General features: G+C 43.3%; 3 protein-coding genes across 4 annotated transcripts in view; 1 reads left to right on the top strand and 2 right to left on the bottom strand.

Annotated features, from left to right (window-relative positions):
- Positions 1-195,346, bottom strand: part of amph (amphiphysin) — a 289,286-nt gene extending 93,940 nt beyond the window's left edge. Inside the window, exons 1-8 of the mRNA XM_041189423.1 lie at positions 195,275-195,346; positions 77,507-77,587; positions 46,786-46,840; positions 43,011-43,105; positions 19,225-19,320; positions 8,669-8,776; positions 8,306-8,391; positions 6,411-6,486 (exon numbers count right to left, since the gene is read on the bottom strand). Of these exons, the coding sequence (XP_041045357.1) occupies positions 6,411-6,486; positions 8,306-8,391; positions 8,669-8,776; positions 19,225-19,320; positions 43,011-43,105; positions 46,786-46,840; positions 77,507-77,587; positions 195,275-195,346 (669 nt within the window). The remainder of the gene's footprint in view (positions 1-6,410; positions 6,487-8,305; positions 8,392-8,668; positions 8,777-19,224; positions 19,321-43,010; positions 43,106-46,785; positions 46,841-77,506; positions 77,588-195,274) is intronic.
- Positions 195,347-269,319: 73,973 nt separating this feature from the next.
- Positions 269,320-524,339, bottom strand: vps41 (VPS41 subunit of HOPS complex). 2 transcript variants are annotated; one of them, XM_041189684.1, is made up of 29 exons: positions 524,255-524,339; positions 509,663-509,701; positions 466,503-466,610; positions 464,119-464,196; positions 420,310-420,384; positions 390,739-390,801; positions 380,682-380,747; positions 368,225-368,344; positions 359,473-359,619; positions 357,714-357,780; positions 355,228-355,325; positions 344,034-344,163; positions 341,756-341,871; positions 341,581-341,637; positions 339,794-339,855; positions 339,630-339,711; positions 332,271-332,363; positions 319,212-319,339; positions 316,619-316,763; positions 310,063-310,104; positions 309,694-309,744; positions 302,753-302,890; positions 300,108-300,162; positions 295,974-296,114; positions 292,127-292,263; positions 284,540-284,639; positions 282,091-282,135; positions 272,354-272,433; positions 269,320-269,815 (listed from the first exon to the last, which is right to left on the bottom strand). In XM_041189684.1, the coding sequence occupies exons 1-29, from the start codon at positions 524,270-524,272 to the stop codon at positions 269,756-269,758; spliced, it is 2,541 nt and encodes an 846-aa protein (XP_041045618.1). In that variant the 5' UTR covers positions 524,273-524,339; the 3' UTR covers positions 269,320-269,755. The 2 variants fall into 2 exon arrangements, with proteins under 2 accessions (XP_041045618.1, XP_041045619.1); XM_041189685.1 differs by lacking the exons at positions 282,091-282,135; positions 284,540-284,639 and having other exon boundaries at positions 524,255-524,321.
- A 5,704-nt stretch (positions 524,340-530,043) lies between these two features.
- pou6f2 (POU class 6 homeobox 2) overlaps positions 530,044-576,716 on the top strand; it is a 1,008,671-nt gene continuing 961,998 nt past the window's right edge. Inside the window, exons 1-2 of the mRNA XM_041189250.1 lie at positions 530,044-530,123; positions 574,076-574,207. Of these exons, the coding sequence (XP_041045184.1) occupies positions 574,103-574,207 (105 nt within the window). The 5' untranslated portion in view covers positions 530,044-530,123; positions 574,076-574,102. The remainder of the gene's footprint in view (positions 530,124-574,075; positions 574,208-576,716) is intronic.

Here is a 576,716-nt window from a genome sequence, read left to right as displayed (position 1 = left end):
TCTTACAATAAAAGGCAAGACAAGTGGCATTTTAAAAAATTCATTCACAGGATGTGGGCGTTGTTGGCTAGGCCAGCATTTATTGCCCATCTCTGATTGCCCTTAGGAAGGTGGTGGTGAGCTGCCTTCTTGGCTGCAGTCCATGTGGTGTAGGTACACCCACAGTGCTGTTAGGGAGTTCCAGGATTTTGACTCAGTGACAGTGAAGGAACGGTGATATAGTTACATGTCAGGATGGTGTGTGAAATGGAGGGGAACTTCCAGGTGGTGGTGTTCCCATGTGTCTGCTGCCCTTGTCCTTCTAGATGGTAAAGGTTTTGGGTTTGGAAGGTGATCTCAAAGGAGCCTCTGTGAGCTACTGCAGTGTATCTTCTAGATGGTACACACTGCTGCCACTGTGCGTCGGTGGAGGAGGGAATGGGTGTTTAAGGTGGTAGATGAGGTGCCAATCAAGCGGGCTGTTAATTCCCAGTATCCTGTTTATCTTTTCAAAATTGTAGCATTAACTCTTTTTCAGTCTTTTGGTTGCGCATCTGTGTTTAATAAAGCTATTTTGAAAAAATACTTAAGCTTTGGGGCTCCTGTTCCTAGCATCAGTCCCTTCAATATTTTCCAATATGTCAGAAATAATCCATCTCTGTCGCTTTATGAATCTCAACCGCTTCAATATTTTAATAACCCCTTATTACTAGTCTCTATTTTCCCAATGACTTCCAAAGTATTTTTTCCCACCTCATATACAGGGCCACTAGCATCTCAAGACTTCACCAGCACCTGTCCTCCATGATGACCCCTGCAACCCTCTTGGTGGGGCCTGCTTGTCTGGCACTGACAAGTCGGTTGCACTCTCTTGACATCTGGGGCCTCATTCATGGCTGCTGATTGGCGGGTAGGGGGTGCTGCAGTAGCAATAGTGGCCGTTGCTCCTGGTGACACTGTTGGGACTGAAGAGCTGCAAACCCTCTGATTGGCCAGCAGCTCTCGGAGCTGGAATCTTTGTCATTGAAAGCATGGGAATCCTGACAGTAGGAAGCAAACTGCCTGATAGGCATTTAATCCTCTCAGGGATGCTGGAAAAGGCCTTGGTGGGGTTGCCATCGGCTTTCCTGCTGATGGACAGTCCACCACATAAATTCAGCCCTAGGTGTGTTAAACTAATATGGAACCAAAAACCAATTAGAATGCCACCACAATGATGGTGCTGAGGTACATGGTAACTATCTGAACATAAAAGGCTCACATGGGCCAGTTAATCACAGGCCATAATAATATACACAACTGGGGCAGAATTTTCCCAGCACTGTGGAGGCGGCTTTGAAGAAAAAAAAAGTCAGGATGGCACCCTGATGTGCTCCCACTACCTTGTGCATTCCCGAAGACAGGAGCACAGTGGTGACAACAAATGCCCACAGTGGCAGCTAAATAGTTAAGGCAATTATTGATGCAATTAGACAACGTCTCTTTAACAGACATTAATTTTGCCGAAGGTGCCGGAACAACCCTTTTGTCTGCAGCTCACCTACTCACAGGAGACAAGAGCAGAGTGGGAGGTCAGAATGCCATGAAATGGAAATGAAGTTTTAACTTTGAATGGCTAAGTTGGCAGCCCTCAGGCCATTTGCCTGCAAAGGTTTGCAAATGAAACCACCACATTTGCAGATGGATCCACCAGACAGGGCTAGGCAGGAGAGATTGACTGTCGGTCCCATCGTCATTATCATGCTTCCATCTTATGCTGTCCTGCCCTGCTCCATTCCAATCAGCAGCACACAGGCTTCACAGTTGGGTAGCTGGTCTTCCTTTGCTTCGGGCATTCTGATTGGCCCTCCTGCCTCCACAGCCCACCTGTCATCCCTTTGAACACAGGGACGGCCTATTCATTGGGCTGGCAGGTGCATTACTGAAATGCACGGGGTCGGGACCCAGAAATGGTCCGGACGTCACATTCTCAATACTCAACAGCCAAAGCCCCGGTTCCTCCTCTGCCATACTTCCAGGCCAATGGAGCCTGCTCCACCTGCCCACATTTTCCATACTGTCAGACCTGCTGATCATTTCCAGCATTTTCAGCTTTCACTTTAGATTCCCAGCAACTTGTATTTTAGCTTTTTGTTTTACAGGTAAGCATAATTTATTCAGTAATTCGCTGAAAGTACATGAAGATTGTTCAGGTGCCAAAAGGATAAAATCTGGAACAAATTGAGTGGCAGAGATTGATCAAAGTTTATCATTATTCGCACATACAACTCACACCACTAATGGAGTTGGACAGTAATTGGAAGGCTCTTAAAAAAAATTGCTCTCAAGATGTGGGCGACACTGGCAGCACAGTATTTATTGCCCATCCTTACTTGCCTGGAGAATGTGACATTGGGCTGATTTCACTCTCACAACAGTGTTAAGCAGGAAATTCCAGGATGACGGAACATCAACATATGTTAAAGTCAGGATGAGTGAATTGACCATAACTTGGAAGTGATGATGTTCTCTCGAGTTTCTGCTAATATCCTTTGTGACGGGAGAACCCGGTGGGAGGGGGGAGTGGGCATGGGGAGACAGCTCAGATATCAGGCAACAATTTCAGGCTCAGTACAAATGATAATCGGGAGAGATCTATAATAGCGGCTGACCCAATACTGTTCGTTTTACAGGTTTGGGCAAAGTCAAAGTGACTTCCCAGTCTACCCTCCCCATATCTCATGAAGTGGTGTCACGTCAGGTGGTAAAAATTGCTACCATAATGAGAGCAGACAGTATGACCTGTGATTGGTCAATGGCGAATGCCAGACAGCTGGTAAGTAACCTGCCCACCTCCAAAAAGTGCCAATGACCTTGGGTAGGACATTTTTTTTTATTCTTTCATGGGATGTGGGCATCACTGGCAAGGCCAACATTTGTTGCCCATCCCTAATTTCCCTTGAACTAAGTGGCTTGGGGCAGTTAAGTCAACCACATTGCTGTGGTCTGGAGTCACATGTCAGTAAGACCAGGTTAAGTACAGCAGATTTTTTTCCTTAAGAGACATAAGTGAACCCAATGGGTTTTTAATTTAATGGTCACCATTAAAATGAGCTTTAAATTCCAGGTTTATTAATATAATTTAAATTCCACCAGCTGCTGTGGTGAGATTTGAATCCATGTCCCCACAGCATTAGCCTGGGTCTCTGGTTTACTAGGCCAGTGACATAAGAACATAAGAACTAGGAACAGGAATAGGCAATTCAGCCCCTCGAGCCTGCCCTACCATTCAATACGATCATGGCTGATCTCATTTCGGCTTCAACTCTAATTTCCCGCCCTCTCCCCATAACCTTTCAACCCATTACTAATTAAAAATCTGTCTATCTCCTCCTTAAATTTATTTAGCATCCCTTTGAGAAAAGTAATTCCTCCTCATCTCTGATTTAAATCTACCACACCTTAGCCTAAAACTATGGCCTCTTTGGATGCTTATTCTCCCTCTTACCATCTTTATTCCTCTTTGGAATATATGTGACATTACTACTACACCATTGCACCCCTATTGAGGCTAATGAGCTCATCCTTGGCTTAGCCAATGCAATTCGCAACTGCAATAGATACCAAGACAATGAAAGAGCAATTATGGATAGTCTGAAACACAACAACAGAGTTCAGATCCCTGCCTTAAAAAAAATGGTGCGATGGGTAAGGACAACTAATGACAATGAATCTAATGACAACATGATTCAATGAACTAAATTTTCCATGGTCCAGGAATTGGGCTTGGAAGTGGGGCAGCCGTGAATGTGGTGTGGAGCTGCTTCAGGAAGCATTTCTGCCACCAGATATATTTCCCCGGGGGGTAAGATTGTGGATCAGCTGCCTGCTGCATGGTAATGAACAATCAAATGAAGCAATTAAGATGCCTGGTAGAGGCTATTTATCATTCACACTGGCATATTTCCAGGATTGGAGCAGCACCTGCCATGTGCAGAGGCCGTCGGCTTAATGGAGGCAGCCTCCCTGAAGTAGTCCAAGATGCCACTGGAGCCAGAGGCTCCATCCCCCAATGAGCAAGCAGCAGGCAGGTGGCGCTGTGGGCCGTCAGCAGCAGCAGAAATTTTACACAACCACAACCTGTAACCTCATGCCTGACATATCCCCCAGTCTACCACTGACATCAAGCCAGGGGATCAAACCTGGATCAATGCAGGAGGGCATGTCAGGAGCGGCACCAGGCATACCTAAAAATGAGGTGTCAACCTGGCGAAGCTACAACACAGGACGACACGTGTGCCAAACAGCAGAAGCAGCATGCGACAAACAGAGCTAAGCGTTTCCACAACCAACGGATCAGATCTAAACTCTTGCAGTCCTGCCACATCCAGTTGTGAATGGTGATGGACAGTTAAACAACCCACTGGAGGGTGATCTGGAACTGCTGGCCCTCTGATTGGGATCCCATCTATCAACTGTAATTAGACAGCAAACTCGGAGGCCTTGTCAAGGGATATCCCTGTGCTGTTCTCAATGCTGGCAATTGCAGGCTCAGGACCTCAATGTTGAAACATGTATTTAAAAAAATCATGACTAAACAAATTTAGTTGCTTCTAGTGAAGACTGCTATCCTTGGAATAAAGATTGCTTCAAGTTCCACAGCACAACAGCAAAGGTTTTTTGTAAAAGTGCATATACAGAAACAGCAGAAAAGAAGCGGGCACAATTACAAATAAATAAAACTATAAAGCAATCCAATTTAAATATTTGTGAAGGTAAAATTTGCAATATATTGGTAACATCCAGCCAAACCAAACTAATCAAGCTGGAAATAAATGCCCTAGAAATTAGTTTTATATCATCTTACAAATGCCCAGGTTGTTGACAGCCACTAAACAGTTAGTCAGAGGATTCTGATGAAAATTCAGTCCAGTGTGTGCTCCAGCTCAGTGACATAGGGCGATGTAATGCTTGTGCCAGTTAATGTGCAAGTATATGGAAAATATCTATCCCACAATTTCAGAAAAGGCATTCAAATCAAATGTCAAAAATCCGTAGGATAGATTTTCTGTCTCTTCTCTTCCAATTCAGAGCCTCACCTACTGTCTTGCCAAAAAAAATGACGTGGACACATTAAGGTTCAGTCTTGCCTCTTCCTTAAACAATCAGATTCCCTTGCAAAGCCCCAGCCCAGCAGCAACTGTTTGCCAAGTACCATTCCCTTGGATTACCTTGGGTTTTCAGCCTAATTTTTCCTTTGCTCACCACTGAGCCCTCCATAAGAGGTTTCCTCCCTGCCCTGTACACACTGCACATGCCCCCAGTTATAACTGACATCTCTATTGCCGAATTTTCCCAAGGAAAGCCTGTCCCTAGCCCGCTCTAGAGCATGTGGTGCAGTTTAATCATTTCTAAAATTACCACTTCACTACTAGGGGTGGGTTAAGGTTGGATGAATCAGATTGGCAATATCCACACCTAATAAATTGTCTAGTTGTGCTACAGATTCATAATCCAACTGGTTAGAGTTTCAAATGTCTAAGACACAATTTACTTATTCTGCAAGTTGTAACAACCATACAACTCAATGTGTCCTTCACTTCAACACAATGCAAGATGAATGAATCAAGCTTCTTTGCATTTACAGTCCCCACCACTCAGATCATCCATGCTTATCCTGGACATCCAACTATAGCAGGCAAATGGCCTTAACCATTGTCCATTACCACAAGAGTCAATTATAAAGACTCGGTACAATGTATTAAGTACACCAGCAATTTCATGCTGTTCAAGCAGCTGCTCACTTCTCATTTAATGGTGTCATTAATAAACGTATCATTAAAGCATTTCAGGCAGTCTCGCCACCTTCAGTTCACCATACAGCAAACCTTCCCCCACCCTCCCCACAAACCCAGCCCTGTGGCCTCTAGCAGTCCTGCCATTGCTGCTTACAAACAATGGCCAAAGACACATTCTGTCGGAGCCTGCTGAAACTTAAGCTGTAGGCCATGGGGTGTGGAGGACTGGATTGGGATAAAAGACAAGAGTCAGATAACGATATACTAAACCAATGAAAGCAGAGACAGATGGGAATATAACCACTGCATACTTCAGCTCCATCCAGCTCTTTAACACTACTGAGGATGAAGCTGGTCAGACTGCTCTCTCTCTCTGAATCACTACCACAACTTGAGGAATGGGACTGGGCCATTTACACAGAGCAGCAAGTGGAGCTAGGGGCAGAGGGTGAAAATTCTTTCCACATTTCAAAACATTTCTTGGTTACACCAGCTTCCGTGTATTGTGGGAAAATTGCATTGACACCAATAGGCCCAGTATGATTGGGGGAGACTGAATAAACAGCAAACAATCAATTATACTAACAAAGAGGCCAACTTCTGAGAAGCTCTTTCAGTGCCCATGCCACCCTCAGCATCTCAAAGTCTACTCACCACTGCAATCTCCTTGTGAAATTTTGACTCTATACATGTAATGTTTCTGAAGGTGCTGACATAGAAACCAACTCGGCTGTGAAAGAAAAAAAAACAAATGATCAGCAAATCTCATCCTCTTATTGCAAAAGTGCATAAAAAACATGAGACCATGTCATGTGATTATTACTGTGGGGCAAACCATTGTCTTTAGCATGCACACACAGGCCTTCACACTGAGGGCTGGATTTAACATTGGAGGCGGGTTCCCAATCTCCCCCAGTGGAAAAGTCAGTGGTGAGCCCACTCCCACTTGGCGGGCTTGCCCTGTCACCATTTAACAGACTTGGGGCTGTAGCTCAGGGAGGTACTTCCGGAGAGGAAGTCTTGCCTCTGAGAGCTGCCAGCTAATCAAATGGCCAGCAGCACTCTGGTCCCAGCAGTGCCATCAAGTGCAGTGACCACTGATGTGACTGCAGTGGGGGGGGGAGAATCACAGGGCTTGGGGGGAGATATTGAGGGGCACTCCAGTGGGCCCAGGTGAGCAGTAATGGAGGTCCCCTCCCCCAAAATCCCCCCCACTATTCATCCCACCAGGATCAGAAGTCCCAGCTGAAAAATCATGGAAAGGTCAGATCGCAGAAATATTCATGGGCAGCATCAAAGCACACAACATCGACACTGATGGGGAATGTCTATTCTAACTGTGGTCTAACCATTGCATAGGACAAATTTATCATTACCTCTGTTAGTCTTTGATATTACTTATGAAGTTCAAAATGCTATTGACTGTCTTTTATGGCTTTGTCCACCATTTAAATCCTTTAGTCTATCTGGTCATCTGCACTCTTAAACATTTTTACATTGTGTGTACACAACCATCTTATTTTTGCCCCAAGATGATTAATATCACAATTCTATACGTACATCTGTCACCTGTCTGCCCATTTCACTAATTCTGTTCATCCACTGGGAAGTATCCAGAGTGGCAATGCCACCTTCCTTCTGTATTCCTCTTTTCTAACATTGGCAAGCATGAGATTGGCATCTCTCCAAGACAGCTCAGCTGAGACCTGCAACACTAGAAAAGCATGCGCCAAAAAATGTATTTCTTCCCAGTATATGCCACACATGTTGCTGCCCCAATGTATTGTGTCACTGTGCGTTCACCAAGGGGGATCTGTTTAGGGGAAACTGGATGTCTGGGTACTTGTCCACTACGGTGCCACCAGAAGCTGACCTGCGCTGTTTTAATGTGCTCCACTGCACAGGTGGCAAGGACACCTTTTTCGACATATGCCTGTCAAGACCAAAACATCACAGGACCAGGCTGCAAATTTTATTCGGAGGCAAGCACAGGAACTGACAGTGAGCTTCCTGTTGGCATCAAGTGGATCAGGTCCAGAAGAGGCTTGAACGGGTGAGCTTAATTTTTATTACTTTCTTTGTTGGAGTTGAAAATGAGCAGTATTCCTCCAGCCTCCACAAGGAAGTCTTAGTTTTTCACAGGGACCTCCACAAGACAGCTCAGCAGCTGATCCCACATATTTGCCTGCTTGGTGGGCAGCCTCTGAGTCACACAAATGTTTGCCACTTCCCATTGGGTGGAAATTCAGCTGGCAACACTTAAGTGAGGAGTTAGTGTTAAATTATCCCAGGCCTTTCTAATATCAAGGTTATTCCCATCCCAAACCAGCTCCCCAGGTAAAATCAGGCCCATAATGTTGAAAGGACAGAGCTATATGATGTACAGGCTAGGCTGCTGGGAGCAGTGACTGAATCAACTGCAATGATGCGAAAAACAATCTTGGCTGGACTAAAGCCTTTTACTTCTCATTGAAGATATACAAATGAGAGTGGTAAAAATGCTTTTATATAACAAGAGAGATGACATAAGAAAGAATGGAGTTTAATACCTTGACCACAATGATGGCAACTCATCCTGTAGGTCAGTATTTAGTTCCTCAAATACTTTCTGTGCCTTTTGAAACTCCTCTTCTGCCTAAAAGATATCAAGAGTATTGGTGTTTTATTTTTGACATTCATTGCGAACATTGCGAACATTGCTGGAACAGTGAATACAAAGACCTTCTTTGTATTCATGCTAAGCAGATGATATCAGAAGAGGTCTGTCTTGTATAACTCTAGTGCAACAAGTGAACAACCTTCAAGTAACTCACTTGCTTACAGTTGATAGCTCAATGTTGAAGGTAACTAATTACACTTTGTCAAGAGGGATGATTTCAGATCATTAACTTAAATGTATTCTAATGACATACCTTGGTGAGTTTGCTATCGTCCCTTCTTTTTGAATGCTGCAAAGATTCTAGGTGATGTCGTGCACAGTCATAATCGACAAGCTTTCTGCTGCGTTTTGCAATTCGAGTCTGTTTGAGATGCAAAAAGAAGTGAGAACAGAATTATCATCTTGATCTCATTTATACAGCAGCTCCAACACCACTGCTGTTAATGTTTTTCCCCCTGACCATACATCAGACAGTCACTGGAAGCATTATCCCACTTATAACTGAATGCCATCATAGGCAGAAAAGAAAAAAGGAAACACTTGATCAATTTTCTCTTTTAGTGCAGATGCTAGATGATTAAGAATAGAAGGCTTTTTAAAATCTAATTACCTTCAAAGGAGAGCTTTGACTGCTGCCAGCTCATAATGGGAAAGAAAGACTCGCTTTTATTCAGTACCACTCAGGGGCTCAGGATGTCCCAAAGCGCTTTTCAGCCAATGAAATACTTTTGAAGTGTAGTCACAGTTGTAATGTAGGTAATGCTGCTGCCAAGTTGCGTACAGCAAAGTTTCACAAACAGCGGGCTGCATTTTTCCTGTAACAGTGAAGCTGCGGCCGAACGTGGGAGGCGACTCCGCTTTGGCCAGCAGCAGGGCCTGAGCGACATATTGCCCACGACAGCCAGGCAAGACACTGCCGCCCAGCTGCCGTCTAATTCAGGACAGAGGCTCGCTGCCTAGAGCTGCTGGCCCAATCAGAGAGCCAGTAGCTCGGCAGCCTCGGCAGCTCCATTGTTAATGGTGGCCAGTATTGAGGCTGAAGCTGCAGGGACCAGGATTCTTCGAAGGCCAGCAGCCCTCGAAGCTAGGTAAGTTGGCTTGGGGAATGTCGGGGCCCTGGCGATCAGTGGGGCAGGGCATCATGGACCACTGGCAGCACCTTTGCAATGAGGATGGCCATTGCCATTGGGGCGGCGGGGACCCTCTGTGACTCATGCAGTACTCATAAAAGAGGGCCCCTGACTGGGACCCCTTGTGGGGTCACCAGGTTTCACCCGATGGTCTCCCCACATGGCGGTGGGCCCTCCCGAAGTAGGCAAAATGCCTCTAGAGGCAGGAGATGATTTTTAATGGCTACTTAAATGGTTAAATTAGCCTCCCAGTACCAACCTTTCTGCCACTGGAAAAATAGCAGGAAGACAGCATGCTCCACTCCAATACTTTTCCCCACCATTTTGCCAGACTTTCTGCCTTCCAACCTGTCACCAAGGGGTCCAGAAAATTCAACCCAGCAATGTGATTATGATCTGATAATGTGTTACTTAATGGTGTTGATTGAGGGATAAATATTGACCAGAATACCACAGCTGATTTTGAAAAAGTGTCATTAGAGTTTTTATATCCACCTGAGCGGGCAGATGGGACCTCAGTGTAATTTGTCATCTGAAAGATTGAACCTCCAACAGTGCAGGGCTCCCTCGGCACATTGCTGTTAGCCTGAATTAAGAACTCAACTCTCTGTAGTGAGGTTTGAATCCACAACCTTCTGACTCAGAGGAGAGAGTGTCACCAAGAATTCCATGACCATTTACAATCAGCCTTCACATTCCTACATTTTTATAGTTTAAGTAAAAATTGGAGAAATTAAAAAACAGGAATTGTAACAAACAGAATGCTCAGTCATGACACCAGTAAATTTCTAGTTGCATTTCCAACATTTTAGATGAATTTCAACTCGGTCATAGAAACAGAAGTTGTGATTGCTCAAGGCAGCAGTGAGTTTGGAAACAGTACAAAGTCCAATTTTGTCACCAATATCTTTCCTGGACTAGATAAATGGAGAAGAGCAGAAGACTGGTGAGGCCACTAACAAGTGACAGTTAGTGGAAATGGCCATAATAAAAACAAATGAACGAGACCAGAATCCTTGGTTTTGTACCCAAAGGAACTGGACACCAAAGTAAGGAGATGACCCTGAACTTGTACAGGACCATATAAGGCAGTGGTTTGAATTTGTATTTGCATTTATAAATTTGTATTTATATAGGCCCTTATGACCCAAAGCGCATCATAGCCAAGAAATTACTTTTGAAGTACAGCCACAAAGTTACACAGGCAAACACAGCCACTAAAACAGCAAATGACTTGATTAATTAGTCTATTTTTCAGGGCAGTGATTTAGGAAGGCAGCCATTGGTCGTTATCCAGGGGAACTATTTCAGGAGATCCTTTACATCGTTCTAAACAGATCTAAACTGTTCCCACTCATGAAAGGATCAAGAATGAGAGTTTAATGTCTCATCTAAGAGACGAGTGTTAACAGAGCAGCATCATTCACTACTGTGATACAGCACTGAAATATAATTTACTCAAGTACTGGAATGGGGCATGAATCCATATCTATGCAAGTCAGATATAAGTGTAACGAGACCCATGGGCCAAAAGGGTTAAAATGCCAACTACCATCTCCAGTAATTTAAAGAACAATAGAGGCAGCACAGCAAAAGTTTAATTTTCTGCTATGTCACCATTTTGATGAAAGGCAAACATCACATCACAGAATCACAGAATTGTTATAGTGTCGAAGGAGACTATTCAGTCCATCATGTCTGCATTGGCTCTCCGAATGTGCAATTCACCCAGTGCCATTCCCCCACTTTCTCCCTGTAGCTCTGCACATGCTTCCTTTTTGGATAACAGCCTAATTCCCTTTTGAATGCCTCAATTGAACCTGCCTCTACCACACTCTCAGTTAATGCATTTCAGGTCATAACTACTCGCTATGAGAAAAATTCTTTCCTCATGTCACCATTGCTTCTTTTGCCAATTACTTTAAATCTGTGCCCTCTTGTATTCGATCCTTTCATGAGTGGGAACAGTTTCTCCCTATCTACTCTGTCCAGACCCTTCATAATGTTCAGTAGCTACATCAAATCCCCTCTCAGGCTTCTCTTCTCCAAGGAAAACAGTCCCAATTTTTCCAATCTATCTTCATAATTGAAGTTCTTCACCCCTGGAACCATTCTCATGAATCTTTTCTGCACTTTGTCCAATGCCTTCACATCTTTCCTAATGTGCAGTGCCCAGAACTGAATGCAATGCTCCAGCTGAGGCCAAACTAGTGTCTTACACAAGTTCAACATAACCTCCTTGCTCTTGCACTCAATGCCCCTATTAATGAAGCCGAGGATACTATATGTTTTATTGACTACTCTCTCAACCTGTCCTTCCATTATGCACATATACAGGCAGGTCCCTCTGCTTCTGCATCCCTTTTAGAGTTGTACCCTCTATTTTATATTGTTTCTCCATGTTCTTCCTACCAAAATGAATCACTTTGCATTTCTCCGCATGGAATTTCACCTGCCACTTATCTGCTCATTCTATCAACTTGTCTATGCCCTTTTGAAGTTCTACGCTATCCTCCGCACAGTTCACAATGCTTCCAAGTTTCATATCATCTGCAAATTTTGAAATTGTGCCCTGTAAACCAAAGTCTAGGTCATTAATATATATCAGGAGGAGCAAGGGTCCTGGGGAACTTCATTACAAACTGTCCTTCACTCCAAAAAACATCAATTAACCATTACTCTCTGTTTCCTGTCACTCAGCCAGTTTAGTATCCATGTTGCTATTGTCCCTTTTATTCCATGAGCTATAACTTATCTCACAAGTTTGTAATGCAGCACTGTATTGAATGCCTTTTGAAAGTCCATGTACACGACATCAACAGAATTACCTTCATCAACCCTCTCTGCTCCTTCTTCAAAAAACTCTAGTAAGTTAAACATGATTTTCTCTTAACAAGTCCATGCTGGCTTTCTTTAATTAGCCTGCACTGTCCATGTGACTATTAATTTATTTTTTCTTGAAGTTTCCCCGCCACCCAAGTTAAACTGACTGACCTGGCAACTTAATTCCTGAGCCATGGAAATGGCACTGTTTTGTTCTAGCCATTGAGATCTAATTAAAGATTTGTTTGGTGACCTCAGCAGAAAATAGTTTGGCAAAGTTAAGGCATTTAGAAACAAAGATTTGTGTGAAAGTTGTGCAATTTTCACTACTGTCAATTGTTAACGCATTGATCTGTAAGTGGAAGGACAGAACATCTGTGTAAAATAGTGTCTTTCAATGAGAGTTTAGAATCAGACCAGTATTGAATGGTGCAAAGTCAAAGAGACAGAGAACTCATAGTTTCACAAGATGAAACTTCAAGTAAATGCAACAGGAAAGAAATGTTAGAATGGAAATAAGAAAGCTATACTAAAATCTTGCTAGACCAGTGGAAAACTAGCTTGTCAGTAAAGAAATCAATTAATTAATTGAAGTTGTTGACAAGGTTTAAGTTGAATTAGATTCTCCTTTTATTCAGTTGAATTGTAGTGATTGGTTTTAATGTTGTAATGTAGGAAAGTACAGATTGTCACATCGTATAAGTAAGAGGTAAGGAGTCCAAGAAAGTACAAAACAAGATGTTTACATTCTCAGCCATTTCAATCGACAGAAATAATGTAAAGTTCCCTGTTGTTCATGACCCTTTAGTTTAAAGGTTTACAAATAAACAGGATGTGATCAGATAAAAGCAAAAAACTGCGGACGTTGGAAATCCAAAACAAAAATAAAAATACCTGGAAAAACTCAGCAGGTCTGGCAGCATCTGCGGAGAGGAACACAGTCAACGTTTCGAGTCCGTATGACTCTTGTGATCAGGTCTGTGTAGTTTGCTGTATGCGAACATTTTAAGAATGCACTAGTAGCTCATAAAAGGTATAAAAAGTCAGTCACTATTATAAGGATTTCAAATCATCCAGCAAAACAGGGTGCTCACCACTGACCACGGAGTAAGTCTCACAGAGAAATCTAGTGAACTCTCCAGTAAGAATTTCACCTCTATCTCCATGCAGTGATACTGCAGCTGGTAGCAGTGATCTTTACTGAGTTTTTGCAGCATGGAGCAGCAGTGATTTTCACAGACACCGAAACAGAAAACAAAAACACCGAAACAAAATCACTTCTAATTTTTTTTATAAATAGAGCAAATTAAAGATTGGGGCATTGAATGCAGAAGCTAAGATGTAAAAGCTTTCTTTTAAAAAAGAATTATTTAAAACATTTGGCTTAAAAAATGTACTAGAATCTCATAAATGTAAAACTGTTTTTTCAGAGTTTCCGTTGTTCACTAAATGTTATTAAACACATCACTGTTACAAATCCAGTTATACCTGATTGAACAAAGTGTTTTTAAGGGGTTTCTAGCAGAGATGAGGGGGCAAGAAATTTGAAAGTCTCATTGATTTCAGTGACTGCCAGCTCCTGGGGCAGTCAGGGTGCAGGAGCGAGTGAGTGGGTTGGTATGTGGTGGACAGGGAACTAGATCCACACTGCAGCATGAAGCGGAGCCCTGAGTAACAGACAGCAAGTTCAGGATTTCTGCACTAGTTTGCACATGCCTGACATCCTGACATTGCAATCAGTTTCAGAGGGTAATGATGGCAAATAGCCCATAGTCTTTGACTAACTGAATTCTGAGCTCAGAAATGTAACACGTTTTAGTCCCAATCTATATTTTGTTATTGTCTGAACATTATTGCATACTCAGCAAAGCTATGAATGCTTGACTTCGATGCTTCAAGAACCTTGTTGATTTTCAGGACTAGATAAAACATGCAATCAGAAATAGAAATCATCCTCTAACACGAGTGCCATCAACGAAACTAAACTGGTAGCTTATTATACCATGTTTTGGGCCACATTATAGCAAGAATAAGGAAAAGATACAGCATAGATTTACCAGGACAGTACCAGAGATGAGGGAGTTACAGTTATGATGAAAGACTTGGGAAGAAAGGGTGTTTTGCACTGGAGCTGTGAAGGTTAACGTGTGACCTTGAAGGCTATGATTAGGTAAACAGGAATTTCCACTGGTAGATGTTAATCCACCACATCTGGCAGGAGGGAGTGGGTTCAATTATAATCATCCCAGAAAATGATTACCTCTTTCAAGCTCAGTTCCTAGCCATGCCACATTCCAAGGTGAATGATTCATCTGCCTGCTTCAATGTGGGAGCCTCACTATTATGTGCAAATTGGGTTCTACGATATCATTAGGACCCCAAAAGCATTTTAACCAATGGCTGAATGGGGTTCTCACTGTGGTCACCTCATTCAGTCCAGATCTGGCTTAAATTTTCTCTTGTGAGAGAAAAGGAGCAGGGTTATTTGTCTGGACCCCATGAGTTTAGGTTCCACAATGAAAATCTGGCCTTCTGCTGTTGTTGGCTTCCCCCCTACTTCCCACCCAATCACCCAACCCCCTGTGATCTATCTAAATTCCAGTGCTGCCCCATCTTTGCCTGCCAGCAGACCAGCTCTCTGTTTCGGTCCATTTCAGATGGGCAGCAGGTTGGAAGCATATAACGTGGACTGTAGTGGATCAACAAGGTGGCTCACTACCACCTTCTCAAGGACAATTAAGGATAGACAACACATGCTGGCCTAGCCAGTGACGCACATATCCTGTGAAAGAATACATTTTAAGAAAGGGCCAGGAGTTGAAGTAGTCCAGGCCTCAAATTGATGATGTTAGGAGGGAAGATTTACTAACTCCTCCCCCGTTTACCTGAATTCTGTTCCCAGTTAAAATCTTCCTTGTTATTTCTATGGGAGCTCTTTCACTACAGCATTCCAAATCCAATCCCATTCCCCCACCACACTCTCTGATTCTATGATATGGCGGAGTAAATTTTCACCTTCACTGCCAGGGGGATAATCTGACAGGGATCACACTGCTCTTTATGCAACTTGCCTGACTTACATTCTGTAGCATTTAAAGCTGGCAGCATTGAAAAAGGGAAGGCATCAACTAAACAAGATTGACAGTAGAAGTGAAAGACTCAAGTAATTGCTGTGAGGTGGGCAGACAGCCAGAGAATGCACCAGGTATACTGGTACAGTGATGAACATGTCAGTGGGCAATGTCAGGTGTACCATGGAGGCCCTGTTTGATACTAGAGCCCAAGAAGATGCTATAATAATCTTCACACGAAAGCCCCAGAGCTGGTCTGAGTGACAGAAACAACAGAACGTATAAGTCTTTTTTCTGCATTTATCACATCGGACACTTTAAGAACAGCTGAACTGTAACACTCTGCCAATGGTTGACAATATGAGATTCAATTGCCGAAAATAGTGCCCCGAATTTTCCCAGGTTTGCACTAAGTGTGGCATCAGGCGGGTAAAATGGCATGCTGCCCGCCGATGGTGATGGTGTGTTTTCACGCTGTATTGCCCTGAGCCCGCCTAATTATTTATGTACTCCCAGGGAACACGCTGTTTCAATGGTGGGCGGGCTCCACCATCACCCCTTGGTTGCATCACACCGGGCGCTATGATTAAAGGCCAGCCACAAGCACAGCGCTCATTGCTTCCAGCTCACCACTGCTGCCTGGGAGACATGGCCCTCAAAGGCAAGAAGACTGCAGCCCCACCAATTTAATAACATGTCCTCTCAAGCAACTGCTGGATGCCGTGGTGGCCCGCAGTGATATCCTGTACCCCCACTCTGGCCACAGGATGGGCAGCAACGTGACTAATCCAGCTTGGGAGGTGTTGGCAGCAATGGTCAGTGCCAACGCCCTTCAGAGGAGGACAGCCACCCAGTGCTGCAAGAGGATGAATAATCTCCTCCATTCCACCGGGTTAAGTTACTCTTAATGCACAGACTCACAAACCCAGCACACATCTACAGGGCCCTCACTCACTGCCACTACCACGTGAGGGCCCAGCAGTGTAACGTCCATCAGACAACCATGCTGTGAATGATGTGTCCTGTTCCACAGGCCACTGCCTATGGACTAATTATCCCTCCCTGCTTTCGCAGGCACATCTGGGAAACAGCCGACACAGTCCATGACCCAAGGCCTTTTATCAAGCCCTGAAGAAAGCTCTTAAGAGGAATCTGGAGGCACCTTCCCTGAAGTCCTGTCACAGCGCCCACGCTACCCCCCCAACCCCGAATGCACATGCGCTATATTCAACTGTAGGGCTGTCCTTGCACTCCCCCATCACCCTGTCACTAGTCACTTCAACGTCAAAGCTGCACCTGCCCCCTGCTCCCTCTCACAAGCCACCACAGAGGCAGGGCGGCACTTAACCCTGACCCCCCCCACCTTCAAAAGTCACCTCCGAAGCAGGGTGGCACTTAACCCCGACCCCCCTGAAGCCTGCAAAGCAGCAGGCAACCCTGGCGAGCTCTGCGGAATGTTGCTGTGCATTCACCTCTAGTTCACCCAAAGTGAAGGCAGCCAAGTGCACGTCTCCTCTGTGCCGTTGTGAAACATGGCGGCGTGCTTTCCCACCGACGTGGACGGACGATCCAGCGGGGGTACAGAGCCTGGGGGGCAGGCCTTATAATGATACGTTGATGTATTAAATGAGCTTCCCGACGATCGATGGCAGGAAACGGAGGCTCAGCAGACAATCGCAACCTGCCTTCCCACCATCGTGAAACCGATCACGCCATATTGTCCGCTCATGCCAACTGTCATGCCCGCCGCTAACAGGCACGGAAAATTCCACTGAACGAATTCCATTCCTGTTGGAAGTGACCACCAATCTTGCATGTGAGGCATGAGTTGGCAGTCTGGCTGATATTGAGTGCCCAGCCATGTTTAAATCACGCGAATAAGCTGCTTATCTGTTTCTGTCAGAAAACAGCAGTTGACCAGTGGAGAAAGGTAAAAAGTGGGAAACCCAAAGGCAGCGGAAGAAATCCACCAGCACCAAGGCAAGACCGGGAATCTTGGAGGCGTGGGGGCATGGGGGAGCTGCTGCAGTGTTCAGAAAGCCTGGTATATGGGGTGGGAGGCCCAGGCAGCAGAGGCTGAGACTTATTTTTTAGGGCCCAGAGGAGCACTCCTGTTCCATGGAATCCAACATGGATTTACTAATGAGGTTTATCCCATTGTGCAATGGGAGCTTCATCTGCCACTATCAGTATTAAGAAAGTGGGCAGAAGAAAAGTTGATGCCACACTGGCCAACATTAAACAAAGCCATCCTGCAGCCAAAACATGCTGTGGGCAGCCTTAAGCAAGTGAGAGTTTGACTTCTGCCCCTCAGTAGGGGCAAGTCCCGTCCTCGAGAATTGCCAGCCAATCTGATTGGACAGACGCTCCAGCAGCCCCAGCAGTGCCAGAGACCAGTGGCGGGTGCTGCTGGGACAGCAAGGAAGCCCAAAGAGAGAAGCAATGGATCCTGGAAGACCCGGACTAAGGTAGGTCCTGGGCTTTAAGAGCAGGGAGGGATCAGGGAGCCGAAGGAGGGGAGTGAGGAGGGCGGAGGGCAGGTTTTTAGGGTCAGGCAGGGAGGAACAAAGGCAGGGGTAACATCTTGGGGGTGCCCCCAATGTGCACAGGGCACCCCCGCAAAAGATACAGGCCCCCCTTCCTTTCTGCCTTTTCCACAGTTATTCAAAAAACGGTTTTCTAAATCTCACTTTCCTGCCCATGCCAACCATTCTGTGGCGTGGGCAGCATATTATTCAGGCCAACTAGGTCAATTGTCCGTTAATCATTTTTTAAAAAATGGTAGAGGGTGGGGCCTGCCTGCCTACCATATTGTAGGGACCGGGCAAGGGGTGGGCGGGGAGAGTGTGGGCTAGCCATCCAACATATTTTACATGCTCTAGTAATCCAGAGGCCCAGGGTAATGCTCTGGGGACCCGGGTTCAAATCTCTTCACAACAGATGGTGGAATTTGCATTCAATAATTTCTGGAATTGAAAGTCAAATAATGACCATTGTCGATTGTCGTAAAAAAATCCTTCTGATTCACTAATGGGAAGGAAATCGGCCTTCCTTACCTGGTCTGGCCTACAAGTCACTACAAGTGACTCCAGATAATGCTCCAAACCACAACCTCCGCCAAAAACACGTCCAGCAGGGAGCCATAAAATGCAGCCCAGAGAATTCCCCGGGGGGAAGGGAGTGAGGAATGGTTTACTCTATTTTAACATCTCTGCTCCTCTATTCCCACCAAGAGTTAAAATCACCCCTAATTTCTTTGCAAATAAGGTTATTAAACAAGATATGAACTAAATTTGTAGGTAATAAATACACATTAAACAAATGACATGTACACCGCCTATATATGTTAAGTATGTGTTATTAAATGTATTGGAAAAGATGTTGTCCACAACAGTCCTGCTGCAGAGTTTCACACACATGGAGGGTATGTAGAAAAGTCGGGTTGCACCCTCCCCACCACCATTAACAGACCTCCAGATATATTTGCCACAAACAAAGCTCTGTATTGAAGATGAAAATTTGTCTCTATATGTTTAATAGGCATCTAGGTCCACTTAACACAGTGTCCACTTAGATATAGGTTCAGTGGGGATAATTTTCGACAATACTAGATCAGTCACCTCCATTTCCACTGATGTCAGAAAAATCAGGACAGAAGTATAATGGGCAGTTGATTCGATATCATTTGATTTACAATATTGTCAAAATCAAAGGTCCCCTCAGTAAGTAGTATCTATTAAGTGCAGTGAGCAGTGTCGGTTGAACATTTCGTAATCACACAATACCTTAATATCAGGAAACTGTCCCAAGTATGTGTCCAAGGTTAACAGAGCCTGATCCACCAGCTTCTGGTGAAAGTCTGCCCACAGTAAATCAGAATTCTGAGGAACAAGGAAAAGATCATTTCAGAGTATGTAACAACAATAGCATAGTTCACCAGTGTCTTCATCCAAGCAATTTACATAAAAATCCTGGAATAATCAGAGAGAAATAGTCAACTGAATAGTGAGAATTACTACAAGAATGCACAAGCAGATGGTAATACATGAACGAGAAATGGCCTGACCCGATACATTATATTACCACACAGCAAGCTTCCAGGAAAACCTAGGAGCAGGTTTCATGTTCATTTAATCACACACATGCACACGCACACACACACATACGCACAGATACATGTTGAGCACTTGGGTGTGAATGTCTTCAAGTCAACATTACTTTCCGGCTGGCAGGTATAAATGGGAGTTAGCAAAGCCAGATGGGAGAAGGAATGGCAATGCCAAGACTTGAGCTCATATGAAGAGGCTAATCTCCGAACCATAGAGAAAGAGAACTTGGAGGGAATAGGGATGGTGAAATCAGAGTCCTCTACCAATATCCTTTGGAGAAGGAAACCTGTCACTTGCTCATTCTAGCCTACATGTGACGTCAGTCCCCAACTAAAATGGTTAACTGTGAACTGCCCTCTGAATGGGCCAAGCAAGCCATTCATTTGTATCAAATTTCTTCCAAGGAACTGGTTCATCACCATCTTCCCAACAACTACTAAGGGATAGCCAATAATTGCCAGCCTTGCCAGGCAATACCCACATCCTGAGAATGAATTTCTTTAAAACTCAGGATTAATGCAAACATTCCTGTCATTTTTGTTCACTTGAATAGACATAGGGCTGAATTTTTAGGGCCCCCTGAAATCAGGAACTGAGGCGAGGGTACCTGAAAATATTGGCTCCAGGCAGCATGTTAATTTCAAGGTCCTGGTCCGGGCACCAGCAATAATTTCCAGGGCAGGGAGAATGGTGGGACAGGAATCCGGCTCAACTCCCAATTGCCTCCAATTAAATGTGTTAAAAAGCTCATTTAGAGCTTGTCAGGGGCTGAAGTTCAAATTTTTAAAGAGAAGACTCACACCATCAGGAACTGACCAGTTGAAGGTAGGCAGGTACAAATTGTAAGTGGCATTGTAGTCCTGTCACTAGACTAGTAATCCAGAGGCCCAGGGTAATGCTCTGGGGATCCAGGTTCAAATCTCTTCACAACAGATGGTAGAATTTGCATTCAATAATTTCTGGAATTAAAAGTCAAATAATGACCATTGTCGATTGTCGTAAAAAAATCCTTCTGATTCACTAATGGGAAGGAAATTGGCCTTCCTTACTGGTCTGGCCTACAAGTCACTATAAGTGACTCCAGATAACGTGCTAGACTCTTAAATTGCCTAGCAAGCCACTCAGTTGCATGAAACTGCTTAAAAGTCAACAAGGAATGAAATTGGACGGACTATCCAGCATCGATCAAGGCACTGGAAACAATAACTTAGCCCTGTCGACCCTGCAATGACCTCTCTACTAACATCTGGGGGCTTCTGCCAAAATTGGGAGAGCTATCTCACAGACTAGTCAAGCAACAGACTGACATAGTCATACTCACAGAATCATACCTTACAGACAATGTACCAGACACCACCATCACCATCCTTGGGTATGTCCTGTCCCACCGGTAGGACAGACCCAACAGAAGTGGTGGCACAGTGGTATACAGTCAGGAGTCTTCAACATTGCCTCTGGACCCCATGAGGTCTCATGGCATCAAGTCAAACATGGGCAAGGAAACCTCCCACTGATTACCACGTACTGTCCCCCCTCAGCTGATGAATCAGTGCTCCTCCATGTTGAACATCACTTGGAGGAAGCACTGAGGTTGCAAAGGGCACAGAGTGTACTCAGGGTGGGGGACCTCAATGCCCATCATTCTCCGGTTGTTGGTCGGAGAAGATCGTTCTGAGGGAGAGATGTCTGGTCGCGGTAAAACTGGAGGCAAAGGGTGCACCAAGGCCAAATCTCGCTCCTCCAGAACCGGTCTCCAGTTCCTCATGAGCTGTATCCGCTGGCTGCTGCACAAAGGTCACTATGCTGAGCGTGTTGGGGCTGGAACTCCCGTCTACCTGGCCGCCATCCTCCAGTACCTGACGGCCAAGATCCTTGGGCTGGCCGGCAACACGGCTCGGGACAACAAGACCCGCATCATCCCCCAGCACCTGCAGCTTGCCATCTCCAATGACGAGGAGCTCAACAAGCTCCTGGGAGGGGTCACCATGGCCCAGGGTGGGGTCCTGCCCAACATCCAGACTGTGCTGCTGCCCAAGATAACCGGCCACCTAGCAAGGTTTGTGCCTGAAGGGGTGAAATCAGAAAAAGATCAAGAGTGGCTCGGTAGCACCACTACTGACCGAGCTGGCTGGTTCCTATGGACATAGCTGCCAAGTTGGGTCTGTGGCAGGTGGTGAGGAAACTGACAAGAGGGGATAACATACTTGACCTCATCCTCACCAATCTACCTGTTGCAGATGCATCTGGCCATGACAGTATCAGTAGGAGTGACCACCGCATAATCCTTGCGGAAATGAAGTCTCGCCTTCACATTGAGGATACCCTCTATCGTGTTGTGTGGCACTACCACTGTGCTAAATAGGATGGATTTTGAACAGATCTAGCAACTCAAGACTGGGCATCCATGAGGAGCTATGGGCCATCAGCAGCAGCAGAATTGTACTTGAACACAATCTGTAACCTCATGGCCCGGCATATCCCCCATCACCATCAAGCCGGGGATCAACCCTGGTTCAATGACGAGTGCAGGAGGGCATGCCAGGAGCAGCACCAGGCACACCTAAAAATAAGGTGTCAGCCTGATAAAGCAGCAACACAGGACTACCTGCATGCCATACAGCATAAGCAGCAAGTGATAGACAGAACTAAGCGAATCCACATTCAACGGATCAGAACTAAGCTCTACAATCTTGCCACATCCAGTCGTGAATGATGGTGGACAATTAAACAACTCACTGGAGGAGGAGGCTCTATAAATATCCCCATCCTCAATGATGGAGGAGCCCAACACATCAGTGCAAAAGATAAGGCTGAAGCATTCACAACAATCTTCAGCCAGAAGTGCTGAGTGAATGATCCATTTCAGCCTCCTCTGGAAGTCCCAGCATCACAGATACCAGTCTTCAGCCAATTCGATTCACTCCATGTGATATCAAAAAATGGCTGAAGGCACTGGATACTGCAAATGCTATAGGCCCCGACAATATTCCAGCAATTGTACTGAAGATTTGTGCTCCAGAACTTGCCACGCCCCGAGCCAAGCTGTTCCAGCTACAACACTGGCATCTGCTGGCTATGTGGAAAATTGCCCAGGTGTGTCCTGTACACAAAAAGCAGGACAAATCCAATCCAACCAATTACCACTGCATCAGTCTACTCTCGATCATCAGTAAAGCAATAGAAGGGGTCATCAGCAGTGCCATCAGGACACACTTGCTTAGCAATAACCTGCTCACTGATGCCCAGTTTGGGTTCTGCCAGGGCCAATCAGTTCCTGACCTAATTATAGCCTTGGCTCAAACATGGACAAAAGAGCTGAACTTCAGAGGTGTGATGGGGTATTCTCCACTTGCCTGGATGAACGTAGTTCCAACAACACTCAAACCACTGCTATCATCTAGAAGGACAAGGGCAGCAGACACATGGGAACACCACCACCTGCAAGTTCTCCTCCAAGCCACACACCAACCTGACTTGGAAATATATCGCAGTTCCTTCACTGTCGCTGGGTGAAAGCCCTGGAACTCCCTCCCTAACAGCACTGTGGATATACCTACACTACATGCACTGCAGTGGCTCAAGAAGGTAGATCACCACCACCATTACCTTCTCTAGGGCAATTAGGGATGGACAATAAATGTTGGCCTAGCCAGCAAGGCCCACATCCCATGAATGATTAAAAATAAAAAGGAGACTCCAAGGCATACCCTGGCTTCATAAGTGGGTCAGTGGGGCAAAGGGGGATTGGACACTTGGTATGGGAATGCCCTTGGCACTGCACAGGTGACAGTGGGCTGAATAACATGTCCCATTGTGGTGGGAAGGACTCACGCCCGGAAGTGGCTTTTCGGCTCCCGCCCTCGCTGTATAAAACAGCAATTAGTCAATGGTGGGCCTGTGGGTGAGCTTCAAGGCTGCAAGGTCATTCTCCGTCTGCCCAATTGGAGCTGGAGGCAGGATGTCCAACATCCACAGTATTGGCCATGACCCGGAAGGAGGTCATGGCCACTCACTTAAAGGGCCACCTGACACAGTGTTAAGTGACCCAGCAAATGTGTTAGTCTTCAATCCAAAGTCAGTATTTATTTGTCGGAGATAATATCAGGCATTGTTTGTGGTGAGTGAGATTCTTATTTATATTGTCATGAAAGGTGCAGAGTTTGAGTTGATTCTTGCCAGTGAGCACAGATGGCATATAATCTGATCACGGAAATGCTCTCAAGATTTTAACACAGAGGAGGTGTTCAGTTCTAGCACGTTTTCTTCCATAGATGGCCGAGACAGGAGAGTGAGAGGAGAGGGCAGGGAGGAAGAGCAAGAACAGCCCTTCAATGATGAATCCCTCTGCACCCTCCTTCTTGCTATGTCCACCAGGCATGAGGTCCTAATGCCAGCACTGGGAGGAGGTGGCCCTGGAGGTCAGCAACGTGGGCATCATGCTTTACAATGCAGGAAGAGGCTGAATGACTTCTTGAGATCGGCAAAAGTGAGTAAGTCCTCAACATATGTATTCTTGTCCCATGAAGCTAGAGGGAAGGCTTGAAAATGCTGGAGCCTTGTGAGGATGTTGGAAGTCCAGGGCAGCATTATGCAGCAATGGCACTGTTTGTGGCCTTGATGCCTCTGTGGAGGTGTCATTGTGGTTCCGCGGGGAAGTGGGGGGGCAGGCCTTACATGTGAGGAAGGCGCACAGCATCTTGGCTGCCAAGCATTGTGCAGTTCTTGCATTCCCTTCTTACCTTGGAGGCGGGATGACATCAAGTAATATAAGAGTAATAGTTGTTGCAATGTAACAAATACTTTCATGAAAATTCCAGGGGGGGAAGCAGGATTAGAGGTGGAGTGCCAAATCTGGCAATCCTGATGTTGCAGGAGGAGATAGTGCTCCTGCTGACCTCAACAGGATCTGCCCGATCCATCATCAGAGGCGAGTTTGGAGGAAAGCGTGGATCTGGTGAGATTGCAAGGGGCTGAAACCTTGACACAGAGTGGATAGAGCAAGTGGAAGGGTACTGATGCTTGGCATGCTTTCATGAATGGTAAATGTGTCGGTTCTGGGCTCAAAGGCAGGGAAGCCTTGTGAAGTTGCAGCAAGTGTGGTTTAATGGTTGCTATGTTTCATATCTCATAATATACCCGCTGAGCATTGTGACTTTGCACATCCATTGAATGCTTTCAACCGACTAACACCCTTTTTTCTATGTCTCCTGCGTGGGTGAAGCCTCTTCTGTGGAACTCGCCAGACCTGTCGGTCTGGTTATTGCCTCTGAGGAGGAAGAGGAAACCTTGGAGGATGCAGGTTCGCATCCTCTCTCTGTATCAAGTACCAGCGCAGATATCGGCACCTTGGCAGGGATTAGCACATCGGGACAAGTACAGTCTGATGAGGGCACTTCACATGCAGCTGCCAGACAGTGTGGTGGAGCAGGTCTCAGGCAGTCGGGGGAGTGCCCAGGGTGATCCAGAGCCTGACTCTGAGTTGGATGGTGAGTCATCCATGAGGCGGCATATGCTGGATATCCAGCACGAGGTGCATTGATATTTGGCAGATATATCAGGGGGATTGCATGGTCTGTCCCAATCTGTGGAGGTGTCCATCCAGGCCATATGCACTGCAATTATCCACTCTTCAGAGTGCCAAGCTTCCTTCATGGACAGACTGGCGACTGTCCTGGAGGGGCAAACCGAGCGTATTGCAGACACAATCATGGGTCTGCACTCTGACCACGCTCAGGGGCCCAGAGCCAAGGTGGTAGGGAGTTTCAGAGCATGGACACTGAGCCAGCTACTGGAACCTCACAGGAAGGCAGGGAGGACCAAGCAGACCTCGTGGCAAAGGATGAGTGGCTGCTGTGCCATCTGGAAGTGCCTCTCAGGGCACTACTGAGAGGGGCAGCCTCTCTTCCGCCCATCCTTCATTAACATAGTCCTAGTTGATTGTATTGGTGACAGAAGCTACTCCTATGCCTTAGTAGGAGTCTTCTAACATGGCGGGACGGTCAAGGCCTCAGCCGCACAGAGCTCGGCCGCTAAAGTCATCCAGGGCAAGGTGAACAGATCAGCCGCCTCCCTCCAGTGCAGCAGCAAGTGAGGGGGGAGCACTGCGCCACAGCACTAGGAAACACTTTAAGAAAACTCCACAATAGTCACCAAGCAGGTCACATGGGTATCTATTTTATATTTGTTAATTAGATGCGTCATAATGAATATGTCAATAAACCTTACATTTACTATCCCTCATGCAGAGACTTATGTAATCTGTGATTTTTCTACTATTGGTGGTGGATTTGGATGACTCGAATGCAAAGGACTTGAAACGGTGAGTGCACTGACAGGACTTCCACAAAGAATGACTTTGAGACTCAAGCAGTGCGCACATCTCTGAGACCAAGAAATCTTAACCCATTGGAACCTCTAACTTATCAAGGCATGCCATAAGATCAAAATCCCCTCCAATTAGGACATTTATGGAACATAATTTCAAACCCACAGACATGTTTTGACCTCATGATTGGAAATATAAATTTCAAAAAGATAAGCTGTAGTCAGGGCTGGGCAGCAAGGGGTTAATTCAGACATTTAGTGTAAACACAGTGACTCATCAAAAGGGTTTGGACATTGACTAATTGAAATCTGATTCCCCCATACAATGGCACAAAGGACATATCATCAATACAATACACTCAAGGAATTATTCAACTACCACAGACAATAGTACTGGAACAGGGTCATTCAAACTCTCATAAATTTTGGAGCCAGGTGCTGTTACTGTGCTGTTACTGTGCTACCTCAAACAACAGGAGAATTGCTCATACAGTAAGAACTGATACTATTTGTCTGGATACATCTTCCATGGAAAACCTCGTATTATTCCAACCAGCAGGAGCTGATGACATTTGTCTGGACTTTGCATGAAATCAATTCAATGGCATTGGAACAACAGGAAATATATTTTGACATGTCTGTGTTAAATTATTATAAAAGAAGAGCACATCTGAGGTTTTGTCTGCAGTTAGAAGAAGGATTGAATTTGGTCATCTTGACTCAGGCCTACAGTCAACATTGGCCAGACCAGTTGGGGATTGTAAGTGTTTTCAGCCATATCATGGTGATGCTGGCCTGAAGGTTTTGGGCTGCGGTCAAGAAGGAAGGTCAACCTGGCTCGCGGAGCGACAGTTCTTACAGGAAGGACCAACCGTGTGGAGGATTGTAAGTTTCAGCCAAATTGTAGTGATATTGGTCTGAGGGTTTTGTAAATATTTGGGGCGAAAACTTGGTGTTTTTTGTCAGTACCTTGTAACTTGTTTCAGCCATATCTTGGTGATATTGGTCTGAGGGTTTTTCAAGGTTTCAGGACAGGGTGTGGTGTTTTGTCTGTGTCTATGTAAGTTTAACCAAGTTGTGGTGACTTTGTGTTGGGTACTGGGAATAGGTTGTTTTAAATTTTGGATTTTGCTCTGTGGGGTTATAGGTGATTCAATAAAGCAATTGTGAATTATCAGAAGAAACTTGTCTCACTGGTCATTCTGTCCAAGCCATACACTTGTGTATCTGGTGTCATGAATTTGAGTGTGGGGAGGGTCTCTGAGGGAAAAGAGGAACCCCTACACTACAGCCATCCATGCAGTCACATCCAGGGCCTTGCATCTCTACAACAGGGTGTTCCTTCACCTCGTCTTTGCCCTCATTGTCAGAGTAATGGCCACTATCCGGCATCCCTCTTCCACAAGGGCATCCCCCTTGTGGTGAGGTTATGGAGTGTGCAGCACACTGTTACCATGAGTGACACTCATGATGGAGCGTACTGCAGTGCACCTTCTGATCTATCAAGATTCCTGAACCTCATCTTCAGTAGCCCAATTGTCTGCTCTACAGGCAATTTGGCCCTGGTGGTTCTGTGGCTGTTGTGGTAGCTCCTCTCCACGTCTATTCTCAGGGCCTTTACTGAAGTCATGGGCCATCTCTTCAAAGAATAACCTTGTCACCTAGAAGCCAACCATTCAGGGCATCAGGTCCATTGAATGAGCTGAATTTTGCCTTTGATGGGCAGGCGGACCTGACCAACTTGGTGGCGGGTGGGCAGCCGATTGCCGCCGTTGAAACGTGCCCCACCGCCATTTTAAGTGGGAAGGCCAATTAAGGCCCACCCAGCATGACGCCCAACGGGAAGCGCTATGCCCTTCCTTTGCGGGTTGGGGGGCGGGGGATTCCCCAAATGCGAAAGTGCGCTCTTTTCGCATACACACGAAACAGCGCACATCTCCCTGAGGCTAAGTGGTGCCTCAGGGAGATGGCTGAAAGTTCCTCAAAGTTTAAAAATAGAAAAATTAAAAAATCATTAACATGTCCCCCACATGTGACAATGTCACACAAGATAGGACATGTTAATAAAGTGCACAAAAACTTTATTAAACTTTTTTAAAGCCGACGTTAAACCTCATCCCGCCATTGGATGGGGTTTGTTAATAAATCACTTGCCCGCCTGCCCATTGGGCCCATGCGCCGAGCCGAAGTTCACACGGGCTCCTCAAAATCGGTTTCAATTGCCGAGTTAAGGGACTTAACAAGGCTTTTAATTAATGGCGGGCATGTGTCGTGCTGCATAGCGCAGCCGCCCACCTAAATATCACGATGCTGTGCACTGACGTCGGGACGCTCGCGCCACCAGCACGTCAGCCAGAAAATTCAGCCCAATATGTCTGGAACCTGGGAGTTACGCAGAATGAATAAGTCATGGCAGTTGCCCAGGTACCTTGCGCATACCTGCATATTCTCATAGACTCATAGATGTCTGCAGCACAGAAGAAGGCCACTCGGCCCATCATGTCTGCACCAGTCAACAAAGATCGGACTATGCTAATCACATTTTCCAGCGCTTGGCATAGCCCTGGAGGCTATGGAAACGCAAGTGAATATCTAAATACTTCTTAAATGTTACAGGAGTTTCTGACTCAACCACCCTTTCAGACAGTGAGTTTCAGACTCTCATCATCCTCTGGGTGAAAAAATTTCTCCTCAAATCCCCTCTTAGCCTTCTACCACTTACCTTGAATCTATGCCCCCTGGTTATTGACCCCTCTACAAATGGAAAAAGTACCTTCCTATCCACTCTATTTATGCCGCTCATAATCTTATACACCTCTATCAGGTCCCCTTTCAAGCTTCATTGCTCCAAGGAAAACAACCCCAGCATATCCAATCTTCCCTCATAGCTCAGACCCTCCAGCCCAGGCAGCATATTGGTAAATCTCCTCTGCACTCTCTCTAATGCAATCACATCCTTCCTACAATATTCCATTGATTGTGGTCACAGGTCGAGTGAACATTCAAGGAGTGATATCCCTTCCTGTTAATAAATATTCACAGCTGGCCAGCTGGAGCTTTTATGGTGATGCGCACACAGTCAACCACTCCCTGGGCCCTTGGGAAACCTGTGATCACTGCAAAGTCTCTATCTGTTTCGAGTTGACTCTGGCAGTCCAGTGAGGATGCGATTTTGAACATTGCATCTGTGGAGACCTTAATACAGTGGTGTGCAGCAGGCTGCAAAATGCCACTGAGGTCTCCACATGCTGCCTAAAAGGATCTTGTTGCAAAGAAATTTGGCGCAACAATCACCTTTCTAGCAACTGGTAGTGGATGACCACCAACGCAGTTGGAAGAGATCTCCCCTGCCAGCATGTCACAAAGGCAGGTCACTGTGGATGTTGAGAGCCTGAGTCTTCTCTGGTATATGTCTCTGACATCTGAAGGTGGCTCGTTCTCTGCCTATATAATCGATTGGCAGCAAATCCTTCTGAACCTCTATCAGATTGATGCCTTATTATGGCTGCATCATCTTCTTGCTCCGGTGCAGCTCTGCTACCCTCATGCACTCTCCATCTGCCCTTACTTCCTCTCCCTCTCAATCTCCTCCTCCTCTCCTCCTCATGGGAGGATGTGGCTCTCACAGAGACAACTATTCCCATGTTTTCCCTGCCAAGAAGGTGCAGTTCAGGGTCTAAATTCTCTTCTCAGCAGGAAAAGTGAACACTCAAAATAACAAATGTTTACCATGGAAACACAGCTTTCTACATCAAGCACAGCCAGCAGTCACAGCACCCTCAACTGCTGAGTTCAAGCTAAGGACTCAGCTGGAGACTTTAAACCCGCCTTTACAAGCTTACAGTTAAAAAAACGAGATCCCCACCTGGCGTGAATCACACTCTCAATGCATTTTATTGCTTCCAACATATATTATTTGAGCCAACTGGCACATTAATAAGCAACTTAATTACATTTGAATAAGGTGGGTGGCTCCTGGTTTCTGGGGCCGCCCACCTGTCATATTTTCCGGATCGGGCGTGATGATGATGGGAACGTGACCCAACGTCATTGTGCACAATAACACATTGGCACAGGCACACAAACGACCCGTTTTCATTCTGTTTTACTCAATATAGGGAGAGTCGGAACACAACACCTGGGCATGGAACATGATCAACATCCCTTGGTATCCTGGAATCAGAAGAGAAGGCCCAAGGCTGCCTAGAACAATTGGGCAGACACCTGTCCAGAAGGAACTGGCAATGACTGTCAGATTTTAGGCCCTGTGATGATGAAAGGCAAAACCCTCAGCAGGAAGTGTGGAACCCCAGGCAGCAGGGGACAGGAGAGGAATGAGGGGCAAGAAGGCAATGGAGACCAAGACCTAAACACAGGAACCACCCTCTAAGATGCAGCAACATGGAGATGACCGAGACTCACTGCTGCAGCAGACTGACTCTCCGGGCAGATGGTTACAGACATATACACCCTCTTCGCTGAAGACCTCGCCCCTTGCAGCACTGGTCACTATGCCCTGCCAGTTGTTATCAAAGTCACCGTTGTCTCCAATTTCTTCACCTCTGGCTCCCTCCAAGGGTCAGCTTGTGGACCTCGATGACATCTCAAAAACAGCTGCACACATAGAAACATACATAGAAACTAGGAGCAGGAGTAGGCCATTCAGCCCTTCAAGCCTGCTCCGCCATTCATCATGATCATGGCTAACCATCCAACTCAATAGCCTGCTCCCGCTTTCTCCCCATATCCTTTGATCTCTTTCTCCCATTAGCTATATCCAATTCCTCCTTGAAAACATACAATGTTTTGGTCTCAACTACTTTCTGTGGTAATGAATTCCACAGGCCCACCACTCTCTGGGTGAAGAAATCTCTCCTCATCTCAGTCCTAAATGGTTTACCCTGAATCCTCAGACTGTGACCCCTGGTTCTGGACTCCCCCACCATCAGGAACATCCTTCCTGCATCTACCTGTCTAGTCCTGTTAGAATTTTATAGGTTTCAATGAGATCTCCCCTCATTCTCCTGAACTCCAGCGAATATAATCCTAACCGATTCAATCTCTCCTCATATGTCAGTCCCACCATCCCAGGAATCAGCCTGGTAAACCTTCGCTGCACTCCCTCTATAGCAAGTACATCCTCCCTCAGATAAGGAGACCAAAACTGCACCCAATATTCCAGGTGTGGTCTCAGCAAGGCCCTGTACAATTGCAGCAAGACATCCCTGCTCTTGTACTCGAATCCTCTGGCTATGAAGGCCAACATACCATTTGCCTTCTTTACCGCCTGCTGCACCTGCATGCTTACCTTCAGCGACTGGTGTACGAGGACTTCCAGGTCTCGTTGCACATTCTCCTCTCTCAATTTATAGCCATTCAGATAATAATCTGGCTTCCTGTTTTTGCTACCAAAGTGGATAACCTCACATTTATCCACATTATACTGCATCTGCCATGCATTTGCCCACTCATTCAGCTTGTCCAAATCACACTGAAGCATCTCTGCATCCTCCTCACAGCTCACCCTCCCCCCAGCTTTGTGTCATCTGCAAATTTGGAGACAGTACATTTAGTTCCTTCATCTAAATCTTTAATTTATATTGTAAAAAGCTGGGGTCCCAGCACCGATCCCTGTGGTACCCCACTAGTCACTGCCTGCCATTCGGAAAAAGACCTGTTTATTCCTCCTCTTTTCCTCCTGTCTGCCAACCAGTTTTCTATCCATCTCGATATGCTACCCCCAATCCCATGCGCTTTAATTTTACACACTAATCTCTTATGTGGGACTTTGTCAAAAGCCTCCTGAAAGTCCAAATAAACCACATCCACTGGCTCCCCCTCACCACCTCTACTAGTTACTTCCTCAAAAAATTCCAATAGGTTTATCAACCATGATTTCCCTTTCGTAAATCCATGCTGACTCTAGCCCATTCTGCCACTGTTTTCCAGGTGCTCAGCTATTAAATCTTTTATAATGGACTTGAGAATTTTCCCCACTACTGACATCAGGCTGATTGGTCTATAATTCCCTGTTTTCTCTCTACCTCTCTTTTTAAATAGTGGGGTTACATTAGCTACCCTCCAATCTATGGGAACTGTTCCAGAGTCTATAGAATCTCGGAAGATGACCACCAATGCATCCACTATTTTTAGGGCCACTGCATCTCACTGATCACAGTCAAAACTGGACAGCACATTCATTTAAACAGTGACACAGCCTCATAGGGAGAGGGGGCATTGGGTTTCAGCTCCATCACTGGATTCCCCACACCCCCCTGCCCACCCCACCCCCGCCCTCCCCCCGAGTTCAGGGCATCATCAATTGCACCCATGTGGCCTTCAAGACACCCAGTGGCCAGCCAGTTAGATCCATCACCAGGAAGGGTTTGCACTCCCTCAACGTCCAGCTGCTCTGCAACCACAAGTGCTTCCTCCATGTGTGCACTCGCTTTCCTGGCAGCTGCTATGACTCCTTCATCCTCCGCCAGTCCAGGCTGCCTCAGGTCTTCACTCAAACCCTGAAAGTTTGTGGACACATCCTAGGGGACAAGGGAAATCCCTTGAAGAGGTGGGTCCTCAGCCCTCAATGCAAGCTCGAGAGAAAGATACAGAGGCAATACAATCAGTGGCCTTGTAGAAGCAGGAATTGAGAGGAGAGAAGGAAGTGGAGGTGGAGAGAGATGGTACTGAACAGAGCGATGTCCCTAGTGGACCACAAGGTGGCCTTCTCCTTCCATGTTCCAGAAAGAGTCCCTCCCACCTCTCCCTCCTGGTCTCCAGCATCAGATCTAGCTTGGCATCAATGAAGCAAGGGGCTGCCCTGGCCCAGGTACCAGGCTTCCGACTCTGCTGTGATATTTCCCTTGCCTCTAATGCAGTGGAAGGCTTTGGCACAAACTGCAGTTCTCTCCTTCAGGAGAACCAAGGGCCTCAGTGATGGCTACTGTGGTGTCTAAATGAATCCCACACTTCATCTAACCCACCTCCATTACCAATCCCACACCCCCACCCCAAGCACTAAGTGGGCGGGAAACATACCAATTAAGGGCTCATGCCGTAAAACCTGAGCTTTATTCAGTTTACCACCAGAAGCTGGTTTCTGACCCAAAAACAGACCCAGCTCTTGTTTACTGCCTCCATAGTGAAAATTCAGCCCACACGCTCAAGCATATCATGAGATACAGTATGTTAGCATCTCACAGCACCCTGCATCACTCTCTCCAATATTACAGAACAAATAATAACGATAGTTTGAAAAGAGATTAACTGGATAGGCACAGAGCATGTGAACGGAACGTATGATGGTGTGTGTAGCAGAACAGAGAACCACCTCTATCATTCCTCAGCTCCAGGGCCAGGAATTTAACCTTCCTGGGGCCCGCATATAAGATTAGCTTTGCTCTAAGCACACTCATTATTTACAATTACTTAAGGCTGTGCAAACATCCTGAAAGGTCTATCAGTGACAGTGAACAACTTGCATCCATATAGTGCATTTAATGTAAAGGAATGTCCCAGGCACTTCACAAAGAGGTATATAGAAAATAGACGCTTCACAGAATGCTATTGAACAAAAGTTGACACTGAGCCTATGATTCAACAAATAAGTGATCAGCAAGGAGACCAGTTGTCGTCATCTATGTTGGTGTTGTCTTGTACGTGATGTTAAACCAAATCTGGATTTGCAGATCCGATTGTAAATATTATATACAAAGTAACTATTGGACAGGTTGGTGGGAGTGCAGTTGTAGAGAGGCACTAGCTCTCCCCCAAGCTCATTTATCCTGCAGGATCCTGACTCTGTTCTGCTCAAATGTTGAAATGGTTCGATGACAGAGACTTCATTTGGATCTGTCCAGGGTTTCTTTACTCCATGTAATGGAATCTAACTCAATAGGCAGAATTTTGCCGTCGGCGAGCAGGGGGCGGGGCCCATTCGCCTACGCGTAAAATGACACGGGATGACATCGGGCGTCATCCCGCCCCATTTAAATTTTCAGGAAGGCGGGGGCACAGTAAAATCAGCTGTGCACCCGCCAACCTGCCAATGGCCAACTGAGGCAATTGACAGGATCAATTATACAATTAAAGGACCTGTTGCCCCACCTTAAGGCAAACAGATAAAACATGAAGCCTCATCCACCGGCGGAATGAGGTTTCATGTAGGGTTTTAAAAAGTTTAATAAAGTTATTATGTAATTTATGAACATGACCCATCTCATATGACATTGTCACATGAGGGGGACATGTTAGGAAATTTTCTTTTCTATTTTTCATATTTTCCAAAGTGTCAGCGATCTCCCTGAGGCAGCACTTAGCCTCAGGGAAATGTGCACTCTTTTGTGTGCATGCGAGAAAGAGCATACTCTCACTTTTGGGGAATCCCCCTCCGCCCACACAGGGAGCACATAGCACTTCCCACCAGACGTCATGCTAGGTGGGCCTTAATTGACCCGCAATTGACACGTAAAATGGTACCGGGGCCCACTTCTCCGGCAGGGATCAGCTCCCCGCCTGCCAGAGATTGGGTCGTGCCCACCCGCCTGACAGGCAGAAAATTCTGCCCAATGTCTTTGTATCTAACTCTGGGACATCCAATGGTGCGGTTCCAATGCTCAGCTAGCTGTAGAGTGCCACCTTATGAGGGATTCCTCCTTGCGAACCACTTGACCGACCCAGTGGAGCTGAGCTCTGATGAGCTTCTCTTAATAACAGGTATATGGTACCTTGCAAAAACTTCGGTGTTAGGGATTTTGTCCTGCCCCTTGATGTTGCAGGTAAATCTTAAGCAGTGAAGTTGGAATGCATCTAGTTGCTTCTTGTGACATTGGAAGGTTGTCCAGGCTCACAGCCATTGCAAAGTGATGTGAGAGCCACTGCCTGGTAGACTTTGATCTTCATTTTGGACAAAATCCATGCTCTCTCCAAAGCTTGCGCATAAGCTGAGCTTGCTTTTGTCAGGCTATGGGCAATTTCATCATCCAATGTAGTGTTGTTGGAAAAGATACTCCCAGGGTAGCAGAAGCTCAAAATCAGACTCCGGGCTATGTAAGGGGATATTAGGACAGGTGACCAATAGCTTGGTCAAACTGGTAAATTTTAAGGACTGTCTTATAGGAGGAGAGATACGTAGAGAAGTGGGAGGGTTTAAGAAGAGAATTCCAGAGTTTAGGGTTTTGACAACTGAAGACATGGCTATAGAAAGATGAAACTTGGGGATCCACAAGAAGCCATAATCAATGGAACACAATGATGTGGAAAGCTTGTAGGGCTAGAGAGATTTGAAAACTAAGGTGAGAATTGTAAGATTGAGATGTTTCTGGGCCAGGAGTCAAAGTAGGTCAGAGAGCATGGGGTGATGGGTGAACAGGTTTTGGCGTTAGTTTGTATATGGTAACTAGGTTTTAGATGAGTTCAAGTTTACAGAGTGTGCAAGATAGGAGTCTGGACAAGAGACCATTAGAATTGTCAAGTCCAGAGATAACAAAGGAGTAGCAGATGAACTGAGGCACAGGTAGTGACACATGCTGTAATGGGGGCGAAAAGAGAAACATCATGAAAAGCTATTGTAAAATGCTACATACAGGTCACCTTTAGGAAAATAAAATGGTTGAAGTTTTTTTTAATTGTGTCCAGAGAATTTAATTCTCATATTCCTAATCCAATAACCAGATTTTATTCCTTATCATCCAACTCTGGATTATCATTGGCATTTATTGTCTATATAAATAGCTCTAGTGTATTGGAAATGGCTACAAGGCCTAATTTGCATCTAATTAATCATTACATTAATCATTTAAATGAGCTGTTGCATCATAGTATGTGTACATTTTAGGCTAATATGAAAAATTGGCCAGTGTGGTGAAAATGTTTTATTTAATGATTCATATGTTTTAGTTTCAAACTTTTAGTTTGGGAATTGAATTTTTAAATGCAAGATATATGGCAAAAAATCAGAATTTGAGAGGTCGGTCAGCAGGTCTAAAGTGATTGCAATTCAAAGGGTGGGCTGTGTTTATTTAATAAGGTCAGACTTTGAAGAGGGAAAACATTAAACAATGGATTGCCCCTTTTGTTAGTCTTGGTGGAGACGTGATGTCCACAGTTTAAACCATAAGGGGTTTAAATTATGTATGCAATTTCCCAGATCAAAGAAATATTGGAAAGCAACTGGTAAACATGGCAAGGTCTTAAACTACCCATATACTTTTCAGATCAAAGGATATGCTTTGAAAGGTGAAGATAATTCATTGAAATCTCCATCTGGAACAGCCCAGGGATGTCAGGTTGCCATTGGAATAGGTTGCTGGGAGAAACCTTGTTTTTGGGTTTATGTGTGTGGCTTTTCAGAGAAAACAGACAGTTTACATAGGGAGCTGGAACAGCTTGGAAACAGGCAGAGAGAAAGCTACCAGCAGTGCATGTTAGGAAGTAGCTGAGCTGAGACCAGAAGCAAAGGGCTTTCAGAAACAAGGGTGTTTTATGATTTTGGATCACTGAGCAAGAAAGCAGTGAGGCTCATGCTTGATTGAGGTGCTCAAGGAGAGTTATAGAGTTGTCTGGCTGGGTGCTGGTGGAAAGACTGCAAGAAATTTCATACCTGGAGAACAGCAGGAACACTGAGGAGAATCAAAGTGAATTTCTGTGAGCTGTAGCACATCTTGGTTTGGTCCCAGAAGTGAAAGAACCAGAATCACAGAATTGTTACAGCACAGAAAGAGACCATTCAGCCTATTGTGCCTGCACCAGCTCTGAAAATGAGCGATTCACCTACTGCCATTCCACTGCCTTCTCCCCGTAACCCTGCGCATTCTTCCTTTTCAGATAACAGTCTAATTTCCTTTTGAATGCTTTGGTTGAACCTGCCTCCACCACACTCACAAGCAGATATTTCTCATGTTGATTTTGCTTCTTTTCCCAAATAATTTAAATCTGTGCCCTCTTGTTCTCAAGTGGCAACAGTTTCTCTCCATCTACTCTGTCCAGACCCCTTATAATTTTGAATACCTCTATCAAATCTTCTCTCAACCTTCTCTTCTCTAAGGAAAACAGTCCCAACTTCTCCATTCTATCTTCATAACTGAAGTTCCTCATCCTTGGAAGCATTCGCATGAATCTTTCCTGCTGCACTCGTTCACATTCTTTCACATCTTTCCTAAAGTGCGGCACCCAGAGCTGAATGTACTCCAGCTGAGGCCGAGCTAATGTCGTATGTAAGTTCAATATAACTCCTTGCTCATGTGCTCTATGTCTCTATTAATAAAGCCTAGGACACTGTATGCTTTATTAACCCCTCTCTCAACCTGTCCTGCCACATTCAATGACTCATACACATATACAACCAGGTCCCTCTGCTCCTGCACCCTCTTTAGAGTTACACTCTTTACTTTCTCCATGTTCTTTCCGGCAAAATGAAACACTTTGCATTTCTCTATATTAAACTTCATCTGCCACTTGTCCATCCATTCCACCAACTTGTCTATGTCCTTTTCAAGTTCCACACTATCCTTCTCACAGTTCCATGTTTTGTATCATCTGCAAATTTTTAAATTGTGCCCTGTACACTAAGGTCTAGGTCATTAATATATATCAGGAAAAGCAAGGGTCCCAACACTGACCCCTGGTGAACTCCACAACAAACTTTCTTCCAGCCTGAAAAGGATCCATTAATCACTATTCTCTGCTTCCTGTCACTCAGCCAATTTTGTATCCATGTTTCTACTGTCCCTTTTAATCCATGAGCTATAACTTTGCTCTCAATTCTGTGTTTCAGAACTGTTTAAAATAGCTTTTGGGAATCCATGTACACAACATGAACAGCATTACCCTCATCAATCCTCTCTGTCACCTCTTCAAAAAATTCCATCTAGTTAGTTAAATACAATTTTCCCATAACAAATCTGGGCTGGCTTTCCTTAATTAACCTGAATTTATCCACGTGACTATTAATTTTATCCCAAATTATTGTTTCTAGAAGTTTCTTCAATTCCCAAGGTAAACTGACTAGTCTGTAGTTGCTGGGCTTATCCTAACACCCTTTTTTGAACAAGGGTGTAAGATTTGGAATTTTCCAGTCCTCTGGCACCATCCCTGAATCTAAGGAAGGCTGGAAAATTTGGCCAGTACCTCCCTAATTTCCACTCTCACTTCTCCCAGTGTCTTTGGATGCATAGCATCTGGTCCTGGTGGTTTATCAGCTTTAAGTACAGACAGCCTATCCAATACCTCCTCCTTATCAATTTTAAACTCTTCTAATGTATTAATTATCTCCTCTTTCTCTGTGGCCTGGGTAGCATTTTCTTCCTTGGTAAAGACAGATGCAAAGCATTCGTTTAATATCTCAGCCATGCCCCCTGCCTCCATGTGTAAATCACCCTTTTGGTCCCTAATCATCCCTACTCCTCTTTTTACCAGTCTTTTACTATTTATATGCCTATAGAAGGCTTTTGGATTTCTTTTTATGTTAGCTGTCTGTCTCTTTTTATATTCTCTCTTTGATAGTACAGAACTTGAGTATTGCTGAAAAAAGAGACATGTCAAAGCTTTTCATTTTGCACTCATCAGGACACTTCACAAGAATACCAATACAAGGGGAAAACAACAACTTATACTGTATGTGAAGACAGTGCTGATTGGTTGGCAAGTGGACTCTGATTGGTAGAGGCATTGCCATAGAGAATGCATCAGTGATGGTGATTGACAGGTAACTGCCAAGCATTGTTTCAAATTTAAACCAGGCAACTTGACCCTGATTAGTCAAGGCATTGTCCTGAGGAATGAGTCAGCAAATGGTTGTCACTTATTTTGTTTAGCTGAAACAGGTGCAATATGTTCTTTCTGTCTGCAAAGAACAGGGTCCTGTGTATTAATATCTGTAGCTTCCAGTACACACAAATGTGCCACACTGTGAGTCCAACTGACAACCTTAAATTGGTCATCAGTGTAATTCTTAGCACACTGAGGATTATTTCGCAAATGTTGTCCAATGGTGGAATCACATCTAATATTGGACACCATGTTGGAAGGAACCCAAAAGTGCATAGTTAGAGTAGACAGGAAGGAACTTTTCCCCTTTGTGGAAGGATCAATAACCAGGGGCATGGATTTAAGGTAAGGGGCAGGAGTTTCAGAGGGGATGTAAGGAAGAATTTTTTCACCCAGAGGGTGGTGGGAATTTGGAATTTACTGCCTAAAAGGGTAGTATAGGCAGAAACCCTCATAACATTTAAGAAGTATTTGTATGTGCACTTGCGATGGCATGGCATACAAGACTATGGACCAAGTGCTGGAAAATGGGATTAGAATAGTTAGGTACTTGTTTGACCGGTGCAGACTCGATGGGCCGAAGGGCCTTTTTCTGTGCTGTAGACCTCTATGACTCTATGACATGGTATCTCAAAAATTTGAGCACCTGGTGAAGCTGGATGTTTCACGCTACTACTATGCAGTAGCAACACGAGTGGTATTTGCCACTAACAGGATGCTGCTGTCAAGCCTATCACAAAAGTGATTAATGTGGTATATGAATTTCAGCCCCAGTGTAATGCTAGGTGTGTAGGCCGTATATCCCAAGGGCTCGTGGATCATATCAACAGCGTATCCTAGACACTGTTCGCAAACGGCAAAGCACAGACCATACCCAACCAGCATGTGCTTGCAAAACTCAAAACAGTGTCCAATGGGTCCCACTCTTGTCACTAGGCAGAAACCAGTGTAACGTATTGGAACATGCTATACCTTTAAATGTTACAATCTCCACAGGGACACGCAGATCAATGGAATTCCTAACACCCATCCCCTTGGAAGAAAGAAGGTTTCACTAGAGTGAAAGTTTCTTTATAATGGCATAAAGGGACTACAGTGGTTCAAGAAGGCAGCTCACCACCCCCTTTCAAGGGCAATTAGGGATGGGCAATAAATTCTGGCCTAGCCAGCAACTCCCCCATCCCATGAATGAAGAAAAATATGTTTCTTTACAAGAAGTACTTAAAGTCAAAAACTTTTAACAAATAGCTTATTAGATGCTATACCAATAAACGTTTAATTTTGTTTCACAAATACACGTCGTATTATACAATTCACAAAAGTAATAACAATAACAAAAGTCAATAGATGTAACAAGAAGGATTAGCAAGATTTAAACGTCACAGAATTATCATAATTCAACACTTGTGTTTCTTCTTGCTCTTGTTCTTAGTCTTGTTCTCAGTCGTAAACTTGGCAAAAAATGTTTTGCTCAAGTTCACCACATAACTGTCAACCTCCTTGCCAACTGCAAGCGCAATTCTATCTCTAAGATCATTGCTCTTTTCATGACAAAGTTATAATAGTTCATCAGTCTTGGTTTTTAATTTTGCATTCAACCAACTGTTCTAATTCATTAGCAATTTCTTTTCCTGTTCAAGACAATACTTCACAGGGACTCCAGATGCTTGAAGTTCATTAAGTTTTGACTGAACATCAACCTTTGTTGAATTTGCTTCAACATGTTTATCATTTAGGCGTTTCAAGTCCTCATTCAAGCATTTCATTTTCTGTGACCAGCACTCCAGCATCCACACCAGTTCTCATTTTTCACTAGCACACTCATCTTTCGAGAATTGGTTTTCTACACTGATCAGTTTTTCCTTCAATTGCTCGTTATGAACGGCATGGCACTAGGATGTTCTGAGGAACAAAGAGACCTTGGCGTGTGTGTCCATCGATTTCTGAAGGCAGAGGGGCATGTCAGTGGGGTGGTGAAAAAGTCATATGGGACACTTGCCTTTATCAATTGAAGCATAGATTACAAAAGTAGGGAGGTCATGTTGAAGTTTTATAGAACCTTAGTGAGGCCACAGCTAGAGTATTGTATGCAGTTCTGATTGCCACATTATAGGAAGGATGTGGCAGTAGTAAGAGTGTTTAAAGAATCCTCAGAAAAAGCTGTACCAGAAGACGAAATGGATATTAAAGTCTTAGCAGTGATGCAGGTGAAATGTGTTCCCTCAGAACACACTAGAAAGGGGAATATGGCTCAGGATGATCAAGAGGCTTCCTCCTTGACTATTGCTCAAGTAATTCAGGCTACTGAAGGTTCTAAGTGTTTTATCTCAAAGAGAGAAGTATTCCCTTAATTCCTCCAACAAAATAAGTAAACCAATTAATAGTTTGAGAGGCACTGGGGTAGATCAGTCATTGACGGTGGCTGATGATATAATTTGTGTTCCAGATAGGTTGATGAAAGAAAAGGTATAAGTAGGAGATATTCACGGACTTTATAAACCTATTCCCTTGTGTGAAGTTAATTTATGAAGTGAATCTGTAAACGGAATTGTTACTGTGGGAATTGTTCCTAGCTTACCTATGGAAGGGATAGAAGAAGACTTAGTTATTTAGCTGCCTTTTCAACTTAGAAAAAATATCTCTCAGCCCCGTCTTCAGTGAATTTAGGCAATAGGCAAAGATTCTTTGTTGTATCAAAGCTCAGAATGGGACATGATTCCTCATCTGAACAACTAGGCTCTCTTTCAACCCGTAACCTAAGCTTTTCTCTAGCCAGTTCATGCTGTCTGATTGCTTTCTCTCTATGTAATGTGAGCTCAAGCTTTCGTATTTCTTTTCCCACCACAAGTTGCTTCATCTGCAACTGAATTCTAGCTTATTCAACTGAAGTGCTATCTGGATTCACTTTTGCTTCTTCCAATCACAGATGCTGTGCTATTACCTCAATTATTTCTGCTTTCTTAGCCCTTGCTTTTAAGTCTAACTCTAACTTCTCTGCTAAAACAATTAATTTATCCTTAGTTAATTGTTTCAAATCACTCAGGGATAAATCTTCCCTCTCAGAAAAATTGTAGCAACTGACAAAGCCATTTTGCTTTTCAATCAGATGCTAGAATTCACGCTGGAAATCTTATAAACCTAACTTTCAGCACATATGCGCACTTGCATTTGTTTATGGATCGAAGATTCCGCAAGAGCCCCCAATTTAAGTTATGATCCTTGGCCAGGCCCGGGGACATGAGGGGAAGCCTGGTTAGGGACCAGTAACATTTTGTTTAAAGTAGTTAAAGGTTGAGATTAAAGAAACCTGCTTTTGGAATAAAGCCACAAGATTCCATGGTTTTCGAACAAACAAAAATAATATTTACTATAGAAGTTTAGAAAGATAAAACAATTTACAAGATATATCTTATACTCTAACATTCAGAATCAACTTGCGGTATATGTGAATTAACAGGCAAACTGTGGTCAAATACACCATACTACAGAGTAAATGACAGATGCAACCAAGATAGAGTCCTTTGATTTCTCAAGAACCCACCAAGACGCTAATCAACAAATTTCAATGAAACTTTGTCTTTCTCACAAGGGTTTACAATCTCCACCTTTGAAGATCCTGTCTTGGAATTCTCTCCAAAAGTTGCTACTGCTCCCAAAAGGGTACCTTCCTTTTCCCCAACGGCCTACAGTACGGAGACAATCTATTAAATGCAGCTATTTTTTAAATTTAACTTATGTCTTATCTATGAGATTTCTTGGCTGGCTGCCCCAAAGCTGATTGCCTGACTAACTAAAATTGACTGAGCCTTGAACTGCTCTTCAATGACACTTGAACTGCACTGGGGGACCAATCAAAACACTCCCAGAGGGTCCCAACCTTGTTACCAGGCAGGAACCAATGTAATAGCATTGGAAAATGCTGTACCTTTAAGTGTTACAATCTCCACAGGGACACAAAGGGACACACAGATCCATGGATTTCCTAACACTAGATACAAGTGTTTCTATTTATGTTATAGAAGTATATTAGTGTTATTGAAGTGTTTCAAAATACAAGCCAACATAGACTAAAGTTTGAAGTGAATCTAACAGATTATGAGCATGCAAAGCGAAAGGTAGCAATCTTCATAACAATATAAAATGCTTGTATTTCTATAGCATCTTCTCAGTTAAAATATCTCAAAGCATTTTGCATCTAAGTTTCAATGAGTGTTCTCATTAAGCCATACATAGCATCCATTCTGCACCATCAATATCCCATAAAAATAGCAATGAGATGAATGAGCATTAATGTTTGAGTGTTTGTTAGTGGACTTCTCTCATTGTCTATCTTCCTTAAATAGATAGCTTCTCCTATGTACTCTTGATTTTACCTGTCCCACAGCTTTAATGTCATCCCTGCCATACCATTCAGGCTCGTAGACCTCATGTAATGACTCGGTGAGCTTTGTGGAGGCTTCCTGCATCCCTGAAGAAAATAAATAGATCAGACTGTCAGAACCTTTAAAGGTGTGCACTTACACCTTGATTTTGGATAGCAAAGCAAGCATTCCTGTTGACTGCTCTTTGTTTCAGTGTATTATTCAGATGCATTATTCCACCTTAAAGTCATAGAGAATATAAATAACTGGTAGAAGGGGGGACTTCTGGGGGATGACCATCTTTCAAGAATCATAGTCCAAACAAAGAGTAAGGATTGAAACTTCGGTTATTTCAGAGTTTGGACTGTACAGGACAATTGTTGACCATAAGAACAGTATATGAAGGAGAAATGGAAGTTAATTCTGACATGATTAAACTGGTGAATGCAGCAATGGTCTTAGAGACCAGCAAGCTGGAGGCAAAATATATGTTCCTGCTGCTCAGGCAGCAGGAAATGAGGCACAGACCTACACCCACCAATACACATCCATCCCGGGCACCTGCCAATTTTACAGCCCATACAATTTTCTAGTGAATGTTATAGCAGTCCAGTTAGGGCATGTTCAGCAAGAACGTTTCTATTTAAATTAGGTGATAATGCCAGTGAAGTCCTACATTCTTCATCATTAGCAACTTGACAACTTTGGACTCCAACAGTAACGGTATACAAGTGAACACCCATTATTGCTAAGGAGAGCATGTAACGACCTGGACAGTGAATTGAGGCACAATGGAGTGTCAATGCTATACTAGCAGATTTTTCTATTCTGTGCATCAGGAATTTTTTTCCCTACAAGATAACCTGTTCTGTTAAGGTGCTGGAGGCAGTGGTCACCTGCAGCTACAGACATTTCCTGCACCGCCCCAAGTGGTGAGTGCCCAAGTGCAGGTGGGAATCCTACCAAAACCATTGCACTGACGCTGACTCTAATAAATTCACAATTATTTTTGCTGCTTATTGGGTTTTGCTGAGGGAAATAAGAGGGTCCCCTTGGTGACTGCCTAGCTTTTTTGTGGCAGGCTTTCTGCTTGGATAATTTCAGAGTTCTGAGTCATTTTTAACCTAACCAACCTGAATTTGCAGGAAAAAAAGTTGGATGATTCCGTCAATATGTGAAAACAAAAATAACTTCCTCTAATTATGCCCTGAAAGTCACTTCATAGATATTACTTACTTCATAAGTAACAATTTAGCTAAGAGTGACTATTCTGGAGGCCAAGGAGACCAGACATCAAGCTGGGCAGGCCAACAACAACATGGTGCAGCAGGGAAGATGTTGCTACGCACATAGATGACACCATCATTCATGGAGATGACACCATCCTGAGCTTCCCATCCACAAACCCACAACTAAAAAATGCACCAGAATCACCTGTGTTGTGACTATAATGGCTTAATTTCAAGTGAAAATTGTTCTGAACAGCAACTGAATCAAAGTGTATTCCTGGTTAGTATTGCCTTTTGGACTCCTGTATATGGCGCCTCTTAAATGATTCTTCAGTCCCAACCTTAGTATACTGGATATAAAGGCCGCCGGTACCAAAAGGTGGACTAGTCAGCTAAAAACTGGACTGCTTGGCATAAAACCGGACGAATCACCATTCTAAAATTTTAGTAGCTGGTAAAATTATCAGACCCATTGAGTAATATGAAGTAAAGTATTCTGCAGCTCTTTCCTTAAAAATCATTCTGAGACAACATTAATCATTTGCGATGTCATTCTTGCAGATACAAGAGCTAGTTTTGTGGTACTGTGATTGAGCCTTTTAGTCAACAACTCCATTATTGCTGTATCATGTTTACAGGATGGCAGAAGGTGAACTAGATGAACTGTGGTCTTGTTTTCATCCAGCAATTCCTATCTTTTTAAAGTAGATTAACAAAACTGCCACTCATGATAGTTTACCAAATAAACTTTTTTGAAGGATTACACAAAGGAAATTAGGCAACCCCACTTCTACTTATAGATTAACATCAGAGCCTAATTTTCAAAGAGTTGTGGAGACTCAGTGTCTTATCCAAAATGGTGCCGAGACCTCTAATCCAGAAGCCCTGCCCCCATTTCCGACAGATCTTATTTTTGCCAGGAAAGGGGAAAGGGGACGGGATGTGAATCTCACATGTGGGAAACCCGAACCAAGCAAGGTAATCAGGACTCAGTGCTGAGCTCAACCAGATCCAATTTTTGCTGGAGCACGGTCTGTTTCCCCCAATGTGTGAGACTTATGATTTTTAAGAGTAGGCATGAAGGAGCATAAAAGGTGGATATGGTCTGTGGAACTGTCAAGCTGTTATAGCTTTTTAAATCCCCGGCTCTTTATTTAGAAAAACAAACAGCCTGCAGAATTTCTGAGTTGAAAAAAATGTGCTTTTAATTTTAGTAGCTATTTGCTGACATAAGCCTGAGGATTATCATTATAGCATTACTGCTGCTTGATTGCTTCCACAACCTATCATAGTGGGGACCTATAAATTGACAGGTTGTCATGACAACTCCATGAGGCGATTAAGGGATTAGCTGCCTTTGATATGGGGCTAAGATGCAAATGTTTGTTTTTATAAGGGATTAAGAACTTGAAGGGATTTAAATATATTGAATGGGATTTTATCAATATAATGTTAGTGAAGTCTGTAACAGATATTTAGAACTTAGGGGTGGGTGGGGCATGAGTTGTTATGGATGGGGCATGGAGACTGGGTGTGGGGGGGGTAAGTGATTTGAGGGGTGAGGACTAGAAGGCCTAGCTATTTTTATTACAACTAGGACAAAGTCCCAGATCGCCCAGGTGGGCCTTTTAAACAGCCCGCGTTGGCTCACGGCAGCCCCTGAGCTGTTTCCAGGTACAATGAGCCCAACTCCAGCACACCTGTTTCTCCCAAGGTAGGTGTGCTGCGTCGGGAACTTTCCCAACTCTGCATACTTATCTTGGGAGCAAAATTCCAGGCCCAGATCTGATTATATGAGTATTCATAGCCACTCAATTTTTTCAAAATGATAAAAAAATACATTCAGCAAGTGCGCTCTCAACATTAATAAACAGCAAACCCTTAAACAGGTTTTTCTTTATGGTTTCATCCTTTGCACATGAATTGAAGAGAATCATCTTAATCTATTAATAATGCAGTTTTAGGAGAATTAACTAAAATGAACTGTTTACGAACTGCACCTTTTTCATTATGATTTTCAACATGAGGCAGTATATGCCCTGATTTGACAACATATGGGATTTGTGCTTCTATCCCCTGGCAACAACAACCTAGGCTCTTCTAAAGTGTTACAATTTTTTTTCTCCCAAGCTTTGGAAACTAAAGGATGTATTTAACAAGTTTTGATGCCAAATCTTAGCTTCCTTTCTGTTTGAACAAAGCCATCTGAAGTCCTCCTATTTCTTGCACCTAATATTGAAGAATAGGCAGGGAAACAGGTCTGCAGTCTTTATAAGCAATCTTACAGGGAGCCAAGTGAGTGGAGATTGTGTGAAGTCTAAATGGGGCTATAACCTGGTGATGCTGATTCTTCAACCTATGATCCTGTTGAATGAAAGTGCAGGAGCACTGAGAAACCATATATATAACTAATGGACTACGCAGACCTGTGAAGATTTTAGCATTTTAGAAATGATAGATATCAGAACTGACCCACTAGGTAGGAAGGAATCACTGAAAAATCATGTGTCAAATTCCATGACCAGCACACAAATCATAAAACAAAATTGTGTTACAACCTTTCACTGCCATTAGATAGCCCCGTAATTCCCTCTGTAGTCGACTGCCTTCAGCCTGAAAAAAAGCACAAGAATAAAAAATTCTCCGGTCAATGAGCAATATGTGGAAAGTATGGCAATTTAATATGATAATATACTCGGTTCACTAACTGAAGGAAAAGTGACTTATTAATTATTCAAACAAATTGGATTGTTTGTCTGCACATCCTCCCAACCCCTGAAAAATTACCAACAGATCACCAGTGATCTTTTGCAAAATGAACTCTACCACCCACTACCTTCTGAGAAGGCCGATAAAAATTAGAATTCTGGGGCAGAATTTTCAGGTTGGCGGGTGGGCACGATCAGTGGGTCTGGGAGCAGCCAGGTATAGTCCACCGACTGTGATCGGCCCCAACCGCGATTTCACAGTTAACGGCCAGCCAGCGTGAAGCACACGCTGAAATGCTCAGCGCTGCCGGGGTGGGAGCGGGAGCAGAGCAGGCGCTGTCGTAAGCACGGGTGCGGGGGAGCACGGAATGAAAGCTCCCTGAAGGCAGAGAGCTGCCTCAGGGAGCTGAAGACTTCAAAATGATTAAATAAAGATTTAAAATCAGAACAAAAATGTCCAAGGATCACAAACAGTCACCTGAACATATACATTATAAAAATTCTGTCCATAGGTTTTTATAAATTTTTAGTTAATCATGGAAATCTCATCCCACCCTTGGATGAGGATTCATGAAAAATGCAAAGGCCGCCTGGCCGATTCGCCCGTCCGCCAGCTGTGAGGTTGGACAGACCACGAAAAATTGGGCACAACTACAACTTTAATGGGCTTAATTGCCCTCTTAATTGTCGGCAAGCATGCTTCTGACTTTTGTGTATGCCCACTGACTGAAATATCGCATGAACGCAAAATGCCATCAGGGCGCTCACCCAACATCATCACGCGCTATTTTATGCTCGAGCGGGTCGGGTGCACATCCGCACGCCGACCTGAAAATTCTGCCCCAGAAATCTGTTTCGGATACAATCTCATACAAAATGTTGGAACCTCTAAACTGAAATTAAAATGCAAACAAGTTATCTGACAAACACTGCAGACTTAGACAGCTCATCCTGCTCAAGATGGATTGTAATTAGTCACTCAAAAATAATGTAATAAATCTCCAAACCAGTTTTTCAGATCCAGCAGTTCCAATGAAGATCATCTGAGGTGAATGTCGAATAGTCTTGATGGCTTTTTTTTTCTGCGCTTCAACCCTACTCACCTCAACCATTGTTCCACCCTGGTCAAACACCAGGCCCTGGATTTTTGAGGAGTTGTGGAGACTCCACAGACATACCAAAATAGCAGACATGTCCTGGGTCCAAAACAAAAACAGAATTACCTGGAAAAACTCAGCAGGTCTGGGTCCAGAAGTCTGGTTCCCATTTCCATCAGATTCCTTTTTCACTCATAGGGGAAAAAGGATGGGCCGTGACTCACACATAAGGGAAACCCAGCTCAGCAGGGCCATTTGAACTGACTGCTACTTTCAAATAGACCCTACTTTCGCTGTAGCAAGGGCCTTAATCTGCAGTGAAGGAGTTAGGTTTTAGAGTTATCATAAATGTTCTTGAAGGGAGGAGAAGGTCTGTAAAAATGTCAAGCTGTGAAATTCCTTAAATCACCAGCCCTCTCAAAATGAAAAAAACAGCCAACTATTTTCTACAACCCATAACTATCCCAGTGGGGGTCTTAAGTTCAGTTTGATAGCTCAAGAGGTTATTAAAGGATTCATTGTCAGTGACTAAGACCTTACCCTGTATATTTTTTAAATAAAATATATAGAGATATGCTCATTGTTATTTCTAAAAATGTCAAATTGGACAAAGACCTAAAATGGCTGAATCCATGGCTGTCTGTGACCCTTGAAGAAAAGGAGCTTTCCTGGCAGTATCGGCAAAACTCACACATTATTATTTCTGAAGTGCCAGTAATGACACTTTGTGGGCTGCACAGATCAAATTCAAAGAGAGCTTTACAAAGGCCACCTACATTTCATAGCCCAGGCTGGCCAACAGGAGTCTGCTTGGCTGCTAAGACAAAAGACCCCACAACCTTTCTTTCAATTCTTAATGATTGACACATTCAACAATCTGGGGACCCAGATGAGGGATATACACCGTTTGTCAATGATAGTGTGAAGAGTGTGACATGGACCTCTGGTTTGTGGAACCAGTGATATTGCCTTGCTGTACCACACAGTCATAGTCTGCCATTTTACCATCTAACTAGCATCATCACAGACAAGGAGCTCTGGTCCAGGTTGGACACCTGGCCCCATCTACACTGCATTGGCTGGAAAGCCTGTACCATCACCTACAAGATTGAAGCATCTCTGCATGCCTATCTCAAAGTGTAAAGTCAGCACCAAAGTGAATTATCCAGCATCGATTTTCAGCTCACTGACCTCCGTGAAGGAGTTCCTCATTGGACTTTGATTCTGGATCCGACGTGAAACAATATTTCGTTTCTCTGTGGTCTCTGCACAGTAAATCTTTTCTCTATCCCTCTTTTACTGTATGAATGCAAAGGAGGCAACGTTGCAACCCTCATCCCATGTATTGAGTGTGTGCAAATAAACTAACCCTTTGAGCTTATCCTATCTTGTGTTTGCTATGGGATTATTAATAGAAATTGAATCACACCAAAGCCAAAGGGTTGGGAAATACACCATTGCTTAAAAAGGGGAAGAAAATCAAAACACCTTTCTGTTTATGGACTGGTGGTGAGAGGAGAAATTAGTGCTGTTTAAATTAATCCCCCTCCTGTCTATAACAACTGTCTTTGATGTGGGATTATGAATACAAGTCCATTTGTTTTTATAAAGGATTAAATACTTGAGCAGGTTTAAAAGTTTTGAATGGGCTTTCAAGAATGGGAGTGCTTTATTCTTTCATTGGGATATGGGATATCACTGGCAAGGTGATTTGTTGCCCATCACTAATTGCCCTTGAACTGATTGGCTTGCAAGGTCATTACAGAGGAAATTTGAGAGTTAACCACATTACTGTGGATCTGTGCCAGGATTTCTAGGATGGCAGAATTTCCCTTCTAGCCATCTAAAGAGTCAGCAGAGAACACATCCCCACTGATACTGCCTGGCCTGCAGCCATTTAATGCTCCAACAGGCATTAATTGGCTGGAGGCGCGCTTCTGCCCCTCACTCGGGAGGAAGCCCGCCTCACAGAGCTGCCAACTAATCGTTTGGCCAGCAGCTCTCTAGTCCCTGCAGCACCAGAAGGTGAAGTGCGCAGCACTGGGATTGCAAGCATGCTCAGGAGCCTAAGTCCCAGGATTCCAGGACCAGGTAAGTTTTGGGGGTCTCAGGGCAGGAAAGTGAGTTCAGGCCCAGCAGAGTGGGTGGGGTGGGGGGCGATGGTGAGAGTGTGAGTGGAATGGTAGGGTGGGGGTGGGGAGGACCTGCAGGCTCCAGACCTCATTGGGGGAGGGGGGCACTCAATGTCAAATGAGGCTGCTGATGGAGGCGCCCACCCACCCCCCCAATTTCCAGTCTGAGGCCTGAATCTAGTTTATTTTCAGACCTCCCCCACTGCCTTGGAACTCCTCCCGCCAGCCTGAAAATTGACGCTGGCAGAAACCGGCCCTCAAGTGGTCAATAATTAGCAACTTAAGGGCCTCAATTGGGGCAAGAGCAGGATGGCTGCCCTAGGCCTCACACGTCCAAGTGTAAAATTGCAGAGAGATCAGGAACATGGTGGGAAGGGCCTCCAAGAAATTTTATGGCCACCCAGCCGAGCTAGGAAAGAACTGGCAGAAAACATCAGTTGTTTCAATGAGTGCCTCTCAGCCCTGTAGCCTTTTATGAACTCCCCTACTTGAATAGTGATGCCTGGTTACCCGCTATACCAGACTAAACTTCAAAAGTACTTAATTGAGTATAAAGCACAAAGGAACATTCTGAGATCATGAAACGTGCTGTAAAAATGCAAGTTTTTTCTACAGACCACCCTTTCTTCCACTATTCCTAGCGCTATTCAGCTACTGCTAAAAAGTTCCGTGGTGTAAAATAAACTCCTCTACAATGGTCACGTCCTATTTTGCAAGATGCAATGAAACAATCAGCCCTGCCCACTGGGAAGATTATTGGAATGATATATTACCATTCGCTAATCTATTCATTTGTTGGAGATGGAATGCTCCATTGCTGTTGGACAGTGTGTACACAGTCTGAAATGGAGCATTCCACTGTCCTTAGCCAGTTAACCAATCAGATGGGTCAACATGGAACATTCCACTCACATAAAGCACTCCATTCGTTGGTCCAAAAAAATGGATTGCACCAGGATGTATGGGTTTATTGGTTAGTGGAGGCTAGGAGTTGGGCCCAAAAATAGAGGATGGAATTGTCCAAGATTTGCACTAAGTGTGGTAGCAGACAGGTAAAACGTTTTACCTGCCGGCCCCAATAGCAGGTTTTCAGGCTATATCATCCTAAATCCACCACATTATTTATGCATTCCTAGGAAAGACGCCGTTTCCATGGTGGGCAGGATCTTAATCGCCCACCTGCCATCACCTCACTGCTTCAGCACACTGGGCGCCATATTTAAAGTCCAACCATGCGTACACACCTCAGTGCCTGTAGACCACCACTGCTGCAGGGAAGATGTCCACGAAAGGCAAAAAGACTGCAGCCCCCAGGTTCAGCGACGTGTCACTGGAACACCTTTTCAACACTATGGAGTCCTGATGGGATGTCCTCTACTCCCGCTCTGGCCACAGGAAGGGCAGCAGCGTGACCAATCAGGTGTGGGAGATGGTGGCAGCGGTGGTCAGCACCAATGCCCTTCCAAAGAGGACAGACGCCCAGTGCCACAAGTGGATGAATGATCTCCTCTGTTCTCTCTAAGTCACTCTTCTCAGCATTCTCAACTCACACACTCACAAACCCATCTCACATCCACAGGACCCTCACTCATTGTCAGTTCAATGGGAGTCACCCTTCACTGTCTCACACTCGCTGTCATTGTCCTCATCCTGTCCATGGGAACACTCACCACCCACACATGCCAGGTATACTTCTCATCTGCAACAAAAACAGAATTACCTGGAAAAACTCAGCAGGTCTGGCAGCATCGGCGGAGAAGAAAAGAGTTGACATTTCGAGTCCTCATGACCCTTCAACAGAATTGGAAATGCAAGTTTTTTCTACAGACCACCCTTTCTTCCACTATCCCTAGCGCTATTCAGCTACTGCTAAAAAGTTCCGTGGTGTAAAATAAACTCCTCTACAATGGTCACATCCTATTTTGCAAGATGCGATGAAACAATCAGCCCTGCCCACTGAGAAGATAATTGGAATGATATATTACCATTCGCTAATCTGTTCAGTTGTTGGAGATGGAATGCGGAAGGGTCTGTCGAAGGGTCATGAGGACTCAAAACATCAACTCTTTTCTTCTCCGCCGATGCTGCCAGACCTGCTGAGTTTTTCCAGGTAATTCTGTTTTTGTTTTGGATTTCCAGCATCCGCAGTTTTTTGTTTTTATACTTATCATCTGGCCTGGCAGGCATCCTGCTCACACTCTCCCCATCTCTGTTTATGCAGGACAAGCTGGCACACAACAAAAAGGAGAGGTCACAGACATGTGAAGGAATGCCTGAAATCAAGGTCCTCACGGACTTTGAAATCAGAGCCATCCAGCTGGTCGGTGACGATCTGGACCATTCCTGTGCTGACGGTGAGGTTGGCGCTGCTCTACCAGGTGAGAGTCCAGCAGTGCAACATCCATCAGACAACCATGCTTTGAGTGATGTGTCCTGTTTCACAGGCCCCTGCCATGCACTAATTATCTCCCCTTGCTTCCGCAGGCACATCTGGGAAACAGCTGACCTAGTCCATGACCCAGGGCCTCCAATAAAGCCCCGAAGAAACCTCTGGAGAGGAACATGGAGGCACCCCCCTTGAAGTCCTGTCACAGTGCTCACCCATACCCTCCACCAGCGCAGAGACACACACCTCAGTGGGACCTAGCTTTAGAGTAGCCTCGAGATCACAATCTGGTGAGCACATCGCACTTTCTGATTCACAACAGGTGGCGGCAGGGACTCCCAGGTGTCCAGCACTTGGAGGACTGCTGGAGGCCAGAATATTGCTGAGTCCGAGTCAGATAACAGACATCTGGACTCAGTCATGTCACAGTTGTCGGAGCAGCAAAGGCAAGCTGGGGAGCATCAGGAAGGGATGTCCGCTGTACTCCTCGGATTGCAAGGCACAATGGAGGAATCTGTCCACCTCCATTCTGAGGTGATAGCGCTGGCATGCCAATGCACTGAGGTCAACACTGGTAGGATGGCGGCTGCCATGGAGACCTTGGTCCAGGATATTGGTCCTGCAGTGCTGTGCGGGCTCAACTCCATTGCTAATTCCATAGTTGGCCTCCAACAATGTGTAACAGGATGCCAGGCAGCTCAATCTCACTCCAGCCACCCCTTCTCCTCAGGGCTCAGCCTGGGGCCCTCAGGCACCCATAGAGAGGAGGATCAGCAGGTGCATATCCAGGGGCCATCCATCCAGGTGACTCAGGGAATGTCTGGCCCATCTGACTCCCCTCTTCCTATGACCTCAGCAGCTCCAGCTCCATAGGCCAAGGAGGGTGCCACTACTACACAGCAGGTCCCTGAAAGCAGGCCGGAGCCCTCCCAGTCTCAGCCCTCTAAAGGGTGCCCACCAAGGTCATCACAGAAAGGGCTTTGCAGTCAGTAGGTAGCCTCCACCTCCGCTGTGGATAGCCAGGGAGCACCGAGACGTAGCGGCAAGGTTAGGAAAGCTGAGAAGAACTAGTTGCACTGCCTGGCATGGGTGTCAATCACTTGTACATACTGTTCACTACTGTCAATAAGCTCCTAAGAATGTCTCCCTCCCCATGGCTCCTTGTTCTGATGAGCAGTGTTCTTGTCACTCAGATGTGAAACTTTTTTGCACAAGATAAAAGGCAGGTGTCTCAGTCTTGGGCCTCTTTCCTGTGCTCTGTGCAGCCTTCAGACCACAGTAAAGGTCTGGCCTCACACTCCCTGGAAACATTACTGATGTCTGCACCTCGGTGGTGCTGGTCATTGTTGCCAGAATGTAGTGGGCAGGCGCCACAGAGTTCCATCATTCTCTATGTGTGCTCTCAGCACCTTGAAGGTGGGGCTGGGCTCATCTCTACAGCATCTGTGACCTGTGATGCTGTGCTCCTGAAGGGGTCAGGTGCTGAAGGTGGACAAGGGATCAGATGCTTCTAAAGTTTCATGGATGTGCCTCTATGATGTGATGGAGACCTTGGTTCAGGACATTGGTCCTGCAGTGCTGCGCATGTTATAACAGAGTTCTGAGCACCACGTGAGTGCAGTCGATCTCACCCTGCATCTGTGGGAAACCCGAGATCTGGGCGAATCCAATCACTCTTGTATCCCGGCTGTCCTGGTCCTGGGTGAAATGCACAAACTTGTGTGCCCTCACAAAGATGGCATCCATGACTTCATGAATGCATTGGTCGGTGGAGGCTTGTGAGATCCCACAGAGGTTACCTGTGGAGCCCTGATAGGAGCCACTGGCATAGAAATTGAGCGCCGCTGTCATTTTCATGGCCACTGGCAGTGAGTGCCCTCCATGTCCGCATGGCGCCAAGTCCTGCAGCAGGTGGCAGATGTAACTGACCAATTCCCTAGACATGCACAGTCTTCAGCGACGCTGGTTCTCGGTCATTGGCAGGAATGAAAGGCAGCATCTATAGACCCTGGGTCTAGCTAGGCATTGACCAGCAATGACTTGCTGTGGCTCTTCAGTGTCATGTGCGGAAGCCCCAGCCACCCCTTCTTCCAGAGAGTGCTGCTCCTCCCTCTGTGCAGCCAGGCGCCTCCGCCCCTCTCTTCTCCTTTATCTCCGCTTTCTGTACACCACGAGGCATACAGTTAGCTCACCAGGCTCCATGATCCTGATGTACTCGTTCTGCAGGATGAAAGAGAGAGACACATGGGCTGGCATGGCTGTACTAAGAACCTGCCCTGGTTAAGTAGTGAAAATCTCTGGAGTATTTGGTGGCATGTTGATGCCTCTGCATTGTTTGAGTGGGCAGATAAGCTGGAGGCCCGACTCCAATCCTGTCAAAGTGGATACAACGTGAAAGAGTTGTGTGATGAAAGGCTGAGTAAATTGGGTCTATATTCTCTGGAATTTAGAAGAATGAGAGGTGATCTCATTGAAACATTCAAGATTATGAAGGGGCTTGACAGGGTAGACACTGAGAGGTTGCATCCCCTGGCTATGGAATCTAGAATAGGGCAGAATGCACAACAAGGCTCCAACCATTCCTGCTCACCCAATCTAGAAAACCAGAGATCAGCACCATAAGATGATATATCTTACCACTTCTAGACTACATCATGGATCAGGCATAGCCTCCAGCAATTTGATATTGTACTCGATGCAGTAATGAACATTGATTACTAACAAGAACTGTATCAATGCTTCTTTCTTGAATATTAGTGCTACATTTGCTAACTTCCAACCTGTTGGGACTATTCCAGAGTCTAGGTAATTTTGGAAATTCATAGCCAGTGTATCCACTATCTCTGCAGCTTTTTTCTTTCAGAACCTGAGGATGTGAGCCATCAGGTCCTAGAAATTTGTCGGATTTTAATTCCTTGAGTTTCTCTAGTACTTTGCTTCCTTAATTTCTTTACTCCTCTTTGCCCCAAGGTTACCCTAAATTTCTGTTATGTAACTTGTGTCTTCTACTGTGAAGACAGACACAAAATATTTGTTTAATGTCTCATATTTCCTCTTTCCCCATGATAATTTCTCCTGTCTCTGCTTTAAGACACCAACCTTTGCTTTAGCTACTCTCTTCCTTTTTATATACTTATAAATTTCTTGCAATCTGTTTTTATATTCCTGGCTGGTTTGGTCACATATTCTATCTTTTCCCTTTTTATCAATTTTTGGTGCCCCTTTGTTGATTTGTGAATGGTACGGGAATAATATTTTGAACCCTCCAAATCTCACTTGATATTTTTGTTATACAACCAGGAAGTGCTGATGATATGTTTTCATGGCAATGGACTATTGATTCAGAATAAGAAATAAAAACCATTTCCTATGGTCACAGCTCCATTTCCAACCAGCCAACAACAAAGCTTCCCAAAAGATTAAGGACAGAAACTTGTGAAAGTGAAGGGGGTCTTGGCCACTGGCTGGAGAGCTGGTGAGACCCTATATCACCTCCTGTCGGCAAGACCTGTCACATCTTACCTAACAGACCAGCAGTGGGCCTTCCCCAGGATCAAGGATCCCGGGGGCGGAAGTCCATCCTGTCCAGAGTTACCGGCCAATCAGAGGCTGGTAGCTCTTCTGTACTCAGAGCACCATCCAGGAGGCTGTGGCTTCTTCCAGTACTACACCCACCCAAGGCCTCAGATTGAGCAGGGACCCAGGCACGGGTGAGTGTTGGCAGGAGGGGGATCGTGGGATGGGGTGGTGGAGGAGGGATGTGTAAGGGGGTTGGAAGCAAGTGCCGGGGGCTGGCTCTTAGTAGCCCCCCTTTCCCAATTTCAGATCCCTCAATCAGACACCGAGTGCATTTGAACGAGGGAAACGCTGTGAGTCTGCAAGCAAACAAGCCAGGATTTACTTGTCCTGCTCCCTGCATGGCGAGCCACTCACCCGCTGCTTGGTTAATAGTAGCGGCGGTGGGGTGAGGCAGTTAATGCCCACTTAAGGGCCTCAACTGACAGTGGCACGGAATGGCCATCCATGGAGATGTGGACTTAAGTGAGGTGGAGGCGGGAAGGCACCAGGCTCACTCACCCATCATCCTAAGGCCCAATTAAATGCCCCTCTGCCACTAAATACGCCACAGAGGAGGACACTAGATTCCGCCCTGGGAGAACAGGAAACAATCATGTTGTATGGCAGAGGGAGGATCCTTCCAATTCCTCACTCTCTTGTATACTGAGAGTATAAATCGGAAAGTTTAGCACTTTCTGCGCAGGATTTTCCACTAATATTTGCAAAAGTCATGTGCTGCATGTGTCTAACCTTCCAACATGTACTCCCAGCATGCAAGGCTTCTTGAAGGAGTGTGTGGTCGGAAAAAAATCCTTTGGGTATTTTGCCATCAGGTGCTTGATTTTATTTTTGGCATCACACCCTGGTTGCATATTTATGGAACAGAGGTGTTTTTATTTTGTTAAGTATCCTCATTGAAAGGGGATTTGGGTATGTTCTGTCAGTGGTTCCCAAGAGCCCCATGCGCTTCACCAACATCAAAGAGCTTTCATTGAATATATCTATTCTGCTTTTGGTTTGAAAAAGGAAGCAGATAATTCTTTCTGTTCACTTTGAACATTGGCCACGTAACCAGTCAAAATAGTCAGGTAAACAAATGGAATCCGAATAACATTACTTTCCTTAAAGGACACCAGTCAGATTGAAGGGCAAATTTCTGATCATCACATTGCTACAGTCATCCAGCAAACATTAATGTCTCTCCACATGTTGTGCACGTGGCTGTAATGGCCTGCCTATAGAGTCTGAAATTCCTGACACATTACTGCTACAAATGTTCAGCTAGTTATTGTGGGACAATTAATCTATGTTAGAGCAGTTACTTATCCGCTTTCCCGTCCTACTGAGATGAACCACATTTTCTGATCCATTTGTCATGTCTCTGGCGAAAATGACTACATCCCTCCTTAGTGTCCTTTTCATAAAAGGGGTTCACCACAGTCACCAGCCTCCATTAATATCACAAATGGCTCCCTTCATTAGTATGTGAGATTTCATACAGGGTGTAACTAAGGTAGAAATTCTCGCCATTTAGGGATTTGGTCCAGGACTACCTATGATTGTAAGTAGCATTTGCAGAGGTGTCTCCATACTTGTCCCCTCAACCTCACTTGTTACAGTTTGATGGAGATGATGCCCTAAACCCAGGTAACATAGGGAAGGTAGAATCTATGTTCCTGATCGTGCCTGGTGTTACTGAGACATCTACAAGTACCTCAGTAATCAAACCCAAAGGCAAAAAGCTGATCTTATTCAGGTAGGAATAACTTTGTACAGCCAAACCAATTGGATGCTGCCTTGCCCTTCTAAGGCAACTACTAGGTTTGGAACATGGATCAGTAAGGCTGAAAAGCAGTTGGCTTAGAAATGCAGATAACTAAGTAAAAAGAGCAAGCTGCACATGGGCCAGGACTTTTACCTTGTCGGGCAGGCACGACAGGTGGGCTCGGGAGTGGCTGCACAATGGTCAGCCGCATGCGATTGGACCCTGACTGTGATTTCATGCTGGCTGGCCAATTAACGGCCAACCAGCGTGGAACATGCTCCAATAACATCTGCGCTACTGGAGGGGGGAGCGCCAGCGCTGAAGTGTGCGCATGCACGGGGGTGCGCTCAGTGAAATCTCCCTGAAGGCACAGGGCTGCCTCAGGGAGCTGAGGATTTTTAACATTGAAAATAAAGATTTCAAAAGGAAGGAAAACATGTCCCCTCATGTGACTATATCACATGTTAAAAATGAATTTTATAAATTTTAATTGATTTTTTAATCACTGTTCGAAACCTCATCCCGCCCGTGGATGAGGTTTCGCAAAAAATGCGAAGCTCGCTTGGCCTATTCGCCCGCCCGCCAACCGTAAGGTTGGACAGGGAGGGAAAATTTCACTTTAATTAATTGATTAATGAGTATAAAAGCCCTCTTAACTGTCGGCGGGTTCGCTGCCGACTCCCACGTGCGCCTGCCGACCAAAATATCATGCACGTGCGTGTTGACGTCGGGACGCTCGCCTGATGTCATCAAGCGCTATTTCACGCTCATGCATATCAGGGGCCCACCTGCACCCCGAGCTGAAAATCCTGCTCCTGCAGTGAGTGGCTGTCCGAAGCAGACTTCAATGGCGAAAGATGTTAGAAGATCAAATGCCCACTTGTAATTCAGGGCATGCTGGGGCTGGGTGAGACTGAAGCTCGCATCATGGTACTGTGCAAGGCCTGGGGAGATTTCAACTCCCAGACAAACACGCCAAGAATCTGGTGGCCAGCAGGTGGGACTTCAAGTTGCAGGAGGCTGTTCACTGAGTACCCAAGGGAACAGTTCCCAACATGAAGGTCAACGGTTTAGTTGGAGGAGGTGAAAAGCGGTGGTGGGGGGCAATGCGATTGCAATCCAGGAAGGAGGGAAATGCTGATGCAGACAGGGGATGTCTAAGCTTTCCTTGTGCAGCACAGAGGAGCAATTTTTCTCCTTCTAGCCCACAGAGAAATGAAAAGAAAACTTGCATTGTCTTTTCTGGCCTAATCTTGTTTACCACATGGGCCAGAATCTTCGGGTCGGCGAGCGGGGGCAGGGCCCGCTCGCCGACGCATAAAATGACGCGCGGTGACATTGGGTGTGTGTCCCGACATCACCGCGCTTCATTCAGATCTTGAGTTCGGCGGGCGCACACCGGAGTCGGATGCACGCCCACTGAACTGTCAAAAGTCTATTAAGGCCATTTAAATATCAATTAAACTAATAAACTAAGCTGCCCATCCAACCTTAAGGTTGGTGGGCAGGCAAAGAGCCCAGACGGCTTTCACATTTATCATGAAACCTCATCCATGGGCGGGATGAGATTCCATGAAGGTTTTTAAAGTTCATTAAAAAATTTTAATGAAATTCATTGACATATCCCAGCTCATGTGGCACTTTCACATGAGAGGACATCTTAAAGAATTTTTTTTTTCTTTTATTAAAATTTTCAAATATCAAACTAATCTCCCTGAGGCAGCTCTGTGCCTCAAGGAGCTTTCTGCACTCTTTCATGTGCATTCTCAGCGCTTCCGGGTGCGTGTCATGCTAGGCGGGCCTTAATTGGCCCACTCACGTAAAATGGTGGCGATTGGTTACATGCCCACCCACGCCCGCTCTCGCCCAGCCCCCCAATGGGGAGAAAACTCTCGCCATGGTTTCACTGATACTGTTTGGGATTTAAGTGATTGGAAGTTAAAATTGTTCCCTACATATGTCACAGGGCCCTGAATTTTACATATGAGTCCCTTGGTGTCTGCAGTGAAGGCCTCTGACACTTCCTGAAACCCAGGGTGGGAGTATAAGGTGAATGGAAGGGTCAGTACTCTGCCCCTATTTTAATCCCCATATGTCCCATTCTGATTGGGCATGGGTGGTTAGGATTGGGCCTTTATTCTGTTCAAGCAGGAATATGGTTGAATGATGATGATCTTGACTTGTTTCCTCAAGTCAAAGGAAGGTGTGTGGTGCAGGCAGAATAAAAGAGAAATAGAAAATAACTTGCAAGAAGGAGGGCATAATAAAAAATAAACCCTGCCAAAATTCTTCAAGCTTCATTTGTACCAAATATGGTTGAAATGCATTCACTCCATCATTCACATAAACTATTGCAATACTGCATTTAGCAACACAGCTAGTTTCATTTCTTAATCATTATTTATAGCTTGTTCCCTTTCAACCATTAATAATTTTTGAAAGCTTTGTTTCACTTTATTTCAAACAAGATGTTAATCTAGTATAATACATTGATATACTTCTGTACAGAAGATGGATGTGTACATTAATACCACTTAGTGATTATGTATTACAGTTTAACCATTATAGGATAGTCATCACATTCAAAGATCTAATAATCACTGCTTTAACTGGATGTGATCTCTTCTGATCAATTTACACTTATAATGCAGGAGTATTTGTTGATACGATTAGTGAGCAACAAACTAGAAAACATAGCGGAATTTCAAAATAAGTGGCTTATATTTACTTATTATTGTTAGCACACAACCTACAGCTGCCAATCATAACAAATATAAAGTTACACTGATAATAATGGAAGTTCCATGTGCTCAATTTCTACAGGTAAATTTTGGGAGATCATTTGTACCTTCACAGCTAGTGCATGCCATGGAATACCACTGGTAGCATAATGAGTCATATTCTGGGTGAAGGACTTCAATATCCATCACCAGTTGTGGCTCGAGAGCACCTCTACTGACTGAGCTGGCTGAGTCCTGAAGGACATATCCGCCAGAATGGGCCTGCGGCAGGAGGTGAGAAACTGAATGGGCCTGCGGCAGGAGGTGAGAAACTGAATGGGCCTGTGGCAGGAGGTGAGAAACTCAACACAAGGGAAAAATCAACTTGATCTCGGCCTCACTAATGTACCTGTCGCAGATGCATCTGTACATGACAGTATTGACAGGAGTGACCAGCGTGCAGTCCTTGTGGACACAAAGTCCCATCTTCACATGAAAATACCCTCGACCATGTTGTGTGGCATGACCATTGTGCATGAATAGATTCAGAACAGATCTAGTAGCTCAAAAAAGGGCATCCATGAGGTGTGTGGGCCATTAGTAGCAGCAGAATTGTATTAAACCACAACCTGTAACCTCATGCACTAGTATCCCATTACTATCAATCCAGGCGACCAACCCTGGTTCAATAAGGAGTGCATGCTAGGAGCAGCACCAGAAATATTTGAAAATGAGATGCTAACCTGGTGGAGCAACAACACAGAACAATATGCATGCTCAACCATAGAAGCAGCGGACTGTAGACAGGACTAAGCTTTCCCACAACCAATGGATCAGATAAAAGCTCTGTAGTCCTGCCACGTCCAGTTGTGAATGTGCTAAACAATTCAACAGATAACTGGACAGGAAAGCACCACAATCAACCTTATCCTCAATGATGGGGGAACCCAGCACATCAGTGAAAAAGACAAGGCTGAAGCATTTGCAATCACTTTCAGCTGTTAGTGCTGAGCGGATCCCTCATCTAGGCCTCCTCACAAGGTCCCCAGCATCCCAGATGCCAGTCTTCAGCCAAATTGATTCACACCATGTGATATCACGAAATTGCTAAGCTCATTGGATATAGGAAAGGCTATGGACGCTGACAACATCTCGGCCTTAGTACTGAAGCTCTGTGCTGCAGAACAAGCCATGCCCCTAGCCAAGCTACTCCAGTACAACTACAATACTGGGATCTAACTGACAATGTGGAAAACTGTCTGGATATGTCCTGTCCACTAAAAGCAGGACAAATCCAAACCCATCAATTACCGCCCTGCAGTCATCTCTCAATCGTTAGCAAAGGAAGGTGTCATTGACAGTTCTCTTAAGCCACACTTATTCATCAATAACCTGCTCACCAATGTTCAGTTTGGGTTCTGCCAGAATCACTATTCAGCTCCAGACCTCATTCAGACTGTGTTTGGTCTAAACACAGACAAAAGAACTGAATTCCAGAGATGCGGTGAGGGTGACTGCTCTTGACATTGAGATAGAATTTGATTGATGTGGCATCAAGAAACCCTAGCCAAGCTGAAGTCAATGGGAATATTCCCCACTGACTGGAGACATACTGGGCTGGATTTCACAGCGCCCCCCCCCCCCCCCCCACCCTGTCAGTTGTGTTTTCGCGGGCGGGGGGCGCACATAAAATATGTAGAGTGTCCAGCCCGTCTCCTGCCTGCCCACCCCCAACCTTTTACCCATAATACAGGAGGTGGGCAAGGCACCCACTGGGAAGCCCACCCTTAGGCCCATTGAGGCCCATAGCTGCCCAAGTAAGTGGCAATTAAGGGCCTCAATCTGCCTCCACTGCCATAAAACGCTGAGCATTAAACCACAATCAGTAACCTCATGCCCTAGCATATCCCATTACTATCAATCCAGGGGACCAACCCTGGTTCAATGAGGAGTGCATGCTAGAAGCAGCACCAGGCGTACTTGAAAATGAGGTGCTAACCTGGTGGAGCAACAACACCAAACTATATGCATGCTAATCCGTAGAAGTAGACAGGACTAAGCACTCCCACAACCAATGGTTGTGTGAGGCTGGTGAGAGTGAGAAGGATGTTTTTGAAATGGCTTCTTTGAAAAAGTGGGAAAGAAGTGGGTGATCTAATCAATCAGGGAGGGGGGTGGGGGGGAGGGGTTTGACCTGTGCACATTGGGGACATCCCTCCCAAGATGTCACTCCTCTCCTTTATTCCTCCTCACCTGGCCTCCAAAATACAGAGCCCCCTATCCCCTCTGGGCACTCCGATCCCTCCCAGCCCCCAAAGCCTGGGTCTTATCTGCCTCTGGTTGCCATGATGTTCTTCCTGGGTCCTACCTGCAGACCCAGCAGTGCCCACAACTGAGTTCTGGCGCTGCTGGGACTGCTAGAGCTGCAAGCCAGTCAGATTGGTTCACTGTAAATGTCACAATACAAGGTATATAAGGTCGGTGAACCGCAGACACAGTTAGTCACATGAGGTGGTGTGCTGAAGGACACCTGGCTCAAAAAAGAGCAGGACTGGGTGCTAAATATTTCTGGATACAAGGTGTTCAGCAAAGATAGGAAACAAATCAAAGGAGGAGGAATGGCAGTATTGACTAAGGAGAATATTACAGTGCTGGAGAGGCAGAGAGGATATCCTGGAGGGGTCAAGGATAGAGACTCTTTATCAAGAGTTAAGAACCAATAGAGGTATCATTACACTAGTGGGTGTATCAATAGTGGATAGGACATCAATAGTGATAATGTTATAGTGAAGCAAATGTTTAGGGAAGTTACAGAGAGATGCAAGAACTATAGAGTGTGATAATGGGGGAACTTCACATTATCCCATTATATGCTGGGATAGCAATAATGTAAAGTGCAGAGAAGGACAAGAGACTCTGAAGTGTATTCAGGAGAATTTTACTGATCAGTACTTAACCGAAGGATGGCCAATTTCAGTGGGTTGAGAACAGACCAATCCCACCTGAATTGGGATCAAAGATTGAAAGACAAAATTGTAATCAAAAATGGGTGGCATTTAGAGAGATGATTGTGGCGCAGTGAAGGTAATTTCCATTAGAGTTGAAAGTTAGAGCAACCAAAGCCAGAGTTCCCTGGATGATGAAAGAGATCAACAGTACATTGAAGCAGAAAAGGGTGCATAGGGTAAATGTCAGCTTGATAATACAAGTGAGAACCAGACTGAATGTAGAGAGTTCAGATGAGCAATAAAAAAATGAAGTAACAGGCAAGACGACTGTATGAGAAGAAACTGGTAACTAACATGAAAGGGAATACAAAAGTCTTCTATGGGCATATAAATAAAGGGTTGCAAGAGGAAGGGTGGAGCAGATTCAGGATTGAAAAGGAGACCCACAGACGGACGCAGACAGCACGGCCGAGATACTATATGAGTACTTTGTACCTGTCTTTATCAAGGAAGAAGATGCTGCCAGAGCCATAGTGAAAGAGGAGAGAGGTGAGAAACTAGACGGGTTAAAAATTGATAAAGAAGACATATTAGAAAGACTTAAAGTTGATATGTCACCTGGACCAGATGGGATGCATTGAAGGATGCTGGTGGAAATTGTCCATGATCTACCAATCCTTTTTAGACGTAGCGGTGATGCTAGAGGACTGGAAAATTACAAACGTTGCACCCTATTCAAAAAATAACTCAGAAACTACAAGCCAGTCAGGTTAAACTCGATGATAGGAAAGCATTTAAAACTGATAATCTGGGAGGAAATGAACAGTCACCTGGCCAAGTGTGGATTAATTAAGAGAAGCCAGCATGGAGTGGATAGAGGCAAGTTGTGTTTAACTAACTTGATTGATTTTCTTTGATGAGGTAACAGAAAGGGTTGACAAAGGTAATATGAAAGTAAGAAATAGGAGCTGGCTTAGGCTTTTGAATCTTCATGTCTGCTTTGCTATTCAACAAGATCATGGCTGATTTTCTATCTCAATTCCACCTTCCTGCACTATCCATATATCCCCAATTCCACCAGTATCCAAAAATCTATCGACCTCCATCTTGAACATACTCAGTGATTGAGCATTCACAGCTCTTTAGGATACAGAATTCCAAATATTCACAACCCTTCCAGAGAAGAATTTTCTCTTCATCTCAGTCCTAAATGGCCAGCCCAATATTCTGAAATTACAACCACATGTTCTAGATTCTCCAGCCAGGATACCCAGGTCTCTCTGAATGCAAACATTCTGCAGTGTCTCACCATTCAAAAACTATTCTCCTTTATTTTTCCTACCAAAGTGGATGACTTCACACTTTGTATTCCATCTGCCATGATCTTGCCCCTCACCCATCCTGCCTATATCCCTCTGCATACTCTTTGTGTTCTCCTCACTGCTTCTTTCCCACCTAACTTTGTATCATCAGCAACCTTGGATATGTTACACTCAGTCCCCTGATCTAGGTCATTAATATAGTTTGTAAATAGCTGAGGCCCATGATCCTTGCAGTATCCCTCTAGTCATAGCCTGTTAACCTGAGAGTATCACATTTACTCCTACTCTCTGTTTTCCGTCCATCCTTTATCCATGCTAATATATTACCCCCAATCGAATGAGTCTTAATTTTGTGTAATAAATATCATTGGCTCCAAATCCACCACAGCAAATAAAAACAGCACTGTGGGTGTACCTACACCACATGGACTGCAACGGTTCAAGAAGGCAGCTCACCACCACCTTCTCAAGAACAATTAGGGATGGGCAATAAATTCTGGCCTAGCCAACAAAGCCCACATCCCATGAATAAATTTTAAAAAACTGGTTTCCCCTTATTCATCCTATGCGCTACATCCTCAAAAAACTCTAACAGATTTATCAAATATCATTTCTCTTTCATAAGTCTGTGTTGACTCTGCATAATCATGCAGTCTAAAGGAATTAAGGGATGGTGGCAGCATGGATGCAAAGTTGGCTGCCTGACAGGAAACAGATAGTATGAACAAAATAAAATCAGAAAGTGCTGGAAATGCTCAGCAGGTCTGGGAGAATCTGTGGAGAGAGAAACAGAGTTAACATTTCAAGCCAAATATGACTCTGTTTACTCTGTTTCTTTCTCCACAGATGCGGCCAGGCCTGCTGAGTATTTCCAGAACTTTCTGTTTTTATTTCAGATTTCCAGCAATGGAAGTATTTTGCTTTTATTGTAGTGATGAATGGTCATTTTTCCAACTGAAGGAAGATATACAGTGGTGTTTCACAAAAGTCGGTATTAAGACCACTGCTTTCTTAATTTATGTTAATGATTTAGACTTGGGTGTACAGGGCACAATTCCAAAATTTTCAGATGACATAAAGCTTAGAAATATTGTGAACTGTGAGGAGGATAGCGATAGACTTCAAGAGGACATAGACAGGCTGGTGGAATGGTCAGACACATGCATAATAACATAAGAAATAGGAGCAGGAGTAGGCCATTCGGCCCCTCAAGCCTGCCCCGCCATTCAGTAAGATCATAGCTGATCTGCCCCAGGCCTCAACTCCTCTATCGTGCCAGCTCCTCATAGCCCTCAACTTCCCAATATTTTAAAAATTTATCTATCTCCTCTTTAAATACTTTCAGTAATCTAGCCTCCACAAATCTCTGAGGTAGAGAATTCCAGACATTCACTATCCTCTAAGGGATGAAATTCCTTTGCATCTCAACTTTAAATGAGTGTCCCCTTATTCTGTAACTATGTCCCCAAATTCAAAATTCCCCCGCTTGTGGGAACATCTTCTCAACATCTACCCTGGCAAGCCCTCTCAGAATCTTGTACATTTCAAAAAAATCACTCCTCATTCTTCTAAACTCTAATGAATAACCTGTTTAGCTGTTCTTGGTAAGTCAACCCCTTCATCCCGGGAATCAGCCTCGTGAATCTCTTTTGAACTGCCTCCAATGCCAGTATATCCTTTCTTAAATATGGGGACCAAACTGTACACAGTACTCCAGGTATGGTCTCATCAACACCCTGTACAGTTGTAACAAAACTTCTCTATTTTTAAACTCCAACCTCCTAGCAATATAGGTGAAAATTCCATTTGCCTTCTTAATTACTTGCTGAATGCTAACCTTTTGCGTTTCATGCACAAGAACACCCAGATCCCTCTGTGCTGCACTTTTTTGGAGTCTCTCTCCATTTATAATAGTCTGCCTTTTGATTTTTCCTACGAAAATGCATGACCTCACACTTTCCTACATTAAACTCCAAGTGCCAATTTTTTGCCCACTCACTCAACCTGTCTATATCCCCTTGCAGATTCCTTATGTACTCATCACAACATGCCCTCCCACCTTTTTTTTGTATCATCAGCAAATTTGGATACATTACACTCTGCCTCCTCCTCCAAATCATTAATATAGATAGTAAATAATTGAGTCCCTAGGACTGATCCTTGTGGGACTCCACTAGTTAGGTCTTTCCAACTGAAAAAGACCCACTAATTCCGATTCTCTGTCTTCTGTGTGTTAACCAATCCTCAATCCATGCTAATGCATTACCCCCAATACTGTGAGCTCTTGTCTTGTGCAATAACCTTTTATGTGGCACCTTATCAAATGCCTTCTGGAAATCCAATACACGACATCTACCGGATCCCCTTTATCAATTCTTCTTGTTATATCCTCAAAAACTCTTGCAAATTTGTCAAACATGATTTCACTTTCACAAAACCATGTTGACTCTGTTTGATTGTGTCAATCTTTTCTAAATGTCCTGCTAATTCTTCATTAATAATGGACTCTTGCATTTTCCCAATGACAGATGTTAGGCCGATTGGCCTATAGTTTCCTGCTTTTTTGTCTCCCTTCCTTCTTGAACAGGGACGTCACATTAGTGGTTTTCCAATCTACTGGGACCCTCCCGGAATTCAGTGAGTTCTGTAATATTTTGACCAATACCTCCACTATATCTGCAGCCACTTCCTTTACAACCCTTGGATTCAGGCCATTAAGTCCTGGCGACTTGCCTGCCTTTAATTCCACTAGTTTCTCAAATACTTTGTCCCTCATGATAGAGACTGTTAAAAGGTCTTTTCTCCAATTAGCTCCTCGCTTATCTGATATCTTTGGAATGTTGATAGTGTCCTCCACCATGAAGACCAATGCAAAATATTGGTATAAATTATCTGCCATTTCCCTGTTCCCCATTATCAATTCTCCAGTCACATCCTCCAAGGGTCCCACGCTCACTTTAGCTACTCTCTTTTTATATATCCGTAGAAGCTCTTGTTGTTTGTTTCATGTTTCTTAGCAATTTACTTTCATAATCAATTTTCTCCCTCTTTATTAGCCTTTTAGTCATCCACTGCTGGTTCCTAAAAAGTTCCCAATCCTCTGGCCTACCATTAGTTTTCAACACTTCATATGCCTTAGTTTTTGATTGGATACTCTCCTTGACCGCGTTTGTTAACCATGGGTCTTTATCATCGAGTCCTTCTTTTTGACCAGGATAAATTTTTGCTGAGCATTATGAAATATCTGCTTAAATGTCTGCTACTGCTCATCCACTGACCTTCCCCTTAGTCTATTTTCTCAGCCCAGTTTAGGCAATTCTTTCTTCATTCCTCTGTAATTGCTCCTATTTAAGTTGAGGATACTGGTTTGAGATCCGAGTTGCACCTCCTCAAACTGAATTTGAAATTCTACCATGTTGTGATCGCTACCCCTTAGAGGATCCTTAACAATGAGATTGCTTATTAATCCTACCTCATTACACATTACTAGACCTAAAATAGCCTGTTTCCGGGTAGGTTCTGCAATGTATTGCTCTAAGAAACAATCCCTGATGCACTCTACAAATTCACCCATTGTAACACCCTTCTTACACACCTCCATTATTTCCCAATTTGTACTTTGTCCTACAGTGAGGCAACACTTTGGGGGCCTATGTACGACTCCCATCTGTGACTTCTTCCCCTTGCTATTCCTTGTTTGCACCCAACTGATTCCACATCATGATCTACTGCACCTATATCACCACTCCCCACCGCACTGATACCTTCCTTTATTAACAAAGCTACCCCACTTCCTTTTCCTTTTTGCCTATTTTGCCAGAACGTCGAATGCCTTTGAATGTTGAGTTCCCAGCCTTGGTCACCCTGCAACCACGTCTCTGTAATGGCTATCAAGTCATATCCATTTATTTCTATTTGTGCCGCCAACTCATCTATCTTGTTACAAATGCTGCGTGCATTTAAATAAAGAGCCTTAAGCTTTGACTTTTTGCCATTATTGCTCATTCTGGTTCTGATTTCTGCTGCACTCTTCTGCTTATATTTTCTGCCCCTTCCTGTGACACTTTGATTATTATTCGCCTCTTCACTACCCTGCACATCTGCTCTCTCATTTATTTTTGATTTTCTAATTAATGATTAATGAGTTTCCTTCGATTGAACCCTCCCCCTTCGGGACTCTCAGTTCTGTCGAAGGGTCATGAGGACTCGAAACGTCAACACTTTTCTTCTCCGCCGATGCTCCCAGACCTGCTGAGTTTTTCTAGGTAATTCTGTTTTTGTTTTGGATTTCCAGCATCCGCAGTTTTTTTGTTTTTATCTCTGTGGTTCAAATGAAGCCTGTACCAACGGAACAGCTCCCTCCTTCCCCAGTACTGGTGCCAGTGCCCCATGAATCAGAACCCATTTCTCCCACACCAATCTTTGAGCCATGCATTTACCTCTCTAATTTTATTTACCCTACGCCAATTTGCACGTGGCTCAGGTTGTAATCCGGAGATTATCACCTTTGTGGTTCTGCTTTTCAATTTAGCCCCGAGCTGCTTGTAGTCCCTCAGCATAACCTCTTTCCTAGTTCATTGGTACCTACGTGGACCTCGACAGCTGGATCCTTCCCCTCCCACTCCAAGTTCCGCTCCAGCCCATAAGAGATGTCCTTAACCTTGGCACCAGATAGGCAACACAGCCTTCGGGACTCTCTATCTTTGCTGCAGAGAACAATGTCTATTCCCTTAACTGTGCTATCCCCTATTACTACTACATTTCTCTTTTCTCCCCCCACTTGAATGGCACTCTGTACCACGGTGCTGTGGTCAGTTTGATCATCGTCTCTGCAGTCTGTGCCCTCTCCACACCGAGGGCAAGAACCTTGTACCTATTGGACAAGGGCACTGGCTGAGGTACATCCAAAGCTAAATTCTGGATCCCCATACCTGCCTCACTCGCAGTTACACCCTCCTGTCCCTGACCACAGAAATTTTGATGTAATTAATCTAAGGGATGTGACCGTCTCCTGAAACACAGTGTCCAGATAACTCTCCCCCTCCCTGATGTGTCGCAGTGTCTGCAGATCGGACTCCAATTCATCAACTCTGAGCCGAGGTTCCTTGAACTGTCAACACTTGCTGCAGATGTGGTCACCATGGATCGCACCAGCGTCCACCAGCTCCCACACACTACAGCTGCAACACATTGCGTGCCCAGCCATCTCTATTCTATTTAATTAATTAATTTGGATGCTAAATATTTTAAAAGTGAATTTCTTAACTGTACTCTTCAGCTGTGGTAACATCTCCTGATTTAAACCACATGGCCAATCAAAGGAGACACAGAAAAGATACCCACCAATCACCTACCTGTTTTCCTGTGATGTTACACACTTGCTCTGACAGGTAGAAACAGATTGAAGGGTCTCTCTGCCGCCAGTTTTTATCTCCCGCCGCCGTTGCGCTTCTCACACAGGTCTGCTCTCCATTTGCTCCTGACTCTCTCCTCACTGTTTTAAACTGTGAAAATCCAGGCTCTCCTCTCGCTGTTTTAAACTGTAAAATTCCCGGCTCTCCTCTCACTGTTTTAAACTGTAAAAAGCCCAGCTTTCCTCTCGATGTTTTAAACTGTAAAACTACCGGATCTCCGCTCGCTGTTTTAAACTGTGAAAATCCCGGCTCTTCTCTCGCTGTTTTAAACTGTGAAAATCCCGGCTCTTCTCTCACGGTTTTAAACTGTAAAACACCTGGCTCTCTGCTCGCTGCTTTAAACTGTGAAACTCCCGGCTCTCCTCTCGCTGCTTTAAATTGTAAAACTCCCGGCTCTCCTCTCGCTGTTTTAAACTGTGAAAACCCCGGCTCTCCTCTCACTGTTTTAAACTGTGAAAATCCCGGCTCTCCTCTCGCTGTTTTAAACTGTAAAACTCCCGGCTCTCCTCTCATTGTTTTAAACTGTAAAAACCCAGGCTTGCATCTCGCTCTTTTAAACCATAAAACCCCGGCTTGCCTCTCGCTGTGTTAAACTGTAAAATCCCCTGCTCCCCTCTCACTGTTTTAAACTGTAAAATCCCTGGCTTTCCTCTCACTGTTTTAAACTGTGAAACACCCAGCTCTCCTCTCGCTGCTTTAAACTGTGAAACTCCTGGCTCTCTTCTCGCTGCTTTAAATTGTAAAACTCTCGGTTCTCCTCTCACTATTTTAAACTGTGAAAATCCCGGCTCTTCTCTCGCTTTTTAAACTGTAAAACTCCCGGCTCTCTGCTCGATGTTTTAAACTGTAAAAACCCCGGCTTGCCTTTCGCTGTTTTAAACTGTGAAAACCCCGGCTCTCCTCTCGCTGTTTTAAACTGTAAAAACCCCAGCTTTCCTCTTGCTGTTTTGAACTGTGAAAATCCCAGCTCTCTTCTCGCTGCTTTAAACTGCGAAACACCCGGCTCTCCTCTCGCTGTTTTAAACTGTGAAAAGCCCGGCTTGCCTCTCGCTGTTTTAAACTGTGAAACTCCTGGCTCTCCGCTTGCTGTTTTAAACTGTGAAAATCCCGGCTTGCCTCTCACAGTTTTTAACTGTGAAACTCCTGGCTCTCCGCTCGCTGATTTAAACTGTGAAAACCCCGGCTCTCCTATCACTATTTTAAACTGTGAAAATCCCGGCTCTTCTCTCGCTTTTTAAACTGTAAAACTCCCGGCTCTCTGCTCGCTGTTTTAAACTGTAAAAACCCCGGCTTGCCTTTCGCTGTTTTAAACTGTGAAAACCCCGGCTCTCCTCTCGCTGTTTTAAACTGTAAAAACCCCAGCTTTCCTCTTGCTGTTTTGAACTGTGAAAATCCCAGCTCTCTTCTCGCTGCTTTAAACTGCGAAACACCCGGCTCTCCTCTCGCTGTTTTAAACTGTGAAAAGCCCGGCTTGCCTCTCGCTGTTTTAAACTGTGAAACTCCTGGCTCTCCGCTTGCTGTTTTAAACTGTGAAAATCCCGGCTTGCCTCTCACAGTTTTTAACTGTGAAACTCCTGGCTCTCCGCTCGCTGATTTAAACTGTGAAAACCCCGGCTCTCCTATCACTGTTTTAAACTGTGAAAATCCCAGCTCTCCTCTCGCTGTTTTAAACTGTAAAACTCTGGCTCTCCTCTCACTTTTTTAAACTGTAAAAACCCAGGCTTGCCTCTCGCTGTTTTAAACAGTGAAAACCCCGGCTCTCCTCTCGCTGTTTTAAACTGTAAAAACCCCGGCTTGCCTCTTGCTGTTTTAAACTGTGAAACTCCCGGCTCTCTGCTCGCTGCTTTAAACTGTGAAACTCCTGGCTCTCCTCTCGCTGCTTTAAACTGTAAAACTCCAGGCTCTCCTCTCGCTGTTTTAAACCGTGAAAATCCTGGCTCTCCTCTCGCTGTTTTAAACTGTAAAACTACCGGCTCTCCGCTCGCTACTTTAAACTATGAAACTTCCGGCTCTCTGCTCACTGCTTTAAACTGTGAAACTCACGGCTCTCCTCTCACTGCTTTAAACTGTGAAAATCCTGACTCTCCTCTCGCTGTTTTAAACTGTGAAAATCCCGGCTCTCCTCTCGCTGTTTTAAACTGTGACAATCCTGGCTCTCCTTTCACTGTTTTAAACTGTGAAAATCCCAGCTCGCCTCTCACAGTTTTAAACTGTGAAACTCCTGGCTCTCCGCTCGCTGCTTTAAACTGAAACTTCCAGCTCTCTTCTTGCTGTTTTAAACAGTAAAAACCCCGGCTTGCCTCTCGCTGTTTTAAACCATAAAAACCCCGGCTTGCCTCTCGCTGTTTTAAACTGTAAAATCCCCTGCTCCCCTCTCACTGTTTTAAACTGTAAAATCCCTGGCTTTCCTCTCACTGTTTTAAACTGTGAAACACCCAGCTCTCCTCTCGCTGCTTTAAACTGTGAAACTCCTGGTTCTCTTCTCGCTGCTTTAAATTGTAAAACTCCCGGTTCTCCTCTCACTATTTTAAACTGTGCATATCCCGGTTCTGCTCTCGCTTTTTAAACTGTAAAACTTCCGGCTCTCTGCTCGCTGTTTTAAGCTGTAAAAACCCCGGCTTGCCTTTCGCTGTTTTAAACAGTGAAAGCCGCGGCTCTCCTCTCGCTGTTTTAAACTGTAAAAACCCCGGCTTTCCTCTTGCTGTTTTGAACTGTGAAAATCCCAGCTCTCTTCTCGCTGCTTTAAACTGCGAAACACCCGGCTCTCCTCTCGCTGTTTTAAACTATAAAACTCCCGGCTTGCCTCTCACTGTTTTAAACTGTAAAAACCCAGGCTTGCCTCTCGCTGTTTTAAACTGTGAAACTCCTGGCTCTCCGCTCGCTGCTTTAAACTGAAACTCCCGGCTCTCTTCTTCCTGTTTTAAACCGTAAAAATCCCGGCTTGCCTCTCGCTGTTTTAAACCATAAAAACCCCGGCTTGCCTCTCGTTGTTTTAAACTGTAAAATCCCCCGCTCTCCTCTCACTGTTTTAAACTGTAAAATCCCCGGCTTTCCTCTCGCTGCTTTAAACTGTGAAACTCCTGGCTCTCTTCTCGCTGCTTTAAATTGTAAAACTCCCGGCTCTCCTCTCACTGTTTTAAACTGTGAAAATCCCAGCTCTCCTCTCGCTGTTTTATACTGTAAAACTCCCGGCTCTCTGCTCGCTGTTTTAAACTGTAACAACCCCGGCTTGCCTCTCGCTGTTTTAAACTGTGAATACCCTGGCTCTCCTCTCGCTGTTTTAAACTGTAAAGCCCCCGGCTTTCCTCTTGCTGTTTTGAACTGTGAAAATTCCAGCTCTCTTCTCGCTGCTTTAAACTGCGAAACACCCGGCCTCCCTCTCGCTGTTTTAAACTGTGAAAATCCAGGCTCGCCTCTCACTGTTTTAAACTGTGAAACTCCTGGCTCTCTGCTCGCTGATTTAAACTGTTAAAAGCCCGGCTTGCCTCTCGCTGTTTTAAACTGTGAAATTCCTGGCTCTCCGCTTGCTGTTTTAAACTGTGAAAATACTGGCTTGCCTCTCGCTGTTTTAAACTGTGAAAATCCCGGCTCTCCTTTCACTTCTTTAAACTGTGAAAATCCCCGCTTTCCTCTCACAGTTTTAAACTGTAAAACTCCTGGCTCTCCGCTCGCTGCTTTAAACTGAAACTCCTGGCTCTCTTCTTGTTGTTTTAAACTGTAAAAACCCCGGCTTGCCTCTCACTGTTTTAAACCGTAAAAACCCCGGCTTTCCTCTCGCTGTTTTAAACTGTAAAATCCCCTGCTCTCCTCTCACTGTTTTAAACTATAAAATCCCCGGCTTTCCTCGCGCTGTTTTAAACTATGAAACACCCGGCTCTCCTCTCGCTGCTTTAAACCGTGAAACTCCTGGCTCTCTTCTCGCTGCTTTAAATTGTAAAACTCCCGGCTCTCCTCTCGCTGTTTTAAACTGTAAAACTCCAGCTCTCCTCTCGCTGTTTTAAACTGTAAAAACCCAGGCTTGCCTCCCGCTGTTTTAAACTGTGAAAACCCCGGCTCTCCTCTCGCTGTTTTAAACTGTAAAAACCCCGGCTTGCCTCTTGCTGTTTTAAACTGTGAAACTCCCGGCTCTCCTCTCGCTGTTTTAAACTGTGAAAATCCTGGCTCTCCTCTCGCTGCTTTAAACTGTAAAACTCCAGGCTCTCCGCTCGCTACTTTAAACTATGAAACTCCCGGCTCTCTGCTCGCTGCTTTAAACTGTGAAACCCCGGCTCTCCTCTCACTGTTTTAAACGGCGATCATCCCGGCTCACCTCTCGCTGTTTTAAGCTGTGAAAATCCCAACTCTCCTCTTGCTGTTTAAACTGTGAAATTCCCGGCTCGCCTCTCGCTGTTTTAAACTGTAAAAACCCCGGCTTGCCTCTTGTTGTTTTTAACTGTGAAAATCCTGGCTCTCCTCTCGCTGTTTTAAACTGTGAAAATCCTGGCTCTCCTCTCGCTGCTTTAAACTGTAAAACTCCCAGCTCTCCGCTTGCTACTTTAAACTATGAAACTCCCGGCTCTCTGCTCGCTGCTTTAAACTGTGAAACCCCGGCTCTCCTCTCACTGTTTTAAATGGTGAAAATCCCGACTCTCCTCTTGCTGTTTTAAACTGTGAAATTCCCGGCTCGCCTCTCGCTGTTTTAAAGTGTGAAAATCCCAGCTCGTCTCTCGCTGTTTTAAACCGTAAAAACCCCGGCTTGCCTCTCGCTATTTTAAATTGTAAAATCCCCTGCTCTCCTCTCACTGTTTTAAACTGTAAAATCCCCGGCTTTCCTCTCACTGTTTTAAACTGTGAAACACCCGGCTCTCCTCTCGCTGCTTTATACTGTGAAAATCCTGACTTTCCTCTTGCTGTTTTAAACTGTGAAAATCCCGGCTCACCTATCACTGTTTTAAACTGTGAAAACGCCTGACTCTCTGCTCGCTGTTTTAAACTGTGAAATACCCGGCTTGCCTCTCGTTGTTTTAAACTGTAAAACTCCTGGCTCTCCGCTTGCTGTTTTCAACTGTGAAAATCCCGGCTCGCCTCTCACACTTTTAAACTGTGAAACTCCTGGCTCTCCTTTCACTGCTTTAAACTGAAACTCCCGGCTCTCTTCTTGCTGCTTTAAATTGTGAAAATACCAGCTTTCCTCTTGCTGTTTTAAACTAGAAAATCCCGGCTCTTTTCTCACTGTTTTAAACTGTGAAACTCCCGGCTCTCTTCTCACTGCTTTAAACTGTGAAAATCCCAACTCTCCTCTCGCTGTTTTAAACTGTGAAAATTCCGGCTCTCTTCTCACTGTTTTAAACTGGAAACTCCCGGCTCTCCTCTCACTGCTTTATACTGTGAAAATCGTGACTCTCCTCTCGCTGTTTTAAACTGTGAAACTCCCGGCTCGCCTCTCGCTGTTTTAAACTGTGAAAATTCCGGCTCTCTTCTCACTGTTTTAAACTGTGAAACTCCCAGCTCTCCTCTCGCTGTTTTAAACTTTGAAAATCCCGTCTCTCTTCTCGCTGTTTTAAACTGTGAAAATCCCGGCTCTCCCCTTACTGTTTCAAACTGTGAAAATCGTGGCTCTCCTCTTGCTGTTTTAAACTGTAAAACTCCCTCAGTCACCAATCTCCAACTGAAGCCTCTACTGCAGCCAAACACAGCACTCCAGTGCGTGTCAGGTGAAATGTGGTGCAGAAAAGTGTGAAGTGATACATATTGGTAGGAAGAATGGGGAGAAGCCAGAGACACTAAAGGGTTCAATTCTAAAGTGGCTGCAGGAATAGAGTGACCTAGGGGTGCACAAAAAGTTGAAGTTGGCAGGATTGGTGGAGGAAGTGGTTAAAAAGGCATACCATTTTCTGGTTTTAAAAATAGAGGTAAAGAGTGCAAAAGCAAGGAAATTCTGATGAACCTTTATAAAACACTGGTTTAGCCTCAACTGGTGTATTGTGTCCAATTCTGGGCAACACACTTTAGGAAGGATGTGAAGGCTAATTAGAGAGGGTGCAGAAAAGATTTACGAGAATGGCTCCAAGGATGAGGGACTTCAGTTATGTGGATAAATTGGAGAAGCTGAGGCTGTTCTCCTTAGAGAAATTAAGGTTGAGAGGAGATTTGATAGAGATGTTCAAAATCATGAGGTGTCTAGACAGAGCAGATACAGAGAAAATGTTTCAAAGAGCCAAGAACCAGGAAACACAGATTCAGCTGTCAAAGCTATAAGCTCAGGAATTCTCTCCATAAACCTCACTTTCCCCATTCCTCTCTCTCCTCCTTTTAGATGCTCCTTAAAACTTTCCTCTTTGGCCAAGCTTTTTTATTAGACAGATTTGTTTTCTAATGTTCCTGTGAAGCGCAGCAGAATGTTTTACGATGTCAGAATGCACTATATAAACACAAGTTGTTATTATTGCTTTTCACACTAGCCAGGAATTGGTGCAGGGTGAAGAAACTTTAAAAGGAAAGGGAAATTATAAAATAGAGGAGGGGAGAACATTAGACATTTTCTTAATGAAATCAGTTAATATAGGGACATTGGTAAATTGATTGATTCCTTAACTAACTATGGCTGTTTCTGTACAGCTTGTTAATATTCAACATCAAGTGAGCATGACTTAATTACATCAGTAGACAGAAAGCGCTATTTCATTCTCAATCACATGCTAAGCTCATGTTTTTCCTGCAGAATGAAGCAACGATGTCTAGTTCTCAACCTCACTGACAGAACATGATACTGGGCCAATGTTCCTCCTTCGACCAAATAAACCCCCCAAAAAATCAGATTAACTGCCCAATCATTTCATTGTGGAAACTTGATGTGTACTAAAAGATTTGCTGCATTTGCCTTAGTTTCAGTGGGGAGATGATGATGTAGTAGTGATGTCATTAGAGATCCAGGCTAATGCTCTGAGGGCACAGGTTCAAATCCCACCACAGCAGCTGGATGAATAAACTCAAAATGATGAATTAGTGACTCTAGACCCACATAATGTAGTTGACTCATAACTGCCCTCTGAAATGCACTAGTAAGCCACTTAGTTCAAAGGCCATTAGGGATGGGCAACAAATGCTGGCTTGACTCCCACAGCCCATGAACAAATGAGAAAAAAACAACAATAACTACACCACAAAAGTAATTCATTAGTTCAGATATATTTTGGCAATCCTGGGATATGAGAATATACTATATAAATGCAAATTCCTTCTTTACTTACCTCTTGCTTTTTGAAGTTCTGTACAAATCCTTCAAACTGTTCATCTCTTGTTTCATCTGCTTTACCAAGTTTCTGAAGCACCTAAAAATTGAAAAACAAAAAAAAAACATTCTGATATTACTTAACATTGGATCATACTTAGAAGGTGCTAAAGTTAAGAAGATTTTTCAAAGTGATGTTTGACTATTACTTTAGTCAGGAGGCACTGTTAATCATAGAATCATAGACTGCCTATGGTACAGTAGGAGGCCATTTTGTCCTTCATGACCATGCCAATTCTCTGCAAAGACAGCACTACTAGTCTCATTCTACAGCCCTTTCTCTGTAGCCATGCAAATTGTTTCTCTTCAAATAATTGTTCAACTCTCTTTTAAAAGTTTCACTTGAATCTGCCTCCATCACATTCTCAGGCAGAACTTTCCAGATCCTAACCACTCACCACTCCTCATGTCGCCTTTGGTTCTTTTGCCAATCACCTTAAATTTGTGTCCCCCTGTTTTTGACCAATCCACCAATGGGAACAATGCATCTCAATCTACTTTGTCTAGACCCCTCATATTTTTAAACACTTCTATCAAATCTCCTCTCAACCATCCCTTCTCGAAGGAGAACAACCTCAGTGTCTCCAATTTATCCACTTAACTGAAGTCTCTTATCGTGGAACCATTCTTGTAAATCTTTTCTGCACCCTCTCCAATGCCTTCACATTCTTTTGAAAATGTGGCACCCAAAAAAGGACACAAAATACTCCAGTTGAGGCTAAACTGGTGTTTTATAAAGGCCCACCATAATTTCCTTGCTCTTGTACTCTATACCTCTATTTATAAAGCCCAGGATCCCATATGCTTTATAATTTCTCAACCTGCCTGCCATCTTCAATGATTTATGCATATCCACCCCAATAGCCCTCTGTTCCTGCACTGCTTTTTGAATTGTATTCTTTATTATGTATTGTCTCTCCTCATTCTTCCAAACATGTCAAGCACATTCCAGCACATCACTCGTCATACCCGCTTAGGTTGCAACAGTAACCATAGTTCACTTTCTTACTCTTATATTATATTTACACTTTCTTGTACTTTATTACCTCCCCATTTATTCATCCACCACTGCCACTTACCCTAGTGGGATGCATCTGTTGACAGTCACTCTCACTGACTACACTATATCCATCGGGTGAATGCCTCACCTTCACTCACTCATATGTCCTCTTATGACCTTTTGCTCTTTGTGTCACAAGGGAAAGTACTGGAGGTGGGCCACCACACATAGTCCAGAGGAAGAGGCCATGCTATAAGTTGCACATCTGCATTGCTGATAATCAGAGCTGGAGAGATAGGAAGCTCGCAGGTGACAGAGTTAAAAATATCTGTGGCATACATGTTAATTTAGTTTAATTGAGCACTGAACCATGAGAAGGCCAACTGTGCTGATTGGCAAGATGATGACTTTGTTAGGACTAATTCATATTATTTCTTCTGTCCCTGGAGCCTTCACGTATATATCAACAATCCGTGGTCAGGTCTGACAACAACTCCTCAGAGGAGTTCATTTTTATCTGAGGTTGGACAGTCACAGGACCTACAACCATGCACCAGTGCAAATATCCCCATTTCAGTGGGTCCAATTAGACAGTTAGCTGCATCGTCACCTGATGATTCACACCTCGCAAGTAAGCCACAGCAGACATTGGTAGCAGGGACAGCTTTTTGCTTTAATCTTTCATGGGATGTGGGCATTGCTGGTAAGCCCAACATTTGTTGCTCACCCTAACTGTTCTTGAGAAGATGGTGGTAAGCTGCCTTCTTGAACTGCTCCAGTTCATGTGGTCTAGGTACATCCACAGTGCTGTTAGGAAGGGAGTTCTAGGATTTTGATCCAGGGACAGGAACACCAATATTGTCCCAACTCAGGATGGCATGTGACTTAGAGGGGAACTTGCAGGTGGGGGTGTTCCCATGCATCTGCTGCCCTCGTTCTTCTAAGTGGTAGAAGTCACAGGTTTGGAAGGTGCTGTTGAAGGAGTCTTGGCGAGTTGTTGCAGCGCATCTTGTACATGGTACACACTGCTGTCACTGTGCATCAGTAGCGGAGGGAGTGAATGTCTAAGGGGGTGGATGAGGTGCCAATTAAGCAGGCTGTTTTGTCCTAGATGGTGTTGAGCTTCTCAAGTGTTGTGGGAGTTGCACTCATCCAGACAATGGAAAGTATTCCATCACACTCCTGACTTGTGCCTTCTGGATGGCGGACAGGCTTTGGGGAGTCAATAGATGAGTTATGCACCACAGAATTCCCAGCCTCTGATCTCCTGTTTTAGCACAATATTTATATGGCTGGTTCAGTTCAATTTCTGGTCAATGGCGACCCCCTGGATGTTGATAGTGGGAAATTCAGTGATGGTCATGCCATTGAATGTCAAGGGGAGATGGTTAGATTCTCACTTGTTGGAGATGGTTATTGCCTGGCACTTGTGCAGCATGAATGTTAGTTGCCACTTATCAGCCTAAGCATCACTGTTGTCTGGGTTTTGCTGCACATGAGCACGGACTGCTTCAGTATCTGAGGAGTTGTAAATGGTTCTGAAACTGTGCAATCATCAGCGAACATCCCCACTTCTGACTTTATAATGGAGGGAAGGTCATTGATGAAGCAGCTGAAGATGGTTGGGCCTAGGACACTACGCTGAGGAACTCCTGCAGTGATGTCCTAGAGCTGAGATGACTGACCTCCAACAACCACAACCATCTTCCTTAGTGCTAGGAATGACCCCAACTACTGGAGAGTTTCTCCCTGACTCCCATTGACTCCAGTTTTCTAGGCTCCTAGATGCTACACTCAGTGAAATGCTGCCTTCATGTCACTCTCACCTCACCTGTTGAGTTCAGCTCATTTGTCCGTGTTTGGACAAAGGCTGTAATGTGGTGAGGAGCTAAATGGCCCTGGCAGAAGCAAAGCTGAGTATCAGCGAGCAGATTATTGGCGTGTAAGTGCTGTTTGATAGCACTGCCTACTACACCATTCATCACTTTGCTGATAATTGAGAGTAGATTGATGGAGTGGTAATTGGCCAGATTGGATTTGTCTCGCTTTTTGTGGACAGAACATACCTGGGGAATTTTCCACATTGTCAGGTAGATACCAGTGTTATCGCTGTACTGGAACAGCTTGGCTGGAGGCGCTGCTAGTGACGGAGCACAAGTCATCAGGACTACTGCCAGGATCCTGTCAGGATCCCTCAGCCTTTGCAGTGCCTTCAGCCATTTCTTGATATCATTTGGAGTGAGTGAGGCAGGGTTTAATCCTCTTCAAGCTCTGCTCAGCTGGACTTGGATACTCAACCCAGAGGCCATCAATGAAAAAGAGTCGGCTCGAGAAAGAGCAGCAACTTAACCAATCACTGGCAGACTTGCCACACGCACTCTCCTCAATCGCGGAGAGACTGGTGGGGTCCAGCTGAATCACTAGTGCATTGGTGGCACAAGGACCTGTGAGAATATCTGCCATGTAGAGGATGGCTGCTTCCATGGAGCTCCAAACACAGCCGTCAAAAGCATCTATGCAGACAATGACCACAGCCATACAGGAGGTATCTGCCAAATTAAGCAGAATGGCATTATCCATGCTTACGATACATCACTGATCTGCACTGAGGTGTTCTATAACAAAGCGGTAGGAGTGATGTGGCGCTGGCAGAGGAGAAGGGGATGGTGAAGGGGGAACTGCATTCAAAGTGCTTCCACTTCTCATCCGTTTCCTTCCAAAACACTCCTCCCTCAGCCAGTTCCTGACATGTTGCCTTCTGTCTGGATGGCTGACACTGCCCCTGCACAGGTGTGAATGGGGCAATCCTTGACAGGAGCTTCAGAGGCTCCGAGACGCAGGGGGCAACAGCCAAAAGTTCCTAAGTAGACAAAGTAGGGATCTGACAGTCGGCCAAAACCTCTGCTGAAACCACACAGGATGCATCTCGTAGAAGCAGAAGGAAGTGCTAGAGAAAATAAGTGTAATTCATGAAAGGTGTGCACTAGGTGTTTAACAAAATGCCATGCTGTGAAGATTACTTTTTGTATAATGTCACATAAAATTTACACTGTGTCTCCTGCCAATGCAAGATGGCTGCCGATGCCCGTCTGCGCATGTGCATTTGTCCACACGCATGCAGAAAACCAATGACATCATTGGCTAGAGTCATAGTGCCAGCAAAACCAGTCTTTAAAAAAAAATTCTGTGAAGATGGCTGGAGCAGGAGTTCCCCTTCAACTCAACATCCTGGCAAAACATGGTTCAGGGTAATTTCTTATCCATTTTCAAAGTAAATAATTTGAGTTCAAAAACTATTGTGGTAACTGAGGGTATAGCCCCTCCTGCTGTCTATCGGGAGCTCCATGATGTTCTGTGGAGGCTCCAACCAGTGAGCCCTAAGTGGTGTAATGGTTTCTGTGACCAGACTGTTGTCGCACAACGTAAAAGTGGAGGACTGGATCACCCGAAAACACGTGGATCATTTGAGAAGGGAGATACCCCAACAAACCGATGATCCACCTGTAACCATTGTAGAACCTGTGGTTCCCGTTGTGATTGATCAACCAAGGATATACATATCTGATGTCTCTGTCGGAGTGGATAACACTGAACTGCCTGTGCCTAAGGAGGTACCTGATGTTGCTGCAGTTGCAGAAAATGAAGATTCAGTAAGAGATTCTAAAGTTGTGGAGCTATGACGTAGCAACCAGATCAGGAAACCACCTGTGAGACTGAACTGATAATTTCATAACCTGTGTACATATTTGTGATGTCATGAATGTAGTTGTTCTTGTAAATACAAATTGCAAAAAAAAAAGGGCAAGGAATGTAGTAACTGTAGCTTTAAGGAATGTGGTGACTGTAGCTTTAAGGAATGTGGTGACTGTAGCTTTAAGACTTATTGTACCTATAGTATCACGTGACAGTGTGAACAAATCAGCCCTAAGCATGGGGAACGTTAGGGATGGAGTTTGTGCCTTGTTATGGATCTTGATGGAAGCATTTAACTGCTGCTGAAGTGCTGTAAATAAAGTTAACTGTTTCTTATGAGAAATCTATCTGGAAAACCAAGTCTGTAACAGCAGCAAAACTATGCAAGTACCCCATTCCAAGGATAGACGACTTATTTGCAAAGTTGGCTGGAGGCAAGTCCTATACAAAATTGGATATGAGGCACACCTACCAAAAATTGGAACTGGATAGCACGTCGAGAGAATACTTGACTATTAACACACACAAGGGCCTTTATCAGTACACTCGAGTCTCGTCTGCATGCACTATATTCCAGAGAACAAAGGAGAGTCTTTTGCAAGGACTTCCCTGAATGGTAGTATACCTAGATGATGTTCTAATCACAAGGTCAACCGAGACCGACCATTTGGCCAAGCTGGAGGAGGCGGTAAGAAGGTTCATGGAAGCCGACATGCAGGTAAAGAAGGAAAAACACACATTTCGAGTGCCAACCTGGGTCACAGGTCAGACATCATGGGTTTGCATCCAGTAGAAGAGAAAGGTTGAGCAATAAAAGATGCATCCTCACGATCCAATGTAACCGAACTCAAGTCCTTCCTGGGTATGGTCAACTACTATAGCCGCTGCTTGCCTAGTTTATCAACTGTGTTGACCCCATTATGCTTGTTGTTAAAAAAAGAATCACTGTTGATTGTAAAATTTACAACAGGAAGAAGCCTTTTTGAAAGTAAAGAAACTGTTGCATTGTTTTGTTTATTGGTACACTCAGACCCATCAAAGCAGTTGGTATTAGCATGTGATGCCTCTCCTTATAGTGTAGGAACCGTGTTATCACATAGAATGGAAGATGGATCAGAAAGGCCCATTGACCATGTCTTGAGAACCCTCTCCACAGCTGAGAAGGGTTATTCCTAGCTAGAAAAGGAAGGCTTATCAGTGATATTCAGGGTGAAAAAATTCCAACAGTACCTACATGGATGACATTTCACCATTGTGTTGGACCATAAACCATTAATGGGCTTATTCAGTGAGCATAAGACCATTCGCCAATAGCATCAGCAAGAATACAACGTTAGGCTCTGATATTACCTGTGTATGAGTATACTTTTATGTACCTCCCTGGCTTACACATTGCAAATGGGAACGCGCTCATTTGTCTCCCGTTACCAGATAGCATTCTACCAGCTCCTGTTCCACAAGAATTCGTGCTTTACTGAATTTCTTGGATTCTTCGCCTATGTGTGCTAAGCAAATTAGGAACTGGATGAACAGAGATCCAATATTGTCAAAAGTCAGAGAATTTGTTTTGCAAGGATGGTCAAATTTGCCTGTATCTGAAGATTTGAAACCATTCCATGCTAGAAACACAGAGTTAAGTTGTCAAGATGGAATTTTGTTTTGGGGATCAAGAGTTGCCATCCCATCACAAGGTAGAGAACCACTCTTGACAGAGCTTCACAATGTGCATCCAAGCATATCAAAGATGAAAATGCCTACACAAAGCTATGTCTGGTGGCCAGGCATTAACACTGACATTGAAAGCATGGTCATGCACTGTCTCCACTGTCAGCAACAACAGAAGTTGCCTGTTTCAGCTTCCCTGCATCCATGGGAGTGGCTTGGTCGACCCTGGGTTATACTATATATTGATTATGTAGGACCATTCTTCAGTACCGTGTTTTTATTGATCGTAGATGCACATTCTAAATAGCTGGATGTATACGAAGTCAAATCGCCAACATTGAGCGCAACTATCAAGAAGCTGTATCACTTTTTTAGCATACATGGCCTACCTGAAATTGTCTGATAACGGTATGATCTTTACAAGCACAAAGTTTCAGAAATTCATGAATCTGAATGGAATCAGACATATTAAAACAGCCCCTTACCATCCCTCATCGAATGGTTTGGCCAAGAGAGCTGTACAAACTTTCAAGCCTGGTATGAAAAGGTTATCAGAAGGTGCTCTAGAATCTCGACTTTCCCGCTTTCTTCTCAGTTATTATGCAACACCATTTGACTACAGGTTCAACACCATATGAATTACTGATGAAAAACCACCTACGTACATGGTTAAGCCTAGTGTTTCTAAATTTAGAGGGGAAGGTACAGCGGTGATATGGGATTTACTAAGTAACCTTATAGACAGATGTAAAATGGCAGAGAGAACGGAAAACTAGGAAATCACTTTAAATTGGACAATCACATTAGGAAATATAGGATTAAACTATTAAAAGGTGAATTTATGACTGAAGCTGCAAAGTCTAGGCACAGAATGGTGAAGTGGATTTCTAGTTAGAGTAGCGGAGATGAAAAGCCTAGAAAATGAAAATGGTGATGTGAAGGTGTGAGAAGGAGAACTGTGGGGTCTTTCTGAAAGGATGAGCTATTGTCATTCGTATTGATCTGGCGATCTGATCTGTGTGTGTTGAGTGGGAGGCTCGGCAAGCAGGATCGGTAGTGAGCAGGATTGGCAGGGAGTGGGAGGTAAGTAGAAAGCTACCATATGTCTTTCATATCTTTGAATTTATTTTATTTTAAAAGTTACATCATTTATCAATATAGGAATTTAGCAATGTAAAGTATTTCAACTTACAAGGTATAATGTTTTAATGATTTTTTTCTGGTGAGAAAGGTCCTACAGAATCTAACTATAGCTTTTACATTGGTTTCAATGGGAAAATCTGATTTGCTTAAAGTTGTTTCACTTAAAAGTTGCACTTTTCAGGAACACAACTACAACTTTAATTTACAACTTTAATAGGTTTTCACCTATTCATCAAAATAACCTCCAGGGCAAGAATTTCCCTTCATTGCACTAAGTGCGGTAGCTGGCGTGAAAAATGGCGTTCTACCTGCCGGCCACAATGGTGGGTTTTCGTCCTGAATTGTCTGCTTCCCACCACATTAATTATATGCATACAGGAAACATGCCAGATCACAGGTGGGCAGCCTTTGATTCGCCCGCCCCACTGTGAACTCACTGCTTCCTCACTCTGGGCTGCATGTTTAAACGCCACCCGTGACAGGTTTTTTAATGCCTGCAGCCCAGAGCTGTCCTATGGAAGACATGGCTCCCAATGGGATGAAGCATGCTGCTCCAAAATAGAGTAACACTTCACTGGAACTCCTGCTGGATGCAGCTGAGGCCCGCCACAATGTCCTCTATCTCCCATGATGGCCGGAGGAGGTCCACCAACCTTACCACTCTAGCTTGGAAGGCGATGACAGTGGAGGTCAGTGCCAATGCAGCACAGAAAAGGTCAGCCATCCAGTGCAGAAAGAGGATGAATGGTCTCATTCATGCAGTCAGGGTAAGTCAACTATTTCAACACTCTCAACTCAGACACCCACCAGCCCATCACACATTCACTGGCATCTCACATGCTGCCAGCTCAATGGACATCACCACTCACTCTCTCACAGACACCTTCACATCTCCATCTGGCCTCATCTCCTCTGCAGTTTGCCTCATCCCATCCATGGCTGCACTCAGCACCCACACATGGCAGGTATCCTTACCATATGCCCTGGCACTCTTCCTGCTCACACTCTCCATCTGTCTTTATGCAGGACAAGCACGCGCACAATCGCAGAGAGAGGTCTCAGGCCAGGGGTGGAGTGGCTGAAAACAAGATCCTCACTCTCTACAAGAATTGAGCCATTGAGCTGGCCAGAGAGGACATGGACCGTATCCAGTGGTGAAGCGGGTGGCGCACACCCAAGTGAGAATCCTGCACCAGCTCATCCCTCAATACTGTGAGTGCATTGCCCTGTTTTAGCGTCGCCTGCCATACACTGATTATTTCTTCTTTCTTTCATAGGCACCTCTGCCAAGCACCCAAGGGCAACCACAAGCCAAGCCCTCAGCTCCAGCCCCGACGACACCTCAGTTGAGGAACTGGAGGATTGCACCATAGAAGACCTGTCACAGCACTCACTCATACCCTCCAGCATCGCAGAGACACACAACTTGTTGAGACCTAGTCCTGAAGCAACCTTGGGGTCACAGTCTGGTGAGCACAGCACACAATTTGGTCCACAGCAGGTGGAGGGAGGCACATCCGAGGTTGCTGGCACTAGGAGGACTGCTGGATGCCATGATTCTGCTGAGTCTGAGGCAGATGACAAGCCTCTGGGCAGGTTCCTAAATCAGTTGGTGGAGCTGCAGTGGCGATCATGGGAATATCAGAGAAGGATGTCAGCTGCATTCCTCAGATTGCAACGGACGATAAAGAAGTCCGTCCATATTCAATCTGAGGTGATAGCACCAGCATGCCAACACACCGAGGTCAACATTGGCAGTACGGCAGCTGCTGTGGAGACCTTGGACCAGGACATCGGCCCTGCACTGCTGCAAGAGCAGCATTCCATTGTTGTAGCCATTGGTGGCATCCATCAGTGGCTATGCGAAGGGTTTATGAAGCACCTAGATCTCATTCCAGCTGCCCCTTCTCCTCAAGGAGTCAGCCAGAGCCCTCAGGCACCCATAGGGAAGAAGAGCAACAGCTGAACACCTTGGGGCTATATACCCAGCTGACTCTGGGACTGTCCAGCCAATCCCAATCTTCTCTTCTTGTGACCCCATCACCTCCAGCTCCAGGCCAAGGAGGGTGCACCTTCAAAGCAGGCCAGGGCCCTCCAGGTCTCAGCCCTCCAGAGGATGCCTGCCAAAGTCATCACAGACAACAGGACGTAGCAGTCAGCAGGCTGCCTCCATCTCCAGCGTGGATAGCGGGGAAACTCCAAGATATAGCAGTAGGATTAGAGAAGTTAAAAAGATTTGGGAGCACAACGGTAGCATGGGTGTTTACCACATGTATATAATGTTCATAAATGTAAATAGATTCACACCTATTTTACATCTCCTCTTGCTTATGCCTCCTTTTTATGAGGAGCTGTGTTGCTGCCAATCAGGTGAGATACCATGATCCATCCTCTCACTTATTGCAGAAGTTGTTATCATGAGCCTCTTGTCTTTGTAGTGTGATTCCATATCACCACAGTGTGTGGCCCTTTTCCAGATCATTCTCAACATCAGTGACGCTTCGGCCTTAACGGTAAGTGTGCTTGTGGAAGGAGCTTCGTTCACATACTTTGCAGGGTCATGTCATGTTTATTCTTGGCTGTGTAAGATTGAGGCAGAGGTGTTCTCCTATCTCGTCTGCATTCTTGAAAGCTGAAGGCATAGTTTACAAGGAGAGATGTGTTAACACATGAAGGAGGGGTATATATCGTGCAACTCCATGTGCTCTCAGTCTTCCAGCAGGGTTTTCATGCCATAAGCCCATACTCAGAATTCATGTGCACTCCTGTCTGCCAACCGCATTTCTGACATTCCGAGTACATCTGCTAAGCTCACCAATAAGTGGGAGGATCTTGCCCCCTCAAGGTGCCAAAATTCTACCCCTTTCAGCCACATTATTGCCCCTACATTATTGCTGGAACCTACAACCTCGAACGTTTCTCAACCTGTAATTGTCTGGATTACGGCCACGAGGCTCTCGTCACAATGTTGGGATCCCGCGCTGTGTATCCCATCACCGAAACACTCACCGAAACGAGTGATGCCAGTTGCAAATGGTGAATTTTGGTGGTCAATAGAGCCTTTGAGCTTTCTCTGGAAGCGCACATTGTAGCTTTAGACAATGTTGAGGGGAGCAATGGGGTAAGAGCGAGGATGCACTGAAGCTGAAGTCTGCTTTTTATTAGCGACAACTTGTGACCTTGAGGGCTTCATGAGTGTTTTGGAGTTTGCAAGGGCGAGGCTGGCCATGAGGGCACAATGTGTGTCTTAAAGAGGAGGTTTTTCAATGTCTGGCATGCAAGTGGTTGGACGCTGTCATCCTCAAGTGGTCCATACGCAGAGTGAAGTGAGGATAAAGGCAGGCCAGCATCCCTAACTGAGAGTGCTGGATGTTAACATGATAGAGAAGAAGGTGACAGAGGATTCAGCCATCTCTGATTAGATGCACACCTACGGAAAGTCCTCTGCTGCCTTGGCCCATGCGTCACCTATCAGTTTCACCATCGAGATTACACAGAATGCATTGTCCCGTTGCTGGAGGTGGATCTCCTTGAGGAGCTTTGTCAGATTGAAGGCATACAGCTATGAGCCCACTGAGGGTAATGGAACAGCTCCTGGCTCTTGAAGGCTGCCACTGCGACTAGGATGCTGGAGAGACGCTTGAAGAGGCAGCACCTTCTGATGTCTGATGCCGGGACTCCCTCCTCCCGTTAGCACCTCATCTCAGCAAGGATACATACTCTGAGGCTTCATCATCCTTTAAAGGATCAGGACAATGTGAGCTTCATGTGTAACTATTTACCCACATATTGTCGTTCACGGTTGAAATGAGAGAAGTAGCCAGGCTGGAATAACAAAGCAATGTTGGCCCATGATAGAGGGCAGTTGTCCAAAGGGCAAGGGATGATGCAACTTATCATCCTCCTCTTGGAACTTGGTGGACTATGAGGACCTCATTGGCATGCCTGCCTCATCTAGCCAATGCTATGGCCTCTTCCCCTGTAGCCTTGGCTTTCTCGAACTCAATGCCCTCATCCCCTTCGATGTCCTCCTCATCGGAGGAGATAGGCAGCTCCTCCATGTCAGCATCTGGCAAGACCTCTCCCCTTTGCAGCACCAGGTTGTGCAGCACACAGCAAGCTATGATGATCATGAGACCCTCTGGGAAGTGTACTGGAGTGCCCCACCAGATCTGTCCAGGCATTGGAATCGCATCGTTAAGATTCCTACAGTGTGCTCCACCGATGATCAACTAGCGGCATGGCCTCATTGTACCTTCTCTCTGCAGGGGTCTGCGGATGCTACACAGGCATCATTGGCCATGTCACCGAGGAGCCAGCCCTGGATCCTGTGTGGTCCCTTGAAGATGCCTGGGATTTGGCATCTGTGATCTGCTCAAGATATATGAGTAGTGGACACTTCCTGGGTGTCTGGCACAATCCTGCATGATCAGTTTATTGTGATCGTAGACCAGCTGTACATTGAGCGAGTGTTAGCCTTTCCAGTTCATGTATTGGAGTGCCTGTTGTCGGGGACATGAGTGTAGTCCATGGCACCCTGCACCTGTGCGAATCCGGAAATCTCAGCTAAGCCAAGAGCTCTGGTGTTCTGGCTTGCTTGATCTCTGTTGAAATTGACGTAATTGTGGACCCTAGCAAAAAGGACGTCTGTGACCTCAGGAATGCGTTTGTGTGTGAACATTTGAGAGATCCCAGTGGATCCCTGGAAGGAGTGACCAGCTAACTGCAGTCATTACTTTCAGAGCCACTGGCAATGGATGCTCTCCCAGCCCCCATGGCGCCAATTCCTGGAGAATGTGGCAAATGTGAGTCACCAGATCCCTGGGCAAGCAGAGCTGTCAACGACACTGGTTCTCACTCATCTGCAAATAAGACATGTGAGATCTATAAATCCTGGGTCTTGTGAGCCGCCTATGCACAGCGTTTCTGTAAGTCTCATCCTCTGTGTCCAGAAGGGGCCATGCTGGCCCTTGCTCCTTACTTTGGCAAGCCAGGCACCTCCATTGCAATCTTCTCCTTCTCTCCTGCTTGTGTGTGATTATGCAGCAGCAATAAATCCAGGCTCTACTTCCTGATGCTCCTTTCTGCAGCATCAATCAGAAACAGACGAGAGTCAACTTTAGCCTCCAAATGATTCATCAGCGAATGTGCGTTCAAGGATTTTGTTCCTGTGTCAGCAACTACTCGCCCCTGAAATGATGGCCAGTGTAAGGTGCATATCAAGGTGCTCCCCACCTCCCACCTTTACATGACCGTCTGCTATGACATTGCTTTGCCCAGGCGCTTGGATGTGCTACTTTTTGCTGAGGCGCTGGAAGCCTCATTCACTGGACCCTAATATTACACTCTTGGGAATAAACATGAGAGAAAATGTCTATTCAGGATTATTTGAGGGGAGTGCCTGAGGCATCTCTTCTGTGAACCTCCAGAACCACGATTCTAACTTGCTTCTGAAGCTTGTCCAGTCACCCAACTGCTCTGGGGTTCATTAACGCTCTGGGGACACTGTGAACAAGGGGTTAAAACAAGGAGGTCGATTATTGCCCTTTGCAGGATTAGTCATACATGAATGCATCGTTGGTTCACCTTCCTGATTCCCTGCATTGTCATTGAAAGGCTTCTAACTTGTCTCAGCTGTGCTTCTCTCCTCATTTGGGAATGCACAGTTCAGTTGGGTGCCCCTTTAATCAGCCCCCCGCAGTGCATGTACCTGCCCTCCACTCCGCCCGCAGAGCCCTCACCAGCTGAGCTTCTCCTCATTCTAATTTTGCACTGCACCATCACTACGGTTTGGAAAATGGTGGTGCTGAGCTCTCACTGCCAGACCAGATTGGACCCACCCTGTATGAGTATGGAAACCCCTCCCATCATCCCGGAGGAGCTTAATGTTCAGGTTACCATCCTTCTGGGACCTCTCAATCCTGCCCCTGTATTCCTTGATCCTATCGTGGTTGTGGTGGATATCCGTTTGTTAGCCCCTGAACATTTTGAGGTGGATGTGCCAAAGCCCCGAATGAACCTCACCCATCCCAATCTTGTGGTCGGTTGCACAGTTAAACACATAGCCCCCCACAAGCCCTCAGTTACCCCACAATGCCCTTTCTCCATCGATAGGCTGCAGATGCCTCCCCTCACTGAATGTGCCATCTGTGGTAGGGTATGATGCTAGAAACCCCATGGATAGAGGCGCGTGATGTTACGAACATGCCCTGCACACAACATGCTGGGCACAATTTACACTGGACTGACATGCTTCCCCCTTCCTGCGCTGGGAAAAAGATAGTCTTTGCAAGCTCAACAATGTAAATCAAAGCATTTCTTCACACAGCAATTCTCCCATTCTGGCCCCAAGTGGCTTATGTCATTCTGTAATATACTCTGCCTCCCCATCCTGGCGCCGAGGACGATAGCCCCCCACACCCTCCCTGCAATCATGCATCTGAGTGCGACCTCCTCCCCTTGTACCCCCCAGTACAACCCTAGCCCTGCAGCCCCTTCCCAAGCCTAGTACCAATTCCCCCCTTCTCCAGTACAGCCCTAGACCTGCAGCCACTTCCCAAGCCTGAGGTCAGTTTCCCCCATTCCCCAGTGCGGCCCTAACTTTGCAGCTCATAAAAGCCAGCCCTGCCTTACTGCTGGTCTGGTAGGTAAAGGCTTTCCTCTGACACGCCCCTGTAAGTGATGTTGTGCTGCTTTTTTTAATTCATTCATGGGCTGTGGGCTTCGCTGGCTGGGCCAGCATTTATTGCCCATCCCTAGTTGCCCTTGAGAAAGTGGTAGTGAGCTGCCTTATTGAACTGCTGCAGTCCCTCTGGTGTAGGTACACAGACTGTGCTGTTAGGAAGGGAGTTCCAGGATATTGATCCAGCGACAGTGAAGGAACAGCGATATATTTCCAAGTCAGGATGGTGAGTGACTTGGTGGAGAACCTCTAGGTGGTTGTGTTCCCATCTATCTGCTGCCCTTGTCCTTCTAGGTGGTAGCAGTCGTGGGTTTGGAAGGTGCTGTCTAAGGAGTCTTGATGAATGCCTGCAATGCATCTTGTAGATGGTGCACACTGCTGCAACTGCGCATCGGTAGTGTAAGGAGTGAATGCTTGTGGATGTCGTACCAATCATGCGAGCTGCTTTGTCCTGGATGGTGTCAAGATTCTGAAGTGTTTGTGGGAGCTGCACTCAACCAGGCAAGTGGGGAGTATTCCATCACATCCCTGAATTGTGCCTTGTAGATGGTGGACAGGCTTTGGGAAGTCAGGAGGTGAGTTACTCGTCACAGGATTCCTAGTCTCTGATCTGCTCTTGTAGCCACAGTATTTATATGGCTAGTCCAGTTCAGTTTCTGGTCAATGGTAACTCTCAGGATGTTGGTAGTGGGGGAATTCAGTGATGGTAATGCCATTGAACGTCAAGGTTAGATCCTCTCTTGTTGGAGATGGTCATTGCCTAGCACTTGTGTGGCTACTTGTGTGGTTACTTGCTACTTGTCAGCCCAATCCTGGATATTGTCCAGGTCTTGCTGCATTGGGATATGGACAGCTCCAGTATCTGAGAAGTTGCGAATGGTGCTGAACATTGTGCAATCAACAGCAAACATCCCCACCTCTGACCTGCTGGTGGCAGGAAGGTCATTGATGAAGCTGCTAAAGATCAGGACACGACCCTGAGGAACTCCTGCAGTGATATCCTGGAGCTGAGATGAATGATCTCCAATAGTCACAACCATCTTCCTTTGTGCAAGGTATGACTCCAACCAGCGGAGAGATCCTGCCACCCCACCCCCCGATTCCCATTGACTCCAGTTTTGCTAGGGCTCCTTGATGCCACACTCAGTCAAATGCTGCCTTGATGTCAAGGGCAGTCACTCTCACCTCACCTCAGGAGTTCAGCTCTTTTGTCCATGTCTGAACCAAGGCTGTAATGAAGTCAGGAGCTGAGTGGCCCTGGTGGAACCCAAACTGAGTGTCTGTGAGCAGGTTATTGCTAAGTAAGTGCCATTTGATAGCACTGTTGATGGCCCCTTCCATTACTTTACTGATGATGGAGAGTAGACTGATGGGGCAGTAATTGGCTGGGTTGGATTTGTCTTACTTTTTGTGTACTGGACATACCTGGGCAATTTTCAACACAGCCGGGTAGATGCCAGTGTTGTAGCTGTACTGGAACAGCTTGGCTAGGGACACAGCAAGTTCTGGAGCACAAGTCTGCAATACTATTGCCAGAATATTATCAGGCCCCATAGCCCTTGCACTATCCAGTGCCTTCAGCTATTTCTAGATATCATGTGCAGTGAATCAAATTGGCTGACGACTGGCATCTGTGATGCTGGGGACCTCTGGAGGAGGCCAAGATGGATCATCCACTTGGCAATTCTGGCTGAAGATTGTAGCAAATGCTTCATCTTTATCTTTTGCACTGAAGTGCTGGGCTCCCCCATCATTGAGGATGGGGATATTTGTGGAGCCTCCTCCTTCAGTGAGTTGTTTAATTGTCCACCACCATTCACGACTGGATGTGTCAGGACTGCAGGGCTTAGATCTGATCCGTTGGTTGTGGGATCGCTTAGATCTGCCTATCACTTGCTGCTTATGCTGTTTGGCACGCAAGTAATCCTGTATCATAGCTTCACTAGGTTGACACCTCATTTTTAGAAATGCCTGGTGCTCCTCCTGACTTACCCTCCTGCACTCTTCATTGAACCAGGGTTGATCCACCGATTCGATGGTAATGGTAGAGTGCAGGATATGCTGGGCCATGAGGTTACAGATTGTGTTCGAGTACAATTCTGCTGCTGCTAATGACCCACAGTGCCTCATAGATGCCCAGTCTAGAGTTGCTAGATCTGTTCGAAATCTATCCCACTTAGCACAGTAGTAGTGCCATGATGGAGGGTATCCTCAATGTGAAGGCGGGACTTTGTCTCCACGACGACTGTGCAGTGGTCACTCTTACCGTCATGGACAGATGCATCTGCGGCAGGCAGGTTGGTGAGGATGAGGACAGGTATGTTTTTCTCTCTTGTTGGTTCCCTCACCACCTTCCACAGACCCAATCTAGCAGCTTTGTCCTTTAGGACTCGGCCAGCTCGGACAGTAGTGGTGCTACCGAGCCACTGTTGGTGATGGACATTGAAGTCCCCCACCAGAGCACATTCTGCACGCTTGTCACGCTCAGTGCTTCCTCCAAGTGACGTTCAATGTGGAGGAGCACTGGTTCATCAGCTGAGGCAGATGATACGTGGTAATAAGCAGGTTTCCTTGCCCATGTTTGACCTGATGCCATGAGACTTCATGGGGTCCGGAGTCAATGCTAAGGACTCCCAGGGCAACTCCCTCCTGACTGTATACCACTGTGCTGCCATCTCTGCTGGGTCTGTCCTGCCGTTGAGACAGGGCATACCCAGTGATGGTGATGGTGGAGTCTGGTACTTTATCTATAAGGTATTATTCTGTGAGGATGCCTATGTCAGGCTGTTGCTTGACTAGTCTGTGAGACAGCTCTCCCAATTTGGGCACTAGCCCCTAAATGTTAGTCAATAGGGATGAGATTGCCATTGTCGTTTCCGGCGTCTAGGTCGATGCCGGGTGGTCTGTCCGGTTTCATTCCTTTTTTGAGGCTTTGTAGCAGTTTGATACAATTGAACGGCTTGACAGGCCATTTCAGAGGGCATTTAAGAGTCAACCATATTACTGTGGGTCTGGAATCACATGTAGGCCAGACCAGGCAAGGACAGCAGATTTTCTTCCCTAAAGAACATTAGTGAATCAGATGGGTTTTTACAAGAATCGACAATGGTTTCATGATCATCATCGACTTTTAATTCCAGATTTTTATTCACCATCTGCCGTGGTGGGATTCGAACCCACTCCCCAGAGCATTACTGTGGGTCTCTGGGTTACTAGACCAGTGACTATGCCATCGCCTCCCTTTGCAAAGCCTGGCGCTGATTACTGCGAGCGCTGCATGATGATGGGTGGGTGAACAAACCTCGAAGTCACAAGCGAAGTGCAGATCGCCATGTGCACATCACTTATATAGCATTGTGAAACACGTAATTCTCATTAACACCTATGTGCCCTGATAATCCAGCGTGGGGGGATGATTCCAATGAGTCCTCCTCATAATGAGATGCAAATATATTGAATGATGTTCCCGACATGCTGCGACAGGCTGCCATTGAAGACTGCAGCACACAATCGCAAACTGGCTTTACGACACCGTAAAACCGATCTTTGGCCTCCTCATGATATTTTCCGCTCCTGCTTGCCATGAACGGGAGTGGAAAATCCCATGCAACTGTAACACCAAATACCTGTAATGTCATGTACTTTTAACATTGTGCAACTTTAGCAGTTTGCATCTTTTATGCAATGCACCTTTAATGTGTGCACCTTTAACACTATGCACCCTCAGCACTGCACACCTTCAGCTGTATGCAACCTTAAAGCCATACCACTTCAGCGCCATGTATCTTTAATGCTTTGCAGCTACAGCAAGACTCTTTATAGTTCATGCTAAGAACAGAAAATGCTGGAAATACTCAGCAGGTCAGGCAGCATCTGTGGAGTGAGAAACAGAGTTAATGTTTCAGGTCTAGGACCTTTCTTCAGAACCAAAGAAAGATAGAAATGTAATAGGTTGTGAGCAAGTGAAAGGGGAGGAAAGAGACATTAAACATACAAAATACTGGATACTGAAACAATAGCTACCACAGACAGACACACCCAAAGTTTCTTAGAAATACACAATGGCTGAAGTATTTCAAGGCAAGGTTGCCCAGCCACTACAGAGAGATTGCAAGTGACACAGGCAGTGTCAAGAAAGTCTTCAGCAGAGGAAACAGGCTGAGGGCTGCTCTCTCTCCCCCTCTTTTGGAATTAGAGTGTCGCCTGGTTCGAGAAGCCAACTCTACAAGAAACCTACCAGCAAACCAAGATCTCGTAATAATTGCAAGGTCTTCTATATCTCAATGTATCCAAGAAACTAGCGAACTTAAATCAGCTGCAGTGTTTAAAATCTACGCCTCAAGGATAATCAAAGGACATTTAACTGTACATTCTTTTACTTTTTTAGTTACTGGACTTTAACTCCCCCTATTTCTGATACCTCTGTGCGTGTGTGTATCTATATGTGTGAGCCCGTGTCCGAATGATTACAAGTGCTAAATGCTTGACGTCGTATTTTTATTATTTTCTCAGGTTTAGTGGTTATTACATTGGCTCTTTCTTTTCTCAAGAGAACTTTGTTTGATTGGCTCCTAATTGTTCACTGCTCAAAAAGTTAAATACATTCTGATTTGAAAAAGGCATATCCTCATGAAAAAGAAACTTAAACCTTTATTGTGACCAACTGAGGAGGTTGAATAGAGGGGAGCCAGTTCAGCCCTTCTCTCCTGCTTGTAACAATGGGGAGAATTTTCCCCAGGTCGGGTGGGCAGTGCAGGACCGGGCATGGGGACCGGCCCACCCAGTGTATTTCTCAACTCCCAAGGATAGCAGGAGTGGGTGGGCAGCAGCGGGCGTGCACAGACCGCTGGGTCCAATGGTGACCTGGTGGTCTGTTTAAATGAAGGCCTGGCAGCCTTTGCAAGGCTGCTCACAATGGCCAGGAGAAGAGCACAGCAGAGGGCTATCAAGCATCACGCAAGTTCGGTGGGTAGGCCATCGGGGCAGGCCAGGCCGGAGGGTGGGGCAGCGGAGCAGTGTGCCCCTTGTTTCTCCGACAAGTGCCTAGCTGCCCTCCTGGAGCAGGTGGCAGCGTGGTGGGAGCTCATGGTTCCAAGGGACGAGAGATGGAGGCCTCCCCACCTGACCAAACGTGCGTGGGGGGAGGTGGCCAAGAGTGTGAGCTCCCACGATGTGGTGCGGGGCACATGGGTCCAGTGCCACAAAAGGTTCAACGACCTCCTACGCTTGGAAAGGGTGAATATCATGTTGGCTCAGGTCACTTAATGCAGCCATCACGGTTCTGCAACCCCCCCCACCCCCCCCACCACCCCCGACCCCCCCGCCCCTCCACCCCACCACTGCCACACACACACAACCCCCCTGCAACTCTGAGTAGAGTAACAGCATTGAATCCTTCATGGCATGTTTCCCTGACTGGGTGGGCTAGCAGAGATTGCCCATGCCTAGTTCACCCTGAGAGGATGGGTTCTGCACCCGCAGCATGTGTGTCACTGACATCCAGAGTATATAATGGGGGGAAAGTCAAGGATCCACACCTAGGTGCAATGCTGGAATAGTGAAGCATGTCAAAGTCAGGATGCTAACATGCTGGGAGGGGAGCTTCCAGGTTGGGGGGGGCACCAATCCATCTGCTGGTCTTTGCGCTCCACGTGCTTGTGCCTCCTTGCTTAGCAAGGTTACACCTTGTGCTGCCTAATGTGATGGAGGCAGTATTTGGGCAAGGGCGGGGGGTCAGCCCTGGCTGGTTTGGGTGAATGTGCGGCAGCTGTGAGGTGACGAAGAGCTGGAGTCCTGCAATGTCCCACTCTGGAGGGGTTGGCAGTGAGCAATGGGAATTCAGGTACAGGCTGCACTAATCAAAGCCCTTCTCTCCTTTATAGGAGAGGACTGCACACAATTCCGCAGAGCAAATGCGGACTGGCAGAGGCCAGGCCCAGTTGGCGATCCTGACAACTTTTAAGCTGTAGGCAATGGATCCGGACAGGCGCCATGCCCCCAGGTCCACCAGCGGCAGTGCGGCTGGGGTGCCAGGGGGAGGTATGTTCGGTGAGCAGTCAGGTCACCATGTGTGCCCCAGCAGCCATGGCACTGCTGAATGCTCAGTGATTGAATTTAGCAACATGGGTTGACCATTGATTATGAAAGGATGAGCGCATAATGATCCAGGGGAGCAGCATGCACATTGACATTGTCTGCACTGTAACTAATCAAATGTCCTTGTTCTTCTTTTCAGCATCACTGGAGCAGGGCCAGGAGGAGGAGGCAAAGGGCCCACCTCTCACCCCTGAGGGCCCAGAGGAAATCCACTCACCAGCGTCACATCATCTCAGTCAGGCAGGCACCAGTGCAGATTCTAGCACCTCGGTAAGAATTGAATCTTTGGCTAGTGTCCTGAAGCACAGTGGTGAGGGCACTTCACACTCACTTGAGGTGTGGGCAGAGACACAGAGTGCCCGGGGCGTCAGCAGTTGGGGGACTGCTGGGGACCAGGTATATCCTCGGTTGATAGATGATGATGTGCCTCTGGAGTCATCTGTGAGGCAGCAAACACTGGAAGTGCATCAGGGTATGTGGGAGGATCTGGTGGAGATACATGAGGAAATGCGTGGCATGGTGCCCGTGCTGGAGGAGTCCACGCGGAGCATCACCAATGCAATGAGCCTCATGTCCGAGTGCCATGCTTCCTCCATGGAGAGAGTGGTGACTGTCATAGAGAGGCTCCTCCAGGAGAACAATCAGGGCCTCCTGCGGTTGCGTTCAGACCTCAGCTGGTCATTTCCATGTGGGATATGGTTTGGGCACCAAGTATCCCATCTCGGTGCCCATTCATCTACGGTGAGCAGGGAGGTCCGAAGCAACCTCACATCAGCAGAGCAGCTGCCTGTCACCTCTGCGGGCTCCTCTCAGGGCGCTCTGGATGAGGGCAGCAGCTCCTCCACCCCTCTGCCAATGATCATGGTATTTGATGAGGCTGCGGCAATTGGGGAGATGCCAGCTGTGGAACTGGCTGCTCCCTCCCAGGCTGGGCCAGCACAGGCTCCACAGGCCAGAGGACGTCCGCCAAGGTCATCGAGGCCAACAGAACAGCACAGTGAGCAGACTGTCTCCAATGCCAGTGCCAGAGAGGGGGGAACACCTAGACATAGCACCCGTAAGCGTAAATTTAAGGCACCTTAGGCACACCACGGGGTTTATCACTGGTGCTTTTGTGTTGGTCCATGGTAGTTTATTGAAGATTTGGTGTGATGTCCAACCCTTTTTTGTTTGGTTTATGAAGTTACATTTGTTCTCTCAATAAATTTTGCCATGTTGCCATGCCTCAGGGTGATTCCATACCTCTGCAGTTGGACGGAAGCCATGATGTTATGAGTGTGTTGTTTGACATTGAGCTTTACTGACAAGGGCCTTAGTTAATGTTCCTATCCAAGCAGATTTAGCACTCAGGTATCAAGTATGGAGCCTGCAACCCTGGCGTATGTTGGGGGTCCATCTGTGGTGGGCTCGCTGAAGGTTCTTTGGATTAAAGCCTCCTGGGTGTCCCTGCCTCCCTGGAGGTGCCCGGGCCAGAATCTACCCCTCAGCGTTCTCCTGTGTGTGCTCATCCTCGGACTCACTACTGGACTCATCGTGTGCAGCCAGAGCAACTGCGTCTACATCTTCCTTATCCACTGCATCGCCCCTTTCCAGCGCCATATTGTGGGGAGCACAGCATGCAACCACTATCAGCGACACACAATCTGGGGGGTACTGGACTGTGCCCCCTGAACGGTCCAGGCATTGGAAGCGCATCTTGAGAAGACTGATAGTTCTCTCCACCACAGCCCTTGTGGAGGTGTGGCTCCTACTGTAGCGCTACTCAGCTTCTGATCTTGGATGGCAGAGAGGCGTCATGAGACAGCTTTTGAGGGGATAGCCCTTGTCACCCAGCAGCCAGCAGCCATCCATCCAGCCGGGCTGGAGCACTGAAGAGCCCTGGCACCTGGGAGCATCTGAATATGTAGGCATCATGGGAGCTGCCTGGGTACCTTGCACAGACTTGCAGAATCTGCAAGTGGTCACACACTATCTGAACATTCATGGAGTGGAAGCCCTTCCTGTTGTTGAAGGCATCAGGCTCACCTGCTGGCATCTTGATGGCCACATGTGTGCAGTCTATAGCACCCTGGATGCGGGGGAAGCCAGAAATGGCTGCGAAGCCTCTGGCTCTGTTTGGCTGGCCTCGTCCCAGCGACAGTGGATGAAAGTCAATGCCCGTCTGAATAAAGCGTCTGTCACCTGCTTGACACAAGTGTGGACAGCTGATTTGGAGACTTATCAGAGATCACCCACTGACCTCTGGAAAGAGCAAGAGGTATAGAAGTTGAGGGTAGCTGTGACCCTTAGAGCCACTGGCATGGGGTGTCCACCCACAATGTTTGCGGAAATCTCAGGGCCAATCATCTGACAAAAGGAGGTGACTGTCTCCCTTGAGAGTCGGAGCCTCCTTCGGCACTGCACCTCAGACATATTGAGGTAGCTGCTTTGCCACCTGTAAACCCTAGCAGCAGGATAGCGGCATCTTCTGCAGCCCCTTCCGCCTTACACTTCCTGTTGGCCCTGCACCCCTTGTGCCTGCACCTCCCCTCACAAAGGTGGCTCCCCTGGAGGCTTAATGTGGACTCTTGGCCTCCTCCCCCTTCTGGCCTTCCCTTCCTCCTCAGAGGAGGTGCCTCCAGTGGAGAGCACAACTCCCATTCCCTGGCTAAGGGAAAGCTTCCTGAAAGCTGCAGGCCCCAGAAATGATATTTACTGTAGAGTCCTGGCCTGAAGGCTGTTACTCCTGTCCAAGCAGCTGGTATGAGTTTTGAAATATTCCTGCTTAGGCAAGTATCAGTAACTTTCACGCTTAAATACCTAAAAGGTAACATTTGCGACCTGGCTCACCCCTCTTATCCTGCCCGTTGATGAGGTTTATACAAATGTCTCCTACCCGTCTGCCCGTTGCGCCCGTGTGATGTCCTGAAGATCACACGAAAAATTGCAGTCAATTGCTGCCTCAAGGGCCTTAACTGGGTAATTAATTGTGGGCACGCATCCGAGGATATCGTGCACCCACCCACCTAAATATTGCGATGGCGTGCGGTGACATCGGGACGCTCGCCCGACATCACCATTTTACGCATTGCCCCATGTGGGCTGGCCCTCGCACGCCAATGGGAAAACTCTGGCCAAAATGTCTGCAAACTCTGGCATTTAGACCAGGTAACAATCAAGAGAACCACCTCCTCCGTTGCTCTAGGTCTGTACAGAGGCAATTGCAGGCCACTGCCAAAGGGTGAATATACCCTTTTGGAAGGTACTTTTTATGATCCCTCCTTAAAAAGCCATAAAGCTCTTGGAAAATGGTGAGGGTGATGGGGAAAAGGTGGAACTGCAAAGATAAAAGTAGAAAAGCACTTAAGTCGCAATAGGCTGGGTCAATTGAAATATACAAGATTGAGATCAAAAGATCCCTGTTAGGTAAGGGTATTAAGAGATATGGGGCAAAGACAGATAAGTAGAGTTAATGTACCAATCAGCCATAATCTAACAAAATGGTGGAACAGGCTCATAGGGTTGAATGATCAACTCTGTTCTTATATAAATGAGGAGATAGCAGAATAGCTGGGAATTCTCCTCAGTTTGCTGTCAGTGTGACATGCACCAGGGAAAAATATCGTTTTGCTGTCAATGTCTGAAGTGGAATTTCAGCCCCACTGTTCTCAGAAGAATGGCAAATACAATATATGCTTTAACCTGCTTGTCCTACAAGTCATAACTTGTGTTTCTGTTTAGTACAGTTTGTTTTGGTGTCATTACAGCTGCTACGGTTCCACCTAACACAATTGCAAGTGCAAACTTGCAGACAGTGTTCTTTCATTCCATTAAGTAGACACTGCTCAAAAAAAAATATGTATCACCTGCCTCAGGCCTTGCAAGGATACCGGGATTAAACACTGCAGTGTGTTTCTTTATTCCAAATATCTACAGCAGGGAAGTCCAATCTTTGGCAGCGAGAGGCTGCATACACTGACAATAACTAGGCGAGCTGCTGTGGATTACACAGATATGCAAGACTTCTTACACTGAAAACCTAAGCCCCAAACACAGAGCTGTGCATAAAGCAATTTCCACTCTTTTGAAAAATAGTGTAATCCTGAGCATCAAAATCTGTGCTTCCATACACAAGAATGCAAGACACACATATACTAAAAAATTCAACATGCTCCCATCAACAATCATTTGTATTCATGTAGCATCTTTGCCTCAGTAAAACCTGTCAAGGAATGTGCCAGGAGCGTATTCAGACAAAAATTGGTACTGAACCAAGCATCAAACATGAGGACAAGTGACCAAAACACTTGGCCAAAGAGAGGATGTGGTATTGACAGAGTCAATGACCTGAGAAATGTTGGGCTGAATTTTATGTGGCCTTTGGACACGGGCTCAGAGCCGGGAAGGCTGGCAAAATGGTGCGGGGAGACATCAGGCGATATGCCCAATGCCTTCCCATCACTATGCCACTTTGCCAGTGGCAGGAAAGATGGCATGCAGCCATGGGAGAATTTGAATATGAGAATAAGAATGTTAAAATTAAAGCATTGGTAAACCAGGAGCTCCTCACACTGATTCAGAAGAATGACGTTTCTAGATATCAAATCATTTTCAGAAAATTAAGCATTTGTTTCCTATTTTCAACAAATTATTTCTGTTTCAAATTATTTTTGGTATATGTCAGCAAGTACAGGACTGATGGGTAAATGGGACTCAGTGCTATTCCTCTTCTCTCTCCATCTTCCCCTCTCTCTCCCATGCCTCCTTGTCCTTTATTCTATCAGCCTCTCTTCCTCATTCCCCATTCTCCACTTGTCCTCTCCCCCTCCCTCCCCTACTGGTATAACCCCATCAGCTTTTGCCAGTCCTCTTGGTCAACCAGTTTCAAAAGCAAGAGGTTGAATAGCAGTCAATTGGTATTCGACACAAGTGCACAGCAACACAGAACCAGAAAGAGATTTACAGACTAGATGAAAGAAACTCATGAGCTGAATTTTACTTGCAGATTGTGTCTTGTACGCCCACTTAATCCAGCACTTAGCTCAGGTCTCTCGTGTAGTTAAGTCCTAAGTTTACAAAAGCAGATGCATCAAAATAACAAATAAATCAGCAAAAACCTAAGTTGTAATAGCTGGGCAACTGAGTCAGAAATCCAAACCAAGCCTTAACAGAGATCCCAACCCTGATTACTTCTAAGTCAAGAATAAATCTACCTGAGAGGATGTGGGTAATAATGCAACAATGGAATAATTTAGTATTAAACACTTCAAAATTGATACAAGGTGACAAATTTTTATCTGGAACTTAAAGCCAGTACCATGAGTTCTAGCCTTTGAGGACTGTCCTAAGCTATAATACGTGCAGCAGAGGAAGACGGAAAGAAGGTGAGCAGCCCAACAGTTTTCACTGGGTTGCTGTTGGGTGGAAAGGGGATACCTCTTTTGGGGGTCCCTTGTACCTTGTCCCTTGGAGGCATCTCTCACTCCCATTTAACTCATTTAATCATCCCACCCTGGCCTCTATAACACAGCCTCCCACCTCCTTCCCTTCTCTCGCTGGGGTCTGCCAGATCGGCTCATCCAAAATCCCCAGACTTACCTGAAGTCCAGGATCCATCAGTCTTCTTCTTCAGGGACTGCTTGTGGTCTCAGCAACGGCCACTAATTGACCCTGGGGCTCAGATTGGCTGGAGCACTCTGGGGTAGGACCTCCTCCCAGATGGGAGCGGATGTCCTCCAAAAACAATTAAGGCTGCTCTCAGTGTAATATCACTGCTGGGTAGCCAGGTTTTGGGTGGGGGGCTGATCACAGACTTTTCAGCTGGGAGCGGGAATCCAGCACCCACACACCCCCTTAAAATCCACCCCAAAGTGTTTAGATGAACAAGCCTCTGTGAAGTTGCCAGATCATTTATAACTTAACTATTTAGCCTAAATTAAACTTAAATTTTGTAAGATTCTGCTTATGAATTGTAGGAAATGAGTAGCATGGAGATCATTCTACAATACTAAATTCTGTGGCACACATTCCTACCTCGTGACACCTCATGCTGTGGAGACAGGTCTCCAACACTATGGGGTCAGTTCTCTGGTCCAACGTTGTGTCAGATTAGTGGTTCCACTAGATTGTACAAGGGTCCAGGCACAGTGACTAAATTGTGTGAAGGTCAAACTAGGCAACATAGTATAGACTTAATGGCACAGTTCTAAAGTGTGTGCAGGGAGAGAGGGAACTGGGAGTCCATGTACAGAGATCTTTGAAGATGGCAGAACATACTGAGAGAGTAATTAACAAAGTACATGGGACCATGGGCTTCATAAATAGACGTAAAAACAAAAAAACTGCGGATGCTGGAAATCCAAAACAAAACAGAATTACCTGGAAAAACTCAGCAGGTCTGGCAGCATCAGCGGAGAAGAAAATAGTTGACGTTTCGATTCCTCATGACCCTTCGACAGAACTTGAGTTCGAGTCCAAGAAAGAGTTGAAATATAAGCTGGTTTAAGGTGTGTGTGTGGGGGGTGGAGAGAGAGAGAGAGAGAGAGAGAGGTGGAGTGGGGGTGTGGTTGTAGGGACAAACAAGCAGTGATAGAAGCAGATCATCAAAAGATGTCAACAACAATAATACAAAAGAACACATAGGTGTTAAAGTTAAAGTTGGTGATATTATCTAAACGAATGTGCTAATTAAGAATGGATGGTAGGGCACTCAAGGTATAGCCCTAGTGGGGGTGGGGAGAGCAGAAAAGATGTTAAAAAAATATATATTTATTTATTTATTTTTTTTTAACATCTTTTATGCTCTCCCCACCCCCACTAGAGCTATACCTTGAGTGCCCTACCATCCATTCTTAATTAGCACATTCATTTAGATAATATCACCAACTTTAACTTTAACACCTATGTGCTCTTTTGTATTATTGTTGTTGACATCTTTTGATGATTTGCTTCTATCACGGCTTGTTTGTCCCTACAACCACACCCCCACTCCACCTCTCTCTCTCTCTCTCTCTCTCTCTCTCCACCCCCCCACACACATACCTTAAACCAGCTTATATTTCAACTCTTTCTTGGACTCGAACTCAAGTTCTGTCGAAGGGTCATGAGGACTCGAAACGTCAACTCTTTTCTTTTCTGCCGATGCTGCCAGACCTGCTGAGTTTTTCCAGGTAATTCTGTTTTGTTTCATAAATAGACGTATTGACCACAAAAGCAGAGAAGTTATGCTGAACTTTTAAAAAGCTCTGGTTAGGCCAAAACTAGGGTAGTGTGTCTAATTCTGGTCACCACAATTTAGGAAGGATGTGAAGGCCCTTGAGAGGGTGCACAGGAGCTTTACCAGAACAGTTCCAGGGATGAAGGATTTCAGTTACATGGTTAGGATGGAGAAACTGGGATTGTTCTCCCTGGAGCAAAGTGAGGGGATAAAAACAGAAAATGCTGGAAATACGCAGCTGGTCTGGCAGTGAAACATTGGTAATGGGCTGGATTTTATGACACCCCCACCCCGCCAGCCGGGTATGTTTTCGGCGGGGTTGGGGTGGGGGGGGGGAGGGGTGGGGGGGGTGGCGAGGTGAGTGGTGGGTGCATGTAAAATATAAGGGGTGGCAGGCCACCACCTTCCTGCTCACCCCTAATAAGTGTTGGATGCTGAATTTGGCAGTTGGCCTGCTATTTTAAAATAAATAACTAAGGGTTAATTGAGCTTGTTACCAACCATAATATGGTTGGCATGGGCAAGGAGCTGGGAGTGGGCAGGTGTTTTTTTAAACACAAGTGTTTAAAGGCATGGAAGAAGAGAGGGTATGTCCTTTGTAGGAGGTGCCCTGTACATAATGGAGGAACCCCATGAACATTTTAACCCCCCCCGCCCCCACCAAATTCATTCCCTCTCGCCTGGCCTCCAAAAGCAACCCCCCACTCTGCTTGCCCCCCCTCCCTAGGCTGCCTGATCACCCCCCTGCCCCAAAAGGCCTGACTTACCTGGCTCTGGCATCCATCTTCTCTTCTTCCTCGGCCTGCTTGCAATCCTGGCAGCATCTACTACTGAGCTCTGGTGCTGCCAGAACTGCAGCAGCTGCTGGCCAATCAGGTTTACTGGCAGCTCTCGAGGTCGGGACTTCCTCCCGTTAAGGGGCAGTAGTCCCACGATCACCTCGGTAAGCCAGCCCACAGCCTGTTATGGCTGCGGTACAGGTTTCTTTTGGTTGCGTAGGGTGCCTGGCCAATTTTCCTTCTGGCGTGGAGGAGGGGCGAGCAGCGCCCATCCCCCCACTGTAAAATCCAGCCCAATGTTTCAGGTTGATGACCCTTTATCAGAGCATGGAGGGGATATTTCATAGAGATCTTCAACATTATGACATGTTTAGATAAGGTCAACAAAGAAAAGCTGCTCCCGATAGTTGACGGTATAAGGTCTAGAGGATACAGATTTTAAGTTTTGGGCAAGAGATGCAAGGGGAATATGAGGAGGAAATATTTTTACATAGCAAGTGGTAAAGACTGGAACTTAGTTGATGTTTCGAGTCCTCATAACATTTGTCTGTGACATCTTTTGATGATCTGCTCCTATCACTGCTTGCTTGTCCCTACAACAACACCACCACCCCTCCACTTCTCTCCATCCACCCCCCCCCAACCTTAAACCAGCTTATATTTCACCCCTCTTTGTAAAGAAAAATCAGTTCTGTTGAAGGGTCATGAGGACTCGAAACGTCAACTCTTTTCTTCTCCGCCGATGCTGCCAGACCTGCTGAGTTTTTCCAGGTAATTCTGTTTTTGTTTTGGATTTCCAGCAACCGCAGTTTTTTGTTTTTAAGACTGGAGCTTGTTGCCTATGAGGATGGTGAAAGGGGAGGCAATCGATGATTTCAAAAGGAAATTGGACGGGGACTTGTGGAAAATAAAGCTGCAGGGCTATGGGATAGAGTGAGGGAATGGGACTGACTGGATTGCTCTACTGAGAGCCGGCATGGACTCGATGGGCTGAATGACCCCCTTCTGAGCTGTAACAATTCTATAAGCTGGATTTCACACTCCCCTGGCGATGGTTTGAAGGCAGGGACGTGTGAAATACAGCTGGTGGCCTCCTGCCATGAAGCAAATGAAGCCGATGGTGAAGGCCTCACAGGCTGGATGTCTGCAAAAGATCTGCAACTGGCCTCTGATCCAAAACAGAGAACAACTTTCCACTCTGCTCAAAGACAAGGCGACTACAATCCGGGCTTCATCGTTGCTTCTAAAGATCAAAACAGGAGCCACTTCACGTGTTCTGCAAAATACCCCCAACTTCCCTAAAAGCCAACATAAGCCCACCGTTACCTCACTGTCATCAAAATAACTGTGATCGTGTCAAAATGAATCCTATGGTGGAATCCGGACAAAGCTGACTGCTATAGGGAAGCTACTCAGAAATTGGTGATCCAAATGCCCACGACACCAGAATGTTATCATCAGTTCATTGGTTTTCATCAGCTTTTGGCAGTTCACACCCCCTGCTGGATGAACGGGATCCAGGACCTCCTCCAGCAGTGCATCCAATCAGGCAGCCCATAGGTTACGAAAGCCCTGCCAGAGTCTCTAGGCTCAGCCAGAGTCCAGTGGTGGATCGAATATGTTAGGCAGGGCTGGATTCTACAGGGCACTGAAGTCCCCACCTCCCCAGCTAAAAAACTGGGAGGAGTCTGGCCACTGCTGGGGCTACAAGCAGTCCCCAATGCTGAGGAGCCCAAACTGACAGGTAATTCATTGGTGGGGTGTTGTGGCAAAAGGTGTAAGTGGGGGCGAGGGGGAATAGGGTGCTAAGCTCAAGGGGCCGGGGGAGGGGTTAAAAATGGGGGTGACCTTGGGAGGGGCAGGGGGGGCTTTGTAAGCCCACATACTCAGGTGTCCATTTAAGTCACCAATGTCCAGGCTGGGACTGGTACATTTTGGAACTCTGGCTTGCCTCAAATTAGGGCCTCTGTACATGTTGGCAATGTGCAGTTCCCTTATCTTGATGAGTTATGTCGGTGGATTATTCTTCAGCTGGGTGGGGGAAGGGGGCAGTAGAATGTCGGGATCTGAGATGGGGTTTTTCACAGAAATGGACCGACCATATTTTGGATGGTATTGTCTAGACATGAGTATGTATCCATTGATATGGTATTGGTTGGCCTGTTGGTCACTGGAAACATGGATTTCTTGGAGTGTGAGGATGTCGATGTTATGCATCTTCAGTATGTTCACAAGATGCACTTCTGCTGGGAAAGTCCCACAATGTTGAGTTGGAAGGTCCCTGTTCTAGCTTCTATCTGGGTGCTGCGTGGCCCTCAGCAGGGTCATTATGGTGGCTGGGGTTGTTGATCTGTAGACCAGGAGGTCGTTAGTTGATGTTTGGTCGCCAGATTAATGCCATTCGTCATGATTTCTTACTTAACAGAGTGGGCTACATGAAGGTTGCCCCCTTCCACTCTGGATCTTCATTTAAGTTAGACAACCACCTCCAACATAGCCAGCAAAATTTCAAGGATGAGTCCTAGTGATGAAAGTAGAATGCATTGCTATCCCATTGCATTACCGACCCTGGATCAACCCTGAATCATGGGTGTTTCAGCCAAGGGACATTGTTCAGTTGTGAGAACAAGGGGCTTGAAAGCGGGAAGTCCATGAACCTATTTGTGTTTGGTCATCGCTGTGCTTTTTAATTATTTCCTGGTTACACATTCTCTTCCAGTGTGTTTGAGAGGTTCATTGTACATTCAAATCCTGTACATACAAGTCCCTTGAAAGACAGTTGTTAATGTAGGAGCCTCGGATTTTTTTGTTTTCCCACCCACTTCTCATTACCTTTTACACCAGTCAGCTTCTTGCTTGTTGGGACTGACGGCCTTAAAGCAACAACTGTCCATTATTTCTTGCTGTTGAACAGCGAGTTGGATAGTTCTTTCTCCAGGAAGGAGCTTCTGATAGAATGTTATCGCAGAGAAAAACTAAAATATTCAGCACAATTACCTAAGATAATTACCAAAAGAGCCAGAAGACAATTTGTTTACACAGTCAGATGCTATGATCTGGAATGCACTGTCTGGAAGGCTGGTGGGAAGAGATTCAATAGGAACGTTCGGAAGTTAATTAATGCATGCTTGGAAAGAAAAATCTATAGAGCTATGGGAAACGAGCAGGGGTGTGGAACTAATTGGATAGCACTTTCAAAGAGACAACTTAGACAAACTGGGCCAGATGGCCTCCTGTTTTGTGCTATAAAATTCTATAATTCTCATAAAACGATCCAGTATGGGTAATGAATGCACTCTACAATGGATCATTACCCCAGTCAAATAAAAATTGGACTCTTCATGAAAAAACTTGACTCGTATTTGGAATTGAAGATCTATGAAGTAAAGTTTGGAAAATCAATTCCAAAAATGAATTTAAAAAGTAAAAGACAGACCAGGAAAAATTAACTTTCTAAAGCATGGTTACAATGTGAAATTTCCTACCACAAACCATCGTTGAAGCACAATCATAGAATCGTAGGGTGTAACGATGGCCCCCAAAAATGGTTGCGTTTGGGTCGGGTGAGAAGCTAAAATGTCAAAAGTATCAAACATGACCCAAACTCACCCACCTCTGGTGTTAATGGAGGAAGATCAGGGGTGTGCGATCAACCCACTCTCGGGAACCAGGACGGTTGGTAAAAGCTTTTAAGGTGGATGAGTGCTTCCATTCTTATAAGCTTTTTATTTTTAAATAATGTTGACCAGGTTTGGTGGCCCTCAAGAAACTCTGCAGATAGAAGGAGATGAGAAATTAGGGACTAAATAAGTTAATGATTTTACAGCGTTTCTTGTAGGCCAGGAGGAGAAGGAGTGTTTTCCCACCAGCCCACCAAACCTGTAAACTCCCTGCAATTAACAATTCCATATCCTGACAACCATCTCCCCCTCAGACCCCAACTCACACCAATCAACATCTTGTCTCACCTGACCCTGCTGTATTCTGTTGCAATCCTTTCTTTCCTGACCACCACTTGAGTCTCCTAACAATCACCTGTGAACCCCTGACAACACCCAAAGTTCCCACTCCAACTTCAATCTCTTGCTACCTCCCTACCTACTCTTTGATCTGGTGCAGGTTGTCAATCAGGCAGCATATTGGACTAGAGCCCATATAAAAACACCATAAAAAATGTCCTGCAATTAAAAGCTATAGATGTTTGGGAAACCTGTACCTCCATCTACCATCCCCTCCCCATTCCGAATGCATGGTCCCTGCAAATATTGGGGCCATTGAATCATACAGAACGGAAGAAGGCCATTCCACCCTTCATGCCTGTGCTGTTTTTTTGAAAGGGCTACCCAATTAACCCCACTCCTGTTTTACCTATAACATTGCAGAATTTTCCCTTTTCAAGCATATCTCCAATTCCCTTCTGAAAGTTACTGTTGACTCTGCTTCCACCCTATTTTCAAACTGTACATTCCAAATCATAACAACTCTCTGCAGAAAAAAAATCTACTCTTATCTCTAGTTCATTTGGTAATTACCTTAAATTTATTTCTTTTGGTTACCAACTCTCCTGCCAGCATTGTCTCCGTCAAAATCTGTCATTAATTCTTTTAAAAAGGAATTGGGTGTTGGACACGAGACTATGCTTGAGTGAGAGGCAGATTGAGTGAGGAGTTGGGAATTTGGTTCAGGTGGGAATTCAGTGCAGAGGGGCAAAGAAATGTTCCTTTTTCTATTTTATTCAGCCTCCAGTGATTGGGGAGTTTCCAGGCTAGGTGAATGCAAATTTCTATTACTTAATTTTTGTAAATTATTAACTAATTAAATAAATAAGTTTGGACAGAAATTGAAGGGCAGGTGACATGCCAGGACTATAGCATGTGGGAATCTGAGGAATGCACTGCAATCCTGGACAACCTGAGATAAGCACCCGCAATTTGGGCAACTTTGGCTCTGAGTTTATGAGCTGGAGTCTGAGTTGTGGACACTGCGGAGCATCAGGGAGGAGGAGAGTTACATGGACACTTTGTTCCAGGAGGGGTCATTCCCCTTAGGTTAGGCAGAACTTTAGAGTTGGTCAATGTTCAGGAACATGAGTGTGTGGCTGCAAGTCAGGAAGGTAAGGGGAACCAGCATATAGTGATGGAGGAGCCTCAGCCCCTGACTTTGTCCAACAGGAATGAGGTGCTTGCTACCTGTATGGATGAGGCGAAGGACAGCAAACTGGATGAGCGGATTGACAATGGCACCATAGTGAAGGATGCAATTCAAGTGGGGACGAAGGCAAAGGGGAATGTGGTAGTGATAGGAGACTGTATAGTCAGGGGGTTAGATACTGTTCTTCGCAGTTAAGAGCATGAGTGCAACTGACTGTGTTGCCTGCCCAGTGCCAGGGTTAAGGGCATCTCCTCTGGGCTGCAGCAGATGTTGCAGTGGGAGGGGGAGGTTGCAGAGGTCGTGGTCAATGTAGGTACCAATGACATAGATAAGATTAGGAAAGAGGTTCTGTATAGGGAGCATAAGCAGCTAGGGGCTAAATCAAAAAGCAGAACCTCAAGCGTAAAAACCTTTGGATTATTACACGAGCCATGAGCAAATTGACATAGGGTAAATAAGATTGGGCATATGAATGCGTGGCTCAAAGATTGTGTGGAAGAAATGGGTTTCAATTCAAGGGGCACTGGCACCAGTACTGGAGAAAGTGGGAGCTGTACCATTGGGATGGTCTTGAACTGTGCTGGGACCAGTGTTCTGGTGAATCATATAACGAGGGCGGTAAAGAGATCTTTAAACTAAATAGCGGGAGGAAGGGGTCATGTGAGAGGATGTATAGTAAAGTAAAGGGAAACAACAAAGTAATGGAGCAGGGCTGCAATTTGGGCAATGTTCTCTAGAGTGTGACAGGAAGGGACAGAACATACAATCATAAAAGTGCACCAGCAGGTGACGCCAAAAATGGTAAACAAAACAGTTTAAGGCCCTGTATCTGAATGCACGTAGCATTTGTAACAAAAAGGATAAATTGTTAGCACATATAGAGATAAATATGTATGATCTTATAGGCATTACAGAGACATAGTTAAAAGGCAACTAAGGCTGGGACCTGAATGTTGAATGGTTTTTGAACAATAGGAAGCTAGGAAAAGTGGCGGGGTAGCTTTGTTAATTAAGGATGGCATTAGTTCAGTACTGAGAGGAGACCTTAGCTTGAAAGAGCAAGATGTAGGATCAGTTTGGGTAGAGATAAGAAATATTAAACCATAAGAGGTCACCTGTGGGAGTAGTTTATAGGCCCCCTAAAAGTAGTTACACTGTAGGACAGAACATACAAGAAGAAATAAATGGGGCGTTTAAGAAAGATACCACGATAATCATGGGTGACTTTGATCTACATATCGATTGGGGAAATCAGATTGGCAAAGGTAGCTTAGAAAATGATTTCATTGAGTGTTTTTGGGACAATTTCTTAGAGCAGTATGTTCTAGAACCAACCAGGGAGCAGGTAATGTGCAATGAGACATGATTAATCAATAACCCCACAGTAAAGAAACCTCCAGGTGATAGCAATCACAACATGATAGAATTTCATGTTTAGATTGAAATGGAGAAGTGTGGGTTCATGACTCATGTTTTAAACCTAAAAAAAGGTAACTGTGATAGTGTGAAGGCAGAGTTGGCTAAGGTGAACTGGGAAACTAGGTTAAAAGATAGCACAATAGAGTTGCAGTAGCAGACTTTTGATGAGATATTTAGTAACGTTCAGAAAATGTTTTTCCCAGTGAGAAAGAAAGGTTCTTTGGTAAGCATCATACTTGGCTAAATAAAGAAGTTAAGGATAGTATCAGATTGAAAGAAACACTGTACAAATCTGCAAAGATTAGTAGTAGGTCAGAGGATCGGACAGATTTTAAGAACCAGCAAAGAATATTTTAAAAAATTAAAGAGGGAGTAAGTAGAGTGTGAGAGAAAGCTAGCTAGTAATATAAAAACAGATAGTAAACATTTCTACAAGTACTTGAAGAGGAAAGGAGTAACTAAAGATAGTGTTGGTCCTTGAGAAAGAGAGTCAGGGGAATTGATAATGGATAACAAAGAAATGGCAGAGGCATTGAACAGGTATTTTGTGTCTGTCTTCACAGTAGAAGATTTAGAAAACTTCCAAAAAGATTCTTGAAAATCAAGAGGTGATGGAGGGATGAACAATCATCAGGGAAAGAGTGCTAGGAAAGTTATTTAACCTAAAAGCTGACAAGTCCCCAGGACCGGATGGCCTGCATCCTAGGGACTTAGAAGAAGGGGTGGCGCGGATAGTAGATGCATTGGTTATAATCTTCCAAAACTCCTTAGAATCTGAAAAGGTTCCAGTGGATTGGAAAATTACTAATGTGACACCTTTATTCAAGAAAGGAGAGAGGCAGAAAGCAGGAAACTATAGGTCAGTTAGCCTGACATCTGTCATAGGGAAAGTGCTAGAATCCATTATTAAAGAGATTATAACAGGATACTTACATAATCACAATTTGATCAGGCAGAGCCAACATAGCTTTGTGAAAGGGAAATTGTATTTAACTAATTTGTTAGAGTTTTTTACAAAGTAACATTCATGTCAATAAAGGGAAAATGGTAGATGTAGTGTATTTGGATTTCTGAAAGGCATTTGATTAGGTACCACATGAAAAGTTACTACACAAAATAAGAGCACATGACGTAGGGGGTAACCTATTAGCATGGATAAAGAATTGGTTGGCTAACAGGGAGCAGGAATAGGGATAAATAGGTCTTTTTTGGATTGGCAAGCTGTAGCTAGTGGGGTGCTACAAGGATCAGTGCTGGGCCCTCAACGATTTACAATCTATAGTAATGACTTGGATGAAGGGAGCGAATGTGTGGTAGCTAAATTTGCCGATGACACCAAGATGCATAGGAAAATAAGCTGTCAACAGAAAGTAGAGAGTCTGCAAAGGGATATAGACAGGTTAAGTGAGTGGGAAAAAATTTGACAGATGGAGTATAACATGGGTAAATGTGAAGTTGTTCACTTTGGCAGGAAGAATAGAAAAGCATCATACTATTTAAATGGAGAAAAACTGCAGATTTTGATGGTACAGAGGGATCTAGGAGTCCTTTTTTTAAATTCACTCATAGGGTTTGGATGTTGCTGGCTAGGCCAGCATTTATTGTCCATCCCTAATTGCCCTTGAGTAGGTGGTGATGAGTTGTCTTTTTGGACTGCTGCAGTCCATGTGGCGTAGGTTGTTGTTAGGGCGGGAGTTCCAGGATTTTGACCCAGTGACAGTGAAGGAACAGTGATATATTTCCAGGTCAGGATGGTGAGCGGCTTGGAGGGGAATTTGCAGGTGGTGGTGTTCCTATGTGTCTGCTGCCCTTGTCCTTCTAGGCAGTTGAGGTTGTGGGTTTGGAAGATGCTGCCTAACGAGCCTTGGTGAATTTCTGCAGCACATCTTGTAAATGGTCCACACTGCTGCTACTGTGCATCGGTAGTGAAGGGAGTGAATGTTTATGGATGTGGTACCAATCAAGCGGCCTCCCAAAGGGTTATTAATGTGTGGAATTCTCTTCCCCAAAAGTAGTGGAGGCTGGGTCTTTGAATTTATTCAAGGCTGAGTTAGACAGATTTTTGTTAGGCAGGGGAGTCAAGGGTTATGGAGGTCAGACGGGAAAGTGGAGTTGAGACCACAACCAGTCCAGCCATGATCTTACTGAATGGTTTAACAGACTTGAAGGGCCAAATGGCTTACTCCTGCTCCTATGTTCCTTATACACCAGGTTAGAGGATCTGAAGGAATAACGATTTTGCACCTTGCATGGCCTCAAAACACTTCACAGTAATTGAAATACTTGAAATGTATTCACTGCTGTAACATAAAGAAACCCGAAAACCAATTTGCAAACTACAAACACAATGAAATAAATAACCAGATATTTAGGGATAAATATTGGCCAGGACACAAGGAGAACTCCTCTGCTTTGGGATGTTTTAGATCTACCTGAGAGGGCAGACAGGGCTTCTGTTTAAGACAATACCTCTGACTGTGCAACACGCTCTCAGCGCTGCACAGAAAATTCATGCTAGAGTCTCTACGGTGGAGTGTTGAACCACCAACCCTTTGATTCCAAGTTGAAAGAGCTACCACTGAGTCACAGCTTGGCACCTTAAAAGAAACATGATTTACTTGCTGTAATACTACAGCATTGGATATTTATTTTACTCTTTAGTTCTGATGCAAGGTCATCGATCTGAAACATTGGGCAGAATTTTACGGCCCCATTTCGGTGGGGATAGGGTCACAAAATGCAGCAACCATTCAAAGGTCCGTATAATCCCGCCGGCATAAAATTCCACCCATTAACTCTGTTTCCCTCTCTACAGATGCTGCCAGGCCTAGGAACATAGGACTTAGGAGCAGCATTAGGCCATTCGGCCCTTTAAACCAGCTCTGCCATTCAATAAGATTATGGCTGATCTGCTTGCAGTCTCAACTCCACTTTCCTGTCTGCCCCCCATAACCCTTGACTCCCATGTCTATCTATCTGATTAGTATTTCCAGAATTTTCTGTTTTTATTTCCAATTTCCAGCATATGCAATATTTTGCTTTGATGTTTATATTCGGCCTGTGGAATGCTGCACGGTCAAACTGCAAGCTTGTGCTACACTGTGTGGAAAGCCAGATGGTCAGCAGATAAGTCTGTACATGGGTTTGGGGCCCCATATTGGGTACTGTGCATTAATGTCTGAATGATGCATATATTACAAGCCCCAAACCAGAAGGACCATATGCCTAACTACACTAAATCCTTAGATAATCCACTTTTATATTTTTGGAAATCTTCATGAGAAATCATACACATCACAGATGAACAGAGCACAGCGAGCAGTTTGTAATGAACAATGAGTGTTTTCAATTGTGAATATTGAGTAACTCACTGAATGTGCAAGGGTATTTCTGAAAACTCTGATAATGTGCCATATAAATGCAAGTTCTCATCTTACTCCAATTTCCACTGCTCCATAGACTATAAGATACTTCGACAACCTAAATCAGCCCATCATACTGAAAGGTTTGCAATTATAGTTTATTATAAAGAGATTCTTCCATAATCTTTAGGAAAACTAGGAGAGGAAAGGCAATTGACAGTACAGTATTCATTATAATCTATTCTGTTCCTCGTGTCCCTTGGCAATATTATAGCTGCTTGTAATATAGCCAAACAAGCACACCAGCTCATTAACAAATACTGCTTACCAAATCACCTGGGGATAGGGTTAGATTATGAACAGATGTAGACTTCATGCTGGAATTATAACCTGAATAAATGCGGTGGTGTTGTGGCTAAGTCAGAAACAGGCCTTCATGTAGAAAGGCAATGAAGGAAAGCCATAATAAATTGAACCTGATAAATTAGCTCTCTCAATGTTAAGCTTTGCACAATGGGAGCACATGAAGAAATTTGGGCAGCATCCTCAATTAGTGGCCTGTTTACATAGTGGAGGGCCAGGTTCGAGAGGTTGAATGGCTATTCCAGTTCCTCCATTCCTAGAAAATCACAAGGCCATGAACCAGACATGTTAATCCCTGCATTCAAACTTCTGCTCTGCTAGGGTTGCCAACTCTAGCTGGACATACTCTGGTAGACGTTGGCAGAAGTGACATTACAGAAAGCCAGCAAGTGAATTTCTTCACTGGCCAAATTTCTCATCCACCCTGCCATCTCATCCCACTTCTCTTGGCCATTGTCCCAGACAATTCTTTTGACATTATTTCTATTTATGGTTTCCTCTTTCTCTCCCCCGCAACAACCACCTCAAGAAATTTTAAATGTTTAATTCTGACTTCTAACATGAGTTGTGCTCAATGGAAGAAAGCAAATAAAACAACACCACGTTAAAAATTGGCAACACTTCCATCCACTGACTCTTCGAGGTTAAAGTAACACGCTTGAACTTTAATGCTGGATACAGGTGCTGGAAAGGCCCAGGGCCTAGGTTGTCATTTCCTGCTCAGTTGCTGCCATTTCACCATGGTCCTAGTACCCGACAGGTTGATGAATCAAACATTTGTTCAACAAAATGAGTGCAACTTCACAAACAAAAAGTTGCTAAATCAACGGTTTTGCCGGTTACACTTCCTTAAGACAAGTGACCCTTTTAGGGCTTTTTAATCAATGTAATATTTTGAGCGCAGCACCACTCCCTCTTATTTTGAGTCCTGGGGACTTTCTTTCAGCCACATGTAAAGGTGGACTCGAAGTTCAGGCAGTACCAGACAGACAAAAACAGGCAGCAGCAACGTGTGCGAGCGCAGTGCGTGGCGCAGTCATGTCTGTCACATCTACATCATCATGCTGCACCTGCGTGGCTGCTGCAAATGCATTCATCGATGTTCATGAATCGACCGTAGCTGGCGGCTATGAATTACAGATTGGAATCACAGAATTATCAGACCGTAACTTCCTCAGAGTGGAAATTAGTGTCGGATTGCTACTCCATCCCTAATGACTTACACTACACTCCTTCCATGCCAGTCTCACCCGACCTTCCAACTCAGGCTGGGCGAGGTCCAGGCAGCGCAGCTTGTCCTCAAGGCCCAGCGTTGCAGTCTAGCAGAGCTGGATTGAAGAAGGACATGTCCCCCTTTTTTACATCACTAGCTGTTGGAAATCAGGTCAGTTGAAGGTTCCATTGAAGCTGATAGGCCAGGGAGAGGGCAAGGGTCTAAGATAAGTGGATAGGATTTGGAGGGTGGGGGGGAACTGGAGGTCAAGGGGGATCAGAGGCTGGGGAGGTGGGGAGGGAGAATTGGAGGTTGGGGGGGGGGATTGGAGGCTGGAGGGGGGTCAAGGGGATGGGGGTGGGGAGAAGAGGGTGTGGAGGGGACCGGATCTAGGGTGTGTGTGGTGGGGTGCGTCGAACCTCGTGGGTGTGTGGGGGGGCTTGGACCTCAGTGGGTGTGGGGGTGGGGAGGGCCAGACCTCCAGGGGTGGTGTGGGGGTAGGACTTTGGGGGAGTTGGGCCTCAGGTGGGTGGGGGGAGTGAGATCTTGGATGGGGTAGTGGTGAGTGGGACCTTGTGTGGGGTGGGGTGGTGGGGGGAGTGGTGGGGGGGGTGTGGTCAGACCTCAGGTGGGGGTGAATTGGAAGTCAGTGGGTTTGGGCCAGGCCTGCAGGGGGTGCAGGGTCAGGTCGGATAGGGAAGTGTCAGGCCTGCAGGGGGGGGGGGGGGGGGGGGTCGGGGGGGGGGGGGGGGGGGGGGGGGGGGGGTCGGGTCAGTGGGGGGAGTGGTGGTGGGGTAGTCTCATGCCAGTGGTGGAATTCCATGGCGGTGCTGGGGTGGGTGAGGAATACCGTGGGGGAATGTTTAGATGGGGGGGGGGGGTGGATTTGTGTTGGGGGGGAGTACCCTCGAGAGTCAGGGTTGTCGTGGGAGTGCGTGGGGTGGTTGGTCTGGGCCTTTACGATAGTTATTCAGAAGTTCAAAGAGGTTTTAATTCTTCTAACTTTTTCCGGGTAACTCTTGGTGTAGCCCTGTCGGACCCATCCGCAGTTTGCGATTTAAATCACATTTCTGGATAGTTCCCAGTGCAGGGCAATTTCCCAGAGGGATTCCCCAGCCCATCCATGCGGTACCCCATCTCTCCGATCTGACATTGGGGAGCTCGGGAGTTACAGTCCATCATTTCAAAATCTCAGGCATTGCTTTTAATGGCCTCCAGGAGATTGATGGTGAATCCGGTCGTTCTGGCTGGGTTGGAACCCTGTACTCAGCACATGACATCTCAATCAGGGGCTGTAATACATTTAAAGTGCCTGCTCATTTGAACACACAGTTAGCTTCATCAGTCACACAAATCAAGCATGTACCTTTAATTGAGTGTCAACTTCAAAACTCAAGTCAACATGCTCTTAGGCAGTATGCAGATAGCAGAAGTGCTTATTGTTTGAACTTAGCAGGCAGTATTTTACTGCCAAGGGGTGGTGGATTGGATACAGGTGGGAGATTGAATCCCTGTAAAGTGGCATCTGGTGGGATGCCCAACATGGTGTTCTGTAGAAGGGTCATGAGGACTCGAAATGTCAACTTTGCTTTTCACCGATGCTGCCAGACCTGCTGAGTTTTTCCAGGTATTTCTATTTTTGTTATGGTCCTGCCCCTTCCAGGTTTAACACAGGCATGTTTGCAGGGCAGTTGTTGGAAAGTCATTACAAGATATAAACTTTGAATTTAATCCAATGTTCTGGCTTTAACAATCAGCGCACCTATTTCCCAAGCTGTCTGTATCATGACAAGGACAAGCGGGCCAAGGTCGCCCTATCATTCTGCCTGCCCTCTCTGATTGGCTGGGAAACCTGAGAGCAGGATGCTAATGCCATGGCTGAATTAAAGAGCCACAACAAAGCCTGGTTCAATTACAAATGGATTCCCAACCTGTTCCCAGCCTCCATGCTGTGTGTGGGTTTATTCAATTACTATTCTGTCCAATTAGGCAAATTTGACTTCCAGCATTGTCAAACTGGCAACAGCAAATCAGACGTCCTCTTTAATAAAAAACAGAAAATGCTGGAAATCCTCAGCAGATCTGGCAAGTATAACTCTTCATATGGACTTAAAACTTTAACCCTGCTTCTCTCTCCACAGCTGCTGTCAGGCATGCTGAGTTTTTCCAACATGTTCTGTTTTTATTTTAGATTTCCAGCATCTGCAGTATTTTGCTTTTATCAGGTGTCCTCTTTACCTCACTCCTGATTTTTATTCCCCTTCACACGAGGTTAAAATTGCCCTATGAGCTTAAGAATTTCTATTCTCATGGCGCAGACAGAATAATATATCAAAAAATCCTAAGGATTTGAAGCAATATTGAAAGTAACAGCACTGTGGTATGTTAAAGGGTGCGGATGCAAATACTGGTTAAAGGGATGCTGCTACTTAAATGGTAAGTGCTTGCAGGTGGAGGGCAAAAAATGTGTAGACTATAAAAAGTGCATGGATGCATGAAACAAACTCCATAGGCGTATGGACTGATGCAAGTCCCAAAGCCCCAGTTGTAGGGATGGCAAAATGTAAAGGCTGCCCAGAGCACACGTTCCAGAGAACAGTAGTTCAAGAAGCCTGGCAGGAGGGCATGGGCTGCGTTAACACTATGTAAGCAGTCAGTTGACTTGGGAATATATATGGAAGAAAACAGCAGACCTTAAGAAAGTAACCAAAATTCAATTGCTCAACAATGCAATTTGCCAGATAAAAAGTTCAAATACATTGCCATAGAATGTTGCTGGTCATTTAGAGATTTTTCATTTCTTGCTTCGCATGCTCATATTCCAGTGGGGAGCACATATTCAAGCAGCAACTTACAACAGAACCCCTTGGTTCATCTTCTAAAGCTGTCACACAAAATCATTCCAAGATAATGTAGCACATTGCATCGCCTGTACAAGATCCCATGCTGCTATTCATAGAAGAGCAGGGGAGCCATCCAAAGTTGGAATCTTCTGGTCTTAGGCAATTCTTGGTTGTCAGGATAATTTCTGGGTCCAAGTCCCAATGGATTTGCCTGCCTTAGAACCACCTGTACATTCTTCCCGGAGGCAGCCAATTAAGAGGCTGCCTTCATATTCGCAATTCGATTAAGGACGGAGGGCAGGTTCCTGAAGCAAGAGGCCTAATCAGAGCTTTGGAAGAAACGGATGGCCGATAGCTCCACCGAGAGAGGTGGGCACTTCATAAACATGTAGAATGTAGTGAGGGAACCTCAAGATGGAGGCAGTCTTGGATGCCTTAGGAAATTTAAAAGTAAAGAATGCCACGGCAGTCAGGTCATCATTGTGGAAGGAGTGCTCCTCCACAGGTCTGCTTGTGGCCCGGGCTGTGGCCCTCTAATCACCACAGCCTTGTGATGGGGTGGGGGGTTTAAGGGGATTGATGGAAAGTGTCAAAGGCTCCCCAGCCTGCTGGTATGAGGACCCCTCCAGGTACATTGAGGGCTTCAGTCCTCAGTGGAGGGCGCTCATCTGATGTCAAGTAGATCCTGGCAACAGCAGCATCTTGTCCCCAATTAGTCCCTGAAGTAGGCCTAACTGGCTACCTGCCACTGCCAGAAAGGTAACTGCTGCTGCTGCTGTTGTGCAGCCGCCTCTGGCAAGATCATATGGTAGCAGGAACACATCAGGGAGCAGACCTGATGTGTAACTCTTGGGGACTTGCTCCCAGTCTTGGTTTCAAACCTGACTCCATGGGACCAGGAAGATTCTGCCTCAAGTTTCCTGGCCAATATTAATTCCTCAAACAATATCACTAAACCAGATTATCTGATCATTAGCGCGTTGATGTTTGGACCTGCTAAGCACAAATTAGCTGTCACATTTTTTATACTACGACAGTGATTACACATCAAAAGTACCTTATCTGCTGTAGTACTTTGGGGTGGCATGGTGTTGCAAATGACACTATAAAAATGCAAGTTTTTTGTCTTTCTGTCACACCAACAGTGTCAAAGTGTGACAGCAGAATAATCAGAAAAATTTTGTATATTTTTAGGGAGACCATGGAATTTTTGGTAGATAAATTTATGAAGGGATGTTAGATTGCTATAAGAAGGTCTGTGAAGGGACTGGCCTTTTTGGATGGAGACAGTTATTTCTATTCCTGCATAGGGGTAATTTTATGGGCAGGGTTTTTAGGTGGGCGTACAGGCGCCATCGGTGGGCCCGGAAGCAGCCGGGGAACAGACTGCTGCTCATGATCGGCCCCCAACTGTAATTTCTCACTGGCTGGCCAATTAACGGTCAGCAAGCGTGAAGTGTGCGCTGAAATGCTCAGCGCTGCCGGGGTAGGGGCGAGCGCTGAGGTCAGCGTGGGTGCAGGAGAGCACTGAATGAAAGCTCCCTGAAGGCAGAGAGCTGCCTCAGGGAGCTGAAGAATTTAAAACCAATCAATAAAGATTTTAAAATCCGGAAAAAAACGTCCACGCATCAGAATCAGTCACCTGAATGTATATGTGATGAAAATTTTGTCCATGTATTTTAAGTATTTTAATTTAATAACGGAAACCTCAACCCACCCTTGGATGAGGTTTCATCAAAAATGCAAAGTCAGCCTGGCAGATTCGCCTATCTGCCAGCTGTAAGGTGGGACGAACCATGCAAAATCAGGGACAATTAGAGCCTTAACAACTTTAATTGTCTTCTTAATTGTTGGTGGGGGTGCTTCCGACATTCACGTGCTCCCGCCGACCGAAATATCGCGCCAGCATGGGATGACGTCAGGATGCTCGCCCAACGTCATCTCGTGAGATTTTGCGTCATATCGGGTCGGGCGTGCGCTCGCACGATGACCTAAAAATTCTGCCCATTAAATTTACACTGCTGGTGCAGAATGTTGGCCCCTTGTGGACCACATATTGATTTTGGCTGCATGCTTCTCACAATATTTTCAAATGGAAGTTCTGGTTATTTGATCCTGACAGGTAGAGGTCCATCCCAAGAGCACAGTTTCAGCAAATTATCCACTACACTCTTAGAGAAACTAAAATATATACCGTATGGGCCGGGAGTGTATATCTAGTGATGAATTAAGTAGAGAAAATAACTTACTTGATTGTCTTAGGGCATTGAGGAGGAAATTTCCAAAGTGCTTCCTAAACCTGACCATGTTTGTTCCACTCTCCATGGTTTTATTAGTGTTGAAGCTTGCGGAAAGGGTGCTTAATGCACTGTGTAATAGATAGGGGAGCATGGATGGATCTGATGGTCTTACTTTTCTTTTCACAAGCTATTAACAGATGAGGAAGGCCATTCAGTCCACCATGGTTCTTCCTAACGTATCCCCACTCCAATCTCTTACATGATTTCAGGGATTTTGCCTCCACTATTCCATCTAAAACTTTATTTCCAATATTAGTCACTCTTTGTGTGAAGTTCAGCTTCCTGATATTAATCCTAAATTTGCTTTTCACTAGTTTGAAACTGCAGTCTCTTATCACACTCTTGGGTGGAATTTTCTGTGCCGCTGGCATTGGGTGTGTTCGGACAATATGGCGCAAAGGCCAAAAATCGGTTTCACAACGTCATGAAACCAGTTTGCGATGGTCCACACACCCTGTCAATGGCAGGCCATGTTTCCTGCCATTGGACGTCGGGAACCTCATTGCAATGCATCTGCATATCCTTATAAGGCCAGCCTGTCGGAATCACCCCCCCACACTAGATCATCTGCCCACATAAGGGGGAAAACATGCCAACGCGTTTCACAACAGCATATATAAGGCGTGCACTTGGTGGGCTGCACATCGCTTGGGACTTCAAGGTTTGTTTGCTTACCTTGCTTGAAGCAGCACTCGCAGTCATCAGTGCAAGGCTTCACAGACAACACAAGACTTTTAGGGGGGCTCATGGCAGGTCTCTACCTATCAGATCAGCCATAAGACGGGGGTGGCTTTTCAACGGCTGCAGGGCAACGGCTGCAGGGCAAGGGCTATAATGGGGAAAGAGGGTATCCCAGGTTGTGTGTGGGGGCACAAGTTGATTTGTGCAAGTGGTCTCAAGATGGTGAGGGCTGAGGAGGCAGTCTCCAGGGGAGATGAGGCCAGATGGAGATGTGAGAGTATGTGTGTGAGAATGGATGGTGATATCCCTTGAGCTGGCAGTGAGTGAGATGCCAGTGAATGTGTGACTGGCTTGAGTGTGTGAGTTTGGAGTGGTGAGATGGTTGCCTTACACAGATGAGGCCATTCATCCTCTATCTTCATTGGATGGCCAACCTTTTCTGTGTAGCATTGGCACCATTGCTATTGGCTACCAATCCAGTGTAGTAATGTTTTTGCCCCTCCTGCGGCCAGAGTGGGAGTAGAGGACATCATGGCAGGCCTCCACAGCATCCAAAAGGCACTCGAGGGACACGTCACTAAACCTGGGGGCTGCAGTCTCCTTGCCTTTTGAAGCCATGTCTATGTTGCAGCAATCCTGAGCTGGAAGCACTGAGAGGTGTGTGGTGGCTGTACTTTAAATGTGGCGCCTGGTGTGATGAAGCAGCGAGGTGATAGTGTGGTGGGCACATTGGAGCCCAACCACCATCAAAACAGCATGTTTCCGAGGAACGCATAATTAATACTGTGGGATTGGGACAATATGGTGTGAAAGCCACATTGTGGCTGGCAGGTAAACATAACTTTTCCCGCCTGCTACCTCATTTAGTGCAAATCTGGGACGATTCTGCCCATTATAGTTTAATTCAAGGTAATTCTCCATGGCTTACTTTTCCCTATCTTCAAATGAATCTAGTAGTTTTTCTGAAAATAAATTTCAGACCATATCACTATAGAGAATGAAAGTTCCTCCTAAGCATTACTTGAGATTTGGAATCTTCACTTATAACTTTGAGATCAATCAAGACTGCAGAAGGCAGAAAAAATGCTACACACCTACTTTTTTGCTGCCAATCCAAGCTTTTTATTTAAGTTCAGTCAGCTGGTGGTTTGCACAGGGGCATTAGCCACCAATAAGAAAACCTCAGGCTGTGATTTATAAGTTGTTTGAAGTGCTCCATGTTGATGTATCCAATTTTTCACTATTTTCCATTCCCTTAATTACAGAAGTTTATGTTAAAGCAAAGATTATGAGGAGATTAGGTTGAGGTGTTTAAACTTATGAAGGGATGGGGCAGAATAGATAGAAACAAACTTCTTCCGCTGACTGATAGGTCCAGAATAAGGGGACATAGATATAAGATTAAATGTAAGAGATTTAGGGCGAGGAGCAGGAAAACTGTATTTGGTTTTACACAGAGGCTTCTGTGGAACGCAGCCGCAGTTTTGGTGATTGAAACAGAGAACATGGGCTGGATTTTCATTCTAGATGCGCATAGTGGGAGTTGGGGAATTTCTCGGCTGGTGTGCCCACCTTGGGAGAAAGTGTGTGCAAGCGCGGGATTTTGCATTCTGGGGGAGCGGGAGGTAACTAGAGTTGGGTCTGCTATCCCCGGAAAGAGTCGCGAGTCAGCCACAGGGTCTTCCAGGTGCCAAGAAGGGCTGTTTAAAAGGCCCGTGTCGGAGCTCCCGGATTCCTTCCCAGTTATAATCACGGGCCGAATTTTCACTCTTGAATTAGGAGCGAAGACTCAGGAAAATTCCCAACTCCGCAAACCCAACTCGGGAGAAAATGCCCCAGATGTTCTAAATTTTGTTCCAGGTGGGGATTATAGGTGTTAACAGAAGTCAGGCCTGCTGCCCCCAGAAAGAGATCAGAGGCAGCCGTAGAGGCTGCCAGGTGCAGAAGAGGGCTGTGTGAAAGGCCCGCCTCAGTACTTCAGGACTTGTAAGAAAAAGAATAAAACAAAAAACAGCTCTCTAGTCCTCACACCCCCTTCACACTCCGCATGCCCCATCCATGCCCACTCATGCCTCTTCATGCCCCCTACACATCCCCATGGCACCTCATACCTTCCAAGCCAACCTATGCCCCTCTACTCATCCCCATGACCTTTTATATCCCTATGCCAACTTAGTGCCAACTCATGCCAACCCATGTCCCCCACTCACCACCCTTTGTGCTTACATCCTCCATTCCAACTCACCCAATATCCACCATGGGTTGACCTCTGGAGCCATGCTATGAAATAAAATAAAGTTTTAAGTGTCTGTTGCAGACATTATTTTTTTAAAAAACACACATTCATAAGAACCCATTCAATAGCTTTAAATTCCTTCAACTACTTAATCCCTTATAAAAGCAAACATTTCATTCAGGTACTTAATCCATTATGAAAACACAACTTTAAATTTGTAGCACCACATCAAAGACTTTATAACCACTTAAGAGCTTTCATTCAAACTGTGAACAGGCATCCCACTATGATAATGATAGGGTGTGGAATCAGTCATGCAACACTAATCCTATAATGATATCCCTCAGGCTTATGTCAAGAGGTAGAGTGAAATTGAAAGAACTGATTTTTTTAAACTGCGATTTTTTTTAAATTTAAAGGGCAGGCAATTTAAATTCCTCAAAAGCTTGACAGTTCCACAGAGCTTATCCACTTTTTATGCACATTCGTGTCTTTCATGTCATACCTTTCCCAAAGGGCACCTTACCTCTCCCAAAGGGATACCTGCACCTATACAAAATGGGTCCTGGTCCTATCTAAAAGCGTAGCCTAAATCTCCAAACAATTCCGGCAGCTTAAAGTGCACGAGTTGTGTTTTGGACATCCCACTAACAAAAATTGGTTCTGTTTGAAGGCAGCTGACTTTTCAATGTGCAACTGCCTCCGTGAACTATGGATGTGTAAATTACAACCTGTTCTCATTCACCGCCTTACAAAAATGATGGGAGCCAGGTTTTGGGGTGGGAATTTAGGAATCAGTGCTGCAGTGTCATTTTGGCTAAGCTGGTGATTCTTCCAATCCTTTGAAAATTCAGGCCAAAATGAATGAATCAAAAAAAAAATAACCCTCACCCATCACACCCCCTCACCAACCCCTACCACACATTCTCCATGCCCCATCCATGCCAAGTCATGTCCCCCACCCACAGCCCCATGGCCCTTCATACCCTGTCAATCTATGCCCCTCCAACCAACCCCAATGGTCATTCACACCCTCCATGCTAACCTATGGCACTTACATATCCATCCACCCAGTATACACTCTGTACTGAATACTGAACCCTAGTTTACTGCAGCCTATAAAAGTGTCAATCATCCAGGCCCTTTAAAATATCAATAGCTGAAGCTGCAAGCACTTGACACCTCTTTATCTTGTGTAAATACACATTGTGCAATGAACAGAATAGATCACAGAGAAAGAGATGTCAATCAAGTAATGTTTCCCCTGGGGCGCAACTGTTTCAACAGATTAATGGATGTCTGGGCTCTTAGCCAGACTCCACTAAAACTGTGGGGGTCTAGCAGATGCCCATCCTCATAATGGAACCAGCCATGTTGGGAGTGTGAAGTGCAGGCTTGTGATCTGCACCAGCTCACAGCCTTATCCTGCACTGGTAAAATTTGGAGGTGCTGGGAAGGGACCAGGTATCCTGGAATCAGGTCCCGGCTGCCTTTTTAATGGTCCATGGTGTCTCCTCGACTCCATAAAAATCCCATATCAATAGTTTAGCAACAGCTTAAATAGACAGTTGAAGTAAAAGGAAAGGAGAACTGGGCAAACAAAAGGGATTATGACTACTGCTCATGTGTAGAAGATAAACACAAATATGGGATGGTTGGGCCGCCTGGCCTGTTTCCAGGTTGCAATTTCTAAGTTGAAGCACTCTGGCCTCTCAATCAGAAGGTTGTGATTTCAAGTCAAACTCTAGGGACTTAAGTACAAAGTCTAGGCTGATACTCTTGTGCCACATAGAGGGAGTGCCACCTTTTGAATGAAGCTTTGGTTGCAAGTCCCATCTGTCTCTCAGATGGTTGTAAAAGGTCCCCTGGAAAGATTTTGAAGAGCAGAACAGTTCTCCCCTGATATCCTGAACAACATTTATCCCTCAAATGATATCACTAAAACAGATTATCTGGTTATCATCACATTACTGCTTGTGGGTCCTTGCTCTGTGTAAATTGGCTATACGTTTCCTACTATATATTGGTGGCTACACGTCAAAAGGATTTAATTGGCTGTAAAGCATTTTGGAGTGTCCTGAGGTTGTGAAAGGCTCTGTATACATGCACGCCCTTTTATTTTCATTCTTTCTATGTAATCAAGCAGCACACAACCTCGTGTCAAAGTCTGTTTAATTCTGCATCAGATTATCACCAGAGCCTTTGGGACTCAAGAGCATTCTGGACTGTATAAGTATTTTAGCCATACGTTTCCCAACTTCCACTCTTGGTTTTCTTTCCATTTGTTGGGAGATCATGTCTGGATTACCTATGCTTGTGTCCATGCATGAAACTCTAAAATCAGAAGTGAACGTTTGTCCCATTCTTCACCTATTCACCAACACTGACGTCAGCCTCACACTTCAAAAGCATTAGTGGTAATTATGCTGAGTTATGTCTAACTATATATATATATATATATATATAGATAAAAATGATTTTACAGCTTATTAATTAGAAAGCTGCAATTTTTTCCAAATTTCCTGATAAAGTTGACTGATTTTTGAGCATAATCCAGAAACTCCTGTAGGTGCTATTGAGCAGAAATGTTGCTTTGGGTATTTGATGCTTAGGTGTCCGGCATGGCTCAATAGCAGCATTCTCACCACTGAGTCAGAATGTGAAACTCCAAAGACTTGACCAAGTTCTCCCGGGTAGATCTGCAGTGCAGTACTGAAAGAGTGCTGCATTGTCAGAGGCGCCATCTTTCCGATAAGATATTAAACTGAGGTCAGCCCTGACAAGTGGATTCCATGGCATTATCCAAGGGAGCGCAGGGGAATTTGCATGGTTTACCTGCCAAGCGTTGATATGTCAGCCAACAGCTATAACGGATAACCTGGTTATTATCTCATTACTGTTTGTAGGAGCTTGGTGTGCACACAATTGTCACAGTTCCTACACTACAACATTGACATCAAAAGCACGTGAGTGGCTGTAAAGCATTTGCAACGTCCCATAGTTGTAAAAGGTGCAAGTTTTTTTCTAATTGATTCCTTTATTTTACCTGGAACGAAGTGCAACTAATGTGTCTGCAGCTGCCCATGTTGTTTATTGTTAAATTTAAATGAGGCCGGGGCTACTTTGTTGACGGAATGGGTGGCCAACCAAAGATCCAAATGGGCCCCGACATGTCCAGCCAATACAGGGGAGCAATCAAAAAAGTCAATGCAGAAAAGTGTGAGGTGATACATTTTGAAAAGAAGATGAGGGAAAACAATAAAGCTAAATGGTACAATTGTAAAGAGGGTGCAGTAACAGAGGAAGCCAGTGGTGTTTAAGCACAAATCATTGAAGGTGAGAGAATAGGTTGACAAAGCAATTAATAAAAGCATATGGGATCCTGAGCTTTATAAATAGAGGCAGAAAGTTAGGCTAAACCCATATGAAACATACATTCAACCCTAACTGAAATACAGTGTCTAATTCTAGGCAGCACATTCAAGGAAAGATGTGAAAGCTTTGGAAGCAGAAGAGATTTAGTCAAATTATTCCAGGGATGAGGGATTTCAGTTACATGGACAGGCTGGAGGCACAGGTGTTGTTCTCATAACAGCAGATAAGGTTAAGAGGAAATTTGATAGAGGTTTTTAAAACCATGAAGGATTTCAATAGAGTAAATAAAATGAATCTGTTCCCAATGGATGGAGGGGCTATTACCAGAGATAAATAACCCAGTTAAAGGTGATTGTTTACAGAAACAGAGAGAAAATATTTTTACACAATGAGTGATTAGGGTTTGGTTAGTGATCCTTGATAGATGGTGGAAACAGATTAGTAGCTTTCAAAGGAGAATTGGATAATTAAGCAAAGGAGAAAAAAATTGCATGGTTATGAGGAAAGAGCAGGGGAGTGGAACTAGCTGCATTGCTTTACCAAAGCAGACTCAATGGGCCAAAAGGCCTTGTTTTTTGCTGCACTATTCTATAATTCTACGACTAGAATGTTAAACTTCACAGCTGAAATTGTAGACAAAGTCATGATCAAACTGTACAATGTTCAGTTTCTACACTGAGTACTGCCAAGGCTGTTCCTTAATGTAAAAAAAAAACCTGTGATATGAGGGAAACCTGAAAGAATGTGGGCCTTTGAACTTAAAAATGGGAACTGTAAAAGGTGATCTTAGAGAGATTTACAAGATAGTTAAGAGAATGGAAAAGATAGATCCAGAATATTATTAATTATGGGAGGATGATAGCAGGGAACAGGTTCAACCCGTGAAGGTGAATTTAGAACTCATACCAGTAACTACTTCACACAGAGTGTGGATAACAATTGGAATGGACTCTCAGACAGAGTAGTGGAAGTAAAAAACTGGAATCATTTATTCAGCAACAGAGAAGTCACCTTTAGAGGGTATTCTGGATCAATGATTTGAGATGGTCTGAATGGCCTACTTTATTCATAATTACATGATCCCAAACACTTAGTGCAATTCCGGAACGATTCCACCCTAAGTGCGGTAGCAGGCATGAAAAAGGACATTTTGCCTGCCGGCCGCAATGGTGAGTTTTCACACAGCATCGTCCGCTTCCCGCCTCAGTAATTATGCAGCTACAGGAAACGCACCGTCTCGCTGGTGGGCAGCCTCTGAATCACCCACCTCGCCGTTTCCCCACTCCAGGTGCCATATTTAAACTGCAGCCACACACACATTCTCAATGCTTGCAGCCCAGGACTGCTCCAGTGAAGACATGGCCCTGAAAGTCAAGAAAATCTCAGTGACCTGTCACTGAAATGCCTTTTGGAGGCCTGCTGTGATGTCACCCACTCCTGCTCTGGCCACAAGAGGTCCAGCAATTTCACCACTCCGGCCTGGGAGAGGATGACAATGTTGGTCAGTGCCAATGCTGCACAGAAGAGGTCAGGCATCCAATGCAGAAAGGGGATGAATGATCTCATCCATACTGTCAAGGTAAGGCAACCATCTCATCATTCCATCTCACTCACTGCCAGCTCAAGGGGCATCACCACTCATTCTCTCACACACACCCTCCCATCTCTATCTGGCCTCATCTCCTCTGGAGACTGACTCCTCAGCCCTCACCATCTTAAGGCCACTTGCACAGTTCAACATGTTTCCCCCATAAACACCCTGGGATACCTCCCTTCCCCAAGACAGCCCTCGCCATGCAGCCTCTTGCCTTGCTTAAGGCCATTTCTCCCCCTTCCTCAAGCAAGTCCTAGCCCTGCAGCTGTTGAAAAGTCATACCTGCCTTTCGGCTGGTCTGGTAGGTTGAGACCTTTCCCGTGAGCCTCCCTAAAAGTGATGAGGTTCCGTCTGCAAAGTCTGGCACTGATGACTGCAAGTGCTGCCCAAAGCAAAGTAGGCAAACAACCTCGACGTCCCAAGCAAAGTGCAGCTTGCCAGGCGCACGTGGCTTATGTACAGTTGCGAAACACGTCAGTATGCAATCATGCCATCATGCTCAGATGATCTAGCACGGGGGGATAATTCTGCCGAGCAGGGCTTATAATGAGATGCTAAAGTATTGAAATTAGGCTCTGATGTGCGGTGGCAGGAAATGCGGCCCACCACTGACGGGCGGAGTGGACGATCGCAAACTGGTTTCACGACAGCGTAAAACCAATTTTTGGCCTTCTTGCCATATTGTCCGCTTACACCCACCATGACTCCCACTGCCAGCGGGAGTGGAAAATTCCAGCCTTAAGGGTCTTAGAGGTTAATTTACCCAGTACAGCGGAGAAATATCTGAAGCAAAAATGAAAGAACAATACAAAAGCCAATGGAAGACCATGTTCATGGTCACACAGAGAAAACAATACCATTCAGCCCTCTATCATATCACCAGAATTTGGGACAGGATATTTCACTTTTATACTGTTTCTTACCGTAATACTTCTGGTTTTATTCAATGTGTAACGTACCTTTAAGAATAATATGTTAGGGAAAATCACATGATCTGTAGTAACTAATAGGAGAGTAGTGCGGGCTACCTCAGCAGCCTGTGTGGAGATAAAGTTGGAGTTGAAAGCACATGTGTAGTTGCTGCTGAGTATATTGTAAATAATCTTAATGTTTCCACCCAAGAAGTGTCTGCAGATCAACTCTATCAACAATAGTAGCAACCCAGCCACCCTTACAACACTTAGCCTTTCATACACTGCCCAAATCACGATTATTGATCTGTGAGCCTGTTGGCCAGCTATTTGACTGTGAGTGCCATCACATCAAAGCTTGATCCTGTCCTCACCTGACATCCATGCACATGCATTTCCAACATGGTTCACCAGATATTGATCAGGTACAGGAGCTATTGCCAATTTCCCTCTCACAAGCTCAGGAGCATACCTGTCCCTCAAGTCAAACAACTCAACACAGGCCAGGGATCCTTCTTGGTCTGTGTGACACTGTTATACTGGTGTAACTGGCTTAGATGAGGTCACGGATAGAGCCTTCTCCTGGGGCAGGACTGCTGGACTTATTTTGTATTTTCCATCTTCTTTTTGCAATTGTCTTCCCAAGACAGTAACAACTGATTGTACCACCAGGATGTCCTTGTGTTTTGGATTATTAATCAATTCATTAAATATTGTCAATTTGATAAAGCTGTTGAAGTCCACATCACTTCAGCACAGCTGCAATAAAGGCACCATATGGCATCTTCCTGGGACAGGAACTACAATAGGAATTATGCCAAGATGTAGGACATGAGATGCACTCTAGTTCCATAAAACATGAGTATAATGACATTGCTTTCCTCTTTGTTGAGCAAATTGAATGTTGGTGAGTGTGTACTTTTTACTGCATATCATGTGTTTCTGTGATAAGGGGACATTATCATCCCATTTTCAATGCACCATTCTTCTTTCTCCTCATCCCGCCCCTGGTTCTTTCGGCAATAAACTGAAATTTGTTTTCTACGTTTATCAACTCTCCCACCAATGGAAAATGTTTCTCCTTATATACCCTATCAAAAACACTCATTATTTTGAACATCTCTACTAAAACAGTCCCTAACCCTCTCTGCTCCAAGGAGAACAATGCCAGTTTCTTTAGTCTCTCCCTAGTTTTCTTCTGATAAATCTGCTCTGTCCCCTCTCCAAGACCTTGACGTCATTTCTTATGCGTTGTGCCTAGAATTGGGCACAACATTCCAACTAAAGTCTAATCGGAGATATATAAAAGTTCAGCATAACTTCCCTGCGTCAATCTGTAGCCTTTCAACTCCAAGGTGGGAGGGAATGCCGCCACTTGGTTTCACACTCTAACTTTTTATTTATTCATTCACATGGTCTGGGCATTGCTGGAAGGACTAGCATTTATTATCCATCCCTAATTGCCTTGGAGAAGAGGGTGGTGAGCTGCCTTCTTGAACCGCTGCAGTCCATGTGGTGTAGGTACACCCACAGTGCTGTTAGGGAGGGAGTTCCAGGATTTGGACCCAGTGATTGTGAACGAACGACAATATAGTTCCAGGTCTGAATGGTGTGTGACTTGGATAGGAACTTGCAGGTTTGCAGGTGGTCATGTTCTCATGCATCTGTTTCCCTTGTCCTTCTCGGTGGTAGAGGCTGTGAATTTGAAAGGTGCCGCAAAGAAAGGTTGCTAAGATTTGGGAAAAATTTAAATTTTCAAAGGAAGTGCGATCAAGCACGATCATTTGACTTGTGGACATTGGAAAAATTGAAGGCCAGCTAATTGATCCCTCACATTAGGCTTCATTGCGTTACATGGGGTGATGGTTCTGTAGCCTATGCTTTTATTTTTAAATGGAACGTGAGGTATTGTGCCCAGCTGGCCCATTTACCTGAAAAATAGGTGCAGGTAGGTGCCCAACAGCTTTATGCAAATGCCCTCAACCTCAGATTAGAGCCAGGATGAGGAACGCATTCTACCCATGCTCATGAGGAACTTTTGGGCTCCTTTCTTTAAGAAGGATGGTTGAGATGAGCTTTCGGGCGTTCTCTGATGGGGATGAGGATCAATTTTATAAATGTAGCCAAATAACAAGAAGCCTCACCCACTGGGTGCATAGATCAAGATATCGTGGGCTGGTGCAAAACCTGCGAGCTAATATAATTTAAAAATGCTTCTTTAAGCAGCTTGTCATTGTGAAGGGAGAAAGATGAAGTTAGCCAAGAGTTGCTGCTCAAACCAAAGGGATGAGGACACTTAAGCTAAGTGGCTCTGTCTCAAAATATAAAACGCTGGAAGACTTTAACGACAAAAATGCTTTTGGGAAAATTTCAATCTTTGCAAAGGCTGAATTGGAGGAATGAAGCACTAAAATGTACTCCATCAGTGCCTGAGTTCAACCCCCATCTCCACCTGAACCAACTGGGCGGAATTTTCCCTGCCCGTTGGCAGTGGCTGTGAGTGGACAATATGGCTAGAAGGCCAAAAATCGGTTTCACAACGTCGTGAAACCAGTTTGCGATCGTCTGCTCAGCCCGTCAATGGCGGGCCACGTTTCCCACCTTCGGACGCTGGGAGCCTCATTGTAATACATCTGCATATCATTATAAGCCCAGCTTGCCAGAATCATTCCCCCACCCCCCAACACTGGGTTGTCCGAACACAAATCACACCGATGTGTTTCACAACTGTACATAAATAATGTGTACCTGGTGAGCTGCACTTTGCTTGGGGACTTCGAGGTTTGTTTGCCTACCTTGCTTCGGGCAGCACCCACAGTCATCAGCGCCAGGCTTCACAGGCAGCAGCACATCACTTTTAGGGGGGCTCACGGGCAGGTCTCTACCTACCAGACCAGCCGGAAGGCAGAGGTGGCTTTTCAACATCTGCAGGATTAGGGCTTGCTTGGGGAAGGGGGAGAAGTGACCTCAGGAAGAAGCTGCAGGGTGAGGGCTGTACTGAGGAAAGGGGGTATCCCAAGGTGTGTTTGGGGGCATATGTTGATCTGTGCAACTGGCCTCAAGATGGGGAGGGCTGAGGAGGTGATCTCCAGAGGAGATGAGGCCAGATGGAGATGTGAGGGTATGTATGAGTGTGTGAGCTGGCAGTGAGTGAGATGCCAGTGAATGTGTGATGGGCCTGAGTGTGTGAGTTTAGAGTGATGAGGTGGTTGTCTTATCCTGGCAGCAAGTATCAGATCATTCAACCTCTTTCTGCATTGGTTGGCCGACCTCTTCTGTGCAGCATTGGCACTGATCACCACTGCCATCACCTACCAAGCCTGAGTAGTGAGATTGCCAGAACTCCTGCAGCCAGAGCGGGATGGAGGACATCATGGCAGGCCCCCATGGCGTCCAAGAGGCGTTCCAGGGGCTGCAGTCTTCTTGTCTATCGGGGTCATGTCTTCTGTGCAGCAGTCCAGGGCTGGAAGCTCTCAACATCTTGAGGCCACTTGCACAGATCAACATGTGCCCCCAAACACACACTGGGGTACCCTCCTTCCTCAGTACAGCCCTCGCCCTGCAGCCTCTTCCATTGCTCAAGGCCACTTCTCCCTCTTCCCCAACCAAGCCCTAGCCCTGCAGCCGTTGAAAAGCCACCCCTGCCTTATGGCTGGTCTGGTGGGTACAGACCTGCCCGTGAGTCCCCTCTATAAGTGATGTGGTGCTGCCCATGAAGCCTGGCGCTGATGACTGCGAGTGCTGACCGAAGCAAGGTAGGCAAACAAACCTTAAAGTCCCCAAGGGAAGTGCAGCTCACCAAGTACACATTATTTATGTGCAGTTGTGAAACACGTGTGATTTGTGCTCGAATGATCCAGCATGGGGAGTGGGGGGTGATTCTGGCATGAGGAAGCGGCAAGGTGATGGCATGGCAGGCAAATAAGAGGCCGCCCTCCGTGGAAAGGGCATGTTTCCCAGGAACGCATGATTGAGATGAGTTTGGGACGTTCCGACATGAAAAGCCACATTGCAGCCAGCAGGTAAAACTTTTTTTTTTTCATCCGCTACCGCACTTCTGCACATCTGGGACAATTCCGTCTAACTATCCAGTACAAACAAAAACACAGAAAGGCTGTGCTAAGGTGAATCAATTCAAACTCTTGCCAGTGCCTGCATTGGATTTAACTTTATTGATACAGGTACCAGACCCCATGACTGGAAAGCCCAGGGCCGGATGTGTGCCGGATTTGTGAATTTTCTGGATTTTGGATCGTGGCGTGGGAGTTTAGGATAATGGTTCGTTAAAACTTAAAGCCAGGAGGATTTCTCTGCTCTAGGGAAGGGAGATGAGGGATGGACTAGGCCGACTTCCAAGCCATTAATCCCAACATGGAATAAATAAGGCCAGACCCAAGGAGCATGGGAGCAGTGTGCCGTGACCTGGATGTGACAGATCACAATGCCTGACAGGGATTGTAGTTTCCAGGGTGGGGCCCGGTTTTCGGGTCCTTCTGGATTTTGGGACGCTGGTTTAGGAGTCCAGTATCTGTTGGTATATTAGTGAACACATGACCACTTAATACACCCATTAGTATTTTAATGGATGCCCTAGCCCATTTATTTTAAATGGGAAAACAGAGAAACCTCATCAGGGTTCATGGGCTATTTTGTCGAGCACTGAAACATGTTAATTGTATATTAACTGCATCTAATTGTACACAGATAGTGGACATCAACTGAGGAATTACTTGTGCCCCTATAAATAGACACAGACTGCAACTATGGTTGATGGTTTAGGAGGTGCTTGCTTGTAATCTGTAGCCGTGTAAATAAATGCTTATAAAAAGTGAGTAAAAATTGGCTCCAGTTAAAATTTTCACCAGTTGGCTTTCTGGAGTGTAACAAAGTATAATATTGTCAACCCAACACCTTAAGAGAGTTGCTCGCTATCTCGGTCCGTCCAGAAAGGATGGACATTTGAGTGAGTCATTGGAAAATCACTGGTGCCTTCAGGATGCACCTCAGGGTGTGACCTGCACCCCCAGCTTTAACTGCACTCCACAGGACCAGCACCCCAACATGACCTTATTCTGGCATGAATTGTACCTGACACAAACCATGGGCAAAGTTTTTAGCTCGGTGGGTGGGCGTGCGCCCATCCCACTCAAGCGTGAGATGACGCACATTGATGTTGCGCAAGCATCTCAACATCAACACATAGTTGAGCCATATTTCAGTCGGCGGGTGCGCACCAGAATTGGCAGCGCACCCACTGACAATTAAAAGGCCTATTAAGGCCATTTAATTATCAATTAAGTTAAACTTTTCGCTGTATGTAAGTGTAATTCCCCACACCCAAACTCAGAACAGACAAATTGTGCTTGAAGTGTAAGAGCAACAATAATGTAGTCCTGGATCACCTATCTAACTTCACTGTATCGATGGTTCCATGATGGCAATGTGGAACCAGTTTGATAATTCTTATGATAAAGCCTTTCCGCAATTACTATACTTAAATTCAACAGAAGTAGAACTAATCATGTAATGTTAGTGCTGTGAGATAGCACCATTTGAAGTCTGTCCACAGTGAGTGATCGCTACTGACTAATGTAGTGTCGAGACCAATTTTCACACTGTAAAATATCGTACTCTTTGGGCAGAATTTTACACCTCGCAGGCGGGTGCGCACCCAACCTGACTGGCTTGAAATCGTGCGAAATGATGTTGGGCAAGCGTCCTGACATCATCCCACACGTGAGCAATCTTCAGATCGGATGGCGCCTGATGGGGTTGGAGTCACGCCCACCATCAACTAAAAAGCCACTTAAGGCCATTAAAAAGTCAATTGATCCCGATTTTACATTGCCTGTGAGATTTTGTGCTCGTTGCATTGTCAAAACGGGCAGGCGGGCAGTCCCCTTTGAGCAAAACCTCATCCAAGGGCAGGATAAAAAGGATCAGCAACATTGCCGCTGTCAGTAGTGAGGAGTTCAGGGGATAGTTTGCTTCTGGCTGCTTATTTGAATTTGGCAGCTTCAACTCAGTTCTGAGCTTCATTCTTGGCATTTCCAGGCTTTACTTCAAGACTCACTGATATCTCCAAGGCCCTTGGAGGATTCAGACTGTGTCGAATCTTCCAGGTATCAGACAGTCTTCCATTTCCCGGATGATAATGGGGATTGTGGTCTCCACTGGAGGCACCTCCTCTGAGGAGGAAGAGAGGGGTAGAAGGGAGATGAGGCCAGGTGTCCCAGTGCAGCTTCCAGGAGAGCGACCTGTGGGAGGAGAGGTGCAGGCACAAGGGGCGCAGGGTCAGCAGGTAATCAAAGGTGGAAGGGGCCGCAGAAGACGCCACTATCCTGCTACCAGGGTTTACAGGCAGTGATGCAGCTACCTCAATATGTCTGAGGTGTACTGCCAAATGAGTCTCCACCTCTCCAGGGAGAGCATGACCTCCATTTGTCAGATGATCAGGCCTGAGATCAGCTCCAACTGTGTGGGTGGACACCCCATGCCATTGGCTCTGAGGGTCACAGTAGCCCTCAACTTCTATGCCTCCGGCTCTTTCCGGTGCTCAGTGGAGGATCTTTGTGAAGTCTCCCAATCAGCTGTCCACAGTTGCGTCCAACTAGTGATAGAAGCTCTGTTCAGGTGGGTAATGACATTTATTCATTGCCGCACAGACGAGGCCAGACAGGCTGAGTGAGCCAGAGGCTTTGCAGCGATTGCTGGGTTCCCCCATGTCCAGGATGCAATCGACTGTACACATGTGGCCATCAAGCCACCAGCGGATGAGCCGGGTGCCTTCATCAACAGGAAGGGATTCAACTCCATGAACGTCCAGATAGTGTATGACCTCAGGATACAGATTCTGCAAGTCTGTGCAAGGTCACCTGGCAGCTCCCATTACATGTACATCCTGAGACACTCCCAGGTGCCGAGGCTCTTCAGTGCTCTAGCCCGGCTGGATGGATAGCTGCTGGGTGACTCTGTTGCCTTGTTGGCCTTGATGACCTTGGCAGTCTCCCTTTGGCTAGTGGAGCCTGTGCTGGCCCGACCTGGGAGGGAACGGCCAATGCCACTGGGCATCTCCCCAGTCATCGCAGGCTCATCAGATGCCATGGTCACTAGCAGAGGGGCGGAGGAGCTGCCCCGTGAGAAGAGCCTGCAGAGATGACAAGAAGCTCATACGCCAATGTGAGGTTGCTCTGGACCTCCCTGCTCACCGCTGATGGATGGGCACCTAGCTGGGATATTGGGTGCCTCATCCATCTTCCACACTAGCACTGACCACCTGAGGTCATTGCCTGTGTGAGGGCTTGCAGGTCCGAGCGCAACCCCAGGAACCCCTGATTCAGCCCCTGGAGCTGCCTCTCCATGAGAGTCACTACTCTCTCAATGGAGGACCATGAGGGTCAACGCAGTGCTCATGCCCCACATGGACTCTTCCACAAAAGAGACCATGACATGCAGACCCTCATGGATCTCCACCATATCCTTCCGCACATCCTGCTGGACATACAGCATCTGCTGCCTAATGGACGATTCCAGAGGCTCATCATTTCCCTTCAACTGAGCATCGTCCTGGTCTCCAGCAATCCTCCAACTGCCGGCGCCCTGGGCACACTCTGCCTCCACCTGCACCTCAAGCGAGTGTGAAGTGCCCTCATCACTGTGCACCAATATTCTAGCCGATGATCTAACGCCCACCGAGGTCCTGGTATCTGTGCTGGTGCTTAGTTCAGACAACGGGTGTGATGCAGGTGCATCTGGAGCCTGGCAGTCCTCTGGCATCAAGCGCTGCTCTTTGGGGTCCTACATACGAGTGCATGCTGGCAAATCTAAGGGAGAACAATGACATGTCATTAGTTAAAGTCATCACACTGTCACTGTGCATGCCAGGCACCCTGGTGAGACAACAGAGTTCTGCATCATGGTGTCATCGTATTTCAATGATCAATGGAAACTCTTGGTTTGAAGCTCCCATTAATGATGAGACTACACAAGAATGTTTGCACAATCATTTCTCACCACTGTGCACTTACCTTCGTCAAAGACCCCTGCCTCCCCACAACCGGCTGACTGAGGTGGGTGGTGGCTCTCCACCTCCAATGCATCCATTTCAAACCTCGCCATGATTAGGAGGTGCGGGGGGTTTCCACCTGTCCTTGACCTATCGATGTTGTTATGACTTGTCTTATCCTGAAAGGACAGAGGAGCATTGATTAGTCCACTCTCTACCTGCAACGCCATTGCAGCCTGGCCAACAGCACTTGAGGAAACACCTTGCAGGGCACATCCGAGTCTTGGCCCTCGAGCCGCAAGGCACTCAGCCCAAGCAGCCAGGGCTCACCCCCTTGGCCAGCTGTGGCGTGATTGACAGTTGGCACTCAGACTCTAACACCCCTGAGCTCCACAGTGGAGACAGCCATCCCTTAACACTTCTCCACACTGACCCATGCCAACACAGTACTCACCCTTCCCAAGCACAGCAGGTCATTGAACCTTTTGTGTCACTACACCCACGTGCGCCTCACAACGTCGTCACCGCTGACCTCGGCTGCCACCTCCTCCCAAGCTTATTTGATATAAAGCAGTGGCCTCCTCCTGCCATCCCTGGGCATAAGGGTGTCCCGCCTGACACCCAACTCCTCCACGAGGACCGCGAGGCACTCGCCCGAAAAAGTCGGCCAAGTGCCCATCTGATCTGCCCTCCCGCCTGATCTCTCCAGCCACTGTTGAGGCCATTGCTCCAGTCTCCAGACCACAGAAAGATTCTCCCCTGGCAGCCTGCAGGGAGCTGCCTCTGCCGATTTTAAACCAGCCGCTGGACCACCATTGGACCCCCGGTGCCCGACAAGCCCCAGCCCCCGCCCAGCCCTTCCTAACCATTGAGAAGCCACGTTCCACGCTGGGGGGACTTTAATTGGCCAGCCAGCATGAAATCGCGGTCATAGGCTGATCACGGTTAGGGCCTGTGTCCTGACCGCTCCCAGGCCCGCCGATCGCTTGCGCCCGACAAGGGAAAAATTCAGGCCTTTGAATACTTGATTGTTATTGAAGATAAAGATGGGATGTTTACAATTAAAGGATCACATATTGCCTGTTTCTGGAGATAATCCTCTGAGAACATTCACTTCCATCTTGCCCTCCTGGTTTTAGGCCCTTGGGGTTTTGTGTAAAAATAGCTTTTGCTTATATGGCATTTTAAATACTAAAAATGTCTCAAGGTGTTTAAAAGATACCACAAGAAAAACACACATCAAGGCAAGAAGAAGAAAAATCTTATATCTTATTTAGAGCCTTTCGCTATCTCAGGATGCCCCACATACCTTGCAGACAAGGAAATAGTTTTAAAGTGTAATCACTGCTGGAATGTAGGAAGCCACAGCAGCCAATTAGCACAGAGGTAGGTCCCGCAAACAGCAATGTGACAATGACCAACTAACTGCTTGAAAATGTTGGTTAATGGATAAATATTCGCCAGGACACTGGGGAGAACTCCCCTGCTCTACTTCAAAATCATGCCATGGGATCTTTTACATCCATGTGAGAGGGTAGTGCTTGGTTAACATCTCATCCTAAAGATAACACTTCCAAAAGTCAACAATCCTTCAGTACTCCACTGAAGAGTCAGCTCGGATTATGAGTTCAAGTCTCCAGAGCAGGGCTTGAACCCAGGACTCTCTGGCTGAGGCGAGAATGCTACAACCATGTTGAGGAAGGGAGAGATTAAGACAGAGTGACTAAAGGCGTGTTTAATGAGACTGGTTATTAAAAGAAGGAAAGGTGGAGAAGTATCAGAGGTTATCATTTAACTGCTTAACAGTTGATCAGATATTTTGTTAGACAGTATTTAGTAGATTGTGGTAAGTATGCTTCATTGCCTGACATGAGGCAATAGTTCAGCAGTCTGTTTTTATTTTTAAATGGAACTCTGCCCATGGGGTATTATCCCCAGGGACTGCTACTGCTCACCCATGTATTCACTTACTAGGTTTCCTGCCCTGGGACTGCTCAGTACGAGCCCAATACTTTTACTTACCTAGGTTGTTGAACACAAATCTGGATAAAATGGTTTTGATTATTACAGAAAAGCTAAAAATAAGGGGCCATAAAAAATTATAATTTAAAAACGACAAAACCAGAGAAAACGTGAAAGGTGGAGCTGTTGATAAATAAAAGCAATCATAAATCATTCTGAATATGTGAACATCCTATTTTCCATAATCTATTTATCCTGTTACATACATTAAGCACATTTGTTAGACTGTTGGCTACCTAATTTTCTGAATGTATATGTTCCTAGGGAGGAGTGTTCACAATTTTAAGCTGCTCTCACTCATCCTCCAACAAACTTATTTATGAAAATGCAGCTAAACTCATCACTGCTTCCTCATTTCCTGAAGAGAGCTGCATCATTCTTCCCTGCCTTTCCCAAACATGCAGAAACACTACCTGTTTTCCCAAAATGTTGGAAAGGAAAAGAGTGAAGGAAAATGGAAAGAAATAAAGGAAAAATGAAAAGTAAGGACACAAAAGAAGAGAAAGGAAGGAAAGAATGAATGGAGGGAGCAAAGAAAGAAAGCAAGATCTTTTATGGTATCTTTTATAGTATCTTATCGCATTGTTAAAGTGTCTAAGAGCAGATGGCTGTGAATTATTTTTGGCCCACAGTAACTTTTGTGCTGGCAAATGCATTTGACATTCTGCACCAGGAACATCCCATAAGGGCCGTGATTGAGGGAGGAGTGCCAGCCAGGACACTCGGTAAACTTACGGTTCTTCCTTGAGTAGAGCCATGGAATCTTATAGGTCAATTTGAACAAGCAGACATGATTTTGTTTAAATGTCTCATCCAAAAGACAGCATTTCTGACAGCACAGCACTCCCTCAGTGCTGCACACAAAAAATTTCAAAGGGGACAGTCAGGAAAGGTAAAAACTCATAAAACAGGTGCATTTGAAAGAAAAAAGAAGAAAAGCAGTCATCTACTTATTTTGTGTTCTCAGAATGTGGAATTCTGGTGCTCACAGAATTTCACTCCAAACATTACATGCCATTTTGCTGAAAGAAACAGGCAGACACAGAATTTCATACCAAATTTAGCGATAGAACTAAGGACTGAGTTCTACAGTCCAACGGTGCCAGGTTAGATGGTGAGGGGTTTCGTAAAATGCAGCATGTGGCCTGCCAGCCACCTAGCCACCCAACCCCAACCTGCTCCCATTTTACAGGGTATGGTGGAGGCGCCAGGCAGCCTGCCTGCCCTTGGGCCTATTGAGGCCCATAAGTGGCTAATTAATATTCACTTAAGTGCTTTATCTCACCCCTATCGCTATTTTACCCATGGCAGGGGAAGGTCCACACCAAGTGGGTAACCCAGCAGCTTTCGCTGTGCAGCTGGTGTCAGGCAAGGGGGAGGGTACCTGCTTTGGGGGTCCCCTGTGCCCATCAGAGGCACCCTTATAACAAGGTTACATACCCCTTTAAACCTTCTCCCTGGCCCCTCGAACCTGGCCCCCAATCCTCTTACCATCCTCGCTGAGGCCTACTAGCCAGGCCCTGTGGATACCCTGGACTCATTTTTAGTCTGCTTCCATTAGTTCCACCTCTTCGGGGACTGGATGTAGCCCCAGCAGTGGCCATCATTCAAATATGGCATTGCTGGGGTCACAGAACTACCAGCCATCTGATTGGATGTCAGTTCCTTAGGGTGGGACTCCCCCCCCCCCAAGATTGGGGACGAAGTCTCGCCCTTAATCAATTAATGTGGCGCAGAATGTCAAATGGCTGGGGGCAGCCGGTATTGGCAGGGATGAATTCCCTGCCGGCTCTTTGGGTGACAGGGCAGGAAATCCTGCCATCCAAAAAATCCTGCCCTACAGGTTTTCACAGAATTTCACACAGAAGGAACAGGCAGGGCTCAGAATTTCACTCCAAAAGTAAAGTTGTGCGTGGAATATTGCTGGAAGATACAAGCAGGCACAGAAATCACATTGGAATCACAGACATGCACAAAATCTCATATAAAAAGTACAAGCATGCATGAAATTTCCTTCCAGGAGTATAGGCAGGAACAGAATTTCACAGCAAAACTACAGATATGCACAAAATCTCACATCTGGCTGCAAATGACACGAGAGGATAAACAGGATAGAGTGCTAACCAACAACAAGTGAACACCTGCATCAGATATTTAGTCATCCGCTGTTCTTTTCATGAAAACAGAAGTCATCATGTTCATATCACAGTAGAATTGAGGTGGAAATACTGAGGTAAAAGTGCAGCAAGTCGAATCCTGTCAAAAGGTGCAACAAGCCTTGGGCCTTACACTGGAGCACTTCTTTTCAGCTGATAATATTTTTGCTAAATACAAGGAGAGATAAATTTGGTGCTTCCTTTGTTCTTAATCATCAACTGGAATATTGGAACATATGAACTGCTCTACATAAAGCCCATCATCCATCTAGTTCGCCTTCTGACATCCTGGTAGTTGAATAAAGTGATAATAGAATTGTTGACTATTCATAACAATCAATCTCTATCAATTGCCACATAATGCAAGATAAATCCCACTAGTGGAAATCGTTGAGACCCACAGGTTCAAAATCATCTGTACTCTCAAACATGCTACCCTTAACACATGTCATGGCTCAAATTACTCATATCCAAAATGTCATTTTTGGAAGAAAATCTATCTAACTTGCATTTGAAGTACCCAATGATAACTGCTTCTACCATCTCCCTCAATAAGCCTCACTTCAATTTTTGGGAACTATTGAATTTTTAGCTTACAACTCTAGAATCAGGCCACTGACTGGACACCAGAGGTGAATGCTATTAGACCTCTATCCCCCATTCTTGAATTGGATTGTGCATGAGCTCTGAGGGATGAGTTTGCAAGCGTCAGTTAAATTGAGTTGAGAGGTCAGGATGCATATTGAGCTGTTCTTGCAATTTTTCAGCGACTAATTCTATTGATTATAAAAATTGGGAATGCAAAACTTGATCATACTGGGCAGAATTTTCAGTTTGGCGGACGGGCGCAGTCATCATGCCTGGGGTCAGCCGGTAAACGGGCCACTCCCTGTGATTGGCCTCCTACTGCGATTTCACGCTGGCGGGCCAATTAAGGCCCACACAGCGTGAAACACGGCACCCCATTGGTCGGGAAGGGCCGAGCAGGGGCGGAGCCCTGTCAGCCACTGGGTCCAATGGCAACCTGGCAGTCGGTTTAAATAAGGCACAGGCAGTCCCTGGAATGCTGCCATGGAAGAACATCTGTTCTGCATTAGCAAACTCAAGTGATGGCGTGGAGTGCAGCTGGACATGGCAGGTGGGAGGGCAGGTTGGGTGGGCACTCGGCTCCCCGCTTTTCGGATGAGTGCCTGGCAGTCCTCCTGGAGGAGGTGGCTGCCAGGAGGGACACCCTTGTAGCCAGAGATGGGAGGAGGGGGCCACCGCACCTCACAAAGAGGGCATGGGGGGGAGGTTGCAGTGCTGGTTAGCAGCTATGACGTGGTGTGGCGCACATGGGTGCAGTGCCAGAAGAGGTTCAATAAGCTGCTGCACACAGTAAGATTGAGTACCATGTTGGCATTGGTCAGTGTGTAGAAGTGTTAAGGCATGGCCATCCCCCCATGGAACTCAGGGATGCTTAAGTCTGAGTGCCAACCGTCAGTGGCACTGGAGTTGGCCAAGAAGGTGAGCCCTAGATGCTTGGGCTGAGTGCCTTGCAGTTCGAAGGCCACAACTCAGATGTGCCCTGCGAGGTGCTCCTCATCTGGGGTTGGCCAGGCTGCAATGGTGCTGCACGTAGAGATTGGACTAATCAATGCTTCTCTGTCCTTTCAGGAGAAGACGATCCATAACCAATCAGAGAGGGCACATACAGGCGGAGGCCCATCCAACCTGCTGCTGCTCACCAGATTCAATCAGGATGCCCATGAGCTGGCGAGCCAGCACGCTCTACATGCAACCGGGCGTGGAGAGGCGCAGGTATCAGGTGAATGTAAGAGCACAGTGCACAGAGGTGAGAGTTTCAGGTTGTGCAACCATTCTGGTGTATTCTCTTCATTGATGGGAGCCTCAAACCTGGAGTCCCCATTGACAATTGAATGTCGAGGGCACCATGATGCAGATCTCCATTGTCTCACCAGAGTACCTGACACGCACAGTGACAGTGTGATGATTTTAACTAATGACATTTCCTTGTTTTCCATTAGATTGGCCAGCAAGCACTTGCTCTCTGGACCCCAAAGGGCCACCCCTGACAAAGGAGGACCACTGGACTTCACTTGTACCTGCGTCACACCCACTCTCTGAATCAGGCACCAGTGCAGATACCAGCACCTCGGTGGGCATTAGATTGGCAGCTAGAATGTCGGTGCACATTGGTGAGAGCACTTCACACTTGCTTGAGGTGCAGGCGGAGGCAGAGAGTGCCCAGGGCACCGGCAGTCGAAGGACTGCTGGGGACTAGGACAATGCTCAGTCGAAAGCTGAAGATGAGCCTCTGGAGTCGTCCATGAGTCAGCAGACGCTGGATGTCCAGCGAGGTGTGCGGGAGGATCTGGTGGAGATCCATGGGTCTGTATGCTATGGTCTCCGTTGTGGAGGAGTCCATGAAGAGCATGGGCACTGCGTTGGCTCTCATGACTGAGGGCACTGCCTCTTCTACTAAGAGAGTGGTGACTCTCACAGAGAGACAGCTCCAGGGGCAGGAATCAGGGGCCCTGGGTTGTGCATGGATCTGCAAGCCCTCACACAGGCAATGATCTTAGGTGGTCAGTATCAGTGTGGGAGATGGATGAGGCACCCAGTATCCCAGCTAGGTGCTCATCCATCAGTGATGAGCAAGGAGGTCCAGAACAACCTCATGTTGGCGCACGAGCTGCTTGTAGCCTCTGTGGGCTCCTCTCAGGGTGCTCTGGATGATGGCAGCAGCTCCTCTGCCCTCTGCCAGTGACTGTGGCATCTGATGAGGCTGCAGCGACCGGGGAGATGCCAGCCATGGCATTGGACACTCCCTCCCAGGCGGGGCCAGCACAGGCTCCACTGGCCAGAGGACCTCAAGGCTAACAAGACAGCAGTGTCAGCAGGCTGCCTCCAATGCCAGTGCCAGCGAGGGCAGGGTACCAACATGTAGCACTCGCAAACATAAGTTAAAGGCACCATGAGCACAAGAGGGACGGTTCCTCTGGTGATTTTCTGTTCATGTATGTTTGGTTTATATGTGTGGTGTGGGTCATTATGCATTCAACGTGACAATAACTTAAATTTGCTTTGGTTCGGGTGGCCTGAATATGCTTCACTTTTTTTCTTTCTGGTGCAGGGTATGCCAGTATGTAATGTTGGACTTGAGTGGCTGGATACTTTATTGCACAGGCACTGAGTGGTCTCTGGGTTCAAATGAAAGGGTCATTTCAGACATCTGGGATGGAGGCGGCAGCTCTGGCATGAGGTGGGAGCTGATCTTTGGCAGCCTAGCTGAAGGAGTGTTGGAGCAAGGTCATCCTCCATGCTCTCAGCATTCTCCTCACTGTGCTCCTCTTCTGACTCACTACTGGATTCATCTACTGTGGCCTGTGGAGCTGCGTCAAGATCCTCTTCCTCCTGTGGATCCCCCCTTGCCAGTGCCAGATTGTGGAGAGTGCAACATGCAACCGCTATCAGTGATACTGGCTCTGGGGGGGGGGCGGTATTATAGTGCTCTCCCTGAACGGTCCAGGCATCGGATGTGCATCTTCTAGAGGACAATGAGCCTCTCTATCACCGCCCTTGTGGAGGCATAACTCGTATTATAACTCTTCCCTGCCTCTGTTCTTGGATGGCTGGAAAGGGATCATGAGCCACTTCTTCAATGGATAGCCCTTGTCACCCAGCAGCCATCCATCCAGTCAGTCTAGTGCACTGAAGAGCCCCGGCACCTGGGGGTGTCTGAGGATATAAATGTCTTAAGAGGAAAGGCTGGACAGTGTGTTGGGCTTGTGTCCATTGGAGTTTAGAACAATGAGAAGTGATCTTATTGAAATATAAGATATTGAGGGGACTTGACAGGGTGGACATTGTGAGGATGTTTCCTCTTGTGGGACAGAGTAGAATTAAGGGACACAGTTTAAAAATAAAGGGTCTCCCATTTAAGATGGAGATGAGAGGAATATTTTTTCTCTCAGAGGGTCAATAGTCTGTGGAATTCTCTTTCCCAGAGACCAGAGGAGGCAGGGTCATTAAATTTTTAAGGCTGAGTTACATGGATTCTTGATTGACAAGGGAGTCAAAGGTTATAGGGGTATGGACAGGAAAGTAGAGTTCAGGCCACAATCAGATCAGCCATGATCTTATCAAATGGGGGAGCAGGCTTGAGGAGCCACATGGCCTCCTCCAGCTTCTAATTCGTATGTTTGCATGTTTCAACCAGCTTGCAAGTCTTAAAGGCAACCTGCTCCTTTTAAAGGGGAGCTGCACTCATAATACAGAAGTTGCTGCTGACTGTCTGTGGAGGAGTAATTACATGGACAAACACAGAAAATGCAGGAGGAGAACAGAAAGAGAGAGGGGTTTGGTGGTCCCAGGTTTTCCAATGTTTTAGAGGGGGACCAGGAGGCCACCAATGCAAGCCCTTGAGAAGAAAGTGGGAGTAGTTGACCAGAGAGGTCAATTCATGGAGTTTTGCCCTAAAGATCCCTAGCAATGACACAAGAAATTCAATAACCTTATGAAGGGGCCAAGGTCATTGGCCATATCTTCACAGGGCATCTCCTACCAATGGAATCACCAAACTCCCTTGCTGCTCAATGTACCAGAGCCCCTTCAACACCCATCACCAATCAGACTCAGGTCTAACATTTAGAGTCATCATCTCAGACCAGTGCTGCCAACCCCACATCCCCATCGACTTACGTCCACATACATCCAGCTATTCAGCTATGGCACATCAGCCAAACACATTGCCTCTTCTTCCCTCTATCTTGCAGGACAAGGTGACCCATAACCAAAGGGAGTAGAGTCGAACTGAAGGGGGATATGCTTGTCTGCAACACTTAAGTCCACTGAAGGACACAGTGCTCAGCATCCTGGGAACGGCTGTGACAGAGCTAGTTTCATCTGAAGCTGCTGAGAACATTTGGGATGATGGGATGTTCCTGCTTTATTCCCCTTCTCAAATCCCACCTCACCCTCATCGAGCTATCTGGCATTATGTGAAAGCTGCAGACGGTGTGACCATGAACCTCTTGATTTCAACACCTCGCAACTTCCCTCACTCTAACCCTCTCTTTCTACATTTCTGCTTTTAGTTACCCAAGAACTATTGTCTGGCCAACAGTGCAGCTGCATAAGGAAGGGCAAGAGCTGATACAGAGCGCTGAGGAAGAAGCAGTGTCATTTGATCTAACAAATGCGGCCACCAGCTCAGATCCTGGTACTATGTGTACCTAAGAGGGCAATATAGAGTAAGAATTTGCACATGATGAGTCAGTGGGCACAAGTGGGCTGCATCCAGGTCCAGGGTGGGGGGGGAAGGGCTGTTATATGTCAGCTCTCCAGAGGACAAGGTCATAGACAGGTTCTGCTGCAGGGAACTTGGATGAGGACTGTGATGGAGATGTGTACAGGAGAATGTTATACATGCTGAGATGCTTGGTGCATCTGCAGACGTTCCACAGCGCCTGTTTTCACTGTATTGGAGTAGGGAGGAGTCTGACTCCAACTTGGCACAGGGCTTCTCACAGAACTTGGGCATGGAAGTATTGTCCAATTCCATGGCCACACTTGTGGAGCTACCCATGATGTGCCTGTGATGTCTGGTGGCAGATTTTTCATCTTCCGCTGCAGCACAAGTAGAAGCTATCCAGTGTCTGAGTGCTGCGATGGGAGCTCAGACTGAGGTCTTGAGATCCATGTCTGTTGCCATGCAGGCCCAGATTGCTGCCATCCTGCCTGTAGACACCAGCACTCAAAGGAGCATGTGGACTTTGACAGCAGTTGAGCAATCTGTGCTCCAGCACATTACTGGGAATGCTGAAGCATCGCCTCAAGGAAGTGCCAGGGACTCTATGAAGCATGAACCTCCTATCCTCTTTCAGGATGACAATGTTCATGCTCCCACTTTGCTGTGCCCCTGCTATTGTCCTCTCAGCCAGCCATCCCTCATTGCAGCCTCCCATACGGAAGTAATGCAGTCTGAAGCTGGTCAATCAAGGCCCAGAGTTTCTCGAGGGCATCCTACAAGGCCATCTGCAGTCTCCCCGAGCAGCCTTCTGCCAGCCGCAATGACTGAGGTAGCACTGAGGAGCAGATATAGGACAAGCAAAGGCAACAAGACAGGCACGAAGGGCATATAAAAGGATGAAACATTCAATTTTGCATGTATTATTGGAAGTGTTGTTGGATAAAGTTGGTCTGGAATTTTTTTTTTGCTGTGCCTTTCATTTCAGGTTTTTGGTCAAGAGGATAGTGTGATGGTGTGTAGCAGAGGAGGAAAAGGTGGGGAATTATGGAGCAATGGTAATACTGCTATGTTTTCAGGGGAACGGGAGTTTGATGCGCTACTCGTGCGTAGCCTGTTGAGAGTAATGATGTCCTAGATGCCTTCCTGCTTCCTTCTCTTCCTCCTGCTTTGAGGGGCTAGGGGGTAAGGGTTGCAGCCTCATGACTGCCAGGTTGTCTAGAATGCAGCTGACCATTATGAATTTAGAGATATGGTCCAGTAAACACTGCAGAGCTTCTACCAAGAGGTCCCAGCCAGTGGAACCATTAACCTGGATTTTCCGTGCCCACCAGCGTCAGACGTATTCGGTGGCGTAAGTAGACAATATGATGTGATAAGTTTCACGACGGCGTGAAAGCAGTTTGCGATCATCTGCTCAGCCTGCCGATGGTGGGTATGTTTCCCGGCATTGGATATCAGGAACCTCATTGTAACACATCTACATATCATTACAAGGTCTGCTCGCCGACCTCATCCACCCACCCCCGCCCCGCTGGATTGTCCACCCATGTCGGCGGGAAAATATGCCAACGTGTTTCACAATTGGTGAGCTGCACTTCACTCAGGACTTCAAGGTTTGTTTGCCTACCTCGCTTCAGTCAACACTCACAATCATCAGTGCCAGGCTTCACAGGCAGCACCACATCACTTTTAGGGGGACTCATGGGTAGGTCTCTACCTACCAGACCAGCCATATGTGGATGGCTTTTCAATGGCTGCAGGGCTAGGGCTTGCTTGGTGAAGGGGGAGAAGTGGCCTCAGGCAAACGAAGGGGCTGCAGAACAAGAGCTGTACTGGGGAAGGAGGGTATCCCAGGGTGTGTGTGGGGGCACATGTTGATCTGTGCAAGTGGCCTCAAGAGGGTGAGGGCTGAGGAGGCAGTCTCCAGACGAGATGAGGCCAAATGGACATGTGAGGGTATGTGTGCGAGAGAATGAGTGGTGATGTCCCTTGAGCTGGCAGTGAGTGAGATGGGCTTCAGTGTGTGAGTTTAGAGTGATGAGATGGTTGCCATACCCTGGCTGCATAGATGAGATCATTCATCCTCTTTCTGAATTGGATGGTCAACCACTTCTGTGCAGCACTGGCACTGAACACCACTGCCATTGCCTACCAAGTCGGAGTGGTAATGTAGCTGCCACTCCTGTGGCCAGAGCGGGGTAGAGGACATCACAGTAGGCATCCATGGTGTCCAAAAGGCACTCGAGGGCTGCAGTTGTCTTGCCTTTAGGTGTCTTGCCTTCTTTGCTACAGCCCTGGACTGGAAGCATTGAGCGCAGTTGTACTTTGGTGTGATGAAGCAGCGAGGTGATGGCGTGGTGGGCAAATGAGAGCCTGCCGGCCGCGGAAACGGCGTGTTTCCTGGGAATGCATAAGTGATGCGGCTAGTTTGGGACGATACAGTGTGAAAACCGCCATTGTGGCCAGCAGGCAAAATGACGTTTTACCCGCCCACTACCACACTTAGTGCAAATCTGGGACGCTTCTGCCCATTGTTTCAGACTAACAATGGTCTGCTCCTTGACGTTCCTTGTCACAGCATGGCTCTCACTGTATGACCATTTTCCACGTGTGGCGGGGGTGTGAAGGGGAATCATGGGCCAGGTGCAGAGCATCTACCCACTGGTTTGACATGGCAGCATGAGGGTGGCAGGAAGAGCTGGCTGTTACAGGATAAAAATATCATAGCTGCTGCCAGGGTAGCAGCACTCATCAAAATGATGCTCTGTGCATGGTCGTGCACCGACTGCATATTATCGGAGTGTAATTCGGTACATCTCCCCGTGGATCTGTGCCACCCATACAACCATGTCCATTTAGGCCATGACTCCCTGAACCATTGGAATCCCATTGCACTGGCAAAACCACGTGCCCCTGCACTCTTTCGCTTTTAGAGAAGATAATGAAGTCTCTTCTTCTGGCATATAGGGCCTCGGAGTCTCCTTGATGCAACAATGCATGGCGAACTGAAAGATCAGCAGCTCCAGCCTGGAAATATTAGCACACATAGAAATTTGAGGGCAATCTTGATCTTGCTGACCACTGGCAGTGCCGCTCTCACCCTGCTCAGCGGCTACAGGTCTGATTGGCAGAGGTGGCACAGATCAGTGAGCCCTCCTTGGCAAAATGTAGCTACCTCAGGCACTATTCAGGTGAAGGTAGAAGAAATGCTGTCTGAAGACACTAGGTGGCTATGACCTTCTGTTGAGAGGCTTCCTCTTCCTCCCTCTGCACAAAGCTTCTCCTCCTTGCTGACTCAGCTCCATTTCCCTGTGATGCACAGCAATTATAGCCCCATGACTGAGAACAAGCTTTCTGCTTTCTGCCTTCAAAAGCTAAGCCCCTTGCAAACGAGTCCTTTCTGAATGAAATGACTTGTGTGGGCTTCTCAGATACAGTACAGAGCACTTCCACTACCTGCTGCAGCAAAAGAAAGTCAAAGCATCTCACTTGAAAGCCTCATGCTGTTGCCTTTAAACGGCACTAATGTGGATGGGGTAGGGAGGGGGGAGGGGGTCTTCCCTTATGCAGCTGAATGCACGTACAGCTGTGTGTGTTTATAAGAGGGTGTTAACCAGACCTGCCAAGTCCAAAATGGCAGGTCAAGCACCAGATCAGCACAAGACACTGACAGATGTCACAATCTGCCCACTCTGCATGCGTCCTGCGCACAGAATGCCCGCACTAACCCCTTTCCAAACATGGGGAACAGTGTGGGCCACACCAGATATTTCCAGAAATGGCCTCCGTACCATTTTTAGCCCCTCAAGGTTTCCTTAGCACCAAAACCTGCGGCAATTCAGAACCCAAATTTGCGGCCCAAGTCTCCATGTTACGCACTTAGGTGGCTCATAGTAAGGAATAAAATGGGCATCTCTACTCATGCATTTTAACTGCACTTGTATCTCAGGTGACAACTTTGGTTGAACATATTCCAGGAGGTTTCAATGTGTAACATTTCTCCTGCAAATGGCCACCTCCACGTTACCGTCTGAAATGTCCATCCTCACGGCACCCAGCCTTCCAACTAAAATGGTAACAGACTGATACCTGACTGGATGACTCTTGAATTGTCAAACAGTCTATCCCTCCCATGTTCAATTTGATTTCATATCCCCATCTTTTTTCTCCCAATTTGCTCACAGCAGTGATTAATCTTTAATTCCTGGAGACTCCAGGGCAATCCAGGGTGGTTGGCAACCCTAACCTCAGTGGAGGACATCAGCAGAAGGAACAGGTGGAAATGCTCATGTGTCTGAATTCTGTACAGCACAGCTTTGAATCTTCCACAGCTCAATATCTAACAGCTCTTATGTAAGAAATATCCTCAAGCACATGGTTTTCAAGTCAAAATGAGCTCTTAACCTCCTCCACAATAACATTGCCCTGTGGAACATTTTCATTTTTAACATTTATATGGGTCATCTCAAATTAATTGAATTTGATTGTAGTGTAAGTGAAAGTATCTAAAATATATGATTACAATAAAATCAGAAAGCAATTGCCTCAACAATTGAATTCAGTCTAGAATATCAAATCACGAACATATACATCAGGCTAATTATTCAATTCCATTCCACAATTGAAATGTATCCAATTGCTTAAATGTGTCTTTGAATTGCCACTATATAGTTCCATTTTTTTTATTGTTTCATGGGATGTCAGCATCGCTGACTAGGCCAAGCATTTGTTGCTTGTCCCTAACTGCCTTTAGAAGATGGTGGTGAGCCGCTTTCTTGAACCGCATGGTGTAAATGCACCCATTGTGTGGTTAGGAAAGGAGTCCCAGGATTTTGACCCAGTGACATTGAAGGAACCGTGATATAGTTCCAGATCAGGATGGTGTGTGGTGTGGCTTGGAGGGCAATTTGCAGGTGGTGGTTTTCCCATGCATCTGCTGCCCTTGTCATTTTAGGTGGTCGAGGTCCTGTGTTTGGAAGGAGCCTTGGTGAATTACTGCAGTGCATCTTGTAGATGGTGCACATTACTGTCTCTGTGCACTGGTAGTGGAGGGGGTAAATACTTAAAATGATAGAGGATAGATTGAGCAGGCTGCTTTGTCCTGGATTGTGTCCAGCTTCCTGAATGTTGCTGGAGCTGCATTCATTACCAAGTGGAGAGTACATAAGAACATAAGAAATAGGAACAGGAGTAGACCATTTGGCACCTCGAGCCTACTCTGCCATTCAATATGGTCCTGGCTGATCTGCTTGTGTTTCGAATTCCACATTCCCACCTACCTCAATAACCTTTGATTTCCTTGCCTAACAAGAATCTCTCTACCTCTACCTTAAAAATATTCAGTGACCACACCTCCACCGCCTTCTGAGGCAGAGAGGTCCAAAGTCGCACAACCCTCTGAGAGAAAAATTTTCTCCTCATCTCTGTCCTAAAAGGGCGAAAACTAATTTTAATTTTAAATTTAATTTTAAAATAGTGTCCTCTAGTTCTGGACTCACCCACAAGAGGAAACATCCTTTCCACATCCACCTTGTCAAGGCTGTTCAGGATCTTGTATACTTCAATCAAATCACCCCTCACTCTTCTAAACTCCAGTGGAAACAAGCCCAGTCTGTCCAGCCTTTCCTCATAAGACAACCCACTCATTCCAGGCATTAATCTAGCAAACCACTAGCACATATACATCCTTCCTTAAAATACTGCACACGGTATTCGAGTTGTGGTCTCACCAATGCCCTGTGCAACTAAAGCATTACATCCTTACTTTTATGTTCAAACCCTCTCGTAGTAAAGGATAGCGTTCCATTAGCCTTCTTAATTACTTGCTGTACCTGCATACTAACTTTTTGTGACTTGTACTAGAACATCTAGATCCTTCCGTACCTCAGCATTATTCAGCTGTCCTCCGTTTAAGTAATAATCTGCTTTTTTGTTCTTCCTGCCAAAGTGATCAACTTCACATTTTCCCACATTAAACTCCATTTGCCAGATCTTTGCTCACTCAGTCAACCTATATATATCCATCTGCAGCCTCCTCATGTTCTCTTCACAACATACTTTCCTACCTACCTTTGTATCATCTGCAAATTTAGCTACCATACCTTCACTCCCCTCACCTAAGTTATTAATGTAAATTGTAGGAAGTTGAGGTCCCAGCACAAACCCCTGCGGGACTCGACTCGCCACATCCTGCCAATCTGAAAAAGACCCATTTATGTAAACTCTCCATCTCTGCTTTCTGCCAGCCAATCTTCTATCCATGCTAATATATTACCCCCTACACCATGCGTTTTTATTTCCCGTAATAGCCTTTGATGTGGCACCTTATCAAATGCCTTCTGGAAATCTAAGTACAGTAAGTCTACAGGTCCCCTTTGTCCACAGCGCAGTTACTCCTTCAGAAAACTCCAATAAATTGGTTAAACATGATTTTCTTTTCACAAAACCATGCTGACTCATCCTGATTGCCTTGAGATCTTCTAAGTGCCCAGTTATAACCTCCTTAATGATCAATCCTAACAACTTTCCCACGACAGACTTCAAGCTAACTAGCCTATAGTTTCATGTTGTCTGCCTCCTTCCCTTCTTGAATAGAAGGGTTATATTTGCTACTTTCCAGTCTGATGGAGCCTTTCCAGAATCTAGCGAATTTTGCAAAATTAACACCAGCGCATCGACTACCTCATTAACCACTCTTTAAGACCTTAGAATATAGTCCATCAGCACCCAGAGACTTGCCAGCCAGCAGCTCCAGCAACTTGCTCAGTAAGAGTATTCCATCACACTCCTGATTTTAGCCTTTTAGATGGTGGACAGGCTTTGGGAAGTCAGGAGTTGGTTAGTCGCTGAATAATTCACGGTTTGACTTGCTCATATACCTGCTCTTACATGGCTAGTCTAATTATGTTTCTAATCAATGATAATCCCCAGCATGTTGATAGTGGGAGATACAGCAATGTAATGCCTTTAAACATCAAGGAGAGATGGATAGATTCTCTCTTGCTGGAGATTTTCATTGCCTGGCAATTGCGTGGCACGCATGTTACTTGCCAAGTTTGAATGCTGTCCAGATCTTACTGCACATGGGCATGAATGTTGTGAATGGTCCTGAATACTGTGCAATCATCAGCGAACATCTCTGCTTCTGACCTTATAAGACCATAAGACATAGGAGGAGAAATTAGACTATTCGGCCCATCGAGTCTGCTCCGCCATTCAATCATGGCTGATAAGTTTCTCAACCCCATTCTCTCGCCTTCTCCCCGTAACCTTTGATCCCCTTACCAATCAAAAACCTATCTATCTCGGTCTTAAATACACTCAATGACCTGGCCTCCACAGCCTTCTGTGGCAATGAATTCCATAGATTCACCACTCTCTGGCTAAAGAACTTTCTCCTCATCTCTGTTCTAAAAGGTCTTCCCTTTACTCTGAGGCTGTGCCCTCGGGTCCTAGTCTCTCCTACTAATGGAAACATCTTCCCCACGTCCACTCTATCCAGGCCTTTCAGTATTCTGTAAGTTTCAATCAGATCCCCCCTCATCCTTCTAAACTCCATCGAGCATAGAGCCAGAGTCCTCAAACATTCCTCATATGTTAAGCCTTTCATTCCTGGAATCATTCTTGTGAACCTCCTCTGGACCCTCTCCAGGGCTAGCACATCCTTCCTGAGATACGGGGCCCAAAATTGCTCACAATATTCTAAATGTGGTCTGACCACAGCCTTATAAAGCCTCAGCAGCACATCCCTGCTTTTATATTCTAGTTCTCTCGAAATAATGCCAACATTGCATTTGCCTTCCTAACTACCGACTCAACCTGCAAGTTAACCTTAAGAGAATCCTGGACCAGGACTCCCAAGTCCCTTTGCACTCCAGATTTCTGAATTCTCTCCCCATTTAGAAAATAGTCTATGTCTCTATTCTTCCTACCAAAGTACATGACCTCACACTTCCCCACTTTGTATTCCATCTGCCACTCCTTTGCCCATTCTCCTAACCTGCCCAAATCCTTCTGCAGCCTCCACACCTCCTCAATACTACCTGTCCCTCCACCTTTCTTTGTATCATCTGCAAACTTAGCCAGGATGCCTTCAGTTCCTTCATCTGGATCATTAATGTATAAAGTGAAAAGCTGTGGTCCCAATACTGACCCCTGCGGAACTCCACCAGTCACCGGCCACCATCCTGGGAAGGACCCCCTTATCCCCACTCTCTGCCTCCTGCCAGACAGCCAATCTTCTATCCATGCTAGTACCTTGCCTCTAACACCATGGACTCTTATATTACTGAGCAGCCTCTTGTGTGACACCTTGTCAAAGGCCTTCTGGAAGTCCAAGTAAATAACATCCATTGGCTCTCCTTTGTCTAACCTACTCGTTACCTCCTCAAAGAATTCTAACAGGTTTGTCAGGCATGACCTCCCCTTGATGAAACCATGCTGACTTTATCATGATGGAGGAAAGGTCATTGATGAAATGGGTCATTGATGAAGATGATTGGGTCTACCCTGAGGAACTCCTGCAGTGATGTCCTGGGGCTGAGATGACTGATCTCCAACAACCACAATGATCTTCCTTTGTGCAAGGCATCACTCCAACCAGTGGAGGGCTTTCCTCCCAATTTCCATTGACTCCAGTTTTGTTTAGGCTCCTTGATGCTACAGTTGGTCAAATGCTGCCTTGATATCAAGGGCAATCATTCTCACCTCACTTCTGCACTGCAACCTGGTCCTATCTAAGAACACCCCATGTTGTGGGTAGTTTGATACTAGGTTCAATTCAGAAACTGCGCTATACTATTCATCGAATTAACAAATAGGAATATAGGTGTGATTATAGATCAAATTTGACAGTTTTTTATTCTATTTAGAAAACAAAAGAAGTCTGGAATCATGTAATCTGAACAGATAATTTTATAAATTCACACTCCTGAGGCAAATCTTGGCCTACTGGGAGTACACAGTAGGACTTCAAGTGGGTAGATCAGTGAGTTTTGCTGGGTTCCCATTACCCATTGAGGTTCTCAATGTACACTCATAGTTAGTGACGTTTTATCCCAGAAATACGAGATTGCAAATACCAACCTTACGAGTCAGCTTGTAAAAGTTGGTAGGACCTTTGCCTTTGAGTCAGAACCCTTTGTGCTTAAGCGCTACTCCAAAACATGAACATGTAATTCCCCTAAGTCTATGATCTTGAAGGACGATTTAGTCATGGGATTAAAATAATTAAGGGATTTGATAGGATAAAAAGGAACTACTTATGGTGGGGGCAATCCAGAACAAGACAACATCTTAAAATAAGTGTTAGAGCATTTAAGAATAAAATTGGAAAGCCCATCTTTCACACAAAACAACAACAATATCAAGAACTTATTATATTTTGAATGTAATGAAACGTTCCAAGATCATAAGATCTTAAGAAACTGTGGCCTTAACTCTACTTTTCTGCCTGCCCCACCTTGACTCCCTTGGAGATTAAAATCTGTCTAATTCAGCCTTGAATATATTCAGTGACCCAGCCTCCACTGCTCACTCTGGAAGAGAATTCTAAAGACTAACATGTAATGACCCTCTGAGTGAAAAAAAACTCCCCTTCATCTCCACGTTAAATGGGAGACCCTTTATTTTTAAACGGCGCTCCCTGGTTCTAGATTCCAATGAGGGGAAACATCCTCTCAGAATCCACCCTGTCAACTTCCCTCAGAATCTTATATGTTTCAATAAGATCACTCTCATTCTTCTAAACTCCAATGAGTATAGGCCCAACCTACTAAATCTTTCCTCATAAGACAATCCCTTCATCCCAGGAGCAGCCTAGTGAACCATCTCTGAACTGCTTCCAATGTAAGTATATCCCTCCTTAAGTAAGAAGACCAAAACAGTACACAGTACTCTAGGCATGATCTCAACAATGCACTGTACAGCTGCAGCAAGACTTCCTTACTTTTATACTCCATTCCCCTTGCAAATAAGGTCAACGTTCCATTTGTGTTTCGAATGCATTGCTGCACCTGCATGCTGACGTTTTGAGATTCATGTATGAGGACGCCCAAATCCCTCTGTTCTGCAGTATTCTGCAGTCTCTCTCCATGTAAATAATATTCTGCTTTTCTATTCTTCCTACTAATGTGGACAATGTCACATTTTCCCACATTATTATTCCATCTGCAAGATTTTTGCTCACTCACAGCCTATCTATATCCCTTTGCCGACTCTTTAACTTGGATTTTTGCAATGACAGAGAGCCTTGAAAATGGTGGCAGAGGCCCGAATCCAGAAATCCCACCCCATTTTCTCTGGGTTGGGAATGGGCCCGGATCACTGATTAGACTTAGTAGGAGCAGATCTGAATTTTGTGGTTTCATTTGGATAGCCAGGGTACTCTTTTGGCGAGTAAGGTACCCTTTTGCATATGCTCCCAGGCTACCTTTGGGGAGGTCAAGTGCCTTTTGGGGCAAATCAGATTCCCTTTGAGAGAGATAAGGTGCCCTTTGGTATTGCTAAACGTTGGCACGAATGAGCATAAAAAGTGTATAAACTTCTTGGAACAATGAAGCTCATTGGAACAGTCAAAAACAACTGTCAAAAGTGTCAAGGTGAACTGTCAAGAGGAGTCCCATGCTGTTAAAGCATTTAAAACTCCTGCCCTTCAACTCTTTGTGTGAGCTGTCTGAAGTGTTTAACAAAATGCTTGCTATTTCACTCTGTCTATTGACATAAGGGTTAGCGCTACCATTACTAGATTAGTGCTACGTGACTGATTTCACAAGGTCCATTATCACAAAAGGGTGCCTACCATTTCACAACTTGACTGACAGCTCCAAGTGGTTATGGACTCTTTGAAGTGGAACTATTAACTCCAATGCTTGTTTTTAGAAGAGATTATGCAATTGAATGAAATGTTTGTTGTAATAGGGAATTTTTTGGAGGCTTTAAGAATACTTCTTTTTGAAATTGTTTATCTTGCAATAAATGCTTTGACGTCAATGGATTTACATTCCCATGAGTATGCCGCTAAAAGTGCTAGGAAAATCCTCAAACTCACTTTTCCTGCTTTTGAGGAGTCTACTCTAACTTCCTGGTCACCCAGTTGTTCTTCAAATCCCTGAGCTACAAATCTTAGTTTTATACCTACCCTTGGAGTGCTCTCTCCGTACATATCCACCTATGGGACAACACTGGCTGTCTTTTGTCTGGCACCTCTGTTTAAACAACAAACTCTCTCCAACTGTCAAGCTCTTTTTGTTTTTCCTCCTTCAACCATCCAATTTGTAGCCACCAGAGCTTCTCTATCTTATGGGTTCCTACTTCTTGTGTCACTCCTCGTCTCTTCTTTGGTCTTTGCTCTTGTTAAACCAAGTCCCCTAATAAATCTGTCCCTATTTGGACTACAACAACTTGACCTATCCGTCCCGCAACTAGACTTCCTTTCACAAGATCTTGATCTTTTCCTTGGGCTGTGATCACCATTAGACTCACTGTCTGAACTTACACTGCATTTCCTGGTTTTCCACATTTTTATTTCCTTCTGCCAATCCATAGATCTGATATTCTGCCCCTTATCCTGTGCATTCAGCTAGTTTTTGGATTTCCTGTGGCTTTTCCTGCCCTTCCTGCTATGGTGGCCTCTCTCCACTCACTAGCCCCTTTTGGCATATATGCCATCCTAGTTCCAACTTTTAGTAGTTGATCTTTGTGATAAAGGCCCTATCCTGATCTTCACTATCACTTTGTCTGCTCTCAGTCAGCCTGTTATCTGCCAAAATCTGTTGTTCGTATAGGACTGGCATATAAGTGCGTGAGGTGCATGCTGCATCTTCAATTTCCCTCATCTGTTCAGGTTCTGTCAATGTGTAACCAGTGCCAGTAAGACGTGTGGAATGTACTCTAACAGTTTGGTTATCTTGTTGCAATGTTATTGTTTTGCCATCAATGCCTATAACTTTTCCTGGGCCTCTCCATGCTTTCTGCCCTTCTCTTTTATAATACGCCATGTAACCCAGCTTAAAATTTATTTCTGATGGCCTGATTCAATACCTCAAAGCTCTCCTGATTTTTTTCCAAAACCTCCACCTTAATAAATGTTTTTCTCTCTGAATGCATAGCATTCAAATGTCCCACAAAAATGGAACTAATGGTCATCCCCTCCAAAGCCTGGAGATGGTCCTGGATTATTGAAGATACCTTTGGATTCTTGCCATAAACTAATTGATAAGGGCTGTAGCCCCCAACCATCTGAAGCATGTTTTTTGCATGTGCTGCCCACACTAGAGCAGTTGTCAATTTACAATTTGGTTGGTCAGCTAAAGTTTTTTTGAGCATTTTGTCAATCACAGCATGATTTCTCTCACATATCCCATTGCTAAAAGGACTTTCTACTGCTGTATGCATTGCCACAATATTCAAATTTACACACATACTCCTGAATTCATCATTAGCAAATTCTCCTCCATTTAGCTGGAACTTCCAGTCCAGTCCTTGTCCATCTTTCCATCATCTTATCGAGAATCACTTTTTTGCTTTTACTATAAATTACCGTTGCCAGACTAAATCTAGTCACTATGTCTATAAAATGTTGCTTTTAGGTCTATCGCTTTGGTTACATTAAAGTCGCTCACCGATGGAAGACTTACGACTAGTCGCAATGGTGTTCTCCTGCGCTTTTTACAAATATCACATTTTTCACTATTATCCCCAACAAGTCTTGTGAATTCCTCATCCAGGATCCTTGCATCCTTTAATAGAATCTTCAACCTATGGCCAGAGGAATGTGCAAATTGTCAATGTAGTTTTGTAATAATTTGCTTCTACTCCTTTAAAGCCCTATCCCCGGCTGCCATTAATATTTCTTTAACATTCTGTCTAGAGATGATACGCCTTAAAGGAATACAAAACATCCCAACTGTGTGAATTGCAAACCTACAGATCTCCCAAAGACAATTGCTTTATCATGCTCCATGTCTAACTGCATTTGGGCCTTTTCCACTGAAGGCTTACTTAACAGTAAAGTATTGCACTCGATACAACATCTACTGGCAAAGTGATTTACCCCTGCTATTTTACACAGAATTACTATTCTTTTTAGTGAGTTCAAAGTGTTACCATCACCGAACCCAAAACAAGTAAATCCGTCATATTCTTTGACTTTACTTCGGTCAATTACTTGACGAATCCATGTAACAGTTTAGCCACTCCACATTCTGCCGACATACACCCACTATCTAGGACAGCACAATTAAACAAAACTGCGACTAGGATACTCATTACAGGACCGAAGCTTCTAGAGACCAATACGCTTCCTTCTGATTGGTCAATATCATCCTTCTCACTTTCCGTGCTTTCCATGTCATGTGTTGCCTCAAAAACCCTGTTTTTAATTTTTAGGCAAGTCAATGCAGAATGACACTTAGAGTCGCATCTGAAGCACTTGTTGACCACCTCTTGGTCATTCCTGGGCTTCATCCTCCTTTTATAATTGCCCAACTCCCACTGCCTGTTAGAGTTCCAAAAAGGGTCTCTTGTAATTTTTGTTTGTAATTCTTCTTTCATACAGACATTTGGACCCTTTATTTGAACAGTTGAAAAATGCTGTTAGCATTGCATCCTCCATCTTTGGTGTCGCTGCTGAGAAGCCCATTTGCACCATCAAACCGGCTGGAAATGAATGCCTTCCCAGAATTCTTTTTAAGGCTTTGGACATTTGATCCTAAAGTATTTCTCTCTTTGAATCTAACTCTGGTTAAAACCAACTGTCTATCTATGTTTGATACCCTAGCACAGTCCAATAATTTAAAGGCAAGTACTGATTTAGGAACTTCCAAGTGGAATCGTTGCAATCTCATATATAGTTGGTTAAACTCCATGATATAGTCTTCTTTGGAAGAATCATCCATTTTCCTAAATTTATCAAAGTCCAACCAAGCTTCGTAGGCATTCAATACATCATTTTTCATATAAATCTTATCCATAAATTTTAAGAGAATGTCCAAACCTTCTCATTGTCCAGTACCTGAGTGTCTAGTTCTGAGAACACTATGCAGCGGATCTTGCTCCTGGCAAAAAGTGTAAGTGCTAGAGCCACCCCTTGCCTTCTTTTCAGTAGAGATGTAATCTGTGTCCACATATCAACTGTATTTTTCCAGTGATAATAAGGTTCCATTTCACAAAACAATAGTGGAAAATCATATCCTGCCACCTGAAACCTGGTTTCAGTTATCTCTCTGCAAAAAGTTTCCAATTACAGTCTTCTCTGAAAAAAAAACTAATTCCAAATCTAACCTTCTGACTGGAAGTAAATCTTAGTCTAAGTTTCACTTTCAGGCAACCATTCTCTGCTACTAATGTCAGAGAATTTCCAAGCTTGGTTGTGAATAAGACACAGACTAGGATGCTTTGGTAGAGACTGTTTATTGCTCACCACAGAGCTTACTTCTCCACTCTAACCCCCTCCCCAGTGCTGGCTAACTCTTCTTTATATGCACACCTGAGTATAATTAACTAATTAATACCCAATAACTGCTCACCTTAAACAACTAGGTATTTAACTGCCATCAATGGAACCTATTAGATACTAACACTGATCTCATTCCTTATTAACTGAGCTAGCCCACCTCCTTTTCCTTTCTTTCTGTCCTTCTGAAATGTCAAATATCCTTGAATATTCAGGTCCGAGCTGTGATTATTTTCCAACTGAAGTTCTATCCTTCATGTTTTGAAACCACCAGGACTATAGGTATCTCCAAGACATATAACATGCCTCCATCTGCTGTGTTTTGCCACATCCACACTTACTGCCATGCGCTGTCACATGTACACCTCAACCTCGCTTTCCAGCAGTGTCAACTCACTCCATCTCAAAGCTGTCCTGGTCCACAATTTTATTTCATCCTTTGTCTCATCCGATGCTTTAACAAAAAACATTTCCTATTCCTTTTGGGTGTTAAGGATTGCAGGCTCCAACAACTCATGGGTACCATTGTCCCTTCAGGACTTTCTACCCCTTCACTTCCCTCTGACTCCATCCCTTCTTCTAATCTCACCTCTTTCCTTGTATTCACAATACCCTCTGACAATCCCCTCTGTGTCACTGAGCAAGTGATAGCACAGCATTTGAAGTTGGAAGTGATGCTTGACACTAGTGAGTCACAGCTGGAGGTAGTGCGACTTCAGTTTGAAATGAAGAAGCTTGAACTTGAACAAGCAAAGGAGATGAAAAAGCTGAAACTAGAGGCAGCAGAAAAAGATAGGGAAAAGAAAGATTATTTCAAAATGGTCTGGAGGTTATTAGCTATGAGGAGAGGTTGGAGAAACTCAGATTGTTCTCACTACAGCGACGGAGATTGAGGGGCGACTTGATAGAAGTTTACAAAATTATGAGTGGCATGGACAGAGTAGATAATCAGAAGCTTTTTCCCAGGGTGGAAGAGTCAATTACTAGGGGACATAGATTTAAGGTGAGAGGAGAAAACTATAGAGGAGATGTGCGGGGCAAGTTTTTTACGCAGAGCATAGTGAGTGTCTGGAATTCACTGCCAGAGGAGGTGGTGGAAGCAGGTAAGATAGTGGTGTTTAAAAGGCAGCTTGACAAATATATGAATAGGATGGGAATAGAGGGATATGGACCCCGGAAGTGCAAAATGTTTTAGTTGACGGGCAATATGATTGGCGCAGGCTTGGAGGGCTGAAGGGCATGTTCCTGTGCTGTTCTTTTCTTTGAAAAAAAAATTGTACTTAGAAAAGGACTCAGCTTTATCTCCTTATGCCTCCACCTGAACTTACGCTTTTATCTCCTTATGCCTCCACCTAGAAAACCTCATCAACTTTGCTTCCAATTTCCACCCTTATCTTACCTACACATGGTCCATCTCTGACACTTCCCTTCCTCAACTTCTCTGTCTCCATTTCTGGAGATAGGCTGTCTGGTAATATTCATTATAAGCCCACTGACTCCCACAGCTACCTCATCTACACACCTCCTCACACCTTCATTCCTGGAAGGACTCCTTTCCATTTTCCCAGTTTCTCCACCTCTATAACCTCTGTTCTGATGATGCTACCTTCTGCACTTCAGATATGTCTTCCTTTCTCCTCAACCAAGGATTCCTCCACACTGTGGTTAACAGGGCCCTCAACCGTGTCCGACCCTTTTCCTGTACTCCCGCCCTCACCCCTTTCCCTCCCTCCCAGAACCACGATAGGATTCCCCTTGTCCTCACTTTCCACACTACCCGCCTCCATATTCAAAGAAACAGCCTCCACCAATTCCACCACCTGGACCATAATGCCAACGCAAACACATTTTCCCCTCCACACCCCTGTCAGCATTCTGAAGGGACCGTTCCCTTCACTATACCCTGATCCACTCCTGAATCACCCCATTCGCCTTGTCTCCTTCCCATGGCACCTCCCCGTGCAATTGCAGGAATTGTAACCCCTGCCCGTATACATTCTCTCTCCTCACAGTCCAACGCTCCAAACACTCCTTCCATGTAAAGCAGGGGTTTACTTGCACTTACTGTATTCACTGCTCACAATGTGGTCACCTCTACACTGGGGAGACCAAACACAGATTGTGCAACTGCATTACAGAACACCTCTGTACTGTCTGCAAACATTATCTCGAGCTTACAGTTGCTTGCTATTTTAATTCACCACATAACTGTCACATTCACATTTGTGGCCTCGGCCTGCTACATTATTCTAGTGAAGCTCAACACAAGCTCGAGAAACAGCACCTCACCTTCCGATTAGGCACTTTACAGTCCTCAGGATTTAACACTGAGGTCAACGATTTCTGACCATGAACTCTGTCCCCCATTTTGATTCTCTTTTTTTGCCATGTGGCAGTTTGAATCTTGTTTTTTTTTGCTTTTGCTTTCAGACTTTTCTGCCATTCACACTCGGTCTGTGAAAATGCTTTATTACTACAACCATTATCACTCCATTTGCCTTTTGCTCCATAACATCATTGTTATTTAATCTCTCCCACCCTCTACCCTATCCCAGATCTTCTCTTTTGTTCTTCATTCCCCTTCCCCCTTTCAATGGCATAAAACCCATCACATTTCTGAAGAAGAGTCATACTCGACTCAAAAAATTAAATCTGTTTCTCTCTGCACAGATGCTGCCAGACCTGCTGAGCATTTCCAGCACTTTCTGTTCTTATTTCAGATTTCCAGCATCCACGGTATTTTGCTTTTATCTTAGTGGTCACTTTGCAACTATGGGTGGAATTTTCCGTGCCCGCTGGCATCGGGTGTCATGGTGGGCATGACCAGGCGGATGGTGGGAAGGCCAAAAATCGTTTTCACGACTTCTTAAAACATGTTTGCAATTGTTCACTCCGCCCGTCAATGGTGAGCCTCATTTCCCACCGCCAGACATTGGGAACTCTATTGTAATACATCTGCATATCATTTTAATCACAGTTCGCTGGAATCAAACCGCACCCCCACCAAGGCTGGATCATCCGAGCACTTCGGTGGTTTCCCAACAGCATTTATAAGGCGTGCACCTGGCGAGCTGCTCTTGGATGGGAACTCAGAGGTGAGTGCACCGAAACGTTGTGCAGCTCTCGTGGTGGGGGGGTCGCCTGTTGGACCTCAAGGTTGAGGCGCTGCGTAGTCAGGCGAGGGCAGAGGCAAGTCGCATTTTCCCGGCTGGCTGAAGTACGGTGCCAGGGCAAGTGCTGCCCTCCGGTTGAGGCAACTTGGGGGGGGTGGGGTGGGGGCAAGGGCTGCATTGCGGTTAAGGTGAGTTGGGGAGGGGGGGGCGCGCGCAAGAGCTGCACTATGGTTGAGGCGAGTTGGTGGGGGGGACAAGGTCTGCACAATGGTTGATGGCAGTGCACAAGCACATGCGGATGGGGGGGGGGGGGGGTGCGCGGGAGGCAGGAAGGGAAGCAGCCACGCATTAGGGAAACCTTGTATAAAGTGACCATTCCTCCGCAGCTGAGACAATTGTTGATGGACAAGTGGGCAGAGTTAGAGGAGCGCAGATATCCCAAAAAGTTGTGGGGTTGGAGTAATACATATAGAGATAGGGAGGGGTGAGGCCATGGAGAGATTTGAAAATAAGGATGAGAATTTTAAAATCAAGCTGTCAGCGAGCACAGGAGTGACTGGGGAACAGGGCTTGTTGCGAGTTAAGACACGGGCAGCAGATTTTTGGATGACCTCAAGTTTATGAAGAATGTGGGAAACCAGCCAGGGGTGTGTTGGAATAGTCAAATCCAGAGATAATGAAGGCACGAATGAGGGATTCAACAGCAGATGAGCTGAGACAGGGGTGAAATCAAATGATGTTACTGAGGCGGAAATAGGCAGTCTTAGTGGTGATATGAATATAAGCCGGACAGTCATCTCAGGATCAAATGTGATAGCGAACACACTGGCTTAATCTCCGACTGTTGTCTGGAAGAGGGATGAGGTCAGTAACTAGGGAACAGAATTTGCAGCAGGGACTTAAACAATATTTAATTGGAAGAAACCTAATTAATGCTCATCACATATAGTAGGAACGTGGAACTCTCTCTCCCAAAATATTGCGGATTCTGTGTTATTTTGAATTTTCAATGCATTTTTGTTAAGTTAGGCAATCAAGGGGGAGGTGACATACAGATCAGCTATGATCCAAGCAAATGAATTAACAGGCTCAAGAGACTGAATTACCTACTTCTGTAACTGAGGGAGTAATTCATTGTCAGAGGTGCCATCTGTCAGATGAGATATTAAACCAAAGCCTCAACTGCCTTTTTACATGGCAGTAAAAGATCCCATAGCACAATCTCCAGATCAATATTTCTCCACCCAACCAATAGCCAGATGAGTTGGCCACTAATCTCGATTGCTTGGTGCAAAAATGGCTGCTGTGATTAGTTATAAAACAGTAGTGACTGCACTTCAAAAGTAATTAATTTTCTGTGAAGCCCTTTGAGACATCATGAGGATCAGACACCAGGTAAATCACACTATTTTTGAAAAGTAATAATTCGATGTGTTTGGTTGTGCAAACATTCTTTCATAGGCTACCCCATTAAAAGCAAATCTTCAATTTCCAACATGTGAATGAATTGCTTTAAGTAAACACACTGCTAATATATTTCTGTCATGCAGCACAGATGCAGCATTGAGATGAGGATCTGCATGTGAAATAAACTCAGGACAGTGGTGAAGAAGCCTGGCTGAGATGTTTGAATGATGTTGTAATGTAAACATGACAGCTCCACTCAACTGTACATTTAGATGGAGAGACAGAGATAGATTCCTTTTGATATATACTTATTAATTTTCTTTACCATTTTTTTTTGGCTGGCCTTCACCACACGATGGTCCATCCCCACATTGACAGGTCCAGAAGAGCAAACTTGCACTTTTCTAGTATCTTTCACAATCTCATAACACCCCAAAATGCTTTGTCTGTGAGAGGTCAGATTTATCTGATTTAAAATAGAGCTCTTGACTGGAGGTCTTCAATCACAATAAGGTCTCAAGGGTCTGCCTGTGGCTTCCTGTCTCAATCACGCAGGCAATTTATAGTCAATTTAATGCCAATCCTCGAAGGTTACAGTAACCGGGGCAGAGTTTTACTTTCCAGCCCTGTGTCATTGATTGACACCAAACAGCGTCGCTGTAGTGCCCGACTCCGGCACTCGCCCCACACAGGATGTGAGGAAACAGAAACTGCCACTTAGCCAAGAGGCTCATGGTTTTCGGCCCACCATGTTGTCAAGGAGACACTGTCCACCCTCAGTGGGAATGCTCTATTCAGGTCATTAGTAATGGACAAGAGGAGAAGCAAGAAGTGGTACGGCCATCAACACCATTGCTCTCATCTGCACTCTGTCAGTTCCAGTGACACTTTAACCAACCTCAGTGACCGTCTACTAATCTCAGTAACCATCTACCAATTTCCATGAACGTTGACTAATTTCAGTCCAACTCCACTGACCTCAGTGACAGTCTACTAACTTTCATGACCATCTTCTAGCCTCAGTGACAGTTTACTAACCTCAGTGACAGTCCACTGACCTCAGTATAACTTTACTAACCTTAGTGACAGTCTAGTAACTTCAGCATAACGGAGCCTGAATGAACATTGAGCATGATATGCATGTGCCCATGTTGAAGATACCTCCACATCTCGACAGAATTGTTGCTCAGCACCAGGAACAGGTTTCACATTGACTAAGGACCACAACAATAATAATATGTGTTTAATGGGACAACTAATTTTTTAAAAATTCATTCAAGATACATGATGATTGCTGGCAAGGCCAACATTTATTGAATATTCCTAAATGCCCATGGGAAGATGCTGGTGAGCCGCGTTCTTGAATAGCTGCAGTCCTGGTGGTGTATGTACACCCACAGTGCTGTTCAGGAAGAAGTTCCAGGACTTTGACCCAGCAAGAGTGAAGGAACAGTGACATCCCAAATCAGGATGATGCATGAGTTGGAGGAGAACTTGCAGGTTGTGGTATTCCTGCTGCTCTTGTCCTAGATGGCAGAGGTCGCAAGTTTGGAAGGTACTGTCAAAGGAGTCTTCGTGAGTTACTGCAGGGTATCTTATATATGGCAAACACTACTGCCACTGTGTGCCTCTGCAGGAGGGAGTGAATATTTAAGTTGGTGGCTGGGATGCCAATCAAGTGAACCTCTTTGTGCTGGTTGGTACTAAGCTTCATGAGTGTTTATCCAAGTATGTGGGAAGTATTCCATTACACTCCTGACTTCTGGCTTGTAGGTGGTGGCCAGCATTGGTGAATCAGGAGGTGAGTTATTCACTGTAGGATTCTTGCCCTCTGCTCTTGTAGCCAGAATGTTTATTTGGTTGGTCCAGTTAAGTTTCTGGTCAACAGTAACCCCCAGGATGTTGGTGGTGAGGGATTCAGCAATGGTGATACTGTTTGAGATGGTCACTCTGTGGCATGAATGTTGCCCTGATCAGCCCAAAGTGAATGCTGTCCAGATCCTGGTGCATGCAGGCATGATTTCTTCATTAACTGAAGAGTTTCAAATAGGACTGGACACTGCAAATATCAGTGACACTAGGGTAGTAAAAGGAGGGGTGGGACCATTTAGGGACGATAAAGGGGATTCATGCATGGAGGCAGAGGGCATGGCTGAGGTACTAAATAAATACTTTGCATCTGTCTTTATGCCAAAGAAAAAAAAATGCTGCCAAAGTCATATTGAAAGAAAAGGTAGCTGAGACACTGGATGCGTGAAAAATTGATAAAGAGGGAGTATCAGAGAGGTTGGTTGTACTTAAAATTGATAAGCCAACAGGGCTGGATCAGATGTATCCAAGAATATTGGGGGAAGTAGGGGTGGAAATTGCAGAGGCGTTGGCCATAATCTTCCACCCCTCCTTAGTTACAGGGTTGGTGCCAGAGGACTGCAGAATTGTAAATGTTACACCTCTGTTCAAATAAATGCTCTAAAGATAATCTCAGCAACTATTGGCTAATCAGTTTAGCTTCAGTGGTGGGAAGGCTTTTAGTAACAATAACTTGGGATAAAATTAACAGTCACTCGGGCAAACGTGGTTTAATTAAGGAAAGCCAGCGTGGATTTGTGCAGGGCAGATTTTGTTTAATTAATTTGATTGAGTTTTTGATGAGGTAACAGAGAAGGTTAATGAGAGCAACTTGGTTGATGTGGTGTATATGTGTATATGGTGTTCCAAAAGGTGTATGATAAAGTGCCACATAACAGGCTTGTCAGCAAGGTTAAAGCCCATGGAATAAAAGGGACATTGGAAGCATGTAAATGAGTTTGGCTGAGTGAAAGGAAACAGACAGTATTGGTAAATGGTTGTTTTTCAAAATGGAGGAAGGTATATAGTGGGGCTTCCCAGGATGGGTATTAGGGCTACTGCTTTTCTTGATATATTTTGATAACCTAGACTGGGGTATGCTGCATACAATTTTAAAATTTGCAGATGACACAAAACTTGGAAGTAATGTGAATTATGAGAAGGATAGTGATAAACTTCAAGAGGACATAGCCAGGCTGGTGGAATGGGCACACATGTGGGAGATGAAATTTAATGAAGAGAATTGTGAAGTGATACATTTTGGTAGGAAGAATATGGAGAGGCAATATAAAATAAAGGATACAATTCTAAGGGGGCTGCAGGAGCAGAGGGACCCTGGGGGTATGTGTGCACAATTGTCGAAGATGGTAAAACAGATTGAGAAAGTGGTAAATAAGGCATACTGGGTTCTGGTCTTTATAAGTAGATGCACAAAGTACAAAGGCAAGGGAAATTATGATGAACCTTTTTAAAATACCGGTTTGTCCTTAACTGGGATATTGTGTCCAATTCTGGGCACCAAACTTTAGGAAGATGCAGAAAAGATTCACAAGAATGATTCCAAGGATGAGGGACTTCACTTAGGTGGATAGATTGGAGAAGCTGAGGCTGTTTTTTTTATTTGTTCATGGGGAGTTGGCATCACTAGCTAGGCCAGCACTTATTTATTTTTTATTGCCCATCCCTAATTTCCCTTGAACTGAGTGGCTTGCTAGGCCATTTCAGTGGGCATTTAAAAGTCAACTAAATTGCTGTGGGTCTGGAGGTCTGGAGTCACATGTAGGCCAGACCAGGTAAGGATGGCAAATTTCTTAGTGAACCAGGTGGGTTTTTCCAGCAATCGACAATGTTTTTTTTTTAAATGGTTATCATTAGACTTTTAGTTCCAGATTTTTGTTAAATTCAAACTCCACCATCTGCCGTGGTGGGATTCAGACCCAGGTCCCCAGAGCATTAGCCTAGGTCTCTGGGTTACCAGTCCAGTGACAATACTACTACACTACTGCTGCTTCCTTGGAGAAGAGAAGGTTGAGAGGAGATAAGATAGAGCTGTTCAAAATCATGAGCAGTTTAGAAAGAGCAGATAGGCAGAAACTGTTCCCATTGACAGAAGTATCAAGAACCAGAGGACACCAAATTGGCAGAATTAACCAAAGGCGGCATGAGGAAAAACCTTTTACACAACAAGTAATTTGGATCTGGAATGCACTGACCGAGGGAATGGCGGAGGCAGATTTAGTCGTGGCTTTCAAAAGAGAATTGGATTATTATCTGAGGAGAAAATATTTGCAAGGCTACGGGTGCAGGGGATTGGGACTAGCTGAGGTGCTCTGCAGAGAAGTGCATGGACATGACAGGCCGAATGTCTCCTTCTGAGCTATAACTATTTCATGATTCTAGAATATTCCCCTCTCTGATTTTATGATACAGAGAAGGTCATTGATGAATCAGCTGAAGATAACACTACCCTGAGGAAATCCTGCTGCAATATGCTGGGGCTGAGGTGATTCACCTCTAATAACCACCACTATCATCCTTTGTGCTAGGCATCACTGCAACCAGTGCAGAGTTTAAAAAAAAGAAAGGCTTGCATTAATATAGAGCCTTTCATGACTACCGGATGTCCCAAAGTGATTTACAGCTAACGAAGTACCTTTGAACTAAAGTCACTGTTATAATGTAGGAAATGCAGCAGCAAGTTTACACACAGCAGACACCCACAAACAGCAATATGATAATGACCATACGATCTGTCTTTTCTGTGTCGATTAAGGGACAAATGTTTGGAAAGACACCAGGGACAACACCCTGTTCTTTCTCAAAATAGTGACATGGGATCTATTACATCCACGTGAGAGGGTTGATGGGGCCTTGGTTTAACATCTCATCCAAAAGCTGGCACCTCTGACAATGCAGTAAAACCTCAGTACTGCACTGGAGTGTCAACATAAATTATTGTACTCACGCCCTGCAGTGCAATTCAAATTCAAAACCTTCCAACTCAGAGCCAACAGTGATACCAACTGAGCAATGGTTGACCGACCACCTGATACCCAGGGATTTCAATTTTACTAGGGCTCCTTGATTCTATAATCGATCAAATGCTACTTTGATGTCAAGGGCAGTCAATCTCACCTCACCTCTGGAATTCAGTCCAACTTCAACCAAGACTGTAATGAGAAAGGAACTGAGTGGGTCTGGTGGAACCCAATCTGCACGTTGGTGAACATGTTATTGGTTAGCAAGTACCCTTGAAAAGCACTGTCGATGACATATTCCATTACTTTTCAGATGATTGAGAGTAGTCTAATCAGGTTATGATTGACCAGATTGAATTTGACCTGTTTTTTGTAGACAGGACGTACCTGGGCAATTTTTCACATCATCAAGTAAATGCCACTGTTGTAACTGTACTTAAAAAGCTTGGCTCATGGCACTGCTACTCCTGGAGAACAGGCCTTCATCAATATAGCTGGGATATTTTGGGGACCCATAGCCTTTGCAGTATCCAGTACATTCAGCTGTTTCTTGATAATACATGGAATGAATCGAATGGCATCTGTAACACTGGAGACTTCTGGAGGAGGCCGAACTAGATCATCCACTCCACACTTCTGGCTGAAGATGGTTGCAAATGCTTTAGCCTAGTCTTTTGCACTGATCTGCTGGGCTCCCCCATCAGTGAGAATGGGATGTTTGTGGAGACTCCTCATCTTGTTAGTTACTTAATTGTCCTCCACCATTCAAGACTGGACGTGGTAGGACTGTAGAGCTTTGATCTGTTCTGTTGGTTGTGGAATTGTTTAACTCTATCGCATGCTGCTTCCGCTGTTTAGCAAGCATGTAGTCCTGAGTTGTAGCTTCACCAAGTTGCTGCCTTGTTTTTACGTATGCCTTATGCTGCTCCTTGCAATCCTCAATGAACCAGGGTTGGTCCCTTGGCATGACGGTATTGGTAAAGTGGGGGATATGCTGGGCCATGAGGTTACAGATTGTGGTGGAGTACAATTCTGCTGCTGCTGATGGTTCACAGTGCCTCATGGGTGCCCAGTTTTAAGCCACTAGATCTGAATCCATCCCATCTGCATTGCCACATGAGATGATGGAGAGTATTCTCAGACTGATGACAAAAAATAATTCTGTTGTGTTGCAGGGGGTCAGTGGAATCTTTTTTAACATGGCAGGGGAACCTAAGAGGCAGAAACAAAAACAAAAAATGCTGGAAAAACTCAGCAGGTCTGACAGTATCTGTGGAGAGAAAGACAGAGTTAACATTTTGAGTCCAAATTACTCTTCTTCAGAAAAGTTCTGAAGAAGCTCTGAAGAAGAGCCACACAGGCTTGAAATGTTAACTCTGTCTTTCTCTCCACAGATGCTGTCAGGCCTGCTGAGTTTTTCCAGCATTTTTTGTTTTTGTTTCAGAGTTCCAGCATTTGCAGTATTTTGCCTTTATCTAAGAGGCAAAAAAGTTGAGGACCCCTGATCTAAAAGACACCAACACCAACAGTACAACATTCCCTCAGCAGCACACAGGAACGTCAGTATAGATTACACGCTGATGTTTCTGTTGTGGGGCTTGAACCCACAATCTTCCCACTCGGACGCAAGAGTGCAACCACTAAGTCAAGACTGACAATTCTCTACCCTTGGGCCTCAGCTTTTGCTTCTGCGGCACTTTATCTGGTCATTAGATGGTGCTAAATATTAGTGACAGGTTCACTGGGTCTAGTTGCAGAAAGCAATCTTCATCAAAGGGCACCTTTACACTGCAATTATCCATTTCAACCAGTACCTGCAGTTTGGATTCCACCCAAGCCGGATTCTAATTATATACAAAAACATAATCACCTGGAAAAACTCAGCAGGTCTGGCAGCATCAGCGGAGAAGAAAAGAGTTGACGTTTCGAGTCCTCATGACCCTTCAACAGAACTAGGTGAATCCAAGGAAGGGGTGAAATATAAGCTGGTTTAAGGTGTGTGTGTGTGTGTGTGTGTGTGTGTGTGTATGTGGTTGGGGGGGGGGGGGATGGCGGAGAGAGAGAGAAGTGGAGGGGGGTGATGTGGTTGTAGGGACAAATAAGCAGTAATAGAAGCAGATCATCAAAAGATGTCACAGACAACAGAACAAAAGAACACATTGGTGTTAAAGTTGGTGATATTATCTAAACGAATGTGCTAATTAAGAATGGATGGTAGGGCACTCAAGGTATAGCTCTAGTGAGGGTGGGGGGAGCATAAAAGATTTAAAAATATTTAAAAATAATGGAAATAGGTGGGAAAAGAAAAATCTATATAATTTATTGGAAAAAACAAAACGAAGGGGGAAGAAACAGAAAGGGGGTGGGGATGGAGGAGGGAGCGCAAGGCTTAAAGTTGTTGAATTCAATATTCAGTCCGGAAGGCTGTAAAGTGCCTAGTCGGAAGATGAGGTGTTGTTCCTCCAGTTTGCGTTGGGCTTCACTGGAACAATGCAGCAAGCCAAGGACAGACATGTGGGCAAGAGAGCAGGGTGGAGTGTTAAAATGGCAAGCGACAGGGAGGTTTGGGTCATTCTTGTGGACAGACCGCAGGTGTTCTGCAAAGCGGTCACCCAGTTTACGTTTGGTCTCTCCAATGTAGAGGAGACCACATTGGGAGCAACGAATGCAGTTGACTAAGTTGGGGGAAATGCAAGTGAAATGCTGCTTCACTTGAAAGGAGTGTTTGGGCCCTTGTACGGTGAGGAGAGAGGAAGTGAAGGGGCAGGTGTTACATCTTTTGCGTGGGCATGGGGTGGTGCCATAGGAGGAGGTTGAGGAATAGGGGGTGATGGAGGAGTGGACCAGGGTGTCCCGGAGGGAACGATTCCACATGATAAGCTGAGTGGGACAGGAAGGGACAAAGAATTTAATGGTAATAGTTCATCAGAAAGTAAGGTCCTTTCAGGTAATAGTAGTAAAAAAAATATGCAGAGCATCCACAATCAGACAGATGAACTTGTGGAACAAATTGAAATAAATGGTTTACATCTAATCACCATTACAGAAACATAGTTACAAGGTGACCAAGGATGGGAAATAAATATTCAAGGGTAAACAGCATTTCAAAAAGATGGGCAGAAGAGCAAAGGAGGAGGGATAGGCCTGATAATAAAGGATGACATAAGAACATCAGTGAGAAAATACCTTGGCTCAGAAAATTAGGAAGTAGAATCAGTATGGGTGGAGATTAGAAATAGCAAGGGTCAGAAAACGTTGGTGGGAATAGTGTCTAGGATCCCTGACAGTAGTTATACCATTAGAAACAAAAAATTATTGGAGTTTGTGACAACAGCAATGTAATAGTTGTGATGGACTTTAACTTTCATACAGAACGGATCTATCGAATTGGCAAAGGTGAGTTTGTAGAATGCTTTCGGGACGGTCTCCTGGAGTGTGCTCATACAAAGAACACAGAAAGTTAACATGCAGGTACAGCAAGCAATTAGGAAAGCACATGGTACATTGGCATTTAGTGCAAGAGGATTGGAGTACAGAAATAAAGAAGTCTTACTACAATTGTACAGGGCTTTGGTGAGACCACACCTGGAATACCGTGTGCAAATATGGTCTCCATATTTAAGGAAGAATATATTTGCATCAGAGGCACTACTGCGAAGATTCACCAGATTGATTCCTGGGACGAAGGGGTTATCCTATGATGAGACGCTGAGTAAATTGTTCCTATACTCTCTGGAGTTTAGAAGAATGAGAGGTGATCTTATTGAAACATATAAGATTCTGAAGGTGCCTGACAGGATGAACACTGAGAGACTCTTTCTGCTGGCTACAGAATCTAAAACATGGGGGCACAGTCTCAGGATAAGGGGAGAACCATTTGGGACAGAGAAGAGGAGAAATTTCTTCACTCAAAGGGCTGTGAATCTTTGAAATTCTCTAACCCAGAGGGTTGTGAATGCTCCATTGTTGAATATATTTAAGGCTGAGATAGACAGGTATTTGGTCTCTCAGGGAATCAAGGGATATGGGGAGCAGGCAAGAAAGTGGAGTTGAAGTCCAAGATCAGCCATGATCATATTGAATGGCGGAACAGGCTGGATGGGCTATATGGTCTATCCCTGTTCCTGTCTCTTGTGTTCTTGTGTTCATTGATGATTGATTCATCCTTTTAAAGCCCATTTGCAATATTAGGGTTTCTTTAACTCTCACTGCATGGTTTGCTTCCATTCTTCCATTAAGGTGCAATTTATTTGCATTAGAATAGTTTGGCCTTAAGATAAGGGATATTGAGCCTGCTCCGCCATTCATTTTGATCAAAGCTGATTAGTACCTCAACTCGATTTAACCACCATTTTAAAAATTAATTGGGATATGAGTGTTGCTGGCAAGGCTGGCATTTTTTGCCCATCCCCAGCTGCCCTTGAGAAACCAGTAGTGAGCCACCTTCTTGACTGCTGCAGTCCATGGTTTGAAGGTACTCCCGCAGTGCTGTTAGATAGGGAATTCCATGCTTTGACACAACGATAATGAAGGAAGGATAATACATGTCAAAACCAGGCTGGTGTGTGACTTGGAGGAGAGCCTGGAGGTCAAGTTGTCCCATACAACATTAGGGCTTTCAAAAGAGGATTTTTGAAAGGATTTTCAAGTCTAGAGACATTCGAGCTGGAATTTAAAATTGAGAATTCCAAGGTAACATATATGGGTGCAAAAAATGGCAACTGATTAAAAGGTTAAGGGTATGTCATTGAATATATTCTTGCTCATTGACGTAAAGTCAAACTGGAGGCCACTATCCTAATGATATACATTCTGAATCAGAGGGCCACTGACAATCTTGAAGTTGGTCCTTTGCCAAGGCACAGTGTCCAATGGGAAAGATTTTACGAAAGGACTGCCCACAAATTCCTTTTAGCAAATGAGACACAGAACTATCAGTAACTCACCCCCTGACTCCCTAAAGCTTGTCCACCATCTACAAAGCACAAGTCAGCAGTGTGATGGAATACACTCCAGTTGCCTGGATGAGTGCAGCTCCAACAATATTCAAGAAGCTTGACACCATCCAGGATAAAGCAGCCCACTTGATTGGCATCCCATCTACCATCTTCAACATTCATTCCCTCCACCACCGATGCACAGTAGCAGCAGTGTATGCCATCTACAAGATGCACTGTAGCCACTCACCAAGGCTCCCTTGACAGCATCTTCCAATTCCACAACCTCTATCACCTAGAAGGACAAGATGCATGGGAACGCCACCACTTGGAAGTTCCCCTCCAAGCCAATCACCATCCTGACTTGGAACTTTGTCACTCTTCCTTCACTGTCACTGGGTCAAAATCTTGGAATTCCCTCCCTAATAGCCCTATGTATGTTCCTACATGGATTACAGCAGTTCAAGAATGCAGCACACCATCACCTCTTCAAGGGCAATTAGGGATGGGCAATGAATGCTGGCCCAGCCCACATCCATGAATGAATTTTTAAAAAAAGAATCCCAGAATGGTGGGAGGTTCGAAATAACAACAACAACGTTGATGTCTATAGCACCTTTAACATAATAAAACATCCCAAAATGTTTCACAGATGCATTATAAAACAACATATGACAAAAAAAAATGAAAGGGTATGATAGATGATTCAATTGCCTGCTCCTCCCAAGAACATTCCTACATGACAAGGTTAGATGACAGGAAAATAAATAATAAATAGCTATATAAATATTACTGCTTCTTTAGAAACAGGAAACCACTATAAATATATTTGACAGTTAAGTGATTTCTAGTTAAAGCGGTGTTATTTGATGCTTGGTACACTTTGTGAAGCTAAATATAACAGCAGATTGAATTACTTTTGTCTTTAATCTCAGGATGCATAATTCTTAAAGCCATGCCAGCTTTATGGAAGAATGCCCAATCCAGTTAGGATCCTTGCTTTCTATCCTCTGTGGGCAAGGCTTACCACTTGATGGCAAGATCACTATATACAATGCATTGGGCTGATGGCGTGTGTCACCCATGGAGTTGGTCTTCAGCCATAAGCAGCTGACATGCTGGGGTTCATGGCTTGACTCAGATATCCAATCTGTAACTCTTGCGCCCCTGTGGTCCTAAAGCAAAACAGGCTGAGCACCAAATCACAGGCAACTCAGTCCTATTTGTGGTTATGTTTCTTAACTGTTAGTTTGTTCTGTTCATTTTTGTAGGCCTGGAGATTTGGTTTTTCCTCACTGGTGGAAAAAACCTAAACCCAAACACCAAAAACTGTTTGCATTAACTTGAGGTATTAATTAAGGGGAACATGAATTTAAATTTTATAGGTTGCTGAGGTTCCTTGGTATACACTTATGTGCCTCTTAAATTCAAAACGTTTGGGCATCCAAGCCTAGGTTGGGGAGCATTTATATAAAGGGGAAATTGAATACACTTTTAAGAAATGGCATTGCAATAATAGAAGAGAATTAGTGAACAATATTGGTCACTCAGCAAAAGGAGTGTTAACAAAGTCATCTCTGATCCAGTCAAGCAACAAGAAACCAATAGCACTGTTATATTGTGGAGATGAGACAAAATTTGTATGCGTTCAATATGGTACCTTGCAATAGCAACTTCATATAACAGCTCTCCAGAATCCAGTATTTTAAACAGCTATTTGAAATTGATGATGCATATATTTATCCCCATTCAGCACAGCTGTTCCTAAATGGTTTTGCTCTGGCTGCTATTTGACCATACACTGCATGAAATCATTGCGAGTTGATAGTAGCACAAAGCGGTGTTGGTACCACATGCAGTGCATCTAATGCAGCTGGTCTTCATGCATTGCTCATTATTGTTCTATCCCCTCCATTAATCCGCGCCACTTCCTTAAAGCTGCAACCCATTTCCATATTTAAGCTTTTCTGTCGAAACACTAATCTAGGCCACAGGCAGGTGCCAATATCACCCTATAATCAGGCATCCTGTAAGGAAGCTCCTATGGGTTGTACACCTAACCAGCACAGAGCATTTAATCTAATGGTCCTACCAACTGACAACCTTACTCACTTAGGACAGAAAACATTTCATTTTGTCAATTTCCCCCATCCTCGTCTGAAGGTATTGATTTTTTTGTAGGGTTCAATACCACAGCTACCCCTGCAACCTTTATAAAAAGGTAATCCTTTATATGTTGGACAAACACGGGTGGAGAGGGATCATTTTAACTTATAGCACCAGGTGAAAATCAGCAATCCATTTGGTTTACATTGAACTCAATGATGAGGTGTAAAATGGCTGCTGATTTGCGATAACAAATTTTTCACTAAGGGATAAACATTACAATAACCCATCCCTGCTCCACACGCTCAAAACATAAAAGTTACATTCGCAAATCTCACCCATACCAATGCTAGTCCTTCAGCTCCAATCCCATTCCCTGTTCTGGCCCTGTACAGTGAAGTCCTGCCATTCACAGGGGTTACGTTCCCAAGAAACCCCGCAAATGGCAAAATCGTGAACAATGAACATGCTTTTCAATGGGACTCAATTGGATAGATTCCAGTATGCGAGGGCAGCATAAGTTTGGGCAGTTGCTCGACAGCAAATTGTGGTGCAGTACCTGCATACGACAGACAGGGGGGCCTCTGAGCAGATATCGGTGGAGATTTCAAAATTGAACAGAGCCATTATTGCAGCTCTGGAGTGAGAGATTCAGACATGTCCTGGTTAATCCCTTTGTTCAGGCTGCACCTCAGCTATAACCATTCCCGTCTCTGCTCCATCATGGCTGCCATCTCTCCCGGGAAAGAGAGAGGGAGAAAAAAAACACGGATAAGCAAACATTGCTCATGTGATGGGTGATGCGATGTACAAAGCACAGGTAAGCACAGGTAAGTGAGAACGTGAACAAAGAAGTCGCGAAAGGCAGGACTTTACTGCATCCTTTTATATTTCTTGTATTCCTTTAGGTTTCTTCTTCAGTTGACGTTTGAGATTTTGCCACAATCAGTCCTTATGGTAAAACATTCCATGTTCTAATGACACACTGTGAAATAAGGCTTCAGCAAACTTCCACCTTCATTCTTCGTTCCTCAGTCTCTGCCCCTTTTTAATTTAATTTAACCAGTGGCAATAACATAAGAGCATAAGAAATAGGAGTAGGCAATTCAGCCCTTTGAGCCCACTCCACCATTCAATGAGAACATGGCTGATCTTCCATTTCAGCACCATTTTCCTGCACTATCCCCATTTCCCTTAATGTTTTTTAATATATAGAAAACCAACAATCTCAGTCTTGAACATACTCCAGGATTGAACCTCCACAGCTCTTTGGGGCAGAAAATTCCAAAGATTCACCACCTTCTGAATGAAGAAATCCCTCCTCATCTCAGCTCTAAATGGCCTGCCCCTTATTCTGAGACTCTGTCTCCTGGTTCTAGAACCCTCCAGCCAAGGAAAACATCCTTTTTGCATCTACCCTGTCAAACCCTGTAAGAATTTTGTATGTTTGAATGAGATCATCTCTCATTCATCTGAAGTCCAGCAAGTAAAGGCCCAGTCTATTTAATCTTTCCTCATAGGATAATCCCTCCATCCCAGGAATTAGTTTGGTGAAACTTTATTGCTCTCCCTCTATGGCAAGTATATCTTTCCTTAGTTAAGGAGACCAAAACTGTACACGATACTCCAGGTGCGACTTCACCAAGGCTCTATATAATTGCAGCAAGACACCTTTACTCCTACACTCAAATCCCCTTGTAATAAAGGCCAACATGCCATTTGCTTTCTTAATTGCTCACTGTACCTGCTAGTTAGCTTTCAGTAACTCATGAACAAGAACACCCAAGTCTCTGAAGTTCAATACTTCCCAGCCGCTCACCATTTAACAAATACTCTGCTTTTCCTACTAAAGTAGATAACATCACATTACTCCACATTGTAATGCCAAATTTTTCTCCACTCACTTAGCCTCTCCAAATCCCCTTGAAGCTTCTTTGCAACCTCCTCACAACTCACACTTTCACCTAGTTTTGTGTCATCTGCAAACTTGTAAATATTATATTTAATCTCCACATCCAAATCATTGATATAGATTGTGAATAGCTGGGGCTCAATTACTGATCCTTGCAGTCCCCCACTGGTCACAGTCTGCAAACCTGAAAATGAACCATTTATTCCTACTCTGTTTTCAGTCGGTTAACCAGTTCTCAGTCCATGCCAGTATATTCCCCCCCAATCCCATGTGCAATAACCTTTCATTGTTTACTCTTTCAAAATCTTCCATAACTTTGAAAACATCTATTAAATCCTCTTGTTTAACCTTCGCTGCTCCAGTGAGAAAATACCAATTTTTCAAGACTTTCTCCATCGCTGTACCATTTCATTGGTCTCAGTTTAGTGAACCATTCCAGGCCCTTTCCATGGCTTTAATATACTGTCTAGATTGGGGATGGTGGGGGGGGCTTAGAATTTTCATGCAGTGCTACAACATCACTTCATTGATTTTTATATTCAATGTATGTCCTAGAATTGCATTTATCTTTTTACAATCTTTTCTACATCCACTCCCACCTCTGGAGACTAAAATCCACACATACCTTGCATTTATATAATGCGTTTCATACCCTCAGGACATCCCAAACAGCTTTAAAGTCAATGAAGTGCATTGTTAGAGAAATGCGTCAGATTGTTTGCACACAGCAAGGACCCACAAACAGCAATGATATAACTGGCCAAATAATTATGTTTGTTGCGGGAAAAATGTTGTCCATTTGTTGGTAGAACTCCCTTGCTCTTTCAATAGTGAAGTGAGATCTTTTACATCCAACTGAGAGAACAGACAGGACCTCAATTTAACATCTCACCTGAGAAATGGAAATATGTAGACATTTTTTACCAAGGTCATTACACCTTGAATGGACAGGATTAGAAACACTTAAAGATATTTCCTTCCAATACTGAGGCCAAGTTTCATGCCCTGTATGCTGAGGTCAGCTAAATCAGTAGTGCATAGAGCATTTTACGAAGAGCATTTTACTAATTTAACAATTTTAGAACTCTGACAAAATACTGCAGTGTGTTGCTAATTTATAAATGACCACTCCAAGTCACTATTCAATCACAGGAAAAGTAACTGAATTATTTGAAGCAATTGCAGTGAAATAATAAGACTTAATTACCTGTGCATCACATAACCACTGTTTGTGTGGTGTTGTGCATATGATTCACTTGCGCTTTTACAAACCTCCCCTATATAAGTTTCAGTTACCAATTTGACTATTGAACCAGATGCTGGAGCTTATTGGAATTAATTTAAGTTAAATACTATGTGGTGCAACATATACTAATGGTAACTCCTCATTGAACACACAAAATCATGAGCGGGCAGTAAAACTTCACTCCAATCTGGTCAGCATGGCAGTCAGCACTTATACCATCAATTCTTGGGCTTACAAGACCTGAAGGCTTCTATTGATGAATCAGACTACTATTATTCAAAATCCTAAATTATTAAATTTTTTGTGAAAAATTAATCAAGTTCCACTGTGAATGGAAATTACAGCAATTTTCATTTCCAACCAGAACCAATAACATCAAAAATGGCTTCTCATCTTAGTCAGTTTAAGCATCATTAGAATTTTGCTGAATTTTAGAATAGAAAATTCATGCTTATCCTCCTTTTGCTGAGTTAATGAGATTCCTCAAACTACAAATCATCCTTAGGAAATTAATGAGTAGGAAACAACCAGCTGGTCCATCAAGCCCACCTTATATTCATGATGCCTAAAGCAGGCTACGTAATGTCTGACAGGCTAATTTACAAACAGTACTCCCAATGTGTGCAATCATCTTTATACCAAACATTAGTCCTACATGGTTGGAGCTTATTCTGGGTTCCCACACCCATACAATGAGAGGGTGGTGGGAATCATCCTTGCTCCCTGGATATAAGCATCATAATGGGATGTCAACACAGAATTTGAGGTCAGTGCTCTGGCCTCCACTTGCCAGGATAAGGATTTGAACACTGCTCTTTCTGATAGGTATGCTACCTCTAAGCCAAAGGCTCAGTCTATGCTTCAGGTGAAATAGTAAGATGTAAAACACTGCCAAATACACAGCATTTCAAACTGTTATATAGTGCAACTGACAAGTTTATTACTTCTCATCATTGAAAGGAAAACATTATGTGCTTAATTGACCAGCTTCTTATATAAAATGGTAGGCTACAGCAAGCTAATAACACATATTGCCTCTCCTTCTTGTTATCAACAATGCTGTATATCGTAGAAAGAAATATTCAATTCCCATGTTCAATCAATGTTAACAGAAAATAACAGGATGCACTGGGAGCTACTAATCCAGACAGCACAGACTCACTTCGGGAGTTTGGATTCAATTTGCTATGTCAACTGATATTCACACTACTGTCTGCAACAAGGAATCAGGCATTTTGTCCTAACCAGATTGTCTGCTACAGAATATACATAATTTTGAGCAGCAGTCCAGCTTTGACTTGGTTGTATGATAGTACCTATGGAAATACAGACAAGTAGAACGGTCTAAGAATGACTGCATGAATGCCTGGTAGTTCCAGCAAGATCTATGTCTGCAGAAGGTGAGCTTGGTTCATTTCGAACCTAGTGAAGTCCAATACTTATTCAAAGGCCTTTCTCCTCCCTCAGTTCAGAAGATAACTTTTTTTCACATGCATCTTCAGCCCAACCTGGGCCACTTGCTCCCCTTCTCAGAGTAGCAGAGTAGGGATCACAACCAAACCTGCACATGCGCCAGGCAAGACAAACACTGCTCTTGGTAACAAAAAAATCATTGTCATTGGACCCAAGAGGCTTACAGCACAGAAGATGACCAATAGCCCAAACTAACCCATTAACTTGCTTACTTCCTTTAGTTCTGTATCTTCCTCTACATATTTAGCCAATTTTCTCTTAAAAGATGCAAGGGTCCTTGCATCAACTACTTCCTGTGGCAAAGCATTGCACCCTTCACCAAATTTCTCCTAAACACTTTTCTTATTCTATCAGTGAGAATTTTAAATTCAGAGTTAATAATAAGTTTTTAACATTTCCCAAGCAGTTAATGAGGTAGTTAATCAGTAAAATGTGAAAAAAATTAAATAATTCAGCATTGACATATAAATGTTGAGAGAAAATGTCTGAACATAAGGCTGATTTACAAAGCAGTGTTGTTGAGTGCATGGAGAAACACGAATACATATTTGGCAATGGAAAGGTAGCCTCAAGGCGTACAAACGGATGTGAAATGTGGCAATTGACAGCATCAACACTGTCTCCTCAACTCTGAGGGCCCAATAGGAGATCTAAAACACACATATTTTAAAGAAAAGCATAACGGCAAGGCATGGAGGTTACTATAAAATAACTGAAGAGGGTTATATAGAGATATGACACAAAGTAATAGTATTTAAATACATCTGCAAAAGAGCCTGTACTAGCAACGTATTGGTCAGAATGTAACAAACAAGATGGTAGAGGACAGTAGAAATTAACGTAACATACGTATGAGGAAAAAGAATGACTTGTATTTACATAGTGCCTTCCTTTTATGAAGAGTAACTCAACCTTTTCTCCCCAAAACCTGTCCACCTCTACAAGGCACAAGTCAGGATTGTGATGGAATGCTCTCCACTTGCCTGGATGAGTGCAGCTCTCACAGCACTCAAGAAGCTCTGCACCATCCAGGACAAAATGGCCCGTTTGTTCAGCAACCCACCCACCTCCTTAAACATTCATTCCCTCCACCACCAGCGCAATTGGCAGCAATATGTTCCATATACCAGATGCATTGCAGCATTCCTCCAAACCTCCTTTGACAGCTATTCACAAACCCACAACCTCTACCAACTAGAAGGACAAGGGCAGCAGAAGGCATGGGAACACCACCATCTGCAAGTTCCCCTCCAAGCTACTCATCATCCTGACTTGGAAATATATCACTGTTCCTTCACTGTGGCTGGGTCAAAATCCTGGAACTTCCGTCCTACCTACAACTCGTGCACTGCAGCGGTTCAAAAAGGCAGCTCTTCAAGGGCAATTTGAGCTGGCCTTGCCAGTGGAAGGGTAAAGAAAAAAGCTGTCCCTGCTACCAGTATCAGTCAAGCTCACTTGTAAACTGTGAATCACCAGATGAAAACACAGCTGTCTAATTGGACTCACTGAAGTGGGGATATTTGCATAATCCTAAAACCCTGGATCTCCCTAACAACACTGTCAGAAGGATTGCAGTGGTTCAAGAAGCTTGCTCACCACCACCTTCTCAAGGCCAACAAATGCTGCTTTGCCAGCACTCAAGTCTCTGGAGTGGTACTTGAACCCACAAACTTCTGACTGGGTCATAGCCACAGCTAGCAAACTGCATTAGGTCTTTGCAGCAGAGGAGATAGAGAGCAGCAGAGAGAGTGGGACAATAGCAGTAGATTTAGATTACTTTCACAAAAAGTCAGTTCAGACGGTATGGACCAAATGGCTTTCTCTGCAGTAAACATCAATGATTCTATGCCAAAATGGAAGAAACAACAATGTGTATTATATAGGGCCTTTAGCATAAGAAAATGTCCCAAAGCATTTCATAGGAATGCTATGGGACAAATTTGGGCACAAGCCCACAAAAGGAGATATTAGGAACAGGTACCCAAAAACATAATCAAAGAAAAAAGCAAAATACTGCAGATGCTGGAAATCTGAAACAAAAACAAAAATATCTGGAAAAACTCAGCAGGTCTGACAGCAGCTGCGGAGAGGAATACAGTTAACGTTTCGAGTCCGTATGACTCTTCATCAGAACATAATCAAAGAAGTAAGTTTTAAGGAGCATCTTAAATGAGAAAATAGAGGCAGGAAAGTTTAGCAATGGAATTTCAGAGCTTAGGGTCTAGATAACCAAAGGCAGTGGGGTGAAGGAAATCAGGGATGCAAAAGATGCCAGAATTGGATGAAAGCAGAGTTCTCAAAGGGTTGTAGGGCTGGAGAAGTTTACAGAAATAGGGAGGGTCAAGGCCATGGATGGGTTTGAATAAAGGATGAGATTTTGTTCAGCCAAATCACATGTATCAACAAGATAAAAGAAAGAGTTTCATGACCTCAGGACATACCAAAGAACTTTCCGTGCAATGAAATATTTTTGAAGTGTTGTAATAGAGGAAATGCAGCTGCTAGTTTATGCACAGCAAGGTCCCACAAAAGCAATGTGATAATGACCAGATAACATGTATTAGTGATGATGATTGGGGGGTAAAAATAATGACCAGTGCCAGGCAGAACTTCCCTGTGCTTCTTTGAAATAGTATCATAGGATTTTTTTATGTCTATCTGAGAGAGCCTCAATTTAATAGCTCATCTGAAAGATACCACTTCCAACAGTGCAGCATGCCCTCAGTACCAGACTGAAGCATCATGCTTAGGTTATGCATTCAAGTCTCTTATCCGTTCAAGTCTCAAGACATCAGTGCATGACCTTTTGACTGCCAATGTACAATTTGCACATCATTTAATAACTTATTTTACAACTCAATTTAAACTTAAAGATTAGAAGTACATTTTGATTGGAAAATATTAACAAAATTTATATTTTTCATGTTATAAGATTATAATTCATAAGATTAAAATGATAATGCAGCCTTTAGTTGAGATCAGTCTATGTTCAGTCACTACACGTTGAAAGTAGGAATATTTGTGGATGGAACTATAGTGAATTAAGATTATAAAAGCTTTGGGCAGAATTTTTGTCATAAAATAGTGCATGATGACGTCGGTTGAGCGTTCCGGCATTATCACGCACTTGCACTATATTGCGGTCAGTGGACGCGTGTGGGAGTCAGCAGCGCACCCGCTGAATATTAAGCAGCCTATTAAGGCCCTTAGTGAACTAACTGATTGAAATTTTTCACTGCCCAACCAACCATTCGGTTGGCGGGTGGGCGAAAAGGCCAAGCAGCCTTTGCATTTTTGGTGAAGCCTCATTCACGGGCAGGATGAGGTTTCAACTAGTGTTCAAAAAAAAAATTTAAACTTTTCAAACTCATCTCTAACATGTCCCTGCTCATGTGACAAAGTCATATGAATGGGGACATGCTTTTAACATTTTTATTTTCTTTAATTTTTATTATTAAAAATCTTCAGCTCCCTGAAGCAGCTCCGTGCCTAAGGGAGCTTTTACTGAGCGCACCCACGCGCATGCACAAACTTCCAAGCTCAAGCTCCTCCTGCCCCCACCCCAGCAGCACTGCAGCGTGTGTTTCATGTTGGCTGGTCGTTAGTTGGCCATTTCAAACACCATCCTGCTCTCATGCCCACACGTCCATCCTTGATCTGCTGCAATGTTCTAGTGAAGCCCAACTCAAACTGGAGGAACAGCACCTCATCTTCCGAGTAGGCACTTTACAGCCTTCTGAACTTAACATTGAGTTCAACAATTTCAGACCATGAACTCTCTCCTCTATTTTCATGCCTTTTTTAATCCCCTTTTAAAAAATTTGTTTTTATTTTTTATTTACTCACTTTTGTTTTTTATTTATATTAATTTATTCATTGCTTTATTCCCTTTTAATCCCTTTTTCTATATTTTTTCCCCAAATACCACCCCCTCCCCCCACCCCATCCCCAAAGGGTCATCTATTACTTGTTCATGTTGTTCTTTCACAGAGTGCTAACCATCTTCTGCTATTCACATTCTGCTTTCTTACCTTTATGCCACTATCAGCACCTTCTTTAGCCTTTACCACTATCATTAACAATCCCTCTGTCTTGTGTCCACGACATCTTTGTCAATCTCTCCTCAGCCCCACCTATCACTGACCTTCTATCCAGCTTCACCTGCTCCACCCCCCTTAAACAGTATAAATTTCATCACATTTCTACTTCTCTTTAGCTTTGAAGAAGAGTCCTACAGACTCAAAATATTAACTCTAATAATCTCTCCACAGATGCTGTCAGGCCTGCTGAGTTTTCCCAGCATTTTGTTTTTATTTCAGATTTCCAGCAACTGCAGTATTTTGCTTTTATATTATGACATTTTGTTCTGTAACTTTGTGTTTAATTGTCTCTCATCGTGCTTGGGAGCACAATGAATGTCTGGTATTGTAATAATCTGAAGGAAATAGAACTCAACCAAGCATATTTTCAGTTACCAGTGGATGAAAAGCAAAGCCCTGAGAAAAGTGCTCATTTTCTAAGAATCCTATGATGTGTAGTAAGAATATAAATAAACTACTAGAGATAAAATAGTCTCTGAGCAAGACATTATTGCTCATATTGCTCTGGCCAAATTTTCCTTTGTGATAGTTTTAACAGTGACTATGCTGTCATGTTATACCTCATATTACATGTTCAGGGAATCCCCAGGAGATGGGAACAGATATACAAGGAATTATTCTTCACTGAAGAATATATTTACTTGAAACTCATCAGTTAAAATCTACGGTTTTAACAAAGGCAATGTTGAGAATCCATTATCTCTAGGAATCCTGGAATTATAAGGTGGTGGGTGCTATTGCCTACATGTTCTTAAAGTTGTTTTACATATATATTTAAATTTAAAAGGGGGGTGATATTGCCAGTTTGATATATATTTAACTGTGTATAGCTCAGTTCAAGAAGTAAGCCAGCCAGTTTCCTTAAGTTAACAAGGCGGTGGCATAGTGGTATTACCACTGGGCTACTAGGGTAATCCTCTGGAGACTTGGGTTCAAATCCTACCAGAGCAGGTGGTGAAGTTTGAATTCAACAAAAATGTGGAATTAAAAGTTTCATGATGACCATAAAATCATTGTTATAAAAAGCTGTCTGGTTCACTAATGTCCTTTAGGGAAGGAAGTCTGCTGGTCTGGCCTACATGTGACTCCAGACCCAGAGCATTGTGATTGACTCTTAAATGCCCTCTGAAAAAAGGGAAATTTAGGTATGGGCAATAAATGCTGGCCTAGCCAGCAACACCCACATCCCATTAAAAAAAGAGTTTGTTTTATTGCTAAACTCACTCAGGTAAAGATGTAATAAAAGGTTTAAAATATACAAATATGTCCACCTACCCACTAACGCAGAAACAACACACACACAATCCATCAAACCCCAACCCTGCAACCAAGCATGCAAAAAAAAAAACTTTGCAGAGTATCAAACCTAAAAAGATCTGGCCAAGGAACAAGTAAAGCCAGAAAAAATATTCACAGATTGTCCAGCAGCTTGTTTACAACTGAAGGGTCCCTTTCCACAGTGGGCAGTCTGTCTGCAGTCATTGCTGGTTGATTCAGAGTTCTCCTTTAAGAACTCTAAATTTGCAGCAATGAGATCTTCTGGTGGGTTTTTCAAATCAAAAGCTGAGCTTTGAAGATTCATCCCTTTGCTTTAATAACCCTTCCTTGATTAGTTTCAGAGGACCTCTTACTTTGTGTCAATAGGGACTAAAGCCATTAGACTCACTGGGTGAATCATGGGTGTTAAACTGGAGAAATCCCCAGCGTTTTGTCCATCATGGAGGTACTCTTGGCAGTCTGCCCTGATCGCCCTCTTGAGGGTCTAATGGTACTGTTCTAAAGTCCCTTGTAGTAAGCTGAGGACTTTAGCCAGGTTAAACCCATGACTTGCTGGAAAATTCTGGACATAACATGGGTACCCTGATCCAACTGGGTCTCAGCTGGTAATCCTTATCAGGTGAAGAACTGGGTTAACTTTTCCACCACCACCTTGGCAGAAATGATGGCTTCTGGGAACTGGGTAGCCACACCCAAAATAGTGAGGACATACTGGTGGCACTCCCTTTCTTTTTCGACAGGTGTCCCACATAATCTACCAGCACCCTGCTGAATAGTTCCCCAAAAGCTGCTATGGGAATCAGCTTTATTATGGTTTGGGGCTTTCCCAAAATCTGGCACATGTGGCACATTTTACAGAACTGTAACAGATCCTTGTGGAGGCATAGACAGTAAAAATGCTGGTTTAGGTGAGCTTGGGTCTTCCGGATACCCACATGCGCAGCCATTGGGATTTTGTGGGCTATCCTCAATGCGTCCCCATGGTACCTGGGTGGCACCACTATTTGGTGGATCACCATCCACTCTTCATCTGCAGATCTGTGACAGGGGTCTCAACAGCACTGCATTTTTTAAATAGTAGCACTCTGGAACTCCCTCTGCTTCAGCTTCAGTTTGGGCAGATTGTGCTAATTTTTTTAAACTCCAGTCAGCTTGCTGCTCCTCAACCAGGGAAGATCTGCTTAACACTTCTTTCGGGTCATCCAAATCTCTGAAAAAAACTTTCAGATAGTCAGGCAGCAGAGTCATCCATCTGTGATGCCAACTTAGCCTCTGATAATAGGGTTTGTTTGGCCATTGACTGAGCCACTACACAGGCAGAGAAAATGCCAGGAACCTTTTCAAGTAATTGCTCTGTCTCCTTGACTTCACTGAGACAACTCTGAGACGAATGGGAAGGCCACCACCTTTGCCCAACCAAGTCATTTCTGAGAAACAATTCGCCCCGTCCACAGGTAAACTATGGACAATCCCCATGGTTACCAGCCCAGATATTAGGTTGCACTCCAGGTGCACCCAATATAAAGGTATGGGTATGTACTCTCCCCCTGTGGAACACCACTTAAGACAACTTTCCATTCGCAAGGGCATCCATCGACCATTACCCTTTGTTTCCTGTTACAAAGCCAACATTTTATCCAGTTTGCCACATTACCCTGAATCCCATGGGCTTTTACTTTCCTAACCAATCTGCCATGTGGGACCTTGTCAAATGCCTTGCTAAATCCATGTACACAACATCCACTGCACTGCCTTCATCAACCCTTCTTGTCACTTCCTCAAAGAATTCAGTCAAATTTGTGAGGCAAGACCTTCCTTTAACAAATCCATGCTGACCATCCCTGACTAGTCCATGCCTTTCCACATGACAGTTAATCCTATCTCTCAGGATTGATTCTACTAATTTGCTCACCACTGATGTAAGACTAACTGGCCTATAATTGTTTGGCATTTCCTTTGATCCCTTTTTAAACAATGGAACTACATTTGCATTTCTCCAGTCCTCTGGTACCTCCCCTGTACCTAGTGAAGATTGGAAAATCATCCTCAGAGCATCTGCTATCTCCTCCCTGACTTCCTTCAGCAACATTGGAAACAATCCATCTGGCCCTGGTGACTTATCAACTTTCAAGGATTTCAACCCTTCGAGTACTTCCTCTCTCTTTATGACTATCCCATCCAATAGCTTGCAGTGTTCCTCCTGGACTACTATATCTACATCCTCCCCTCCCTTTGTAAACATGGAGACAAAATATTCATTCAAAACCCTTCCCACAGCCTCTGCATCACACAAGTTTCCATCTTCATCTCTGATAGGTCCCACTTTTTCCTTCACTAACCTTTTAGCATTAATGTATTGGTAAAACATCTTTGAGTTATCTTTAACTTTACTTGCTAATCTTTTTTCATGCCTTCTCTTTGATTTCCTTATTTCTTTTTTTACTTTGTCCCTGCACTTCCTATATTCATCTAGGCTATCTGCAGAGCTTAGTTCTTTGTGCCTATCGTATGCTTTCTTTTTCTGTTTAATCTTCCCCTGTATTCCTCTAGACAACCAGGGGAGTCCAGATTTGGCAGTACCACTCTTATTTTTGTAGGGGACATGTCTACTTTGACTAGCTTTTGAAACTTTTTGGTTCTCCACTCTCTACCTCTTACAGAGATAGGGAGTGAGCTTTTTAAATTCTCCAAGGAGAATTACCTCTCTGAGGCTTTCATAGGTGGCCTCTGATTTAAGTGCTCGCATCCAGTAGTCAAAGACAAATTGCTTGACCCTTTCAAACTTTCTGTGAGTTTCTTCAGGCTGTTTTCAGAGACTTTGAAATGTTTTTCTGTAAGCTTCAGGCACTAACTCATCTGTGCTGAGGATTAGCCTTTTTCATATCTCATAATATGCAGAGGTCTCCGCAGAAAACATGGCATAAACCTCGTGGGCTTTGCCAGTTAACCTGTTTTGCGTTAGCAGCGTCAAGCTTTCTGCAGGCCATTTCATTTGTTATGCTCTTTTCTAAAATGAAATTTAAAAAAACCCTCTACAGCTCCTCAGGTTTTGGGATTGCTTAGACAAATTTACACTGCAATACAGTTGGCCCTGAGCTGGGGCAGGACCCTCCTTTCTCTGGGTCCAGGAATAGTCTCCCTCTTATTTCAAGCTGTTTTAATTGAAATTCTCTTTCTACTTCCCATTCCTGCTCTTTCCTTTTCTCTCTCCTGAAATTCTAGCTCCAACCTCTTCCGTTCCAGCTGTATTTTTGCTAAAGCTAGTTTGTGTAATAGCTTGTTTACAGCTGAAGCATCCCTTTCCACGGTGCAGCAATCATTCTGCAGTCATGGCTGGTTGATTCAGAATTCTCCTTTAAGAACTCTTAAGTTTGCAGCAATGAGATCTTCTGCTGGGTTTTACAAATCACAAACAGCTCAGCTTTGATGAGAGAGGTTTGAGAGGATGGAGGAATGGGGTAAGGTTGTTGCCCCTATGGCAGTCGTCTGACTATTCAAAGTCCAGCATCTTTTCACCCAAGAGCTGGACCATGTGACCTCTCTCTGCGAGCGCCATAGACTCTCCATCACCATAAAAAGCAGCTTGTGTCCTTCACAAATGAACCATAGTAGCTGCTGTAAGCAAGTGTCGTTTGCTTAGCAAAAAGTGTTTTTTTTCAAGTTCAATGTTTGCATATGTCCAGCTGATGACATTATAAATTAATATTTTGTATAACAAATCTTCATAACTTTGTATGTATAAGATTTTTAGATAGATAGGAAGATAGACATTCGGGATCTGTAACTTCAAAGGTCCTACTAAAGTCAACATAATAGTTACTGTTACATCCTATATCCATATTTTTATGGAAATCAAATCAGAATGAACATGATAGGTCAGAGTCAAAGCCATTTGGACATATATATATAATACTTATTAATTAATTTTTCGCACATGGTGAAAAATCTCCATCTAATGGTTCCAGTGGGCCACTTAGAAGGTGACCTTTACAGGCAATTTGCATTGCACATCCAGCAGTAAATTAAAACAGCTTGATGGCACCATCTTACTTCAAATGAGTACAATTAAATCCCCTCGATAATTTATAATCCCATGAAAAGTGTTTGATCCTGTGTAAGGAATGACTCAACTACCAAGTTAAGAAATGTACTAAATGCTGCAGTTAATTGAACAGCACTGTCTCACCTTCGATGTGGCACTGAATAAATTAAGAATCACAAATGTATTAATAGCCATCTTTAAATTCCCCACTGTAAAAAAAACGTACAGAATAATTCTGAATTTGTTTTAATTTCTCATAAAGTCACACTGTCAAGTCAAGTTATAATTAATGTATTGATGAAGATTTCCTAACCAGCATTGGCAGAAACAACATTTTTAAATTTAATGTCAGCAGAAATTGATAACTCTCTGAATAAAAGAGGTGACTTTAAGCGTACATTACTGCCTTGACCCAATCAATAACGATGGAAAAGGTCAAAGATTTCCCTCTCTCTCTATGAATCAGTGCCAGTCAGCCAGCTCACACCAATGAAACCAACACTCCCACTGACTGCAGGATGCAAACCAGATGTTCTCGTCACTATTAATTTCAAATGAAATGAAGGCTTTTAATTTCATTCACTTGGTCATGGGCAAACCTGCTAAAAAAAAACAAGCCTTTTTGTGCCAGTGAAGTGAAGAGAACAAAATTCGCCTGGGGATTAGTGCGGTTGAGTGTGTGGAGATATTAAAGGAAAGGAAATCCTCTTATAAAAACCATGTGGGGGCGGGGATGAGCACCAAAGCACTGAACCCATCTCTCTCCAATTTCTCAATTGCTGATTGGGACGTCAAGAAAGGCCGGGTTAACTCTTTCCACGCATACATTGCCCAGCTGCTGAGGGAGCTTTTACAAACAGATTTTAAATCGAAAGCTTGGAAGGCGCTGGGAATATTTGATGCCCAGGCCCAACAAATTCGACATTCAAATATTCCCAGCTCCAGCCAATTTGGCAAGGAATCCGAGGGAAAGTCAAATCAACCTCTCGGGATGCTGGGCAGCAGGTCGATTATCCTAAAACACACCAGAAATGTTGTGGAGAGCCAGATGTACAGCGTGCTCTCGCTGGGCTCTTTCTATTCCCCAGCAGTGTTTGACTTTATTCCTGGTTTATTTTTAAGGGGATTTTAATACTAACCTGCTCCTGACCTTGTGGGTACAAGAAGGCGGGTTCGGGGTTAACCTACCGCACTCTGCTCTCAATTCAATCGGATCGGTCTTCCCCACTGATCTGAAGAATCTGGAGCCGAACCGAGCCTGCTCTCCCTAATCCCATCTGCTCGGTCTCTTGTGATGGCAACAAGAGATCGGATTCCACACGTCCCCATGGTAAACCCGGCCGACAGGCAGCAGCAAATCCCAGCCCTTTTCTGCTCTGCACCGAGCCAGATCAGGTCGTGAGCCAGTCCCTCCCCCTCCTCTTCTCCCTCCCTTTCCCCTCCTTCTATCATACTTTTCTACCCCCTCTCCCCCTTTGCCCTCCGTATCCTCTTCCCGCCTCCCCGCTCCTCCTTTGCTGTTCTCCCTGTGTCTCCTGGCTCTCCGCTGGTCGCTGTCCGCCTCTCGGTGCTGAACCTTTCCGCTCTGCAGCAGCGGGGAAGCAAAAAAAAAACCCTGGGAACAAAAGCAGTTTTCCCGAAATGAAACGAAGGAAGCCGTGGCAGGGAGGAGGAGGAGGTTCTTCTCAGCTCCTTACCTTTTCTTGGGCCCTGTTCAGCCGTTTCTGAACGTTTTTAGCGAAGACTCCTGTTTTGATGTTGTCCGCCATGGCTGATCTGTGCGTGTGTCCCAATCCCTGGGTTGTACTGGAGCAGGCAGCCACGGATCCGACTCTTAAAGGAACCTCAACCAAGCCAGCACATATACACATACACGTATGCAAATACACACACGCAGGCAAAACGCTCTACATGTGCATTTATGCATACAAATTTACCCACATAAATAATAGCTAAGTCTAATTAATTGTGCTAAATTCACGTGCCTAAGCTCAGTAGAAATGCGCAAGCATTACAAAAGCATATAAACGGAACAATATGGAAACATTACCAATGTCTTTAAATAATCAGTTGAATGCACACGAAATCCTACACATACATATAAACCGGTATAGATATAGAACTATGAACGCAACAATATACACACAGACACAAACATTTGCAAGCGCACGTGTGCACAATTGTGTCTATACATATGGGCAACGACACAAATAAGGGGAAATATGCCCATCGGAACAAATTACTTTACTCTTACTGATTTCTTAAGTCTCGCGAGATATTCACATAATTTAAGGCGGTTTTCTTGCATTTCAATGGCAGACGCACTCTATAGTTCTTTATTTGTGAAAAGGATGCATTGATGATTCAGGACCGCGGATCATCGTGCCGAATTTAACACCTGGCATAAATGTGCACACCATCCCATCTGTAGTATTGCATTTAGAAGTAGGTTACTGGTGATTTCTATCCTGTACCTGTAATTTATTTATATGCTTAGTTATTGCTAACTGGAACTTTTTTTTGGAAAGTTGAACTTCCTGCGACTTAATCACACTGTTGAGACACAGGCTCAGGATTTGGAATCGCGGTTAGATCAATGGGTCCATATCCCTTTTGCAACTGGAAAATGACTCCTTCATTTTTCTGCTTGTGCTATTCTTTCGGCAAAGTAATCTTGTCGATTACATTTTGCGTAACATCATTAATTACATGAGTTTCTATTTCCCATAAAAGTAGCACAAGCAGAAAAATGAAGGAGTCATTTTCCAGTTGCAAAAGGGATATGGACCCATTGATCTAACCGCGATTCCAAATCCTGAGCCTGTGTCTCAACAGTGTGATTCAGTTCAGAAGGGGTTATATGTGTCGCAGGAAGTTCATCAGTGTTCACTGTCTGCTTAAGGTTGGTCAAACCTTAAAGGCAGAAAAGAAACGTGATGATGGATTAAAGTCGAACTTCGTCTGGAAGGTGTTAGTTGAACTTAATTTGTTAAAATAGACAGAAATTTATCTTATGTCCACAATTGTTGTTCTTTCATTACCGTAACTCTGCGTTTTTCCCCCAAGTCAAATCTCAAGGTTGCACATTTAGCTAGTTGAAGTTCCCCACCTCCATCAAAATGAATGGCTTACGTTGGTTCCTCCCTCCTGGAGCGGTCTACACATGATCTTGCCAAAGTAAACCATGGACAGAATTTTGCCCTTGGCGGGCGGGCTCAGCAGGGGCGGGCAGGGACAGTTGGGAAGGCGACTGCTGCCTACGATTGGGAATGAACTGCGATTTCACGCTGGCAGGCCAATTAAGGCCCAGGCAGCGTGAAAGGCACCTGGGGAATCTGTGAGAAGGGGCGGGCAGGGGAGGGGGCATGATGTCTGCCGGGTCCAATGGCAACCTGGCGGCCCCTGGAAGGCTGCCATGGAAGAACACTGAACTCTCGATGGATTCCCGCGCGGTTGGACATGGCAGGTGGGAGGGCAGGTCGGTGGGGCAGTTGGCCCTGCATTACACTGCTGAGTGCCTTGCAGCCCTCCTAGAGGAGGTGGCAGCCAGGAGAGAAACCCTTGTCCCCAGAAACGGGAGGATGAGGCCCCTGCACCTCACCAAAAAGGCCTGGGAGGAGGTGGCATCCAAGGGTGAGCAGCCACGATGTGGTAAGGTGCACATGGGTGCAGTGCCAGAAGCGCTTCAATGGTCTGCTGCAATCAAGAAGGGTGAGCACTGTGTTGGCATGGGTCACTTTGCAGAGCAGTTAAGAGCTGCCCATCCCCCCGTGAAGCTCAGGGGTGTTAGAGTCTGAGTGTCAATTGTCAATGATGCCTGAGCTGGCCAAGTGGGTGAGCCCTGGCTGCTTGGACTGAGTGCCTTGCGGCTCCAGAGCCATGAATCGGCTGAGCCCTATGAGGTGGTCCTAGCTGGAATTGGCCAGGCTGCAATGCCACTGCAGGTAGAAAGTGGACTAATCGATGCTTCTCCATCCTTTCAGGAGAAGACATTGCATAACAATATTGAGGGGTTGCAGACTGGCAGGGGATCCCCCACACCTCCTCATCCTCACCCATTATTAGCACTGGAGCTCGAGAGGCGGCATGCACCTCGGTCAGCCGGCCCCGGTGAGGTTGGGGTGTCAGACAAAGGTAAGAGTGCAGTGCACTGAGGTAAGAACGTCAGTTATTGCAACTATTCTACTGTAGTCGCTTCATTGATAGTGAGCCTCGAACCTAGAATCCCCACTGATAATCGAAAGATGAGGGCACTATGATGTAGATCTCCATTGTCTCACCGGGGTGCCTGGTATGCACACTGCCAGTGTGATGACTCTCACTAATGACATGTCCTTCTTCTTCCTTTTAGGTTCACCATCAGGCGTTCACACTGAGGACCCTGAAGGCCTACCCCTGACCTCGGAGGACCACCATGCTCAGCACGCACCTGCATCACACCCTCTCTGTCAACCAGGCAAGGGTGCAGATACCAGCACATCAGTGTGTATAAGATCGCCATCTAGTATCTCAGTGCACATTGGTGAGGGCACTTCACACTGTCTTGAGGTGTAGGTGGAGGCAGAGAGTACCCAGGGTGCCGACAGTCGGAGAACTGTTGGAGACCAGGACAGTGCTCAGTCGAAGGCTGATGATGAGCCTCTGGAGTTGTCCATTAGGCAGCAGAGGCTGGATGTCCAGCAGCGTGTGCAGGAGGATCTGGCAGAGATGCATGAGGGAATGTGTGCCATGGTCTCCATTTGGGAGGAGTCCCTGCAGAGCATGAACACTGGGCTGACCCTCATGGCCGAGGCAATGCCTCCTCCATGGAGAGAGTGACAACTCTCATGGAGAGACTGCTCCAGTGACATAATCAGGAGTCCTTGGGGATGCACTGGGACCTGCAAGCCCACACACAGGCAATTACTTCAGTTGGTCAGTGTCCATGTGTGAGATGTATTGGGCACCCAGTATCCTAGCTAGGTGCCCATCCATCATTGGTGAGCAGGGAGGTCCAAAGTGACCTCACGTTAGCGCATGAGCTGCCTGTTGTCTCGGCAGGCTTCTCTCAGGGTGCTCCGGATGATGCCAGCAGCTCCTCCACCCCTCCGCCAGTGACTGTGGCATCTGATGAGGCTGCGGTAACTGGGGAGATGCCAGCCATGGCACTGGCCGCTCCCCCGCCAGATGGGGCCTTCACAATCTCCACAGGCCAAAGGACGATCGCCAAGGTCATCAAGGCCAACAAGGCAGCAGAGTCAGCAGGCTGCCTCCAATGCCGGTGCCAGCAAGTGGGGAGCACCAAGACATAGCACCCACAAACATATATGTAAAGCACCTTAAGTACAAGATGGGCTTATCACGGGTGATATTTTGTTCCCCCATTTTGCTTTAACTGTTTTAATGGTGTGCTAAACAACACCGGTTAACGTTCATTTCAGCTATATTTCACATGCACAATTAAGTGAGATTTTATTTTGTGCTATTGGCCTCAGTATGCTTCATTTGTTCTGTAGGTGCAGGTTAGGCCATTATGTAATGATGGGCGTGTGTCTCCTGAAACTTTATTGCACAGGCACAGAGTGTATGCTGGTGGCAAAGGGAATGTTCCTCTCTGGGATCGAGTATGGAGGCTGCAGCCCTGGCATGTGGTGGTTGTTCTTATTTGGTAGGCTAGCTGAAGGAGTGTTGGGTCAAAGTGTCCCGGGTATCCCTGTCTGCCTGGAGGTTACCCAGATCTGCATTCATGCCCTCAGCATTCTCCTCAGCACTTGTCCTCAAACTCACTACTGGACTCATCATCTGTGGCCTGTGCAGCTATGTCAACAGCCTCTTCCTCCACTGGATCCCCCCTTGCCAGTGCCAGATTGTGGAGAGCGCAGCCTGCAGCCACTATCAATGATAAGCGCTCTGGGTGGGGTATTGCATTGAAAGGGCATCTTGAGAAGACCTATGGTTCTCTCTGCAACGTGCCTTTGTGGAGGTATGGCTCCTGTTGTACCACTGCTCGGCCTCTGTTCTTGGGTGGTGGAGAGGCATCATGAACCATCTTTTCAAGGGTTAGCCCTTGTCACCCAGCAGCCATCCATCCAATCTGGCTGGAGCACTGAAGAACCTTGGCGCCTGGAGTGTCTCAGGATGTAAGCGTCATGGGAGCTGCCTTGCACAAAATTGCAGAATCTGCATCTTGTGGTCACACACTATTTGTACGTTCATGGAGTGGAATCCCTTCCTGTTGATAAAGGCACCCGCTGGTGCCTTGATGGCCAAATGTGTGCAGTTGATGGCACCCTGGACACAGGGGAACCCAGCAATCGCTGCAAAGCTTCTGGCTCGCTCTGCTCATAATGAATGAAAGTCAATACCCACCTGAACAGAGCTCCTATCACCAGTTTGACGCAACTGTGGACAGTTGATTGGGAGATGCCACAAAGATCCCCTACTGACCCCTGGAAAGAGCCCAAGGCATAGAAGTTGAGGGCCACTGTGACCTTCAGGGCCATTGGCATAGGATGTCCACCCACAAAGTCGGAGCTCATCTCATCCCCGATCCTCTAACAAATAGATGTCACTGCCTCCCTTGAGAGATGGAGCCTCCTTCAGCATTGCACCTCAGACATATTGAAGCAGCTTTATCACCACCTGTAAATCCTGGCAGCGGGATAGTGTTGTTTTCTGTGGCCACTTCTGCCTTGGACTGCCAGCTGGCCCTGCGCCCCTTGTGCCTGCGCCCCTCCTCCCACAGGTCACTCCCCTGGAAGCTGGCTTCCTCTCCTTTCTGCCCTTTTGCCCCTCTCTTCCTCCTCAGAGGAGGTGCCTTCAGCGGAGACCACAATCCCCAGGGTTATGGAAGGCTGTCTGAAACCTGGAAGGGCCCACACGGTCTGAATCCCCTGGGGGCCTGGGAGACACCAGTGAGTCCTTAAATTAAGCCTAGAAATGTTCAGAATGAAGCTCTGAAGCGAGGTGAAGCTGTCCAGTTCACAAAAGCAACCAGCAGCTCACGATCTTCAAAACTCCTCACTACTCACATTGACAATGTTCTTGACCCTTCTTATCTGGCCCATGGATGAGCTTTTGTAAATTGTGACCTGCCCGTTTTTCCCGTGTGACGGCCGAAAATTTGCATGGGCTACATAAACTCAGCGATTATCGGGTTATCAAGGGCATTAACTGGCCTCTTAATTAATGGCAGGCGTGCCTCTTTCTCCCTCGCGCTTCCACTTAGCAAAATATCACGAGAGTGAGCGTTGATGTCAGCACGCTCGGCCAAGTCAACACATGTTATTTCACGCTTGAGTGGGTCGGGCAGTGCCCGCCGAGCAAAAAATTCTGCCCTACGTTGATTTACAAGTTGATGAGAGCAATGGAAAATCGGAGAAAAAACATATTCTCCCAACAAAATCAGGACCAATTCAGGAGGATCTTGACTTCTCGAATACTGTTTCCTATCGTTTGGCCATTGATTGAAATCTGCCCTAAACTCTACATTCTCTGGTTACAATGTGTACAGAAATCAGTAGACATCTCTTTCCATTCAACCTTGCAATTCCCTTTGTGATGCCTTCTCATTCGACTGTGTTTCACATTCATTTCACGTGTTGGTGTCAGGTCCCACATCCCTCTTCCACGTGCTGGCAGATACCACAAACGTGCCATAGTTCACATGGTTTACTCCAAAACCAAACTGACACTGGATGGCAGGTTTAGTGGCTGAGGTGTTTTACCATGTTCTCACCACTGCCCCTCCCCACCGCCCTCACATTTACAATGATGTGGGTATCGGATCTGAAATTGCTTCCTTCTGATGTATGGACATAATGTTTGTTGCTTTTCACTGAAAGGAGACTGTAGTGCTCATTCTTCAGTGTTTGGTTGTATGTGTCTGGTAACTGTTCTCTATTCTCTGAGTGGGATTTGTTAAGCTTGAGTGTGGTTACTGAGAAACTCAACTGAAGCAAGCATTTGCAAGCATGCAAGCAGACATTTTTGGGCAGAATTTTACATTCCCGTGCCAATGGGTTTATAGGTAGGAGATGATCACAAATTTCTTTGGAAGGCTTTCCCACTGGGCTCCCGTTCACCCTGACCTCTCTGCAATTTTATGGTGTGACAATGAGGGAGAGAGAGAGGGGAGGGGGGTGGGGGGAGCGGTGCCTATCAATAAACAGTCTGCTTTTAACATTAGGTGCCCTCCCCAAAAGGTCTGGCCTCCGTGGGCCTTTCCACAGCCTCTCCGCTAACACCCTCCTCCTGCTCATCTCTCTGGGCCTCAACTCCTCTCCTCACCCTGAGACCCCCATACTTACCTGGTCCTGGACTCCCAGGACTTAAGACTCAAGGAACTGCTTGTAATCCCAGTCCTGGCCACTGTAGCTTCTGGTGCTGTGGGACTAGAGAACTGCCAGCCAATCAGATTGGCCAGCAGCTCTCTGAGGCAGGACTTCCTCCTGACACTCATTGAAGATGGTGGGAAGGATCACAGTTCCAGTGCACTACAAAATGTCACCCTAGCCAAGTTCACATTTTATATAGACAAAGGCAGAGGCCTTTTCAATAGATTTGTTTTCAAACTTGCAGGGCCCACTGGAGCATATATTAACATGATTGATAACACTGACTATATCAACCATTATCCTTCCTTATTTACTGGATTTGGGGAGATTAAGGAGTACAGTCTTGCTCCTCATGTCAACATATTAATTCCGTCAGTTTTGCAAAATTCGTGACGGTTGCCATTTTCAATCTGTGCCGAAGTGTCACAGGTACTGGAGCAACTAGTAGCAGATGGAATCTTTGAACAATAGACTCATCACCATGGATGTCAAACCCAGACAATGCAACACAAAAGTGGCAAACTTGGGCTATCCATCGATAATAAGACAGTCAATAAATCTATCATTCCAAACAAGTATCCACTTCCTATGATCCAAGAACTATCAGCGTCATTTCATGACTCAACAATTTTTACAAAGCTTGACATGAGACAGAGCTATCTCCAGGTACCACTAGTAGAGCAAAGACAATATCTTGCAGTTTTTGTTGCTCACAAAGGTGTGTTTCACTACCGCAGAATGCCCAAGGTATCAAGATCAGCACCTAGTGCATTCCAGAAGATCATTTCTTCAGTCATGTCAGACATTCTTGACAACCTTCTTGACACTGTCATTTTCCGTGGAAGAGACAAAGCAGAACATGATCAGTGGTTATCAGTGGTCCTTACTTGATTCAAACAATACAATTCGATGCTTAACAAGGACAAATGCACATTTGCAGCATCAAAGATTGACTTTCCAGGGTATAGAGTGACAGCAACTGGAGTAAAGCCTACACACAACAATGTCAAAGCTATTCATATGCTTCTAATCCTGCCTAACATATAAGAGTTGGCATTGTTCCTCGGTTCTCCCAACATTTATCGCAAATTCATTCGTAAACACGCAGAGATTGTGGAGCCTTTTTGAAAACCCTATGCAAGATTACACAATGGGAATGGAAAATCACACAGCAAGCAGCGTATGATAACTTAAAGGTCCTCATGCCTTTCAAACCACATATGGAAAATTATGTTGCAACAGATGTATCAGGCAATGTGATTGGAGTTGTAACTCTTTCAAGTACTAACCCATTTCTATCTATTTCAGATGAAGTTACATTGTTTCATAGTTTGCCATTGAGAGATTTGAACTCTTGATTTTGGGGTTACAAACCCAGTACCATAACCACTTGGCTATATAGGCCAAGCATGATTGGATTTGTACTCCCACAGTAAATTAAAGGAAGTGACCGACCAATTGCTTATGCTTCACACCTGTTGTCAAAAACTGAATGCAATTACTCCACTGGAGAGTGGGAAGCACTAGCCTGCATCTATGCTTGTGAACATTGGCACATGTATCTCCATCCCAAACTCTCTGATCGAAAAGGCACCAGCCAAATCTATGACTAGTCATACCTTTCACATGCTGCTGACCATTCTTAAGCCGTCACCACCATCCAGTGTGAATGTCAGAGTGAGAGTAGAAGAAATTGCAAAGCAGCAAGGTAAAGCAAAAGTGTGTACACACGTTTGTTGTTTAGGATGGTTTAATTTAAAATAAGGCATTTAATTTTACAAGGGGAAGAAGATATAGGACAAGATTTTCCCTTCATCGGGCAGGCACGATGGACGGGCCCGGGAGCGGCTGCAAAATGAACCGCTGCCTACGATCGGGCCCTAACTGCGATTTCACACTGGCTGGCCAATTAACTGCCAGCCAGCAGTGCTGAAAAACAAGTGCTGGGAACCTCAGTGCTGCTCAGGTGGGGACGGGAGGAGCGTGAGTGCGAAAGTCTGTGCAGCACAGGAGAGCGCGCACTGAAAGCTCCTTGATGGCGCAGAGCTGTCTCAGGGAGTTGAAGAATTTTACAATGAAAAATAAAGATTTTAAAAATAAGCAAAACATGTCCCCACATGTGACTCTCACATAAACAGGGACATATTAAAAATGATGTTTAAAAATTTTTATTTTTAAAAAAATTACTGTTGGAAACCTCATCCCGCCCGTGGATGAGGTTTCCCAAAAAATGCAAAGGCTGCCTAGCCTTTTCGCCTGCCCGCCAAATCTAAGGCTGGACAGGCAGCGAAAAATACAAATCAATTGCTAGTGTAATGGCCTTAATAGGCCTCTTAATCGTCAGCAGGCACACTGCCAACTCTTACGCATGCCTGCCAACCAAAATATCACGCATTATTTTACTCTTAATTGGGTTGGGTGGGCGCCCCCCGCCCGCGGAATGTAAAATTCTGCCCATAGTGTTCAAATTTTCTGTGTTTGATTATGTTAATCTGTTTACTATTGATAGCTATTATGCTTGATTTGTTGAGTCTGGGTGTGGACTCAGAACTGTAAACAAACTTTAGAAAGAGCTGGAAGCTATAGCTGAAGCATGAAGTAGACATTTTAAAGCACTGTGAATAAAATCTGTTACTCACATTGAAACTAGTATCATCGCTGCATAAATCCAAGCTATAAAATATACAATATGCAAGAAGAGGTTCAACGACCTCAAGGTCAGTATAACGCTAAATCCTCATCAGAGGCCTCTGGCAGTTTCTTATGTCAAGGAGTAACTGGTATTGGCCATAGATTGGCCATTATCTCTCTATGTCTCTCTTATTTCCTCACAGGAGAAATGGGATCAAAATGCCCACAAGAGGCCCAGATAAGATAAGGGGTCCCCAACCCTCACATTGTCACTTCCATGGAAGTGGGAGGACTAGAGATCACTAGGGTTGTTGACCACAAGTAAGTCAGGAAAGGCAAGATAGGCATCTCTATGGAGAGGAAGAGTTGAAACTGGAATGGGCAGACTAAGAGATGCATTGCACTCAGCATAGCAGAGGTTTCTGCTCTCCAAGATTAGTTCTCAAGATCTCTTCTTGTATCTCCCATTGGGCCCAACATCCAGGAACAATGACAGATTCCTGCATCATCAACGGACAAGGCACTGCCTAAGGAGACCTCAGGGCAAGCACAGTCACATCTTATAAGAGAAATCGCCATCAGCGAAACTACAGTCACTTTGGTGGGTCCTCGTGCAGCACAGCTAGGGTGGCACTGGGTGTTAAGCATGTCATGAGTGTGCAGGAGGAGGTGCAAGAGGCAGAGGCAGCTGTAGGTAGTTCCCCTCTGAGGATGGAGGACAGACTTAGCCTTGCTCAGGTAGGCATAGATGTAGGGCCTTGAGAGTCACAAATATAGGGTCTACTTAGACAAGCAGCAACAGATGTGTTCCCACATGTCAGAGCCCCCTGAGGCAGTGCAGGGTCATGGGCTGTGAATAGAGGAGCCCATTCAGCTGAGGTGTGCTACCATGACTCAGGGCTTTGAATACACAAGCTCTTCCATTGAGAGAATGACCAAACTCATAGAGAGCCATTGCATGCATTCATCAAGGGGCACCATCATCAAGGGCCTCCTTGACCCCTTTAACTGAGGGGATATCAGTGCAGCAGGGCACAGTGATAGAAGCTGCCCATGCAATGATAATGGTGCAGCAGCCTCTGGAGCTGCCCCATTGGCTTTTCCACAATGTGGAGAACCATCATATACACCTCAGACACAATCAGAGACAAGTGGGCAGGCTGCCTCCACCTCCTTCAAGGTCATAAGGGAAGCTCGGCATAGAAATGCCCAAGAGTGGAGGCTACCATATCGAGCTAAGCATCGGGTGGGTCACTGTAGTTTATTTCATCTTTAAGTGTGTACTTTTTTACTTCTTGAACACCATGCAAATATTGGCAGATGAAGCCAGATTTGTGAACACCCTTTTATTAATGACTGGACAGAAAGAAGTGATGAAGTGATGAAGGGGGAGCAAGGGTTCTTGAAGGGGAAAGTGCTGTGCATCTTTTATTGGTGGTAGAGTGGATCTATTTCAGGCTACATCTTCAATAGGCAGCTCAAAGTGAGTTCTAGACCATAACGTCCTCTTGGTTAGAGGGGTTCAGCTGAAACGTGCCTGGATCAGATATCCCTGACATTGATGGCATCCTAAAGAGACCCTTGAGCCCTGTGCCATGTCTGGCTACCTTCCTGTGCAGCTGGAGCACATTTGTGTTCTGCATCTCCCCCCTCCTCTTTCTCCTCCTCTTCCTATGATGAGCTGTGTCATTTCAGGGCCTCACTCACTTCAAGGTCCACACCTCTGTAGAGGGCCATGTTATTGAGAACACAGCAGAACACCACAATATGCAAGACCCATGCAAGAGTTTACTATATAGTGCCATCTAACTGGTCCAGGCACCAGAACCATATCTTCAGAAGCCCAATGGCCTGCTCAATGGTGGTTCCAGTGAGTAGATCGTTCTATACCTCCTTCTTGGGTTCTCAAAAAAGGTAAGTAGCAATCTCTTCAAGTCTTGTCCCCTGGAATACATCCACGGGGTTTGGAGGGGAAGGGCATGGAATGAAGAGCAGTGGTAGCTGGAGGATGAAGGAATCATGGCAGCTGTCAGGAAAGTGAGTGCACACAAAGAAAGTTCTTGTTCTTGCATACCAGCTGAACATTGAGGAAATGAAAGCCCTTCCTGTTAATGAATCTCACTAAGTGGCCACTTGGCTCAAATTGAAAGTACTGCCCAGCTTTCGCAAATCTCTTCATTCTTTCTTGTTTGCCCTTCAAGTGGAAGATGATGTAAAGAACATATCTTTTTTTATTTCTGCTGGACTGTGGGTTAAAATTACAATGGCTGCAGTTGAAGGGCATGTCTAATGGAACAGTTGAGGGATATATACAAAGTTGCTGTCCTGGAACAGTATGCCATGAAAGACAGGATGGTGCCAAGGAGGAGTCTGGTCAATTGGTAACTGCCTGGCAACAACATTTTAATTGGCTCCTAACCAGGTGACCAAGGTTTGTGTGAGAGCAGTGCCACAGAATAGCTCCTAGCCTGAAAGGAAAAAGACCTAAAACCTCTCTCTTGTATGTGTAAGATTCCAGTATCCTACACTATTAGCTAGCTGGCTTTTTCTCCTCATATCTCTGTAACCTGCTCTCTCTGAAAGCCCCCGTTAAGAGGCAAAGGGGAAAATCACTGTTAGAGGCATTGAAAGGCGAGTGCTCAACCAGTGAACTAAATACTGAAAGCGCTGGAAGACCACCTTGTGTCATCAACAAAGAACTGAAAGGAATTTGGAAGTTATCAATCAAAATCAACCCATCGAATCCTGTAATCTGGAATTGGTGCTACTGAACTGTTTTATCCCACCCTTTAAACTTATGTTTTTGTGTGTCTTATGTATCTTCTATGTGTGTGTATATGGATTTATGAAGGGATAGAGTTTAGGTTATATAATTAAAAATTAGCAGTTCATATTTCTTTCTTTTGCCACTGGCTAAAGGCAATTTGTTCAATAAACATTTATTTACTTATTAAGTTTACAAACTTGGTTCTCATATTCTGTTAACCTAAATTAAACAGTTAGGTGGTTTGATCAAACATTTTCACATTTGTCACAGCTCAGGGAGCAGTGGGGCTTGATATTGCAGTACACTATCCCCAGTGAGTCTTGACAATGACCATGGTCATGATCTGGGGCATTCGTTTGGGTTCTGGTGGATACGTAGGTGACTACTAAGGCCAATTTGCACACAAAGGACTCTGCTGCAAATAGGACAGGTTAATGAAGTCAACTGAGTTTTGGTTGAAATGCTGGTTCGGGATTTCCTTGCCCTGCTTTTTCTCTCTGCCTCTGATATGTGCTTGCTTTTTAAGGAGGCCGCACCATTTTTTATTCAGTTGCACCAGGTGGAGCGATCCTGGGCAAGAGTGTCTCAGGACTCAAAGTCGATATCAAAACTCCTAAGTGAAGCCTTCAATGTCCTTGTAGCAATTCCTTTGACCAACATGAGAGTGCATCCCAAACTCAAGCTTTCTATTAGGGATTCACTTTAGTAAGTGCGTGTCAGGCATTCTGGCTATAGGACCAGCCCGAATTTTGTTGTGACTGCCTCAATATGATGTGGATGCTGGCATGCCAGCTCGGGTGAGCACCTTAGTGTCTGATATTTGTCCTGCCATCTGATCTTCAGAAGCTTCCAAAGGCAGCTCAAATGAAAGTGGTTGAGCTTCTTAGCATGATGCTGGTGCGCAATCAAAGTCTCGCATGCATAGAGTGGGCAGGACTATTGATCTGTAGACTTTCAGTTTGGTAGGCAGACTTCACAATGGGCATTTTCACAAATAGGGCATCAGTAGCCCATGAGATGCAATAGTATGTAGCTTTTAGTGAAATGACACCAAGGTCCTCAGCTGATCCTTGGAAGGAGCCAGAGGCAAAGAAGTTCAAGGTCACAGTGACTGTCTTAGCTACTGGCAGGGCCTGACAAGCAGCACTGTGAGGTGTGAGATCCTCCATGATGTGGGTACAAATCTCTCCAACCTGACCTCAAAATCCAGCCCATGATGTTTAAAGATTCTGCTGAACTACATCAATAGCTTAGGGGTTAAAATAGACACTGTTTCACAAGGTCAAATCTTTCTTCCTTTGTTGCCAGAAAATCTTACATGGTGTGATAAGTCAGCTTGTTATGAGCTGGTGAGGCAGCCAGATGCATAATTCAATTACTCTTTCCAAAAAAAGTTATTATCGACCATTTCAAATAAAGCTCAAATCATAATAGCAGAATGAATGTCCGAATCTTTGAAAAACACAAGTCCATGTTACCTGTCCATTAGCTAATTGATCAAGATTCAGCAGCCTTGTAACAACTTTGTGAAACTCCAGGGTATGGTAGGTTTAACAGAATGTCTTATGGTGTAATTGCCTGAATTTTATGCCAACCACAAACTAATAGTATGGTTATTTTCCTTACAATTTTACAACTAACAGAATGCCAAAGGGATAATTTTCTGACTTTTTTGTCACCTGGCTGGAAGAGCCACCCTGAAGCACGTTTTGAAGTTCGGACCTGCTTCTGAATTTCCAATATGGGCTGCCAGTGGGTAAGAATTTAAACCATGAATTCGGAAAATTATTCTGTAGATACAAACCAAAGCTGGATGAGATTCTATGCCACATTTTCCAAAGTTAACTATCCCTGTGAAGCGCAGCAATGTGTCAATACCTCACCTCCAGAACCAACATGCACCCTGCAGATTGTTCAATTTACACTGAGTGCTGAATAATTGGTTAATAGACCTTGTGAGGTTCACATCAAGCATGTCTAACGTACAATGTGTCCATGGACTTCAAATGGGAAATTAGCTTTTAAGTAGTCATTACATCATTCTGAAAATGAGTGCATTTAGGGAGGGAGAAGAATAACATAAAAAATCGATCTCTATGGAAAAACAATATTTTGCACAGAGAATTAGATATGTATTGTCTATCTTTTCAAAAGTATCCATCTCTCCACTGTGATACTAGTCCCTTTGGAAGAGAAAAGGAAAATGTCTTTAGTTATATCACACTTACTAGGTACGGCAATTGCACTAAACTGCTGCTGTCAGAATTTTTTGTTTTTATGACTCTAATAGACATTTAAATCAGTGCATCAAGAACATATAGAAATGCTCATGGGCATGGAACCAAACCTCAAATACTGCAACTAAGCATTTTGTATCTTACAAGTTGAACCAATTCGCTTCTCAGTCTTCAAGTTAAAAAAAAAAATTTATGTTATCAGGGAAACAGAAAGGCCCAGTACTGTGAACATTATGATAGTTGGAATTAAAACAAATATAGGAAATAAATGTGGAAGTGGGGAAAAGGGAAGACAACATGGTAGAAAGTAATTTACATTCTTCAGTTGAAATGTTTAGAGGCTATTTTGGCAGTTTAGCATTACTATTATAGTAATACATATACTCCTGATTTATTTAATATGAGTTTGTTTGGTGCCATAGGGCATCTAAACTGCTGGCATTCTCTTTAATAACACTGGTCACAGCTAGAACTGCAACACTTAAATTGCAAAAATTGGGGTTTGATCATGATAATGAAATTATAAACAAATGGTTGCAGCATTGCATGTATGATGGTAAATTAACCCAGCCTTCTCTCTCTTGCTTGAACCAAGGGTTGATTAGCAACATTGGTACTGCAGTGCAATTTAATAATTACTTTGTGATTTTTCTTTTATGTGAGTAATTCATTGATAGGGGCAAGTAGCCAAAAATTATTAGCTCAAGAAGAAATAATTCTAGGCACAATCTTTTTAACTTGGCCAACAAGCAAATTAATCATTTCATTTAAGAGTTCATGGCATGCATTCCTGATCAGAAGAAACCCTCACTCAATCTTCCAGAACCATTTCATCCAATTCAGGATTGAGGGGAGTCAAAGCCTATCCCAGCAGGCAATGGGCACTAGACAGGGTACACCAAGGACAAGACACCAGTCCATCACAGGGTACACACACTGTGGGGCAATTTACCAAAGCCAATCCACCTAAACAGCACATCTTTGGATGGTGGGGAAAGCAGGAGCATCCAGAGGAAACCCACACAAACACAGGGAAAACATGCAAATTTCACACAGACACCCAAGGTCAGAATTGAACCTGGGTCCCTACAACGATGAGGCAACAACACTAACCACTATGCCACCATAATCAGATGAAACTTAATGTGAAATTATCAACCCGCTCAATTGTGGCAGCGGTAGATCAATTTTCAAGGAGTGGAAGCTTAAGAAGATTTCAAAGGGGTCAGGGGTCTAAGACCTCACTCTATATTTTAATAAAATATATATATAACATCATGGCCAATTTATAAAATTGTAAAAACTGCACAAAGACTTTAAAATTAAATAGTCATTTGGAGTACAGAGCTTGAATGTTGCTGGAAAAAGGGACTATTTTTGTCAAAGCTTTTCATCTTGCGCTCAGCAGGGCAATTCGTGAGAAAGTACCAATGTCAAGGGAAACAACATGCTTATACTGTATGAGAAAAGAATGCTGATTGGTTGGCAAGTGGGCTCTGATTGGTAGAGGGGTTGCCATGGAAAATGTAGTTAATGGTGATTGACAGTTAACTGCCAAGTATTGTTTGAAATTTAAACTAGGCAGCTTGACTCTGATTGGTCAAGATATTGCCCTGGTGAATGAACCAGCGAATGATTGTCACTTACTTTGTTCAGCTAAGTTTAGCCTAACATCAGTAATTGGGAAAATGCTGGAGTTTATATAAAGGATGTGATAACAGGACACTTAGAAAATATCAATGGGATTAGACAAGGTCAGCATGGATTGAGGAAAGGGAAATCATGGCCAGAATTTTTCGCTAATTCAGGTCGGGCGTGGGTCACCACGCACTTGCACGATATTTTGGCCAGCAGGCGCACGCAGGAGTCAGCAGCATGCCTGCCAACAACTAACATGCCTATTAAGGCCATTAAAGCACTAATTAAATTAAATATTTCAATGCCCATCCAACCTTATGGTTGGCGGGCAGGTGAAAAGGCCAAGAGGCCTTTGGATTTTTTAGGAAACCTCATTAACGGGTGGGATGAGGTTTCCAACAGCAATTAAAAATTAAATAAAAATGTTAACATTTCATTAATAATGTGTCCCTGCTCATGTGATAGAGTCATCTGAGCAGGGACATGTTTTTTACATTTTAAAAGCCTTTATTTCAGCTCCCTGAGGCAACTCTGCGCCTCAGGGAGCTTTCATTGTGTACTCTCGCGCGTATGTATAAACAGCATGAAATCGCAGTTAGGCCCCAATCACAAGCGGCGGTCAGCTTCCCAACTGCTCCCGCTTGCCCCTGCCGAGCCCGCCCGACGAGGACAAAATCCTGGCCCATGTTTGACAAACCTGCTGGAGCTTTTTGAGGACTAACTAGTAGAACAGATAAGGGAGAACCAATGGATGTGGTGTATTTTGATCTTCAAAAGGCTTCTGATAAAGTCCCACATAAAAGGTTAATAATTAAAATTAAAGCACATGGATTGGAGGTAATATATTGGCATAGGTTGAGAATTTGGTTGACAGACAGGAGACAGAGAGTAGGAATAAATGGGTCTTTTTTTGAAGTGGCAGTCGGTCATTAGTGGGGTTCCACAGGGATCAGTGCTTAGGCCCCAGATATTCACAATATATATCAATGGTTTAGATGAGGGAACAAAATGTAATATTTCCAAGTTTGCTGATGACAAAAAACTAGGTGGGAATGTGAGTGATGAGGAGGATGTTAAGAGGCTTCAAGACGATTTAGACAAGTTGAGTGAGTGGCAAATACATGGCAGATGCAGTATAATGTGGATTAATGTGACGTTATCCACTTCAGTAGGAAAAACAGAATGGCAGAGCATTATTTAAATGGTGATAGATTGGGAAATGTTGATGTATAAAGGAATCTAGGTGTCCTTGTACATCAGTCACTGAAAGCAAACATGCTGGTCCAGCAAGCAGTTAAGAAGGCAAATAATATGTTGACCTTCATTGCAAGAGGATTTGAGTATAGGAGCAAGGATGTCTTACTGTAGCTGTACAGGACCTTGGTGAGACCACACCTGGAGTATTGTGTGCAGTTTTGGTCTCCTTACCTAAGAAAGGGTATACTTGCCATAGAGGGAGTGCAGCAAAGGTTCACCAGATTGATTCCTGGGATGGCAGGATTGCCTATGAGGAGAGATTGGGTCAAGTAGGCCTGTATTCACTGGAGTTTAGAAGAATGAGAGGCGATCTGATTGAAACGTATAAAATTCTGACACGGCTGAACAGACTTGATGCATGGATGATGTTTCCTCTGGCTGGGGGGTGGGGGGGGTCTAGAACAAGAGGTCACAGTGTGAGGATATGGGGTGGGCCATTTAGGACTGAGATGAGAAATTTCTTCACTCAGAGGGTGGTGAACCTGTGGAATTCTCTACCACAGAAAGCTGTGGAGGCCAAGTCACTGAACATATTTAAGAGGGAAATAGATAGATTTCTAGACACTAAAGGCTTCACGGGGTATGGGGAGAGAGCAGGAATATGGTGTTGAGATAGAGGATCAGCCATGATCATATTGAATGGCAGAGCAGGCTCAAAGGGCCAAATGACTTACTCCTGCTATTATTTGTAATGTTTCAATGAATAGCTTCGACAAGAAACTCTTTTTTTTTCAACAATACTTTAAAGTGACTGAAGCTATGGCTGGTTATGACTCAAACAGAAGAAATTTTCTGGTGTTATGATCCCCAGCTGATGTTACAACTGGACAAGCCTGATCCCAGGGTGGAACCCAACTTGATAGATCCTAACTTTTATTTTTTTGTTTAGATATTTGGAGAGTAGCTACTGAACAGAGTCACAAAAGTCAGCTGATGAACTTTTAACAATAGAATAAAACATTTATTAAACAAGAAAAGATTAACTCTGTTACTATACTCCTTCACCCACAACTATATCTTTACAGATATATACAGATTTGTAAGGAGAACACAAGTTACAAAAATTATCTTATACTCTAATGTTCACAGTGAGTACACAGTCCATGTAAACCAACAGGCAACCTGTCAGACAGACTACTCTCTGAAACCAAGTGACAGATGCCAACCCAGACAGAAAGCCACACCATGAACCAACCAGTCTCACTGAACTCCGTCTTTCACATGAGGGCTTCCAATCCCCACTCTCCAAGAAGTTGCTTTGGAATCTTCTCCCAAACCGACTCTTTCTCTCAGATGCCTTTTGCAAGGGTTCACCTCCAGGGTTTTGAACTCTCCTTCCGATTTTCCTCTCCCTGGGTCACCACATGCATTCAAGCTCTCTTCCATGCACTCTTCCTCTCTGATTCAGCCATGCCAACAGTACACCACTGCTTCACATGCCCGTAATAAAGAGTTACAGACCTTCAGACTTCTCACAAGCCGTTCTCACTTTAAATCTGCTTCCTGCAGCTTTCTTCCTTTAAGCTCAAAGCTTGGAGTCTTCCTCTGCTCCTCACTCTTAGCTCCATTTAACAGGACTTTTCCAGGTTCCTGTCCTTCCTTTGACTAGAAGGTCCTCTTTGGACTTTCTCCCATTCCATTCCTCTGTTTTTGGAGACTTTCTTCTATAGTTTGGAACTTGCTATCTGTCCCTTTGCTCCACCCTCTTTCTGGCAGCTACTTTCAACTGAACTCAAACTGCTTTCAACTGCTCTACCTCTGTGTGTGTGTGTGTCCCTCTGCTGCTAGGCAACAGTGTTTGTTTTAACTTCTCTTCCAGTGATAAAACTCATTAGAAATGCAAGTAAACAAACAGCTGCTGTCTCCCTCAAAAATGAAACTAAATCCCAGGTTTCACCTTTTAAAATGGAATTAAAGCTCAACTTGACCTTTTCTTAACACACAAATACAGAAATACTAATTAACCTTAAACATTAAAGTTAAAACTCATACCTAACACCCACAAAATATTACAGAATCACAGAATCTTAATGGCCCATCATGTCTGCAGCAGCTCTCCAAATGAACATTATGACCTAATGCCATTGTCCTGCCTTTTCCCCATACTCCTGCACATTGCTTCTATTCAAATAATCATCTATTGCCCTTTTGAATTAATTACTTAAACTATCTCTATTTCCTAATACTGGCATTCAGAACAGCTGCCACTTTGTTATTTCTGAAGAGACGCTAATGACCAGTGAGCTGCAGAAGACCAACTTCCAAGGGAATTATATAAAGGCCACTTACATATCTTAAGCCAAGCCTGGCCGATGGAGATGACCAGTCTGCTGAGACCTCTTTTGAAATCCGTAATGGTTGAAACATTACCAATCTCAAGAATCCAGGCTAAGGAATGTACATCCTTTGTCCAAGCCAAAGTGGAGAGGTGGGAGTCACATGACTCCTACACCCCCTAAGCTGGTGGTACCTGTAATATTGCCTTGTGGAGCTGCAAAGCAGTCTGCCATCTTCCACCTAGCAAGTAGCAGCTCAGAACCAGAGCTCTGTCCAGGTTAAAATACCTGGCCCTTTCTACACTGGATGGGATTCTCCGATGCCCCCCTCGACAGGATCAATGATGGATGAGGGGGGAGAGTTTGGTGGGAGGTCTAAAATTCAGTTTGACAATGGCATGAAGTGACAGCGGGAGCTTCTGATACTGCCCGACATGGCAGATCATGATTCCGCTAGACGCCGACGTGGAACCAATGTTGGCGATCTGAAGAAGCAGCATGGGAGTTGAGTCAGTGGTTGGGTGGAAAAGAAAGTCATCTCAACTGGACAACTGAAAGGGAACCCCAGCATGTAGTATTGACAATGCTAGGGACCTGGAGCACATGAGACTTTGATGGGTGAAGGATCAGTGTGTGTAAGAGAGTGCTTGCATATGGCTCGCAAAGATCCTGCCACACACCCTTCTCCCAGCAGAATCACTCGGGGGGTCAGGCGTTTGCAGGAGAGGTGCAGGGGGTGGAGGGGTCAGCATTCACTAAGCCTTAAAAGCCACGCTGAAAAAATACAGTAGACATTACTGCAGTGAAAGTGATTACATTTACAGAAGTTATAATTGTGACAATCAATTTTTCACCCATGCAACCAGTTGTGATCAAAATTTCTTTATTTTCCATGGCCTACTACTTCTTCTAGGTGCTCCCCAACATCCGCAGCAGGGGTGGAGACATCCTGCTGGCTATTTTGCCCTGCTGCCATTGATGACTTTGGCAGCCATCCTCTGGAAAAGCAAGGCCTGGAGGGCTGTGGTTTCCTTTGGCTGTCCTGTGGGCCAGCTGCTCTCCTCTGTGCTCCCAGAAGATGAGCTGAAGGGGGTCATAGGCAGATGGGAACTGGAAGGTCCGTTTAACCTCTGAGATGCCTGAATGGATGATCCAGGGGTGTCCAGCTGCTGCTGCTCCTCCCTTAGTGTGTCCAAAGGCCCCGGCCTGACTCCCAGAGGGGAAGAGGCACCTGGAGGGAGGTCGAGGTGCTCCATCCACCTCTCCCATGCCAACTGCTACAGCTCCCTCATGGCTACTGCAGCAGAGTGCAGGTCTGCATGCACCTCTGATAGGATCTGTTGGACTCTCTATATGGAGTCCACCAACCTCCCCATGGAGACCTCGATGCATGCACAGGTTGGCACCACTTTATCAGAGAGCAGGCAGATGGACTCACATGCGACTCTGTTGAGGGCCTCCAACATCTCTGCCTAGATGATCCCACGCCTCTTGCTAACTCTCCAGTATTAGTTGGAAGGCCATTTCCAGAGGCCTGTCATCGAACTTGGACCTCACAGATGCCTCTTCCCCAGCAGTCTTCTGAGTGCCAGAGAGCTCAGCTGTCCCTGCCTCCTCCTGCTGCAGGCACATGTTCATGTGGTGACCACCAGATTGTAAGACCCTTCCTAAACTAGAACTAATACCCACTGCAGTGTCTCTGGGCTGGTGGGGGGTGCAGGCGTCTGCTGTGATGCCTCTACAGGTGCACATCTCTCCTCTTGTCTGCTCTCCTGGCTCTTCTCTGGACTCGGTCTTCTGCTGAGGCCTGACAGGGAGTACTCTTCTTCGGACCTAGGTCTCTTCCTGGTAGCACCTGTAAGTGAAAGAGGAGAGAGCAAGTGACAATATGAGCTACCTCCAACATGGAGGCATTTTGACCCTCAAGTTTCTATAATACGGATGTATTCTTCTTGGGTGGACACCTGTAATGAGCTTGAGGTACCGGACAGGTTTCTTACTTGAAACAGATAACTTTATTACGGAGCTCATTTAGAAGCCACATGTTTGAACCAAGTCCCTGACTAGAAAGCTCCACCCCTAAGATTACCCACGCTTAGGGATCATTCGTCAGTGCAATCACTTGACCGTTAAAGGCAGTAGGAAATGTTATAATTACAATCACTACATTTCCTCCCTCTTTGTTTTTTTTTACATTTCCTAGTTACAAAGAATATTTTAATCCATAACATATACATATGTACACATGTCATGTGATTAAAGATTAGGGGCAGAATATTGTGCTCATCGGGCAGGCATGCGCCCAACCCAAAGGAGTGTAAAATGACACAAGGTGAGTGTCCCGATGTCATTTCGCACTCACGTGGTGTTTCAGTCAGCGGGCACGTGCGGGAGTTGGCAGCGTGCCCGCCAACAATTAAGCGGCCTAACAAGTCCCTTAATCAATTAATTGTTTGGAATTTTCCATTGTCCGTCCAACCGTTCGGTTGGCAGGTGGGCGAAAAAGCCAAGCGGCCTTTGCATTTTTAGCTAAACTTCATCCATGGGCAGATGAGGTTTCGTCCAGTGATTAAAAAAAAAAGAAACTTTTTGCACTCAGCTGGCATGAAACCCAAGTCAGGGCCTAATCGCTGGTGGCAGTCAGCTTCGCAACTGTTCCTGGGCCCACCCCCAAAACCCACCCACGAGTGCAAGATTCTGCCCTAAGTTTCTGAGGTGGTTTTCTAATTCGGTTAGAGCAGCATAGCTCTACTACTTGAAATTCTCCCACTGGATCAACATGATCAGGAAGTGCAGCATCAAGGACATCCTTCAAAAGTGGCAGTTCAGGATTAGGAATTCAACAGAGACATTAGGGTGTCTATTCTAGGTCAGTCTATCACCTCAGGGATTAAAGACATCAATTAGAGATGGAATAACTGGTTGTTGGAATGTTTTTCTATTCCTTAGCTGATCCAAATATTTTTGAACAATCTGGTTTTCCTTTTGCACTTAGAATGACAAGGTTGCAGTTTCAGAGACAGTTATACCAGGAACCCAACTAGGACCATTTTTAAAATTCTGCACGATAACTGTATCTTCCACAGTGAATCATCGAGCTCTGCTATGAACATCGTGATTTAATTTCTGACTACTCTAGTCCTTCTCTATCTTCCCCCCTAAGTTTGGAAACGCCAAACTTAACCTTGTACGAAGGCAACATTTCATCAGTAATTCAGACGGTGTTGAATCCGTGATTGCATGAGGGACCGTACGATAATTGAGAAGAAAACATGAAAGTCAAGTTTATAAAGCATCTTCGGATAACCTCTTCATCCCTGAATTGAAATTTTGCACTGATCTTTCAGCTAAGCTATTTGATGAGGGATTATATGGTGCTGTTTTAATATACTTAATTCCTTTTAAACTCATGAATCTCCAAAATTCCATACTAGTGAAGACAGTACCATTATCTGAAACAATGACTCCAGGTAGGCCATGTACACTAAAACATTAGCTCAGCTTTTCAATAGTTGCATGGAATGATCTCATCTCTTCAGACACTGGTGAATTTGACCATCCTTGCAATACCTGGTCTCGGACTTTTGACAGAATTGGATCCCTGTTTGTCTAATTCCTTAGTTGCTTTGCACAAATGATGAAGAGTCCGAGAAATTCAGCACAAGCACAAATTCTTGAGGCACTGGAACATGTACAGTGCTATCTGGTAACGGAAGATGACTGAGTGCATCCCCATTTGCAATATGCACACCAGGATGTTGCATAAGGATGTACTTATATACCAATAATATCAAAGCCCAAAGTTGAATTCTTGCTGAGGCTATTGGCGGAATGGCTTTATCCTCATTAAATATACCCATTCGTGGCTATGTCCGTGGCCACTATGGTGAAATGTCGACCATGCAGATACTGATGGAATTTCTCTATTCCAAATATTACTGATAAACCTCCCTTTTCAAGTTGTGAATAACCCTTCTTGGCTGCAGAGAGGGTTCTGGAGACATAGCCGATTGGCCTTTTGGAACCATTTTCCATCCAGTGTGGCAACACAGTTCCCACACCATAAGGAGATGTCTCACTGGTTAATATTAATTCTTTTGATGGGTCATAATGTACTAGTAGGCATGACAAATGTAATAGCTTCTAGATTTTTACAAAGCTTCTTCTTGTTGCACATTCCACGATCTACGATGGTGCTTTTTCAATAATATGTGTAAAGGTGCTAACACTGTTGGCAAGTTTGGCAAGAAGCGACCATAATAATTTACCATACCCAAAAAAGACCTGAATTCAGTGACAGTGATGGGACAGGGCGCCTCTTTGAATGCCCTGACTTTATCCTCTACTGGATGCAACCCTTTGGCATCCACATGGTGACCCAAGTAAGTGACTTCAGTCACTTGGGATGTACATTTCTCTTTCTTCAATTGTACACCAACTTCCAAAAAACTTCTTAAAAGCTCTTCTAGGGTGGCCACATGTTTGGCTTCCGTTGATCCTGTGATAAGTATGTCATCTAGGTACACCACTACCTGGGGAAGCCCTTGCAATAGGCTTTCCATGGTCCATTGGAAGATTGTACTAGCAGATGATACACCAAAGGGTAGGCATGTATATTGGTGTGTTGAGTGTGTTGATCGTTACATACCCTCTAGATGTGCTGTCCAGCTCTAGCTGTTGGTATGCATGGCTTATGTCCAGTTTGGTGTATGATTTTCCTCCATATCTCCATATTAGCATACAAATCTCCAATCCTTGGGATAGGATATTTATCAAATTTAGCAGTGTTTTTCACAGTTGATTTGTAGTCTCCGCAAATGCAAACACTTTGATCTACTTTCATCACAGGGACTGTGGGCACTTCCCATTCTGAAAATTGGCAGGATGATGCCTAGCTTCTCTAAGCAGCACAATTCTGCATCCGCCTTCTCCTTTAGGGCATAAGGCACAGGTCTGGCCTTAATGAAATGGGGTGTCACCTCCAAATCTACATATATTTTTGCTTGTAAGCCTTTTATCTTTCCTAATTCAGCATGAAAAATGCTGTTGTATTTCCTTAACAGCTCAGGAATTCCTCCTGTTCTCACTTGAAATATTTCTGACCGGTTGAGCTTAATTTTTTGTAACCAATCGCAGCCCAGGAGACGAGGTCCTTCACCTGTTATTATGATCACTGGAAGCTGGGCTGTCTGTTGCCTATAGGACACAGGTATTGTGGTGACGCCCCTTACCAGTATTGATTTTCCAGTGTATGTCTTCAGTTGAGCCATGGTTTGCTCCAGATTCAGTAGCTGGGTACCTTCGTTTAGGTATTTAAATGTGTGTTCTCCCACCATTGTGGTCAAGGCTCCTGCGCCTACCTCCATGACTGGGGGCTTCCCATTCACTTGAAGGGTGACGGCGATTGGTTCAGTTTTTACTGCTTTGACATTGTAAAAGGAATAGATATCAGTATCAACAGCTTCTGATTCATTTATATTGTGCACTTCAATTATTTTGGTCTGCTGTCTGATTGGCTGTCTTGATTTCACCCTGCCTTGCTTTATTAATTGCCTTTTTTTTGTGGCAGTAATGGCATTCTGCCTCTTTAAATCTGTATCGGTAACAGATTAACTTCTGAATTGCTACTGAGATGCTTCCATTATGTCTTTTCATTTTTTGAGCAGCAGAGACTGTCTCTTGCTCTGCGGCTGTCTCTCTGGATTTCGTGCCATGCACGGCAGTAGGTTCCCACACCAACTGAAGAATGGCGCCATGTTACAAGTTCTGTAAAGCCTGTGAGTTCCTCTCAGCGCTCTCCATTGCTAATGCTATCTCCATGGCACGCTTCAAATCAATATTAACTTCTGCAAGTAAATGGCACTGAATGGCATCATCATGAATGTCACAAACCAACTGGTCCCGCAAAATGTCATTGCGTGTATCTCCGAAGTTGCAGTGCTCAATCAACTGCTTCAACTTCGCTATATAATTTGCGATGGACTCTCCCGGGGCCTTTACTCCGGAGTTAAATTTAAATTTCTGCACCATTACCAATGACTTCGGCTAAAAATGCGTCTTCACGAGGTCTACCAATTTGTTAAAAGATTTAGAATTAGGCACATTCGGGGCCATCACACTACGGATGAGGTTACATGTCTTGCTGCCTCAGACACTTAAAAGAATTGCTTTCTGCTGATAATACATTCACCACAAAGTAAAAACTTAGGCACTGTATATACTGGCTCCAGTCTTCCATGGATGAGCCACAAGGGTCAGTTCTGCCGAAAAGTGACATAACTGATAAGTCTACTTTTTTTCCTTTCCTTAAGAATTGGTGTACTCACATTCACAAGGCGAGCTGCAGCGCCGGAGCTATTTAGCCCCATTGCCAATTGTAATGAACTTGATGTACCAGACAGGTTTGTCACTTGAAACAGATAACTATTACAGAGCTCATTTAGAAGCTACATGCTTGAACCAGGTCCATGACTAGAAAGCTTACCCACACTTAGGGCTCATTCGTCAGTACAATCGTATGACCCTTAAAGGCAGTTGGAAAGGTTATACCTACAATCAGTACAACGCCCAAGTCCAAGCTCCCCATCGCCAACTGCCTGGCCCTACTCGATGCCTGCCAGCTGAGCTGCCCTCTCTTCGAGCTCTGTGAGAGGCCTCAGATGTGGGCGCACCCTTTCTGTCTTCTTCTGTTCTCGATGATTGTGCTTCATCTTCTCCTGCCAATGACAACAGAAAATATGGGTTTGAGAGGAGTTCTATATTGCATCCATTTGTACATTGCAATTTGATGTTCAATTCTCATACTTCCACTTTTAGATAGCCCACAGTTGTGTGCATGGCATTACCGCACTGCCAGTTGTCCAGACCGGTTGTGGGCCTGCTGCCTCCAGAGCGCTGAGCCCATCCACATGCAAGGAGAGGACTCAGATAGGCATCCGATTTGTGGAGATGACTGATGTCCTCTGCACCTAAGCCTATTCCACCCCACAACAACCACCCCCATCCATACAGCGATCTCTGTATGCGAAAGGGTGAAGGAGGCACAGTAGTCACTCCACCGCATGGTGGATGTACCGCAGTGGGGCTCTGAGACACAACACTGTTGTTGTCACTGAGGCCCATGTACCCTGACATATTTGTCTTGTTGTGGTTAATATGAGTAGTGGAAGTTTTATTTACCCTGGCGGAGCGAATGAGGTCATTTATCCTTTCACAGCATTGTATTGCCGACCTGCTCTGGACAGCTGGGCACCTATGGCATTGAACACCTGCTCCCATGCAGGTAAAAGCAAAATACTGCAGATGCTGTAAATCTGAAATAAAGACAGAGCATGCTGGAAAAACTCAGCAGGTCTGGCAGCATCTGTGGAGAGAGAAACAAGTTAACATTTTGAGTCTGGATGGATTTCATATGGACTCAAAATGTTAACTCTGTTTCTCTCTCCACAGATGCTGCCAGACCTGCTGCGTTTTTCCATCATTTTCTGTTTTTGCCCATGCAGGGTTGGTTTGCCTGCTCGGCCTCCTCTTCCCATCAGCCGGGTACATTCTTCTGGACCTCAACATAGTCCAGGAGGATGCGCAGGGAGGTGGCATGGATCTTCACGTCTCCTTCCAGACATCTCTGTAGTTTGTATTGACAGAGAGGATGTCCAGGTACCTTTTAAATATGGTGCCCAGATATGACAGCGGGGCATACGCCATCCAGCCTGCCTCGCCACACAAGACGTCGGGAAATTCCTGACTGCATAATTAATGATGCAGAAGCCAGAAGAAACTATGGGATTTCCCGTTGGCCTCTGCAGTAGGAAAGACTCCCCGACCCCACCCCTGCCACAGGATTTAGTCTCGGGTGGGAAAATTCTGCCCACTTCTGAACTTCTGTACCAGCACCTACAAGACTAATTCATCTCTACATGCCTATCACATTTTGGAAGTCACCTCTACTGGAAAAGTGAATTATCCAGCATCAGTCTTCAACCTGCCGACTCTGTGAAGGAATACTCCATTGGAATTTGATTCTGGCCTCTGGATTCATGTGAAACAATAATTCTTTATTCTGTGGTTTTTGCCTTGTAAACTCATTTCTTTCTCTATTCCCCTCTTCTTTTATTGTATGAGTGATAAAGGAAGCTATGTTGCAACCCCTACTCTTGTGTTTGATTGTGTGCAAATAAACTATCCCTCCAAGTTTACCCTATCTCAAGTTTGTTGAGGAGTTGTTAATAGAGATTGGATCATGCCAAAAAGGGGGAAATCAAAATCAAAACAACTTTCTGTTTATTGACAGGTGGTGAGGGGAGCAATCAGGGCTGTTTAAATTAAACCCTCTCCTGTTGTAACAAAGGAAGTTATTAGGGTGTCTGCCTTGTCTCGGTACTTTCATCACTAAGTCAGATCATTAATCTGAATCCCACTCCAAAGACTTGACCACAAATCTAGGCTGACAATCCAATTCAGTACTGAGAAAGCGCTGCTTGTCAAAGGTGCTGTCTTTCAAAAAATTAACTAAAATGAGACCTAGTTTGTTTGCTCCAGTGGACATAGAAGATCCCATGGCAGTATTTCAGAGAACAGGCAAGTTGCCCTGTAGTCTTTACCAATACGTATTTTTCAACCAACAGCACCAGGCAACCTGGTCATAATCTCATTGTTGCACAAATTGGTTGCTGCTTTTTGCTACATTACAACAATGACTACACTTCAAATGGTATTTCACTGGTGATGAAGCACTTTGGGAAAAGCTGAGATTGTGAAAGAACATGTGAACATACAAACAAGGAGCAGGAGTAGGCCACTCAGCCCTTTTAAGACTGTTCCTCCATTTAATAAGATTATGGTTGATCTGATAATAACCTGAAATCTGCATCCCACCAACCACCGATAACCTATCACCCATTTGTTTACCAAGAATCTATTCACCTCTGTCTTAAAGACATTCAAAGACTCTGCTTCCATTAACTTTTCAGGGACAGAGTTCCAAAGACTCATGACCCTCTGTCCTAAATGGGCGACCCCTTATTTTTAACCAGTGACCCCTAGTTCTAGATTCTTCCACAAGAGGAAACATCCTCTCCACATCCACCTTGTCAAAGCCCCTCAGGACCTTACATGTTTCAATCAAGTTGCCTCTTACTCTTCTAAACTCCAGCAGATACAAGCCGAGTCTGTACAATCTTTCCTCATAAGACAACCCATTCATTCCAGGTGTCAGTCTGGTAAACCTTCTTTGAACTGCCTTGGATGCATTTACATCCTTCCTTAAATAAGGTGACCAATACTGTACACAGTAATCCAAATGTGGTCTCACCAATGCCCTGTACAACTGAAGCATAACCTCCCTATTTTTGTATTCAACTTCCCTTTGCAATAAATGATAACATTCTATTAGCTTTCCTAATTACTTGCTGTACCTGCATGTTAGCCTTTTGTGATTCATGCACTATGACACCCAGATCCCTCTGCACCCCAGAGGTCTGCAATCTCTCACCATTTAGACAATATGCTTCACTTTTATTTTTCCTGCCAAAATGGACAATTTCACATTTTTCCACACATCTGCCAGATATTTGCCAGCTCACTTAACCTATCTATATCTTTTTGTAGCTTCCTTATGTCCTCTCCACAGCATATTTTCCTACCTATCCTTGTGTCATCAGCAAATTTGGCAACCATCCCTTCAATCCCTTCATCCAAGTCATTTATATCAATTGTGAACAGTTGAGGTCCCAGCACTGATCCCTGTGGCACGTCACTTGTCTTGCCAACCTGAAAAAGACCCATTTATGCTTAGTCTTGCTGCCTGTTAGCCAGTGAATCTTCTATCCATGCCAATATATTACCCATTATGCCATGAGCTTTTATTTTCCACAGTAACCTTTGATGTGGCACTTTATCAAATGCCCCTACATCCACAGCACATGTTACTTCCTCAAAGAACTCCACTAAGTAGGTTAAACATGACTTCTCTTTCGCCAAACCATGTTGACTCTGCCTGATTATCTTGAGCTTATCCAAGTGCCCTGTTATAACTTATTTAATAATAGCTTCTAACATTTTCCCTACTACAGATATTAAGCTAACTGTCCTGTAGTTTCCTCCGTTGTGTCCCCCTCCCTTTTTGAATCGTGGAGATAGATTTGCTACCCTTCCATTCCCCAAATCTAGGCAGTTTTGGAAAATTAAAATCAATGCATCAACTATCTCACTAGACATTTCTTTCAAGACCCTCGAATGAAGTCAGTCAGAACCCGGGCACTTGTCAGTCTGTAGCTCCAACAATTTACTCAACACCACTTCTTTGGTGACTGTAATTTTCCTGACTTCCCTCCCACCTCCATTTCCTGGTTTATAGCTGCTTCTGGGATGTTACTTTTTTGGTCCATAGTAAAAACTGATGCAAAATACCTGTTCAATTCATCTTCCATCCCTTTGCTTTCCATTATCAATTCTCCAGACTCACTTCCTATAGGACCAACGCTTACTTTGTTAACTCTTTTCTTTTTAAATATTTATAAAAATCCTTATTATCTGTTTTTATATTTCTGGCTAGCTTTCTCTCATAGCCTAATTTTTCCCTCCTTATTAATCTTTTACTCATCCTTTGCTGTTCCTTATATTCTGTCTAATCTTCTGGCCTTCCACCTATCTTTGCACAATTATATGCTTTTTCTTTAAGTTTGACACTATCTTTAACTGTTCTAGTTAACTACGGATGGTGTGTCCATCCCTTAGACTTTTTCTTACTTGTTGGAATGTATATATTCTGTGCATTCTGAAATATCCCCTTAGTCTCAGACCCACTCTTCTCTCCCTCAAACTGAATGCAAAATTCAATTATATTATGGTTACTGCTACCTAAGGGCGTCTTCACTATGAGATCATTAATTACTCTCTTCTCATTGTACAATACCAGGTCTAGTATAGCCTGAAACAAAAACAAAAATTGCTGGAAAAACTCAGCAGGACTGACAGCATCTGTGGAGAGGAAGACAGAGTTAACGTTTCGAATCCATATGACTCTTCATCAGAACTAAAGAGGAATAGAAATGTGGTGAAATATAAGCTGTTTAAGGGGGGTGGGACAGGTGGAGCTGGATAGAGGGCCAGTGATAGGTGGAGGCAAAGGAGAGATTGCCAAAGATGTCATAACCAAAAGGACAAAGGGGTGTTGACAGTAGTTATATTAGATAAAGGATGTGCTAATGGTGACATTAAGGGTAGAAAGCAAGATAAGCAAGTGCCCACTGGGGGTGGGGTGGGGGGAAGGGTTTGAAATAGGCCAAAAGGTGGAGATAAAACAATGGATGGAGGGAAAAGAAAAAAATATATAAAAATATATAATAATTATTAGAAAAAAGGAGTATAGCCTGCTCTCTGGTTGGCTTCAGAAGATGCTGTTCTAAGAAACTATCCCTTAAACATTCTATGAACTCCTCATCTAGGCTATCTTTGCCCATCGGACTTTTCCAGTCTGTATGTAAATTAAAATTTCCATGATTATCGCCGTGCCTTTCTGACAAGCTCCAATTATTTCTTCCTTTATGCTCAACCCTACCATGTGGTTATTGTTAGGGGGCCTGTACCCAACTCCCACAAGGGGCTTCTTGCCTTTACCATTTCTCATCTCTACCCAAACTATTTCCACTTCCTGGTTTCCTGAACTTAGGTCATCCCTCTCTATTGTGCTAATACCATCACTGACTAAGAAAGCCATCCCTCCACTTTTTCTTCGCTTCCTGTCCTTCCTAAATGTCCTGTACCCTTCAATATTCAGGCCCCAATCTATGTCCTCTTGCAGCTATGTCTCTGCAATGGCTATCAAATCGTACTTATTTATTTCTACGTGTGCTTTCAGTTCATCTGTTTTGTTTCGAATGCTACGTGCATTCAAATACAGAGCTTTTAGTTTTATCCTTTTATTCTCAATATAACCTTTAGTTTCATCTGTTGATTTACTGTTAGATTTGTACTCCCTATCCCTTCCTGTCATGGTCTGTTTTTCACTCCCCATAATAATTCCTTTCTCTTTCGCTTTGTCTCTGCTCTTTGATTTACCACATCTTCCCAAATTTGATCCCTTGCCCCCACTATTTGGTTTAAAACCCTTCTACTACCCTAGTTATGCAGCTCACAAGAATACCGGTCCTAGCGCAGTTCAAGTGTAGACCATCCCAACGGCACAGATCCCACTTTCCCCAGTCCTGGTGCCAGTGGCCCATGAACCAGGACCCACTTCTCCCACACCAGTCTTTGAGCCACACATTCATCTTACTAATCTGATTTGTCCTATGCCAATTTGCACATGGCTCAGGTAATAATCCAGAGATTATGACCTTTGAGGTTCTGCTTCTTAATTTGGTGCCTAGGTCCTCATACTGACTATTCAGAACCTCCTTCTTTGTCCTGCCTATGTCATTAGTACCTACATGGACCATGATGACTGGGTCCTTCTGTTCCCACTGAGCATATGTCCTGCATCCTGGCACTGGGCAGGCAACGCAGCCGTTTGGACTCATGCTCATTGCTGCAGAGTACGGTGTCAATCCCTCTGACTATGCTATCCTCTGCTGCCACTACATTCCTTTTTTCTCCCCAACTTGAATGGCTTCTTGTACACAGTGCCACAGGTAGTTAGGTCATCCACCCTGCAGCCCCACTCTCATCCAAACCAAATCAAGCTGAAAAAAACCTCAAACCAGTTGGACAATTGCAGAGGCTCACACTTCTGCGCTCCTGCTGTCTGAGTGCCCTTAACTGTCTCACTCACAGTCACACTCTCCTGTCCCTGACCACTGACCAAATCAGAAGATCCTGTCCTAAGAGGTGTGACTGCCTCCTGCTACAACAAAGGTAACTTTCCCCCTCCCTGATGCATTTCAGTGTCTGTAGTTCAGCCTCCAGCTCATAAATTCTGAGCTGAAGTTGCTCAAACTTCAAAGCACTTACTGCAGACGTGCTTGGATCAAAATGGCTTTCAGGAGCACCCACATACTGCAGCTGTGACACATCACCTGTCCTGACATCCTTAATGTGTTCTAATTAACTATTTAATTATTTTATTCAATTATATATTTTATTTCTGTTTTTATATATTTTATTAACCTTACCACCAGTTGCTATACTATTTTGAACTTTAGGAATAGAATAAATCTTAGTCACTTACCAGATACCCACCAAATAATGAGCTTCTTCTCCTGTAGCAGAGTATGATTGCTTGCTGAAGGCTGAGAAAGTTGGAAAACAGAAAGCAAAAGAGAACCTCTTTCCCCTCCTTCCCTACCACCCATAATTACTCAGCGTACTATTCTAAGTCGCACTTCTTGCAGTAAACATTACCTACAGCACCATAGTCCCCTGAGGCACCTAATTCCCACTTGAACCAAATTCCCAAATATACTCATTTGGTCTCACACTTTATAAATGCAAGTATTTATTTTTCTTTCTTCTGGCAGCACTTTTTCCACCAAATATTGTCCCCTTTCTTTAATTGTATAATTTTGATGACAGTAACCAGTCACGTAAGGGATATTAGTAAGCTATCTTGGTCATTTTTGGGTGGACTCCACTCCGGGCCTTACTACTGATCTACCAAAATTAATGTAGGAAATTTATCAAGATTATTGATCCTGAACTCAGAAGATGGAGACAACCATTTTTGCTCCCTGACCTAAAAAGTTATTTGTAAAGGATATTAATGTTGAAGGGATTGTCCTTCAGTAATCTACAGGATTGATCGACCAGTGATATCAGAACTTGGTTTTCACTTGCATGAAATTCTCCACAGAAGTTTAATATGATATTTCTATCTGATATAGTGAATTTTATGAATCATACTGATTCCTGGAGATTTTCACAGATTTCTATGGAATGTACGTAAATCAGATTTGAGGCACAGACTCAGCTTGTATGTTTCCTATTAAAGGTCCCGATGATTATATGCTGAGGTACTGTTTTAATTTGTGTCATGAAAAGCTGATTATAGCCGTGAATTACTTACAGGCATATTGGACTTTTTGAGGAAGAGGTGTGTGCTTTTAAATAAATACAAGGTAGGACATTGAGCAAAAGATGGCTGATTATGTAAAGTGACCACCTTCTGGAAAATTCCTATGTGGATAAAACTGACAGACCTGTCCTGAGGGAACATGGAATGTTGCACTTGGAAGGGTGTCATGGCTTCTTTAAGCAGAGACACTTAAAAGGGAGATAGGAAAGATGCAAAAGACTGAACTTTAATCCCCTGTGATTGCAGAGACAAAAGACTGATTACCACATCTCAGCAGTCATCTAAAATCCATCTCCTGTTGATTCCTATCTCAGAATGTGCAAAATGGTTAGAGATAAAAGAAAACAAACTCTAGGCGCAAGTCATGGTTTTTTTCCCCTTACAGGAATATACAATGAAAAATGGTTAAAAAGCTAGCTGCAGAGCAGTGCAGTGTGTGCTAGTGTACTAGAGAGCTGGTGTGTTATGAGAGTGACAGCACAAAAAGACCCACTAGTCACCCCTGCAGCTGCAGGCAAAGTCTCTCTCTCTCTGTTGCTGGAGGCAAGGCAGCAGAAGCCACAATCAAAAAGTAAATAGGGCAGCTTCTTTAGCTAGCCTGCAGAATCAAGTGTCTCCAAACCCACTGTGAAATTGCAAAAGTCAACTCTACCAGAATTAACCAACTTAACAGCACAACGTTTCGCCATCTGCATCTCACAAAGACTGATTCATATATCTTTTTTAACTTTTATTTGGATTCCTAACTTCTCAATTCTGATCTGTCTGTTGCTTTATTATTATTTTTTTCAAGTTTTTAGTAACTAATAAACTTACTCTTTCTTTGACTCAAGAAAGCCTGGTTAAATTGGCTCTTTCCAAAAAAATAAATACATTTGGGCTGGGAAAAGGTATCCACAGGGGAAGGGATCTCTTTTAGTTTAACCTTGCTGCGACCAGCCAAGCAAGTTGAGTGAAGAAGGGGAGCCAGCTCATTCCTCCTCACCTGGGAACATGACAAAATTAGGGCCCTGTTCGGGAAGTTAACAAATGGGGGGACCTTGCCTGGGAACTAGTTGTAACATCTGCAATTGAGCAGCTAAATTGTGAGCTTATTGCTTTTCCAATATTGGGGAAATTACATCAGAGATAATAACTGCTAGTATTTTCTTTTTCATTCATTTGTGGGATGCAGGCGTGACTAGCAAGGCTAGCATTTATTGTCCATCCCTAATTGCCCTTGACAAAGTAGTGATGAGCTGCCTTCTTCAACTGCTGTCATCCATGTGGTATAGATACACCCACATGTGTTGTTAGGGACGGAGTTCTAGAATACTGACCCAGTGATAGTGAAGGAATGGTGATATAGTTTGAAGTCAGGAGGTATGTGATTTGAAGGGGAAATTGCAGGTTGTGGTGTCCCCTTATGCCAGCTGTCCTTCCTTTTCTAAATGGCAGAGGTCAGGGCTTGAAAGGTGCTATCGAAGGAGCCTTTACAAGTTGCTAAGGTGCATCTTATAGATGGTTATCATTGCAGCCATTCTGTGTTGGGGGTGGAGGGAGTGAAAGCAGAAGGTGGTGAATGTGGTGCCAGTCAAGTGGGCTGCTTTGTTCTGGATGGTGTTGAGTTGCTTGAATGTTGTTGGAGCTGCACTCATCCAGGTAAGCAGAGAATATTCCATCACACTCCTGACTTGTGCCTTGTAGATGGTGGAAAGATTTTAAGGAGTCAGGGGGTGAATTACCCACTGCAAAATACATATCCTCTTATCTGCTTTTATAGTCACAGTATTTATCTGGTTGGTCCAGTTCAGTTTCTGGCTAATGTTCATACACATGATGTTGTTGTGTAGAATTCAGTGAAGTTAATGCCATTAAATGTCAAGAGGAGGTAGTTAGATTCGCTCTTGTTTGGGACTGCATTGCCTTCCCTGTGTGGCATAAATGTTATTTGCTACTTATCAGCCCAAGCCTGATTGTTGCCCAGGTCTTGATGCAGGGAGGCATGGATTGCTTCATTTTCTGAGCAGTTGCAAATGGAACTGTGCAGTGTGAAATCATCAGCAAAAATCTCCACTTCTGGCCTAAAATGGAGGGAAGGTCATTAATAAAGCAGCTGAAGATGTTTACACCTAGGGCATTACCCTGAGCAACCCCTGATGTCCCGAGGCTGAAATGATTGGCCTACAACAACCACAACCATCTCCATTGTGCTAGTTATGATTCCAAACAGCAGAGGGATTTCCTTTAATTTACATTGGCTTCAATTTTACTAGGACTCCTTGATGCCTCAATCAGTCAAATGAAGCCTTGATGTTAAGGACAATCACTCCCACCTCACCTGTGGAGTTCAGCTCTTTTGTCCATGTTTGAACCAAGGCTTTAATGAGGTCTGGAGCTGTGTGGTCTGGCTGATTATTGGTGAGTAATCCATCCTCAAAGATGATTTTTTACCAATGTGTCTGCATTATGGGTCAGGGATTGTGTATTGCACCTGAAATCGAGATACAAACAAATCCTCCAGTAAGTAAGGGAAACATTTTGAAATTGTCACAATCCTGCCAAGGGTCCAAAAGTGCCATAGACAATGCTTTGCATGCTCCACATCTCAATCCTGTCATCTTTCTCAATAGAAAGGGAAACCACAACCTCCTTGTCCAGGTTATTTGTGACCACAGGCAGTACTTGAAGTAGGGCTGTGCCAAGCTTCCAGTGAGCAATCATGATGCATTCATCCCGCACCAGTCCTCTGTTCCACCATTAGTCCAGACAAGCTGACAGGTCCCAGGCTGACTACTGGATAACAAGGTTATATCTCCTATCAGAAACCTGGGCTGTCATGAAACTAACATATTGTTTTCATTATATTATTGTGGTTTATTGCAAAGTAGGTTTATGGGTGTGAGTGTGGATGGTTGCCAATGTAGCTGATTTAATTGAATTAGAGTCAGATAGACTGCAAGCTTGAAGTTATCAAAAGAAGTTGGGGGATGAGAGTTTAGCATATAGGATGTGGTGGAAATTTGCATTTTTAGATATGTGAAGGGGTTGTTTAGGTTGAAAGGGATGATAGGATGTTTATAACTAACAAGATAAGCAAGGCCAAACAGTGTGTTTATTTTTCCCAAAGATACTGACCATATTGGCAACATGAAAGATTTTTATATTATGGGAAAAGTAAATTTCCAAAGACATATAGAACAATGGAATTTACAGATTAAAGAGAGAGAAGCCTATAGAGAGAGGAATGGAAGACTATGTTGGGGGCTATGTAAGATCTAAGATGACCATGTAAAACAGCCTTGGTGAAGCTCCCAGCCACTTTTGCAGAAGTCTGCTGTGTCCACTAACCAAAGGTGGAGGAAAGCCTTGGGAGTTCCACTGTGAAGTAGGTGCTGTGGTAAACTTGCTGGCTTGCCATTTAAATTTAAGATCTATTTTGGATTGTTGCATTAGTTGCTTCAGCTTAGTTAGGAATTTTGGGATTTGCTATCGTATTAAGTAACTGTAATCTTATGTATGTTCTTGAAATCTTTTCTTTTGTTAATGAATGTTTTAATTTCATTTTTTAAAATTTCTAAAGATTTTAAAGATTTTGTGGACTCATTTCTTCTGAATTCAATGCACAAATCTTCTCGTAATGAATGCAAATGGTAAAATCATTGTGATAACGTGGCCAAGTTTCCCATGTGGATTTGGTCCACCTGGCACACATCACCTGCCATGTCATAACAGGGCACAGCCACAAAGGTGGCCTTTAAGTGGTATTAGTCGGTCCCATTTCACACCACCCTCCCGTTCTCTGTGCTGCAGACTCTTCTAATTCAAAACAAGATCGATCTATCACAGTGCTGCTATCTTAAGCAAAAAGGTCAGACATGCAGTTTTACTGACCAAAGGAACAAAATTTCTATAGGCAGGTTTGAGTGCTTGCGGGGAGTTAAATCTCCTAAGTGTCGTCGGACCAAGATTCTGACGTCATCCCACTTCTGGGTCTTACTCAGGTGAGTTTGAAGGTGAGCTAGAAAGCCCCTTACAGCTGTTGGGTATGTCACTTAAACAATCCAATAAGTAATTAAATGCTGTTTTAACCAACCATTCTGGCTTTTACCACTACATCTATTTCCTGGACTGTCAGCAATTTGCCAGCAACCAGGTGAGTGGCCAGTGATCTTCTTCAGTGAAACTGACAAGCTGGGAAGGCTTTGATCAGTGAAACTGAAGACTGCAGTCATGGCCAGGTGAGAGTCTGCTTCTCACAGCAGTCCTTCCCTGAGAGAACATTATCACTGCTTGACAGGTCAGCTTACCTGTCTTCCAATTCACTCACCTTCAGCTTCACATCCCTGCTGCCATGATACAGGAACAGCTTACGTAGCTCAAACTTGCACCTCTGATGAGGATTGAGATGAGCAGCAACACAAAACACCAGCAATGGCAGGGGAAACACCACCAACAGCCGCAGCAGCTGCTTACTCATCATCGACATGCCAGTTCACAGGAAGGAGTGGATGGTCACAGAAATCCAGTTGGAAGGAAGCAAGACTCCAAACACCAGGGCCTGAATTTTCAGCTTGGCGGACGCGTGTGATCTGCGGGCCCGGGATTGGCCAGGAAGTCAACCGTTGACTGCAATTGGCCTCCGACTGCAATTTCACTCTGGCTGGCCAATTAACAGGCAGCCAGCATGAAGCGCGCACTGAAAAGCTCAGCACTGCTGGGGTGCAGGCAGGAGGAGGATGGGCGATGATGTCAACGCAGGCATGGGTGAGTGCTGACAGAAAGCTCCCTGAAGGCAGAGAGCTGCCTCAGGGAGCTGCAGATCCAAAAATGTTCCAATAAAGTTTTAAAAAGCAGAAAAAAAATGTCCGATCATCACAACCAGGCACCTGAAAATATCAATGATAAAAATGCTGCCCACAGATTTTTATTTTTATTTTATTTCATTACTGAAACCTCATCCCGCCCTTGGGTGAGATTTCATGAAAAATGTAAAGGCCGCCTGGCCGATTCGCACGTCCGCCAACTGTAAGGTTGGATGGGTGACGGACAATAGCAGACAATTGTGCCATTAATGGGCTTAATTGCCCTCTTAATTGTTGGCGGTGCACTTCCAACTTTTATGCATGCCTGCTGAGCAAAATATTGCACAAGTCCGTGATGACGTCGGGATGCTTGCCCAACATCATCTCGTGTGATTTCACACCCGATCAGGTTAGGCGCGCGCCTGCCAATCTACGTAAAATTCTGCTCCAGGTCTAGCAACAGCGGATCAGCTGTCTTAACATGTCTGCGCACCAGTGCTTCAGGAGTCTCAGACTGTAATAGCAGGTTGCTGGTGACACCTGCAGCCCCCTGGAACAAGACCTCCTTCACAATGGACCAGGTGGGTACACATTGACTGTCACCCCCACAGGGCTCTGCCTCTCCTGTAAGGTTCATGGTCTCTTCCCCTGCGAGGAGGGAAACCAGAGTGTTATGAGCATTAGAAGTGGAATGTGTGGCGAGAAGGGAAGGACAATATTTGTAGAAGGTGGCTGTGAGGCTTGGGTGCAAGAGGAGACTAGGATGAGGAGGAATGTTGACTATTCAGATGGGGATGTGAGGTGCCAGGAGAGCGAAGAATGAGTGGGGCTACAAAGTGAGTTGTCCTGATGAATGCTGAGCAGGATAATGCTGGACAAATCAGAGTGCGGGGCTTGGCACCTATATGTTTTATGCCACTCACCTTTCTGGCCATCCTGAGGTCCTGGATCCTTTTGGTGCACTGTCTCTGGGTTTGAGGAGCCACAATCCACCTACTAACTACCTTGGCCAATTCTATCTATGCCTGCTTGGTTGGAGAGCTTGTCCTCTTCCCATCCTTGGCAAACTTCCTACACTTGCAACAGGATCTCTGGGTAAGAGTGACCCAAGGGAAAGCCTTCCCAGGTCCTCTCTCCATTCCTATGATATGCAGTTGAGCCTTTCTGCTGTCTGCCGGGGTCCTTTTAATTGGAAGTACTTCCTTTAACAGGTCTGGAGTGTGATCCCATCCTCTGTCTCTATTGGTCAGGGATCCCAGAAACAGGATGCAAATGTCATAGCTAGTTAGAGAAATTTCAACGCGTTTCCGACCTCTTAAAGGTTCAACCATTTTGGCAGGGACTAAGGGCTGGATTTTTCCAGAGGCTTCAGGATCCCGCATCAGGACCAAATGGGTGTCCTGAGCCAGCACTTGCTGGCAGCAAGGCAGTCGCATAATCTTCTGGGAGTGGGCCTGCTAATTGGCCACCCCCACATTCGGCTTCCTATTAAGGAAGGCGAGTGGGCTGTTGATGTCTCTGGCTCATTCAGAGGAGCTCTTGTGCTTTGGCAGTCCCACCAAGAGAGGGAGAGGCTGAGACAGATCCAAAACCATCAGGGTGCCCCAACATGGAGGTGCTCTTCAAGGTATGACATGGGACCTTCACTGCTGACCTTCACCTGACCTAGCCATCAACTGAAGGTGTGGCAATACCCAATAGAAAATGATAGGTCTTAAGCCAATAGGCCCTTTGGAATGGAGAGAAATCATCTTCCGCAGAATCGTTTGGGCTCTGGGTATAGCTTTTCCTGCCCACGGCCTTGTTATTGGGGTATAGATCCTCCAGCTCTGATGGCCCTTCCGACATGTTGCAGGGAGGCCTCCTCCATTGAGCTGGTGGCCTCCGCACAGTGGGTGGGTTGCCCCAGCATTGTAAAATGCTGCTGAGGCCACACAGTCACTGCTAACTGTGTCCCTACTAATATTAATTGGCTGCCCACTTGCCAACCGACCCCAGGGAAAGCTCTCCAGCAGCAGAAATGTTTTGGGGAGTCAACCCATTGCAGCTCCCTCCCCCTTTTTTCCCAGCGCACCCCACCTCCAAGCATGCCAACGTGGGGCGGGGACAAGTCAGTGAGACATACTGAAGCTTTCACTCAAGGTATCTAACTTATGAGATAACGAATTAAAATTTGGCTTATTGATAATGCACTTATCACTCTGTGTAGCTTCTTGTGCATGGCTTTGCCACACCCCTAAACATCACCTCAGTTAATGGCTAAGTCAGGTGAAGGTCAGCAGTGAAGGTCTTATGTCACGATATTGTTGCTGGTGGATGAGATAGGCCCTGTCTGCTTGTGGGGAAGGCCATAATGGTGTAGTGGCATTGTGATGTGGAAGTGGATGGATATAAAGCCAGATGCAGGAACAATCATGGCCATCCATAGCGTACAGGCAATTCCCCCGCTGTCCCTAGGTTTGCCATGCAAAGCAACAAAAACAAAAAATGCTGGAAAACTCGGCAGGTCTGACAACATCTGTGGAGAGAAAGACAGAGTTAATGTTACGATTCCAAATGATTCTTCTTCAGAAGAGGATTCTTTGCCAAGCAAAGAACATGCAACAACAAAGCAGCAAAGCAACTAGCCCACTTATATCCTACTCAAAACTGTAATGTTTGAGACTGGGAGAGGAGTTAAGAATTGAAAATACTTTGGGAATAGGCAAGTGACAAAAGAATCACTCTAAACGGCAGTGGTGATTGAAGTTGTACATCTGCACATAGACATCTCAATCCAAAACTGAAGCAGCTCCATCTCCTGGTAGTATCCTGAGTGACATGGCAACTCTTTTTAGATCACAGTAAGTGGAGGAAAGAATTCAGGTGGAAAAGGTAATGTAAATAATAATTCAAAAACAAATACAAGGGAAGAGAGTAAGGGGTAATCTAAAAGATGTAAACTAGTTAAAGCAGGAGAGAAAAATAAGAAATGTGGAAGTAAAATATTAAAGCAGAAATAAAGGTTAGGATGTGTGCCCCAAATAAGCATACTTTATAAAAATGTATGGAGTATGGATTGAAGGTGCAAATGTAATTTGGGTGGTATGATGTGGGTATGACACAACCGAGGCATGGCTGCAGGACAGTCAAGGATTGGGAACTAAACATGCCAGGTTATCAGTTCTACAGGAAAGGTAGGGAAAATGGTAGAGAAGGAGGAAAAGTCTTAGTGATTATGAATGAAATCATTTCAATGATAATAGAAAATATAACAAGAGGTAAGCAGACAGTGAAGACTTTATGGCTGGAATTAAGAAAGAGAATAGGATTTGAGACTTAAATGGGTGTTGTGTATAGGCCTACTGGTAGCAGCCATGAAATGGTAGATTGTGTAAGTGTAGAGGTTAGACAAGCACAATAAGAAAGATAGAATGGCTTTAATGAGGAATTTTAACTTTCATATAGATTGGGATAAGCAGAGTAGCACATGTCAGAAAGTTGATGAGTTTCCTGAGTATTTCTGGGATAGTTTTCTGCAGCAATATGGCCAAAATTTTACAGCCCTGTCATGGCGGGGATGGGCCGTAAAATGTGACAAGGCATTCTAAACTCCACTGACTTCGGCGAGAACGTAAAATCGCACTGTTGTAAAATTTCACCGTGTCTCTTAGAACCAACAAGGTATATTAGATTTCGTAATGAGTAATGAGTAAGATTTAGTTAACAATCTAACAGTGTGTGAAAAAGTATTTAATCACAATCATAATACAGCTGAGTTCAACAGAGTGCTTAAAACGGATAAACACAAACAGCTACTAAAATTCTAGATGTAAGTAAAGCTAACTTCAATGGGATGAAATAGAGACTGTCCACAATAAACTGGGAAAATCTATTAATGGATATAATGAGAGAAGTTCAGTGAGAGATGTCCTAAAAAGAATTTAATATTTTACAGAACCAGTTTGTTCCCCCAAGGGGCAAGAGCTGTACTTGCCAGAAAAGACAGCCAATGACAACTAAAGAGACAAGAGACAATATAAAGCTAAAAGAAAAAGCATACAAAAATGCAAAAAGAAAAGCGCAGATCCTGGTTAATGGGAAAGATACATGGAACAGCAAAAAGGTGACAAAACAGTACAAACTACAAAATGGTAGTACGAAAAGAAACTTGTAAGGGATTTCGAAATCAATACAACATTTTTACAATTATGTTAAGAAAGCAAGGGTGGTCAGGAGCAATGTAGGCCCCTTAACAGCTGATTAATAGTGATATTGTCAATGAAAATAAGGAAATGCCGAACATGTTGAATAATTACTCAGTGTCAGTATTAACAGCAGAGGATGTGAACAGCATGCCAAGCATTCCAAGGAAACTAATATTGAATCAGGGTCAGGGACTTGTTATGATCCTGTTAGGTACTGTTAATATTTAAAGAGAAATCCGAACACTTCATTTTAACCAACTGAACTAAGCCACAAGATTTCAGGTTTATAAACAAAAACAATCTATATTGTATACAATATAAAAGACTTAAACAAAACAAGCACTGGTTTATAACTACATATTTTTGCACTCAGTTTTACTTCTTACTTCTCTCAAGCCTTTTCCTTCACATCACATAAATCTTAAAGTTATTTATTTCTGTAAGGACCAGCCTCTTGTGGCCCAGTGGGTAGAGTCCCTGCCTCTGAGCCAGAAGTGCCAGGTTCAAGTCCCATTCTTGGACTTGATGGAGATGAAGGTGGATCCTGGCCAAATATGTTGAGTATCAACTTGGAACTGCTTCCAAAATATGCCAACGGCAGGTGATAAGAGTGGCTGAAATTCCTGGTCAGCCATGTGATGGAAAGAAATTGGAGCCTCTACCATCACTATCCATAACTCCAGGCTACAACATGTATGTAAAAGTGTGTGTTGCCACAGCGCCTTGGGGTCTGGTTGGCTCAGATGGCTGGTGTGGATCAGATTGTTACCAACAGCACAGGGTTCAATCCCTGTTCAGGCAGGGGTGGATTCAGGACCTAACTGTGCTGGAGGATGTGGTGCTATGGGTCAGACCTGCCTTTGGCCAGAAAGCTCAAGACAAAGAATGGACCATCCATAAGTAGGTTACAGTCCTCTGAAATTCTCCTCAGTTCCTGCTGTTCTCAGGGTAAAACTTTCATTTCCCAGCTCTTGACAATGAATGCCTCAGTCCCTCGTTCTGGTGAAATTCTCAATACTTCCAAACTAATCTGCTGGTTGCTTTCTTTTCCATTAGCTGCAAGCTAGAACAAATTTTCCAATTTCTGTTCCCTCATAAAATCCAAACTGAGATTAAGCCTCACTTGCATTCCATGCAGTGAATGACAAAGATAGCTTTACCTCTGCTTAAGCTGCAGGCCTAACTAACTGTATTTACTAACTGTATTAACTGTATTTATAAAAAAAAAACCCACTAGAGCTATACCTTGAGTGCCCTACCATCCATTCTTAATTAGCACATTCTTTTAGATAATATCACCAACTTTAACTTTAACACCTATGTGTTCTATTGTACTATTGTCGTTGACATCTTTTGATGATCTGCTTCTATCACTGCTTGTTTGTCCCTACAACCACACCAACCCCCTCCACCTCTCTGTCTCTCTATCTCTCCGCCCCCCACACACACACCTTAAACCAGCTTATATTTCAGCTCTTTCCTGGACTCAAACTCAAGTTCTGTCGAAGGGTCATGAGGACTCGAAACGTCAACTCTTTTCTTCTCCGCCGATGCTGCCAGACCTGCTGAGTTTTTCCAGGTAATTCTGTTTTTGTTTTGGATTTCCAGCATCCGCAGTTTTTTTGTTTTTATCTCTGTGTTTAATTGACTGCCACTGCTCTTCAAGAAATGCCTACCTCCTTGAAGAAGTTCTGTTCCTCTCTGCGACAAGATTTCCGGATCTCTCTGTTGCCTTGTTCACCTTCATTGCTTTCCATTTCTCTCCTGGTGTTTGACAAGGTGTTTACTAAAACCCGCTTTCACAGCCATATCTCCTTTCTCAGTGACTGTCTCCGTCTCCGACTTACCCCACGTGGATTTCAACTGAAATTCCACCCCTCATGTTTCGAACCCACCCAGGATTACAGGTATCTCCGGGACATAAAACGATTCTCGGACTGCTGTTCCCGTCACATTCTGAAATCCACTCTCAGTGCCATGCGCCGCCATATGAACACACTCGACCTCTCCCTCCAGCAGCACCGCCGTACCCTTTTTCAAAGCTGCGCGTGCCCCCAGTTTCATTTTATCCTTCGGCTCATCCGACGCCTCAACAAGAAACTTTTTCTCTTTCTCTCAAGTGCTAAGGAACGCAAGCTCCAACAACTCATTGACACCAACACCCATCTAGGACCCTCCACCCCTGCCTGTCCCTCCGTCCCCACCCTTTCTTCCAGTCCCAACCCCAGTCGTGTATTCACTATACCCCCTGACCTTCCCCTCTCCGACGCTGAACGTTCAGTGCTCAGCAAAGGACTTAGTTTCATACCCTTACGCCCTCACCTCAATTAATTTCGGGCTCGGCATGATACTGAACTCTTCTTCCGCCGTCTTCGTCTCCGGGCTCACTTCTTTGGGCAGGAGTCCTCTCCCAGTTCAACGGATCCTTTTACCCATCTCCAATATTCTCCCTCCACCTGGACCCCTCCCTCTGGATTCTTACCTTTTCTCGATCTTTTCATTGAGAGCTGTCGGCGCAACATTAGTCGTCTCAATTTCTCTGCTCCTCTCACCCATTCTAACCTGTCTCTCTCTGAACTTACTGCACTCCATTCTCTCAGGTCCAACCCTGACATTGTCATCAAACCCGCTGACAAGGGTGGTGCTGTTGTTGTCTGGCGCACTGACCTCTACCTCGCGGAGGCTGAGCGTCAACTCGCAGACACTTCCTCCTACCTCTCCCTGGACCATGACCCCACCACTGAACATCAAGCCACTGTTTCCAGGACTGTCACTGACCTCATCTCCTCTGGGGATCTCCCTCCCACAGCTTCCAACCTGATAGTCGCCCAACCTCGGACGGCCCGCTTCTATCTCCTACCCAAAATCCACAAACAGAACTGCCCCGGTAGACCGATCGTCTCAGCTTGCTCCTGCCCCACAGAATTCATTTCTCGTTATCTTGACTCCCTTCTCTCTCCCCTTGTCCAGTCCCTTCCCACCTACATCCGTGATTCCTCTGACACCTTACGTCACATCAACAATTTCCAGTTCCCTGGCCCCTACCGCTTCCTCTTCACCATGGACGTCCAATCCCTCTACACCTCCATCCCCCACCAGGATGGTCTGAGGGCCCTTAGCTTCTTCCTCGAACAGAGGCCCGAACAATCCCCATCCACCACTACTCTCCTCCGTCTGGCTGAACTTGTTCTCACACTGAACAATTTCTCCTTCAACTCTTCTCACTTCCTCCAAATAAAAGGTGTGGCTATGGGTACCCGCATGGGCCCCAGCTATGCCTGTCTCTTTATGGGGTTTGTGGAACATTCCTTGTTGCAGTCCTACTCCGGCCCCCTTCCACAACTCTTTCTCTGGTACATCGATGATTATTTCGGTGCCGCTTCATGCTCTCGTCAGGACTTGGAAAAATTTATTAATTTTGCTTCCAATCTCCACCCCTCCATCATTTTCACGTGGTCCATCTCTGACACTTCCCTTCCCTTCCTTGACCTCTCTGTCTCAATCTCTGGTGATAGACTGTCCACCAATATCCATTACAAACCCACCGACTCCCACAGCTATCTCGACTACAGCTCCTCACACCCCACTTCCTGTAAGGACTCCATCCCATTCTCTCAGTTCCTTCGCCTCCGTCGCATCTGTTCCGATGATGCTACATTCAAAAACAGTTCCTCTGACATGTCCTCCTTCTTCCTTAACCGAGGTTTTCCACCCACGGTCGTTGACAGGGCCCTCAACTGTGTCCGGCCCATCTCCCGCGCATCCGCCCTCACTCCTTCTCCTCCCTCCCAGAAACATGATAGGGTCCCCCTTGTCCTCACTTATCACCCCACCAGCCTCCGCATTCAAAGGATCATCCTCCGCCATTTCCGCCAACTCCAGCATGATGCCACCACCAAACACATCTTCCCTTCACCCCCCTTATCGGCATTCCGTAGGGATCGCTCCCTCCGGGACACCCTGGTCCACTCCTCCATCACCCCCTACTCCTCAACCCCCTCCTATGGCACAACGCCATGCCCACGCAAAAGATGCAACACCTGCCCCTTCACTTCCTCTCTCCTCACCGTCCAAGGACCCAAACACTCCTTTCAAGTGAAGCAGCATTTCACTTGCATTTCCCCCAACTTAGTCTACTGCATTCGTTGCTCCCAATGTGGTCTCCTCTACATTGGAGAGACCAAACATAAGCTGGGCGACCGCTTTGCAGAACACCTGCGGTCTGTCCGCAAGAATGACCCAAACCTCCCTGTCGCTTGCCATTTTAACACTCCACCCTGCTCTCTTGCCCACATGTCTGTCCTTGGCTTGCTGCATTGTTCCAGTGAAGCCCAACGCAAACTGGAGGAACAACACCTCATCTTCCGACTAGGGACTTTACAGCCTTCCGGACTGAATATTGAATTCAACAACTTGAGCTCCCTCCCCCATCCCCACCCCCTTTCTGTTTCCCCCTTCTTTTTTTTTCCAATAAATTATAAAGATTTTCCTTTTCCCACCTATTTCCATTATTAAAAAAAAACCCACTAGAGCTATACCTTGAGTGCCCTACCATCCATTCTTAATTAGCACATTCTTTTAGATAATATCACCAACTTTAACGTTAACACCTATGTGTTCTATTGTACTATTGTCGTTGACATCTTTTGATGATCTGCTTCTATCACTGCTTGTTTGTCCCTACAACCACACCAACCCCCTCCACCTCTCTGTCTCTCTATCTCTCCGCCCCCCACACACACACCTTAAACCAGCTTATATTTCAGCTCTTTCCTGGACTCAAACTCAAATTCTGTCGAAGGGTCATGAGGACTCGAAACGTCAACTCTTTTCTTCTCCGCCGATGCTGCCAGACCTGCTGAGTTTTTCCAGGTAATTCTGTTTTTGTTTTGGATTTCCAGCATCCGCAGTTTTTTTGTTTTTATCTCTGTATTTACCATTTGGTCAGTCAAATAAAGTATCTAAGCCTATACATTATTGTTGGTGTTTCTATGGGCGGAATTGTCCCAGATTTGCTCTAAGTGCAGTAGCAGGCAGAAAAAAGGATGTTCTACCCACCGGACGCAATGGTGGCTTTTCATGCCATGTTATCCCAATCCTGCCTCATTAATCATGCATTCTCAGGAACAATGCCGTTTCAATGGTGGCAGGCTCTCTTTCACCTGCTATGCCACCTCGCCGCTTCATCATGCCGGGCACCATATTTAAAGCGCAGCTGCACAAACATCTCTCAGCACTTCCAGCTCAGGACTGCTGCAAAGAAGACATGGCTCTGAAAGGCAAGACGACTGCAGCACCCCCCCGCCCCAGGTTTAATGACAAGTCCCCCAAGCGCCTTTTGGATGCGGTGAAGGCCTGCCATGATGTCCTCTACCCAGGTTCTAGCCGCAGGAGGGGCAGCAACATCACCAATCCAGCATAGTGGCAGTAGTGGTCAGTGCCAATGCCCTACAAAAGAGGACAACCACCCAGTGCCAAAAAGGATGAATGATCTCCTCCATTCCACTAGGATAAGTCACGCTTCTCATCACTCTCAACTCACACACTCACAAACCCATCAGTCATCCACAGGGATCTCACTCATTGTCAGTTCAAGGGACATCACCATTCACTCTCTCATACACACCTTCATTGTCCTCATCTCGTGCACGGCACCACTCACCACCCGTTCATGCCAGGCACACTTATCATCTGGCCTGGCAGGTGTCCTGCTTACACTCTCTCCATCTCCATCTCATGCAGGACAAGCTCGCACACAACAACAGGGCAAGATTGCAGACTGGTGGAAGAATGTCTGAAATCAAGGTCCTCACAGACTTTGAAAACAGTCATCCAGCTGGCCAGTGATGACTGGGACAGGTACTGTGCTGACTGTGAATTCGGCGCTGCTCTACCAAGTGAAGATCCAGCAGTGCAACACCAATCAGACAACCATGCTGTGAGTGATGTTTCCTGTTTCACAGGCCACTGCCACACACTAATTATCTCTTCTTGCTTTCACAGGCACATCTAGGAAACAGCCAATGGAGTCCATGACCCATGTCCTCAACTCAAGCCCCAAAGTTATGTCAGAAGAGGAATCTGCTGAAACCCTCCTTGAAGTCCCATCACAGCACTCAACCACACCCTCCACCAGCACAGAGACATGTACCTCGGTGGGACCTAGCTTTAGAGTAGCCTAGGGGCCACAATCTGGTGAGCACATCGCATTGTCTGATCCACAGCAGCCAGAGACAGGGAATTCCCAGGTTTCCGGCGCTTGGAGGACTGCTAGAGACCAGAAATCTGCTGAGTCCAAGTCAGACGATGAGCCCCTGAACTCAGTCGTACCTCAGCTGCTGGAGCTGCAAAGGCAAGCTCGGGAACATCAGGGAGGGATGTCTGCTCCACTCCTCAGATTGCAAGGCACGATGGATGAGTCCATCCACCTTCATGCCGAGGTGATAGCGCTGGCATGCCAATGCACTGAGGTCAACACTGGTAGGATACTGGCTGCCAAGGAGACCTTGGTCCAGGACATCGGTCCTGCACTGCTGCGCGGGCAGAACTCCATCACTGATGCCATAGTTGGCCTCCAACCGTGTATACTAAAGGGTGCAGGGCAGCTCGATCTCACTCCAGCTACCCCTTTTCCTCAAGGAGTCAGCCAGGGATGCTCGGGCACCCATAGGGAGGAGGATCAGCAGGTGCACACCCCGGTGCCGTCCACCCAGGTGACGTCAAAGATCTGAGACCAACTGAGAATGTAGGAGTCGTGGACACTCCCTGGGAACCATGCACAGACCTGCAAGATGCATTTCTAGTGGTCGCACACCAGCTGAACATTCAGTGATTGGAAGCCCTTGCGGTTGACATAGTTGACCACATTTTGCCACGGAGATCTGAGCACCACATGAGTGCAGTTGATGGCACCCTGCACTTGTGGAAAACCTGAGATCTGGGCTAATCCCAGCGCTCTTGTGTCCTGGCTCTCCTGGTCCTGGGCAAAATGCACAATGTTGTGTGCCTTCACGAAGATGGCATCTATGACCTCATGGATGCATTTGTGGGTGGCAGCTTGTGATATCCCACAGAGGTCACCTGTGGAATCCTGAAAGGAGCCACTGACATAAAAATTGAGTGCTGTGGTCACTTTCAGTGGATGTCCTCCATGTCCCTGTGGTACCAAATCATGCGGTAGCTGGCAGATGTTACCGACCAGGCCCTTAGACATGTGCAGTCTTCAGCAACGCAGGCCCTTGCCCTGGCACCACACAGTCAGCCAGCCAGGAAAAGGCAACTTGCCTGTGCCCTTGCCTGAATGTGTCCAACAGACGACCATGCCAAGCGCTGCGCAATGTTACTGTGTACTCACCTTCCCTCAAAGTGCAGCCTGTCAAGTGAATGCCTTTTATATGCTGTTGTGAAACACGTCGGTGTGATTTTGCTCAGATGATCCAGCGTGGGGGTGGGAGGGGGGGGGAGTGATTCCAGCGAGATGGGCTTATAATGATAGGCAGAGGTATTACAATGAGGTTCCCGACCTCCGACGGCCAGAAATGTGGCCCGCCATTGACGGGCAGGTTGGATGATTGCAAACTGATTTCACGACATCATGAAACTGATTTTTGGCCTTCTCATCAAATTTTCTGCTCACGCTGCCTAATACACCTGATGCCAGTGGGCATAGAAAAGTCTACCCTATAATGCTTGCACTAGTTCGCATTAGTTTTTGAGAATGAGGGACAACACACATTAAATCTATTATTATCACATATTATTATTGCTGTTATGATAAAGTGAATTATAAATACTGTAATGCTGAGTTCATGACCTACTCTTGTTGAACTCAATGACGGCATAGTTGGCCTTTAAATCTTGCTCATACTGTTTTGCTATATTCCTACTTCACACTTTCAGCTGATCCCCAAAGTTCACTTAAACTTGACATTGCAGCAGAAAGATGCAGGCTGCTTACTTCTATAGAAAATAGCTACAGTGTAGCATATTTGTAATGCTCCAAATGGGTAAGCATCATCAGTGAGAACATGAAAAAGCCATCAGGAGGCAAATAAGGCTTAGAGAGATCCCATTGATATACACTGCCATGGGTCTGTTATCCCAGCCACATCTATGTAGAAACAACTTGAGGAGCAGTGCCTGAGGGAGATAAGACTGATGGCAAGCAAAGGGGCTATGAAAGTCATCATCTCCTCTATGAAGCTGTGTGGAGGTGGTGATATGTTACAGTTCACCCAAGGAGTCCAAGTTGCTGTGGCAACATGCATTTTACATGCATGTTGTAGTCTGGTGCTATGGATAATGATGGTAAAGGCTCCAACTTTCTTTTCATTGCATGGCTGACCAGGGATCTCTCAGGTTCTTACCATTAGTGCATGTTGGAAGGATTGTCAGGTTGATACACAACCTGCTTGGCTGTGTTATGAACACATCTTCCTTAGTCATCAAATCCTCGGGTGGGACCAGAGCCCAGAACTTCTAACGTAGAGGCAGGGACACTACTCACGGTGCCACAAGATTTCCCCATGAAGCTGTGCAGACATGGTCATACATCCACTTTTCAGTACAAAAGGCTGAATAATTCACTAGGACCCTAAATTTTCCATAGTCTTTACAAGTTAGTGATATGACATGGATGATACTAGACCAAAACAATTGGGATCCTGATGCAGTTTGTCTGATACCTAGGCTGATGATGGGGCGGCATTCTTCCCCATGGTTCTCAAGAACAACTAGCACTTACTGCTTAGGTTTACTTTGTAAATGGGTTTTACCATTGAGGAAGAGCAGAATATTGAAGTTGGAGCACAGGAGAGTGCATGAAAATGAAGTATCCACTGCAGAGTCACTAGTAGGGCTAGCAAAGCTGCTGTGGCAGCCAATGGGTTAAGGTGCCTTCCAAAAAGTGCCAAAAGCTGCCTCTTTAATAAACCATTAATGCATATTTGCAACTTAAGCTCCCCCATACAATCTTCTTCAACACTGCTTTTCAAATATCATCTACTATTATTTTTGCTGAGATCCTCACCTACTCAATCATTGACACATAATACTTGGCACAATATATAAATCAGCCACCCAGTGCATTAACTGAATGTTATCGCTGTGCATCGTCACAGTGCATTTGCTTTGTACTTGTGATTTGTTTGTGGCATGAGACACCAAGTCTACTAGACGTAAATGTGCTGGCTGACTTTCAAGTTTCATTGTATGCTTATTGCATGGTTTGAGACCCCACCGTGGCATGGGTTCCAATGCTCCTGTATGAGTCAATCATGACTGGTGCTGTTCTGGTTACCTGATCCTGCATACTTTATGACAAATTAACTGTCACTTAGGAACAAAGGGACATAAGACTTAGGAGCAGGAGTAGGCCATTCGGCCCTTCGAGCCTGTGCCACCATTCAATAAGATCACGGTTGTGGTCTCAATTCCACTTTCCTGTCTGTCCCCCATAACCTTTCTTTCTTGTCTGTCAAAAATCTGACTAATTCTGCTTTGAATAAGTTCAATGACCCAGCTTCCAGTGGGTTTTGGGAAAGAGAATTCCACATACTAATGATCTCTTGAAAAATAAATTCTCCACATCGCAGTCTTAAAAGGGAGATTTCTTATTCTTAAATTGTATCCCTTGATGGCTTCAATGCGGCTTTGTCGTAAAAAAGGAACAACAACATGCATTTATATAGAATCTTTAATGTAGTAAAATGTTTCACAGCTATGAAGCCAAAGGAGGAGATATTGGGAGGGGTGATTAAAAGTTTGGTCAAGGAGGTAGGTTTTAAGAAATCTTAAAAGAGAAGAAATGGAGAAGTGTAGGGAGGGAGATACAGAGCTGAGAGCCCAGACAGCTAAGGCACAACCATAAAAAGGACCATAGCGTTTTCAGTTGTAGGGCTGTTGGAGGTTACAGAGGCAGGGAAGGTGAGGCCATGAAGGATGTAAAGATGAGGATGAGAATTTTAAAATGGGAATGTTGCTTGGTTTGATGCCAATGCCAGTCAGTGAGGGATGAGTGAACAGGACTTGGTGCATGTTAGGATACAGGGAGCAAAGTTTTAGAATGAGCTCAAATTTAAGCAGAGATTCAACCATCTGATCCTTACCAACAGCACAGAATCCAGCAATTGAGTACTTCTTTGAGATATTGATTAATTTGTCTGAGTGTTGAACTTTGACCATTCATGAAACCCGTGAATTCTGGGCTAAAGATTATCTTTATCTGTTCTGTAGGACAAGCAGTAGAGATTTGAGATTGGATTCAAAACCCTTGTAACAGCATTAGGAGCATTCATGGGCAATGCTCCCATTATGCCCATCACCTGTAGCATTGAGGGTTCCGCTGGAGTTGCACATTTTTATCGTTTGGTTTTCGGTGTAGGCAGCCAATCATTCATGATTGACTTGGGCAATGAACTCCTTTACAACCATCTCAAAAACAAAACAAAAAGCTTCCTGCACATTCTTTTGTCATGTACTGAATAACATGTTACAATGTTCCTTATCTATTTAATACAATGCAAACTAAAATTATCCTTACAGTCTTCAATTCAATTCCAAAGGAGCTCAGATAATTAGCGTTAACTAACTCCACACAATATTCCACACACCAATCAATCTCAGAAAAAATCCTACAAAATCACTAGTCCACGGTGGTTGGTTACTTTTAATTTATGTTCTGTAGTCTCACAATTACACTCAAAACTGAAATCAAAACTCCAGCTGCCTTTCCTGAAATCATTATTAATATTTAACAAGTTAAACATCAGTAATAGTTACCCACTAGATTTCAAGGTAATTGCAAAGATTTTCTCAGCATGATGATAATTTTATTAAGGCTTCCAAGTATGTCCCAATGACCCATTTTAAAATAGCAAAATTATGTTGAGACACTTCTGAATCTTGAAATATCTCTCCCTTTCCAATCTGATCAGCAGAATCCTTTGCAAGTTAAAATTTCACTAATTTCAATCCCCGTCTCTTGAGATTCATGGGTGCAATTTGCCTGGAACCAATATTTTGTTTTAAGAGAATCTGACCTTTTGTAACTATATATCTTTCATTCTTGCCATTGCTGAAAATCTGATATTGTTCATTGTATAAAAACTTCCACGCTCATCTTAAAGCAAAATTATTCCATCTTTTATTGTGGGCACATTTAATGATCTATAGTTACAATGATGTTCTGATGAGTCATCCTTCTCTTGAATGCCCATTACTTTTGTTTGTATCTATAATATAACCAATCCCTAGTTTACTAGATTTCATGCACATTTGAAATCTGTGCTAATACTACCCTTTACATGACAATATAATCATATTGGTCTGCTCCCTTTAGTGAGCACCAGGGATTCGATGTCTTCATACCAGTTACCAATCTTACAAAGAATAATAATTTATTTCTAAAGTTAATTACTCTAAATTTAAATTGTAACGTTGGGGCTCTTCCTTTACCCTATGTGCAAGATGATAATGAGTACATTCTTAAAAATATGCCTCAGCACTGATCAGACTTGTCAATTATCCAACACCTTTCTTGAGGAACAGCCAGGACTTGATGTAGCACATTGTGTTCTCTAAACAAAGATAACTTTTTACAATATGCAGCATATTATGACAAAGTTATCAAAATGGTCATAAGCATAGCAAAAAAACTCAATTTCTAGAGATGAAATTGATAAGATCCTAGTGCCCAAAATTACACAACACAACATAACCTTAATCAATGGAATGTACAATCACAAAGTTATTATGTTAAATAGCATTGCAACAAAACTGATGTTTTCTTTTGTAATGATAGGTTATGTAAATGATTTAGCTAAGGCTGTAATTGCTGGTAGTAAATAGTTTTTCTGTCTGCCTTTTTGGGATCCTCTCCAAGGGATTTATGGAAATAATCTGGCTGGCGTCTTGTCTGAAAAGACTCCCTTTGTTCAACAGAATATGTTTTATCTCTTTCTGTGAGGTCTTCAGAAGCAAATGCTTGTCAAAAGATGTAGAATGGAAATGCGCACTGAATTCTGTTCACATAAAGTAATCTTCTTTATTCACATCAAAATGCACCTCAATTTTAAAATTCTCATCCCTGCCTAGTCTTGTCCCACCCTATCTCTGTAAGACCCTTGAGGTCTAAAATCCTTTGAAATCGCCATGGTCCTCCAATTCTGGTCTCTTGAATATTCCTGATTTTCATCACTCCACCACTGATGGCTGTGCCTTCAGCTGCCTGGACCCGAAGCTCTGGAATTCCTAAACTTCCCCACCTCTCTCCCCTTCGTTAAGATAGAGTCATAGAGTCTTAGAGGTCTACAGCACAGAAAAAGGCCCATCGAGTCTGCGCCAGTCAAACAAGTACCTAACTATTCTACTCCCATTTTCCAGCACTAGGCCATGGCCTTGTATGCCATGACATCGCAAATCGCAAATGCATCTCCAAATGCTTCTTAAATGTTATGAGGGTTTCTGCCTCTATCCTTCTTTCAGGCAGCGAGTTCCTGACTCCCACCACCTTCTGGGTGAAAACATTCTTCCTCACATCCTCTCTAAACCTCCTGCCCCTTACCTTAAATCTATGCCCCCTGGTTATTGATCCCTCCACCAAGGGGAAAAGTTCCCTCCTGTCTACCCTATCTATGCCCCTCATAATTTTATACACCTCAATCATGTCCCCCTTCAATCTCCTCTGCTCCAGGGAAAATAACCCCAGTCTATCCAATCTCTCCTCATAACTAAAACTCTCCAGCGCAGGCAACATCCTGGTAAATCTCCTCCGTACTCTCTCTAGTGCAATCACATCCTTCCTAATAATGTGGATTCCAGAACTGCACACAATACTCTAGCTGTGGCCTAACCAGCTTCTTATACAGTTCCAGCATAACCTCCCTGCTCTTTTATTCAATGCCTCGGCTAATAAAAGCAAATTTCCCATATGCCTTTTTAACCACCTTATCTACCTGTCCTGCTACCTTAGGGGACCGGTGGACATGCACACCAAGGTTCCACTGATCTTCGTTACTTCCCAGGGTTCTACCATTCATCATGTATTCTCGTGCCTTGTTTGTCCTGCCCAAGTGCATCACCTCACACTTATCCAGATTAAATTCCATTTGCCACTGATCAGCCCATCTGACCAGCTCGTCTATATCCTCCTGTAACCTAAGGCTATCCTCCTCACTATTTACCACCCCACTAATTCTCACGTCATCTGCCAACTTACTGATCAACCCTCCTACATTCAAGTCTAAATCATTTATATATACCACAAACAGCAAGGGACCCAACACTGATTCTTATGGAATCCCACTGGACACAGGCATCCAGTCACAAAAACACCCCTCAACCATCACCCTCTGCTTCCTGCTACTCAGCCAATTCTGAATCCAATTTGCCAAATTGCCTTGGATCCCATGGGCTCTTACGTTTATTATCAGTCTCCCATGCGGGACCTTATCAAAAGCCGTGCTAAAGTCCAAGTAGACTACGTCAAATGCATTGCCCTCATCTGCACACCTGGTCACCTCTTCGAAAAATTCAATCAAATTGGCGAGACATGAATGCCTCTTAACAAAACCATGCTGACTGTCCTTGTCTAATCCCTGCCTCTCCAAGTGTAGGTTAATTCTGTCCCTCAGAATTGCTTCCAATAGTTTCCCCACCACTAAGGTTAGATAGACTGGCCTGTAGTTCCTTGGTTTATCCCTTCCTCCCTTCTTGAATAACGGTATCACATTGGCTGTCCTCCAGTCTTCTGGTGCTTCTCCTGTGGCCAGAGAGGCATTGAAAATTATTGCCAGCACCCCTGCTATGTCCTCCTTTGCCTCACTCAACAGTCTGGGATACATTTCATCTGGACCAGGAGATTTATCTACTTTTAAGCCTGCCAGACCACTTAGAACCTCCTCCCTTTCAATGCTAATTTCTTTAATTATATCACATTTCTTCCGCCTGATTTCCATACCCACGTTGTCCCTCTCACTTGTGAACACAACACAAAGTATTAATTTAGAACCCTACCCACTTCTTCCAGCTCCATACACACATTACCATTGTGGTCCTTAATGAGCGCTACTCTTTCCCACGTTATCCTCTTACTCTTAATGTACTTTGGATTTTCCTTTATTTTACCTGCCAATGTTTTATCATGCCCCCTTTTTTCTCTCCTAATTTCCTTTTTAAGTCCCCCCCTACACATTCTATACTCCTCTAGGGCTTCTGCTGTTTTGAGCCCTCAGTATCTGCCATAAGCCTCCCCTTTTCTCTTTATCCAATCCTGTTTATCGCTTGACATCCAGATTTCCCTGAATTTGTTGGTCCCACCCTTTATCTTTACTGTAAAAGTTGGCCCTGTACTCTCCCTATTTCCTTCTTGAATGAGACCCAATGCTCAGATGCAGATTTACCTAAAATTAGCTGGTCCCAGTCCACTCTGGCCAAATCATATCTGATCTTATTAAAATCTGCCTTCTCCCAATTTAGAACTCTGATTTCTGGCCCTTCCTTGTCCTTTTCCATAACAACCTTGAATCTAACGGAGTTATGATCACTATCTGCAAAATGCTCCCCCACTTATACCTCTACCATTTGCTTGGCTTCATTCCCTATAATTAAGTCCAGGACCTCTCTTGTAGGACCTTCTACGTACTGGCTTAAAAAGCTCTCCTGGATGCATTTTAAGAATTCCACTCCCTTTAAACCTATCACACTATGACTAACCTAGCTAATGTTAGGGAAGTTGAAATCCCCCACTATTATTATTATTTGTATTGTTATTATTTTTACACTTCTCTGAAATTTGTCTGCATACCTGTTCTTCTATTTCTCTGACTGATTGGGGGCTCCCAGCAATGTGATTGCTCCTTTTTTGTTTTTAAGTTCTACCCATATGGCTTCATTTGAGGAGCCTCCTAAGATGTCATCCCTCCTTACTGCTGTAATTGATTCCTTGATCAATGTTGCGATACCCCCTCCTCTTTTACCTCCTTCCCTCTCTCACCTGAAGACCCTATATCCTAGAATATTGAGCTGCCAATCCTGTCCCTCTCTCAACCATGTCTCTGTGACAGCAATGACATCATACTCCCATGTGTTAGATTGTGCCCTCAACTCATCTGCCTTATTTGTCAGACTCCTTGTATTGAAATAAATACCACCTAACCTTGCTAAACTTCCTTGTGCCTTAACTGGCTGATAATTTCTATGCCTTCCAGATTCACTTGCTCTCTCTTTTATTTTTGGCTGTGCATCTCCTCCTGCTGAACCTCCTCTCAGGATCCCACCACCCTTCTAAGTTAGTTTAAACCCTCCCCAACAACACTAGCAAACCTCCCCGCAAGGATGTTGGTCCCATTCCGGTTCAGGTGCAACCTGTCCACCTTGTACAGGTCCCACCAACCCCAGAAATGATCCCAATGTCCCAGAAATCTAAAGCCCTCCCTCCTGCACCATCTCTCCAGCCACGCATTCCTCTGGACTAACCTTCTATTTCTATACTCACTAGCACGTGGCACCGGAAGTAATCCAGGGATTACTACTTTTGAGGTCCTGTTTTTTAATCTGCTTCCTAGCTCCCTAAATTTTACAGGCAGGACCTCATCCCTCTTTCTACCTATGTCATTGGTACCAATATGTACCATGATCTCTGTCTATATGCCCTCCCCTTTTAGAATGCCCTTCAGCTGTTCAGTGACTTCCTTAACCCTGGCACCAGGGAGGCAACATACCATTCTACAGCCGCAGAAATGCCTGTCTGTTCCCCTTACTATCGAGTCTCCTACCGCTATTGCTCTTCCCCTCTTTTTCTCCCCCCCCCCCCGTGCAGCTGAGCCACTCACATGCCATGAGTGTGGCTGCACTCCCCAGAGAAACCGTCACTCTCACCATTTTCCAACATAGAAAAATGGTTCTTGAGTGAGATGCACCCTGGGGATTTCCTGACTACCTGCCTGACACCTTTCTTCTGACTGATGGTCACTCATACCCTCCCTGTCTGCACTTCCATAAGCTGTGGGGTGACCATGTCTAAACATGTGCTATCCACGAAACTCTCAGCCTTGCAGAAGCACCTCAGTGCCTCCAGCTGTCACTGAAGCTCCGAAACTCGGAGCTCAAGTAGCTGCAGCTGGTGGCACTTCCTGCCCACGTGGTCAGTCAGAGCACAAGGAACATCTAGGACTTCCCACATGTTGCAGGCAGTACATAACACGGGACTGAACTGCCCTGCCACGCCTCCAGTTGAAAAAAAACCCTTTACTTTAAGGTAAATACAGGAAAAAAAGTTAAATTATTTATGTATTTTAAATAAAAACTAGAACTCTTACCTTTCCTTGGATTAATCTATTTTAAACGCGAAAAAAACTGGAGAAAAACATTTAACCACTACTCACCAATCAGCTCTCACCTTTGTGCTGACATCACATTTTGTAGCTTCCCTGCAATCACGCTGGTTCTGAACTCTCCACCGCTCTCTCGCGCTGTCTTGTGATGTTGCTCTTGTTATTTTCAACAAGAACTGACTGCAGGACACTCTTCTCAAACTGCTTCACCATGATGCTGACTGCAGGACACTCTTTCCTGACTCATGCTGTTTAAATCCTACCCCTTGGACTAAGCATTTGATCATGTCTCCTAATGTGGCTCATTGTAAAATTTTGTTTCATAACGCTCCTGTAATTTGCCTTGGAATGTCTTACTCTATTAAAGGCACCATATAAATGCAAGTTATTGTTGTAGTAGTAAAATTGAGGATAAGTAGAGAACACACAAGAGGAGATTTAATAATCTACCAAACACTAAAAACATCCAGGTTACTTTTATTTAAATCTTATTTATCGAACTATGAAGAGAACATTAATATCTAATTAAAAGGAAGCCTGATCCATGGAATGGTTCCCAATGGAATACTTCTACAGTACATCTACAGTTGAGATAAGTATCCACTAGCAACATTATATTTGCTATGGCCACAGAATTTTGAGACAGAAATCTTCATTTGTGCATATGTAAGAGGAATGGAATTGAACGGGTGTAGGTGTTTAATAGTATTTGAATCTTGACCCCTCTTAAATAACAATTGTGGTACTAATGAAACTCAGTTTAGGTGCATTAGTTTTCTTTTGCTGTAAATTCCACATTACCCTGGAAGTTCTTACTGTCATCAAAAATATGTTTTTTAAGCAGTATTAGACAGTGATTTATAAAGATGTAGAATGAATTACTTGCTTTTGTGCTCCCTGGATGGAATTTACTGGAATTTGTCCCTGCCAAAATAGTTGGACATTTTTTTTATTCATTCACGGGATGTGGCCTTTGCTGGTTGGGACAGCATTTATTGCCCATCCCTAGTTGTCCTTAAGAAGGTGACCGTGAGCTGCCTTCTTGAACCACTGCAGTCCATGTGGCATTGGTACACCCACAGTGCTGTTAGGGAGGTAGTTCCAGGATTTTGACCAAGGCGACAGTGAAGGAACAGCAATATATTTCCTAGTCAAGATGGTGAGTGACTTGGAGGGGAGCTTCCAGGTGGTGGTTCCTATCTATCTGCTGCCCTTGTCCTTCTAGATGGTAATGGTCGTGGGTTTGGAAGTTGCTGTCTAAGGAACCTTGGTGAATTCCTGCAGTGCATCTTGTAGATAGTACACACTGCTGCTACTGTATATCAGTGGTGGAAGGTGTGAATGTTTGTGGATGTGGTGCCAATTAAGTGGACTGCTTTGTCCTGGATGATGTCCAACTTCATCAGTGTTGTGAGAGCTGCACTCATCCAGACAACCGGGGAGTATCCCATCACACTCCTGACTTGTGCCTTGTAGATGGTGGACAGGCTTTCGGAAGTCAGGAGGTGAGTTACTCATCGCGTGATTGCTAACCTCTGACCTGCTCCCATAGCCACAGTATTTATATGGCTAGTCCAGTTCAGTTTCTGGTCAATGGTGTCCCCCAGCATATTGATTGTGGGGGATTCAGTGACGGTATTGCCATTGAATGTCAAGGGGCGATGGTTGGATTCTCTCTTGTTGGAGACGGTCATTGCCTGGCACTTGTGTGGTGCGAATGTTATTTGACCTTTGTCAGCCCAAGCCTGGATATTGTCCAGGTCTTGCAGCATTTGTACATGGACTGTTTCAGTATCTGAGGAATTGCAAATGGTGCTGAACATTGTGCAATCTTCAGCAATCATCCCCACTTCTGAAATTATGATGGAAGAAGCTGAAGGCGGTTGGGCCGAGGACACTACCTTAAGGAACTCCTGCAGTGATGTCCTGTAGCTGAGATGACTGACCTCCAACAACCACAACCATCTTCCTTCGAGCTAGGTATGACTCCATCCATTTTTCCCCCTGATTCCCATTGATTCCAGTTTTGCTAGGGCTCCTTGATGCCACACTAGGTTAAATGTGGCCTTGATGTCAAGGGCAGTCACTCTCACCTCACCTCGGGAGTATAACTCTTTTGTCCATGTTTGAACCAAGGCTGTAATGAGGTCAGGAGCTGACTGGCGGAACCCAACTGACTGGGTATCAGTGAGTAGGTTATTACTAAGCAAGTGCTGCTTGATAGCACTGTTGATGACCCCTTTCCAAGTTGGGAACTTGTTTGATCAATTTGTGGGCTTTGCTGAGGCTCTTGCACTGAGTGACGGCGTTATCATCCCACCTCCTGACAGTAGAGCAGGTGGGATGAAATACCCAAACATGCAACAAAGGATCTCTATGTAAAGGGGCCCCAGAAGAGTTCATAATGGCAGCAGTGAGTGCAGTAGTGAATGTCCCAGTGGATAGGAAGAAACTGCTGCAGGAAGGAAGCAAGACATGGGAAGGTTTCCCCCCACCTTATTTCCCAAATTAGTCCCTAGAGGTCATGATGAAGACAGTCAGGGCCATCAGGGCCAGAAGAGATGTCCTCTAGCCCGAGGATGAGAGGCAGAGAACTTGGAGAGTGGACCTACAGCTTTGAGCACCCTGACCGTGATAGAGGAAGATGCTGTTGAGATTAGCAGGATGGCACAAATACTGGCCATTGATGGAAAGAGGGTGTGTCAACAGCTGAGACTTTTTGGTGTACAGAACACATGTAGTACATGAGACTGCCAAAGGATAAAAGAGCTATGGTGGCTCCCTTGATACCTGGCACAGACATGCATGATGATCTTGCAGTGATTGCAGACCAGCTGCACTTTAAAAGAGTGTCTCCAATCATGGAGACATTTAATTGTTCTGATGGGCCTTGATTTCCACATGGGTGCAATCAATGCCACCAACACTCACCAACCTGAGCCTGTGGAAATCCTGTGAGTGAAGCTAAGCTAACACCCTCTGGGCTTTATCAATGTCAAACTCGATATAGTGGGGGCAATGGCAAACAAGGCATCTGCGCCCTAGGTGATGCAGTTGCGCACAGCGGATTGTAAAATCCTGCAGATTTCACCAGCAGATCCCCAGAAAGAAACAGATATAAAGAAGTTGAAGGCTGTAGTGTCCTTGACAACTGTGGACAATAAGCACAGGGTCCATAGGCCAAGGGTCAGCTTCTTTGATGTGTCTGAACAACATGGCCTCTGAAAGGCTCAGGCTTTCGAAGCAGGTAGTTGCAGACATCTATTGTCTCCTTCAAGTTACAACTGTATGTCCATCCTCTTTGTCCTGTGAAGGTGCATGTGGCTGTGGAGGAGGCTATTTTTTTCATTATTCATGGGATGTGGATGTCGCTGGCTTGTCCAGCATTTATTGCCCATCCTTAATTGCCCTTGAGTATGTGACGGTGAACTGCCTTCTTAAATCGTTGCGGTCCATGTGGCAGCTGAGATGCATCAAGCTGCTGTTCCTCTTCAGATCCAAGCTACTGCTGCATAGGTAGATTACACGTTGCAGGGAAGTATCACAGGCAAGATGTTGAGATTCAGCTCAGAAGACTCTAAGGCACTTGAAAGTTAGTGCACAAGTTGCAATTCCCAAAGGAAATAGTGAATTCAGGCTGAAAGAACTACTCCTGTCAGCACTAGCCTTTCACTGTGGCTAACCACAAGCTTGCTGATTTCAACCTTTAAAATGTTATTTTGAGATCAATTTCATTCATCAATGATTTCCCACAGTGCACTTGCCTCCTCCAACCCCACGAGATGTAGAAACAGTGCAGAAACATGCACTGGCTCAGAAATTCAGATTGCAGGGTTAAAGAATAATGTATGTCAAAGGTTATACCCAGGCAGGAAAATAGAGGCCACAATCCGATCAGCCATGATCTTATCAAATGTTGGAGCAGGCGCGAGGGGCCGATAGCCTACTCCTGCTCTTAACTTGTATGTTCATATGTTTAAGTGTCTTACCTCTCACCTCAGAACCCCCCTAGGTGAAAGCTGGAAGAGGTTGGTGTTGATGTGATGATGCTGTCATCTTAACCTTTTTGTCACATTTAGGGCATTTAACCACCCACCAAACACACCAAAATCCACCTCTTTCCAGGTCTCTATTTATAAAGCCAAATATGCTTTAACAGCCTTACCAACCTTTCTTGTCATCTTCAAGTATTTGTGTATGCAAACTCCCAAGTGCTGCTGTTCACACACCCCTTTAAAATTGTACCATTTAGTTATATTGCCTCTCCTCAATCTTACTTCCAAATTATATCACTCCACGTTCCTCTTCATCAAATGTCATCTGCCATGTATCTGCCCAGTTCACCAAGCTGTCATATGTACTCCTCAGGTCTCTTGTTATCCCACTAAAAATATCTGTCTGTGCCACCCTGTTTATCACAATTAAATTTTGATGCTGTTCTAGCTCTTTCAATTACTATTTCCCTGGCTCACCAATACTAATGGTGTAGGAAGTTGTCAGGAAGTTGAGTGTAACCAGATGGTGTTTCAGTCAATGCAGATTTCATGCACATTCAGCTCCTGTTTAAAGAGCCACAGGCATTAAACAGAGGGCATATACACTGTAAGGTTTTATCAACCTAGTGAAACCTTCTATAAACTGTCACCAATGCAAGTATATCCTCCTTTAAAAAGAGATCAAGACTGTACACAGTACTCCAGGTGCAATCTCACTAATGCCCAATACAGTTACAGCAGGACTTCTTTACTTTTATACCTCTTCCCTTTCAATAAAGGATAACTTTCCACTTGCTTTCTTAATTACTTACTGTACCTGCATACCAACTTCTTATAACTGATGTGATGACCCATGTGCTTTGAAAAGCGTTATTTTATCTTTAAGGCAAAAATAGACTGGGGCATTTTGAAAGAGGGTTAATTGGTTTCCTGTTTATGACATCATTAGGTTTCAAGGAATGCCCATCTCACCTGGTGCTGCCAAGGGTTGAACAGCTAGGAAGCAAAGGGTAAATGGAAAACTAATTGCAGTGCAGCTGGATCAGCCTGTTGTTTTCTATTTGGCAGTTCAGAACACAAATTAGAATTCACGCAAAGAGCAAAAGAGCAGGATTTCCTCTAAATTGAAGTTTTCTGTTTGACATTCTTTGAGCTGATCCTGGTGGCTTTCTGAGAATAAAGAACTGTTTCTGTGTGTGCTACATAGTTGGAAAGAGCAGATAGCAGAAGACAGGATGGGCAAGGAATTGTGGATTGGACCACACCCATTACTGCTCGGTGTTGTCAGAGCCCATTAGAGTATTTAAAGAGGTTGGAAAGGGAGTCTCTGGGAATTCTGTGCCATCAAGACTGTCAAGATATGAGTGAGAAGAGGCTTATAGATGTGTGCCTTGTCGACGGTAACCATGTCCAGGGAACTTCAGAAGGAGTATGGCTGCTGGTGAATGAACTTGTGCAGTAAGTAATATGAGTGAGGCATATCTTTGCTGTATCAATTCAAACATTACTTAATTAGTTATGTCAAGTTTAGTTGGTTTAAAATAAAAAGTTTTTAAAAGTGCAATTTTCTTTCTATTGGCATTGTAGGGATTTCTGTCTTTTCTCTTTGCAAGTTACCAGTCTCTGTGGGGTTCATAGCAATGAGGACACCTAAATCCCTTTGTACCACAGCATTCTGTAATCTCTATTTAAATAATATTCTGCATTCTATTCTTCCCACCAAATGGATAATTACGAATTTTCCCACGATATGCTCCATCTTGCCACATTTTTGCTCACTCACTAAACTTATCTATATTCCTTTGCAGGCCTCCTCACAACTTGCTTTCTCGCCAATTTATTGTCAGCAAATCTGGCTGAAATGAACTCAGTCATTTCATCCAAGTCATTGATAGATTTTATAAATAGTTGAGGCCCCAGAACTGATCCCCGTGGTACCCACTAGGTACAATTTGCCAACCTAAAAGTGACCCAGTTATCCTGACTGTTTTCTGTTAGTCAGTCAATCCTCTATCCTATTAACAAATTAGCTCCAACACCACAAGTTTCTATCTTGTGCAGTAAACTTTTAGGTGACACCTTATCAAATGAATCCAAATGCACACCATCTTCTAGCTCCCCTGCTTGTTACATCCTCAAAGTACTCTAATAAATTTGTCAAACGTGTTTTCGCTTTCATAAAACCATGTTGACTCTGCTGATTGTATTATAATTTTCTATATGTCTTGCTACTACTTCCTTAATAGTAGATTCCAGCATTTTCCCAATGTCAGATGTTAGACTAAATTAGCCTATAGTTTCCTGCTTTCTGTCTTCCTCCTTGCTTGAATAGGTGCATTACATTTCCAATTTTCCGATCTGCTGGGACCTTCCCACAATCTATGGAATTTTGGAAAATCACAATCGATACATCCACTATCTCTGCAGGCACTTCTTTTAAGACCCTAAGATGCAAGTCATCAGATCTAGGGGTCAGCCTTTAGTTCTGATAGTTTGCCTAGTATCTTTGTCCTAATGATTGCAGTTGTTTGAAGTTCCTTCCTTCCTTTTACCTCATGAATTTCAAATATTCTTGTGATGCTTTTTTTGTGTCTTCTACAATGAAGATAGAACATAGTACTTCACCTAAGGAAAGATCTACTTGCCATTGAGGAAGTGCAACAAAGATTCACTAAATTGGTTCCTGGGATGGAGGATTGTCCCAGGAGGAAAGATTAAATTTATTTTCTGGAGTTTGGAAAAATGGGAGGTGATCTCATTCAAACATATGATTTTCTTACAGGGTTTGACAGGGTAGATGCAGGATGTTTTCCGTGGTTGGGGATCTAGAACCAGGGTACACAATCTCAGAATTAGGGGAAGGCTATTTAGTACTGAGATGAGGAGGAATTTCTTCACTCAGAGGGTGGTGAATCCTTGGAATTCTCTGCCCCGGGGGCTGTGGAGGCTCAGTCATTCAGTAAGTTTAAGACTGAGATTAATATATTTCTACATATTAAAAACATCAAGGGATACGGGGATAGTGCAGGAAAATGGTTTTGGAGTAGATGATCAGCCATGAGCTCATTGAATTGCAGAAAGGGCTCAACAGGCTGAATGGCCTACTCCTGCTCCTATTTCTAATGTTTGTATGTAACTGTTCAAAGCTTCTGCCATTTTCTTGTTTCCCATCATTTGTTTCCCAATCTCACCCTCTAAGGAACCAACACCCGTTTTAGTTATTCTTTTCCTTTTTGAATACTTGTAAAAGCTCTATCTATTTTATATTTTTAGCTAGCTTTCTCTCAGGCTCTAATTTCACCTGCTTTTTTTCCCGGTTGTTCTTTGTTGGTTTTTAAAAATCTGTCCAATCTTCTGATCTACCACTGATCTTCTCAGTATTATACACTTTTTCTCTCAATTTGATACTATCCTTAACTTGCTTAGTTAGCCACAGATGGTGCATCCTCTCATAGAGTCTTTATTTCTCATTGGAATATATCTTTGCTGAGAATTATGAAATATCTCCTTAAAAGTCTGACACTTCTTCTCTACTGTCCTACCTTATAACTTATTTTCCCAGTTCACTTTTGCCAACTTTGTCTTATTAACTTAAATAAAGGCAATTACAAGTCGTAGATCCACACTTCTGACCCTCAAATTGAAGTGAAATTCTATCATGCTATGACCATTGTTACCTAGAGGCTCCTTTACAATGAGGTTATTAAGTAATTCCGTCTCATTGCACATTACCAGGTTGAAAATAGCCTGCTCCCTGGTTGGCACTAGAAGGTACTGCTCTTAAGAAATTGTCCCGAATACACCCTATAAACTCATCTTCCAAGCTACCTTTGCCTATCTGATTCATCTAATCTGAATGAAGATTAAAATCACCCATGATTATTGCTGTACCTTTCTCACAAGCCCTTATTATTTCTTCCCATATACTCTGTCCTTCAGTGTAGCTACTGTTAGGGCACATATAAAACACTCCCATAAATAGCTTCTTAGCTTTGCTATTTCTAAGCACTACCCAAACTGATTTTAAACCTTGATCTTCTGAACAAAGGTCATATCTCACTCTTGTACTAATGTCATCCTTAATTAACAGAGCTACCCCACTACCTTTTCCTAGTTTCCCCGAAATATCAAATAGTCTTGAATATTTAGGTCCCAACCTTGGTCACCTTGCAATCACTTCTCTGAAATGGCTTTCATGTCATGCATATTTATTTCTATTTGCGCTATTAATTCATAGAGTCATAGAGGTCTACAGTACAGAAAAAGGCCCTTCGGCCCATCAAGTCTGCCCTGGTCAAACAAGTACCTAGCTATTCTAATCCCATTTTCCAGATGTTTATCTGTTTTGTTACGAATTCTATATGCATTCAGATAGAGAGCCTTTTTACCATTCTTGTGAACACTTGCCTTATCTGCTGGTGCACTGTTAAGATTATATGCTCTGATCCTTCCTGCCACACTCTGGTCATTATTACCCACATCGCAGTCCAGGTCTATTGCCTTATCCTTTCTCCTCAATTTACCACATCTCCCCCGTGATCACTCCCAACTATTATTTAATTTAAAGCCCTCTCAACCACCTTAGTTATACAACTCGCTAGAACACTAGTCCCTGCATGATTCAGATTAAGAATATCCCATAAGTACAGCTCCCAGTTTTCCCAGTGCTGGTGCATTGAATTGAATTGAAACCTATTTCTTCCACACCAATCTTTAAGCCACTCTCTAATCTTATTTACCCAACGCTAATTTGTCTATGGCTCAGCTAGTAATCCAGAGATTATTACCTTTATGGTTCTGCTTTCTAACCTAGCCCCTAGCTGCTCATAAAGCCCAAGCAGCACATCTTTTCTGGTCCTATCAATGTTGTTGCTACCCATGTGGACCAGGATAACTCCAAACTTTCCCCCTATCCCCTCCTGCCCCATTGCAAGCTCCGCTCCAGCCCCGAGCAGATGTCCTAAACCCTGGCACCAGGCAGGCAACACAGGCGTCTGGACATATATGTTCAGCTGCAGTGAACTGTGCCTCACCGTGATCCTAGTATCCCCTCCTGCCACAACATTCCTATTTATTCCCTGCATTTGAATTGCTCCCTGCACCACGGTGTTGTGGTCAGTTCGTTCATCCACCTTGCAGCCCACGCTCTCATCCATACAAGCAAGAACCTAAAGGACAATTGCAAGGCTCAGGCTCCCCCAGTGCTGCCTTCAGGGTCCCCATACCTGCTGAACTCGGAGTCACAGCCTCCTGTCCCTGATCACAGACCAAATATTATTCATTCACGGGATGTGGGCTTTGCTGACTGGGCCAGCATTTATTGCCCATCCCTAGTTGCCTCTGAGAAGGTGGGGTGAGCTGCCTTCTTGAACCCCTGCAGTCCATGTGGTGTAGGTACACCCACAGTGCTGTTAGGAAAGGAGTTTCAGGATTTTGACCCAGCGGCAGTGAAGGAACAGTGATATATTTCCAAGTCAGGATGGTGAGTGACTTGGAGGGGAAACTCCAGTTGGTGGTGTTCCCATCTATCTGCTGCCTTTGTCCTTCTAGGTGGTAATGGTCGTGGGTTTGGAAGATGTTGTCTAGTAACCCTAGCCAGTTGTTCCAGTACAGCTACAACACTGGCATCTGCCCGGCTATGTGGAAAATTGCCCAGGCATGTCCTGTGCACAAAAAGGACAAATCCAACCTGGCCAATTACCAACCCATCAGTCTACTTTCCATCAATAAAGTAATGGAAGGGGTCATCATCAGTGCTATCAAGCAGCATATGCTTAGCAATAACCTGCTCATTGGTGCTCATTTAGGTTCCAACAGGGCTACTCAGCTCCTAACCTCATTACAGCTTTGGTTCAAACATGGACAAAAAAGCTGAACTTGAGGTGAGAGTGACTGCCCTTGACATCAAGGCAGCATTTGACCGAGTGTGGCATCAAGGAGCCCTAGCAAAACTGGAGTCAATGGGAATCAGGGGAAAAACTCTCTGCTGGTTGGATTCATATCTAGCATAAAGGAAGATGGTAGTGGTTATTGGAGGCCCGGACATCACTGCAGGAGTTCCTCAGGGTAGTGTCCTAGGCCCAACCATCTTCAGCTGCTTCATCAATGACCTTCCTTCCATCATAAGGTCAGAAGCAGAGATCTTTGCTGATAATTGCACAATGTTCAGCACCATTCATGACTCCTCAGATACTGAAGCAGTCCAGTTCCAAATGCAGCAAGACCTGAACAATATCCAGGCTTGGGCTGACAAGTGGCAATTAATATTCGTACCACACAAATGTCAGGCAATGACCATCTCCAACAAGAGAGAATCCAACCATCTCCCCTTGATGTTCAATGGCATTATCATCACTGAATCCCCCACTATCACATCCTAGGGGTTACCATTGACCAGAAACTGAACTGGACTAGCCATATAAATACTGTGGCTACAAGATGCACTGCAGGAATTCACCAAGGTTTATTAGACAGCACCTTCCAAACCCACGACCACTGCCATCTAGGACAAGGGCAACAGATAGATGGTAACACCAACACCTGGAAGTTCCCCTCCAAGTCACTCACCATCCTGACTTGGAAATATATCACTGCTCCTTCACTATCGCTGGGTCAAAATCCTGGAACTCCCTACCTAACATCACCATGGGTGTATCTACACCACATAGACTGCAGCAGTTCAAGAAGGCAGCTCACTACCACCTTCTCAAGGGCAAGTAGGAATGGGCAATAAATGCTGGCCCAGCCAGCAAAGCCCACAACCTGTGAATGAATAAAATAAAAGGGAGCCTTGGTGAATTCCTGCAGTGCATCTTGTAGATGGTACACACTGCTGGTACTGTGTGCCCATGGTGGTGGCAGTGAATGTGGCATGTTTTGGAGCACAAGTCTTCAGTACTATTGCCAGAATATTGTCAGAGCCCATAGCCTTGCCATATCCAGTGCTTTCAGCCATTTCTTGATATCACATGGAGTGAATAGAATTGGCTGAAGAGTGGCAGCTGTGATGCTGGCGACCTCCAGAGGAGGCCGAGATGGATCATCCATTCGGCCCTTCTGGCTGAAGATTGTTGCGAATGCCTTATCTTTTGCGCTGATGTGCTGGGCTCCTCCATCATTGAGAATGGGGATATTTGTGGAGCCTCCTCTTCCAGTGAGTTGTTTAATCGTCCACCACCATTCACTGCAAGACTGCAGAGCTTAGATCTGATCCATTGGTTGTGGGATCGCTTAGCTCTATCACTTGCTGCTTATGCTATTTGGCACCCGAGTAGTCCTGTGTTACAGCTTCACGGATACGCAGTCTTGAGTTGCTAGATCTGTTCGAAATCTATCCCATTTAGCATGGTGGTAATGCCACACAACACGACGGAGAGTGTCCTCAATGTGAAGCCAGGACTTTCGTCTCCACAGTGACTGTGCAGTGGTCACTCCTACCGATACTGTCATGAACAGATGCATCTGCGACACCCAGGTTGGTGAGGATGAGGTCAAGTATGTTTTTCCCCCTTGTTGGTGTTCTCACCACCTGCTGCAGACCCAGTCTAGCAACTATGTCATTTAAGACTTGGCCAGCTCGGTCAGTAGTGGTGCTACCGAGCCACTCTTGGTGATGGACATTGACGTCCCTCACCCAGATTACTTTCTGTGCCATTGCCACCCTCAGTGCTTCCTCCAAATGGTGCTCAACATGCAGGAACACTGATTCATCCACTGAGGGAGGGTAGTACATGGTAATCAGCAGGTTTCCTTGCCCATGTTTGACCTGATGCCATGAGACTTCATGGGGTGCGGAGTTGTTTAAGATTCCCAAGGCAATTTGCCCCCACTGTATACCACTGTGCTGCCACCTCTGCTCAGTCTGTCCTACCAGCGTGACAGGACATACCCAGGGATGGTGGTGGTGGAGTCTGGGACATTATCTGTAAAGTATGATTACATGAGGATGACTGTCAGGCTGCTGCTTGACTAGTCTGTGACACAGCTCTCCCAATTTTGGCACAAACCCCCAACCGTTAGTAAGGACGGCTTTGCAGGGTCGACAGGGCTGAGATTGCCATCGTTGTTGCCCTTGCTTAGGTCGATGCCGGCTTGTCCGTCCAGTTTCATTCCTTTTTTGTGACTTCGTCCTGGAACAAAATGTCCAGGTAATTATCCCCCTCCCTGAAGCTCATACTCCAGCTCATCAACTTTCAAGTGAGGTTCCTTCGAAGCGGTTGCTGTGGATCACAGAGGTGTCCACCATCTCCCACATACTATAGTTGCCCTGCCATCTTTTTTCAGAATCACTAAGTTAATGGCACAGAAAGCAGCATTTAGCCCATCATGTCTGCACTGGCTCTCCAAATGAGCATGATGAATTAGTGCCATTGCCCTGTCTTTTCCCCATACCCTTGCACATTGTTTCCATTCCAATAATCATGAAATGCCCCCTTAAATGCCTCGTTTGAACCTGCCTCCACCACACTTCCAGGCAGTGCATTCTAGACCCGGACCACTGGTCGTGTGAAAAAGGTTTTTTTTCACGTCACACTTGCTTCTTTTGCAAATCACTTTAAATCTGTGCCCTCTCATTCTTGATCCTTTTACAAGCGGGAACAGCTTCTCCCTATTTAAAACAAAAACAGAATTACCTGGAAAAACTCTTCTCCGCCGATGCTGCCAGACCTGCTGAGTTTTTCCAGGTAATTCTGTTTTTGTTTTGGATTTCCAGCATCCGCAGTTTTTTTGTTTTTATCTCCCTATCTACTCTGTCCAGCCCCCTCATGATTTTGAACATTTCTATCAAATCTCCTCTCAGCCTTCTTCTCTCCAAGGAGAACAGTCCCAACGTCTTCAATCTATCCTCATAGCTGAAGTTTCTCATCCCTCGAGCCATTCTTGTAAACCTCTTCTGCACTCTCTCCAATTTGTTCACATCATTCCTATAATATGGTGCCCAGAATTGTACATAATATTCCAGCTGAGGTCTAATGCGTGTCTTATATAAATTCTGCATAACCTCCCTGTTCTTGTACTCTATGCTCCTATTAATAAAGCCCAGGATACAATGTGCTTTATTAACTGCTCTCTCCACCTGTCCTGCCACCTTCAATGATCTATGCATCTATACACCCAAGTCCTTCTGCTTCTGCAGCCCCATCAAAATTTCACCCCTTATTTTATATTGGTCTGTCCATGTTCTTCCTACCAAAATGCATCACCTCATACTTCTCCACATTGAACTTCATCTGCCACCTGTATGCTCACTCCACTTATTTGTGCATGTCCTCTTGAAGTTCCACACCATCCTCCTCGCAGTTCACAACACTCCCAAGTGTCGTATCATCCGCAAACTTTGAAATTGTCCCCTGCACACCAAGACCTAGATCATTTATATCAGGAAAATCAAGGGTCCCAATATAGACCCCTGGGGAACTCCACTACAAACTTCCTCCAGACCAAAAAATATCCATTGCCCATTACTCTCTGCTTCCTATTTTTCAGCCAATTTTGTACCCATGTTGCTACTGCCTCTTCTACTCCATGAGCAATAACATTCCATGTTTTTGTTTAACTAGTTAAGTTTAGAAATATCACTCAAATTACCTGCAGTTATATAAAGCGGTTAACCAGTTAAGCTATAAATTTAATGCAATAATTATATCTCCATGTTATCAGTTTAAACTACTGTCCCCATTCAGAGAGAGAAAAAACTCACCAACTGCTCACCTGATTAATGCTTCCAGGGTTTAGCTCTTACATCTGCATAAATTTCAAAAGGGAAAGTTTTGCTCGACCAACCTCACTGAACTCTCTGAATATGTAACAACATGTAGACAAGGGTGGTACAGTAGAAATAATATACCTAGATTTCCAAAAGGTCTTGGGTAAGGTGCCACATAATAGACTAATGAATAAGAGCATGCAGTCAGGGGTAATAGATAATTAGCCATATTAAACAAGGGACCATAGGCATCTCTATGTTAGAGAGAGATAGACAAGTGGTCATATGGCTTGAGGGGCTCCACTCCACATCAAGCATGGGGCAAGGCAAGGAGACAAACCTCCATGAACTACAAGAGCTGGTATGGGGATTGAACCTGCGCTGTTGATGTCATTCTGCACCACAGTCTAGCCATCTAAACAAGGGACAAGTAGCAGAATGGAAAGCTAGAAAGCAGAAGATAGGGGGAAAGGATAGCTATTCAGGTGGCAGAAGGTAGAAAGCGAGGTTCCACAAGGATCAGTGCTGGGATCACTGTACACAATTTATTTTAATGGTTTAGCCTTTGGAATCAATATAACTATTTCCAAATTTGCAGATGAGACAAATTGAGGAAATCTACAAATTATAAGAAGATATTAGTCACCTTGCAGAATGGGCACATGACTGGCAAAAGGGTTTTAGCACAGAGAAGTGTGAAGTATTACATTTTGGTTAGAAAAATAAGGAGGTCACAAACTACTTGGAAAATAAAATTCTAAACGGGAAAGAGGAGCAGAGAGATCTGGGACCACAAATGTACAAATCCTTAAGTGGTGCAGGGTTAATATGGCCACAATAAAGCAAACCAAGCACCAGGGTTTAATTCTAAATGGATGGAATTGAATAGAGAAGATACCCTAAACTTATATTGAGTCTTGGTTAGAGTGCATGGAATATTGTGCACAGTTCTGGTCACCATATTATGAAAAGAATAGAGAGGCACTGGGCGGGGTGGGGGGTTGCAAAAAATATTTACAAGGATGATGCCAAAAATGCAAGGCTATACCCATTAGGAAAGGATGAACAAGCGGGGTCTCTTGTCTCTTGAAAAGAGAAGGCTAAGGGTGACTTAATAGAGACCTTTAAAATTATGAAAGCTTTTGCTAGAGTAGACACATAGGGTGTTTTTCCACTTGTGGGGAAAAGAAAAACTAGAGGATATCAATATAAGATAGTCACCAAGGAACCAAGAAACGAATTTAGAAGAAATTTCCTTACCCAAAGAGTGGACAGAATGTGGGACTCGCTACCATAAGTAGTCGAGGTGAATAAGTGGAGCATTTAAGGAGAGGTTAGGTAAGCAAATGAGAGATAAGGGAATAGAGAGTTGTGCTGATACAGTTAAGATGAAAAAGGATGGGAGGAAGTTTAAGTGGAGCACAGACATCGGTATGGACTATTTAGATGGAATGGCCCGTTTTTGTGCTGTATATTCTATTTATTTCTATGTAATACTTAACTCAAAATATACAGAAAAAGATGCTGACGAGGAGATGTGTCAGTGTGTGCTGCAAAGTGTGCTTCACTACATTAGGCCAAATAAGAAAATAACCATAGTCAGTCTGGAATTTATGAAACAAGTTATTTATCACAGAATATTTCATACATGGTTACCTCTGCTGCACAGCAACACATGTAGCTCAGATTTATTTAGAACAGTAATTTACAATTACAAAGGCAAAGAAATTTTAACCAGGCTGTAACTTTAACAAACGCTAAAACTATTCTGCAGAAGGTCAAAGTCATTGCATAAAAGACAAACAGGCAACCTCTGCTCAAGACTGCTTGCTTACTGCATTTAGATGGAGTTACATGCGGTTCTCCAAGTGTTTTCTCCTCTAAGAGTTGGATGATTCTAAAGTAACTTTTATTAATAGTTGGCATTTGCCATTCATGCAAGTACTAACTTGTAAGAAGCAAGCCAATATTTGACAGAAAACAACTTATATTACAACAATTCAGCCATTTTAAATTAGTGGTCCTCAGTCAAAGTCATCTCATGTTTTAAGCCTCACTCAATCCACCGGCAGGTCCTCGACGTTTTGCACTGCAGATATTGCAGAACTGTTTAAGATCAAAAAAAGGTGTTAATCTGTACTGTTCCCACAATGAAGAAGCTGAATTAACATTTTTTCTTAGATACTAGAAGACAGAAAAGATTACAGAAAGTTGTCACCATTAATGTGACATTTTTGACACTTTAGGATAAACTTTTTTGAGGAGAGGATTAATGTGACTTAATTACTAGCCCACAGCAGAATCCCTTAGTTTATTTTTACTTGCACTGTTACAAGCAATTTCACAAACCAAAAGTTTAGAATGGAGAAAAACAGTAGAAAGATCCATGACAAAGTTTTTTTTTGCTAAAATAGTGATTTTTATTTTTTCTTTAAGAAACTTAGGGCTATTTATCACATTTTCTATAGGTGATCCAGAATGTTAATAAATTTTCCAAAAACAGCTTCAGTTGAAGTAAGGGCTTACGCCTGACATGTCTTGTGACTGAGTGCACTTCCTCCATGTCTAAGCAAGCTACCCCACACTGCAAACTGGATATCCTTACCATCAGTGCAGGAAATTGCTAGCATGCAGAACTGCTTGCGAAAGTAACTCTGCTTTAAAGGACTTGTTTCATGGAGCTTAAGTGCTTTCTGTAATATTTTTGCAAGATAATGTTCATCTAATTAAATATTGGGTAGACCAAAGCCAGTGTCTTCAGCAGCTGCTACAAACTCCACTCCCAAGCTATGGATTCCATCCTCCTCCCTGGCCATTGTTTGAGGTTGACCCAGGCTATTTGAAATCTCAATATCCTATCTGGCCTTAGGTTAATCTTTCGATTCCATATTCTCTCCATCACTAGTTCACTTACTTTCACCTCCATATCGTTCATCTGTTGCTGAAACCCTCACCCGTGAATTTGTTAACTCCTGATTTGACTGCTTCAATGTTCATCTGGCTGGTCTCCCATCATCCAACCTCTGGAAACTTCAGCTTCTTCAAAATTCTGCTGCCGGTATCCTACTCACACCAAGCCCTGTTCACCCACTCCTGTGCTTGCTGACTTACATTGGCTTTCAGTTCGGCAATTCCTCAAATTTACAACTTTCATCCTTGTGTTGAAATCCCTCCATAGCGTCCCTTCTTCCTGTAAACTCCTCCAGCTTTTACAACGGTCTTAAAAACTCTGAGGTTCTCCACTTCTGGCCTCTTGTGCACATCCAATTTCTTTCACCCCATTACTGGCAGCTGTCCCTCAGCTGTTTTGGCCCGAAGCTTTGGAATTGCTTCCCTAAATCTCGCTGCCTCTCGCTTATTTAATGGCACCCTTTAAAGCCTATCTCTTTGAGCAAGCATTTTATCATCTGTCCACTATCCCCTTATGTGGCTCAGTATTTTGTTTGATAACTCTCCTCCAAGTTGTCTCAGGACATTTTACTATGTTAATGGTGCTATATAAATCTCAGTTGGCGCTGCTGTTTCTCAATGGAAAAGAAAATTGGGTGGTTTTAATTCCCTATCATCCATTTTGTACTATCAGCCCAAGGTTAATTTCAGCCCCATGGAATTTGTAGAGCCATTCAAACCTTTCTGCCTATGCTGAGTTTACAGGGACTGTTTTACATATTCTCATTTTCCTGCTTGCTTTTTTCCGTTTGAATAGAAGAATCTCAGAAGGGATTAATTTATTTCTAATGGCATGCTTAAGAGATGAGATGAGATAAAACTTTTCAGGTTAGACTAGATGGTGCCTCTGCATGCAATTGAAAGAAGCTTTCAAAGAAAATCTCAGGAGACAAACTAAAGAACTTTGGGAACTCATGTAGGTTGACAATCAGCTCTCCTGTGCAAAGTTGTTTTCAGAAAATCCAGTAAGACATTGTTTTAAAGAGTCAACATATATTGATTATAAACTGCAAACAAAAACGACTTTGCTATCAACATTTAAACCTAAAGAATTTAGATGTCAAATTGTACTTAATGCAAGGTTTACCAGGCTAATACCTGGAATGGGAGGGTTGTCTTATGAGGAAAAGTTGGACAGGCTATTCTTGTATCTGCTGGTATTTAGAAGAATAAGAGGCGACTTGATTGAAACATATACAATCCTGAGGAGTCTTAACAGGGTGGATGTGGAAAGGATGTTTCTTCCTGTGGGAAAAGCTAGAACTAGGTGTCACTGTTTAAAAATAAGGGATCGCCCATTTAGGACAGAGATGAGGAGAAATTTTTTCTCTCAGAGGTTTGAGAGTCTTTGGAACACACTTCCTCAAAAGGTTCGAGGGGCCGAGTGACCTACTCCTGCTCCTAATTCGCATGATTGTATGTAGGACTTCCTACTGCAATTGGATAAAAATGGAAAAATATTCCTGTTGCATTTGTAGAATCTTTTTCTTCTCAAGTTTTATATGAAGTTGGACAAGAAACTGTCTTGGAACCATCACTTTCAATCGCAATTTGTAGTAAGTGGGTTAGAGCAGTGTGCCCCCAGATATGAAAAGATCCATCAGCAATGCACAATGGAGCAAAATTGGAAATAACAATACCACAAATGATATAACCCTTATTACTCTACATAAACTGTCATAGTCAACAACATACCATGCCAGGAGTTGGAAGGCAATCCTTGTGAAACATGTGCCTGCAGTGAAAGACCACCACATTGAATGTTTTTGCAGTGTCTAAAATGAGGAAACACAAAATATTCACTTAAAGAACCCATACATTAAAAGGACACTAATACAAAGGAAAATACTGCAGATGCTGGAAATTTGAAATAAAAACAAAATGCTGGAAATACTCAGTAGGTCAGACAGCATCTGTGGAGAGGAACAGAGTTAATGTTTCAGGTAATGATGATGGATCAGCATGGCAATGTTAACTTTGTTCCTCTCCATAGATGCTGGCTGACTTGCTGATTATTTTCAGCATTTTCTGTTTTTATTATACAGTAAAAGGTCTAACTCTAAGTGTAGTAAAGTCAAAAAAATCAGTGCTTTAAAGGAGCGTATGGGGTAAATGGAGTAGCAGAGTCTTTTGAAACCTCAGAAGGTAGTTGTACCTGCCCTCTGGAGTCTCATCTCAGGCCCAGGTGAAGGTCCTTTGCTCAGGATTATGAGCCATGGCCAATAGTGGAGCCAGTGGATTTTCGGTGGTGATGGCAGAACAACAGGAACAATTGCTGCTTACAGGCAGAGGGTAGATCCTTCTGGAATAGGACTTGCATTTCCTTTGAGCACGAGGAAGGCAATGGGAAATTACCTCACGTATTCTTTTCTCTAGTCATAATGCACATTGAAATTGAAAATGGGAGACCCTTATGACCAACTGAAGAGGAAAGCAGGAGGGGACCATGAGGCATGGAGAAATGAGCTGAAGACCTGCCCTTAGGCAGATCACTACCATATGGGGAAACCTGAACACTGGTCAAAATACAGAGACAGCAAAGCTTACTGCAATATGGAACTCTGACTGTTACTGTACATGGAGTTGCCCCACATTTAACTCAACTCCAAGGGCTGGATTATCCACTTTGAGGTGGAAATTGTGGGTCAGGAGATTTCCCACCCACACTATTTTCATGGTGGAGTGGTGGGGACAGGCTGGAGTCAGGGTTGCGACCTTCTGAAACAGGCCCGAAGCAGGAACAAAGGCGGACAGGTTAGAAGGCCTAACTCCATTCACTGGGACATTAGTATAATGCTCTGGGGGCCTGTATTCGAATCCCACCACAGCAGATGGTGAAATTTCAATTCAATAAAAATCTGGAATTAAAAGTCTGATAATGAACCTGAAACTATTGTTGATTGTTGGAAAAACCCAAATGGCTCACTAATATCCTTTAGGGAAGAAAATCTGTCATCCTCACCTGGTTTGGCCTACAAGTGATTCTGAAATGGCCTAGCAATTCACTTAATTATATCAAACCGCTATGAAGTCTAAAAAGAATTAAACCGGACGGACCATCGACCTAAGCGCTGGAAACGACAACGGCAAACTCAGCCCTGATGGCCCAGCAAGACCTCCTTCCTAACATCTGGGGCTAATGCCAAAATTGGGAGAGCTGTTTCACAGGCTAGTCATAGTCAGGAATCATGGAATCATTCTTTACAGACATTGTCCTAGACTCCACTCTCACCATCCCTGGCTGTGTCCTGTCCCATTGGCAGCACAGACCTGGCAGAGGTGGTGGCACAGTGGTATACAGTCGGGAGAAAGTTGCCCTGGGAGTCCTCAACATTGACTCTTGACCCCATGAAGTCTCATGGCATCAGGTCAAACATGGGCAAGGAAACCTCCTGCTCAAGAGCACAACCATCACCCACAACAAGTGATAGACAGAGCTAAGCGATTCCACAACCAATGGATCAGGTCCAAGCTCTGCAGTCCTGCCACATCCAGTCACAAATGGTGGTGGACAATAAAACAACTCAATGGAGGAGGCAGCTCCACAAATATCCCCATCCTCAATGATAGGGGAGCCCAGCACATCAGTGCATAAGATATAAGGCTGAAGCATTTGCAACGATCTTCAGCCAAAGTGCCAACTGGATGACCCAACTCGGCCTCCTCCAGAGCTCTCCAGCGTCACAGATGCCAGTCTTCAGCCAATTCAATTCACTCCACATGATATCAAGAAACGGCTGAAGGCACTGGATGCTGCAAAGTTTATGGGCCTTGACAATATTCCGGCAATAGTATTGAAGACTTGTGCTCCAAAATCTGCCGTGCCCCTCGCCAAGTTGTTCCTATACAGCTACAACACTGGCATCTACCTGGCAATGTAAAAAATTACCCAAGTTTGTCCTGTACACAAAAAGCAGGACAAGTTCAACCTGGCCAATTACTGCCCCATCAGTCTGCTCTCAATCACCAATAAAGTGATGTAAGGGGTCATCAACAGTGCTATTATGCACTACTTGCTTAGCAATAACCTGCTCACTGATGTTCAGTTTGGGTTCCATCAGGGTCACTCAGCTCCTGGCCTCATTACAGCCTTGGTGCAAACATGGACAAAAGAGCCAGACTCGATGGTGAGGTGAGAGTGACTGCCCTTGACATCATATGACCAAGTGTGCCATCAAGGAGCCTGAGCAAGACTGGAGTCAATAGGAATCGGGGGAAAACTCTCTGCTGGTTGGAGTCATAGCTAGCACAAAAGAAGATGGTTGCGGTTGTCGGAAGTTAATCATCTCATTTCCAGGGCATCACTGCAGGAGTTCCTCAGGGTAGTGTCCTAGGCCCAACCATCTTCAGCTGCTTCATCAATGACCTTCCTTCCATCATAAGGTCAGAAGTGGGGATGTTTGCCAATGACTGAACAATGTTCAGCACCATTCGCGACTCTTCAGATACTGAAGACGCCCTTGTCCAAATGCAGCATGATCTGGACAATATCCAGGCTTGGGCTGGCAAGTGGCAAGTAACATTCACATCACACAAGTGTCAGGCAATGACCATCTCCTACAAAAGAAAATCTAACCATCGCCCTTTCACATTCAATGGCATTACCATTGCTGAGTTCCCCACTAACATCATAGCCATATAAATACTGTGACTACAAGAGCAGGTCAGAAGCTAGGAATCCTGTGGTGGGTAACTCACTTCCTGACTCCCCAAAAAGCCTGTCTACAAGGCACAAGTCAGGAATATGATGGTGTACTCCCCACTTGCCTAGATGAGTGCAGCTCTCACAACACTCAAGAAGCTTGACACCATCCAGGACAAAGCAGCCCACTTGATTGGCACCACATCCACAAACATTCACTCCCTCCACCACCAATACACATTAGCAGCAGCGTGTATCATCTACAAGATGCACTGCAGGAACTCACCAAACCTCCTTAGTCTGTACCTTCCAAGCCCATGACCACTACCATCTAGGTCAAGAGCAGCAGACAGATCGGAACACCACCATCTGGAAGTTCCCCTCTAAGCCAGTCACTATCTTGACTTGGATATATTGTCGTCGGGCCAAAATCCTGGATCCCCCTCCCTAAGAGCACCCTGAGTGTACCTACACCAAATGGACTGCAGTGGTTCAAGAAGGCAGTTCACCACCACCTTCTCAAGGACAATTAGGGATGGGCAATAAATGCTGGCCTAGTGAGCAACGCTCACATCCCATGAACGAATAAAAAATGATGTATCAACAATCCCTGCTGAGCTGAACCTATTAGTGGGGTTTGGAGCTCAGCCAAGCATTCATAATGAGATTCCATTGCACAACTGTGTCAGCGAAACCTCTGGAGTTGAATATATTAAAGCTTGTGAAGTTGTTGAACAGATAGCCACCTTTGCTTGCATTGCTTTAAAGACTGAACAGATGGCTAACCTGTCAATCAATGAAAATATCAAAGTACAGGGGCAACTGACATTAAAATATGTTTCTCATTATTGTGCAATACAGAAGAGCACTTTATCCATTGGATAAATTAATGCATCTGAAGACTTTTCTACTTTCACAACACTGGTCCAATTTACCTTTTCTAAACAAAGCCCCATCATTAAAACTATACTTAAAACATTCTTAAAATATCAAACAGCATCACATAATGACATGTGAAGTTAGCAACACCTTTTAAACTTACCTACCAAAAGGTTTCTGACTCCACAGCAGGCTTTCCACATCATTCACAACACCTCTGAACTAGCGCGAACCACATCTCCTTTTGGAAGCCGGTCTGACACCATGAATATTGTGGGGGGTCAGAAATCACCACCCTTACAATAGAGCTGCTGGTGTTGGGATTGTTACATCCAGGCTTGCAACCTGCAAGCCGGTGCACTTAAAATACCATATGATAGAATCTTGGAGCTGGATCCTGCCCACCTCTTTTCCTCTTCACTGACAGGTTTTACCCGCATCAGAATAGCGAAATCCGGCCCCATATATTTGCCTTAGTTTTACACTCCTTCAAACCCTAAATTAATAATATAAAATATCCTCTGTTTTGAAAGCTGTGATTGCCTCAGAATCCAGTCTTCTATCACCATTTGTTGTGAAAAAGAGTTTCCTGATTTCCCTTCTAAATAGCCAAGCTCTAAAGTTTGATTATGACACCCCTCATTCTTGATTTCCCCAACTAAAGGAAAGGGCTCCTCTATCTACAGGTCTAACTATTCAATTCTTATAACATTTTAAACACCTCAATCTGCCCAACCCTCAATATTCTTGGTGCTGAAAGGGGTTCCATGGAATGGGGCGCTGGTACCCTGAACTGAAGTCACAAGATAGCTTCTGTTGTCACTTGAGACCAGTAGACACAACAGGCTGAACTATAATAGGAATCGCTGCTCTTGGATGTCAGACCTAAAATTGCATAAAGGTTCTGTTGACAGCACTTTGAACTTTCCAATAGCTCTTCCACTCGCTCATTAAAGTGACCCTTCGTCCCAGTGAAGAGAAAGTGTAGGAGATGCTGCTGCAGTCTTTGTGGTAACTTTTACTGACACACTTAATATCATGGAGCAAGGTCCTATAGGCAAGTGACTCTGCTTTGACACTGACACCGTCAACTAGAATCTTGTTCTAGTAAACTAGTTTAGTAGATGTCAAGCAATGGAAGATCCCTGAAAAGGCAGTGAGTGACCAAGTAAGAAAACACCACTTAGTGCAGATTTACAGAATCTCAGAATTGTTACAGTGCAGGAGGAGGCCATTTGGCCCATCATGTCTGCACCGGTCTCTGAGCATTTTAACTTTTGTCCGATCTCTTGCCTTTTCCCTGTAACCCTGCACATTATTTCTAATAAAATAATCATCCAATGCCCTCTTGAATGCCTTAATTGAACCTGCCTCCACCACACTTCCAGGCAGTGCATTCTAAACCCTAGCTACTCGCTGTGTGAAAAAGTTTTTTCTCACCTCGCATTTGCTTCTTTTGCAAAACATTTTAAAACTTGCCCTCTGGTTTTCGGTCTGTTTACGCACAGGAACAGTTTCTCCCTATCTACTCTGCCCAGGCTCCTCATGATTTTGAAAACTTTTAACAAGTCTCCTCTTAGCCGTCTCCTCGCCAAGGAAAACAGTCCCAACTTCTCCAATCTTTCCTCATAACTGAAGTGTCTCATCCCTGAAACTACTCTCGTAAACCTCTGCTGCACTCTCTCCAAAGCGTTCACATCCTTCCTATAGTGTGGCACCGAGAACTGCACACAATACTCCAGCTGAGGTCTAACCAGTGTTTTATATAAGTTCATTAAAACCTCCCTGCTCTTTTACTCCATGCCCCTATTAATGAAGTTTGGAATAATGTATGCTTTAGAAACAGCTCTCTGTACCTGTCTTGCCACCTTTAATGACTTATGTACATATACATCCAGGTCTCTCTGTTCCTGTACACCCTTTAGAATAGTACCCTTTATTTCATACTGTCTCTCCATATTCTTTGTACCAAAGTGTATTACCTCACACTTCTCTGCATTGAACTTCACCTGCCACTTATCTACCCACTCCACCAATATGTCAATGTCCTTTTAAAATTCTACACTGTCCTCAGTTTACAATCCTTCCAAGTTTTGTGTTGTCCGCAAACTTTGAAATTGTCCCCTGCACACCAAGATCTAGATTACTTATATATATCAGGAAAAGCAAGGGACCCAATAATGACCCCTGGGAAACTCCACTACAAACCTTTTTCCAGCCTGAAAAATACCAATTAACCATTTCTCTCTGTTTCCTATCACTCAGCCAATTTTGTTTCCAAGTTGCTATCATCCCTTTTATTTCATGACCTATAACTTTCCTCACAAGTCTGTTGTGTGGCACTGTATTGAATGCCTTTTGGAAGCCCATACACATCACATCAATGGCCTTGCCCTCATCAACCATCTCTGTTACCTCTCCAAAAAACTCCAGCAAGTTAGACACGATTTTCCTTTAACAAATCCATGCTGACTCTTCTGAATCAATCCACATTTTTCCATGTGACTATTAATTCTATCCCGAATAATTGTTTCTAGAAGTTTCCCCACCACCAAAATTAAACTGACTGGTCTGTAATTGCAGGGCAGATCTTTGCAATCTTTTTTAACAAGGGCATAATGTTTGCAATTCTCCAGTCCTCTGCCACCTCCCCTGAATCCAAGGAACATTGAAAGATTGTTGCCAGTGCCTCTGCAATTTCCACTCTCACTTTCCTTCAATATCCTTGGAAGCATCTCACCTGGTCCCAGTGCCATATCAACTTTAAGTACCGTCAGCTTATCCTAAACCTCATTGTTATCAATTTTAAACCCTTCTAGTGACCGAGTTTCCTCTTCTGTCACCATGGCCTGGGCAGCATCTACTTCATAGATAAAGACAGATGCAAAGTATTCATTTAACACCTCAGCTATGCCTCTCGCCTCTATGTGTAAATCTCCTTTCTGGTCCCTAATTGGCCCTACTCCTCCTTTTACCACCCTTTTACTGTTGATGTGCTTATAGAATACTTTGGAATTTCCTTTGATGTTAACTGCCAGTCTTTTTTCATAATCCCTCTCTGCTTCTCAGATTTGCTTTTTCACAGCTCTTTTGAACCTTCTGTATTCAGCTTGGTTCTCAAGTGTATTTGCTACCTGACACCTGGCATAAGCACCCTTTTACTTCTTCAGCTTAATTTCTATCTCCTTTGTCATCCAAGGAGCTCTGAATTTGTTTGTCCTACCCTTCCCTTTTAAGGGAACATACCTTGACTGTTCCCAAACCATCTCCTCTTTGAAGGTAGCCCATTGTTCAGCTACCGTTTTTCCTGCCAAGCTTTGGTTCCAGTCTACCCTGCCCAGCTCCATTCTTATCCCAATGAAGTCCACTCTATGCCAGTTGATTATTCTTACTTTAAATTGAACAATATCCTTTTCCACCGTCATCCAAAACCTTATGATACAATGATCACTGTTGCCTAAATGGTCCCCCACTGTCACTTGATTTACTAGGCCTACCTAATTCCCAAGAACCAGGTCTAGCAATGCCTCCTTTCTTGTTGGACTGGACACATACTGCTGTAGGAAATTCTCCTGAACACAATCTAGAAACGCTTGTCCCTCACTGCCCCTTACACTACCACTATCCCAGTCTATATATAGGTAATTAAAGTCCCTCATTATAACTACTCTACGATGTTTACATCTCTCTGTAATTTCCTTGCAGATTTCTCTAAATCTTCCCCACTAGCTGGTAGTCTATATATTACACGAAGCAATGTAATTTCACCCTTCTTATTCCTTAGCTCTAGCCAAATTCTGTCCTTGAATCTTCAACACATCCTCCTTCTCCAGTACTGCAATACTCTCCTTAATCAAAACCACCACCCATCCTCCTTTTGTCCCTTTCCTGTCTTTTTTGAACATTTTATAACCAGGAACACTTAGCACCCAGATCTGCCCTTCCTTAAGCCAGATCTCCATTATCGCCACAACTTCATAATCCCATGAAGCAATCTGTGTCTGTCACTCCCCAATTTTATTAACTATACTCCATGCATTCACATACATGCAGTGTAACCCTGATTTAGACTTCATTACTTGCTCTTTTACTCTGACTCAATCTATTAACTTATTATTCTCTATTTTAGTGCTATCTGCCTCTCCCAACATTCCATGCACCCTGGTATTACTTCTAATATTTTCTCCTGGTTCCCTGCTGAGTTCGTTTAAACCCTCCCAACAGCACTAGCAAAACGACCCACAAGGAACTCAGTCCTGGCTATGTTCAGAGGCAACCCGTCCGGCTTGTACAGGTGCCATTTCTCCAGAGCCAGTCCCAGTAATCCAGGAATCTAAAGCCCTCTCTCCTGCTCCATTTTTACAGTTGCACATTCATCTGCCTTATCTTCCTATTTCTGTACTCACCTGCACGTGGCACTGGGAGTAATCTGGAAATTACTACTTTAGAGGTCCTGCTTGTTAATTTTCTACCTAGCTCCCTAAGTTCCAATTGCAGGATCACATCCCCCTTCCTATCTATGCTGATAGTACCAAAGTGGACCACGACCTCTGGCTGTTTGTCCTCCCCCACAGAATATCCTGTAGCCATTCTGTGATAATCTTGGCTTTAGCACCAGGGAGGCAACAAACCACTTGGAGTCACGATTACGGCTGCAGAAACGCCTGTCTGCTCCCCTAACTAAAGAATCCCCTGTCACTACTGCCCTCCCGCTCTTCTTCCTCCCCTCCTGTACAGCTGGGCCACCCGTGGTGCCATGGGCTTGGCTCTTACTGCACTCCTCCAAGGATCCATCGCCTTCACCGATATCCAGAATGGAAAACCAGTTAGTGAGCGATACCTCTCGAACTCTCGCTGTTTTATCTCCCGACCTCTCGCTGTTTTATCCCCTGAACTCTTGCTGTTTTACCCAAGTAGAAAATTATTTTAGTTGGCCCTACTTAATAAACCTTACCGAAAAATACAGGTCATACTTGATTTTAAAGCTCAGAAATAGGATAAACCTTAAACACTGACCAGATATTGACCAGATATTCAGCAAACAGCTAGCTTCTCCAACCAATCAAATTGCTTCTTTCCTGTGACATCACAATTTGTTTTTTCACTTTCCTTTGAACTTAGCGCGGGCTGGTTCCGAGCAGCTGACAGCTCTGACTCGCCGACTGCTCTTCCCCAATGTAAGTGATCTAGCGTTTTAGTCTTAATCTGTGCAAAGATATGATTTTTCCTTTATGCCTAACCGTTTAGACTTTGTGCTGAGAAGTATAAGATTTTTCTCCTGAGAAATAGTCTACCTTTGTCAGCTTAACATCCAAAACAGTAGGTATAGTACCAGACCACACGCCACTGGTTGTGAGGTCAAATCCCATCATGGCAAGTTGCATTGTTAGGAAGAGTGAGAAAATGAAAAAGTTTGTTTCACAATATAGATTAAGGAAAGGAAAAATTTTGAGATGGAATAGTTTGCACGCTACAGAAACAAGAAATAATATTGTTCCCTGAGTACAGACGTGCTCCAGATTGCAGATTTTAGATAGATTAATATATTGATCATTTGGATGAAAACTCCATAGATTCACAGGGCTGTTCTCTTTACTCAGGAGGGGAGGGGAGGGGAGGGGAGTGGGTTAAACGGTTAATCTTCCTTTGTGCTAAGTCAAAATAGTAACTTAACACTAAAATTATGTTTTAACATCAAATGAAGAGAAAAAAAAGTTAATCTGAAACACACCTGCAGAAAAGTAATTTGAATAAACTGAACTGCTGTATCACATATCCTGCTGCTGAATATTGAAAGGTAAGACCTCTAGCTTACTGAGTTTTACTTTGTATTCAAGCCACATAAAGAACACGACAAAGTGCTTTGTGTAGCTCAGATTTACAAGCCTTCTTCCCCGTTTCTGTTACCTACCTCCAGGAAATATGGGTGAATGGCATGATTCACAAATATTCTCTTCTGCAAGAAAATAGACAGCAATTATCATATATTTTGCTGACAAGACATAATTTCTATGAAAGAATAATTATCTGACCCCAAACCAATCATTTATTGAATCATACAGCCTAGGGGAAGGTCATTTGACTCATTGAATTTGTGCCAGCTCTTAAAAGAGCTATCTAGTTAGTCGCACTCCTCTGCTCAAATATTACTTGGTGTGAAATTCTTAAAATATATTCAGGACAACTTTTTGAGCCAGTACTTAGCAAGCCTAACGAGAAAAATGGCAGCTCTGGGCTTAGTTTTAGGAATGAGAAGCCTAGATAAAGAGTTTTCTTTTCATTCCTTCATGGTGTGTGTGTGTGTCACTGGCTAAGCCAGAATTTATTGCCCATCCCTCATTGCCTTTGAGAAAGTGGCGGTGAGCTGCCTTCTTGAACCATTGCAGTTCCTGTGGTGTAGGTACACCCACAGTGCTGTTCGGAAGGGAGTTCTAGGATTTTGATCCAGCAACAAGTGGAGGAACGGCAATATATTTCCATGTCAAGGTGGTGTGTGACTTGGAGGGGAATTTGCAGGTGGTAGTGTTCTCATGCATCTACTGCCCTTGTCCTTTTAGGTGGTAAAGGTCATGGGTTTGGAAAGTGCTGTCGAGGGAGCCTTGGCGAATTGCCGTAGTGCATCTTGTAGGTGGTACACACTACTGCCACTGTGCATCAGTGGTGGAGTGAGTGAATGCTTAAGGTGCTGGATGGGGTGCCAATCAAGTGGGCTGCTTTGTCTTGGATGGTGTCCAGTTTCTTGAATATGGTTGGTGTTGCACTCTTTCAAGCAAGTGGAGAGTATTCCATCACACTTATGCCTTGTGGATGGTGGAAAGGCTTTGGGGAGTCTGGAGGTGAATTACTTGCCGCAGAATTCCCAGCCTCTGACCTGCTCTTGTAGCCACAATGTTTATATGCATTTAAGAAAAGTCTTGGATATGCTTCTCAGGTGCAGTGACCTACAGGGCTATAAACCAAGTAGTGGAAGGTGGGATAGGCTGGATAGCTTTTTTCAGCCAGCATTGACAATGGACTGAATGGCCTCCTTCTGTGCCATAAATATTTCTAGGTTTCTCTGTCTCTGACACACTACAAATTTTTTCCTTTTTAAGTATGTATCCAAACCCTTTCTGAAATTTATAATTGCATCTACTTCAACCACCCTTTCGAGCAATACATGCTAGACCATTATAACTCTGTGCCAAAAAAAACATTTCTCCACTAATTATTTTGTCTATTACCTTAAATATGTATCCTTTGGTTAGCAAACCTTATGCCACTGGATGCTGTTTCTCCTTTTTACCCTGTCAAAACATTCCATAATTTTGACCTCCATTAAATCACTCCATAACCTTTTCTGCTCTAACAAACAATCTCAATTTTTCTAGTCTCTCCACATAACTGAAGTCCCACAGCCCTGGTATAATTTCAGCAAATCTCCTTTGCAACCTCTCCAAACCCTGGTTTCTATTGTTTGTAAATTGTGGTGCACAGAATTGGACAACACTACAGTTGAGGCATAACCAATGGTTTATGAAAGTTTAACATAACTTCTTTGTTTTTGTATTCTTCCTCTATTTATAGAACATTATCAACTTGTCATATCACCTTCAAAGATTTGAGAATGTATAGCTCCAGCTCTCGGATTCTGCATCCTCTTTAAAATTGTACCATTTCACTTATATTGCATCTCCTTATTCTTCCAAAAGGGACCATGTAACACTGCATATAAAATTTAATCTGCCATGTGTCTGCCCATTTCACCAGACTGTCTGGCCCTCCCTTAGTCTACTATTCTTATTACTATTATCAAGAAACTCAGAAATGTTGTAATCTGCAAACTTTGAAATTATGCTCTGTATAACCAAGTCCAGATAATTAAAACATAACAAAAAAGCTGTAGACCTAATACCGACATGTGGAAAAGCCCACTGTGTATTGCACTCCCTCTGAAGTACAGTCTTTACCACCACTCTTTGCTTTCTGTTCTTGTGCCACATTCATATCTTCTCTGCCACTTGTCCTTTAATTCCATGGGCTATAATTTAAAACATTAAAACCAGTAGAGACCCTGAGAAAGAAAGCTCCAAAAAAAAGTCAAATTCTACTCATAAAACCAGATTTCTAAATTTAACTGTACTGACCTCGATGTTTCCTCACTAGGGGAGCATTTACATTTTAACTTTGAACATATTTTATTGAAGGTTGAACAGCATGATGAGTCAGTGGTTATTCAGTGTGAAAATATAATCCCTCAAGGAATATTTCTATGGAAAAAGTCGAAATAACAACATTGACCATCAGCACAATTTTAATTCTAGCCTCGCTATAAGCGCAGCAACCTCTGTTGTATGGATAGACACAATTTTTTTTTTTACCATCAACGCAAACTCCTCTCAGCTGGGTTTTATGCATTTTTCTCAGCAACGTCAGACAATCAGAAACAATAATCTTTTTACAGCCCTCCCGCAGCAAAATCTGTAAGAAAAGATGAGTATAGCTAAAACAATACAAAACATAATGTTCTCTTCTCTAAGACAGTTGCCTATTAAGACATCAGCAGGCTGGGGTGTGTTGGGTGAGGGGGTCAAGAGAGGGATTGTGTATACTCTTGTCACAGAACAAAAACTACTGTTGAATATAAACCAAAGTGAGTATTCGCATTTATATAGAACTTATGTCCTTAAGGCACTCCAAAATGCTTTGCAGCTGTTTTGTGAGGAGTCACAGAGAAAACTGGCAGCTGGTTTGCATAAAACAAGGTGCCATAAACAACAAATAAGTTGAATAACCAGTTCATCAGTCTTAGTTGGTGCTGGTTGAGGGAAAGGACATTGATCAGGCACAGAGAAAATTCCCTGTTCTTCAGATAGTGCCATGGGGTCTTCTAAATCCACATGAACCACTGGGGGAGTGAGACGAGGGCTTAGTTTAACACCTCAACCAAAAAAAAGGTACCTCTGACAATTGCACTGAATTGTTACCCTAGGTTATGCATCATCCAGGCTTGAGCCAACAGCCTTTTGATTCAAAGGTAAATTGGCACGATACTGTACTAGTTTAAAGAAAAACAGGAAGCATGTGACAATCAGCTCAAAAGCACCTAATTTGTTAAAAACTTGCAAGAACTAAAATAGCATTCCTCACCACGGGCTCATCCAGTTGAAATTCAAACTTTATTATGGACTAGATAAATCCAAAACCATTCAAAAATGGAGTCACTTACAAAAAGACATTTGTTAAAACCTGCTATATTGCCTCATTCTTTACAAATGTCAGTATCTCCAATGAGATAAGATGACAACTGTTGTCCTAATGCACTGACTTGTTTGGAAACAGTGCTGCGATATTTATGAGGAGGCAGAGGGTGCAGATTGGCAGTGGGGGCAGTAGGGGAGGGAAGGCTGGTTGATTACATCAGAATATCGGAGTGGGGGGCTGGGAGGGGCACTCTTGCTCCTCCTGGCGCACAATCAGGACCATAAAAAGCAATAACCTCCTCGATCTGACTGTTCCATTCTACCCTCGGCTGTCGGACTTCCCAAACCCTTGGAAACCTATGTAGGTAGTATTAAATACAAATTACTGTCAAAATATCAGGAGTGAAGCCCTATTTACATGTTATAACTTGTGGGCACACCTCTCCACTGTAGGTTACTCAGACCCTCAGAAAGCCTCTGTGGTTAAAGTGAAAGGAGGTGGGTTCTGACCCATAAATTTAATTATTTAACTCTACACCCCCTCAGTTATACACTAAAGCTGAAACACCCTTCTGTCCTTACCAGCTTGTTTTTGGTTTTTCACAATATCTCATTGGGTTTAGCTAGTTATTGGCTGTGGAGGTCCTGTGGCACAGTGGTAGCATCCCTACCTCTGGGCCAGGTTCAGGTCCCACGCCAGAACTTGCTGGCCATGGAAAGAACATTCATGGCGCAGTTCAACGGACAGATAACCAGACACCTACCCACTAGTCCCCAAAGGAAAAAAAGTGTGTGCGTGAAGAAAAACTAAAAAAGTGAGTGGCTAAGACCCAGACAGATTAAGAAAGTCCCAGGTTTAATTCCTGGTTTGTGCTGAGGAACAATGGAGGGCAAAAAGTCTCTCCAAATTTCACTGTGTTCCCACCTCTCAGTCTCCTCTCCCAAACTCCATTGTAATTCCAGCTGCCAGTCTCCTCTCCCCATCCATCTGCATTCTTCAGGGTGTGCCAAAGCACTTCCCAATTGAAAATTTCTGAAAGTCAGTTGTGATTGTCATGAAGCCAATTTTACAATGCCTACAATCAGTTGCATGCAAAATGGTGGAATCCATTTAGGGAGCAGCAGCAGGGCATTTCAAAAACCATAATACAATCGGGCAGTGTCATCATGGTTTTATGAAAGAGAAATTGTGTTGACAAATTTATTAAGAGTTCTTTGAGGATGTACCAAGCAGGATGGTTAGAAGGGAATCAGTAGATATAGTGTACAAGATAAGAGCTCATGGTGTTGGTCACGATATATTAGCATGCATAGAGGATTGGCTAACTACCAGTATCAGGATAAATGGTTCATTTTCAGGTTGGCAAACTGTAACTAGCGGGGTGCCACAGGGATAAGTGTTGGGGCCTCAACTACTTAACAATCTACATTAATGACTTGGATGAAGGCACCGCGTATATTGTAAACAATTCAAAGATAGGTAGGGAAGCAAATTGTGAGGAGGATGCAGAGTCGGCAAAGGGATATAGATAGCTTAAAACAAAAACAGAATTACCTGGAAAAACTCAGCAGGTCTGGCAGCATCGGCGGAGAAGAAAAGAGTTGACGTTTCGAGTCCTCATGACCCTTCGACAGAACTTGCGTTCGAGTCCAAGAAAGAGTTGAAATATAAGCTGGTTTAAGGTGTGTGTGTGGGGGCGGAGAGATAGAGAGACAAAGAGGTGGAGGGGGGGGGGGGGGCGGTGTGGTTGTAGGGACAAACAAGCAGTGATAGAAGCAGATCATCAAAAGATGTCAACGACAATAGTACAATAGAACACATAGGTGTTAAAATTAAAGTTGGTGATATTATCTAAACGAATGTGCTAATTAAGAATGGATGGTAGGGCACTCAAGGTATAGCTCTAGTGGGGGTTTTTTTTTATATATAATGGAAATAGGTGGGAAAAGGAAAATCTTTATAATTTATTGGAAAAAAAAGGGAAGGGGGAAACAGAAAGGGGGTGGGGATGGGGGAGGGAGCTTACGACCTAAAGTTGTTGAATTCAATATTCAGTCCGGAAGGCTGTAAAGTCCCTAGTCGGAAGATGAGGTGTTGTTCCTCCAGTTTGCGTTGGGCTTCACTGGAACAATGCAGCAAGCCAAGGACAGACATGTGGGCAAGAGAGCAGGGTGGAGTGTTGAAATGGCAAGCGACAGGGAGGTTTGGGTCATTCTTGCGGACAGACCGCAGGCGTTCTGCAAAGCGGTCGCCCAGTTTACGTTTGGTCTCTCCAATGTAGAGGAGACCACATTGGGAGCAACGAATGCAGTAGACTAAGTTGGGGGAAATGCAAGTGAAATGCTGCTTCACTTGAAAGGAGTGTTTGGGACCTTGGACGGTGAGGAGAGAGGAAGTGAAGGGGCAGGTGTTGCATCTTTTGCGTGGGCATGGGGTGGTGCCATAGGAGGGGGTTGAGGAGTAGGGGGTGATGGAGGAGTGGACCAGGGTGTCCCGGAGGGAGCGATCCCTACGGAATGCCGATAAGGGGGGTGAAGGGAAGATGTGTTTGGTGGTGGCATCATGCTGGAGTTGGCGGAAATGGCGGAGGATGATCCTTTGAATGCGGAGGCTGGTGGGGTGATAAGTGAGGACAAGGGGGACCCTATCATGTTTCTGGGAGGGAGGAGAAGGCGTGAGGGCGGATGCGCGGGAGATGGGCCGGACACAGTTGAGGGCCCTGTCAACGACCGTGGGTGGAAAACCTCGGTTAAGGAAGAAGGAGGACATGTCAGAGGAACTGTTTTTGAATGTAGCATCATCGGAACAGATGCGACGGAGGCGAAGGAACTGAGAGAATGGGATGGAGTCCTTACAGGAAGCGGGGTGTGAGGAGCTGTAGTCGAGATAGCTGTGGGAGTCGGTGGGTTTGTAATGGATATTGGTGGACAGTCTATCACCAGAGATTGAGACAGAGAGGTCAAGGAAGGGAAGGGAAGTGTCAGAGATGGACCACGTGAAAATGATGGAGGGGTGGAGATTGGAAGCAAAATTAATAAATTTTTCCAAGTCCTGACGAGAGCATGAAGCGGCACCGAAGTAATCATCGATGTACCGGAGAAAGAGTTGTGGAAGGGGGCCGGAGTAGGACGGGGATTGTTCGGGCCCATCCACCACTACTCTCCTCCGTCTGGCTGAACTTGTTCTCACACTGAACAATTTCTCCTTCAACTCCTCTCACTTCCTCCAAATAAAAGGTGTGGCTATGGGTACCCGCATGGGCCCCAGCTATGCCTGTCTCTTTATGGGGTATGTGGAACATTCCTTGTTCCAGTCTTACTCTGGCCCCTTCCACAACTCTTTCTCCGGTACATTGATGATTACTTCGGTGCCGCTTCATGCTCTCGTCAGGACTTGGAAAAATTTATTAATTTTGCTTCCAATCTCCACCCCTCCATCATTTTCACGTGGTCCATCTCTGACACTTCCCTTCCCTTCCTTGACCTCTCTGTCTCAATCTCTGGTGATAGACTGTCCACCAATATCCATTACAAACCCACCGACTCCCACAGCTATCTCGACTACAGCTCCTCACACCCCGCTTCCTGTAAGGACTCCATCCCATTCTCTCAGTTCCTTCGCCTCCGTCGCATCTGTTCCGATGATGCTACATTCAAAAACAGTTCCTCTGACATGTCCTCCTTCTTCCTTAACCGAGGTTTTCCACCCACGGTCGTTGACAGGGCCCTCAACTGTGTTCGGCCCATCTCCCGCGCATCCGCCCTCATGCCTTCTCCTCCCTCCCAGAAACATGATAGGGTCCCCCTTGTCCTCACTTATCACCCCACCAGCCTCCGCATTCAAAGGATCATCCTCCGCCATTTCCGCCAACTCCAGCATGATGCCACCACCAAACACATCTTCCCTTCACCCCCCTTATCGGCATTCCGTAGGGATCGCTCCCTCCGGGACACCCTGGTCCACTCCTCCATCACCCCCTACTCCTCAACCCCCTCCTATGGCACCACCCCATGCCCACGCAAAAGATGCAACACCTGCCCCTTCACTTCCTCTCTCCTCACCGTCCAAGGTCCCAAACACTCCTTTCAAGTGAAGCAGCATTTCACTTGCATTTCCCCCAACTTAGTCTACTGCATTCGTTGCTCCCAATGTGGTCTCCTCTACATTGGAGAGACCAAACGTAAACTGGGCGACCGCTTTGCAGAACACCTGCGGCCTGTCCGCAAGAATGACCCAAACCTCCCTGTCGCTTGCCATTTCAACACTCCACCCTGCTCTCTTGCCCACATGTCTGTCCTTGGCTTGCTGCATTGTTCCAGTGAAGCCCAACGCAAACTGGAGGAACAACACCTCATCTTCCGACTAGGGACTTTACAGCCTTCCGGACTGAATATTGAATTCAACAACTTTAGGTCGTAAGCTCCCTCCCCCATCCCCACCCCCTTTCTGTTTCCCCCTTCCCTTTTTTTTTCCAATAAATTATAAAGATTTTCCTTTTCCCACCTATTTCCATTATATATAAAAAAAACCCCCACTAGAGCTATACCTTGAGTGCCCTACCATCCATTCTTAATTAGCACATTCGTTTAGATAATATCACCAACTTTAATTTTAACACCTATGTGTTCTATTGTACTATTGTCGTTGATATCTTTTGATGATCTGCTTCTATCACTGCTTGTTTGTCCCTACAACCACACCACCCCCCCTCCACCTCTTTGTCTCTCTATCTCTCCGCCCCCACACACACACCTTAAACCAGCTTATATTTCAACTCTTTCTTGGACTCGAACGCAAGTTCTGTCGAAGGGTCATGAGGACTCGAAACGTCAACTCTTTTCTTCTCCGCCGATGCTGCCAGACCTGCTGAGTTTTTCCAGGTAATTCTGTTTTTGTTTTGGATTTCCAGCATCCGCAGTTTTTTTGTTTTTATAGATAGCTTAATTGAGTGGACAAGAAACTGGCAGATAGAACATAATGTGGGGAAGTGTGAAGTTGTCTATTATGGTGGGAAGAACAGAAAAGCAGAATACTATTTAAATGGAGAGAGACTGCAGAATGCTGCATTAGAGGGATATGGGTGTCCTCATAAGTGAATCACCAAAAGTTATCATACAGATACAACAATGATGTGGAAGGCAAATGGAAAGCTGGTCTTTATTGCAAGGGGCATGGAGTATAAAAGTAGGGAAGTCTTGCTACAACTGTACGGGGTATTGGTGAGACCACACCTGGGGAAAAATTTTCCCTCTGTTTGGGGTGGGGGGGGTGGAGAGTGTGGGAATGGGCACGGGTGGGCACACCTCCAATCGGCACCCCCAGTTGGGGGTGCACCACCATTTTACGTGGGCAGGCCAATTAAGGCCCACCTAGCGTGAAGTTCACCAGGGAGCACTATGTGCTCTCTGTGCGGGCAGGGGGGAATTCCCTCAGCTGGGAGTGCGCTCTTTCGTGCATGTGCGCGAAAGAGCGCACAGATCTCCCTGAGGCAAAGTGTTGCCTCAGGGAGATCAGCTCCGATTTAAAAGTTTTATTAAACGTGTTTAAAAATTTTCCCTGCCATGTCCCCTCGTGTGACACTGTCACATGAGTTGGGACATGTCCATAAGTTTTATTGAAACCTTTTTTAAGATTTAAATACCCTCATGAAACCTCATCTCGCCCATGGATGAGGTTTCATGCTTTTTCCGAAGCTCGCTAGGGTAGCCAGCCTAGGTCCATTAACGACCTTAATTACTTTCTCAATGGCCTCAATAGGCCATTGACAGGTCATTGGGCACGCAGCTGACTCAGCTGTGCCCCTGCCAACCTGAAAATGGAAATGATGCGGGGTGATGTTGGGAGTTCCACCCGACGTCATCCTGTGTCATTTTACGTGTTGGCAAGAGGGCTCCGCCTCCGCTCACCGACCGGAAGATCCTGCCCCTGGAGTACTGTGTACATTTTGGTCTTCTTACTTAAGGAGGGATATACTTGCATCGGAGGCAGCACAGGGTACGTTCACTAGGTTAATTCCTCGGAAGAAGGGTTTGTCTTATGAGGAAAGGTTGAACAGATTAGGTTTATATTCCTTGGAGTTTAGAAGAATGAGATCTTATTGAAACATATAAGATTCTGAAAGGCTTGACAGGGTAGATGCTGAAGAGGATGTTTCCCCTTGCAGGGAAATCTAGAACTAGGAGGCACAGTTCAAAAATAAGGGGCCACCCACTTAAGATGGAGATGAGGGGGAATTTCTTTTCTCAGAGGGTTGTTAATCTTTGGAATTCTCTACCCAAGAATGGGGTCATTGAATATGTTCAAGGCTGAGTTAGACAGATTTTTGATCTATAAGGGAATCAGGGTTTATCAGGGGTAGGCAGGAAAGTGGAGTTAAGGCCACATTCAGATCAGCCATGATCTTATTGAATGGCAGAGCAAGTTTGAGGGGCCGAATGGTCTACTTCTGCTCCTATTTTTTTATGTTCTTATAGAATAAATACTTGGTTAGATTTACAATGAGAATGGAAAACTTGGCTTTGGAACAAACATAGGTAAAATTTCCACAGGGCTTCTCGGCATCAAATATCTCAATTTCAGTGGAAGACTGGTGGAAACCAAACAGCTTTGGCATCACCAGCCATTTTACTCTGTTTCTCTGAGGGATCTGCTGATATTCAGCCAAAGTTAACTGCAAGGAATGAGAAGAACTCCTGTGGAAATTCTACCCAATGCTATTTTTGCTCCTTTTTCTCCAACCCACTACCTCCCCCATTGAAACTGACCTGCAAGTTATAATCTTGAAGGATCTTCACTAGTGAATCACGCAGGTTAGGGATCTCCATGCCTTCCTTTATTCGGTAGATCAAGAGGATAGGGTCAACATGGGTCCCAATATTGTTCAACAGTCCAGTTATAAATGCTGTGGGGGTAGAAGCAAAGCTCTTGTTAGCAGGCAGTTTCAGCTACTGGACCAATGCACAATATTTGTGTACCAGCCAATTGCAAATCAACGTCTTACCTAAGTGCTGAATTCCAACCTCTCAGGTCCCATCCTATCCTGTAGTACGTTAGTGTATTTAAAGTGATGAAACATCTTAAAGACTTGTTTAAAAACCACAATTAGCAACTGTTTGGAATAATACCATAATTCCCATTTTCCTCAAATGTAGCCAAAGCAAGGAAGGTCATCAGCAATCAGCCAAATCTAAATCAGACACTAAGTTAAACCTGTCTCACAAAAGTTTGATTTAGAAGTTTGCTATAGTCAATTGGCACCCAGTGACCAAAAGAGGGGCAACCCCAATCTTGCTACCTATTTATACTTAGCTTGCTTTACTCACAAGCAAGTCTAGGCATTCAGAATTCTGCATAATCGTACATACGTTTTATCTGAATGGGTCATGGTATAAGAGCATTTGATCTGAGGGATTCTAGTTATACCATGATCAGTCCAATTACACAAATTTCAGGTGACAATAAAATCCTGTGTTTCAGAAAACTTGAATAGGCACTTGTGGTCTCAAAGTTATTTACTGATTACATCCAAATTAATGGAAAGCAGAGTGAATGAGAACCTACCACATCAACGCATGTCACAATGCATTTGACCATAATTTCACTTTGAGAGCAAATTAGCTAACTTGACAGGTTTAATGCTCAGAAATAGGATTTTTGATGTACATCATTGCAATTGTTACAGCCTTTCATAGGTTATAACATTGTAGCCCAGCAAACTAAGCAGGCAACTTCCTCGGAGGAGCCAACCATCTGAGAATGATAGTTGGACAAGCCTCTTATTTTTTTGTGCATCCCCTCAGGAAATCAATTTACTCGCAGTTTAATTTTCACCAAAGGTCTGGCGAATATTATCTCAGAGATGACACTAACCATTACTGTAATGAACTTCAAATCTAAAAGACAAGCAGAGGAGAGAGGTAGGTTAAGTTAAGATATTTAGAGAGTGTTCCAGAGTTTAGTAATTCCATCATTGATGAGGATAGTGGGTTGGGCAGGCGATATGCACCGAGTTGGAGAACGTTGCAGAGGTTAGCTCAGCAGATCATGCAGGAAAAGAAGTTAAAGGGGAATGAAGCCAGGAAGGAATAGGAATTAAACAAATACAAAGTTTTCAGTTGTGGTATGGTGTTATTTTTCATCACTCAGTATAAGAAACCATAAGTTATGCTAAGGGTAGAAAATACATCTTGAAAGGCTGCCACGACTGAAGAGATCATGAGAACAAAGTTAGAAACTAAGGTAATGTTTTTTTCTCCCATAATTTTTTGAACTTTATAGAGTTTATTAAGTTTGGGCAATTCAGTCTTGACTATGTAGCATTTATTAGTGGCTTGAGGCTGACCTACAATTGGCCTTATAAAAGTTGCCATATTATCATGGACATAAATTGTGATTAATTTCTTCTTAGATAGCAATGAATTTAAAAAGTGAAGACAAAAAAGATAAAATTGCACCGAACAAAAATCACTTGATAAATCTGTTTTCTTCACAGTAGTATAATGAGCTAATAATAGGTACCAAGCCAAAGCACGCAACAACAGGACAGGAGACCATTAACCTGATCAGAGGAGTGGATTTAAGGACCATCTTAAAGGAAGAGAATGAGGTACACAGTTAGAGAAGTATAGGGAGGGAATTCTAGAGATTTGGGCTTCAGCAACTGAAGGCATGACCTTGAATGCTGCTATGAAGGGAGTGGGGATGCACAGAAGTCCAACAACGGGGTACGAGAGAGTTTTTTTGGGAGGGGCAGAGGGGTTGTTTCAGCAGCTGTATGAGAGTACAGAAGTAGGGGAGGGCGAGGATGTGAAGGAACTTATAGAAGGGATAAAAATTCTAAATTGGTGAAGTTAGGAACTGGGAGTCAATTTGGTTATCAAGCTCATGGGTGATGGGAACGTGAGACTTGGCGAGTTAGGATTCAGGCAGATGATGTTAGGAAGATCTGAAGTTCACATGGTAGGTGAGAGCTCGGCCAAGAGGGTATTGTAATAGTTCAGTCTCGAAATGAGAGATTGAGCAGTTGATGGGGTGAGGGAGGAGTGATGTTATGGAGATGGAAGTAGGCACTCTTTAATGGAAAGGATAAGGGATCAGAAGTTCAGTGTTGAATAGAATGTTAAGGTTGTAAATCATTTGGTTCAATATGACACAGTGACTGAAGGGGGCGAAGGGTCAATTAGAAGGGAACAGGTTTGTGACGGGGCCTGAAGATGATGGCTTTTGATCTTCCTAATGTTGAACAAGAAGAAACAGGCTAATACAAGACTGGGTGTTAGGCAAGCAAATGATCAACACAGAGGCAGTAGAGGGATCATAAGAGATGATAGAAACACGCTGCTGCGGTTTTATTAGTGCAATTGTGCAAACTGACCACATGTCTTTGGGTGATATCCCCATAGGACAGCACATAGCTGAGAAAGTGGAGGGGCCAAGGATACATTCTTGGGGAACTGCAGAAGTGACAGCACAGTGGAGATTGAGAAACCATTTGTGGAGATGTTCTGGATAGATAAGAATGGAATCAAGGGTAGTCCCACTGTACTAGACAATGGAGGTGAGGCCATGGAGGAGAATACTTGTGATTAATTGCATCATAAACTGCAGACAGGTTGAGAAGGCGAGGAGGAAATGTACCATGATCACAGTCACTTAGAATGTAACTTGTGACTTTAATTAGGGTTGTTTCAGTACTGTGGAAGAGACAGAAACCTGATTGGAAAGATTTAAGCGTGGAGTTGCATGAGCAATGGGCACACATTTGGGAGACAGCATCCCCAAGGCCTTGAGAGTAAAGGAAGATTGGAAATGTGGTGGTGGTTTGCAACAACATGGAGGGGTCGAGGATATATTTTCTGAGGGGAGGATACCATTTATACTATCAGCCAGCATGGGGCCCAGGGACATAATCTGGGTGGTCTGCAGTTTAGTGGGAATATTGCCAAAGGATCAAGAGGTGGGTCTCATGGACAAGATGAGTTCAGAAAGGGCATGAGGGAAAATGGAAATCTGAAGAACGACCCTGTTTACTGCTTCTTCACTTTCCCCCTTGTCCACTAAGTGGGAGAGTTTGGCTTGGTGGAAAGGAGAAAGAAAAGAAGCAAAGTCTCAAAGTTACTTATAAAGAAATCCATGAGTCCTTCACACTTATTGTTGGTGAGGATGGAGGGGGTCAGGGAGAGGAGGTTTAAACAGACAATTGGTAGAGGATAAAAGTAAGCAGTTTGACCTACTCTCCAGGAGATCCTGGAGTCCAGTATTGACAGAGGAGAGTGAGGACCTGACTATGTTTGATGTGGGTCCATCCAGATCTGGTGATGGATGGCTAAACCAGTTGTGCACCACACACAACCTTGAACTTGAGGCCATGACAAAGGGGAACAAACAGGACAGGAGTGATTGAAAGTTTTACTTGGGTGGCAAAGTTGGAGATGAAGGAATGATTGAGCAGATTGACATTTACACAAGTGGTAATGGAAGGCCCAAAGGTTAGGCATTGGGAGTTTGAAAGGCCATTGTAAATGCCTTAACAGGTTTTGGCACATAAGCAAAGTGAGTTGTTGAATATCAGAAATGTCCAACAGTGCTAATGTTTTAAGGCAATTTACATACGTGGCTTGTCAATGGAATGGGAGATAAGGTCCTCCCATAGTTCAGCATCATCTTGCTCCTTAGCAAACTCAATAGCCTTGTCTACATCTTGCAGCTCCTCAGTTATCATCTGGAGTGCACGCCGGCTATTACCCATTCTACCTGTATGAGAAAAGAAAGCATTAGATTTCAGTTGTGGAGAGATGCAATCACCAACCCCAAAATTTTATTCATTCTGCTCCAATAGGAATGACAGCGGGGTAGATTTTAAAACTTATAACATTGGGAGGAAAATACGTAATAGCAGATTGACGCCCTACTTACATGCCAGGCTGATTTTCCTTTCTACTGACTTCTAAGGAAAAAAAATGATAGCAAAGAAACCAAGGACGTCAGACAACCATCTCTCTAACACAAGATATTCTGAGTATTCTTCCAGCTTTCTAAGTTACTCCTCATTTTAATATCCAAAGACTTGGCGATTTTTGCTACAACAATCAGATATTTGCACAACTGAGTTAGTAGTGGGCATTTTCACCGGTGGTTTAAAAGTTCGGTTGAAGAGTGGGTCTAATCTGGTCCTTGAACTGCACAGCTCCAAAAGGGACAGTTAAATTGGTAAATTTTCTGGGTGTGTAAATGGCTAATGAATTTCAATGTCAATGTGCATTATGGTAGTAGAAATAAGGAGGCCACATACGCCTGGGAAAATAAAAACCTAAGGTGCAAAGAGCTGCAAAAGGGTCAAGGATTACAGGTTCACAAATCATGAAAGGGATCAAATAAAACAGAAAATGCTGGAAATGCTCAGCAAGTCTGGCAGCATCATTAGAAAGAGAAACAGACACGCTTCAGGTCGATGACCTTCCATCAGATGGCTGACAGCTTTCGTGGGGGTAGGGGGGTGAGGGGGTGGGACTTCCTCCCCAGATGAATTAACAGGGCAAGGCTGTAGGGCAGCCGTCCAGAGGGGACCGGGGGCTGAGCTTCGAAGACAGGGCCGGGAACCTTGCCACCCGTTCAATTTTGGTTGATATTACAAAAAGGTTAGAGAAGTATTGGAGAAAAAGGATGCCACCAGAACAGAGAGGATATAGCTATCAGGACAAGACTGAACAAATTGGGGCTCTTTTCTCTAAAAAATAGAGAAGGATCAAGGGTACCCTAACAGAAGGTTTTAAAGTCATGAGGAGTTCAATAGGGTAGATTTAGAGAAGATGTTTCCAATTGTGAAGAAGGCTAAAACCAAGGGCCATAAATGCAAGATAATCACTAATGCATTCTATGAGGAATTCAGGAGAAACTTTGTTGTTCAAGAGTGGTGAGAATGTGGAACTCCCTACACATAGATCGGTTGAGGTGATAAGCATACTGTAAATGCACTTAAGGGGAAGTTGGATGAATACTTGAGGGAGAAAGGAATAGAAGGATATATCGATGCGGTGAGATGAAGTAAAATGGAAGGAGGCTTGTATAGAGCATAAGCACCAGCACAGACTGTTTGGGCCAAATGGTCTGTTTCTACACTGCAAACTCCACGTAATTCCTCTAACCCGCTGGCCACAGACCTCATTGACTAGAAGGCGACACTGGGGAAACAAAGTTGAAAGAAAAAGGCTTTTAATGAAACAAGTTAAGTAAAGAAGTCATCTGTAGCTTTGTGACTCTGTCAGTCTGGTTTCCGGTCCTCCTGGCTGCAACCTGAATTCTCCCACTCCCCATGACTCAGGTGTTTCAGGGCGAGCCAAGTCCCAGCAACCAACCAGCTATTTTGTTGACAATGACTCTGGTGGTGCAGAAGCTGATCGGGGTGACACTGGGCTTTGTGGAAGGTGCTCAGTGCATGGGCTTGAACAGGTAGGCAAAGCCTCAGTTAAATACTGCATCTGAAAGATGGCACCTTCGGTGATGCTGCACTCCCTCGACAATATGCTGTAATGTCACAGCCTACATTGCACAACTTGAACACTCAACCTGTTAACTTGGTGCGAACTAAGACAATCTGACAGGCTGAAATTCTCACCCTATAAGCCCTTAATGATTCGGCAACCTGTAGGAAGTTTCTCAAGGCAGTCCCAAATAGTGGGCACCTTCCTGCTAATGCAATTTGCCCACTATACACGTTGGGCAGTAAATCCATGACAGGTTGCAGCATGTGACAGCTCCTATAGTTAACAGTGTGAACAGCTGATTGATGCGAGGACGTGCATTAGCATGGAAAAAAATTCTGAAATGTGAAACATATGTAAAGTAAACCATTAGTTATCTGATGGTTGGCTTGGTGCTGCAGAATTAATTTCTGTGCATTCCCCTTGTTGCACAGTTGGACCTTTGGAAGTCAGTGTCTCCACTGGTGCTCCATCTTTTTGGCTTGTGTCTTCCCCTCCTACTGCTGCCTCCCTCACACACCGGCATCCCCCACCCTGGCCCGTCCATCCCCTCAGCCTGAGCCAGGTCCCAGCCCCAACTCGTGCCACTGCTGCTGAGCTTGGATGAGCATCACTGAGTGAGGCCTCGCGCTGCTTGTAGCTATCCTGCTTTTCCTCACGTAGGTTGGGCTCAGCGTCAGGCCATTGATGGAGATTTCCAGCCGGCAGAGCTGCTGGCCAAGTCCAAGTTAAATGCTACGTGTGGATGTCTCGACTGCATGACGAATTTTTATTACCGCACAAACCAAAAAACAGTATGATGCTTTCATAATTTAATTGTGGGGAATCGCCTGAGCAGAATACAGGCATGAAAATCAACCTAACTAGGTGACAATCAGCCCAGATTTCTGAATTACCAATCTCTGTCGCTTTATAAAGTAGCCCCTCGGATTGGCTCACAAAGTGAATCTTTGGTTGTGCGCACATTCCCCCATTGAGACAAGTCTGGAACATCACTGAGGGGTTGGTGTGGAGGAGAGGCCTATGGGCGAAATTGTTGCGCTAAATTCAAAGGGGAGAATTTTCTCCCCATTGGGGGTGGGGGGGAAGGTTGGACGATAGGGGGCGCGGGCTGCTCGCCACCATTTTACGCGCGCGAAAAAGCACAACAATCTCCAAGGCACAGAGCTGCCTCAGGGAGATTAGTTTGAATTTTGAAAATTTTAATTAAAAAAAATAAATTTTTAAGACATGTCCCCTCATGTGACAGTTTCACATGAGCTGGGACATGTCAATGAATTTTATTAAAATTTTCTATTAATCTTTAAAAACCTTTATGAAACCTCATCTTGCCCGTGGATGAGGTTTCATGATAAATGCCTGGGCTCTTTGCCTGCCCACCAACATTAAGGTTGGACAGGCAGCTCAGTTAATTAATTTAATTGCTATTTAAATGGGCTTAATAGGCCTTTGACAATTCGGCGAGTACACAGCCCACCCTGGTGCACGCCCACCGAACTCAAGATCTGAACGATGTGCAGTGACGTTGGGACACACGTCCAATGTCACCGTGTGTCATTTTACATGTCGGTGAGCGGGCCCTGCCCCCCGACCTGAAGATTCTGGCCATATTGTATCTGCCTATGGCAAAGTATTTTAGTGCATCAATTCTTTTACTCTGAACTATGAGTCCCATCACTTTAGAGATTTTTTCCAGGGATCATTGTCAAATTGTGCATTCATTTCCCTGCTTTGATAGTCCTGATGTCAATGTGTATAGAAAGACAGTAGAGGGCAGTGGTTACCATAAAGTAAGACACAATCAATTATACTCCAAGATTAATGGAAAAGTTCACATTTTCCCCCAAATTATAGACAGCCAAAAATGCTTTTCCTTTTAGATAGAAATGACAATAAACCATCATTTTAACATTCCTATTTTATCAGCTTTTGAGATTAATCTTGCAGAACAGAACCACCAATGGTCAACTTCAACTACAATACCAAGAATGTCACAATGCTTTCGCTAGTTTTATTTCTGGGCTTATTACTTGCAGGCTTTAATTCTTTTGCATTGTGTAACATTCCAGGAAGGTTTTGAACAGCAATGGCAGCAATGGTTGAGGTGGGGTAGAATGACTTCTGCAACAAAGCAACATATTCTACTGGACTTGGGGGTTCTCATATTAAACGGTTCTCTTCACTTTAACAAATGAATCAGCCTGGAGAGACAATTCAGTTCCAGATAATTTCCCCCCACCCTGCTCAACAACAAATATGCTCTTACTTAAGAGAAAAACGGTCTCTGCAACAAAGTTCCGTTGCTGACAAATTTCAAGGGCCTGTGGGAGAGAAAAAAATTATTTAAGTTGTCACTCTACCTTATCTTCTGTTTTACATTGCCTGCTTTTTCCCCTTCAGTGAAGGTTTGGGATGTTTCTACAAAATTGCACGTCTGCATTTTACGTATATTTATTCTTGAGTTCAAAGATGATACTTGTTTCTCATGAAAGTTTGGTTCTGAGGATGTGTTTCAGAGACCCACATCTGATCTTGGTTCCTCCTTGTACTTGATCTCAGCTGGGGAAACCCCATCAGCAGGACTTTTAGTTAATGTTCCAAAAGGTGGCTATGCAGGACACCAGGGGTTTGGCGGGGGGGGGTGTGGAGAGGTGGTGGGTGAACTTTTACACCCCGCCCCATTTGCTTTTCCGCCTTCAATCTTACCACCTAAATCCAATTTAATCTTCATTGCTTCTGCACCATGAGCCATTTCCCCAATATTACCCTAATTCTCAATCCTGATGCTCCTACTTTAACCCTAGTTTTGCAAGATTTCCTTCATTCTCATCATCTGCTATTTCCCCCTTTAATAAATATAATTTTTTTTTTAAAAGCAGCAATTTCAAATGTAAATTTTTCTCGGACTTTCCATATACATTTCTCCTGGGGCTCTAATTTCACAAATGGTCTCCAGTACAGGTGGCCAATGTTCAGCCTTGAACCTAGACAATGAGTTTATTCCAAATTAACACTGTCAAATATTTCCATTATTTTGTTGGGGGTTGTGGGGAGCCTGTCATTGGATTTAAATCAAGAACAGCCACTTTCCCCTTGGTGCCTGCTGCAACATTCTCTACCACAACCACAGCACAACACCACTGGGAACTGATACAGAGGGAACCTTCTGTTCTATATTATTTAGTTGCCCTCTTCCTTACTAAATGAGCCTTCATCGGTTTACAGCCTATAACTCCTGTCTCCTCTTGCAACGTGTTCCCCCTTGTAAATAAATGCTTTCCACACCCAATTTACTGAATGGCAATTTCCAGTTTTGTAAGGTAAACAGCAAATTCTCAACCTCTGGCCCTAATCACCTTAATGACTGAAACAAACTGCAGACAAACGGCAAAGTTAAGGAGGTTCCATAGCCGAGTACTGCATGCCCAAAAAAACCATTTCATTTACTAGGTATACTCCAGCCAATGCAATGCCTGAGCTTATGACATCATCCTAGTAGCATCCAACTAAGACAAAGTATTTTGAAATATGGAGGGAAAAGGGCAGGGCAGAGTATTGAAGTGTAATAAGCCCTCTTGTATTTTATGTACTCTTAAAGTGTAATCAAAACAAAAGCCAAAGGAGATATTAGGAGTAGCTAAAAGCTTGGTCAAAGTTTTAAGAAGGGACTTAAAGGAAAAGGTGATGGAGAGATTTAGGGATGGAGTAATATATTCTAAATAGTTGAGTTATTTATTACATTATTTCTGCCCTTAGCCTTTGGCTCAAAATGAGATTTAAAGCAGTAGAGAGCAGAGCCCACCTGATAAAGAAACAACAAAAACAGAGCAAAACGAAGGACAGTAATTATGATACAGTCTATCCTCTCCATACCTCAAACAACAGCTTTTAAAATGAAAATCTTGTATTGTATTTATATTAGTGTATTGCCTGAGGAGACAGACCTAACTGATAATACAATAGTATTATAATCACAACCAAGCAGTATTTGAATACCAATAAGGTGCAATACCAATTGGGTGGTGCTTGTAATTGTGGGCTGGTAGCCTCGTGCCAGCTGCCCCGTGCAATGTGGAGTCCTAACTGAATTCAATTGCAGATCTCAGCAAGGAAAGGATATCATATCTCCCACTACAGCAGCCACTTCCTTTTTAGGAATGATAAAACTGGTTAAAATACTACTCTGGAAGGATGTTGAAAACTAACATGGCAAACTAATGCCTTTTCGCTAACTAGGCCTCTTTGGCCTCTTCAAACCATAAGTGTATGTGCATTGGGCCTGTACCAAGGTAACAGCAGGAGTTCTCCTTGCTGCACTAATAGGCTTCTATGAATTTTACATGTCCAAACAAATAATTTTTCAAACCACAAGAGTAACAACAAAATTATAAACTTGCATTAAAAACATTCAGTCGTCTCAATTTCTGATAGAGGACATTAACATCATGAAGGGGTTTGATAGGCTATAAGGTGGGAGACTGTTTCCACTACTGGGTGAACCCAGAACAAGTTTGCATAAAGACAAGGCAGCCATAAGCTGATCAAATGAAGAATTTGGAAGGAATTTCTTTACACAGAGAATGGTGAGAATGTGAAACTTGCTGCCAGGTGGTGTGGTTAAAGCATTTGTACATTTAAGGGAGGCTTGATCCATACATGTGAATGGAGAAGAGAATTGAGGGTTATGGGGGTAGGGTGGGAAGGGATAATTAGAATGAAACAAGGCTTGAATGGACAGCGTAAGCACCAGCAAAGGTCAGTTGGGCTGAATGGCCTGTAGATATGGTGCAATATAACTCTCTTGCACGTGCCATTTAACAACCAAAGTCCTTGCATTGCACTACGATAATCACTTAGCAGTAGCATTCTTGCAACAAGACACATAACAGAGAGCTACTAAGACCAATTTACTTTTTCCAGTGGACAATGGGTGCTGTCTCTCAGGAATGGCAACAGGTTTGGTCGATCATATTCGGCGTATAGGCTGATCTGTTGTTCATGGAACTTCTGTCCTTTATGGTGATCTCGTTTGAACAGGTTATGCAAATACTGTTTAAAGAAAGCACAGAGCAGGGCTTATAAAACTACATAGCTTGTTAGTTATAAACTTTAGAATAAAATTAAATGGGTTTAGCATCCATAAAATCTTTTTTATAATTGTACTCTCCAAGAGGAGAATGCTAATACAACAAATACCGATAAACACACATTCAGACACTTCTTCTAATACAGCTTGTAGAAAACAGGACAATGACGAAAGAGGTAAGAGCTAAACACATTTAAAGGAGCAGAAATACCAACAGAGATAAAACTTTGCCATTTTCAGGTTGTAATTCTGTCTGACGATTACCATAAAGCATATAAGCTATCCATATTGGCCCACATTTTACTGTCAGCGGCAGAGAATGAGCACTCACTGCTCCCTCAGCTCAATGGCATCAAATCTGGCACCTTAATTCCAGAACCAAGTGAAGGGGGTGACTTGACGTGCAGTATGGTGTTGTTAGTAAGCAGTCAGTCGCATGGAAGTATTCACACACAGCAAACTAGGAAGTTATAAACGCTTAATATCAGTTTAAATTTTCAGATAGTGAAAGAAATTATTACTATTTGATTCATTTAGAAGCTAGAATAAAATGAAGATAAACAAACTTAATTTTTTTTCTGCATTATTTTGAGCATGTGTGCATTCCAGAATTTGCTGTTAGTTTTACTGGAGTAATGACAATGAACGCTGACTGTTTCACCATCATTACCACTGCAAAATCCTGGCCATTATGCTCATGATTTTCAATGTCATCCAAACCCAATTACATTCTGCAATTGCAATGGCTACAACCTATCCAACAAGCAACAGTCCTGATCTCTACTGTAAAATAAAACATGGAAATAATGGAGAGTAAGTCACAAAGTGATGAATGCCCCATGCAACACAACTGCTTCCCACAACACTGAAGGGGCAAGGAGACAGCAATTTAATTTTACACGTTTGAAAATGAAAAAACCCATCAGAAAGAAGCAAGCTAAGGCCTAATCTTAAACTGTAGAGAGTAAACTCTTTGATTAAGTTGTTGAATGCTTCAAATTATGGCCTCATCTGCCTCCTTAGGTGACCATTAAAGATCCCCAGGAGCTATTTAAAGAGCAATAGTGGAGTTGTCTATGTCGTGGCTAGCATTCGCCTCTTCATCACCCAGTCAAAAACAATTAACTAGCCATTCACCTCATTGTCATTTGCAGGGTTGCGCCACATTTGCCTGGATAAGACAGGGCTCAACATTTCATTTGAAAGACAACATCTCGGACAATGCAGCATCCATTAAGACTGCACTCAAGTCTCTGGAATGAGGATTGAACACCTGCTCTTCTGATGGAGGCAGGAGAACTACCACTGAGTGAGGACTGATACCTTATAGGTCATTTTGGGGCAAGTGATGGTCTTTGAGCAAAGGTCACTTATTTTATAAGGTTCCAATTTTTTTAAAAACTCATTTCCTGCAACAAGTATTTTAAATAATCATGACAACATGAGTAAGCCATCCCAGATTGTGTAACAAGGAATACCACACCATGGAATTGAGCTCCCACTTCAGGTTCAATCGGCGATCCGGGTGCAAAATAATCTAAATTTACAAAAGTTTTGAGAAAACTAATGCAATATCTAGTTGCAAACTTATTTGCATCTCTCTGAAACGAAATCTGCCATGAACCAGTGCAATCGAGCAGCATTTGGTACTGTGATTTTAGAAAAGATTTCCTTGATATATTTAAGAATGGTAACTTGGTGCAGTTTGATTCATGCAGGTGAAAATGGAATTATCTACCAAAAAATAAGCATTTTTATCAGTGTCTAGTCCACCACCTGTGAGTAACCTGATTTTAAATAACTGGGAGTTTCACTCATATTTAAAGTAATTTTGAATGATGATTAATTCGATCTGGGCCAGTTTTGAGGATGGTGCCATATTCCAACATGATTCTTTTCAATATAAAGGCAAAATACTGCAGATGCTGGAAATCTGAAACAAAAACAAAAAATGCTGGAAAAACTCAGCAGGTCTGACAGCATCTGTGGAGAGAAAGACAGACTTAACATTTCGAGACTGTATGACTCTTCTTCAGAGCTGAAGAAGAGTCATACGGACTTGAAACGTTAACTCTATGTTTCTTTTCAAACTAGTGCAAAAGATTGTGGAAACTTGATTTGCAGCGAATGCGACTTGCGCTTGAAAATCTTCACCTTGTGTTGGTTTGGTCAATTTCTAATAACTTGCCACTGAAATTCAAGCGCAACCTAATGGAAACGCCAAGCCTCTCAAATTTATAATGTGTGATACACTAATTTTAACATTCCATTTCATTTTAATTTGACATGTTCATGCAGCACCTGATGCACTGATCAATACTAACATTGCATTATAAATTGCAATTGCAAACCAACTTCCTTAAGCTATATTTCATCATAATCTCTACAAGAATTATAACGTTTTACTAACATTATGTTCACCATAACTTATAACTCTACAGTAGAGCATACTTAAGGTTAGCATATGAAATTAGCTAGGTAGCCCTGATTTGGAGTTTAATTTCTTTGAGGTCTAACATAGATCTTTGATCTGAACAGCTGCATTTCTAATGTGTACAGCACAGCACAAAGAGCAGCCACCCAAAACTAATAATCACACTATTCCCTCTCTTATATTTTCCTCTGCTTAAAATATTTATCCAATTTTCGCTTGAAAAATGTAATGGTCTCTAGCTTAACCACTCTCTGTGACAAAGCATTCCATGGTCCAGCAATCCTGTGTAAAGACATATTGCCTACCTCTCTCCTCACCCTCAGTGACAATTTTAAACTGATAATCCCTTGTCGCTGACTCCCTTACTGGAGATAGGAAAGATATAGGGAAGGAATGCTATCAAAACCCTTCATAATTTTAAATCTCCTTTTAGTTTTCTCTGCTCCAGTGGAAATAATGCCATTATTACAAGTTTCTCTTCATAACTATGGATTGACTAATATCTCTCATCTTGTGCATAAAATCAGTTCTTTCCTGTCTCATGTAGTTACTTACATTAACAAAAATCTGGCCTTTTACATGCAGCACAGCAACACTGCAAGAAACAGGAACATCTTACCAAGCTTCATGGGACACTGCACACCAGCCACAATTTTGAAATAGATGAAATGCAGTCACCTCTTAGTTTGAGTACATTGGAAATCAATAGGTTTGTCTTCTTGTTACAAGCTTTGAAAATTGATAGATAAACCTTCCTGAAGCATGCAATAGTAAAATAAATCCTTTTTGTCACAGTACAAGTTTTTAATCATTGAGACACAAGCTGTTATCTCCATGCAGCTAATCATCTGATGACAAATTCCAAGTTTCCAAATCACTGATGAGAGGAACCAGTATGCTGCACAAGGCTAGACAGTTGTTTGTATTATAGCCAGAGCCCAGCACATCACATGATTGTGGAGGAGTAGAATGGGGGTGAGACCAGTTAGAGTATTTCAAACCTCACTGGAATTATAGGAACAGGAACAGGTCGCTTAGCCCCTCAAGTGTGCTCACCACTCAATTAGGTCCTGACTTATCTGCACATCAACTCTATCCACCTGTCTTTGTTCCATATTCCTAAAACACAACAAAAATCCACCTGTCTTCAAAGCTCCAATTTACTAAGCGTCTACAGCCTTTTGAGGGAAGAGTGTTCCAGATTTCCACCATCCTTTGTGTGAAAAAGTGCTTGCTGATTTCATTCCTCAACAGCCTAGTTCGAATTTTAAGATTATGCCCCCTCATTCTTTATTCTCCCAACAAAGAAAACCGTTTCTCTTTATCTACCCTATCAAATCCTTTTAATATTTTTAACACCTGGATTATATTACCTTCAATCTCCTATACTCCAAGGAAATACAAGCTAAGTCTATGCAATCTGTCCTCAAAATTTAACCTTCACGCCCCAGTATCATTCTGACGGATTGCGCTGCACCCCTTCAAGGTCAATATATCCTTACTGAGGTATGGTCCCCAAAACTGAATATAATACTCCCAGTGGGCTCTGAGCAAGGCTTGATACAACTGAAGCATAGCTTCCTTTCTATTCCAGCTTTCTAGCGATAAAGGCAATATTTAATTCACCTTTTTGTTGTTCCTGTGCCTGTCTACTAGTTTTCAATTCTTTTTGTACTTGAACTTCAAATCTCTTTGCTCCTCCACAATTCCGAGTTAGAAAATACTCCATTTATTTTTCTTGGGTAAAAAGTGCATGATCTCATACTTCCCCCATATTGAACGTCATCTGCCGTAGCGCAGCCTACTCACTTAATTCGGCTATGTCCCTTTGCAACTTCATCTCATGCCCACAACTTACTATCCTTCCTAATCTGCAAACTTGGATATACAACTCCCTGTAACTTCATTCCAGTTAGTAATAAAGATGGTGAAAACTTGATGCCCCATGACAGATTCCTAGTGAATATCACTTGTCACATTCTGCCATTCACAGCATGCATATTTATCCCCACTCTCTCTCCTATCTCCCAAACAATTTCAAGTCCAAGTCAGAGGGCTACTTCCAATTCTATGCTCTCTCATTTTTGCTGATAATCTCTTATGTGGAATCTTATTGAAAGCTTCCTTGAAGTTCATATAGATAACACTACAGACATTCCCTTATCTATCCTATTAGGGACCTAAAAACAAATTCAACTAAATTACATAGCTACTCTTAACAATGCCATGATTTCTCAGATTGCATTTGATCCAAGTACGGCATCCTACACAAATGACAGGTTCTAGAAGCTTCCATTAGTGATGTTACAACAGCAGGGTTAGAGTTTCCTGGCTTCTCCCTTCTGTGCTTCTCAAAATAACAGGATGACATTCGCAAATTTCCAAACTAATTACACAATCTCCAAATCAAGGGAACTTTAAAAGATTATGATTAATGATTCTCCAATTTCCTCATCTTCCTTCATATCCTGGGGTGGAAAATATCAGGTCCTGCTATTTCTCATTATTTTCTTGATTATGATTTTCTTTAAAACCCAATGAATCCAGTAAATTCTTCCACCTTGATTTATTCTTTGTTTCCCTTCCCTCGGTATTTTATCCTCATCTTTTACAATGAAAACAGATTTTTAAAAATTGCAAATAAAATCTGCCATTATCACCTGCATTTGCCTTCAATGGGCTGACAGCTCCCTTAGCCAGTCATAATATTAATACAGTTTAACTATCCTTTATATTAATTGCAGTTTTATTATTTCTTTGTTGCAGTTCTTAATAATGTCTGAGTTTCCCTTTATTATTTTCTATATTCCTCCCAGTTTGCTGGATAACCACTTCCCTTGCCCATTGTTTAGGACACTTACTGTAGTTTTGTACTGCATCTGACGTCATTTGTCTGACCATGGTTGCTGGTCTTGCATTGTACAAAACACTACTTTGAATACCATCCACTGTTTCTTCTGTAGGTTCAGTTTAACATATTCAGCATTGTCATGAAGATATTAATGTATATAATTTTATTGGAAATTATTTTAAATCGGACTTGTAGTAGGGTCTGTGTCTGTGGGTGTGAGTGTGTGCCTCTTAATTGGATTAAAGCCAGCTAATCTGGGTGCTTTGACGTACAGTAGTTTTGAGGTGTTAAACAGTAGAGTACATTTGCATTTTGTTGAATAAACCATTCAAAGACTGGGGGTGAAATCTTGCACCTAGCTAGGAGATACCAGGCAACATGTTTATAATATTACTAACAAAATTGGTGCTATAAAAGGGCTTTTGTTGTTAGAAGAGGTGGAGTTCAAAGGATCTGGTGATACAATGAGAATTTGCATTCAAAGGGAAGGCTAGGTATATACAGAAAATAGTTTTGTGCGTGAGTTAGAGGCATGCCACCTATAAGCCGACAATTGTGTGAAGGAACCAAATTGAAAGGAACCTCATTTTGAATTCATAAGATAAAATGTGCTTTGCCTGGTGTCTGTTTAAGTCTATGGGTTATTGTTGCCTTGGTGAAGATTTACCTAGGAGTGAATTAATTTGGGGGTTTGTTTAAAAGTTATTATGGTAATAATTTGTAGGCATGTGTATGTGTTTAATTCCTTGTTAAATTAATAAATGTTTAATTTAATTTATATAAAAAAAATCTCTGGTTTGGTGGTTTCATTTCTGAATTCAGAGCTGCAGCTCAAACATACCAATTGAAAGTAAAGGTTATGACAGTTGTTTAAAGCTTCCCTTGGGATTTTAAATCCCTCAGCCTTTACCAACTGCTGTGTCATAATAAGCATGAGTCTCACTGTTTCAAAGTCAGGCTTACATAAGTTTAAAACACTGGTGTGTGTGTGATCCTTCTTGTTCTCAAACTTAATGTCAAACTCTTAGGTTATGGTCACAGATTTCAGGACGCTTCCTTACTATCAGGTGGTTCATGAATTCTAACGTGTTACTCATTTTAAATCTAATACGGTCTGTTCCCTTGTTGGTTATAAAAATATTGGGCTGGATTTGGCTGACAAAGTAATAACGATAAGGCTAATGGCACTCTATTATTTGTGCATAAATGGTACAGAAACTTCAGGCAAGGGGCAGATGGATCGTTAACTATGAATATCCAAATGTTGCTTTCTGAGTTGCACTGCTTTACTGTTAGCTTTGCAAAAACAGTATTTCACTTTCTGTTTTACTGTTGATGGCATGGACAAGATCATAAACTCGCAGCTGCAAACCCAAATCCAATAACTTTGTGGCATCTTCAAATGTAAAATGTTGCCCTCAAAGGCAACCATTTTGAACAGAGATATTTGATGTTTATATAAGGCACAAAAGAAAACTAACCACATGCTGCAGTTCTGGTTGATCCTTCAGCTCCTCCACAACTTTGTCAATCTTCAACAGAAAAGCAAAATGAAAATTAGGCAGAACTAAAAACAATCTAATAAGCAAGATGTTGACCTCTGGCCATAGTTAATTCTGGCTCATTACTTCCTGTTCCAAAGTATTTCTCAAATGCACCGCTCATATTCTTACATCACAACGGTGACTATACTTCAAAAATATATTATTGGTTGTGAAGTGTTTTTGGGCCTCCTGAGATTGTGAAAGGCACTATATAAATGCAAGTCATTCTTTTTCCCTGTAGTTCCATTTTAAGGTTTATATTTTCAATGAAAGGCAAAGTTGTGGCTAAAAGGATTTGTTACTTACTGAAATTTTATCTTCATTGTCCAGGAGCATGTTAACTGCTTGCTGTAAATGAAATACAGAATAATGGTTAGGAGAAGCTGGACTAGTAATCAAGAGAACCAGGATCCCAGAATCCAGAAACCCAGCAATCCAGAATCCCGCTATGGTAGATGTTGGAATTTGAGTTCAATAAAAACTAAATAAATCTGGAATTAAAAGTTGAATGATGACCATGAAACCATTGTTGATTGTTGTAAAAACTCATCTGGTTCACTTATGCACTTTAGGGAAGGAAATCTGTTGTCCTTACCTAGTCTGGCTTACATGTGACTCCAGACCCACAGCAATGTGGTTGACTCTTAAATTGCCCTCTGAACAAGGGCAATTCGGGATGGGCAATAAACGCTGGCTAGACAGTGATGCCACATCCCATGAATGAATAAAAAGGTTAAAAAATGTAATGTTTAAAAGTAGGCACCAATGTGTCAAACAGTATTTTTTTTAATAACTTGCCATCCAGTTGGCTCCTAGAGTAAACTTTCTAGCAAATATTGGAATTTGAAATCACATGCTATCAGCAGTATTTTAGTCGAGCTTCCCTGATACACTGCAATAGGCACAACCTATTCAGCACCATTAGTGCAGACAAACATCCCAAGGTGTTTCATGTTGTGGGGCAGAGAAACAAATTCAGGGAAAAATGAGGAAGCAACTGAAAGTTTGCTTAATAGGATAGATTTAAATACTTATAGAGGCAGGGAGATTTAGAGAGATAAGCGAACATTTAACCTTGTGGTGGCTGAAGGCACACCAAGGGATTTTATACCAATGAGACTGCCCAGAGCTACTATGGAATTGGCTTTACTGCTTGACTTGTGCACTAGTAAGTAGAGAGAAAAAAAGAGGGGATAAAAAGAGATGCTTATGTTTGCACTGAGAACAGTGAAATTGCACTTCAGTAATACTTTCAGTGAAATTTCTCATGTGTGTAATGTCAAAGAACATAGCTGAGGATTCAAATTCATACAATAGCTCATCTTTGTTGCCATCATAACAATGTACATTGGAGTTGTTCGAATAAATTCACTGTGAAACATGCAATCCAGGAGTGCTTCTGGTACAATCCACGGTCTCTGATGAGCTGGTTAATCTCCACTGCGGCATTGGCAGAGACACATATTTGTGTCTCAGTGTCTGGTGGTGGAGAAATCAACATTCCTGTTCCTGATCAATACTCTGGCATCTACAGGAAAATGCCCATGTGGTTTAAATCGGGCTCGTCTGTGGTGCCTTCTGTGGTTGAACAACAAGCCAAAGCTCAGCATCTAAACTCATATATGAGGAATAGTCACTTGGGAGGAGATACCAGAGAACAGTGGATGCCCATGGAATCATGCTGTTATTGGAAGAAGAGCTGTGAATACTAGAAGTAGAGAGGCCCTTGAGCCTCATGGAGAGCTTGGATTTACATAGGTCAATAATGATTCCTATCAATGAATCAACTAAACTTTCTGCTAATGACAAACGTCACCAGGTCCACTTAAGGGACAGGTTTAAACATAGGATGACACTCGAGGCAGAGATCTGCCAGGTAATTATTTACAATGCACTGACATGTGAAGGAATGACCTATGTACAATATCATACCAATTCATACTTCCTGGGCTGCTGCTAATGTGAGACTGCATGGTGAATTTACAGCGGCTTCCAGTTAAAATGTAATTAGTTACTGTGGTGCAACAAATGATTACTAATTACGGTTTCCCAACCAAGGAATTTAACTTAGATCTGTTGTACATGCCACGGGCTGAATCTTTGGATCGGTGAGTTGGGGCGGGGCCTGCTCGCCGAGGCATAAAATGATGTGGGGTGATGTCAGGCTTGCATCCCGATATCACTGCATGTCATTCAGATTTTCAGTTCGGCTGTTCGACTGCCAAACTGTCAAAGGCCTATTAAGGCCATTAATGAACTAATTAAGCCTATTGGGAAAGTTGCCTGTCCAACCTTAAGGTTGGCAGGCAGGCGAAGAGCCCAGGCGGCCGTCACATTTTTCATGGAACCTCATCCATGGGTGGGGTTTCATGAATGATCTAAAATTTTCAGAAAAATTTTAATCAAAATTAATGCACATGTCCCAGCTCATGTGACAGTTTCACATGAGGGGACATGTCGTAAAAATTTTTACAACACTTTATTGCACTGTTTAAACTTAAAACTAATCTCCCTGAGGCACAGCGGCCTCCGTGCCTCAGGGAGATTTCTGCGCTCTTGTGCGAAAGACCGGACTCCCTGCCCGCACAGGGAGTGCTCGGCGCTTCCGGGCATGTGTCACACTGGGCGTGCCTTAATTGGCCCACCCATGTAAAATGGTGAAATGGACCCGATCGGGGACGCCGATCGATTACGCGCCCGCCTGTGCCCGACCCTGCACATCTCCCCCGACGAGGGGAAAATTCTACCCTACATGTACCAGCTTTAGACTGCATAGACAAACATGGGAAAGGATTTTTCCCTCGTTGGGTGGGCTCGGCGGGGGCCATCGGGAACCTGACCACTGCCCGTGATTGGGGCCGGACTGCAATTTCACGCTGACAGTCAAATTAAGGCCCATCTAGCATGAGTAGTATGAGTCACACGCAGCAGCACCGCCTATGCTTGTGGGGGGGCGGGGGAGGTAGGAAGGTGAGCACGAACTTCGCACATATGCACAAGTGCACACTGGAAAAGTTCCAAGGCACAGAGCTCCTAAGGAAGACGAAGAGTTTTATAAATTAAAAAAAAGGCTTATAAAATGTTATAAAACATGTCCCCTCATGGGACTCTGTCACATGAGCAGGGACATGTTATTAATTAAATTTTAAAATTATTTTATTTTTGTTTGCTGTTGGAAACCTCATCCCGCTTGTGGATGAGGTTTCCTAGAAAATGCAAATGCCGCTTGGCCTTTTTGCATGCCCACCAACTGCAAGATTGGACAGGCAACAAAAAATTTCATTCAATTACATTTTAATAAGCCTTTTACATGTTGACGGGTGCATGCCGGCTGAAATATCACGTGAGTGCGCAATGACATTGGGACACTCGCCCGACATCATCGCGCATCATTTTATGCTTGGTTGGGTAGGGCGCAAGCCCACCCAACAAGCAGAAAATTCTCCCCATGTGCACAGATAGTACTTAAACTACCAACAGCACGTTGGTACCAGCTTACATGTATAGTGCATCAACTATCGGTGTGGCCAGATAACATAGCCTTGCATCTGGCACTACGTGAATGGCTCATTTAAAACTGATGCAGTATATGCATGTACTGATCTTTTGGCTGCACACTTCCTATATTGGTAAGTATACTTTAAAAAGTACTTAGTTAACTGGGCAGTTCTGATGAAAGGTCATTGACCTGAAATGTTAACTCTGGGTGGAATTTTCCATGAAGACTGATGTTGGGTATGCTCGGCGACATGAGCGGACAATATGGAGAGAAGTCCAAAAATCGGTTTCACGACGTTGTGAAACCAGTTTGCGATCATCCGCTCAGCCTGTCGATGGCGGACCGTGCTTCCCGCCATTGGACGCTGGGAATCTCATTATAATACATTTGCATATCATTATAAGGCTAGCCCACCGGACTCATCCCCCTATGTTGGATTGCATACCATGTTTCACAACAGCACATAAGCGACGTGTACCTGGCAAGCCCCACGTCGCTTAGGACTTTGAGATTTGTTTGCCTACCTTGCTTCGGGCAACACTCAGTCATCAGCGCCAGGCTTCGCAGAAAGCACCACATCACCTATAGGGGGGCTCACGGGCAGGTCTCTACCTACCAGGCCAGGGGTAAGGTGGGGGTGGCTTTTCAATGACTGCAGGGCGAGGAAGAGGGAGGGGAAGAAGTAGCTTCAGGCAAAGGAAGAGGTTGCAGGGTGAGGGCTGTACTGGGGAAGGGGGGTATCCAAGGATTTCTATGGGGGCACAAGTTGATCTGTGCAAGTAGCCTCAAGGTGGTGATGGCTGAGGAGGCAGTCTCCTGAGCAGATGAGGCCAGATGGAGATGTGAGGGTTTGTGTGAGTGCTGATGTCCCTTGAGCTGGCAGTGAGTGAGATGCCAGTGCATGTGAGATGAGTTTGAGTGTGAGAGTTTAGAGTGACGAGATGGTTGCCTTACCCTGGCGGCACGGATGAGATCATTCATCTCCTTTCTGCATTGGGTGGCTAACCTCTTCTGTGCAGCATTGGCACTGATCAGCATTGCCATCACCTACCAAGCTGGAGTGGCATTGTAGCTGTCCCTCCTGCAGCCTGAAGGGGGGTAGAGGACATCACAGCAGGTCTCTACGGCGTCCAAAGGGCATTTGAAGGACGTGTCACTAAACCTGGGGGCTGCAGTCTTCTTCCTTTCAGGGACATGTTTTACTTGCAACAATCCTGGGCTGGAAGCACAGAGGTGTGCATGCGGCTGTACTTTAAATATGGCACCCGGCGTGATGAAGTGGCGAGGTGATAGCGTGCATAATTAATGTGGCAGGATTGGGGCGATATAGCATGAGAAGCCGCCATTGTGACTGGCAGGTAAAACATCATTTTTCCCGCCCACTACCTTACTTAGTGCAAATCTGGGATGATTCCGCCCTCTGCCCCTCTCTCTCTCTCTCTCACTACAGACTGCACGTAGACACAGGTGCACAGATGTGCCTGACCTGTGTATTTCCAGCATTTTCTGTTTTCATTTTAGATTTCTAGCATCCATAATATTTTGCTTTTGTGTCAAAAGGACTTAATTTGTTGTGATGTACTTTGAGACATCTGAAGTAACGACAAGTGCGATATACATACAAATTCCCTCTTTGTTTTCTTAATGGAATTAGTTCAAGTTAGATGTGGAACGATGACGTTCTGCTATGGAAATATTTAATATCCAAGCAAAATATACCAAGTTTGTCCTTGTTTCCAGCTCACACTGCTTTGGCAACTCAGATCTGTCATATATCATTCAATAAAAATGGTGTTGAAAAATTTAATTACTTGGATAAAAGCCAGTCTTTAAAAAAAATACTAGTTGGTTTGCAACCCATGTAATTGTTGATGAAAATAAACATCACTTGTAACACTTCCTCGATATTGACAGTACTGGTAATATAGGATGAAGTAGATGCTAGAGTTTCTTGTTAGACAGTGGTTGGCTTGTCTCTAAGTACACTGATTTAAAGACATACATTAAATGCATCATTTAGCAGGGTCAGCATATTGCTTACTGACCAGCAGCATCAGCAGAAGCCAACAACTCAACTCTACAGATATGTGCTAGCTTTCTAAGAGTCACAGGGTTATTGATTGTGTCCATCCGACTCATGACCCAAAAGGGTTTGCGCTCCAATTAATGTAGTCTACAACCCCAAATTCAGAATTACGTTGCTTAGTCTCTATTTACTCAATGCTTTTCACATTAGCCATCTCCTCCAGTCTCATTTAAAGGACCAGGTGAAGGGCAGCTCTTAAGAGACACAGGCTACCTTCTGCCATTGTCTAATGGAATCATTGTGCCAGCCAGAGACAGAAACAGAGCACGAATATCTCAAAGTCACTGATACTGCCGGATAATTTTGGCATACCATTGCAATGGTGAAACAGCATTTCGGATCAACAACAGGTGACAGGATGCAATGCAGTATAACCTTATGGTTTGGAGAGTTGTTTTCCATATAGAGAAACCTTGCCACTGAGCAAAAGCAGCTGAAAATAATTTATTCTGGAAAGTTAATTAAATAAAAGTTGATACAATTTACAATGGAAATACAAAGGAGTGTAGCTTGGCCTAAATAGCCAAGCGGTTATGGTACTGGGTTTGTAACCCCAAGATCAAGAGTTCAAATCTCACAATGGCAAACTATGAAACAATGTAACTTCATCTGAAACAGATGGAAACAGGTTTACTCAAAAAAAAAGTATCAAGAGTTCAAAAATTTATCAAGAGTTCAAATCTCACAATGGCAAACTATGAAACAATGTAACTTCATCTGAAACAGATGGAAACGGGTTTGTACTCAAAAGAGTTACATGCCCTATCAGCTGGTAATTAGGGATAGTGGAACATTATATGCAACATCAGATGGTATATAGCACTGTCTACATTCTGACCCCTACCATGCTCTGCAACTCTCTCTACATTCTTCCATATACCATCCTTCCTAGCACACTGTGCAATCTGCTCCCAGTGTGCTCCACATTCTTTCCTCTATCATACTCTGCTGCACATGCTGTTCCACTTCATTTCATCATCAGTAACACAGTATTCAGCCATCATGCCCCAGAACACTTCTTAAATCCTTCCCCTTCACTACCACTCTCCTCACCTTCAAAAGCCTCCTCAATACCTACCTAATTGACCTCAGGACCTCATATAATTTTCCCCCTACTCTGTGTTTCCCCCATCCAGGGTTTACTCTACAGAAGAATGTGATAAAATCCCATCTGTTGAAGAGATGATCATTTCTAGCTTTGTTGCATGTAAGAAAAAAAGTAACACAATCAAATGAAAAGTAAAAATGAAGAGCAACATGAAAATTAAACTTCCGACCTCCTTATCAAACTCCATGAGCAGAACAATCTTATCCTTGATGGAACTGAAGAGATTGTGCTTGTGTATGAGCTGGAAGACATCTTTATGTCGCAACTTTAAGTAAATTTCAAGAGCTTTGTCGTAACGCTGGTCGTAGGTGTACCTGGGTGGAACCGAAACAAATGTTAACCTTGATGCCAAGTACAGTCTTAATTCAAAGTTGCATAATTCAAGATATATGATCATTTGTTTTTGCATCAGGTTCCCATTTTTCTATTTTATTAAAGTTGCTCAATTCAAATTCTGGGATAATTCCTACTTTGTAAGCACAAAATTAGTGATCCAGTTTAGATTGTAAAAGTAAACCCAAGTAGGCAAACAACACAGCAGATGCAAAAACATCAGTTTCTAGAAAATCATTGCAGAATTAACTAGAAAGGGCAGTTATTGTAGAATGAGTTGGATAGAAAACACATCTGTACAGAACAATGGAAGATTAAATTTAATATATAGAAGCGTAAAGTACTACACTTAGAAAAGAAAAATAATCCACACACAATGCATTAATGGTATTGAAATATCTAAGGATGTCGATATAAGTGATCTTGGACTCTTCATGGAGCTGAAGCTTAATGTGTCTGATCAAATCACAGCAGCAATCAATAAATCCAATAGAATGCTGAATTACATTGTGCAGAGACAAATGATTTTTATAGAAGTACATTTCTTCTTCATAGAAGAACAAATAGTTAAAGGCATGATAAAAGATAAATATTACTTTAAATCAAATTGAGAGTAGGACATAGGGACATCTGTTCAAACTATAAAAAGGTAAATTTAGGATTGTTTAACAGGAAGCTCTTCTTCACATAACAACTGATCAACATAAAATGGACTCCCTGATAGAGTAGAGAAAGGAAATCCCCTGCATTTTTAAGAAATAGCTAGAAGTAGCCATAATAATGAGGTGGACGGTGAAGGCAATATGGTCTTTGTCAATGGATGAATTAAGATGGGCTTAAATGGTCTTCCTCATCCAATTCAACATTCTCAAGATCAAAGTACAAAAACAGACTATCAAGTTTGTACTGATTTTTTTCTCCACATAGGCTCGGGCTGCTGAGTCTAATCACACACTTCTGCTTTTACCCCATATTGTTTCATACTTGTCCTGTTCATACAACTGTACAATTCACAATAAAAAATATAATTTTTTATGTACCCAGATTCAACAAAAGTTTGCAGCAGGGAATTCAACATTCCAGCCATTCTCTGTCTGTCTCATTTAGTTTTGTATTGTAGTAAATTGCCCTCCTTAGCAACGAAACTGAGGTCTGTGATTGATAAAGTGCTACATAATAGGCTTGTCAGCAAGTTGAAGCTCATGGAATAAAAAGGACAGTGGCGGTATGGATAAGTTGGCTGAGTGACAGGAAAAAGAGAGTAGTGGTAAACACAACAAAAATAAAAATACCTGGAAAAACTCAGCAGGTCTGGTAGCATCTGCGGAGAGGGACACAGTTAACGTTTCGAGTCCGTATGACTCTTCAACAGAACAGTTGCTTTCCAGACTGGAAAAAGGTATTTGGTGGTGTTCCCCAGTGATCAGTACTAAGATCATTGCTTTCCTTAATATATATATTAATGGCTTAGACTTTAGTGTACAGGGCACAATTTCAAAATTTTCAGATGGTACAAAACTTGCAAGAATTGGAAACTGTGAAGATGATATTGATGGACTTCAAGGGGACACAACATAGGCTGGTGGAACGGGTGGACACGTGGCAAATAAAATTTAATGGTGAGAAATGGGAAGTGATACATTTTCGAAGGAAGAAGGGGGAGAGACAATGTAAACCAAAAGCTACAATTCTAAAGTGGGGTACAGGAACGGACAGATCTGGGGGTATATGTACACATATCATTGAAGGTGGTAGAGGGCAGCTTGAGAAATTGGTTAAAAAGTTATATGAGTTCCTGGGCTTTATAGATCAAGGCATAGGGCACAAAACCAAGGAAGTTATGATGAACCTTTATAAGATACTAGTTCAGCCTCAATTAGTTTACTGTTTCCAATTTTAAACACTGCACTTTAGGAAGAAAGTGAAGCCTTTACAGGACACAGGCAAGATTTCTGAGAGTGGCTCCAGTTATGAGGATAGATTGGAGAAACTGGGGTTGTTCTCCTTAGAGAAGATTGAGAGGAGATTTGATAGAGGTGTTCAAAATCACGAGTAGATAGAGAGAAACTTCTTTTTGAAGGGGTCGAGAAACAAAGGAAACAGATTTAAAGTGATTGACAAAAGGTCTGAAGCTGACATGAGAAAACACTTTTTTACACGGCGAATGTTTAGGATTTGGTATGTATTGCCTGAGAGTGTGGTGGGAGACTGTTTCAATGATGGCTTTCAAAAGGGAATTGGAAATTATCTGAAGAGAAAAAATTATGCAGGGCCATAGGGAAAGGATGGGGGAGAGAAACTAATTGAATTGTTCTTGCAGAGAGCTGGTGTAGACTCAACAGGCCGAATGCCTTCCTTCTGCACAGTAAACATTTTATGATCCAAGGACACTGATGAGAACAGACAGATGCACAGAAACAGGGACTCACAATTCTGCTAGCGTTGTCAACAATGTTCTGTTACTTGGAGCTCGATCCAAATGATCCAACACAGAGCGGACTACAGTCTTGTTGTTATAAATGTCACCTGGCCACTCTCTTATTAAGGATGCAAACCCCTTAAAAAAAGCAGACATGAATTAACAGCCCAGTAATTCAAAGAAAGAAACAAAGAACTTGCATTTATATAGTGCTGTACCACACCCTGCTGACATCACAAGAACTGCTTTTTGAAAATACAGTCAATGTAGATTATGTGGACAAATAGTCACAGCAAGGCCCACAAGTAGCAATTGGCTGAACGACAAGATAATTCTTTTTTTGGCAGTACTGGGTGAGCAGGAAAGTAACCTTCTTTATGAAGGGGCAAAAATGAACTGCACAAGGTCTTGGAGTGGGATCCCACATGTAGTCTTGCAACATTAGTATTACGATTGTGGCTTCTCCAGAACCAATAAAGCTGGGACTTTACTCCTTACGGCATGTGATGAATAATTAGAGGAACAATGTTCACAGAAACGGCTTTCATATTGCTGCAGAATAAAATATTTTACAAGCCTGTCTTTTAACTTCTGTATGAAATCCACAAGTATTGGGCAATTGAAAGCTGAGAACTGTTGATCTGGTTGCCAGTCATAGGGCGGAATTTTCCATTTTTCATGCTAAGTGTGGAGGCGGGACCAGAAGTCAGCTTTGAACTTACTCCATGGTGTGAGGGAAGAACTTCTACATTTATGTGACTCTCAGCTTAATAGCTATGCCTGATCATGAAAAACGGTAAATCTTGAAGCACGGCAGGCAGGAAGCTGATGCTCCTGATATCTCATGGGTTCAAAGGTCTGCATGCCATATTTAAAGGGCATCTGGACAGATATTCATTGTCTAAAGCCCAAGAATGGCTCCCTTCATCGCTAAGCACCACCTCTGGAAGTTGACGCCCGCCACCTCTCCTGCCTGCAGGCAAATGCCTGAAACCAGACAGCGTGTGGCTCCACATTTTAGTGATGCCTCGCTGTAGGTTCCCTTCCAGGCCATTTGGGAAAGGTGGGATGTCCTCTTTTCCCAGGAATGGCAGCAGCAGGCCATCCTGCCAGACCAAGTGTTATGGCGCAGTGAATGGTAAATGCTGAGCTATTCAAATCCCAGAGGGAAACTTGAAACAACTGCCACAACTATTCTACAATTTGTATTTATTTCGAGATGCGTGCCTTGAGTTCAGTAGTATTAAGACCACCGAGTCTTATTAGTTTCTTACAAAATTAAATTAAACTTTTATTAATAAAAAAAGATTTTACGCACACAGGCTTACAAATTACTACGATAACTCCTAGATCCCCTAGTTAATCTAACTCCCAGTTACACCTCCGTTAAGGCAACAGTAAAACAGATTTTAAAAGTAACACAATATCCTGAACAGTCAAATTCAAAGTGAGTTTTATTCATTTCAGTTCATGTAGACAGCAACTTGAGCCTTAGAGGCTGGAGGTTTCTTACACGTATTAGATCTTAGAATGCCTTCCTCTGACACATAACCTCATCTCCTTTATAGAGGTTTCTTCCTTTTTAATGTAAATCTCATTGTCCCAAAATATCTTTTCAACTCTACTTTTCTAATAATAAAAATCTTTCATAGCACCAATTTTATCAGTCAGTTTTAGGAGAAATAAACATACTGTTTGGCTTCTTCTGGCTAAGCGTGACATTTCGCTGCCTCTTTTGAAATTCAAATTACTCTGGTTTACCTAAAAAAGCAAATTTTCCCTTTATACCTCAGATTCTCAAATTCCATGTTTACCTATTTAACATTTCAAACCTAGCTTCTCTTCTGATACATCGAAGCCTTCAGGCCAGCTGTCTTTAATTCAATTAAGTTCCACCCACACACAAGTCCCACTATTCCTACCTTACAATAAATTCAAATAGCATTACAAAAATTATTATATCTTCTTGACACCAAGGCAGTCTGGATGGAGGTAGCAGCATAAGTTAGTGGTGGTTGGGCCCACAGGAGAACCTGTGCTGCAAAAGGAAAATGATCTGCTGTGTGCCACCAGGGTGAGTGCCACTTTCTACTCAATGCAAAGTCACATTTACAGGGACATGAAGCATTGTAAGTTTGCAGAGGGTTGAAACAAGGGAGGATAGGTTTCAGGCATCTCCATCAGATGCATAAGTGGGTTGAATGTGTGAGTTAATTAATGATTTGAATGTTCCACAATGTTGTTAGTGGCTCTCGTGCCTGTGCAAGGGTTTAAAATAAAAACAGAAAACGCTGGAAAATGCTCAGGTTAGAGGAAGAGAGTGTGTCAACATTTCTGGTCTGTGACTTTTCATCAGAACTAGGCAAAGTTTGAGATGTAATAGGTTTTGAGCCAAGGGTAGGTGGGACAAGGACAAAAGGAAAAAAGGTGGCTTTTGAACAGGAGACAGAAATCCCATTGCAACACAAGAGACAATACATGCCATTTTTGTAACTCTTCCAAAACAAGAACAGCATGTATTCAACAGCTATTACAGTTCAAATCCCCATAGCAGATTCTTCTCACTAGTAAGGTGGACACAGAAATTGGCAGCTGTGGGGGTGGCAGGAGAATATGTAGCCATGAATGCTGCAAAACTGCTCATGTACCCATGCCAATGTCTCTCAATGCTCCTCTCTGTCTGCAGGAGAAGAAAGAGCACAATAAGCAAAAGCGTGCACAGATAGGGAAGAACGCCTGCCATCAGGATCCTAACCCCATTTGAAGAAGAGGCCTTGGAGGTGGCAGAAGAGGGTGACTTTGCCTGTACCGAAGAGGAGATTGAAGTTGTCCACCATCTAGTGGGAATGTCTCCTGTCTGCTCCCTTCATCTGGACACGAAACAGCTTTTTCGATGTTATTGCCAATCTTTCGTGTGGTTTTGCTAATACCATGCTTTTTTGTCTTAGTGAACCTTAATGAGGCTTTGCTTCTCTCTGACAAATTTACTCTAGATTAATCCATTACTCTACAGCAGCCTTTTACACATTTTGCATAAGCCTCACGGTTCACAACACTAATAATTCTTATGTTCTTCAGAGCCCATTCCCATTTGAGGCACAAGAACAGAAGACCCCTGCCCCAGCTCACCTCTGAGGAGAAAGAGTCGGGACCCTCAAGGATGCACGCGTTCCTCTGCACCTTCCACCGGCGCAGAGACATTCATCTTGGTTGGTAATCTATCTAGAGTAGGCACAGGGTCACAATGTGGTGATCATGTCACTGAAATGGGTCCACAGCTGGCAGAGGAAGTGACAGCTGAGGTCTCTGACACTTGGAAGGTTGCTGGAGACCAGAACCCTGTTGAGCCCCATGCAGATGATAAGCCTCTGGAATTGGCCATAAGAGACTTGTTGGAGATGCGGAAACAGGCAGGGGATCATCAGGGTGATATGACAAAGACCATACGCAGACTGGACCAAAGGCTGGAGGAGTCCTTCCACGTCTTGTCAGCTGTCATGGCTCCAGCATGTGGGTACTTAGCTGCCTCCATGGAAGGAGCCCACCTTGGAGACCAAGGTCTAGCGGAACGCGCAGTGGCTGTCGGATATGTGCTTGCACCTGCGCTCCATCGCTCTAGTTATGGAGTGCAGTGCAGCAGTGGCTAGATAAGAGAGGCATGGGGCACCTCTACCTCCCTCCAGGTGCCCCTTCTCCCCGAGGAGTCAGGGAGATGCCATCGCACACTGACAAGGAGGAGCACCAGCAAGGCACCCCAGGGACTTCATACCAGGATGCTCCAAGGATGCCCTGCCGCTCAACCTCCTCTCTGCCAGCAAACCCATTGCTTCCAGCAGGTCACGCCGACAAAGGTGCACCTGCGCAGGAGACCCTTAGCAGGCTGGAGCCCTCTAGGCCTCAGATCACCAGAAGACACCCACAAAAGTCATCACCGTCAACAGGGCATTGCAGTCAACAGGCTACCTCCACCTCAGCTGTGGATGTCAGGGCTGCACATGAACATAGCAATAGAAAAAGGCAAAATTTTGAAGCCGCATAAGTGGCATGGGTGACCAATCACAGAAAAATGATTTGCACATGTATTTAAATGTTTAATTGCACTGTGTTCAGGTTTGCTGCATTTTCATTATGCTGCTAGTTGCTGCATGGTTGCAGGGATTTAAGGGCATTGCACTTCATTCCCATTCAGATTCCGAAGATGAGGTTATCCTGATACATCATCAGTGCCATCACTGAGTATTCTGACATGAGTGTGTTTCATCTTTGGCCATCATTCGTGAATGTGCGGCCTTGGCACGCATAAGGCAACCCAGCAGGTATTGCTCACGTGGTTTTGAGCCCTCTGAGAATGCAGTCCGTTCAACATTTGCAGCCAAGTCTTTGCATGTCCTGCTGGTGTTCTGATGCGAGATGAAGAGGATGCAAATAGGTCTTAAAGTGAGTCAGACAGGCTAAGTGAGTGGTCAGGATCATGGTTGCTGCTGTTGACGATGGGGCCCTGGAGGTTGAACTGAAGGTACTGGACAGTGGACGGAACAGTCAGAGTGAGACAGGGCAGTGTGTTGTGGTAGGGTGGCAGATCCACGATAATAGTCGGATAGCGGTCAGTGTCATGGGGGTGGGGGGCCTCGTGCATGCCTCTTACATATGGGCGGGTTTCTGAAGGCACATTTTTCTCACTCATTACTAACAAGATTGTGACCGCAAACGTAATACTGGCAGGCTGGGGTTTTAATGAATATGTATGGCATGCTAATGAATATAAAAGGCTTCCCGATCATTAGCGTCGGGAAGGTCAACCCGTCTGAAACGTTCTTCTATCTTAATACCAAAAGCTTAACCCATTGTCGGGAATCTGAATTTTGGCCTCCCATGCGATTAAGTTCTCCCTCCTGCCTTTCTTCACGCTCCAAGTGGGGCTGGAAAATTCCACCCATAATTTCACTCTAGCTACTACTTGGACAAGAATATGGATTTCACGCAAATATCTAAATTCAACAAACTTTATTTGATTACAATGGTGCTTGACTGTGAATCTATTTTAACACTTCTAGGAGAAATCCTAAATCTAGTCATTGACCTGGAGAGAATATTCAGATTTATTTCTGATTAGAATTGAATTGTTGCTGCATTTTTTTTTGATCCAAACTATAGTGTAAAGTTTCATTTCAAGTTTATAATTTCTTAGGTTCCAGCACACGAGCTGGATCAACTAGCGAGAAAACCTCAATCATATTGAAATGATGCATCTATTACAGATCAGAAGCATTACATGTACACTGAATGGGAACAGTGCCTGTTAATCCAGTGAGGCACTCTTCTAAGTGAGTGATATGAAAGCATATAGATCATCTTCTTCAGGAAAACAAAGTACTTCAGTAGTTTTTAAAGGAATAGATTAGCCCAATATCTCCTAGCACACCGGTAAAATGATAGGTGCCACTCGTGGTTCAGTGGTAACACTTGAGCCAAAGTCAAAATATTGTGGATTCCAGTCCCATTCCAACAGTTTGAGCACATAATCTCGGTTGGCAGATTTCCTAAGGGGGTGCTACACAGTTGGCGGTGCCATTGGTCAGATGAGATGTAAAACTAAAATGCTTGCCCTCTCATGAAAATGTAAAAATTGCACAGTGTTAGTTGAAGAAGAGTTCTCCCCAGTGTCCTGACAAATATTTATCCCACAACTAACAATCACAAGATTATCTGGTTATTTAACTTATTGATATTTGGGGAACCTTGCTATGTGCAAACTGGCTGCTAAGTCTCCTATGTTACATCAGCGACTACACTTCAAAAGTATGTCATTAGTTGTGAAGTGTTTTGAGGCATGTTGATGTGCATAAAAGATTTTTTTGTTCTTAATAGTGTTACAAATAATTGACCTTTGTATTAATACAATCCCACCTGTTAGCCATCATTTTAACCAAAAATGAGTTTGATGTGAATGTTCCATGGCAATTTTACACATACCAAATATTTCGTAGTGAACAGAAAACCACCCAGAAATATACCTATTTCCCTATACAATTTTTCATCTTGCAAAAGCAATTTTCAGTCATGCATAAAGTATTCCTACACCAATTTTAAATGAAGCACAATTGAGAAAACATATTTAAGTGATTACAATTTTGGTGCTTTAAAAATGTCAAACAGCAGAATTCTTACACTAGCCCATCTTCCCTCCAAATTATTCATCTTCATGTCTTGTCTCTAAGAGTTTCCATCAGTAATGCACAAGTAGTTTCAACTGGTCACATATAATACATTGTAATGGCATCTCTTTCTGCCACACACCAACAGCTCTGGAGTTCCCCAAAGATATATCCTTGGCCTCTTCCTCATCTACATATTTTTCCTTGATTGCATCAACCAAGAATACAATGTCAAGTTTTCAATGTATGCTGATGATACCTGGTTATGTTTCCATAGAACCTCTCTCAATTGCTCCATTGTCTCTATGTTGTCAGGCTTGTCCGACATCCATTTTTGCCTGAGCTTCAATTAAGTGGCTACAGATAGGAAGAATGAAGCCATCAACTTCAATTCCCATCAATAACCCTGTATCTTTGTCACATACCCCATCCCATTCTCCAGCCACTGTTTCAGGTGAATTATTTTCAACCTTGGCAGCCTATTTGACCCAGAGTTGAGCTTCTGTCCCCATATCCTCTTCATCACAAAGACTGTCTGCTTCCACCTCCATAACATTAGCTGCATTCGCTTCTGCCTTCGCATATTGGCTACTGATATCCTCATCCAGGCCTTTTTCACCTCCAGATTCAACTACTGTAATGCTTGCCTGAATAGCTTCTCCCCCACCACACACTAACTTTAGCTCATCAAAAACTCTGCTGCCCGGCTCCTGTCCCACACCAAAGCTGCTCAGCCATCACCTCTACATTTTCTGACATTAATTGGCTCCAATTACTCCAACACTTTCAGTTTTAAAATTCTTATCCTTGTGTTTAAATGGCCTTGCACCATCCTATGTGTTCCTCCAGCCCTATGATCCCCCATGAACTCTCCATTCCTCTAATCCTGGCCTCTCATGCATACCTTTTCCTTTTGACTGTACTTCAGCCACCTGTGCCCTTTGATGTGCAATTCTCTCCCTAAACCACTCCACTTCTTCAACACACACCTTTTTGATCAAGCTTTTAGTCGCCCCCCTCCTAGTTTTGCCCTCTTTCACTCAATACCCATTTTTCACTGATTACGCCTTCGTGAAACACTGTGGGAAGCTTTTCTACATTAAAGGCGCTATATAAATGCAAGTTCTAATAATAATGTCTTGCTCACTTCTCTGTTATGACTGGGATGGGAGGAGTGTGCAAATGATCAAGCCCCACTACTCCACAGGCCGTACCATTAGTTTAAATGGCCAGTTGTGTACTTAATACTTCTAGTACCCAGGAGAGACTTTTGACTAGGCTTCTTTCAAAAAACTCAATGATTAATTTATTTTAAAACAAAACTTCTTTTAACAAGTTTCAAGTACTAGTTAACAGACAATTGTAATCAGGAAGTATAACTCTCCATCTCTTCCTAAAGAATTTTCCCAGTGCGTGCGCATGCACACACAGAGGACAGAATTTTCCCGTTGGCGTGCAGGGGCTGGCCCCGCACACACATACGTAAAATGACACGCAGTGATGTCGGGTGAGTGCCCCAACCTCACCGCGCGCCATCGCGATATTTCGTTAGACAGGCACGCGATGCTCTCCCGCCATTAATTAACGGGCCATTTAAGGTCCTTGACGCTCCAACTGACCATGACTTTTCAGCGCCCGTGCAATCTTTGGGTCGACGCATGGGCGTAATGGGCAGGCAGGTAGGACACATTTGTATAAACCTCATCCACGGGTGGGATAAGAGGGCTCAGTAGGGTGGTGAGTGTGCTCTAATATTGATGTTTCAAAATTTCTGATAATTGCTTGTGTGATCTGCAATACTTCAAAACATATACCAGTTGCTTGGTCTAGACTCACAACCTTCAGGTCAGCACTCTGTAGTGAGGAATCTTTTTTGGGCCTGCATGTTTCAGGAAGCTTTCCCTTAGCCTGGGAATGGGAGCTGAACTCTCCACTGGAGGCGCCTCCTTTGAGGAGGAAGGGAGGGCTAGAAGGGGGAGGAGGCCAGGAGTGCACATTCAGCCTCCAGGGGAGCCATCTTTGGGAGGACAGTCGCAGGCACAAGGGGTCCAGGGCCAAGAGGTAGTCCAAGGCAGAATGGGCTGCAGAAGACGCCACTATCCTGCTGCCAGGCGGCGAAGCAGCTACCTCAATATGTCTGAGGTGCAGTGCCAAAGGAGGCTCCATCTCTCAAGGGAGTCAGTCAACTATATCTGTCAGATGATTGGCCCTGAGATCTCCGCTAACTGTGTAGGTGGACACCCCATGCCAGTGGCTCTAAAGGTTACAGCTGCCCTCAACTTCTATGCCTCTGGCTCCTTCCAAGGCTCGGTAGGTAATCTTATGGTGTCTCCCGATCAGCTCTCCACACCTGTGTCAAGCAGGTTACAGATGCTCTGTTCAGGCATCCTTTGACCTTCATCCACTACCGTTGGGACGAGGCAGTCCAGACACAGCGAGTCAGAGGCTTTGCGGCCATTGCTGGCATCCCCCGCGTCCAGGGTGCTATAGATTGCACACATGTGGCCATCAAGGCGCCAGCAGGTGAGCCCGGTGCCTTCGTCAACAGGAAGGGCTTCCACTCCATGAACGTGCAGATAGTGTGAGATCACAGGATGCTGATTCTACAAGTCTGTGCAAGGTACCCAGGCAGCTCCCATGACACCTATATCCTCAGACACTCCCAGGTGCCGGGGCTCTTCAGTGGCTCATGACGCCTCTCCGCGATCCAAGAACAGAATCTGAGCAGTGGTACAATAGGAACCACACCTCCACAAGGGCTGTGGTGAAGAGAGCCATTGGTCTTTTCAAGATGTGCTTTCGATGCCTAGGCTACTTAGGGGGCACACTCCAGTACCCCCCAGATCACATGTCGCTGATAGTGGTTGCATGCTGCATTCTCCACAATCTTGCGTTGGAAAGGGGGATGCTGTGGACAACAAAGATGTAGACGCATTGGCTGCGAATGCACACAATGAATCCAGCAGTGAGTCTGGGGATGACCACACAGGGAAATGCTGAGAGTACATGCTGACCAGGGCATACTCCAGCAAGGTAGGGACAACCAGGAGGCTTTAATCCAACGAACCTCCAGCTGGCAAACCACATATGGACCTCCAGGAGAAGCCTGGGCTGTAGGCTCCATATTCGAGACACAAGTGCATAATTTGCCTGGGTTGGAACATTAAAGTCCTTGTTAATAAAGCTGACTGTCCCGCAAAGCACACATTGCATTATTGGAAACCATCCACCTACAGAACAAAAGAGGCAACCTCAGCCCTGGTGACATTTCTGAATTTATTTTTGCAAACAAAGAAACTTAATGAAACAAAATGAAAAAGGTATTAAAAATCACACCAACTCATAAAAACCTCATTGCGGGCCAACACAAAAGCACCAGTAATAAACTCGTGGTGTGCCTAAGGTGCCTTATGTTTACGTTTTTGGGTGCTACATCTTGGTGCTGAACCCTCACTGGGACTAGCATCTGAGACAGCCTGCTGACTCTGCTGTCCTGTTGGCCTCAATGACGTCGGCAGGCGTCCTCTGGCCTGTGGAGCCTCTGCTGGCCCCGCCTGGGAGGGAGCTGCCAGTTCCACAGCTGGCATCTCCCCAGTCGTCACAGCCTCATCAGATGCAACAGTCACTGGGAGAAGGGCGGAGGAGCCACCGCCCTCATCCGGAGCGCCCTGAAAGGAGCTCGCAGAGATGATAGGCAGCTGCTGCACCGACGTTAGGTTGCTTCGGACCTCCCTGTTCACCATAGATGGATGGGTACCAAGCTAGGAAACTTGGTGCCCAGACCATTTCCCACACTGACACTGACCAGCTGAGGTCAATGCTGATGTGAGGGCTTGCAGGTCCGAGTGCATCACCAGGAAGCCCTGATGGGTCTCCTGGAAGAGCCTCTTCACGAGAGTCGCCACTCTATCCATGGAGGACGCATGGCGCTTGAACATGAGGCTCATTGCTTCAGTGATAGTCTGTGTAGACTCCTCCACCACAGACACCAAGCCAAGCATTGCTTCATGTATCTCTACCAGATGCTGCCGCACATCCGGCTGCAGTTCCTGCGTTTGCTGCGTTGTGGATGACTCCAAAGGCACATCAGCAGGCACCAACTGAGCATGTGTCTGGTCCACTGCAGTCCTCCAACTGCTGGTGTCATGGGCACTCTGTCTCTGCCAGCTCCTTCAGCAACTGTGAAGTGCCCTTCCGCTGTGCCCCGATACACTAGCTGGTGTTTTAATTCCCACCGAGGTGCTAGTATCTGCACTGGTGCCTGCCTGGCAGAGATGGTGTGACACTGGTCAGACTTCAGGGCCCTCAGGTGTGAGAGGGGACCCCTGTTGCTCCTCCTCCTGGCCCTGCTCCGCTGATGCTGAAAGGAAGAACAAGGACATTGGATCAGTTAACATGGAGACAATGTCAATGTGCATCCCTGTCCCTCAGATCATTGTGCGCTCATTCTTCCATGGCCATGGTCAAGCTATGTTGCAAACTTCAATCACTGAACATTCAGCACTGCCATGGCTGCTGGGAGAACAATGGTGACCTCACTGCTGAGCAAACATACCTGCCTGTGGCACCCCAGCGTCACCAACACCAGTGGTATGGGTGCATGGTGCCTCTCCAAATTTAAGGCCTCTTGCTCGAAACGGCTGAGAATCGCTAAGTGTGCTGATCCACCGCCAGTCCTCATCTGCTTGGCGGCATTATGTGCATTCTTCTCCTGAAAAGGAGAGAAGAGCATTGATTGGTGCTAACTGTACCTGGACTCTCTTCGTGGATGGCCCACCCCAACCAGAGTGGGACATTGCAGGGCTCCAGAGCCTCCTCACCCCGCTGCTGCTGAACAGTCACACAAAGAAACTAGGCCTGTCCCCCCAGCCCATTCCACCCTCTTGGCCAAATGCTGGCCACATCACATCAGGCACCACACAGTCTAACCTTCCATAGCAAGGAAGCGCAAGCACGTGGAGCGCAGAGGACAGCAGATCGATCGCTGCCACACCACTTTGAAGCTCCCCTCCGAGCATGTCATCACCCTGACTTTGACATGTCCTGGAGTTCCAGCTCTGCACCTAGGTGCAGCTCCTCCAGGTTGCCCCCAAAACAGTCATGTGGGTCTCAGTGTACCACTTGCTGCTGGGACAGAACCCATCTCTTCACCAGCCTCTCAGGGTGACCTTGGCATGGGCAATATCTGCTGGCCCACCCAGCGAAGGACACTTGCCATCAATGATTCAATGAGTCACTACACTCAGACTTAGTGGGGGGAGGCCTGGGGGAAAGCCTACCTGCTGGGTTAAGTGACCAATACCGACATGGTACTCACTCTTCCTGAGCACAACAGGTCATTGAAGCACTTGCAACACTGGATCCAGGTGCACCGCACCATGTCGCGGGAGCTCACCACCTCCACAACCTCCTCCCAGGCACGTTTGGTCATGGGGGGGGCGGCCTCCTTCTCCTGCCCTGGGGTACCAGGACCTCCTGCCACGCTGCCACCTCCATGAGAGGGCAGCAAGGCAATCATCGGGAAAACGAGGGGCATGGTGCCCCCCTGCCCTACCCTCCTACCTGGCCTACTCACCAGCAGCGCTCTGGGAGGCCCTTCCACTGGCCATAATTTGTAGCCTTTGAAAGGCTGCAGCAACTTTTTTAAAACAGGCCGCCGGGTCAGCATTGGACCCGGTGGTCTTTGTAGACCCACCGTCACCTGCCCACTCCTGCTGTTCTTGGGAGTTGCGATTCACACTGGGTGGGCCTTAATTGGCCCGCCTGTGTAAAATGGTGGTGTGGACCCGATTGCAGGTGGCGATTGGGTACGCACCCACCACCGCCCGCTTGCCCCCCCACCGCGCCAGCCAGAAATTTCAGCCCATAGAGACAAACAAAGAGTATCTCTGCAGAGAAGGGCTTTGGAGGATGGACGTTATAAAATAAAGGATAAAGTCCGCAGAAACTTGATGCTGTCGACCTGGAGTTCCCTTGTGTGAAGACGGGTCGCTGGCCCTGGTGGGTGTCTGGAAGTTCTCACCAACTGGTCTCAGCTTTGCAGGTCCAAATGCAGACTAGTTACACTCAGATGAGGGTTCTCTGGTTACAGGTTGATAGCCACACACAATTTTAGGTAAAGGTAAAAGAAGGAACCAGCTAGGGTAGCCTTCCTTCCTCAACTTGTTCTCCAACAAAATTGCCTTCAAAACAAGCAGGAACACAAGTTTTTTTCCTTTTACCCATGTGATTGGCAGCCAGTTACCAGCCTTTTCAGTTTTTTCTCTCCATCAATTAAAGTGCTAGCAGTTCAAAACAAAACAACCAGATCTTACTCAGGTGATTTCTCGGAAGAGGCCTGCTTGCTATCAGTTCCAATGTGAACTTATGACCTTCCATTAAAAAAAAAATCCCAGGTTAGCATCCAAATGTCCAGATCATGCCATGTCCTTCCATTTTGTAAAAGAAAAATTCAGTCTTGAGTGATAGGATTCTAACACCTCCTTGTCACATATACCACAAATATAGTCCTGATTGCATCTCCATGTCACTTATAACACATGTATGGCTCAAATCATTCCTCATCACATAAACAAAGCTCTGATCATACGTTCTGTCACTTATAATTCATGTATTCCTCTATTCACCCCACATAGATAATAATCATTGTCACAGATAATAATCACATTGCCCTGGGTATTATTTTGAAAATCAAATGCATTTGTACCTGTTATGGGGCTATGGATGCTGTAACAAGCTATGTGGACTGTCATATTCCCAAACTGCTGAACAACTACAGTCTGACAAAATATACCCAACCCAATTGAGAGTGAGTGGAGTCAGGGACTTAAAATAACCTCAGGAATTGGCAATTAAATGCTCAATCGCTTCAGTTACTGAACCAGCACCATCATAGGAATTAAAAACCACCATACCTCGTAATCACTCTCCAAGAACTCATACAAGATCATTTCATATATAGCAGGCCTCAGGCGTAGGTCACCTCTGGGTAAGTACTGACTAATTGCCTAAAAGGAACAAGTTAACTTGGTATAAGTACATAGATCATTGTGTAAGAATTTTGACAACAGCTGATAAAAAAAAACAATTAATCCCTTTCTTTTATTTTGTACCCAAGCTCTTTGAAACTGAAATGTATCTGGCTGTTTTGCACAGAGTTTTACACCCAACACAGGAGAAATTGCAGCACCAGTATACTCAGAAAGGAGGCCGCCAGAGCTGATTGTTATAAAGCTATAAGAGACGAAGACCATTCAGAGCAGGAAACATTCCTTTGGACTCAGTGCTCACTCCATCCAAGGAAATCAAGCTCTCTTGCCTCCTACTAGATGTGATTGCACCAGAGCTGTGAAGCCAAAAATCTTTTTTTTTTGTGTCTAGTCATACTTGACAGTCCTCATGTAAGGTGGCTGTAAATCTTATAACTTCTGTCTTAAGGTTTAGATGAAAGGACTGTGTTTGTTTGTGGTTCCATCTTGGGGACACAGGATGCATTAGATCTCAATTTAAAATTCTTTCCAAAGCACAGAACAATGTTTCTTCTTTCTGGCCATAACAGTACTACTCGGGTTTGTAGTATAGTTTGCAGTTAAAAAAGCTATGAACAAATAGCTATCTAAAACCGTAAAGTGCTTTTGTTGGAGATCCTCCAATTATTTGTCTTTGTTTCATGGATGTAAACCCCTCAAACTATTCAAGGGGCATTGGTTAATTGCCACACCACTAATTTTGAACGCATTTTGCACAGGAAGAATGTTCACAAGCATTACATTAGCAGATTTAACAGTTATTAACACTAATTCCTCAAATGTTTTGGATTCACTGGTGGTAAGGTAGACTTTCTAAAGATCACATCTAAAATCTGGGTACAGCATGACATTAATGATGATTATTGTTAAAGGAACTTAGAGACAACTCAGAGAATGTTTTTTGCATGAACAGCTGAGGTGCCTGTCAATAAATAGCCCTGTTTTACATGCCCTGACAATTTGGATTGTAGTACATTTCTAAATTAGCCTTCTCAGCACCAAGTTTGGATCACCAGAGTGACATGCTTATCTTTAATACATCGATGCTGGATTGAATTAATCCTTGCTGTTCATTTTGGTCAGTGTTTATGCAGATAGAGATGGTCACCTTTTGAACAGAGGTGGCTGCTTTTCTTGTTTTATCCAGTTAATTCTAAGTTTGAAAATTGCTTAAGAATCTGTTTGGCAATAGTTCTTTTTCTCTCTCTAGCTTTCTTTCCCTCTCTACACATTTTTTCTGGGAGTTGTATATACCTTGGGTTTGTGCAAATACCCCAATTAGACAGTGGCTTCAATTTGACAGCTGTGTTTTCACTTGGTGATTCATGCCTCACAAGTGAGCTTGAGCTGACACTGGTAGCAGGGGCAGCTTTTATCTTTATCCTTTCAGGGGGTGTGAGCATTCCTGGCAAGGCCAGCATTTGCTGTTTCATCCTAACTGTCCTTGAGGAAGTGGTGGTGAGCCACCTTCTTAAACCGCTGAAGTCCATCAGGAGTCGGGAGGAAGGGAGTTCCAGGACATTGATTCAGCCAGTGAAGGAACAGCAATATAGTTCCAAGTCAGGATGGTGTATGGCTTGGAGAGGAACCTGCAGGTGGTGGTGGTCCCATGCATCTGCTGCTTTTGCCCTTCTTAGGCATTGGTGAGACCGCACCATAAGTACTGTGAACAGTTTTGGTCCCCTTACTTGAGGAAGGATGTAGTTGCATTGGAGGCGGTTCAGAGGAGGTTGATTGATTCCAGATATGCGGGGCTTGTCTCATCAGGAGAGATTGAGCAGTTTAGGCCTATACTCACTAGAGTTTAGAAGGATGAGAGGAGATCTAATTGAGGTATATAAGATGCTAAAGGGGATAGACAAAATAGACGTGGAGCAGATGTTTCCCCTGTGGGGCATTCTAGAACGAGAGGCCATAGTTTTAGGCTAAGGGGTGGTAGATTTAAATCAGAGATGTGGACGAATTACTTTTCTCAAAGGGTCGTGAATCTGTGGAATTCACTACCTCAGAGTGCAGTGGATGCTGGGACACTGAATAAATTTGAGGAGGAGATAGACAGGTTTTTAATTGGTAACTGGTTGAAAGATTATGGGGAGAGGGCAGGAAATTGGAGTTGAGGCCGAAACGAGATCAGCTTTGATCATATTAATGCTGGGGCAGGCTCGAGGGCTGAATTACCTACTCCTGCTCCTAGCTCTTATGTTAAGTAAAGGTCATGGGTTTGGAAGGTGCTGTTGCAGGAACTCACTGAGTCTCCTTCAATGCATCTTACAGACGATACACACTGTTGCCACTGTACTCCAGTGGCGGAGGGAGCGAATATTTAATACAAACATATGAGTTAGGAGCAGGAGTAGGCCACCCTGCCCTTCGAGCTTGCTCTGCTATTCAATAAGGTCACAGCTGATCTGACTATAACCTCCTGCCTACCCCAGATATCCTTTCACTCCCTTATTTATCAAGAATCTATCTACCTCTGCCTTGAAAACAGTCAAAGGCTCTGCTTCCACAGTCTTTTGAGGAAGGGAGTTCCAAAGGCTCATGACCATCTGAGAGAAAAACATTTCTTCTCGTCTTTGTCTTAAATTGGTGACCCCTTATTTTTAAACAGTGACCCCTAGTTCTAGATTCTCCCAGAGGAGGAAACATCCTCTCCACATCCACCCTGTCAAGACCTCTCAGGATCATATAATTTTCAATCAAGTCGCCTCTTACTCTTCTAAACTCCAGCAGGTACAAGCCTCGCCTGTCCAACCTTTCCTCATAAGACAACCTGCCCATTCCTGGTATTAGTCTGGTAAACCTTCTCTGAACTGCTTCTAAAGTATTTACATCCTTCCTTAAATAAGGTGACCAATACTGTACACAGTACCCAGATCTAGTCTCACCAGTGTCCTGTACAACTGAAGCATAAACTCCCTACTATTACATTCAATTCCCTCACAATAAACAATGACATTCTACAAGCTTTCCTAATTACCTGCTGTACCTGCATTTGAGCCTTTTGTGATTCATGCACTAGGACACACAGGTCCCTCTGATTCTCAAAGCTTTAAAATCTCTCACCATTTAGATAATATGTTTCTTTTTTATTCTTCCTGCCAAAATGGAAAATTTCATTTTCCCACAATATACTCCATTTACCAGACCTTTGCCTACTCACTTAACCTATTTATGTCTCCTTGTAGCCTAAGTCCTCTTCGCAATTTACTTTCCTACCTACCTTTGTATCATCAGCAAATTTAGCAACCATACATTCTGTCCCTTCATTCAAATCATTTATATAGATTATAAAAAGTTGAAGCCCCAGAACTGATCCCAGTAGCACACCACTCGTTATATCCCGTCAACCAGAAAAAGATCCATTAATGGCTACCCTGTTTCCTGTTAGCTAGCCAATCTTCTATCCATGCAAATACCTACACCATGAGCTTTTATTTTCCACAATAACCTTTGATGTGGCACCTTATCAAATGCCTTCTGGAAATCTAAGTGCATCCACTCCTTTATCCACAGCATGTAACTCCTTCAAAGAACTCCAATAAATTGGTCAAACATGATTTTTCCTTTACGAAGCCATGTTGACTCTGCCTGATTGACTTGAATTTTTCTAAGCGCCTTGCCATAACATCTTTACATTTTCCCTATGACAGACGTTAAGCTAACTGGTTCCTAGTTTCCTGCTTCCTGTCTCCCTCCCTTTTTGAATAAAGGAGTTACATTTGCTATTTCCCAATCTAATGGTGTCTTACCCGAATCCAGGGAGTTTTGGAAAATTAAAACCAACCCATCAACTATCTCACTAGCCACTTCTTTTAAGACCCTAGGATGAAGTCCATTAGGACCAGGGATTTGTTAGCCTGCAGCTCCAACAATTTGCTCAGCACCACTTCCCTGGTGACTATAATTTTCCAGAGTTCCTTCCTCCCTTCCAATTGCTGATTTACAGCTATTTCTCGGATGTCACTTGCCTGTGGGAACTGAGAGATGAAAGGTAAAGGTGCTAGATGCATGCATTTGTAATGAGAAGCCATGGTAAAATGGGTTTATAAGTAAATAGATTAGGTTTACAAATTTGCATTAAGAGATAGATTTTCAGCTGTTAAGTTTCAAAGGGGAGTAAGGGGCTTTTATAACTTGCAAAGCTTTCATAAGTCAACAAGGGAAGGTTATTAAATTGTATTCGACCTGAAAGGGGAGGCAATAGGAAAACATGAAATATTTATATTTTGGAAAAGTGGAATTTAAAGACATGCTGAGGACAAGGGAATCGAAGATGAAAGGGAAAGAAGATATTTAAAAAAATATGTTTGAGTTGTGCTGAGTTGTGTTGGCTGTGTGGGGGAGGCATCCTGAGACCAGCTCAGTGTTGAGAGAAGTTGTGAAATCTGAAGCAGCCATCCAGAAACCAGGAAAGTTTTTGTTTCAGAAAGCAATCTTGTTCCCGCATATTCTTTGATTTCCAAAGCAGAGTGGAAGTGAGTGAGAAGTCATTTGATATACCTTTACTAAAGTGACAGCAGTTATGTCTTGGGTAATATTACTGGACTTTTACAGCTATAAATCTATAAGAGAGTGTTGCCAAGAAGGCGTTTACTTTTATGTTCTGATCAAGTGGGTTCTTTTGGGGAGGTTTTGTCAGACTATTTTAACTGTATAATTGTAATTTTAATCCTATATGCTTAAGTTTTCTTTTCTTCTTGTTAATAAATCTTTTAATTTTTAAAATCCCAGAAGTGTTACTGGAATTCTATGCTTCTGGGATCAGTAGGTTTTTTCTCATTTTCAGAATGCAAAAAAAAGGTTATGATTAGTAAGGCAAGTTTCCTTCTGGGATTTGGCTTGCTCAGCAAACAACATCGACTGCGGTTATAACATATAAGCCCTGTTTGCTTTTTGCAGCAGAATGCAGAGTAACATTAGAAGGGATCTGGCTATAACATCTCGCCTTCTACCAAGCCACAAGACTTAAAGTTTTAAAGCCTCCTTGAAAGTCTGTTTCCAAAAGATCCAGAGTTGCCTGAAAAAAAGGAAACTGGTTCTCTGGCTATAAGCGTATCAAGGCTGTCTACTCTGCTTGCTGTGCATCTCTCATTCCGGAGAAACTCCACAAAATCTGGGCTCATCCAAACTTCAGTTCCTGAGTGGAAAGCCCCAATATTGGACTCTTACAAACGTGTGAACTGTTAACTATTCTGTTTGGTTTTAACATTCGTAGAAGTGAAATTCCTTTCTTTTACTATATCTTCTTTGTGTGTATGCGGTGTGTGTAAAGTAGCGGTAAACTTTTCTGGAAAAAATGCTCATGAATAAATAATGCTCCTGGTTTTAAAAATCCATGAAAGTCTGCTGCTTGTGACTCTGTAAAAACTGACTACACACAAATGGGGGTTTGGACCTCAGCCTTATATAAATTAAATCACACAGATTACAGAGAGCAGGGTAGAAGAATTAGGGGGCTTCAGTCTGTCTCCCCTATCTGTAACACTTGCCACTGATCAGCTTAAGCCTACGCACTAACCTGACTCAGAACCATATTGCTATTCCTTTACTGTTGTTGGGTCAAAAGCCATACAGCCTGTTCCACTTTGAGGTGCCTCAATACAACTGCAATACTCTTGATATTCACAATATACATTCCATATCAGGCATATAGTCCAAAGGCAACATATTTCAAATGAAATATTACAGAAGGTGAAACAGAATTCAACTTTTCTCCAGACAGCATGTTGCACTCTCAGGCGTCTCAATACATTTTCAATATTCTTCACATTTGCAATATGTATTCCATGTCAGGCATACAACCGTGCGGTTTTACATTGTTTCCCCTCAGTGTACTATGGCTGAACGGCCTTAGAAGGCGATCTTTTCCCATTGCACCTGTGGCAGGTGCCCCAAGCTTTACTACATCCCTCAGTACATACCTTTCCTATTTCTCATTTACATGCTGCCTCTCAGTGGGTTCATCTGAAAACATGGCGTCCGTTTCCACATTTGCATTGACAACATCCAACTTCACAGCACCACAACCTTTCTCAACCCTTTCACTGGGTCTAAATTGCCTGATGTTCAGTACTGATGAACAGAAATTTCCTCCAAATAAACATTGGGAAGACCAAAGTCATGGTTTTTCAGTCCCGGTGACTAACTTTGTTCCCTATCAAGCTGCTCTATCCCTCTGCCTGGCAACTGTCTGATGTTGAACCAGATTGTTTGCAACCTCGGTGTTATACTTGTCCCAGAGATGAGCTTCCAAACACATATCTGTGTTTTGCCTTGTTGCATCCTCTCTTAATTATATTAAGGCCCCTGTAAAAGGTCCCGCTTCTCTCCAAGTTTTAGATCTGCAGAAGCAACCCGAAGCATTGATCTACCTTTACTATTTTGCAGATACTTTGCCAGCATTTACCATCTTTTAGCTCAGCAATACATGCTGAATGTGTCCTTTCAGTCATTTTCGGATTTGAAGGGAGTCTTACAAACTCCTCAATTGGAAAATATATCAGAACATCGTGGATGAAAAATAACAGCGGAGTACTTTAATTTTTAAGGCTTGTACACGTTTATTTGCTGCTGGGATTTCTGGTCTCATTTGTAGACTATATCAGAGAGTGGGGCGATGCCTTACCACTGTTCTATTAATAAAGTTACTTTTAATGGGCCCCAAATTACCACAAATGTATCTCTGTGGAGTTTCTTCATTGATTATCTTTTCCTCCCCCTGCACGCAATGAAGAAGGTTCCTGTGCCCAGGATTTCTTACAACGTAAGCTGCTTTTGTATCAGAGCCAGGCATGAGGAGAGTAAGCTGTCCATGTGGTGTCCAGTGCACAATAGTGACTTCACGACTTAATGTCCACAATTAGCAGCGTGCATTTGTGAGAAGGGTAAAAAATGTAAAAGTTCTACATTCATCTAGCTGCTGACTGCTGAAGATACAAACTACAGGAATCAACTATGGAACATCAATACAAAAGCAGTTTAAGGTTTAATTCTCAGTAACTCAGTGAATTAAACCTGCATCCTGCTGCTTGGTTGCATTTCACTTCACTGCACCACCAAGCTCCAACTTTTAAATTTGGTTTTATGTTGACACAAAAAGAAACTCAAAAAGGCAAATTATATAAAACCTGAAATTTTCCAAGGAAATGGATTTTAGAGGTTTGCTACTCATTTACAGAAGTTTCTTACAATGAGCCATTACCACTCTATTAGGCATCACAACGCCACATACGCTGTACTTACTTTAAGTTGCCCTATCTTTTTAAATCGGTACACTTCATTTTCCCAGAGATCCATGTTTTTGCCAAGAATCTTCTGACATTTTCTAGAAGACAACGGTGCAAACATTAAAAAAACCATGAAATTTCCTTCAAGGCAATCTTTAAAAATATGTTAACATGCATTACCTTGCAGCTCCATGATAGTCTCCTTTGTCCACCAGGTAGTTTACATAGGCTCTGCCAATATCCTACAAAATGAAAGGCCATCAAAACAGATATTTAATTCTATACTGACATATTTCAATGTGACACATTATTATCTATTGTTGACCAGATACTTGAATATCATTTAGAATGCACCGCCTACTCGCTCACAATTACCTTCAAGTTTCCATCTTCTGATACTCTTTAGCTGTGGCCTATTGAATGACAGTGGTCACAATGGGTTGGGGGAGGGGGGTCAAATCACCTGCGTTCTCTGCTCCTCTCCCATTTACATTGGAAAAGGAGTAGGCTATTCGAGTAGCCCCTCAAGCCTGTTCAGCCATTTCATTAGAATTTGACTGCTGTGTACCTCAGAGCTAATTTCTAGCCTTTGATCCATATCCTTTCCTTATAAACATCTGTAAACCTCTGCCTTGAAAACTTCAGCTAACATAGCTTCCACAGCGTTCTTGGGGAGAGAACTCCAGGTTTCCACTGCCCTTAGTATTAAATGGGGGTATTAAATGGGGGCTTTCACCCCCGAATGGCCCATAAAATCTCTGTTCATAATGTGAAATTCCACTGAACGATAAAGCTCAGCTTTGTGCCAAATACATCAAATATTGTGACAAATTCCAGTTGTAGCCCAAGTAAACTGTAATGCCTTCTCTTTTAACTCGTAAGCTGTTACCTCTGGTGTCTCCCAGCTCCCATACCTCTATCTCTGGTATTCCCCAAGGATCTATCCTTGCCCTCCTCCTATTTCTCATCTGTATGCTGCCATTCAGCAACATCTTCCAAAAATGCAGGAGTTTCCACATGTATGCTGGAAACACCAAACTCTACTTCATCATTAACTCCTTCAACTCTGGCCTCCTTCTGTGCTGTAAAGATTCTGTGATTCAAATTGTTTGTCCAACATCCAATACTGGATGAGCAGAACTTTTCTCCAACTAAATATTGGGAAGAACCAAGGCACTGTTTTCTGTTCCCACCACAAACTTTGCTTGCCACCCACCGAATCTATCCCTATCCTGGAAAATGTCTGAGGATGAATCAGGCTGTTCACAATCTTGGTGTCATACTGGACCCCTCGAGATGAACTTCCAACCACATATCTGTACTATCAATAAGACTGCCTATTTCCACTCCCATAACATCTGTCGACTCCTCCCCTGCCTCAGCTCATCTGGTACCGAACTCCTCAGCCTTGCCTTTGGTACCTCTAAATTTCCGTGCTCCAATATCGGCCTTCTACATTCTATCCTTAATAAACTTAAGGTTATCCAAAATTCTGTAGCCTATGTCCTAACTCACGTCAAGCCCCACTCCTGTGCCTACTGACCTACATTGATGCATTGCATTATCCGGAGCCAAATTTAAAATTCTCAACCATGGCCTTGCCCCTCCCTATCTCTGAAATCTCATCCAGCCCCACAACCTTTTGAGATATCTGTGCTGCTCTAATTACGGCCACTTGAGCACCCCCAATTTAAACTGCTAAGTTGGTGGCTGTGCTTTTAACTGCCAAAGCCCTAAACACTGGAATATCTCCCCCTAAGACTTTTTACCTCACTCTTTCCTCCTTTAAGACACTCCTTAAAATCTACCCCTTTGACCGAGTTTTTGATAATTTTCCCTAATATCTTTTGATTTGGCTTGCTCTCAAATTTTGCTTTATAATATTCTTATGAAGCACCTTAGGATATTTAACTACTTTAAAAGTATAAATGCAAGTGTTGTTATTTAGTACCACATGCTTGAGTTACCAGTATATTATGTCTTTTTATATTCTTCTGGCTAATTTCAGCTGCCATCATAGCTTCCTAAAACACAAAAAGAAAAAAGAAAAATTGACTAGCCATTTCAGAATCCAGCATTAAAAAACAGCTTTTGTCATCATTTTGATACATAGGAATAAAAGTAAAGGAAAAGAAAACCTACTTCATACTTCTTTTTTCCAAGTAGCCATTCAATATGGTCATCTTGGTCCCGTTCCTTTGCCACAACAATGTCCCTTGGGCTGATGATATAAAACAGCGATTCGCCGTCAGAGTGTTCTGTATGACAGAAAGGGTGTTTTCTTTTAAATTAAACCAAACGCATTTATACAAACTGCTTTGCAAATTAAATTTTAATTTTGAAGTAGTAAACGATCACTGAAAATTTGCAGCAAGTGTATATCCAAATGGGCAACAATTCTGCATCTATCATAGCAGCAATTGGGAAAATATCCTGCACAAAATTCATGTCAAGATTACAGTAGCAAAAAATGTCATTATGAAAAACATAGATCAAATCAATTACTGTTAAATGAATGATGCTGATTTGTTTGAAATATTATCAAAAAGCCACTGAATGAATAAGTAACAAATAGGTAGGAAAATTACAATGAAGAGGCAGCAAACAACTGCATTAAACAACAAGCAAACAAATGGTATCACTGAAGTAATTCCAAAAATCTGAAAATATTTTCGGTCACTGTCTATTATTGTTAGGATTGTATCATAACAACATGTAAAAATAATTCATGGAAAACTTATTTCAATTGATTCATAAAATAGAACTCATGGGTCTTTTTGTAGCACAATCTTTTTCGTTCAGTGCTGACACTCTTGTCTGACTCATAAGATTGTGATTGCAAAAACCCCATTAGAGACTTCAGTACAGCACTTCAGGTGCTGTCTTTTGGGTGAGTTGTTTAACTGCAAACCTCTTTGTCCTCTCCTGTCCAGACCTTTTCTGGACGTAGATCATCATATGACATTACTTGAAGATCAACGACGTTGATCCTGTCCAATATTAATCTCTTAGCTAAACATTAGTAAACAGGATTATCTGGTCATTTACTTGATCGTTATTTGTTGGAACTAATGGTGTGCAACTTTGCTGCTCTTTTTCCTGTATTACAATAGTGACTAACTTCAATATTACTTAATTAGCTGAAAGGGGCTTTGAGTTATTCTGAGGTTGTGAAAGAGGCTATAGAAATACAAGCTTTTTCTTTCCATAGATGAGAGATTTATAGGAATGTGAGTCACTTGTCAAGTTTGCTTTAAACTGAATTGAAATCTGATGATTTTGTTATTGTTGTGGATTAAAATCCTGACTTTTACTGGATTTGTGTCATTAGATTTACCAAAAACTGCAGATATAATTTTATTGTTAAAGTCACATTTTGGGGAAAGGATCAAAAAAATGCACAAAATCTGAAGTGTAAAAAAAGGTGTTATGAATGTATATTTCTAAATATAATTTGAAATTCACTGTACTCTTATCCTTGAGGAAGAATCATATGGGCTAAATTTGTGGGATCACACGCCCAGTCGCGAGTCTGACCGTTCGGGAATTTGAGCTCCCTGAGATTCCTGGAAAATTGTTGGGAAGTGTGTACCTAATCCCAGAGTTGCACTCTTGATGGCTGAGGATCCCAGACAGTAGCAGAAATTTGCAAAATTACTCCATGAAGGTCTGATTAAGAGAAGCACAAGGCAATAACATAAACATAGTATGTTCTAACTTTGCACTAACGTTTTTAGAAATTAAACTAAACTACTTTCTTTGCTAATCTCCCCTTCCAGGGCTGACACTTAACTTCCAGCCACTTGAAAAATTGTCATTTAAGGATGTGGGAGTCTGCACAGTGAGTGTTGGTAGGCTATTTAAACAGAGTGCATCATAGCCAAGCTTGATCCTGTCCTCAAGTAATGCCAGCACTTCTGTACTTTCCAGTGGCGAGCATTAGGTAGAAATCAGGAGTGGGAAGCCTACAGACCAAGACCACAATACCAATTGTAGTCTCCCAAACACAACCTGAGGTTAGCAAACCTTTAGGCTATATGATTCAGTGCTACAAGAGGCACTGAGCTGGAGAGATCTAAATTGAGTTGCACTTGACCTGGCTATGTGACTGTTCTCAAATTGAACTGTGGTAGGCAATAGGATGGATGATTGGTAAATATTCTGCAATTTTACTCCCTTATCAAATGCTATAGCAGAATTTTATAGAGCTTGTTGGTTTGGGTAAGACTGATGGCTACTTTCAAACTGATCTATAATTCAATGCAATGTTCAAATAATAAGGTTGATTTGTTCATTTTGGTGCCTGAGTGTATGAAACAAAATCAGTTTTCATAGACTGTGTTAAAACCTACACACCTGTTTTCCTATGTCCCATACAGCAAAGCTTATTTTCAACAGTTAATTACGGTCTATTTCTCACCTAAGCTGTAGTCTCTGCATTCATTTTCTTGGAAACCTCTTACAGATAGAGCATCAGAAGATATCTCCTCATATGAATCAGGCAAGTGGTGAATGATGTCAAGTCGAGGTCTTGCACAGTGTTCTTTATCCTATTGCACAAAGAAAGAGTATCTTATTTCTTGTTCATGTAAATGCAGAAAAAAAACACTGCCCTCCATCTTTTGATTTCTTCTCTCAACATATCTCCCATCAATGTTAACCACTGTTTGATTCATTGTGCTTCCATGATGCACAATGGAACCTTCTGGTCCATTTTTATTTAAAAGTTTCCCTCATAATTTAACTAAAAGCAACAAACTTGCCCCCTGTTTCAAGATGGATTCCAAATGACAGTGGAAACTGGGCTATTATCTCCGGTCTTCTGATGCATAAGTCCATGCCAGGATTCAGCCCTGACACATGATCATCACTGATTCTTTTTAACCATATTTAAAAGCCACTCATGTAGACACACTGACATTAACAACAAATGTCCGGAATCATCTGTTCCTGTTGGCGGCGGCTATCATGGCGAGCGTGAGTGGACAATATGGCAAGACGACCAAAAATTGGTTTTACGGCGTTATGAAACTAGTTTGCGGTTGCCCACTCTGCCCATCAATGGAGGGTCACGTTTCCCACCGTTCGAAGTCAGGAACTTAATTTTAACGCATTTGCATCTCATTATTGTGGCTGCACACCACATCCCCCCACATCAAATTTACCTCCCACGTCAACATGGCTTTAGAATGGTCTGATTTCTGACTGCCTTTAAAAGGCATGCACCTAGCGAGCTGAACTTTGAGAGGAACTCAGAGGTCAGTGCACACAACTCTTATGCAGCGCTCACAAGGATCGCCCGTAGGACATCAAGGAACAGGCGCTGCGCATTTGGGGGGAGCACAGGCTAGTCGCTTATTCCCGGCTGGCTTTCAGTGCTGTGCTGGGGCTAGGGCTCCAGTGTGGGTGAGGCTGGTGGGAGGACAAGACAGCACAGACTGAAGGAAGTACGGAAGCACATGTCGGGCGTGGGGGGTGTGGAGAAAGAGGGTGAGGAAAGTAGCTGTGCGCTTGGAAAATCAAAAGTGAGCATTCTTCCACAGCTGAGGCCATTCAGCAGCAGCTCCATAAACAAAGCAAAATACTGCAGATGCTGGAAATCTGAAACAAAATCAGAAAATGCTGGAAAAACTCAGGTCTGGCAGCATCTGTGGAGAGAGAAAAACAGAGTTAATGTTTCGAGTCCGTACGACCCTTCTTCAGAGCTGAAGAGAAGTGGAGATGTAATGAAATTTATGCTGTTTAAGGGGGGTGGGGCAGGTGGAGCTGGATAGAAGGCCAGCGATAGGTGGGGACAAAGGAGAGACTGAAAAAGATGTCATGAACTAAAGGACAAAGGGGGTGTTAATTGTAGTGCTTAGTGCTAAAAAAAAAGGTGCTGATAATGGTACAAAGGTAAGAAAGCAGAATGTGATAATAGCAGAACAAAGGTGACATTGTGTGAAAGAACAACATGGAACAAGTAACAGATAGCCCTGTAGGGGATGGGGTGGGAAAAAAATAGAAAATGGGATAGGAGGGGGGATAAAACTGCAGATAAATGAATAAAAATAAAAATGAGTGGATAAAAAAAATGTAGAAAAAAAGGGATTAGAAAAAGGGGGTGAGGATGGAGGAGAGAGTTCATCGTTTGAAGTTGTTGAACTCAATGTTAAGCCCAGAAAGCTGTAAAGTGCCGAATCGGAAGATGAGGTGCTGTTCCTCCAGTTTGCACTGGGCTTCACTGGAACATTGCAGTAGGCCAAGGATGGACATGTGGGCATGAGTGGGATGGTGTATTGAAATGGCAAGTGACCAGAAGGTCTGGGTCATGCTTGCAGACAGACCGGAGGCGTTTCACATGTCCATCCTTGGCCTACTGCATTGTTCCAGTGAAGCCCAATGCAAACTGGAGGAACAGCACCTCATCTTCCGATTAGGCACTTTACAGCTTTCTGGGCTTAACATTGAGTTCAACAACTTCAGATGATGAACACTCTCCCCTCCATCCTCACCATTTTCTAATCCCTTTTTTCTACATTTATTTTTATTTTTTATCCACTTATTTTTACTTATATTCATTTATCTGCGGTTTTATTCCCCTTTTTATTCCCCACTTCCTACCCTTTCTTTTCCCTACCACCGCCTCCTCTCCCATCCCATCCCTTACAAGGCCATCTTTTACTTGTTCCATGTTGTTCTTTAACACAATGTCACCCTTGTTCTGCTATTATCACATTCTGCTTTCTTGCCTTTATGCCACTATCAGCACCTTTTCTTTTAGCACTGACCACTACAAATAACACCACTTTGTCCTTTAGTTCAGGACATCTTTGTCAATCCCTCCTTTGACCCCACCTATCGCTGGCCTTCTATCCAGCTCCGCCTACCCCACCCCCGCTCCCCTTAAACAGTATAAATGTAATCACATTTTCACTTTTCTTCAGCTCTGAATAAGGGTCATACGGACTCAAAACGTTAACTCTGTTTCTCTCTCCACAGATACTGCCAGGCCAGCTCCATCAACATGTTTGGAGTCGGGCCTCTGAAGCATTCCTGCCCACAAAAGCAATGCAAAAGCATGAATATGCTACCAAACGCTCCAGAACTTATCATCTCTCGGGAACAGATTGCGCGTTTTAGGGGCTGAAGAACAACTGGACAATTGGGCAAGTTACACAATCTCCTTGCGAAAAGTGGCCATGGCGCAGTCAAAGTGGAGGTGCTCAGAGCCCGTTGCGATGTCTTTATTAAGGTTTGGACTAGAATTCCTCACGGCTTAAGCTAACAGTGCAGCCTTGCAACGTGAGTTAGGAGAATGCCTGCGCCTGAGCTGACAGCACACCTGCATTCCAGTGGCTGAAGACGCCGCCAATCGGTCATGGAGTGGGATCGGTTTCGGAAAGCCATGAAGCGCACAAAACATTGGCCATCCAAGTGGTGGCCAGCACTCTCCAGCAGGCGTGAAAGACCTTGAGACTCAACCAAGAGCAGTCCTTAGGGTGCATATGCAAACCCATGCGCCTCTCTCTTTGATCCTGCAAGAGGAGAGCATCAGGATCACGGAGCCTGGTGATTTAGTGGTATGCCTCATGGCTTACAGGAGGAAGAGAAGAGTGCAACGGAGGCACCTGGGTCACCAATGGGAGAAGCATCACCCTCAAAATGAAGGTGTGGCAGGGCTTCCTGCGCATGCAGCCGAAGATCCACAGCAAGCCGTTGCTCATAGGCGCCTCGCTAGACCCAAGATCTATAGACAACACTTGTCATTCCTGCAGATGACTAAAAACCAGTGTCGCTAAAAACTGCACAACTAGGGAACTGGTCAGTTACATATGCCACCTGCTGCAGAATTTGGCGCCACCGGGACATGGAGGGCATCCACTGCCAGTGGCTATGAAAGTGACCATGGCACTCAACTTTTACACCAGTGACTCCTTCCAGGGCTCTTGGAACTCACAGGTGACCTGTGCAGGATCTCACAAGCCTCCACCAACAAGCACATCCAAGAGGTTACAGACGCCATCTTCGTGAAGGCACAGAACTTCGCGCATTACGACCAGGATCAGGAAAACCAGGAAGCAAGAGCACTGGGATATGTGCAGATCTATGGTTTTCCATAGGTGCAGGGCAACTGCACTTGTGATAACCAGCAGTCAATCATAAGGGCTTCCAGTATCTGAACATTTAGCTGGTCTGCAACGCATCCCGGGGGTCTGTGCAGGATTCCCAGGAAACATCCATGACTCCGACATCCTTAGCAAGTCTCAGATCCCGACTTCTTCCAGGGTCCACAGAGGCTGTAGGATTGGACCTGGCGAGGAGGCGGGGGGTGCGCGCACAAGGGTTACCCTCAGAGGACGTGTGGCGGCCTCAGACTGCAGCAGAGAGACAGTACAACAAGGCTCATACTGCAACCCAGACTTTGGTGGAGCAAACAATAAGCATATTGAAAATGAGGTTCCAGTGCCTTGACACGGTCTGGTGGAGTACTGCAATACAGGTTTCAGAGGTTGTCACGTATCATTGTAGCTTGCTATGTGCCACACAACCTGGCGATGCAATGGAGGGAGGGCCTGGCTAAGGAGGAGATGGAAGAGCAGTGGCATAGTGGTATTGTCACTGGACTTGTATTCCAGAGCCCCAGGGTAATGCTCCTGGGACCCGGGTTCGAATCCAACTATGGCAGATGGCGAAACCTGAATTCATATGAACATATAAAATGGGAGCAGAAGTAGGCCATTTGGCTCCTCGAGCCTGCTCCACCATTCAATAAGATCATGGCTGATCTGTTTGTGTTTTGAATTCCACATTTCCATCTACCCCTGATGGCATTTGATTCTCTTGCCTAACAAGAATCTATCTACCTCCACCTTAAAAATATTCAATGACCCCTCCTCCACCACCTTCGGAGGCAGAGTCATACAACTCTCAGAGAAAATATTTCTCCTCATCTCTGTCCTAACAGGGCAACCTCTAATTTAAAAAAAAGTGGCCCCTAGTTCTGGACCCACCCACAACGGGAAATATCCTTTCCACATCCACCTTATCAATACCATTCAGGATCCTATATACTTCAATCAAGTCACTCTTCTAAACTCCAGTGGAAACAAGCACAGTTTGTCTAATGTTTCCTCATAAGATAACCTGCTCATTCCAGTTATCAATCTAGTATACCTCCTCTGAACCGCTTCCAACCAATTTACATCCTTTAAATAAGGAGACAAAACATTCGGATGTGGTCTCACCAATGCCCTGTATAACTGAAGCATAACATTCTTATTTTTATGTTCAATTCCCCTTGTAAAAAGGATAGCATTCCATTAGCTTAATCATCCTTCTTAATTACTTGCTGTACCTGCATAATAACATTTTGTGTCTCACGCACGAGAACAACCAGATCTCTCTACAGCTTGGAATTCTGCAGCTGTTTTGAGTAATATTCTGTTTTTTTATTCTTCCTGTTAAAGTGAACAACTTCTCACTTTGCTATGTTATATTCCATCTGCCAGGTTTTTGCCTACTCACTCAAACTATCTATATCTGTCTGCAACCTCATGTCCTCTTCACAACATACTTTCCTACCTATCATTGTCACCTGAAAATTTAGCTCCCATACCTTCACTCCCCTCATCCAAGTCATTGATATAAATTGCAAAAAGTTGAGGCCCCAGCACTGTGGGACTCTATTCATCACATCCTGCCAATCAGAAAAAGATCCATTTATGAATACTGTTTTCTGCCAGCCAGCCAATCTTCTTTCCAGGCTAATATGTTACCTCCTACACCATGAGCTTTTATTTTCCGCAATAACCTTTGAGTGGCACCTTATCAAATGCCTTCTGGAATCCAAGTACAGCATGTCTACAGGCTCCCCTTTATCCACAGCGCATGTTATCCCTTCAAAGAACGCCAACAAATTGGTTAACCATGAGTTCCCTTTCACAAAACCATGCTGAATCTTCCCGATTACCTTGGGTTTCTCTAAGTGCCCAGCTAAAGCCTCCTTAATGATCGATTTTAACACCTACCCCACAACAGATGTCAAGCTAACTGGCCTATAGTTTCTTGTTTTCTGCCTCCTTCCCTTCTTGAACAGAGCGGTTATATTTGCTACTTTTCAGTCTGATGGAATCTTTTCAGAATTTTGGAAAATTAACACCAACACATCTACTATCTCATTAGCCGCCTCTTTTAAGACCCTAGGGTGAAGTCCATCAGGACCTGGAGGCTTGTCATCCTGCAGCTCCATCAGGTTGCTCAGTACCACTTCCCTTTTGATTGTAACTTCATCAAGTTCCTCTCTCCCTTCCATCTCCTGATTTACAGTTATTACTGGAATGTTTTTGTGCCCTCTATAGTGAAGACAGAAGCAAAATATTTGTTCACTACATCCTCCATTTCCTTATTATCCACTCTTCACTCCCCATCCTCACTCTCTAGAGGACCAACACTCACTTTACTTACTCTTTTCCTTTTTAAATGCCTGTAGAAACCTCTGCTGCCTGTTTTTACATTTCTAGCTAGCTTCCTCTCATACTCTTTCTCCTGCTTAACCTTTTAGTCATTCTTTGTAGTTTTTTATATTCTGACCAATCATCTGACCTGCCACTCATCTTTATGCAGTTATATGCATTTTCTTTAAGTTTGATTCTTTCCTTAACTTCTTTAGTTAAGCACGGATGGTGGGTCCTCCCCTTAGAATTTTTCTTTACAGCAGGAATATACTTATTCTGAGTATTCTGAAATATCCCTGGAAATGTCTACCACTGCTTCTCTAATGATTTATCCCCTAGCTTAGTATCCCAGTTCACTTTAACTTCAATAAGAATCTGGAATTAAAAATTTGATGACGACCTTGAACCCATTGCTGATTGTTGTAAAGTTCACTAATGCCCTTTAGGGAAGGAAAGCTGCCGTCCTTACCTGGTCTGGCCTACATGTGACGCCAGACCCACAGCAATGTGGTTGACTCTTAAATGCCCTCTGAACAAGCAGCAATAAATGCTGGCCTAGCCAGCTATGCCCACATCCCATAAATGCATTAAAAAAAAGGAGCTACGCGTCTCCTCCGATGAGGATGATGTCGAAGGGGATGAGGGTGATGAGATCCTCGAAGACAAGGCTGCCAGCGATGAGACCATTGCACTGGCCAGGTGAGGCAGGCACGCTCATGAAGCCGTAATAGCCGCAAGGTTCATGAAGGATGATGACGAGATGCAGTGAGGACAGTCCTGACATTCTCATCTTGCATTTGTCAATGTTTAACTCCTGTGTGGCTGATGGCAGCGCACACACCCTCAGTACTCAGACTTATGTCATGGAGACCCTAATAATGGTGCCCTAATAGTTGCAAGATTCCAGGGGGATGAAGACAACGTGCAGTGAGGACACTCCATGGATATTCACAGTGCCTCTGTGAATGTCTCATTCCTGTCTGGCTGAGGGCAGCTCGCTTGCACTCTGTGATCAGGATCATAACATGAAGATGAAAGCAAAATTTTCAGGATATTGGAAATCTGAAATAAAAACAAAATCTGCTGGAAAACCTCAGCAGGTCTGGCAGTATCTGTGGCGAGGGAAACAGAGTTAATGTTTAGAGTCTGTATGACTCTTTTTGTTCATACCATGGAGACACAGCCGTGAAACTTTAAGTGCACTTTGGAAACCTTCAGCACTTGTTCTGTTTAGGACCACACCATCACCGGACAAGAGATAGAGGGCCAGTCCTACCTCAAAGGGTAGCACACGGAGAGAATGACAGAACTCTGACAACTGCCCATGACATTCTCACAGCAATGACATGCACTATTGAGGCGCAGGCATCACTGATGTGTCCAGTGAGTGTGAAGCTGGACCATCACTTTGTTCTGAAGGTTACCCACTGCACAGGGGAGAGGGCCCTGGATTGAAACACTTATCTTTATCTTGTATAGGAACCAAGGTTTCACAACTGAATGACAGGAACACTGCTCAGCATAATAAGGAGCCATAAACAAGGAGACATTCTTGGGAATTTATTTACAATAGTGAACAGTATGTACAAGTGATTAACACCTGTGCCCGTACGATGCAATTACATCTTCTTAACCTTCTTAACCCTGCCGCTAAGTCTTTGTGCTCCCCCGACATCCACAGTAGAGGTGGAGACAGCTTGCTGACTGCCACGTCCTGTTGTCTGTGATAACTTTAATGGGCGTCCTCTGGAGGGCTGCGGACTACTTTGGATATCCCGCTGTGGGCCAGGTGCACCCTCCTCAGCCTGTAGAGCAGATGGGGTCATAGGAAGAGAGGACTTGGATTGGCCGGACATTCCTGGAGTCACCTGGGTGGATGGCCCTGGGGTGTCGAGCTTCTGGTAGTCCTCCTTGTGGGTGCCTGACGGTCCCTGGCTAACTCCTTAAGAAGGGGAGGAAGCTGGAGTGAGATCGAGCTGCCCCACAGCCCTCTCGCATTGACACTGTTGGAGGCCAACTGTCAGTGGTGTCAGTGATGGAGTTCAGCATGGGCAGCAGTGCAGGACCAATGTCCTGTACCAAGTTCTCCATGGTAGCCGCCTTCCTGCCAGTGTTGACCTCTATGAGTCAGCATATCAGTGCTATCATCTCAGGCTGAAGGTGGATGAACTTTTCCACCGTCACTTGCAATCTGAGGATTGCACCAGACATCCCTTCCTGATATTACTGTGATTGTCTTTGCAGCTCCACCAACTGACTGAGGACTGAATCCAGAGGCACATCATCTGACTCGGACTCAGCAGATTCCTTGCATCCTGCAGTCCTCCGGGTACTGGTGACCTGGGATGACCCTGCCTCTGCCTACTGTGGAACAGGTTGTGTGCTGTGTTCACCAGAACATGATTCGGAGGCTACTCTACATCTAGATCCCACCGAGGTATGTGTTGCTGCATTGGTGGAGGGGTGGGTGAGTGCCATAAATGGTTTTCAATGGTGCTGCCCTCAGGGTCCTCATCCAAAGTGCCATCAGCACTGACTCGAGGTCAAGGATGCCTGAGAGTGATGTGACAGATGTTCCTAGGAGAGTAAATGGAGGTTATTAGTGCTTGGCAGCCTCATAACAAACAGAACAGTGGACTCAGAGTAACCTTGATAGAGGGATGACGTGGTGCAGGATCCTCATGTGGATGCTTGCCACCAGCCTCACCATTGCCGCAGGAACAGTTCATGTCCTCTCCGGCTAGGTCAACATGCGATTCTTGAACGGAGTGAGGGCCTTGATGTCCAGCACTCCATCTTCGGTCTGGGACCTCTCCCGATGATTGTCTGTGATCTTGTCCTGCACAAAAACAGATAGAGACAGTGTGAGCAAGCAATACGCCAGGCCAAATAAGCAGGATACCAGACATGCATGTGTGCTGAGTGGAGCCATGGACGGGATGAGGAGATGATCTCCAGAGGAGATGAGGCCAGATGGAGATGTGAGGGTGGGTGTGAGAGTGATGTCCCTTGAGCTGGCAGTGAGTGAGATGCCAGTGAACGTGTGATGGGCTTGTGAGTGAAAGAGTTTGGAGTGGTGAGATGGTTGACTTACCCTGGTGGCGCGGATGAGATCATTCATCCTCTTTCTGCACTGGATGGCCGACCTCGTGTGCAGCATTGGCACTGGCCACCTTTGCCACTGCCTCCCAAGCTGGAGTAGTGAGACTGAAGGGCCTCCTGTGGCAACAGTGGGGGTAGTGGACATCGCGGCGGACCTCCACAGCTTCCAAAAGGCATTCCAAGGATGCATCACTGAACTGGGGGGCTGCACTCTTCTTGGCTTTTGGGGAAATGTCTTCACCAGAGCAGTCCTGGGCTGCAAGCATTGAGAACTGTGCACGTGGCTGCAGTTTGAATAAGGTGCCCAGAGTGAGGAGATGGTGAGGTAACGGTGTAGTGGGCAAATCGGAGGCCAGCCACCAATGATCTGGCGTGACTGCATAACTTATGAGGCGAGAATGGGACGATACAGTGTGAAAGTCCGCCATTGCGCCCGGCGGGTAAAACATCTTTTTTAACGCCTGCTACTGTACTTAGTGCAAATCTGAGACGATTCTGCCCAATGTTTCATTACCAGGCTGTGACTCTAAAGCAATTGATATTAGCTTTGCTGGTTTTAACACCTGATAAATAGTATGCTTTATTATAAATTGAGGTTATTTCAAAGAATTAAATCTTTCACAGGATGAAACACTTTGGAAATTGCACTTTTATTCCTTTTTGCACCACACAAAATCCCTTTAAATAGAAATCCTCTCCCATCATGACAAAAAAATTCTTATGGCTTAATTTATTCCCTATACAGAATATCAAACTTTGATTATATTTTCAAAATTTCCTGCAAGAAAAAATACTGAAGATAGTAGAGCTATTGGAACATTTACATCCTGTAGATTGCCTACAGATGTGTTAATTCTTACTTTCACACATTGTTCAGAAATAAGTACTGTATTAAATTTGAAGCAGTACTTAAGACATTTCTCATTGAAAGTTTTAACATTACACAAGGGTCTTTTCAGGCAAATTATATGCAAGCAGAACTGAATGCAAAGTAACTATGCCTCTCCACCTTACTAGGTAGCACAGAGACTCAATCAATATGCAAAAATATTAAATAACAAGGTGCATAGGAGAAAAGGGGGTGGTGGAGGGAGGGCAGTGCAAGCAAGTAGCGTATCCATATCACTGAAGATTTATTCCCTTTGTGATGGTCAAGTCAAAACTTATTTAGTTATTGTCTATCTTAATTCTCTAACATAGAAGAATAATGGTAAATGAAAGAGTTCCCAAGAAGTTAAGGTCTGATTTTCTGAGAAGAAACTGAAAAATACAATATCCTGTTATAGCTGTAGCAGTCAACAAGGGATATGCAATACAATGCTTACTTTTGCACTTTGGTGTACATACTGAAAATATTGACAAAATGTCTGTCAATGAGTTGTGTAACTTCCCAGGGACAATCTAACTACAAATAACTAATTTCAACAATGTGTACTTGAATGACAGATTATAAAAAGAGAAATCTATCGGAGCATTTGATCGGGTGGGGATAGTGAGTAGAAACTTCAGCAGTGAAGGTTGAAGGATAAGCATCAAGAAAAGGCAAAGGACATTCAAAAACAAGGGTTTTAAGGAGAACGACAAGGGTTAAATTATTAGGAGAGACTGTATACTCAAGGCTTTTATTCCCTTGAATATAGAAGATTGAGGGTTGATCTGATGAGGGTTTTTAAAATGTTCAAAAATTTGACTGGATAGATACAGAGAAATGATTTCCTCTGATGGGGGGAATAAAGAACAAAGAAACAATTTTAAAATCAGAACCTGCCATTCAGGAATGAAATCAGGAAACACTTGCACAAAAGTTTTACCATGAATCCCATAACTTTGAGCTTAACTGTCATGTGAAACTTGGTCACGAGTGATATCATACAATGATCTGACAGAAAAGAGAAAATGGTGGACCTTTATTTTACAAAGGTCAAATTTCTCAACCACACAAATCCATTATTTTAGTACTGTTTTTAAAAACCAATGCACAAGAAGTCTCAACGAAAAGTAAAGTATTCCTCCTACTCTTCACCTTTCCTTTAACTGCACAGTCTTTAAATCACTACTGCTTGAATATTCCTTTACCGTTTGTTCCAACATCTCGTTCACATACATTAGGAGAACTAGACGCTCGCCAAGTGGTGCAAGTCCACTGATGTGAAACTCTGACTCGAAGGCAGACACTGCAAAGAAAAAATTACACATCACAGAAACTTTTTTTTAAATCTTGAGATGCAAAGCACCATTAGTTTACTCAAGTTATGACTCAGTTAATGTTTACATTTCAAAATGAATATTGATAAATTGTGTCCAAATTAATGAGAGCCAAGTGAGAAATAACAGTGGGTGGACTCACCAACGAAGCTATATTGCCTTTAAAAAAGTAATTTTCTCCATGTGTCCTAATCTTATCCTTGGTAAGATTACAGCTCTTAAAAACGCTGTTACCATATAAAGTGCTGAAAAATGTCTGAGTGCATCATTATATTTATAAAGTGACGCAAAATCCATTAGATCTAAAGAATGATCCTTGTCATTTTTTTGGTTGAAATACTCGAGAGTTGTTGTAGAGCAGAGGGTAAAAGTTCAACATTATCACCAGTGCAGTATAGGCGTGGCTAAAATCCAAAGATCTCCAGTTCATTATATGCACTTTTTGACTGAGTGCTCTCCCCTCCCCCGCAACTTACACTTCAGGAATTTATCAGTTATTGATACCAGAGGTGGTATTGCAGGTCATGATCTCAAAACATCTGTCATTTGGACAAAAGGGTGGGCTGTCTTTGCTAGAATAGCACTAGCTGAAGTGATGGATCTTTTCACAAATGGGCTCCTTCTGGGGTTGGAGTAATGGTAATGCTGTGTGAGCAACCAGAAATGCAGAACTTAATCTTAAACAGATTCAGCTTAATGGAGTTATGGCAATTGAACCCATGCTATGAATCTTTTTCAGATAAATCCTAGCTGGTGCTAAAGCCTAACTTGGCCTCTAACTTAGGCAACACATCCCCAGAATAACTATCATACTTACAGACTGCTAGCAAACATTGCATCCTATTATGAAACCAACTGCATTTCATTAAGGGGATACTCAATAACCTTGGTCTGCAGGCAGACCAAAAACATGCAGCCAAGTATTTGGATATGCTGTTAACAGAAGGCTACACTCACTTTCAGACATGCAATAGTATATTACCGTACTGCAGGAAAGTGGTCTACATAAAAGCTCACTTAAAAAGCTTCCTTACAAGGATATTGCACTGTACACATAAAAACTGGGATGCCCTTTACTGCAAAAATACTGCCAATGAAAATGGTAGCAGGATAATTAGATCTTGAGTTTTCGTAAGCTAGAGTCCAACAATTTGCACCTATTATTCCAACTGGAGCACAGAGGTCTCACTGCATTCCCTCCAGAGCACTAGGCCCACATTTTGAAGGCTGGTTTTGCTGTCTTTATACTTCATTTAGGAAAAGAAAAAGTAGAATCAGTTGATAAAACATACAAGGGTTCTAAACTGGCTTGTGTAACTTATAGTTATCACTGCCATCACAGAGGCTGTGCAACATTTTACCCCATAGTGGTCTGCAAAGTCGGACCTGTTATAAACCCAAATAAATGTCCCATTTCTGTAGTTAATACCCGTTGTGCAATCTAGAAACCCCAAGTACGCTTGTAATTATTCAAGCCTGCTTGAAAACCGCCTCCAAACCCTAGTCGTGGCCACTGATGAGCCTAAAAGTCTAAATGCTTACTGCACAGTGTTTGAAGGTCCTTGGTGTGATAATTGGTTGATGATAAAAAAGAGAAAACACATTGTTGTTTGTCTTTCAAAGAGCTGTTGTCAAAGCAATGAAGAGAAGTACTTCAGCATGAGAAATTACAGTATGTTCCTTGTTGGCACTCTTATGTATCGGGCCAGAGTCTCTGTACAATATCAATCATTCTCACCCTGAATCCACACAATTCCTCATGTTGACAACCTGGGCTTCTTTCTGACCAGAATTAGGTGTAATGACTGAATGAGGGACAGTTTAACATAATGGCCAAATCGTGTATTGGTACAACAGAACATTGCACTGGTTACATACATTCTTACACTACTCAAACTTGTGGGTTTTTCACATATGCAGAAGGGTGTGAACAATAAAACTCTATTAGGAAAGCTTCTTGCTTGAACTTAACTTGTCAGCACTTGTTTTGCTCATGGGTATATATGCTCTTTGTATGATCCAACGCTTCTGCATTGTATGTGCTAAAAATGGCTTCATGTACTTTCTTTCTAAAATTCAACATTCCTTCAAACTTCTGTGGAAAATGTTTCAACTAGCAGGAGCTTCAACAACCGGGGTGAATGAGGAGATTTCTTTTTGCATAACAAGCCTGACAAACTCATTAAAACTGACAATTGCATTATATTCATGATAAAAAAATTAGATCACACGACATTCAAAACTAATTGCTGTGCTTACAGTTCCTGTAGCATCTCAACTAGCTATTGATAGAATTACTATTTCACAAATACGTGCGTTGAAGTAGAAAAGCGGCTGACTTAAGAGAAGATTTTTACCGATTTCAACATAACGAGTGGGCAAGTCCCTTAGATCAGTGGGATCACGCTCCTTCACCACACATACCTGAAAAAAACAAGATGGCTTACAAATTAAAACAATCAAAAATTCTCCTCCTAATCAGAGGGTGCCACCTACTGCGGTATTTTACAACTAATGAGGTGATGCTGTGTTCCGAACAAATTGCTCTGTCCTAAGTCACTTTCTAATCCTTCGCTATAAACATATCTAAAAGAGCATGTGAATGACAGTGCACCACATTCTAAGGGAGTATGCCCAACATTTGTGTCAACATCAACAGGTTTCACTAACATAAGCATGTTAAAGATGCATCACACAGAACTTCAAATATGTCCCAATTTTCTTTACTTTGGCCTATAGTACAAAGTAAAGACACAGGTGCAAAAATGCTATTCTCTTGAGAGTGTTTTTAACCAAAGGTGTATTAAGAAAACATCTCAACCCACTACATCACCACTACATTTAATTCACAAAGAACCCTAAAATAACATTGTCCTTCCTGCATTTACAGCCTGTAACTCTGGTCCCTCGTTTCCCCAGCTTCTCCATTTACAGCCTCTAAGTATGGTCTCCACCCCTTCCCTCAGCATCTGCATTCAAGCCTTTAGCTGTAGTCCCTATTGCCTCAGCAAAGCATTCAGTCTACAGCTGTTTTCCCAATCCACCCCCACTCCAACCCTACCTGTCAAGGTGGACCAGATCTCAGGCTGCTCTGAAGTCAAGCCACTCCCCTGCGCTCCCAAACCCCCTCACCCGCCCACCTCCAAACTAACCTCTATGTGTAACAGAGTCAGCTCAGGTGGCTTGTTGTAACAGATGTAATTGGAGTCTTCTAACAAGATAGGAGACAAGTTCTTGAGATTTGTCATGGTAAGGAAACTGGTGTTTTCAACAAGAAAAAAGTCATGGAAATTTAAAACATATTCAACTCTTTCTTCCACAAAAAGGAAGTAAAAACAAAAACACTTGGACTATCTTTCCCCTTGAAGTGCAGAGATGGTAAAATTAAATGATAAAAGACAGGCTCTATTTGCAAATTCTAACAAATCTCTTCATGGATCAAGATCTAAAGCAATGCAAGCCAACTGGCACAAAATTTAAAAATCCGCTATAAATCACTACACTTACTGTCTTGAAGTGAGGGAGAAAAACAGCAGATTGGATTTTTATTTGAACAGATTTTAACCTATTCAGTTTTATTTTTCATTTAAGCATTCCGAGCAACTGTCAAGAAAACGACCAGGGAAAGAATGCATAAAATATTTCAAATAAATTTATGATGAGCTACTTTCGATTTCAATGGTGCTGTTTACCTTTTCTTTTTAAGTGCTTTGGCTGCTGCAGCAAAACAAATCTTTTAAAAATTATTACTGCATTCTAGAAATTTACAATATCTACTGTGCATATTAAAAATATAGATACATAACTTATTCTTCCCTTTTATTTTGAATTTTGGTCATGTCACAGTCTCACCAACCAGAGAGCAGAGAAGTCTCATTCAGGTCTCAGCTAATTTTGTTGGTCACAAGGAGTTTTTTAACAAAGGTCAAGGGATAAGGGTTTTCCTCCAAAAATAATTCACTCACTAATCTAAAGATTGATAAGATTTCAAAATAAGAAATGTAACTAAGAAAATGCATGGACATTAGGATTAATTGCCTTAACTGAACTACCTTCATAATTTTGGGAGAATTTAAAACTTTCACAAGATTGCCGTTGATATTAACTGGAACGTACCTTAACAGATGTTGCCCAGCCAATAATGAGCGTTATGTTGTCCTTCCAGCAGAGGCTGCAGAGGTACATATCGGGACGAAAGTTTAAATTGTCTCGAGATATGTTTGTGATTCGCTGCTTTGAACTAAAATCATATATCTTGACTCCCTGAAGGAAGAAAAGTAGCTTGAGTGCGATCAGAGAGGAGTTTAAAAAAAATGTAGAGTTTTTCCATTGAAATAAGTCACAACACAGCAGAGATGGTTCTTGTGAGAAGGGGGGAACCACCTCATAGAGCATCATTTAACCATCTTGGTGTATTCTATGGGCATGGGCTTTGGTTTCTTTTTTAAACAGTTTGCATGAATATGACGGTTCAAATAGCTTCCTTTTCTGCTGTAACCATTCTATGATTCTCGTCAATGATGAATTAAGACCAAGCATTTTCTAAAATCCTGCCCTGCAATGTCCAGATGTTTCAAGTAAAGGTGCTCATGGGGGTCAGTGGTCACCACAGTTATTACTACAATGAAAAGACCTCAACATGATAAAGATGTTCTTCGTTGCCAATATCATTAAGGAAATCAACACTAAAATTAGGCATTCAATGGAAACATCATTGTTAAAACCACAAAGGTGAGGACATTTTAGAAGCAAAGACGGCATTTTGCATTGATTCTCTCATTAAGGCACCACTCTTAAGATGCATCTAAACATTTTATACATGGATAATATAATAAAAAGCAAGTAAGTACTGTTGAATATGTATAAGATTTTCCTTAGATTACAAATGGAGTATTGTCATTTTTGGCCATTCCAATATAGCAAGGACAATAAGGGTCATCTTTCTCTTTCATTTAGCTGATGTAGATGTAGAGCAACAAATATACTTTTACAGTCTGATCGTTAAACCAGATAATTGCATCAGCAATGGATTGTTTCGCTATGACCTCTTTTGTATTTGTGAATCGGGTATTGAGTTATCATATGTTCTATGGTCTGTTCTGGATGATCACAGTTGCACATGGAATTTTTAATTTTCCATTTGTGCATCAAGCATCCACATCTGATGCGGTTGATGCAGATGTGGTTTAGGGTTATCCATCAGCTTTGCAAAAGAACAAAACTAGGGATATTTTACGTCAGGTCTTTCACAAGGCATTTGTGACTTCTCGTGAACATTCGGCTTTCCAAGCTTTTTCAGGGTTGAAATTGCATTGTTGAAGATTAAGCAAAGATGTAAAGTGGCTACAGGAGGGTTTGGACATATTTAGTGAGTGGACGAGAACATGACAGATGATATATAATGTGGAAAAATGTGAGGTTATCCAATTTGGTAGAAGGAACAGATATGCACAGTATTTCCTAAATGGTAAGAGATTAGAAAGTGTAGAAGCACAAAGGGACCTGGGTTTCCTTGTCCATAAGTCATTGAAAGCTAACATGCAGGTGCAGCAGGCAATTAGGAAGGCAAATGAAACGTTAGCCTTTACTGCAAGACGGTTTGAGTACAGGAGTAGTGAAGTCCTGCCCCAATTGTATAGAAGCTTGGTTAGACTGCACCTGGAGTACTGTGTACAGTTTTGGTCCCCTTACCTCAGAAAGAATATTATTGCCATAGAGGGAGTGCAACAAAGGTTCACCAGACTTGTTCCAGGGATGGCGGGACTGTGTTATGAAGAGAGATTGGGGAAACTGGGCCTGTATTCTCTAGAGTTTTGAAGAGTGAGAGGTGATCTCACTGAAGCCTACAAAATACATAAAGAAATAGACAGGATAGATGCAGGTAAGATGTTTCCCCTGGTTGGGGAGTCTACAACCAGGGGACACATTTTCAAAATATGGGGGAAGCCACTTAGAACAGAGATGAGGAGAAATTTCTTTTCTCAGAGGGTTGTGAATCTTTAGAATTCTCTACCCCAGAAGGCTACGGGAGCTCATTCATTGAGTAAGTTTAAGGTAGAGATTGATAGATTTCTGATTAACAATAACGTGGAGGGTTATGGGGGTAGTGTGGATAAAAGGCATTGAAGTGTTCGATCAGCCATGATCGTATTGAATGGCGGAGCAGGTTCAATGGGCTGAATCCTGTTCCTATGTCCCTAAGTGTGCACAGGTCCAAACTTCAAGTGGGGGATGTTGTGAAGGCCTGATTGATAGGGAGATGTTAGTATTCCTCAATTCACTGGACTTCCTGGAGAGTTACGGCATCATGGGGAATGGATGTGTGACGGCATGGGAAGCAGAGTATTGGGGATAACTCAAAGGTTCTAGTGCTATATCGCATTGCAGTGTTCTGTTGAACCAAGTCAAGTGTGACTAGTCCCTATCTATGCATGGTACTTGGATACACAGTAAACAAGGGCTGTTGTCTGAAAAACTGATGCGGATGATCCACATCTGCTTGTATTTTCCAGTTAATGGACCAGGCTGACCCAGTCTTCATCTTGGTGGCCACCTTCAGTTGGTCCTGGAAGGTTAGGGTGCAGTCCAACTTCCTAGAAATAGTTTGGGCTGGGGTCATGTTGCATAATATAACTGCAGAAAGTCACTTTCAGGGTTTGCTTAGTGTTCCTGTAATGAAGATGGAATGCACTGACTGTTTAGTGCGGGTTTAGCTTGAGTTTCCAGAAATATTCCTCCATGTTGTTTAGGCCCTGATTCGAAATGAACATGATGTTGTAGATGATGGCTGCAAGTGTCGCGAGGGCAAGGTCATCAACATGCAAATTTGCAGGAATTTGTTGCTGACATTGAGGAGCATCGATGTGAGTACTGAGGTTTTGTGGAAATCCATTGTTGAGGAACGGCAGCAAGCTGACATTGTCATCCAAATGCACACACAGTCATCTATTGGTAAAATTACAATCACTAGGGAAGTGGTACAGAGCAAACTGATGGAGCTGCAGGCTGACAAGTCTCTGGGTCCAGATGGACTTCATCCTAGGGTCTTAAAAGAAGTGGCTAATTAGGTAGTAGATCTGTTGGGTGCTAATTTTATAAGATTCCATAGATTCTGGAAAGGTTCCATCAGACTGAAAAGTAGCAAATATAACCCCTCTATTCAAGAAGGGAGGGAGACAGAAAACAGGAAACCATAGGCCAATTAGCCTGACATCAGTTGTGGGGAAGATGTTAGAGTCGATCATTAAGGAGGTTATAGCTGGGCACTTAGAAAAATACAAGGTAATCAGGAAGAGTCAGCATGGCTTTGTCAAAGAAAAATCATGTTTAACCGATTTATTAGAATTCTTCGAAGGAGTAACATGCTGTGGATTAAGGGGAGCCTTACTGTGCTATACTTGGATTTCCAGAAAGCATTTGATAAGGTGCCACATCAAAAGTTACCGCGGAAAATAAAAGCTCATGGTGTAGGGGGTAACATATTAGCCTGGACAGAAGATTAGCTGGCTGGCAGAAAACAGAGAATATGCATAAATGGGTCTTTGTCTGATTGACAGAATGCGACTAGTGGACTCCCACAGGGGTCTGTGCTGGAGCCTCAACTTTTTACAATTTACATCAATGACTTAGATGAGGAAAGCAAAAGCATGGTAGCTAAACTTACATACGACAAAGATTGGTTGGAAAGTATGTTGAGAAGACGACATAAGGAGTTTGCAGACGGATATAGATATGTTGAGGGAGGGGCTAAAATCTGGCAGTTGGAATATAACATGGGAAATTGTGAAGTTGTTCACTTTGGTAGGAAGAATAAAAAAGCAGAGCATTACTTAAATGGAGAACGGCTGCAGAATTCCGAGGTGCAGGAGGATCTAGGTGCTCTTGTGCATGAGTCACAAAAAGTTAGTATGTAGGTACAGCATGTAGTCAAGAAGGCTAATGGAATGCTATTGTTTATTACAAGAGGAATTAAACATAAAAGTAAGGATGTTATGTCTCAGTTATACAGAGCATTGGTGAGACCACATCTCGAATACTGTGCACATATTTAAGGAAAGATATAAACACGCTGGAAGCGGTTCAGAGGAGGTTTACTAGATTGATACCTGGAATGAGTGGATTGTCTTAAGAGGATAGGTTAGACATACTGGGCTTGTTTCCACTGGAGTTTACAAGAGTGAGGGATGACTTGATTGAAGTGTATAAGATCCTGAATGGTCTTGACAAGGTGGATGTGGAAAGGATGTTTCTTCTTGTGCTGAGTCCAGAATTAGGTGGCACTATTTTAAAATTAAGGGTTTTCCTTATAGAACAGAGATGAGAAGATTTTTTTCTCTCTAAGGATTGTGCGACTTTGGAACTCTGCCTCAGAAGGCAGTGGAAGTGGGGTCACTGAACATTTTTAAGGCAGAGGTAGATCGATTCCCTCGCCTAACAAGAATCTAAGATTATCGGGGGTACTTGGGAATGCAGAACTCTAAACAAACAGGTCAGCTATGATCTTATGGAATGGTGGAACAGGCTTGAAGAGCCAAATGGCCTACTGCTACTCCTATTTCGTATGTTTGTATTGCTCAGCATCATCCATAGTAAATGTAGTATTTTGAAGCAGGGAATAATTATTGCGAGTTTTAGCCTTTAATCCAGAACACGTCATAAACTGAGGACAGGTCTACAAAGGCTGCACCAGTCCTGGATTTTCTTCTGGAATCCTACCTTGATGCGCACTCAAGAAAACTTACTCACAGCAACAGTGATCAGACTGTTCATCAGAGATTACTGACTCAATGAGACGCTGATTCTCCAAAGGATGATAAATTCTAGGGATTTGTAAGTCATGTGCAAGAATGAGTTTGGCTACAGTTTCCAGAACAGTTTATTCAGTTTGAATATGACAATAACCATCATTTTATTCCATGGTTTTGATGCATCCGGATTCTATAGTATTGATGTGCAGTTTCAACAGCTATTGAAGTCCCTCAGGCCTAGATGATGAAGGAAGTCCAGTGGAGATACATCTCCACTGACTACTTTCCCTTTCTTCACTGCGGCTAAGCCCTCCTTCACTTCATCTGTGCTGATGGTGGTGGGTTCTTGTGGAGGAATTGAAGTTGTTGTCCAGTGTAGTCAAAGATCTCTTGTTTGGTATTTTTGATACCCAGTTCTTTTGTGCTCTCTGCAAGTTTGGAGTCTAAGGAGTGGGGCAGGCTTTTGAAATCCAATGTTCTGTTGGATTAGTGGCTCCAAGATGTTGTAGCAGGGCCCAGGCACAGTGACTAAAATGTGTGAAATCCACACCATCAACATACTCAATTCACCATCACCTTCTAGTTTAGAAACTTTGGTGTGTCCTACTGGTAGCACCATCAAGCCGGTCCCGAGTCTCTTTTGTAGATCAGAGGGTGTGCAATTCCTGGAAGCTTTATGGGATGCTTTTCCTGGTGGCAGCAATATGGAGTCAAATGAACTGTTGACAACATTCTGGTGTCATGAGGGTTTGAATCACCAATTTCTTAATTGCTGCCTCATAGCAGTCCCACTTGGCTTTGCCATGTTCTGTTGTGGCATTTGTTTTGACAGTATCTCAGTGCCAATGTGAGCGATAATGGGCTTCTGTTGGCTGTTAGGGAGGTAGGGGAGCATTCTGCAAAATGTCTGAGGAGGCTCCTGTTTTGATCTTTAGGTACAATGGTGAGGTCCAGTTTGTAGTTGTGTCATTAAACAGACTGGAAAGCTGTTCTCTGTTTTGGAAAGAAGGCTAGTTGCAGATCTTCCGTGGATATCTAGTCCTTGAAGCCTTCACCATTGGCTTTATAAGTCCACATAATGTGGTGGCCATTAAAGTCACCAATGTATAGGCCAGGATTGGTGCACTTCAGGCCACTGGCTTTGCTCATTTCAAATTCGTGTCTTTGTACATGTTGGTAATGTGCAGCTCCCTGATCTTGATGGCGATGATACAGGTGGCATCTCCCACAGTTGTGGAGGGAAGATAGATGTTGAAATCCGTGATGGCGTTCTTCACGGATATGGCCAGGGCATGTTTCAGGTAATAGTAGCAAGTCAGGAGGTTGCATCTGTTGTATTTTCTACCTTACACAAAAATACCAAACACAGGTCCTAAACATGCTGTTGGGTGTTCATACATGGTCCTGGACAGATGCTAATAATTTCTTTTGGATTCCATGTTCCATCGTTTGGGTGCTGTATTCATACCTTTTGTCCAATGTTTAAGTTGAGTAATTCTTTGCCTGCGTGTCTGGCTTGTGCATCCTTCATTTTCTCTTGTTTTTCAATGAATGTATCTTGTACTCCTGGAAGTTTTGATGAATGATGACGGGGAAGGATTGTTTGCACTTGCCTGAACAATAATTCTGCTGCTGAAGGAATGGTTGCACTGAGTGGTGTTGCTCTAAGGTATAACATTGTGGCATGCAAATCTTGCTTAATTTAATGGCATTTATCAGTTGCAATTCTGGTCTATGATGTGCAGATGCTTCGCAAGGTAATAATGATTCTTTTCAGTTTGTCGTCTTGGCCATTGTCTTATTGATGCCAAGAACGGTAATCAAGGTCAGGTCTCTGCATGCTGGTAGGCCAGCAATCACAATCAGTGTCCACATTATAGAATATCTGGGATAAACATGGCGAGTTGTTATAGCAACATTCAAGTATGATGGATCCTAGAGATGGAATCTTCAAGCCATTGTAGGCTATAAGCTTGGCATCACCTTCCACTTCTGCAAGTGCATGTTTTTTAGTATATAAAGAGGAACAACATTAGCACCTACACCTATATTGATTTTTGTCCACACTATGTTTCTCAGGTTTCTGTGGGCATACAATGTGAATAATGGTAAAAAGGCTTTAACAGTGTCAATACGTTCTGTGATGTTGACTGTATGGAATGCCTGCTCACTGTGTGTTAATGCTCTGGTCATCCTCAACATCCAATTTTGGAAGCTCATTTTATGGATTTTTGTTTGTGATATTTGGCACACTCCCTTTGTTTGTTGGAATGTTGTGCCTTGCATCTGACCATGTTGTGGCGTACAGCCACTTGTTCTGGCTTTGGTTTCCTACATTGGCACTTCTAGTGTCCTCTGGTGCCACATGCTTTGCCCATATTGTGGAAAGCTGGGCAATTTATGGGGGTATGTATGGATCTGCAACACCTGCATGGCTTAGAAGGTTTGTCTGAATTGGCTATATGCCAATGGTACATGTAGCATGTAGACTCTGTCTACCTATAAGGGTTGCTTCATACTTGTGTCCACTTTTTGTCCATGGCAGGAACAAATATTCAGCCTTGCACAGTTCTTCAAGGCTTAAATTTTGTGGTTCCACTTGCTTGCAGTTCCTTGGATGGCCACAGCCTGTTGTTAGACATCAGGTCGATGGCGCTATTGCTGCCATCCCACGTTTTTACTAGGCCCTGCCCACGAAGCTTTGAATCGGTGTGAACATGTCCCGACACTGAGAGAAATAATTTAATGTCGATGAAGTTCTTTTTTAGCCTTCTTCAAGCTAATGGAGGCTACCGCTCAACGGATTCTTTTGCTTGGCCCTGTTACAAACGTTTGGTTGCCCCCTCCCAACACCACTGCCCTCCCCCTGGGTATTCTCGATCTGATGACCTGCAGGAGAAGCAGTTGCTCACGTTATTGGAGCCCTGCCCAGCTCTACACCTCACCAGGTTGTCTACCAGGTGTTCTCATGCAAGCTGTTAGTGGCTGAACTTAGACTCCCTAGATTTACAGCTTTTTTTTTTAAAACCAATACCAGGACCCAACACCTGCCTGTTGGAGCAAGATGTGATGTCCCGAACATGCAGATCTACTGTGTACTGGACACCTACACTGCTGCAGAATCACTCATGGAGCCTTCCATGCTACTGTAAGGACTGCAGATGTACTTGTGGGTCTTCAAACTTTAACACACTGGAATTCTGTTGCATGTGGAGGAGTTCAGTGTTGCAGGTTCTGCAAAACTTCAATTCAAATCTTCAAACACCACCAGCTGCCATCATGTTGTGTTTTCTACCTTACACAAACATAGCAACCACATGCAGAGGATTGATAGCTCAATTAGGTGGATCCTTTTATTTGAACAGATGAAACTATATACAGGAACATCTGAGAGGGCTCTATCTTCTGTCCAATGATCACATGAGCATATACATTACATCTTATCTGGTGATGCACAGTAGTTTAGTACCTTAAAAGTATGCCACAACAGTATCCATGGATACAGTAGTGGCTGGCCTGTTGGTCATTGGTGTGTGATGATGTTGTGCATCTTCACATATTTGCTAGATACTTGCAGTTAAGCCTGGAAAGATGCTCAATGTTGAATTGGAGAATTCCTGTTCCAGGGCCTATCTGGCATGTTGCTTGATAGAACCATGAGAAGGGAACAGTGAAGAATCAGTAAACAATACTGGGAATAAGGAAAGGCTTGAAAAATTGGAACTTTTTACAACTGGCGTAGAGAAGGTTAAATGGGATTTAATGAAGATTTTCAAAATTATCGAAGTTTTTGAGGGTAAATAATGGAAAGGTGCTTGCACAGCTTGACAACTGAGCAACATGAGGGCAGGAACTTAGGATTATAACTAGAAACAGAAAACAAGGTGAAACTATATACACAGAGGGTTATTACAACATGGAATGCTTTATCAAATAGTTACTGAGGCAGGGCTTAATTTAAAAGTGAACTAAAAAAGTAATTGAAAAAGAACATGAAACAAAAGAGCAAAGGAATGGAAATGGGACAGACAGCTCCAATTTATAGTTCCCTTGTACCCAGAGGCTCCAGTGAGAATTTTTCAAGTTTCATATATTATTAGTACAGCAATAGATTTCATTACCACACTGTTTGACCATGCAACAAGGTTGCCCCTCCATTTGACATTCATTATGGTGCCTTCTCCTTCGTGTAAAATAGTTGTTTTCCACCGGTTCAACCAGTTCCGTTCATACAGCATCAACTTGTAGGAAAGATTTGGGAAAGGGTTGTGGAGGAAGAATGAATAATAGAAAAGTTACTGTCAGAAAAGCACGTGGTCAAAATGCAATTCCTACAATCTTTGCACAAGTTTCTGTCAGTAGTTATCTTTGCTTAGTTAAATCAAATATAGAGATACATCCTTAAAAAGATGAAAAGGACTTGTAATTATGGTCAGTGTTGTAGCTGTCAGTTGCAATGTACAGTTTTAAAAATCTAAATGAAATGCTTATGGTTAATTCTTGACTATTCTTTCCATTGTTTTTTTATTTTATTGCGTTTTTCAACTAGATTTGCAGCTTTCTGCAAACATCTACTTTTGACACTTGTAACCCTGAATCTGTATGCAACCTTATCATTGCCATTACCCTGGTAGGAAGTCAATGCAGTTATAACATCAACCACAAGGGGGCAGAACAATGCAAAGAACAAAAGAATGACATCAGTTACTGAGAGCTTGGTGAGCAAAAAATGAGTGTGATAAGGAAATTACAAATAGGGAAGGAAAGAAATTAAATCCAAGTGAAGTAAAAACAAATCTCATCTGGCACCAAGGCTCCATCTATTCAATGTTGTTGAAATTGAGATTTAAGATCATTATATTTTGAAATGTGCCTTTAAATTTAGGTTAAAATGATGGGGGTCATGTGACTATTCCAGATTTGCCTGAGAACGAGCCTGTCTTACTCAAGGGACTGGTGAGAAAAGTGTAAAGTTCTCACACTTGGGAACAAAGGGCAAGGGCAGCTGTGCTAACAGTAAATAAACGTGCTGACTCCAAGCTTTTGGGGCAAAAGGGAAAGAGAGGGAGGAAAAGAACAGCAGTTGATCTGGTCAGCAAAGAGAAGCTGCAGGTTCACTGTGAACTACTAACATCAGGTGTGGGAGGGAGATGGTCTCTAATCAAAGAAATGCATTCTGTAGCCATTTAAAGAAACTGGGAGATTCATCCTGCCATGGACAGAAGGGAAGGAGAATCATCTGAGTGGACTTTACTACTGGTGGTAGATTTGGGAAATACTCCAAAAACTGGAGGAAGCACCTGGAGAAGGTCATTCAAAGTTGCTACTTGGCGAAACAGGAAAAAAATGAACACCCGGAAGCTGGATGCAATTGTGGATCGTTTGCTATAAGGACTGAATTCTGTGGAGAGTGCAATGTGTGGTGAAAGGTGAATGTTCTTTTGTGTAGTTTAAAATATAAGTTGTCTAAAAAAGTGTTTAGTTAATATTGTTTTTAGTCATTTGTTACAATTAAAATCTTAAAAAGTGAAATCTTGTCGTCATCCTTTTCAGCTATTAACTGGAAGTTTGAATTTCTTTTCAGATGTTATCTGCCTCCACAGGGATCACAATATATAGAAACCAACCAATGTGTACTGTCCAGATTCCTCTACCAACTTTAAACAGTGACGTCTTTGGTGCTGTGCACCTTGGAGGTGATATATCTGTTGCTCTTGTCCTCCTGGGTGGTGGAAGACACCATTGTCCAATTGTGTGCAACACACTGTTACAAAAATAATCTATATACAATGAGGGAGCTCAGTAAACATTAAAAGAGCCAAACAATTATTTATAGTTGAAAAGCAGGGTGTTAGAAATCTGAAATAAAAACAGAAAATGCTGGAAATACTGGCAGGTCAGGCAGCATCCATAAAAAGAAAACAGAGTTAAAGTTTCAGGTTGATGACTTTCATCATAACTGGGAAAAATTAGAGATGTAATACGTTATGAACATGTGGTGGGTGGGATAAGGACAAAAGGAAACTCTGTGATAGGGTGGAAGGTAGGAGAGATTGAATGCCAGAGAGTTGGTCTTAGAGTATACTTCTGTTCCAGTGAAGCTCAACGTAAACTCGAGAAACAGTTCCTTGCCTTTCGATCAGAAATTTTACAGCCTTCTAGGCTCAACATAAGAGTTCAACAATTTCAGATCGTAAACTCTGTTCTCCAATTTTGTTTCCTTTTCTTTGCATGTTTTGGTTTTACTCCTATTTTCGTTTTTAGATAGTAGCACACCTGCTCTAGGCACATCTTTTGTTTCTTTTCTTGCCCCATCACCATTCCCTTTGGCCCTGTAAGACTTCCCTTCTGCTTTCATTTAAATTAGTAGTAATATCTTAGCCTAGTGATAAACTTGAGCACAAGGCAAACTTTCCATTAGTTGAAGGTTTTCACTTTGAATTGTTTAACACAGTGGCATCATTCAACCAGCACTTACCACATGAAGAATGCATTATATAACTTGAAAAACATCATTGTATAAAGGTAGAGGAGCCTGAATAGTGCACTCTGATTAGTTTCTCCACACTAAATAGATGGAACCAAGATAATAAGTGAATTCCCTTTCTTTTGACATGGCTTTTGTTTCATTTCTTCCCTTCCCCATTTGTCTCCTTTCCTTTCTCACTTACATTTTCTGCTCGCCTAGTTTTCAATAACCAGTGTGTCATTCTACAGTTTCATTTTCCTCCATTTCTTTTATTGACTGTTGCGACTTGGTACATTTAAAAAAAAATATATTTTATTTATTGCATGGTCAAGGAATTGATACATTTTAGGTTGTCTAGTAAACTCAAGTGTTCATTTCCATTGCCAACAAAAACTTATGCACATTTCTATAGCGGTAATTTTCCAAACCCAGTGCTACCTTACATAAATTCAATACTACACAGCAAACCAGAATCAGCCCTTTATTATAGCTGTGGCTGAGTAACAGTACTTTTGTCTCTTAAGTTAGGAGATTCAGGTTCAGGTACAACTGAAACTCCAATGCAAACTGGGAAAGTGCTGCACTGTCAGCAGCTCTGTTTTTCGGGTAAGATGTTGAACCGAAGTCCCATTTGCTCCCTCAGTTGGACACTACGATTTCATGCATTACTTGAGATTGAGAAAGGTGGTATACGAATGCAAGTTTTTTCCTTTCATTTCTTGAAGGCTTTGATGAATGAAATGAATTATTTAAAAATGTAAGCTAAATTACTTTATTGACAGCGCTGTATAACTAGCACTCAAAGTCATGATTAAACTAAGAAAATGTAGCCTTAAAATTATATAATGATCAGTGATGTTATGGAAATCATACTTCACTAAAGGAGTCTAAACTCCTGTAGCTGTACAGAAGCAAACTTCTTATACTCTATTAAATATCCAACAATCAGTTCTGCTTAAAGCTACTCATAAAACATTAAACAAAACCAGAAGAAACTGAAAAGCTCAGGCAGCAACTAGGCAGAGAATAGGCAAAGTGATGATTTAGGTATGGACCCTTTGTCAAAACTGGAAGTTACTACAACAAACGACATTTAGAAAGGAACAAAGGGAAGAGAAAAAAAATAGAAATAAGAATTAAAAAATTAACCTTTCCTTTGCAGGCAAGCCCTGAAATAACTACCAATGGAAGCTGAGCTTTAGTGTGTCAATTGTTGTACTGCTGAGATTTATGGCAGGATATCTATTTGACTGAAAAAATCAATTAGATCACAATTAATTGGAAAAAACTATACTAAATTGCATACAATTTGCAATTTAAAACTGTATAAATTGAAGAATCATACAGTACAGAAGGAAGTCATTCGGCTTGTACACGTGCTGATTCTTCAAAGAGCTATCCAATTAACTGTACTTTCCTAAGAGCCGTATAATTTCTTACTTATGAAGTATCGATCAAATTCCCTTTTGAAAGTTACTATTTAAACTGCTTTCACTGCTCTTTCAGCCAGTGCATTCCAGATGCACAACTTGCTACATAAAAAAAACTTATTTCCATCTCCTCTCTATTCCAATTATAAATTACCTTAAATCTGTGCCCTCTGGTTACTGACCAACCTGCCAGTGGAAATGGTTTCTATGTATTCTGTCCAAATCTATCATAATTTTGAACACCTCTATTAAATTTTCCCTTAACCTTCTCTGAACTGTTGCAGCTTCTCTAGTCAATCAAATTACATTTGGCAGACAAATGTCCACCTTTAAAAGAACCAGAAGCCAAGTTTGTTGAAATATTTAGGAAAGAAAATGACAAGTACAAGTGAGTTGTGAGATGGCAGTTTGAAGGATGTGAAACCCTTTAATTTTGTCCATATTATAATTGCATTAAAAATCAGCTAAAATATAATTAAAGTTTATCATCGGAATTGGACATCAATTTGAAGCAATAGGCAATAAGCAATAAATTAATTAGGTGAACTTTTGACAAAGAAAACAAAGTCTCAGGTATTAAAAGGATTCAACACCTTCTACCAGAAGAAAGACACACATGGACCCCATGCCTTCTAGCTGCATTAATATTCCTGCATAGTTGTTTTGATTCCACCTACCTTGTCTATTGTACAGGGCTAATCACTAAAATGATTAAAAATAAGACAAATCACAGCAAAACAGTGTTACACCATATATGGTATACACAGGCCAGTTTTGCAAACTGGCAAGAACAGCAGGTCAGAGCCAATCAATAATAAGCAAGGTGTAGTTGTCAACTCAATGTCAAGATTAGATTAAATAATGTTGCCAATTCCTGCAGCCTTCACAAAGTATGGCTTCATTAAACTACTACAGTAAATACTCTCCCTAAATTCAGAAAAACTGCAGAAGTACCTTGTTTTCCAGTCTTTTAGGCTGTGAGAAAAGTCTTTTATCAATTGATCCTGCATAACACAAAGGCAATACTGAGGCTTCCTCAACTCTCAGGTAATTCTATCAGCTTTCCTAATATAGCACTTGCATTATAGTGCACTTTTAACGTTGTGAGTGCACCAAGACATTTCAGGGAGGTGGAAAGAAAGAAAGATTGGGAGAGCTAGTCATTGGGGAGGCTTTTAAAAGTGTGTGCTGCAGAATGCTGAGCCAAGCCAGATGAAAGACTTGTGACTGAAGTACGGAGTGAATGTCCAAAAGAAGCCAGGGTTGGAAGTGTAGAAGCACGCACTTTTTCTGAAGCGGGTCCCTGACGTAGGGAATATTTGCAAAATTGAGAGAATTTTGAATTCTGTGGAGAAGTCAACAGAGGGTAGCATGGAGAGGATAGTAACCATATGAAAACAAAATGAAAAACTTGCATTTATATAGAGCCTTTTACAAGCACCAGATGTCCCAAAGTGCTTTACAGCTAATTAAGTACATTTTGAAGCGCAGTCACTGTTGTAATGTTGGAAACACAGCAGCCAAATTGTACACATCAAGTTCTCACAAACAGAATCCGATAATGACCAGATACATGTTTTTCTTGTGATGTTGATTGAGGAATAAATATTGCCAGGACATCATGGATGACTTCACTGCTCTTCTTCAAAACAGTACCATGGGATCTTTTATATCCACCTGAACAGACAGATGGAGCCTCTGTTTAACATTTCACCTGTTACAATTCCCATGGAGGTCGATAACTTATAAAAAGAAATTCAAGCTTCCAGTTAACAGCTGAGTGGGTGACCCAACAAGATTTCACATTTAAGACATTTACTGCAACAGAATAAAAGCACTATTGACTAAACACTATTTTTGTTGACAGCTTATACTTAAAATTACAGCATAGGACTTTGAAAACAATTGGAAAAAACAAACACCATCAGGTATACATTACACTGTTCTTTAAATAAACATTCAACTCTCCCAGAATCAGTGGTCACTTCTAACCCTGGAACTATCCTTCTTGGTGAGAATGTTCCTGGTGATCCTCCCTCTAGCGCAAGATAGGTGAATCTTCCAACCTTGTTTTAACTCCTGACAGATTTTCAATCCAAGCACAAGCTTCCACCTGCATTGTGGCGTGGTGAACCATAGAGACTTTTGGTCTCTTGTTGCTCTCTCTCTCTCTTGGATCTGGGAAGACTAACCCACCTGTGATATTCAGTGGTATTTCAGGAAAGCCGGTAACCCGATATCACAATAATTTTGTCTATACCGTTGCCATTTCAAAGCTCAACATGAATCACATGGTTCTCTTACCCAGGTAGAGATGCTGGTGAACAATCCTTGACATTCCAACTCTATCTTGGAAATAAATGGGCAGTTTACAACTTGACATCCTCAACACTTTTGAGACTTCGGAGACTCTCAGTATATTCACTGTGAACACACAGGCTAATGCCATTGTCTCCAAGTGTAAATGCCTTGCACCTTTTCCCCAGGTAAAAAAAATCTGGTTCCCCTCTAATCTCTAACAATCAAGCCACCCATGCTTGCTGTCAGATAGACTTCAGAATGGGTCATATGACCTCCTTCATTTTACCTTAAAGACACAGTCCCAAAACATAACAATCTTATGCACCTCATAATTGTAACACATCTGAAAGTCAGCACCTCCAACAACACAACACTCCCTCAGTATTGCACTGGAGTGTCAACTTAGAGTTTTGGGCTCAAGCCCTGGGCTGGGGTGGGACTTGAATCCAGAACCTTGCGACTCAGAGCTGAGGGTGCTACCGACTAAGCCACGGCTGACACAAATGTGGCGATGAAATTCTGCACGAGTTGATGTTTATAGGTGGAACTTAGGAAGCCTGTCAGAACACTTGTGAATGTTTGGGGTCAACAAAAAGGATTTTTTATTGTAGAATATGAGAGAGAAGGTTGGAGAAAGTTAATGCTAAAGAAAAATAAAACTTGCACTTGTATTACACCTTCCATGGCCTCAACATCTCGATGCACTTTACAGGTAATATTACTAGTCAAATTAATCTTCCTTACAAGACAGGTCAATTTTTTGTCTATTTGGGTGTTTCTTAAATTAGTTGAGTCTTTAAGCAGTATGCAATGTTATAGCAGCACTCTAACATTCAGGAATCTTCCATGATTCAGTGCTAAAGTACCTAGAAATGATTGTGAGACTGAAAAAACTTGAAAAACTAAAAACATTGTGCACTTTTCTAATGATTTTTTGAAAGTTTTCATGTAGAAACGGCTTGCATTTATATGGTGCCTTTCACAACTTCAGAATGGCTCCAAGATCTTTGCCACATTTGAAGTATAGTCACTATATGAAACCCCTTCGACCCAACCTAACCTCGACCACCCGACTAACCTTGACCCAACCCAACTAACCTCTGAGCACCTGACTACCCCCCAATCTGACCTGACCACCAGCTTGACAAACCACCGAACTGACCCGGCTAACTGCCAACCCAATCTGACGACACTCCACGTCTAGACCCATCCACCCACCTAACCCATCCCTGACCTGATCCGACTAAACCCCTGCCTGACCCAAATAACCTCCAGACACGACCTGACCAACCCCTCCAACCATCACCCTGATCCAACTAACTACTCACCCACACTACTTATTCACATTCAAAGAACAGAAATGTAAAAATTTACCATAAGGCAGCCAGTGCCGTAAAAAGGGGGCTTGTCCTGTCTTCCCCTGACTCTACTCCACTCTGACGGAGTTCCACGAGGGATATTGTGCTACGCATTTCCTTGACAGCTGGGATTGTAGGTTTCCCAGAAGAAATGCGCAGCAGCACTGAATCAGGGAAATCTTCAAGCACAGCTGAAATCAGCTCAGCTTTGCCGCTGCTTGGAAGATTCAGACCAACATTTTAAATAACTTGCAATGGAACAGCTTACTTACAAAAACTCAACTCTATATTCCAAAAACAGAAGGCTATTCTTGAATACAGCATGTAAGGATGTTCATGTTTTTCTTTTAGTGAGCCACACATTAGGTTTAAATCTCTGTTCCCCTTAAAATACCAGATAAAACCAAGAGAACTGATGGAAGAAGAATTGAGACTATTGAAGCTTCATGTGCTCTCAGAAAATAGGCATGATAATTAATCTACAGATGGGTCAGTCACTAAAAATGAATTAATGAATAAGCCTGGAGTGCATTACACTAGATTTATTTATAGCTAAACATTCATTTTATATGTTAGAAAAATATAAACATAAGAACACAACAAGATGTATTACATGTCTGGGCTCATTCCACTAGTACCCCAAATTTTGTAGCTTAACTGCTTATGGAACATATCAAATAAGGAGTTGCCCTGGGAGTCCTCAACATCGACTCTGGGCCTCATGAAGTCTCATGGCACCAGGTCAAACATGGGCAAGGAAACCTCCTGCTGATTACCACGTACCGCCCTCCCTCAGCTGATGAATCAATACTCCTCCTTGTTGAACATCACTTGGAAGAGCACTGAGGGTGGCAAGGGCACAGAACGTTCTCTGGGTGGGGGACTTCAATGTGGCTCAGTAGCACCACTACTGGCCAGGCCCTAAAGGACATAGCTGCTAGACTGGGTCTGTGGCAGGTGGTGAGGAACCAAGAGAGAAAAACATACTTGACCTCATCCTTACCGGCCTGCCTGCCGCAGATGCATCTATCCATGACAGTATCGGGACGAGTGACCACCGCACAGTCATTGTGGAGATGAAGTCCCACCTTCACATTGAGGATACCCTCCATCATGTTGTGTGGCACTATCATCATGCTAAATGGGATATATTTCAAACAGATCTAGCAACTCAAGACTGGGCATCCATGAGGCGCTGTGGGTCATCAGCAGCAGCAGCAGCAGAACTGCAATCTGTAACCTCATGGCCCGGCATATCCCCCACTCTACCATTACCATCAAACCAGGAGATCAACCCTGGTTCAATGAACAGTGCAGGAGGGCATGTCAGGAGCAGCACCAGGCATACCTAAGAATGAGGTGTCAAGCTGGTGAAGCTATAAAATAGGACTACGTGTGCCAAGCAGCATAAGCAGCAAGTGATAGGCAGAGCTAAGTAATCCCATAACCAACGGATCAGATCTAAGCTCTACAGTCCAGCCACATCCAGTCGTGAATGGTGGTGGACAATTAACAACACACTGGAGGAGGTGGCTCCACAAATATCCCCATCCTCAATGATGAAGGAGCCCAGCACATCAGTGCATAAGATAAGGCTGAAGCATTCGCAACAATCTTCAGCCAGAACGGCCGAACGGATGATCCATTTGGTCTCCTCCGGAGGTCCCCAGCATCACAGGTGCCAGTCTTCAGCCAATTCGATTCACTCCATGTGATATCAAGAAATGGCTGAAGGCACTGGATGCTGCAAAGGCTATGGGCCCTGACAACATTCTGGCTATAGTACTGAAGACTTATGTTCCAGAACTTGCCGTGCCCCTAGCAAAGCTGTTCCAGTACAGCTACAACACTGGCATCTACCTGGCTTTGTGGAAAATTGCCCAGGTATACCCTACACAAAAAGCAGGACAAATCCAACCCAGCCAATCAGTCTACTCTCCATCATCAGTAAAGTAATGGAAGGGGTCATCAACACTTGCTTAGCAATAATCTGTTCATTGATGCCCAGTTTGGGTTCCGCCGGGGCCACGCAGCTCCTGACCTTGTTATAGCCTTGGTTCAAACATGAACAAAAGAGCTGAACTCCCGAGGTATGGTGAGAGTGACTGCCCTTGACACCAAGGCAGCATTTGACAGAATGTGGCATCAAGGAGCCCTAGCAAAACTGGAGTCAATGGGAATCAGGGAGAAAACTTTCTGCTGATTGGAGTCATACCTAGCATAAAGGAAGATGGTAGTGGTTAAAAGCAAAATACCGCGGATGCTTGAAATCTGAAACAAAAACAAAAGTAGCTGGAAAAACTCAGCAGGTCTGACAGCATCTGCGGAGAGGAATACAGTGAATGTTTCGAGTCCGTATGACTCTTCATCAGAACTCTTCTGATGAAGAGTCATACGGACTCAAAACGTTAATTGTATTCCTCTCCGCAGATGCTGTCAGGCCTGGTGGTTGTGGTTGTTGGAGGTCAGTCATCTCAGCTCCAGGATGGTGTCCTAGGCCCATCTTCAGCTGCTTCATCAATGACCTTCCTTTCATCATAAGGTCAAAAGGGGGGATGCTCGCTGATGATTTCACAATGTTCAACACCATTCACGACTCCTCAGATACTGAAGTAGTCCATGTCCAAATGCAGCAAGACCTAAACAATATCCTGGCTTGGGCTGACAAGTGACAAGTAACATTCGCACCACACGAGTGTCAGGCAATGACCATCTTCAACAAGAGAGAATCCAATCATTGCCCCTTGATGTTCAATGACATTACCATCACTGAATCCCCCACTATCAACATCCTGGGGGTTACCATTGACCAGAAACTGAACTGGACTAGCCATATAAACACTGTGGCTTCAAGAGCAGGTCAGAGGCTAAGAATTGTGTGATGAGTAACTCACCTCCTAATTCCCCAAAGCCTGTCCACCATCTAAAAGACACAAGTCAGGAGTGCGATGGAATCCTCCCCACTTGCCTGGATGAGTGAAGCTCATACAACGCCGAAGCTGGATATCGTCCTGGACAAAGCATCATCGCTTGATTGGCACCACATCCACAAACATTCACTCCCTTCACCACCGACGCACAGTAGCAGCAGTGTGTACCATCTACAAGATGCAGCGCAGGAACTCACCAAGGCTCCGAGACAGCACCTTCGAACTCACAACCACTACTACCTAGAAGGACAAGGGCAGCAGATAGCTGGGAACACCACCACCTGACAGTTCCCCTCCAAGTCACTCACCATCCTGACTTGGAACTATATCGCTGTTCCTTCACTGGGTCAAGATCCTGGAATTCCCTAACTAACAGCACTGTGGGAGTACCTACACCACATGGACTGCAGGGTTCAAGAAGGCAGCTCACCACCACCTTCTCAAGGGCAACTAGGGATGGGCAATAAACACTGGCCCAGCCAGCGAAGCCTACATCCTGTGAATTAATTTTTAAAAATGTAATTACTTCTACAAATCTCTTCTCCATCTTCATTGTATAAAGATCCAAATCTGGTTCAGTAAGAGGTTAATAAATCCCAGAATGTTCCCATATCTTCTTTAATATGCTCTTCTATATTTTAACCAAGCACGCTTATGAATTTACAACAGAAAACTGACCATGTCCATACATAAAATAGAAAGTGCTGATGTAAACCTGTCACATTCTAACTACACCATCCTGTCAGTGGAGATGCTGCAGGGTCCTCACGAGTAGGAAGGTTTTCTTACAGCTTAAACAGTTCTTATTGTCAGTTCCATTATAAACTGGGAGATAAGAAGCTAGAATAGAAATATATCAACAGGTGGACAACATATGATCTTAAAATAGGGTTAAAATTACATCTTCATGCCCTGGTTCAATTATTCCCTGTCCTCCACTACCTTTTACTCGATTGCTTTCCCAGCTCATGCATGTCCCAGACCCCTTGTAGAGGACACTGCACTATGTCGGCTCTCAATTACTGCAAATCTCAGTGCACATAAAACCCTGCTGCCTGTGCCCTGTCATGTCAAATCTTCCCTGTCCATATCACCATCCTCCATGACCTACATTAGCTCCTAGTCCCTCTAATGCCTCAAATTTAAAATCCTCAGCCCTGTGTTTAAATCTTATTATGCTCTCACCTCTCCCGATCTCTGCAATCTCCATATAACAAACTCCCATTGCCCCTGAACCCTCCATTTTTGGGACCCTGTCACCTTTTCAGCCTCCTCCTTTGTCCAACCATGTCCAATCTGATAGCCATGCATTCAGCCGCCAAAAGTCGTTCCACTCTCTTATTTCCTCCCCAAGCCCTTCAGTTTCTCCATCTCCCTCATCTCTTTAAAGACACTCAATAAAATGCACTCTTTGATCAGGCTTAAGTTCAACTTTATGATAAAAACAAAAAACTGTGGATGCTGGAAATCCAAAACAAAAATAGAATTACCTGGAAAAACTCAGCAGGTCTGGCAGCATCGGCGGAGAAGAAAAGAGTTGACGTTTCGAGTCCTCATGACCCTTCTGTTCTGTTGAAGGGTCATGAGGACTCGAAACGTCAACTCTTTTCTTCTCCGCCGATGCTGCCAGACCTGCTGAGTTTTTCCAGGTAATTCTGTTTTTGTTTTGGTCAACTTTCCTAATCTTCCCTTCTTTGGCACTGTATCCATTTTTCCTTACACCCTAAACATCTTGCATACTGTTTCTATTAAATGCAGAATGGGAAAGGCAAATTGCTGTTGGTTCACTCCTGTCAGACTAAACGAAGAATTACTAATTCTGCAAACTTACTTTCTTTGATAAACTTTCAACTAAGCAGAACGGAGATCTTAATGAACTACAACAGTCGATACCTTATGGTATTATTTTATCTGTTTATTCGTGCAAAACTGTATAAATTCGTGCGCTGTATAAGTGCCAATTGTTACTATTGTGGACTAAGTAACAATGGGTGCACTTTAAAATGCTTGTTAAATTAAGTAGACAAAGAAATGATATTCAGTGGTCCTGGCAAAATTTGTAGCATTCAGACATAGATCAACATGCTTACCTTGTTTGCCCCTGTGATGAACTGCTTACTGCTGGATCTGCCAAACTGTGGGTGAAGAGCCACTACCTAAAATAAAAATGAAAACAAAAATCAAACTGAGAATGGTGAATGGCATTTTTGCTGCATACTTTTGGTTCTTGGGATATGGGTGTCACTGGCAAGACCAAGAATTACTTCCTGTTCCTAGCTACTGTTAGGGAATAGAGATAGTTTAAGTTAAGTTATATTTGTGGATGTTAGGAATGGGTTTTAGCTTTAATGTTTAAGTCAGAATGTTTTTCTATGTTTGTTGAGGTCAATTTGAGTTTTAGTTTCACTTTAAAAGGCACTTACATTTCTAATGAGTATTTTACAACTGTAAGCTAAGTTAAACAAACAAGAGTAGAAAAAAACCAGTCCTGTTGCCTAGAAACAGGGGTCCAGAGAGGCAGGTCCCTTCCACAGACACACAAGAAAAACAGTGGTTTGATTTTGGAAGCTGTTTGAGTTCAGCTGGTTTTGAAAGTAGCTTCTTGGACAGACTGGAGCAACAGGGACAGGTAGCCAGTCCCAAGCTAAAGAAAAGACCCCAAAATCCAGGGGAGTGGAACAGGAGGAAGTCCCAAGCAGGCCTTCTAGTCAAAGGATGGACAGGAACTTGGAAAAGGTCCTGTTAAGTGAAGTTAAGAGTGAGGGGCAGAGAAAAAGTGCTCAAAGCTTCAGACTAAAAGAGAAAAGCTGCAGCAAGCAGATTTAAACGAGAACAGCTTGCAAGAGGCCAGAACGTCCAAAGAGACAACTGAAGGTCTGTAACTCTTTGCTATGGGCATGTGAAGCAGTGGTACTGTTGACGGCTGAGTCGGTGAGCGAGAGTGTGTGGAAGACAGCTTGAATGCAGTCATCCAGGGAAGAGGAATATTGGAAGGAGATTTTGAAACCCTGGAAGTGAACCCTTGCAGAAGGCGTTGAGAGGAAGTATCGGTTTGGGAGAAGATTCCAAGGTGAGGTCTTGGAGGGTGGAGATTGGAAACCCTCATGTGAAGGGTGGAGTGCAGTGAGACCAGTTGGCTCGTGGTGTAAAAAGCATCTGGGGAGGGGGGGGGGTGCAGTTCAGGAGAGATGCATAGCATCTGGCGGAGGTGGCATCTGTCACTTGGTTTCAGAGCGTGGTGTGTCTGACCACAGGATGCCTACTGTTTTACATAGACTGTGTATTTACTGTGAACATTGAAGTATAAGATAGCTTTTGTAAGTTGTGTTATCCTTACAAATCAGTATATATCTGTAAAGGTACAGTTGTGGGTGAAGGAGTATTGTAATATAGTTCATCTTTTCTTGTTAAATAAACGTTTTATACTTTTGTTAAAAGTTCATTAGCTGACTCCGGTGACTCTGTTCAGTAGCCCCTCTCCACATATCTAAACACACAAATAAAAGTTAGGATCTAGCAAGTTGGGTTCCACCCTGGGATCAGGTTTGTCCAGTGGTATCCTCAGCTGGGGATCATTACACTACCTCCAGAAATTGGGGGCAGCAGATCCATGTGAAGAAGGTAAGCCCACAGTGCTTTGGAGGTAGGGAGTTTAGGAGATGTATAAGGAATGGCTCATCCTTAGCCTGACAACAATTGTCTGCAATTAGTTGACTGCCCCCTCTGGTATTTCCAATATTCCTCTAAATTCCTCTATACATACCCCGTGCATTGGAGTTAACTAACTGCAATTATATCAGTAAATACTACTTTGCCTGACTACATCCAATTGGGAACATCAGGATCAATGTACATTTGCAATTCCTACCATGTGTACACAATGCTCATGGTTTTAACTCCCAAGTTTGCTTTGACCCAGGTGAACATATATTTCTTTCCACAAATTTTGAATGGGGGCTGGTTAAGAAAAACAGTAAAAATGCAAATGGCACTTGAGGCTCATTTGTACATGTCATTGATAAGTCATTCCCCCGCATTACATACTTCCCTCAGCTATCATATTTTCTGGCAATGCATGTGCTGTCAAAGTAGGCTGGTATTGTTCCTAAGTCCATGCAACAAGCAAGCAGGTAGTGAAACAATTTTAATTTACTTATGTGACCAATTACTGCTGCATGAGATATGTATATGAGCAGGAGAACTGGTGTTTACAGAATTTTCTGGAATTAATCACTGATGTACAACCTTTTTCTGTTACTACACAGTGGTTACAAATGAGTTCTGCTTCAATAGATTTTCAGCTTTTTACAAGATTGAAAATCGATAAAACTCTTACTAGCCTCAGGGGTACAGCAATGAATGGCAGAATGTGGGTTCCTTTCAAGAAATTCCCAACATAGGGATTTCCTAACCTCAACACCATTGATCCACATGTACATTACCAAGGAAGGCAGGAAAAGTGGGAGAATTTAACCAATTTGTGGCATTTCAATTTAGCTGGTTAACAGATGGTGCTTACTGTATGTGGCAGCAAGAAATGTGAATGAATGAGAAACTCAACAGACATTTTAGTGACAGCATTTATCCACCCAAATCTCACACTACCTATGCTTCTTTTTAAAAGCCAAGTCATTACAAGTATTAATGATTAACTAATTATTTTTTTGTTTAGAAGAGCTGAATGGCATAGTGTGTTGTCACAATGCCTTTTCAACAGAAATGTGGGTTTGAATTCAGCTGAACTTGTGGCACAGCATGATCATATCCCAATCCAACGGTCTGTATTTCATCAGTCTCAGTGCAGAGATAAGAACATTGTATGGGACTGGTAATAATTTAGTGGCACATGAATGCATAAGTGGGGAGAGTGCCACATTGTCAGGGGTGGCATCCCATGGGTGAGTTAACCCAGAGCATGTATGCCTGACCAAGCAGACATTAAAAAAAATCTCATGAGACTAATTTATAAAAAAAGGGAACTTTTCCAGAATCTTGACCAGCATTTGTTCCTCAACCAACATGACTGAAAGCAGATTATCCAGTTGTTACTCTCATTTCTGACTGTGGAATCCTGCTCTGCATATAGCTGCTCACTTAGTTTACAAAATAACTGTGACTATACTTCAAAAGTAATTAATTGAAGCACTTTGAAATTGTTTCAAGAGATAGAATGAGACTATATATATATCCATATATATATATATATATATATATATATATATATATATATATACACACACACACACATATACACACACACACCCAAGCCTTTTGCTTTTCTAATTGGCAATTAAATTCAATGTAAAATTTCTATTGGGTATGATGGAAAAAATATTACACTGATGCAAGAGGCACTTTTCAGAGGCTGGTACAAGAGCACATTTTTGAGACAGACTAAAGGGTGCTTTCTGGTAAGGTCACTTTTGCTGTGGCTTCAGCTGTGTATTAATACAGAAGTGGCAGTGCATCTCTGGAATCAGGTTCTGATTTAATTTTGCAGTGCACTACAAATGGTGAGAGGATCCACTGGGACATAATTGCATCCTGCTTGGATTTGGTATCATGTGCAGTACAAATCCAGTACAACGTAAAGCTGGATCCACTTCATACCCTGGCAACTTTACGAATTCACAGCACACTCTTATTTTCAATTCTTTGAAAAGTAGGCATGTCTGCTTTTTCAAAACAGAACATCTTAAACGGGACTCTTGGACCAGATAGAAACACAGGTAGGTAACAATATGTGATTCACAGCCATGGGAAGTGCTAATATAACACTAGCCTTACTAGCTGTGCTTCACATTATACAGTTATTGATTTCAAGAGCATTGGGCCAGCACAACCACAGTCTTAATTTGCATCTAATTCATGATCTACTTGGCCTGGTGGGACTTGATATGGTCACTAAAATAAATATAGTGAATTTTACAACCTCAAGGCATCCCACAACCAATTACTATTTTTGAAGTGTAATCACTGTTGGAATGTCAGTAACAACTTGGACACTGCAAGGTCCCAGAAACATCAGGAAATAATGGTCAGGTAACGTATTTTTATTACTGCTGGTTGAGGGAAAAACTGGCCAAGGTATTGGAAAGGGCATTCCCTACTCTTCAACAGTCCACTTGAGCACAAATCGAGGAGAGACTTAGTACAATACTTAGCAAGTGCTGCACTGTTGGATGTGCAGTATTCCAGCTTAATTATTAAACAGAGGCCCCATCTGTCCTCCAAGTCAATAAAGAAGTTTCCAAAGAGCAGCGGGACCATTCTGCAGTGTCCTGGAAAAAAATTCCCCTCTCAACCAACATAATTTAAAAAAAAATTCTCTCATCATTTATCTCACTGCTTTTTGTGGGGCACTGCTGTGTACAAATCGGTTGCCATGTTTCAGAATTACTGCATTAGCAGTGAAGTGCTCAGTGATGGTCTAAGGTTGTGAAAGGCCCAATATAAAACGTGAGTTCTTTCTTTATCACTGAGCTGAACAATGGGAGTGAATTGCACTGTCATAGATTAACATCTCCCTTGGGTTGAGCAACTCCTCAAAGTCAGTTTTCCCCTATAAGGTCACCTTTTAAGAGAGTAATTAAAAACAAAAACAGAGTTGGTAAACTAAAGTCTTTGTAGTACTTTGATTTTTAAAAGGCAGCAAATGACAGAAAGAATTCTGTCCCCTTGCTAAATTTTGGTTCTAATAGTAATTTTGAAGTGCTGAGGTCACCAACTCTTGTAACAGAAATAGCCATCTGTAGTTGTAATGCTTAACTTTTGTGAGAATTCAACAGGAAAACTCTTAAATATTGGTAAAACCATCAATCACTTCAAAAAGAGTGATGCAAGGCAGAGAAATACCTTCATGCTGAGTTAGTTGTGAATCAATTTTAGATTTTGTAATTACCAAGAAAATTCTGAATGCAGTCAATCACCTTGACAATGCAATGAAAAACTCCCACCATGAAAAGGAATGGTCTCAATGGTAGGGGAGGATCATGATTTCCAACTTGGTATCAGTTCACCACAAGATTAAAGAGTTCATTTTGCAAGACTGCCTAGCCTGTATGGAGCCACTCTAGGTGCAAGCTCAGGTCCGAGATAGAGCTTATATAGTCCTGATTCTTCAACTTGCAGTCATTCTTAGCAAGATTGCGTGCTTCCTGTGGAATTGTGCCACGTTATCCCATGTGATTATCGAGAAAAGAATGAACTGACCAAGTTACTCAGATACGCAGCAATTAACCAAAAATATAGATGTTGTTAATGGTGATCCATAAGAATTATTTTGATAAACCAAGAGAAGAACTGATAAGGGAAATCACTGGGTGCATCTGGCTCACTCTTCCACAGAAACATATAATTTCTCCTACCCCAGCAGCCAATTGCTAAAATGACGGAGTTTTTGCCACGTGACCCTCGCCAGTTGTCAGTCCAGGGAGTGATCAGCGTGATTTGGTATGAGGCATGAGTTGGCTAAGAGAGATTGGGGAGCTTCATTAAAAGGCATAATAGTGGATAGGCACAGTGGAATTATTGCTGAACTAGTAATCCAGAGACCCAGAGTAATGCTCTGGGGGCCCAGGTTCGAATCCTGCCCTGGCAGATGGTGGAATTTGAATTCCATAAAAATCTGGAATTAAAAGTCTAATGATGACCAAGAAATGTTTGCCGATTGTTGTAAAAACCCATCTGGTTCACTAATGCCCCTTAGGGAAGGAAATCTGCTTTCCTTACCTGGTCTGGCCCACATGCTATCACCTTGACATGCAGTGTGGTTGACTCTTAAATGCCCTCTGAACAATAAATGCTGGCCTAACCAGTGACACCCACATCCAATGAATAAAAAAAAGGCAATGGCTAATATTTAAGAAACTAATGTACACATCGCAACAGTTATATATTCCTTCCAGGCGCAAAAATACAACAGGAAAAGTGGCCTGCCCATGGCTAACAAAAGAAATTAAGGATATTAGATCCAAATAGGAGTCATATAAACTTGCTAGAAAAAGTAGAAGGCCTGAGGATTGGGAACAGTTTAGAATTCAGCAAAGGAGGACCAAGAGATTGATTAAGAAGGTAAGATTCGGTAGGAGGGTAAACGTGCAAGGAACATAAAAGAGGACTGTAAAACCTTCTATAAGTACATAAGAAAAAAAAGATTGAAGATGACAAATGTAGGTCCCTTACAATCCAAAACGGGGGAATTTATAATAGAGAACAAGGAAATGGCAGTGCAATTAAGCAACTACTTTAGTTCTGTCTTCACGGAGAAAGATATAAATAACTTCCCAGAAATGCTAGGGAATCGAGGGTCTAGTGAAAAGGAGGAATTGAAGGAAAATAGTACTACTGAAAAATTGCTGAAGAAGTTAATGGGACTGAAAGCCGATAAATCCCCAGGGCCTGATAATCTACATCCCAGGGTGCTAAAGGAGGTGGCTATGGTAATAGTGGATGTTTCAGTTGGCATCTTCCAAATTCTGTAGATTCTGGAACAGTCCCAGCAGATTGGAGAGAAAAACAGGGAATTACAGACCAGTTAGCCTAACCTCAGTGGTAGGGAAAATGCTAGACTCTATTATAAAGGACGTGATAACAGGACACTTATATATCAAAGGGATTAGACAAAGTCAACATGGATTTATGAAAGGGAAATCATGTTTGACAAACCTACTGGAGTTTGTTTAAGGACGTAACTAGCAGAATAGATAAGGGAGAACCAGTGGATGTAGTGTATTTGGATTTTCCGAAAGCTTTTGATAAAGTCCCACATAAGAGGTTAGCGTGCAAAATTAAAACTCATGGGATTGGGGATAATATATTGCCATGAATTGAGAATTGGTTAGCAGACAGGAAACAGGGTAGGAATAAATAGGTCTTTTTTGGAATAGCAGGGGTGCCGCAGCGATCAATGCTTGTGCCCCAGGTATTCACAGTATATATCAATGGTTTGGATGAGGGAACTAAATGCAATATTTCCAAGTTTTCTGATTACACAAAACGGGGTGGGAATGTGAGTGGTGACAAGAATGTTAAGAGGCTTCAATGCGATTTAGACATTTTGAGTGAGTGGGCAAATACATGGCAGATGCATTATAACGTGGATAAGTGTGAAGTTATCCACTTTGGTAGGAAAAACAGAATGGCAGCATATTATTTAAATGGTGATAAATTGGGAAATGCTGAGGTACAAAAGAACTTGGGTGTCCTTGTACATCAACCACTGAAAGCAAGCATGCAAGTGCGGCAAGCTGTTAAGAAGGCAAATGGTCTTTGGGCCTTCATTGCAAGAGGACTTGAGTACAGGAGCAAGGATGTCTTACCTGCAGTTAGACAGGGCCTTGGTGAGACCACACCTGGAGTAATGTGTGCAGTTTTGGTCTCCTTACCTAAGAAAGGATATACTTGCCATAGAGGGAGTACAGCAAAGGTTCACCAGACTGATTCCTGGGATGCAGGGTTGTCGTATGAGGAGAGATTGGGCTGATTAGGCCTGTATTCACTGGAGTTTAGAAGAATTAGAGGGGGTCTCATTGAAACATATAAAATTCTGACAGGGCTGGACAGACTGGATGCAGGGATGATGTTGCCTCTGGCTGGGAGCTCTAGAACAAGGGGTCACAATCTCAGGATACAGGATAGGTCAGTTAGGACTGAGAGGACTTCTTCACTCAGAGGGTAGTGAACCTGTGGAATTCTCTACCACAAAGGGCCAAGCCACTGAATATATTTAAGAAGGAAATAGAAAGGTTGCCAGACTCTAAAAGTGTCAAGGGGTATAAGGAGAGAGTGGGAGTATGGCGTCGATTTAGAGGATCAGCCATGATCATAATAAATGGCAGAGCAGGCTCGAAGGGCTGAATGACCTACTCCTGCTTCTATTTTCTATGTTTCTGTGATCATATTTCATAAATATCATACTCACAAAGGATAAAGATGACAGACAGCAGAAGAGAAGAGTAGTTAAGACCATTTGAATTTAAATCCAGGAACAGACTGAAGGAATGGCATTTATTTAATTTGAAGCAAAGGTTGCTAAGAGTGATACAATTTAATAAGAGATGGAAGGAATGAATCACAGATGAGTGAATCTGAGATACCAGAGATATCCTACAGACCAAGTACAAAAGCAAAATCGTAAAGAAAGGAAATTAGGAAAAGTATCAAGTATTAAGTTTTCTGAGACTAGTTGAAGCAGTTTATAATTGTCACCTCCTGTGCATGCATAGGGTCCACTATCACTGAATTTAATAAAAGTAGGCAAATTGAGGGTTAGGAATTGGTTTGGATTTTGCATTAAAGTAATGGTGAGGCTAACAATGCTCGCTGTTATTAGGGAGGAAACTGGACAGCAACCACTGCCGTCTGCACACACATGTTTATAACATGAAACTCCTAAGTTGCTATTAGAAATACCCTGCTCCTCCATAGGATGCCTTGCAGCAGTCCTCGCCAATCAACTCAGCTTTAAAAAACATGCAATAACCTGAAGTTGAGGTGCATGCCCACTGTTTTCCTAATATAGATGCCAGAAAGAGTTAAGTCTGGTCCATTCAGGAGTAACTGAATTTCTAATGGCATGATCATTGATAAATATTGCCAAACAACCACTCTAGTCCTGAAAATGTAACTATAAAAGTGTACAGTCACATTCCTCCAGAAGTTAATTAGTGTTGGAGTTTAATTTTTTTTAAACCTTTCCCTTTCATCGCTCTTTCAATCTCATCTGTCTCCCCCAATCTTTAGCTCATTTTCTGCACATGATTTAAATCAAATTTGGACTTCTTCCTTCACATGTGTCTCAGTGAGGATTTTTCAATCTGATTGATTGAAAAGCCTCACTTTTTATCCTTCCCTGCTCACAGACTCCCTTTAGAGGCCACCACAGTGGATCAAATGCTGGATTAGAGCAAGTCTGGGCTCTAAAGCCCACAAAAACTTTGGGAGGGCAGCTGTCAGTGAAGTGAACAAAAAGCATCATTCCTGTGTCGCTGAATGCAAAATTTGATTCTAGTTATCAAGGAACAGGGAAACATTGAGGCCCTGGAAAAGGTGAGGGGCGGCAGTATGAAGCTGATTCATGCTTCCAGGGGACTGAGCTATGAGGAAAAGTTAGAAAAGCTTGGACATTTCACCCTTGAGTAGAGATGAGTGAAAGAGGGCCTTAAAGTTCAGTTAGGTTCTAAGTGAAATAAAAAGGGTTGACCCTAAGACATTATTTCAAGTTAAATTTTATGATTGAACATAGGTACAAACTATTAAAACCAAAGCTTTGGACTGACTTCAGGAAGCTTTTCTGCACACAGTTATCAATATCCAGAAGAATCTCCAGTGAGGGGAATTGGAGGCATTAACTCCAGAATCATTTTGGCTGTAATGGAAGAAATCATAGGGTTCTACAGAAAGGATAAGCTAAATGGAAAAATGGTCTCCAACATCTACCAATAACACTTCTGTGGATCACCAAGAGTTTAATCCATTTATAACTATGGAATTATTTGCCATCAAGTATTTAAAAAGTAGTTTCTCCTGTGTGATTATTTATTATATACTTAGGACAAAAGTCCCTTTCTTCCCCTTGTCATCTCGCTTCCTAAGAGAGGCAACCTGTAGCCAATTCAGGATTTCTGCCAAAAGTGCCTCTCTGACTCATCAAACACAATGATCCCAAAATACTCAAATCTTTAGCGATTACCCAAAGTTTTGTCTCAATTTTATGATAATTACACCAAATTTTTAATGCACCAATGTGATGAAGTGTAAGAGGTCAGCCCTTGCTACCATCTCTGGAATCCTATCCCCAGGTAAACCACCAACTAAGTAAAGAATTCTTCTGCATGTCCAATCACTCTCCCCAACTCCTCAATTTCCATAGATGGTCCCTAGTTCTATACAAATCCATCAACTGTCACAACTTAACAATTTGTACATCGTCTATGATTTCAAATCCCTTTCACGTCGTCAACTCTCCAGCAAAGCCAAATCCAAAGCATGAAGTCTACCTTCATTGCTCAATGTATCTATGCCAGTCAGTACTCATTCTTGTAGCCTTTCCATAACTTCTCTGAAGGCACAATGTCTTTCTTGCTGCTTTAACACAATTATAGACTGTTACACCTAAGAAGTTGTTTTTTTTAAAAAAAAACTTACTTTGATAGGACAGTCAAAGTTTTCATGAAAGCCTTCTCTGGTGTACAGCCCAACCACCTGGACCTGTTAGGTAAAAAAAGCAGCAAAGTCACAAAGGGAATCACATAAGAAGCCAGTACTAAGAAAAATAAAACTACAATCGCCAAAAACATAAAACATAGAAAATGCACAGTTGGTGAATCACCTTTACAGAGAGAAGACAGGTAAATACTTTAGGGTACTATTCTTTGACATGTCTGTTCTGATGATAGATCCAAACAAAATATTATCAAAATTCTCACTTTATGGCTACTAATGGAGCTGCTGTGTATTTCTAGCATTTTCTGTTCTTAATTTGAATCACCAAGGTGCTCTCAGGAATTAGCTGTCACCAGAAGGTCCATCAATACATCTCCTGAATTACTGAACATAGCCCTTTCAATTCTAGACCTTCTTTAAGATGTTTATGTTTTAATCCACCTCTTCAATTCAATTGCAGAAATGAAGAGTCATGTGCTTTGCTATGAATTCTGCCTGACAACAAACCTGTGTGACTCGATTATCATGGTGACTGGGTGGGGGGGAACCCGGGTTGAATGTTGTCGAAATGCTAGGTTTAACACACAAGAGTCAACCGCATTGCAATAGGTTTGGAGTCACATGTAGGCCAGACTGGGTAAGGATGGCAGATTTCCTTCCCTAAAGGGCCATTAATGAACCAGATGGGCTTTTACAATTACAGCAATCACTGTTACTGAGACTAGCTTACTAAATGAATTTAAATTCCATCAGCTGCCATGGTGGAATTTGAACCCTGTCCCCAAAGTATTAGCCTGGTCCTCTCAATTACTAGTCCAGTGACATTGTCATCGTGCCACCGTCTCTCCCCAATTCCTCAATTTGAATAGATGGTCCCTAGTTCTATTCAAATTCATGAAGCTTCACAACCTGTCAATTTGTACATCATCTATGATTTCAAATCCCTTCCAAGTCAATTTCGTTATTGTAGATTTTCTATCTCAGAGACTTTAAACTAGAACGAGGAAAAAGGGCAAGAGACAGAGTGGCAACAACAACTGTGAGCAGCAGGGAAAGGACAGTTCTGTGTTAGCTACCAAGGAGAATGCTGATGGCAACTGGTCCTCAAGTCAAGGAGAGGGAACGGCAAGAATTTAAGAACTTCAAGAGTCATCCTGGCTTGGCCAGGTGAAAGAATCATTGGGGTGAGCCATGCTGCTGGATGTTGGCTCAGGATTTCTCGGAAGACAGAGGGATAGTGTTCGATGGATGCTGGATGGTACAATTGTGTACCCACTGGAAGTGACTTTGGACTGTTTCCTCAAAACACTGCAATTCTGTGGAAAGTGTGCTGTAAAGTATATGTTGCGTGGCATTATTGGGCCCATTAAGACAATAAGGGTTATCTTTTCTGTAGGTTAGAGTATTAGTTGCCTACGAAGTAATATTTAGTTGCTGATGTTAGGCTGTTTGTCACAGTAAACATCTTAAAACTGCGATACCTTAAAATTAGTCCATGGGAATTCAAATCTTCCTTTTAAAGTTATCCGTCTAAGGGGGTCATGACAAGATTAATAAATGGTGGTAGTACTTGAATTTTCCCTCGCTTAATGAATCCCAAAAGCTTGAAGGCTCATCCCCATGTACTTACCTTTCCCCTCCCTCTAACCAATCTCACTTCCTGGGGACGAAAAGATTCATAAGAATATGCAAAATAGGAGCAGGAATAGGCCATTTAACCTCAAGCCTGTTCCACTGTTCAATAAAGTTATGACTGATCCACCAACTTAACTCTACCTTCCTGCATGAATACATGTCCCGAGCTTCCCTTTGTATCTAAAAAAATATATTGTGTCAGTCATGAATATGATCAATGATTGAACTTGCACAGCTCCTTGGGCTGAAGAATTCTTTCAGTGAAGAAATTTCTCCTCATCTCACTTCTATATGGCCGACTCCTTATTCTGAGACTGTGACCCCTAGTTCTAGACTCTAGACAAGTAAAACCCTCCCAGCATCCACCCATCAAGACCCTTAATAATTTGATACATTTCAATGAGATCACTTCTCATTCTTCTAAACTCTAGCGAATATAGGCCTGGCTTACTCAGTAAGGTTATTACTGATTTACCAACTTAACCCCACCTTCCTGCAAAAACCCATGTCCCTAACTTCCCTTTGTATTTAAAAAAATATATCATGTCAGTCATGAATATAGTCAATGATTAAACTTCTCTTCATCCCAGAAATCAGTCTAGACTTAAGATGCTCATAGCCAGTTCAGGATTTGTCAAAATTTCCTCCCTAATCCCTCAAAGGCTAAGTGGCTAATCATCGAGATGCCGCAGTAGACATAGGCCAACAAGCCTAGGTGTCAATGGCCAAATCTTGAAATTGAGTTGGGAAAACTAGGTCCGACTGAGTCTACCACATTGGTCTTACCAGGTTGGCTGAAGGTTCATCAGTTTGACAGGAAAGTATGACCAAATCAAATGAATGCTATCCCTTGCAGCTCTGGAGAACCATTGGTAGTGTTAAGGGACAGGCTGCTGACTGCACTCTGCAATCTGAGCATGGATTGCTAGGACACACAAAAATTGGGAATTGGAATGAAAGAAATTTCCTCGGCTAGGAGCAGAGCTTATCTTTGAATGTCAGCAAGGCTCGGTGATAACAATCTGACCTCTGACTCAGGTGATTGTACATTAAAAGACCTGAACACTTAAATTAGTTTAACCTTTCAATCCACTGCCAACTGCTGCACTGTCTGAGGTGCCAGTTTCCATATAAGACTATCAATCGAGGCCCCGTTTTCCTAGTCAGATGAATATATAAGACTTCCTGCGCTTTTTGATGATGAGCATAATTTTTTTTTTCTGACTTTCCTCCCTTAACTAACACAAACATTTCATTGGACCTTGTATGCAAACTGTTTGCTGTGCTTTCTTTTATTCTTTCACTGGACGTGAGCGTTGTTGGCAAAGCCGGCATTTAATGTTATTCCTAATTGCCCTTGAGAAGGTGAGTCACCATCTTGAACTGCTGCAGTCCATTGGTTGTAGGTACACCTACAGTGCAGTTAGGGAGTTCCAGAATTTTGAACCAGTGACAGTGAAGCAATGACAATATAGTTTTAAGTCATGGTGGTGTGTGGCGAGGGGATCTTGCTGGCAACGGTGTTCCCATGCATCTGCTGCCCTTGTCTTTCAAATTGGTAGAGGTCCTGGGTCTGGAAGGTGCTGTCAAAGGAGGCTTGGTGGCTTGCTGCAGTGCACCTTGTATACGGTGCACACTGTTGCCACTGTGCATCAGTGTTGGAAGGAGCAAATGTTTAGGGTGGTGAATGAAGCGCCAATCAAGTGGGCTGCTTTATTCTGGATGGTGTCGAGCTTCTTACATGTTATTGGAACAGCAATCATACTATTCCATCACACACCTGACTTGTGCCTTGGAGATGGTGGACAGACTTCTGGGAGTCAGGGGAGTTACTCACCACACAATTCCCAGTCTTTGACCTGCTCTTGTAGCCACAATGGTTGGTCTAGTTCAGTTTCTAGGTAACCCCCAGAATACTGATTGTGGGGGATTCAGTGATAGTAATGCCATTGAATGTCCGGGGAGACGGCTAGATTCTCTCCCGTTGGAGATGATCTGTGTTGCAAATGTAACTTGCTACTTATCAGCCAAAGTCTGAACGTTGTCCAGGTTTTGCTGAATATGGACACAGTCAGCATCAAGATCTGAAGAATTATGAGTGGTGCTGAATATTGTACAGTTATCAATGAACATCCCCACTTCTAACCTTAAGACACTGTCACCGACAGATGCATCTGCGACAGGTAGATTGTTGAGGACCAGGTCTAAAAGGTCTTTTCCTCTTGTTGGTCCCCTCACCATATGCTGCAGGTCCAGGCTGGCAGATATGTATGAGAGGATCCGGCCAGTATGGTTAATAGTGGAGCTACCAAGCCATTCTTGGCAACGGACATTAAAGTCCCACATCCATAGTACATTCTGAGCATTTGCTACCCTAAGCGCTTCTTCTAAGTGGCGTTTAACACGGAGGAGTACGGATTCATCAGCTGAGGAGGAGCAGTAGATGGTAATCAGCAGGTGGTTTCCTTGTCCATGTTTGACCTGATGCCATGAAACATCATGGGGTCCAAAGTCAATGTCTAGGACTCCCAGGGGAACTCCCTTCCAATTGTATACCACTGTGGTGCTGGGACCGGGCATACTCAGGGATGTTGATGGTGATGTTTGGGGCATTGGCTGTGAGGTATGATTCGATGAATATGATTATGTCAGACTAGTCGGTGGAATAACTCTCCCAATTTTAGCACAGATGTTTGTATGGAGGACTTTGCAGGGTCACCAGGCTGTGTGCGCTGTTGTCATTTCCAATACCGAGGTCAAAGCTAGGTGGTCTAACTGTTGTATTCCTCTTTGTGACTTTTCTGTAGCAGTATGGTCCAACCATTCAGCCATTACAAAGGACAATTAAGAGTCAACCATATTGATGTGGGTCTGGAGTCAGACTTAGGCCTGGCCAGGCAAGGGTGGCAGCTTTCTTTCTCTAAAGGACATTAGTGAACCTAATGGGTTTTTATGACAATCAATTATAGTTTCATTGTCTCCATTACTGAGACTGGCTTTCACTTCCAGATTTATTAATTAATTGAATTTGAACAGCTGCCTTGGTGGAATTTGAATCCATGTCCCAAGCGCATTAGCCTGGGCCTTCGGGTTACTAGCCCAGTGGCATGACCACAGTGCCACCGTCTCAAGTGCATACACAACATAGATTCATTGGCTGTGAAGAGATGAAAAGTGCAATATAAATGCACTCTCTTTACCTTTTTTGAAGAAAAAAGAGAAAGTGCAATGGAGTCCATTGTTCCCTGCTTCCAACTCCCATTACCCGCTGCTGTATAAATTGCTTTTCCCACTCATATCCAGCAAAGTTCACAATACATTAAGGAAGGGACAAAGTTACATGGGAAACATGGCTGCTTGCTATTGTTGATCACACTCATGCATGTTGCCCACACCTTTCAAACTACAAGCTGTTGAGTTTGGTCATCTTTCTCTGCATCCTTCTCTCTCTGCAAGACCTAAAGAGACAACACTGTTTTAAATGGAGCAGGTGTTAGTGATGATGGGTTTCAGAGAAAGAAAACTAGCAGCTGAGTACCACTTCTCTGGTATAGCTCTGACGAAGGTCATGACCTGAAACATCAACTCTGTTTCTCTCTCCACAGATACTGCTGGTATTTTCAGCATTTTCTAGAATAAGATTTCAGATTTCCAGCATCTGTTGTATTTTGCTTTTAGTTGGGTTTGGAGACAACCTGTATCATACAACAATATTATACCTTTTTTAAAAAATTGTACATGTTTTGATAGATTGAAAACCACGTTCTTTGTTCTATGGCCTATCATGCTAATACAAATGAAATGAACATTATAGAGTGCAACAGTAAACATCAAAAATTATATCAGGCAATCAGTCTTGCATTGTAACCCAAGGTGTTTGTAATCTAGGTATTGAGATGAAGGAGGCACCAACATCTAGGTGTTTGGTTTATACCTAAGTGGATCAATGAATCAAAAATCAATGTATGAATTACAGCCTTTGCAACCCTGTTGCTGAATGAATGATTTGAAAGGTAGGGATGAGGTTTGAAAGCAAAATCACCACTCCACCTCTCTCTCTCCGCACCCCCCCCACACACACACCTTAAACCAGCTTATATTTCAACTCTTTCTTGGACTCACTCAAGTTCTGTCGAAGGGTCATGAGGACTCGAAACGTCAACTCTTTTCTTCTCCGCCGATGCTGCCAGACCTGCTGAGTTTTTCCAGGTAATTCTGTTTTTGTTTTTGTTCACTACTTAACTAGTGTTACAACTGCAGCTGATGTTAATGCTGAGCAAGCCAGATCTCAGGGGGGAATCCATCTGGGATGATTGTAATCTTTTTTTTGGATTGGAGAAATGAGGAGGGAAAAGCAAATATATTTAAATATCCCTTTGAGAACTCAAGCTCCCAAATATCAAAAAACTTTCTTGTTCCTATTTTACCTCTATTTTGGATCAATGAAACTTAAACCGTCTGCCCCTGTTTACTCATAATCTCCTGTAAAATGCAAATGTTCATTTCACCTTTGAAACTCCTTTGAAATGCAACAGATACAAATCAATTTCAAAACTCATTCCCAAATGCAAATTTCAGATCTATTCAGTTTCCTTGTAAGTTAAGACCCACCACAAGGGTCATTACAAAATGCAAGATAACACCTTTAGTCTTTCGTCCCTTATATGCTACAGACAATCTGACTCCAACAACCTCACCTTTGATTAACCCTGGACACACACACACACACACACACACACACACACACACACACAGAGACAGCTTACCCTTGTCTACACAGAATGCACACGCAAACACAAATATAAAAATATGCACATATCATCACAACTAGTCAAACATTGAATTCCTTCCAGTTCATCAAAAACCTTCGAGAGGAACAGCACAGGGAAAACGGTACTGAGGAGTTTGAATGGATGAGGTTTACATTATTAGAGGGATGTGTAAACAAAAGCATAAGAAATTACAAGAATTGAAGCAGTAATTAGAATGGAGGGACATTATGTTGGATGTATCCTTGATCAGTTGGTAAAGAATGGGAATTAAATATTTCTTGCTATAAAATCTACAGGAAAGATAAAAGAAAAAGGTTAAAATGTTGGCCTTTAAAATTCAAGACACAATTATGCTATAAAATTTTTTTGGAGTGGTGCTCAGAGTCTGTCTAGTTTAAATAATAAGGGATGTTAGAATATTGGGAGTAATTTATAGGCTGCTCGATAAAACATTAGAATTTCAGTGCATCAAATCATTTGGTCCTTTTTGCCTGCACTAAAAGTAGGCCGTTTGTGGGTTGAATTTACAGTCCCATTTTCCTGCTTTCGCCTCATACCCTTTTGTATTCTAAGGAGATGAGCATTGCCCCTTTTGAATGTTACAGTAGATTTAGCTTCAATCACCAGATGATTCTTCACATGAAAAATGTTCTTCCAATTTGAAAAAAATTGTTTAAAAGAAATTGTAGATAATTATGAGGGGTTTATAACAGCAGTGGAACTGTAATATGGGAGAATATATTATCCTATAGCACACAGAGAAAAAGACAGGTTTTTGGATAAAAATGGGGCGGGATCATTGCAATGCATTTAGACTGTTAATTTAATCAGTACATTTCATGTCCAGCAAGGAATGACAGCACTGGATCTAGTTGTGTAATGAAGCAGGACATGCATAGATATGTCAGCATGCATTAATAGAGGGTAGGGTGAGAATCATGAATTTAGTGACCTTGTTTGACAATAGAGTGCTTAGAACTTACATTTATGTGGTGCCTTTCAAGTCCTCAGGATATCCCAAGATGCTTTACAACCAATTTAGCTCTTCTGAAATGTGGGGTCATAATGTAGGAAAGTAGATGTTTGATAAGATTCACATGAAACAGTATATGAAAAAGAAGGCTTGCAGTTTTAAAGGGAATCTGGCCAAATGCATAGAGGCCGGAAGCAAATAAGAGTAAATGGACAGCTTTCACCTTCGAAGAAATGTTTCCACAGAGTTTAAGAGTATGTAACGTTTTACTAAAAGAGGAAAGTGAGACAGAGGCTACACCATTATTTGAAAGGGAATTTCTCTGGTATTTGTAAAGAAATTATATAAAAGGATGTGGGAAAGGGCAGGAGCATGGGATTGAAGTAAAGTGTTTCATTTTAGGAATTAGTTTGGGAATAAGAAACACATTACTCTGCACTATAATTTCGATATACCTATTATTTGTTCCAAATGTATTTTGCCAATGAATATCTAAACGCATTGATACCTTTATCGTATTGATTGTTTTGGATTATTATTTGTTCACATCAATATTTTATATCAAATGATTAAAGTTTCAAGTTGGTGCAGTTTTTAACCTGAAATGCCACACAGGCATCAAAATGCTTTTCTTTCCTTGTGTAGTTTCAAGTTAAACTTCTCAAGTAACATTTATCTACCTGTGCTTTAAGTCAATCCTTTAAGTCCAGAATACACTTTGGTTCAGCTTTGGTATTTTTTTTAATTCATTCATGGGATGTGGGCTTTGCTGGCTAGGCCAGCATTTATTGGCCATCCCTAATTGCCTCGAGAAGGTGGTGATGAACTGCCTTCTTGAAATGCTGTAGTCCATGTGGCGTAGGCATACCCACAGTGCTGTTAGGGTAGGAGTTCCAGGATTTTGACCCAGCGACAGTGAAGGAATGACGATATATTTCCAAGTCATAATGGTGAGTGGCTTGGAAGTGAACTTCCAAGTGGTGGAATTCCCATCTACCTGCTGCCCTTGTCCTTCTAGATGGTAGAGGTTGTGAGTTTGGAAGATGTTGTCGAAGGAGCCTTGGTGAATTCCAGAAGTGCATCTTGTAAACGCACACATGGCTGCCACTGTGTGTCGGTGGTGGAGGGAGTGAGTGTTTGTGGATGTGGTGCCAATCAAGTGGGTTGCTTTGTTCTGGATGACGTTAAGCTCTTTGTGTTGTTGGAGCAGCACTCATCTGGGCAAGAGTATTCCATCACACTCCTGACCTGTGCCGTACAGATGGTGGATAGGCTTTGGGGAATCAGGTGGTGAGTTATTCGCCACAGGATTCATAGCCTCTGACCTGCTCTTGTAGCCACAATGTTTATATGGCTAGTCCAGTTCAGTTTCTGGTCAATGGTAACCCCTCGGATGTTGATAGTGGGGGATTCAGTGATAGTAATGACGTTGAATGTCAAGGGGCAATGGTTAGATTCTCTCTTGTTGGAGATGGTCATTGCCTGACACTTGCTTGGTGCGAATGTTACTTGCCAATTGTCAGCCCAAGCCCCGACATTGTCCAAGTCTTATCGCATTTGGACATGGACTATTTCAGTACCCGAGGAGTCATGAATGGTGCTGAACATCGTGCAATCATTAGTGCACATCCCCACTTCTGACCTTATGATGGAAGGAAGGTCATTGATGAAGCAGCTGAAGATGGTTGGGCCTAGGACACTACCCTGAGGAACTCCTGCAGTGATGCCCTGACCTCCAACAACCACAACCATCTTCCAGCAAACCAGCAAAGGGTTTTTGCCCTGAATCCCACAAACTCCAGTTTTGCTAAGGCTCCCTGATGTCACACTCGGTCAAATGCTGCCTTGGTGACAAGGCCAGTCACTCTCACCTCACCTCTGGAGGTCAGCTCTTTTGTCCAAGTTTGTACCAAGGCTGAAATGAGGTCAGGAGCTGAGTGACCCTGCTGGAACCCAAACTGAGCATCAGTGAGCAGGTTATTGCTGATCAAGTGCCACTTGATAGCACTGTTGATGACGCCTTCCATCACTTTACTGATGATCGAGAATAGATTGATGGGGCGGTCATTGGCCATGTTGGACTTCTCTTGCTTATTGTGTACAGGGCATACCTGGGCAATTTTCCACATAGCCGGGTAGATGCCAGTGTTGTAGCTGTACTAGGGGCTCAACACGTTCCGGCGCACAGGTCTTCAGTTCTATTGCCAGAATATTATCAAGGGCCATTGCCTTTGCAGCATTCAGTGCCTTCAGCCATTTCTTGATTTCACGTGGTGTGAAAACTGGCATCCGTGATGCTGGGGATCTCAGGAGGAGGCCGAGATGGATCATCCACTCGGCACTTATGGCTGAAGATTGTTGCATATGTTTCAGTGTTATCTTTTGCACTGATGTGCTGAGCTCCTCCATCATTGAGGATGGGGATATTTGTGGAGCCTCCTCCTCCAATGAATTGTTAATTTCCCACCACTATTCACAACTGCATATGACAGGACCGCAGAGCTTAGATCTGATCCGTTGGTTGTGGAATCGTTTAGCTCTGTCTATCACTTGCTGCTTGTGCTGTTTGGCACGCATGTATTCCTATGTTGAAGCTTCGCCAGGTTGACACCTCATTTTTTGGTATGCCTGGTGCTGCTCCTGGCATGTCCTCCTGCACTCTGTATTGAACCAGGGCTGATCCCCTGGCTTGGTGACAGAGTGGAGAAAATGCCTAGCTATGAGGTTACAGATTGTGGCTGAATACAATTCTGCTGCTGCTGATGGCCCACAGGGTCTCATGGATGCCGTCTTGAGTTGCAAGATCTGTTCTAAATCTATCCCATTTAGTACGGTGGTGGTGCCACACAACACAATGGAGGGTTTACTCAATGTGCAGACGGGGTTTCGTCTCCACAAGGGCACCTACACCGTCATGGACAGATGTATCTGCAGCAAGCAAGGTAAGGATGAGGTCAAGTTTTTCCCTCTTGTTGGTTCCCTCAGCAGCTGCCGTAGGTCCAGTCTAACAGCTATGACCTTTAAGACTCAGCCAGCTCGATCTGTAGTAGTGCTACCAAGACATTCTTGATGATGGAAATTGAAGTCCCCCATCCAGAGTACAATTTGCACCCTTGCCACCCTCAGTACTTCCTCGAAGTAGTAGTCAACATGGAGGAGTACAGATTCATCAGCTTAGCGGGGACAGTACATGGTAATCAACAGGAGGTTTCTTTACCAATGTTTGACTTGGTGCCATGAGGCTGCATGAGATCTGGAGTCGATATTCAGGACTCCCAGGGCAACTCTCTGTGCCTGCAACTTCCTTCCATGAGTAACTTGCATGGAGCTAATCCATTCTGCAGGAGAGGGGATTGGTAACTCAAGAGCGCTAGTTGAAAATCCTCATTCTTTTTTAGTAATGCCTTTACAGTTCAAACACCTGTCTCTGTTTTTTCATTAGCCTATGGAAACCTCAGTGAATGGTTGTGTGAACAAATCCAAATGATTCTGTAAATTCTTTATTGGCAAATTGTGGACCACTACCTGAAATCATTATCAGGAATCCCATCGACTGCAATAATTTCTTTCAATGACATTATCATTGCCACTGATGTGTGACCATGTAACTGGTTCACTTAAATCCACCTTAAGTGGTAATCTATGACTATTACGAACATTTTCCCTCTATGCTCGAATAAATCCATTCCTAGATGTTCCCATAGACTTGTAGAAAAAGTTGATGACATTAGTGGTTTTTTTCGATTCTTGCCTGTGAATTGATCTTGTTATGCATTGGGATTTTAATTTAACCAATGATTTGAGAGACCTGGCCACCAAACCAGTTCTGACTCTACACCTAGTAATATCTAAATAACCTTGATGTAGGCATTGTAAGATCTCAAGTCTTAATGCCCTTGGGATTACTATTCTATCATTATATACCAGTTAATCGTTGATCACTGTCAGATGTGCTTGCTGCTCGAAATACAGTCTCAAGATAGGACTATGTGGTATATATGATGGCCATCCTCTACTGCAAAATTTTATGATCTGCTTACATTCCATGTCTGATTTCTGAGCCTCTCTGATTTCACTCAATCTTCACGTAGTTGCTGATAATGTATGGACTGTCCTTGTAGTAAACTCCTCGACTTCTCCCACAAATTCAATATTGCATCTTTCTGGGTTCTCTATTTCAATGTGTGATAATGCACCTGCTGTTCTCTGTTTCCTTTAAACATATCCAATATCGGTATCAAATGTCATCAATCTTAATTTAAAACTTTGAACTCTTGAATGCATTGTTGCAAGCTCTTTCACATTCTATAGTGCAACTAAAGGTTTTTGGTCTGTTTCTACCGTAATGTGAAGGCCTAAGATGTAGTCAGCAAATTTCTCACATGCCCACGTGGCTTCCTTTTCCATTACTGCAACTCTCTTCTTTGTATCTGTTAAACTTTGATGTGTAATAGACTGGTCTGTTTTCCATTTCTTTGTATCTGAAAAAGTACTGGCCCCAATCCTGTAGAGGATGTATCCATTGTGATAATTGTAGGTAACTCCAGATTGTAACGTGCTAATACCTCTGATGACAGCAACCTCTCCTTGGTTTTTTACGAATAATTTCTGATGTACCTCTTACCAGCACCATTCATTGTCCTGGGGTGACAACGGACCATTTCACCAGAAAATTATCCACCATTCCATGAACCTTTGTAACTCCAGAATCTTCCTGCAGATGGAATATTTTTAATATGGCTCCGGTCTTCAGTGGATCAACCTTTATTCCTGATGAACTCACCATGTGACCAAGAAACCTGACTGTTGGCTGTGAAAACTCGCTCCTACTGTTGAGTGTCAATTCTCTCTCTTGTAGTCTTCTCAGCGCTGCTCTATCATGTCATACTCAGCTTGAGTGGACCCATGTATCAACACGTCATCCATGTGGTAAACAACTCCGTGTATATTCTCTAAAAGATTTGACATTGGGCTTTGAAAGACCTCTGGTGCTAATGTTATTCCAAAGGGCAAACCAGTAAAACAGGATCTTCCAAATGGTGTTATGAACATTGTGAGAAGCTTGGACTCCTCTTCTAGTGGTATTTATCAGAATCCGCAGTTAGCGTCTAATTTAGAGAATATTGAGTTCTTCCTTAATTTAGCTAAACTCTCACTTTCTGATACCATTGGATAGATTTCTCTTTCCACAGCTTTGTTTAGTTATGAGAGATCAACACACATTCTTATGGAAACTTTTGGCTTCAGAACACTGCGCGCCAACTCGTTCGCTCTTTTACAGTTGAAACAACTCATCTTACCATTGAATCAATTGCTTTCTTTACCTTTGGAAGTAATGGGTGTGGAACCTTTCTAGGTGTATATAAATGTTTTGGTTTTGCTTCTGGGCTTAGTGTTATACAATACGCTGTTCTCAACTTTCCCAATCCTGTAAATAACTTCAGGAATCCTGTTCTGAAGTCTCCTGTTTGACCTTGACCATTCTCTATTTCTACTATTCTGTGAATTAGATTCAATTTCATATATGCCTTTCTACCGATGAGCGAAGAACTCGGATCTTGAATTATGTACAGTAATTCAGTAATTACTCTCTGTGCTTTAGAAGTAGCTGTTGGTCCTCCCAGAACCTTCAGCTCTGTCCCTCCTGGTCCGTGTAGCTTCCACTTAATTCTTTAATCTCTCTTAAGAAGGGTACCTCGATGTCTTGTGAATCTTCTACTTAATGGATTGTTTCCTTTTAAAACTCTTTCTTTGAGTGTTCTGCCCATTTTTTACACTGCGGCATACTGCCTGAAAATACCCCATCTTTTTTTACACCAATGGTATTGTGCGTCTTTGGCAGGACAATTCCCACACCATGTCTTTCTCTGTCACATCAGCAACAGCTCGCCTGGGCTGTCCCATTAATTGCTCTCCTCCTCTGACTACCAATCGGTTTTGCCTCCTGGTCTCAGCCTGTCGGCTTGATTGATCACCTTCGCTAGAGTCAAGTCATCTCGGGACTGCAAATTATCTGCATCATGCACTGCTCCAACAACTATTCTGTCATGAATTAGCTCCACTTTCAGAATACCATACTCTGTCCTCTGCTAATCAGTATAAGTCATTAAATAAATGCTTCAATGCTTTCCCATTGTCTTTGGGTATGTTTATTGCATTTTGCATGATGGTGCTCTTGCTGAGATTGAAGTATATCTCCAATGGGTGAATAACCTCAGCTTTATTACCCTCATCGATCCGCAGGATAACTAGGTTGTCATCCGCACAGTTTTGCCCATTGCATAAAAAAGTGCACTGACGGGCTTAGAGTTTGGCTTTGCTGTGAGGCCCAATGCGTTGTGAAATCAAGCAAATCTCTTGTACCACTTTGTTCATGCTTTAGTTTGATTTAGGTCTGCGACCATCTCAAAGCGCTCCGGTTGAGGTAGAGGTTTCTCTAGTGCCATTTTTTCTTTTACTGCTGGCACCATATATTATTGTGTTGCTGGGTTGGAGCAGTTTCATTAAACCCTCAAAGGCTGCTGGCTGCAAGACACACTAACTATAAATATGTTACAACAAAGTTATAAGAACACTCAACATACGCTTCTGGCCATGCTTATTCTCAAGTCCCAGATCACTTGAGTGTACATCACTTCCTTCCATGACATCACAGGCTGCTTCAGTTAACCCTTAATGGGACTTAGTCTACCATACTCCATTATGCTACAGCATCAATTAATCAATTTTGATTAAGTACAGAAGACTAACCCAAGGTTAACATGTAATGAAGATCTGCTCCAATGTGTTATGTTCATATTCCTACGCCGTTTTGACCTTGGAGTTGCGTTTTTTCCCTGATTGTAACTTAATACATTTGTTGCTAATCTGACCACATAACACTTGTGATCACCATGGGCTGAATCTTCAGAGGAGTGGCAATCACTATTGCACTGCCACTACATTCCTATTTTTTCACACTAAGGTGGAGCTCTGCTCTTCTGACTCAGACCTCTGAACCGGGCCTCTTCAGATATGTGGAGCACACCAATTCTGAGAATCCTCCTTCAAATTGCAGGATCATCAGGGGAAGCCATGCCACTTAGCTACGGCACTAGCTGCCATATTTTGCTAAGTCTTCATTAACGAACACACTGAAGAACTTTGGGACATTTAAATAGCTTTTCAGTGTGTCAGTAAATTATTGTCAATGAGATGGGTGGGTAAGTGGCCAAGGTAGCCAATGCAGCAGGGGTGGCTGGGATGACAGGGTGGGTCGGTGCTGAGGTGGTGGGGGGCGGGTGGGGGGGGGGGAGAGAGACCCGGGGGGGGGCACGTGGGGCGGGGAGACCCGGGGGCCGGGAGTCGGAGGGACGTGTGGGGAGGGAGTGGGAGGGACGTCGGGAGGGTGACGGAGGGACGTCAGGAGGAGAGTTGGAAGGGTAGAATCGGAGGGTCGGGGTGGTGTCAGGGAGTCAGTGCAGGACTGGAATGTTTGTGTAGTTTCCCTCGAGTTAGACATGGTTTTTTCCGGTCTAATATTCCATGGGTAATTATCCAGGTAACTGAGTCAGAACCCTTCGAAGTTTTCGATTCTATTTCAGAATTGGAAACAGATTGGAAGTTTTTGGATGCATAGGGAATTGTCCATTGGAAGTTCAAACTTCCCGAGCAATTCCCGCAGGCTTGCGCAGGGATATCCAGAGTCTTGAAGCCCATCTTCTGGGGTACTCATGCAGAGGCTGGAAGATCTGGGCCTATATGTTACCTCTATTCTTATCACCAGCCTCCACACACACCATCCCCCAACTGAAAATCTGGGAAATTAAAATTATTTCCAACACTGACTGAAACTGGTACAGAAATTGTGCAGAAGTAGTCATATGACAAGTTACAGACCACATGCTTTGAACAAGCCAACAATGGGTGCTTACACTTGCTTTGGGGTTCTATTAATTTCCTGGAGTTTTAGTGGGAGTTTGGCCAACACACTAACCTAGAGAAATTCAAGGCCAAAAGAACTTGCATGTATATTTTATTGCCACTTCAATGGGGCATTCCAAAGCATTTCACATTCAAAAAACTATTTCTCAAATTCAATTACTGGAGCGATGTGTAGGCAAATAACTACTAATTTGTGCACCAAAGGTTTGATTGGGCAAGAGACTCTTTGCTCTCCAAATTGTGTCATAGGACCTTTTATGTCTACCTGAACCAGCAAGTCTGGCCTCAGTTTAATGTCTGATTGAATAGATTATTCCAAATTTGACAAGGTTTTCTCACACTAGATGTAATTACGTGCAACATTTGATTAACCTTGGTAATTTTAGCTTCATAGTCAATGAATGGCCCAAAGCGGCAACAAAATACTTTTCTTCCTTTGCTATTGTGCACCTATTCACCATGTAGCAGCATCATGCTCTAAGGTGCATTACCTTAGACTTATTTATACTAAAAGCTATATGTCATTCCTAAGTCCATACGGTTAATTGGTACAGGTTTTTTGAATGTAATTAATCTGCTACTAGTCACCTGCCAATACCAAGGTATCATCAAAAATGTTTTTGTTAGATGCACACATTTCAATATTGTTTCTGACCAGCATCAACAGCAGAGGACCCAAGACAGATGTTTGAGGAACTTCATTACTAACTGATCTCCACCCCTCTCCAGGTAGCCAAGTTCAGGTCAATGGATGTTAAAAAATAGAAATAGGCTATTTGGCATAAAATTGGGCTTGTTTATCCTCAACGCTTTCCATTTTCAAAGAATTTAAAAATTCAGGCAGCTAGGTTGCCATCAGTTCTATAAGCTTTCTTCGTTAAAGGCCTCACAAATGAAACATTATCGAATCCTTCCAAAAATCCAAACAAATTACATCCTCCAAATAACCTCCAACCGCTAGCTTTAATTACCTCCACTTTGGTCAATTACCAGGTTGGAGTTGGTGATGTTTGCAGTCAACCAGGAGGTGTGTCATCAAGAATTGGAGCTGTTGTCAATTTGTAGGGTGTGGAGTGTTCCAGTCGGGGCCACAAGTGGAACATGAGCAACAGCTCAAACTGTGACTGCAGCATCCAAGTCAGACCGTTGCCCATATACTGAAATTCTGCCCTGGGAAATCATTTCCTGTGCTATCACAACCATTCACTCTGCATCAGCTGAATCCATTGAATGGAGTGTTAACCTCAACATTAAATTATAACTGAAATAGTTAGAAAAACTCAGCAGGTCTGATAGCATCTGTGGAGAGGAATACAGTCAACATTTCCAGTCCGTATGACTCTTCAACCCGATAACTTTGTGTTATGACTGTTGTGCCCTCTGGGATCTAGGGATGGGCAATAGATGCTGGTTTTTCATGTCCTAAAAACAAATAAAGCAATTCTTTTTGAAAAATGCTTTATTCTACCATGCTTTCAAAATCCCTGCGCCAAAATAAAATGGATCTTGAACTTGTGCAGTCATCATTTGAATACGGATATGAAGAACTCATCCTGATGAAGTCATACGGACTCGAAATGTTGACTGTATTCCTCTCCGCAGATGCTATCAGACCTGAGTTTTTCCAGCTATTTTTGTTTTTGTTTCAGATTTCCAGCATCCGCAGTATTTTGCTTTTAAACTATAACTGCTTTGCCAGCCATAAGAGAAAAGCTGCCTTCACATGACCTATTGTTTCTAAGTCCATCTGATTACTCCTTATAGACTTTGGACTGCTATTGATAAGAGTCAGTAAATGATAAAACATTTTCTTCACTACAGTATAAGCTAACTTCCCTAGAAATTACAGACCCATGTCTCACTTCTACTTTGAGTATTCAGGTCTTGCTCTTCTCCAGTCTGCAAGTAAAATTCATATTTAATGTTTAACGGATATGAAGAACTCATTCTCAACTCATTTTGTTTTTTCAAACAAGGAAAAGGTCTTTAACTTATGTGGAAAAAAATTCTTTGAATTCTTTTGCAAGCTCCATACAGATTGTTAGATGTTCTGAAGTGTGCAGATAAAATCCAAATAGCTACTGTCATTTCATCTTTTAAACTAGAATCAGTACTTTATTCCCTGGAGCTGGCTTTTCATTTTCCCACTACAAGGCAATTAGTAGACTTACAGCAGGTTGAATCAAAGCAATCAGCTTTTAAGAGCAAAACAGCTCTTATACCGTTCTAATTAAGCACTTCATTTTGATTTAAAGCAAATGGTGCAAATTGCTGAGGCAACTGCAGAGCACCTGTTCCAGAAAAATCAAGCGTCAAGCAAAATCTTCCTCTGAGACAGTAATCATGGCTGTCTTCATGAGACTACACATAATACGAAAAGGCTTTAAAGAGAAAGACACCACACTTTGGGCACTTGTATAGTCTACATTTATGGTGCTGCCATTATGCTAATATAGAAGTTTCAGGAAATTTTGTCACGAGTGACTCAGCTTTAACTGCATCATAACCTTTGTGTACATCTGCTGTTATTATCATGGCTCCATGCCATTAAAATCAACTTGGAGTTCAAGCCTTAATGACATAGTGTATGGTATATGAGGAAGGGGGTTATTTTATTTCTCAGTCTTTACAATAAGAACATAAGAATGTAGCTTCTGAACTCCAGGGCAGTGACTCTGACCTTGACCTCAATTCTACATTTCTGTCTGCTCTCCATTATCCAACGCAAACTGGAGGAACAGCACCTCATCTTCCGACTAGGCACTTTACAGCCTTCCGGACTGAATATTGAATTCAACAACTTTAGGTCTTGAACTCCCTCCTCCATCCCCATCTCCTTTCTGTTTCTTCCCCCTTCCTTTTGTTTTTTCCAATAAATTATATAGATTTTTCTTTTCCCACCTATTTCCATTATTTTTAAATATTTTTAAATCTTTTATGCTCCCCCCACCCCCACTGGAGCTATACCTTGAGTGCCCTACCATCCATTCTTAATTAGCACATTCGTTTAGATAATATCACCAACTTCAACACCTATGTGTTCTTTTGTTCTATTGTTGTTGACATCTTTTGATGATCTGCTTCTATCACTGCTTGTTTGTCCCTACAACCACACCACCCCCTCCAATTCTCTCTCTCTCTCTACACCCCCCCCGCCCCCGACACACACCTTAAACCAGCTTATATTTCACCCCTTTCCTTGGATTCACCTAGTTCTGTTGAAGGGTCATGAGGACTCGAAACGTCAACTCTTTTCTTCTCCGCCGATGCTGCCAGACCTGCTGAGTTTTTCCAGGTGATTCTGTTTTTGTTCCCCATTATCCTCGACTCCCTTGAATATCAAAAATCCGTATAACTCAGCCTCCACAGTTCTTTAGGTGAAGAATTCCAAAGATTAACGAGCCTCAGAGATAAAATTCCTCCTCGTTTTGTCTTAAATGGGCAACTCCTTAATCTGAAACAATACCCCCTAGTTCTAGATAGCCCACAAAGGGAAACATCCTTACAGCACTTACCCAGTCAAGCCCCCTCAGTCTCATGTTTCAATAAGATCATCTCACATACTTCTAAACTCCAACGAGTATAGACCCAACCTGTTCAGCCTTTTCTTGTAAGACAACATTTTCGTCCCAGGAATCAAACAAATGAACTTTTACTGCAAGTATATCCCTCCTTAAATAAGGAGACCAAAGCTGTACATAGTTCTGCAGGTGCAGTCGCATCAATGCCCTTTTCGGTTGTAACAAGGCGTCCCTACTTTTGAAAGCCTTTGTGAAACTTGGCACAGGCCATACCATCAAGTATTGCCTATTGATTCAAATTACCATGGAATGAACGATTGAGAAATGATCAAAGCAATCCAGAACTTTCCCTTAATGCAAAGCTATTGAATTTTGAAATAAAAACAGAAAATACTGTAAATACTCAGCAGATCTGGCAGCATCTGTGGATCCATTAATTGGAAATTAGCCTGATCCTTTGTGAGAAGCATTCAGGTGTCCTAACTCCATGAAACCAAGCGATCTCAGTCAGTCACTTTTAATGCAAGTGACCACTTAAAAACCTGCTCCTTAAAGAGGCCATAGAAGTTTGTTACATGCCCTGACTCAATCTACAGAGATACCTGAAATTAAATGTCTGCGTAAATAAATGTCAAAACTCTTCCACAGATTATCGTGAACCAAGACAAATCTCTTCACTGTGTCAAAAGTCATTTAGCATTGTCTGTAAAATATAGGTTAAATTGACTGTTTTGATGAAGTAACAGAGAAGGTGATTGAAGCAGCGCTGTTGATAACATGCATATGACTTTCAAAAGACATTTGATAAAGCACCACACATTAGACAATTTAGCACAATTGAAACCCAAGGGGATAAAAGGGGCAGTAGCAACATGGATACAAAATTGGCTAAGGGACAAAAAACAATCGTGGTGAATGACTATTTTTCAGACTGGAGGGAGGAATAAACTGCAGTTCAAGGTTCAGTACAGGGCCATTGTTTTAACATACTTCAATGATTTGGACTCGGGGGTACAGGGTACAATATTGAAATTTGCAGATGATATGAAATTTGGAAGCTTTAGTAAACATTGAGGAAGATAGTACAGTAAATCCTCACTTAAAGTTATGGTTGTGTTCTTGAAAATAGCAATTTTAAGTGAAACAACTTTAAATGAATCATGAGTTCCCATAGGAATCAATGTTAAAGCTGGAGTTGGGTCACTTCGGACATTTCTTATCCGGAAAAACCGATGTACAGTGTGAAGTATTGTACCATACTTGTGCAGCACTGTGCATTCCTAGCTGGAATAACTTGCAAAATAAAATAAATCACAATATAACAGAAATACTACAAAATTCAAATAACACTAAATCACCCAAACAAGCCCCGAATAGCACAACTTCTGTGTCTTACTCACAGCATTCTTGAAACTCAGTTCAACTTTTAGCTTGCTTTCCTTTCCCACTCTGCCCATCTGTCTGGCTCTCTCACACCCCTTTCCCCCTCATCCTCAATCCCACTCTAGCCCAGGGTAGCAACTGAACAACCTAAGGCTCTGGCCAAGTCCCACTCTGAGGCTGCAGCTGGGCCCAGTGGCTGGACCCCTCCCTGGGCCAGTGATTGAGCTGGAGATTGGGGAGGGGGTGAGGGTCATGGGACTGAGGCAGGAGGGGCTGTGCATTAATCCACAAGGGGCCGTGGATTAAAGCCAGTGCTTGCTCACACTTCACACCCAGTCAGCAGCTTCCTGTCCCAAACCACCATGTAACCTCTCTGTGGCGGTGACTGCTCCAGCAAAGCCTCTGGATCAGGCTCCCTGCCCTGCACTCCTGCTCCCGGATCACTGGCCTCGCTCTTTCCTCGCAGCCTTGGCCTATAGTGACGGTGGTGGTGACTCCGGCATCAGCTGAACCAGAGTGGGGGAGCGGCGGGGCTAGGGTGCAAATGACATTAAGGGGAAAATGGCAACACAAGTCAGAAAAACAGGTTCTAAACAACATTAAAACGAAGTGATGTTAAGCAGAGTGGCTTAAAGTGAGGACGTACTGTAATAGGCTTTGGTTGAATGGGTGGACATATGGCAGATGAAATTCAATGCAGAAAAGTGAGGTGATGCATTTTGGTAGGTAGAAGAAGAAACAACAACACACGTTAAATGGTAGAATTTTAATGGGGGTGCAAAAAGTTGAGGTTGGGGCTGCCTGTACACAAATCTTTGAAGGTTTGATAGATTATGAAGGCAATTAATAATGTATATGGAACATGGGCTTTATAAATAGAGGTCTAGTATACAGAAGCCAGGAAGTAATGCTGAACCCACTAGCTCAGTCCAGTGGACTAGAAAACCGCAAACCTAATATGACGATTCAAGAAAGGGAGACAGAAAGCAGGAAACTATAGGCCAGTAGCTTAACATCTGTCATTTGGAAAATGCAAGAATCTATTATTAAGCAGGTGGCAACAGGACATTTAGAAAATCATAATATAATCAGGCAGAGTCAACATGGTTTTGTGAAAAGGAAATGATGTTTAACGAATTTTAGATTTCTTTGAGAATGTAACAAGAGGGTAGATAAAGAGGAACCAGTAGATGTAGTGCATTTGGATTTCCAAAAAGCATTTGATAAGGTGCTCGATAAAAGGTTACTGCACAACATAAGGACTCATGGTGTTGATATATTAGCATGGCTAGAGAGTTGGCTATGCAACAGGAAACAGAGTCAGGATAAATGGGTTATTTTCAGGTTGGCAAACTGTGCCACAGGGATCAGTGCTGGTGCATCAACAATTTACGATTTAGATCATTGACTTGGATTAAAGAATTGGCTGAATTACAGCCAAATTTGATGATGATACAGAAGATTGGTAGGAGACAAAGTTGTGAGGAAGATACGAAGAGTATGCAAAGGGATATACATAGGTTAACTGAGTGGACAAAAAATTTGCAGATGAAGTATCATGTGGGAAATTATGAAGTTGTCCATTTTACCATGAAGGCAAATGGAATGTAAACCTTTGCTGCAAGGGGGATGGAGTATAAAAGTTGAGAAATCTTGCTACAACTGTACAGCGAGACAGCATCTGAAGTACTGTGCAAAGATTTGGTCTCCTTACTCAAGGTGGGATATATTTGCATTGGAGGCAGTTCAGAGAAAGTTCACTAGGCTGATTCCTGGGAGGAAGAGGTTGTTTTATGAGGAAATGTTGAGCAGGTTAGGCCGATACTCATTGGAGTTCATGAGAATAAGAGGTGATCTTATTGAAACAGGCTAGACAAGGTAGATGCTGAGAATGTTTCCTCTCGTGGGGGAAATTTTGAATTGGGGATACAGTTTAAAAATAAAGGGTCTCACATTTAAGATGGAGGTGAAGAGGAATTTCTTCTCTCAGGGATGCATTCATCTTTGGAATTCTCTACTGCAGAAAGCAGTGGAGGCTGGGTTGTTGAATATATTCAAGGCTGAGTTAGACAGATTTTCGATCAACAAGGGAGTGAGGAATTATTTTGGGCAGGTGGGGTGGTCCAGGTAGGAAAGTGGAGTTAAGGCCACAATCAGATAAGCAATGACGGCCCCTGATCCTATTCCTTATGATCTTATAATACCATGCTGGAAGGATATCAGAACCCTAACACTTTGAACATTACCACGGGATCTCAACTTGTATAGAAAAAACCTGCCGCTGCTACTTTAACAGAGGTTTAAACCCATTTAAATGATGTCTGGTTGTAAACTAATAACTAGAAGAAGCACTTCTGTGCGTCATCTGAGGGAGCGTTACATTATTGGAGGTACTCATCTATTCAGCATAACAACTGTCTTTCTGCTCAAGTGGACTAGAAAGAACAAACATCACTGCTTGAACAAGAACCAGGGATTTCCCTGGTGCCCTGGCTAACATCCACCCTTTAAGTAATGCTACCAAAAGTAGATTCACTTCATTCATTCATTCTTTCTGAGACCTTGTGATGAGAAATTAGATGCCACATTTGCCTCCAAAACATTGATTGCACTTCCACAGTAATTAAATGGCAGTGAAGGGAAGTGTATCATGTGATCCACCCTCAGTTTCACTCTGGTCTGTGAGCAATTTGCATCTTGGTGCTTGTTTGAAAGTTCTGGTGATGAGGCATTCTTACAAATGACTTTGACAATCTGCTCAGGGAGCCATCCGACAGGATCTACCATCTCTTGTTCCCCACAGGATCTGATGGATGCTACATGCAGATCACTGCCTGATGGACTTGTGGTCAAAGGTGTTTCTCTGTATAAATTCTTCCATGAGGGATAGATGGTATAGAATGGTGCAACCACTTAGAGTATTCCATGGCAGCTTGGCCAGGCCCATCTTTCACAACACCGGGGACAGGTAGAACTTCAGCATGTCGTGGCACTTGGTGTTTGCGTACTGAGAGTCTATGCACAGCTTGATGCAGCCACACACAAAGGTGGTCATCAGGATGAGGGTGATGTTGGGTATGTATTTACCCCTATATCTAGAGGTTTGTACATGATGTCCCTGTGAACACGGTCCATTTCTGACCTTCCGATAAAGTGGAAGATAGCTCAGGTGATCGCCACAGAGCAGGAATGAGGAATGGGCCAGACCAGCAACACAGAGTGCCTCACACTTGATGACCAGGTCCTTACCTGCAATGGAGAGGGAACGTCGCTCCCACATGCCTAGCCTTTTTTCTTAAAACCATAGCCACTCACTTCTTCCAATTTCTAATGCATGACCTGGTCATTCCAAACCGCATCCCTAGCACCCCAAGGTAATCTGACCCAACAGTGAAGGGGACAAAGGATCGGTCAGCTCAGTTCCCAGAGAACATGGCCTTGCTCTTGCCATGATTTACCTTGGTTCCCAAGACCAGTTCAGACTGGTCGCAGGTTAATCAGTCTGCGCACTGACAGTGGATCAAGGCAGAAGATGGTGACATCATCAATGCACAGGGAGGTTTTAATCCTAGTGCCGCCACTGCCTGGGATTGTTACTCCTTTTATGCCTGAATCCTTTCTGATAGATTCAACAAAGGGCTCTGTGCAACACGAACAGGACAGGGTAGAGAGGGCAGCCCTGCCTGACTCCAGATTTAATTGGAAAGCTTTCCGATTCCCACCCATTGATGGAAACTGCATTACCAATGTTTATGTACAGCAGTTGGATCTAATTGCGGATTCCCTCCCAAAACCCCATTTTGGAGAGCACATCTATCATGTAGGTGTGCAAAACTCTGTCAAAAGCCTTCTCCTGGTCGAGGCTGATGAGGCAGGTGCCCACACCCCTGTCCCCGACATAGGCAATAATATCCATGAGTAGCATAAAGCGAGCAGAGATCTTCCTGCTGGGTACAGCGCAGGTCTGGTCAGGGTGGATCACCAATTGCAACTCGGCCCAATTGGCGATGACCTTGGACAGAATTTTATAGTCCACATTCAACAGTGAAATGGGTCACCAATTTCTAATTTCCTCCCTTTACCTGCAACAACAAGCGGAAGAGGGAATGATGCCTTTCCTCATGGATTCTGACATGTCACCGACCAGGAGCACACTCTTGTACACTTCCAGCAGGTCTGGGCCAATCCAGTCCCACAGAGCTGAATACAACTCAGCCAGTAAGCTGTCGCTTCCGGGAATTTTATTCTTCTCAAAGGACTCAAGGGCCTTAGTCAGCTGATCCAGAGTTAGCGGTTTGTCTAGGCTCTCCCGCGTAGTGTCATCTAAGATCTCCGTGATAGAGGACAGGAAGGACTGAGTGGCCGTGCATGTCAAACAATCCGACCTAAAAGGATTTGCTGATCCTCAAAATGTTGGACTGCAATGAATTTACAGAGTCATCGTCTTCCTTCAGGCTGCTGATCAGAGCTCTCTCTCTGTACCTTTTGGAAGAAGAATGCTTGCACATTTCATCCTGCTCCATGGAGCGGACTCCGTACGGGAAAATGATCTTGGAGACCTCCGAGCAAAGAACAAGGCTTGCTGGCTCTTTACCTCTTGGAGATCCTCTCGACTTTGACCTCCATCAACTCCAGGTGAAGTAGATGCTACACGCTTTTCTGGAGTCAGGACACTTCTCTCTGTTCCTTTCTAGCCTTCTGAACACCTTTGAGGAAGGAAAACCTCTTGATGTTCTCCTTGATTGTTTCCCACCAGCATGTCAGGGACTCAGAGGGGTTTCACGGTTCTCTAATCCTTTTGAGTTCCTCAATGTTTTCTGGGGTCAACAGTTTCACATCCAGGTTCCATGTGTCCCTGCCTCCGGTCCTCCTCTAAGTGACAGTGAACCGATAGGGGGCAGTGGTCAGAAGAGAAGACCGGCTTGACGTTGGTGGATCTGACTGCTTGGGACACAAAAATGAAGTCTATCCTGGAAGGGATGAACCTTGTCTGGCCGTGGCCAGGTGTATCTATGCTGTGCTCCATCTGCAGGGTTGCTGAAGGCGTCATGCAGCTTGGCATCCTTTACTCCTGTTTCCATCAGGAGTCTGGACATGGCATCCAGTCTGCTGTCAGTGCTGCCGGATCGCCCAGCTGCATCAATCAATGATGCAGTTGGAGTCACCGCCCACAACAGCTGGCCTGGAAGTTACCAGTAGCAGTGGGATCTGAAGGACAGCCAGCGGCTCGCTGTTTTGAGCCGGGGCATATGTGTTAACTAACCGGAGCGGAACATTCTTGTGCAGTTCGTCTGCTACGTGGAGGTGCCCGCCCACCACCATCTTAACTTCCGAGATGGTGAAGTTGCCTCCATGCAGCACAATAACCAGGCCAGAGCAACATGAGTCATTTCCTCCTGACCAGATTGATAGCTCATGGGACCACCATCGTGACCACTGCCTATAGGAGCTGAGATGTAGCATCGCACACTCTGCAGAAACAGGTCAGCTTTGACTTTGGCATGGTAATCCAAGGCTGTAACACATCGCATAGTAGATTTAACACAACGCACATTAATAGAAACAAACTTTAACCCCATTTTGAAGCATTCTGTAACTTACCAGGCCTGTTGTCTTTGACAGTTCCAGTCCTTTAGTCTGCTTCTATATACCCATAGATTTCACAAATAGCGATGGGCTGAGGAAACCGTCCTGAAACACCCCGAAGGAAATGTTCCGCCCAGGTGACATCAGTGGGCTCGTGCAAGGAGAGAGGTTTGGATTGTTCTCTGTTGGAGAATTCTCTCCCATCCATTCCCGCTCAGGGGTATTGCTGCTCCCAGTTTCCTAGAGCCAGAGTGTGCCGAAATCTTCAATGCTCCTTGGCTTCCTGAAGCTGGGGTGCGCTGGCCTCTTCATTTTGGATTGTGCTGGTCTCCAACGTCCTGGAGCTTGGCTGTCTCCAACATCCTGGAGCTCCCTAAAGCTTTGCCACTTCTGCAGGTGCTACCCTTACTCTTCATCTAAAGGGCAGCAGTACTGTCATTCGTGTTGGAACAGAGTTGCCTCTTGACACTCATTTGGGAAATGGCTTGGTCCTTTCTTCTTCTGGTCTTTTTCACCAGCTGCCACTCTCCCAGTTGGTCCTCTGCTGGTTCCTCCTCCATAGATTCAGTCTGCTGAGGAGTGGGAGGTTCAGGGGCAGTACTGTTTTTTTGGCCATCTGCTTCCCCACTCTTTTCCTTCCTCTTGTCTCTCTCTCTCTGTCCTGCTTTAACCCATTCTGCTAACTGGAGGCTTTGGTGGGTGGAGATTTGCAAGTTTCCTTAGTGTTTTTCACACACTGTTCCATCTATTGTGCAGAAGCAGTGAGGCAGCATTTGTGGCAGGTCTTGTAAAGGTGGCCTGCCCCACCACACAGGTTGCAGCACTTAGTCCACTTGCAGTCCTTTGTCTGAAGCCTTTCCTGCTTGCAGATGTCGGCTTTGTAACTGGCTGCCACATGACCAGATTTACTACAGGAATGACCAACTTTGGGCTGCCTGGTATACACATGGTAGGGAGGGAGGGCGGAAGATTGATTCCTTATCATCCATCTTGAGAATCACCTTGACCTGCCATTTGCTTGTCCAAATCCCAAAGGCATCCTTGACCTTGGTGCAGTTCCCAATCTTGTTGACATACCTGGCGAGGAAGGTGAGCACATCAACAACAGGTACAAGGGGGTTGTAAAGGTGCACATTCACCATGCGGTCCTATTGTGACAGCAGAGTAAACAGCAGCTCTGCCTTGAGGATTCTCAGCTGTGGCAGGTCTCTCTTCTCCTCGAATACCTTCAGGAACTTCATGCACGCAGCAACATTCTTGAAAGTCACGTCAAAGTATTCAGCACTGGGGAAGTCCTGCAGACAGTAGATGCCCACAGCGTTGAATCCACTGAATAAATAATTTCTTTTTTGAAAAATATACTTTATTCATAAAATATCTGAAAGAACATTACAAAACATTTCAAAATGGCCATCACAAAAAGTGCAATCATATTCAGCTTTTCCAAATAGATCATGAGGTGCTTTAATATAATGAACATTACAGACATTTCAATTTGGTCATTACAGACCGTCAGGCAATGCAACTGTATTCAAGTTATCGATGTAATCATGTTGTACTGAGGTGCTTCAATATAATTATGATACATTTAGTATTCACTGCATACATTCATTGAGAGTCATACAGCCCGAGGGGACTATACAATTCCCAGACCCTCGGTGCACTATAGCAGAAAGGTCTTAGAGAGTGACCTTCCCCCTATGCGCCTTTGCAGCGGCTGCCCCAAGCTTTAGTGCATCCCTCAGTACATAGCCCTGGACCTTGGAATGTGCCAGTCTGCAACACTCAGTCGGGGACAACTCTTTGCACTGGAAGACCAACAAGTTTCAGGCAGACCAAAGAGCGTTTTTCACCGAGTTGATGATCCTCCAGCTGCAGTTGATGTTTGTCTCGGTGTGTCCCCCTGGGAACTACCCGTAGAGCAGAGTCCTGTGTCACAGAGCTGCTCAGGATGAACCCCCGACAAAAACTACTGCATCTTTCCAAACCTCCTTTGCAAAGACACATTCCACAAGGAGGTGAACAACTGTCTCTTCTCCACCACAGCCACCTTGAGGGAAACGTACAGAGGGGGAGAGACTCCTGGCATGTAGGAAGGATCTGACGGGGAGAGCCTTTCTCATCACCAGCCAAGCTACATCTTGGTGCTTGTTGGAAAGCTCTGGTGATGAGGCATTATGCCAACTGACTTTGACAGTCTGCTCAGGGAACCAACAGTCAGGATCCACCATCTCCTTTTCCCACAGGGCCTCTAGGACATTTCGTACTGATCACTGCCTGATGGACTTGTGGTCAAAAGTGTTTCTCCGCATAAATTCTTCCACGAGGAATAGGTGGTTTCAACTACTTGGAGCGTTCCACGGCAGTGTGGCCAGACCCATCATTCGCAACATGGGGCAGATAGAACCTCAGCACATAGTGACACTTGGTATTTGCGTATCGAGGGTCTATGCACAGCTTGACGCAGCCACCTTTGTGTGGCTATCAGGATAAGGGTGATATTGGGCATGTTTTTTCTGCCTTTATCTAGAGGCTTGTACATCACGTCCCTGCGAACACGATCAATTTTCGACCTCCAGATAAAGCGGATGGGTGATTGCCACTGCACAGGAGTGGGGAATGGGCCAGACCTGTACCATGTACAGCAACACTGGGTGCCTCACATCTGATGACCAGGTTCTTACCCACAATTGAGTGTCGCTCCCACATGCCCAGTTTTCTTTCCATCATAGCCACTTGCTCCTTCCAGTTTCTAACGCATCTCCTGGTCCCTCCGAACCATATCCCCAGCACCTTCAGGCAGTCTGACTTGATGGTGAAGGGGGCAAAGGATTGGTCTGCCCAGTTCCCAAAGAATATGGCTTCGCTCTTGCCACGATTTACCTTGGCTCCTACGGTCAGTTCAAACTGGTCACAGATCAATCTGTGCACCGACAGCGGATTCGAGCAGAAGATATTGACATTGCCAATCCACTTAATAAATAATACAGAACTCTCAAATGTGCTTGAGCCAGAATGACTTCAGAAGAAATTCAGGTCATTTGTCTGGCTGGGCTTTCTTGCTCCTTTTTAAATTTATGCTGCCTGTCTCTCATTAAGTTACTACTATGAAGGTGCATCAGCCTGAATAGATTCTATTAATTTATACATTATTCATTGATAAGCTGCAAATAGTGCGAGATATTTAAAACAAACACATTAACGATTACCTTAAAGTGGCAGCCAGGAAAATTTCCACATTCATACATGTAAGTACTTAAATGCAAAGTTTGCAGTTTGTTGTACCTTAAACCTTGATTTGCTGGTAGCTATATGTTACATTTTACAGAAGTTACTAAGAGCTTTGATTTAAAGATCTAATACTGCATTAGAAATATGCTGGCACCACATGGTTTCTTGATAACTATACTCAGTAACAGGTTGTTTAAAAATAATCAATTGTTTCTTCCTTCCAAACGCTTCAAGGTTCAATCTTATAACAAGCCCATTGATCATCATTTTCCCAAATACATATATACACAGAAGTTAGAACACACTGGAAAATTAAACTATTTCCTTAATTCATTTCTATTTAGTGACTAGTTTGTACTAGTGAGGAAAAATACAGGAAGGAGCAGGGAAACAGGGGAAAATGCGGCAATATCAGCAGGGAAATGGGGAAAATGCACCAACAGCAACAGGGCAATACAGGAGATGTAGGAAAACTACAGGAACATAGCTGCAGGAAAAGATATAGGAAATAAGTTATTACAGCTCCTACCTTGCCATCTTCTGAACAAATCCCAATATGCTCTCCACTTTCATCCAAACTAACTTGATTCACCTTCACAGTGCTCTGAAATGCAGCAATTAAAGCACAACATGTCACTGCTCTTTGCGTCATGAACATAGATGTTGTAGTCTTATTAGACAGCTGTTCTGGGCACTCATAGTAAAGGCAGATGCAGGAAGGAAACATGAACAGGTCAAGAGAATGTTTTACAAATATTAATAAAAATCTTGAAGCCCAAGTTAACAGTACTCAAAATCAGACAAAAATAATCAGACAATCAGACTAATCAATTGTGTGCTTAAGTAACACTGGCAAACTTAAAATCCCACCATTGCAGTTTGAGAATCTGAATTTAGATTTTTAAAAAATCTGTAAAAAGAATATTGATACTAATAGACTGTGAAAGCTGTTGGATTGTTATTCAACCGGTTTACTAACATCCTTTAGGAAGGGAAGCCTGCAATTCTTAAACGTATCTGGCTGAAATGACTCAATTTTGACACCAATGTAAATTATTTTTAACTGCCCTCTGAATTGGCCTGGCAAGCCACTCAGTTGTACCAACCCATTGGGCTTTAGGGATGGGGCAGTAACCATCAAACTGATCATACCCACATCCTGAAAATGAACAAAAACAATTTGTTCCATAAAGTAGGCAATACTATTCCAATAGGTACATCATGAAATAAATGTCTGCTTGTTTTGCAAACAATGGAATAAACTGATCACACGACATTGAATATAGGCTTTATTCCCAGTGGAAAAGGCTCAAGGTCATGTCCTGAAAATATGATTACTCTCTTCAGCACAAATATTATTTGTGATTTCTGTTGGAGTTACCCCAAAATGGTAAGTGGGCCAATCAAATGCATGAAAGATCTAAATTAGGAAATTTTATTTTATGATGACTTAACAGACTGCAGCCTGATAGCATGGGGAAGAGGAGAATTTTTTAAAAAGCAGACTGGGATGCAGTTAGTCATTGAAGAGACCATGTCAACATTTAAGAATACGTTAGATTGGCATATGAAGAAAAGGTGTGATAAACAGATTAGGAACAGGCTGGGAGCATAAGATTAGGACAATGCTCATATCGAAGATAAACATCAAAATGAACTGTTTGGCATGGGATAGCACCATATAACTTTCTTCCACAATTTTGGCCTAGGAATGGGGAAACAAAAAAAATGCCCAGCTTCCCATATCTCATCAGTATCTAAAAACTCTTGTTTATAAAGTGAGTGATACAGATAGGGGTGAGGAGAGGAAGCTTTCTTCAGTGTGATATTTACAAAATATAAACATGCTGGGTACAGTTTTAACACAAAGTTCAAATGCCAATCCAGATGCCAATTGTACTAGTTTTGAGAACTTTACATTAACAAATTGGACTTGAGTAAAAAATACAGTTTCTAAATTTGTGGATGACACCAACTTTGGGGGGGGCGGTGGGGGGGTTGGTGGAAACAGTCAATACTGAGGAGGGAGGACTGCAACAAGTTAAAGGAGAACATTAATAATGTTGCAGAATTTGCAAATAATTGACAAATGAAGTTCAACACAATAAATATGAGGTAGCACATATTGGTCAAAAGAATAGGGAGGTCACTAACTACTTGAAAGGTGCGTGTGTAGGGTGGGGTAGCAGAACTCAGGAATCTCAGCACAAAAACACCAATCACTAAAAGTTGTGCAAGGCCATAAAAAAGCAAACCCCTGAACACTTGCCTATATTTCTAGAGGGATGGAATTGAAAAGTAGGGAAGTTATGCTAAACCTATATTGAACCTTGGTTAGACTACACTTAAGAGTGCTACAAGGATCTGGTCCCCATGTTGTAAAATGGATATAGAAGCACTGGAGAGTGTGCAGAGAAGATTTACAAAGGATAATACCAGAAACGAGTGGGTAAACATATCAGGAAAAGATGGAACAGGCTGGGCCTCTTTTCTCTTGTAAAAAATGCCCAGGAGTGACTTAATAGAAGTCTTCAAAATTAGCAAAGGCTTTGATAAAGTGGATACAGAAAAACGTTTCCACTTATGGAGAAGGGCCTAACTAGGGTCCATCAATATAAAACAGTCACCAAGGAATCCAAGTTTCTTGGGTAAAGAAACTTCTTTACCCAAAGAATGGTGAGAAAGGGGAACTTGCTACCACAGGGAATGGTTGAAGCGAATGGTATTGATGCATTTAAGCAAAAGCTAGACAAGCATATGAAGGGGAAGGGAATAGAGGGTTACAATGATAGATTTAACTAAGGAAAGATGAGAGGAGGCGAGAGGAGCATAAACACTGGCGTGGACTGGTTGGACTGAATGGCTTGTTTATGTGCCATATATCCAATGTAACTCTAGATTTTTTTTTAAAGTTTCTGCTCAAACTCATTTGCATGGTGCGAATGTAAAGCCTGCCTTGAGGCAGTTCAATTGAGCAGCATTTTACTAAGCTTTTTTTCCTCAAAATTGTTTTTAAAATACTCCTTGCTATATCTAAATATGATCTTTTGACCTTGGTGCAGTTTGATTAACATAATTGAAATGAGTTTATCACAAAAAATAAGCATTTTTAATCACAATGTCAATTCACCACCTTAGAATAACATGATTTTAAATTACTAAAATGACTAAAAGGATATAAACCATTTCTTACTTATATTTGGGGTACCAATAGTCAGTTTGTACTAAATCTAAAAAAAAACCATTTCTATTAGGATCCTTGCACCAAAAAGAGCCAATTTAATTTTTAAGAGTCTCCTTGAAGCCCTGTGAATGAACACAATTAGCAGAAACTCTCAGTGGTGGTTAATTAATCTTGGGGATGTGGCCAGTTTGTAGGCAGGGCCAACTTTTTTTTTAACATTAGTGCAAAAGGCCACAGAAACTTAAGGTTATACTGAATATAGTTTGCACTTCCACAATTTTATCTGCTGGCTAAATTGTTTCCTGCAAATTGTGTTGTAGAAACCAGCACAGCTGAGTGGAAATTCTACCTTCTAAAAAACAGAATGTGCTCACAATTTCACTGCAAATGAAGAGAAGAAACCTTACTATAAAGATGCAATAAGATTTAGGCTCAACTCTAGTGCCATTCACAATTAAATTGTAACTCTTTCGAGTACAAACACGTTTCCATCTGTTCCTATTCAGATTAAGTTACATTGTTTCATAGTTTGCCATTGTGAGATTTGAACTCTTGATCTTGGGGTTACAAGCCCAGTACCATAACCATATGTGAATACTTTGCCTAATCTTACACACGAAGAATAGTCACTGGGATGAGATCCAAAGGACTGTTAACATCTGTGTCCCAAGCGTAAACTACACAGATTTACCTTGAAATGCTGATATGCTAGCACACGCTGAAGAATCTGGAAAGGAGTTAGATATAGCACAAGACAAAGAAGAGGATGTATAGCCAAGGAGGTTATTAGAATCCAATATTTTTCAGGGAGGCGTGAACGCAAAGATGAGTGAAAATATTCGTAAGGATGAGAATCACTGAATAATTGTATCATTTGGAATTTCTACATCCAAACTGGTTTATAATATGTTTGAAGAACTACTTTTCCAGTTTAAAAATAAAAGTGCTTTTTGTCAGATGGAAACAGTCATTGTGATGGGCATGTAGACCATTGCCAGTAATCATTTTTAAACTTGAAGTGTGTTTTTATATGCTCACGTTTTTTAAAGCTATGTAAAATATTTATCTCTACATGAGAAAGACTAATCCTATGTTCCTGTCTGCTTTTATTGTATTTTTCCTTCAATCATCTATCTAACCATTCCTGAATGCTGACATAATTTCTGCTTCAATCACTGCATTGCATAGTCCCACAATCTTGCATAAAAGAAGTTTCTGCTCCTGTCCCCTTAAATCCCTCACATTCTAAGTTCCCTTATTCTAGATCCCTCAATGACTGGAAACACACTGTTTCTATCTATCTTGTTCCATCCCTTCAGAATTTTAAACACTTCTATCAAATCACCCTTTACTCTGTTTTAATTAAAAGAGTGAATAAATGCATAAAGCAGGTGAAAAAATTTAGAAGGGATGAAATTATGTTTTTTTTAAACGAGACAGTATAATATGAAGGGAAGTTACCCGAATTTAATGTTATCACAGAATTCTTACAGTGCAGAAAGAAGTCATTTGGCCCATCATGTCGGCACTGCCTTTCCAAACAAGCAATTCACTTGGTACCAATCTCTTGCCTCCTCCCAGCAACCATATGCATCCTTCCTTTTCAGATAATCATCTATTTTCCTCTTGAATGCTTTGATTCCCTCCACCACACTCTCTGGCAGGGCATTCCAGCACTTGCTGCATGGCCATGTTTTTCCTCATGGCATTATTACTTGTTTTACCAATTACTTTAACTTCTGTGCCCTCTCATTCTCAATTGTTTCAGGAGTGCGAACAATAGGTCCCTATCTACTCTGTCTATGCCCCTCATGATTTTGATTGCCTCTATCAAATCTCCTCTCAGCCTTTTTTTCTCTAAGGACAACAGTCCTGGGATACAGTTCAAAAACTACAATTCAACACACACCCGACAGAAAAGCGAATCCAACACAAATTGACCTTAGAGTTCAACCGTGCCGAGTGGAGGACCAGCAATACAAGTGGCAAGATCTCATTGCAATGATGTTCTGTGAACTGCTTAAAACTGTAGGTCATTGTCTGAAATGACTGGATCTGGAATGCCATATGTGACAATTTTGAAAAATTTAAGGACTGCTTCCAAGATTGGACCATGAAGACGTTTAACATCAATCCATTTGGAGTAATAGTCAACAATTATGAGGAATGTCTTCCTCTCGGGTTTGAAAAGATCCATTCTGAGACATTCCCACAGTCTGAATGGAAATGAGAACAACATCAGTAGTTCCCTTGGCTCCTGGCGATGGATTGCACAAGTGATACAGCTCAAAATCATTTCCTCTAATGATTTTGAGATCCCTGGCCACCAAACACAATTGCGCACTCTAGCATAATACTCTGTAATGCCCAGGTGTCCCTGGTGTATTCTCTGAAGGATCTTGAGTCTGAAGACTCTGGGTATGACCAATCTCTCATCATAAATCAGCAAATCATCCACGACACCAAGATATCTTTGTTGCTTGAAGTATTGCTTCAGGGTGAGATTATTTGGAACATATTCTGGCCATCCACTGATGCAGTATTACTGAATTTTAGCACATCCTTCATCTGCTTTTTGTGCTTTTTGCACTTTATTTAGCCTTGGTGTTGCTGCTGGTAGAAATTTTGTGGACAATGAAGTATAGGACTCCACATCACCAATGAAATTTATGTCCTCTTGTTCAGGCTTTTCAACAGGAATGTGTTTGTTATTTTCATTGCTCAAGCTTGTCCATGTGTTCTGTGCTTGATGCAAACTGCCCTTCCCAGCAATGAACTTGAGCTTTCTTCACCTGCAGTTTATGGGAAATCTGTCAGGTTTTCTCATGGTTCTGTTGGATTCTGGTGATCCTGACTCAGTCTTAAGGGCTCTAAACCAGTTCAGAAATACTGCCCTGAATTCAGTTTGGCTTGGCCCCCCAGTTTGTCTATTTTATAGATGAGTTGTAGATCTGTGCAAGCTTTTCAGCTTAACAGTGAACACTCTTGGTTTTGGATCGCTTCCAAAGTTTGTGATTTCTCCTTCTTTCTACTGCAATTTAGCAGTCAACTGCCCTTTGACCTTCAGCCAAATGCCTCCTAGACAGAGCTTTATGGTCAATGGTTAGAGGGATTCATGCTTTAGCCACTGTTCAGTATCTGAAAGAACTGAAACTCCTGCTCCAGTGTCTAATTTGAAGTTTAAGTCCATTCACCATAATGTCTGCGCTCCAATAGTTCCCATTAGAACCTGCAATTCTCCCAAGAATGGCACTTCACTGTTTTGCATATTCAATTTGTTGAATGCCACATATTTCAATTGGTTTCTCCTTAAATTTCTGTATTAGGAGCTTTTTGCTGAGGCATACAGGTTTCAAATGTCCTTTCCTCTTACAAGAATAGCACTCTGCATTTTTGGCAGGGCATTATTTGCGCTGGTGCAGCTTTTTCCTGCCACACAAGAACACTGAGTAATGGCGGCTATCGCGCTCTCTTCGCTCTTTTCCTCTTTTTGAGTAGGTGCGTCGCTACTTCTGTGTCCTACAAACTGTAGTGTCAGTCATTTTTCTCCCTTTGCCTCAAATAAACAAACAATTTTGCTTTCCCCCTTCTGCCTGCCTTGTTAACTGCACAGCCTTCAATAGTTGTTAAATCTTCCCTTGACTGCAGAAAATCTGATAAAGTCTCCTCTAAGACGTCTACAACAATGCGATCCCAAAATAATTGGTCTTTCAGGGCTCCATATTCACAATTCTCAGCCAGTTGATATAAATCATTAATGAAAGAATCTACACTCTCTCCCAGTTGTTGGTTAAGTTTATTAAATTTGCTGTTTTTATAATGATGTTTCTTCTAAGGCTGAAGGCTTTTATAACCTCTTTGTATGTCGCTATCTCTTCATTTATGTCCTGTCTGTCCACTATGTCATCTGCATTACTACCTATGACATAGAGAAGGGTAATGGCCTGTTCCTTGCTAGGCCTTTCTGCACCTGGTAAACCTATGAGGCCAGTTCTACCACTTCTTGATTTGATCTGGGCCTTCCACACGGTCAAAGCACCTTGGAAAGGATAAGATATTCTCCATTGCTTTCCTTCACTGTAGCCTTTCCTCAAGTTCTGCTGGCATTTTTCCTGCACTGTCCTTGTCCTGCAGTCATTTCTCTTGCTGCTTTTTCCTGTCACTGGGCTCTTCCTCGGCACTTTTTCCATTGTCTTATCTGCTGTCACCATGTGTTATCATCGTTGTGAGTCTTAGATGAGGTTCTCTTTGGTCAGGATTGATAGAGACTTTTGGAGGCAAGGTTATTGTCAAATTTCACCTTTTATTGAACATTCTACAAACTATGTACAGTACAAGGCTTAACATAGAATTCTCTCTCAGCATACTTTATTGTCATGTGATCTTACATCACTTATGATGTAGACTGTCTGTTTACATATTTAACATTAATCCCTCTTAGGTGTGATGATTGCTAGGAAGCAAAATCACAACAAGCAACGAAGGCCTACAGCTTTGTTACTGATCAGCCCACTCAACCAAGATTTAACATTTTTAAATTACAAATGCTACGCTGTTATGTTTCTGAATTGAAGTCTTCCTGTCCTCAGCATAGTAACTGTTTTCAGGGAAGCCCACTTTGCATTACTTATTTTTTCTAGGCACTTACCAAGTCTTTACACAGAAGTCCCCATTGGTTATTTTACTCACAATCAATTCCAAGGCAACAAATCATGAGAGTACACCTTGGTGATCAGCCACAAATACACATCAAGCACCAGCATCACCCACGTCTCACCACAGTTTCTTCAGCCTTGATTGCCTTGCTTCTGGACTGCTATATCTCAGTACCCTCTACCAAACCATAAACTAAAATGTTGAGCTCCACCCTACTGTCCATCCCTTAAACTATATTGTTCAGCATCATTCTGCTCATTCCATAAGTAAACTTGTAATTCCCACTATCAACAACTTGTATTTATATAGCATCTTTAACATAATAAAACATCTCAAAGTGCTTCACAAGAACATTATCAAACAAAATTTGACACAGAGACACATAAGATGACATTAGAACAGGTTAAAGGATAAGTTTTAAGGAGCATCCTAGAGGAGGAAAGAGACTAAGAGAGATGTAGAGGTTTACAGAGGGAATTCCAGAACTTACAGCCCAGAGAATTGAAGGCACTGTCTCTAATGGTGGACAATTTAAAACAGGAATGCTCACCAAGCCAGATTTAGAGCAGCACAGATATCTTGGAGGGTTATAGGACTGGAAGAGATTACAGAGACAGAGAAGGGGCCATGGAGGGATTTGAAAGCAAGGGTAAGAATTTTAAAATTAAGGAGTTGCTTGACTGGGAGCCAATGTAGGTCAGCAAGCACAGGGGTGATGGGTGAACAGGATTCAGTGCGAGTTAGGACAGAGAAAGCAGACTTTTGAACGACCTCAAGCTGACAAAGGATAGAATGAGGCGGCAAGCTAGGAGTGGACTAGAATAGTCAAGTCTGGAGGTATGGAGGAAACAAAGGCATGGATGAGGTTTTCAGCAGAAGAACTGATACAGAGGTGATGTCACATCCAACCGTGTTAGAGGTGGTAATAGGTGGACTTAGTGGTGGTGGGTCTCAGGGCCATATATTACACCAAGGCTGTGAACTCTCTGGTTCAGCCTCAGACAGTTGCCAGGGAGAAGGATGGAGTCAATGGAAAGGGAGTGAAGTTTGCAGGGGGGCACCTGCGACAATGGCTTCTTGAGAAGACTGGAAAGCAACAAATGTAACTCCACTATTTAAGAAGGAAGAGGGAGAACGGAGAATTACAGACCTGTCGGTTTGACGTCAATAGTAGGGAAAATGTTTGAATCTATTATTAGGGTTGTGATAACTGGACATTTAGAAAAGGATAGTAAAATTGGGCAGAGTCAACATGGATTTATGAAAGAGAAATCATGTTTGACAAACTTGGAGTTTTTTGAGGATATTACATGTAGCATAGAAAAAGGAGAGCCAGTGGATGTGGTGTATTTGGATTTTCAGAAGGCTTTTGATAAGGTTCCACAACAGGAGGGTAGTAAATAAAATTAGAGTGCATGGGATTGAGGGAAACATACTAGTATGGATTGAGAATTGGTTAAGAGAAAGCAGAGTAGCAGCAATAAACATCATTTTCAGGATGGCAGACTGTTACTACTGTGGTACCGCAAGAATCAGTGCTAGGTCCACAACTATTCACAACCTATATAAATGATCTGGAGACCAATTGTAATATTTCCAAATTTGCTGATGACACCAAACTGGGTGGGGACACAAGTTGTGAGGAGGATGCAAGGAGGCTTCAAGGGGTCTTGGACAGACTAAATGAATGGGCTAGAACATCATAGATGGAATATAATGTGAATAAATGTGAAGTTATTCATTTTGGTTGAAAAAAACAAGGCAGCAGAGTGTTTCTTAAATAGAGCGAACTTGGGAAGTACAAGTTTCCAAAGGGGCCTGGGTGTCCTTGTTCATGAGTCAATTAAAAGCTAGCATGCAGGTGCAGCAAGCAGTTTGGAAGGCAAATGTTATGTCATCGTGAACGGATTTGAGTACAGGATTAAAGATGTCTTACTGCAGTTATATGGAGCCATGTTGAGGCCTCAACTGGAGTATTATGCACAATTATGGTCCCATTATCTAAGGGGGGATATACTTACCGAAAGAGTGCAACGGAGGTTCGCCAGATTAATCCCTGGATGGCGGGATTGTTTTATGAGGAGATTAATACGGCTGGGTTTGTATTCCCTAGAGTTTCAAAGAATGAGGGGAGACCTCATTGGAACTTACAAATTTCTTACAGGCATGACAGGGTGGATGTAGATCAGATGTTTCCCCTGGCTGCTGAGTTTAAACCAGGGGGCATAATCTCTGGATAATGGGTAGGCCATTTAAAACAGAGATGAGGGGGAATTCCTTCCCTCAGAGGGTGCTGAATCTTTGGAATTTTCTATTCCAGAGGGTTTTAGAAGCCCAATCATTGAGCATGTTCAAGACAGAAATTGATAGATTTCTGGAGACCAATGGCATCAAGGAATATGGAGTTAGTGTGGGAATATGGCATTGAGGTAGATGATCAGCCATGATCAAATTAAATGGCAGAGTAGGCTTGATGGGCCGAATGGCCTACTCCTGTTCCTATGAGAGGAAAGATGACAGCTGATTTGAAGAAAAGGAGAGAACCATTAGCAAAGTCAGCTAACACTGGGACCAGGAAGGGAAGCTGAGTGATTAGTATAGTAGGAATAAGGTCAACAGAGCAAGAAATGGGTCTCATGGGCAAGAAGAGCTTGGAGAAAGCATTCACTAAAGGCACGTGAGGAGACAGGCATCTATGCCGAAGTGAGATGGAGACTGAGTGAATAGCAAATTCGGTTCAAGTTGATAAGTTCTGCTAAGTCCTTTTCAGGTTTTAACTATAGATTAAGAATCAAAATCTGACATGCTACTAACCTCCAAGTAAGTTAGGTTAGCTTGTCAAGTAGACAAGTGCCTGGAGTGGCAGTTATCTGGCAATCACCTGAAAGCAGTTGGTTCAAGTGGTGTTAATTACTGTAGCAAGCAGCTAAAATAGCTAGTGACTCATCAGAGGAGATGCAATTGTCATGGTCCATGTAGGTACCAACAACATAGACAGGACAAAGAAGAAACTTCTGCATAGTCAGCATGAGAAGCTAGGTACCAAATTAAGAGGCAAACCTCAAAGATAATAATCTCTGGAATATTACCTGAGCCACATACAAATTGGCATAGGCCAAATAAGGTTAGAGAAATAAATGCGTGGCTCAAAGTCTAGTGATAGAGAAATGGATTTCAGTTTGTGGGCCACTGGCACCAGTACTGGGGAAAGTGGGGGCTGTCCATTGGGAGGTCTACACCTGAACCGTGCTGGGGCGAGTGTTCTTGTGAATTGCATAACTGGGGAAATAGGGAGGGCTTTAAACTAAAAGGGGGTGGAGTGAGGGATCAGGTTTGGGTAGATGTGGCAAATCAAGGGGTAGATTCAAGGCAGAAGACCATAATAGTAACATGGGAAATGAGGGTCATAGATTAGCAGGAAGGGGCAGAGAGATAAAACCTAAGAATACACCAATAATCAAGACTATATGTCACAAAGATAATAGAAAGACAAACCTAAAGGCTCTGTATCTGAATGCATGTAGCATTCATAACAAAGTAAAAGAATTGAAAGTGCACATCGAAGTAAATATGATCTGATAGCCATTACAGAGGCATGGCTGCAGGATGACAAGGATTGGGTCCTGAATATGAGGGGATATATGACATTCACGAAGAATAGGAGGCTAGGTAAATGTGGAGGGTTAGTACTGTTGATCAAGAATGGCATTGGTGCAATAGTTAGAGACGACCTTGGTTCAGGAGATCAGGGTGTAGAATCGGTTTGGGTGGAGATGAGGAATAGGAGGGGAAAGAAGTTACTAGTGGGAGTGGTCTACAGGCCTCCTAACAGTAACCACAATTTAGGACAAATTATACAAGAGGAAATATTGGGTGCTTGTGATAAAGGGACGGCAACAATCATGTTTAAGTTCAATCTACACATTAACTGGAAAAATCAGATTGGCAGTAGTGGCCTGAAAGGGGAGTTGAGAGAGAGTTTCTCAGAAAAGCACATTCTGGAACCAACCAGAGAGCAGGTTATATTAGACTTTGTATTGTGTAATGTGACAGGATTAATTAATGACCTCAGAGTGAAGACACCCCTAGGTAGCAGTGCCCATAGTATGATTGAATTTTACATCCAGTTTGAAAGGAAGAAGAGTGGGTCTAAGACTAGTATTTTAAGCTTAAATATGGGCAACTATGTAGACATGAAAGCTGAGCTAACTGAAGTGGGATACTACGCTAGGGGATAGATCAATGGAGAAGCAGTGGAAGATATTTAAGGGGATATTTGAGAATACTCAGAATAATTATATTCCTACTCTAAAGAAGAATTCTAAAAGGAGGATCCGCCATCTATGGTTAATTAAATATGTTAAGGAAAGCATCAAACTTAAGGAAAAAGCTTATAACTGCACAAAGATGAGTGACAGATCAGATGATTGGTCAGAATATAAAGAACGGCAGAGAATGACTAAAAGGTTAATCAGGAATAAAAAGCAAGAGTACAAGAAGTTAGCTAGAAATGTAAAAATGGATAGCAAGAGTTTCTACAGGTATTTAAAAAGGGAAAATGTGTGTTGGTCCTCTGGATTGTGACAATGGGGAGTTAACAGTAGAAAATAAGGAAATGTCTGATGAAATTAACAAATATTTTACTTCTGTCTTTACTATAGAGGATACAAAAAACATTCCAGTAATAGCTATAAATCAGGAGGTGGGAGGGAGAGGGGAACTTGGTAAAATTACAATCACTAGTGAAGCGCTACTGAGCAAACTGATGGAGCTGCAGGTTGACAAGTCTCCTGATGGACTTCATCCTAGGGTCTTAAAAGAAGTGGCTACTCAGATAGTAGATCCATTGGTGTTAATTTTACAAAATTCCCCAGTATCTGGAAAGGTTCCATCAAACTGGAAAGTTGTAAATATAAACCCTCTATTCAAAAGGAAGGGAGGCAGAAAACAGGAAACTATAGGCCAGTTAGCTTCACAGCTGTCATCGGGAAGGTGTTAGGATCAATCATTAATGAGGATATAGCTGAGCACTTCCAATTACCTTGGGTTTTTCTAACAGTCAGCACGGTTTTAGGAAAGGGAAATCATGTTTTATCAATTTATTGGAGTTCTTTGAAGGACTAACATGCACTATGGATAAAGGGGTGCCGGTAGACGTGCTGTACTTCAGAAGCCATTTGATAAGGTGCCACATCAAAGGTGACTGCGGAAATAAAGCTCATGGTGTAGGGGCTAACCTATTAGCATGGGTGGAAGATTGGCTGGCTGGCAGTAAACAGAGATTATACATAAACTTTCTGATTGGCATGATGTGACGAGTGGAGTCCCACAGGGGTCAGTGTTGGAGCCTCAACTTTTTACAATTTATATCAATGACTTAGATGAGGGTCGTGAAGGCCTGATAGCTAAATTTGCATATGACACAAAGATAGGTAGGGAAGTATGTTGTAAAGAGGACATAAATAGGTTGCAGGTGGATAAAGACAGGTTGAGTTAGTGGGCAAAAATATGCCAGATGGGAGTGAAATGTAGGGAATTGTGAAATTGTCCACTTTGGCAGGAAGAATAAAAAAGCAGAGTATTACTTAAACAGAATGGCTGCAGAGGGATCTAGGTGTTCTAGTGCATGAGTCATAAAATGTTAGTATGCGGGTACAGCATGTAATTATGAAGGCTAATGGAATGATATCCTTTATTACAAGAGGAATTGAACATAAAAGGAAGGATGTTATGCTTCAGTTATACAGGGCATTGGTGAGACCACATCTCGAAACTGTGTGCAGTTTTGGTCTCCTTAAAGGATGTGAATGCATTGGAGACAGTTCAGAGGAGGTTTACTAGGTTGATACCTGGAATGAGCAGGTTGTCTTATGAGGTAAGGTTAGACAGACTGGGCTTGTTTTGACTGGAGTTTAAAAAAGTGAGGGGTGACTTGATGGAATTATATAAGATCTGGAACGGTACTGACAAAGTGGACGTGGAAAAGACGTTCCCTCTTGTGGGTGAATCCAGAACTAGGGGCCACTTTTTTAAAATTAGGAGTTTAGGACAAAGATGAGGGGAAGTTTTTTTTTTTGGGCTGTGCAACTTTGGAACCCTGCCTCCAAAGGTGGCGGAGGCAGGGTCATTGAATATTTTTACAGTGGTGGTAGATTGATTCCCTTGCCTAAAAAGAATCTACGATTACCAGGGGTAGATGGGAGTGTAGAATTTGAAACACAAACAGATCAGCCATGATCTTAATGAATGGCGGAGCAGGCTCTAAGGGCTGAATGGCCTATTTCCGTTCTTGTTTCGTATGTTTGTATGTATGTTCATTTGACGGGAGATAGGGAGACTGCAGGAGAAAGATACAAAGTCAGTGTTAGAAAAGCAAGGAACCTGAGAGGAAGTTTGGCTTGCTGGGCTAAGGAAAGGGAGGGAACTGTTGGACAGCTGATCAGATGATCTCAATAATAGTGACAGATCTATGAGCTCCATCCGCATATCATTGGAGGTGAGGGCAGAGGTGGCAAGGGGGATGGGTTTAAGAAGATGGTTTGCAGTCGAAAAAAAAAGTTGGGTGTTACTTTTGCATTCTAGGATGATTCTGAAAAATGGGGCAGTTATCAACCCCATAAACCATGCTGCTCAGCCCTGACCCCATTATCAGTCCCATAAATTAAGAAGTTCAACCCCACCTACACTGAACATCTTATAAATGGCACTGCTCAACACCCATCAACACAGCCTCCATTCAGTTAATTTATTGTAATTGTAAGAAACCAAAAGACAAAGGTATTCTAACAAACAAAACGTGCCTTAGTTCTTATTATAGATCCTTTGCCAGATGGTACTTGAAATCGACTTATGTTAATCATATTTGACATGAATAATATTATAGCCATACATCGCTGGAAATATATTAATGCTGCCTTTGAATTTCTGAGTGCACATCATGAGATGCACTGTTCCCACAGGGTCATAGAGGTCCACAGCACAGAAAAAGGGCCTTCAGCCCATCGAGTCTGCACCAGTCAAACAAATATCTAAATATTCCAATCCCATTTTCCAGCTCAAGGCCCATAGTCTTGTATGCCAAGGCATCGCAAGTGCACATCCAATTACTTCATAAATGTTTTGAGGGTTTCTGCCTCTGCCACCCTTTCAGGCAGTTCCAGATTCCCACCACCCTCTGGGTGAAAAAATCCTTCCTCACATCCCCTCTAAACCTCTTGCCCCTCATCTTAAATCTATGCACACTGGTTATTGATCCCTCCACCAAGGGCAAAAGTTCCTTCCTGTTTACCCCATCTATGCCCCTAAGTTATCCACCTCAGTCATGTCCCCACTCAATCTCCTCTGCTCCAAGGAAAATAACCCCAGATAATCCAATCTCTCCTCATAACTAAAACTCTCCAGCCCAGACAACATCCTGGTAAATCTCCTCTGCACACTCTCTAGTGCAATCACATCCTTCCTATAATGCAGATTCCAGAACTGCACACAATACTCGAGCTCTGGCCTAACCAGCGTTTTATACAGTTCCAGTATAATCTCCTTGCTCTTATATTCTATGCATCGGCTAATAAAAGCAAGTATCCCATAAGCCTTCTTAACCACCTTATATACCTGTCCCGCTACCTTAAGGGACCAGTGGACATGCACACCAAGGTCCCTCTGATTCTCAGTACTTCCCAGGGTCCTACCATTCATTGTATACTCTGGTGCCTTGTTTGCCTGCCGAAGTGCATCACCTCACACTTATCCAGAATAAATTCCATTGCCATTGATCAGCCCATCTGACCAGCCCATCTATATCCTCCTTCAATCTAAGGCTATCATCCCCATTATTCACCACCCCACCAATTTTCATGTCATCTGCGAACTTACTGATCAACGCTCCTACATTCAAGTCTAAATCATTTATATATACCACAAACAGAAAGGGACCCCACACCGATCCCTACGTAACCCCACTGGACACAAACATCCAGTCACAAAAACACCCCTCGAACATCACCCTCTGCTTCCTGCCACTCGGCCAATTCTGGATCCAATTTGCCAAATTGCTTGCATTCCATGGGTTCTTACCTTCGTTATCAGTCTCCCATGTGGGACCTTATCAAAAGCCTTGCTGAAGTCCAAGTAGACTACATCAAATGCATTTCCCTCATCTACACAGCTGGTCACCTCATCGAAAAATTCAATCAAATTGGTCAGGCACGGCCTCCCCTTAACAAAACTATGTTGACTGTCCTCGATTAATTCCTGCCTCTCCAAGTGGAGGTTAATTCTGTCCCTCAGAATTGCTGGAATTGCTTCCAATAGTTTCCCCAGCACTGAGGGTAGACTGACTGGCCTGTAGTTCCCTGGTTTATCCCTGCCTCCCTTCTTGAATAACGGTACCACATTGGCGGTCCTCCAGTCCTCTGGCACTTCTCCTGTGGCCAGAGAGGTATTGAAAATTATTGCCAGTGCCCCTGCTATCTCCTCCCTTGCCTCACTCAACAGCCTGGGATACATTTCATCCGGCCCTGGAGATTTATCTATTTTTAAGCCTGCCAGACCGCTTAGTACTTCCTCCCTTTCTATGCTAATTTCTACAATTATATCACAGTCCTTCTGCCTGATTTCCATACCCACGTCATCCCTCTCGCTTGTAAACACCGACACAGAGTATTCGTTTAGAACCCTACCGACGTCTTCCAACTCCACACAAATTACCACTATGGCCGTTAACGGGCCATATTCTTTCCCAAGTTATCCTCTTACTCTTAATGTACTTGTAAAATATCTTTGGATTTTTCTTTATTTTACCTGCCAATGTTTTTTCATGCCCCCTTTTTGCTCTCCTAATTTCCTTTTTAAGTTCCCCCCTACACATTCTATACTCCTCTAGGGTTTCTGCTGTTTTGAGCCCTCGGCATCTGCCATAAGCCTCCCTTTTTCTCTTTATCCAATCCTGTTTATCGCTTGACATCCAGGGTTCCCTGGATTTGTTGGTCCCACCCTTTGTCTTTACTGCAATATGTTGGCCCTGTACTCTCCCTATTTCTATCAGGGATGTCTTGCTGCAATTATACAGGGCCTTGCTGAGACCACACCTGGAATATTGCGTGCAGTTTTGGTCTCCTTATCTGAGGAAGGATGTTCTTGCTATAGAGGGAGTGCAGTGAAGGTATATCAGACTGATTCCTGGGATGGCAGGACTGACATATGAGGAGTGATTGAGTCAGTTTGAATTATATTTGCTGGAGTTCAGAAGAATGAGGGGGGATCTCATAGAAACCTATAAAATTCTAACAGGACTAGACAGAGTAGATGCAGGTAGGATGTTCCCGATGGTGGGTGAGTCCAGAACCAAGGGTCACAGTCTGAGGGTACGGGGTAGAGACCATTTAGGACTGAGATGAGGAGAAATTTCTTCACCCAGAGAGTGGTGAGCCTATGGAATTCACTACCACAAAAAGTAGTGAGGGCAAAACATTGTATGCTTTCAAGAAGTTGTTAGATGTAGCTCTTGGGGCGAAAGGGATCAAAGGATATGGGGAGAAAGCGGGAGCAGGCGACGGAGATGGATGATCAGCCATGATCATAATGAATGGGGGAGCAGGCTCGAAGGGCTGAATGGCCTACTCCTGCTCCTATTTTCTATGTTTCTTGAATGAGTCCCACTGCTCCCAGTCCACTCTGACCAAATCATATCAGATCTTATTAAAATCGGCCTTCCTCCAATTTAGAACTCTGATTTCTGGCCTATCCTTGTCCTTTTCCATAACTCCGTTAGATTCAAGGTTGTTATGATCACTACCTGCAAAATGCTCCCCCACTGATACCTCTACCACTTGTCCGGCTTCATTCCCTAAAACTAAGTCTAGGACCACCCCCTCTCTTATAGGATCTTCTATGTACTGGTATAAAAAGCTCTCCTGGATGTATTTTAAGAATTCTGCTCCCTCTAACCTACCACACTATGACTAACCCAGTTAATGTTGGGGGAAGTTGAAATCCCCACTATTACTACCCTATTATTTTTACACTTCTCTGAAATTTGCCGACAAATCTGTTCTTCTATTTCTCTTTGGCTGTTTGGGGGGCCTATAGTACACTCCCAGCAATGTGATTGCTCCTTTTTTGTTTTTAAGCTCTATCCATATGGCTTCATTTGAGGAGCCTCCTAAGATGTCATCCCTCCTTCCTGCTGTATGATTCCTTGATCAATATTGCGATACCCTCTCCTCTTTTACCTCCTTTCCTCTCTCACCTGAAGACCCTATATCCTGGAATATTGAGCTGCCAATCCTGCCCCTCTCTCAACCATGTCTCTGTGACAGTAATGACATCATACTTCCATGTGTTTATTTGTACCCTCAACTCATCTGCCTTATTTGTCAGGCTCCTTGTATTAAAATAAATACCATCCAACCTTGCCAAGCTCCCTTGTGCCTTAACTGGCCTATAATTTCTATGCTTTCCAGACTCATTTGCTCTCTCTTCTAATTTTGGCTGTGCATCTCCCCCTGCTGAACCTCTTCTCAGGATCCCATCCCCCTGCCAAGTTAGTTTAAACCCTCCCCAACAGCACCAGCAAACCTCCCCACAAGGATGTTGGTCCCATTCCGGTTCAGGTGCAACCCATCTGCCCTGTACAGGTCTAACCGCCCCCAGAAACCAATGTCCCAGAAATCTAAAGCCCTCCCTCCTGCATCATCTCTCCAGCCACACATTCATCTGGACTAATCTCCTATTTCTATACTCACTAACGCGTGGCACCGGAAGTAATCCAGAGATTACCACCTTTAACAATATTACTAGTGTATGCTCCATTGGAACCTTGTGACCTTCTTCAGTGAGTTCCAATTTGCTCCTTTTACAAATAACCTCATTCCAACAAAACAGATAAAATCTCAGGTAAAAGGTAATTAGACATAGCCAACTTGTTGTGGCTCATCACAAGCAAGATTTCCAGAACTTCAGATTTTCTGAATTCCAAGTGCAGGAAGGCTCTCAAGCTGCCAGTGTGTGCTGGACATTTGAAGCACTATTCAGGTGATAGAAGGCCACAGCTATAAATGGATTGCAGCTAATCCTAATTACCTGCAGGATAAATTAATGTATTTCATTGTCAAAATACACTCACTAACTCATGTATAAAAGTTGCAATTGGATTATTGAGGCAGATAGTTACATATCAAGTAAAGCTGTTATGGACAACACAACTTATTTCTTTCGTTAAGTTGAAGTCTCAATATTTTGGACGCAACCACTCGCTTGAAATTGGGGCTATAATGTCACAATCTTAGTTCAAAATTATAGTTCTGCCACTTCGCAAGAGGAGAACAGAGTCAGGTCCCTACAGAACTAGTGAGCACATCGAAAGCCAGTGCCTTTGTCCACCCTCCAACAGTGGCTCTGTATGTAATATTTGCAATCCGATTTCCAAATCAAGGCTTGCTTTAACATCTGGTGAGATGACACCAACCTTGACGATGAACAACTGATCTCCTTGTTGAACACTCGTGTAAAGCAGTGGGAGAATCCACAAAACGTTTCAGATTGTTCCACTTTTAGATTCTCATTTGTACATTGATCTACTGCTCTTTATAAACTGACACATATTGTTTGTGTAGATTACTTCTTGCATGCCCTGATGACCAGGCTACAAAAACTGTTTCCAAATCCCTCCATGGTCTTGCCCCTCCTTATTTGTGTAATCTCTTTCAAAACCACAATCCTCCGAGATATCTGTGCTCTTTTAATTCTGACCTCTCGTGCATTCCAAATTATAATTCCTCCACTAATGGTGGCCGTGCCTTCAGTTGCCATGGCCTCAAGGTGAGGTCTGGAATTCCCTCTCTACCTTTCCACCTCACTTTCCTCCTTTAAGATACTCCTAAAAACCTACCTCTTTGACAAAGCTTTTGGCCATCTGACCTGACATCTGCTTACGTGGCTAAGTGTCATACTTTGTTTTATAATGCTGCAGTGAAGAAGTACCTTGAGACATTTCATTTTGTTAAAGGTGCTATATGAACATAAGTGTTGCTGTATACAGGAAAGTCTGCAGAACTCAGTAAACCAGCCTCTGGTTTATCCAAAACAACTGGTGGACAGAGCTCGCTAAGAAGTTACAAATGTATCAAGATATGGGAGATAGAAGATCCTTCTATGAAACCTGGAGATCTGGATATGGATCTTCTCAACAGGTGAAGGCACCACTAAAATCTTTGAATGGCACAATGTGGTTAATAGGTGATGGTTGGAATACTTTGCTATTTAGTGATCAGTGGACGTTGAAGGAAACGTTTGTTGTAGAAGATCTCAGAGGGAAGTTAAATCTGAACCACCAACTTGTAAATAAATCAAGACCGCTGCAGCACAATTAAGATCACACAAAGCATCTGGGATAGATAGGATTCCAGCGGAAGTCTATAAACAGGAAGGAGACATGATCCTTGATAGGCTTACAGATCTGTTTACAGGATGCTGGGAGAAAAGGACAGTGCCACAGGACCCTTGAGATGCAGTGATTGCCTCCCTCTACTAAAACAAAGAAAAAAATCTAATTGTTCAAACTATAGTGGCCTCAACTTACTTGCCATTGCAGGCAAAATCTTGCTTCTAAATAGATTTGTTCCAACTATAGCTGAAGAAAGTCTCCCTGAAAGTCAGAGCAAATTCAGGCCGATGGGGATGATTTTTGTGCTGAGACAGAGCTAGAAGTACAGTAAGTCCCCATTTAATTTTGTTTTACTTTTAATGGTCAGTTAAGGGGGCCTGTATTATTGTTTGGTCACGAGATTCAACTTCAATTCATTTCCTGCAGGTCTGACATAGGGCTCCGATCTAATTAGTGCCATTTTGGAATAGCCTCTCCAGCTCCTTGATTGTGTGTCGTTGCTGACCCTCCAACTTGCGGCCTGTCCTGCTGTCTAGCCCACCCTCTTGCTGCCGAGCCTTTGGTTTGTAGCCACTGCCGCTCCCTGACTCACCCTCTCGCTGATCCTTCCTCTCACCGAACCCCTTCCTGCTCCCCTGAACCTGCGTTTCCATTCAAGGAAGGTCCTAGGTCCAGATCCAGGTTCGATCCAAAGCTCTGGGATTGTGAATCTGTGGATCCAGATCGTGCAGAATTGCGAACTGGGACTGTTACAAACAAGGTTCACTCATAAATGCATACAATAGTATGTGAAACCAGGAATGAGTTTACTTTTGTTCCATATCAGTCTGCTGTGCACCTTTCCATCACTCCTCAGCGCAGTTGCATCCCCACGATTCTAGTGCCACCGCAGCTACATTTTCCCACGGTCACATCTTGAAAATCCACTCGCTGTGTGCAAACCATCTTTCTCCTTTCGATATTCAAGGATAAATAAGCCATGGAGTTCTTTCTTTTTACTTGAGTTGAAAACTTAAGTCAAGGCTGCTCCTCCTGCCTCTCACTTCCAGAGCCCTCACTCACAGCGAGGGTTCAGGAGAGGGAAGCGGCGAGTTGGAACATTTAAAACAAAAACATCGATTATAACAGCCCTAGCTCATCACTTCTGCACTATCGGGGACTTGCACTTTCACAAATCTGGAGCTCCAGCTTCGGATCAGATCTGGATCTTGAACAGGGACACAGGTTGAGGGGAGTGGAGTGGTGAGCCGGAGAGTTGGGAAGTGGAAGGTTCGGCAAGAGGAAGGTCAGCATCGAGAAAAAAAGGTCAGGGAGGCCACAAGTTGGAGGGTTGGCAAGAGGAAGGGTCCACAGTGAGGAGGGGGAGAGCAGGATATGTGGCAAGTGGGGAGTTCAGGAAGCAGGATCAGCTACGAGCAGGAGGTACGTAGAAAGGAACCATATTTCTTTTATATTGTTAAATTTATTTTATTTTAAATGTGATTTCCTTCATCAAAATAGTATTCAGCAATGTGCAGCATTTCAATTTACAGGGTACAATGTTTTAAAGTTTTTTTTTTCTTATTAGGGAAGTCCTAAGGTCTACAGTTTTTACATTAATTTTATCAGGAAAATGTGAGTCGCTTGAAGTTGTTTCACTTAAGGTCACAATTTTCAGGAATGCAACAGCAACTTTAAGAGAGGACTTAATCTACAGAGAACAAGACGGGCCTGTACATGATTTTCATAGGTCTTATCAAGGCATTCGACACAGTCAGCTGATATGGCACAGCCAATGGTAAATGCTGAACTGCTCAAATCCCAAAAGGGAAATCTGAAACAACTGCCCCAACTGTTTTGCAATTTGTATAAATTTTGAGGTGCACGCCTTGAACTCAGTAGTAATAAGACCTTCAAGTCTTATATTAGGTTTCTTTCAAAACTAAATTAAACCTTGATTAATAGAAGAAATGATTTGAAGTACACACGTAGATCCACAATTAGCTACAATAACTTCTAAATCCCCTAGCTAATCTAACTTCCAGTTACACTTTCGTTAAGGCAACAGTAAGACACATAGATTTGGAAGACCCAGGCAAAGAAACACGCTACCCTGAACAATCCAATTCAAAGTGAGTTTTCTGAACTTCAGTTCTTTGTAGACAGCAGCTTGAGGCTGAAAGTTTTTTACACTTGTTTTAGATCTTAGAATTCCTGCCCTTACACACAATCTTTGCTCCTTTATACATATTTTCCCCTTTGAATGCAAATTCCCATTGTTTCACTATGTTTTTGGACTTTACCTCTTTAATAATAAAATCCAATAAGTACCAATTTTACCAGTAATCTTTGGGAAAAATAAACACACTGTTTAATTTCTCCTGGCTAGGTGAAATATTTCACCCCTCCTTTGAAATCAATATAGTCTGGTTTATTTAAAAATGCAGATGTTCCCTTTACACCTATGTAACCGATTTACCATTGCAAACTTAGCTTATCTTCAATTCTATCAAAGCCTTCAGACTTTACTTCAATACGCACCCCACTATTATTCTACAATAAATTCTAATAACATTATGAAAATTACTATATCTCCCTGACACAGTTGAGATGGTAGATACTAGCTAGATTGGGGTGCCCTCCATGGTGCCTCATCATTTTCAGTCAACTGCACAAAGTCCAGAAAGATCAGGTCAAGCAGAGTGGAGCTCTCTCAGACAGCTTCCCGATCTCCAATGTTGTTAAGCAAGGATGAGTTCTGGCACCAACTGTTTTCTCTATTTTCTTCAGTGTGATGCTTCAAGAGACAAAGGCAGGCTTGACAGAGGGCAGATATTTCTGCAGTCTTCAACCTGCAACGACTGCTTGCACATCCAAAACCAAACAGCTTATTGTGGAGCATCTGTTTGCTCATGATTGTGCCCTTCTGGCACACACAGAGGCGGCAATCCAGCTCATTGTAAAGCGTTTCTCTAAAGCAGCAAATGCCTTTGGCCTTACTAAAGAAAACAGAAGTGTTGTACCAGCCATAGTCCTGAGAAAATTACAATCCACCACAGTTCAGCATTGACAGCAATCTCAATACAGTAGAACATTTTATCTAAATGGGCAACATTATCTCAAATGACGCCACTGTCAACAAGGATATAGACATAGACAATCGGTTGCCCAAGGCCAACAGCTCCTTTATCCACATCTTGAAGTGCATCTGGCGAAAGCATTCACCACGCATTGTTATGACCTCTATGGGGGAGCCGTAAACCAAAGTAACCAAATTTACCAAACAACCTCCAAATGTAGAAATTACTAACACGATTACACTTTTTATAGCTTTTATTTTAACACAAATCAAAATCAACGCAAATTAAACAGGAATTAACAGGCAAATGATACTCCAGATAAAAAGGTAAAATTTGACTTTAAATAGTTATAACAAATGTCGTCCATAGCCACAAGAACCTACATCACTTGCCTCAAAGGTGGCACCATGTGCAATCTCATTCTTTCCAGTTCAACCAATTTGGCCCTGAAGTCGCATTCACCGGCAGGCATATTCCATCTGAGGTCCTTGGATATGGTTAGCACTGACAGGGTGCACCTTCTACCAACCCCCTCTCACTGGTCATGGCACACTTGGTGGCATAGCTTTCCAAAGTTCCTTTGCAACTGAACAACCAACCACATCCAGTTCATGATCTAGTCCTCGGATACAAACTCTCAGCCCTTTTGTATGCTTAAGCTATTCACACCACTTTTCAGGATTTAGTGCCTTTTAGCTCACTTATTCATTACCTCCCCAAGAGCTTCTGGAATTCTAGTTTTCTTCTTACTGCCAAATAGAAAATCGACTTTGCAGAGTTATGCTGGCTTCTCCACACACAAATTCTGCATTCTCCTTTCTGGCTCTCTTTGTTTTCTCTGCATGTCTGCACTGGTGTGCTGATCACCTTCTCCCTGCAGCTCTCCAGCTTGTAGCTGTCCTTGGCATCTTGCCACACTGCTTCTGTTTTAACTTCTTTCCTGTTGGTACTGCTTCCAAATTGAGGGCTGCCAGGTGACATGGACCAGTATTTCTTATTGTCCAAGAAATTACAATTGATCTCTTTACAACTGATGCAAACTCTTAGAAGTCCTTTTCAAATGTACTTATAAACAATTACAGATCCCCAAACATTTTGAAGAAGTTACAAATTTTCCTTAATGTACTCAATCGATTTGGTCTTCAAGTTGCATTCCATGTCAGCTGGATTTGATCAGTGGTGGCGACAGTTGTTATCTGAATAGCACACTCCTGCAGAATCTCCTTAGCTAGATCCATTACTGTCTTGATGGCACAGATTCCTCAGAGACTCCTTTAGCTGAACCCATTAAATAACCCCGTTAAACAGTCTGGTGGGGTCTAGCAAAATTGAAGCAGCAGCAGTGCAAAAGACAAACCTGATGCATTTGCAACCATCATCAGCCAGGAGTGCCACATGGATAATCCATTTTGGCTCCTCCTGAGCTCCCCAGCATCATAAATTCCAATTTTTCGCCAATTTGATTCACATCATGTGATATCAAGAAGTGGCTGAAGGCACTGGATGCTGCAAAGGCTACAGGCCCTGTCAACATCCCGGCAGTAGTACTGAAGACTTGGGCGCTAGAATTAGCTGTGAACTAGCCAAGCTGCTCCAGTACAACTACAACACTGGCAAGGGTCAGTGTTGGGACCACAACTTTTCACTTTATACATTAATGATCTAGATGAAGGAACTGAGGGCATTCTGGCTAAATTTGCAGATGATACAAAGATAGATGGAGGGACAGGTAGTATTGAGGAGGCGGGGAGGCTGCAGAAGGATTTGGACAGGTTAGGAGAATGGGCAAAGAAGTGGCAGGTGGAGTACAACGTGGTGAAATGTGAGGTCATACACTTTAGTAGGAAGAATAGAGGCATGGACTATTTTCTAAATGGGGAGAGAATTCAGAAATCTGGAGTGCAAAGGGACTTGGGAGTCCTGGTCCAGGAGTCTCTTAAGGTTAACTTGCAGGTTGAGTCGGTAGTTAGGAAGGCAAATGCAATGTTGGCATATATTTCGAGAGGGCTAGAATATAAAAGCAGGGATGTGCTGCTGATGCTTTATAAGGCTGTGGTCAGACCACATTTAGAATATTGTGAGCAATTTTGGACCCTGTATCTCAGGAAGGATGTGTTGGCCCCGGAGGGAGTCCAGAGGAGGTTCATGAGAACGATTCCAGGAATGAAAGGCTTAACATATGAGGAACATTTGAGGATTCTGGGTCTATACTCAATGGAGTTTAGAAGGATGAGGGGAGATCTGATTGAAACTTACAGAATACTGAAAGGTCTAGATAGAATGGATGTGGGGAAGATGTTTCCATTAGGAGAGACGAGGACCTGCGGGCACAGCCTCAGAGCAAAGGGAAGACCTTTTAGAACAGAGATGAGGAGAAACTTCTTTAGCCAGAGAGTGGTGAATCTATGGAATTCACTGCCACAGAAGGCTGTGGAGGCCAGGTCATTGAGTGTATTTAAGACCAAGATAGATAGGTTCTTGATTGGTAAGGGGATCAAAGGTTACAGGGAGAAGGCGGGAGAATAGGATTGAGAAACTTATCAGCTATGATTGAATGGCAGAGCAGACTCAATGGGCCGAATGGCCTAATTTCTGTTCCTATGTCTTATGGTCTTATGGCATCTAGCTGACAATTTGGAGAATTGCAGAGATATTTCCTGTCCACAAAAAACAGAAAAATCCAACACAGCCCATTACCGGCTCATCAGACACCTCTAGGGGTCATTGGCAGTGTTATCAAACGGCACTTATGCAGGAATAACCTGCTCACTGATGTTCAGTTTGGGTTCCATCAGGGCCACACTGATCATATCTTCATTACAGTTTTGGTCCAAATATGGACAAAAGAGCTGAACTCAAAAGGAAAGGGGAGAGTGACTGCCCTTGACATCAAGGATGCATTTGATAAAGTATGCATCAAGGAGCCCTGGCAAAACTGAAGTCAATATGACCAGGGGAAAAAAATCTCTGTTCACTGGAGCTATGCTTAGCACAAAGGAAGGTCGCTGTGGCTGTTGGAGGCCAATCACCTCAGTCCTGGGACATCACTGCAGGAGTTCCTCAGAGTAGTATTCTAGGCCTAACCATCTACAACATGCTTCATTAATGCTCCAAAATAAGGTCAGAAGTGGGGGCATTTGTTGATGATTGCAGAACATTCAATATAATTCACAACTCCTCAAATACTGAAGCAGTCTGTGCTGCATGCAGCAAGACCTGGATGACATTCAGGCTTGGGCTGATAAGTAGCAAGTAACATTCACACCACACGTGGCAGGCAATGAACATCTCTCCCCTTTGATATTCAATAGCATTGCCATTGCTGCATTCCCCTCTATCAATATTCTGGGGGTTACCATTGACCAGAAACTGAACAGGGCTAGCCATAAAAAAAAACTGTGGCTACAATAGCAGGCCAAAGACTGGAAATTTTGAGGCAAGTGACTCATCTCCTGGCTCGCCAAAGCCTGTCCAGCATCGCCAAGGCACAGAAGTCAAGAATGTGATGGAATACTCTTCACTTGCCTGGATGAGTGCGGCTCCAACAAGACAAGAAGCTTGACACCATCTAGGACAACGCAGTCTGCTTGATTGGCATGCCACCCACAATCTTAAACATTCATTCCCTCCACCACTGATGCAAATTGGCAGCAATCTGTATACAAGATGCATTACAACAACCCACCAAGCTTCCTTTGACAACACCTTCCAGAACTCTGCCAGCTAGAAGAACAAGACCAACATATGCATGGGAAAACCACCACCTGTAAGTTCCCTTCCATGTCATATTCCATCTGGACCTGGAACTATATCATGATTCCTTCACTGTCACGGGATCAAAGCTCCCTTCCCAACAACACTTTGGGTGCACCTACACCAGCAGTTCAAGGCAGTAGTTCACCACTACTTTCTCAAGGGCAATTAGGAATGGGCAACAAATGCTGCCCTTGCCAGTGACACCCACATCTTATGAAAGAATTTTTAAAAAGTAAAATTGCCCAATTCACAATCCCTTCTCTAACCCAATCTTTATCTTTCTGTCCTGTTTCACTGTACTTCATATATACAGCTCCTTATAAATGTGCCTTCTCTGTTCTCCCCTTTGCTGCAGCTGTCCTTTGCTCTTTACAGCAGAAGCTTCTTTGTCTGTCTTCTCTATGTACGGCGCATGGCAATTTTATATCTCAGCTTCCTTCCTGTTGACACTGCTGTCAGGGTCGTCACAGATCACATGGACCAGTATTTATTATCCAACAAAATTACAATTAAACTCTTTATAAGTAATGCAAACCTCTTAAAAGTCCTTTTTGAACATTCTTAGAAATAATTACACATTCTCTATATACAGGATTGGATAAAGAGAAAAAGGGAGGCTTATGGCAGATACCGGGGGCTCAAAACAGCGGAAGCCCTAGAGGAGTATAGAATGTGTAGGGGGGGGAACTTAAAAAGGAAATTAGGAGAGCAAAAAGGGGGCATGAAAAAACATTGGCAGGTAAAATAAAGGAAAATCCAAAGTTATTTTACAAGTACATTAAGAGTAAGAGGATAACTTGGGAAAGAGTAGGGCCCATTAAGGACCATAGTGGTAATTTGTATGTGGAGTCGGAAGACGTAGGTAGGGTTTTAAATGAATATTTTGTGTCGGTGTTCTCAAGTGAGAGGGACAACGTGGGTATGGAAATCAGGCAGAAGAACTGTGATATAATTAAAGAAATTAGCATAGAAAGGGAGGAGGTTCTAAGTGGTCTGGCAGGCTTAAAAGTAGATAAATCTCCAGGGCCGGATGAAATGTATCCCAGGCTGTTGAGTGAGGCAAGGGAGGAGATAATAGGGATGCTGGCAATAATTTTCAATGCCTCACTGGCCACAGGAGAGGTGCCATTGGACTGCCAATGTGGTACCATTATTCAAGAACGGAGGAAGGGATAAACCAATGAACTACAGGCCAGTCAGTCTAACCTCAGTGGTGGGGAAACTATTGGAAGCAATTCTGAGGGACAGGATTAATCTACACTTGGAGAGACAGGGATTAATCAAGGACAGTCAGTATGGTTTTGTTAAGGGGAGGTCATGTCTGACCAATTTGATTGAATTTTTCGAAGAGGTGACCAGGTGTGTAGAAGAGGGCAATGCATTTGACATGGTCTACTTGGACTTCAGCAAGGTTTTTGATAAGGTCCCGCATGGGAGGTTGATAATGAAGGTAAGAGCCCATGGGATCCAAGCAATTTGGCAAATTAGGTCCAGTATTGACTGAGTGGCAGGAAGCAGGGGGTGATGTTAGAGGGGTGTTTTTGTGACTGGGTGCTTGTGTCCAGTAGGGTTCCACAAGGATTGATGTTGGGTCCCTTGCTGTTTGTGGTATATATAAACGATTTAAACTTGAATGTAGGAGGGTTGATCAGTAATTTGCGGATGACACAAAGAATGGTGGGATGGTAAATAGTGAGGAGGATAGCCTTAGATTACAGGAGGATTTGGATGGGCTGATCAATGGGAAATGGAATTTAATCCGGATAAGTGTGAGATGATACACTTGGGCAGGACAAACAAGGCATGGGAATACACGATGAATGGTAGGACCCTGGGAAGTACCGAGGATCAGAGGGACATTGGTGTGCATGTCCACTGGTCCCTTAAGGTAGCAGGACAGGTAGATAAGGTAGTTAAGAAGGCTAATGGGATACTTGCCTTTATTAGCCGAGGCATGGAACATAAGAGCAGAGAGGTTATACTGGAACTGTATAAAACGCTGGTTAGGCCACAGCTCGAGTATTGCGTGCAGTTCTGGAATCCGCATTATAGGAAGGATGTGATTGCACCAGAGAGAGTGCAGAGGAGATCTACCAGGATGTTGCCTAGGCTGGAGAGCTTTAGTTATGAGGAGAGATTGGATACACAGGAGTTATTTTCCCTGGAGCTGAGGAGATTGAGGTGTATAAAATTATAAGGGGCATAGATAGGGTAGACAGGAGGGAACTTTTCCCCTTGGTGGAAGGATCAATAACCAGGGGGCATAGATTTAAGGTAAGGGGCAGGAGGTTTAGAGGGAATGTGAGGAAGAATTTTTTCACCCAGACGGTGGTGGGAATCTGGAACTCACTATCTGAAAGGGTGGTATAGACAGAAACCCTCATAACATTTAAGAAGTATTTGGATGTGCACTTGCGATGCCATGGCATACAAGGCTATGGGCCTAGTGCTGGAAAATGGGATTAGAATAGTTAGGTACTTGTTTGATCGGCACAGGCTCGATGGGCCAAAGGGCCTTTTTCTGTGCAGTGGACCTCTATGACTCTGGACATTTTAAAGAAATTACCAATTTTCCTTACTGTACTGCTCCTTGGCCAAATGTCATCACAGTATCTCTTCAAAAACTCAGAGCAGTTGTCATCACCATCCTCTTTTACAGGTCAGAATCATGAGTTCTGCACAGAAAACAAATACGACTGCTGCAGCACGTGTCACACATGGAGTATTCCAGAATGTCAACAGCAGTGATTTATGGTGAACTATGCTACGCTAATAAGACAGAGGTGCATCTTGTAACACTTCAAAGACCAGTTGAAAAGATAACTCTCTGGCTGACGCTGATCAATGGGTGAACATACGAATTAGTAGCAAGATTAGGCCATTCGGTTGCTAAAGACTGCTCCACCATTTGATAAGATCATGGCTGATCGGATTACTGTCTCAACTCCACTTTCCTACCTAACCCCTGATACCCCTTGACTCCCTTGTTCATCAAGAATCTACCTACCTCTGCCTTAAAAATATTCAATGACCTTGCCTCCACTGCTCTCTGGGGAAGATTGTTGCACAGGCTCACGATCCTCAGAAAAAAGACTCATCTTTGTCTTAAATGGGCAACCTGTAACTTTTAAACTGTGACCCTCCCAGTTCAAGACTCGCCCACAAGGGGAAATATCCTTTCAGGATCCACCCTGTTAAGGTCCCTCAGGATCTTATATGTTTCAATAAGATCATAAGAACTAGGAGCAGGAGTAGGCAATTCAGCCCCTTGAACCTGCCCCGCCATTCAATACGATCATGGCTGATCTCATTTTGGCCTCAACTCCAATTTCCCACCCTCTCCCCATAACCTTCCAATCCGTTACTAATTAAAAATCTATCTATCTCCTCCTTAAATTTATTCAGCGCTCCAGCATCCAATGCACTCTGAGGTAGTGAATTTCACAAATTCATGATCCTTTGAGAAAAGTAATTCCTCATCTCTGATTTAAATCTACCACCCCTTAGCCTAAAACTATGGCCTCTCGTTCTAGAATGCCCCACAAGGGGAAACGTCCGCTCCACATCTACTTTGTCTATCCCATTAGCATCTTATTTACCTCAATTAGATCTCCTCTCATCCTTCTAAACTCTAGCGAGTATAGGCCTAAACTGCCCACTCTCTCCTCATAAGACAAGCCCCACATCTCTGGAGTCAATCTAGTGAACCTCCTCTGAACTGCATCCAATGCAACTACATCCTTCCTCAAGTAAGAGGACCAAAACTGTGCATGGTACTCCAGATGCGGTCTCACCAATGCCTTGTACAGTTGCAACAACACTTCCCTATTTTTATATTCTATTCCTTTCGCAATAAATGCCAAAATTCCATTTGCCTTCCTTATTACCTGCTGTACCTTTCAGCAATTCATGCACGAGGACACCCAAATCCCTCTGCACTGAAGCATTCTGAAGTTTCTCTCCATTTAAATAATAAGTCGCCTTTTTATTCTTCCAACTAAAACGGATAATGTCACACTTATCCACGTTAAACTCCATCTGCTAAATTTTGGCCCATTCACCTAACCTGTCCATATCCATTTGTAAATTTCTTATTTCTTCATTGCAATTTAATTCCTCACCTATTTTGGTGACATCGGCAAATTTAGCTATAGTACCTTCTATCTCTAATTCCAAATCATTAATATAGATTGTAAATAGTTGGGGCCTAAGGACCGAACCCTGTGGCACCCCACTAGTTATAACTTGTCATCCAGAAAAATACCCATTTATCCCAACCCTCTGCTTTCTGCTGATTCACTCATCATACTTCTATACTCCACTGGATACAGACCAACCTGTCCAACCTTTCCATTCCAGGAACCAGTCAAGTGAACCTCCTCTTAATTGCTTCTGATGCGATTATGTCCTTTCTATAGGAACTGTAGACAGTAGATACGGTCTCATTAAAGGCCTGTACAACTGTAGCAAAGCATGCCTACTTTTATATTCCATTCCCCTTGCAATAAACAACAACATTCCATTTGCCTTAATCATTTGCTGTACCTGCATACTAAATACTTGTGATTCATGTATCAGGACACCTAGAATCCCTCTCCAGCTGAAATCTACAATCTCTTCCCAATTTAGTAGTATATTGGTTTTCTTCCTGCCAAAGTGGTACAAATTCACATTTTCCCATATTGTACTGCATCTGCCAAATTTTTGCCCACTCATTTAATCTATCTATATCCCTTCGCAGACTCCTTATGCCCTCTTCACAAATTACTTTCCTAACTCTCTTTGTGTCATCAGCAAATAAGCAACCATATATTCAGTCCTTACATCCCAGTCATTGGTATAGATTGTAAATAGTTGAGGCAGCAGCACTAATCCCTGTGGCACTCCATTCAGTACATCGTGCCAACCCATTTGGCAAAAATTACCCATTTATGTCTATTCTGTTTCTTGTTAGCTAACTAATCTTCTATCCATACTACTAAGTTATCCCCTACACCATGGGCTTTTTGTGTAGTAATCTTTGAGGTGGCACTTTGTCAAAATGCCTTCTGGAGATCCAAGTACACCATATCATAAGTTCCCATTTATCAACCCTCTTGTTACATTCTCAAGGAACTCTAATAAATTAGTCAAACATGATTTCCCTTTCTCAAAACCATGTTGACTCTGCTTGAGTGCATTGAGATTTTCTAACTGTCCTGCTGTAACCTCCTTAATAGATTCCAGCATTTTCTACATGGCAGAAGTTAAGCTATCCAGCATGTAGTTTCCTGCTCAGTCTCCCTCCTTTCTTGCAGAGATGAGTTACATTTGCCATTTTCCAATCTTAAGGGACCTTTCCAGAATCTAGGAAATTTTGGAAAATTAAAATCTATGCATCTATTATCTCAGCAGTCACTTCTTTCAAGAACATAGGATCAAGTCCATTAGGACCTGGGGCACTGTCAGCTTTTAGTTTTGATAATTTTCTCAGCATCCATTCCCTGGTAATTGTAATTGTTTTAAGTTCCTCCCTCCCTTTCACCTCTTGACTTATAATTCTTTCTGGGATTTTATTGGTATCCTCTAGTGAAGACATATGCAAAATAGCTGTTCAATTCATCCAGCATTTCATTACTTTCCATTATTAATTCCCCAGGCACTCTCTCGAGAGGACCAATCTGTGAGAGCAGGAGGATGTTGACAGAAACAGATGGCGCACAACATGAAAAGCAACCCACAAGCTCAAAGCAAATAGGTGCGAGGCTGCTGAGCAGAGGCACAGACAACAGGAGTCTGCTTAAACCAGAGTGCCTCAAAACCAGGACTTTCTGTGCCCCAAATGCTCAAGAACTTGCCTGTTCAGTCACTATGATCATGCCAACTAGCACAGTGACAAGCGTTCCCATGATCTTCACCTGGAAGAATCTGCCATTATCATCTTCATTGTAGCTGCACTTAGATTTTGCTCCAGAATTAGAGTTGATGCACTAATCTTAAACTCTCTATTAAAATTACATGGTGCACTCCTGTAGAGATGCAAGCGATTAAATGTCATTTTTTATTGGTTATAACTTTGGTTTCAATGCTATTATGGTCCATCGTGCATTCTGAAATCTTTTCTACTCCTTCTTTGTTAAATGCTTTTCAAACTCAACCCTCAAAATTTGCTTATATTTTCTCACTTGGATGCCTATACGCACCATTACAAATCTGTGTATTTTGCGTCCAAAACAATTTTTAAATTTAGTTGTGTTTTGTAGCAATTTCATAGATATTCTGTGCTCTTAGGATGCAACACTAGTGTGAAACATTCAGAGGACAAATCAATTGAAAAGATCAAGTAATCAGAGTTAATTGGCTCATTACAGACCCTCCCTGCACCTTTTGTTCAAAATGAAATTCCAATTCAAGTACACAGTGGAGACACCAGAGTTTAAAGAGAGGAAAGAAAGAGAATCTAAGATTTTTAGCACTATTTATACGACAATTTCTATTAACTCACTTCTTCTATCAGGTTCCTGAGAGGCATGAGCTGAAGCAACTGCAAGACCAGATCCGTACTGCTTAAAGCAATCTACGGCAAGGGGTGTGAGAGGGCACAGCACATTGCAGCATGTAGCACAGATGTGTATGCAAGGGCTCCAGTGAGACCTTGATCTTTTCTGGCAACCATGAAGAAGTTTGAAATGTGGATGTGATACTTCCCCAGACAGCAAATGGTCCTGTCACACAGAGAGACATAGGAACATTTCCTCCTTGAGATGATATCCCACCAATATTGAAAAAGCAGCCGTTTCCCTACCCCTCTGCCTTTAAATCGAGTAAGGGAAGGGTGTAGGCTCATTTCAATAGTATTCTTTATCATCTATGTCTGTATTTTGCACTGGTTGAGTGGTGGCCAATCAAACCATTATGCTAGAAAAAATACATTGAAGGAAGTGCAGTCCCACTTTAGCCAAAACTATGCAGAGCAGTTCATTCATTGTGCACTTGGTATAATTACAATTTTATACAGATGTATTATTTAGTTACAATTTTATTAGTGCTTCTCACTCAGGAGCAACATTTTTTGGAACTTCAAAATTTTTTTAAAGAATGTATTAACTATAATAAGAAACACATCAGCAGGATCTATGTAGAACACTAACAGCAGGAAGCATGATCCAGGCATTCCAATAAATTCCCACTTCATCCTGCACTTGCCTACCAATTGGGCAGAGGGAAAACAAGCAGTAAATCAAAAGACCTTTTCAAAAAAATTTTGCAGGATTTCTTGGTCTCTCTTCCACCCTATTGTAGTTTTCATTCCTTTGTCCTTTCTATATAGCTGCATTGTCTCAGTGACAATTATATCAATTAAGCAGTGAAGGTTATTTAATACATTAATTCCATCGCTGTGACTGATGCATTTGTTGATTTTCGCATCACAGCCCCCTCCCTTTCACCTGCACACACTATTTTTCCAACTTTAGTAATATTTATTTCATAGCAGCTAAGTCTGATAACTGAGGTCCTGTGCCACAGTGGGTAACATCCCTGGCTCTGAGCCAGAAGCTCCGGGTTAGAGTCCCACCCCAGGACTTGATGGTCAAGGGAGATGCATTCATAACAGCCAAACAGGTTGATCATTAGCCTGCAAACCCTGTCAACACATGCTGATGGCAGACAGTATGAGTGGGAGAGATTCCTGGTCAGCCATGTGATGGAAAGAAAGTTGGAGCCTCTACCATCACTGGTCATAGCTTTAGATTGCAACATGCATGTAAACGTGCATGTTGCCGCAACAACTCTGATTCCCTGAGTGATCTTAAGCGCACACACATACATCTAATAACTGTTACAGACCTGAAATGTTCCCCTATATTACAATAATGACTACATTTGAAAAATACTTAACTGGCTTTGGAACATCTTGAGGTAATGAAAAGGTGTGTAAATGTATTTTCTTTCTTTCAATAAAGCAATGCAGACCAGCAGACACTAGGTGGCACTATTGCACCTCCAAGTGTATAAGCAGTGCACGCAAATTCCAATCCCGCTGTAAGCAACTCACTTTTATTTAAAAATATACAGAAAATATCTGGATCCCTTGTTTCCTCTATTCCCTGTAAAGTCCTGACAAAACTGTGCAGCTTTGTCAAATCAAAAGTGCAAGCAAGCTTTACTCCTTTCTGCCTTGCTTCTGGCTACACCTCTGGCTAACTGGCCAAGCCCACTGCTGGCTCTTGCTATACTCTAAATACTTGCCAGCATGTCCCAGCACTTCCATTTCCCGTGCCATCCTCTTGGATTCCAGATTCTCTCTGGCTCTTGCTATGTTCTTCCCTATCCTGCTAAAAATGTTGCTCAGCCCCCAATAAATCTAGGCTCTTGACATGTGGGTCAGTATTTGCAGCATTGGTGGAATATAGGGCCAGTTTTTTTTTCATTGCATTTACAGAACCATGAGGAAGATGCAGCATCTGCTCACAGTCTTCTATGTATAATACACTGTCTTCAAGTCACATCTGCTTCCTGTAACATATCTACTGAGGGCAAAACAGTAATTTCACCATCTCACAATGAAAAGTGTCAATGGGATGTAAATATATCATGAAACATATTGCACATAATATCTGCTTCTTGCAGTAGGACACATGACTGGTATAACTAAAGTTGATTTGATAGAAGACTAATTATTTTGTTGCAAAAACTTTAACTAGTGAAAAATTCATTACAAGAGACTTGTCAATTAAACCCCTAAACTTAGGTTGTAAAATACAGACAAAATACCCTTAAGCATGGATTTTGGCAGCTTTTCAATTTGGAATATTCCTAGCTATTAGGAGAACCTTTTATAATCACATACTTTTTGGCAAAAGCTATCTCCCTCAGCATCCATCACACCAGCTTCCACTACTCAGATACCCAACAGAGGCCAGAGTAATCAATCAGCTAATGGGTCATTTGTAAAGCTTGCCTTGCTAACAAATAGGTAATTGATTCTTTTGCAAATGTTGCATCCCCATGGAAAATCTGTTTTGGAAGTGACTACTGTAAGGAAAAAAAACAAGAGTAACTGAAGGAGAGTGAATGACTGTTTGAACAATCCCCTCATTCTTATCAGCCCCCAAAGACAAAGACAAGGAAATAACTGGTGGGATCTTGTACGGTAATAGGCTGCTGCTGAGTTTTATAATGCCACCAGCTGCATATCTTCAAAGACATATACACAGCCTCATTTATATTAAAGCTGCTGCTGAGGTTGAGATATATAAATGGGATTAAAAAAGAAACATTCAAAATTTAAATTTATTTGGAAGGTTACTCAACTAGATATTAGGAATTTCTTTATCAGGAAAGAAATACAAATAATTTTAATTATATAGTATGATGTCAGATCTTCAGGGCATTCCATGACAATGAATTATTTTTTGATGTGTAATTACTACTGTATTGTTTGCAAATTAGACAGACAATTTGCATACAGCAAGCTCCTATATATGAGATAAATGATGAGTAAAATTATTTTTGGTGATTGCAATTGAAGAAATAAAAGTTAATTTGATACAGTGAGAACTTTCCGCTTCCTATGATTAGTGTCATGAGATTTTAATATTTACCTCTAGGCAAGGTTTAATGCCTCATCCAAGAAACTACACTTGTGACAATGCAGCATCACTTTAGTACTGCAGTGAAGTGTCAGTCAAAATTATGTGCTCAGTTTTGTACTGAGGCTTGAACACACAACCTTTTGACTTCGAGGTGGATGCTTTCACCTGAGCCAAGGTTGACACTTCAACCTATGAAGCCTAGATATAATACAGGTAAGAGCTACAACTTACTTACCAAGGTTAAACATGAAGAAACCATTCAAAAATAATAAAATCTGAGTTTTTCAAATTTTAACAGATCAGAGACAATAATCTATAACTTGGAACGACAGTATTTGTGAACCAGATCTCAATGTTTATGATGTTCTGTCCAGTGAGTTAGATTTGAATCTGCTGAACTATGGTATATAGATTTAAGGGTATAAATGATAAGAGCTAACTGCTGCATGCCCTGCTCCCAGAATCTCAATTAATATATAAAAACAGTTTAGTCAACACAGTGGAAGGAAAGCGGTGAGACCGTTTGACATTCAAGCAACTATATGTTATGTTATAACAAAATTTCTTACAAATGAAGTATTAAAAAGAGATCTGCCCCCTCAGGTGAGTATAAAAGATTCCTTGGCACTATTCAAAGATTAGTGGATTTCTCCCACTGTTCCCTTAACCAAACTTGAATGCATATGATCTGGTCATTTATCTCACTGTTATTTACAGGACCTTGCTGTGCATAAATTGGTTACTACATTTCTTACCTTAAGTGAATATACTTAAAGCACATCATTGGCTGTGAAACACTTTTGTGACATCATGAGGTCATGATAGGTGCTAAATAAATGCAGGTCCTTCCTAACAATGTTTGATAGATATTGGCCAAAATCTAGGACTGCCAGGTCCAGTACATTACATGCTTGAAAAATAAACCTGGTCAAATAGGGAGCACTATTCCCTTGGCTTATGGGACCTAACTTCCTCCAAGAATCCCCCTTGTCGTAAATCTGAATTTGCATCTTTCTCTTCTTTCTCCTCTCATTTCTTCTCTGCATTCATCTCGTCACTAAGACACATGAATCTTAGTGTCTACACATGGAGGTAGAGGGCATGGCTGACATACTAAATGAATACTTTGCATCTGTCTTTACCAAGGAAGATGATGCTGCTAATGTCATAGTGACAAAGGAACTAGTTGAGATACTGGATGGACTAAAACTGGATAGAAAGTGAGAGCTGCTGGCTGTTAAAATTAAAAAAAAATCACCAGGGTGTATGAAATGCATTTGAAGATGCTGAAGAGAGTGAGGATAGAAATTACTGAGGTAAGGGCCACCATCTTCCAATCCTCCTTAGATATAAGGATAGTGGTCAGGAGGCTGGACAATTTCAAATGACACACCCTTGCTCAAAACAGAGTGCAAGAATAAAATTAGCAGCTACAGGCCAGTCAATTTAACCTTGCTGGTGAAAATGTTTTTAGAAGTGACAGTCCGGGGTAAAATTTACAGGCGCTTAGACAAGTGTGGATTAATTAAGGAAAACTAGCATGGATTTATCAAAGGCAAATCATGTTTAACAATGTGATTGAGTTTTCCAATGAAGTAACAGAGAGGGTTAAAAAGGGTATGCGGCTGATGTGGTGTAAATGGACTTTCAAGACATTTGATAAAGAACCCACATAATAGGCTTGTCAACAAAGTTGGGACCTATGGAATAAAAGGGACAGTGGTATCATTGATACAAAGTTAGCTGAGTGACAGGAGTTGGAGTAATGGTGAGCAGTTGTTTTTTGGAATGGAGGAAGGAATATAGTTGGGTTCTCCAAGCATGGGTCTTAGAACCGCTGCTTTTCTTGATATATATCAATGACTTAGGCTTGGATGCACAAGGCACAATTATTGTGAACTGTGAGGAGGCTAGCGAGAGACTTCAAAAGGCCATAGATAAGTTAGTAGAATGAGCAGACTCATGGCAGAGAACATTTAATGCAGGGAAGTGTGAAGTGATACATTTTGATAGGAAGAACAAGCCCAGGCAATAGAAAATAAAGAGGTACAATTCTAAAGCGGATACAGGAAGGACCTGGGAGTATATGTGCATAAATCATTGATGATGGCAGGGTAGCAGTTTTGAGAAAGTGGTGAAAAAGGCAATGGGATTCTAGGACTTATAAACAGAGCTATAGGTACAAAAGCAAGGAGGTTATGATAAGTTTTTTAAAACACTGGCTCTGCCTCAACTTGAGTACTGTGACCAATACTGAGCACCACACTTTAGAAAGGATGTGTAGGCTTTAGAGAGAGTGCAGAAAAGATCGAAGAGAATGGTTCCAGGGATGAGGGAATTCAGTTACATGAAAATATTGGAGAAGTTGCGACTATTTTCCTTGGACAAGATTTGATAAGTGTTCAAAATCATGAGGGGTGTAGGTAGAGTAGATAGGGAGAAACTGTTCCCATTAGCATTAGAGTCAAGAACCAGAGGACACAGAATTGACATGATTGGTAAAAGAACAATTGGAACATGAGGAAAAATGTTTCACACAGCAGATGGTCAGGATCACCAATGCAATGCCAGTGAGTGTGGTGGAGGCAGACTGAATCATGGCTTTCAAAAGGGAATTGGATCAGCACCTGAAGAGAAAAAAAATTGCAGGGCCATTGGGAAAGGCCAAGAAAGTGACGAGTTGTTCTTGCAGAAAGCTGGCAAGGGCATTACAGGCTATGCTGCACCATTCTATGATGAATCTACCATCATATCCCTCTCCTCAATACCAACCATTGACCCCTCTGGTCATGCAAACTAACACCCCATCTCCAACCTCTCTTTCCTCTTGAAAGTCCTTAAATATGTTGTTACTTCCCAGAGACATTCCTTTTTTTCGCAGAAATTCTTGTTTGAATCTATTCAATTAGGTTTCCACTCCCTCAGCTATTTACAATCTATATTACTGACTTAGACGAAGAGACAGAGAGTAATGTATCTAAGTTTGCTGATGATATAAAGCTAGATGGGAATGCAAGCTATGAGGAAGACACAAAGAGACTGCAAATGGTATATTAGACAGGTTAAGTGAGCAGGCAACAAGGTAGCAGGTGTATTAGAATGTGGAGAAGTGTGGGGTTATTCACTTTGATAGTAAGAATAGAAAAGCAGAATATTTTTTTTTATAAGGTGTGAAACTTGTAAATGTTGATATTCAGAGAGACTTGGCTGTGCTTGTACAAGGAATGCAGAAATTTAGCATGCAGAAACAGCAAGTTGGCATGCTGGTCTTTTTTGCAAGGGGGATGGAGTACAAGAAAAAAAACTTTTCCTACAACTATTTGGGCTTTGGTGAGCTGAAGTACTGTGTATAGTTTTAGTCTGCATTTATAAGGAAGGATAAATTTGCCTTGGAAGCAATACAGTGAACATTCACCAGATTAGTCCCTAAAATTAGAGGGTTGCCCTATGATGTGAGGGTAAGTAAATTGGTTCTATATTCTCTGGAGTTTACAAGAATGAGGGGTTTTCTCATTGAAACATACAAGATTCTGAAAGGACTTATCAGAGTGGACACAGATCATTTCCCCTGACTGACGAATCTAAAACACGGGGGCACAGTCTCAGGATAAGGTGCCAATCGTTTAGGATTTAGATGAGGATAAATTTCTTCACTCAAAGGATTGTGAATTTTTGGAATTCTCTACCCCCGAGGGTTGTGGATGCATCATCATTGAGTGCATTCAAGGCAGAGATAGATTTTTGATTTCTCAGGTTGTCAAGGGATAAAGGAACAGGCATGAAAGTGGAGTTGGTGCAGAAGATCAACCACGATCATCTTGAATTGTGGAAAAGGTTCGAGGGGCCATATGGTTTACACTTGCACCTATTTCTTATGTTGGGTCAAGAACCAAGGAGCTTCTTACCAAAGTCACAAATGACATCCTCGTTCACTATGATAAGGGTAAACTACCCGTCCTCATCCTGTTTGCCATCTCTGATGTGGTTGTCCACGGAATTCTATTCTCAACCTACTCTGGATTGTCATCCAGATGGGTAGGACTGCATTTGCCTGGATTAATTTCAATCTATCCTATCATAGCCAGAGAATTACCTGCAAGGGTTTCTCTTCTTACTTTTGCACTGTTATCACTGGTGTCCTCCAAGGATCTATCCTTGCGCCTCCCCCCCCTCCTTTTCCTCATCTACATGCTGTCCCTCGGTGGCATCATCTGAAACCATGCCACCAGTTTCCCTACGTACACTATCAATCTCATCGTCACCTCTCTTGGCCCTTTTTTGTCTCTAAGTTGTCGGTCTGCTTTTCTAACATTCAGTATCTGAAGAACAAAAATCTCTTCCAATTAAATATTCCCAAGGCAGAAGCCATTGTCTTTGGAAGCAGCTGCAATCCTGTTCCTTCATCACCGGCTCCATCCCTCTACCTGGCAACTGTCTGAGGTTGAACCAGGCTGTTCACAACCTTTGACCCCAAGATGAGCGTCCTACCACATATCTGCGCCATCACTAAGACTGCCAATTTCATCACTAACTTTGCCTGACTGATCTTGCCACAATTTATGTGCTGCTGAAACCCCCATTCATGCCTTTGTACCTTTAGACTTAATTATTCCACTCACTCCTGGCTGGTCTCTCACATTCTACCCTCTGTAAACCTGAGGTCATTCAAAATTTTGTTGCCCATATCCTAACTTGCACGAAGTCCTGCTCATTGATCTACACTGAGGTGTTGCTTGACAGGGAGCCAATTTAAAAATTATTTTCAAATCAGTCCTTGGCCTGACCCCTCCCTATCTCTTAAGCTCCCTTAGCTTTACAACCCCCACTAGATCCTTGAATTCTGCTAATTTGGTCTACTGAGCATTCCCAATGGCAGTCATATCTTCAGTTTCATAGGCCCTCAGCTCTGCTCTTTTCTACCCCTCTTTCCTACTTTAAGATGCTCCTTAAAATCTCTTTGACCAAGCTTTTGGTCATCTAGCCTGATATCTCCTTATATGGCTTGATGTCAAACTTTGCTCCATAATGTTCCTGTAAAGTGTCTTGGAGACATTTTATTCCATTAAAGGCGTTTATATAAATGCAAGTTGTAGTGTAAGATTTTGCCTGAGCTGATTTTTAAAAACCTGGCATTGAGGATGGTTTTAAAGAATCAATCATCAATGTAAATCTACACAAAATTATGAAAATCTCTGCCTCTCTAAGGGAATTATGAGAGAAAGTAACACGAACACATCCTGTAAAAATGGCTAGCCATGACCTAAGTGAACTTTTGATCAGGTACCGTTTAGAAAGGTCTTAAAATGCAAAGTCATAACACAAGTGGCAGAATGGCTTGCTAGCTGGCTTCAAGGTACGAAGTAGACTGTGGAATTAAGGGTGGTTTTTCCCAGAGTGGCAGAAGTAGGAGGTGGTGTTCCCTAAAGATCAGCTGGCACCATGGCCATTTACAACTGACATGAACGATTTTAACTTTGGGATCAAGGGCACAATTTCTAAATTTGCGGACGACATCAAGTTGTGAGGGATAGTCAATATCAAGGAGGAGGTATGCAACATATTGGACATTAATAAACTTGCAGAATGGACAAATAACTGGCAAATGAAGTCCAACACAGATAAATGTGAGGTAGCACATTTTAGTAGGAAGAATAGGAAGGTCACTTATTACTTGAATGGTGCAAATCTAGGTGGGATAGAGGAACAAAGGGATCTCAGAGTACAAATACATCAACCACTAAAAGTTGTGCCACAGGTTAGCAAGGTAATAAAAAGCAAACCAAGCTCTAAACTTTATTTCTAGAGTAAGAGACAATTAGATGACTGTGTGCAGTTTGAGTTGCTATATTAAAAAAAAGTTATAGAGGCAGTGGAGATGGTACAGAGAAGATTTATAAGGATGATATCAGAAATGCATGGGTATACATATCAGGAAAGGATTGACAGGATGGGTCTTTTCTCTTCTTGAAGTAAAGTGCCTGAGGAGAGACCTATTCGAGGTCTTTAAAATTATGAATAGTTTTGATAGAGTGGATAGAGAGAATTGTCCCTTTGTGGTGAAGAACATAACTAGATGCCATCAATATAAAAACAAAAAACTGCGGATGCTGGAAATCCAAAACAAAAACAGAATTACCTGGAAAAACTCAGCAGGTCTGGCAGCATCGGTGGAGAAGAAAAGAGTTGACGTTTCGAGTCTTCATGACCCTTCGACAGAACTGATTGAATGTTAGAAGAGGGGTGAAATATATGCTGGTTTAAGGTTGTGGGGGGGGGGGGGGGGGGGGGGGGGGAAGAGAGGAGAAAGAGAAGTGTGGGTGGGGGGGGTGGAAACGGAATGCAAACTGGAGGAACAGCACCTCATCTTCCAACTAGGCACTTTACAGCCTTCCGGACTGAACATTGAATTCAACAACTTTAGATCTTGAACTCCCTCCTCCATCCCCACCCCCTTTCCATTTCTTCCCCCTTCCTTTTTTTTTCCCAATAATTTATATAGATTTTTCTTTTCCCACCTATTTCCATTATTTTTAAATCTTGTATGCCGGGCTAGTCTTTCCACCCCACCCCCACTAGAGCTGTACCTTGAGTGCCCTGCCATCCATTCTTAATTAGCACATTCGTTCAGATAATATCACCACCTTCAACACTTCTTTGTTCCATTGTCTGTGATATCTTTTGATTATCTGCTCCTATCACTGCTTGCTTGTCCCTACAACCACACCACCACCCCCCCACTTCTCTTCTTCACCCACCCCACCTTAAATCAGCATATATTTCACCCTTCTTCTAACATTCAATCAGTTCTGTCGAAGGGTCATGAGGACTCGAAATGTCAACTCTTCTTCTCTGCCAATGCTGCCAGACCTGCTGAGTTTTTCCAGGTAATTCTGTTTTTGCCATCAATATAAGATAGTCACTAAGAAATTCAGCAGCAAATTCAAAAGAAAATTCGTTCCCCAAAGAGTGGTGAGATTGGGAACTTGCTAGCACAGGGAGTGGTTGAAGCAAATGGTATAGACGCATTTAAAGGGAAGCTGGATAAATATATGAGGGAGGAGGGAATAGACGATTGCAATGATAGATTTAGATGAAGGAAAATGGAAAGACTCTTGAGTGGAGCATAAATGCCAGCATGGACTATTTGGGTTGAATGCCCATTTCTGTGCCATATATCCTATGTAAAAACATCTCAATGTGCTTCACATGGGTTTAATCAGACAAAAACCTGGTCAAACAGGTGGGCTTTAAGAAGTGTATTAATGGAGAGGGAGGTGGAAACAGAGTATTTAAGATATGTCTTAGGTTAACAACACAATTTTAATGGCGGTCCAATAATGAAGCACCGATAGCACATTGGTGGGATAAGGCATCGATTCAAACTTTCACTTCGCCCACTCCGAGTCTCAATTGATCTGTTAAAGGGTCAGGTTGGGAGCAAAGAAGGGTACAAAAAATGATTGAAAAGGGCAGTCGATCTGGACCTCTCTCAAGAAACTTCTTGCGAGCAGCTCTGGAGGAGTGTGAGGACTTCAGCAGGAGAATAAGCAGCTTGTTTTTTCATCCATTCAACAGCGGTGGGGGGAGGCGAGAAATATACAAACTCAGGTGGTGTCAGAAGAGCAGGGGTCTTAAAAAGATGGCTTGGAGAAAACAATTCAAAGTGAGTGCAGAAATGAAAAGATATCACACTAGCAATTTTTGTAACAATATCAATTATACTCACAATGTCAAAACGTTGTGTCACATTCCCCTGAATGTCCAGCAAGTAGACTTTACCATGATGTGTTCCCAGTGCCAAAAACTGAAACAAAACAGCAGCAGAGTAAAATTTATTTACCCTATATGCAATCGTGATGCACTTCTATCAATAAGAACCATTTACTTTGTTTGATATAAAATGCTTAAGATACCTTTGCTTTTATTCCAAAACAATTTAGATGAAAATCAAACTTTGATACTTGCTTTATTTCAGTTCTGGAACGATGTGTAAATCTGCCCATGTCATGCCAAGTCGGGGAAATGGAGGCGTCAATACATTGGTCCGACAAGGGGATTTCCAATATCCTCGTTATATTACAACACTGCCAATAATGGCTGCCCCAACTTTGGCACTGGTGATTTAAAACAAGCTAGGTAACGCCACTGCTTCATTCTGAGGCTGTACCTGATCACCAGCTTCCAGGCAGCCTGCCAAGTATAAAGCCTGCATGTACGTTGTTTTTCTGCTAGTGGTGGCAAGTTTATGCCACAGTGGAAATGTAACAGATTTAAACACTGGCAGCTCCAAGGCACTGCAGAACCACTTCTTCCTGAACAGACTCCATTAAATAAAAGGGGTCCGTAAAATGCCCCCAGTCCTCAACTCTTCTGCAGAAACAGATGGATTATGCAATACATATCATTTCTCAAGTTCAGCAAGTGTGTTCACACTGGCCGTGATCAAAGAATTTATAAATAAAGACTATATATGAATTAGTCTATTCTTGTCATGATATCCAAATTATCTATCACACAAGCTTGAAAACAGAAGAAGAACGGGAACACATTGCATATTCATTGCCCTGTAGTTCCCCAGTACATATAAAATCAAATCATTGGAATAAAAAAAATCTATTTAATCATTTTAGTATGCTTTTAAATTCCAAATCCTTCAGGACATTTGTGTGCCAAGCTAAAGAAATTCACAAGCTGCAGTAAAATCACAGCAATTTTTTATACTCTCATGCTCCTTTCAGAGTAGGATTTTGTTGCCTTACATACACGGTGGCTAGAAATGTGTTCCTCAGCATGGACTTATAATTCTCTTTATGCACAATGTTCTCTTCAAAACAAACATCATTCTACTGTTACCATAATGAGTGTTTCTTTTCTAAATGCTGCAATGTTAACCTGCCTCCCAAAAAAGGGAACATTTTCTCCTTAAGTCAGTAACATCTTTACGCAAAATGAAGCAATATGATTGTGCAAGTACTTGTTACTTGTCAAAATGAGTCACAAGGAAGCCTCATCTACTGACAACAAATTGTGTGCAGTTTGTGCACACTCACTGATTAACTGTGGCAGCTAATTAAAAGTGTAGCAATAAAACAAGAGGAAGATGCACATACACAGCAAGGACGACAAAATATTTGTGGTATTATTTAATGAGGAGAGTTATAACTGTGTAAAATAAATGTAAAAATTCAAAAGAGCTGAAAATGCAAAGTTCTGGGAATAATTGATTTAAAAAATCAAATTACATAAACATTCAGGATTTTTGCAAACACAAAGCAACATTTTAAACATTCTAAACTTTTTTCTTAAAGAAAAGGAATTGTAAAGAGAATCAATATATTTGAGTTCAATGCATTAACCAAATTCTGGGACAACTCAAATTACAGTCTCTGTGCATCTGAGCATGCTTGATTGGAGGCTCTAATGAAATGCTCATATTTACAGGCACTACCAAGCATGTCAGTCAAGCAGCACCATCTAAAAAATAACCTTCCATTAACTTGAGGTTTAAAAAGGATTTATCAAGATGGAATTGCTAAACTGAAAATTAAATTCAGGCACTTATAACATGAACCTGCATTAAAGAGCAGAAAGGAAGAAGAGGTTCATTACAAATTCAGCCCGGCAATGTCTTTCGCCCCTGCAAGGTTGCTTTTTTTCAGGAAGAAGAAAGTCCCCCGGGTAAAGAAAATCAATACTGGTTAATAAAACATCAGGTGTGCAGACATAACTAGGTATGACTATTCCACTGCACAAGCCTGCTTGACTGCACCAGGTGCCATGACGATTAGTCATCTAGTACAGACTGATGCTTGTGAAAATGTGATGCTTTAGAAAGGAAAGTGGCTACTAGAAAAATGGGAAGAAAATTCTTAATAGATGCGGAACACTGAATTGTGTGAAACCCATATGTTTTATCAAAACATAACCATCGCTGCTTGATCTGAATCACAATGAGGTGGATAGGCTATGCACATGATTTTAAATTAGTCACCTATAGCTCTGATCAGCTCTATAATTTGTATAGCTTGTTTCGGTGCCCTTAAAGATTGTAACAGGTAAATTAAGTTTTTTGAAAATTACACATTAAAATTGCTGGAACGAAGAGACTACCTTATCATGCACAGTCATACAACTTGCTGCATCTTTCTGAAGGATTTCTGTCACTCCATTAGCCAGTCTTTCATATTTAAGCTTTGGTTCCTCTTCACTTTCTTCCTCCTGCATTAAGAGAATAAAAAAAAAACAAAAGCTAAATAAACTGATAATTTCCAGGTTTTACTCTATTAAAACTACAAAGACAATTACTTAGGAACTCCCGTTATCCCAGGACAACCATGAATTATTGATTGCCTGCCAGGATTCCACCTAGGGGAAATTAAAGTGGCAAGCCAACTATTTATAATTTCTTGAGTCCGCCAAATAAACTCGTGTCCCGTTATGGCATTTACAGCAATATTTTATTACCATATGGCTCCTTTAGTGAGTAATCCTTCATAGTTTTAACACAATCAACAAGATCTAAACACATTTCACTCACTGAAAACAACAAATCCAAACCATTGCTGCTTTGGATAATGTTTTTCTGGATTGGAGTGATGGACGACTATGCTAGGGACAGGAATTTTTTTCTCCAAATAACTGACAATGCCAAACTCAGATTAGAAAAGCCAGGAAGCTGTCTCATTCCCACTGCCAAAGCCCACCGCCTTCTTTTCACAATTTAACCAACTGACCTCAATCCCAAGGAATTAAGAGTGAACCCCCACTGCAATATCATTATCCTAACATCTTTAAATAGCCTTTACAACTCTGATTGAAAAGTCCGGCTTATAAAGTCAAATTAGCCCAAAGGTGCAAAACACAGGATTTTTTTCTCCTTAGAGCAGATAAGGTTGAGCAGATTTAATAAGGGTGTTCAAGGAAGACAGTGCACATGGAGAAGGCGTAGAAAGAGGAGAAAAGATGAAAGAAAACTTGCATATTATAGTGCCTTTCATGACAACTGGGTGTCCCAAAGATCTTTACATCCATTGAGGGACGTGTTGAAGTGTCGCCACTGTAATAATGTAGGAAAGGCAGAAGCCAATTTGTGCACGACGAGCTCCCACAAACAACGAGATCTTGACCAAATTATGGCCCATAACTTCCGGTGGAGTGGCAATTGAGTTGGATTGTCTCTCCGCTCCTAGTTGCTTACCTTAAAATGAAGCTGCTCCTCTCTCTCCCGACCTTCCAACTCAAGCCAGTCAAGATCACACATGCGCAACAGGTTCCCATGGACTACTGTTGAGTCCAGGAGAATCAAAGGTAAGTAAACTACACCTCTTTTTTTTTTTTTATAGCACCAGGTAAGTTTAACGGTCCTGCCACTTTGACATGGAGTCCCGTGGGGGTCAGCGCTGTAGTTACCCAGAAGTAGAAGTGGTTTTAATTCTAAATTTTTCTGGGTAACTATGCTGTATGACCAATGGAACCATCCAAAGTTTGCGATTTAAATTGCATTATCGATGGTTCCCAGGACAGGGCAATTGCCCAAATGGAGTCTGAACTTCCCCGAGTATTTGGCATTCAATCCTTACCTGGGAATTTGTGGGGGTGGGGGGGAACAACATATATTTGGTAGTTTTAGGCCAATAATTTTTTTGCGGTGTTGATTGAAAGATAAATATTGGTCAGGGCACCAGGGGTAACTCCCTTGCTCTTTTTCAAAATAGTGCAATGGGATCTTTTACATCCACCTGAGTGTGCACAGGACCTTGGTTTAACGTCTCATCTGAAAGACAACAGCTCAGATGGTAGAGTACTCCCTCTGTACTGCACTCTAGTGTCAGCCTTGATCTGTGTTCCTGGATTGGGGCTTGAACCCACTACCTTCCGACTCAGGCAAGAGTGCTACTAACTGAGCCATGGCTGACAAGACCTGTTAACTTGATGTCAGCAGCAAGTGAAATATGACTGTGTTAATAATGATCATTTAAAACAGTCCTACCTTAACAGTTCTATTTCACGCCCTTAGTCTTCCACAGGGCTTTCAAGCATCCTGTAGATGGTCAAGGAGAATAACGATAACTCCTAAGAAGAGGTCATGCACACCGAGGATTCACTATCACAGGACTCATGCAGACCATGCATCACCTTAACTAGTCATACTTCAGTGGGACTGGTAAGACAGGTAGTCGGGTTTTCATCTGGTGACTCATACATCATACAACGAGTAAGAGCAGATGATAGAGGCAGGGATAACAATGGGGAATCCACAGAGGTCACAGGACGGTCCAAACCCTGTGCATTTGGGTACAGATGTTGTACTTTGGAGTGGTCGACAAATAGTATACATCTTGAGCCACAGCAAAGAACGTGCAGCGTACTGGCAGGCTTTCTGAGAAATTGGCAGAGCTTGTCTCAAGCATGAGTGACATTTTATTGCAGGGCCCTTGTGATGCTTTTGTCCATGGAACATAAACATGGCAATCAAACGAGTGCATGCTGGCATCGCCAACAGTTTTCACTCTATAAGTGCCACCTTAAACGGAATGCATGTTACTCTAGCTTTGGCTATTCATCACCCCACTGATCTGGGTAGTGCCTCTGGACTATGAGGGATGATGATTGGGGATATGGAAGGAGGGACTCAATTCAAAGCATTTCCACTTCTCACCTCTGTCAGGATTCCACATGTTGCCTTGTTTCTCAAAGGCTGGCTCTGCCCCTGTACATTTCAGGTATAGTAATCTTTACTGGGCTCCAAACTCTCAGAACACTGGCCAAGAGCATTGTGGCAGTCAGAGCAGGAATCTGAACAGACTGATGAGATCAAAGGGGTTGCACCATGTAGAAGTACAGGGAGAGGAACAGTCAAGACTTATACATACACAGGGGTATGCGCTTGGGTGTGTTACACAGTTAGATTGGTAAGTTTGTTTTATTTTTGCTCCATATAAATATTACTTCTTCCCACCACATTCCCATCTTGGCCATTTTTGTCTGCTAACTGGAAGGTCCTTTTCACTTGTTCTGAATGCCAAGACATGAAGACCAAGCAATGGGAGTGGTGTGAAAATGCTTGGTTGTTTACAGGACTGCTTTGTGTTGGGGATATAGTTGGCAGGGTAGTGACTTTTGAATGTGGATGCCAGATGGGAAGACTGAAGTGAACTTCACAATAACAAGAACACCCCGAGCAGCAATGTGCACTACTGCTGATGCATTGGCCACAGCTCCTCCTCGGAATCATCGGAAGAGGCTCTATACTCTATGCCTTCTTCCACCTGAAAATCCAAACCTTGCTGCAATGCCGTATGCAGCACATCACAATCATTCTAGAGACTCTGGCTGATACGTATTGAAGGGTATTTCCAGATCTGTCCAGGGATCTAACCTGCATTTTCAGCATGCTGATGAATTGCTCAATGGCACATCCGGGAGCCCTGTGGCTCTCATTGTATTGTCCCTGGGACTCACTGGATGGATTTATCACGGGTGTCATCACCCACATTTTAAGTGAGTATCTCTCTCATCTCCAAGTAGCCAGTCAGTAAGTCTGCTTCGAGGTAGAAGTGGGTCAAGGAGGGTGGACTGCTGCAGGATGAAAGTATCACGGTAGCTGTCCAGGAATTTTGTGCACACCTGCATAAAGGTTGAGTGGAAACCCTTGCAATTGATGAATATTCCTGGGTGATCTGGGTCAGGGCTTATTTGCTATATGCATGCACTCATTGGTCCCTACACTTGGGGGAAGCCAGCCAGAGCTGCAAACCCAAATACCCACTCATTCTAACTGGCGCCATCACAGGCAAAGTTGACATAATTGCCTGCCCTGGCAAACAAGCTATTAGTCACCTTTCTTATACATTTGTGGGCTGCCAACTGCAACATCCTAAAAAGTCTCCGGCAGATTCATGGAAAGATCAGAGGCGAAGATGTTGAGGGTGATGACGACTTGGGCAGTCACTAGTGAAGTATGGCCAAGAGATCCAGCTGACAGGTGGTTTTTTTTCCCCAGCAGGTTGAAAATGTCTGCCATTACATGATGCAAGATTTTGAGCCTTCTGAGACACCGGTGTTCCAACATGTCAAGGAAGTTTATCCTCTGCTGGTGGACCCTGTGTGCCAAGTATGTGTATTTAAGACCAAGATAGATAGGTTCTTGATTGGTAAGGGGATCAAAGGTTATGGGGAGAAGGCGGCAGAATGGGGTTGAGAAACTTATCAGCCATGATTGAATGGTGGAGCAGACTCGATGGGCCGAATGGTCTAATTTCTGCTCCTATGTCTTATGGTCTGGCTTTCTCTAAGCTGCATCTCTCAGTTGATCCCCTCTTTCCTGAAGAACATGATGATCCCCCCATCTGATGACTGAAGTAGCACAGCAAAATGTCAACCACGATGATGGTAGATCAGACGTACAAACCTCCAAAGTTGACAAAGCAATCTCCAAAGTTGTAAACGTAATCTTCAAAGTGCGTAAAGTTACCCCTCAGCACGAATACTGTGAGTGAAGCTCTTTACATAAGCAGGCATGAGGTTTCAGTGCCAATATAGATATATCCCTGTCATCTTCAGCCCCTCATTTGCCAAGGTGCACTCACATTGCTTTCACTGGTTGAGTTCCAGGAGGCCCAGGAAACCTGTGAGCCCACAGTTAAGTTGCAAAAGCCAGGTTAAGGTCGCTGTAATTGACTGATAATATACTAAAATTGACCGCCCTTCTCTCCCGAGGGGGTTAAGGGTATGCAGCCTAACATGCTACAGTTAAATGTGGAAGTCGGTGAGTTAGAGCCAGCTTACCAACTTGCTTCCAATTTTCCCAGTCTTAAACCGCGTGCCCCACCACCCCCAACTGTCAAATTCCTGCACAGTAAAACTCAGACCTTCACCTTTGCAGCTTTTCAGCTGAACCAACTGTGTTTCCTACATTGAATGCTGGAAATCTAAAACATAACCAGAAAATGCTAGAAATACTTGGCTCAGGCAGTTTCTGTGGGTAGAGAAATAGAATTAGGTTTCTCTCTCTCCACAGATACTGTCAAATCTGAGTATTTACAGCATTTTGTGATTTTTATTTGCTCACTATACATATAGTTAATTAGCTGCCCTGAGGTCATTAATGGAGCCATAGAAATAAGAGTTCATTCTTTAATGCTTTCTTCCATTGTTATTTATGACACTTTCCTTCCCTTTGCCCAGATTTGCATTTCCTTCATCTTCACTAAGAAACCATATTACAAAAGAAAGACCACGTATCTGACATCACTCGCTGACGGTGCATGATTTCTGCATTATTAGCCCAAATGTTGGACCATAACTTTGGTAGCATGGTAATCTGTCGGATTTTCACTCTGCTCCTTCTTACCTACACTAAAATGCAGCCGCACCTTTCTCACCTGCCCTTCCAACTCAGGCTGGGTGAGAATAGTGCAATGTAGTGGGTTCCCGAGATCTTCATTGACTCCAGCAGTGTCGGAAGAAAAGAAGCCACCTCCCTTTTTTAGCACTAGCTGCCGTAAAGTAGGTAAGTTTAAAGGTCCAGTCACTTTGAGAAGCCAGGGAGAAGATAAGTGTGTAAAGTAAGTGGGTAGGATGGGGTGGGGTGGTGGTGTTGGGTGGTCAGTGGTGGGGGGATGGTCAGAAGGTAGTCAGGGGATGGGGGTGTAGTTGGGAGTGTAGTTGGGGGACCAGTACTATAGTTACCCAAGAGTTGGAAGTGATTTTAATTCTTTTAATTTTAATTTTTTGTGGTTAACTATTGTTTAAGACAGTTGGAACCATCCAAGATCTGCGATTTAAATCAAAGTATCAGATAGTTTCTTGCGCATGGCAATTGCCCATCAGCAGTTTGAACTTCCTGGGCAACTGCTGTGCAATTCTTACATGAGGACTTCCGGGGGGTCCCCTAGTACATCTTGGGGATCCCTCCTCCTCCCGCCAGACCTCCTCCCACCTCCCGGGAATGAGGCCCTGGAGACCACAAGTTATGGGTCATTGGTCTCTGGATTGGGGCTTGAATCCATGACCATATAAGTCAGGATGAGTGTACTACCACTGAGCCACAGCTAGCTATTCCTAATATATGGCAGGTCAGGTGTTCAAAACTGCTACTGTAAAGGCAGTACTACCTGTGCCTAGTCAATGCTGAATGCTGAACAGTGGTTTAAATAGCCCAGTCACCTCCACAAAGTGGCAACAGTTTTGGGTGGATAAGCACCTGGAGGAGGGGAGCAGGACTTGAAGGAGAAAATGCCATCAAAAGGCAGATGAGCTGATCCTTGAGTTAGCCCCTGGAAGCCACTACCTCCAAGCCGTAATGCAGCTGCAACATATCAGCTCTACACACATTTAAGGTGAGATATGGCACACACTCGAGGGTAAAAGGTACAGAGAAATACAATGGGCAGGATGGGGAAAAGATAATTAGTGGGAGGAGTGTATTAAGTCTCAAGTATTAAGACTGCTCAGAACCAGTTGGGCCGAATAGCCTGTTAGTGTTCCGTAGATTTGATGCAACAACAAAGATCGGTGCAGATTACAGTTCCAAAGAAACTCCTTCATACTGCAAACTCCTTCATATTGCAAACTCCTTCATATTGCAAAGCTCCAAAACAAGCAATAGGAGGGTTTCTGCCATCTGTAGAGAACATATAAACACTGGAAAAAGTACAAACAAAATTACAAGGATGACACGAGAACTGAGAGGTTATCACTACCAAAATAAATTGGACCAGATAAAGCCATTTTCTCTAGAAAAGACAAAGAGGTGACCTGATAGATATTTTTGAAATTATGAAGGGATTTGATAGAATAGATAAAAGTTGTTTCCCCTTGTGAGGGAGCCCAAAGCTAGGCACCACAAATAAATCCAATAAAGAATTTAGGAGAAACCTTTGACCCACAGAATGTTTAGAATGTGGAACCCACTACCACTTTAAGTAGTTGAGGCAAACAGCATAGAAGCATTTAAGGGGAAGCTAGATAAGTACATGAGAAAGAAAGGAATAGAAAGAGATGTTGATATGGTGAGGTGAAAAGGGTGGAACAACGTTCGTGTGGAGCATAAACCAACTGGGCTGAATTCTTAGTTTTCTGCTGCAAAATTCTATGTAATCTGTGTGACATATAACAAGTTAATAAAACAAGCAACCACAGACAACCTAAAACACACCACGTTTCAAGTTCCTGCCTTAAAATGGAATGCAGTACCAGGAGCTCCAACGACTGATGTTGCTGATATTCCTATACCATGTCCATTCAATTTCTTTTAAAAAATACATAAAGTATTTGCTCATATCACTTCAAGGTAAATTACATATTTACTTAAAAAATGTTCCTTACTTATTTAAAACGGTGTATTTTAATATCACGCCTCACATGTCAAAAAAGCACTGTGCAAGAAAGCTTTGTTCTTCAAAAACAACTACCTGGAGAAAACTCTCACAAGCATAAATAAAAGGAAAATCAATAATTTTGTTAAATTTTAATAATCCTGCAAACCCACAAATATAACCACTAATGTTCTGAGTTGAAATGACAGTTAGTTGTGTTTCTATGGCAACCTGGTGCAACCAGTAACAAGTTTTGACTTGTAGCAGGACAAAGACATGAACAGAAAGACATTCTACCCTTACACCATGAGAGAAAAGAGGCATCACTGAGCTTCAGAAAAATCAATTGTGTGTGCAAAAGTTCTACCACATAATATATTTTAATTTGTTCCATCTCATAAGATTTAGCATTATTGATTTATATTGGTGTGGTGTTTCCTAGATTTAAAAAAATCAACATGAAGATTGTATTTTCCCTGATTTAAACGAAGCTTGTGTAAGTTTGATTTTATAGCATCATAATGAAATTGTCATTTATAGAGGGCCTTAAGAGACCTTTCATTTGGCTATGAAAATAAAACTGACCTTAGCCCTCCAGACTGTTCTGCAGAGCAGTGATTGAATTAATCTGAGACCAGACCAAAGTATAATTTGTTGATTCGCACTCTTAAGATCTCACTTAGGTTGGGATTCCGGTGATTTCCATTAACCCATTCTCTTACTGGAAGCAATCCCAGTAACAACATGGACAAGATAAACATTACAAAACATTAAAAACAGTCAAACAACATGTGTGGGGAAGACCTGTCACCTCCCACTTTCCAAAAAGATGCAGGAAACAATTACTTGTAACCCTAAATTTGTTTTCTTGCCACGACCAGGCGAGAATCGACTCTTAAACAAAAGCAGAAAATGCTGGAAAAATTCAGCACATCTAACAGCAACTGTGGAGAGAAAGATAGAGTTAACATTGAGTCCGTATGAGTCTTCTTCAGAGCTAAAGAGAAGTAAAAACGTGATGAAATTTATACTGTCCAAGGGGGGTGGAGCAGGTGAAGCTGGTTAGAAGGCCAGCGATACGTTGAGGCAAAGGAGAGATTTACAAAGACGTCATGAACAAAAGGACAAAGGGCTGTTAATGGTAGTGGTACTGGCTATAGGAGGTACAGATGGTGGTATTAAGGTCAGAAAGCAGAATGAGAGAATCAACTCTTGATTGTCTCAAGAGGAGGTAACGATCCCATGGCATTACTTGAAAAGCTAGGTCAGTGTCCTGGCCAATGTTGATCCCTCAACAGAAGACCTAAAACATCTGGGCATTATTTCATTACTGTTTCTGGGTGTTTCCAGTATGTTAATTGACTGCTGTAATTCAGACTTAACAATGACCACACTTCAAAAGTACTTAATTGTAATGCATTATGGGATGCCCTTTGTTCATAGGTGGTGTTATACAAATGCAAGTCTGTATCCCTTTACACTGCTGGGTCTCATTTTACTCAAAATGCAGTTGATGGCTCTTTGATCAGAACTGATCAAAAGACTGATTCCTGGGATGAGGGATTGTCCCATGAGAAAAGGTTGGGTAAACTAGACTTACATTCCCCACAGTTTAGAAGAATGACAGGTGGCCTGATTGAAAAACAATTCTTAAGGGGCTTGACAGTGTAGAAGTTGGGGGGGGGGTGTTTCCCTGACTGGGGAGTCTAGAACTAAGGATCACAATCTCAGAATAAGGGTCAGAGATTTAGGACTGAGATGAGGAGAAAGTTCTTCACTCATAAGGTTGTGAATCTTTGTAAATCTCTAACCCAAAGAGCTGTGGATGCTCAGTCATTGAGTGCATTCAAGACAGAAATGTTTTAAGTTTGGATTCTAAGGGAGTCAAAGCATATGGGTTAATGTGGGAAGGTGTAGCTGAGGTAGATCATGAGCTACAATCTTACGGAACGGCACAGCAGGTTTGAGAAGCCAAATGGCCTATTTTTGCTCCCATTCCTTATGTTATGAACAGAGACTAATTTATTCCAGACGCTGCACCTGCCTCTTATGTACTAAAAGTTGCTGGTTAGATAGATGAGATTGAATAGCATAGAAAGAAAAATAATTAAAAGAGAGCGAAATAAGGAGTAAAAATGATGACCATATTTAATTAAAATTGTATTTTAAGTGTTTATTCTTATACAGCGATACTTAACAAATGTATAATAAATAAATATCCTGTTTTAAATATCCTTGCACATATAGCTATTCCCCCAAATTTTTCTAGATTTAGTGCAGGAGCTTCCAAGTATTTTGTCCTTAGAAGCCATGACACACCTATTTATTTCTATATAGTATTTACAAGCTATTCGGCCCAATGATTCCATACCAGTGGTTTTTCTCTACTTGTGCCTCCCTCTTCATCTAACCATATCAATATATCCTTTTGTTCCTTTATCCCTTGTGGGTTTATTTATTTCTCCTTCAATGCATCTATGCTGGTCACCTCAGCAATTCCCTGTGGTAGCATGTTCCACATTCTATCCACTCTCTGGGTAAAGCAGTATCTCCTGAATTCCCTATTGGATTTGTTAGCCTGATATTAATGTTTTCTTGTTCTGGTCTCCCCCACGAGTGGAATCATATTGGTTCCCTACGCCCTGGCAAACCCTTTCATAATCTAAATACCAGGTGACCCTTGAACCTTCTCTTTTCTAGAGAAATGAGCCACAGCCTGTTCAACATTTCCTGAATGGCATAACCTCTCAATTCTAGTATTAAACTAGCAAATCTTTTTTGCACTCTCTCTAGTCCCTCTGTATCCTTTTTAATAATATGGAGACTAGAACTGTTCACCAACATTGCATAAGTTCAACATCTATGCTTTTCAATTCTCTCTCTTTAGGAATGAATCACAGTGCTTGTGTTTTTCCCCCCTATGGTATTATTAACCTGTGTAACCACTATAATGGTTTGTGTATCTGTACCCTCCACCCGCCTTAATCTTCCTCCCAAATTGCACCCTCACACTTATTGCTGTGAAGCTTATTTGCCAATTACATGGCCATTCTGCAAATATATTAATTTTTTTTGCAGGCCTCCCTTCTATTAGGTACACTCCCCTATTTGGTGTCATTCGCACATTTTGAAATTGTACTTATGGTTCCAGAGTCCAAACGATTTATGTAAATATTGAATAAGAGTGGTCCCAACACCAATCCTTGTGCAACACCACTTCCTAACTTTTGTCTGTCTGAGTACCTACTTTTAAATACTACTTACTGTCTGTTTTCTCCTTTGTAGCCGTCTTACTATCCATTCTGCTATTTGTTCCCTGACTCCAAATTCTGATCTGAATTCACTTGCATAGTACCTTACAGGCATTTTGAAAATACAAATATATTATGCCTACTTACCCTTTTTGTTCTTCTTCAAAAAATTCAATAAAGTTTGTCAAGCATGACCATCCTTTTCAAAATTTGTGTTGGCTACACTGTCATATTTTCAGTTTATATATATCTTTCAAGACAAATTAGAGTAAGGATTCCATTATCTTTCCAAACAGTGGGGTGCATTGTTACAGAGTGAGATTGGTGAGAATGGAGTTTTGGGAGGGGGGGGGGGGGTGCTCCTTTATCTTTCTCTATCTTTCTCAGCCTGCAGGAGTTGAAAAGCTGCACGAGAGGGCTGAGTTTTGAAAACATCCAAGAGTGGCATCACAGGAGGAGCACAAGTTCATCAGTTGCTGAGAAACTGCTGTTCGGGAGGGTCTTCAAGTAGCTGAAAATGAGGAAAACATTTTCTTCCTAAAAGGAGCTACTTAGATTTCAGTAGGAAACACAAGCAATAGAGAAGTAAAATTAAGCCAAGGCCAGCCAGGTAAAATAAAGATGTATACATAAACCAAAGTAAAATAAAGTTAGCATAAGGGAAGTAAATTGAAGCAATGGCAGGACAATTCAGTTGTGTAATATGTGGGAAGTCACGGACGCAACTGGTGTCCTAGGCGACCACATGGAAGTGTCACCAGCTGCAGAGCCCTGAGCTCTGGATTTCAGAGCTTGAGTGGCAGCTGGAGTAACTGTGATGCATCCGTGATGTTGAGAGCTACATGATAGCGCATTCATTGACACCTGCAGCTTAGGAGCCTGGAGGCAGAAAGGGAATGGGTGACTGCCAGGCAGTCCAAGGGAACTAAGGTCGTGCAACAGTCTCCTGGGGTCCTACTCACCAATTGGTTTTCCTTTTTGGATTCTAGTGAGGACATTGGTTCCTCAGAGGAGTGCAGTCAGAGCCAGGATTGTGGCACCACAGGCAGCTTTGCTGTACAGGAGCGGATGAAGAAGAGGGGAAGAGCAGTAGAGATAGGGGATTCATTAGTTATTGGAACGGACAGGCATTTCTGTGTCCAGAGATGTGACTCTAGGATGGTATGTTGCCTCCCTGGTGCCAGGGTTAAGGATGTCACGGAGCAGCTGCAGGACATTCTTCTGAAGGTGGGTGATCAGCCAGAGGTCGTGGTCCAAGTTGGTACCAATGACTTGGGTATGAAAGGGGATGAGGTCCTGACAACAGATTTCAGGGAGCTAGGAAGGACATTGTAAAGCAGGGCCTCTAAAGCAGTAATTTCAGGATTACTCCCAGATCCATGTGCAAGTGAGTATACAAATAGCAGAACAATGTGATTGAACAAGTGGCTGGAAAACTGGCGTAGGAGGGAGGACATCAGATTTCTGAGGCATTGGGACCGGTTCTGGGGAAGGTGGGACCTGTACAAGCTGGGTGGTCTACACCTGAACAGGACTGGGCACCTGAATATCCTGACAAGGAGATCTGCTCGCACTGTTTTGTGGGGGGGGGGGGTGTTGGCAGAGGGCTGGAAATCTGAGGGCAAATTCTGAGTAGGGAACAGGAGATGGAGAATTAGCAAGTGACTCTGAAAGACAGAAGCAGCACAGGTTAAAAAGTGTACAGCCCAGGAATTTGGCAATGTTAGGTGTATATGCAAATACAAGGAGTATAGCAAATAAAGCTGATGAGCTGAGGTATCAGGAAGATATAATAATTTCCATAATGTTACTGGAATTTGTTGTAAAATAGAGTAATTAGTGGGCTGTGTGTGTGTGTGCGTGTGTGTGCACACATGCGCAAGAGAGAGAGAGACTGACACTTAATTGAATTAGAGGCAGCTACACTGGGTGCTTTGGTGTAAGAAGAGAAGTTAGGTTTGAAATGCTAATTAAGTAAATATGGAGAAGTTTAGAAACATAGGTGTCAAGGGAACATTTGCATTTTTAAATAAACCAGACTAGATTGATTTCAAAGAAGGGATGAAATGTGTCACCTTGCCACGTGAAGTTTAGAAAGTGTGTTTATTTTTCCCAAAGATTACTGGTAAAACTTAGTGCTACGAGAGATTTTTATTATCAGAAAGATAAAGTCCAAAGACATAGTGAAACAAAGGGGATTTGTACTCAAAAGGGAAAATATGTATTAGGGAGAGAAGACTGTTTGTAAGGGGGGCAGTTTAAGATCCAACAAGTGTGAAAATCCTGCAGCCTGTATGCACCAAACTGCTGACTCTAGGAACTGAAGTCAAGAAAACTCACTTTGAATTCGACTTGTTCAGGGCATTATGTTTCTTTGTCTGCATCTTTTAAAATCTGTGTGACTTACTGTTATCTTAACGAAAGTGTAACAGGGAGTTAGATTGATTAGGGGATTTAGAAGTTATAGTAGCAATTTATAGATCGATGTATGTATTTAAAGTCATTTCTCTTATTAATAAACGTTTAATCTAGTTTTGTAAAATCTATAAGACTTGGTGGTCTAATTACTACTGAATTCAAGGTATGCATCTTGAAATTTATACAAACTGCAAAGCAGTGGCGCAGTGGTACTGTCACTGGATTGGTAATCCAGAGGCCCAGTGTAATGCTCTGGGGACCTGGCTTTGAATCCCACCACGGCAGATGGAATTAAAAGTCTAATGATGGCCATGAAACTATCGCCCATTGTCGTAAAACCTATCTGGTTCACTAATGTCCTTTAGGGAAGGAAATCTACTGTCCTTACCTGGTCTGGCCTACATGTGACTCCAGACCCAAAGCAATCTGGTTGACTCTTAAACGCCCTCTATACAAAGGCAATTAGGGATGGGCAATAAATGCTGGCCTAGCCAGTGACGCCCACATCCCATGAATGAATTAAAAAAATGATTTCAAGTTTCCCTTTAGGATTTGAACAACTCAACATTTGCCATCAGCTGTGCCATAATGTGAGGGCACAGGCTGACACATAGCAGCATGATATCATCGCTATAACGCAAACTTGGCTTGAAGAGGGGCAAAGATGGCAGCTCAAAATCCTGGATATGGAGATTTCAGGCAGGATAGAGAGGGGGATAAAAGAGGTTGGGGTATAGCATAATTGGTTAAAGAAACAATTACAGCTGTGAGAAGGGATGATATACTATAGGAAGCACCAAATAAGGCAAGGAGTATAGCAAATAAAGCTGATGAGCTGAGGTGTCAGGTTGAGCTCAGAAATAAAAAAGGGGCAGTTACGTTGCTAGGGGTGTACTATAGAGCCCCAAATAGTGGAAGGGGAGTTAGAAGAGCAAATATGTAGGCAAATTAAGCTGGGGCAAGTAGCAGCAGGGTCCATTTTGGAGATAGTGATCATAATATAGTTAGATTTAGCATCAGTATGGAAAAGGACAAACATAGAACAGGAGTAAAAGTTCTAAATTGGGGGAAGACAAATTTTACAAAGCTGAGGGGTGAACTGATGAAAGTGGACTGGATACATCTACTAGAAGGGAAAACAGTGTCAAATCAGCGTTAGGTATTCAAAAGCGAGATTCAACAGGCACAGAGTAGACATGTTCCCACAAAAGGGTGGTATTGCCAAATCTAGAGCCCCTTGGCTATCCAGAAGCATACAGGGTAAGATAAAACAGAAAAAGAGCGTTTAGGACAGTCACAAAAAGTCTAATACTGTAGAAAACCTAGAGGAGTATAGAAAGTACAGGGGAAAAGTAAAAAAGGAAAGTAGGAAAGCAAAGAGAAGATACAAAAAATATTGGCAGATAAAATCAAAGAAAACCCAAAGATGTTTTACCAGTACATTAAGAGCAAGAGAATAACTAAGGAAAGGGCAGGGCCTATCAGAGATGTACATGTGTGTTGATACTGAAGATGTAGGCAGGGTTCGTAATGAGTACTTTGTCTCTGTCTTCACACAGGAGAGGGATGATGCAGATATTCTAGTTAAAGAGGAGTGGAATATTAGATATAATAAGCATAGAGAGAGAAGTAGTACTGGAGCGACTGACATCCTTGAAGGTGGATAAATCACCAGGGCTGAATGGATTGTATCCTAGATCGTTAAAGAAAGCCAGGGAGGAAATAGCGGATGCTCTGAAGATCATTTTCCAATCCTAACTAGATACAGGCGAGGTACCAGAGGAATGGAGGTTTATGAACATTGTACCAATATACAAAAACAGTGCGATGGATAGGTCAGAAAATTATCGGTTGGTCAGTCTGACATCGGTGGTGAGCAAATTATTGGAATCAATTCTGAGAGGCAGGATGGATAAACGGTCATTTAGAAAGACATGGATTGATCAGGGACAGTCAGCATGGTTTTGTTAGTGGAAGATCGTGCCTATTAACTTAATAGAATTTTTTGAGGAAGTAACAAGAAGGGTTGATGAGGGTGGTGCAGTGGATGTTGTCTACATGGATTTTAGTAAGGCAGTTGACAAGGTCCCACAAGGCAGACTCGTCAGAAAACTGAGATCCCAAGAGATGCAGGGGAAGGTGGCGAATTGAATCCAAAATTGGCTAAGTGATTGGGAAATTTGCAGATGACACAAAAATTGGTCACACAGTTGATAGTGAAGAATCACAGATTCTCTCAGTGCAGAAGAGGCCCTTCAGCCTATTGAGTCTGCCACGACACACGAGAAACACCTGACCTACCTACCTAATCCCATTTACCAGCAGTTGGCCCATAGCCTTGAATGTTATGACATGTCATGTGCTCATCCAGGTACTTTTTTAAGGATGTGAGGCAACCCGCCTCAACCACCCTCCCAGGCAGCGCATTCCAGACCGTCACCAACATCTGGGTAAAAAAAGTTTTTCCTCACATTCTCCCCTAAACCTCACCTTGAACTTGTGTCCCCTCATGACTGACTCTTCAGCTAAGGGGAACAGCTGTTCTCTATCCACCCTGTCCACGCCCCTCATAATCTTGTACACCTCGATCAGCTCGCCCCTCAGTCTTCTCTGCTCCAACGAAAACCATTCAAGTTTATCCAACCTCTCTTCATAACTTAAATGTTTCATCCCAGGCAACATCTTCGAGAATCTCCTCTGCACCCCCTCCAGTGCAATCACATCCTTCCTATAAGAAGCCAGCTGTTGTCTCCAGAATGATATTGATGTATTGGTTAAGTGGGCAAAAGTGGCAAACAGAATCCAATCCAGAGAAGCGTGCGCTAATGCATTTGGGAATGGCAAGCAAAGCAAAGGAATACTCAATAAATGGGAGGATATTGAGCGGGGTTGAGGAAGTGAAAGACCTTGGAGTGCATGTCCACAGGTCCCTGAAGGTAGCAAGACAGGTGGGTAGGGTGGTAAAGAAAGCATATGGAATGCTTTCCTTTATTGAATGAGGTTCTGAATACAAAAGCAGGGATGTAATGCTAGAACTGTAGAAAACACTGGTTAGGCTACAGCTGCAATTTCGTGTACAGTTCTGGTCACCACATTACACGAAGGACATAATTGCTCTGGAGAAAGTACAGTGGAGATTTACAAGATTGCTGCCAGGGCTTGAAAATTGCAGCAATGAAGAACGATTGGCTAGGCTAGGGTTCTTTTCCTTAGAACGGAGGTGGTTGAGGGGTCACCTAAATGAGGTATACAAAATTATGAGGGGCCTAGATAGGGTAGACAGGAAAGGCCTGTTTCCCCTAGTTGAGGGGTCAATTACCACAGGCCTTAGATTTAAAATGATCGATAGAAGGATTAGAGGGGATGTGAGGAAAAATTTTTTCACCCAGAGGGTTGTGGGCATCTGGAATTCACTGCCTGAATTGATGGTTGAGGCTGAAACGATCAACTCATTTAAAAGGTACCTGGGTCTGCACCTGAAGCGATGTAACCTGCAAGGCTATGGACCAGGTGCTGGAAAGTGGGATTAAAAATGAGCGACTAGCTTATTTTTTCTCTTTTTTTTTGCTGTCACAGATGTGATGGACTGAAAGCCCTCTTTCTGTGCCGTAGCTTTTCTATGGTTCTAAACACCAACATGAAGCTAATTGATCTACAGTTCCCAAGATTTGTTCTATTTCCCTTTTTAAATGTAGGACTAAGATTAGCTGTCCACCAATCCTTTCGCACTACACTGTTTCTTTTTCTGATAATTTTTGATATATATGTAATAGTGCATCTGCTATCTCCTCCCTAACTTACTTTCATTTGTATCGATGCAATCCATCCAGATCAGTTTTATCCTTTGATTAGTTTATCAATTATCTCTTTCTTTTCTATTTAAATTCTTTGATAACTTTAAAAGTAAACCTCAAAAAAAAGAGATGGCCACCATGTTAGTCTCTCTTTAAAATACCTAGGCAAAGTAATTATTCAATATATCTTCATTTATACTGTTATTACTTGACTTTATCACATGCATCCCTTTGTTGCCCTACCTGACTTTCTTTGTTATGCGTCTATAGAATGCACTTTTTTTTTTTAAAAACATTCCTTGATAATCTCATTTTTTAGTCTCTCTTTGCTTTCCCAATTTTTTTTGACTCCCATTTTAATGTTCCATGGTGTCAACCCCTCCTTTGTTGGTTATGTGCTTAGCTTATGCCTTTTTCTCCAGTTTCAATTTTACCCTTTTTTCCTTATTCATCCACATGTCATTGCTGGATTGTGTTTTCTTTTGATTTTTGTGGGATACACTTCTCTCGGATTTTACCGAGAGAATCACCATTTTAAATGTTTCCCATTGCTGTTCTGTTTTTGTTTGCCAAGAAAATTTCCTATTTTACTTTCTCGAGTTCCATTATCATACTTATAACATCTGCTTCTTGCCAATTTTTACTTTGGTCTTACCATAGATTGCAGCCTACAAGTCGATCCAACATACAAGACAGCCTCATTTTTATGGCACCAAAAATTATGTTCCAGCCTATGCTCGGCATATAAATTGACTCCTACTTTCTGTCAAAAAGTGCTATACTCGCATTAGGAGTTGGCCTCAAATTTTCACCTCAGAAGTGCCTGTTTTACTCACCTTATAAGTCGGCACATAGGATCAAGCAGGCAATACAGGTCATGTTGCCAAGAAGGTGCAAAGGAGTTTTAGACACGCTCATACAGAGCAGACCTCGTGTGCTGAGCGATATATAGAAATGAGTCCTCCGGCAAAAAGAGTAAAGTACAAAAGTGTTTTCAAGCTAAAAATAACATTTGCAAAATCAAATAACTGAGGGAGAATTTGGTGTTAATGAAAAACTGTTGCGAAAATGGGAGGAGGAATCTGTCCTAAAGAAGATGCCCAAGACCAAATGCACCATGAGAGTAGGAACCAGTCATTGGGCTGATCTTGAGAAGCATGCATCAGAATGTGGCATCGTCACCAGGAATGCAAGGCAGATATACACACTTACAATGGGCCAAATCAAACCACGAGCCCATCAAATATTTCAGATCAACAGCTGGTTGGTGTATCCACTACATGGAACAAAAATGTCTCGTGTTGCAGAGAAAAAACCTTCATAAACAGAGCAAATATGCACGCTGCCTAGTTTGAAGTTTTTGTGGTTTTGTCATCAAATCGTGGGATGCCATTAATGCACAGGCTGTCATCAGATCATTCAAAAACTGCAGAACATCCAATTCAATGGACAGAAAGGAAAATGATTTGTTGTGGAAGAATGATTGTGAAATCGAAAATGCCAAATCTGATACAGAGTGGGATCCTTACCATCAAAGGAACAAAAGAACATAAGAAAGATCATCTAGCTCATTGAACCTGATCTGCCATTCAATATGATCATGGCTGATCTTGGGCTTCAATGCCACTTTCCCACCCACTCTCCATATCCCTTAATTCCCTGAGACCAAACATTTATCTGCCTCAGCCTTAAATATATTCAATGAAGGCAAACCCACAATCCTTTTAGGTAGAGAATGCCATAGATTCAAAACCTTCTGAGTGAAGAAATTCTTCCTCATCTCAATCCTAAATGATCAGCTCCTCATCTTGAAACTGCAATTCCCCAGCCAGGTGAAACAATGGCTGGGATTTTGCAGCTCCACTGTGGCGGGACCTGCTGCGTGAAATTCAGCGGCTAGTCAAAAGCCCACTGCTGACTTTCAGCAGGACCGGACGATCCCAGCGGCAGGCGGGACTGGAAAATCCCGCCAATATCACAGCATCTACCCTGTCAGGCCTCTTCGTAATCTTGAATGTTTCAATGGGTTCACCTCCCATTCTTCTAAACTCCAAAGAACACAGACCTAATTCACTCATCATAAGACAACCCTCTCATCCCAGGGACCAATCTACTGAACCTGCCTGCAATGCAAATATAAGCTCCCTAAATATGGACACCATATTTGCACAGAGTATTCCAGGTGTGATCTCACCAAAGCCATGTACAATTGTAGCAAGGCTTCTTTATTCTTGCATTCCAATCTCCTCACTATAAGGGTCAACATTCCATTTGCTTTCCTAATTGTTTGCTGTACCTGCTGGTCCTTGTACAAGTAAACCCAAGTCTCTCTGAAGATCATCATTTTACAAGTTTCACATCTTTTAAAAAATATTCTGCTTTTCTATTCTTACAACCAAAGTGAATAACCACACACTTTCCCACATTATACACTATTTGCTACTTGTTGCTCAGTCAATAAACCTGTCTATATCTCTTTGCAGCCTGGGTCCTCCTCACGGCTTGCAATCCCACTTAGCTTTGTATCATCTGCAAACTTTAGATGTATTACCCCGACTTTTCATCTAAGTCATTAGTATAGATTGTAAATTGTTCAGGCCCCAGCACTCCAGTGGTCACAGCCAGCCAACTTAAAAATGCCCCATTTATCCCTATTCTCTACTTCCTGTCTGTTAACCGGTTCTCAATCCATGCTTATTTAATAGAGTTGCTAGCATTGACCAGAAACTGAACTGGACTAGCCATATAAATACTATGGCTACAAGAGCAGGTCAGAGGCTAGGAATTTTATGGCAAGTAACTCACCTCCTGACTCCCCAAAGCCTGTCCACCATCTACAAGGTACAAGTCAGGAGTGTGCCTGGATGAGTGCAGCTCCAACAACACTCAAGAAGCTTGACACCATTCAGGACAAAGCAGCCTGCTTGATTGGCACCCCTTCCACAAACATTCACTCGCTCTACCACCGATGCATAATGACAATAGTGTGTACCATCTACAAGATGCACTGTAGAAACTCACCAAGCCTCCTTAGTCAGCACCTTCCAAATCCACAGCCACTACCATCTAGGACAAGGGCAGCAGACACATGGGAACACCACCACCTGGAAGCTCCCCTGACTTGGAAATATATTGCCCGCTGCTTCACTGTCACTGGATCAAAATTCTGGAACTCACTCCCTAACAGCACTGTTGATGTACCTATGCCACAGGGACTGCAGCGGTTCAAGGCAGCTCACTACCACTTTCTCAAGGGCAATTAGCGATGGGCAATAAATGCTGGCCTAGCCAACAACGTCCACATTCCGTAAATGAATTTTAAACAATCATGCCCAATTCCACGAGCCCTTATCTTGTGTATTAACCTTTTGTGTGGCACCTTATTGAATGGGTTTTGGAAATCCAAGTATGCTACATCTACCGGTTCCCTCTTTTCTACCCAACTAGTTACATCTTCAAAACACTAATAAATTTGTTAAAGTGTTTCCCTTTCATAAAACCATGATGACTTGTTCTATGCTTTTCTAGCACTTTCCAAATGACCTATGTTAAGCTAACTTGCCTGTGCTTCCCTGCGTTCTCTCTCTCTCCTTTCTTGAAAAGCCAACTTCCAATCTGATGGGACAGTTCCTGAATTTAGGGAATTTTGGAAAATCATAACCAGCGCATTGACTATCTCTACAGTTATCTTTTTTAGAACCTTAGGATGCAGGCCATCAGGTTCTGGGGATTTCAGATTTTAGTCCCTCAAGTTGCTCCAGTACTTTTTCTATGCTGATATTAATTACTTTAATTTCCTTGTTCTCATTAGTTTCTAGGTTACCCTCTATTTCTGGTATGTAACTTGTGCCTTCTACTGTGAAGACAGACACAAAATATTTGTTCAATGTCTCCACCATTTCCTCATTCCCCATGATAATTTCTCCTGTCTCTGCTTCTGAGGGACCAATATTTACTTTAGTTACTCTCTTCCTTTTTCTATACATTGTAAGAGCTTTTACAATTTTTTTTTATATTCCTGGTTAGTTTACTCTCATATTCTAATTTTTTTCTTTTATCAACTTTTGATGGTCCTTCGCTAGTTTCAAAAACAACCCCAATCCTCAGTCTTACTACTATTTTTGCAACATTATAAGCCTCTTTTTATCTAATGCTATCTTTAACCTCCTTAGTGAGCCACGGACAGATCTTTCTCAGAGTTTTTTCAATGGAATGTATTTTTGTTGAACATTTTGAATTTTTATTTAAATATTGCCCACGACTTATTTACCATCACACCTTTCAGTCCATTTACTCAATCAATCTTAGCCAGCTCTCCCCTCATACCTATCTAATTGGCTTTGCTTAAGATTCTTGTTTGGGATTAGAGTATGTCATTTTCAAAGTTAATGTGGAATTCAATTGCATTATGATTAATGTTTCCCAGAAGACCTTTAACAATGACATCACTAATTAACCTGCCTCATTGTTCAGTACTGGATGTGAAATATCAATGTCCTTAGCTGCAATGTATTGTTCCATGAAGCTGTCACTAAAGCATTCTACGACTCATCTTCCAGACCACCTTTGCCAATTTGATTGGTTCAGTTTATATGAAGATTAAAGTCCCATACCCTCCCCAACAACTATTAAAATGCCTCTGTTACAGGCTCCAATAATTTGTTTACTGCTCTGTCCAATGGTATAACTACCTTTAGGGGGCCTATAAGCTACTCCCACCAGTGTTTTCAGATCCTTGCTATTCCTGATTACCACCCATTCTGTTTCTCTTTCCTGATGTTCAGGGCCAATATCCTTTCTCACTAATGTGCCTATGTCATCCTTTATTATCAGGTATATCCCTCTCCCTTTTCCATTCTCCCTGTCTTTTCCAAATGTTGCGTATCCTGGAATATTTATTTCACAACCTTGATCACCTTGTAACCATGTTTCTACAATGGCAATTAGACCTTAACCATTTATCTCTATTTGTGCCATTAGTTTATCTTATCTTATTGCGGATGCTCCTTGCATTCAGAGAAAATGACCTCAATGTTATTTTTTTTACTACCATCCCCTGCATGGACACCTCTCTCTGATGGACAATTACCGTTAAACACTGTCCTTTCCTGTCCCACTCAGCTTGTCTTTACCCACATCGAAATACTTTTCCATTGCCTCAATTCAATGAACTCTTGCGTCGGATGCCAAAGAAGATGAATTTGATGGTTTTTAAAACATCTTAATTGTGGTTAAAGGTAACCTTGTACAATTAATTCATTCAATAAAACCTATTACATTGAGTTAAGTTGAATTACCGGTGTTATTTTTATTCAGATTTCAAGATAGTGACCACCTACATTAACATCAGCTTCTAAGTATACACTATGATCTATAGTATGTTGATTTCAGTCTTTATCTTAAGCCTTATTATGTAGTGATAGCTAATGCCAGGATGGTCCCCTAAGCTTATTTTCTTATTTATTCTGGTTTATTTTCCATTATCAGGTCCAGTAATATTTCCTTTCATGTTGAGCATTTTACACATAGGGCAAGAAAGGAGTCCTACACACATTGTAAAAGTTCCATTCCCTGAATCCCTTTTACTACCTCATCTCGCAGGTTTATTTATAGAATAATAATCATAGAAGATTTCAACTATTTCACATATTTGCTTAAATATTTTTCCTCCGCTTCCTTTCCACTATTATGTAACCTGTAGTATACCTCTGTTAACAGAATCGATCCTTTATCTTTTATTTCAATCCATATATACTGTTCTTAACTTTCGATTAGTTGTAGCTCATTTTTCTAAAGTAATTATGTTATCACTTAATTAGTACATCTACCCCAGTCTGCTTCTTCATTTTCTATCCGTTCCAATTAAGGTATAACCATCAATATTTAGTTGCTGTTATGTTCATTTGGTTGCTGCTTCCAGTTCCCACATTTCAAATTGATGATATTAACAGATTTTGGTGATTAGATTAAGAAGTTACCCACCAATGAATCATCACTAAATAAAAGAACCCAACCTTGGAGACTCCAAAATCTTCCCAGGCTGCCTCACTTGGCTGTGACACCGGCTGCATTTCAATCTGGCAGAGTGGGTCACTGTAGTGTTAGCAGAAATAATAGGGAAATGGGAACATCACATGGTAAAATAGCCCATTTAAATAGACAAGTTATGTTGGGAGCAAATGGAATCCATTTAATATTACGATAATCAGCTACTTCTGACATGCAAGCTCAACAGCTGAAAACCAAAACAGATCAAAGACCTGCGAGCAGTCTACAGGTTAAACATACATGCATACATTTTCTTTTAAATTCATTCTTGGGATGGGGGCATCACTAGAAAGGCCAGCATTTACTGCCCATCTTTATTTGTCCTTGAAAAGGTGGTGATGAAACACTTTCTTGAACCACTGCAATTCTTATGGTGTAGGTATGCCTGCAGTGCTGTTAGGCAGGGAGTTCTATGATTATAATGCAGTAGGAATGGAACAGTGATATATTTCTAAGTCAGGATGATTGGAGATCTGGAGGGGAATTTGCTGGTGCTGATGTTGATGCGTCTGCGGTTCCTTGCTCATCTGTAAAGACTACATAATGCTGCCTGTGCCAGCAGTGGGAGGAATGTTTAAGGTGGTAACACAGAGCAAACTTGTGAATTTAATGAGTGAAGGAATTCAACTCAATGAAGGAAGACGTTTGGTCCTTTAGAAAATATGGTGTGGTGCAAGAGAGGGGGCGAGAGACACAGACTTGACAGCTGAAATCTAAAGGCATTAAATGGTTAAGCAGTTAAGCGATTGGTTGGTGAGTTTGAAGGTTGCTTTTTTTCCCTAAACTGGGACAGTAGTTTAAAATTGTACCAGTGAAATATTAGAACTGTATCACATTTATAATTAGTTAAACTTCAAATCCTAATCAATTAAACAAAATACAATAAAGGTGGCAGGGCAGGTGGTGTGTTGCAGCTGCAACAAGTAGGAATTGGTGGACATCAGTGTTTTACACAGTAACCACATCGCAGTAATTGTCGGCAGCTTGAAGAACTTAATTCGGCTCAGAGTTGATGAGCTAGAGTACAAGCTTTGGACACAGATGTAGTAGGGAGGGGGAAGCTATTAGGACACTTTGTTCCAGGAGATAGTCACACCTCTTAAGTTAGGTAACTCAGATTTAGTCCGTGGTCAGGAACAGGAGGACACGACTACGAGTGGGGTAGGTATGGGTTTCCAGAGGTAGCAATGGAGGACCCTCAGTCCTTGCACTTATCTAACAGTTTAAGGTTCTTGCAGCCTGTATGGATGAGAGCAGGGACTGCAGGGAGGATTAGCCCACTGACCACAGCATGATGGTTCAGGAAACCATTCAAGTGGGGGCAGTAAAAAGGCATGCAGTATTTAGGAATAGTTATAGTTAGGGGGATAGATGCTGTTCTCTACAGGCAAGAGTGTGGGTCCCAAAGGTTCTGTTGCCTATCTAGTGCCAGGGTTAAGGACATCTGCTCAGAGCTGGAGAGGAACATTAAGTGGAAGGGGAAGGGTCCAGTTGTTGTAGACCATGTTGGTACAAATGACATAGGTAGAACTAAGATAGAGATTCTGCTAATGGAGTATGAGTAGCTAGGGTTAAATTGGAAAGCAAAACTACAAAGCTAAGAATTACTAGATTACTATCTGAGTCATGAGCAAATTGCCGTAGGGGAAGAAAAATCGGAGAGTTGAATGCATGGCTCAAAGATTGATGTGGCAGAAAGGAGTTTCCATTCATGGGCCATTGGAGCCAGTACTTGGGAAAGAGGAAGTTCGTACTGTACCTCAACAAATAGGGTCAGAGTAGAGAAAAATTGTAAGAAGAATTAAAGGCTCTTTATCTGAATGCATGCATTTGTAACAAGATGGATGAATTGATGGCACAACTGAAATAAAATGGTATATGCTGGCCATTACAGAAATGTGCTTGTAAAGTAACCAAGGCTGGGAATTGAACATTCAAGGATATTTGACATTTTGGAAGGATAATAAGAAAGGACAAGGAGATAGGTATCTTTGTTAATAAGGGATGAGATCAGTACACTAATGAAAAATTATCTTGGTTCGGAAGATTAAGATATAGACATTTTGGCTGGAGATGAGAAATAGCAAAAGAAAGAAATCACTGGTGGGAATAGTTTATAGGCTCCCTAACAGTAGCTACTCTTTAGGTTAGAGTATAAATCAAGAAATAATGGGGCTTGTAAGAAAGATACTGCATTAATTTCAGGGGATTTTAATCTTCATATAGATTAGACAAATCAAATTAGCAAAGTTTCTTAGAATAATACATTCTGAAGCCAACTAGGGAACAGGTTATTTTAGAGGGGCAATGTGTAATGACTCAGGATTAATTAATGATCTCATAGTAAAGGATCATCGTGGCAAGAATGATCATAACATGATAGAATTTCACATTCCATTTGAGGGTGAAAAATTTAGGTCTGAAGCTAGTGTCTTAAAATTAAAAAAGCAATTGCAAAAGGAGTCAAGATAGAATTGGCTACAGTGGACTAGGAAAATAGATTAAAAGGTAAGATGGTAGATAAGCAGTGGCAAATATTGAAGGAGATATTTTCTAAATTGCAACAAATATATATTCCATTGAGAAAGAAAAACTACAAGAAGGATGCATGATCCCTGACTAAGGAAGTTATCAAATTGAAAGGAATAAAAAGCTGCAAATATTAAGTGTAGCCAGAAAATTGGGAAGATTTTAGGAACCAGCAAAGGATGGCTAAAAGAAATAAAAAGAAAAATTAGAATATGAGAATGAGTATAAACTGGCAAAAAGTGTTTTAAAAAAAGACAGTAAGACCTTCAACAAGTATATAAAAAGGAAGTTAGCAATTAAAGTAAAAGTTGGTCCCTTAGAGGATGAGACTGGGAAATTAATAATGGGAAAAAAGGAAATGGCAGAGACTTTGAACAAGTATTTTGTATTTGTCTTCACAGTAGAAGACACAAAATGCATTCCAAGAATAGCAAAAGGGATGGAGGAACTTAAAACAATCACTATTACTAAAGAAAAAGTACTGAGAAGGCTAATGGGACAAAAGGCTAACAAGTACCCTGGGCCTGATGGCCTGAATTCTAGGGTCTTAAAGGAAGTGGCTGCGGAGATAGTGGATGTATTGGTTGTAATCTTCCAAAATTCCCAGCAGATTGCAAAACCACAAATGAAACACCACTATTCAAGAAAGGAGGGAGGGAGGCATGAAGCAGAAAACTTTAGGCTGGTTAGCCTAACATGTGCCATGCACAGCTGTCCCTTGATTCGAGGATGATATCTACTCAGGGTCATGAGTTTCTGCCATGGATTTTCATGTGACTGAACAGGCCAATTCTCGCCCCACAGATCTTTGGCACATAGGGTAGGTCATCCCAGGAGGTATTGGGATCCAGAGTGCATGATCTCTTCCTTTTCCTTTCTTCTCTGCTGCCACTCTGCCTCATCATTAAGATGTTTGGACTCAAAGCATAATGGAAAAGTGTCACTATTTTAACGAATGGTAGCAAGCTTCCCCCTGTCATTAATGTCAATGATGTCAAGCTTCAGGGAGAGCTTCAGAGTGTCTTTGAATCATTTTCTTTATCCTCCCCTGGAACACTAGCCACTTGAGGAAAGAGGACCTGGTGTGGGAGATGCTTTATGGCCATCCAGAGCCAGTGTCCAGTCGAACATAGTTGATTTTGCAGGAGTTTTGCCCTAATGCTTGTGGAGCTGGCTTCAAGAAGGACACGAGTGTTTGTTTGTTTCATCTGCCATTAGGAATTGCTGGAATCCATTCTTAAGGAAATATTATCATGACATTTAGAAAATCATAATAATCATGCTGACTCTGCATGATTGTATGAAGGGAAAATAGTGTTTGACTAATTTATTAGTGTTCTTTGAGGATATAACAAGCAGTGTGGATAAAGGGGGACCAGTAGATGTAGTTTATTTCAATTTCTAAAAGGCATTCAACAAGGTGCCACATAAAAAGTTACTACATAAGATAAGAGCTCATGGTGTTGGGGCTAATATATTAGCATGAATAGAGGATTGGCTAACAACAGGAAACAGAGTTGGGATAAATGGGTCATTTTCAGGTTGGCAACTGTAACTAGTAGAGTGCTGTAGTGATCAGTGTGGGGTCTCATCTATTTATAACCTACATAGACTTGGTGAAAGATGACTTGGCTAAAAAAGGTAGGAAAGGAAGTTATGAGGACGACAGAGTCTGCAAAGGGCTATAGATTGGATAAGTAGGTGGGACAAAAAAAAGATGATCATCATTGCCAACAGCGCAATGACTGCAGAAGATGAACTACGCCCGAAACAACAAAATGCAAAACAGCCATGAATGGTAGTCAAATGTTTAGAGAAAAGGCATGATGCAAAGACCAAAGGTGTACAAAGCAGAGAATTGCTGATGTGAAGAAAGCATGTATAAAAGTCAAAAATAACTGGCTAAAAGAGCTGAAGAAGCAGAGGAAGCTTTCAACAATTGTAACACCAAGAAAGTATATTCACTAGCCAAGGCCATAGCTAGAAAGAAGTATGAAGCCCAGAAATAGGTATCAAAGACAAAAACGGAGACTTGTTAAATGACAAGGACAAGATCAGGCTGAGATGGGAAAATTATTGCAGAAAACTGAAAAACAGCCAGAAACAAAGATTTGAAGTTAAAAGAACTAGAACCTGAGGTACTGAAAGATGAGATAAGAAAAGCTACAAAGAACATCAAGACCAGAAAGGCAGAAGGACAAGGTCAGAAACAAGCAGAAAGACAAAGCAGGAGCGAAAGAGTAGCCGATGCAAAGAAAGAGATTATTGATGAGATATGGGCAACATGTCTGCCTTGCGAGTGAACTATATCTGAAATGGTCACAATGCCCAAGATAGCAGACACATAGTACTGCCCAAACAAGTCTCAAGCTAAGTCTATAAAAACAAAACACTGTGGATGCTGGAAATCCAAAACAAAAACAAAAACAGAAATACCTGGAAAAACTCAGCAGGTCTGGCAACATCGGCGGAGAAGAACAAAGTTGATGTTTCAAGTCCTCATGACCCTTCAACAGAACCGAAAGTTCTGTTGAAGGGTCATGACTACTCGAAATGTCAACTTTGTTCTTCTCAAGCTAAGTCTCGTTAGTCATGCATCTAAAGTCATTTTGACACCATCAGGCAGAGAGTCACCTCGTGTATGAACAGAGAAATGGCAGAGAAGGAATTTGACTTCATTCCTGGAAAGGGTACAACTGACGCTATGCTTGTGCTCAGAAATCTCATGGAGGAATGTGAAAAAAAGCAGGAAGGCCAGCTTTGACTCATGTTCATAGACTATGCCAAAGCTTTTGACACAATCCAGCATGATGCTCTATGGAAGGCACTTACAGACTTTGGTGCACCCAAACATTTTCTGTGAATAATACAAGAGCTATACAGAAATGCATCAGGAGTTTTCAGAGTTGGTGACGGGCATACATAAGTGAACTCCAACAACATTCTAGAAGCTCAACAACACCCCGGACAAAGCAGCCCGCTTGATTGGCACTGCATCCACAAATATTCACTCCCTCCACCACTGAAGCACAGTAGTAGCAGTGTGTACCATCGACAAGGTGCACTGCAGGAACTCACCAAAGCTCCTTAGACAGCACCTCCCAAATTCACAAATGCTACCACCTAGAAGGACAAGGGCAGCAGACACATGGGAACATCACCACCTGAAAGCTCCCCTCCAAGCCACTCACCAACCTGGCTTGGAAATATATCGCTGTTCCTTCACTATCGCTGGGTCAAAAATCTGGAAGTCCCTCCCTAACAGTACTGTGAGTGTACGTACATCACATGGACCGCAGCGGTTCAAGAAGGCAGCTCATCACCACCTTCTCAATTAGGGTTGGCCAATAAATGCTGGCCTAGCCAATGACCCCAGCATTCCGTGAATGAATATAAAAAAATACAAACCAATTCCAGTTTGAGAAGGGATTCAGACAGGGGTGTCTTGTATCACCCATGCTGTTTAATTCTGTGGGAGAGAAAATATTGAAGTTGCGGGAAGGGTTATCAGAGAGACGTAGTATCATTATAAGGGGTTGCAGCATTGCAAAGGTATGCAGAGGACACCACACTCAGCCAGAACAAAGGAAGAGCTAGAGGCTTGGCAGGCCTGGTCAAAAGGCACAGTGAGCCTTTTGGACTGAACAGAAATGAGGCAAAGATAAAGTTATGGCTCTAAATGGCAATGGAAAAGTCAAGATTGGGAGCATTGAGATAGAGTAAATAGACAATTTCAAGTACTTTGGCTCATCGATAAACACCAAAGTTACATCAAAGAATGAAATCCAGGTTAGATTAGCTACAGCAAGAGGAAAACTAGTGATTTATGTTATGACCACAGCAGATGTTAATTGCTAAGCAAACCAAATACCAGAGGGAAACTTGGCTTAAGGGCCATACCCTATTTTTTGAATGTTCAAAATGAGAAGAAAACATACTAATCTCAGCAGCAAGGAGTCCAGTATACTTTCACTTTTAATTTTTAAAATTCCAAAAGTTTTATTAACAGGAAGTAAAGGAAGCTTAAGCACATAGGTTTACAGTTACACAGTTAAAATTAGTCTTATAAATCATTCCCCCAAAAGGCTGCCTACTTGATCAGACTCACAAGTAAAGACCTTCCAGGCAACATTTCCTTATAGATGATTAACTATAAAAATCCTCTAATATTACCTAAGGCAAACTGCTGTAGCTTTAATAAAGGCATACCACACAACCTCAAACTCTCTTCCACTCTGCTGTGGAAATCCAAGGCTTCAGAACTAGACTGTTTTTTTACAGCCCAAGACTTTTCTAGCTTGACTGGATGGCTGATTCAAATTGCATCTTCTCCCAGCCTAGAGCTGTTTCCAGGAGACCTTCCTCACAGCCAACAGCCAAACCCCTCCACAGGCACTCTAAAATACCTTTCCTCCCCTTTCATCTGAGGTTCCATTGTTCTCACTAAAATGAAATCAAAATACTGCAGATGCCAGAAATCTGAAACAAAAACAGAAAATGTTAGAAAAACTCAGCAGGTCTAACAGCATCTGTGGAGATAAAAACAAGTACTTTTTTCTCTCCACAGATGCTGTTAGGCCTGCTGAGTTTTTCCAACATTTTCTGTTTTTGTGTCCATTGTTCACACACCTCTTTGAAACTCAAATCCTTTCAAATATAAAATCTTTCATGTTTCTATTTTGTTTGTTTTGGGGTCAATAAAATGTAACATACCCTCTTCTGTTTACCCATGGAACTCCTGTAAGATGCAAAAATGTTTCTTGTCACTTCGGACTTCCTTTGATATCCAAACAAACTCTCAGCTTATCTAAAAATGCAAATATTTGATCCAACCTATTTATTTGTGCCTCACACCCACCATATTTTATTACAAATACACAAACCTAACACCTCTGTCCTTTCATGTCTTAAACATCCCAGTCAGCTTGTCTCTAGTAACCTTTCCCCAGCTTAACTGAATAATTCACAGATACACACACAACCTTCTTCACAGGATAACACAATATTCCCCAAAAATGTCTTTAAAAATACCACCTGTTCTCACACTTTAGTGTTTCAAAGTCCAAAAGCATCAGCATGAAGCTAAAAAAACCTTTACCTACAGTCACTAGTGTGGAGTGTTGCATTCTATAGATGTGATAGTTGGACTCTGAAGAAAGAGAATTAAGGGAAGATAACAGCTTTTGAAATGTGGTTACGGTGAGTTTGCTCAGAGTCAGCTGAATGGACAAAAAGACGAATGAGTGGGTTAGATTAAGAGTAGAAGATCAGGAATCAAAAGTGTTGCTAAGTGCAGTTAGAGAGAGAAAAAGATAGCCAGATAGAGGCATTGGAAACAAAGACCCGAGAGATTTGTCCAGGCAATAGAAGGAGAAATTGAAGGTAAAAACACAAGAGGAAGAAGAAAAATTGGATGGGTGGATGACATTGGGACATGGACTGAGGGAGGCTTGAAGAAAGTCATAACAGCAAGACAATGGCAATGGATCCACTAAGGCAATGGTGAAAATGAACTATCAAAGTGAGTGGGCAAAAATTTGGTAGATGAGGTATAATGTGGGAAAATGTGAGGTTGTCCACTTTGGCAGAAAGAATAGAAAGCAGAATATTATTTAAATGGAGAGATCCTGCATAATACTCAGTACATAAAGACCCGGGTGTCCCTGTACACAAATTATAAAATGTTTGCATGCAGGTACAGCAAGTAATTAGGAAAGCAAATGGAATGTTGGCCTTTATTGCAAGGGGATGGAGTATAAAAGTAAGGAGTCTTCCTACAACTTACATTGCATCGGTGTGACCGCACCTACAGTACTGCATAAAGTTTTGGTCTCCTTATTTAGGAAGCGATATACTTGCACTCAAGGCAGTCCAGAGGAGGTTCTCTTGGTTGATTCCAGGAATTAAGCAGTTGGCTTATAAGGAAAGATAGGTCGGGTCTATACTCGTTGGAGTTTATAAGGATCTTATTGAAACATATAAGATTCTGAGACGGCTTGACAAGGCAGTACCTTCATATAGCTCTGCTTAGGCCTTAACTAGAGTATTGTGAGGAATTCTGATCACCACACTTTAGGAAAAATGTAGAGAAGGTGTAGAGGAAATTTACCAGAATAATACCAGGGATGGGGGGAATTTTAGTTACAAGGTTAGGCGGGGGTTATTCACCTTGCAATAAAGGAGATTGAGGACAGATTTGATAGAGGCATACAAGATTATGACAGGCTTAGATAAGGTAGACAATGAAAAACTCTTCTCATTAGCTGATTGTACAAGATCTAAGGGACACAGACTTGGGAAAGAGATGGAGGGAGAATGTGAGGAAGAAGTTCTTTTTAAACGCATCAATTGGTAATGACCTGGAACTCGCTGCCCACGAGGGAACTGGATGCAGAAACAATTTTAAAAAGAAACTGGGTCAGCTCTTGAAGGAAATAAACTCGCAGGACTACAGGGGCCGGGTGTGGTGGAGTGAGACTGACTGGATGCTCTGCAGCAAGCCGGCTCAATGGGCCGAATGCCCTCCTTCTGTGTCATAAATAACAGATGCTGAGATGATGATTCCCCTTGTGGGAGAATCCAGAACTAGGGAGGCACAGTTTCAAAACAAGAGGTCTCCCTTGTTTAAGACAGAGATGAGGAATTTCTTTGCTTAGAGGATAATTATTCTTTTGAATTCACCACCCCAGAGAGCAGTGGAGGCTGGGTCATTGAATATATTCAAGGCTGGGTCACTGAATATATTTAAAGCTGAGTTAGTCAGATTTTTGACCTACAAGGGAGTCAAACATTATGGGGGCAGGTAGCAAAATAGAGTTAAAGCCTCAATCATATCAGTTATGATCTTACTGACTGGCAAAGCAGGCTCAAGGAGCCAAATGGCCAATTCATGCTCCTATTTCTTATGCTATGTGATGGACAGGATGACAAACAAGCTTGTTTTGTCCTTGATGTTGCTTGGCTTCTAAGGTGTCTGCCATGGATCAGTTGACGCACTCATCTCTGAGTCAGAATGTTGTGGGTTCAAGTTCCACCCCAAGACTTGAGCACAAAAATGAGGCTCCAGTGCAGTAGAAGGAGTGCTGCGCTGTCAGGGGTGCAATCTTTCAGATGAGATATTAAACCAATGCCCCCAACTGCCCTGTTGTGCGGATTGAAAAGCACTCCCATGGCACTATTTCAAAGAAGAGTAGAGGAGCTAGCCCAGTGCCCGAGCCAATTATTTGTTGCTCAATCAATATTAAAACAGATCATCTGGTTATATCAAATTGTTTGTAGGAGCTTGCTGTGTGCAAATTATTTGCCATGTTTCCTACATTGCAACAGTACTTTAAAAGCACTTTATTGGTTGTAAAGGGCATTGAGATGTCTGTTGGCTGTGGTAAGAGGCAATGTATAAATGTAAGTCTTTCTTTTGAGTATTGTTGGAGCTGCACTTATCCAGCCAAGTAGGCAGTATTCCATTACACACCTGACTTGTGCCTTGTAGATGGTGGACAGATTTTGGGGAGACAGGAGGTGAGTTACTTGCCACAGATGTCCCAGTATCTGACCTACTTTTGTAGCCACAGTATGTATATGGCTGGTCTAGTTAAGTTCTTGGTCAATAGTAACTCTCAGAATGTAGATGCTGGGTGATTCAATGATAGCAATGCGATCGCATGTTAAGGGGAAATGGTTAAGATTCTCTCATTGGAGGTGGTCATTGTCAGGCACTTGTGTGGTGGGAACGCTACATGGGGGAAAAACCTAGACCTCTTTTCCCCCACATAATACTTATTAATGCACTAGCCCTCTGTGAACAGAGGTTGCAGTTTCTTTTTTTAAGTTGTTAGCTAGTTTATCAGACACAACATTGACTCCATTTGTGCCTTTACACTAAATGCATTGCAGTTCTCAAATCAATACAAAATTGTAAAAGACCCTCTGGCCCACTGAATACCAAACCTACCATCTCATTACAGCAGAGCCTTTCTCAATCTCTCATTCTATTCTTCATCATTTGTCCGAAATTTCACAAGTGATGATCCTGTGCCATTTTGTCATGCTCCTTTTAAATATCTCAGAAGGATTGCTTCGAGTTTCCTTTCACTGTTAAATAGCTTATATAACATCTCAGAAATCAACTCAAAAGGCTGATGCTCATCAATCTCACTGCTCTTCACTGGATACAACAATTAAGCTGGTTATTCTCCTCTGAGCTGGTTTCAAGGCCTGTATGGACTCCATATGTTATGCCCGCCAGAACTATTCCCATGGTGCAGCCTGACCAGCTTCAACATGACTTTTGGGAATGTTAAGTAAATTAGTTAGCCACTATAAACTGGCATATATTTACTGATGCATCACATTGTGCAGGCATGGTAAACAAAGAGTCTACTGACACCCAAAGATCACTTTTAATTAGTTATGTTCTATCTGAACCATGGAGTACAGTTGCTTCTCAATTTTACTTCCAACATTCATAACTTCTTTCTGTCTATTTGAACTCTACTTAATACTGATCTGCCTAGATGCAAACTCTATAGAGCTCTCTGTAAGCAATTAGCTGCTTCCTTTGACTAGATATTGTCCCCCTGTTCCCCAACTTCAACATCATTTTGGAACTATATTTCATTCCTTCACTGTCACTAGGCCAAATGTCTCTGGGTCAAAATCCTTAACTCACTAACAGCAAGTGGTAGTACCTATACCACATGGGCTACAGCGGTTCAAAAAGATGGCGCACCACCATTTTATCAAGGGAAATTAGAAATTGGCAATGCCCACATCCCATGAATGAATAAAAAAAACTCAGTTTAATTACTTTTGCACCGACATTGCAATTTTGTCCGTTACCAACAGGAGGAACAAAGACCCCTTGCGCTCCGCTCAACATCCCCTTCCCCACTGCCTCATACAATTACCCTTTGTCCAGTTACTAATTCAAGTTTAAGTCTTAGCTTTGAAAATCATTGATCTTAAATTTGTAAAGGAGTCTCAAGCAATTTGTCAAAAGTATATTTGAAACTCAAGATAAATCTACAGTTGCCAACCTTCCTGGATTACTTGGGAGTCTTCCGCAATGGGACATAAGTCTCTCGAGCATTGCTGCCAGCAGCCCAGAGACAATTGCAGCTTCTTAATTTTTTTTACCACCCACTGTCACAAAAGGCCAACCCCTGATTAGGGGGTCACCAGAAATGGGACCAGCAGGTACAAGAATGCTTAGTGAAGGGTGGGGGGGGGAGAAAAGAGGTGAGTGACTGGGTTCAAAAGTCAACAGGGCAGGATATTTGGGACTCAGGGCAAGGCAGCAAAGGAAATAGTGGCTGTGGACTGAAGCTGGGCAAGCAGGGGAGTGGGTTTGGTGAATGGGACTGAGTATTTGATTTGGAGCACAGCCCAGTGCAGCAAAGGAAATGGTGACAGAGGACTGAAGGCTAAGGACGGCAAAGGTTCTCGCACTGCAGGCTACAGAGCATGAGATGTTACACCACAAATAGCTATTGATACTGATTAAACCATCCTTTAAAGGGAGAATATACTGGAAGAATTTTTTGGCATCATACTTTACATCAGCTGCCATGTCTCTTTTCAATTTTCTCCCGGTATCCCCATCACTTTCTTTTTACTTGTCAATCTTGTACTGTTCTGTGGTCATCCTCTCACTTGGTATTTTTTTCCCCCCCAATCTTTTAATTTCTGTCTGCTCCTCACAACCCTTGACTCCCCTGCCTAACAAAAATCTGTCTAACTCTGCCTTGAATAAACTCAAAGACCTAGCCTCTACTACTTTCTGGGGAAGAGAATTCCACACACCTAAGGCCCTCAGAGAAAAAGATTCTCCTCATCTCTGTCTTAAGAGGGAGAGCTGTTACTTTTAAACTACATCCAATTGTTTTAGTCTCCCCACAAGAGGAAACAACCTCTGGGTATCTATTCTATCAAGTCCACTCAGGATCTTCTATGTTTCAATAAGATCACCTCTCATTCTTCTCAACTTCAATGGCTATAGGCCTAAACTGTTCAACCTTTCTTCATAAGACAACCCCTTCATCCCAGGAATGCAGAGTCCAGTGAATCTTCTCTGAACTGCTTCTTTTCTAAATAATGCATTCATCTTTATTTACTTTTTAATAAGACAACCAAAACTGCATACACTACTCCAGATGTGATCTCACCAAGGCCCTGTACAGCTGTGGTAAAAGTTCCCTACTTTTATATTCCATTCCCCTTGCAAAAATGCCAATATTCCATTTGCCTTCCTAATCACTTGCTGTGCCTGCATACTAACTTTATGTGATTCAAGTACCAGGACACCTAGATCCCTCTGTATCACCACTGCAATCTTTTTATATTCTTCCTGCCAAAATGAACAAGTTCACATTCACCCATGTTATACTCCATCTGCCAAATTGTGCCCACTCACTTAACCTGTCTATTTTCCTTTGCAGACTCTACCGCCTCTTGACAACTTACCTTCTTACCTATCTTGGTGTCATCGGCAAATTTAGCTATCATATGTTTGCTTCCTTCATCCAAGTAGCTGATATGGATTGCAAATAGTTGAGCACCCAAAACTGATCCCTGTGGCACTCGTCAGTTACAGCCTGCCAATCCGAAAAAGACCTATTTATCCCAACTCAGTGCTTCCTGTTGGCTAACCAATTCTTTATCAAGCTAATAGGTTACCATGTGCCCTCATTTTGTGTAGTAAACTTTGAGGTACCTTATCAAATACTTTTTGGTAATCCAAATACCCCACATCTATCAGTTGCCCTTTGCTCACCTTGAATGTTACTTCTTCAAAAAGCTCTAACAGATTAGTTAAAACACTTTCACAAAGCCATGTTGGCTCTGTCTGATCAAATCGTGATTATCTAAGTATCCTGCTATAACCAACTTAATAATGGATTCTTGCATTTTCCCTACGACAAATGTTAGCCTAACTGGCCTATAGTTTCCTGCTTTCTGTGTCCCTCCTTTCTTGAATAAAGGTGTTGCATTAGCTATTTTCCAATCCACTGGTACTTTGCAGATTCTAAGGAATTTTGGAAGTTTATAACCAATGCATCTACTAACTGTGCCAGCACTTCTTTTAAGATCCTAGGATGCAGGCCAGCTGATCCTGGGGACTTGTCAACCTTTAGGTCTAATAGTTTTCCTAGCACCTTACCCTGGTGATGATAATTGTATTAAGTTCAGTCCTTCCTATCACCTCTTGATTTTCAAGAACCTTTGGGAAGTTTTTTTTAAAACTCATCTACCATGAAGGCAGACACAAAATACCTGTTCAATGCCTCTGCCATTTCTTGGTTCTCCGTGATCAATTCCCCAGACTCTCTCTCTGGAGGACTCGTTACTCTTTTCCTAGTTAACGTTTCTGCATGTATTTGAATATCTGTTTTTATATTGCTAGCTAGCTTTCTCTCATACTCTGCTTTCTGCCTCTTATAATTTTAGTCAATCTTTGTTGGTGCTAAAAATCTGTCCAATCCCCTGGCCTACCACTAACCTTTGCAGCTTTGTACAGTGTTTCTTTCAATTTAACACTTTCCTTAACTTCCTTTTTTAGCCACAGGTGATGCATCTTTCTCAAATAACCTTTCTTTCTCACTGGGATAAATATTTTGAGCATTATTAAATATCTCCTCAAAAGTCAGCCACTGCAACTCTACTGCACTACCTTTTAACCTAGTTTCCCAGTTCACCTTAGTTCACTGCCTTCATACCCTCATCGTTACCTCTATTTAGGTTTAAAACACTAGTCATGGACCCACATTTCTCCACTTCAAACAGAATATGAAATTCTATCATGCTGGGGTCGCTGTCACCTAGAGGCTTCTCTATCATGAGGTTATTGATTAATCCTGTCTCATTGCGCATTACCAGGTCTAGAATAGCCTGCTCCCTGGTTGGCTCTAGAACATATTGCTCGAAGAAATAACCCCAAAAACACACTATGAACTCATTTTCTAGGCTATCTTTGCCAATCTGATTTTCCCAATCTAAGAGTAGATTAAAGCTAGCCATGATTATCGCGACACCTTTCTTACGCACCCCATTTATTTCTTCCTGTATGCTCTGTCCTACAATGCAACTACTGTTAGGGGGCCTATAAATTACTCCCACAAGTGACCTCTTACCTTTGTTATTTCTTATCTCTACCCAAACCAATTCTATATCCTGTTCTTTCAAGCAAAGATTTTCTCTCAGTACTGAACTAATGCCATTCTTAATTAACAGCCATCTTTTCTTAGCTTCCTGTTGTTGCGATATGTCAAAAACCCTTCAACAGTCAGGTCTCAGCCTTGGCCACCTTTCAACCAGGTCTCCATAATGCCTATGAGGTTGTACATATTCATCTCTATCTGTGCTAACAATTCATCCTTTTTTGTTACAAATGCTATGTGTATTCAGATACAGGGCTTTAAACTGTTTTGTTTACTATTTACCGCTTCACCTGCTGGTACACTCTTACGATTCTATGTTCTGTCTCTTCCTGTCACACTCTGGAACTCAATCCCCAAATTGCAGCCCTGTTCCATTACTTTATTGTTTCCCTTTACTTTAGTATATATCCTCTCACTTGACCCCTTTCCCCACTATTTAGTTTAAAGCTCTCTTTACCGCCCTCATTAAACGAATAGCCAGAACTCTGGTCCCAGCATGGTTCAAGTGTGGTCTCTCCCAATGGTACAGCTCCCACTTTCCCCAGTACTGATGCCAATGCCCTGAGTCAAAACCCATTTCTCCCAGGCAAGTCTTTGACCCATGCACTCATCTCTCTCTCACAAGTACAAGGTGTAGAAACATGCTGTCCATTGAGGACTCCCTGATACACTAAGTTAGGAAGGAGTCAAACACCATTGAAAAGTTCAGAGATCTGCCCCACTTTATACTGGGCTGGTCCAGGTTCCTTTCTTGTTCACTACTCTAATAGGTTAACAATTCCTTCTCTTTACTTTTGACCTGATGAGTCTATAGAAGACCCCAAACAATGGACAGGATTTAACAAAGGTGAAGGAGGCAGGTGTTCCTCCCTCAGCTCCATAAAATATGTCATGATGACATTGCAATGCCAGCCCAATGTCATGACGCCAGTTTTGGATAATATGGAAGATGAGAGGAGCCCGAGTCAGAATCCCACTCGCCTGCCATTGCAAATTGATCAATTAAACAGTCATTAAAACAAATGAAGGCCAAACTGCCAGCAATTTAACTGAGCCTGTTCCATTTTACGGCTTGCTCACAGGCCAAACGGGAGGAATGATTTCTAGCAGCTATGATTGGGCAGCACAAGGGCAATTGAATAGGCCTGGAGACGTGGAAAATCTGAGAGGTAGATTGCAGTAGCTGAGTCTGTTGCTGAAGGTGAAAGTGTTCAGCTGTGAACTGTTGACATCTTTGTGATGTGCAACAGGCTGAAAGAAGCATAAGGAGGAGAGTGAGAGAGCAGGTGGCCTGGAGACAGGGGTGTGCTGGAGAGTTAAGGCTCCAACAGGGGATCCAGAGGTCACTGTCCCCATGGGGATTATACACTCTGGAGAAGGGTCCTCCAGCAAGGAGGAAATCAGGAGGGGGTGATGGTTCAGGAGGGCAGATGGCCAGGGAGAAGTGCGCCTTGGGAACTAGGCATGTAAGGGACCTGGTGCTGCACAAGGGCTTGAAGAACCCAGAGACCAAAAACAGTCAGTCCTTCAAAGGACAAGAGTTTACCCCGCATGAAGGGTGCGCAATTAGGAGGATAAGCTACCTCCGGCTTTCAGAGCATCAGTGTTGTCACAGACTGCGTCTCTCTCTCTCGATTGCGTCTCTCCTTCCCTTTGTGAAATGCTGGCTGGGGAGATCAGTTCTAACTGTGTGGATAGCCAGCCATTAATTGTCCAGTTGAAACTCGATTGTGGTGGAATATTGACGAGTGCAGAAGCAATCAGACCACATACTTCCTCTTCCACCTCTCTGACCCCACTGAAAGACATTCAATTCAACCCACTCACCTTGCCCTATTCTTGTTGAACGTTTCAAAAAAAATAATGAAAAACAACACCATCAGGCAGTCCGTGTCCATATGCAGCAAGACTTGGACAACATTCCAACTTGGACTGAAAAGTAGCAAGTAACATTCATGCCACACAAGGGCCAGGCAATAACCATCTCCAACAAGAGAGAATCTAACCATTTCCCCTTGACATTCAATGGCATTATCAACACTGAATCCCTCACTATCAACATCCTTGGGGTTACCATTGATTAGAAACTGAACTGGGCCTGCCACATAAATACTGTGGCAACAAGAGTGGGTCAGAGACTGGGAATTCTGCAGAAATTAATTCACCTCCTGACTCCCCAAAGCCTCTCCTCCATCCACAAGGCATAAGTCAGGAGTGCGATGCAGTATTCTCCACTTGCCTGGATGAGTGAAGCTCAAACAACACTGAAGAGGCTCGACAACATCCAGGACACAGCAGTTCGCTTGACTGGCATGACATCCACCACCTTAAACATTCACTCCCTCCACCACGAGTGTGTACCACATACAAAATACACTGCAGCGACTTACCAAGGCTCCTTTGACAGCACCTTCCCAACCTGTGACCTCTACTAGAAGGACCAGGGCAGCAGATGCATGGGAATACCACCACCAGCAAGTGCCCCAGCAAGCCATACACCATCCTGACTTGGGACTATATCGCTGTTCCTTCACTGTCACTGGGTCAAAATCTTCCTAACAGCATCTTGGGTGTACTTAGACCACATCGACTGCAGTGGTTCAAGAAGTCAGCTCACCGCCACCTTCCCAAGGGCAATTAGGGATGAGCAATAAATGTTAGCCTTACTAGCAACACCCACATCCCATAAAACAATGAAAGAAACCTCTGAAATGAGAACTCTTCTTAAATATCCAACAATCTCACAACTTGTACTGTGTATATGAAATGCGGTAAGTACATTCCATATTGTACATGCTAAGTATTTGCATCTTTCACAATACATTTTGCATGTTTTCACATTATATAGCATTTTTTAAGGTCTTTCAACATCAGATGATTTGAATCATACATCCATACGTCATTGCAGAGATGCGATATCCACTTCTCTGATGCTTCTGCAATCGGTTTTGTTTATAATTGCAAAGTGCCTTCCTCTCATAAGTCCTTCAAAAACAATAGGCATCCGTTTCTCTCCACAGATGCTGCCATTACATACTGAATAGCTTCAACATTTTCTGTTTTTATTTCAAATTTTCAGCATCCGCAGTAGGGCTTTACAATCTAGCCAAGGTTTTGTATAGATGCAGCATGACTCGTACCCTGTTGCATCCTAGTCCTCGAAGTATAAGGCTAGCATTCCAATAGCCTTTTTGATCATTTTCTGCACCTGTTCATGACATCTTACTGATCTGTGAATTTGGACCCATTGTTCCCTCTAAGCTTTTCAGCAACCCAGAATTCCCCGCGCAGGCCACACGCAAGTCAGCCCCTTTAAATTGTCATAAACAAAAGAGATTTGCACTTAAATAAATTGCCCATGCACTTCAAAATAAAAAGTTAGAGGGAACAATGCTTGGATGCCAAAATTCTTTGGACCTTCACTGTTTCTAGCTTTTCACCATTAAAAAACCGTGTTGTATCGTTTTTGATTCAAAATGCACAACCTCACATTTTTCTACGTGGAAATATACTTGTCACAGTTTTGTCCAATCACTTAATCTTTCAAAATCTCTTTGTAATGTTATGCTTCACCTACACTGCTTACAATTATCTTTGTGTTATTGGCATATTTGGATAAGTAGCCTTCTAGCCTGCTGTCTAAGTCTTTGATAAATGTAGTGAATAAATGAGGCTCCAAAACAGATCCTTATAGGTTACATTCTAACAATTAGCATGCCTATTATCCTTACTCTCTGTCTCCTCCTGCTCAGTCAATTTCCAAATCAGGTCAATAATTTGTTTTTAATTCCACGGACTTCACCTGAAGTTGATAGAGTCTTGAGAGGGACTTTATCAAATACTTTCTGGAAATCCATATAAATACAACAATAACATTTACATAGTGTCTTTAATGTAATGAAATGTTCCATGGCACTTCATAGGAGTATTATAAAACAAATTACAACACCAAGTCACATAAGGAGATATTAGGTCAGATGACCAAAAGCTTGGTCAAAAGGTAGGTTTTAAGAAATGCCTTAAATGGGAAAAGCAAGCTAGATAGACATGCATAGACATTCCCCTGTCCACTGCTTTAGTCACCTCTTCAGGCATGACCAACACTTGACAAAACCTCACTAGGAAAGGGAAATAGAGGTGTCTTCTCATTGCATTCCTTGTGGTTTTATCTTTGGAGTACCTTCTCCTAGATGTGTGTTTAGGATGGGGTGGGTAGGAGCCTCGTTATCTGCATCCATTGGATGCAAGCATCCCCACTAAACATCAGGCAGTAATGCCTCAGGATGTTGTCTGGGATGGGGCTTGAACCCAACCTCTCAAAGGCAGGAATGTGACATGGTCATTCCTTTCAGAAGCAACTACCCTGCTGGCAAGTCAACCCAGTATTGAGACACCATGTTCTAGTCTCCATTTGCCAGGGGCGCAAATGCTTCAGCTTTTGACTTGAGGCAGGAATGCTACTGCTAAGCAAATGGCCAGTCCCAAACACCAAGATCCACAAATTCCCTCAAATTGTCCATTCAATTTTCCTTAAATTTTACTCTGTTTCTCTTGGCAGTCTGTTTCACACACTGCACAGAAATAAGTTAAATCTAAACTACCTTTTCAGGATAAAGGGTAGATCATTTTGGACTGAAATGAGGAAAATCTTTTTCACTCAGAGGGTTGTATGAGCATACATACAAGCATGCGAATTAGCAGGAGGCAGCCACTTGGCGCCTTGAGCCTGCTCTGCCATTTAATGAGATCATGGCTGATCTGATTTCCACCCCCTTGCTTATCAAGAAGTGAATCGTTGGAATTTTCTACCCAAGGAGTTTGTGGATGCTCCATCATTGAATATATTTAGGGCACAGAGGGGTAGATTTTTGGTCTCTCAGAGAAACAGGGGATATGGGAAGCAGGCAGACAAGTGGAGTTGAGGGAGAAGTTTAGCCATGATTGTACTGGATGGTGGAGTAGGCTCAAGGGGCTGTATGGTCTAGTCATGCCCCTACTTCTTATGTTGCAAGCATGGGGTGAAATTCTGTGGGCAAATTCAGAAGTCATCAGGGGGTTGGAACCTGCAATTTCAATTCAACTGTACCAAGTACTTTTGACTTCCGGTTTGTATTTCTGCAGATGTGATGCGCAATCGCATGGTGCTATTTCAGCTGTATATAAAGGGACAGTGCATGAATACAAATTGGAAGTATTCAGGTTGGATGGTAGAAATAGAGCAAGATCAGCACCAAATTTAATGACAACTAGTTGAAATTACTGCTGGGTGCAGTCAGGAGCAGGAAAGACATACTTTTCCCCAGCAATGGGAGGAAGGAACCTGCGGTTCTCACTAAGGTGGTGAACCTGTGGTTCTCACTAAGGTGGTGTGGTTGGATGTTGAAGAGAGCAGCAGGACAGTGGTACTCAGATGTTGGATTCAATATAGGAGGTGGTTTTATGACCTATGGTCAGGAAAAGGGAGTACATTTGATGATTCAACTACATCCTGTGCTTTAAGCCCCTCCACAACCCTCAAGCTGTCTTGCCAAGTTCTCCGTCACATCATTTCTCAAACCCATTCAATTTTCAACAACACTTAGTCTTCACTTCCTAGGCATTTCATCTCCTTTATCCATCCACTGTTGCCAATCACTTCTTATGCGATGTGATGTGCACACGCATGGCAGGTGTGTCGCTATTACCAATGCAGTGCTGATGTTTGGGTGCTAGTTGTGTTCATACTAAAATAACATATTTAAGCTACATTTAACTTACCTCAGATTCATCTGTGGATTCTTCATAGTTTTGAGTCTCCTGTAATACAGATAGACTAGGATTAGAGTATTATATGTAATTTAAAATAGAATTGGCTATTACTTGAAAAGAAATAATGCTACAGGATATAGGAGACAAATAGCCAAGTGGTACTGGAGTACACTGCTCCACTGAAGAGCTAGCACAGGCCCAAGCATGATAGTCCAATTAACCTCCCTCTGTGCTGTAAATTCCAATTGTTTTCCAGTGCTATACATGAGCTGCTACTTTAGAGCGTTTAAAGGAGAAAGTTTTTTTTAATATTAAAGATGACCTTGGGCCATTTGGAATTTTTATGATGATCGGAAGGTAAAGGTGAGCTTCAATTGAGTGGCTCGTTGGGCCACAGAGGCATTAACTTTCAAACAAGAGATTGAATCGTAAGTAGAGCCAATTGCATAGCATGTCCACTAATACTTGTACTTCACCACCCACTGCCACCCCCCCACTTCCACAAGCTGTTTGTTAGTCATCTTGCATCTTGACAGCAAATATCAGGAGGCTATTTGACAATGAGGGCATCAATTGAAACTAAGCCCAAATATATGCAAATCGACACAGGTACAGTTCAACCAGGGGCCATCAGAGTGTAACTAAGAACAATGACCTGGCTAATTTTTCATTCAATAATCCAGAGCACTGACCCTACCTCAACCCCAAGCAAGTGCAGCTAACCAAACTCAGACCAATTGTGTGTGATACAGATTAGCTCAGTGAGCCAGAGCATGGGTTGGTGCGTTAAAGGGTTGTGCAGCTGAAAACTGCAAAAAGCATCAAGTAGTACAGTCCATGTCTGCTAATTGTATAAATATTGAAGTTCTTAATCAATAAATACAGACCAAATCTCATTTTTGGATCTGCAGAAGGTACACAGTCATTCACTTGTCTGGCACTTTCTCCAGGTGTCCTGTCAAAGCCTTATTTTGGAGTTGGAATTGTACTGCTATGCTCCAAGGATTAAAAAAGTTGATGAAATGCAATGACATTTGTTCTAATTACTTATTACCACTATTTGTACCAAAATCAGAAATCTACTACAGCCACAGTTTAATTGATTGGACGGTTTCAATGTACATGAATTCATCTTCAAATGACCCTATCCCTCCAAAGAGGAAAACAATGAGGGCTGAATATTCAAAGTAAGAAAATACAAATTTAGGATAAAAATTCAGGATGTTCTTTGCATAAGCGATCCACACATAGAATGGACTCCTGGTTTTGTAAAAGGCAAAATTCCTTCAAACATTTAAGGAACAGTGCAAAGCCATGATTTGGGGAAATTAAGGTCTTTCTGGATCGCTTGCACTGGCTCTCTAAAAGATCTGTCCAATTTAGTCCTACACCATAGCTTTAACAAAAGGCACCAAATCTATGGTAGCTAAATTTGCTGATAATACCAAGATAGGTAGGAAAGTAAGGTGGTGTTGAGAGTCTGCATAGGGATATAGATAGGTTCAAAGAGTTGCAAAAATTTGGCTGATGGGGTATAATGTGGGAAAATATGAACTTGTGCACCTTGACAGGAAGAATAGAAAAGCAGTATATTATTTAAATGGAGCGAGATTGCAGAACTCAGTGGTACAGAGGGATCTGGGTGCCCTGGTACATAAATCACAAAAAGGTTAGTCTGCAGGTACAGCAAGTGATTAGGAAGGCAAATGGAATGTTGATATTTATTGCAAGGAGGATGGAGTATAAAGGTAGGGAAGTGTTACTGTAGCTGTACAAGGTATTGGTGAGACCACATCGGGAATACTGTATACGGTTTTGGTCTCCTTTTTGGAAAAAAAGATATAATTGCGTTAGATCAGCACAGAGAAAGTTCACTCAATTCATTCCTGTGATGAAGGGCTTATCCTATGAAGAAGGGTTGAACAGTTGCACCTGAACCCATTGTAGTTTAGAAGAATGCGAGGTGGTCTTTTGAAACACAAGATCCTGAGGGGACTTGATAGGGTAGATACCGGGAGGATGTTTCCACTTGTGGGGCAGACTAAAACTAGGGTATAGAGTTTAAGAATAAGGGGCCTACATCTTAAGACGGAATGAACAGAATTTTTTTCTCCCAAAAAGGTTGTTGGTCTATGGAATTCTCTTCCCAGAAAGCAGTGAAGGTTGGTCACTGAATTTATTTGAGGCGGAGTTAGATAGAGTCAAGGGTTAGGGTGGCAGACAGGAATGTGAAATTGACTCCACTTTCCTGCCTGCCCCCCCAGTAATCCTGGACTCACTTGTCAATCAAAAATCTGTCTAACTCAGCCTTGAAAACGTTCAATGACCCAGTCTACCTGCTCGCTGGGGAAGAAAATTCCAAAAACTAACAACGCTGAGAGAAGAAATTCTTCATCTGTCTTAAACGGGAGACCCCTTATGTTTTAACTGTGCCCTTGGTTCTAGATGCATCTTTACTAAATGAAGTTGAAGCCAAAGGTTAGCCATGACCATACTGAAGGACGGAGGGTCAAAGGGCTGTCTGATCTAACCCTACTCTTGTTTATGTTCTTATAACCACTCTTTATTCCACTCTGTTTTGTGTCTTGAAGTAGCTAGCAATCCATTCTGCACTATCACATACTCCACAATTTGTTGCCTTATTCAGCAATCTATTAGGGTGTAAAGAAAAATATTTTTTTCTAACATTACTGTGGGATACTGCGAAGCAGGCTTGTGGTAGCTGTGTGTATGTTTGTGCGTGTGTGTGTGACTGGCTAAATTAATTAAACTGAAGACAGTCGGGCTGCAAGGTTTAAATCAAAGGGTTAGGTGTAAAAGCAGGCATTTTGAAGTGGAGATGAACAAGCTAAGATAGGATACATGTAAATACAGCATGAATAGGAATTTGCATTAGGAGATAAATGAGTTTTAACTGTTGAATTTCAAAGAGAAATAAAAGGAAGCTTTACAACTGGTAAAGATCATAAGTGAATAAAGCAAAGTTAAATTTCTTTTTCCTGAAAGTAGTGGCCATAAAAACATGAAACATTTTTATATTCTGGGAAAGGTAACTTCCAACATTAAGAACAATGGGTTTAAATATGAAAGAGAAAAGATATATTTAAGAAAAGATTGAAGGCTGTATGAGAGGTGTGGCCATGTGATATCTTGAAGATTGTGCTGTACGAGGTCAAACCTGTGAAGCAAGCAGCTTCTAGCGACCCCAGAGAAGTTTGTTTGTTTGTTCCAGAAAGCGAGCTTTGGGTTTCTACTGTCGAATGAGAGGGAGAGATAAGTCTATGAAACACCTCCCCTATAACAACAGTGGGTGCCTGGAGGTAATATTACTGGATCTTTTGTAGATTAAGCATCTATAGGGACTGTTGCCTGAAAAGGGGTGCTGATTTGTGAGCCTAGCTGTAGGGGTAGAAATCTTTTGGGAAATGTTATGAGATTAAATTTGACTGTGTAACTGTAATCTTTTATGTTTAAGTTTTTCTTTTATTCTGTTAATAAATGTTTTAATTGAATATTTAAAAATCCCCAATAGTGGTAGTGGAATCTTTACTTCTGACTTCAGTACACATACCTTCTCATAATAAAAATACAATTTGCAAATCGTTGTGCTAGCTTGACCAAGTTTCCCTTTGGGATTTGGTCTGAGTGGCAATTACCACCTGCCATATCATAATAATGGGGCACCTTAAAGGCCTTTTGAAAATCCAGATAAATTTTATCACCATTGTCTACTACCTCAAGACTGCCAACCAAACTTTTCCATTTTGAAATCCATGTTGACTAATCATTATTATATTTCTCATCTATTCTCTCTTTTACTAAGAAATGCATTATTTTTCTTACTACTGCTGCTAAGCTGACCGGTCTTTAATTTTCTGGAAGTGTTCCATCCTTTTTTTTTTTACATATAGGAATATTAGCTATTTGCCAGCTCTCTGGCACTATACCGTTTTCTAAGAAATTAATAAAATAATAATAAAGCCTTTGCTATCTCTTCCTTAGAATATTTCAAAATACATGGATGCAATCCATCTGAACCAGGTGTTTTATTCTGAGTTTGTTTAGTATATTTAATACATCACTTTATTTTATTTTAAATGCACATATCTCATTACTGTTCTCATCAATGTCATGTCTACCTGTTCCATGGTCCTAGTAAATATCAAAGCAAAATAATCATTTAATGTTTCTACCAAACTTCTTGATGGTCCAGTATTCACAGCCATACATTGTCACTGGCCGCACAAGGTCTTTCAGAAGGCAAATTTTCATTGGACTCAAGATGCTGTGGCTAGTCCATACCCTTAAGTGAGTTCATAACGCAATGACCCTTGTTAAGTCTAGCCTGAATTTATTTGGTAGACTGCGTCTCGCATGATGAACGACCCAAGATAGCAGAAGGTATTAACAGAATTCAGCTTCGAACGGGTTAATCAGAATCTCGCAGGTCTTTCCACCCATCCCCATCACCTTTGTCTTGACTTAATTGATCAGGAGACTATTTCTGGTTAACTTGATCACAGTGATCCACCAACTCCTGTAGTGTGTATCATGGATGGCCAGGCAGAGTGGGTGCCTGAGGTAGCTGATGTTAAAAGAAACTTGTTTGAGGCAGTAATATCAAGAAAGCTCACATATTTTGGACATGTGATGTGAAGAGGAGGGGAGTGTTTGGACAAAAGAGGTAATACAAGGAAAAACACCTGGAAAATGTGCACAAGACTCAAGATGGCATGGATGGATAATATCACAATGTGGACTGACCACTCTATGGGGCAGGAGGCGAGGGTAATGGAGAAAGATTGTTCATAGTGTGGCCAACTCTCAGGATGAAGACAAATGAAAGACAAGGCAATATTTCTGCCATCTCTCTATTGCCGTGGTATTATCCTGTCTGCTCCCTAATGGTCCAATTCCCATCACAGCCTTTTTTAAAATTGATATGACTTTAAAATATTTCATTATTTTGCTTTATTGCTGAAAAAAAGAGACATGCACTCTTCAGGGCACTTCACAAGAATACCAATATAGGGGCAAGACAACAATTTATATTGTATGTGAAGGGAATACTGATTGGTTGGCAAGTGGACTCTGATTGGAGTCATTGCCATGGTAAATGTACCAGTGATGGTGGCTGACAGTTAACTGCCAAGCATTGTTTTCCCTGCACACTGTTGAACACCACTGAACATCATTTAAATATTTCCCATTGTTGTTCTACATCGTGGTTTGCCTATATAGTTACCCATTTTATTTTCCCTAAGCTCTCTTCTAAGCCCCTCAAAAACCAGCCTTTCTCCAATCTGTTAACAATTTTTGTCATAACTATGTCCTTCTCTATCATTTTAAAGCACATTATGGTCACTATTGCCTACGCATTCCCCTACTTTTACTTCTCTTACAGTTTACAGAGATAGGGAGGAGCAAAGCCATGGAGGGATTTGAAAGTAAGGATGAGAAATTTAAAATTGAGGCTATGCTTAACCTGGAACCAATATAGCTCAACAAACAGGGGCGAAGGGTAAATAGAACTTAGGACGAGATATCATACAGGCAGCAGAGTTTTGGTGAGCTTAACTTTATGGTGGGGGGGGGGGTGGGGTGAAATACGGGAGACCACCCTAGAGTGCATTGGAATTGTCAAGTCTAGAGTTAACATATGCATGGATGTGGGTTTCGGCAGCAAATGTTACAGAGATGGAAACAGGTGGTTTTATTGATAGCGAGGATGTCTGGTTGAAATCTCAACTTGGGGTCAATGACACCTAAGTTGCAAAAAACCTGGCTCAGCCTCAGGCAGTTGCCAGGGAATAGAATTGATAACAGAGATCCAAGACAATGTCTTCAGTTTCCACAATATTTAGTTGAATGAAATTTCTGCTCATTCAGTACTGGATATTGGACAAGCAGACTGATAGTTCAGAGACAGTGAAAGGGTTGAGAAAGGTGGTCGTGAGGTACAGCCAGGTATTTTCAGTTTACACATGCAACTTGATAATTCGTTTACTGATGATATAATGAGGGGCAATGGGTATCTGAGAATTAGTAGGGAGCTAAGGATAGCTCCTTGGGGGATACCAGAAGGAACAGTGCAGGATCAGGAACAGGGGAAAAAACAATCCCAAAATCTTCTCCACATCAATATCTCTTTAAATACTGGATGCTGAAAAATTACACACACAGAGCCCTCCTCAGCTATCTGTTATATCAGCAGATAGCTGCCAGGAAGAAGCATTACACTGGATTGACTAGAGATGTTGGCAGGGACGAGTGGTTCCAGAGAGGTTTGAATGATTAAGAATTTCTTCATTGGCATTGAGAAAGTTGAAGAATAATCCAATGCCGGTCTTCAAGATCTTGAAGGATTCAGGGCAAATAGTCATAAATTGTTTTCACTGATATACAAAAAAACCTGCTTTTATTGCAGATGAAATTTAATACAGAACAGTACAAGGTGATGCATTTTTAGCAGAGGGATAGGAAGAGGCATATATGCTTAATGGCATGTTCTTAAAGAGTGTGCAGAGAGGGACCTAGGGGTTTATGTGCATGGATCTTTTAAGATGGCAGGAAATATTGAAAAAGTAGTTTGCAAAGTATATGAGATCTTGGGTTTCATAAAGAGGTGTTGAGCATAAAAGCTGCAAAGTTTGTTGACCCTTTGAAAAGCTCTGGTTACAAGAGTATTGCAACCAATTCTGGTTGCCACACTTTAGGAAGGATGTGAAGGTTCTCCAGAAGCTGTAGAAGAGATTTATTAGAATGGTTCCAGGGATAGGCGATTTTAGCTACAAGGTTAGCTTAGAGAAGTTGGTGGCGTTCTCCTTGCAACATAGATGATTGAGTGGAAATTTGATAGGGATGTACAGATTGTGACAGGTTTAAGCTTTTTCTATTCATAAGGCTAGGAGAGCAATTATAGTTCGATGTTGAGGTTAACAATCCATTCAAGGGCTTCAGCTGACACAGTGTGAATGGTTGTGATGCCAGCAGGCATGGACGTCTCAGGGCAGGAGTTCAGTATATGGGAAATGGTCTGACTTGGGTGGCCACAGTCAAATTTGAGCTGCTCCTCATGTTCCATTTGTGGAGCACATGGCCACATCTTCCCTGGCCTGTCAAGCAGTGGAGGATTGTCCAGGTTTTCAACAGAAGGTTGAAACCTGGGGCTTCTCTTAGGTCAGCTACCAGGTTTTGGTTGGTGATGTTTGCAGTCAACCAGGAGACACACCATTGAAAGGTGGGCTGTTTTCAGTTTGTAGGGCATGGAGCGTGTTTCAGTAGGGACTAAACAATTTTAGGTGAGTGTGTGGATTTGTTTGAAGTCCCATGTCGATAGGAGTGCTTCATTTGGTGTCAGCCAGTGGTGTTCTTTGAGGTGAATGTTTTCCCTACAGTAATCAGGAGGTTTAATGTGTGCTAGCACAGGGAGCCACTCAAGCTCTGTTGGTCTCAATGCGCTACAATGAATCCTCAGGGATAACAGATTTAGATAAGGTAGACAAAGAAAAGCTGTTCCCGTTAGCTGATCTGGGACTAGGACAAGGGAACACAGATATCAGGTTGTGGGTAAGAGATAGAGGGAATAAATGAAAGAACAAATTTTAAGCAGTGAGTGGTTTGACCTGAAACACACTGCCAACAATGGTGGTGGAAGCAGAAATTATCAATGATTTCAAAAGGAAATTGGATGGGCACTTGCAGGGCTGGGGGGATAGATCAGGGGAGCAGGACTGACTGGATTGCTCCACAGAAGGCAGGCATGGACTTGGTGGGCTGGATCACCCTCTTTTGTGCCATAAGGACTCTCTATGGTTCGTATATAATGCTTTTTAACATAGTTAAACATCCCAAGATGCTTCATCAGAGCATAACCAGTCAAAATTTGCACCAACCAAGGAGGCCTTAGGAATTAAAAGGGTTAGTGAAGGCAGAAGATTTTAAAGTTTCTTAAAGGAGGAGAGAAGAGATAGAGGTAGAGAGATTTAGGGGTGGGGTAATTCAGGACTAAGGGTCTAGATAGCTGAAGGGGTGGCTACGAATGGTTTGAAAGAGGTGGGGGATATGCAAGTGGCTAGAATTGGAGGAAGGGCCCTTCAAGAATTGTACAGCTGGAAAAGGTTAGAGGTAGAGAGAGGCAAGGCTACAAAAGGGACTTTAACATGATTAGGATTTTAAAATCAAGGCATTCGTACAACGGGAGTCAGTGTAGGTCAGCAAACTGAGGGATGATGTGTGAACAGGATTTGATGCAAATTCTGGCAGAGTTTTGGGTGAATTTAAGTTTCTGGAGAGGGCCTTAGGAGGGCCTAAATTTAAGGTAATCACAAAGAATTCAAGTGAAAAAATGTCTTCACAGATGGTGGTTAGAACGTACAAAAAAGAAAAAAATGAGGTCTATCAAATCTGTACTGTCAACCTACAGATTCCATTAAACCTATCCACCACTTCTCACCACCAGCACTCTACGGTAGTCACTTTATTTCTTAGGAGAGGCAAAGCGAATCAAATACAGAATTTACCGCTACAAACCATTGTTGAAGCAGAGTTCATATTTTTCTTCAAAAGGAATTATGTATTTGTTTGAAAAAAGAGAAATATTAAAGTATGGTGGGAGTGAGTAGGAGTGTTGATAAGTCTGGGTGGGTCATATAGAGAAAACAATAGCATAGATCTGACGGGCCAATAGCCTGGAATATCCAAGGCCTCATGTATTTGATAGCTCTTTCTACCATTAAAAGTTCTTCTTTCATTACAGAACACTCCAAGGTATTATTTTCAGAGAACAAAAGCATTTAACGAGTTAAACACATGGGATATCTTGGTGAAAATAGCAGGGTTCAGAAAAGTAATTTTAGTTAAAATGAATGAGTTGACTCCTGGTAAAGGGGAATTAGATACAATCATGACTTCATTTACTAGTTGCTTTCTGCACTAAAAACTTAACCAATAATTTGAATTAAGCAACATAAACATGGAGAATCTAGTGCCGAACAAAGTTAGATATCTTGAACTAAGGGGAATTTTGATTTTTTATTATCTAGTCACCTGTGCATTTCTACAATTTATGCCTAAAACTAGGCTGGAGATGCCATGCAAGGTTTGATGGACAGGTTTCCTGGCGGATATCAGAGTTTTATGTTCAGAACTTGCTGGGCTTAGCAATTTACAGATGTAGAGATTTTCACCAGATCCCCGAGTTCATGCTGCAAATGCTGCCAGTAATTACATACATAGCCAAAGATTTAATTAGCTGAGTTGAGATGAGGAAAGATCACAAACCCAAAACATTAACTGTTTCTCTCTCCATAGATGCTGCCTGACCCGCCAAGTAAATAAATTCAGAAAATGCTGGAAATAATCAATGAAATAGAAAGCCCTAAAATGCTGTACTATAACATTACATGCTGTACTATAACACATGACTGTACCAAATCCAGGAGCACTTTTTTTTGCTTCATCCTATTAAAGAATAAATATGGTTGAACGCCACCTTGAAATAAAGTAAATGTGGCATCCTGTAGCTTGCAAACCTCAATGGACCAAATTCTGCTGAATTATGTATTTTATGCCATGAATGCAGTGTCGTACGAATGTAGAAGCTACAACCATTGGCCCATTTGAACTTTAACAAAATATAGGCATGGATTTGCATAGCTGACCTTTACAATGTCATATTGTTGCCAGCCAAGTTAATCCACAAATAAATACTTTAGTGTGATACTCTTGAATCAAAAGTTTCATATTTCAGTTACTTCTAAAAGATTGTCTAATGAAGCATAAACATTCATCTGAAGGCAGTGCCCACCATGATCGTCTAGGATATTAACTCTGCCATTTTCCCAATAGCCTGGAGCTGTTTCTTCAAGAGAAGATCAGTGTCCTAGCCTCAATCTCCTATAGAAGCTATTAATTACCCTCAAAGTAAATACTTCTTGCTGTCTATCCTAAACTTGCCCTTCACAACCACTTGACACTATGCCCTCTTATCATGCTGCCCTAGCACATATGAATTTCTTCATGTTTACTTCCTGTCTCATTGACTATCTTGTATACCTACACAAGGTCCCCAGTGGATCGCATTTTTTAAAAAAGGCAAATTTGTGCTTGAGGATGAAGGTTATCTAGGTGTACCTCAGAACTTACTTCCAAACACAACTGATCTCCTGGTTAGGCAAAATATTCTGACATTCTTTAATACCATCAGGCTTCTGCAAAATTGTTCAGCAAGTCAAGCTAGTGTGGCTTTGAAAGGACACTTGTCATTTGACTAAGCACCCCGCTCAGTTGTATTAAGTCGCTACGAAGTCTAAAAGGAATAATGAAACCAGACGGATCCAAACAATCTACCTAGGCACTGGAAACAATAAGAGTAGATCCAGCCCTGTCCATCCCACAAAGTCCTCTTCACTAACATCTTGGGGCTTGTGCCAAAATTGGAAGACCTGTCCCACAGACAAGTGAAACAACAGCCTGATACAGCCATACTCTCGGCATCATATCTTACAGATAATGTTCCAGACACCACCATCCTTGGGTATGATATGTCCCATTGGTCCCACTGGCACAGTGATATACAGTCAGGAAGGAGTTGCTCTTGGAGTCCTCAACATCGATTCTGGACCCCATGAAGTCTAGGTGTGCCTCAGAACGTGCGCCCTATCTAGGTGTACCCATCATGTGTATATAATATTTTGGAAAATATTTTTCTTTTAAAATAGAGGTTTAGTCTGTGGGTGTGTCTTAATTGAATTAAAGCCAGCTAGTCTGGATGCTTCAATATGTACTAGTTTTGATATGTAAGAGAGATAGCATGCATTTGCACTTTTTGAATAGGGCATTCAAGTAGTAAGGTGAAAACTGACACCTATCTAGCAGCTACTAAGCAATATGTTTATATCACTAATTAAATCGGTGCTATGAAAGAGGTTTCATTGCTAAAAGGTGAAGTTCCAAGAGGCTGGTGAGACAATGAGAATTTGAATTCTATCAGTGGTGGTAGGTATAACTTCAGCAGTTTTCAGGTGTGCAGGGCAAAGGCAATGTAAGATCAAAATGCAGCTGCAAGCCTCCAACTGGCTCCATAGTGAAAAGAACCTCATTTAGAGTTTGTATGGTGAAAATGGTTTGCCTGGTGTTTGGTTAAGTGTATGGGTTGCTTTGCCTTAATGGAGATTAGTTTGGGAATTTGTTAAAAGTTATGATAGTAGTAATTTGTAGCCATGTGTATATATATTTTTAACCTGTGTAAATTAATAAAATGTTTCATTTAGTTAATGTAAAACCTCAAACTGGTGGTCTGATTCCTGAATTGAGAGTCACATTTCAAACATAATACTTAAAATTATAGGTTATGATAGTTGTTTAAAGTTTCCCTCTGGGATTTTTAAATAACTCTGCTTTACCAACTGCATCGGTCATAACAGTACCTCAGATTACTCCCCATCTAAACATATCCCAAAAATGGGCAAGAAAACCTCATGCTGGTTACCACCTACCGTCCCCCCTCAACTGATGAATCAGTACTCCATGTGGAGCACCACTTGGAGGAAACACTGAGGGTAGCAAGGGCACAGAATGTACTCTGGGTGGGGAGTTCAATATCCATCACCAAGACTGGCTCGGAAGCAACACTACTGACCGAGCCCTAAAGGACATAGCTGCTAAACTGGGTCTTGGGCAGGTGGTAAGAGAACCAACAAGGGAAAACTAACTTGACCTCACCCTGGCCAATCTACCTGTAACAGATGCGTCTGTCCATGGCAATATTGGCAAGAGTGACCACCACACAGTCTTCGTGGAGACAAAGTCCCATATTCACATTCAGGATACTGTCCATCATGTTGCATGACACTACCACTGTGCTAAATGGGATAGATTTCAAACAGATCTAGCAACTCAGGACTGGGCATCCATGAGGCACTGTGGGCCATTAGCAGCAGTAGAATTGTACTCAAATACAATCCGTAACCTCATGGCCCACTCTACCATTACCATCAAGCTAGGGATCAACACTGGTTCAATGAAGAGGGGAGGAAGGTATGCCAGGAGCAGCACCAGATGTCAATCTGGTGAAGATACAACATAGGATTCCTTGCATGCCAAACAGCACAAGCAACAATGCAATAGACAAAGCTAAGCGATCCCACAACTAATGGATCAGATCTAAGCGCTACAATCCTGCCACACCAACCGGTTATGAATGGTGAACAGTTAAACAACTCACTGGAGTTGGTGGTGCAACAAATATCTCCATCCTCAATGATGGGGGAGCCAAGCACATCAGTGCAAAAGATGAGGTTGAAGCTTTTGCAACCATCTCCAGCTAGAAGTGCCGAGTAGATGATCTATCTTAGTCTTCTCCTGAAGAGTTTTCCATCTCTCCATCACAGATGCCAGACTTCAGCCAATTGTATTCACTTCAAATTATATCAAGAAATGGCTGAAGGCACTGGATACTGCAAAGGCTACAGGTTCTGACAATATTCCAGCAAATGTGTTCTGGAGCTTGCCACACCCCTGGCCACACTGTTCCAGTACAACTGCGACATTGGCACTGACCCGGTAATGTGGAAAATTGTCTAGATATGTCTGGTCCACAGAAAGGGTGAAATGAGCCAATTACTGTCCCAATCTAGTCTTGATCATCAAATTGATGGAAAGTGTGGTCGACAGTGCTATCCGGCAGCACTTACTCAGCAATAACCTGATCACTAAAGCAGTTTGGGTTCAGCCAGGACCACTCCGCTCCTGAACTCATCACAGCCTTGGTCCAAACATTGACAAAGAGCTAAACTCCAGAGAGAAGGTGAGGGGGACCGCCCTTGACATTTAAGCAATACTTGACCGAGTGTGGTATCAAGGGGCCCCAGCAAAACTGAAGTGAAAGGGAGTCAGGGGGAAAACTCCCCACAAGTTGGAGTCATACCTAGCACAAATGAAGATGGTTGTGGTTGTTGGAGATCAATCATCTCAGTCCCAGTACATCTCTACAGGATTTCCTCAGGGTAGTGTCCTAGGCTCAACCATTTTCAGCTGCTTCATCAACAGCCTTCCGTCAATCACAGAAGTGGGGATGTTCTTGGATGATTGCACAATGTTCAGCACCATTTTCAACTCCTCAGATACTGAAGCAGTCCGTGTCCATATGCAGCAGGACCTGAACAATATCCAGGCTTGGGCTGACAAGTGGCAAGTAGCATTCACGTCACAAAAGTGCCAGGCAATGACCATGTCCAACAAGAGAGAATTTACCAATCGCCCCTTTACATTCAATGACATAACCATTGCTGAGTCCTCCACTAACAACACCCTGGGGTTACCACTGGCCAGAAACTGAACTGCACCTGCCATATAAATATTGTGGCTACAGAGCAGGTCAGAGGCTGGGAATTCTGCAGTAATTCATCTCCTGACTCCCCTAAGCCTGTCCACCATCTACAGGAGTGTGATGGAATACTCTCCACTTGCCTGGATGAAACATTCAAGAGGCTGGACACCATTCAGGACCACTTGATTGGCATCTTAAACATTCACTCCCTCCCCCACCACAGACATGCAGTGGCAGCAGTGCGTATCATCTACAAGATGCATTTCAGTAACTCAACAAGGCTACTTTGACATCACCTTCCAAAACCACAACCTCTACCACCTGGGCTCAACCAAGGGCAGAAGCATAGGAATGTTACCACCTGCATGTTCCCCTCCAAGTCTCACACCATCCTGACTTGGAACCACTGCCATTCCTTCACTGCTGCTGGATCACAAGCCTGGAACTCCCTTCCTAACAGCACTGTGGGTGTTCCTAGAACACTTGGACTGCAGTGTTTCAAGGAAACAACACACCACTGCTTTTGCAAGGGTAATAAATGCTGGCCCAGCCAGTGATAGCCACATACAATGAATAAATATTTTTAAAATCCCATACACCTCACAGCAGAATTATCAAATAAAGTGCAATATTGAGCTACAAAATAAGATGCAAGGACAACTGACCCAAAGTAGGTTTTGAAGAGAAAATGGAAGTAGGGAGATAGAAAGGTTAAGGGAGGGAATTCTAGAGCTTAATGCCTTGGTAGCTGAAGGCACAGCTGCCAATGGCAGAGTAATTAAAATCGGGGATACACAAGAGGCCAATAGTGGAAGAGTACCAAGATCTCAAAGGCTTCTTTAGAAGTTAGAAGTTGCAGGGATTGGGAGGACAGTTATGTTAAACACCTTTGAAACGAGTATCTTGACTACATAATTTAATTCATGATGGGACAAACATGCGAGTTACGGTATGAACTCGTACAATTGCTTTTGAATATACCTTCTCCATAACGCCGTGCCGTTTTATTCCTGCGGAGCGGAAGTTTTAACAGAATGAAGCAGAAAGCTGAACTAAGTTAATCCCTCTGTCTGCAACCTTGCGTGATTTTAAACAGGAACAGAACTCCCACAACTGACAGCATCCTGAAGGCCCTTCACCAACTTACCATTCCTATAATGACTGAGCCCCTAAATCAGTTCCTCCTCAATCTACAGCTACCGTCATATTAAACTCTCCTAGAAAGAACAAGCACACATTAGCACAAAAATATCCCGCACACTTGTATTTACCTGTTTGACTTCCGCCATGGTGCTCGTGACTCCCCACGTCACGTGAACAGAGGGCGAAAGGCCGGCGGCGCATGCGCATCACTCGCGGAGGCTGCTGGGAGTTATAGTCCAGCGTTCCTCAGCTTGCCGAAGCACTGGGAGAAGAGGAAAGGTAAAGGGGACAGACTGTAATGTTAAAGTTTAATTACCAGGAAAAGTTCACAATTTCCATCCCACTTGACTATTTGGCTGGATATCCCAACGACTATATTTTGTCTTGAGTACATATTTTTATCCCTACGCTCTGTTTTCAATCTCCTAACAAATTTCCTACCCACATTAATAGATTACCTCCAATTCCATCCACTTATTTTTGTTAACAGACTCTTGTGTGGAATCTTACTGAATGCCTTCTGGCAGTCCATACAAATAATAGACACTCCCTTATCCATCACTTCAGTTAGATCCTCAAAAAATCCACAAGATTTGTTGCACTTGGTATTTATAAATCCACCCTGACTCTCTCTGATCAGTTCATATGTGTCCCATCTTGCACTCTCCCTAAACTTGAACTCATTCAAAATTCTTCTGCCAGTATCCAAGCTTGCACCAATTACTAATAAGCCATCACTTCTGTGTTCATTGGCCTACATTGATTCCTGGTCCAGCAATGCCTTGATTTTAAAATTCTCATTCTTATGTCCAAATCTCTCTATGTCCATATCCCTCTGAATCTCTATAACCTCCATGATCCCTCTAACCCTCCAAGAGTTTCATGTTCATTCAACTGTAACTTCACCCGTTTTCTTTGCTGCAACTGTCAGCTGTGTCTTCAGTTGTCTAAGTCTTAACCTCGGAATTCCATCTGTAAACCTCTCCGCCTCTACACTTTTCTCTCCTTTAACACGATCCTGGAAACCACCTGTTTGAACGTTTGGTTATCCATCCTCATATCATGTCTGTAGTATCAAATTTTGTCTCTTAATGCTCATGTGAAGCACTGTGGGATGTTTCACTTTGCTAAAGGTGCTATATAAATGCAAGTGGTTATGCATTTGCTTGAGTGGGAGTGTGAATTTTTTGAGCATTTTTTTGTGTGCATGAGGTCATTCGGAGTAGCCATAGAGGTTCAGACATGGCCACTATCCCTGGGGTGGGCAATATGCCACGAGAACTTGTGCTGAAAGGTCCAGTGCTTTTTTAAAAAAATGAAACACACCCAAATTGACCACCAGCTGCAGCATGGAACCAGTAATCCAGAGGCTTGGATTAATTATTCAGAGATGTTCTAATGCCACCATGGCAGTTGGGGAATTTAAATTCAGTTAACTAAACGCACCTGGAATAAAAAGAGACCAGTAGTAATGGTGACCATGACGCTACCCAATTTTTTCAAAACCTCAACTGGTTCACTAATGTCATTGCAGAAAGGAAACCTGCAATCTCTATCCCTTCTGACTTATATGTGGTTCCTGGCACACAGCCATGTTGCTGACTCTAACTGCTCTCTGAAAAGGCCGAGAAGCTCATTTAGTTTTCTCAAAATCACCTATTCTATAATAAGAATAAAATCAGAAGAGCCTTTCAACATCACCCTTGGCATAGAACATGGGCACAACAAAGACACACCCAGTCCTGTAAAGTCCTCGTCATTAACATTTGGATAGTTGCTGAAACCACAGGAATCCATGCACAGTTCAGCCATTCTGATCACTACTCATGTCCCTTTAACTAGAAATCCATCCTTTGACTGATTTGATGCACCATCCCACCTGTCCTAGCTGATTACTATCCCGCTTCCTGACTTCATGGCTAATGCTATGGTTGAGTTAAAGAGCCACGGGAAAGCCCACTTCAAGTACAAATGGATTTCCAACCCTCTACCAGCCTTTCCACTGTGTCCATGTTTATTCAGTTGAGATTCCATTCAGTGAAGCAGTTTGTGCCCTTGTACAGCATTCAGGCTTGGGCTGATAAGTGGGAAGTAATTTTTTTATTCTGTCATGGGGTGGAGACTTCGCAGGCAAGGCCAACATTTATTTCCCATCGCTAATTACCTTCAAGAAAGTGGTGATGAACAGCCTTCTTGAATTCCTGCACTCCAGCTGGTGTAAGTGAACCAATAGTGCTAATAGGAAGGGAGTTCCAAACTTTTGATCCAGCCACAGTTAAGAAATGGTGATATATTTCCATGTCAGGATGATGTGTGACTTGAAGAGGAACTTGCAGGTGATGGTGTTCCCATTCATTGGCTGTCTTTGTATTTTTTTATTTCAAGCTTATTCAAGGTAGTGTGTTTGGAAGATGCAATTGAAGAAGGCTTGGACATTGTTGCGGTGCATCTTGTATGTAGTACACACTGCTGCCTCTGTACTTCGATGGTGGAGGAAATGAATGTTTAAGATGGTAGATGGAGTGCTGATTAAGTGGGCTGCTTTGTTCTGGATGGCGTTGAGCTTCTTGAGTGTTGTGCGAGCTGCACTCATTCAGGCAAATGGAGAATATTCCATTGCACTCCTGACTTGTGCCTTATGGATAGTGGAGAGACTTTGGGGAGTCAGGAGGTGAGTTACTCCCTGCAGAATTCCCAGCCTCTGACACACTTTTGGCGCCACAATATTTATGTGACAGGCCCAGTTCAATTTCTGGTCAATGATAACCCAAAAGATGTTGATATTGAGGGATTCACTGATGGTAATGCCATTGAATGTCAAGGGGAAATGGTTAGTTTCTCTCTTGTTGGAGGTCATCATTGCCTGTGTAGCACAAATGTTACTTGCTACTTTTCAGCCCAAGCTGGAATGCTGTCCAAGCCTTGCTACATATGGACATGGACTGTCTGATAGTGTTATTTTTCATGAATATTGTTGGAATTGCACTCATCTAGCCAAGTGCAGAGTATTTCATTATACTCATGTCTTGTGGCTTGTAGATGATAGACAGACCTTGGAGAGTCAGGAGGTGAGTCAGTGTGACTCACTGCAGTACACCCAGCCTATGACCTGCTCTTGTAACCACTGTATTAATTTGGCTGGCCCAGTTCAGTTTCTGATCAACGGTAACCCCTAAGATATTGATAGTAGGGATTCAGTGATGGTAGTCCCATTGAATGTTAAGGGAGATGGTTAGATTCTGTCTTGTTGGAGATGGTCATTTGTGTGGCACAAATGTTACTTGTCACTTTTCAGTCCATGCCAGAATGTTGTCCAGGTCTTAGTGCATGCGGGCATGGATTGCTTCAGCATCTGAGGAGTTGTGAATGATACTGAACATTGTGCAATCATTAGCGAATATGCACACTTCTGACCTTATGGTGGAGGGAAGGCCATTGATGAAGCAGCTGAAAATGGTTGGGCCTAGGTCACCAGCCTGAGGAACTCCTGCAGTCCCAGCAACTCCTGCGACTGAGGTGATTGACCTCCAACAACCACAACCATCTTCCTTTGTGCCAGGTATGACACCAACCAGTGGAGTTTTCCCCCGATTCACATTGACTTCAATTTTTCTAGGGCTCCTTGATGCCACACTCAGTCAAATGCTGCCTTGAAGTTAAGGGACCACCCTCACCTCACCTCTTGAGTTCAGCTGTTTGTCAGCTACTTTCAGCTCCCATTTGGACCAAGGCTGCAGTGATGTTGGGAGCCGAAAATCCCTGGCAGAATCAAAAGTGAGCATCGGTGAGCAGGTTATTGCTGTGTGAGTACAATTTGATAGCACTGCTGACGATGCCTTCCATCACTCTGCTGGTGATCGAGAGTAAGCTGATGGGGTGGTAATTGGCTGGATTGGGTTTGTCCTTTTTTGTGTGGACAGGACATACCTGAGCAATTTCCCACATTGCTGGGAAGAGGCTAGTGTTATAGTTGTATTGAAACAGCATGGCCAGTGATGTGGCTAGTTCTGGAGCACAACCCTTCTGTACTACTGTCAGGGCCCAGTCTTTACTGTAACCATGCCTTCAGCCATTTCTTGATATCATGTTTGTGAGAGTGAGATGTTTTATGAATTTGAGAGTATGAGGGTATGTCCAGGAGTGTACAGAGCAAGCTTGTCCAACATACAGCCCATGGGCCGCATCCAACCACAAAGCCCATCTCTGCAGCCTCCAGAGCCAGTTTTCAAAATTTCAGTAAACAGGTGACTTTCAATGAAGGATTCTGCATGGAGTTGCTCTTCCAATCAGAGACTGCTTCTCACCCGTGTTGCTGCCTATCAGCAGCAAATGAGGGAAAGCAACAGTCTTTGAGTGGAGGAGCAGTGAACACTGGCATTGGCGAGTGTGCTGAGGGCTGCCAGGCCGAGGGGCAGGAGCCAGGAGCTTTGGGGCTGGAGCCTGAGGAGCCAGGGATGTCCGGAGGGTGAGATTTTGGAAGCCCAGGTGAGAAGTTGCACTGGGCCCTGGGGGAGGGGGGGGTGTGATGCGAAGTCTCGACAGGACGTGGAGGGTGAAGTTTTGGTGGGCGCGAGGAGGAGATGGTACTGTGGTGAGTATGTGAGAATGAGAATGTGAGTGTTTCAGGGGGAGTGAGGGTGACTGAGTGAGTGTGTGGGCGAGTGAGAGACCGTGAATATGTGAGTATATATGGGGGCAGTATGAGAGACTGGGTCTTTGTGGAAGGGAGTACGAGAGACTGGGTGTTTGTGGAGGGGAGTGCGAGAGACTGGGTGTTTGTGGAGGGGAGTGCGAGAGACTGGGTGTTTGTGGAGGGGAGTGCGAGAGACTGGGTGTTTGTGGAGGGGAGTGCGAGAGACTGGGTGTTTGTGGAGGGGAGTGCGAGAGACTGGGTGTTTGTGGAGGGGAGTGCGAGAGACTGGGTGTTTGTGGAGGGGAGTGCGAGAGACTGGGTGTTTGTGGAGGGGAGTGCGAGAGACTGGGTGTTTGTGGAGGGGAGTGCGAGAGACTGGGTGTTTGTGGAGGGCAGTGCGAGAGACTGGGTGTTTGTGGAAGGGAGTGCGAGAGACTGGGTGTTTGTGGAGGGGCGTGCGAGAGACTGGGTGTTTGTGGTGGGGGGGTGCTGCGAGAGACTGGGTATCTGGCGGGGCGCATACGAGAGAATGTGTGAGTTGGGTGTGGTGGGGGTGGGGGAAGTGCGAGTCTGCTTTGTGCCTGGTCTCAGGTTTCTCACTCACTCTCACCACCACACACCGACAAATACACATGTACCAGCTCACAGCGGGTGTGGGTGAGTGAGTGAGCACCCTGAGACTGAGAGTTAGCTGGACACACATACCCGGGTCCTATCATGCTCTGGTCATTTTTAGTAATTACTCTTTTTAATAAAATAACAATTTATTGCTCTAACATTGCTGTACTTTTGCTTAGAAATTGTTTCTTTCCTTAAAACCTCAACTTTTCTTCTGAAATTCAGTTTGTTGTTGTGCCAAACCTTATCTTTCTGAAATTTGCTCATTGGCCCTTGATTGAGAAAAATATGCAAATGTGGCCCCCCCCGAGTGAAAAGGTTGCACAAACCTGTTATAGGGGCTGTAGGAGTGAGAGTGTGAGGGTATGTGTGGTAATCTGAGGTGCAATTCACCTTTAAGGGAATGTGAACAGATTGACCACATGACCCAACAGCTGTGTGGTGCAGGCTCTAATGTTAATATGAGTCCAGGGTAGGGTCTGTTTGGAGAGGCACACGTGATGTAGGTGCCTTGTTGTCTGTGTAAATAAATCATATGTGCTTCATTTGATATTGGTCTCTGCATCTGCAGTATATTGTAATTGACTCACCTGCCGACAGATAAGCGTGCAACCGGTTCGCGAGCAAAGTGAACCCATAGTAGAATAAAACAACTGGCAACGAGGAAAAACACGACCAGCCAACGGTACCAAGGAAAGCCACGAAAACTCAGCTGAAGTGAATCAACCGTGCCTTGCAGGCTGATTGTAAGTACAGACCTCACCATAGTCGTCGAAGTTAGCTCCCACCAGTATGCCATAAATTGGCCGTATGAAACCGTTTGATCAGACCACCGATAACTGGTCACATTATCACAGAATCACACAGTGCAGAAGAGGCTCTTCAGCCCATCGAGTCTGCACCGACACGTGAGAAATACCTGACCTACCTACCTACCTAATCCCATTTACCAGCAATTGGCCCATAGCCTTGAATGTTATGATGTGCCAAGTGCTCATCCAGGTACTTTTTAAAGGATGTGAGGCAACCTGCCTCCACCACCCTCCCAGGCAGTGCATTCCAGACCGTCACCACCCTCTGGGTAAAAAGGTTTTCTCTCACATCCCCCCTAAACCTTGTGCCCCTCACCTTGAACTTATGCCCCCTTGTGACTGACCATTCAATGAAGGGGAACAGCTGCTCCCTATCCACCCTGTCTATGCCCCTCATAATCTTGTACACCTCGATCAGGTTGCCCCTCAGTCTTCTCTGCTCCAACAAAAACAACCCAACTCTATCGAAACTCTCTTCATAACTTAAGTGATTTATCCCAGGCAACATCCTGGTGAATCTCCTCTGCACCCCCTCCAGTGCAATCACATCCTTCCTATAATGCGGCGACCAGAAATGCACACACTACTCCAGCTGTGGCCTCACTAAGGTTCTATACAACTCCATCATGACCTCCCTACTTTTGTAATCTATGCCTCGATTTATAAAGGCAAGTGTCCCATATGCTTTTTTCACCACCCACTAATGTGCCCCTCGACCTTCAGAGATCTATGGACACACACGCCAAGGTCCCTTTGTTCTTCAGAACTTCCTAGTGCCGTGCCGGTCATTGAATACTTCCTTGTCAAATTACTCCTTCCAAAGTGTATCACCTCACACTTTTCAGGGTTAAAGTCCATCTGCCACTTATCTGCCCATTTGACCATCCCGTCTATATCTTCCTGTAGCCCAAGACACTCAATCTCACTGTTAACCACCCGGCCAATCTTTGTGTCATCCGCAAACTTACTAATCCTACCCCCTACATAGTCATCTGTGTCGTTTATATAAATGACAAACGATAGGGGACCCAGCATAGATCCCTGTGGTACGCCTCTGGACACTGGCTTCCAGTCACAAAAGCACCCTTCTGTCATCACCCTCTGCCTCCTACAACTAAGCCAATTTTGAATCCACCTTATCAAATTACCCTGTATCCCATATGCATTTGCCTTCTTTATAAGTCTCCCATGTGGGACCTTGTCAAAGGCTTTGCTGAAATCCATATAAACTACATCAACTGCACTACCCTCAACTACACACCTGGTCACCTCCTCAAAAAATTCAATCAAATTTGTCAGGCATGACCTCCCTCTGACAAAGCCATACTGACTATCCCTGATCAAACCTTGCCTCTCCAAGTGGAGATAGATTCTCTCCTTCAGAATTTTCTCCAATAGTTTCCCTACCACTGACGTGAGACTCACTGGCCTATAGTCCCCTGGCTTATCTCTTCAACCCTTCTTAAATAGCGGAACCACATTAGCTGTTCTCCAGTCCTCTGGCATCTCCCCCATGGCTAGAGAGGAATTAAAAACTTGAGTCAGAGCCCCTGCATTCTCCGCCCTTGCCTCCCCCAGAAAGTCTGAGACACAAATCATCCAGACCTGGAGATTTGTCCACTTTTAAGCCTGCCAACACCTCCAATACCTTGTCACTCCCTATATCAATTTGCTTAAGAACCTTGCAGTCTCTTTCCCCGAGTTCAATACCTTCATCCTCATTCTCTTGGGTGAAGACGGACATGAAGTATTCATTCAACACTCTAGTGATGTCCTCTGGCTCCACCCTTGGTCCCTTATGGGCCCTAGTCTTTCCCTGGTTATCCTCTTCCCATTGATATACTCATAGAATATCTTGGGATTTTCCCTACTTTTACCAGCCAGAGCTTTCTCATATCCCCTCTTTGCTCTCCTAATTGCTTTCTTAAGCTCCACCCTGCACTTTCTGTACTCCACTAATGCATCTGCTGATTTGCTTCCCTTGTACCTGCTAAAAGCCTCTCTTTTCCTTCTCATCGTGACCTGAATATCTCTGGTCATCCATGGTTCTCTGGGCTTGTTACTCCTACCTATCACCCTAGAGGGAACATGTTGAGCCTGTACCCTCCCCATTTCCTTTTTGAACACCTCCCACTGCTCCTCTGTAGATTTCCCCACAAGTAACTGTTCCCAGTCTACCTTGGCCAGATCCTGCCTTATTTTACTAAAATCTACTCTCCCCCAATCCAAAACATTTTTTTGCAACTTACCGATTTCTTTGTCCATAACAAACTTAAACTGTACCATGTTGTGGTTGCTATCGCTAAAATGCTCGCCCACCACCACCTCAGCCACCTGTCCGGCTTCATTCCCCAGAATTAGGTCCAGCACTGCACTGTCCCTTGTTGGACCCTCTACATATTGACCTAAAAGGTTCTCCTGTACACATTTCAAGAAATCCACTCCATCCAAGTCCTTAACACTATGTCTATCCCAATTAATGTTGGGAAAATTGAAATCACCTAATATAATTACCCAATTGTTATTGTTTTTACACACCTCCACAAATTGTGCACATATTTGCTCCTCAATTTCCCGCTGACTATCTGGGGTCTATAAGAAACACCTAATAATATGGCTGTCCCTTTTTTATTCCTAAGCTGTACTCACAAAGCTTCATTCGATGCTCCCTCCAACTGAACATCTCTCCTAACTGAATCCTTAACTAATAATGCAACACTCCCTCCTCTTTTACCCCCTCCCCTGTGTCGCCTGAGGATTCTATATCCCGGAATGTTGAGCTGCCAATCCTGCCCTTCCCTCAACACCTCTCAGTGATGGCTACTATATCATAATCCCACGTGTCAATCCTCACCCTTAACTCATCCGTTTTACCTGTAATACTCCTGGCATTAAAGTAGAGGCCATCCAGCTTTGCCTTATTCCCTTGAAGCTTATTGCAGCTGTACTCCCTCTGACTTGATTGTTTTACTGTATTATGATGTGTCCCCTCCCCCTGCCAAATTAGTTTAAACTCCTCCCAACAGCACTAGCAAACCTGCCCGCAAGGATGTTAGTCCCACTCTGGTTCAGATGTAGACTGTCCCGCTCGTCCAGGTCCCACCTTCCCCAGAAATGGTCCCAGTGATCCAGGAATCTAAAACCCTCCCACCTGCACCACATATTCACAAGCCACATATTCATCTGCGCTATTCTATTTCTGAGCTTGCTAGCATGTGGCACTGGGAGTAATCCGGAGATTACAACCCGAGAGGTCTTGCTTTTTAGTCTACTTCTTAACTCCCTGTATTCTTGATGCAAGACCTCATCTCTCTTTCTACCTATGTCATTGATACCAACATGTACCATGACCTCTGCCTTATCACCCTCCCTCTTCAGGATGCTCTGCAGCTGTTCAACAACATCCCGAACCCTGGCACCAGGGAGGCAACGTACCATCCTGGAGTCATGTTGATGGCCACAGTAGCGCCTGTCTGTTCCCCTGACTATAGAATCCCCTATTACTATTGCTCTTCCTCCCTTGCTCCCCTCCTGTACAGATAAGCTGCTTGTGGTGCCAGAAGCTTGGCTCTGTCTGCACTCCCTGGAGGAACCAGCACCCTCATCAGCCTCCAAAATGGAATACCGATTTGTGAGCGGGATCCCAGGGGACTCCTGAACTACCTGCCTGTTTTTCTTGGACTGCCTGGTGGTCACCCATTCCCTTCCTTCCTCAAGTCCCTTTATCTGTGGTGTGACCACTTCTCTAAATGTGCTATCCACGATGCTCTCAGACTCGTAGATGCTCCACAGTGTCCCCAGCTGTTGTTCCAGCTCTGAAACCCGAGCTTCCAAGAGCTGCAGCTGGACACACGTCCTGCACACATGCTGGTCCCGGGCACTGGAACTGTCCCCGGCTTCCCACGTGGAGCAAGAGGAACACAGCATGGCTTTGAGTGCTCCTGCCATGACTTATCCCTTTAAATTAAACCTTTTAAGTCAATTACTCTTGGGCCCTTCTTTCTTGATCCTCGTTACTGTAGAATATACAAACTGTAAACCACAAAAAGACCTTAAACTGTGTGATTAAAGTAGTGAATACCTTACCCACTACTTACCAGTGATTCCTTTCCCTTGTAGCCTCTCCTGCTGCAGCACGCTCCATTCAATTCCCGCTTTTCCCCAAATTCCGAATACCCACTCTGGCTGTGTCCCACCCAGGATGTGCTCTCTCCTGTTTGTGTTTTTCTTTTTGGCCAACGGCATACCTGGGGAGGAGAAGAGACGGGCGATCCTCGCAAATCGGTATTCCATTTTAGAGGCTGATGAGGGAGCTGGTTCCTCCAGGGAGTGCGGACAGAGCCAAGCTTCTGGCACCACAAGCAACCTGTCTGTAAAGGAGGGGAGCAAGGGAGGAAGAGCAATAGTAATAGGGGATTCTATAGTCACGGGAACATACAGTTTAATTCATTGTCTAACGGCACCCAACGTCCCAGATTCCAACAGCTTTGGTGAGTTGGTGAATCTTGTGAAAAGCCACTTTCACCCTCGGTAACAATGCAGCGTTTAAAATTCAATTTGTGTTGTCGTGCCCCTGGAGAGACAGTCGCTTGCTATGTAGCAGCCTTAAAACAATTGACGGAGCACTGAGAGTTCGGGCCATCGATTAACGACTTGTGAAGAAACTGATTAGTATGTGGGACTAATGAAGACGCCATTCAAAAAAGATTATTGTCAGAAACAAATTTAGACTTCAGCAAGGCGCTGAAGTTGGCGCTCGCAATAGAGAGCGCAGTCAGGGATTCAGAAGCAATCGAGGGAGCACACAATGGTGCCATCCTTCACATCGGAAGGGAAGCATTGGTTAGAAATGGCGTGGAAATGCAGTGCTCCACGGAAAGCGGGAAACAGCCACCATTAACAGACCAGCAAAAAGCAATGGTTTAACGGATAATAATGGCAGAAATGGAACCAGACAGCCTACAAACTAACGACAATTTAAAAGAACCGAGTTTTTCTACTGCTATTGCAATGGGCACATTGTGTGATATTGTAAAGACAGATTGAGACAAAATTTCAAACGAACAAGCAGAAATTGTGAAATTTATATAATGGAGTAACCAGAAGAAACAGAGTCAGATATTTACCCGATACACAACTTGAAAATGGGTAAAATAAAGCTAATCTGTGTGTTAGTAGAAGACAATGGAAAATCCATCTGAATGAAGGTGGATACAGGCGCAACCACAACAGTTTTAGGGGAACACACGTTTAAGTATCTGAATGGAGGAGGCCACTCACTGAAACTGGAAAATTCAGATGCTAAATTAAAGGCGTAAACTGGCGAAGACATACAGGTAAGAGGTATATGCAAAGTCCCAGTAAATTATGGAAGCCAGTCTGCTAATCTACCCCTGCAGAGGAGGGTCCAACTCTACTTGGTCGGAACTGACTTAAAGAATTAAAGTTGGAGTGGACTGGGATTTTTCAACTCAGAATGAAAGATCTGCAAGAATTATTACAGAAATATGCCCCTGTGTTCAGGGAAGAGCTCAGGAAGATTCAGGGGCTGCAAGCTAAAATCCATGTGGACCCTGGGGCAACCCCCAGATACTTGAAGGTGAGAATAGCCCCTATACATTATGAGAAAAAGTGGATATTGTATCAGACAGGCTGGAAAGCTTGGGAGTCTTACAACCTGTACAATTTTCCAAATGGGCAGCGCCCATAGTTCCAGTACTAAAGCCTGACTAGAGTTTGCGAACATGTGGAGACTACAATTTGACCATCGACAAAGTGGCCAGACTTCACAGGCATCCTATACCAAATATTGATGAGCTGTACTCCAAGCTGGCAGGGGGGAACTACATATATGAAAGTCGACATGAACCACGCTTACTAGCAAGTCAAGCTAGAAAAGGCCCCTTTGGATTTTGTGACTTTCAACACGGGGTTGTACCAATATACAAGGTTACACTTCAGAGTCTCGTTGGCTTGTGCTATTTTCCAACGGATTATGGAAAATTTAGTTCAAGGCCTACCCCATGTGGTGGTTTAACTCAACTGGTGTCCCAGTAACAGGACTAATGAAGAACACCTAGCTAACTTGAAAGAGGTATTGAAGCATTTCTCCCAAGCCGGACTACGCTTGAAAAGGGAAAAAGGGTATCTTCCAAGCAAAATAAGTGATTTACATGGGTCATAGGGTCGACTTGCAGGGCCTTCACCCAGTAGAAGACAAGGTGGGAGCTATTCAGGAGGCGCCAACCCTGAAAAATGCCACAGAGCTCAAGTCCTTCTTGGGAATGATTAACTACTATGGCTGTTTTCTCCCAAATTTGTCAGCAGTACTGGCTCCATTATACAGGTTACTCAAGAAAAACCAAGGTGGACTTGGCAAGCTCCACAACAGGCTTTTACAGCAGTAAAGCAACTAATACAATCTTCAGTGCTGTTGGTACATTTCGACCCAAAGAAAAAACTGAAAATAACCTGCGATGCATCCCCTTACAGAGTAGGGGCAGTACTCTCCCATCAGATGGCGGATGGCTCCAAACAGCCCATTGGCTATGTCTCAAGAACACTCAGTGTGGCAGAACGAAGATATTCACAAATAGAGAAAAGAGTATTTGGTGTTAAGAAATACCACCAATACATCCATGGTCACCACTTCACCATCATATCCGATCACAAGCCACTACTCGGCTTGTTTGGGGAAGATAAGGCAATACCCCCAATTACCTCGGCACGCATCCAAAGGTGGTCACTGATTCTTTTATCTACTGGCCGGGAAGCCAGATTGCCAATGCAGGGCCAGTTACCTCTGAAGGACAACAATGCGAACATCCCCACCCCTCAAGAACTTGTCTTATTATTAAACTTTCTGGATTCATCACCAGTACATGCCAGAACGATCAGAGAATGGACAGGCTGCAGTCCAGTTTTTTCTCATGTCAGGTAACAAGTCTTTGCAGAGATGGTCTAACGAGCCAGAGTCAGACGAAACAAAGCCCTATTTTAACAGGAGATACGAGCTCACCTGCCAGGATGGCATCTTACTATGGGGAGCAAGAGCCATTGTGCCTTCAAGAGGAAGACAACCGTTATTGGCAGAGTTGCATAGCACTCACCCCGGCATCTCTAGGATGAAAATGTTGGCACGTAGCTGCTTACGGTGGCCAGGGATGGACACTGAAATCGAAAACATGGTCAAGGGCTGGATGCAGTGCCATTGGGAGCAGAAATTGTCTACTCCTGCTCCACTGCAGAAGGCCATGGGTTTGCCTCCATGTTGACTATGTAGGGCCTTTTTTGGGCACAATGTTCCTCTTACTTAGTGATGCTCATTCCAAATGGATGGATGTATATGAGGTGAGATCACCCACATCAGCATGGACAGATTTTTGCGGTACATGGTTACCAGAGACATTAATGTCTGATAATGGAACGGCATTCACCAGCGGAGAGTTCCAAAGATTTACAAGTCTCAATGGCATTACATATGTTAAGACCTCGCCATACCATCCTGCATCCAATGGGTTGGCCGAGAGGGCAGTCTAGACCTTCAAGGCCGGAAAGAAAAAACTAGTTGGAGACTCTATAGCAACAATTATCATGTTTCCTGTTCAGCTATAGGACTATGTCACACAGAACCACTGGTATTGCCCCTGCAGAGTTATTAATGAAGAGATGTCTCAGGTCACGTTTGAGTCTCATAAGGCCGAATTTAGGGAGGAGGGCAGAGAGAAGTCAGGAGTCCTAGAAAAATGAACACGATTACCACAGTCATAAAAGAAACTTCACTGTAAAAGAAGCAGTTTTTGCAAAGAACTTTAGAGATGGGCCCAAATAGCTATCAGGTGAAGTCAGTGCATTGACAGGACCCCTGTCCAACCATATATCGGTCAAAGGTCAGATAATCAGAGGACATCTAGATCACCTCAGAAAAAGGGAAACAGATCTACAAGAAAAGTTGTGCCAAGTATTCCCGTTGGAGTCTACACCACGGGTAGAAGGAACTCCTCATACTTTGGAAGTATCTGTAAGATCTGTTGAGCCTGATAGAGTTGAAGAGGCAAACTTATAGGTTCCTATAGGGGAGCTGAGTGGACAGAAAATTCGTAAGAGGGAGGCCTCAAATAAACCATTTGAAGTCATAGAACTATGACGGTCGACACGTTTGAAAAAGCCTCCAGAGAGACTGAATTTGTAAATAGTTTATTTATGTAAATACTTAATATATTGCAAATTGTACTTTCAAGTAAAGGGGGACGGATGTGATAACCTGAAGTGCAATACACCTATAAGAGAAGGGGAGCAGATTGACCATGTGACTGTATGAGCCAATAGCTGTTTAGCATGGGCTACAATGTTAATGTTAGTCAAGAGTAGAGCCTGCTTGGAGAAGCACACATCAAGTTAGTGCTCTGTTGTCTTTGTAAATAAATAGCATGTGCTTCATTTCATATTGGTTTCTGCGTCTGTAGTATATTGTAATCGACTCACCTACCGGCAGCTAATTGTGCAACCAGTTCAAGAGCAAAGCCATGCCATAGTAGAACATAACAGTATGTATGAGTGTTTGCATGTTAAAGTAGGTGTTTGTAAGTGTGTGTGGTGTCTGTGACTTTCAGGGTATGTGTTTAAGTGTTTATTTAATTTGTTCTTGAGACGTGAGCATCACTGGCAAGGCCCGCATTTGTTCCCCATTCGTTACTGCCCTTGAGAAGGTGTTGGTGAGCTTCCTTCTTGAATCACTGCTGTCCACATGGTGTATGTACATCAACTGTGCACAGCATGTTGGGTGTGTGTTTGTATGTGAGTGTGGCTAGGGTATGTGTGACTGTGAGGGGTATGTCTGTGAGTGAATATTTGTGATGCATGTGAGTATGCAAATATGAGGGTGCACGCGTACATGTGAGGGGTGTGTGTGTGACTGAGCGTATATCAATGGTGAGAGTAAGGGTGTATGATGGTGTATCTGTTTAAATGCAGGATGTATATGAATGCGTGGGTATGAAATGGGTGTGAGTGCATGAGGACGTGTGTGAGTGAATGAGTGTGTGGGGCTATGTGTGAATGTGTTGGGTATGTTTGAGTGAGTGCAGTACATGTGGAGTGTGGGTGTGTGTGAATGTGAGGGTGCATATGACTTTGTGGGTACGAGGTTTGTTTGTGAATGTCTGGGGTGCTTGAGTCTGTGATTGTCCCAGTATGTACAGTACCTATTAGTCTCTGGGTGTGGATGTGAGTGGGTATATGTGAGGGATGTATATTAGTTTGTTAGTGTGTGGGTATGTGTGAGTAGCAGGGCGGGTGGTGTAGGAGTCTGAGTGTTAGACCGGGTGTGTGAGTGTAAGGGGCATGTATCAGTGTGAGGTTGTGTTATTGTGTGTCTGGGCTGAATTTTGTGCACGTAGCCTGGGTCTCAGTGGTGGCACTGAAAGTGTATGCTGCACGAGAGAAATGTAGCCAGCTGATCGCGACCACGTGGTGGGTGTTCAATTAATGGCCTGGAGGTACTAGGCACGTCCAGTGGCCGTGAGGCGGCAATCTTGCATCACCTAACAGAGAGGCTGGCACAATTTTTAAAGGCCTGCCAGCCCTTCATTCAATCCTGCCCTGTTGATTCTGATTGTCACAGCAGCAGTCCTGAAGAACCCTTTGTCTCCAGTTTGCACCCTTCCAGCACTGTGGCTGAAGCCAAAACACCTGAAGAACCCTAGAGGCTCAACTGAGGACTCAAGGAGCTCACCAGAGACTGGTACCACCATGGCAGAGGGAAGACCCTAAGCGGCCCTATGATTCAGCTATACCTCCCTGCAGGTCCTCCACCGGGCTACAAGGGAAAGTAAGGGGTCCTATTGCCAAGGGACGGCAAAAAGCAACCCTCCCGCCTGACCAAGCAAACCTGAACAGAAATTGCAGAGGAGGTCAGCAGCTGTGGGATCACCATCCCTGCCAATCTCCTGCCAATGATCCTGGATGCGGTGCCTCAAGTGGATCTATTACTCCTTTGCTCACCAGAATAAGCCCTAGATACTGCTCTACTCTTTGGGACTTGCATATGGCACTGCGGATGGTGTGCTACATGGGGAGAGATTGAGCACCCAGATGGTGGCAAGTGGGAGCAGCAGCAGCAGATGCCTTCTATTGCATGGCTGCATCTTGAAAAGAGGCAACCATCTGTTTTTGCTTGTCGCCTCCATGTCCCTGGAGAGGGGACGTATGGAGGCTGCATTCCAGAGCCCTCACCATATCCCAAAGGACTGTTACCAGCATAAGTGTGTGTTAGTCTTTGTGGAAAAACTAACAGTGTTCCTCCTGCTTGCAGGAGAAGTGGGCTCACAACAAGGAGCAGGCAAAGGCTAGTGGAGGCATTTCTGATATTTGTTCTCTGATGCTGGCAGACGGGGAGGCCCTGTCTTGCAAGGCAGCAGTGAGAATACAGATAGTGAGACAGGAATGTGATCCCAAGAGACTGAGGTGTAGTGCTCATGTGTTCACCACTGGACATATGGAGCTCCACACTTGGTTAGGATGAGGAGATATGTAGCACTTAATCCCTAAATGTTTGTGTTCTCTCATTCAGGTCTCGCACTCCAGAAGGAAAATAATCTGCAGAGACCGGGGGCCTGCAGTTCATCCCTGAGGAGGAGAAGGGATCCTCAATGGATATAGCATCATATCATTCCTCCGCTCCTGCTGGCATGTCTGTGATTAGATTGCTGGTCACAATATCTTGTCACAGCTCGTCACAGATATGCCCAAGTAGCTGACAGAGGCTGTGACAGCCGAGGCTACCGACAGTGGCAAAACCGTGGAAGGTCAGGCCCGTGCTGAGCCCCAGGTTGACGATGGCCCTCTGGTGTCAACAACACAGAACCTGCTGGAGCTGCAGTGAGAGGTGAGCAAACCTTTGTAAGGTTGTTTGGTGTCTCTCAAAGAGGTCTGGAGGCTTGATGGTTGAAAATAACTGTTTATTGGTAACCCATAACAATATACATCTCCAAGGTGTAGCCCTGTATAGGTGTTGTCTCCAGCCTGGCTCCTTCCAGGCTTCACCACACATGGTCTACTGGCATGTGACTCTTCATATCATACCGTGTGAGGTACCATTCTCCAGTCCCTCATTAACCCTTGCTCTGCCCGAACACCCTTATACTACAGAAAAATCTGGTGAAGCTTTGCGTAGTCATGCACAGATATTGAAGGAGTTCATCCAGGCTATGAGTGTTGTCATGTTTCAGGCATGTGTGCCCATGGCTTCCTTTAGGGTTGACTACCTCATGGCCAGATGCAGCAGACCACTCAGTGGGTACCTGAGGTGCATCACACCCTACATACCATCGCTTTGACCACAAACTCAATGCAGCGGTAGCAAGGTGAAAGGAGACATGGTGCCTGAAGCCTCCACCAGATCTTTGTTCTTCTCAGGTTGACTCTGATCAGCAGAGAAGTATGAGGGCGCCTCGCAAAGGAGGTGGTGTGGCTGCCTCCCACTTCTGTGGGACCCCCCCAGGCTACTGCGAGTGTAGATAGCAGCTCCTCAGCCTCTCTGCTTGTGACCCCAGCTCCAGTAGCCGCAACGACAGAGGAAGGTGCTGCAACTGTGTAGGAGTCCCTCAGCATGCTGACAACCTTGAGGCGGCCTGAGGACGGCTGCCAAGGTCATCCCAGGCCACAGGGCATCGTGATCAGCAGCCTTCATCCACTCTAGCTGCAAGTGCAGGGATTGCACCTTGTAGGAGCGCTCATAAATATGTTAAGAAGAGCATCTGGACACACTTGGAGGTTCACAAGTGTTTAGCCCTGATGGAATAGTGCCAATCTATATGTCACGGGTCCTGTTTATAGTCGTCCATAGATTTCTTGCTGCCTTATCAGATGTCACCTACAGCCTTGCTCCCTCAGTGGGCTGCTAGTGTTGGGGTAGGTCAAGTTTGGTCAGCTCCTGCGCATTGTGAACACTGAAACTGGGTGCTGGGGTGTGAGATAAAGAAACGATAATAGGTCAACATTGCACTGTTAGTGAGAGTGTGTTAGGTTTACAGGAAACTAGTGTGTATGAAATTGTCCTGAGCATCCCTGCTGCATTCTTAATTCCCCTTGCCTCTAGTGTAAGGGATTCCTCACCTTGTCTTGCCTGCTCAGCAGCCTCCTCCACAACCTCCTCATCAGAGGAGGAGTGGTGATCAATCATGTTCTCATTACAGAATCACAGAATTTTAACGGCACAGAAGGAGGCCATTCTGCCCATCATGTCTGCCCTGGCTTTCCAAATGAGCGTTATGACCTAGTGTCATTGCCCTGCCTTTTCCCCATAACCCTGCCCATTGTTCCTATTCAAATAATCATCTAATGCCCACTTGAATGCCTCGATTGAACCTACCTCCACCACACTTCCAGGCAGTGCATTCCAAACCTGAACCACTGGTTGTGTGAAAAAGTTTTTCCTCACGTCATATTTGCTTCTTTTGCAAATCACTTCAAACCTGTATCCTCTCGTTCTTGATCTTTTTAGAGTGGGAACAGCTTCTCCCTATTTACTCTGTCCAGATCCCTCATGATTTTGAACATCTCTATCAAATCTCCTCAGCTTTTTTTCTCTCCAAGAACAGTCCCAACCGCTCCAATCTGTCTTCGTAACTGAAGTTTCTCATCCCTGGGACCATTCTTGTAAACATCTCTGCACTCTCTCCAATGGATTCACATCCTTCCTATAATGTGCTGCCCAGACTGTACACAGTACTCCAACTGAGGTCTAACGAATATCTTATAAATTCAACATAACCTCTTTGCTTTTGTGTTCTATGCCCCTATTAATAAAACCCAGGATACTATATGCTTTATTAACTGCGCTCTCCATCTGTCCTGCCACTTTCAATGATCTATGCACATATACACTCAGGTCTTTCTGCTCCTGCACCCACTTCAAAATTTCACTCCTTATTTTATATTGTCTGTCCATGTTCTTCCTACCAGAATGCATCACCTCACACTTCTCCAAATTCAACTTCATCTGCTACCCATCTGCCCACTCCATCAACTTGTCTATGTCCTTTTAAAGTTCTACACTGTCCTCCTGCAGTTTACAACACTCTCAAGCTTCGTATCATCTGCGAACTTTGAAATTGTCCCCTGCACACCAAAATCGAGATCATTCACATATATCAGGAAAAGCAAGGGTCCCAATACCAACCCCTGGGGAACTCCACTATAAACCTTCCTCCAGCCCAAAAAATATCCATTGACCATTACTCTCTGCTTCCTATTTTTTGGCCAATTTTGTATCCACGTTGCTTTTCTCACAAGTCTGTTGTGTGGCACTGTATCAAATGCCTGTTGAAAGTCCATGTACACCACATCAACAGCATTACCCTCATTGACCTTTTCTGTTACCTCTTCAAAAAACTCCAAGTTAGTTAAGCACGATTTCCCCTTTTGAAGTCCATGCTGCCTCTTCCTTATCAACCCATATTTTTCCATGTAACTACTAATTCTATTCCAAATAATTGTTTCTAGAATTCTATTCCAAATAATTGTTTCTAGAATCTTACCTACCAATGAAGTTAAACTGACTGGTCTGCAATTGCTGGGCTTATCCTTGCAACCAACAAGGGCATAATGTTTGCAATTCTCCAATTGACTGGCACCTCCCCTGAGTCTAGGGAAGACTGAAAAATTATGGCCAATGTCCCTACAATTTCTGCTCTCACTTCCTTCAATATCCACGGATGCATCTTGTCTGGTCCCAGTGCCTTGTCAACTTTAAATACCGACAGTCTATTCAACACTCCCTCTTTATCAATTTTGAACCCTTCTAGTGACAGAGTTTCCCCATCTGTCATCATGGCCTGGGTAGCATGTACCTCCTTGGTAAAGACAAATGCAAAGTATTCATTTAATACCTCAGCCATGGCCCCTTCGTCCATGTGTAAATTCCGTTTTAGGTCCCTAATCGACCCTACTCCTCCTTTTACCACCCTTTTACTATTTATATGTCTATAGAAGACTTTGGGATTCCCCTTTATGTTGGCTGCCAGTCTTTTCTCATAATCCCTCTTCACTTCGCTAATATAATTTTTCACCTCCCCTTTGAACCTTCTGTATTCCTCTTGGCTCTCAATTGTAGTTTTCTATCTGACACCTTTCATAATTGTACTTTTTCTTCTTTATCTTAATTACTATCTCCTTTTTCATTCAAGGAGCTCTGGATTTGTTTGCCCTATCTTTCCCTTTCGATGGAATATACCTTGACTGTACCCGAACTATTTTTTTTAAGGTAGCCCATTGTTCAGCTACAGTTTTTCCCACCAATCGTTCAATCTTTCATTCTAATCTATCTGGCCTAGCTCTGTTCTTGCCCCATCGAAGTCAGCTCTCGTCCAGTTAATTATCCTCGCTCTGGATTGCCTATCGTCCTTTTTTATCAACATCCTAAAGTACAATACAATGATCACTGTCTCCTAAATGCTCCCCCACTGACACTTGATCTACTTGGCCCACCTCATTTCCAGGTCCAACAGTGCGTCTTTTCTTGCTGGATTGGACGCTTACTGCTGTAGAAAATTTTCTTGAACACACTCTAGGAACTTTTGTCCCTCTCCACCCTTTACATTACCATTGTCCCAGTCTACATTCGTGTAATTAAAGTCCTTCATTATAACTACCCTACAATGCTTGCAATTCTCTGTAATTTCCCTGCAGGTTTGTTCTCCTACATCCTTCTCACTAGTTGGCGGTCTATAGACTACACCAAGCAATGTAAATACACCCTTTTTGTTCCTTAGCTCTAGCCAAATTGATTCTATCCTTGAATCCTCTGGGACATCCTCTTTCTCCAGCACTGCAATGCTCTCCTTAACCAATACCCCTCCTCCTTTCCTTCCTTTCCTATCTTTTCTGAACACCTTGTACCTGGGAATATTTAACACCCAGTTCTGCCCTTCCTTGAGCCAGGTCTCTGTTATTGCCACAACATCATATTTCCACATGACAATCTGCACCTGTAATTCACCAATCTTACTTACGATATTCCATGCGTTCACGTACATGCATGGCAACCGTGATTTAGATTTTGTTACCTTCTCCCTCACCCCGACTTCACCTATTGACTTAATATTCATTATACTAGTGCTATCTGTCCCTCTCAGGAATTTGTGCACCCTGGTATTCCTGTCTAACATTTTCTTTTGGTTTCCACACTCCTGCAAGTTAGTTTAAAGCCTTCTTAACAGCACTAGCAAAGCGCTCCAGCCTCAGCTCTTTCAGGCGCAACCCGTCTGGCTTGTACAGGTGCCATTTCCCTCAGATCCAGTCCCAGTGTCCCAGGACACCTGTCTACACCTACAGTCTACACCTTCCCCATCTAGGTTGTATAGAGCACAGCAAACCACCATGAAAAGCAAGACCCTCACTGTGGCATATGGAAAGTATCGGATTGGTCTAGGCACCTGAACCTCATCTTCAGCAGCCCATGACCTGCTCAATGGTTACTCAGGTGGACCCATGACAGGTATTGTATCTCTCCTCTGCTGCTGTATGGGGGTTCATCACAGGGTTGAGTAGACATGTTTTGAATAGGCAGCGCTTGTCCCTGAGAATCCATCCCTGAAGGCAGGTGCGAGGCTGGAAAAGCTGTGGCACCTGGGACTGTCAAAGTATGTAGTCCTCATGGCTGCTTCCTGGGAACCATATACATACCTGAAGGATCCATTTTTGAGAAACATCTTGATTTTAAAATTATCATCCTCCTTTTCAAATCTGACCATGGCCTTATCCCTCCCCATCTGTGTAATCTCCTCCAACCCACAACATCTGAGATACCTGTACTCCTCTAATTCCAGCATTTTCCAAATTATAATTGCTCCAACATTGGTGGCCATGCCTTCAGTTGTCTAGGCTCAAGGTTCTGGAATTCCCTCCCTATACCTCTCTACCTTGCTTTTGGCCTTGAAGACACTTCTTAAAACATACCTCTCTAACAAAGCTTTTGGTCATCTGACCTAATGTCTCCTTATGTGGCTTGTTTTATAATGCTCCTCTGAAGTGTCTTGGGATGTTTCATTACCTTAAAAGGTGCTATATAAATATAAGTTGTTTTTGTTTATGGTCACAAACCGGTTGTGCATTGATGGAATGAAGGCCCCCTTCTGCTGATGAAGGTCACAGGCTGATCCAAGGGAGTCTTGATGGTCACCTGCCTGCCGTCAATAACATCTTGCACTAGGGGAATCCAATGGTCGTCCCAAAGCTGATGTACTTGCTCTGCCTGACTGTCCAAGTCAGTGCAGTAGTGCACATAATTGTCAGCCCTCTTGAACAAGGCATTGGCCATTATGTAGCGATGGACCACAGCCTGAGAGATCCCACACATGTCGATATTGGGTCCTTGAAAAGATACAGATGCTTAAAATTTTAGAGCCATGGTGAACTTCAAGTGGCATTGTGTGCCCACCAAACAGGATGGGTCTCAGGTCATTCTTCAGCATGGCTCTAAATTGGTGCTGACTTCCCTAGAGAGTTGTAGTCTTCACTGACACTGTCACTCAGACTTTTACAGATAGTTGAGCCACATATGGTTAGGCCTTTCATTGCACAGCAGTTTGTTACCCCTTCCCTCTGCACCCTTCTCCAGTGTGTGTGGGCCGTGCATCCCGTTTGTGGACATAGGTTGGGCAATGTGTTTCTTCAGTTGTTCATGGTGGGTGGAGTGCAGACCACGCTCGGCTGGCTCTTGCTTGTGGGACCTAGGATGGTGCGTCTGCTTTTGGGTGTAGTTCTGAGGTTAGGTGGTGCTTGCTGCGTTCTACTAGCTGCACTGGTAGCTGCACTGACAGCCAGTTTGGAATGGTCGGTCGGGCTCGTGGCATGGCTCGTTTGCGCTTGCTGGAGGCGATGTGCACTCTTGCACGGAGGCCTGTTCTCTGTGGGTATGGGGAGTGTGTTCAAGCCTTGCACCTTTTTTGGATTGCCTGGGTGCTTGTGGTTCCCTATTGCTTTCTCCATGGCAATGCCTCAGCTGGTCAGAGTTGGCTGGTTGGCACCTTCACTCCTCTGATGTGGATTGTTGTGATAGTTTGAAATTTGGCATTCTTGCGTTTTAATTAAAATAGTAAGCTGCATTTATCCTGTTAAATATCTTAATAGGATGAGAGTGCTTTTAATAATGATTTGACCAATAGCTTTTTGTATTGTATGTGATCTGTGATATGATTAGTTACCTCTACCATTAACATACAATCTTTAACCACATTAAAAGTCGTTCAATTAGCATGCACTAGAAGGTTAGTAGAGTCACACTTATCCTTTATCTGATTTGTTTTGTCTGTCGCATTACTGTATACATCAGTAAAATAGTTCTCAAATTTGTGCTCTTAAGTAATTACTTTAAAATCATTATTAAAACAATCTTTACATGCAGCAATTTTGTATTATGAGTATTCTATAGTATTATAATTTTGATGGAGGTGTGTTGTGAAGAGGAGTTTTCAACCAAAAAAGTTTGAGAACTACTGGTTCAGGAAAAACAACAACCAATTAGTGCACAGCAATATCGCACCAACAACAATGCAATACTGTGTTTTTAGCAACGTTGATAGGGACAATGAAGAGAAATCCCCTGCTTTTCTTCAAAGAGTGCAGTTTAACGTCTCATCTGAAAGATGACACCATCAACAGAGCAGCATTCCTTCTGTACAGCACTGGAAGCATGAGCCTCGATTATGGGCTCAAGTATTTCAAGTGGGACTTGAACTCATGATCTTCCAACTCAGAGGCATAAGTAATACCAACTGAGCCAAGGCTGACACCTTGATAGTGAATGAATTAGGTAGGATACATATAAATAAGAAACAAATATAGAAACATTTCATGGAATCTGTAGTGGTAGAGCACCCATCCCTAATAACATGTATCCTAGAATGCTGAAGGAAATCATTGAAAAAAACAGGACCCAAATGACAATCTTTCAAACAACCTTGAATGTAGAAGTAAAAACAAAAAAACTGTGGATGCTGGAAATCCAAAACAAAAACAGAATTACCTGGAAAAACTCAGCAGGTCTGGCAGCATCGGCGGAGAAGAAAAGAGTTGACGTTTCGAGTCCTCATGACCCTTCCACAGAACTTGAGTGAGTCCAAGAAAGAGTTGAAATATAAGCTGGTTTAAGGTGTGTGGGCGGAGGGAGAGAGAGAGAGAGAGAGAAGTGGAGGGGGTTGGTGTGGTTGTAGGACAACAAGAGAAGCAGATCATCAAAAGATGTCACAAACAACAGAACAAAAGAACACATAGGTGTTAAAGTTGGTGATATTATCTAAACGAATGTGCTAATTAAGAATGGATGGTAGGGCACTCAAGGTATAGCTCTAGTGGGGGTGGGGGGAGCATAAAAGATTTAAAAATATTTTAAAATAATGGAAATAGGTGGGAAAAGAAAAATCTATATAATATATTGGAAAAAAACAAAAGGAAGGGGGAAACAGAAAGGGGGTGGGGATGGAGGAGGGAGCTCAAGACCTAAAGTTGTTGAATTCAATATTCAGTCTGGAAGGCTGTAAAGTGCCTAGTCGGAAGATGAGGTGTTGTTCCTCTAGTTTGCGTTGGGCTTCACTGGAACAATGCAGCAAGCCAAGGACAGACATGTGGGCAAGAGAGCAGGGTGGAGTGTTAAAATGGCAAGCGACAGGGAGGTTTGGGTCATTCTTGCGGACAGACCGCAGGTGTTCTGCAAAGTGGTCGCCCAGTTTACGATTGGTCTCTCCAATGTAGAGGAGACCACATTGGGAGCAACGAATGCAGTAGACTAAGTTGGGGGAAATGCAAATGAAATGCTGCTTCACTTGAAAGAAGTGTTTGGGCCCTTGGACGATGAGGAGAGAGGAAGTGAAGGGGCAGGTGTTGCATCTTTTGTGTGGGCATGGGGTGGTGCCATAGGAGGGGGTTGAGGAGTAGGGGGTGATGGAGGAGTGGACCAGGGTGTCCCGGAGGGAACGATCCCTACGGAATGCCGACAGGGGGGGTGAAGGGAAGATGTGTTTGGTGGTGGCATCATGCTGGAGTTGGTGGAAATGGCGGAGGATGATCCTTTGAATGCGGAGGCTGGTGGAGTGATAAGTGAGGACAAGGGGGACCCTATCATGTTTCTGGGAGGGAGGAGAAGGCGTGAGGGCGGATGCGCGGGAGATGGGCCAGACACGGTCAGCGACCGTGGGTGGAAAACCTCGGTTAAGGAAGAAGGAGGACATGTCGGAGGAACTGTTTTTGAAGGCAGCATCATCGGAACAGATGCGACGGAGGCGAAAGAACTGAGAGAATGGGATGGAGTCCTTACAGGAAGCGGGGTGTGAGGAGCTGTAGTCGAGGTAGCTGTGGGAGACGGTGGGTTTGTAATGGATATTGGTGGACAGTCTATCACCAGAGATTGAGACATCGAGGTCAAGGAAGGGAAGGGAAGTGTCAGAGATGGACCACGTGAAAATGATGGAGGGGTGGAGATTGGAAGCAAAATTAATAAATTTTTCCAAGTCCCGACGAGAGCATGAAGCAGCACCGAAGTAATCATCGATGTACCGGAGAAAGAGTTGTGGAAGGGGGCCGGAGTAGGACTGGAACAAGGAATGTTCCACATACCCCATAAAGAGACAGGCATAGCTGGGGCCCATGTGGGTACCCATAGCCATTCTCTCAGTTCCTTCGCCTCCGTCGCATCTGTTCCGATGATGCTACCTTCAAAAATAGTTCCTCTGACATGTCCTCCTTCTTCCTTAACCGAGGTTTTCCACCCACGGTCGTTGACAGGGCCCTCAACCGTGTTCGGCCCATCTCCCGCGCATCCGCCCTCATGCCTTCTCCTCCCTCCCAGAAACATGATAGGGTCCCCCTTGTCCTCACTTATCACCCCACCAGCCTCCGCATTCAAAGGATCATCCTCCGCCATTTCCGCCAACTCCAGCATGATGCCACCACCAAACGCATCTTCCCTTCACCCCCCCTGTCGGCATTCCGTAGGGATCGTTCCCTCCGGGACACCCTGGTCCACTCCTCCATCACCCCCTACTCCTCAACCCCCTCCTATGGCACCACCCCATGCCCACACAAAAGATGTAACACCTGCCCCTTCACTTCCTCTCTCCTCACTGTCCAAGGGCCCAAACACTCCTTTCAAGCGAAGCAGCATTTCACTTGCATTTCCCCCAACTTAGTCTACTGCATTCGTTGCTCCCAATGTGGTCTCCTCTACATTGGAGAGACCAATCGTAAACTGGGCGACCACTTTGCAGAACACCTGCGGTCTGTCCGCAAGAATGACCCAAACCTCCCTGTCACTTGCCATTTTAACACTCCACCCTGCTCTCTTGCCCACATGTCTGTCCTTGGCTTGCTGCATTGTTCCAGTGAAGCCCAACGCAAACTAGAGGAACAACACCTCATCTTCCGACTAGGCACTTTACAGCCTTCCAGACTGAATATTGAATTCAACAACTTTAGGTCTTGAGCTCCCTCCTCCATCCCCACCCCCTTTCTGTTTCCCCCTTCCTTTTGTTTTTTTCCAATAAATTATATAGATTTTTCTTTTCCCACCTATTTCCATTATTTTAAAATATTTTTAAATCTTTTATGCTCCCCCCACCCCCACTACAGCTATACCTTGAGTGCCCTACCATCCATTCTTAATTAGCACATTCGTTTAGATAATATCACCAACTTTAACACCTATGTGTTCTTTTGTTCTGTTGTTTGTGACACCTTTTGATGATCTGCTTCTTTGTGCCTACAACCACACCAACCCCCTCCACTTCTCTCTCTCTCTCTACACCCCACCCCCCCCCACACACACACCTTAAACCAGCTTATATTTCAACTCTTTCTTGGACTCACTCAAGTTCTGTGGAAGGGTCATGAGGACTCGAAACGTCAACTCTTTTCTTCTCCGCCAATGCTGCCAGACCTGCTGAGTTTTTCCAGGTAATTCTTGAATATAGAAGTTCTGCCAAAGAACTAGAGAGTTGCCAATGTAACATCGCTGCTCAAGGTGCAAAGGGATTAAAAAAAGAAATGTGATTAACAACAGCAACTTATATTTATAGGGCATCTTTAACATAGCAAAGTGTCCCAAGGAGCTTCACAGGAGTATAGTCAAAAAACAGCTATTAAATGGGGTTGACAAAAAAATTGATCAGAGATCATTTTTAAGGAGGGACTTAAAGGAGGAGAGAGATAGACAACATTAGACAGGGAACTCCAGAGCTTAGGGCCTGGACAACAAAAAGATGCCTAATGAAGGCATGGTCACCAATGGTGAGGTGAAGGGAATGAGGAATGCACAAAGTTGGAGGAAGGAAAAGTTTTAAGAGGGTAGTAGGGCTGGAGGAGATTTACAGGAGGAATTAGGGAGGGGTAAGGTCGTAAAGAGATTTGAACATGAAGATGGGAACTTAAAATTGGAGGCAATGGAGAACTGGGAGCCAATGTAATTCAAAAAGCACAGTGTAAGGGGAACATTGCAAGTTAGGTTACTGAGTACTAAATTTGTAATGCGTTGAGTTTATGGAGGATAAGAATGGGAGGCCATCTGGAGATTATGGGAATAGTTTAGAGGTAACAGTGGCTTGAATTAGGATGTCAGCAATGGGTTTGCTGAGACAGGGATGCAGATAGGCAACATTTTGGAGGTAGAAGGAGACAGTCTTTACAATGGAGGGGAAGTTTGAAGAGACAGAAGATCAAATGGTGTTTTTTTAAGGAGAGGGGTGATGGCAGCAGTTTTGGAAGGGAGGGGGACAGTACCCAAGGAGAAGGATTTAAAATGTTATTTAATAGGGGACCAGAAAAGGAAGTTGTGTGATCTACAATTCAGTGAGAATGAGGTCCAGAGAATATGGAGTGGGTCTCATGGACAAGATGAGCTTGGAAAATGTGTAAAAGGAGATTGGAGAGAAGCAAGTGAAAGATGTTCAAGTCAGGTCTATGGCCAGAAAGAACCTTGCGGTAAGTTTGGTTTGGTGTAAGAGGAAGGGGGAGATATGTTGGAGAATGGATAGTCTCAATCTTAGTGACAAAGAAGTCCATGAGCTCCTTGAACTTGTTGTTGAAGGGTGTTAGAATCAAGAAAGAAGGGAAGAAGGATTTATAAAGACAATTCATCGTGGAAAAAAGAAGCCAGGTATTATTTCTGCATTTGAGGATGATCCTAGAATGGAAAATGGTTTGGGCAGAAAAAAGTAAGAGCAGTTGGGCTTGATGTAGTCCAGACAGATCTCGCAATTGATTGTTAAATCACTTGTGTCCCAGATAGATTTAAGTTTGTACCCCTTGGCCTTGAAGCCATACCAGGGAGAACAATGGAAGAAAGTAAAGCTTTAAATGGGAACCGAAGGTGGAGCTGAGGGACCGATTGAATATACCAGCACCTAATCGTGGTTAATGAAGAACCAAAGCATACAGTGCATTCATACAAGGAATGTAAAAAGTTAGCATGCAGGTGCAGCAAGCAATTAGGAAAGCAAATAGTATGTTGGCCTTTATTGCAAGGGGATTGAAGTACAAGAATAAGGAAATCTTGCTACAGTTCTACAGGGCCTTGGTGAGACCACACCTGGAATACTGTGTGCAATTTTGGTCTCCATATTTAAGGAAGGATATACTGGCATTGGAGACAGCACAGGGAAGGTTCACCAGATTGGTCCCTGGGATGAGAAGGTTGTCCTATGAAGAGAGACTGAGTAAATTGGGTCTATCTTCTCTGGAGTTTAGAAGAATGAGAGGTAATCTCACTGAAATATTCAAGATCCTGAAGGGGTTTGAAAGGGTAGATACTGAGACATTGTTTTCCCTGGCTGGGGAATCTAGAACAAGGAGGCCATAGTCTCAGGATAAGGGGATAATCATTTAGGACTGAGGTGGAGATAAATCACTTCAGTCAACGGGCTGCAAATCTTTGGATTTCCCAGATGGTTGTGGATGCTCCATTGATGAATAAATATAAGGCTGAGATAGATTTTTGGTTTCTCGGGGAATCAAGGAGTAAGGGAGTGGGCAGGAAGTGGAGTTAAACCATGATCATATTGAATGGCAAAGCAAACTCAATGGGCTGTATGGTCTTCTCCTCCTGCTATTTCTTATGTTCTTTTGTGCCCATCTGGAGGCTGGCCCTCTTGCTGCTACTGCTGTTGCTGCTATGGCTCATATGATCTTCCTCCTTAGCACAGGGAGCTATGAAGACTGGGTGGATCAATCCCATGCCACTTTGTCTCCCCCCATTATTTGCGCCAGCCTTGCATTCAACCTCCCTTGGAAGCTTCCCCTTTTGAATATCTACTACTACCCATCTATATCCCTTCCAAATCATCCACGACCTGATGCAGCTCCCCTTAGAGGCCTCCTATTGCTAGCCAGCAATGGCCTTTATTTCCCACTCTTCCCCTTGGAGTCTTGACCAACGGTTGGTTTCCATAGACGGTGCTAAGGCCTCGCTTTGTTGCTGTCGCCTTCAACTGGTCAGAGAACTGAAGGCCCATGATCCCTGTGCACAGTTCGTTAAATACAAAATGCCCAATAAAATTACATTCAGTTGCATGAAAATTAATCTTAATTCCCTTCTAAACAAGCTAAGCTGATGCCCTGCTGCAACTCTGCCCTCCATCTTTCCACCTGCTCATAAATACAGAACCAACGTCATGACACTGTGCTTCTGAATGAGCACTTCTCCTCCCGATTCTTTTGCCCACTGAACTGCTTCCTACCCCACTTTTTCAGGAAGGGTAAAATTGTGTGTGTGTGCGTGTGTGCGTGTGTGCGTGTGTGCGTGTGTGCGTGTGTGCGTGTGTGTGTGTATTGTGTGTATTGTGTGTGAGCCTCTGGGCTGGCTTTTAACGGCCCTTTAGAGATGGGCTGGGAGGTGGGGGAGCCCCATAAAATGTTAAGATAGGGCAGGGATGAAGGGCCTGTTGCCTTTCAGATGCCATGCCATTTTGCCATGGCAGGGAGAATGACCCTCTTACACAGAGGCCAACTGTGCCAGTTAAGTGGGCAAGTAAACACCTCATCCCACTGCCGCTGGCATTTTAACAGCGGCAGCTGGGCCATTTGTTGTGTGAGGAGGTTATCTGGTGGACCCTGGCAGCCTCCCTACGGGCTCAGGAATGGGCAGCATCCTAATTGGACATTCGGTTGAAATAGCACCCCCCCTTGCCCTCAACAATCTGCTGGGGTTTGCCTGACTGGCCTTGGCAATCCATAAGAAATAGGAGCAGGATAAGGCAGTTTGGCCCATTGAGCATGCTCCACCATTCAATAAGATCATGGTTGATCTGATTGGGACTTTAATTCCACTTTACTGCCTGTCCCCATAACCCTTGATCCCCTTATAGATCAAAGCTCAGCCTTGAATGTACTCAATGACCCAGCCTCTGCTGCTCCCTGGAAGAGAATTACAAAGACAAATAATTCTCTGAGAGAAGAAATTCTTCCTCATCTCCATCTTAAATGGGAGACCCCTTATTTTTTAAACTGTACCCCTAGTTCTAGATCCTTCCATGAGAGGAAACCTCCTGTCAGCATTTACACTGTCAAGCCCTCTCAGAAACTTATATGTTTCAATAAGATCCCTGCTCATTCTTCTAAACCCCAATGAATATAGGCTTAGCCTTTCCTCATAAAACAACTCCTTTTCAAGTATCAACCTAGTGAAACCTTCTCTAAATTGCCTCCAGTGCAAGTATTTCCCTCTATTATGACACAGCTGATGGTAAAAATTGAGTTGCTCAAATCTCAGAGGGAAACTTGAAACAACTGTCATAACCCATTTTTGCAATTTGTATGTTTCGAGATGCAGGCTTTGAATTCAGTAGTAATAAGACCACTGAGTCTCAAGAGGTTTTTTATAAAACTAAATTAAACATTTATTAATACAAGAAAAATTGTAAGCCCATACATATGTCTACAAAATTACTACCGTAATAGCTATTAAAATTCCCTAATTAATCTGACTCTCAGTAACACCCCTGTTAAGGCAACAGTAAAGCTCATATATTTAAAAGAGACCCCAGGCAAAGCACACTTGACTGTACAAATTCAAAATGAGTTTCCTTGCAAGTTGGTTCCTTGCAGACACAGTTGGAGGCATACAGGCTGGTTAGATCTGAAATGCGTCTGCCTTACAAACCCAAACTCCTTTATGTTTAAACCTAGCTTTTCCGTTTGAATGTAAATTTTCCATTGTATCACTAGGCTTTAAACATTACATCTTCTAACAATAATATCCTTTTATTCCACCAACTTCATTAGTAAGCTGAAAAAATAAACACATTGCTTGGCATCTTCTAACTAGGTGCAAGATTTCACCCATTCTTTTGAATGGTTTATTTAAAAATTCAAATTGCCCCTTGACACCTTTGTTTCTAAACTTCCCCATATTTATCTAACTACCATTTCAAACCTACTTCTTTCTATAAATCAAAGCCTCTTTGCCAGCTGGCTTTAATCCAGTTAAGACACACACATATATACACACATGGACGCAGACACCGCTAAACTCTATTTTAAAAAATAATTTCCAGTAACATTATGGACATTAATCTCTTCATGACACCCTCCTTAATTAAGGAGACCAAAACTATACACAGCACTCTATGTCTGGTCTCACCAATGCACTGTACAGTTGTAGCAAGACATGCTTACTTTTTCATGGAGAATGGTTACAACACAGGAGGAGGCCATTTGTCTGTGTGCCGACTCTCTCAGCTAATCCCAATCCTCTCCTTTTTCCTTAGCCCTGCAATTATTTTTCCCCCTTCAAGTATTTAGCAAATTCCCTCTGAAAGTCATGATTGAATCTGCCTCCACCACACTCTCAGGCTATGTACTCCAGATCCTAACCACTAGCTGCATGGAAATGTTTTTCCTTATATCACTTCTGGTTCTTTTGCCACTCACTTTAAATCAGTGTCCTCTGGTTCTTGACCCATCCATCAATGAGTGTGGTTTCTCCCTTTCTCCTCTGTCCAGACTACTCATGATTTTGAACACTTGTATCAAATCTCCTCTCAGCCTTTCTTCACTAACAAGAACAACATGAACTTCTCCAATCTATCCTTGTCAGTGAAAGCCCCTCATTCCCCAAAACCATCCTCACAAATCTTTTCTGCAAACTCTCAAAAGCCTTCATGTCCTTCCTGAAGTGTGTTTCCCAGAACTGGATATAATACTTCAGCTGAGACTGAACCAGAGCTTTATAAAGGTTCATCACAACTTCTTTGTTTGTACTCTATGTTTGTATTTATAATGCTCAACATTCTGTATGCTTTTTTAACTGCTTTCTCAACCTGCTGCCACCTTCAACGATTTGTGCAGACATATCCAAAGTTCCTCAGATCCTGCACCACCTTTAGAAATGTGTCCTTTATCTTATAATGCTCTACCTCATTCTTCCTACCGAAATGTATCAGTTCTCTACATTAAATTTCATCTGTCATGTGTCTGCCCAAGACACCAACTTGTTTATGTCCTCTTGAAGTCATTCACTTTCTTCCACACAGTCCACAATGCTTCCATGTTTTGTGTCATCTGCAAATTCTGAAATTGTTCCTGTAAACTCAGGTCTAGGTCATTAACATATATCTAGAAAAGCAGTGACCCTAGTACTGACCTTTGGGGAACCCCACTTAGCTGTCTCCAGTCCGTTAAACAACCATCCATTATAATTCCCTGCTTCCTGTCAATTCAGCCTGTTATTCCATAGGCTTCAACTAAGCCTGTTATGTAGCACTTTATCAGTCCATGTACACACATTAGCTGCATTGACCTCATCAGCCCTTTCTGTTACCTCATCAAAAAACTCAACTTAGTTTAACAGGATTCACACTTAACAAATCCATGCTGGCTTTCCTTAATTAATCAACGTTTGTCCAAGTGGCAATTAATTTTGCCCTGGGTTATTGTTTCTAAATGCTTTCCCAATGCTGGGGTTAAACTGATTGGCCTTTATTGCTGGTCTAACCCTTACACAGTTTTTGGAACAGGGATGTAACATTTGCAATTCCCCAGTCCTCTGGCACCACTCCTGTATCTGAAGAGGATTGTAAGATTATGGCCAGTCCCTTCACAGTTTCCACTCTTACTTCCCTCAGTATCCTTTGATGAATCTGATTCAGTCCTTACTAACTTTAATAATCCATCCTCCTTGCAATAAAGGTCAACATTCCATTTGCCTTCCTAATTAGTTGCCGTACCTGCATGCTAACTTTTTGTGATTCATATGCAAGGACACCAGATCCCTTTGTACCACAGCATTCTGCAGTCTCTCTCCATTTAAATAATATTCTACAGTCTATTCTTCTTGCCAAAGTAGACCACCTCACAATTTTTCCACATTATCCTCCATCTGCCATGTATTTTCCAATCCAATTAACCTATCTATATAACTTTGCAGACTCTTTGTATTCTCTCCAGAACTTGCTTCCCTTCCTATTTTTGTATCATCAGCAAATTTGACTACAATACAGCCAGTCCCTTCATCTAAATCATTCACATAGATCACAAATAATTGAGGCCTCAGAACTGATCCCTGTGGAACTCCATTCGGTGTGGTTTACCAACCTGAAAATGATCCATTTATCGCAACTCTCCATTTCCTGTTAGTTTGCCAATCCTCTAGCCATGCTAACATATCACCTCCAACACCATGAACTCTTATCTTGTGCAGTAACCTTTTATATGGCACCTTGTTAAATGCCTCTTAGAAATCCAAATACACTACATTTACTGATTCCCCTTTATCCACACTGCCCCTCTAATAAAGTTGTCAACACGATTTCCCTTTCACAAAACCTGTTGACTCTGTCTGATTGTGTTATGATTTTCTAAATTCCTTAAAAATGGATTCTAGCATTTCCCAATGACAGATGTTAGGGTAAATGGACACTAGTTCCCTGCTTTCTGTATCCCTCCTTTCTTGAACAGAGACATTACATTTGTGGTATTCCAATCTTTTATTTTTATTAATTCATGGGATGTGGGTATCGCTGGCTAGGCAGAATTTATTGCTCATCTCTAATTGCGCTTGCGAAGATGATGGCAAGCTGTATTCTTGAACTGCTGCAGTCCCTATGGTGTAGGTACACCCGCAGTGCTGTTAGGGAGGGAGTTCCAGGATTTTGACCCAGTGACAGTGAAGGAACAGCGATATATTTCCAATTCAGGATGGTGAGTGGCTTGGAGGGTAACTTGCAGGTGGCAGAGTTCCCATGCGTCTGCTGCCCTTGTCCTCCTAGATGGTAGTAGTCATAGGTTTGGAAGGTGCTGCCTAAGGAGGCTTGGTGAGTTCCTGCAGTGCATCTAGTAGATGGTATACACTGCTGCCACTGTGTGTCAGTGGCGGAGGGAGTGAGTGTTTGTAGATGTGGTGCCAATTAAATGGGCTGTTTTGTCCTGGATGATGCTGGTTCCTTTCCAGAATCTAGGAAATTTTGGAGATCACAACCAATGCATCCACTATCTCTGCAGTCACTTATTTTAAATCCCAGGATGCAGGTCTTCAGGTCCAAGGACTTGTCAGCCTTTCATCCCGTTAGTTTTCCTAGTACCTTTTCCTCTAATGATTGTAATTATTTTAAGTTCCTCCTCCCCCTTTTGCCACTTGATTTTCTACTCTTCTTGGGATGTTCTTTGTTTCTTCTACTGTGAAGCCAGATACAAAATACTTGGTCACAGCATCTGCCATTTTCTTGTTTCCCATTATTAATTCCCCAGTCTCATCCCCAAAGGGACCAATGCTCACTTTAGCTACTCTTTTCGTTTTTATATGAGTAGAAGCTTTTACTGTCTTCTATATTTCTTGCTAGTTTTCTCTCATAGTCCAATTTCTCCCTTATTAGTTTTATGTCATAATTAGCATAAAATTTTCCCAACCTTTCTCTGACTTATCACTAATCTTTGCAACAGTGTATGTCTTTTCTTTCAATCTGATAGCATCCTTAACTTCTTTAGCTAGCCATGGATGATACATTCTTCTTGTAAAGTCTTTTTTTCTCAATAGAATATATCTTGGATGATAGTTATGAAATACTTTCTTAAATATCTGCTATTCATCTATCATCTTACCTAGTTTCAGAGTCTGCTGTAGCCAACTCTGCCTTCATTCCTGTTGTAATTGCCTTTACTTAAGTTTAAAACAGTAGCTTCAGATCCAAGTTTCTCACCCTCAAACTGAATGTGACATTCTATCATGTTATGATCATTCTTGCCTGGAGGAACTTTTATTATGTGGTCAATAATTAATCCTGGGTCATTACGTATTACCAGGTCTAAAATATCCTGTTCCCTCATTGGTTCCAGAACAGATTGTTATAAGAAGCTATCCCGAATACATTCTATGAACTCATCCTCTAGGATATTGTTGCTAATTTGATTCATGCGATCTATATGAAGATTAAAATCTCCCATGATTATTGCGCACTTTGCTTAAAATCTCTCATTACTTCTAGATTTATACAGTGTCCTATAGTGTGGCTACTGTCAGTGGGCTTATAAACTACTCCCACAGTGACTTCTTTCCTTTGTTATTTCTTTCCTTTGTTATTTCTTATCTCCACACAAATTCATTCTACATCCTAATCTTCTGAACCGAGAAGATCTTGTTTCACTACTGTACTGATCTCGTCATTTATTCACAGAACTAATCCACTTCTTTTTCATTTCTTCTTGTCCTTCTGAAATGTCAGGTACCTTTCAATATTTAGATCCCAGCCTTGGTCACCTTGCAGCCATGTCCTTGTAATGACTATCAAACGATTCTCATTTTTTTCTATTTGTGCTGTAATTCATCCATCTCGTTATAAATGCTATGTACATTCAGATAAAGAGGCTTTAATGTTGTCTTTTTACCATTTTCTCCCTACTCTGACCTTATTTACTGGTGAACTCTTAAGCATGTATGTTCTGTTCCTTCCTGTCACACTCTGGTTATCATTACCTGTATTATTACCTTGCACTATTTCCTTGTTCTTTCTCTTCAACTTTCTAAACGCCCCATCATGCGAACCCTCCCTCCCATTTTTTAAAATTCTTTGACAGGATGTGGTTATTGCTGGCAAGGGCAGCATTTGTTGCCCATCTCTAATTGTCCTTGAACTGAATAGCTTGCTAGGCCATTTCAGAAGGCAGTTAAGAGCCAACTGCATTGGCTATATGTAACTGCAGACCCACAGCAGACTGGGTAAGGATGGCAGATTTCCTTCACTAATGTGAACCAGATGGGTTTTTACAACAATCATCGATAGTTGGCATGATCACCATTTCTAAGACTAACTTTATATTCCAGATTTATTAATTGAATTTAAATTCCACCAGCAGCCCTTGTGGGATTTAATTTAGTTTAATTTTGTTTTATTTAGTTTTAAGCCCTCTTGGCAACCCTATTTATACAATTCGCCAGGACACTTGTTCCATTGAGTTTCAGGTGAAGACCAACCCAAAGGTACAGCTCCCTCTTTCCCCTGTAATGGTGTTAGTGCCCCATGAATTGAAACTAATTTCTCCCACACCAATCTTTGAGCCATGCATTCAACTCTGATCTTATTCACCCTATGCCAATTTGCTTGTGGCTTAGGTAGTAAACCAAATATTTGTAGTATGTTTTTTAATCTAGGCTTCTCGTTGCTCATACTCCCTCAGCAGAACCTCTTTCCTCATCTTAACTATGCCGTTAGTGTCCACATGAACCATGACAACTGGATCCTTCCCCTCCCACCCAAGTTCCTCTACAGTCCCAAGGAAATGTCCTTATCCCTGGCACCGGCCTGGCAGAGCAGTCTTTGGGATTTCATCCTTGGCTGCAGAGAACATTATATATCCCCCTAACTATGCTGTTCCCTCTCACAACTACATTCCTTTCGACTCTTCCTACTATAATGGCTCCCTGAACCATGATGCCATGATCAGTTTGCTCATCTTCTTTGCAGTCCCTGCTCTCAACCACAAACTGCAATTCTGTTGGACAACTGCAAGGGCTAAGGTTCCTCAATTGCTACCTTCTGGATCCACATATCTGCCTCACTTGCAGTCACATCTTCCTGTCCCTGACCAAGCCTGAAGTACCTAGCCTAAGGGGTGTGACTGCTTCCTGAAACAAAGTGCTCAGGTAACTTTCCCCCCTCCCTGAAGCATCCCATGTCTTGGACTCAAGCTCATCAACTCTGAGCTGAATTTCCTTGAGCTGCAAACATTTAACTGCAGCTGTGGTTGTCTTGGATCACACAGGTGTCCACCAGCTCCCACATGCTGCAGCTGCAACATATCACTTGCCCTGCCATCCTTACTTTGTTCTGTTTAACTAATTAGGTTGCAAGTTTAGAAATATTGCTCAGTGATTTTCTATAGTTATGGATGAGTTTAACCAGTTATGCTATAAATTTAATACACTACTTGTATCTCTTTAGTACTAGTTTAAGTTATTGTCCAAATCTCCTACCTGCTCATCTAATTAATGCCTCAACTCTCAGGTTTCGCCATCTTCGGCTCCCCCACTCGGACCACCCCATTTATGTACAAAAAACAAACAGCACCTCCACCCTCCGTGCACTGAATTCCCTCGCTCACCAAATTTCCAAAGTTAAATTCTCAGCCTTGCTGCACTCAGGTAAAGCTGCACTGTTGTGCTACTCACCTTGTTCCATGGGCAGCGCCCAACTCTGTGTCCTGTCAAAAACAGAATTACCTGGAAAAACTCAGCAGGTCTGGCAGCATCGGCGGAGAAGAAAAGAGTTGACGTTTCGAGTCCTCATGACCCTTCGACAGAACTTGAGTTCGAGTCCAAGAAAGAGTTGAAATATAAGCTGGTTTAAGGTGTGTGGGGGGGGCGGAGAGAGAGAGAGAGAGAAGTGGAGGGGGGGTGTGGTTGTAGGGACAAACAAGCAGTGATAGAAGCAGATCATCAAAAGATGTCAACAACAATAGAACAAAAGAACACATAGGTGTTAAAGTTGGTGATATTATCTAAACGAATGTGCTAATTAAGAATGGATGGTAGGGCACTCAAGGTATAGCTCTAGTGGGGGTGGGGAGAGCATAAAAGATTTTAAGACATTTAAAAATAATGGAAATAGGTGGGAAAAGAAAAATCTATATAATTTATTGGAAAAAAAAGGAAGGTTCCCACCTATTTCCATTATTTTTAAATATCTTAAAATCTTTTATGCTCTCCCCATCCCCACTAGAGCTATACCTTGAGTGCCCTACCATCCATTCTTAATTAGCACATTCGTTTAGATAATATCACCAACTTTAACACCTATGTGTTCTTTTGTTCTATTGTTGTTGACATCTTTTGATGATCTGCTTCTATCACTGCTTGTTTGTCCCTACAACCACACTCCCCCCTCCACTTCTCTCTCTCTCTCTCTCTCTCCACCCCCCCCCACACACCTTAAACCAGCTTATATTTCCACTCTTTCTTGGACTCGAACTCAAGTTCTGTCGAAGGGTCATGAGGACTCGAAACATCAACTCTTTTCTTCTCCGCCGACGCTGCCAGACCTGCTGAGTTTTTCCAGGTAATTCTGTTTTTGTTTTGGATTTCCAGCATCCGCAGTTTTTTTGTTTTTATCTCTGTGTCCTGTCAGCTGCATGCAATCCCAGCAGTGGCCACTACTCCTGGTGGCACTGCTGGGTCAGAAGATTTGCCATCCCTCCAATTGGCCTGCAGCTGAACAGAAGAACTCAAGGATTAGGAGCAGGAGTAGGCCATTTGGCCCCTTGAGCCTGCTGCACCATTCGTTAATATTATGGCTGATCCGATTGTTGCCTCAAGTCTACTTTCTTGTCTACCCTCTATCCCTTTGACTCCTTTGTAGATTGAGCATCTATCTATCAATCTAACTCAGCCTTAAAAATATTCAATGACCCAGCCTCTACTGCTCTCTTGGGGGCGAGCTGTTATCCAGTAAAGGGAAGGAAGCCCTGATGGCAGTTAATTAGCTGCCAGATAGGCCTAAAATGCAGCCCACAAATGACTGAGACAAGGTTTCCCCCAGCTTTCAGGCCCATTGTCAGGGCCCCCACCGCCACAACAAAATCCAGCCCTGTGAGTGAGAGATATGTATGGGATGTGTTAGAGTGTGCGCATGAGTGTATTGGGTTTATGTGAGGATGTGTTGAGTGGATGCTTGTGAGTATGAGGGTGCACTTGAATATGTGAATATGAGGGTGTGGGGTGATTGTATATTGGTTGTGTATCAGTGTGTGAAGTGTATGTATGTGAGTGAGAAGGATTTGTATGAATGAGTGAGGATGTGGTGTGAATGTGTGTGGTGTGCGTATGAGGGTGTGTATGTGTGAATACAAAGGTACATCTGAGTATGAGGGGTTGGGGAGATTGTGTGTGCGAATGAGAGAGTTACCTATGAATTCGTAACTGTGAGGGTATGACATAGAATTACAGAACAGTTACAGCACAGAAGGAAGCCATTCAGCCTGCTGTGCCTGTTGGCCCTCTGCAGGAGCCATTCACCTAGTGCCATTCACCAGCCTTTTTCCCGTCTTGCACATTTTTCCTTCTCAGGTAGTGATCCACTTCCCTTTTTGCATGCTTTGATTGAGCCTGCCTCCACCACGTACTCAGGCAGTGCATTCCAGACCCTTACCATCTGCTGAGTAAAGGTTTACCCTCAAGTTGCCATTGCTTCTTTTGCCAATTACCTTAAATCTGTACCCTCTGGTTCTTGGTCCTTCCACCAGTGGGGACAGTTCCACTCAATCTACTCTGTCCAAACCCCTCATAATTTTGAATACCTCTATCAAATCTCCTCTCAACCTTCTCCAAGGAGAAGAGTCCCAGATTCTCAAATCTATCTATGTAACTGAAGTTCCTCATCTCAAACCATTCTTGTGAATCTTTTCTGCACCTTCTCTAATGCTTTCACATCCTTCCCAAAATGTGGTGCCCAGAACTGGACATAATACTCCAGTTGAGCCCGAACCAGTGTTTTATGTAGGTTTAATATAACTTCCTTGTTTTTGTACACTGTGGCCATATTTAAAAAGCCCAGGATTCAATTTGCCTTGCCACATTCAATGGTTGCCACATTCAATGGTTTTTGCACAAATACGCCCAAGTCCCTCTGCTCCTGAGCCCCCTTTAGAATTGCACTCTTTATTTTATATTGTCTCTTTGTGTTCTTCCTACCAAAATAAATCACTTCACACTTCACTGCATTAAATTTCATCTGCCATTTGTTCACCCATTCCACCAACCTGTCTATGCCCTTTTGAAGTTCTACACTATCCTCCTCGGAGTTCACAATACTTCCAAGTTTTATGTCATCTGCAAATTTTGAGATTGTGCCCTGTACACCAAGGCCTAGTTTATATTTAATATGTATCAGGAAGAGCAGGGGTCCTAACACTGACCTCTGGGGAATTCCACTATAACTCTTCCTCCAGTCTGAGAAACAACTGTTCACCACTACTCAGTGTCACTCAGCCAATTTCATATCCATGTAACTACTCTTCCCTTGAGCTTCAACTTTAGTTAGAAGTGTGATGTGTGGCATTTTATCAGATGCCTTCAAGAAATCCATGTGCACCACATCAACAGCATTGCCCTCATCAAGCCTCTCTGTTACTGCATCAAAAAACTCAAGCAAATTAGTTAAACACAACTTACCCTTAACTAATCCATACTGGCTTTCTTTAAACCCCATCTGCCCAAATGACTATTAATTTTGTCCCAGATTTTCGTTTCTAAAAACTTCTCCGCCACTGAGGTTAAACTGACAAGTCGAGGCTTCCAAAATTGTGTGCCGTGACCAAGGAAATTTTGGGGTAGTGAGCTTTGGCGTAGCAATGGTCGCTGTGGAGCTTAGGATAATTTCTGACACCTTCCAGGCCCCTTTAAATGTTTGCATTTTTGTTGAGGGGCATGGCCTTATAGACTGCTCTAGGCCTGATTGCTGCTGCAGAAAATGCCTGTGAGAAGGTAGTGTTTGTTTTCTTTTTGGAGAAACTTGGCTTTTCATCAACCCGCACCCCACCCCCCACATTCAACTGCTTTCCCCCACCTGCCCCTGAAGCTTCACCTCCCCCATAGCCAACCCCACCCCCAAATTTTCACCCTGGAGTCACACAATGTCTGAGGCATTGAAATGGAGTCACATTGAGAAAAATTTGGGAAGCATTGGACTAACCTGTTGGAAAAGTTTGGGAAGCACTGCACTAACCTGTCATTGCTAGGCTTATCATGACACCATTTTTTGAACAAGGATTTAACATTTGCAACTATCCAGTCCTCTGGCAGCACCTTGGAGTCTAAGGAAGGTTGGAAAATTATGGCTCGTGCCTCTTCAATTTCCTCTCTCACTCCCCTCAAAGTCCTTGGTTGCATCTCATCTGGCTCTGGTGTATTATCTACTTCAAGTACAGACAGCCGATCCAAAACTACCTCCTTATCAGTTTTAAACCCTTCAAGCATCTGAACTACCTCCTCTTTCATCATGACTTTTTTTTATTCACTCATGGGATGTGGACTTTGCTGGCTAGGCCAGCATTTATTGTCCATTCTGCGTTACCCTTGAGAAGGTGGTGGTGAGCTGTCTTCTTGAACCGCTGCAGTCCATGTAGTGTAGGGACATCCACATTGCTGTTAGAGAGAGAGTTCCAGAATTTTGACCCTTTGAAGGAACGGCAATATATTTCCAAGTCAGGATGGCGAGTGACTTGGAGGGGAACTTACAAGTGGTGGTGCTCCCATGTGTCTGCTGCCCTTGTCCTTCTGGGTGGTGGTGGTTGTGGGTTTGGTAGATGGTGTCTAAGGTGCTTTGGTGAATTCCTGCAGTGCATCTTGTAGATGGTGCACACTGCTGCTACTGTGCGTCGGTGGTGGAGTGAGTGAATGTTTGTGGATGTGGTGCCAATCAAGCTGGCTGCTTCGTCCTGGATGGCATCAAGCTTCTTGAGTGTTGTGGGAGCTGCACTCATCCAGGCAAGTGGGGAGCATTCCGTCACATTCCTGACTTGTGCCTTGTAGATGGTGGACAGGCTTTGGGGAGTCAGGAGGTGAGTTACTCGTCACAGGATTCCTAGCATCTGACCTGCTCTTGTAACCTCAGTATTTATATGGCTAGTCCAGTTCAGTTTCTGGACAATGGTGACCCCCCAGGATGTTGATAGTGGGGGATTCAGCGATGGTAGTGCCATTGAATGTCAAAAGGCGATGGCTAGATTCTCTCTTGTTGGAGATGGTCATTGCCAGGCACTTGTCTGGCATGAATGTTATTTGCCACTTGTCAGCCCAAGCCTGGATATTGTCCAGGTCTTGCTGCATTTGGACATGGACTGCTTCAGTATCTGAAGAGTCACAAATGGTGCTGAAACATTGTGCAATCATCAGTGGACATCCCCATTTCTGACCTTATGATGGAAGGAAGGTCTTTGATGAAGCAGCTGAAGATGGTTGGGCCGAGGACACTACCCTGAGAAACTCCAGCAGCAATGTCCTGGAAGTGAGCTGACTAACCTCCAACAACCACAACCATCTTCCTTTGCGCTAGGTATGACTCCAACCAGTGGAGAGCCTTCCCCTGATCCCTGTTGACTCCAGTTTTGCTAGGGCTAATTGATGGCATATTCAGTCAAATGCTTCCTTGATGTCAAGGACAGTCACTCCCACCTCACCTGGGCAGCAACATATTCCATAGTAAAGACAGATGTAAAGTATTCATTTAGTACCTTAACCATGCTCCTTTCTTCCATGCATAAATCCCCTTTTTGGTCTTTAATCAGACCCCCTCCTCCTTGTACCACTCTTTTACTATTTATGCATGCCAATTGAAGACTTCTGGATTCCCTTTTGTGTCAGCTGCCAATCTCTTCTCAAACTGTCTCTTTGCTTCTCTTATTTGCTTTTTTCACATCGCCTCTGAACCTTCCATATTCAGGCTGGTTCTCATTTGTATTATCCACCTGACATCTGCCACAAGCTTGTTAAAGTTCCAATAGCTGGTTGATAACAAAGTCAGACCAAGACTAGCTTCTCCATTTTGTTGCATAAAACTCCACAGACACATTGTCTCACCTTTATATACACACCAAGTGAAGTACTTAGCTTGTTAACTTACAATTACCTCTTAAACATTCCTTAACGGTTAATTGTTTTCTTTCCTAACAAAGCATACTGTCTGCTTCTTCTTAGTCTCTATCTCTTCCATCTTCCAGGGAGTTCTGGATTTGATTGCCCTACCTTTCCCTTTTGTGCAAATGTACCATGACTGTACTCAAACTATCTTTTATTTAAAGGCAGTCCATTGTTGAGTTACAGTTTTTCCTGCCAGTCTTTGATCCCAGTTTATCTAGGCCAAATCCACTCTTAACCCAATGAAGTTGACTTTCCTCCAGTTAATTATTCTTACTCTGGATTGTACCTTGCCCTTCTCCACAGCCAACCTAAACCTTATGATACACTAATCACTGGCCCCTAAATATTCCCCTACTGATGCTGAGCGCTTTAAACTAAATACTAGGGAGAAGGGATCATGTGAGAGGAGATGTGGTAAATTAGAGAGAAACACTGAGGTAATAGAGCAGGATAGCAATTTGTATAATGATAACCAGAGTGTGGCAGGAAGGGACAGGGCATACAAACTTAAGATTGCACCAGCAAATAATGCCAGAGGTTGCAAAAATGATAAAAAGAAAGAGCTAAACACTCTGTATCTGAATGTGAGCAGCATTTGTAACAAAATAGATGAATTGTTAGCACAGATGGAGATAAATATGTATGATCTGATAGCCATTACAGAGACAAGGTTGCAAGGCGACCAAGGTTGAGACCTGAATATTGAAGGGTATCTGACATTTTAAAAATACAGAAATCTAGGAAAAGGTGGTGTTGTAGCTCTGTTGATTAAGTATGTCATTAGAACAGAAGTGAGAGGTGACCTTAGCTCGAAAGGACAAGATGTAGAATCAGATTGGGCATCATCCATGGCTAAATAAGGAAGTTAAGGACAGTATCAAACACTATACAAATCTGCAAAGATTAGTGGTTGGTCAGAAAATTGGACAGATTTTAAGGACCAGCAAAGAATAATTTAAAAAAATTAAAGAGGGAGAAAGTAGAGTGTGAGTGAAAGCTAGCTAGTAATATAAAAACAGATGGTAAGAGTTTCTAAAAATATTTAAATGCGAAAAGAGGAACTAAAGTTAGTGTTGGCCGTCTAGTATGTGAGTGTGGGGAATTGATAATGGAAAACATTGAACAGGTATTTTGTACCTGTCTTCACTATAGAAGACCTAGAACACCTCCCAAAGATACTTGAAAATGAAGAGGTAAAGGGGAGGGAGGAAATTAAAACAACCCCCACCACCAAAGAAAAAGTGCTGTGAAAACTATTAGACCTAAATGCTGACAAGTCCCCAGGACCAGGCGGCCTGCATCTGAGGGTCTTAAAAAAAAGTGGCTGTGGAATCATAATCTTCCAAAATTCCTTAGATGCTGAAAGAGTCCCAATGGATTGGAAAAATAGCAAATGTAACACCTTTATTCAAGATAGGAGATAGACAGGAAGCAGGAAACTATAGGCCAGTTAGTCTAATGTCTGTCAGAATGAAATTGCTAGAATCCATTATTAAGGAAGTTAAGCAGACAATCATAATGGGATCAGGCAGAGTCAGCATGGTTTTGTGCAAAGGAAATCGTGTTTAACTAATTTGTTCAAGTTCTTTGAGGAATTAACAAGCAAGGTGGATAAAGGGGAAACCTGTAGACGTGGTGTACTTGGATTTCCAAAAGGCATTTGATAAGGTGCCATATTAAAGTTACTACACCAGATAAGATCAGTTGGTGTCAGGGGTAACCCCCAATAACAATGATAAAAGATTCGTTATTTAACAAATAAGTCTTTTATGGGTTGGCAAGATGTAACTAGTGAAGTACCACAGGGAACGGTGCTGGGGCCTCAAATATTTATAGTCTACCTCAATGACTTGTATGAAGGGACCAAATGTATGGTAGCTAAATTTGATGGTGACATCAAGATATGAAGGACAGTAAGTTGTCAAGAGGAAGTACAGAGCCTGTAAAATGACATAGACAGGTTAAGAGAGTGGGCAAAAATTTGGCAGATGGCCTATCATGTGGGAAAATGAGAACTCGCCACTTAGACAGGAAGAATAGGAAAGCAGTATACTATTTAAATGGAGAGACAATGCAAAACTTGGTGGTACAGAGGGACCTGTGTGCCCTGGTGCATGAATCTCAAAACTTTAGTGTGCAGGAACAGCACGCGATTGGGAAAGCAAATGGAATGTTGGCGTTTATTGCAAGGGGAATGAAATGTAAAAGTACGGAAGTTTTACAGCAGCTGTAAATGAATACTATGGCCAGAATTTTCCCGTTGGCGATTTGGGAGCGGGTTCCGCTCGCCGACGGGAAAATGACGCGGGATGGTGTCGGGAGGAACCCTCAACGTCATCCCGGTCCATTTAAATGTTTAGGAAGGCGGATGGACAGCAAAAACAGCTGTTCGCCCGCCAACCTGTCAATGGCCTCAATTGGCCATTGACAGGATCATTAAGCTCATTGAAAGACCTGCCCGTCCAACCTTAAGGCTGGCGGGCAGGCCAGGAGCCCCAGCAGGCTTCTGAAAAAAGATAAAACCTCATCCCACCAGTGGATGAGGTTTCATCTCAGTTTTTAAAAAGTTTATTAAAGTTTCACTCATATTTATTAACATGTCCCATCTCGTGTGACAGTGTCACATTTGGGGACATGTTAATAATGTTTTTCTTTCTCTATTTTTAAAGTTTTTTAAACATTTAGCACTCTCCCTGAGACAGCACTTAGTCTCAGGGAGCAGTGCGCTCTTTTGTGTGCATGCGTGAAAGAGCGCACTTTGACAGATGGGGTATTACCCCCCACCGCACAACTGTTGGGCAGGCTGCTGGGCAGGCCTTAATTGGCCCACCCAAGTAAAATGGCAGCCAGCCCTGTTTCGGCGGCTGAGCCCGCCTGCCCGCCCGCTGCCGAGCTGGTGGGACCTGCCCACACATCAAGGTCAAAATTCTGGCCTATGTATAGTTTCGGTCCCCTTGTTTGAAAGAGGATATAATTGCATTAGAAGCTGTTCAGAGAAGGTTCATTCGACTCATTCCTGGGATGAAGGGCTTATTTAAAGAAGGCAAGTAGAATAGCTTGGGCCTATACCCTTTAGAGTTCAGAAAAATGAGAGGTGACCTTATTGAAACATATAAGGTCCTGAAGGGACTTGACAGGGTGGATGCTGAAAATATGTTTCCCCTTATGAGAGACCCAAGAACTAGGGGACACGGTTTAAGAATAAGAGATCTACCTTTTAAGGTGGTGATGAGGAGGATTTTTTTTCTCGCAGAGATTTGTTAATCTGTGAAATTCCCCCCCAGAAAGGAATGGAGGCTGAGTCATTTAATTTATTCAAGGCTGACTGAAATAGATTTTTGATAGACAAGGGAGTCAAGGGTGATGGGGAGCAGAGCAGGAAATTGGAGCTGAGACAACCAGATCAGCCATGATCTTATCAAATGGTGGAGCAGGCTCGAATGGCCAAATGACCTGCTCCTGCTCCTAAGTCCCATGTCCCCATATTCCTATGACACTTGATCCACTTGGCCCACCTCATGCTCAAGATCCAGGTCCAGCAATTCCTCCTTTCTCATTGGACTGGAAACATACTCAGAAAATTCTCCTGAACAGACTCTAGGAACTCTTGCCCCTCTCTGCCCTTTGCACCACTACTATCCCAGTCTATGTTGGATAATTAAAGTTCCCCAGTAGAACCACTCTATAATTCTTGCAAGTCTCTGTAATTTCCTTGCAAATTTGTTCCTCTGCATCCTTCCCACCAATTGATGGCCTACAGACTACACCGACAGGTCTCTGTTATAGCCACAACATCATATTTCCAGATGGCAATCTGCACCTGCAACTCACCAATCTTATTTAGCACACAGCATGCATTCACATAGATGCACAGTAGCCCTTATTTAGACTGCATTGTTTTTCTTGTTACATTGACCCTTCTTACTACCTTATTTCCTACTCTTGTGTTATCTGTCTCTTCCAATATCCTGTGCACCTTGGTGTTCGTCTCTTGTATAATCTTCTGGTTCCCACAACCCTACCAAGTTAGTTTAACTCCTCCCCAATGGTATGGATGTGTATGTGTGAGTGTGAGATTGGGTGGGTTATATGTGAGTGTGAGGGAGGTTTGTGTGTGTGTGTGTGTGTGAGATTACTGTGGGTGTTTCTGAGTGTAAGCGGTGTGTGTGAGAGGCTGTGTTACAGTGGGTGTGTATGTGTGAGAGAGCATGTTGCAGTGTAATGTGAGGGTTTTTTGTGAGGGGGGTGTGTGTTTGCCATGTGTGAATGCTTGGGGTGTGTGAGTGAGTGGGATGTCTGGGTATGTGTGAATGTGAGAAGTTTTTGTGAGTGTGAGGGGTGTTTATAAGTGTGTGTGTGTGTGATTATGAAGTGAATGAATTTGAGGAGTGCGTGTGAGTGGGGTGTTTATGAGTGTGAGAGTTTGAGGAGCATTTGGGAGTATGTGTGGGTACGAAGGGTGACTGTGAGTGCGCGTGAAAGTAGAAAATTGCATATGAAGGGTGGGGTGTGTTTGTGACTGTGTGGGATGCATGTGATTGTGTAGGATATACGTGAATGTGAAGGGGTGTGTGTATGTGTGTTACAGTATGTATGTGTCTGAGTGTTTGAGCTGGAGGAATGCTTGAGTGTGAAGGTGTGTGGAGGTGAGTACATGAGTGTAAGGGTTTTTGTGAATGTGTGGGGTATTATTGTGTGTTTGGGGGTGTGGGAGTGTATGAAGTTTGTATGAATGTGAGGAGTGTGTATGAGTGTGGGAGGCTGTGTTGCAGTGGGCATGTTTGAGTGTGAAAGGTATGTGTGAGTGTGAGGGGTTTATGAGTTTGAGGGGTGTCTGTGTGAAACTGAGGGGTGTGTGAGCGCGAGGCGTGTTTGTGAGCGCGTGGCATGTTTGTGAGCGCGAGGCGTGTTTGTGAGCGCGTGGCGTGTTTGTGAGCACGAGGCGTGTTTGTGAGCACGAGGCGTATTTGTGAGCGCGTGGCGTGTTTGTGAGCGCGTGGCGTGTTTGTGAGCGCGAGGCGTGTTTGTGAGCGCGTGGCGTGTTTGTGAGCGCGAGGCATGTTTGTGAGTGCTTGGTGTGTTTGTGAGCACGTGGCGTGTTTGTGAGCGTGTGGCGTGTTTGTGAATGTGTGTGACAGTGTGATGGGTGTGTTTGTGGAGTGTGTTATATGGGTGCCTGTGAAGGATAGAGGTAAGTGCCTCTACAGTGTGTGTGGTATAGTTGGTTTGCTTGTGAGGGGAGTGCCTGAGGGTCTGTACAGTGGATGTGTGTCAGTGTGTGCACGGTGGGGTTGTGTGGAAGTGTGTTTATTACAGTGTGTGGATGTAAATGTTGGTGTATATAGTGTGATTGCCCGCAGCATTGAGCTCCTGTTTACAGTCCTTGGACACGCTCCGCCTATTGTTCATGACCAGGATAACGGCTCATCCTCTCTGTGTGGCAGTCCCGGGTTAAATGTAGCTCGGGGAATAGTCTTATTCAGTGAGTTTCATCAGTGTTGGCTAATATTGTTTAAGAAACCTAATTTACGTCCAAAATTAAACTTCTCAAAATTAATCAATCATAACTTTCTAATGTCCCCCAGAGTGGCAATAATTAAAGGTTTGACAGCAGAAAAATAGCTTGTCTGCCTGAAGCCGAATGCTGTGAATACTTCACAGGTAAAAAGACAAAAGATTGAACCCGTCAAACATTCCCTTGGTGATGATGTTTTATAATTTGCAGCAAAGGGGAACAGTTTGATGCAGTCTACTGGAGCAAGTGTTGCAGAGTTGGTGGTAGCGTTCATTTGTCAACATTGTCTTGGAACAGAAGAAATATGAAGCAAATTAAAATAAACAAGGGCATGTGATACATTAGAAACAGGGTGAATGCACCCCAGTTCTGCCTTTTGTTAAATGATGTGTGGGGAGTACCTTACAACACAAAGGTATTGTGTTAGAAATGTTTTTCCACATCAATCAAATTACAAAACTCAAACTTCTAATGCTCTTTATTTGAATTGAAATGACATTTGGACATTGATTTACTAACTTTCAGTAATGTGCAAATACGTAAAGTGCAAATTAAAAGGTGGTTTACTTTCATCTTAAAAGTATATTGTATTGTAGATGCAAAACAACTACACAACAATTAATTGTCTCGTTTATTCCCCACAAGTACAAATGAGTGCCTCGATCTTTGGTGCTCACTTTTGACAAGCAGCAATATTTCCTTGCTTTTAGTGCAGGATATTTTGCACTCAACAGTTATTTGTACTTGTGTACTATTTTAACATTTTGGTATTGTATATTGAAAAAAGGTGTTACAGACCATTTAACACAATTTTGACATGAAATTTTGTAACATGGTACATACATACACATTTACCTTCCTTTATTATAGAGATAGGCTTTCAATTAGTGCACTGCATAACACTAATATTGAGATTCTAAGTATATCAATAATCTTTAGTGTTCAGCTGTAGATATAGTTTTTTGAATATCAGTGACTTAATCTGATGTTTTATAAAAATGGTACAAAATTACAGAAATCATTGTCTTTCCAAATAAAGCTTTATTTATTTGTTTTTTTCATTTAAAACAGGCACTTATAATCAGATAATTGAATGGCAAATTTCTGAATGTTGCAATTTTGAAGCAAGGTCACTTCTTATGTGCAGGAAATACATGCAGTGTGTTTGTGTGTGTGTGTGTATGTGTGTACTGCTGTCATGTGATTTTTTTCAATCCTATTTGGTGAAGCAGCTTGACTTTTTGCTTTTGCCTCTGTTTGGTGAAGATTTTGACTGCAAGCGTTGATTGACAGATGCATGGCAGAAACCCCCATTCTGCTCTTCACAAGATATGTATGATGGATAGCGATCTCTTGGCCCAGCAGGATACAGGGACCATGCATGCTGTAATTGGTCAGGTATGGAGTCAGCCATTTCTCAACTCCTCTCTTATTTTTCCATGGGGGTATAACAGTATGATTCATATAATTCATATTTACAGTACCTTTTTTTCTATTATCTTGTCTGCGTAGCTATTGTTAGTGAGAAATTCAACATCCCACCCTGACAATTAATGTTGTAAACTATTTGCAGCTTTTTGGTTTTTGTTTACTGCTTAATATGACTTTATCATCAAAAAATGTTTAATTCCCTTTCTACTGTTATTTTATATATGCAGTACACCATTGAGGAGATGTAAATACTCAGATTTGGTGTACATTCTTGAGAAATTTACAGTATTCTACGAATGTGTTCTGCTTTTATATTTTACTCCTGATCCAAATGATATGTGCCTTTAGTAAGTATAGTAATTTCTGTTGTTGCAGAAGCCAGTCTGCAAATTAAAAAAAAACTACAACAATCTAAAAGGTCCAGGTGGTCTGCTCCGTCTAATGTAATACAGCAGAGTAGCTTTAATAAACAGCTCTATTTACTCCCTCAAGCCACCAAGATAAACTGGTCTAGGGCTGCTGTGATGAAATGCCAGAAGAATATTTCTCAAAGGCCTCACATGCTGGGCTTTAGAGCCATTTCGTCTTTGTCTACTGGATACCAGATGGGTCACTAGTGCTTCTTGTGTTGTTTGTATTCTGAGTAGTCCTGGTATACGTGTCCTTTGCTTTTAAGCACAATCATCTAGAAAGCAATCCCAGGCTTGTAATCTTCTTGTTTATCTGCAAATAATCACAGGAACTGGTGGAATTATGCTCTTCTGGGTAAGGAAGGTTGGTTAAGAACAGGTTGTGTAAAGTAAGCATTTTCCAGAGAATATTTTAGTAAAATGATATAAAATCAAAACAATATGAATTATAATAAATTTGTTCCAGGTCAAGTATATCAATATGTAATTTTATATATTGAAGATGCAAAGAACAGCTTTATAAATGTATGTGTGTGTAAGTTTCCTTAATATGTAAGGTTTCTGTGAAAGGTGTTACTTGGAAGCATCTCACTCTGTTAGAAAATTGATGGAGAAGTGCTCCAAATGTGATTGAAACGTGAGCCTGCCCACTCGCATTTACCCCAGTGCCTTAGAAGATTTAACGAGCAGATGTACTGTTCATGGAAAATATAATTGTTTTGAAGATTATTTGTAATATTAGTCTTCAACAGTTAGTGTTGTGCACTCAAACAACAATCTAGATTTGTTTTGGTCTGTTCATAATTTAATTTGAATAGCTACAACCTAGAATACATAGAACAGCAATACTCGTTTGTTGGACTTGTACTTTTTGTGTTAATATCACTTTGTTTTTCTCATTACCTTTTGTACCTTTTTTATTAACTTGAATTACTTGATACGTTAACGATAAACTAATCAGCTAATTCAAATATAGATCATAAGAATATTTTCTAATTGTATTCTGGCACTTTGCAAAACTATGTGCTGCAGTACAAGTATCATGTGTTCATTATTACTGAGTTATTCTGAACTGATTAATTCTCTGTTCATGTAAATAAGTGGTTTTTATAACACAGCTTTATCATTTTAATGATTTAAGCTTCGCTTATCTGGTAGAAAAACACAAACTGATTTATCTCCTCAAGTTTTCAAACACTTAATGTCAAAGATAACAAAGTACTTTTGAGGAATTCCATAAACTAATGGTAATGTTAATGCTCAGCAGCAGTTGCAGCAGCAAATGTGCCTTTTAGTTTTTCCTCTTGTTTAAATAATATGTTGTCTGTGATTTGGATAACATGGTGCAACCAAATTGGCAGGCCTGTAATAGATCAAACAATATTTTAAAAATTTGTACAGGGCATCTTTCCTTTTGCAAGATTCAGCTGATATTATTTCACAACTGGTCATAATCAGATCATAATGCCACTGCCCAAAAGAAACGTCTATTCTTCAAAACTGAAAATGTAGTATTTCTGTTACAGTGTTCCATACAGGACTTCCTTGAGCCTTGAAAGATGGCTATCAGGGTATCTAATCTCACAATATTCATCTCTGCAAAGGTTATATTTGTTGAAGGAGATGTCATGGGATTTTATGTAGATATAATTTAAAATGTTATTAAATCATTTCTAAATGGACCGAAAAGGTTACTTTTTTTTACTTTCCTTCTGCACATGTGTGTGTCTCTGTCTGTTTGTTTCTGTCTCTCCCTCAGCCCCTCTCTTTCTTTCCTTCCATCGATTCCCACCCAATTCCACTACTGACAAAAGAATCAAATTATTTTAAGAACAAAATTTCACTCCACAGAACAAGGCTTTTTTCATATTGCTTTCTCTCCTTCTCCATGCAATTTTTATTTTGAATATTTCAAAGCGCAGATAGTTCGTTATTCAATTGCGCTGTTTGGAAATGTATAATCTCAATTTGGTGCAAATTGGTGCTCAGTTGGTGCAAATCCATTCATTGACCACAATAATCTGCATCCTTTTAGCATTGATCCTTTAAACAAAAAAAATTTGAAA

This window comes from Carcharodon carcharias, chromosome 6 (genome assembly GCF_017639515.1).
Source record: "Carcharodon carcharias isolate sCarCar2 chromosome 6, sCarCar2.pri, whole genome shotgun sequence".
NCBI classification, from domain to species: Eukaryota; Metazoa; Chordata; class Chondrichthyes; order Lamniformes; family Lamnidae; genus Carcharodon; species Carcharodon carcharias.
This window is presented reverse-complemented; position numbering and strand designations above follow the sequence as displayed.

What these genes read in the sequence shown, in the direction of transcription:
- vps41 (XM_041189684.1), bottom strand. An exon ending in GCTGGGCAACATCTGTTAAG is followed by an intron (nt 357,781 to 359,472) that starts GTACGTTCCAGT and finishes TGTTTTTTTCAG; the next exon opens with GTATGTGTGGTGAAGGAGCG. An exon ending in GACTATCATGGAGCTGCAAG is followed by an intron (nt 339,712 to 339,793) that starts GTAATGCATGTT and finishes GTTGTCTTCTAG; the next exon opens with AAAATGTCAGAAGATTCTTG.